The sequence below is a fragment of the Homo sapiens genome, chromosome 3 (genome assembly GCF_000001405.40).
Source record: "Homo sapiens chromosome 3, GRCh38.p14 Primary Assembly".
NCBI classification, from domain to species: domain Eukaryota; kingdom Metazoa; phylum Chordata; class Mammalia; order Primates; family Hominidae; genus Homo; species Homo sapiens.
Genome location: NC_000003.12, coordinates 80,459,426 through 80,984,543, shown reverse-complemented (window position 1 = coordinate 80,984,543; position 525,118 = coordinate 80,459,426). Strand labels below are relative to the sequence as shown.

At 34.9% G+C, this 525,118-nt stretch overlaps 4 long non-coding RNA genes and 1 pseudogene across 13 annotated transcripts, besides 7 other annotated features; 3 read left to right on the top strand and 2 right to left on the bottom strand.

Moving 5' to 3' along the window:
- Window positions 1-159,116: 159,116 nt before the first annotated feature.
- LOC105377174 (uncharacterized) lies at window positions 159,117-161,369 on the top strand. Its single transcript, XR_940983.3, has 4 exons — window positions 159,117-159,153; window positions 159,264-159,301; window positions 159,648-159,695; window positions 161,283-161,369. It is a non-coding gene; the product is annotated as an uncharacterized LOC105377174 (long non-coding RNA).
- Window positions 161,370-195,155: 33,786 nt separating this feature from the next.
- Window positions 195,156-219,647, bottom strand: LINC02050 (long intergenic non-protein coding RNA 2050). Of its 3 annotated transcripts, NR_147143.1 has the most exons (5): window positions 219,457-219,647; window positions 204,299-204,451; window positions 200,427-200,503; window positions 195,575-195,747; window positions 195,156-195,307 (listed from the first exon to the last, which is right to left on the bottom strand). It is a non-coding gene; the product is annotated as a long intergenic non-protein coding RNA 2050 (long non-coding RNA). The 3 variants fall into 3 exon arrangements; NR_147144.1 differs by lacking the exons at window positions 200,427-200,503; window positions 204,299-204,451; NR_147145.1 differs by lacking the exons at window positions 200,427-200,503; window positions 204,299-204,451; window positions 219,457-219,647 and adding an exon at window positions 213,589-213,840.
- Window positions 213,454-214,006: an enhancer, noted in NCBI's record as "H3K27ac-H3K4me1 hESC enhancer chr3:80819689-80820241 (GRCh37/hg19 assembly coordinates)". NCBI's record gives its function as "activates a minimal SCP1, AML or CMV promoter by ChIP-STARR-seq in naive H9 embryonic stem cells {active_cell/tissue: H9 hESC(naive)}" and the evidence as "EXISTENCE:reporter gene assay evidence [ECO:0000049][PMID:30033119]".
- Window positions 214,196-464,319, top strand: LOC105377177 (uncharacterized). 8 transcript variants are annotated; one of them, XR_940994.3, is made up of 4 exons: window positions 214,196-214,785; window positions 350,573-350,729; window positions 353,257-353,313; window positions 464,001-464,319. It is a non-coding gene; the product is annotated as an uncharacterized LOC105377177 (long non-coding RNA). The 8 variants fall into 8 exon arrangements; XR_940993.3 differs by having other exon boundaries at window positions 463,998-464,319; XR_940991.4 differs by lacking the exon at window positions 464,001-464,319 and adding an exon at window positions 380,071-381,954.
- Window positions 250,792-251,036: a silencer, noted in NCBI's record as "fragment chr3:80782659-80782903 (GRCh37/hg19 assembly coordinates)". NCBI's record gives its function as "represses an EF-1alpha promoter that drives an FKBP-Casp9 reporter gene in an ReSE screen in phorbol 12-myristate 13-acetate-treated (for megakaryocytic differentiation) K562 erythroleukemia cells {active_cell/tissue: K562(+PMA)}" and the evidence as "EXISTENCE:reporter gene assay evidence [ECO:0000049][PMID:32094911]".
- LOC105377176 (uncharacterized) lies at window positions 262,027-304,588 on the bottom strand. Its single transcript, XR_940989.3, has 3 exons — window positions 304,476-304,588; window positions 301,748-301,857; window positions 262,027-262,081 (listed from the first exon to the last, which is right to left on the bottom strand). It is a non-coding gene; the product is annotated as an uncharacterized LOC105377176 (long non-coding RNA).
- Window positions 356,471-356,583, top strand: LOC124906335 (uncharacterized; annotated as a pseudogene).
- Window positions 374,571-374,780: a silencer, noted in NCBI's record as "fragment chr3:80658915-80659124 (GRCh37/hg19 assembly coordinates)". NCBI's record gives its function as "represses an EF-1alpha promoter that drives an FKBP-Casp9 reporter gene in an ReSE screen in HepG2 liver carcinoma cells and K562 erythroleukemia cells {active_cell/tissue: HepG2 | K562}" and the evidence as "EXISTENCE:reporter gene assay evidence [ECO:0000049][PMID:32094911]".
- Window positions 402,717-403,478: an enhancer, noted in NCBI's record as "OCT4-NANOG hESC enhancer chr3:80630216-80630977 (GRCh37/hg19 assembly coordinates)". NCBI's record gives its function as "activates a minimal SCP1, AML or CMV promoter by ChIP-STARR-seq in naive H9 embryonic stem cells {active_cell/tissue: H9 hESC(naive)}" and the evidence as "EXISTENCE:reporter gene assay evidence [ECO:0000049][PMID:30033119]".
- Window positions 428,932-436,993: an enhancer, noted in NCBI's record as "VISTA enhancer hs1995". NCBI's record gives its function as "enhancer in: facial mesenchyme[5/7]" and the evidence as "EXISTENCE:transgenic organism evidence [ECO:0001131][PMID:17130149]".
- Window positions 453,531-454,730: an enhancer, noted in NCBI's record as "CDK7 strongly-dependent group 2 enhancer chr3:80578964-80580163 (GRCh37/hg19 assembly coordinates)". NCBI's record gives its function as "activates an origin of replication core promoter dependent on BRD2, BRD4, P300/CBP, MED14 and CDK7 cofactors, with strong dependence on CDK7, by STARR-seq in HCT116 cells {active_cell/tissue: HCT116}" and the evidence as "EXISTENCE:reporter gene assay evidence [ECO:0000049][PMID:35650434]".
- Window positions 486,818-487,358: an enhancer, noted in NCBI's record as "H3K27ac-H3K4me1 hESC enhancer chr3:80546336-80546876 (GRCh37/hg19 assembly coordinates)". NCBI's record gives its function as "activates a minimal SCP1, AML or CMV promoter by ChIP-STARR-seq in primed H9 embryonic stem cells {active_cell/tissue: H9 hESC(primed)}" and the evidence as "EXISTENCE:reporter gene assay evidence [ECO:0000049][PMID:30033119]".

The following is a 525,118-nucleotide window of genomic DNA, read 5'->3' as shown; positions in this document are numbered from 1 at the left end:
ATACTAGGCTAAATATCACTTATCTTTTAAAAATATTGCTGTAATGGTTGTGTGGAAATTAATTCTTGAGCGGTAAAAATAGAACGGTTGTGATAAATGACTTACAAGTTAAGATAATGGCTTAGACTAGTGAGACCGTGAAAAGGGGAAAGACTGGGTATATAAATTTGAAAGTATAAATCATAGGTGCAGATGAAGGATTTATAAGGTGTGTGTGGAAAAAAGAAATTAAGAGTAACTTGCAAGATTATTGTAGTAAACCCCCAAAACAAAAGAGATCTCCCCTGAAATTTTGTTTGAATGTCCAGACTGATGATGCCACACACACTAAGAGATTATGAAAAGTTTCCTTTTATATATAAATGGAGGCCCTTGGAGAAAATAAGGCAACCCTCTCAAACAAGTCAAAAATGACTTGCGAAAACAGGAAAAGAGACTGCCTCAGGGTTTTATTGAGGCTAAGTGTGGGACTGGGGTAAAAGTTCCCATTCATGGTATGAATCTCCCACCTGCATCAAAGGAGGCAGCACCAGGTGTTTTGGGGCGCAACGGAAAAACAAAGAGTAGTGTCATAAAACTGTTATCAATCAATCATCAGAAGTGGAGTCAGACTCTTTATTACAAAGTTCTAGATCTGAACAACTTAGCAAATAACTGTGCCATATAAGAGGAAGCAAATTAGAGGGAGGAGCAGTACTGGTCAGGGCTGTGGAGTACAGCATTCTCCTGTGTGCTTGTTATAATTGAGATGTCTATTAGTTTTATTAGCTACTCCTTCTCATTTCTTGCCTCTTTTTCCTTCTCTTTGTCATAATTAAAGGCAGTATTAATTATAATTAAAGGTGTCCTGTAGAATATGTTATATAATTAATGACCTCACGATTCAGTATGGGAACCAAGTAACTTAACAATCACAACATATGTGAAAAATGCTATTGAAATGCCACTTGTATACCAAAGGATCCCAGAAAATTGGCACCTGATGTTACTTGGATAAATAGAAATGTTTTGTGGGGGGAAGTTACATTTAGCTGAATCCTGAAGGAGTCAGAAACCTGGAGAAGATAGAGGCTGGGTGTATTAGGCTGTTTTCACACTGCTACAAAGAACTACCTGAGCCTGGGTAACTTATGAACAGAAGAGGTTTAATTGATTCACAGTTCCACAGGCTTAACAGAAAGCATGATGAGGGGACCTCAGGAAACTTACAATCATGGCAGAAGGTGAAAGGGAAGCAAGGACCTTCTTCACATGGTGGAAGGAAAGAGAGAGAGCAAAGAGGGAAGTGCCACTCATTTTCAAACAACCAGATGTCATGAAAACTCACTCACATTTATGAAAACAGCAAGGGGCAAATCTGCCTCCATGATCTAATCATCTTCTACCATGTCCCTCTCCCAACACTGAGGATTGTAATTCAACATGAGATTTGGATGGGAAAACAGCCAAACCATATTATTCCACCCCTGACTGCTCCCAAATTTCATTTCCTTCTCACATTTCAAAACCAATCACACCTTTCCAACAATCTCCCGAAGTCTTAACTCATCCCAGCATTAACTCAAAAGTCCAAGTCCAAAGTCTCATCTGAGACAAGGCCTATGAGCCTGTAAAGTAAAAAACAAGTTAGTTACTTCCAAGATACAATGGGGGTATAGGCATTGGGTAAATGCTCCCATTCCCAAAGGGAGAAACTGGGAAAACAAAGGGGCTACATACCCCCATGCAAGTCTGAAACACAGCAGGGCAGTCATTAGGTTTCAAAGCTCCAAAATAATTTCCTTTGACTCCATGTCTCACATCTAGGGCACATTGATGCGAGAAGTGGGCACCAAGGCCTTGGGCAGCTTTGGCCCTGTGGCTCTGGAGAGTACAGCTCGTATGGCTGCTCTCAAGGGCTAATGTTGAATACCTGTGGATGACTGTGGCTTTTCCCGGTGTATAGTACAAGCTGTCAGTGGATATAGCATTCTGGGGTCTGGAGGACAGTGGTCCTCTTCTCACAGCTCCAAAAGGCAGTGCCCCACTGGGGACTTTGTGTGGGGCCTCCACTCCCATATTTCCCCTTTGCACTATCCTAGTAGAGGTTCTTCATGAGGGTCTGTCCCTGCAGCAGATTTCTGCCTGGACATTCAGGTGTTTCTGTACATCATCTGAAATCTAGGCAGAAGCTCCAAACCTCAACTCTTGTCTTCTGTACACCTGCAGGCCCCACAGCTTCCCAAGCTTGGAAGCTGCCAAGGCTTAGGGCTTACACCTTCTGAAGCCATGGCATGAACTGTACCTTGGCCCCTTTTAGCCACGGCTGGAGCTCAAGGCTCCACAGAGCAGTGGGGCCCTGGGCCTGACCCTCAAAACCACTTTTCTTGCCCCTAGGCCTCCAGGCCTTTGATGGGAGGGGCTGCTGTGAAGGTCTCTGACATGCCCTGGAGACATTTTCTCCATTGTCTTGGCTATTAAATTTCAGTTTATCTTCACTCATGCAAATTTCTATGGCTGGCTTGAATTTTTCCCCAGAAAATGGGCATGGTCATGCTGCAAATTTTCCAAACTTTTGTGTTCTGCTTTCCTTTTATACATAAGTTCCAATTTCAGACTATCTCTTTGTGAACACATATTACTATATGCTGTTAAGAGCAGCCAGGCCAAATCTTGAACACTTAGCTACTTAGAAGTTTCATCCACCAGATACCTAAATCATCTCTCTCAAGTTCAAAGTTCCAGAGATCCCTAGAGTAGAGACACAATACTGTCAGTCTCTTTGCTAAAGCATAGCAAGAGTAACCTTTGTTTCAGTTCCCAATAAATTCTTTATCTCCCTCTGTTACCACCTCAGCCTAGAACTTATCACTGTCCATATTACTATCAGCATTTTGGTCAAAATCATTCAACAAGTCTCTAAGAAGTTCCAAACTTCTCCACATCTTCCTGACTTCTGAGCCCTCCAAACTGTTTAAACTGCTGCCGTTACCCAGTTCTAAAGTTGCTTTCACATTTTCAGGTATCTTTATAGCAATGCCGCACTCCCAGTACCAATTTTCTGTATTAGTTTGCTTTCACACTGCTATAAAGAACGACCTGAGACTGAGTAATTTATGAAGAAAAGAGGTTTGATTGGCTCACAGTTCCATAGGCTTAACAGGAACCATGACTGAGAGGCCTCAGGAAACTTCCAATCATGGCACAAGGTGAAGGGACAGCAAGGACCTTCTTCACACAGTGGCAGGAGAGAGAGAGAGAGAGAGACAGAGAGAGAGAGAGAGAAAGGGAAAGTGCCACTTATTTCCAAACAACCAGATCTTGTGAGAATTCATTCACTATCATAAGAACAGCAAGGGGCAAATCCACTGTATGATCCAATCACCTCCTACTGGGTCCCTCCCCCAACACTGGGGATGACATTTCACCATGAGATTTGGGTGGGGACACAAAGCCAAACTATATTACTGGGTAAAACATTTATGGGAAGAACAATCAGCATCTGCAAATATGTAGGGGCATTTATGACTTGTTAAATATAAGACTTCGATTCTACTAGTGATAATAAGAAATCCTTAAGTTCTCATACATATAGTTTTCTCTCTGTTTGAAAGAACAAGTTGGTTTTTATTCAGTTGTTGATCTTTTAAATATTTGCCCAATATTAATTTGGAGATCAGTGAGTGAAAGGACAAAATATTTTTAAAATCATAGGGTCCAGGCTAAGGGGAAACTTCTAGCATGTGTTACATATAAAAGTAAAAATAATAACTTCTGGTTAAACCTCAGGATATCTGAGCATACCTGTGCACTCTGCTGCCACACACAATGCTCAGTATTTATAAAAGTCTCTATTATTCTGATAGCTCTGTCCTATTCCATCTTATTTCTGGTCTGATGATATGTGGGAATGCTGTACTATTAATTTAAGCCTCTTTTTTTTCTTGTTATCTGGATAAGGCTAGGGCAATTCAATAAGTTTCAACTAATTTTAAACTCTTTTCATCAAAAGTGGCTCAATAATTTTGGATTGAGGAGCATCTTAGCTTGATGGGAAAGAAGGCTTTGATCAACTAGCGGCACCTGGCACAGTGGAAGGTTGGGGTTGCAGTGTTATTTGAGTTCAATTTGTGTTCAATATTTAGCATAGAATATTTAGAAAGAAATCATCATTTCACTTTGTTATCCTGTTTAAATGCCTCTAGTCGCTTCTCCCCATGTCAGGTTTCCATTCCAATTCTACATCCAATGTTATGAGTTGAGTGTCAAATAATTATAAAAATCTCAAGATTTTAAAACTCCAAGATACCACCACCCAGAGAGTGTTTTGTCCTTAAAATCAAGTCCTATAATTTTAGAAGTAACTTTATATGTTGTCTGAAAAATGGGATTTTAAAATATCTCCATTGTTTTTTGGAGTAGTGACCTTTTCATATGCTCTGCAATCAATAGATAGTGCCTACTACTTTTCTCAAAAGGCTATCTCTGTCTCCTTGGACTTATTTTAAAAGTCAGAGTTGTATGATTTCTGGCTAGATTACTTGCAATTCCTGAAATTTTATTTTACTAGATTCTAGTTTCTATATTTCTTTTCCAGCCTTCACAACTCTATTAATAATTTTTTCTATTAACACCATATAGTAATTAGTTTAGTCCCTGGACCCATATGGATGCATAGTCAGTATTTGTTATTAAAGCAATGAGAGCTAATACTTTGAATAGTGTAGGGGAGTTCAAATTACTATGCAAATCCGACTGCCCAAACAGAATCACACCATTTGGCGTCTGTTGCTAAATAGTTGGTATAATTAGTGTTCATTGCAATGCATCAAATATATTCCTTAGCAATCACTAATAGAAATGGCTCTAATCTGTAGTACAATCTGTTTCTATGGTTACTATGGAACTAACTTCCTTTGGCATCAAAGCAAATGTCAAAAGCACAATCTTACATAATGAGTGCATGGTGCCATTATGTTAGCTTTTATCCTTCACATGGTCTTCATTTCATTTTAAAGTAAAACTTCAAACTAAGTGAATTGACTGGAAGAAAGTACTTATTGGGAAGATAATTGGTTAATCTAAAAATCTCTTTTAAAATATCATCCTTTGTTAATGAAATCTACAAAAATATCATAGCCAAGTAAGAGACCACCATGTTGTTGATTGAATGAAAGAGAAGATGCAATGAGGCAGGACAGATTAAATGCAGATGTAAGAGAAGTAATTCTAAATGAAACAAGAATGTATAGAAAGATGAGATCAAAATCACAGACAGACTCAGAATCTAACTTACTTTACATTTATTATGAAATGTATTTGTGTTACTATTGGATTGAATCATCAGTCTCCTAAAAGCAGATTAAAAACAATTAGTGCCCTTCTATATACCAACATTACTATAAACTAAAAGCTTAATGTATTATTGTTAAAATATGGTAGATATTTAGAATAGTAAGATTACTTATTAGCCTCATGCTAAATTAGGAATTCTATTTCTATTGAGTAATGTTGTCTGGGGGAATAGAACAACTTTTTAGTTTTAACTTAAAAATCTTTTCCTTGAGCACATTTTTGTATTAACTTTTGATTGGCCCCTCAGAACCTTTCCCAAGGTTACATTCTTAGAGTTGCAAATTTGTGAAAATCTCGTTTCAAGAAACATCCAAGGATATATTGGTTTTATGATCTGGTAATAGAATGTCTGGTTTACATGCTCAATTTTAATGAAAATGTGGTGAATGTAAAAAGCCTTTCAAACTGTCACCATGTATGTCAAACACATGCAGTCACTGTTTGTGTATTAAAATTCCTTCTGGCCTGACAGCAGGCCTACACGTTTTATTTTTTTAATTAGTGCATCCACATCTCTCACTCTTTTTCTTTCTATATCAGGGAGGGAAAAACACTCTTCGTTACCATGAGCTCTAAGCAGTGTGGACACAACTAGTTCTTTTGAATTATCCAATTATCAGCAAGATACTTTCATAGATATTTTCTTTGCTCTCATTCAGACTTAGTTGCATGTTCCACAAAGAGGTAATAGGAAGGGCATTATCATCTTTGTCCAGTATAATTCTGGAACCGTGAGGCAGTCAATGGAAGCAGCTGCTGCTTTCCTTATTACTACAAGTGCAGAGAAAATAAAGAGAAGGGTAGTGAGGGAAAGCTTTTAAGGGTCCTATTTTGCAAGTCAGGCACAGAGCATCTGGGCTGAGATTACTTTGCAAGCAATTTGTGAGTTCCAATAGCAACATTAAGGACCAAAAAAAAATCTATATAGTAACCTCAGGAAGAAATTGGTGTGTAAATTTTGCTGTTTTAAGGTTTAAGCAAATGAGGATCATTCAGTATGTTTTGGGAAGATGTTACAATTGGCTATTATTTAGAGACAATTACATGTTTCTCAGTATCAAATCTGTATTACTTGGTGGCTCCTTTAACTCTCAAGAATAAGAAAATGATTGAAATTTTTAAAATAGTCATATTGGCACATTGCAAAAATTGGATCTATTACAGAAAAATGAGTGGATATCTTTTGGTTGCAAACCACAGGAATCAATTCAGCTAGCTTATGCCCTAAGGAGAATTTTTTTAAATCTAATAATTTGATGATTTAAACACTGAAAATCTGAAGATTGTATTCATGTGCTTTTCTTCTTGAGTACTGTTGATGAGCTTCCTAGAAGCTAGATAAGCATTTTACATGAAAATTTTAAGATTAAAAATAATACATATAGACTTCAAAGTGTACAGGAAGTTGTCGAAGTATGCCATGGAAAGTTAGATGAATTAAATTTGGACATATCAAATGAGCATAAGTATAACATGAATTTAAAATAAAGTACAAAACCCAAAGTAAGGCTACTCTAGGGAGTAGGATGAAATGAGTTAGGACTGAGTAATTCTGAAAGCACCTCTTCAGTCAGAGTTCACAAGCCTATAGAATTTAGAGTATACCATAAATTCAGGTACTAAGCCGTGACCAGGTGGGTTTTGGAAACAGGATGCATGCTGCTTTATCAGAACTTTCCTAAACCTATAGAATCACAATACAGTTTAAATTTGTTGTGAAATGTAGCTAATGAGAAGGAAAGTATGCTATGCTGAAGAAGAGAAGGAAGTAAGAAAAGCTAGCATACATGGAGGGGTGACTTCATCAGAGAGGGTATTCTTCTTGCTCTACTGATAAGACGGGAGGATAACAGGCTCCTAAAATCCAGGAAGGAGCACCGAGGGAGGAATGAGCTACCTATCTCAACTGGAGAATGTTCCAAAATAGGTTTTGATTAATACAGCCAACCTGGGTCCTCAAGGCTGTCATCAGGGAAAAGAATTCTAACTCTTGATGCCAAAGCATGAGAGAGGATCTGAGTGAATTGAATTCATACTGATACATCATATATTTTCATTTCTTTTTATATATAAAGGAAGTGTCTTTATTTTTGGTTTATATATTTTTTAGTGTTGCCAATGTAAACCATATGACCAAGTAAACAAACAACAAAACCTTATGAAGTTATTCAGAATTATGAGCACCATACTGCATGACCAAGAGTAAAGCATTTTCTAGAGGAATGTAACTACATCAGGTAACTTGTCATTAAAAAACCCTAATAAATGGGAGCCTGAGGCAGGAGAATGGCGTGAACCCGGGAGGCAGAGCTTGCAGTGAGCTGAGATTGCATCACTGCACTCCAGCCTGGGCGACAGAGCGAGACTCCATCTCAAAAAGAAAAGAGAAAGAAGAAAAAACCCTAATAAAGACAAAAGATCATACTCATTTCAAAATATATTTTATAATAGTTTATAATGGTTAAACATCTTGCCTGTATTTCTATTTTAACACATTACAAAAAAATGCTAGTTAACCAATTTGTTTTTTGTGGCAGTGTCTGCCTTACTATCACCTCGACCTCCCAGGCTCAATCAATCCTCCCACTTCAGCCACCTGAGGATGTGAGACCACAGGCATGTTTCGCCACACCCAGGTAATTTTTAAATATTTTTGTAAAAATGGGATCTCATTTTGTTGCCCAGGCTGGTCTCAACCTTCTGGGCTCCAGCGATCCTCCTGCCTCAGCCTCTCAAAATCTTGGGATTACAGGCATGAGCCACTGTGCCAGGCCCTAGTTAATATTTTTGAGTCAATACTATAAAGCAGGTGCTATATTAAATACTAAAGTCAATCATTTTACTCACTCCTTACAACTCTTTGAGGCCAAGATTATTGAAGCGTGGTTATAATCCATTTTACAAGTGATAAAACTAAGGAGTAGAGGAGTAAGTCACTTGTTAAAGAGTACCATACATCTAGGTTTTTTGTCTATCTATCTATCTATCTATCTATCTATCTATCTATCTATCTATCATCTATCATATCTATCTATCTATCTATCTATCTATCTATCTATCATCTATCTATCTATCTATCTATCTATCATATCTATCTATCTATCTATCTATCTATCTATCTATCTATCTATCTATCTATCTATTCTACTTTCATCTGGTTATAAATCCTTATTATTCTTAAGAAAATAGCCTCTACTGCTACATGCAATGTAGATAAGACATGTAACTCAGGAGTAGATACTCAAAAGATTCCTTCCCTTTAATTACAGTGAATGGTTTAGGAACAGATTTATGAAACAATTAATGACAATGAAACCCCGATGAGATATTTATTAGAATTATTGGAAAAGTAAACCTTTTTCTGTATAGTTGCTAAGGGGATATGATAAATCCATTTGGCCATTGGCAGCCACCTTATCACAATAAGGAAATATCCTGCAGTATTATGGAATTATTAAAGGAGAAAGCACGACTGAGGACTAGAATAATGATTTTGATGAATTGATCTAGACCACCAGGATGCAGTCATACTTAAAACTAGTGTATGTCTAGAGTTTTCAGTTTTATAAGTCCATGATTTTTGCCAAAACCAGTCAAGTTCAATTTGTATATTCTTCAACTTAACAAAAGATGATGCCTAACATGTTCACACAACTAATAAATGGCAAAATTGGGATATAAAGTTAGGTATAGCACCAGAATTTATGCTTTTTTGTGGTGGTGACATCTTTTTTGAGATATAATTTACACACCATAAAATTTACCATTTAAAATATACAATTCAATGGCACTAGTACATTCACAGCGCTGCACAACTATCACCAGACTCTAATTTAGAGCATTTCCATCACTCCTTGAAGAAATCTCCTGCCTCTGAGCAGTCACTCTGCTCCCCTTGCCTTCCCCCATCACTGGACTAACCCTACATAAACACTACTCTGCTTCCCATCTCTATGGATTTTTCTTTTCTGGACTTTTCATATGAGTGTAATCATATATTATGTGATTTGGGGGAATGGGTATTTTCAGTTAATACAATGATTACAAAGTTAATCCAGTACTTCATTCCTTTTTATCAGTACTTCATTCCTTTTTACTGTTGAACAATATCAAACAATATTATTGAACAATATTGCTGAATTTGCTCCTGTTTTTCCAGTCTCTTAGGTGAAGTTTAGATTACTGGTTTAAGATCTTTCCTCTCTGTTCATGTAGGTACTTACAACTATAAATTTTCCTTTTGCATGAATGTACCATTTTTAATTGAATTATCAGCTGAAGATTTGGTCTATTTCCACATTTGGGCCCTTATGATACTCATATGAATATTTGTATACAAATTTTTGTGGATATGAAGTGTTTTATTTCTCTTGGGTATCTAATTTGGAGCTAAATGAAAATACAAAATCTCCACACTAATGAAGCAGCTGAAACAGTGCTCAAGGTAAAATTTATTATTATAAATGCCTATATTAAGAAAGATGAAAGATTTCAAATCAGTAAACTATCTTTAGCCCTAAGAAAAATATGAGTAAGTTAAACCCAAAGCAAGGGAAAAAAACTAAATAATAAAGATTAAAATAAGAATAACTGGAGAGTGAAAAAACAACAGAGGGAATGAATGAAACTCAAAGTTGGTTCTTCTAAAAGATTAACAGATATGGAACGTTTTCATAATTTTATTTTTAGATTATTTCAAGTACACAAATACAATGGCTTTTTTGTACTTTTTTGTATGGTGCAACTCATTTGTAAGGTTTAATAATTTTAATTGGTGTTTAGAACTGTTTATGTAAATTATTGCATCATCTAGGATAGAGATAATGTTACTTCTTTATTTCCATCTAGATGGCTTTATTTATTTATTTTTCCTTGCCTAATTCTCTGGCTAGAACTTCCACTATACTGTTAAATAGAAGTGGTTAGAAAGGGCATCTTGTTTCTGATCACAGGCGAAAGCACTCTTTCATTATGAAGTGTATAGTTATTTGAGGGTTTTTTCTAAATATGTTTTAGTTGGTTGAGAAGGAAATTCATTTTATTTCCAGTTTGTTTTTGTGTTTTGTTTTGTCTTATAAAAGAGTAAGGGATTACAGCAAATGCACTTTCTGTTTCTATTGAGACAACTGTGTTTTATTCACTTATTAATATAATTAATTGAATATTGATAATTAATAGAATAATTGATAACATTGACTTATTTTCATGTGTGAAACCAAACTTGTGTTACTTATATAAATACCACATATGACGCTGTATAATCTTTTGTATGTGTTGCTAAATTTGATTTGCTAGCATTTTGGTAAGGAATTTTGCGTATATATGAGAGAAATAATGAATATATAGTTTTCTTGTGATGTCTTTGCCTGGTTTTGTATCAGTGCAATTCCAGCCTCATGAAATTAGTTAAGTGTTTCCTCCTATTCTATTTCTTGGTAAACTTTGTGAGGGATTGGTATTAATTCTTTACGTGTTTCGTAGCATTTGTCAGTGAAGCTATCTGGGCTTGTGCTTTTCGCTGTGGATACATTTTTTGATTATGAAATAAATCTGCTTGTTATACGCCTATTTAAATTGTCTATTTATTCTTGAGTCAGTTTTGGTAGTTTGTGTTTTCCTAGGAAATTAAACACTTATCTAAGTTATCTAATTTTTTAGTATATAATTGTTCATATTATTTATTTAGTGTTCTTTTTAATACGTAAGTTCAGTAGTGGTATGCTTTTTTTCATTTCTGAGTTTGATAATTTGAGTTTTCTCTCTTTTTTTTCTTGGACTAACTAAAGGTTTGTCAATTATTAATATGCTAATATTTTTGAAGAACTAACTTTTGATTTTAATTTTTGCTGTTGTTTTTCCACTTTCTATTTTATTTACTTTCACTTTAAATTTATTTTTTCCTTTTTTTGCTTGGATTTAATTTGCTCCTATTTTTCCAGTGTCTTAGGTGAAGTTTAGACTACTGATTTAAGATCATTACTCTTTGTTAATGTAGATACTTAGAACTATACATTTTCCTCTGAGAACTGCCCTAGCTGCTTTACATAGATTTGGGGATTTTGTGTTTTAGTTTTATTCTTCTCTAGATAATTTATAATTTACCTTGATCCATTGGTTTATTTACATATTTATTTATTTTAACTTAATTGTATATTTCATTATTTATTATTATATTTTTAAACTTTTATTTTAAGTTCAGGGGTACTATCCAGTTTTGGATTAAACAAGTTTCATGGGGATTTGTTATGTAGGGTATTTCAATACTCAGGTATTAAGCCTAGTACCCATTAGTTATTTTTCCTTATCCTCTCCTTCCTCCCACCCTCCATCCTCTGACAGGCCCCAGTATGTGTTGTTCCCCTCTATGTGTCTGTGTGTTCTCATCATTTAGCTCCCACTTAAAAGTGAAAACATGTGGTATTTGGTTTTCTGTTCCTGGATTAGTTTGCTAAGGATAATGGCCTCCAGCTCCATCCATATCTCTGCAAAGGACATAATCACATTCTCTTTTAGAGACTTTTTTTTTTAAGTGTGTGGTTTAATTTGCATGTATTTGAGAACACTTCAATTGATCTTCTGTTGTTGATTTCTAATTCAATTCCATTGTAGTTAGAAAACGTAATTTGCAATATTTCAATCCCTGTCAATATAGTGAGGGCTGTTTTATATACTAGTGTGTTGTCTATTCTGGTGAATGTTCCATGGCATTGAGAAGGAGTGCTGTAGGAAAATATTTGTTAGGTCTCCTTGATGTTTACTGCCATTAAGTGTTCTATTTCCTTGATGATCTTCTGCCTGTTGGTTCTCTCCATTATTGAAAATGTAGCCTTTTGAGTAAATTGTTTAATCCACTTACACTTAGGGTTAATATTGATGTAGTTGAATTTAATCTGACATTTTACACTTTTTTCCCTAGATTTATCAGGTCTTTTTGTCCCTTTATTTCTCTTTCATGGCTTTCCTTGGATTTAAGTGAATATTTTATAATGTAACATTTTAATACTTTTAATAATTTAAAATGATATTTTTTGGGTTATTTCCTTAATTTTTGATCTAGGGCTTATGTGTATCTAATTTATGAAAATCTGTTTTATATTTAAACTATTTTAATACCCATCAAATAAAGTTTATGTCTATATAGCTCTAACCACTTTTTGTACTATTATTGTTGTTGCTCAAATAATATATGTTACAGGCACAATAAAACATTAATATCATTATTACTTTGTGTAAATATATACATTTTAAAGCAATTTAGAGAAAAAAAAAGCAAGTTTATATTTATATTGTTTGTTATGTTAACCATTTTATTTAACATTGCTGCTTCTGGAACGACACTGCTGGTTTACAAAGGGTGCTGGGGTACATGGTGGCCCCTGGTCTTCTTGCCTTACTCTTTTCTCATACATAAAGCCTTAGTCTTGTAAACAAGTTGAGATGGGATCAATTAGCACTGAATATTCTCTGTCTGCTGCAACTGTGGCAGAGCTTCCACTCTACAAGTTGGGGTGAGGTGAAAGAAAAGAGTTCTTGACCTTTTTTGACTGCATCTGCTGAGAACAGAGCTTCTGTCACATGAGTCTGAACAAGATAAGAAATGCCTTCATCCTGCCACTCGTGGGATAAAACCATAACTCCAGACTTGGAGCATGGTGGACAGGGAGTCCTGTGTTCTTGACCACATAACGTATTCTCCTTCTCCTACTTCTCAACAACCCTCTCCTTTAGCCCTCAGGGAGTACATTTCGTAAAAGCCTTAAGGAATGAAGAACTGATGGGACTTAAAGATGTAAACCTATTAGTCTAGAAGCTTGTTATGGAGCCAAACTCATAGTCAATTCATTAGTTACTTTTTTTTTATAAACATTTAAAAATACTTAATTCTGGTTATCTGACGACAGGAAGATATACCTATTTACACAAGAAAATGGTTACCAATTTTGAGAAATTAAATCAAAATAACATTATGAATAATTTTTGTCAGAATTATAAAAGTTAGTTATGGTTATAAAATCTCTTCTTCATGTGCTCTACCATAAAATGAACCTAAATAGTTTAAGAAAGAGTACTTGATTGAGATGAGATATTTGTTTTAAAGTTAGAATAAGTTTTGCCTCTTTCTTAATGATATCCCAGGAGACCACCTAGAAGATAATTGAATCAATACTTATTTTACTTATTACTAATTCAAAGTTAGGAATATTTCTATAAAACTAAAAGAAATGGGAGTTGGAATGGAGTCAACAAACAGGCCAGCTCCAGGGACATGACTTATATCTCTAATTTATGCTCCAGTGTATGTCTGTTTATGAAAGGATTTAGAAAATATAATAATACCAAGTGTAATAGCAGTTTTGTCTACTGTATCAAAGTCAAATTAGACAGAATAGATTCATTTTAAATCATATACAGAACTACTAGAACATAGTAGCATAAAGATCTTTTATGCTATATTTATTATGTAAATTATAATTTTTTACCTGTATTTAAAATTCCTTTGGACAGTGTCTCACATGTTAAGGCATATGGGATATGATTTGATATATACTAAATCAAGAATGAATTTATTGTAAGTATTATGATTAATGTTTAATTTTGTTTTATTGTATTACTTTTTTGATTTTCCTGCTGCAGTACAGTTACATAAGAATAATAAACATTTCTTTATTGATATATTAATAAATATATTATATAATAAGTATATTTATTAATGTAATAAATAAAAATAATAATAAATAATACAATGTTTATTTAACTTTGTGTATCTGTAGCTTTGGAAACTTTATCACTGATGAGATCTTCATGATCACTTTTGGAAAACGTAGTGAAAATGTCTGCATATATAGACATACTTCAATGACCATTACTATGTTTACATGGTGATATATTTGATGCATCAGAGCCTTTAATTTGCATGCACACATAGTGAATGAGATGCTTTACAGTGTCACCTGCTTTAAAGATTAACTTTGTAATACGATACTAGTAATTTCCCTTCTAGAAATTATTCTAAGAAAATAATCAGAGCCAGGAAAAGACCACAATATGAGGATGTTCATCACAATTTTATTGAAAGAACAAGGAGAGAAAGACAGAGACCTTAAAATTCTGAAAGGAAATGGTTAAATATATTTTGATGGCACCTTACAAAAAGGAACATTTGGGGACTCTTTCAAGATGGCTGAATAGAGATATAGGACATTGAACTCTTCCACAAAGTACAAACAAAATAGCACACTTAAAATAAAACATCTAAGAGGGAATGCTGGAATTCAGCATAGAAGTGACAAGAAACACACAAGGCACCAAAGCAGAGGGAGGCAAGGTAGACAGCCCAGCTGGGATTGGACAGGAGTTTGAGAGGCTCTCTGGTATTGGCAAAGTAAGTGAGAGATCCCAAGTGGTCCATACTTCCACTGCAGATTCCTATAAACCTAGCCATGAAAGAGTCCCTTGACTTCCAAGGGGCCCGAGACTGGTTGGCAGGTTGGCATAGGGAGCTCACTGGAGTCCACTCCATGGCATTGCTCCAGAGCGAGAGGTCAGGCTTGGTCCCATGCATTCCCCAAGTCCTATGCAGCTGCAGCATGGAGCCATATTGAGAACTCAGCCCGCATGAGACTGCATCTTGCCCCAGGGCCCAGCAGCCTCTGCAACTCTACATCCCTGGAGCCCCACTAACATCCCCTGGCATCCACCCAGAAATCCGCATTTTCTGTTTGGCTCCAGCAGAGTGGAAGGGTTCCCAGCACTCAAATCAATACAGTGTCGAATATCTTGGGATAAATATAGAATCAAGCTATCAGTGAAAATGTGTTGTGACGTTTCTTCTCACATGGGAGAATCTATGAAGGGACGTTTGTGAGCCCAGTGTAGCCTATAGTTAAGAACCGAATATCCCAGGATAAAAACTAGAAACAAGCTCTCTGTGAAAAGGCTTTGTCATGTATGCATTCATCTCACAAAATGGCAACTCTGTTTTGTTTCAAGAGTTTGGAAACAATCTTTTTGTAGAATCCATGAAGAGAAATCTCTAAGCCTGTTGATACCGTTAGTGAAAAACAGAATATCTTAATATAAAAACTAAAAACAAGCTGTCGGTGAAACTGCTTTGTGATGTGTGAATTCATCTCACAGAATGGAACTTGCATTTTGATTCACCATTTTGGAAACGCTTTTTTTTTGTAGAATCTATGAAGGGACATTTCAATGCCCATTGAAGCTGATAGTGAAAAATGGAATATCCCACAATAAAAACTAGAAATAATTTATCTGTGAAAATCGAATATCCCAAGATAAGAACTGGAAACAAGCTATCTATGAAAATGCTTTGTGATGTGTGGATTCATCTCACAGAATGAAACCTGTGTTGTGATTCACCAGGTTGGAAACACCCTTTTTGTAGAATCTACAAAGACACATATGTGAGCCTACTGAGGCCCAGAAGATAACACCAAATACCTCGTGGTAAAATCTAGAAACAAGTTATTGGTGAAAATGCTTTGTGATGTGTGGATTCATGTCATAGAATGGAACCTGTGTTTTGATTTACCAGGTTGGAAACACTCATTTTGTAGAATCTACAAAGCAACATTTCTGAACCTGTTGAGGCCAACATTGAAAAACCAAATAACCCACGATAAAAACTAAAAATAAGCAATCTGTGATAATGCTTTGTGATTTGTGGATTCATCTCACAGAGCGAAACCTATGTTTGTTTCACCAGGTTGTAAACACAATGTTTGTAGAATATACGAAAAGACATTTCTGACCCCATTGAAACCTATAGTGAAAATCTGAATATCCTGTGATAAAAACTGGAAACAAGTTATCTGTGAAAATGCTTTGTGATGTGTGGATTCATCTCACAAAATTGAACCCTGGTTTGATTCGCCAGATTAGAAACACTCTTTTGGTAGAATCTACAAAGGGACATTTCTGAGCCCATTGAAGCCCATAGGAAAAATCGAATACACAGCAAAAAAAAATAGAAAAAAGATATCTGTAAAAATGCTTTGTGATGTGTGGATTCATCTCACAAAATGGCAGCTGTGTTTTGATTCCTGAGTCAGAAACTCTCTTTTTGTAGAATCTATGAAGGGACGAATGTTAGCCTTTTGTGATCCTTAAGGAAAAATTAAATAATCTGTTATATAAACTAGAAACAAGCTATTAGTAAAAATGCTTTGTGATGTGTGGATTCATCTCACAGAATGAAACCTGCATTTTGAATCACAACGTTGTAAACACTATTTTTGTAGAATCTACAAAGCGACATTTCTGAGACCATTGAGGAGTTTGGTGAAAAACCAAATGTCCCGTGGTAAAAAGTAGATACAATCTATCCGTGAAAATGCTTTGTGATGTGTGGATTCATCTCACAGAATGGAGCCTGTGGTTTGATTCACCAGGTTTCAAACACTTTTTGTGGAATCTATGAGGACACATACGTGGAGCCTATTGAGGCCTATAAGAAGACACCAAATACCTTATTATATAATATAGAAACAAGTTATTAGTGGAAATGCTTTGTGATGTTTGGATTCATTTCACAGAATGGAACATGTATTTTGATTCACCAAGTTGTAAACACTCTTTTGTAGAATCCATGAAGAGACATTTCTGAGCCCATTGAAGCCTATAGTGAAAACCTGAATATACTGAGATTAAAACTAGAAACAACCTATCTCTGAAAATGCTTGTGATGTGTGGTCATCCCACCAAATGGAACCTGTTTTTCGATTCACCAGGTTGGAAATGCTCTTTTGGTAGAATCTACGAAAAGACTTTTCTGAGCCAACTGAGGCCCATTAAAAAAAAAATTGATTACCCCACGATATAAAACTAGAAATAAGCTATTTTTCAAAATGGTTTCTTATGTGTGAATTCATCTCACGAAATGGAACTCGTGTTTTGCTTCACCAGGTTGGAAAGACTGAGTTTGTAGAATCTATGAAAGGATATTTGTGAGTCTACTGTAACCTATAGTTAAGAACCAAATATCCCAGGATAAAAACTAGAAACAAGCTATCTGTGAAAAGGCTTTGTCATGTATGGCTTCATCTCACAAAATAGAAAGTCTGTTTTGTTTCAAGAATTAGGAACAATCTTTTCGTAGAATCCATAAACAGACATTTCTTTTTTTTTTAATTTTATTATTATTATACTTTAAGTTTTAGGGTACATGTGCACAATGTGCAGGTTAGTTAGATATGTATACATGTGCCATGCTGGTGTGCTGCACCCATTAACTCGTCATTTAGCATTAAGTATATCTCCTAATGCTATCCCTCCCCCCTCCCCCACCCCACAACAGTCCCCAGAGTGTGATGTTCCCCTTCCTGTGTCCATGTGTTCTCATTGTTCAATTCCCACCTATGAGTGAGAATATACGGTGTTTGGCTTTTTGCTCTTGCGATAGTTTACTGAGAGTGATGCTTTCCAGCTTCATCGATGTCCCTACAAAGGACATGAACTCATCATTTTTTATGGCTGCATAGTATTCCATGGTGTATATGTGCCACATTTTCTTAATCCAGTCTATCATTGTTGGACATTTGGGTTGGTTCCAAGTCTTTGCTATTGTGAATAGTGCCACAATAAACATACGTGTGCATGTGTCTTTATAGCAGCATGATTTATAGTCCTTTGGGTATATACCCAGTAATGGGATGGCTGGGTCAAATGGTATTTCTAGTTCTAGATCCCTGAGGAATTGCCACACTGACTTCCACAATGGTTGAACTAGTTTATAGTCCCACCAACAGTGTAAAAGTGTTCCTATTTCTCCACATCCTCTCTGGCACCTGTTGTTTCCTGACTTTTTAATGATTGCCATTCTAACTGGTGTGAGATGGTATCTCATTGTGGTTTTCATTTGCATTTCTCTGATAGCCAGTGATGATGAGCATTTTTTCATGTGATTTTGGCTGCATAAATGTCTTCTTTTGAGAAGTGTCTGTTCATGTCCTTTGCCCACTTTTTGATGGGGTTGTTTGTTTTTTTCTTGTACATTTGTTTGAGTTCATTGTAGATTCTGGATATTAGCCCTTTGTCAGATGAGTAGGTTGTGAAAATTTTCTCCCATTTTGTAGGTTGCCTGTTCACTCTGATGGTAGTTTCTTTTGCTGTGCAGAAGCTCTTTAGTTTAATTAGATCCTATTTGTCAATTTTGGCTTTTGTTGCCATTGCTTTTGGTGTTTTAGGCATGAAGTCCTTGCCCATGCCTATGTCCTGAATGGTAATGCCTAGGTTTTCTTCTAGAGTTTTTATGGTTTTAGGTATAACGTTTAAGTCTTTAATCCATCTTGAATTAATTTTTGTATAAAGTGTAAGGAAGGGATTCAGTTTCAGCTTTCTACATATTGCTAGCCAGTTTTCCCAGCACCATTTATTAAATAGGGAATCGTTCCCCCATTTCTTGTTTTTCTCAGGTTTGTCAAAGATCAGATAGTTGTAGATATGCGGAGTTATTTCTGAGGGCTCTGTTCTGTTCCATTGATCTATATCTCTGTTTTGGTACCAGTACCATGCTGTTTTGGTTACTGTAGCCTTGTAGTATAGTTTGAAGTCAGGTAGGGTGATGCCTCCAGCTTTGTTCTTTTGGCTTAGGATTGACTTGGTGATGCAGGCTCTTTTTTGGTTCCTTATGAACTTTAAAGTAGTTTTTTCCAATTCTGTGAAGAAAGTCATTGGTAGCTTGATGGGTATGGCATTGAATCTATAAATTACCTTGGGCATTATGGCCATTTTCACAGTATTGATTCTTCCTACCCATGAGCATGGAATGTTCTTCCATTTGTTTGTATCCTCTTTTATTTCATTGAGCAGTCGTTTGTAGTTCTCCTTGAAGAGGTCCTTCACATCCCTTGTAAGTTGGATTCCTAGGTATTTTATTCTCTTTGAAGCAATTGTGAATGGGAGTTCATTTCTAAGCCCATTGATGCCGTTAGTGAAAAACAGAATATCTTGATATAAAAAATACAAACAATCTGTCTGTGAAACTGCTTTGTGATGTGTGGATTCATCTCATAGAATGGAACCTGCATTTAATTCATCAAGTTGGAAACACTCTTTTTGTAGAAACTATGAAGGGCCATTTCAATGCCCATTGAAGCCCACAGTGAAAAGCAGAATATCCTGCAATAAAAACTAGAAAAAATTTATCTGTGAAATTCTTGGTGATGTGTGGATTCATCTCACAGAATGGAACCTGTGATTTTATTCACCAGCTTGGAAACATTCTTTTCGTAAAATCTACAAATTGACATTTCTGAGGCCATTGAAGCCCATAGTGAAAAACCGAATATCCCGCTATATAAACTAGAAACAAACCATCTGTGAAAATGCTTTGTGATGTGTGCATTCATCTTACAAAATGAAACTTGTGTTTTGATTCACCAGATTGGAAACACCCTGTTTCCAGAATCAACGAAGGGATATTTCTGAGCCAATTTTAGCCTATAGTTTAAAACCGAATATCCCACAATAAAAAGTAGAAATACGCTGTCTGTGAAAAGGTTTTCTTATGTCTGGATTGATCTCACAGAAGGGAACCTCTGTTTTGTTGTCAAGAGTTTGGAAGTAGTCTTTTTATAAAATCCGTGAAGGGATATTTCTGAGCTCATTGAAGCCGACAGTGAAAAGCAGAATATCCCGATATAAAATCTACAAACCAGCTATTTGTGAAAATGCTTTGTGATGTGTGGATTCATCTCACAGAATGAAACCTGCATTTAGATTCACCTCGTTGGAAACACTCCTTTTGTAGGATCTACTAGTGGACATTCCTGATCCCATTGAAGTCGATCATGAAAAATGAAATATCCCATAGTACAAACTAAAAACAAGCTATCTGTGCAAATGCTTTGTGATGTGTGAATTAATCTCACTGAATGCAACCTGTGTTTTGATTCACCATCTTGGAAAGACTCTCTTTGTAGAATCTACGAAGGTACTTTTCAGAGCCCATTGAGGCCCATAAGAAAAACTGAATACCCGGTGATGAAAACCAGAAACAAGCTATCTGCCAAAATGCTTTGTGATGTGTGGATTCATCTCACAGTATGGAATCTGTGTTTGATTCACCAGGTTATAAAGACTCTTTTTGTAGAACCTATGAGGGGACATATGTGAGTGATTTGAGATCCAAAATGAAAACTCGAATATCCTGATATATAATCTAGAAACAAGCTATTAGTGCAAATGCTTTGTGATGTGTGGATTAATCTCACAGAATGGAACCTGTGTTTTGATTCACCAGGTTGGAAACACTTGTTTTGTAGAATCTACAACGTGACATTTCTGATCCCATTTATGCTTACAGTGAAACAGTGAATATCCTGCAATAAAAACTAGATACAAACTATCTGTGAAAATGTTTTGTGATGTGTGGATTTATCTCACAAAATGGAACCTGTGTTTTTATTCACCAGGATGGAATCAGGCTTTTGGTAGAATCTACGAAGTTACATTTTTGAGGCCATTGAAGCCCATAAGGAAAATCAAACATCTCTCGATTAAAACTAGAAGGAAACTATCTGTGAAAATGCTTCGAGTAGGCCAGTCGCGGTGGCTCATGCATGTAATCCCAACACTTTGGGAGGCTTAGGCAGGTGGATCACAAGATCAGGAAATCGAGACCATCCTAGCTAACATGGTGAAACCCCATCTCTACTAAAATACAACAAAAATTAGCCAGGCGTGGTGGCGGGCACCTGTCATCCCAGCTACTCGGGAGGCTGAGGCAGGAGAATGGTGTGAACCTGGGAGGCAGAGCTTGCAGTGAGCAGAGATCGTGCTAATGGACTCCAGCCTGGGTGACAGAGCAAGACTCCATCTCAAAAAAAAAAAAAAAATGCTTTGTGATGTGTGAATTCATCTCACAAAAGGGGACCTATGTTGTTATTCACCAGCTTGGAAACACTCTTTGTAGAATCTACAAATTGACATTTCTGAACCCATTGCAGCCCACAGTGAGAAGCCAAATATCCATCAATATAAATTAGAAACAAGCCATCTGTGAAAATGCTTTGTGATGTGTGGATTCATTTAAAAAAATGGAAATTGTGTCTTGATTCACCAGGTTGGAAACATTCTCTTTGAAAAATCTACAAAGGGACATTTCTGAGCTGGTTGTATCCTACAATGAAAAACCGAATATCCCTTAGCAGAAACTAGAAGCAAAATATCTGTGAAAACGCTTTCTGACATGTGAATTCATCTCACAGAATGGAACCTGTGTTTTGATTTATTAGGTGAGAAACACCCTTTTTATAGAATCTATGAAAAGTCATATGTGAGCCTATTGAGGCCCACAAGGAAAAATCAAATATCTCGTGATGTAATCGAGAAACAAGCTATTGATGAAAATGCTTTTGTGATGTGTGAATTCCTGTCACGGAATGGAACCACGTTTTGTTTCAAGAGTTTGAAAAACTGTTTTTGTAGAATTTATGAAGGGACATTTCTGAGCCTATTGAAGCCGATAGTGAAAAATAGAATATCCAATATAAAATCAACAAACTATCTGTGAAAATGCTTTGTGATGTGTGGATTTATCTCATAGACTGGAACTTGGATTTAGATTCACCAGGTTGGAAACATTCTGTAGAATCTACGAAGGGACATTTTAGAGTCCTTTGAAGTTGAGAGTGAAAAACAGAATATCCCAGAAAAAACTAGAAACAAGCTATCTGTGCAAATGCTTTGTGAGTGTAAATTCATCTCACAGAATGCCACCTGTGTTTTGATTCACCAGCTTGGAAACTCTCTTTTGGTAGAGTATATGAAGGGATGTTTTTGAGACCCTTGAGGCCCATAAGGGAAAATCTAATAAACTGTGATATAGTCTAGAAACAAGGTATTAGTGAAAATGCTTTGTAATGCCTGGATTCATCTCAGAGAATGGAACCTGCAATATGATTCATCAGGAGAGAAACACTCTCTGTAGAATCTACAAAGGGACACGACTGAACTCATTGAAGCCTATGGTGAAAAATTGAATGTTCTGTGATAAAAATAAAAAAAAAGCTACCTGTGAAAATGCTTTGAAATGTGTGGATTCATCTCACAGAATGGAACCTAGACTTTGATTCACCAGATTGTAAATGCTTTCTTTGTAGTATCTATAAACGAACATTTTTGAGCCCATTGAGACCCATAAGGAAATTCTAATATCTCATGATAAAATCTAGATACAAGCTCTCTGTGAAAAAGCTTTGTGATGTGTGGATTCATCTTACAGAATGAAAACTATGTTTGGATTCACCAGGTTGGAAACACACTCTTTGTAGCATCTATGAAAGGACATTTCTGAGTCAATTGAAGCCTATAGTGAAAAACTGCATACCCCTCAATAAAAACTAGAAACATGCTATGTGTGAAAATGCTTTGTGATGTGTGGATTCATCTCACAGAAGGGAACCTGTGTTTTAATTCAACAACTTGAAGACTTTTTTTTGTAGAATATACAAAGAGAGATTTATGAGCCCATTGACGCCTACACTGAAAAACCAAATATCCTGCAACAAAAACTAGAAACAAGCTATCTGTGAAAATGCTTTGAAATGTGTGGATTCATCTCACAGAATGGAACCTGTGTTTTGATTCACCAGGTTGGAAACACTCTTTTGGTAGTATCTCTGAAAGAACATTTCTGATCCCAATGAAGCCCATAAGGAAATTTTAATATCTCATGATAAAAACTAGATACAAGCTATCTTAGAAACAGACATGTGAGCCTATTGAGGCCCATAACGAAAAATCTAATATCTCATGATATAATCTAGGAACAAGCTTTTATGAAAATGCTTTGTAATATGTGGATTCACCTGACAGAATGGAACCTGTTTTTTCATTCACCAGTTTGGAAACACTTTTTGTAGAATCTACAAAGCGACATTTCTGAGACCAATGATGCCTACAGTGAAAAACCAAATATGCTGCGATAAAAAGAAACAAATAATCGTGAAAAGGATTTGTGATTTGTGGATCCATCTCACAGAATGGAAGCTGTGTTTGAATTACCAGGTTGGAAAACCTCCTTTTGTAGAGTCTCCCAGGGGACATTCCTGAGCAAATTGAAGCATACACTGAAATACCAAATATCCCGTGATAACAACTAGAAACAAGTGATCTGTGAAGACCTGTGGTGTGTCGATTTGTCTCACAGAATGGAACCTGTGTTTTGATTCACTAGTGAGGAACACTCTTCTGTAGAATCTCCGAAGGGACATTTCTGAGACCATTGAAACCTATAGTGAAAAACTGCATATCCCATGATAAAAACTAGAAAAAATCTATCTGTGAAAATGCTCTGTGATGTGTGGATTCATCTTACAGAATGGAGCTTGTGTTTTGTTTCAGAGTTTGGAAACACTCTTGGTAGAATTTACTAAGAGATGTTTCTGATTCTGTTGAAGCCGATAATGAAAAACCAAATATCGTGTTATGAAAACTACAAACAAGTTATCTGTGAAAATGCTTTGTAATATGTGGATTCATCTCACAGAATGGAAACTGTGTTTTCATTCACCAGCTTGAAAACACCCTTTTTGTAGAATCTAGGAATTGACATTTTTTAGCCCATTGCAGCCCATAGTGTAAAACTGAATATACCACAATAAAAACTAGAAACAAGCTATCTGTGAAACGTTTTGTGACGTGTGGATTCATCTTCCAAAATGGAACTCGCATTTTGCTTCTCCTGGATAGAAACATTCTGTTTTTGGAATCTATGTAGGGACATTTAGGAGCCAGTTGTACCCTATAGTGAAAAACTGATTATCCCACAACAAAAACTAGAAACAAGCTATCTTTGTAAAGGCTTTGTCTTGTCTGGATGCATCTCACAGAATGTAACCTCTGTTTTGTTTGTTTGTTTGTTTGTTTTTTGAGAATTTGGCAACACTCATTTTGTGGAATCCACTAAGGGACGTTTCTGAGCCCACCGAAGCCAATAGTGAAAAATCAAATATCCCGACATATAAACTACAAATAAGCTCTCTGTGAAAATGCCTTGGGATGTGGGATTCATCTCACAGAATGGAACCTGCATTTTGATTCACCAGGTTGGAAACATTCTTTTTGTAGAATTTATGAAGGGACATTTCAGAGCCCTTTGAAGCCAATGGTATAAAATGGAATATCCATAAAACGGAATATCTGGTGATAAAAATGAGAAATAAGCTATCTGTGAAAATGCATTGAGATGTGTCAATTCATCTCTCAGAATGCAACCTGTGTTTTGATTCACGAGCATGGAATCACTCTTTTAGTAGAATCTACGAAGGGACATTTCTGAGCTTATTGAGGCCCTTATGGAAAAATGGAATATCCCGTGATAAGAACTAATAACAAGCTATCTGTCAAAATGCTTTGAAATGTGTGGATTCATCTCACAGAATGGAACCTGTGTTTTGATTCACCAGGTTGGAAATACCCTTTTTAAAAAATCTACAAAGGGACATATGTTAGCCTATTGAGGCCCATAAGGAAAAATTGAATATCTCTCCATATAATTTAGAAATGAGCTGTTGGTGAAAATGCTATGTGGTGTGTGGATTCATATCACAGAATGAAACCTGTGTTTGGATTCACTAGGTTGAAACACTCTTTTTGTAGAATCTATGAAGTGACATTTCTGAGCCCATCGAGGCTGACAGTAAAAAGCAAATATCCTGCTATAAAAACTAGAAACAAGCAATTTGTGAAAATGCTTTGTGATGGGTGGATTCATTACACAGAATGGAAACTGTGTTTTGATTCACTAGGTTAAAACATCTTTTCATAGAATCTACAAAGTGATATTTCTGAGCCCATTGAGGCTGACAGTAAAAAGCTATAAAAACTAGAAAGAAGCAATCTGTGAAAATGCTTTGTGGTGAGTGGATTTATCTTACAGAATGAACCCTGTGTTTTGATTCACCAGGTGGGAAACATCCTTTTTTTAAGAATCTACGAAGAGACATATGTGAGCCTATTGAGGCCCGTAAGGAAAAATCGAATATTTCATGATATAAGATTAAAAAAATGCTATTGGTGAAAAGACTTCGTCCTGTCTGGATTCATATTACAGAATGGAACCTGTATTTTGTTTCAAGAGTTTGAAGACACTCTTTTTGTAGATTCTACTAAGGGACATTTCTGAGCCCGCTGAAGAAAATAGTGAAAAATCAAATATTCCGATACAAAACTACAAACAAACTGTCTGTGAAAATGCTTTGTTATGTGGGGATTCATCTCACAGACTAAAACCCGTGTTTTGATTCACCAGGTTAAAAATGCACTTTTGGTAGAATTTATTAAGGGACATTTCAGAGTCCTTTGAAGCCGATGGTGTAAAACAGAACTTCCAGTGATACAAAAGAGAAACAAGCTATTTTTGAAAATGCTTTCAGTTGCGTGGATTCATCTTTCAGAATGCAAGCTGTGTTTTGATTCACCAGCTTGGAAACACTCTTTTGGCAGAATCGATGAAGAGACGTTTCTGAGCCATTTGAGGCCCTTAAGGAATAATCAAATATCTTGTGATAAATCTAGAAAGAAGCTATCTTTGAAAATGCTTTGTGACGCATGGATTCATCTCACATAAGGAACCTGCATTTTCATTCACCAGTTTGGAAACCCTCTTTTGGTAGAATCTACAAGGGGACATTTCTGAGGACATTGAGGCCATTAAGAAAAATCGTATACCCTGTGATGAAAACTAGAAACAAGCTATATGTCAAAATGCTTTGTGATATGTGGATTCACCTCACACAATGAAACCTGTATTTTGATTCACCAGGTTAGAAACATTCTTTCTGTAGAATGTACAAAGGGACATTTGTGAGTGTTCTGAGACCTATAAGGAAAAGTCAAATATCATATCATATAATCTAGAAACAAGCTATTAGTGAAAATGCTTTGTGATGTGTGAATTCATCTCATATAATGGAACCTGTGTTTTGATTCACCAGCTGGGAAACACTCTTTTTGTAGAATCTAAGAAGGGACATGACATTTCTGAGCCCAGTGAAGCTTATAGTGAAAACCCAAATATCCCATGATAAAAACTAAAACAAGCTATCTGTGAAATACTTTGTGATGTGTGTATTCATCTCAAAGAATGGAATCTGTGTTTTGATTCACCAGGTTGGAAATAATGCTTTTGGCAGAATCAGCAAAGGGACATGTGTGAGCCTATTGAGGCCCATTGGGGAAAATCAAATATCCAGTGATATAACATAGAAACAAGGTATTAGTGAAAATGCTTTGTGATATGTAGATTCATCTCACAGAATGGAACATGGATTATGATTCACCAGTTGGAAACATTCTTTTTTAGAATCTACAAAGGGATATTTCTGAGCCCACTGAAGCCTGTAGTGTAAAACCAAATATCCCCCATTCAAAACTAGAAACAATCTCTCTGTGAAAATGCTTTGTGATGTTTGGATTCATCTCACTGCATGGAACCTGTGTTTTGATTCACCAGGTTGGAAATAAGCTTTAGGCAGAATCAATGAAGGGACATATGTGAGCCTATTGAGGCCCATAAGGGAAAATCGAATATCCCATGATATAATGTAGAAACAAGGTATTAGTGAAAATGCTTTGTGATCTGTGGATTCATCTCACAAAATGGAACATAAGTTTTGACTCACCAGTTGGAAACACTCTTTTTGTAGAATCTACAAAAGGACATTTCTGAGTTCATTGAAGCCTATTGTAAATAACTGCATAATTCACAATAAAAAGTAGAAAGAAGATATCTGAAATGCTTTGTCATGTGTGGATTCATCTCACACAATGGACCTGTGTTTTGATTCACTAGGTCTGAAACATGCTTTTGGTAGAATCTAGGAAGGGACATATGTGAGCCTATTGAGACTGATGAGTAAAAGTTGAATATCTTGTGATCTAATCTATAAACAAGGTATTAGCCAAAATACTTTGTGATGTGTGGATTCATCTAACAGAATGGAACCTGTGTTTTGATTCCCAGGTTGGAAACACTCTTTTTATAGAATCTATGAAGTGACATAGCTGAGTCCATTGAGTGTTACAGTGAAAAACCTAATATCCAACAATAAAAACTAGAAATAAGCAATCTGTGAAACTGCTTTGAGATGTGGAGATTCATCTCACAGAATGGAACCTGTGTTTTGAATCAACAGGTTGGAAACATTTGTTAGGTAGAATCTATGAAGGGACTTTTCTGAGCCCTTAGAAGTTCATAAGAAAAATGGAATACCTAGCAATAGAAACTAAAAACAAGATATCTGTCAAAATACTTTATTATGTGGGGATTCATCTCACAGAATGGAAGGTGTATTTTGATTTACTAGGTTAGAAACATTGCTTTTTCAGTATCTATGAAGGGACGTAAGTTTGCCTTTTGTGCCTCATAGGGAAAAATAGAATGTCCCATTATATAACCTAGAAACAAGCTATTAGTGAAAATTTTTTGTGATGTGTGGATTCATCTCACAGAATAGAACCTGTGTTTTGATTTGCCAGGTTGGAAACACTATTTTTATAGTATTTACTAAGCCACCTTCCTGACCCCATTGAGGAGAACAGTGAAAAACCAAACATCCTGCGATAAAAACTAGATACAAGCAATCTGAGAAAACGCTTTGTAATGTGTGGATTCATTTCACAGAATGGAACCTCTGTTTTGTTTCTAGAGTTTGGAAACACTTTTTTTGAAGAATCCATGAAGGGACACTTCCGAGCCTGTGAAGCTGTTAGTGAAAAACAGAATATTCTTATATAAAAACTACAAACAGTTATCTGTGAAAATGCTCTGGAATATTTGGACTCATCTCACAGAATGGAACCAGGGTTTTCATTCACCAGGTCAGAAACTCCTTTTGTAGAATCTACGAAGGGACATTTCAATGCCCATTGAAGCCGATAGTGAAAAACTAAATACCCCGCGATGAAAACTAGAAAAAAGCTATCTGTGCAAATGCTTTGTGATGTGTGGATTCATCTTACAGAATGCAACCTGTGTCTTGATTTACCAGTTTTGAAACACACTTTTGGTAGCATCTATGAAGGGACATTTCTGAGCCCTTTGAGTCACATAAGGAAAAAATTTGAATATCTTGCGATAAATATAGAATCAAGCTATCGGTGAAAATGTGTTGTGATGTGTGAATTCTTCTCACACAATTCAGCCTGTGTTTTGATTCACCAGCTTGGAAACATTCTATTTGTAGAATCTAGGAAGAAACTTTTGTAAGCCCATGGAGGCCCATAAGAAAAATCGAATACCCTGTGTTGAAAGCTGGAAACAAGGTATCTGTCAAAATGCTGTATGATGTCTGGATTCATCTCACAGAATAGAACCTGTGTTTTGATTTACCAGATTATGAACTATCTTTCTTAGAATCTACGAAGACATAAATGGGAGCAACTTCAGGTGTATAAGGAAAATCGAATATCCCGTTATATAATCTAGAACAAGCTATTAGTGAAAACATTTTGTGATATGTGGATTCATCTCACAGAACAGAATCTGTGTTTGGATTCACCAGGTTGGAAATACTTGTTTTGCAGAATTTGCGATGCAACATATCTGAGCCCATTGAAGCCTACTGTGAAAAACCAAATATCCCACGATAAAAACTATGTACAAGCTATCTGTGGAAATACTTTATGATGTGTGGATTCATCTCACAGAATGGAGCCTGTGTTTTGATTCACCAGCTTGGAAACACCCTTTTTGTAGTATCTACAAAGGAACATTTCTGAGCCAATTGAATCCTATATTGAGAAACAGAATATTCCTCAATAAAGACTTGAAACAAGCTATCTGTGAAAAGACTTTGGATGTGTGGATTCATCTCATGGAATGGAAGCTGTGATTTAATTCACCAGGTTGGAAACCCTCTTTTGGTAGAATTTTTGAAGGGAGATTTCTGTGTCCATTGAGGCCCATGAGGAAAATTGAATATCCCATAATAAAAACTAGTTAGAAGCTATCTGTGAAAATGCTTTGTGATGTGCGGATTCATCTTACAGAATGGATCTTGTGTTTTGATTCACCAGTTTCAAAACTCTCTATTCATAGAATATACAAAGGGACATATGTGAGCTTTAGAGGCCCATAAGGAAAAATCAAATATCCCATGATATAAATCTAGAAACAAGCTATTAATGAAAATGCTTTCTGATGTGTGGATTCACCTTACAGAATGTATCTTGTGTTTTGATTGATCAGAATTTAAACACTCTCTTTGTAGAGTCTATAAAGGGACATATCACAACCCATTAAAGCCTATAGTGAAAAACCGAATATCCTGCAATAAAAAACAGAAATGAGCTACCTGTAAAAATGCTTTGTGATGTTTCGATTATCTCACAGAATGGAACCTGTGTTTTAATTCACCAGGTTGGAAAAACCCTTTTTGTAGAATCTGTGAAGGGACATATGTGAGATTGTTGAGGCCCATAAAAATAAGTCAAATATCATGTGACATAATCTAGCAACAAGTCATTTCTGAAAAGGCTTTGTGATATGTGGATTCATCTCCAAAATGGAACCTGTGTTTTGATTTACCAGGTTGGAAACACTTTCTTTGTAGAATATAGGAATGGATATTTCTGACCTCTATGAAACCTACAGTGAAAAACGGAATATCCCACCATAAAAACTACAAACAATCTTTCTGTTAAAATGCTTTATGTAGTGTGGATTCATCTCACAGAATGGAACCTGAATTTTGATTCACCAGGTTGGAAACACTCTTCAGGTAGATACTACAAAGGGACTTTTCTGAGCCATGTAGGCACATAAGAAAAATTTAATACCCTATGATAAAAACTGGAAACAAGCTATCTGTCAAAATGCTTTGTGATGTATGGATTCAACTCACAGAATGGAACCTGTTATTTCATTCACCTAGTTAGAAACACTCTTTTTATAGAACCTACATAGGGACATATATTAGCCTTTTGTGGCTCATAAGGAAAAATCAACTATTCCATTATATAATCTAAGAACAAGCTATTAGTGAAAATGCTTTGTGATGTGTGGTTTCATCTCACACAATGAAATCTGTGTTTTGAATCAACACATTGGAAACACTCCTTGTGATGAATACATGAAGGGAGATATGTGAGGATATAAGGCCCATAAGGAATGATGGAATATCTCACAATATAATCTGGAAACAAGCTATTAGTGAAAATACTTTGTGATATGTAGATTCATCCCACAGAATGGAAGCTGTATTTTGATTCACCAGCATGGAAACACTCTTTTTGTAGAATCTACAAAGAGACATTTATGAGGCCATTGAAGCTTATAGTGAAAAATTGAATATCCCACAATACAAACTAGAAACAAGCTATCTGTGAAAATGCTTTCAGATGTGTCTATTCATCAGACAGAATGAAACCTGTGTTTTGATTCACCAGGTTGGAAACACTCTTTTGATATAATCTATGAAGGGACTTTACTGAGCCCACCGAGGCCCATAAGAAAAACCAAATACCCTGCAATAAAAACCAGAAACAAGCTACCTGTCAAAATGCTTTGTGATGTGTGAATTCATCTCAGAGAATGGAACCTGTGTTTTGATTCTCCAGGTTGGAATCGGGCTTTTGGTAGAATCTATGAAGGAAATTTCTGAGGCCATTGAGGCCCATAAAGAAAATTGAATATCCCACGGTAAAAACTAGAAACAAGGCCAGGCGCCTGTGGCTCACACCTATAATCTCAGCACTTTGGAAGGCCAAGGCAGGTGGATCATGATCAGGAGATCGAGACCATTCTGGCTAACACAGTGAAACCCCGTCTCTACTAAAAATACGTACACACACACAAAATAAGCCATGTGTGGTGGTGGGCGCCTGTAGTCCCAGCTACTTGGGAGGCTGAGGCAGGAGAATGGCATGAACCCAGGAGGTGGAGCTTGTGGTGAGCCGAGATGGAGCCAGTGCACTCCAGGCTGGGCGACAGAGCAAGATCCGTCTCAAAACAAACAAACAAACACTAGAAACAAGTTATCTGTGAAAATCCTCTGTGATGTGTGGATTAATCTCACAGAATGGAACCTGTGTTTTGACTCTCCAGCATGGAAACATTCTTTTTGTAGTACCTACATATTGACATTTCTGAGACCTTTCAAGCTCATAGTGAAAAAAAGAATATCTGAGATATAAACTATTAATAAGTTTCTTTGAAAATGTTTTGTGATGTGTGGATTCATCTCATGAAATGGAACTTCTGCTTCCTGTCACCAGGTTAGAAAGAGTGTGTTTCCAGAATCTACGAAAGGACATTTCTGAACATATCTTAGCCTACAGTGAAAAACTGAATATCCTGCGATAAAAATTAGAAACAAGCTATCACTGAAAATGTTTAGCCATGTCTGGATTCATCTCAGAGAATGGAACTTGTGTTTTGTTTCAAGAGTTTGGAAACACTCTTTTTGTAGAATCCATAAAGGGACATTTCCGAGCCTGTTGAAGCCAATAGAGAAAAACAGAATATCTTGATATAAAAACTACAAACAAGCAATCTGTGAAAATGCTTTGTGGTGTGTGGATTCATTTCACAGAATTGAAAATGTGTTTAGATTCACCATGTTGGAAACACTCATTTAATAGAATCTATGAAGGGACATTTCAGAGCCCATTGAAGCCAATAGTGAAAAACAGAATATCCCATGCTAGAAACTAGAAAACAAGCAATCACTGAAAATGCTTTCTAATGTGTGGATTCATCTCACATAATGGAACCTCTGTTTTGATTCACCGGGTTGGAAACACTCTGTAGAATCTACAAAGGAACATTTCTGAGCCCATTGTAGACTGTAGAGAAAACCCAAATACCCCGCGATAAAAACTACCAAAAAGCTATCTGTGAAACTGCTTTAAGATGTGTTGATTTATCCCACAGAATGGAACCAGCGTTTTGATTCACCAGGATGGACACAAAACACTCTTTGTAGGATCCATGAAGAGATATTATAGAGCCCATTGAAGCCGATAGTGAAAAACAGAATATCCAGTGACTAAAAACTAGAAACAAGCTATTGGTGCAAATGTTTTGTGATTTGTAGAGTCATCTCAAAAAATGCAACCTGTGTTTTGGTTCATGGACCTGGAAACACTCCTTTGTAGAATCTATGAAGGGACATTTCTGAGCCCTTTGAGAACCATAACAAAATTGAATATCCCACTATAAAAACTGGAAAAAAGCTGTCTGTGAAAATGCTTTGTGATGTGTTGATACATTTCACAGATTAGAACCTCTGGTTTTATTCACAAGCCTGGAGACACTCCTTTTTGTAGAATCTACAGAGGAATATTTCTGAGCCCATTGTAGCCTATAATGAAAACAAAATATCTTGTGATAAAGCTAGAAACAGGCTATGTGTGAAAAGGCTTTGTTATGCCTGGATTCACCTCATAGAACGGAACTTCTATTTTCTTTCAAGAGTTTGGAAACAGTCTCTGTAGAGCCCATGCAGGGAAACTTCTGAGCCTGTTGAAGCCGATAGTGAAAAACAGAATATCTCAATATAAAATCTACAAACAAGCTGTCTATGAAAATGCTTTGTGATGTGTGGATTTATCTTACAAAATGGGATCTGCATTTTGATTCACCAGGTTGGAAACACTCTTTTTGTAGTGTCTATGAAGGGACATTTCAGAGACCACTGAAGCCAATAGTGAAAAATAGAATATCCCATGATAAAAATTAGAAACAAACTAACTGTGAACATGCTTTTTGATGTTTGAGTTCATCTCACAGAATGCAAACTGTGTTTTGATTCAGCAGTTTGGAAATACTCTTTTGGTAGAATCTATGAAGGGACACTTCTGAGTTCTTTGAGGCTCACAAGGAAAAATCAAATATCCCAAGATAAAAACTGGAAACAAGCTATCTGTGAAAATGCTTTGTGATGTGTGGACTTAGCTGACAAAATAGAACCTGTGTTTTGAGTTGATTTGGAAACACTGTTTGTGTGGTATCTACGAAGAGACATTTCTGAGCCCATTGAGGCCAACAGTGAAAAAACGAATATCCCGCGATAAAAACTAGAAACAGACAAACTCTGGAAATGCTTTGCAATGCATGGATTCATCTAACAGAATGGAACCTGTGCTTTGTTTCACCAGGTTGGAAACACTCTTTTTGTAGAATCTATGTTGGGAAATTTCTGAGCTTATTGAGGCCCTTACTGAAAAATTGAATATCTGTGATAAATACTATAAACAAACTATCTATGAAAATGCTTCATTAGGTGTGGATTCATCTCATAGAACAGAACCTGTGTTTTATTTACCAGCTTGGAAAACCTCTCTTTGTAGAATCTATGATGGGACCTTCCTTAGCCCATTGAAGCCTATATTGAAATACAGAATATCCTGGGATAAAAACTAGAAAAAAAAAAAAGCTAACTGTGAAAATGCTTTGGTATGTGTGGATTCGTCTCTCAGAATGAAAACTGTGTTTTGAAACACTCTTTTTGTACAATCTATGAAGGGACATTTCTGAGCCCATTGAAGCCTACAGTGTAAAAATGCATATCCCGTGATAAAAACTAGAAAAAACTTATTTGTGAAAATGTTTTCTGATGTGTGGATTCATCTCACAGAATGGAACCTCTATTTTGATTTACCAGGATGGAAACACTATCTTTGTAGAATCTACAAAGCGACATATCAGAATCCATTGAAACCTATAGTGAAAAACTGAATATCCCACGATAAAAAAATGAGAAACAAGCTATCTGTGAAAATGATTTTTGATGCGTGGTTTCATCCCACAGAGTGGAAGCTATGTTTGGATTCACCAGGTTAGAAACACTCTTTTTGTAGAATCTACGGAGAGACATATTTGACTGTTTTGAAGCCCATAAGACAAAACCGAATATCCCGAGATGAAAACTAGAAACAAGCTATCTGTGAAGATGCTCTGTTATGTGTTGATTCATCTCACAGAATGAAACCTGTGTTTTGATTCACCAGGCGGGAAACACTATTTAGTATAATCTCCAAAGGGACATTTCTGAGTCCATTGAAGATCATAAGGAAAATGGAATATCCTGCAATAAAAACTATATACAAATTATCTGTGAAAATGCCTTGTGATGTGTCGATTCATCTCACAGAATGGAACCTGTGTTTTGATTCACCGGGATGGAAACACTCTTTTTGTTGAATATATGAAGGGACATTCCTGAGCCTATTGACGCCCATAAGGAGATAGAATATCCAGCGATAGAAACTGGAATCAAGCTATCTATGAAAATGCTTCATGATATGTCGATATATCTCACAGAATGTAACCTGCATTTTGATTTAACAGGTTGAAAAACCACTTTTTTGTAGAATCTGTGATGGGACATTTCTGAGCCCATTTAGGCCTACAGTGAAAAACAGAATATCCCCTGATAAAAACTAGAAACAAGCAATCTTTGAAAATGCTTTGTGATGAGTGGATTCATCTCACAGAATGGAATCTGTGTTTCAATTCACCAGGTTGGAAACACTCTATTTGTGGAATACATGAAGGGACATACATGAGCCTACTGAGGCTTGTAAGAAAAAATCAAATATCCCTTGATATAACCTAGGAACAAGCTATTAGTGAAAATGCTTTGTGATGCATGGATTCATCTCACAGATTGGAACCTGTTTTTTTATTCACAAGCTTGGAAACACTCTATTTGCAGAATCTACAAAGGGACATATCTGAGTCCGTTGAAGGCTACAGGGAAAAATCGAATATCCCACTATAAAAACAAGAAACAAGCTATATGTGAAAATGCTATGTGATGTGTGGATGCATCTCACAGAATGGAACCTGTGTTTTGATTCACCACATTGGAAATACTTTTCTTGTAGAATCTACGAAGAGATATTTCTGAGCCCATTGAAGTCCATAAGGAAAATCGAGTATCTCATGATAAAAACTAGAAAGAAGCTGTTGGTGAAAATGCTTTGTGATGTATGAATTCATCTCACAGAATGGAACCTGTGTTTTGATTTACCAGTTTGGAAACACTCTGTTTGTAGAATCTCCTATATGACATCTTAGAGCTCAATGAAGCCTGTAGTGAAAATCCGAATATCCCATGATAAAAAGTGGAAACAAGTTATTTGTGGAAATGCTTTCAGATGTGTAGATTTATATACAAAATGGAACCTGTGTTTTGAATCATGAAGTTGGAAACACTATTTTTAAAATATCTATGAAAAGACATTTCCGAGCCCATTGAATCCTGTAGTGAAAAACGGATTACCCCTCCATAAAAACTAGAATCAAGCTATCAGTGAGTATGCTTTCCGATGTCTGGATTCATCTCGCAGGATGGAACCTGTGTTTTGATACACCTCATTAGAAACACTCTTTTTGTAGAATCTACAAAAGATATTTCTGAGCCCATTGAAGCCTATAGTGAAAAACAGAATATCCCACGATAAAAACTAGGAATAATGTATCTGTGGAAATGGTATTTTATGTGTGGATTCGCCTCACAGAAGGGAACCTGTGTTTTGATTTGCTAGGTTAGAAACACTCCCTTTGTAGAATCTTGGAAGGGATATTTCTGAGCCTATTGAAGCCCATAGTATAAAACCGAATATCACATGATCTGAACTATAAACAAGCTATTTGTGAAAATGCTCTGTGATATGTGGATTCATCTCAGAGAATGGAACCTGTGGTTTGATTTTTCAGGTTGGAAATACTCTTTTTGTAGAATCTACTACAGTACATTTCAGAACTTATTGAAGACTTTATTGAAAAACCGAATATCTTGCGATAAAAACTAGAAACCAGCTATCTTTGAAAATGTTCTGTGATGTGTGGGTTCATCTAACAGAAAGGAACCTGTGTTTTGATTCATCAGGTTGAAAACACTCTTTTTGTAAAATTTAGAAGGGACATTTCTGAGCTCGTTGTAGCTGGTAGTGAAAAACCTAATATCCCGCAACCAACACTAGAAACAAGCTATCTGTGAAAATATTTTGTGATGTGTGGATTCATTTCACTGAAGGGAACTAGTGTTTTGATTCATGAGGTTGGAAACATGCTTTTGTTAGAGTCTATGAAGGGACATTTCTGAGCCTGTTGAAGCCCATAGGGAAAGTCAAACATCCATGATATAAACTAAACACAAGCTATCTCTGAAAATGCTTTGTGATGTATGGATTCATCTCACAGAATGGAACCTGTGTTTTGATTCACAAGCTTGGAAACACTCTTTTTGTTAAACCTAAGAACTGACGTTTCTGAGCCCATTGAAGCCCATAGGGAAAAACCAAATACATCGCGATGTAAACTAAAACAAGCTATCTGTGAAAATGCTTTGTGATGTGTGGATTCATCTCGCAGATTGGAACCTGTGTTTTGATTCACCAGTTTGGAAACACAATTTTGGTATAATCTACAAAGAGACATTTCTAAACCCATTAAGGGCCATAAGGAAAAATAGAATATCCCACGATTAAAACTAGAAACAAGATATTTGTGAAAATGTTTGGGATCTGTGGATTTACCTACAGAATGGAACATGTGTTTTTATTCACCAGATTAGAAACACTCTTTTAGTAGAATCCACAAAGAGACATATGTGAGCCGAATGAGGTTCATAAGGAAAAATTGAATATCCCACTATAAAAACTAGGAACAAGCTATCTGTGAAAATGCTTTATGATGTATGGATTCATCTCACAGAATAGAACCTGTGTTTTGATTTACCAGGTTAAAAACACTGTGTTTGTAGACTCTACTACAGGACATTTCAGAGCCCATTGAAGCCCGTAAGGAAAATCTGAATATTCTATGATAAAAAGCAGAAATAAGCTATTTGTGAAAATACTTTGTGATGTGTGGATTCATACACAAAATGGAACCTGTGTTTTGAATCATGAGGTTGGAAACACTCTTTTTGAAATATCTACAAAGGGACATTTCTGAGCCCATTGAATCCTGTAGTGAAAAATGGGATAACCCGTTATATAAAATAGAAACGAGCTGTCAGTGAATATGCTTTGTGATGTGTGGATTCATCTCACAGAATGGATCCTGTGTTTTGATTCATCAGGTTGGAAACACTCTTTTTGTAGAATCTACAAATGACATTTCTGAGCCCACTGAAGCCTATAGTGAAAAACAGAGAATTCCGGGATAAAAACTAGAAAGAAAGTAACTGTGAAAATGGTTTCTTATGTGTGGATTTATCTCACAGAAGGGAACCTCTGTTTTGATGCACTAGGTTGGAAACACTCTATTTTTCGAATTTTGGAAGGGGTATTTCTGAGCCCACTGAAGCCCATAGTATAAAACTTAATATCATGCGACATAAACTAGAAACAAGCTATCTGTGAAAATTCTTTGTGATGTATAAATTCATCTCACAGAATGGAGCTTGTGTTTTGATTTACCAGGTTGGAAATACTCTTTTTATAGAATTTAGAAGGGATATTTATGAACCTATGTAGCCTATAGTGAAAAACATGATATCCCTTGACAAAAACTAGAAACAATATACTTTCATGTTAAAGCTCACAACAAACTAGGCATAGATGAAACATATCTCAATATAATACAGGCCATATATGAAAAATCCACATTTTACATTATACTGATGAAGAAAAGTTGGAAGTTTTCCTTCTAAGAACTGAAACTAGACGAAGATGCTCACTTTCACCACTCTTATTCAGCAATGTATTTAAAGCCCTAGCCAGAGCAATCAGGCAAGAGAAAGAAATGAAAGCTATCCAAATTGGAAAAGGGAAAGTCTAATGGTCCCTCTTTGCAGATGACATGATCTTTTATTTATTTAAAAAATGTAAAACCACCCAAGAACTCTTAAATCTGATAAGCAAGTTCGGTAAACTTGCAGGATACAAAATCAACATACAAAAATTAGTAATGTTCCTGTACACTAATAACAAACTAGCTAAAAAATCAAGTAAGCAATCTCATTTACAATAGGTACAAAATTTAAAAAAAAACTAGAAATGAATTTAACCTAGAAGGTGTAACATCTGTTCAAATAAAGCTCCAAATCATTTATGAAAGAAATTGCTGAGAAAACAAACAAATGGAAATACAGCCCATGCTCTTGGATTGGGAAAATTAATATTGTTAAAATGACCATACTACTCCCAAAGCAATGTACAGTTTCAATGCAATGTCTATGAAAATACCAATGACATTTTTCACAGATGTAGAAAATTCTGAAAATTTCAAATTCTGAAATTTCTCTGGAACCAGAAAAGAAAAGCATGAATAGCTCAAGCAAACCTGAGCAAAAGAACAAAGCTAGAGGTGTCACACTACCTGACTTTAAAATAGAGCATAAAGCTATAGTAACTAAAACAACATGTCACTGCTTTATAAAGAGACACATAGGTCAGTTGCAGTGACTCATGTCTACAATCCCAGCACTTTGGAAGGCTGAGGCAGGTGGACCACCTGAGGTCAGGAGTTTGAGACCAGCCTGGCCAACATGATGAGATCCCATCTCTACTAAATACAAAAAATTAGACGGATGTGGTGTTGGGCACCTGTAATCCCAGCTACTCAGGAGGCTGAGGCAGGATAATTGCTTGAACCCAGGAGGCAGAAGTTGCAATGAGGCAAGATCATGCTATTGCACTCGAGCCCGGGTGACAGAGTGAGACTCCGTCAAAAAAAAAAAAAAAAAAAGATACATAAACCAATGGAACAGAATAGAGAACCCAGAAACCCAGAAATAAATCCACATATTTACAGCCAAGAACATACATTAGGGAATAGACATCCTCTTTGATAAGTGGTCCTTGCAAAACTGGATACCCATACGCAGAACAATAAAATAGAACCCCTATCTCTCACCATATAGAAGAATCAACTCAAAATTCATTTATAGAGTTGAACATTAGATCTAAAACTATAAAACTGCTATAAGAAAACATAAGAGGAAACACTTCAGCTCATTGGTCTAGGCAAAGATCTTATGGCTAAGACCCCAAAAGCACAGGCAGCAACAAAAATAGAAAAGTGGCACTATATTAAACTAATAAACTCATGCACAGCAAAGGAAACAATCAACAGAGTGAAGAGATAACATGTTGAATGGGAGAAAATATTTGCGAAATGCTTCTCTGGCAAGAGACTATCATCTGGAATATACAAATAATTCAGACAACACAGCAGCAAAACACACACACACAACAACAGCAGCAACAACAACAACACAAATCATGCTATTAAAAAGTGAGCAAAGAATCTATGTAGACAGTTTTCAAAGGAAGACATACGAATTACCACAGGTTTGTACAAAAATGTTCAACGTCGTTAATCATCAGAGAAGTAAAAATAAAAACCACAATGGCATATCATCTTACTCCAGTTAAAATGGCTATTATCAATAAGACAAAAGTAACAAAAACAGGTGAAGACGCAAAAAAATGGACCTCTCATATACTGTTGGTGGGAATTTAAATTAGTACAGCCATTATGGAAAACAGTATGGTGATTTCTCAAAAACTTAATAATAAAATTGTTATGCCATCAGGAATCCCACTAATCAGTGTTTATCAAAAGGAAAGGAAATATATCAAAGGAATACCTGCACCCTTATGTTTGCTGCATTACTATTCACAACAGCAGAAAGAGGGAATCAATCTAAGTGTTCATAAATGGATGAATGCATACAAATATGTGGTATGTTTACACAATGGAATACCATTCAGCCACAGAAAGAATAAAATCAAGGAAGAGAAATAATTTGGTCAAAGGCACATACCTAGTAAGTCTCAGGGCGCAGAGTCAACTAACATCTTGACTTTTAAGACCTTCAATAATCTCTTCTGATTTTGAGCCCAGAAAAACAATAAAAGTCAAAGGCATTTGTGGGAGAATAGAAAAGTCCTATGAGTAAAAGTCTGCGACAGGAACTGCCAAGAAGAAAGGGAATTATAATTAATATATGCCAATTGCTAAGAATTGCTTATTGTTTTTACTAAAAGAAAAAAGTTTTGGTAGACTCATAATATTTATAAACAGCTTTTTCTCCTTAGGGAGCAACAAGAGGAGATAGAATAAAGAAAAAGATTAACTTTCTGTGTTGAAATAGCCAGAGTGGTGGCCATAGAAGCATCTTCTACAACAACAGCAGATGTTGGTATCAGGCCACGGAAATTCAAGGAAGCCCTGACCACGAGGAAGAAGAAAAAAGGGTCTTGAGGCCTTGGATGAGTGAGGGGGCAGAAAGAGGTGAACATCTATGCCCTGAAAAATCTGAATTTACAGAACAGTATGACAAGAAAGTAATCTGCACATCAAAAAACTAAAGGGAATGAAGATCTTTCCACTAGTAGCATTGGGCGGTCTGGAGAGCAGCGTCAGCATGGGGGCACTAGTGTAGTGACCACCCCCTGGATCCTTTGCATGACTCTCCTTCACATCCAGCTGAGGATGCTGCTGAAATTGCTGCTATTTAACTGGTATGCAATGGTATCACTACACATTTTTAAAATATTGAAAAATCTGTATGCTAAATGGCAAATGAGTGCTTCCCTGAGTCAGTGAGCACCTTCTATCACCCTTGTCGTTTCCCCAAGGGCTCTGCTTCAACTCTGCTTCAACACTGCATCTACACTGTGCTCATTCTGAGAGTTTGGTCTCATATTTTGAGTGTCACTCCTGGCAGGCCATCAAAAAAGGGGTTGCTTTGTAAAATATTGTCCCTACAAGGCACATACTTCATCCCCTTTCAAAGTTCACTTTCTAATTTAGCTCTGTATACTTTTTTATTAATTGACTTTTTGTATTTTTATGAGTATATAGTAGGGGTATATATATATACACACCCATACACATATATATGGAGTACATGAGGTATTTCAACACAGGTGTACAATAAGTAATAATCACATAAGGGTAAATGGAGTATTTTTATCAACTTCTCATTGGTGTTAAGTGTCAAAATTCTTCAGACTGTGGTCTCCCCTTGTTTGGGTATACTTAGTCCCAGTGACATTGTTCCTAACCTTTACTCATCCAAAGCTCTGATTTTTCTGTACCTGCTACTAGCAAATTGCACAACTAGTCTAACCTTACATTTGTGAAAATACCAGACATTAGAGCAATAAAAATTTTAGAAAGAGCTATCCACAAATAAAGTATTAGCATGGCATTTCAAATGTATTCAGTCTACACACCTGATGTGGTAACACATCATAAAAGTAATGAACTAATCTACACATGAATAATTTTTAAAGTACCTTATTATCTATGTAAATCAGACTTGAGGCATGGGTAGAGGGCATGAAATGTTTTCGTGGGGTAGACCTTTATGAACCTCAGGGTTTCAAAACTGCTGTGAGTTAATACACTTTGGCTTTTGGCTCTAGATGAGTCAGGGTAATTATTAAATGAAGTCAATTTGGGGGGTCCTCTGTAAATAGAAGCATTCATCGTAGCATCCTGAATATCCACTGCCATCAACTGGGACCTCAGACTCTACAATTTGGAATGCCTCCCACAATGTTCACATTTTTATGATCTTTTCTCACATTAAGTTAGATTTCTGGTTGTAAACTGGGAAGAGAAAAATACTAGGCAATGTTTCTTTAAGCAAAGTTCTGATAGCTTCTCAGTTGTGTCTACACAGTAGATCTCTTTTAATCTGTGTTCATCCCTTTCATAGCGAAAGCTTTCACTGACAGTTGTAATAATGGTGTCTAAATCCTTGCTTACAGGAAAGTCAAAGACACCAAATCAGGTAGACACTTGTATTTTTCCAGCCAAACGGGACTTTCTTTCACCTGTTTTATTAAAACTTAAACACTCCATGAGGGATCTTCTTTCATCTATTAGGGTCCCACTGTAAGACTCAAATGATTGTATAAAAACTTTCCTGAAAAAACCAGAAAAGCTATGAATAATCTGCCCCTCTCTATTTATTATATAGTCACAGTTCCTTGTTAGTTCTCGTATAGCTGATTTTTAAAAGATCGGGGGCAAAGCTCCCACAGAGATTGGAGTCTTCATTTGCTGAATTCACTAGGAATGCAGCATGCAACTCTGTTAAGTCATCTTGCTAAATGACAAATGAAATTCCAGAGGCCAAGATTTGCTGAGAAAAGTACTTCTCCCTCACTTAATCTCCTTAAAACAACCAAATACTCTGTTGTCCTAATTTTTGTAATATTGAGCTTTTTCCTGGATAAACCATCTGGCTTCCTACTTAATCAAGTCAGAAACTTTGAATACAGATTGAATCCTAGCTTTGCTTAATGTTGATGGCTTCCTCCAGTATTTACCTTGGACAAAACGGTAAATTACTTTTGTTCATGTTCAGTATTAAAAATTATCTGCATGCTTTTCTGCTTAGCTTTGACTATTATCTTTTCTATTTTCTCATTAAATAATCAATAGCCACCAAAAATTTTACATTAATGAACTTTTCCATTTTTGTGTGTTTAATATTAAAAAGTAAGATTTTGATTTATCTTTTTCTCTCAAGCAATATGTAATGATAACCTCAGAAAAAATTTTAAAAGTAACCTATCAATTTCTATATTTTTTGAGAATTCTGTTTCACATGCAAACTGTAAATGAGCACTTCCAATTTATTTATTTATTTATTTATTTATTTTTATGTTTTCTTTTTTTAAATTTTATTATTATTATACTTTAAGTTTTAGGGTACATGTGCACAACGATTATAAATTCAATTTATTTAAGAAATCTGCTATCTTTAAGGCTAGCATTAATATGATTATGATCATTTGCTCTTTTGCTTCCAACAAGATTACAGGAAAAAATTTTAGAAGGATGCTCATAAGCAGAGTGACTTTTTTTTTGGCTACAAAATTTTATTTGATAATTTTTTCACTCTGCTTTCTGTATAAAAAGGAAAACCTTGAGAGAAGCATGATAACTTTTCCTGGCCACAGTCTTCACCTTTTCTAGAATTTTGTTTTTCATCTTATACGCATTTGTCAACAATTAATTGAAGTAAATTTACTAAGGGGCTACATCATACATAATCTCCAGTACTAAGTTTTTCTCGTGTAATTAGAAAGCCAACTGCCACTATGAACCAAGAGAACTATCTTTCTAGAGAAACAGTCGTCACACTTCGCTTTTACTTTTCTATGTTTTGGATTTTGATTTATATTAAATTTCATTTACTGTCATTCAATTTTCTTAATTTCTCAAAGATCTCCCCTCTCTCATCACCTCCTTAAGCATATCAGACTTAACACTTTCTCCAATTTAATAAAAATTTTATGGTGACAAAACATAAGATCAACATTCAACAGGGTGACTTGATATCTAGGCATCGTGCAAGAAATTTCTGTGAAAGCATCAGTAATCTAAAACTTGATCCCCCTGATCTTCCCTTTAATTTAATGTTATTTTAATTTAGTATCAAGCTTGAGTGTAATTTGTGGTTCTTTACCTTTAAGTTGGGACAATGACAGTATCTCATATCATTATTTTATTATTTGTCTTCTCAATAAGTTTTTGCCAAAAAAATCATATGTGAGGTTGAAGTTACATTGCAAATACTTCTATACTATTTTATGATTGGCATCTTTACATACAGTGCTATCCCAATGAGGTATCAAATAAAAATACAGTAATGTTTATTTTAGTGAGGAGATGCTTCCTGGCCAACAAAGTGTGAAGGATTTTTAAAAGATGAAGAAAAACAAAAAAAAAAAGAAAGAAGGATAGAATAAAAGAGTCAGCAAGAGAGAAAATGCAAGAGAAAAACTATCAAATGAAATATTAAAATTAATATATTTATAATAAAAATATATTTTCAATATATATTACAAATGTTTTATGATATTTGTAAAAATCCAATTGAATAAATTATTATTCACAAAATATACTCCAGGCTCAAGTAAAGAAATAAATTTTAAGAGTACACAGGTATAGTTACAATATATACTTATGCCAATATTGTATTATCTTTTCTCAAGGAGGCTAGGGCTCCCATTAATGAGAATATGTATGGAATAATTGCATTTCAGCCAAAAGGATATGGTGAAATTCAAAACATATATAAATTATACTTTCATAATTCTGGTATTATGGAGAAGTCACCTCCATTTCCAGGACTATATATATATATATAGTCCAGAATATATATATAATTCATATATATATATATATATATATATATATATATGAATTAAGTCCCTAGAATTTAATGACAGATTACAAAGGCAAACAAAATCAAAAATCAGGATAGGGTAAAACTCTGAGAGCTTTGTTAACCCATAAACTACATCTCTATATGTGGAATTATGTGTGTGTTTAAATACATACATGTAACAACAGAGATTAGGAAATGAAGCCTCTCATACAATTGTGAAGCCAGAGAACATTTTCAGGTCCCGCAGTTGATTCTCTCCCCTTGGCTGAGAACCCAAAGTTATCATCTACCCTGTCTCACAATCTAACCACAAAGTCTAACTGATCTGTATGTATCTAGGAATAAAATAAATGGTAGTGAACTAAAATATTACTTGATTTATAACAGGAAATCCTCTAGGCTCATTGTCAAAAACCTGACTTGTGTAGCTAAAGTGTCAAGTCACTGATCTTAACATCAAATGTTCAGACTTAAGCCAGTTTAAATGCTCATTAATGGAAGCCTGAGCTTCCTTGAGAAAGGATAATACAATATTGACATCAGTATATAATGTAACTGCACCTGAAGTCCTTCCCCAGGAGTAAACATAGCCACTATCTAGGATATCTCTGCATGAGAAATCACCCATTCATTCTGAGAGTTATTAGAAACTGGCTGTATGTTAAATGCAGTTATTGAGGACCCCAAAATGACACTGGGGTCCACCAGTCAAAATGGGTGTTTTGAGTGGTCATATTAAAAATAGCATTTTGGCCCAAATTCAAAGGGCAGTAAATACATACTCTGAATTAGCATAGTGACTGCATGACTATTTCCTGAGTGCAAAACAGATCTATGGCATCCTAACAGATATGGCATCCTACTGGTTCTCTTTTATGTTTATCTGGAGAAATCTAATACGCAATGGTATACCTTCCATTCATGCCTTGCCATAGAGCTATGTCAAATTTACTAGTATCTACTGTCACCTCTTTCAAAGTTATTTGAACACATCCCTTTGTACTTTATTGATCCGTTAAATAATGGCATCATGATAGTGGAACCTAATGAGAAAAACTTGGGAAGAACCTTAGATGACTTTTTTTCTAGTAAGTGGCACATAAAACAAAAATATATGGCCTGCCACCTCTTCCTGGGAATCCAAAGTATAGAACAATTTGGAATATCTGCTTCAAAGTTAAATATAACTCGCTGCACCTATCTCTAAAAAAGAGGCAAAATTCTTTTTGGTATTTGGGTTTAGAAGCAGGACTCAAATACATTTTAATTTGATACTCCCAAATATTTACTGGTTATGCCAGCTTTGAAATCTCAAAAGGTGGTTGGTTTGAACTGCAGTCAGATATAATATGCCATTTGGACCCAATGATAAAACAGTCTCATGATACCCAAATGATCTTCAAAAATAGAATTGTCAAAAGGAATGTGTGATGAGCATCTAAGAATAGAAATCGAGAGAGCTGACCCATAGATCCTAGAGGAAAGCTGAGTCAACTTCTGCAGATAAAAACTTTCTTTTTTAGAAACAGCTCTTGGCTTCTTATTTGACCAAAGACCTGACTATAGGACATCAGGTGACTATCTGGCTTGAGCTGTGCACAATAAACTAATGAACTAAATATTGTCTAATACATTAAGACATAACTTTGTCCTAAATTCACTATGAAGTGGAAGTGGTATATAGGACTGGATCAAGTAGGTCCTGAACATATAAATCGTTTGTATGAGCAGAGAGCTCACACACTTATGATACTTACTCCGGCTTCATTGCCTCTTTCTTAATCCATAGCATGATTTTCAAGGAAGCTCTTTATAACCATTGACAAAAATCATAAATAAAGATTTTGATTTTTTTTTGTTTTAAGCAATATGCTGACACTAATCAGAAATTGACTGATGCAGCATAACATGATAATCCTAAATAAGAGTCCCTGAAGAGCAGTGGTAAAAAAATCTTTTTGAGGAGAATGTTGAACAACTCAATTGGTGCCATATTGGTTTGCCATTGCTAAAAATTCCTGTACCTGTTAGATATTCCTACAAGATTGCTAAATATCATATATAGTGCCTCAGTGATATTATGCAATCAACATTCATTTCTCATGCATTTTCAGGTTCAGCTGTGATAGGCTGGGCTCAAGTTAATTTCAGGTGTCATGCTTATGTGGTGAGATATGCTGTTGGTTTTACATGTCTCTCATCTTCCTCCTGAGATCAGGGAGCTACTTTGATAGTTAGAAATCAAGAGGCTAGAGATCAATCCTTAATGTTTACATTCATCTCAAATCTTTAGCTGCATCCAATATAATAACATGACATTGGCCAAAACAAATCATATGGCTTAGTACAGTCAAGATTTGAAGATCATTCTGGCATTGTAAGGGCACTGCAATGTATCATGGCAAAGGGTAAGAATTCAGAGAGGGGATAACAATTGGGGCTAAATAATGCAATCTATTATATTTACTTATCCTGTACTAACAGTCAAAATTATAGATCTACACTGATTAATAGGCTTGCTAATTTCTTGGCTTGACAAGTAGAAATACGGAAAAAACAGGACTGGAAAATTGATTCCAAGTGTATCTAGGGAAGAGGATTGTGAATGGATATTAAAAAATGAGCTGAAATGTGTGGATATTTGTGTTCTGTATGACTGCTTACCAAAGGACATCAACTCTAGGGTAGGCTCAGAATAATCATACAGACAAAAAGATACATTTTGTGGATGCAATTAGCCTCATTTCTCATCTATCTAGTACAGCCCATTTTTATTCACCTGGGCCTCAAAAAAGCCATGTCTGACATAATTAAGGAAAGAGCAATAAAAAAATCTGTTCTTTAAATACAATCCAATATTTGGGGATTCACAAATCATGCCCTCCTCTTTATTGTCATCATCTATCCTCCTGAGCATAGGGTCAACTGAATTTCTATTTCTTCAATTACAAATAAAAAATGCACACATAAATCTCAATGGCAGTGAACATATATGGAGGTTAGGGCAGAGGGTAACAGTTCAAATAGCCTAAAGGTTTTACTATAATATAATGGATTATTTCTTATAATCTTTAGAAATTTAACAATACGGTGTGATTTAGCTCAGTTTTTCATCATTTTCAGTAGCATCATGACGTAACTACAAAATTGACCTCAATGCCTGTTATAAGTCTTCCACTACTTCCAGAGAAATCTTTTTGTGAGGTGAATGATGTCATGCATAAACCCTGCTTAAAAACTTGAAGCTTTTCTTTATTGCTTTAAGAATATTGTCCAACTTGGCTTGGCAGAAATAAAGCATTTGCATTTAGGCTTATCTTTTTAGCTTATCATTTTCCATATCCCCACCTACATTCAATACCACAGGTTGACTGTTTCTCTTTTTTTACTTGTATTTATTATTCATGCCAAGGCATTTTGTTTGATAGATTCTCCATTCAGATATGTAATGTCCTCTTGCATATAGATCTCTGAGTTAGTTCCTAGTTCCTGTTCCATCAGTATTCCATAGTCAAAAATAATTTGAATATTTTGGGTACAAATTTTAAAAACAAAACAATCTTTGGGCATCCTTTCACTGTTTCAAGCTCTTCTATTCATACCAAAATATGTGGATAGTCTTGACTGTCATGGTAGACTCTCCCCTTCATGCCAGATCACATGCTAATAGCCTCTTTTATATACAGTTCTGCAACTAAATATCTGTAAAAGTCTCCCATTCTGCTTAGCATGCTCATCACTTCTCAGCCTAATCATTGTGTGGCCATAGATTTATTCTTGATTATTGTTTAAATTTCCTGTTCTAGGAAATTTCAGCTTAATCTTGCACTTCTCGTCTAGCTCAGACTACATGGTCTGCCTTTAAATATGCTGTTCCCCTGGCTCCTTGGTTATCTTTTCCTCCCATTCCATTTGGTTAACAACAGTTCACCTTTCAGCACCTCTCTTCTTCCTGACTGCATTTGATTCAGCCGAGTGCCTTTCTGATGCGTTGCCATGTCATCTTATGAAGTCCTCTATCTTAGCAATATCATGTTGTTTTCTAATATTTTCTTTGTCTCTGGCTCTCATTAGAATATAAGCTCCTAGAGGACAAGATGGTGCCTAAATGTTTGTTTTTGGATAAGTTAATATATTTATCAAGCTGTTTATCAATCAGAAATCCATTTAGGCCTCTTTTGATTATTACGGAAACCTCAGAGAGGTTTTTAGAGGTCCAAGACCTAAAATAGCTATAGATATTCTTCTGAACTTGAGGTCTCGGTTTAAAATATCACCATTGAAAAAAACTCCACATGAACACATTCTCTTGCAACTTCAGCAGAAAGAAAAGAAAATATATAAAGTTACATGTGGTCATGTCTAGTATATTAAGATCCAAACACAAAACTGACATGTAGTTTCAGCCTTTTACAAAGTTATGCATTTGGTTTTTTATTTTCAGATATCTTTTACATTTCTCTTATTAGAATTTAGCTCCATGAGAAACCAGAGTTAGTATATAACATGAACCTCGCTCTGTTCTAAGAATTTAAAGTATATTTTACATACCTGTTACAATTGTTCTATAAGGTATGTCCTATAATTATAATTATCTTACAAATGAGACAACAGAGAGACTATTTCAAGTAACTTGGTAGCAAATGGTGGAGCCAGGATTTTGAGTTATTCCACTGGCTCCAGAGTAATTTGCTTAATTATTAAATTACATGTCCTTCCGCCTGGTCATTTGCAAATCAGTAGCCTAATACTGGACCTTTTGGCTGACAAATACCTCCTGGAGATCTATAACATAATTATTTATCAACTATCAATGCTAAAACAAAGTGAAAATCATAAGAAGTTTTCAGAAAATAGAGGATAGAGTAGAGGAGAAATGATGTTTAAGGTCAGATTGCTGACTCAATGCCCAACTCCTAGGCAAATGCCAGTTCCAACTAGATGTGCTTTCTCCTTCCGAAGCTGAATTGGTTCAGCACAGATCTTTAGATTTGGTTCATGAATAAATCGACTTCTGGGGCAGGGTAGTTTGCTTTGGCATCTACTATAAAATCCGTTTATGAACTAGATCAACAGACTATTTTTAGCATGAAGAAGTCAACAGATGAATGAGCAGCATTTTTATTTCTAGAATATTTCAAAGTTTCTCTTAACATATACAGCTTCACCTCCCACAATTCTTCCTTCTGTTCCCTAAAAGCGGGATGCCACATTGCCTATAACACTATTGCTGAATAAACCTACGTTAAATGGAAAAAAAGTTATTGCATAGTGTTAGGTACTATTTAGTTTAAACGGCTTTGCTGGTACATTTTCTGAAAAAAACATACTTTTTTTCAACTGTTTGTTAGTGAATATTTTATTTTATTATTTTATGAGAAAACAGTAATACATGATGATGTTTTATTATCCTTACCTACTTTTAAATAAAGTTACTGTGCTATTATATCACATTGGAATAAAACTATGGATTTAGGTGAATTTGTTATTTTTTAGAAATCCGGCCGGACGCAGTGGCTCAAGCCTGTAATCCCAGCACTTAGGGAGGCCGAGGCGGGCGGATCATGAGGTCAGGAGATCGAGACCATCCTGGCCAAAATGGTGAAACCCTGTCTCTACTAAAAATACAAAAAATTAGCTGGGCGTGGTGGCGCGTCCGCCTGTAGTCCCAGCTACTCAGGAGGCTTAGGCAGGAGAATCGCTTGAACTGGGGAGGCGGAGGTTGCAGTGAGCCGAGATGGCGCGACTGCACTCCAGCCTGGGCGACCCTACTAGACTCCGTCTCAAACAAACAAACAAACAAACAAACAGAAATCCACTTTATCTTTTTTGTTTAAATGGCTTGCACTTTTTGCTTGCTCCTTTTGTGCTACCTTAGACAGTATCATTTTGTCACACAGATGATGGTGTCATTTGCTAAAATGAAAATTGTTTGAATTTAACAGTTTTGAAATGTGGAAGTTTCATAGCAGGAGTAAAATAATTACCTTTAAACATTATTGGACTTTATGGATTATAACTGAGAAAGAGGCTGCTTACCTAATATCCTGGGTTGACTATCGCAAGGTGACCTGAAATGAACACTGAAATTCAGTCTCAGAGTTTGGATTACCTTCATTAATTTTAGAATTTGCAATAATTTTTGTACTATGATGAAAAGTGAGAGACTGCAAAATAAAATGGTTCTGAAGAATTATAAATGATAAAATACAAAGCATTTAATTTCTAAATATTGAGGATCCTCTTATTTGGATTAAAAAAAAAACCTGTAGTATAGTTTGAAGTCAGGAACTGTGATGCCTCCAGCTTTGTTATTTCGCTTAGGATTGTCTTGGCTATACAGGCTCTTTTTTGGTTCCATATGAAATTTAAAGTAGGTTTTTTCTAATTCTGTGAAGAAAGTTAATAGTAGCTTGATGGGGATAGCATTGAATCTATAAATTACTTTGGGCAGTATGACCATTTTCATGATACTGATTCTTCCTAACCATGAGCATGGAATGTGTTTCCATTTGTTTGTGTCCTCTCTTAATTCCTGGAGCAGTGGTTTGTAGTTCTCCTTGAAGAGGTCCTTCACATCGCTTGTAAGTTGTATTCCTAGGTATTTTATTCTCTTTTTAGCAATTGTGAATGGGAGTTCACTCATGATTTGGCTCTCTGTTTGGCTATTATTGGGGTATAGGAATGCTACTGATTTTTGCACACTGATTTTATATCCTGAGACTTTGCTGAAGTTGTTTATCAGCTTAAACAGATTTTGGGCTGAGACGATGGGGCTTTCTTTTTTTTTTTTTTTTGAGATGGAGTCTCACTCTGTCACCCAGGCTGCAGTGCAGTGGCAGAATCTTGGCTCACTGCAAGCTCCGCCTCCCGGGTTCACACCATTCTCCTGCTTCAGTCTCCTGAATAGCTGGGCCTACAGGTGCCCGCCACCACGCCTGGCTAACTTTTTGTATTTTCTTTTTTTAGCTGAAATGGAGTTTCACTGTGTTAGCCAGGATGGTCTCGATTTTCTAACCCTGGGATCCGCCCACCTCGGCCTCCCAAAATGCGGGGATTACAGGCATGAGCCACCTGTGTCCGGCCGATGGGGCTTTCTAAATATACAATTATGTCATCTGCAAACAAAGACAATTTGACTTCCCCTCTTCGTATTTGAATACCCTTTATTTCTTTCTCTTGCCTGATTGCCCTGGCCAGAACTTTCAATACTATGTTGAATAGGAGTGTTGAGAGAGGGCATCCTTGTATTATGCCGGTTTTCAAAGGGAATGCTTACACTTTTTGCCCATTCAGTATGTTATTGGCTGTGTGGTTGTCATAAATAGCTCTTATGATTTTGAGATATGTTCCATCAATACCTAATTTTTTGAGAGTTTTTAGCATGAAGGGATGTTGAGGTATATCGAAGGCCTTTTCTGCATTTATTGAGATAATCATGTGGTTTTTGTCATTGGTTCTGTTTATGTGATGGATTATGTTTACTGATTTGCATATGTTAAACCAGCCTTGCATCCCAGGGATGAAGCTGACTTGATCATGGTGGATAAGCTTTTTGATGTGCTGCTGGATTCAGTTTGCCAGTATTTTATTGAGGATTCTTACATCGATGTCCATCAGGGATATTGGCCTGAAATTTTCTTCTTTTGTTGTGTCTCTGCCAGGTTTTGGTATCAGGATGATGCTGGCCTCATAAAATGAGTTAGGGAGGATTAACTCTTTTTCTATTGTTTGGAATAGTTTCAGAAGGAATGGTACCAGCTTCTCTTTGCACCTCTGGTAGAATTTCGCTGTGAATCCATCTTGTCCTGGGCTTTTTTTGGTTGGTAGGCTATTAAACTATACTATAAGGCTACAGTAACCAAAAGTGCATGGTACTGGTACCAAAACAGATGTATAGACCAGTGGAACAGAACAGAGTCCTCAGAAATAATGCCACACATCTACAACCATCTGATCTTTGACGAACCTGACAAAAACAAGAAATGGGGAAAGGATTCCCTATTTAATAAATGGTGTTGGGAAAACTGGCTAGCCATATGCAGAAACTGTAATTGAACCCCTTCCTTACACTTTATACAAAAATTAACTCAAGATGGATTAAAGACTTAAACATAAGGACTAAAACCATAAAAACCCTAAAAAACCCTAGGGAATACCATTCAGTACATAGGCATGAGCAAAGACTTCATGACTAAAACACCAAAAGCAATAGCAACAGAAGCCAAAATTGACAAATGAGATTTAATTAAACTAAAGAGCTTTGCACAGCAAAAGAAAGTATCATCAGAGTGAATGGGCAACCTACAGAATGAGAGAAAATTTTTGCAATCTATCCTTCTGACAATAGAATAATATCCAGAATCTACAAGGAACTTAAACAAATTTACAAGAAAAAAACAAACAACCCCATCAAAAAGTGGGTGAATCATATGAACAGACACTTCTCAAAAGAAGACATTTATCTGTCCAATAAACATATGAAAAAAAAGCTCTTCATCACTGGTTATTAGAGAAATGCGAATCAAAACCACAATGAGATACCATCTTCTGCCAGTTAGAATGGTGATCATTAAAAAGTCAGGAAACAACAGATGTTGGAGCGGATGTGGAGAAATAGGAACACTTTTACACTGTTGGTGGGAGTGTAAATTAGTTCAACCTTAGTGGAAGACAGTCTGGCGATTCCTCAAGGATCTAGACTAGAAATACCATTTGACCCACCAATCTCATTACTGGGTATATACACAAAGGATTATAAATCATTCTCCTATAAAGACACATACACACGTATGTTTATTGTGGCACTATTCACAATACCAAAGACTTGGAGCCAACCCAAATGTCCACCAATAATAGACTGGATAAAGAAAATGTGATACATATACACCATGGAATACTATGCAGCCATAAAAAAGACTGAGTTCATGTCCTTTGCAGGGACATGGATGAAGCTGGAAACCATCATTCTCAGCAAACTAACACAGGAACAGAAAACCAAACACTGCATGTTCTCACTCATAAGTGGGACTTGAACTAGGAGAATACATGGACACAGGGAGGGGACCATCACACACCGGGGCCTGTTTGGGGGGTGGGGGGCTACAAGAGGGATAGCATTAGGAGAGATAGCTAATATAGATGGCAGGTTGTTGGGTGCAGCAAACCAACATGGCATGTGTATATATATGTAACAAACCTGCACATTCTGCACATGTATCCCCAAACTGAAAGTATAATAAAAAAATTGAAAGAAAAAATAAAAATAGACTACATTTAGAGCTTTATTTGTAATTGGCACTTGCCTAAACTTTTTTTGTCATTATTGAACTGATGACAAGATACAAAGAAGGATCATAATCTTATGTCATTTTTTTAGCTAATATGGTACATATAAGCAATTTATAGCTTCCCCTAACAATATTTGATATTCACTAAGAGTTTGATTCACTCTGATATCTTGAAATATATTTTTTAATACATAGTGTGAAAGAAATATTTTTCATATTTATTGTGATCTCCTTTAGAAAAAACCCATTGATAGAATTTGAGATGGGATGTTTTAGACCCTAAGTTACATTAAAATTGTATGAATATGGAACTTCCTAGGAAATTAAAGAAATTATACATTTTGTAGATATTAAAATTTTAAGCATTGTATTTTGTCAATTTTTAACTCTATGAAAAATGCTCTTTAGTGATGGCATAAGACTACAGTGACAAAATTCTTCTTGAGGTCAATGGAAACATTCTGGTACTATATAACCCTTAGTGTAAATTATTTATAAAGCCAATAAGAATTTATTTATAGCAGAGGTAATTGATTTTGTAGGGTGGCTTGTTAAAAATCAAGTGTTATCATTTGTAAACCTCAGGCAACATTTCACATTAGCAATGTACCATGCCTTTAGGCTAACAACATGGCCTTTAATAGCACATAATAATACAACTGAGGTTCATGTAGGGTACCTTTTGTCAGGAAAATAGATCCTCTATATGAAGTCTTGATTATTAATTTTCATAATGTCACTTTTGTATACCCCAATTATAAATGACCTTTCATTTAGGAATTAATTATCTTGTGCTTTGGCATTTTTGTGTTTGTTTCTGTTTGCCCCTGCTACTACTAAATGTTGATGGCTGCCTCCTTTGGTGCAATATTCTTGTAAGAATGTGATGAGAACAGTCTAGAACAAAGCTAAATGACACATTAGTATCCCGATGAGAATAAATAGCATATTGGCTAAGGGCTAGGAAACAACAGAATTCTTTGTGATTTTTGCCATTTAGAAGATATGAATTATAGTGAAACAGGGACATCTGCTGTAGAAGAAGGATGCAAAACTTAAAGCAGAAACAAGACTAAGATGACTTAAAATTACACTTAGATTAATTTTTTTTGCATGCCACTTCATGTAAATTTTACCCCTCCAAAATATGAAACTCAACTTAATGTATGTATTTGTAAATACTTGGGAATAAAGTATATAAATACATCAAAAATAAGATGATTGAAGAATGAATAGTCAAATATATCATGAAACAAATGTATCAAAATTAACAATTTTTTTGTAAATGTTAAAGGTGGTAGTTATAGAGTATTACTATATTCACTGAGTGATTCTTTTATCTTTTCTCTATGTTTAGAAGTTTTCATAGTTAGACATTTGGGAGAAAATAAAATGTAAAAAATACACAGCACCAAAATTAACTGTGCCGAGACCAACTTGGGCGGGGAGACCCTAACCCAGTGGCGTTAGAGGAATTAAAGACACACACACAGAAATACAGAGGTGTGAAGTGGGAAATCAGGGGTCTCACAGTCTTCAGAGCTGAGAGCCTTGAACAGAGATTTACCCACGTATCTATTAACAGCAAGCCAGTCATTAGCATTGTTTCTATAGATATCCGATTAACTAAAAGTATCCCTTATGGGAAACGAAGGGATGGGCCAAAATAAAGGGGAGGGTCTGGCTAGTTATCTGCAGCAGGAACATGCCCTTACGACACAGATCGCTCATGCTATTGTTTGTGGTTTAAGAACGCCTTTAAGCGATTTTCTGCCCTGGGTGGGCCAGGTGTTCCTTGCTCTCATTCCAGTAAACCCACAACATTCCAGCGTGGGCGTTATGGCCATCATGAACATGTCACAGTGCTGTAGAGATTTTGTTTATAGCCAGTTTCGGGGCCAGTTTATGGCCAGATTTTGGGGGGCCTATTCCCAACAAACTGCAATTGGGAATACAAATAATTAATCAAGACTACTAATATTAAACATAACCCATATACATAGGAAATGCTTTGAAAAGTTGCCTACAACTTTGCCTTTGTATTGTGAATATAACATTTCTGTCTTAGCTATTGCTATAATGTCTGACATCACTTAGCAAACTAAGTTCATGCTGTTAATTATGTAGCTTTCCACCATTAATATCCCTTGTATTTTTCTTCATTATGAGCTACATTAAACACAAAACATAGGTAAAATGTTTGTACTTTCTTGTCTTTAAGTGAGAAATATACCTAAATTTAAGGATTTGGGGAATTTTTGAATTTACAGTAATATCTTACATTACTGAAGTTGTTCTATATCATGTCAAAGTAAGTTCCTGGAATTACAAACATCTGGAACTTCAAAGAATGGTTTAATAATAATTTTGTGGCAATATGCTAGATTTGAAATATCTTTACTTCAAAGCATGTCTATGTTGAAAAAAGCCCAGCACTTTATTAAAATTTTAATGAAATCCTTAACACTATTATTTTTTCCCTTAAATTTTCATGTTTCAGGAAAGAGACAAGCAAAAGACTGGGCTTTAGACAGTTTTCTCTGAGCGATTAAGAAAGTAGTCTTTGTGCTCAGCACATTTAAAGATAATCATTAAAATTTTAGACCACATCTAGGGAATCCAATATTCAATTACGAAACTTAAGTGCTCATTTTTACTACCATAATCCTTTACAACCCTATAATCTTTGTGAAAGTAAGTGAAAATTAATAATGTTTGCTAATAAGAGGTTCTAAATGTTCAACTGTTTTCTTTGTTAAGTGACATTCTGTTTATGATCACCTGTATTGTTCCATATTGAAAATATCATCTTTAAGCCTGCTTTCCAACAGGAAAATGCATATGTTAGTATAAGCAATAACTACACATTGTACTTTGAAAATATATAAAAATTAATAAAATTTTGGGCACTTATGACCATGAATGAGACCATTTCCTACAAGATATAAAATGGAATGGAATGTAGAGTTTATTTATCTGATAGCTGTTAGATGAATGTGATATAAAGTTAGGCAACTCTAAGTACCTGCTTCAGAACTTTATAGGCATGTACTCATTAAAATGAATTAAACTTCAGTAATTTTCAGATGCTTTATTTAGATAATGAATTCAATATAATTATCTACTGTGTCAAGTTATTCTCAAGATTAAATCATATGGGACTTATAAACAAAGCCATGCTGCATAGTGTTTAAGAACATTGTCTTCAAGCCAGATTGCGGGGTTTAAATATTAGCTCTACCAATTTTCAGCAGTGGGGAATTCACTTCATCTATTTTCCCCACAGTTTCTATAAAATGAGGATTACAATAATAGCACCTACCTGATATAGTTATTTTGTTTTAAATTAATATTTGTGAATACACTTGGATCAGTGCCCGAGAAGTGAGGACTTCATAATTTTATTTGCCACTATAGATAAACACACATATATTATACAGTTATATGAAATATATATAAACTATTGTCTGAAATTTGATGTCACTCCCAAAATTCACATGTTGGAACCTAATACCCAATAGGGTACTACTAAAAAGTGGGGCATTTAGAGAAGTGATTAAATCATGAGGGCACTGCCTTCAGGAATGGAAATAGTGCCTTTAAGAAACAAAGGTTGAAAAGTCCTGTTTGCCCATCCACCATGTGAGAACATAGAAGGCACCATCCATGAGTTACAGGGCCTCACCAGACACCAAACTGTTATGCCTTGATCTTGGACTTCCCAACTTCCAGAAGAACTGTGAACAATAAATTTCTGATTACTTTTGTTCATAAATTACCCAGTCTAAGATCTTTTTTTTTTTTGAGACGGAGTTTTGCTCTTGTCTTGTTGCCCAGGCTGCAGTGCATTGGTGCTATCTCTGCTCACTGCAACCTCTACCTCCTGGGTTCAAGCAACTCTCCTGCCTCAACCTCCAAAATAGCTAGGACTACAGGCATGTGCCACCACATCTGGCTAATTTTGTATTTTAGTAGAGATGGGGTTTCTCCATGTTGGTCAGGCTGGTCTCGAACTCTCGACCTCAGATGATCTACCTGCCTTGGCCTCCCAAGTCTAAGGCATTTTTATAGAGATTGAATGGACTAAGATAATATATAAATTATAGTTCAATGTCTGGCTCATAGTAAGATTACATTTTACAAATTAGTGTTTCTACTTTTTCATAGCAATGATTTTTTTTTTTGAAAGAGGGAATCTGGAGGTCTAAAAATATAAAAGTTAAATTAACTCCTGTGAATGTATTACACAATATCTCTACACTACTTTGTCAAGAATACTGACCCGGCCAGGAGCGGTGGCTCATGCCTATAATCCCTGAGCTCAGGAGCTCGAGACCAGCCTTGGCCAACATGGTGAAACCCCGCCTCTACTAAAAATACGAAAATTAGCTGGGTGTGGTAGCATGTGCCTGTAATCTCAGCTACTCGGCAGGTTGAGTCAGGAGAATCGCTTGAACCAAGGAGGCGGAGTTTGTAGTGAGCCGAGATCATACCACTGCACTCCAGCCTGGTGACAGAGTGAGACTCCGTTTCAAAAAAAACCAAAAAAACTAGCCATTCATGGTGGCATGCACCTGTGATCCTAGCTACTCGGGAGGCTGAGGCAGGAGAATTGCTTGACCCAGCAGGCGGAGGTTGCAGTGAGCCAAGATTGCACCACTGCACTCCAGCCTGGACGACAGAGCAAGACTCCGTCTCAAAAAGAAAAAAAAAGAAAATAAAAAAGAATGCTGACCCTTAGGTAACTAAGACGGCCTGACAGCAATATCTGAATCTCCATTTACAGCTATTGTCTGTTTAAGCATCTCTTTAGCAGGGTATGGTTTTACTTTTTCTCTCCCTTTTCTCTTTCCAAATTAGCTTGCTTTTAAGAAAATCCCTTTCCTATTGGGCGAGATTATTTCTCTGGCAGGAAAATATAATCAGCTCTGTCACTGTTTTTAAAACTTCCTATTTGGTACTAGAATCTAAGAAACTCATGTACAGACTTCATAGTGAAGGTTTGAAAGTAGATTTAATCAGTTCAGGTAGCAATCCTCCCAAAATTTAGGTACGTAAAACTCAGTATTAAATGCAGCTCATCTTTATAGTCATACATATTTTTAAAAGTTATATAGAGCAAAGCAATTTGTTTTCATTTTTAGCTTATTGAAAAATAGTTTACCCTGACTAATCTGCAACATTCTGCTAAGTTGGATAAGAATACACTGGATGAGTTCCTAAGGGGAAAAAGAGAGTGAAATTAAAACTGACTATAGAAGTGATTCATACTAAAAAAATACATTAGAAATTTTAAATACATAAATTGTGCAAAGATCATTTGTTTTACCTCCATTGATAAGTGTTCTTATTTTCAAACATGAAGACATTTTTTTAGCTTGCCATAACACTATGCTCAACTGTACAAAAATATATCAGCTGGGCAACTCTAACAATCTTACAGACTTAACTGTAAAACATTTAGTGAATAAAGTAGCTTGAGATACAGATCTGATATTCACTAACTTATGTTCATAGGAATGGATAAGATCTTAGAGGAACTAAGTGTGAAAAGACAGCTACAGATCTGCTGATTTTGAAGAAAAAGTCTGAGTGAAGCTGTGAAAATACGGATCATAATGAAAGTTAGATAGATAGAGAGGGGCAGGGTGTAGGAATAAGGTCGTGTTGTGCTTTCTGGCTGATTCAAGGTTGGAGAAACTGAAACAACAGAATTCAAGAAAGCTTGCATGGCCATCACAGCCAAGTACTGATTAAATGACCAAAAGGTAAAAACTGAGCAAAATACTACGCATTTGGCCAGAATTTTACGATTCTGGTGAAATGGCATGGTTTAGTGTGGTGAACAAATGATGGGTAGGGGTTCTCCACCTGGCTACAACAAAAATTACCCGGGCTACCTTGACCGGGTCTCTTATGTTCATGGATCTCTGTTGCCTTATTCACAAAATGAGTGAAAATAACCCAACTATCCACCATCTTTTATTAAATTTTTTAATAGAGAGAAGCTAGTGGTATCATTGAGTATTAAATGAATGAAAGATGAAAGGCAAAGAAAGCAATAAAAACAGATGACTTATTAAACAAGTTTTGAGGAACCTAAAAGAGAAACAAGCATATTTAGTTGTAGGTGAACTTTTTTCCCATATATGTAAATAACAAAGCTATTACTCTGAGTTTAACCAGACTATATTATGATAATCATTTCTAAATGTCACTAAAACTACTATAAGCATTTTTAATGAAAGTGATAAGTGCAAAGTTAAGACTACTATACTAAATTGAGATGAATATATTTATTGGCTAGCTGATGTTTTCTTTTGTCCTATGTGTATAATCATTAATTACTACTCCAGGCTAATTGATCCACTATAATATTATAGGGGAATGTCTAAAGTAAACTCTATTTATTTATTTTTTCAACATGGGCATATGAACCCTTGAGTCTAGTTGGGGGGTATTAATCAAATAATTATATACAATTTATAAAAGTAATATTATGGAATGCCAACACAGCAGGAGTTATAATGCTTATTAAATATAAATTGAGATATTGTATATAGTCAGCTTGATAAAGAAAGCTATCCCTAAATAAATCAGGCTTAAAATGAGAGCTTTATGAAGATTAGAAATTCACTGGGTTTTTAATCAGAGTGCTGGGGTCTCTTCCTTTCGGAAAGAACATTTAAAGCTCATGCAAAAGCCTTCTGCCTAGAGTAGGGAGTCTATAGGTACTTGGCTGGAATTTGAAAACTCCATTAAATATTATTCTTAAAAGACCTAAACATACTGAAAATTTTATTATGTTTGCATGGATACTAAACTAACATCGGAGGGATACATATTTTCCGTCAATTTTTCTAAAACCCAGTGGAATTCCATTCCACAGAGAAGCAGGATTTTAGAGGGATTTTGGAAAACTGATCCTAATTTAGTGTGTTATAATAAAAGTTGACAAATTACTAAAGTTATTTTGTAAAAGATATTCCATGCAGTGAGGGTGGAGGAAGGAAACCTGTTCTACCAGATATTTGAGGAATATTGCAAAGGTATAGTTATTAAACTGTGCAGTATTGATGCAGGGACAGTGATCCTACAGGAGCACATGGCAGGGGAAAGCACTGCAACGTCACATGACTCCTGGCATGAATATGTAATTCTATTACAGGTAGGAGTTATGGTTGGGGACTATAATCCAACATTTCACATTGATGGTATTTTTACTCTACCATCCTCAAGCCAACATAAATTCACAGGGAAACATATGTAGGATGGTCTGTCATAACATTGTGTCATCATTTGATTCTTCTCAAAGTCGGTGACAAGGACTTGAGTGAAGCTAGCTTACCTGGAAAGCGATCTAAAAAAATTTGGAGAAAAGGAGTGGGAACAGTGTGACAGAGAAAAAGGAAAAAGAAGTAAAATACATTTTATGGAGACAGTTATCTATGTGGACAACTAGAGCTGAATTATCTTACTGCCCATCTGAGGAAGCATGGAAATGGTACTTCTGAATTGTTCTCTCCAGGATGGGCTTGGGTCATTTATTCAGTCCTACACTTGAGGGTAATTCTTAAGTGTTAACTCCCCACATTTTTTGATTGAGCAAGCTTCTTCTGCATTTTTTGAGGCAGAAAACAAGAAAATTTTTATTTCTTTCTAGAAATGGGATGCTCCTGCATGCACGGGAGCTTCGAATCATAGATGGCCCTACAGAACAAAAAGCTTTGGCAACACATTGCATATGATAGTAATGTATAGCATAGATATTAATTTCCTATCCACAATAGAATATAAAAACAAAACATGTTATATAGATCCAATCAAATTTTCAGCAACTATAAAGAGAACAAACACTATATATAAAACTCTTGGATGAAATATATTGAATTAAAAACGACAAAAAACATCAACATGTTTGAAGCATTTATATAATTAAACTCTGAATAGTAGCATATATATTTGTGTATACATATATATCACGTAGACATGTATGTATACATCAATGAATCCAGGAGAGTGAGTGTCAATGTCAGGAAGAGGAAGAAAATTTGAGCAAGGGTTTAAGACCAAAGCATTAGAACAACAACAATGAACAAGATGATAACAATAACGTCGAATGCATGGAGTATGAGTAACTCAGTTCTATGGATCTGAAATTCCTGCACTTGAGATTTCTTGAGTTAGATAGATAGATAGCTGGATAGATACATATAGATAGACAGATAGTGTAGGTGTAGGTAGAGATGGAAATCTGTCAGTACCTAGCCTACATCTACATTTCTATGTCTACCTCTGTCATCATCTATTCACCATCCATCTATTTATGTATCTTCTTGCTCAGCCACTTACATTTCTACCACAGACTGTTTATTTTTTCCTGAAATAGTAAGATGATTAAGAATCAGATGAAACTATGTAGTAAATAAGAAGGAAATCTACTACTTAGAAAAATACGTTCTCTTTCCAAATTTTCTAAATTAATACAAAACAAAAACAGTTAATAAGTTGAGAGAGAGCTCTGCAGATCTACCCAGTTTTCAGAATAGAGGCAATGGTTTCTGAATTGAAACGAAATTCTCTTCTAAAGCATGTATATATCTCAACACCATGTGTAGATGTCAGTACTAATATCACTATCAAAGCTAGAGTTGCAATAATTTAAAATAATATTTTAAAGGTAATTTATGTTGTTAGAAAATATTTGCAAAGGCTCTTTAAGTATTTAGTATTCATTAGATAATTTTCACGCTGATGCAAGAGGTGGGCTCCCATAGCCTTGGGTCGCTCTGCTCCTGAGGCTTTGCAGGGTAAAGCTTCCCTCCTGGCTGCTTTCATGGGCTGGTATTGAGTGCCTGCGGCTTTTCCAGGTGCAGGGTGCAAGCCACCCATGGATTTACTATTCTGGAATTTGGGGGACAGTGGCCCTCTTCTCCCAGCTCCATCAAGCAGTGCCTCAGTAGAGAGACTTAGTGTGGGGGCTCCAATCCCACATTTCCTCTTCATACTGTCCTCGCAGAGGTTTTCCTTGAGGGTTCCGCCCCCCGTAGCAAAATTCTGCCTGGACACCCAGGCATTTCCATATATCCTCTGATATCTAGGTAGATGTTCCTATAACTCAATTCTTGACTTGTGCACCTACAGGCTTAGCACCATGTGGAAGCAACAAAGTCCTGGGGCTTGCACCCTCTGAAGTAATGGCCCAAGCTATACCTTGGCCCCTCTTAGCCATAGCTGGAGCTGAAGCAGCTGGGATGCAGGACACCATGTCCCAAGGCTGCACAGAGCAGGGGTCCCTGAACCTGGTCCATGAAACCATTTCTCCCTCCTAGACCTGTGGATTTATGATGGGAGGGGCTGCTGTGAAGGTATCTGATATTCCCTGGAGACATTTTCCCTAATGTCTTGGTGATTAACATTTGGCTCTTTGTTACTTATGTAAATTTCTGCAGCAGGTTTGAATTTCTCCCCAGAAAAGAGGTTTTTGTTTTGTATCACATTGCCAGGCTGCAAACTTTCCAAACTTTTATGCTCTGCTTCCTCTTGAATGCTTTGCTGCTTAGAAATTTCTTCCACCAGATACCTTAAATCATTTATCTCTAGTTCGAAGTTCCACAGATCTCTAGGGCAAGGTCAAAATGCCACTAGACTCTTTCCTAGAGCATAGGAACAGTCACCTTTATTCCATTTTCCAAGAAGTTCCTCATCTCCATCTGAGACCACCTCAGCCTGGACATCATTCTTAATATCACTATCAGCATTTTGCTCAAAGCCTTTCAACAAATCTCTAGGAAGTTTCAAACTTTCCCACCTCTTTCTGTCTTCTTCTGAACCCTCCAAACTGTTCCAACCTCTGCCTGTTACCAGTTCCAATGTCGCTTCCACATTTTCAGGCATCTTTACAGCAGTGCCGCACTACCTTGATACCAACTTACTGTATTAGTCCATTCTCATGCTGCTATGAAGAAATATCTGAGACTGGGCAATTTATAAAGGAAAGAGGTTTAACTGACTCACAGTTCTGCATGGCTGGGGAGACCTCAAGAAACTTACAATCATGATCTCATGAGACTCACTTATTATCATGAGAACAGCATGGGGGAAACTTCCCCATGAATCAATTACCTCCACGTGGTCCTGCCTTGAACACGTGGGGATTATTACAATTCAAGATGAGATTTGGATGGGGACACAGAGCCAAAGCATATTGCCATGTTTCTGAGAATCAAACAGTAATGAATAAATAAAAGTTATTACATATATGAAATAAATGTATAAGACATAGGGTCATTATCTTTATGCCTATAGAAAATTTTAAAAGAATTTGAGCTAGAACTACTTTATAAAATAATCAAGGAGACTCACAAAGACGTGAAAATATAAAACCCACTGAAATATTTTAGAATACATGTACTCATAGATATCTTAATAATTTCAATATTACCCAAGAGACCTGAGACTAAGAAATACATCATACAATTTACTTTTACTAAAGGGAACACTTAAAACCAATATTTGGAAGAAAGAACATAATTATGAAAATCTATATGCTATTAAATGTGTTTCCTTTCCTTGACATGACAGAATATCCACTTTAAATCTTTTAATACTGCTTGTATTTGCATGAAATAACTCTCCAGGGATACACAAGAAACTGGAAACTGTAGTTATCTCTAAAGAGGAAATCTGAGAGGCATGTGGTGATGGAGGAAAAAAGACTTACATCTGTGCCTCTGTTTTTATTATTCAAAATATTCACTGTGTTCATTATCTATCCAAAAATCAGTAATATAATTTAGGCCAAAATATTAAACAAAGCAAACTTCTAAAATTTCATAACTAGTACAGAGAAAGCAATTATGTAAGCCTTCATGTTATTGACATATGATATTCTTTCTTGGTATGAAGGATATCTACTAACTTCTCAAGGAATATTCTTTTAAATTTTTGTGTTTAAATCTCTGAAACTGTCAAGACTAGGAGCATTAAACACATGTCAGTTCAACTGAAATGCATTTTCTTACAACTTTATAATATTTTATTGTAAAAACATTATTGAATTTTTTAATGTAAAAGTAACATATTGCTCACAAATAAATACTGTATGTCCCTCTGAATCTGATCTTAAATGCACACTATGACGTGTTCCCTGTGCAAAGTGAAATGCAATTTGCAAGGGCCAAGAGGCAAAATTCAATTTCTCTTATTTAATAAACAGCTAAGATATTACACTGGTAACTGTTTGTACTGCTTTAGTATAGCAAGAGCATGAAGGAAGTTTTGTTTTGGTCTCTGTTTTTACTCTTCCTCAAGTCTTTTTAGTTGGATAATATAAAATACATTACAAAAGAAATACTTTCCTGTGACATTTATAATTTTCAACCCATTTAAAAAATGTTAAGACTACAAGTTTCAAATTCTAAGGTTTATAATTAATTAAAGGAGAGAGCATTAAATGATAATAAAGAGTACTTAGTCAAATGTAACCATTTACTAATTTAGTGACCATGAATACATTACTCCATATCTCTGGGTCTCAGTTTTCACATCCTACTATAACGCCTAGGAGGACTAAATCAGATACAATGTGTCACATGTTTAGAAGAATACCTGGCACATAATAAGCACCTCTTATGTGTAAGGTAGTGTCACCATCATTATATTTTTAAAAAAGGAAAAAATAAAGTAAAAACAGCTATGCAGGTGATTGGTAACATGTGAGAGGCTGTATTTTTATCAGTGATTATTTCCCTTGATTATAGCTTCTTCATAAGCCCAAGTAGAATCTTTCAATAAGATTAGGATTCAGCACATATTTTTGGAGGGACAAAATTCAACCCATAACAACTTATGACTTGATTTGGGCAAAAAAATCAGCAAATATGATGTAAATAGGAGTCTGCATGAAGAAGCTAGGGCTAACCTCCTAGATGATACGAGTACACGTGGAGAGAGGCCCAGTGGATAGAGTGCCTGGATAGCCCAGAATTTTAGTCATTTTAGCCAAAGGCACAGATACGTGAGGGAGTTCACACTATTGTTCAGACTCACTGAAGGCAGCTCAGTCCAGAAAAATTCACAGAACTGTACATAAATAATAAATTGTTATTGTTTCAAACCACTAAGTTTTGAGATGGTTTGTTATGTAGAGTCGTAGCCAATACAATAAACATATACAGTATTTAGCCTAGAGTAGGCACCCTGTAAAAGATAGTTACCCTTCCCTTACATTCATTCTATGTGTAAGGCTTTGCATGAAGTATTTTTTTATACATGTAGAAGTAATACAGCTCTGCCCTTTAGGAACACGCCCTTTGGTGGGAAAGTTGACAGTATGTAACTATAATACAAATCAAGCTATGATAATTGTTTTAATGAGATATTTTTAAAAAGTAATATACTTCTAAAAAGCATTTAGTAGCTATATAGTGTATGGCAAATATTCATGCAACTTTTTAAATAAGTTATTAAATCAATTAATAATGTCCAGGATAAATTATGTTTGTTTAATCTTATAATGGAGTTACAGTTACTAACTTTTATTTCCAAATGGAATGCTGGAAAATTTACCACATTATATTTAAGAACTATAATGTAAAACACAAAAAGTTCTTTAAAATTTCAGTGACAAAGTTCTTAGAACTTCAGTACTAAAGCAAGGATAACCTGAATTTTAAAAGCTGTTCATTAAGAATAATATACTTCTCATTAAATCAAAATATACCTGTGCATTTATAATAATCAGAATTGACTTTAGAAATCCTCTAGTAAGTTTTATAACTCATCAATGAATATGAGCTTTTCTTTGTTCTTCAAAGTCCCAGGAACTCAGAGATGCCCATGGTACTATCTTTATCATGACATTTACTGCTATTATTTCAGCTACTGACGTTCTCATACAGATTTCAACATATCTACAAATATTTAATTTCATTCTCTGGCAATTCCATTTCTGTAGGCAATTGTATAATATTAAATGCTTAATGATTTGATTTAATAATATATAAAAACTACATTTGAGGAAGAGTTATATAAGAGAGAATATCATTGCCTTCACAAGAGTTCTACAGAAGCTGAACACACATGCTTTGCACTATATATATTTTAGTGAATGTACAAACTCAAAATATATTTCACTCTCTGTGAATCCATTTTTTGGTTCCACATTTCAATTAGAATGTGAAGAGCAAAATGGGGTCAAAGGGAGAACAAGTTAACAAGTGAAATCTCTGATAATTTGAAGGCTGGAGAAGAAAAACTAAGGTGATTGAATAGTTCCCACTGTACCCAGCAGGCTGTCCTTCACAACTCACCAATTTTGAACTCTTTCATCAAGACCTGCAATAAGTGTTTGTTCATAAGAGAATTTTTGAGGAAAGGCTCAATTACCTACTTCATATCAATTATTTCATATTTGAGATTTATTGTTAATAAAGTAAAAGCACAGTTATTTTTCATCTACAGGTGAATTTAAATAAAGAAATAGCCTTATACTGGCATAAGAAATCTAGATTAAAATCATATGGAACTGAGATCTAAAAATTATTGTTTTAATAGGTTGAAGCATAGCATGGTTTTAAATAATAGAAGGGAATGGATATGATATCCATACAGGTGAAGTTCTCCCACCCCAAGTTGGAAATAAAACTATAGGAAAATGTATATTGGGAATTATATGAATGCTTAATTTTAGGTAATAATGTAGATTAAAACACAAATGAACTAGGCAGAGTGGAGCAGTGGTTCTCAAAGCTGTCTTCATCAGACCACCAGTAGTAGCAACACCAAGGAATTTGTTAGAAATGCTCATCACCGGCTCCATCTCCTACTTACTGTTATACATCTGAAACTCTGAGTTTGAGGCTGGTACTTTGGTTTTAACCAGATGACTCTAGTGCAACTAACCTTTGAAAACAATTGAAGTAGAGAGGAACAATGGGATTGAATTTGAACAAATAGGATAGCTGTGTGAAAGCTGAAATATTCTTGGTATATAAGAAAAGCTAGATAGTATTTTGATGAATTTAGGTATCTATTTCCATTTACTTAATTAAGGCAGGTCTATGTGTTTGAGTACGTTTAAGTGATACTCTTTGGTTCCTGATTCCCAATATTTTAGAAAAGTATAGTGAGAAATATAAACATTATTTTACCAAACCAATGATTCAAACCTTTCCTGTTTGAAATCTTCCCAGACAGATTTAAGGTGTTAGATTTACTCTAAATATCAAGTATATAATGATAAAATTACAATTCATTTTAACTCATCTATCATAAATTTTTTTATATTTACAATTTATGCGTTTAAAGTTTATTTTGGTAGTTTTGTGAAGGGAAATAATATCTTCAGATGAAATTACTGATACCATCTTTGCTCTACCAAAGGAAACATGTTTTAAATGGTTTAGCAATTTGTAAAAGAATCCTTTATATATTATATCTTTAAAAATATGAGGCATGACAAATGAAAGCAGAACATTACACTAAGAATTGGAAGTCTTGAGATACAGTTTGAACTTTGCATTAATTATTTAGTGATGTTAGGTAATTTATCTGACCTTGCATCATTTATAAAATGATGGTGGACTTCTAGGTCCTTTCTATAATTCGAATTGTAGAGAATTTGAATACAATACCCCCATTAATATACAGCTCAATATGGCATTCCTTAGAGATTATCTTAATCAAGCTGGTTTTACACTCAGGATTCTGCACCTCTTTATACTTTTTTTCTTTTATATTCTCCTTGTATGATTCGTGAACCCCATGTTCCGTACCAGGTAGCTCACATAGCTGTTGCCTGTCTCCTGATATAATACAGCTATTTTAATTCCCTTTTCTCAGACTTCACAAAAACTTTGTTCAAAGTGTCAATGTGAAGAAAATAAATCAAACATGTACATTTAATATCATTCTGAGAATAAATCCTAAGATTTCTCTGAGGATTTTTTAAATGTAGCCTTTTCCATAGCAATTAAAATTATGAGCAAATTTTATTGCTTACAAAAGCTCCATTTAATTTTTACAGCTATGTTTGGTTTTTGAATTAATTATGTGGATGGTATTAAATTTTAAACCCATTACATTTTTATATGTAAACTACAATTCTCAGCCTTATTTGGGTATCTCTTTGCTTTTAACCATCCTATCATATATGAACAACAATTTGAAATACTTTTACTAAGAATGTCAGTGTTAACTGAGATATTCTTGGCAGGTCCATTTGCCTTCCACCTTAGCTACTGTCAATCTTCTATTTTGGCTAAGAATCTTTTCTAATATTGTGCCTCACACAAATTAGCAGGATTTCTTCTTATCCAGTTTTTATTATGACATTATTAGTTGTACCCAAAGTTATAGAGACATGTCTTGGATAATTTTTAAAACTCTCTATATTTATGCCACCATTGAGTGAGTTTTAATGATCTTATGTATTTAACTTAATTAGCATGAAGAGCTTTCTCATACTTAATAAAATCAAAGCTGACATTAAAAAATAGTCAAGGTAGGCTTATATTTGAATATACAATTCAGCTAACTACTGAATTATTGAATTAAGTCTTTGCCACCATCAGCAATTAGGTGTAGAGTTTTTGACTACTTAAAACCTGTATAGCTCAATATGCTCAGTTAAATTTATCATGCATTGGAAATAACGTTACACATGTAAAATGCCTCCGAATTTCAGAAGTCATAAAATTTTAGAATGAAAGAGCCCTCTGTGAGTCACCTCTCTGAGTTCTTCTCTGTTTACACAAGGACACTGTAGCCTTGAAGAGTTAGAGATTCAACCGTGGCTATACATCTTGAAAGCGGCAAAACTAATAGAATCAAGATTTTCTGCTACTCATCTGGGAGTTTCTCCTAAGGATGTGATAATAGCTTCTGTGTTAAGTTGCCCTTGCCCCTGTAACACTGTTTTAATGTGGCTTTTCTGTGCTTTTCCTGTTGAGTAAGTATTTTGCATGTAAGACTCTGTGCTAGATACTGAGGATATACACCACTTAATGAAATAGTGAGCCTGTAATTTACAAGGTGGATTTAAGAGTAGTACCTATTGCTACAAATAGACACCAATTGTCATTTATGTGAGACATTTGGATTACTGCAAGAATGTGTTTTTAATCTCTTATGAAACAATTTTTAAAAGTTAAAACTTTATCTCCAAATTTTGTGAGAGCTTAGGGATTGATTTAAGTCACAATTAATAACTGGGATGACAGTGAAATTAAGAACTAAATATAAAGGAAATCAGTATCAGACATCATATTGACTATAAGTCATGTCTGAAATATCAGTCTTAACAAATGCAAAAGTTTAGTTTGTGCCCAAGAACACAATTACAATAAAAATCTCATTCTTTTTTTCCTAATATTTGCTATTCCAACCTTTTACCATATATAGAAAGTTCCTGAAATTGAGTCAATAATATAGTCAATATATTATGTAAGTGAGACAAGGCAAACTGATATTTTAATTACAGTGACATACACAATGAAAGGTAGATTTACAACACCTATACAGATTTTGGTTGACATCTATTAGCAAAGGAATTTAAGTATTATAGTTGTGTTTTTAATGAAATCTCCATGTAGGACTTGAACCCATGGGAAGTCCATCCAAATTTAGGAGGTCTGATAATGCAGATTGGAGATATGAAATAGTTGCAAGATTTGGGATATAAAATGAGTAAATTTACTCCAAAACAGTACTTAGCTATTATTTCTTTTCTCTCAGTGTAGATAACTTAGGATGAGTTAATCATTAACAGAGTGCTTTATTAGTGAGGCTTATTTTTCCCAATTAACACTTTAATTTAAGAAAGGTTTTTAAATCTTTAACCCGAATTGGTTATAAATACATACCAAGTAGGTATTTCTATAAAGAAACAAAAGACAAGCTCTTTGTCAATTCTCTTTTAAATATTAAAGCATTATATATTTGCAATCTTAGTATATACAGAACATTGCAGAAATAAATAAAATATAATCTACTTAGAATTAAGGACATTTGGAATTTCAGTTGCCTCTGAAATGAAATTATATATCATTTAAGATAAAAGTATAAAATGAAATTATATATTATTTAAGATAAAAGATAAAAGAGTGTAGATAATTAAAGACTTTCTGAATCTAAATAAGGTATGCAATATATGAATTGACAGTAAGGATTCATACTGTGCTCACAAGAGACCTAAAAATTTCAGAGGCAGTCTTAGTCATTTGAAGTATTTAAATGAGAAATCATCACTTTCAATGCTAGAATAATGTGATTCTATGTCAAATGTATTATTTAAGAGAATTATTTTTGACATGTAATATGACTCTTGCCTTAAAGATTTAGAAACTGAGCATACGGTAAAATTCACAATATTTTGAAAACTAAGTTTGTTCATGAGTTCAGTATGGAAAGAACATTACAAAGGTATACAAAAATATATTAGATCTAGGGATTTCTAGTTTTTATTATTTAAAAGACTTTGATATACTTTACAATTATAAAAATATTCCCTTTTTATAATTTAGAAAATTAAATATTATTTACAAAAAAATCTGGAACTGCTAACTAAAATACCAATTATACATTAGAACAGTAATATAAAAATCATCTTAAAATGATTTATCAATGATGCAAAATTTGAATGCCAGTACTTCCATTTTCTATTCCTTAAATTTATTAAGGAAGAAAGCAAAAATGCTACTCAATTTTAACAAAAACAATTTCTTTCAAAGATTAGGTAACATGGAAATAATTCCTAAAGTGTTTTAACATTCTATGTTGAAAGTTAAATATATTTCCATACAGTTTTATTATTTATCAGGACATATTTATATTTCTCTTACTGTCCCCTTTCTCTTTCTATCTGTCTTTCTCACTTCTCTTGTAGTTCTTCCAGTGGACAAACACAGAGTACTATTGATTATATGGCCTGGCCTGTAGTGCAAATATCCATGTTAAGTAATTGAAACTTTGATAAACCTTTCAAAAGTGAACTTTGACAACTTCGTCTTCATTTTTTTTTACTACAAATAACAAATATACAATAACAAATGAATTCATTTTAGCTGAGGAAGTATATTTGTATTATCTTCTTTGTTTGACACTTACTAAACTAGATTGTATCGAAAGAAACCAAGTTAGAAATTACAAGTGTAGTTAAGGAGCTCCTTGGCTTCACAACCTCCAACCAACAAAGGTTTGGAATTAGTGAATTGTTTAGTTTTGTTCTAAATAAATAATCAGCTTTTCATATATAGGTTTATGGCCTGAAATTTCATATAGATAACAAATTATATTATTGCAAGTTACTATTATAAAATAAATCAAAATCATTTCAAAATCTTGATGTATTTAAATGACTCCATTGTAAGGCAGAAGTGAAATATATAAGTGTGTTAAATATAGCGATTCATTCGTTTATCTTTTATAGCTCTCAAATTTTTAACAGAATTAACACTGACTTTATTTGATCTAATAATTTCAACTTCATTTCTATATGTATAAGATCTTTCTGCAAGAAAAGTTATTTAAAATGTAATTATTGTATTTAAAATATGGCAGGTGTGACTAAAAGCCCAACAAGAGCTCTTGAAATAAAAAAAATAGATTTTTAAAAACAATTTCTATACTTAATAAATCCTCAGGCAATATTTCTTAAAAATGTTATGGAATTAAATTCTACTCAGACAATACATTATTAATTGCTTTTTTTAAATTCACAATGCTGAACATTTTTCTGCAAAAAGTATCATCTATTTGACTACAGTAAAGGGCAAAAGGCAAAAAATGTAATAAAATACAGATGATAATACAATGTCAAAATAGTGCTGAAACGAACAGAAAACACCCTAAAGGCAAATTTCATTATGCATTGCTTTTAATTTTTTTAATCTGGTTGCAATTTTTACTGTTTTTATGAGACTGAGAAATAATGGACTGAAATGGAAAAAAATTACAGCATGTAATTTTATATATATACACAAACACACACACAAACAGACACACACACATATATAACTTAGGCTGGTTTCTACCCCAAACTCAGCAACATACTCACACCTTCATAATCATTTTTTTCAGGGAATCTCAGATAAGCATATTTGAAGTTATAATTCACCTTTATTAAAAAGCTTTTCATGTGGATGTGCACAGTAATATTAATTAACAGAAAATTTATTTCCCTTTAACATAAAGCAATCTCTTTAACTTTCAGAGAATTTCTTAAAAAATAGCACTTACATTCTTTGATCAAGCATTGTTTTCATAATTTTCTACACTTTAATATTTAACCGAGTTGTTTTCAATGCTTTACATATATATCCTACATTTGACTAAAATCAGATCAGATCAGTATATGTGACCGGAAACAGAAGTTGACTTTTGTTACAAACAAGAAAGATGAAATTAAAATCTGTGTTAGGTTTGAGGACAACACTCATGCTAGATTAAAATTGACATATAGGCTTAGCAAATGTTTGTATTGTTATGTATAATTTGCGTAAGGATCTTTCTTTTTTCATAACTGGTGCCCACATTACTCAGATCTGATAAACTCAGCTCCAAGCCCCTGATTTTGACAATCTATCTGAATATGCTGTTAAGCTTGATAAATTTGTTAATGCTTTCTTAGACCTTTGTTGTCTTTTTTCTCCAGATTCTGTTTTATTTATTTTTATTATACTTTAACTTCTGCGGTACATGTGCAGAACGTGCAGTTTTGTTACATAGCTATACACGTGCCATGGTGGTTTGCTGCACCCATCAACCCATTACCTACATTAGGTGTTTCTGCTAATGCTATCCCTCCCCTAGTCCCCCACCTCCTGACAGGACCCAGTGTGTGATGTTCATCACCCTGTGCCCATGTGTTCTCATTGTTCAACTCCCATTTATGAGAGAGAACATGTGGTGTTTGGTTTTCTCTTCTTCTTATAGTTTGCTGAGAATGATGGTTTCCAGCTTCATCCATGTACCTGCAAAGGACATGAACTCATCCTTTTTTATGGCTGCATAGTATTCCATGGTGTATATGTGCCACATTTTCTTAATCCAGTCTATTATTGATGGACATTTGGGTTGGTTCCAAGTCTTTGCTATTGTGAATAGTGCTGCAATAAACATATGTGTGCATGTGTCTTTATAGGAGAATGATTTATAATCCTTTAGGTATATACCCAGTAGTGGTATTGCAGGTCAAATGGTATTTCTAGTTCTAGATCCTTGAGGAATTGCCACACTGTCTCCCACAATGGTTGAACTAATTTACACTCCCACCAACAGTGTAAAAGCATTGCTTTTTCTCCACATCTTCTCCAGCATCTGTTGTTTCCAGACTTTAATGATTACCATTTTAACTGGTGTGAGATGGTATCTCATTGTGGTTTTGATTTGCATTTCTCTAATGACCAGTGATGATGAGCATTTTTTCATGTCTGTTGGCTGCATAAATGTCTTCTTTTGAGAAGTGTCTGTTCATATCCTTTGCCCACTTTCTGATGTTTTTTTTTCTTGTAAATTTGTTTAAGTTCGTTGTAGATTCCGGATTTGTCAGACAGATAGATTGAGAAAATTTTTTCCCATTCTGTAGGTTGCCTGTTCACTCTGATTATAGTTTCTTTTGCTGTTCATAAGCTCTTCAGTTTAATTAGATCTCATTTGTCAATTTTGGCTTTTGTTGCCATTGCTTTTGGTGTTTTAGACATGAAGTCTTTGCCCATGCCTATGTCCTGAATGGTGTTGCCTAGATTGTTTTCTTCTAGGATTTTTATCGTCCTAGGTCTTACATTTAAGTCTTTGATCCATCTCGAGTTGATTTTTGTATAAGGTGTAAGGCAGGGGTCCAGTTTCGGTTTCCTTCATATGGCTAGCCAGTCTTTCCAACACCACTTACTAAATAGGGAATCTTTTTTCTATCGCTTATTATTGTCAGGTTTGTCAAAGATCAGATGGTTGTAGACATATGGTATTATTTCTGAGGCCTCTGTTCTGTTCCATGGTGTATATATCTGTTTTGGTACCAGTACCATGCTGTTTTGGTTACTGTAGACTTGTAGTATAGTTTGAAGTTAGGTAACATGATGCCTCCAGCTTTGTTCTTCTAACCTAGGATTGTCTTGGCTGTGTGATGTCTTTTTTGGTTCCATATGAAGTTTAAAGTATTTTTTTTTCCAATTATGTGAAAGCCAGTGGTAGCTTGATGGGGATAGCATTGAATCTATAAATTACTTTGGGAAGTATGTTCATTTTCATGATATTGATTCTTCCTATCCATGAGCATGGAATGTTTTTCCATTTGTTTGTCTTCCTTGAGCAGCGTTTTGTAGTTCTGCTTCAAGAGGTCCTTTACATCCCTTGTAAGTTGTATTCCTAGGTATTTTATTCTCTTAGTAGCAATTGTGAATGGGAGTTCACTCATGATTTGGATCTCTGTTTACCTGTTATTGGTGTATTGGAATGCTTGTGATTTTTGCACGTTGATTTTGTATCCTGAGACTTTGCTGAAGTTGCTTATCAGCTTAAGGAGTTTTGGGCTGAGACGATGGCGTTCTCTAAATATACAATCATGTCATCTGCAAACAGACAATTTGACTTCCTCTCTTCCTATTTGAATAAACTTTATTTCTTTCTCTTGCCTGATTGCCCTGGCCAGAATTTCCAATACTATGATGAATAGCAGTGGTGAGAGAGGGCATCCTTGTCTTGTGCTGGTTTTCAAAGGGAATGCTTCCAGTTTTTGCCCATTCAGTATGATATTGGCTGTGGGTTTGTCATAAATAGCACTTATAATTTTGAGATACGTTCCACTGATACCGAGTTTTTTGAGAGATTTTAGCATTAAGGGGTGTTTAATTTTGTCAAAGGACTTTTCTGCATCTATTAAGGTAATCTGTGGTTTTTGTCATTGGTTCTGTTTATGTGATGGATTACATTTATTGAATTGCTTATTTTGAACTAGCCTTGCATCCCAAGTATGAAGCTGACTCGATCATGGTGGATAAGCTTTTCAATGTGCTGCTGGATTGGGTTTGCCAGTATTATATTGGGGATTTTAGCATCTATGTTCATCAGGGATATTGGCCTGAAGTTTTCTTTTTTTGTTATGTCTCTGCCAGGTTTTGGTATCAGGATTACGCTGGCCTCATAAAATGAGTTAAGGAGGATTCCCTCTTTTTCTATTGTTTGGAATAGTTTCAGAAGGAATGGTACCATCTCCTCACTGTACTTCTGGTAGAATTCAGCTGTGAATCTGTCTGGTCTTATACTTTTTTTGGTTGGTAGGCTATTAATTACTACATCAATTTCAGAACTTGTTATTCCTTTATTCAGGGACTTGACGTCTTCCTGGTTTAGACTTGGGAGGGTGTATATGTCCAGGAATTTACCCATTTCTTCTAGATTTTCTAGTTTATTTATGTAGAGGTGTTTATAGTATTCTCCGATGGTAGTTTGTATTTCTGTGGGATAAGTGGTGATATCACCTGTATCATTTTTATGGCCTCTATATAAGATTCTTCTCTCTTCTTTTTTAATCTGGCTAGCCATCTACCTATTTTGTTGATCTTTTCAAAAATCAGCTCCTCAATTCATTGATTTTTTTGAAGGGTTTTTTGTGTCTCTACCGCCTTCAATTCTGCTCTGATCTTTCTTGTTTTCTGCTAGATTTTGAATGTATTTGCTGTTGGATCTCTGGTTCTTTTAATTTTGAGGTTAGGGTGTCAGTTTTAGATCTTTCTAGCTTTCTGTTGTGGGCATTTAGTGCTATAAATTTCCCTCTACATACTTCTTTGAATGTGTCCCAGAGATTCTGGTACATTGTGTCTTTGTTCTCAATGGTTTCAATGAACATCTTTATCTCAGCCTTCACTTAATTATTTACACAGTGGTCATTCAGGAGCAGGTTGTTCAGTTTCCATGTAGTTGTGCAGTTTTGAGTGAGTTTCTTAATCTTGAGTTCTAATTTGATTACACTGTAGCCTGAGAGAATTTTTTACATTCTTTTATTTGTTAATCTATTTATTTAATCACAAACATCTTTTTTTTCTACTTTAAGTTCTAGGGTACATGTGCACAATATGCAGGTTTGTTACATATGTATACATGTGCCACGTTGGTGTGCTGCACCCATTAACTCGTCATTTACATTAGATATATCTCTTAATGCTATCCCTCCTTCCTTCCTCCAGCCCACGACAGGCCTCGGTTTGTGATGTTCCCCTTTCTGTGTCCAAGTCTTCTCATTGTTCAGTTCCCACCTATGAGTGAGAACATGCAGTATATGGTTTTTTGTCCCTGTGATAGTTTGCTGAGAATGATGGTTTACAGCTTCATCCATGTCCCTACAAAGGACATGAACTCATCCTATTTTATTGGCTGCATAGTATTCCATGGTGTATATGTGCCACATTTTCTTAATCCAGTCTATCATTGATGGACATTTGGGTTGATTCCAAGTCTTTGCTATTGTGAATAGTGCCGCAATAAACATGCGTGTGCATGTGCTTTATAGCAACATGATTTATAATCCTTTGGGCATATACCCAGTAATGGGATGGCTGGGTCAAATGGTATTTCTAGTTCTAGATCCTTAAGGAATTGCCACACTGTCTTCCACAATGGTTAAACTAGTTTACGGTCCCACCAGCAGTGTAAAAGTGTTCCTATTTCTCCACATCCTCTCCAGCACCTGTTGTTTCCTGACTTTTTAATGATCGCCATTCTAACTGGTGTGAGATGGTATCTCATTGTGGTTTTGATTTGCATTTCTCTGATGGCCAGTGATGATGACCATTTTTTCATGTGTCTTTTGGCTGCATAAATGTCTTCTTTTCTTTAGGAATGTTGAATATTGTCCCCCACTCTCTTCTGGCTTGTAGTGTTTCTGCAGAGAGATCCACTGTTAGTCTGATGGGCTTCCCTTTGTGGCTAACCCAAACTTTCTCTCTGGTTGCCCTTAACATTTTTTCCCTCATTTCGACCTTGGTGAGTCCGATGACTATGTCTCTTGGGGTTGCTCTTCTCGAGGAGTATCTTTGTGGTGTTCTCTGTATTTCCTGAATTTGAATGTTGGCCTGTCTTGCTAGGTTGGGGAAGTTCTCTTGGATAATATCCTGAAGAGTGTTTTCCAACTGGTTCCATTCTCCTCGTCACTTTGACATACACCAATCAAACGTAGATTTGATCTTTACACATAGTCCCATATTTCTTGGAAGCTTTGTTCATTCCTTTTTATTCCTTTTTTTCTAATCTTGTGTTCTCTCTTTATTTCATTAAGTTTATCTTCAATCTCTGATATCCTTTCTTCTGCTTGATAGATTTGGCTATTGAAACTTGTGTATGCTTCAAGAAGTTCTTGTGCTGTGTTTTTCAGCTCCATCAGGTCATTTATGTTCTTCTCTACACTGTTTATTCTAGTTAGCAATTTGTCTAGCCTTTCTCAAGGTTCTTAGCTTCTTTGCATTGAGTTAGAACATATTCCTTTAGCTCGGAGGAGTTTGTTATTACCCACCTTCTGAAGCCTACTTCTGTCAATTTGACAAACTCATTCTCCATCCAGTTTTGTTCTCTTGCTGGTGAAGAGTGTGATCCTTTGGAGGAGAAGAGTCATTCTTCTTTTTGGAATTTTCAGCATTTTTGTGCTGGTTTCTCCCCATCTTTGTGGATTTATCTACCTTTGGTCTTTGATGTTGGTGACCTTCGGATGGGGTCTTTGAGTGGATGTGTTATTCCTTTCTGTTTGTTAGTTTTCCTTCTGACAGTCCCCTCTTCTGCTGGTCTGCTGGAGTTTGCTGGAGGTCCATTCTCAACCCTGTTTGCCTGGGTATCACCAGCAGAGGCTGCAGAACAGCAAAGATTGCTGCCTGATCTTTCCTTAAGTCTGCTGAAGCTGTGCCCACAGCCACCCCATTCCCTAGGTGCTCTGTCCCATAGAGATGGGGGTTTTATCTATGATTCCCTGACTGGGGCTGCTGCCTTTTTTCAGAGATGCCCTGCCCAGAGAAGAGAAATCTGTCAGTTTGGTTTCTTGCTGAGCTGCAGTGAGCTCCGCCCAGTTCGAACTGCCCAGGACTTTGTTTACACTGTGAGTGTAAAACCTCCTACTCAAGCCTCAGCAATGGTGGACACCCCTCGCCCCACCAACCTCGAGCATCCCAGGTTGATCTCAGACTGCTGCTGTGCTGGCAGTGAGAATTTCAAGACAGTGGATCTTAGTTTGTTGGGCTCCATGGGGGTGGGACCTGCCAAGCCAGACCACTTGGCTCCCTGGCTTCAGCATCCCTTTCCAGGGAAGTGAACAGTTCTGTCTCGCTGGAAAAAAAAGAACTCCTGCAGCTAGTTCGGTGTCTGCCCAAATGGCCACCCAGTTCTGTGCTTGAAACCCAGGACTCTGGTGGGGTAGGTACCAGAGGGAATCCCCTGGTTTGTGCATTGTGAAAACCTTGGGACAAGCGCAGTATCTTTACTGGAGTTCCTCAGGCTCAGTCCTTCACGGCTTCCCTTGGGTAGGGGAGAAAATTCCCTGACCCCTTGTGCTTCCCGGGTGAGGCGATGTCCCACCCTGGTTCAGCTCGCCCTCCATGGGCTGCACGCACAGTCCAACCAGTCCCAATGAGAAGAACTGGGTACCTCAGGTGAAAAATGCAGAAATCACCCGCCTTCTGTGTCAATCTTGCTGAGAGCTGCAGACCGAAGCTGTTCCTATTTGGCCATCTTGCCAGCCCAGATTTTTTTTTTATATGTAAAATAAAGATAATAACACTTCCTACTATTTTAAGTGCTATTTTGCAGTCTGAATAAAGAAATGAAAATAAAGTGCTCATCACATGATTGACATAAATACTTTGCCATTATTAAATACTATTATATATTGTTTCTACTCACTCCACATTATGTCCCTCAAAGAGCTTATGCACGTCTGCGATGTCATTAGAAACTGAATGGGAAAAACACAAATTGTGGACTAATCAGATTAGGATCCCCAATTCTATATCTTCAAATGATAGTATTATATTTTGCATAGCAAATACCTTCCTGGGCACCCTTTTTGTCATACTTGAAATGATGTACAAGTGAAAAAATATTTCAATTGCTCTCTAGTTTTAAATATCTAATCTGATTCTGAAATATGCATTTTCAGCTGTAACCATTTATCTTATTTCTCACCTGGCATTTCCTAATATTTGAATGTCCCACAATTTCCTCAATATCACTGAAAGTTGAGTTCATTTGCCTCCAATGTTCAAGGTGACTTTTATTCCCAAATTAGTCATTTCTATCAACATGCATGTTCTGCAGTCATGAGATTAAAAATATTTCTCAAGTTTGCTCTTTTTCCTTTTCATAACCCATATTTTCATAAAAATTATAGATTCATTATTTTTAAAAATTATTTGATTTGACCCTTTTTTTTACTTTTACCTTAAGACAAGTCTAGATTCTAGTCAATTTATGGTTGGATTATTGCAATTAATTATCACTAACTTTCCTGCTTCTAATTAAATGCTACCTGCAGATTTACCTGGCACAGTGCTTATTTTTATTTTTTAGTCATATTGAGGTATAACTTACAGGAAAATCTACTGTTTCTAGGTTTTCAGTTCTATATGCTTGACAAGTATACATAATCATGTAAACACCATCACAATCAAAATGTAGACTACTTCCATCATCCGCAAAAGTTTCTCTGAGCCCCTTTGAAGTCAATTCTTATCAAACTTTAGCTTCATCAGGCAGTCAAGGCTGTGATTTTCAGCTTGACTCTTATATATATCTGTAATACATTATTTTCATTACTGAATACTATTTCATTGTATGCATGTAACAAAATGTACTTAACCAGTCCTGACAGGATATATTTGTGGGCTCTTTACAACTTTTGGTATAAATATAGCCACAAGGTGCATTTGTGTACAAGTCTTTATGTATAATTACGTTTTAATTTCTCTTAAGTAAATACCTAGGAGTAGGATTGCTGGGATACATAGTGAATTTATATTTAACTTCATGTAACAGAAAAACTGCCAGTTTTTATATGATGTGAGGTAAGAATTAATTTTCATCTTTTTGCACATGTGTGTTCAATTGTTTCAGCATCATTTCTTGAAAATCTTATTGTAGATAAAATTATATTGGAAAATCTCTACCTTCATCGCCCCTTTTAGGGTCTCATATGGGTTTGAGAATTAAACTTACTTGACATAGATTAATAGGAAGAAAACACAATACAAGTTTTACATGGCATAGGGGCCCTTATAAAGAAAGGAAGACCTGAAGAATCAATTAGAGTCTGATACCTACATACAGAATTGGAGAAAGAAGAGTTAGTTGTGAAGAAGCAACTGAATTATGTGGGAAGGCGTAAAAGACAACAGCAATTTTAGCAGAGTCTGTACAGAATTCTCTTGGTTTTGAATTCTCATCTTTTAGGATAAAGATGTTGCCTTTTCTTCTAGCATAGGAAGAGCATCTTTCACATAGGAATTTCGTCTTCTACTTTTAGGAAACAGCACAAAGGTCAGAGTAATCTTTTTGCACCTGCTGTTTTTCAAGTGTCTTTAACTTAAATAGTCAATCCTAGGGTGGCATATTCTTAATTCTTTCATGATTGCTTCTCCACTGAACTAACTCAGGAGCTTGTCAAAAATCGATTGACACACATGTGAGTCTATTTCTGGAGTCTCTTCTCTTCTACTGTTCTATTTATGCCAGTGTCATACTATCATGACTACTGTTACTTTAAATATGTTTTAGAATCAGGTAGTGCATTTGCCCTAATATTATTTCTTTGTTTCTAATTTTTTTTTTTTTACCTATTCTAAGTTTCTGGGTTTTCATATAAATTTGGAATTTAAAAATTTTTAGGATTTAAATATTTTTTAATTTTTAATGAAATGTTTATTTGTATTATATATACACATCTTATATATAAATTTTGTATAATACATATATACACATTCTATTAATTTTTTATATAAAACATATATATAGTTTATTAAAAATTTAAATGCAATTTGTAATAAAATTAGATTTTACTCATTTGTAGTCACTGATGAATTTTGCTCTTTATTCTCCAGTATAATATATATAGACACACACATGCAAAAATATACACACACACACCTTTGTCTACCCATGATACCCAGTGCCAAAAGACTATTAGATACACACCTAAAGTCAAACTAAATTTGACTGCAGTCCCAAGAAGGGTGCAAAATTGACCTGCAGCCTCAAGAAGAATGGATACCTTAGGAAATTGACTTAGAGAAAAGGAGTCCATTTGGGCTGTGTCTTAGGAAAGCATTTAAGAAGTAACGGTTTTTAAGCATTGAATGGTCTCCAGAAAGTGGGCAATTTGGGGATAATGGTCGGATTATTGCAATTAATTATCACTAACTTTAATAAAATGAACATACAGGTGTTCATTTTATTTAAGACATGGGAGCATGACTAGAATTGTAATTGGTAAAGAAGCAGTGCTTACTAATTTTAGAAAGTACAAAAAGGGGTTTGTGGGGTATATTTTCTGTTTGCATAGCTTAATTTTGTTCATCTTGGGTTAAGATAGGATTACAAAGTATTCTTATATTTGCATAATTTCACCGTGGGCAATAAGGATCTTGTCTAATATTGTTGACACTCTACAAAACTGTTCATGCTCAGTGGAGTACTATATCCTGTGTCTACTGCCAGCTTTCATGGCCATTTTTAAAATTGTTATCTTGTCTTTCTTACTGTCTATGAATGTAATATATTATTAGTGTCACATGACCCAATTCTTCAAGAACTGAGATAAAATATAAATTGTATACTAGAATATTTTAAAGTAATTCAAATCTTTAACAAAGGCTTCCTTAAAACTTTGTGATATTAAAGTTTGCAATGACATATGTTATAGCTCCTACTCCCCAAATTTCAGTCATATTAACTATTAAATACGTCTCTTTTTTCATCAATTTTTCCATGACAGTCTATAACATTTTGTAAAGCTAAACGCCTTGCATGTTAAGATTCTTGAAAAATAGTATTTAATTATTTAGATATGGAGAACATAATAGTTGTATTTGTTGCAGCTAAACTGTTTTGATTTATGCCATATTTTATATTTTAGGCAGAAATTTATTTTTTAATTGAAACAAAATTAAAATAAGCTTAATAAAAATAAAAGTTATTTCAAAGTTAGATATCTTGAAATGATACTAAGACAATTCAAACTATTGATTTTAGATGGCAGCAGCAAGTTCTCAAAGGGTTTCAAGAACTGTCACATTAACCCATGTCTTATTTATGCTTTACTCTGCTTGTCTTCCTTTTGTTGACAGGCTTTATCCAAATCATAAGGAAGATGGTCAACAGCCCATGATTCATATTCTCATGGCATAGAGAACCCAGGAAATAGATAGCTTATTTCCTCCAGTATCTAGGTATTAGTTTTAGTGAAAGAACCTAATTGTCCTTAATTGACAGATCATATGCTCTCCCCACTCATTCCTCCAAAGTAACCACATCTTGTTATTTGTTAGACATGTGTGAAATTCTTAACCCTGTGTATGCAAAGCCAAGTGTGGGGTGGCAATTACACAAGATCAGTCACATAAACGGTAAAATAAAATGATATTTTTATCTTAGAAGTAAATCATAGATAACGTAAAAGTAATTTATATTTCACCTATGAAGCCTCTTCTACAGTTATTCTTTTTAACTTTTTCAAAATAGTTTTGAATAATGTTAATTTTGATATTGGAATTATTCCGTGGTGGTGAAGGAGAGTGAGCAGATAAATCATAAAAATTCTTTAAGAATGAAACCTTTTTATTTTATGAAAAATCTTAAATGTTTAATGTCTCTAACATGGGCTCTAACCTTTCACTCCTCTCTTCACATACTCATATGGACATAAACATTATTTTTCAAACAATGTAGCAGACACATGTGATGCTCCCATGGGTCCACTTTATTTCATAAGAACTGTGGTAAACAATTTCAACTATTTTCCCAGTACTCAGTACATAAAGTTTCCAATAAAGACATTTCTCTGTTTTACAGGTTGAAGCTTTGCCAGAGATGAACGAGCTTTTCAGTCTACCTACAGGCATGACCTCCAAGTATAGAAGTATTAATTTATCTGAGGAAACACTCAATAAATAGGGAATAAAGTCATTAGAAGAGCCAGCCTCCCAATCCTTTAGTATGACAATGGTTAATCACTTTTTTCTTAATGAGTTTTAAGCAAGTTTGAATTACAATTGCCCACAGCTGAAGCCAACTAATTAAAATTTCTCTTCTTTAGCCTTCCCCTATGCAAAATTTCTCAAAGTCAGATATTTGAAAAATCTCAAATGATTCCACCAAGCATAGTCATGAATATTTTTATTTAAAGGCAAATAATAAATTGCCTAAAGAGAAAGAGTGCAGACAAGCATTGTGGATCTGAGAGACATCCAGACACAGACACCTTTGGCACATGCATGAGGTTTGCTTCCAGATTTAGCCAAAATGATCTGTATGATAAATCTTGATTTCACAAGAGCCTAAGGTCCTAGTTCCTAATGGAGTCTTTTTATGTCCCCTGGGCCTTTTAGTCAAGCCAGGTTGTCTAACCAGGCATGGTAGGTAAACACTATTTGTAAACAAATCATCCCTGGGAGTCACTAGGATGTCATTATAAATCTTACTGCCCTTACCATGGTAAGATAATAAAAACTATAGAAATTTAATCAAGTTGTAGCCTCAATAGTGGATGCTGTGATGGATATGGTACTTTAAGAAGAACTAATCAACATACTTTCTGTGCTGCTATTGATCTGGATCATATCTTCTTTTCCAAAAGCATCACAATCAGTTTGATTTCACATAATCATGACAACAATACAATATCATCCCACAGTGATTTTTATGTAGTCATTTTTGTCACTGCATAGACTTGAAAGACTTGATTAACTTGACGTTCCTCAGAACTTTGTTTTGCACTATACTGTTGGCAGCATACTATTAGGCTGTATTATCAGGAAGTGGGAGAAACTCTGGAAACACTAGAAGGACAAATATATGCTACAGATAGAAAAAAAAAATCTCCACAGGTTATCAGTGTTTTTCAATTATAGCAAAATTTTCATGAGACTAATAATCTGGTGGCAGGGAATGGTATATCATCTAATATTCAAAATAATTTATTGTATGCTGCATGATCTATTGCTAAGAAAGGGACCCAGTCATTATTGGGGCCTGTTTGTCAACATATATTTACCCTCTGATTACTCCTCTGATTAATGTATCAGGTGACTCAGAAGGCTCCCAGATTTCAGTAGCGATCAGAGCAAGAGAGAATTCCACATAATATTCAGAATCTGGTGCAAAATTTCTGTCATTTGGCTCATATGACAGAACAGATCCAATAGCGCTAGAGGTGTTCATCACAGATACGGAGGTAGAGTGGAGTCTATGGCAAGTCTCATTAAGAGATTTGCAGTGTACATACTTGGGTTTTGCAGTACACCAGCAAAGAATTCCTCATTGTTCAAAATGCAGCTCCTGTGGCTAGTGGAGCCTGAGCACCTGACTGTGGGAAATGAAGGGACTTCAGTCAGAGCTGCAACTCGTGAACTAGATATTACTGGGCTCATCCAAATCATGTTGGACAAATGCAGTTGCAATCACTAGAAATTTTTCCTGGACAGATCCTGGGGGTCAACATATGGGTTCCCAGATCTCCATGGAAATCTTGCAATTTTTATCTCAGCATCCACGTATGGATTAATGGTGGCTCCTACTACAATATAATGGAAAAAGAAAATTATTGGCTTTGTTCACAGATGGATCAGCCTAATATGTGTGTGCAAGTCCTACAGCTCCAGTCAGTAGTGGTTCTAAAATGTAGTAGAGCCTTTATTAGGTAGAATTCAGAGATCTGCTAGATTGTCCATTAATACAGATGAATAAGTGACCTGGTATCACTATATACACCCTATTGGGCAATGAGAATCATTTTGTTAACTAGACAGAGTCTGAGGAAGAGTTTAGAAATTCAGAAACAAAGTAGTCTAGAAAAGAGGCATATGAAGTAATTTATAGAAAATAGGCACAGAATTGGTAGACACTTGTATTTCATGCCAATGGCCACTAAATATCATCCACCACAGAGGAAGGACTGGTCAATTGGATGCATCAATGAAGTAGAATGGTTTGTCTTATAAGGATTATCCAGCCTATGTTCTCTACCTGCCCAGTGCTTGCACAGTGAGTATGAATATGGTAGCCAAGGGGCAGAAATGGAGGCCATTGATGGTTTTAACAGCAAGGGATGCATCTGATTAAGACTGCTGGCAAGTGCCAATGCTAGGCATTCAACAGTCAGCTGCTGAGAAGAAAGTAACATCTTGATATTGCACCATCTGTTGAGAAACCTGCCAGTCACTTGATATCAAGTCAACCACATTGTTCTCTTTCATCCTGAATGCAGAAGCAGTTTTTCTTAAAATTGGCACTCAATTCAGTAGTCTATCACCATATCATTTTGGGCTTCTTATGCTAGTGAATAAGTAGGCAAAAAAAAAAAAAAGTATTACTCTTTGACTACTTTGACAATGTAATTAATTCTGATTATTATTAGGAGATAGTGTTGCTGAAATAAAATGAGATTAAGGTGGAGTAAATAGGGAAATTGAGCCACTCACTTGGACTTCTATTCTGGTAATAACTCTAAAGGAAGGATTATAAAAACAGGTACTTCGATCTCCCAAATAAGAAGACGTAAATTATCTCAATAGTCGACAATCTAAGCTAACTGAAGAGCTGGAAAAAGGGTGAGGGAACTCTAGGTTAGATGACAGAGAAGGCAGATGACACATACTATTTTGCCTTGGGAGCAAGTACAGCTATGAGGTCTATAGTTTACTTAACTAACATCATTTAATCTATATATCCATCTCCCATCTATCAATCGAGAACCACAAAGTTGAAGAGTCATTGACAGTGTAGATTAAATGTGAGGCACAAATAAATCTAAGGATACAATGAATGGACTAAAGCATACATCTCCCTGTCAATATCACACTGTGTCACAGATCTGTACCCAGCACAGCTGTGGTGAGCATGTCTATGCTCCTTGCCAGCATCTCACTTAAAGAAGGTACCATGACAGAGCCAAGATGGCCGAATAGGAACAGCTCCGGTCTACAGCTCCCAGCGTGAGTGACGCAGAAGACGGGTGATTTCTGCATTTCCATCTGAGGTACCAGGTTCATCTCACTAGGGAGTGCCAGACAGTGGGCGTAGGTCAGTGGGTGCGCGCACCGTGTGCGAGCCGAAGCAGGGCGAGACATTGCCTCACTTGGGAAGCGCAAGGGGTCAGGGAGTTCCCTTTCCGAGTCAAAGAAAGGGGTGACGGACGCACCTGGAAAATCGGGTCACTCCCACCCGAATATTGTGCTTTTTGGACTGGCTTAAAAAACGGTGCACCACGAGATTGTATCCTGCACCTGGCTCGGAGGGTCCTACGCCCACAGAGTCTCGCTGATTGCTAGCACAGCAGTCTGAGATCAAACTGCAAGGCAGCAGCGAGGCTGGGGGAGGAGCGCCCGCCATTGCTCAGGCTTGCTTAGGTAAACAAAGCAGCCAGGAAGCTCGAACTGGGTGGAGCCCACCACAGCTCAGGAGGCCTGCCTGCCTCTGTAGGCTCCACCTCTGGGGGCAGGGCACAGACAAACAAAAAGACAGCAGTAACCTCTGCAGACTTAAATGCCCCTGTCTGACAGCTTTGAAGAGAGCACTGGTTCTCCCAGCACGCAGCTGGAGATCTGAGAAGGGGCAGACTGCCTCCTCAAGTGGGTCCCTGACCCCTGACCCCTGAGCAGCCTAACTGGGAGGCACCCCCCAGCAGGGGCACACTGACACCTCACACGGCAGGGTATTCCAACAGACCTGCAGCTGAGGGTCCTGTCTGTTAGAAGGAAAACTAACAAACAGAAAGGACATCCACACCAAAAACCCATCTGTACATCACCATCATCAAAGACCAAAAGTAGATAAAACCACAAAGATGGGGAAAAAACAGAACAGAAAAACTGGAAACTCTAAAACGCAGAGCGCCTCTCCTCCTCCAAAGGAATGCAGTTCCTCACCAGCAATGAAACAAAGCTGGATGGAGAATGACTTTGATGAGCTGAGAGAAGAAGGCTTCAGACGATCAAATTACTCCGAGCTACAGGAGGACATTCAAACCAAAGGCAAAAAAGTTGAAAACTTTGAAAAAAATTTAGAAGAATGTATAACTAGAATAACCAATACAGAGAAGTGCTTAAAGGAGCTGATGGAGCTGAAAACCAAGGCTCGAGAACTACGTGAAGAATGCAGAAGCCTCAGGAGCCGATGCGATCAACTGGAAGAAAGGGTATCAGCAATGGAAGATGAAAAGAATGAAATGAAGTGAGAAGGCAAGTTTAGAGAAAAAAGAATAAAAAAAAAGGAACAAAGCCTCCAAGAAATATGGGACTATGTGAAAAGACCAAATCTACATCTGATTGGTGTACCTGAAAGTGATGGGGAGAATGGAACCAAGTTGGAAAACACTCTGCAGGATATTATCCAGGAGAATTTCCCCAATCTAGCAAGGCAGGCCAACGTTCAGATTCAGGAAATACAGAGAACGCCACAAAGATACTCCTCGAGAAGAGCAACTCCAAGACACATAATTGTCAGATTCACCAAAGTTGAAATGAAGGAAAAAATGTTAAGGGCAGCCAGAGAGAAAGGTCGGGTTACCCTCAAAGGAAAGCCCATCAGACTAACAGCGGATCTCTCGGCAGAAACCCTACAAGCCAGAAGAGAGTGGGGGCCAATATTCAACATTCTTAAAGAAAAGAATTTTCAACCCAGAATTTCATATCCAGCCAAACTAAGCTTCATAAGTGAAGGAGAAATAAAATCCTTTACAGACAAGCAAATGCTGAGAGATTTTGTCACCACCAGGCCTGCTGTACAAGAGCTCCTGAAGGAAGCACTAAACATGGAAAGGAACAACCGATACAAGCCACTGCAAAATCATGCCAAAATGTAAAGATCATCAAGACTAGGAAGAAGCTGCGTGGACTAACGAGCAAAATAACCAGCCACACCATAATGACAGGATCAAATTCACACATAACAATATTAACTTTAAATGTAAATGGGCTAAATGCTCCAATTAAAAGACACAGACTGGCAAATTGGATAAAGAGTCAAGACCCATCAGTGTGCTGTATTCAGGAAACCCATCTAACGTGCAGAGACACACATAGGCTCAAAATGAAAGGATGGAGGAAGATCTACCAAGCCAATGGAAAACAAAAAAAGGCAGGGGTTGCAATCCTAGTCTCTGATAAAACAGACTTTAAACCAACAAAGATCAAAAGAGACAAAGAAGGCCATTACATAATGGTCAAGGGATCAATTCAACAAGAAGAGCTAACTATCCTAAATATATATGCAACCAATACAGGAGCACCCAGATTCATAAAGCAAGTTCTGAGTGACCTACAAAGAGACTTAGACTCCCACACATTAATAATGGGAGACTTTAACACCCCACTGTCAACATTAGACAGATCAATGATACAGAAAGTCAACAAGGATACCCAGGAATTGAACTCAGCTCTGCACCAAGCAGACCTAATAGACATCTACAGAACTCTCCACCCCAAATCAACAGAATATACATTTTTTTCAGCACCACACCACACCTATTCCAAAATTGACCACATACTTGGAAGTAAAGCTCTCCTCAGCAAATGTAAAAGAACAGAGATTATAACAAACTATCTCTAAGACCACAGTGCAATCAAACTAGAACTCAGGATTAAGAATCTCACTCAAAACCATTCAACTACATGGAAACTGAACAACCTGCTCCTGAATGACTACTGGATACATAACGAAATGAAGGCAGAAATAAAGATGTTCTTTGAAACCAACGAGAACAAAGACACAACATACCAGAATCTCTGGGACGCATTCAAAGCAGTGTGTAGAGGGAAATTTATAGCACTAAGTGCCCACAAGAGAAAGCAGGAAAGATCCAAAATTGACACCCTAACATCACAATTAAAAGAACTAGAAAAGCAAGAGCAAACACATTCAAAAGCTAGCAGAAGGCAAGAAATAACTAAAATCAGAGCAGAACTGAAGGAAATAGAGATACAAAAAACCCTTCAAAAAATTAATGAATCCAGGAGCTGGTTTTTTGAAAGGATCAACAAAATTGATAGACCGCTAGCAAGACTAATAAAGAAAAAAAGAGAGAAGACTCAAATAGACACAATAAAAAATGATAAAGGGGATATCACCACCGATCCCACAGAAATACAAACTACCATCAGAGAATACTACAAACACCTCTACACAAATAAACTAGAAAATCTAGAAGAAATGGATAAATTCCTGGACACATACACTCTCCCAAGACTAAACCAGGAAGAAGTTGAATCTCTGAATAGACCAATAACAGGAGCTGAAATTGTGGCAATAATCAATAGTTTACCAACCAAAAAGAGTCCAGGACCAGATGGATTCACAGCCGAATTCTACCAGAGCTACAAGGAGGAACTGGTACCATTCCTTCTGAAACTATTCCAATCAATAGAAAAAGAGGGAATCCTCCCTAACTCATTTTATGAGGCCAGGATCATTCTGATACCAAAGCCGGGCAGAGACACAACCAAAAAAGAGAATTTTAGACCAATATCCTTGATGAACATTGATGCAAAAATCCTCAATAAAATACTGGCAAAACAAATTCAGCAGCACATCAAAAAGCTTATCCACCATGATCAAGTGGGCTTCATCCCTGGGATGGAAGGCTGGTTCAATATATGAAAATCAATAAATGTAATCCAGCATATAAACAGAGCCAAAGACAAAAACCACATGATTATCTCAATAGATGCAGAAAAAGCCTTTGACAAAATTCAACAACCCTTCATGCTAAAAACTCTCAATAAATTAGGTATTGATGGGACGTATTTCAAAATAATAAGAGCTATCTATGACAAACCCACAGCCAATATCATACTGAATGAGCAAAAACTGGAAGCATTCCCTTTGAAAACTGGCACAAGACAGGGATGCCCTCTCTCACCACTCCTATTCAACATAGTGTTGGAAGTGCTGGCCAGGGCAATTAGGCAGGAGAAGGAAATAAAGGCTATTCAATTAGGAAAAGAGGAAGTCAAATTGTCCCTCTTTGCAGATGACATGATTGTATATCTAGAAAACCCCATCGTCTCAGCCCAAAATCTCCTTAAGCTGATAAGCAACTTCAGCAAAGTCTCAGGATACAAAATCAATGTACAAAAATCATAAGCATTCTTATACACCAATAACAGACAAACAGAGAGCCAAATCATGAGTGAACTCCCATTCACAATTGCTTCAAAGAGAATAAAATACCTAGGAATCCAACTTACAAGGGATGTGAAGGACCTCTTCAAGGAGAACTACAAACCACTGCTCAAGGAAATAAAAGAGGATACAAACAAATGGAAGAACATTCCATGCTCATGGGTAGGAAGAATCAATATCGTGAAAATGGCCATACTGCCCAAGGTAATTTATAGATTCAATGCCATCCCCATCAAGCTACCAATGACTTTCTTCACAGAATTGGAAAAAACTACTTTAAAGTTCATATGGAACCAAAAAAGAGCCCGCATCGCCAAGGCAATCCTAAGCCAAAAGAACAAAGCTGGAGGCATCACGCTACCTGACTTCAAACTATACTACAAGTCTACAGTAACCAAAACAGCATGGTACTGGTACCAAAACAGAGATATAGATCAATGGAACAGAACAGAGCCCTCAGAAATAACGCCGCATATCTACAACTATCTGATCTTTGACAAACCTGAGAAAAACAAGCAATGGGGAAAGGATTCCCTATTTAATAAATGGTGCTGGGAAAACTGGCTAGCCATATGTAGAAAGCTGAAACTGGATCCCTTCCTTACACCTTATACAAAAATCAATTCAAGATGGATTAAAGACTTAAACGTGAGACCTAAAACCATAAAAACCCTAGAAGAAAACCTAAGCATTACCATTCAGGACATAGGCATGGGCAAGGATTTCATGTCCAAAACACCAAAAGCAATGGCAACAAAAGACAAAATTGACAAATGGGATCTAATTAAACTAAAGAGCTTCTGCACAGCAAAAGAAACTACCATCAGAGTGAACAGGCAACCTACAAAATGGGAGAAAATTTTCGCAACCTACTCTTCTGACAAAGGGCTAATATCCAGAATCTACAATGAACTCAAACAAATTTACAAGAAAAAAACAAACAATCCCATCAAAAAGTGGGCGAAGGACATGAACAGACACTTCTCAAAAGAAGACATTTATGCAGCCAAAAAACACATGAAAAAATGCTCATCATCACTGGCTATCAGATAAATGCAAATGAAAACCACAATGAGATACCATCTCACACCAGTTAGAATGGCAATCATTAAAAAGTCAGGAAACAACAGGTGCTGGAGAGGATGTGGAGAAATAGGAACACTTTTACACTGTTGGTGGGACTGTAAACTAGTTCAACCATTGTGGAAGTCAGTGTGGCGATTCCTCAGGGATCTAGAACTAGAAATACCATTTGACCCAGCCATCCCATTACTGGGTATATACCCAAAGGATTATAAATCATGCTGCTATAAAGACACATGCACACGTATGTTTATTGTGCTTTATTCACAATAGCAAAGACTTGGAACCAACCCAAATGTCCAACAATGATAGACTGGATTAAGAAAATGTGGCACATATACACCATGGAATACTATGCAGCCATAAAAAATGATGAGTTCATGTCCTTTGTAGGGACATGGATGAAATTGGAAATCATCATTCCCAGTAAACTATCGCAAGAACAAAAAACCAAACACCGCATATTCTCACTCATAGGTGGGAACTGAACAATGAGATCACATGGACACAGGAAGGGGAATATCACACTCTGGGGACTGTGGTGGGGTGGGGGGAGGGGGGAGGGATAGCATTGGGAGATATACCTAGTGCTAGATGACGAGTTAGTGGGTGCAGCGCACCAGCATGGCACATGTATACATATGTAACTAACCTGCACAATGTGCACATGTACCCTAAAACTTAAAGTATAATAAAAAAAAAATAACATCTACCAACATCTATTTCTTTTAAAGCAGCAAGAAAAAATAGCTATTTCTTTTTTTCTGTAATATAATTTTTATTGAGACTGAATAAAGCATTTGAAACACTGAAAAAAAAAAAAAAAAGAATGTACCATGACAGCCCTCTATCTGTTGCTTTGAGGCTTTCATTGAAACCATATGTATTAATTATCTATTGCTGTATAACAAATTACCCCATAACTTAGTGACTTACAGCAACAAACATTTATTTTTCTCTCCGTTTCTTTGAATCAAAAATCTGAAACAGCTTAGCTGTAGCTTCAGACTCAGAAGTCCCTCATAAGTCTACAGTCGAAGTACTTAGAGCTGTGGTCATCTCAAGGCTTGATTGGGAAATGATCCACTTCCAGTCTGGCTGTGAGTGGGATTCAACTGTGGAATGGTAGCCTTCAGTTTTTCACCGGCTGTTAGCCAGAGGACTCGCTCAGGTGTTTGTTTTGGTCACAGTTTGTTTGTTTTGGTCACATTGGTCTCTCTATAAGGCAGCTCCCATCACACTAGCTCACATTATTCCATCAGAGTGAGCAAATAAGAGATCAAGAGAAGTGAGTAAAATGGAAGGCAGAGTATATTTACAAACTAATCTTGGAAGTAATATCTAGTCACGTTTTTGGCAGATTATTCATCAAGACTAAGTCACTAGGTTTCTCTCCTTGTATTGACTATAAAATAACTATCAAATATTAATAACTTGAAAATACAGTATTAGGATAGGGTTAAGATAGTATTTACAAATAATATTGAAGTACTCATGCACAAAGAAAAATCAGTCCAAACTGTATATATACACGTTTACATAGAGTTGAATGATCAGTCTCCACATCTCAAAATTGCTTGGTAAGCAAAACTAAGTTATAACATGAATAGGGAAGACTCGCAAGCTTTTAATGATGGAATTAACTTTGTCATTATTATATCTTAATTAACCTTCTTGTATACTTAATATTATTCAGACTTGTTATTTTACATAGTTGTTTTTAAACTATCACTTGATTATGTTATCAAACAGAAGTAATTCTAAAAACTTAATAAGTATGTTATTACCTTTGATTTTTAAATCAGTTTTCAATTTGAGTCGTTGTGTCTGCAATAAATGTTGTTATTGCTTATTTTCAACCTCCTCAAAAACCATTATAAATGTAACTGTTGAGGTTATATAGCCTGATAAATAAATGTTGTAACAAACTTAGTGAAAATAAAACATATTATAAGTTTTAATTGGTTTCCTATTTCAGCACGCATGCAAAATATACATGTAACTATTTTATTATCTGAGCCAAAAATTGGGACATATAGTTCAATGTGTTGTCTCAAGAAAAGGAAAGGGAGAATATTATAATCAGTTCTGTACTGGAAAATCTGACACATGTGCTTGCCCTGTGAGTATATACAATTCTCTGAAAAATACTTTTAGAGCATTTTTCTTGAGTTATTTTCTCATATTTACTGTGTCATTTTCTTCCCACTAAAGTTGCAGTAAATTTTACTAAACTCAGTGCATTCCTAGGAATCAAAAAGACAAAGAATATAAATTTAAAAATCAATAGCTATCGTGCTTCCAAGTTATAACCATGCAGAACTTGTCCTGTTTGACAAGTGTTTGAATTTTAAACTGATGAATTGGGTTGCAAGAACACGAGCTCATTAAAATCATCCTTTTCCTGTTTCTATCTCGCACTACCATATAATCAACATTTCATCTTTCTTTTTTTCTCTATTATTTCAGTGCTTTAGAGAAAAGAAGCAAAAGTGTTTGTGTTAATTTCCTTTTTTCACTGTTCCAGCAGAGTAACTCAGGACATGACTCACAGAGCCAACAGCTACAAAAAAAAAAAAAAAAAAAAAAAAAGAGAGAGAGAGCGAGAGAGACTGGCGCAAATAGAAATTACATTTAGTTTTTAAGAAACATTGTAATTAGCAACATAGGGAGCATCTGGGGACACATTTTTTTTCTCCTACTGCCATTGGTTTTTATCTCTCTGCTGCCATTTCCCTGCACTAGAGTCTGTCTGGTATTACTATTGTCTGAATTCTGTACATAATTTCTTTCACACTGTGTTCATATGACTATCATCTTTTTTTTCTTTGAGACAGAGTTTCATTCTTGTTGCATAGGTTGGAATGCAGAGGTGCAATCTTGGATCACTGCAACCTCTACCTCGCAAGTTCAAGCGATTCTCCTGCTCAGTCTCCCGAGTAGCTGGTATAACAGGCGCCCACCACCACACCTGGTTAATTTTTGTATTTACAGTACAGCCGGGGTTTCACCATGTTGGCCAGGCTGGCCTTGAACCCCTGACCTCAGGAGATCCACGCACCTCGGCCTCCCAGACCACCAATAATTTTGATGTTTCAAACACTAAGTGGCTTTGCTTCATATTTTTGAGAGACAGAATCCACCTGTGGCCCTTCACTATTCATATTCTTAAACTTCTCATTTCCCTTCCTCCTGAATCTCTGTAACTAAGGACTGCCCCCTTTTCTCTGAGGTTTTGAAAAGACTGACAATTGATAAAATGACCTCAAAAGATTGTAAGCTAAGCACATTAATTGCCAAGTGGTTAGAAGTTTGCTAAATTTTGAGATTGTGGGGTTGATCAAGAAAGAGACAGGACTGCAAGAAACAAAAACATACCACAAACTTTATTGGGTGGAGCTTTGATAGGGTTCTATGAGAAGGGAAGTCCCTAACAGAAAGAGACATTTCAGAGACAGCAGCAAAAGGCCACTGCTCAGAAGGGGAATGTGCAAGGGACCTGCCTGGGGAGGAGAGGAGAGGAAATTAGAGGGGGTCTTGATGTGCCTAGGTGATATAGCTCAGCATCCAGGTAGGGAGTACCTGGGTCAGAGAGCCCCGAAGTGCAGCAGCAGTTTGGGCTTTTAAACAATATGTTTATAGCCACAAGGTTTGTCTAACCTATGGTTGGCAAATACTGGGTGCAGTTTTATGGGGTATGCAACGTTTGTAGGCTATAAATGGCTAAAAATATGTTTATTCTGACTATCTTTAAAGCAATTATATGTGTAAGAAATTGAGTTTGGTGCTGGTGGTCTTTGGGTTAATATAATCTAAGCTGCCGTGAAGAGGCAAACAAGATGGGGCTCATTTTAGAGTAATACGGAGGCATCGTCTCTGGTCCATTTATATAACAGGGTATTCCTATTAAAATAAAATGTTCAACACAGAATTATTTAGGGGTGGAAGACAAATACAGTATTTGACATATTTATTAATGCAAGAAACAAAAAAGGAGGTAGAGGGTAAAAATGAATTCTGGGTGCTCTGATTATGCAATGAGATTTTAGTAAACTTTATTTGAAGTGTTATGGACAATAAAGGATGAGGTAATTGCAATGGAAGTGGAAAATAAGGAGATTATTGATTAATTCAGGTTACAAAGCCAAGGTTCTCATGCTCTATCTCTCCCTTAAAAATATCTAGAAAGAGATAGTATTTATGTAGCATATTATCTCACCTATCTACTCAGTTCCTAATTATATGTGATCTGTTTTTCATTATATCAGGACTCATAGAACATCTATTGATCATCGATTACCATAACATTATAAAATTTAAAAAAAACCCTCAACTTCAGCAAAAGTACAGCTAAAGAGTACCATTCATTCACTTGGGCTGGGGCTGGGCATGACAAAGAATATGTATTATTATTGGCCACCAAATAATAAATCTTGAGAAGAAGATAGGAAGTTTTTGAGGGAGAATTGCCAGGGTGATAAGTTGACCTGGGTAATTCAGAATTAGTGCATGTCCTAATAATTTCTGTTGTCATGAACAAGATTGCTGTGTAACTAAGAAACTTTCTTTACAGTGGAGGAAAAGCTGGAAATACATATTTATTGGCAGATGACACCAAATATGTCAATACAGAATGGTAAGATGGAAGTTTTTTTTCTAATTATATTGAGTAAGATTTTATTAACATTGTCCCACAGACATCGATTTCTTAAGAATAATATTTTCTATATATGAGCAGTTCATTGTGCTCTGTGGTGCATTAGATCCACACAGGATAATTACAATTTGGGCTATGAGAGGTTAAGAACAAAACCACACCTGTTTGGTAAATGATTATTCTAATTTTGAGATAGAAGCCCAGGCTTAGTATTGGGTCCTAGTAGAGACTGAATGCTTAAATATGTGGTACAAAATGGCCATAAACTTCAGCTGCTCTTTGTGAAATGGATGTTTTCTTACTCAGGAAGCCATAATGCATCCATGGCCAGTAACAAAATATATTCTGGCTAAAGCTGGTTGATAAATCACAAGTAAGTTGCATCAGCAGGTGAATTCTTAGTGAATGTATTCTTGCTGCACTGGCAACTAAACCCTCATCTATGGACACTTGGGAATTCATAATGTACAGGGAATGAACCAGAAAAAAGAATTCAAGACTAATGTACATATTTTCAAAATAGTATACTGATGTGAGCTGAAACACCACTACTTCATGGTGAACCTGATGGACAATAGGTGATATGGTTTGGCTGTGTCCCTACCCAAATCTCAATTTGAACTGTAGTTGCCATAATCCCCATGTGTTGTGGGAAGGACCCGATGTGAGGTGGTTGAATCATGGGGGTGGTTACCTCCATGCTGTTCTCTTGGTAGTGAGGGAGTTCTCACGAGATCTGATGGTTTTCTAAGAGGCTTTTTCTTCGCTTTGCTCTGCACTTCTCCTTGCTGCTGCCATGTGAAGAAGGACATGTTTGCTTTCCCTTCTGCCATGATTGTATGTTTCCAGAGGCCTCCTCAGCACACGGAACTATGAGTCAATTAAATCTCTTTTCTTTGTAAATTACCCAGTCTTGGATATGTCTTTATTAGTAGTGTGAGAACGGTCTAATACAATGGGTAAGGAAAACTTTTCTGGAAAAAAAACAATAATTTTACATAGGATTCACTTTTCCTGGAAGGGGAGAAGGACAGTAATAGGAATCTATATCAATTAACAAGAAGGAGTTAGTTGTTTGTCTGCATTAACAAGGAATTGAAAAAAAAAGAGACGATAGGAAGATCAGTGATGACGTGATTTGGAAATAAGTGGATGGACCTTTTGTAAGAGACCCAGATTTAGAAGATTTTTGTATATCATGAGAATGCTCTCTCTGCATCACATTTCAGTCAAGTGACAGGATGATCTGCCCTTTTTCCCAGGCACCTTAGTTTTGCTCCATGAGCTCGTGAACCTACAGGTATAGCACTAGAAAAACTAGCTCTGGATGTGGTCCACAGTATGGACTTCCCTTCATGACCTTCATGATAGAAGTTGCTGCCACCACTGAAAGCCAATAAACCACCAGCAAAGATATATGTCAGGTTCCTGATATGGCAAACTTTCTATAATATACCAGATATCTGTTAGCATGTTGATTACAGTGGATATTGATTACAAAAGGGTTGACATTCTTCAGAGAGCAACACCATTTGTAGATCACTGAATGCTGTAATCATCATCTTTGTATTCAACATAACCTTGGCTCTGATAAAATAATTTACTTTTCAGCCAAAGGAAGTAAAGCAATGGTCTGATACCTATATGTTTCATTATTGTTTCCATGTGCCATATCATCAGAAGCAGCTGACATTACAGAATGATGGAATGGCCTGTTCTATTATTATCCTATTACAGTGTCGTGGAAATGGTATCTCTGTTACGATACCATCTGAAAGGCAATGCCCTGAAAGATTGTGCGTTCTACCTATGGGATGCAGAACATGCTTTAAATTAGTGACGATGTACAGAATGTTCTTTCTCCCACAGACAGAATACATAGACTGGGAAATATTTCACCTGATGAGCCACTGACAAAATGTTTGCCTCCATCCCAGGACTATAGATGATCTGATGATTTGAGATCTATGTATCAAACAGAGACATGTTTCTACCAAGGAACACAGTAATGGTTTTATTGTACTAGAGATTGAGATGAAGGCTTCTTGGACTCCACATATTACTGGATCGATAAGAAAGAAAGGGAGAGTAATTTTAGTTGCAAGAAAAAATATGAATGATGCCACAAATATGTACAAAGAAAAATACATCTTAGACACTGAATCCTTTCTGTTACCTCCTACTGACCAGTCTGATTTATTATTAGAAATAATCAATTTCTAACTTATTATTAGAAATTAATAAAAATACCAGAGTGGTAAAAAATTTAATGAAAGACATCATTGTAATAATTGCTACATATAAGACCTATCAATGCATGCTAAAACTCAGTGAGTCAATGTTTTTAAAACATTAAGATATTTGCATACTTCTAAAAGTTGTTCTTCTAAACATTGATTAATTTCAAAAAGAAAATTGGTAATTTCACAGTAAAGAAACCTGGCAGACACCACCTCATCCATATGATCAAGGTTAGCATCTCTTCTAATGAGACATATCGATGGCATGTGACTTTCTATGTGACCCACTAAGAAGAGCAGATTACTTACGTGGTATTTTTATGAAAATGCATAATCTCAGTATAATCATGAGAAAATAATAGGCAAGATAAAATCAAGGAATGGTTGAAAATATCCGTGATTTATATTATGCAGAGCTATGTTACTGTTATTTTCACTTTTATTTTTATTTATTTTATTTTTATGAGTACATAGTAGGTGTATATTTTTATGAGGTACATGAGATATTTTGACACAGGTATAAAATACATAATAATCATGTCAGAATAAATGGGGTGTTATCACTTTTTAAGTGTAAATGTGAGAAGGAATGCACATTTCAAAATTGAGGAACGAAAGATGTGTACTCTGATGGTTACTCTACTCAACACCAATTCTAGACACTTCTAATTTGCTTTCTTCTACTATTGAGACTTTTCATAAAAGCAAGCAATACATTTATCAGATTATCCTGAAGGTTGGCTGCAAATGTACCCTTCTGATATTTGGATGTAGAAGGGAGCAGCCAGAGATGACAGCTGGAAGTTCGAAACTTCTTGTAAGCATGATGATAGAAGAACCTATTCTCTCTGAGTTTCTCTGTGAATATCTACTTTCTAAAACCATGGCTGTGAAATAGTGTATGGTGATAGTACTGATGCTTTTCACTCTCACAAGCCTGTTGTATTTTGGGCTATACTTTCTGACTGTGTTGCCCTGGGTTGCATAGCTTCTGGTTGTGTAAATGCACCATTAGAAGGCTTTAGTAAGAACAATTAAGATCACTTGATAATCCCATAGATTAATGCAAAAGTTTAAATACAGAGGACAATAATGCTAAAATGGTGAAGGGATCCAACTAAATCAGTATATAATGTTAAGAGCTTGTATTCCTGTACCTCAGAAAGAAAGTACTAAAAACATGAAGCTAAACAGCTGTTGTGCAGCTCTGAGTTTACCTAAAAATTCTGCAATTTGTTACATATGTGAAATATTTTGGAGCTATACTATCCAGTTATGCAATAAATATGTAGTCTGTCCTAGTTATTGACTACATTAAACTAATAGGATGTATATACATATATCTCTATATATCCTATTTTATATAATTATATAAAATTGGAGAAAGAATGATTTTATTTATTTATTTATTTATCTATTTTTTGAGATGGAGTTTCACTTTTGTTGCCCAGGCTGAAGTGCAATGGCGTGACCTTGGCTCACTGCAACCTCCGCCTCCTGTGTTCAAGTGATTCTCCTGCCTCAGCCTCCCAAGTAGCTGGGATTACAGGTGCCTGCCACCACACCCAGCTATTTTTTTTGTACTTTTAGTAGAGATGGGGTTTCACCATGTTGGCCAGGCTGGTCTCGAACTCCTGATCTTGGGTGATCCACCTGCCTTGGCCTCCCAAAGGAGTGAGATTTATTTTAAGGAGTTAGCTCATGCGATTGTTGGGGCTGGCAAGTCCTAAATCTTCAGGGCAAGCCAGCAGGTTGGAAACTCAGGTAAGAGCTAAAGGTGAAGTCTTCAGTTGAAATTCTGCAAGGGCAAGCCAGGAAAACTGGAATCTCATGGAGCATTTCTGTGTTGCAGTGCTGAACCTGAATTTCTTTCTCCTCAGGAAGCTGATGTCTTTGAGGCCCATCCACATTATAGAAAGTAATCTGCTTTACTCAAAGTCTAGTGATTTAAATGTTAATCCCATTTGAAAAACACGTTCACAGCAACATCCATACTGGTATTTGATGAAACAACAAAGTACCACAGCCTTTCCAAGTTAGCAACTAAAAGTAAGCATCATAATTGTCTGCTAGATGCTGAGTTCCACACTATTGAGTACAAAATTTTGTACTAAATTATATTGGGATTCTAACTCTTTTCATTCTACCTCATAGGCTAAAATTGTTTAAGAGTAAATTATAGATATCTTATATCTCCAGCTAGAATGTGATAGTCCATCCTCGTGTTGTTACCAGAGGCTGGGTAATTTATGAAGAATAGAAGTTTAATTAACTCATGGTTCTGCAGGCTGTATAGAAATTGTGGTGCCAGTATCTGCTTCTGGTGAAGGCCTCAGGGAGCTTACAATCCCATGGAAGATATCACATGGCAGATATCATATGGCAAAAGGGAATAAGAAGGGGCATTCCACACACTTTTAAACAATCAGATATCTCATGAACTAACAGAGTGAGAACACTCTCATTACGACAGTGTTGGCTCTAAGACATTCATAAGGAATCTGCCCCCATGACCCAAACACCTTTGATATAGTTTGGATATTTATTTGTCCCTGCTCAAATACCATGTTGAATTATAATTCTCAGTGCTGCAGGTGGGGTCTTGTGCAAGGTGTTTGGCTCCTGGGGCAGAACCCTCATGGCTTGATGCTATATTCATGATGGAGAGTTCTCACAAGATCTGGTCATTTAAAAAAATGTGTGGCACCTCTGCCCAAGCCCCCACCACCCTCTGTCTTGCTCGCTCTTGTTTTTGCCACATGATGTGCCTGAAACCCCTTTGCCTTCTGCCATGATTGGAAGCTTCCTGAGGCCTTCCCAGAAGCAAACAGATACAACTATGCTTTGTACAACCTGGAGAACCATGAGCCAATTAAAACTCTTTTCTTATAAATTACCCAGTTTCAGATATTGCTTTTTTTTTTTTTTTCCGGGGTCTCGGTCTGTTGCCAGGCTGGAGTGCAGTGGCATGATCTCTGCTCACTGCAACCTCTGCCTCCCGGGTTTGAGTGATTCTCCTGCCTCAGCCTCCCGAGTAACTGGGACTACAGGCACCCACCACCACAGCCAGCTAATTTTTGTATTTTTAGTAGAGACGGGGTTTCACCATGTTGGCCAGGATGGTCTCTATCTCTTCACCTCGTTATCCGCCTGCCTTGGCCTCCCAAAGTGCTGGGATTACAGATGTGAGTCACCGTGTCCAGCCTCTTTATAGCAGTGCAAGAACAGACGAAATCCAACCATGTTTCACCTTTAACACTGAGGAGCACATATCAACATGAGATTTGGAGGGAGCATCCAACCATATTATGGAGTCAGATCTGTATCCTACAACTTGACTAGACAAAATAGAACTTAGATTGTTGCTTTTCATCCACTGATGAAGATAATATGTGAGCCTGTTGGAATATAAAATACAAATACTAGCACTCAAAACTTATCAAGTAAAGCAATCAAAATGAAAATGCTGTCAATTTTATGCTGGGAAAGTCTTATATTAGAGTTTACTGGCAGGCAGTCATCTCCTTCTGTACTGAAAATATTTTGGAATACTATATATATTTTTTCATGTGAGACCCTACATGGTTCTTTCAGAAAAATAAACTCCCACTCTGGCAAACATTGGTGAAAACTGACCATTAATGCTTGAGTAAATTCATTATAAGACTAAAATATTATATGTTCAAATATGAAAAAAGATCAGGATTTTGTTTTATTTTTTGTTTCTTTACAACTCTGGAGTGATGTGAATTCAAGCAATCAAAACAAGTTATTTATGTGATCATAAATGCTAGGGTCTCCATCATTGTGCTTATATTCCACAGCACAAAAAGCCATGAGGGGAATGAATACAATGCTTTCTGATGAGAAGGTGAAACTGTGGCAAGCAGATGGCAAGAGGACAAGAGTCAGTGGAGCTGTGTTCTGCGGTGTGGTTAAAGCAGCCTTGAAACCTAGGCTAAAAACAGAATTAAATGAAAACAGGAGAATATTGAAAACCTTGGAAGACATATAATTTAGTGAGGTTGAAATAATTGTACAGAGGGAGGGTAGAATCATGGGAGCAGTAATGTTAGGAGATTATTCTCACAAAGTGGAAAATTGGGAGTAGAGCAAATTTAGCTGATGTTGGGATGAGGTCACAGAGGGAGTAGCAGAAATTGAATGCCTGGACCCAAGAATAAACGCTTGTCCAACAAACCTGAAGCTCACCTTTAGCAGTGAGGAGCCAAACCTCGAGCTGGAAAAGGACTATAGAGCCAAGTGAAGCTTAGCCCAGCCTACAATAGCAAGGCTTCACCTCCCCTGGATATGTAACAGGGGAGTTATACATACTTATTACACAGAAATATGATGACAATATCTAGGTGACAAAAGAATAGGAAAGAGGGTAATGTATATGTGCAGTGGATTTGGGGCAGGGGAGGTAGGTGCAAGGAGATTCTACAATAGTGTGGGAATGGGTACGAAAAACAACAGGAGGCTGGGAAAATGATGACCAAATACTATATATGGTAAAATATTTGACAAATGGAAGTCTGTGATAACATGGAAGACAAAAATTAAATATAATAAAATTGTGCCATTACAGTAAAAAATTCATGAGGTAATATATTAAAATTTTGAGAGGGTTGCTTTTAGCTGATAAGGAACTATAAGTAAAATGTTTCCAGAAAAAGATTTTCTGGAAAAAGTACTGGGGCAGGATGATAAACAAAATTTAGGGAAAATATAAAGATCTCAGATCTTGGGGATTAGAAAGTAAATTTATATTTTTTAAATTACCAATTAGATTAGTTTTCTAAGACTGCCATAACAAAGTGCCACAAACTAGGTTAACTTAAAACAATAGAAACTTATTGTTTCACTTTTTTTTTTTTTTTTTTTTTTTTTTTCTGAGATGGAGTCTCGCTCTGTCAGCCAGGCTGGAGTGCAGTGTGCAATCTTGGCTTACTGCAAACTCTTGTGTGCTCCATGAACATGAAATGTAGTCTTCTTTACAATAATATTTAGTTCAAATAAAGCTAATAAGCAAGTAAAAGCTTCTACTTCCAAGAAAGAACAAGTGATGCCAATTAAATCTATCCATCTAAAGTTACTGCTAGGTTTATATACAGAAAACAAAACATTATTTTAGTGATAACTAAGATATTTTAAAGATGAATCCCATTATTTTCTCTTATAAATGCAATCTTTCATCTTATAAGCTTTAATTTTTAATATGTGAGGCTTTATTTTAAAAACATGGAAAATTGGCCTGGTGCGGTGGCTCAAGCCTATAATCCCAGAATTTTGAGAGGCCGAGATGGATGATCACTTGAGGTCAGGAATTTGAGACCAGCCTGGCCAACATGGTGAAACCCCGTCTCTACTAAAAATGCAAAAATTAGTCAGCCGTGGTAGCATGCACCTGTAATCCTAGCTGTTCAAGAGTCTGAGGCATGAGAATTGCTTGAACCTGGGAGACTGGGAGGCGGAGGTTGTAGTGAGCCGAGATCGCGGCACTGCACTCCAGCCTGGGCAACAGAGCGAGACTACATCTCAAAAAAAAAAAAAAAAAAAAAAAAAAAAAAAAAAAAAAGAGAGAAATATAACATCAATATAAAAATGCGTATTTCTTAATAAAGAAAGTTGGTCAATAAAGAGGGATATCTTCGAGAAGCACTAAGTTGTTCATAAAATTATAAAACTTACGATCTCATTGTTATCTAGAGTAAAATGTTTTTGCATTTAATCCGTACCTGACAAACTTGAATTGTCACTACATAAAGATCTTTTTAAAATTGTATTACCATAAACATTTAACTCTTTTGTATAAAAAAGCAATGTTAATTGAAGTGAAGGAGATTTATAGGTGAAATTTGTTTTTTTTTTGCAGATAATTTGAAACTTCATCAAAATAGCTTTTAAAAAATTAATTAAAGAAGAGAAATTATACATATGTATGGTGTACAACGTGATGCCTTGATATATGTATACATTGCAGAATGGCTAAATCAACTACATAACATACACACTACTTCACATATTATTTTTGTGGTGAGAACACTCAAAATCTACTCTTACAGCAATTTTCAAGTATATGATATGTTGTTGTTAACTATAGTCACAATAAATCTCTTGAACTTATTTCTCTTAACTGTAATTTGTATGCTTTCATCGACATCTCCCCAGTCCAGGCCTGCGTTCTCCAGCCATAGTGACCACAATTCTACTCTCTGCTTCTATGAGTTCTTGCCTTTTTGAGATTCCACATGTAAGTGAGATAAGTGCCTTTCTGTGACTAGTTTATTTCATTTAACATTGTATCTGTTCCTCAAAGTCTAGTCTTTCCTCATTGAAGGTGAACAATATGATGCCAAAAAGTGTGAGAATTTTGTGGAGTAAACAACTCTGGAAATTAAAAAAAAAAAATTAAATTACACCTGGCCCTTTTCATTTCAACGACATCCAAATTATGAATTGTAGTGTTTTGTCAAAATTTATTATTTATGAAAACATATATTAATTATGGCTCTGATGACATCACTAATAACACACCACATGTTGGTTGTAAAAAATCCCATCACATGTTGGCTGTAGAAAAACCTTAAGTCCCTTATTCTAGGAATGATTCTATTGTCTCACCAGATGAAATAACAGAAAATAACTCAGCTATATTTAACAGTTTCTACGAGGTTGTTTTCTTAAAGGGACTGGGTTTGGTTCCCAAGAAATGATTTTTGCGATGAATAAAAGTAAGAAGAAATCAAAGAAGCATCATAATCAAATAAATATAATAAACTTTACTTTAAGACAGAACAAAGTTGGTCGGGTGCAGTGGCTTAACGCCTATAATCCCATCATTTTGGAAAGCCGAAGCAGACAGATTGCTTTGAGTTCAGGAGTTCGAGACCAGCCTGGGCAATGTGGTGAAACCCCATCTCTACTAAAAATACAAAAATTAGCTGTGCATGGTGGCACACACCTGTCATCTCAGCTACTGAGGAGGCTGAGACTTGAACTTGGGAGGCAGAGTTTGCAGTAAGCCAAGATTGCATACTGCACTTCACTCCTGGCTGACAAAGCAAGACTTCGTCTAAAAAAAAAAGAAAAGAAAGTAGATTTTTGGAAGTTAGAAGATCTGGTCTCTAATTTGTTCTGGATCTATCATTAACTAGCTTGGTAGCTTCAGAAAGTATTCCTCTATAAAATAAATGATTGAAAATATAAAGTCCTTATGTCCTCATCATTTCATAATTACATATATTTTTATTGTTAATGTGAAAAAATCTTAGATTCACAAAGGTAAATCTGGAAATGTGGATTTGCAAAAACTAAAGTACTATTGATAATATGAAATTAAACCAGAAAACTTAATTAAAATTTATTTATTAAAGGAATATTTCATAAAGGGTACCTTTGTGTATTCTTTTCTGATACCTGCTCTTTGTTATCTTTCAAACATGATGGTAATCTGAAGGAAAAATGTAGAAAGATTTTTTTTTTCTTTTTCTTAGGTCTGAATTCAGGCAATGTCAAAGACACTCACTTTTGTCTTCAGTGTCATGTTCAAACTGCATGAAGGAAAGTTCTCTAAAGCTACTTAATTTGATTTTTAAAAAACACAATAGGTTTAATATAATAGCTGCTCAATGGGACTGAGTAGTCAACCAGGGATTCTTGATATTCTTGATAGATGTGTTTGTATGTGCTTGTAAGCTCCTGGGCAGAGAAAGAAGACATCACAGGAATAGGAGTTATGAAAGATTAAAACTATAATAGTAATGCACAACACAATTGTTATGAAATAGATTCAAACAATAAAGGAATCTGTGGTCTACATCCACTTGCCTGCCCAAAGGGAATTTTGTTCTTATAAGATGACATGTACACCACCACATCTTGTTTCACACAGATAAACATTTTATACAGGTACACACAGAACATACATGTACTTATACACATTTTTACATTTATGAGGTCATTAAATACACATGATTGTAACACATGCTTTAAAGCAATGGGGAAAGGATTCCCTATTTAATAAATGGTGCTGGGAAAACTGGCTAGCCATATGTAGAAAGCTGAAACTGGATCCCTTCCTTACACCTTATACAAAAATCAATTCAAGATGGATTAAAGATTTAAACGTTAAACCTAAAACCATAAAAACCCTAGAAGAAAACCTAGGCATTACCATTCAGGACATAGGCGTGGGCAAGGACTTCATGTCCAAAACACCAAAAGCAATGGCAACAAAAGACAAAATTGACAAATGGGATCTAATTAAACTAAAGAGCTTCTGCACAGCAAAAGAAACTACCATCAGAGTGAACAGGCAACCTACAACATGGGAGAAAATTTTCGCAACCTACTCATCTGACAAAGGGCTAATATCCAGAATCTACAATGAACTCAAACAAATTTACAAGAAAAAAACAAACAACCCCATCAAAAAGTGGGCGAAGGACATGAACAGACACTTCTCAAAAGAAGACATTTATGCAGCCAAAAAACACATGAAGAAATGCTCATCATCACTGGCCATCAGAGAAATGCAAATCAAAACCACTATGAGATATCATCTCACACCAGTTAGAATGGCAATCATTAAAAAGTCAGGAAACAACAGGTGCTGGAGAGGATGCGGAGAAATAGGAACACTTTTACACTGTTGGTGGGACTGTAAACTAGTTCAACCATTGTGGAAGTCAGTGTGGCGATTCCTCAGGGATCTAGAACTAGAAATACCATTTGACCCAGCCATCCCATTACTGGGTATATACCCAAATGAGTATAAATCATGCTGCTATAAAGACACATGCACACGTATGTTTATTGCGGCACTATTCACAATAGCAAAGACTTGGAACCAACCCAAATGTCCAACAATGATAGACTGGATTAAGAAAATGTGGCACATATACACCATGGAATACTATGCAGCCATAAAAAATGATGAGTTCATATCCTTTGTAGGGACATGGATGAAATTGGAAACCATCATTCTCAGTAAACTATCGCAAGAACAAAAAACCAAACACCGCATATTCTCACTCATAGGTGGGAATTGAACAATGAGATCACATGGACACAGGAAGGGGAATATCACACTCTGGGGACTGTGGTGGGGTCGGGGGAGGGGGGAGGGATAGCAATGGGAGATATACCTAATGCTAGATGACACATTAGTGGGTGCAGCGCACCAGCATGGCACATGTATACATATGTAACTAACCTGCACAATGTGCACATGTACCCTAAAACTTAGAGTATAATAAAAAAAAAAAAAAAAAAAAAAAAAAAAAAAACCTTTTTTTGAAATTTTGTGGAACATTCTGCTTTGCTGTTTATAACAGTTCCATGCTATTCTATATCATGACATATTATTTGAAGCCTCTCCTATTGATTTATATTTATATTGTTTCTAAATGTTTATAGAAGCAAAAAAAAAAAGAATTTTTTTTAAAAACCTGCATGTTTGTTTAACAAGAAGGTACTTTTATAGGAAGGGTTTCTCAGTATTGTATTTACTATGCATGAACATTTTGAGTTTTAAGGTCAGCTGGTTAATGATGGATTTCCTTGTAGAAATGATATAAATTTCCTGGTTCACCAGCATTTTATCAAATTCCTAGTTTCTCTGTATTTTAAAACTTTTGCAAAAGAGTGAGCAAAACAAAATACTTATTGTTCATATTTGCTTTTGCAAGTAACCTTGAACATTATATAAATAATGTTAATAAATATAACTAAATATTAAAGATATTTGTTATTATATCCATGTAGTTTATAAATCTACATCTAATTTTCCTGTATATAATCATAGCCTTGTTTTTTCTTTTGGATTATGCATTCTGGATACCAGTCTTCTGTTGGTTAGGTGCAAAATCTTCTCCAAATATTTCAGATATATTTCATTTTATTAATAGTATTCATATTTATATAAAAATGTTAATATCTAATGTGTTTTATTTGCATAAATACACTAAATAGAAAATAATTAAATTAATACACCTGATATAACTTCTTTAAAATCTTTTTTTGTAAAAAAAATCCCTCTCCTATATATCTTCATAATAGTAAACAATGTGTTTACATCTTGAAGTTATAGATTGACTTTACTGAACACGGTGAGAAACCATAGCTCACTTACATGATTTTCATTTCATTTCTTTCTTTTTTTCCCAAAGTTAAATTGTTATATCAATGTTTATGTTTTTGTTTACTATAAATACTTAAACCTTTATTATGTTCTTCAATATTTTGATTCTATCTATGTATGGTGATGGTATTAGTATTCTTATTTGCTTAAACTTTTATGGCTCTCCCACTGATAACCGTCCGTCAGTGATGTCTTTATGTTTACATTCTCAAGATTTTACTATTTCAGTATGTTCTGGACTCATTATTGAGATTTCTGAGCTTTGTTTATCAGTTGATTCCAAAGGTGAAAAAAAACAAATTTATTATATTTATTATTAAATCCACATAATATTTGTTTCTCTTGGGCCAAGCAGTTAATCATAAATTGACTTTTGTTATTCAAAGGCAAAGGTAATAGCATCAGGGTCAAAAGATTTTCTTAATCCTTGCATCAATCAATTAATGCCATGTTATATTTTAGTTTACTTTTAGTTTTAGTTCACTTTAGTTTAATTTAAATCTCTAATAATTTAAAAAAAATTTTCCTCAATTTTACTTTTTTCAGCATTCATCTACCTTCTATATTGAGAATTTCCCTTCTCGATACCAATCTGCATCCACAGAATCTTGGTATATTTCAGAGCTATCAAGCAGTGACTTCCCTTCACTACCTCCTAGTTTTCTCCAAGTATTTCTTTCTTGTTTTTCATTTTTTTAAGTACATGATGTCATATCTTTCATAGAAATTATAAACAAAAAACCTTTCAGCCTTGTATGTCTGCAAATGTTTTCTTGTTTCCTGACACTCATTCTGCAATTTGAATGAATACACTTCTGGAGTGAAAATTATTTTTTCTCATCCCTTTGAAGGCCTTTGTTGTTGTACTCAGTATTACTAAAAGGAAATCTGGTGAAAGTGCAACTACTGAAACTTTGAAATAAATTGATTCATTTTTGTTCCTCTTTCATAAAAATTTAGAATCCACTTGTCTTTGGAATGCTATATTTCCCAAGGACGAGTCTAATGTAGTTAATTTATTCTGCTTATTATTGGATGAGTAATTTACATTTGAAATTCTATATATTACTCTAGCGAACTGAATTTTTTTCTCAGAATTTCTCCAGTAATTTTTTTCCTCTTCATTCTCACATATCTTGCTTTCTGGAACTAATTTTACATTCCTGTAACTATAGCGGGGATTTCTCATAACCATTAGCATTTATTTTATAATTTTTATCTATTTCTACTTTTGTGCTAAATTTTGTTGAATATTCACAGACATTATCTTTATGGCAAAAAATAAAAATAAAAAATATCTCTTTTCATTTAGTCTATTGTGCTAGCCAATCCATCTATGAAGGACTTTATTGTTGTAATTAAACTTTCTTCCACTAAATATACTAATTATGGTAGTATAACTCATGTTTATTGTAATGTAACTTGCTTGTTACTACAATTAGTAATAAAAAGGTACCATACATTTATGATTTATCGCAAAAATGTTGTGGTTTATCACAAAACAATTGTCCACTGAAAATCAGTTGAGAGTTCTGCATTTCAGAAAGACAGTGGCTGTTTCCATTACATGGCTCAGTTATTCTTTAGATCCTAGAGACTTTCAATGGGTCCTCTGCATGTGTCTGACAACGACAAAGAAAGGGGTATATGGAGGCCCTCAAAACAGGTTGGAGTCACAGGAGCATGGGAGAAGAAATAAAATTTCTGATTAGGAAAAGTCTTTTTTTTAGATTTCTTTTAACTTTTATTCTAGATACAGGGGCACATGTACAGGTTTGTTACATAGGTAAACTCATGTCATGGGGTTTTGCTGTATAGATTATTTTGTCACACAGGTACTGAGCATAGTACTGAATGGGTATCATGGCACCAATATTTTTCTGATCCTTGCCCTCCTCCAACCCTCCACCCTCTAGTCTGCCTAGTATCTGTTGTTCTGCTTTTTGTATTCATGTGATGTTATCATTTAGCTCCTACTTATAAGTGATAACATGTGGTATTTGGATCTTTCTGTTCCTGCATTAGTTTACTAAGGAACATCCCTGTTGCTAGAAAGGACGTGATCTCACTATTTTAATGGCTGCATACTATTCCATGGTGTATATGTACCATATTTTTTTTATCCAATCTACCATTGATGGGCATTTAGATTGATTCCATATCTTGGCTATTGTGAAAAGTGCTGCATTGAACATACATGTGTATGTATCTTTATGACAGAATGATTTATATTTCTTTGGCTGTATACCCAATAATGGGGATTGTTGGGTCAAACGGTAATTTTGTTTTTAGTTCTTTGAGGGATTGCCACACTGCTTTCCACAATGGCTGAACTAATTTATTAAATATACTCTCACCAACAGTCTATAAATTTTCACTTTTCTCTGCAACCTCACCAATCTGTTGTTTTTTAATTTTATAATAATAGCCATTCTAACTAGTGCCAGATAGTATCTCACTGTGGTTTTGATTTAGATCATTTCTGACATTGAGGATTTTTTCATATACTTCTTGGCCACATGTGTGCCTTCTTCTGAAAAGTGTCTGTTCATTTCTTTTGCCCACTTTTTAATGGGGTTGTTTGTTTTTGCTTGTAAATTTATTTAAGTTCCTGATAGATTTTGGATATTAGACCTTTGTTGAATGCATAGTTTGCAAATATTTTTCCCATTCTGTAGATTGTCGGTTTACCCCGTTGGCAGTATCTTTCGCTGTCCAGAAGCTCTTTAGTTTAATTAGGTCTCACATGTCAATTTTTGCTTTTGTTGAAATTGCTTTTGGTGTCTTCATCATTAAATCTTTGTCAATTTCTATGTCCAAAATGGTATTTCCTAGGTTATCTTCCAGGGTTTTAATAGTTTTAGGTTTCATATTTAAGTCTTTAACCCATATTGAGTTGATTTTGTATATGGTGTAAGGAAGGAGTTCAGTCTCAATCTTCTGCATATGGCTAGTGAGTTATACCAGAACTATTTATTGAATAGTGAGTCCATTCTCCATTGCTTATTTTTGTCAGTTTTGTTGAAGATCAGATGGCTATAGATGTGCAGCATTATTACTGGGCTCTCTTTTCTGTTTCATTGGTCTGTGTGTCTGTTTTTCTATCGGTACATGCTGTTTCGGTTACTCTAGCCGTATAGTAGTTTGAAGTCAGGTAATACAATACCTCCAGTTTTGTTCTTTTTGCTTAGTATCGCCTTGTCTATTTGGTCTCATTTTTAGTTTCATGTGAATTGTAAAATACTTTTTTTCTAGTTATTTGAAGAATGTTATTGGTAGTTTGATAGGAATAGCATTTAATCTATAAATTGATTTGGGTAGTATTGTCGCAGGATGCTTGGGGTGTTGCCTTTCCAGCCAGAAACCTCTGTGGCCCATGGTGCCTTTGCCTGAGTTTTGCTCAGGCCTGCTGGACTCATTCTGTACACTTGACCTGGTAGGTTGTGCTTGGCTCGCACTGCTGAACTGGATTCCATGCCTGCCAAGGGTAAGCAGGAACAGAGCAGTGAGGGGTGTGTGAGCGAGCAAGCACAGGGTTCAGCCACTGTGCACAGCCTTGCATGCTGGCTGCAGCAGGGCAGGCAGCTCCAGGCACCAGCAAGGGCACTGGTGCCCTCTGAGCCTGTAGCTGAAACAGGTGCACTGCAAGCAGCTTCCACAGAGGGCACCAGGGAATGCGGTGGAACACCTGGAAGCTTGAAGATGCCAGAAACTACAGCGCTCCAAAGAGGGTGTCACAGACGTGTCTCCTAGATCTGGGCCACAGCTCTTTTCTCCTCTCTTCTCTCTTTCTTGTCACTCACAATGTGGTGAGCAAGAGGCATTTCAGCTCTGGTTGTGTTACGGATCTTTCAGTGGTGCCATTTTGTAGGTCCCAAGTTCTCGTTCTGTGCCTAGGAAGAATGAGGCATGCAGACAAGTAGAGAGTGAGCAAAGTGAAGAGGTGCTTTATTGAGTGACAGAACAGCTTAGAGGAGATCCACTCTGCAGGCACGTCATGTGCATGAGTGTGCAGATCTCAGCAGAGAGGAGACCCGCAGTGGGTAGCTCCTCTCCACAGGCAGGTCATCACATCGTCTGCTCAGCTCTCAGCAGAAAGGAGACCCAGTGTGGGTAGCTCCTCTCTGTGGGGAAGTCCTGTCATCTGCCTGAGTCTGGCTGAGTCCAGTGGTTTTTATGGGCTTCAAAGGGGAGGAAGTGCATGCTGATTGATCCATGGACAGCCATAGGTGGGCCCAGAGAAAGCACCGTAAGTTCTCACTCACATCTGCAGAACTGGCAGCCTGGCCCCCAGGCCTCAAGCTGTCTCTGGCCTGATGGTGGGATTTCACTGGTGACCCACCACTTTCCACCCAGGAGCCTGTCTCCCTGCTGCTGCCGTTAATGTGCCATCAATGGTGCCCACAGTGCCCAGGCTGTTCATACTGAGGGGTGCCTGGAGGCCAGTGCTGAGCCACCATTAGCCTTCCCTCAGCCTCCCTCAGCCTACTTACCATGCCTATTAGTGCTCAAAATCTGGAGCGGGCCAAGGTGGCAGGGGACTGATGTGTCAGCACTGCCTTGTGTGCACGCACACCTGGCTGGGCTGTGACAGCACCTGTGCTTGGCCACAACTTTGCTCCAAAATCAGAGTAGGCAGCAGGAGCAGAGAGAGGCCAGGCAGCAGGAGCAGGCACTTCCAAGCCTGTGGGGTAGGGGGGTTTCACAGGCCCCCAAGAGTGCAGAGATGCCTGGGTCCACAGCAGCAGCTGCACAGCTGCAGCTGTGTCCAGGAGGGCAGGGTTCCCGCCCCTCTCACTTGAAAGGGGGTGGGGCTTCCTCCTGTTTCTGGCTCCTTCAGACTCTGTGGAGCACACGGTCCCAGCTGCCCCTCCCCAACTGCAGCTGGTGTCATGGCAGCAGCTACTGCAGACAGGTCACCATTGTCATCATTATGACTATTTTAACAATATTGATTATTTCTATCTATGAGCATGGAATATTTCTGCATTTGTTTGTGTCATCATTTTTTTTTTTTTTTTTTGAGACAGAGTTTCACTCTGTTGCCCAGGCTGGAGTGCAGTGGCATGATCTCAGCTCACTGCAACCTCTGCCTCCCGGGTTCAAGCACTTCTTCTGCCTCTGCCTCCTGAGTAGCTGGGATTACAGGCACCTGTCACCACCCCAGCTAATTTTTCTATTGTTAGTAGAGACAGAGTTTCTCCACGTTGGCCAGGCTGGTCTCGAAATCCTGACCTCAGATGATCTCCCTGGCTTGGCCTCCCAAAGTGCTGGAATTACACGTGTGAGCCATCGTACCCAGCCTTCATCATTGATTTATTTGAGCAGTGTTTTTAAATTCTCATTGCAGAGATCTTTCACCTCCCTGGTTAGACATATTTCTAGATATTTTATTCTTTTTTTGTAGCAATTGTAACTAGGATTGTGTTCCTAATTTGGCTCTCAGCTTGAATGTCGTGGTGCATATGAATGCTACTGATTTTTGTACATCAATTTTGTATCCTGAAACTTTGCTGAAGTTGTCTATCAGCTTAAGGAGTTTAGGGGCAGAAACTATGAGGTTTTCTAGATATAGAATAATGTTATCTGCAAATAGGGACAGTTTGACTTCCTCTCTTCCTATTTGGATGCCTTTTATAAATAAATTCTCTCTCTTACCTGATTGCTCTGGGAAGGACTTCTAATCTTATGTTGAATAGGAGTTGTGAGAGAGGGCATCCTTATCTTATTCTGTTTCAAGGGAAAAAATAGGGTGTGCTGCTCTCAGGGAAACAAGAAAAGGTGGTGAGTAAATAATACATCTTCTACTGGAACATTCAGGTGGGCAGAAGAGCCTTCTGTGTCACACTAAAGAATTTGGCATTTTCTTGGAGATAATGAGCCTTTGAAGCACGTTGAGATTTTTAGCCAGCACTATCAGTTGTGTAATTTAGAAACATTCCTCTGATCTGCTCTGTAAATTATAGATTTTATCTGAATAAAGAGAACTCAGGAGAATGTTGTTAACCAGGTGTTTGGGACCGTAAGTATGAATATGAATAAGAAGAGATGTGAGAAGATTGAAAAGATAATTTTAAGACAACGACAGGGTCTGGTGGTGATTGGGGGTTAGTACTGAGAGACAATGAAAAGTCAAATAATACAGACAAGTTTCTAATTTTCCCAATGGGCTGAATTGTGTCAGTATTGACTAAGTAAGGGACTTTGCAAGAGAAATACAATAAGAGGAAGGATTTGCTTACTGTGGAGGACACATGGAAATTCTCATAAGAATTTTGGTTTGTGGTTTTGTAGCTCAAGAGGAACATAGGGCAGAAAAAGACACTTAGAAGGTATTATTTTATTGATCCTAATAATTATAAAGAATAAATGCAAGCCAAAGGGAGCAACTATTTTCTTATATTCACAGCACCTAAATATTGTAGATGTTAAATATGTTTTTAAAAGTTATTTTTGAGATGACAGAAATAATGTTAATGTCAGAAATATTGAATATTTTGAAATACTGATGAAGAGATAAAATATGAAAAGAGATTGTTATTAAAATAAACTAGTTGTTATCTGACAAGGTTAATTACTCAGCGTAAAGAGGGCAGATTGAACCCAATGTATGAGTAAAGAAATTAATCTTTGGCAGCAAAAATGGAGGGTCTTCCATAGTGATGACAGGAGAAGACATATTAGCATAAAGATTAATTTTGATACTTAATACAGTTCCTATCTCATAGATGACTTTTTTTTCTTTTTATTATACTTCCAATTCTAGGGTACATGTGCACAACATGCAGGTTTGTTACATATGTATACATGTGCCATCTTGGTGTGCTGCACCCATTAACTCGTCATTTACATTAGGTACATCTCCTAATGCTATCCCTCCCCTCTCCCCCCACCCCACAACAGGCCCCAGTGTGTGATGTTCCCCTTCTTGTGTCCAAGTGTTCTCATTGTTCAATTCCCACCTATGAGTGAGAACATGTGGTGTTTGGTTTTTTGTCCTTGCGATAGTTTGCTGAGAATGATGGTTTCCAGCTTCATCCATGTCCCTACAAAGGACATGAACTCATCATTTTTTATGGCTGCATAGTATTCCATGGTGTACATGCGCCACATTTTCTTAATCCAGTCTATCATTGTTGGACATTTGGGTTGGTTCCAAGTCTTTGCTATTGTGAATAGTGCCACAATAAACATACGTGTGCATGTGTCTTTATAGCAGCATGATTTATAATCCTTTGGGTATATACCCAGTAATGGGATGGCTGGGTCAAATGGTATTTCTAGTTCTAGATCCTTGAGGAATTGCCACACTGTCTTCCACAATGGCTGAAGTAGTTTACAGTCCCACCAACAGTGTAAAAGTGTTCCTATTTCTCCACATCCTCTCCAGCACCTGTTGTTTCCTCACTTTTTAATGATCACCATTCTGACTGGTGTGAGATGGTATCTCATTGTGGTTTTGATTTGCATTTCTCTGATAGCCAGTGATGATGAGCATTTTTTCACGTGTCTGTTGGCTGCATAAATGTCTTCTTTTGAGAAGTGTCTGTTCCAGATGGATTCACAGCTGAATTCTACCAGAGGTACAAGGAGGAGCTGGTACCATTTCTTCTGAAATTATTCCAATCAATAGAAAAAGAGGGAATCCTCCCTATCTCATTTTATGAGGCCAGCATCATCCTGATACCAAAGCCTGGCAGAGACACAGCAAAAAAAGAGAATTTTAGACCAATATCCCTGATGAACATCGATGCAAAAATCTTCAATAAAATACTGGTAAACTGAATCCAGCAGCACATCAAAAAGCTCATCCACCATGATCAAGTGGGCTTCATCCCTGGTATGCAAAGCTGGTTCAACATACGCAAATCAATGAGCACGATCCAGAATATAAACCGAACCAAAGACAAAAACCACATGATTATCTCAATAGATGCAGAAAAGGCCTTTGACAAAATTCAACAGCCCTTCATGTTAAAAACTCTCAATAAATTAGGTATTGATGGGACGTATCTTGAAATAATAAGAGCTATTTATGAAAAACCCACAGCCAATATCATACTGAACGGGCAAAAACTGGAAGCATTCCCTTTGAAAACTGACAGAAGACAGGGATACCCTCTCTCACCACTCCTATTCAACATAGTGTTGGAAGTTCTGGCAAGGGCAATCAGGCAGGAGAAAGAAATAAAGGGTATTCAATTAGGAAAAGAGGAAGTCAAATTGTCCCTGTTTGCAGATGACATGATTGTATATTTAGAAAACCCCTTCGTCTCAGCCCCAAATCTCCTTAAGCTGATAAGCAACTTCAGCAAAGTCTCAGGATACAAAATCAATGTGCAAAAATCACAAGCATTCTTATACACCAATAACAGACAAACAGAGAGCCAAATCATGAGTGAACTCCCATTCACAATTGCTTCAAAGAGAATAAAATACCTAGGAATCCAACTTACAAGCGTTGTGAAGGACCTCTTCAAGGAGAACTACAAATCACTGCTCAACGAAATAAAAGAGGACACAAACAAATGGAAGAATGTTCCATGCTCATGGATAGGTAGAATCAATATCATGAAAATGGCCATATTGCCCAAGGTAATTAATAGATTCAATGCCATCCCCATCAAGCTATCAATTACTTTCTTCACAGAATTGGAAAAACTTACTTTAAAGTTCATATGGAACCAAAAAAGAGCCCACATTGCCAAGTCAATCCTAAGCCAAAAGAACAAAGCTGGAGGCATCACACTACCTGACTTCAAACTATACTACAAGGCTACAGTAACCAAAACAGTATGGTACTGGTACCAAAACAGAGATATAGACCAATGGAACAGAGCACAGCCCTCAGAAATAATACCACACAGCTACAAACATCTGATCTTTTTTTTTTTTTTTTTTTGTTGAGACGGAGTCTCGCTCTGTCGCCCAGGCCAGACTGCGGACTGCAGTGGCGCAATCTCGGCTCACTGCAAGCTCCGCTTCCCGGGTTCACGCCATTCTCCTGCCTCAGCCTCCCAAGTAGCTGGGACTACAGGCGCCCGCCACTGCGCCCGGCTAATTTTTTGTATTTTTAGTAGAGACGGGGTTTCACCTTGTTCGCCAGGATGGTCTCGATTTCCTGACCTCATGATCCACCCGCCTCGGCCTCCCAAAGTGCTGGGATTACAGGCGTGAGCCACCGCGCCCGGCCCCAAACATCTGATCTTTGACAAACCTGAGAAAAACAAGCAATGGGGAAAGGATTCCCTATTTAATAAATGGTGCTGGGAAAACTGGTAGCCATATGTAGAAAGCTGAAACTGGATCCCTTCCTTACACCTTATACAAAAATTAATTCAAGATGGATTAAAGACTTAAATGTTAGACCTCAAACCATAAAAACCCTAGAAGAAAACCTAGGCAATACCATTCAGGACATAGGCATGGGCAAGGACTTCATGTCTAAAACACCAAAAGTAATGGCAACAAAAGCCAAAATTGACAAATGGGATCTAATTAAACTAAGGAGCTTCTGCACAGCAAAAGAAACTACCATCAGAGTGAAAAGGCAACCTACAGAATGGGATGGATGACATTTTCTCTGTAAAGGTGAATGGGGAGTAGTGGAACAGGGTATCTGACAAGCGTGAGGTTTTAAAACAGCTACTATAGAGATGAAGAGAAGAACTAATTAGGTAAGACATGAACGAGATTCAATACTTATTTGTGAGTACTGCAAAATAGTGTTTTGAAAATCAGAATGTGGCATAAAGGGGAATAGATTCACTTAATGAGAAAATACAAATAAAGCTTCTAACTATGCATCATTTGTGAGATGCCTTAAGGACTAGAAGGGTTTCAATATGGAAAATGCAGGGAAAGGGTAGCATTAGCAAAGACAGGCAGAAGTGTATAGGTAGGCATGTTTCCTACATAACATAAATCTCTCTGTTGCTAGTTTAGGGCTGGAAGAGGAAGGGAAGCTGGTCATTTGTTTGGGGGCTACACCATCTAAATATTTAATTTCCTCCTGAAGGACTTGGATTTTGTTCTCTCAGTGTTGCTGTTTTAAGAAACAAACAAACAAACAAACAAAACATGATCTTTTGGGATTGGGAAGGAATAACCAGGCACACAGCTGAAGATATATTAGAAGTGATTCTGATTCTTTACTTTTTTATTAATAAAAAGAGTTCTTGCTTGAATTTGCTCCTGTGTCTTCGAAAAACTTCTTTCTAACATAACTATGACTGCCAGAAGAACAAAGAAGAAGAAAAAACAAAATGCTATCAATATATTTCCAGAATTTTGGAAGAAATTCTAGTAACGACCTGGTAATTATACAGAGTTAAGTAAAGAAACATGATTGACAGTTCACATGTTCATTGCTGTCCTGAGCAGTGCAAATTTGTAGGTAATTTTTTTCCATTGTCTATGGCCTAAAAATTATATCAGAAACCCCCAGATCTAATCATGACTTTCTATTTTACAGATGTGGCCTCATTGATATAATGGGATTTCTAGTACCCTCTCTTTTCTTTCCTATCAGTTTCTGCTCTCATCCATTGAGGAGCAATAAATGATGGTAAGGAATCAAACCAAAATGAGGAGGATGCAAAGGTATTTAAACATTCCATTTTAAAAGATATGTAATATACAATTTTAAAAATATTTATTTATTTTTTATTTTCATGGGCACATAATAAGTGTATATGTTTATGAGGTAAATCAGATATTTTGAAACAGGCATATAATGCATAATAATCACATCAGGGTAATGGGGAAATCCATCACCTCAAGCATTTATCCCTTCTTTGTGTTACAATCCAATTACACAATTTTAGTTATTTTAAAAATGTACAAGAAATTATTCTTGACTAAAGTCACACTGTGGTGCTATCAAATACTGTATGTTATTCATTCTATCTAATTATATGTTTGTACCCATTAACCATTCCTACTTCCCCACAACCCCTGCACTCCCCTTCCCAGCCTCTGGTAACCATCCTTCTACTCTGTCAACATGAGTTCAATTGCTTTAATTTTTAACTCCCACAAATAAGTGAGAACATGTGAAATTTGCTTTTCTCTCCCTGGCTTATTTCACTTAACATAATGACCTCCAGTTCCATTTATGTTGCAAATAACAGAATCTCATTCTTTTTATGGTTGAATAGCACTCTACTGTGTATATGTACCACATTTTCTTTATTCATTCATCTGTTGATAGACCCAGATTGCTTCTAAATATTGGCTATTGTGAATAGTGCTGTGATAAACATGAGATTGCATATATCTATTTGATATGCTTGTTTCCTTTGAGTATACACTTAGCACGGGTTTTGCTGGATTATATGGTGGTGCTACTTTTTAGCTTTTTGAGTAACCTCCAATCTGTTCTCCATAGTGGCTGTACTAATTTACATACCCATCAACACTGCATGAAGATTTCTCTTTTTTTTTTCTATATCCTCTCTGGCATTTGTTATTATCTGCCTTTTGGATAATATTCTTTTTAACCAGGATGAGATAATATCTCATTGTAGTTTGATTTACATTTATTTAATGATCAGTGATATTAAGCACCTTTTTATATAACCGTTTATCATTTGTATACCTTCTTTTGAGAAATGTCTATTCAGATTTTTTGCCCATTTTAAAATCATATTATAAATGTTTTCCTAATGAGTTTGAGCTCCTTATTTCAGGCTACTAGTCCCTTGTCAGATGGATAGTATGAAAATATTTTCTCCCATTTTGTGTCTTCTTTTTAACTTTTTTGATTGTTTTCTTTGCTGTGCAGAAGCTTTTTAACTTGATGTGATCCCATTTGTCCATTTTTGCTTCAGTTGCCTCAGCTTGTGGGGTCTTAATCAAGAAATTTTTGCCCAGTCCAATGTCCTGGAGATTTTCCCCAGTTTTCCTGTAGTAGTTTCATTGTTTGAGGTCTCAGATTTAAGTATTTAATTCATCTTGATTTGACTTGAGTATATAGCAAAAAATGGGGGTCTAGTTTCATCCGTTTGCATATGAATATCTAGTTTTCCCAGCACCACTTATTGAAGAGGCTGTCTTTTCCCCAGTGTATGTTCTTGGCACCTGTATCAAAAATGAGTTCATTATAGGCTTTCTGGGTTCTCTATTCTGTTACATTGGTCTATGTGTCTGTTTATGCCAGTACCACACCATTTTGGTTACTATAGTGCTGTAGTATAACTTGAAGTCAGGTAATGTGATTCCTCCAGTTTTGTTATTTTTTTCTCATTCTAACTTTGGCTACTCTGAGTCTTTTGTGATTCCATGTAAATTTTAAGATTATTTTGTTTATTTCTGTGAAGGATGTCTTTGGTATTTTGATAGGGAATGCATTGAATTTGTAGATTGCTTTGGGCAGTATGAAAATTTTAACTATATTAATTTTTCTAATCCATGAACATGAAATATGCTTCCTGTTTTTGGTCCTCTTCAATGTCTTGCATCAATATTTATGGCTTTCATTGTAGAGATCTTTCACTTCCTTGTTTAATTTTATTCCTTGGTATTTTATTTTATTTTATTTGTACCTATTATAAACAGGATGAATTTCTTGATTTCTTCTTCAGATTGTTTAGTGTCGACACATAGAAATGCTACTGATTTTCGTGTGTTGACTTTGTATCTTGCAACTTACTAAATTTGATTATCAATTCTAATAGTTTCTCGGTGGAATCTTTAGGTTTTCCCAAATATAAGATTATATCATCTGCAAACAAGGATAATTTGACATCTTCTTTTCTAATTGGATGTCCTTTATTTCTTTCTCTTCTCTGATTGCTCTAGCTAGGACTTACTTAACCATTGTTAGGTGGAATAACAATGGTGAAAGTGGGCTTCCTTGTCTTGTCCCAGATCTTAGAGGAAGGGATTTTAGTTTTTCCCCATTCAGTATGATACTAGCTATGGGTCTGTCATATATGGCTTTTATTGTATTAAGGTATGTTCCTTCTATCCACAGTTTATCATAAAGAGATTTTGAATTTTATCAAGTGCTTTTTCAGCATTGATTGAAATGATCATATGATTTTTCCTTTATTCTGTAGATATATGATGTATCATATTGATTGATTTGCATATGTTGAATGGTTTGCATATATTACGTATCCTTCCATCCATGGGATAAATCCAACTTAGTCATGATGAATGATCTCTTTAATGTGTTGTTGAATTTGATTTGTAAGTGTTTTGTTGAGCATTTTTGCATCAATGTTCATCAGGGATATTAGCCTGTAGTTTAACTTTTCTGATGTGTCTTTGTCTGGTATCACAGTAATACTGACCTCATAGAATGAGTTTGGAAGTATTCCCTCCTCCTCTTTTTATTGGAATACTTTGAGTAGGACTGGTATTAGTTCCTGTTTAAATGTTGCGTAGAATTGAGCAGTGAAGCCATCAGGTCCTGGGCTTTTCTTTGCTGGGAGACTTTTTATTAGAACTTCGATTTCTTGTTCTAGATCCCTGAGGAATTGCCACACTGACTTCCACAGTGGTTGAACTAGTTTACAGTCCCACCAACAGTGTAAAAGTGTTCCTATTTCTCCACATCCTCTCCAGCACCTGTTGTTTCCTGACTTTGTAATGATTGCCATTCTAACTGGTGTGAGATGGTATCTCATTGTGGTTTTGATTTGCATTTCTCTGATGGCCAGTGATGGTGAGCATTTTTTCATGTGTTTTTTGGCTGCATAAATGTCTTCTTTTGAGAAGTGTCTGTTCATGCCCTTCGCCCACTTTTTGATGGGGTTGTTTGTTTTTTTCTTGTAAATTTGTTTGAGTTCATTGTAGATTCTGGATATTAGCCCTTTGTCAGATGAGTAGGTTGTGAAAATTTTGTGGGGTAGGGGGAGGGGGGAGGGATAGCATTAGGAGATATACCTAATGCTAAATGACGAGTTAATGGGTGCAGCACACCAGCATGGCACATGTATACATATGTAACTAACCTGCACGTTGTACACATGTACCTTAAAACTTAAAGTATAATAATAATAAAAAAAAAGAACTTCAATTTCTTTAATTGGTATTGTTCTATTCTGATTTGGGATTTCTTCATGCTTCAATCCTGGTGGGTTTCATATGTCTAGGAATGTATCCATTTCTTCCAGATTTTCCAGTTTATTGATATATAATTGCTCATGGTAGTCACTAATGATCCTTCGGATTTCTATGCTATTGATTGTGATGTTTCCCTTTTCATTTCTGATTTTATTTATTTGGATCTTCTCTCTATATTAAAAAATTAGGTCTGGCTAAAAGTTTGTAGATTTTGTTTATCTTTTCAAAAAACCAGCTGTTCCTTTCATTGCTCTTTTTGTGTGTTTTCTTCAATTTTATTTATTTATTGTCTGATTTCTATTATTTATTATCTTTGACTTTGTTTGGTTTGCTCTTGCTTTTTTAGTTCTTTAAGATTCACATTAGGTTATTTCAAGTTTTTCTACCTTTTCATGTAGGTGTTTATTGTTATAAGTTTTGCTCTTTGTATTGCATTCTCTATATCCCATAGGCTTTAATATGTTTTGTTTTCATTATCATATGTCTCAAGAATATTTTATATTATCTTCCTAATTTCTTCATTGACTCACTGGTCACTCAGGAGCATATGGTTTAATTTTTATGTGTTTGTATAATTTCCAAAATTCCTCTTCTTATTAATTTCTAGTTTTATTCTATTGTGGTCAGAAAAGATAATTGATATAATTTCATTGTTTTTTAATTTTTTAAGACTTGTTTTGTGGTTTACCATATGGTTTGTTTTTGAGAATGATTCGTGTGCTGAGAAAATGATTGTGCATTTTGCAGCCATTGGATGAAATGTCCTGTAAATATTAATTAGGTCCATTTAGTCTCTAGTGCAGATAAACTCAAGTTTCCTTGTTGATTTTCCATCTGGGAGAGCTGTCCAATGCTGAAGGTGTGATATTGAAGTCTCTACCTCTTATTGTATTGGGGTTTATCTCTCTCTTTAACTCGAATAATATTTGCTTTATATATCCCGGAGCTCCAGTTTTGGGTGCATATATATTTAAAATTATTGTATTATCTTGCTGAATTGACCCTTTTACCATTATATAACAACATTTGTTTATTTTTATAGTTTTTGTCTTAAAATCTATTTTGTCTGACATAAGCATAGCTACTCTTGCTCTTTTTTCCTTTGCATTCGAATGGAATATCTTTTTCCTTCCCTTCATTTGCAGTCTATGGGTTTCTTTAGCAGTGAGATATGCTGCTTACAGGCAATAGATTGTTGGGTCTTTTTAAAAAATTCCTTTAGCCACTCTATGTCTTTTGATTAGACAGTTTGGTCAACTGACATTCAATATTATTATTGATAAGTATGGATTTACTCCTGCCATTTTGTTATCTGTTTTCTGGTTGTTTTGTCATGTGCTCTCTCTACTTTCTTTCCTTCTTGTTTTCCTTTTAGTCAAAGCAATTTTCGTAGTGTTATGTTTTAATTTTCTGGGTGTTTGTGATAGGATTTTTCGAGTTGAGTTTACCCTGAGGCTTGCAAATGATATCTCATTATTTTAAATTGATGACAAGTTTACATTGTTTGCGTATACCAACAAACTAACACACGAACAGAGAAAACTAATAAAAACTCTACACTTTAACTACTTGCCTCTCTTTTTTACTTTTTGTTGTTTCTATTTATATCTTACTGCATTGACTATGTATTGAAAAGTTGTTGTAGTTACTATTTTTGATAGGTTCATCTTTTAGTCTTTCTACTCATGTATTAGTACTTTACACACGACAATTACAGTGTTATAATATGTGTTTTTCTATGTGCCTACTATTACCAGTTTGTTTTATTCTTTCAGAGGATGTTTTTTTATTGCTCATTAATGTTCCTTTCTTTGAGACTGAAGAACTCCTTTTAAGATTTTCTGTAGGACAGTTCTGGTATTGATGAAATCTCTCAGATCTTGTTTGTCTGGAAAAGTCTTTATTTGTCCTTCATGTTTGAAGGACATTTTTTGCTGGATATCCTATTCTATGATACAAGTTTTTTTTTTTTTTTTTCCTTCAACTCTTGAAATATGTCATGCCACTGTCTTCTTGCCTGTAAGGTTTCCACTGAAAAGTCTGCTGCCAGACATATTGGAGCTCCTTTGTATGTTATTTGGCTCTTTTTCCTTGTTTCTTTTAGGATCTTTTCTTTATCCTTGACCTTTGGGAGTTTGATTATTAAATGTGTTTGAGGTAGGAGGAGTCTCTCTCTGTGCTTAGCTGGCTGAAGCTGAGGGAGCGGTGACACAAGCACTCCTGTGACCGCCACCACTGGTACTGTGCTGGGTCATACCTGAAGGCAGCACAGCACTGGATCTCACCCAAGACCCATGGTGTCCACTACCTGGCTACTTCTTATGTTCACTCAAGGCCCAACGCTCTATAATCAGTAGGTGGCAAATACAACCATGCCTGTGTCATTCCCTCCAGCGTGAGTTCCCCCTAGCCCTGGGTGCATTCAGAGATGCTATCTGGGAGCAGGGCCTTGAGTTATGAATCTTAGGTTTCTCCCTGGTGCTCTGTTCTACTGTGGCTAAGCTGGAACCCAAGCCACAAGACAAAGTCCTTTGACTCTAAGCCCAGCACAGCACCAGGTCTTGCTTAGAAATTGCAGTCCTGTAGCATAGATTGCCCTTCAAGTTTATTTAGAGCCCCAAAGCACTTTTGTCTGTGGTAGCAGGGCTTGCTGGAACTCAGGTTCTGACTGCTCGGATGGACAATTTGCCTCTTGCCAGGATCGTCAACATGATCCCACCAAAATGACCCCATGACTGAGTTCTGCCCTGTGTTGCTTTCCGCTGTCACAGGGCAACACTAAGTTCCAATGCTAAGTCCCTCAATCACTGTGCTCTCCCTCCATCAAGTGCACAGATTATGTCTCCATGCCATGTGGCCACTAAGAGGGGATGGGAGAGAAGTGGTGTGGGTAACTCAAGACTGTCTTTCCTACCTCTTCAGTGTCTCTTTTTTTAATATGATGTTAAAACCAGGTACTGTGATTGTTCACCTTATTTTTCGTTCTTAGGAAGTGCATTTCGGCATGGATAGTTGTTCAATTTGGTGTGACTCCAGTGGGTGACCATCACTGGAGAGCTCATTTCAGCCATCTTGCTCCATCTCCTCCTCTCAAACTTAGAATATATCATTTTAAAGATGTAGATAAAATTAGAGGAAACAAGGAAAATGTAGTGGTGACAATTATTAGGAATATGGGATTTTTATGTTCTTTGTTAATATAGTAGGTATAGAATGAGTTTCCACCAGGTCAGACCAGAAAAGCTAAATTGGATTAATTCCTATGGGAATCAGGGAATTCAGATGAGAGCTGACTGCACCCAGTTGCATGTAGTTGACTTCTGAATGAAACGTTAACAGAAGTAAGCCCACTTCAATATGTCTAGTAGAAAATATTAGGCTTGGATACCTCTTCTCATTTGTTACTAAATAAAATGGGAGATGCATGGGTTCCCAGAAAATGTACCTTGAAAGAATAAAATGAAATAAAAGTTCGTAATTCAGAAGTTAAACATAACTGGAAATTATTGTGACAGAAACTCAAATGCAGTTTTAGAAAACAAATTGACATCAATACTGTAAATTGCTTCTGTAAAATGTGAAAAGGGAAATCTGCAAGGCATAAGCAAGATGACATGAACAAAGTAATACTAAACAAAACAGAAGAGGAAATAAATAAGAAACTGGATATTAGAATGGATATCAATGAGAAAAATTCTAATAGTACATTTAAATCTACTGTAGAGTATGAAAAAAACTGTATAAAATGTAGAGGGAAATTTTTTTAAAAGAGCCAGAGAGGATTAGAGTGAAAATATCCTGGAGAACAAAAATCATCCCTAAAAATAGCTAATTTATATAGGTAAATATGGGAGTCTACCCAATTACATTTTACACATTATCAATTTCATTGCAATTTATGGTATTTATCATAATCTTTAGTGAGAGTCCTATATCTGGGATAATTAAAATACTTTAACTAAAAGTTTTTACCATTTTTTCACTTATATTTCATTTACAAATTTAATAAAATTCCCATATTATATTAACTTCGATATTTAAATAAAATTTAAAAATTGAGAAAAAATAGCAAGCAAATAATGTATGGACCTGGTAACTGGAAGCAACTTAAAGCCTCTATGAAACTATTTTGCAATGCAAATTCCTAAGTACTTTATTGAGATATTTACAAAACCATTCTTACTATAACTTTTAAACACTCTGCAGAAATATATTGAGTAAAAATACCAGGTTTAGGCCAGTGATTATTCACTACTTGGCACACTTGTGTGTAAGGGAAAAATTATTGAGTGTATTAAAAACATGAATTTCTTAGACCTCTGAGACATATAGAATTAGAAATTCCATAGTATTGGCCTTGAAATATATGTATTTAACAATTTAGGTTATTCTTATTTAAGTAAATTACATTAAAAATGTTTTGAATTTATCCTCGAAGAACTATAGATTATTGATATGAGGTGTAACTCTTAGGGTTGCTGCAAATTTTAAATAAAATAAAAGATATTGTCAATACACACAAATTAGAATTAAGAAAAAAGGTCACTTACAATTAAATAAATACAAATTTAAAACAAGAGGGTACCCTGTCTTATCTATTGGTTTGGCTACTTTTAAAAATAGTAATATTGAGAATATTATGTTCGAAGATTTTATTCTAAGAAGTTTTAAGAAAAAAACCAGAAATCAGTCTAAATAGCTGTTGGAATTGAATACAAATAATTACTTTGCAATACATGCAAAAATCGAATATTATGTATTCATTAAGGTGATGATATGGATACTTACTAATTGAAGTCGCAATGCAAAATTAAAAACACATTGCCAAAGACCGTATATAATAGAATCTGATTTTTTATACACACTCAAGAGAAATATTTTTGTTGAGAAACTGTGTAGGAGAAAATCAACTGTAAGGTCAATGGTAGTTTTCCCTGACTAGTGGAGTTTTATTCTTTTTATCTTGCTTAAAGACAAGTAATTTCCCTATGTTGTGTGTATACACACAGACACACACACACACACACACACACACACACAGCATAAAAAAGACAAAAATATTGTTAACAACAAAAATAATTATAATTACTACTTAGTACATTCTTGCAACTGTTCTAAGTGCCATGCATATATTCTTCAAGTAGCTCTTTATCATAATGCTATGCAGTGTCTTTGTTAACCTTATTAATCAGGAATCCAGTCAGATCAAGTGACTTGCCCAGATTTACAAAGCTGGTAACTATGTTTTGTTTATTATAAAATAAATTTTCATAAGCAGATAAATAAATGAGAAAAAATGTGATATGTATGTATGTGTGTATACATATGTATATATACATATATATATATACACACACACACAATTGACTATTACTCCAACTTAAAGAAGGAAATCATGCAATATGAAACAACATGGATGAATCTGAAGGAAATTAGGCTAAGTGAAATAAATTAGTCACAGAACAGCATGATTCCACTTATATGAGGTATCTAAAACAGTTATACTCAGTGAAGCAAAGAGCAGAATGACAATGATTGCTGGGGCAGGGGGATTGGGAAATGGGGAGCTGCTTATCAGTGGGTATAAAGTTTCAGTAATGCAGGATGAACCGGTTCTAGATTTTCTATACAGCAGTGTGCCTGTTGTAACCCTATTGTATTGTACAGTTATGAATCTGCTAAGAAGTTAGATCTCATGTTAGGTATTCTTATCAAAATATATTTTTAAAAAGCTATCAAGCCAGGTAGAAGAGGAAGAACTTTAGATTTATATTACTAACTAAATGAAGGCAATCTGAAAAGACTACATGTCATATGATTCCAACTATATGACATTCTGGAAAATGCAAAGCCATAGAGATGGTAAACAGCCAGTGGTTTCCATGGCTTCAGAGTGAAGGAAGGGGAGTGGAGGCATGGATAGGTGAGAGCAGGGGACATTTAGGGCAGTGGAACTATAGCATAAGAATACGATGCAGTTAGGGTGGATACATGATACTATGCATTGGTCCAAACCTGCGAAACTGAACAATGCAAATTGTGAACCCTAATATATACTATAAATTGTATATAAACTACAAACTTTAGATAATAATAATATACCAATATTGGGTCATGATCCGTAAGAAATATACCACATAAATGGAAAATGTTAATAATAGGGGGAATTGTGTGTGGATGGTGGGGAGAAAGATTGCTGTTGGGGAGGGGAATATATGGGAACTCTTTGAACTTTCTCTTCAATTTTTTATAAAGCAAAAACTGCTCTAAAAATAAAGTATATTAATACAAAATAAAAGGCCATTTTTAATATTTAAACATAGGTATTTATTTTATTATTCACATTTGTTAAGAAACTTTGAAAAACTCTTATGCCTAGAGACAAGATTGCTCATAAATTTCTTTCAGTTTTTCTCCTTTTGCATTAAGTGGAATTATTAAAATAGAGAGAAAACAGCATAGGCTAAGCATTCCTCATCTAAAGCTATTATCCTTTGTGCAGTTTATTATCATAATGCCAAGAGAAAATAAATAACATTCAAAACATCATCAATAAGCATCTCGAGCAAAAGAGGATTTTGTATATGAGATCTAAAATAAATCCCTTACATGCCTCGGTGACCCTGGTTTTTAATGCAAAACATATAATTATTTGGCATTCATGTAAAATTGAGCACAATTCGGCATTTGTTAAAATTAAAGAGTTATCTTGCTGAAACAATTTTTATTTGCTAGAATTTACTATCTTCATCTCTATAAAGTGTAGATTGTATATTTCTGGTGTCCTCCTCACCTTTACACTCTATTGTTCTATGATCATAGAGTTTTACTTGTTAATGAGGAACTGTGACTTTTTGTGCTGAGACAATTCATGCAAATGAATTCTTAAGAATCAGAGGCCCTGTTTTCATGCAAATAAACCAAGTGATGAACAAGAAAGAAGAGAAATGAAGAAAATTATAAGCAATATTAATTTGCCATCTGTATAACACTTTCTCTGCACTCTTGAGTCTTTCTGTAAATATGAAAATAAAGTTTGAAGGAATCAGCAAAGAGTCATCAACTTGACAAGCTATTATCATTGCCCAAATATGAATTTCAGGGCTTATATGTGTATTTTTGAAAAGCCTGAGATGATATGGCAAATGGATAATTTCATCAGACCAAGTTTTTTTTTATATGAAAGAAGATTTGAGGTATTTAATGTAGGAAATATTTATTCTGAAAACTCAACAATTAGCAACAGCTGGGTTTGTTCCTTGTTTAGAAGATCACTGGAGAAGTACAGACCTTGAGGGTATTCAAAAATTTTTTACTTTTTTATTTCATAGAAGCAAGTTATAAATTATAAGGAATTAGTTCATTTTAAGAATAAATATACAAAAATCTAACTTTCAAAACTATTTTTATTTTCAACTCAGTTCATCTTTAACACCGATACATGTAATCATATAATTTGTTATAGAGGACAAAGGCCAATATAGCATTATAATTAATTTAAGAAATTTAAACATGCAATATACTTTAAAATTTTTATCTACCCCATATTTCTTAACAATAATTTATTGTTTTAATTATCAAAAAGTTAATTCTGAACTCATTAATAATTTTCCTTTTAAATCAGATTTAAATTAATTCTAATTATTTATTGAATATACTTATGAATATTTTACCAATAATACATTTATTGATATTTTAGTTATGGATTACTTCAAACAGTTAATTTAAGATAAAAACTATAATAGTTAAAGTATTATTTTTGGAACACTATGAGGAAAGGTATAGTTATTCTAAGTGTTTTATATTAAGATTTTTGTTTCATTAACTTAAACATATTGTCAAAATGAGGTACAAATCAAGTGAACCAATTTCACAAGATATTGATTAATGAAACACAATGCCTGCTTATTCACTTTAAGCAGGCAATTCTGCTCTGTTCACTGGAGTAGATCATAAGAAATTAACCCAGTTTCTTGGATAGTGAGTAGACTATGTCTACTCAAAGAAAAAAAGATGGTAGATCTTATTGTTACCTGGAAAGTATCGAATTGGACCAAAGGGAGTTTGATGTTCTTTAAGAAATATTTCTATCATGCTGTAGTAAGGAGACAAAATGCCCTTTTCTCCTCTAGAGAATCAGATTATTTCTTTTTTGAATGATGATAAGAAAACCTAGGCAATTTCTCACTACATAGATCTGTTCATAATATTCATTTAAGGCAACAAAAGTTCTTACTATTAGAAAAAAAGTCTACTGTTGCAACTTAACAATGATTTAAATTATATCTAGTTTTATTTGGTTCATGAAATGGTATCTTTCTGAAGTCATTTTAGGATAGAATTTAGGAAACATGGTGATTTGGGGTAAATATTTTAGTTTCACAAGTTATGGTTAACATATTATGTCCTTATGTACATTTCCTAATAAATTTTCTAGAAATGAGTAATGGTAATTTTTTTTTCACTGTTATATTCATTTACAAAAGTATCATTTTCTGTTCTTATTCATGAAATGGACAGCATTTCTCTTTGTGGCCCTGTTGCCTTTTTTTTTCAAGAAAACGCAGATATTGCCCACTCCTGGTGATTTTCCTTGCCTCAGACATGCACTTGTGGTTTATGTCACTCATTTGGCCCTAGTTCATATCATTAGTTATTTTTTGAAGTTTGATTTCATTGAATCAACAAGGTATTTTTAACTATTTGATGTCAGGGCTCATGCTGACAATGAATTCAGAAATGGGAGAATGTCATGGATAAGAATAATAAAGAACAATTTTACAGATAAATCTGTATTTAAACTGGATCTTGGGAGATTCATCTACGTAGAGAGGAGGAAAGATGTTTACATGCATGTTGGAACTAATGCAATAAAGGCTCATAAATAGTGATAAGGTTTTAGGGATGTCACTGCTGTTTAAATAGTGTATGAGCAGATGTGGGTTTAAACTAAAGTGATGTTATTGATCACTTTAGTTTACAGCTAATAAAAATATTTAAAATTTAAGTTAGAGGCAGAATCTGTAAAAGAAATTCTTAAATGTAGAAATATTTGAGCCAATCCACATCTATGTTATAGTTAAACTCTAAGAGTCTATATTCCAGGATTTTGCCAACTCTTTGAATAGCAGAGGTATTGCCAAAATGAAGTACAGATTAAGTGAATCAAATTTAAAGGAGACTGATGGATAAAAATCTCTGCTTATTAATCTAATGATAAGTCATTAGATCTAAGCAATATAGTATTATCCTAGTGGATTTGGGTATGTCTACCCAGGAAAACAATTGATAGCTTTATATTAGTTTTAATAGTAAATGTGACTTATACCATGTACTTCTTCACTTTAAATTGGAAGATAGAAATTCAATTTTGGATTAGTTTTAATGCACAAATGTAATAGATCCTAGGATGTTTAAATACATTTAAAATATCTTGCACATGAGGGAGGGAGATTGGGAACATGAGAATCATAGTAGTTCTCGCCAAGGTATATTTCCCTAGGGAAAATTATTTAATTCCTGCCTTTTTAACTTTAAAATTGGCTGAGCATTAAACCTTTTAAAAGTAAGGTTATTATTTTTTGAAAGATGGCCTCATACTATGAAACAGAGTTTAGACCAAGAAATACTGTAAGCCCTTTAATTTATGTGTTACTAAAGCACACACATAGTAATGAGTGTCATCATTGAAAGTTACCAGTACTCAGAAGTGGAAAATATGAAAATGCATTGCTGAGGATTTTACTGGCAAAGAAAGGCACTTAGGTAGCACACACTTCAAAAGTGTTCTTACCTAAGTGTGTCATTTCTGGTTGAATTTTTAAATTAAAAATTCAGAATTTTTCATTTTTTTTCTATCATCTATTGAAATATTGAGCAACTTGTTTTAGAAGCTTGATTATATAAAGGTTACTTATGGAAAAACTTTTGGACTATCCCTCTCTAGAAATAGGATGATATATGTGTATGTGCATGTGTGTGTACATGTGCATGCACAAACGTGTGTGCATTTTCTGAATATTCTTGAGGGATGTTTATCATTCCAATATATAGATTAGACTTTTTATTTTTTTTTTTTGAGACCGAGTCTTGCTCTATTGCCCAGGCTGGAGTACTGTGACGTGATCTTGGCTCACAGCAACCTCCAACTCCCGGGATTAAGCAGTTCTCTGCCTCAGCCTCCCTAGTAGCTGGGATTACAGGCGCCCACCACCAAGCCTGGCTAGTTTTTGTATTTTTAGTAGAAATGGGGTTGCACCATGTTGGCCAGATTGGTCTTGAACTGCTGACCTTGTGATCCACCCGCCTTGGCCTCCCAAAACTTAAACTTTTAAAGCATACCACTCTAACAATATGCAGTGGCTGTATTCTAGGTATTAGCTAGGGCATATAATTTTGATCTTAAATTCCATTCGGTACCTTCTATATTCAGCTAGAAAGGAACAGTTTCTGGTGTTAATCATATCAGGACCCTGCTTCATGGGGACCTTGCAGAAATATCAGTTAAGAAAAAGACACTTTCCCAGTAGAGGATGAAGAGATTTTATCGACCATTGCTTTCCAAAAGCATTTTACAAGACAAACACCAAAGTGCCTTAACCTTTCCTGAAAACATACAGTTTAATGAATACATATGGTGTGAAAGACAACACTACTCCCAGCACTACTCCAAAACATTGCTTAATCATCTTCAGTTTTATCTCTTTCACAATTTTATAGCTACCCAAATTGGTATGATTAGATAGCATAATAGAAGTGGTGTGTGCAAGGAAGGGAGGAGTGTATGTTTATTAGTTTGTTTTCATACTGCTACAAATAACTGCTCGATGCTGGGTAATTTATAAAGGAGAGAGGTTTAGTTGACTCACAATTCAGCATGGCTGGGGAGGCCTCAGGAAACTTAGAATCATGGTGGAAGGGGAAGGGAAAGGGGAAGCAAGGCACCTTCTTCACAAGATAGCAGGAAGGAGAATGAATGCAAAAGGAACTACCATACATATAAAACCATCAGATCCTGTGAAAACTCACTCACTATCATGAGAACAGTATGAAGGAACCACCCAAATATTTCAATTACCTCCACCTGGTCTCTTCCTTGACATGGGGCAGATTATGGGGATTGCAATTCAAGATGAGATTTTAGGGAGAGGAACACAGCCAAACGATATCAGTATGCATTGGTAAAAATCATCTTCTTAGGAAAGAACATCACCACTAATTTTCAATTGTCTGCCCTTCTCTGTCTTTTCACACAGATATATCGACTTACTGCTTTTGCAGACCTTATTTTATCTACCAGAAATTTTTAAAGATTAGGGCAAGAAAGATATAGGCAATTAGCATGGACACTTTACTTCATTAAATTGGAAGAAAACTGAATAGAAATCTATATGAAAATACCTAAGCAATCATACTTCTATTCTTTATTAAGGCAATTATTAGCTAATAAAGAAAAGAGTTAAGTCTGCTTGACATTCTTATAATTAACATTAGGCCTTTAATATTCTATGCAAATATTTAGTTTATAAAAAGCCTGCACATACATAAACTGAGTTTACCAATGTATATCTATTCTACGTGCAAAAACAGATTTTTGTTTATACTAATTATCTGAGGCATTTATACCTAGAATGGAATATTCTATATATCTATAACCATAAAACTGTTTTTTACTTGTTTGTATTTAAACTGTTGCCAATTCCTATTGTCTCATTGTACCATATTTTAAAATTTAAATTATCTATTAATATACATTATCAATATTAATACATACATAGGTATGCATATATACAATGCTAACTATCTGTGCAACACATATACTCTATAGTACCCAAAAGCTTTCCATAATATAAAAAGGTTTACATATTGCATGTGATTAAAATGTATCCTAAATGTCTTTTCATGTATGGGTACCCCAACCCTCTTTGATTTTTGTATAATTCATCCTTGAAAGAAATAGATTGTATATGCGCTAGAATAGTTTTAAGTTTTCATTATTGCTTATTGCATTCTTCTTGTGAAACATGACTTCCTAATGTATCTTTTGTAATCTGTTAGCTAGATCTAGAAGTTAAAACATATGAAAGTTCTGTGTTTTGCCAAAAAACCCTTCAATGATGCTATCATGTTTTTTAACACGAGATTATTAATATACAGTTCATTTTCTCTTAATAATGTTAGTTAATGTATTATGAAACATTAGAATTATTGGTAGACCCACATTATAGAGGTTTGCAAAAATGGTGATATTCTTTTTTATGTGTATCTTTTGTTCTTTTAACTTTTCTAAGTGAAGAAGAATGTTTTGTTAATCTCAACCTCTTCATTAAGGTATTATTTAAATTTAGTAAAGGTCAAGATGGCAGAATAGAACTTTTTAGCACTCCTTGCCCTGAAGAAACAACAACTTGAACAACTACCCATGCAGGAATGTATCTTCACAAAAGTTATGAAAATCAGGTGAGAGATGACAGCACCTCGGAGTAAAACCAAAATAAGAAAAATAAATTAAAGAAAGTAGGAAGGCCAGTTTTACATTACCCAGTCACTCCTTCTCTAATCCCAGGCAGCACAGCATGAAGAGAGATACCTTCGTCTTTAAAAAAGGAGAGGGAAGTGAGCATGAGACTTTGCCTCAGGTCTCAAAACCAGGCCTACTCCAGTAGGTTTTAACCCAGTGCTGGGATTTAAAACTGGGTTTTCACCCAGTGCTGGGAAGGCTTCCATGTCCCCAGGTCCAGGCCAGTAATTGCAAACTGAGTCTGTTAGCTCAGAATACTCAAATATTGTAATGGGATTGCGTAAATCACTTATAAACTTAATATTAAGATCAAAAGACAAAACTATTAAAATAATAATACCTACAATAAAAAAGACAAAACTATTAAAATAATAGCTACAATAATTTACTGAGGGATACCTAAAATGTTTGTAGATGGGGGTGGAGTAAAAGTAGTTTTCTATGCAATCAAAATTAAGCTGTTATCAATTTAAAATAGCCTGTTATAACTATAAAATGTTTTATGTAAGTCTCATGGCAACCACAAAACTAAAATATATTATAGCTACACAAAAGACAGATAAGAGTTAATCAAAGTGTAACACCAGAAAAAAATCAATCACAAATGAAGACAGAAAGAGAGAAAGGAACAAAGAACCTAATAAACAATCAAAACACAATTAAGAAAATGGCAGTAGTTAAGTCCTTACCTATCAATAATTACCTTGAATGTAAATAAATTAAGTTTCCAAATAAGACATAGTGTAGCTGAATAGTACAAAAAAAAGAAAAAAAGATCCAATGAGAAGCTGACTACAAGAGTCTTACCCATAAGGACACACATATGGTCTGAAAGGTTCTCACCACAAAAATGATAAATATGTGAGGCAGTGCATACTTTAATTAGCTGAAAGTAATATATTATTATATATAATATACATTTTATTTTATTATAAATATAATTTATATGTATATTATATAGATAGATAGATGATCTTCTGTCTACTGTTGCAGGCAACCTCTTGTATAATTGTTCTGGCTAGGACTTCCAGTACTATGTTGGCTGCATGAGGTTGCATGACACGAGAAAAAAAAAAGACATCTAAATAGGAAATGAATTAAAATTTTTTTTTGCAGATGACATAATCTTATTACGAAATAACCTAATGACTATTAAAAAACTGTTAGAACTAATAAAAAAATTGAGTAAAGTTGCAGGATATGAAATCAGCATACAAATATTGGTAGCATTCTACACACTAACAGCAAATTAACAAAAACTGGTTAAAGAAATTGATTCAGGAAAACAATTCTATTTATAATAGCTATAAAATGTTAAATTTTCAGGAATAAATTTAACCAAAGAGGAGAAAAACCTTACACTGAAACTATAAAACCTTGATGAAAGAAATTGAGGAACACATAAATAGATGTCAACATACTGGAAGGAAGTATAATATTGTTAGAATGTTCATGCTATGGAAAGCAATCTGCATATTCAAGAAAATTACTGAATGTTCATGCTATGGAAAGCAATCTACATATTCAAGAAAATTACTATCTCTAGCATGGAATTTTCCACATACATACAAAAAGCTATCCTAAAATATATGTGGAATTACAAAATTTACATGGAATAGCAAAAGTAATATTGATCCAAAAGAAAAGGAAGCTAGAGGAATCACTCTATCTGATGTCATAGTATACTGCAAAGTTTTAGTAATAAAAACGTCACAATAATGTTATAAATAGAACCATAAAAAATGGAACAGAATTGAGAGGTTAGCAAGAAATCCACATATTTACATGCAATTGGTTTCTGACAAAATTGTCAAGACCACATAACGGGGAAATGAGTCTCCTCAATAAGTGGTGGTATAAAAACTGAATAGCCACATAAAGGGGAATGAAGTTGTACTCTTATCTGACATAATTTACAAAAGTCAACTCGAAATGGGTTAAAGTCTTAATAAGACATGGAATTCTAAAATTACCAGAAAAAAACGGGAAAAGGTCTATGATATTGGTCTGGGCGATGATTTTTTTGGGAGGTGTGACCCCAGAAGCATAAGCAACAAAAGAAAAATTGACAAATGGGATTACATCAAACTAAAAACCTTCTGCACAGCAGAAGAAACAATCAACAGAATTAAGAGACAACGAATGAAATGAGAAAAATATATGCAAACCATTCATCTGATAAGGGATCAATATCTAAAATATATAAGGAAATCAAGCAACTTTATAGAAAGAAAACAAGGAAACCCTGAATAGAAATCGGCAAAGAATCTGAATAGGCATTTCTCAAAAGACGTACAAGTTGCCAACAAGTATATGAAAAAAATGCTCACAATTACTAATCATCTAAAGCCATAATGAGTTATTTCATCACACCTGTTAAACTAGCCATTATCAAAAAGACTACAGATAACAAGTGTAAGAGAGAATATGGAGAAAAGAAAACCCCTGCGTACTCTTGATGAGAATGAAAATTAGTACAGACAGGGTAAACAGTTTAAAATTTCCTCAAAAAATTAAAATTAGAACTAACATGTGATTCAGCAATTCTACTACTGAGTTATAGCCAAAGGAAATGAATTCATTATGTTGAATAGATATCTGCATTCTTATTCTCATTACATTATTCACAATAGCCAACACACAAAAACAAACTAAGTGCTCATTAATGGATGAATGAAGAAAATGTGTTATATACACACAACGAAATACTATTTTGCATTTAAAAAGAAATTCTGTCATTTGTGACAACAAGGATGAACTTAGGGACACTGGATTAAGTGATGTAAGCTAGATACAGAAAGACAAATACTGCATGATCTCACATATATGTGGAATCTAACAATGTTGAACTCACTAAAGCAGGAAGTAGAATGGTGATCACCAGGAGCTGTGGGGCAGAGGGTTGGGAAGATACCGATCAAAGGATTCAAAATTTCAGTAAGATAGGAGGAATAGGTTCAAGGGACCTATTGTACAACATGATGACTACAGTTAATAAAAATGTATCCTTGAAAATTACTGAGTAGATTTTAAAGGTTCCCATCACAAGCATGATAAATATGTGAGGCAGTGGATACTTGAATTAGATTGATATAGCGATTTCACAATGTGTACATTACAGTCATGCAACATTTAACAACAGAAATACATTTGTAGAAATGTCTCATTAGGCAATTTTGTTGAGAGTACACTTACACAAACATATATGACAGCCTACTACAGATGTAGGTTATATCGTATAGTCTATTGCTCCTAGGCTAAAATCTGTACTGCATGTTACTTTAGTTAATACTGTAGGTAACTGAAACACAATGGCAAGTATTTGTGTATCTAAACATAGCTAAAAATAGAAAATGTACCATAAAAATATGGTATAGAAGGTAAACACAATGTATAGCTGTATAGGACACTTATCGTGAAAAGAACTTGCAGAATTGAAAGTTGTACTGAGTGAGTCAGTGAGTGAGTGGCCAGTGAACATGAAGGCTTAGGACATACTGTAGACTTACAAAGGCTATTCACTTAAGCTCCACTAAATTTATTTAAAAAATAATTTCTTCACTAATAACCTTAGCTAATGGCAACATTCTTACCTTATAAAATTTTCAAAACTTCTTGACTCTTTTGTAATAACATTTAGCCTAAAACACAAGCATATTGTAGAGCTGTATAAAAATATTTTCTTTCTTTATATACTTATTCCATAAGCATTTTTTTCAATTTTAAAAATTTTTATTTTATTTTTTAGTTTTTAAACATTTCTGTTAAAACCTAAGACACAAACACATATATCAGCCTAGGCTTCCACAGGGTCAGGATAAATATCACTGTCTTCCGCCTTCACATCTTAGCCTACCGAAAGTCTTCAGGGGCAGTAACACGCATGGATCTGTCATGTCTTATGGTAACAATGCCTTCTTCTGGAATACTTCCTGAAAAACCTATTGTACATATGTCTGTTGTTGACAAAAAGATCATTATGGAGCTCATGGCTGTATTTCAAAACACCATGATGTATATAATAAATGCATACAATTTGTTGTCCATTTAAATACAATTATTAATTTAGAAGAAGATTGACAACCTAACATTATTGAGTCTTCCAATTAATAAACACATTATATATTATTATTTAGGTCTTCACTAGTCTTTCCAAGCAATGTGTTGTAGTTCTTAGTAAAAATATCTTATGCATTTTTTGTGGAATTTATTGTTTGGTATTAAAAGTATTTGATGCCACTAGAAATGATATTTTTAAATTTAATTTTTCAATTATTGCTAACCTATAATTTTAAGAAAAGTATATTGATTTACAGAAAAGAACATCTCCATCTTTTCCCAATATTTATGCCTTTTATTTACCCCGCTGAATTTGCTAGAACCTAAATTATAACGTTGAAGAGAAGTTTTAAACACTTTTGCTTGCTCCTGATTTTAGGGAGCAAGAATAGTTCATCAGTAAATATGATGTTAGCATTACATTTCAGGTTTAAATCGTATTAAAGTTTTCTTCTGTTTCCAACTGGTTGACAGATAAAATGGCAATATTTTAGCTCTATCTTGCATTTCTAGGTAGACCACTTTATGAAATAAAAAATCTCCCTCATTAGTTATGTGGTTACCTTAAGGGAAATTTCATATAAAAAAATCAGAAAAAGTGCCTGAATATTTCTTTTTTTGTTCCAGTCACAAAAGTTATGTTTTAATGCCTTTCATCCTCTGAAGATCATCAAATAACAATTCCTTTTAAAAATATATGTATGATCTTCTAGATTTTAATATATTTGATATGATTAACTCACCATGGTTGTTATTCTTATTGATGCTTGGGTGTTTAAATCTTTGACAAGTGGGAAATCTTCTTATTGATTCCTGAGTTCTCTGGAGAAAAATCTTAGCATATATATGCATATATATAGCACACATACACACACATATGTATATGTTTTAAATAAATGTATATAAATATATACATATATATTATATACATGTACAAGAGATCTATATACATGTACAGGATATCTATTGTACAACTTGGTGACTATATTAATAAAAATGTATCCTTGACAATTACTGAGTAAATTGTAAAGGTTCTCATCACAAAAATAAATATGTGAGGCAGTACATACTTTATGTAATTAGCCTGATATAGCCATTTCACAATGTGTGTGAAATATATATATAGTTCACAGCTTTCTGTTAGGACAATGTGTTACAGGCTCTTCATATCCATTTCCTTTCTCATAAATGAAATCAGCTATCTCTCTAAGGAATCTTGTTTACTAACAATGAGAAATTATACTTTTCAAAATTGAAATTTTTGTACTAATAATAGAAGTGCTATTGCTACTGGGTTGCCCATTTTTTTCTAGGCTTCTACAGTGATGAAAAGTACTCACTTTTTGTTACTATTAAGATTTCCTTTATGTTAAACTCTTAATATTTTCTCCTCTTAAACAAATGCTAATCTATTCTCTTACAATTCTGGGGCTCAGAAGTTCTAACACCAAGATGTTGTCAGGGCTGCATTCCTTCTGGTGGTGGTAGGAGAATATCTTTTTCTTTGACCCTTCTAATAATTCTAGAGTCTGCCTGCATTTGTTGGCTTTTCTCTTCTAAATAAAGTCTTTTAACATTTCTTTCAAGGCAGGCCTACTGACAACAAATTCCCTTAATTTTCAGTTGTCTGAGAAAATATTTCACCTTCATGTTTGAAGGATAATTTTGTAAGATACAACATTTTACATTGTTTTCTTTTCTTCCCTTTCTCTCTCAGAACATTTTAGATATTTTCCTCCAGTATCTTTTTGCTTTCATGGTTTCCGAGGAGAAGCCAGATGTAATTCTCGTCTTTGCTCCTCTATAGGTAAGATGCTTTCCCTCTGTTGTTAAGAGGCTTATAATAATGTATTACTTATCATACACCTAAACCAAACTACATACAGTTTCTAGAGAGATCCCTTATTTTCAGTGTGTTCTACAATTTTCTTGGAAGTTCCACTGAATGTTTCTACACACTAAAATATAAGAATTAAGAGTTAAAATAGGAGTTTCACTGCAGAAAAGGGGGACAATATTGCAGAAAAAAAATGTTCAAGAGAAAAGACTGATTTAGCAGTCAGTAATAAAATACAACTAGGAAGATTAAAATAGAATCCTAAAAAAAAAGTTGCTAAAATCCAGGGAGTTGCAGAGAAAGAACTGAAGGAAAATCTGAAAGTAGCAATGAGAAGGAAGAAACCTACAATACCTGAAGGCCTAGCATTATCAGAAGTCCAAGGACAAAGATCATCCACCATTTGAGAGGCCCATCAGGCAGTGTCCTCAGGGAAAGTTGATTTTAAATTGGAGCAAAAAGGGAAAAAAACTAGCCAGAGTCTGACGAAAGAAAGGATTTTTCCTACAACAGTTGTTGAGTTTTAGAGCCAAGTGTAGGGCTTCAAAGCTGAGAAAAGGGTGAGAGATCAAGTTAGAATGAGAAGTGCCCACAACAGCATGGAGATTAGAGTGTGGAAGATGACTTTGTGCTGTGAACAACATACATAGGAGTCAGGAGTTTAGTCATAGAAATCTCAAGATAGATGGTGATGGTAAAGAATTTGAGGGGGATGAAAAGTGTGTATACGTTGATAGGAACAATTCTAGGATGTTTTGAAAAGAGTAATCAAAAAGATATCTTGCAGAAAAGCTTGCCAGGGACATATAGCTAGTAAATGGTAAAGTGGGGCAAAATGCTAGGTCTTCCTTCTCTGGATGTTATTTATAGCCCAACAAACTAAATTTCAATTGGTTGCAGGTAGAACTGGTTCCCTTTCAATTAAATGAAAGACTAAACCCTTATAAAGCAAAAATATATTAAGTTCTCTTCATATGGCTGATTAGCTTAAAAACATTTGCCCTACTTCCATGCTTTATAAACAGGTAACAGTTTATCACTACACATTTAATGTATAAATTATAATCTAATTATAAAATTAAATCTCATTTAAATTTGATTACTAAGCAAACTGGTTATCTCCTGGATGTTAATTAAATAACTGTAAGTACTCATTCAATGATAAATGAAATGCATATACAAATACCTTGAACTGCAAATTTTACCTATTTGAGAAACTTTTACCAGTAGCTGAGAATGATGCAATTTATGATTAACTTGTCCTCTAAGACTTTAACAATCTATGTATAAGTTATACATCTGTAAAATTAGGATGCTATTTACTGCTTGAATATTTTATTGCCTATTGTACAGCAATCATATTGTGTTTAGGTAAATAAAGCTACTTATATAAATCATTTTTATAAAATTTATATATTGATTAAATATCAAGGTTATATCTGTTTATGGTAGGCAAAATTCCAAATTTGTCACCAATATTTGTGCCTGCTAATTATAAACACTATATAGTCTCCTCACCCCTTTGTGAGTGGGCCTACACTGTGGAAATAATGAAGAACCACTCCTGGGATTTGATTACATTAGACAGCACAGTTGATTAAGAAAGAAAGTGAGAAAGATTATCAGTGGCGGTCATAGATAATAATATGAAACTTTAAAAGTGATTAGAAGTATGACAAGAATTTGACATGAGGTAGAATCTCCGTTACTGACTTTGAAGATGAAGAGGGTGATGTGGGAATGATGGGAGTCGCATCTGCAGCCTTATGTCTCTCAGCAGATAGCTGGCAAGGAAGCAAGAACCTCAGTCTCACAAGCACAGGGAAGTAAATTCTCAACAACCATATGATCCTGGAAGAGGATCTTGAGCTTTAGATGAGAAAACTCCCTGGCCCACACCTAGACTTTGACCTTATGAGGCTCTAAGGAAAGAATCTAGCCATTCCATGTCCAGATTTCTGTCCTCCAGAATTTTGGGCTAATATATGGGTGTTGTTTAAGTTTCTAAGTGTGTGTTAATTTGTTATATAGCAACAAAAACAAATATCCTTTTTTGAAAAATAAAGATTACACATAAGATTTTTTTCTTTCAAACTTTTATTTTATGTTCAAGGAGGAACATGCACAGCTTTGTTACTGGGCAATTTGCGTGTTGTGGGGATTTGGTGTACAGATTATTTTGTCACCCAAGTAATGAGCACAATACCTGATAGGTAGTTTCCCAATCCTCACCCTCCTCCCACCCTCCTCCATCAAGTAGGTCCCAGTGTATATTGTTCCCTTCCTTATGGATTAAACATAAGATTTAATTTAAAGGGGAAACATTCCTTTAAGTCATTCAACACTGAAGAAGGTAATCAGTGTGAAAAAAAAAGCAAACAATTCATGTTGCTTATTGTATCAACTCACACTAGCGTCACAAACCTTGATATTGATTTGTCATTCCAACTGACAATTTTCACTAGCTATCATGCTCATAAGAATCATGTCATAGGAAAGTGGAAGAGTAGGTAATTGATAATAGAGTAAAACGTAGTCTATTTCTAAAGAACTATTTTTCTTAATTTTATAAATATGTGTCAAGCATTTAGTCATGTCAACGTTTATAGTGCTATGGGTATAGTAGTGAATATAATCTGCAACATCCTTACTCTCATAAAACTTATATTCTAGAAGTGAGAAGACAGCCAGTGAACAAGGAAACAAACTGAAGGTTAAAACTTCAGAAAATGACAAGTCAGTAAAGACAATAAGCAGAGTAATGTGATAGTGATGGATGGAGGTATTAAGACTGTATGTGCAGAACAAGCCTTTCTAGGTGGTTGACATTTAATAGGAAGTCTGAAATGATACAAATATCATTCATGCAAGAAATGCACGGAAAAAATGTTTTCAGAAAATAATAGCATGGATAAGGACCCTAAGGTAGAAATAAACTTAATGTTTTCTTAACAAGGAAATAGGCCACTGGGACTACAGTGTAGATAATAATACAGAGAAGTAAGAGCTGAGTTCAGGACAGATGTAAACCAGATCATATATGGCCTTGAACCCTAAAGTAAGGAACAAGAGTTTGAAGTGCAATGGTAAAAAATGTAAGGGTTTAGGCAAGGAAGTGGCACGTGACATGCCTTGAAGAAATCAATCATCTATCAGATTCCTCATAAATCCAGGAGTTACTTCATCACATTTCAATATGTTGTTTCAAGTTTTGCTACATTTTAGAAGATTTTTACCTGTGTTTTCTGTTTTATTCTTTGTTCTTCTTTTTAGTAACACTCCTATTATACCTGTGTTGCTGTTTCTTTGCCTGAGATCCCTCAAATATAAGGCTTGAAAGCATATAAATAGAAACTTAGGATCTATTTGTAAAGTTTTGAGAATATATAAAATGTTATATATGTATTACTTGATTTTAAAATTGTATTTAATTATCTTGGCTTTTTTCTTTTTTTTTTTTCTTGAGACAGAATGTCACTCTGTGGCCCAGGCTGCAGTGCAGTGGCACAATCTCAACTCAATGCAACCTCCACCTTCCAGGTTCAAGTGATTCTCCTACCTTAGTCTCCTGAGTAGCTGGAATCACAGGCACCCGCCACCACACTGGCTAATTTTTGTATTTTTAGTATAGACAGGGTTTTGCCATGTTAGCCAGGCTGGTCTCATACTCCCAACCTCAGGTGATCAGACCACCTTGGCCTCCCAAAGTTCTGTGATCACAGTCATGAGCAACCACGCCCAGGATAATTATTTTGCTTTTGATTAAAACTTAAATATGCATGTTACACTGGTTGTCAGAATACTGAAGTATAATTATATGATTATCTTTAATTTATAGTACTTAATAAAATACTGGTATTGAACAAAACTTTTGTATAGTATAGGTAGTGTTTGGAATATTTTTGGTCCCTTTAATGGAAATGATAATGAAAGAATAAATATGTTTGCAAGAAAGTCAAAATATTGAATTTAATATATTTTTAAATTAAAAATAAGTTAGTGTATGTTATTCTTTTTCTTAATGAGTTACTTATTTTATGCGCTAAAATTATACAGTGTCAAATATATTGCTTATAATGAGAATACACAACATTACCAGGACAGTGCAAAAAAATACGAATGTACTAGTGTGTTGGGGGAACAATTATTGGGTGAGAGAAGGGACAAAGTTGTAGCCTTACATGAAGTCAAATCCCATATTGGCTCTCTAATGAATCTCAAGCCATTGAAGTACTTGTTTTTTGGAACTGTCCGTTTGAATTTGTCACAATCACACATTCATTGTTTTGGATTAAATAGCTTATTTATTGTGTCTTTTCTTATTTTGAATGTTTTAAATAGTATGCTAGTCTGATAAAGCTTCACCAAGATATCATTAATTTTAAAATTATACATACATTTAATAGCCATTATATACAGTTCTACAGTTCCATTAAAAAGGAAGTATATATAATTTAGTAGTGTATTACTGACACCAAATAAGACTACCCAGATTCAGATTTTTATCTCAGCACATATTAGATCTGTTGAGTTGATCAAGTTACATGGCCTCATTATGATGGGTTTCAACTTTATGAAATAGGCATAATAATAGTACTACTTCCTAGAGTTAGAGGAAATAATTTTGGATGGATACATAAGTGGATAGATACATAGATACACAGACAGACAGATAATGCTTAATATGCACCTGGCAAAAGCTAAACATTTAACAAAAGTTTGTGGTTATTATTACTATTTTTTCCTTTTATTATTATACTTTAAGTTTTAGGGTACATGTGCACATTGTGCAGGTTAGTTACATATGTATACATGTGCCATGCTGGTGTGCTGCACCCACTAACTCGTCATCTAGCATTAGGTATATCTCCCAATGCTATCCCTCCCCCCTCCCCCCACCCCACAACAGTCCCCAGAGTGTGATGTTCCCCTTCCTGTGTCCATGTGATCTCATTGTTCAATTCCCACCTATGAGTGAGAATATGCGGTGTTTGGTTTTTTGTTCTTGCGATACTTTACTGAGAATGATGATTTCCAATTTCATCCATGTCCCTACAAAGGACATGAACTCATCATTTTTTATGACTGCATAGTATTCCATGGTGTATATGTGCCACATTTTCTTAATCCAGTCTATCATTGTTGGACATTTGGGTTGGTTCCAAGTCTTTGCTATTGTGAATAATGCCACAATAAACATACATGTGCATGTGTCTTTATAGCAGCATGATTTATAGTCCTTTGGGTATATACCCAGTAATGGGATGGCTGGGTCAAATGGTATTTCTAGTTCTAGATCCCTGAGGAATCACCACACTGACTTCCACAATCGTTGAACTAGTTTACAGTCCCACCAACAGTGTAAGAGTGTTCCTATTTCTCCACATCCTCTCCAGCACCTGTTGTTTCCTGACTTTTTAATGATCACCATTCTAACTGGTGTGAGATGGTATCTCATTGTGGTTTTGATTTGCATTTCTCTGATGGCCAGTGATGATGAGCATTTTTTCATGTGTCTGTTGGCTGCATAAATGTCTTCTTTTGAGAAGTGTCTGTTCATATCCTTTGCCCACTTTTTGATGGGGTTGTTTGTTTTTTTCTTGTAAATTTGTTTGAGTTCATTGTAGATTCTGGATATTAGCCCTTTGTCAGATGAGTAGGTTGCGAAAATTTTCTCCCATTTTGTAGGTTGCCTGTTCACTCTGATGGTAGTTTCTTTTGCTGTGCAGAAGCTCTTTAGTTTAATTAGATCCCATTTGTCAATTTTGTCTTTTGTTGCCATTGCTTTTGGTGTTTTAGACATGAATTCTATGGTTTAATCTTCACTGACTGCTATTAAAGCAATCATTTTTATTAATAAATTACAACTGCTGAAGTTAAAGTACATAAAGAAAACAAAAGCAATCTTTTCTGTCAGTTCATTTATAAATTGAAATTTTATAAATATAACCCATCTTCTAATCATTAATAAGTATCAATTAAACTGACATCATAAGAATTAAAGTAAGACATTTCAAGTAAACAAAAGCTTATATATTCTCTTTAGACTATATTTGGCTTTATCCCTTCAAACTTATAAGGATTCAACTTTTTTTTTAAATCTTGATTTACGCCTTAGAGAACAAAGCATAAGCCAAAGATAATTCATTGACCTGACAAAAACTGCAGCAAAAAGAGAAAAAAGTCAATGGGATTTGGTGATCGTTTATCACTCATGGTGACTGGGTTTATCTCTGGGCAAAAATCAATAATGTTGAGGAAAAAAAATCTCAGATGGAAGAATGCACTGAATGTCTACTAGTTAATGTATCCATCTGCTTTTCTTTTACTTCTTTTTTTTTAATCTAGTGTGTTATCCTTAATGAAGCCCTAATGTCTTTATATATGAATAATGCAGTTTATCTTTGAATAATGACAGAAATAAAATGAAAAAATGAAAATAAATTTCCCATCAAGTCACCCATATATCTAGTCATATTTATATTAGTAAGTTAAATTAGACAAGATATTTTATTGTTTTAAATACTGTTGAATCTCAGAATTAGAGCTTTGTTCATAAAATTATAGGTCAATTGGATCTTAATAAAACTTTTCATTAGTCTTTATTCTGATGATAATTATTCAAAATATAAAGAATATAAATTGTTACTGCACATTTAGTCATGGAGCTTTGATTAAGATCATTCTGCTTTTACCCTATAAGATAAAATTCTCACATTCTCTTAAAATTTTTTTAACATGTATATGTACTATATAAAAAAGGGAGCATCAACAGTTATGGACCAACCTTAATGTGCTGGGTAATATTTGCATGACATAAAATATGTTTTTCTTTCAGTTACTTCACAGTTTTGGAGCTGGTCACACCTAGGATTGTGCCTGAAAGAATTTTTTCTTAAGTAACTTAATACTTTCAGTTTTTATATGTGTAAACAGGTAATGATGATTATAATATATTGATTCCCTCATAAATGCCATATACTAGTATCAATAGTTTGCATATAATACATTATTCAATGCATACAAACCATTATGAATTAGACACTAATATATTATCTAATTTGCAAGTGAGAAATTTGGTGGACCAGGTCCAAATTTCTATCTTACCTCGTATTTTCAAACCACTCCAGAATGTACATCCCAAGTGTTAGATAGGCAGCCAATAGAAGTGGCTGCTTAACCTCTAAATTTAAAAAGAAAAAAAAACCAATAAAATAACTAGAGAATGTGAGTAGTTGTACCAGTATTAAGGTTACAAACCTTGTTAGAAACTGTGAAGAGTGTGATATTTTACCCTACTTGCAAGATACCAAGTTATCTTGCCACTGTTATGTACAAGCCAGTAGAAGGCACAATATTTATGAGTTAAAGATGAGGGATAGTTTATTGGTCACAGCAACAGGAATAGTCAGAGTAACAGCTTTTTTGGTCAGTTCCTCAAGTCTCAATTTGCATAGGGTGTCAGCAAATAGACTAAGTGATACCTGCACACACAGCGCATTACAGGAGAGGAATCTGTGTTTAGGAAACCTACATTTTAAAATAATAGGTAATATACATATCAATCCTTTGATATGACAGGATAAATGATTCCTATTTTTAAATGCTGTTGTAGGAAAATCATTTGAAAGACAGCTTAATACAAAGGATAGACAGTGCTTTTCTTCAGAAAGTATATAAAAACATGAGAGACCTATAGGAAATTGTTTCCCAACAATCCCTTTTCCAGTTCCCTAATATGAGCCAAATTTCAGATCTAAATCTGAAATTAGAACCCATTGCCTGAAGTGCTGGCCAAGTCCCCAAGAGAAAGTCCCCTTTTGTAACACATGTAATGTTACAAAACTATGGTAAGTTATACCAGGATGGTTCCCAGAGTCTTTCTGGAAAAGGACCTAAAACTGTTTACTAAGATTACTGTCCACTGGGAGAAATATCTCAAAAGCCTAACATTTCTAGGACTAATAAGTTTACTTTGATACACAAAAAATTTTGGCCCACTTGTTAAGATAGGGGCCTACAGAGGCTGGATAATAAATGGAATCTTTGCTAAAGTTTGACTTACAATATGTTCACAGATTCTGTGGGCTTATTCAGTGGTCATTTACTCTGTGAGTAAGTACCTAATTTGAAGTAATGTACTTGAAATTAGGAGTAAGTTACTCACTGATCTGTATTGGAGGAGTTATCATAGAGAAGAAAGACAAAAGGAAACCTCTTAAAATATCATCCACCACTGCCGGTCAATAAACTAAAAACAATATAGTATACTCACTGGGAATAAGGGAAGGTAGTGCTAACCACAGATACCAGATGCCTTCTGGAGAATTATGTTAGCTTACCATAATATTAAATGAGTAGTAGCTTTGATCACAACTGCTGTGCCAGATGTAATATCTTTACCACAGCAGATTAATAACACCCATGATTAGTCATTTGACATTGATTTAGAAAATGTATTATTTTTCACTCCATTACAACGGAGGATCAAAAATAGTTTTTTTAACCGAAAATGGATTCAATATTTTATTTAAAGTTTTGCATTGGGGTTATATCAACTGTCCTATTCTGCATTATAATATGCAGTAGAGATCTAGACTTCTGGATATCCTATAGAACATTACACTGATTCATTATTTTAAAGACTTGATGTTTGGTTTATACCAAAAAGGAGACGATGTTTGGTTTATACTAAAAAGTATTTGAAACAGGTCTCAAGTAATTTAGAGGTTTATTTTGCTGAGGTTAAGGATCATGACCCATGACACAGCCGCAGGAGGTCCTGAGAATATGTGTCCAAGGTGGTTGAGTTACATCTTGGTATTGTACATTTTAGGGAGACAGAAGTTACAGTCAAAGATATAAATCAATATGTGTAAGGTACACATTGGTTTTGCCCGGAAAGGTGGAGCATTTTGAAGCAGATACTTCCGGGTCATAGGTGAATTCAAGGATTTCCTGAGTGGCAAATTGCTGATTTAAGCTCTTCCTGAAGAGTTTGTCAGCTTGAGTTAAGATAAGTGGGGGTTGTGGAAGCCAATGTTCTTGTCATGTATATAAAGCCTCCAGGTAGCAGGCTTCAGAGAGATTAGATGGTGAATATCTCTTATCGACCTTAAAATGTGTCAGACTCTCCAGAAAAGAACTAGTAAGGGAAGGAGATTCTCTATAGAATGAAAATTCACCTTCCTCCCCACGAAGAGATAGCTTTGCAGAGCCATTTCAATATATGTTAAAGAAATATATTTTGAAGTAAAATATTTTGAGTTCCTTCAGGGCCTGCTATATGTCACGTGATGCTATACCAGAGTCAAGTTGGAATTTGGCTCTTTTTTTTTTTTTTTTGAGACGGAGTCTTGCTCTGTCGCCCAGGCTGGAGTGCAGTGGCGTGATCTCTGCTCACTGCAAGCTCCACCTCCCGGGTTCATGCCATTCTCCTGCCTCAGCCTCCAGAGTAGCTGGGACTGCAGGCGCCCGTCACCACGCCTGGCTAATTTTGTTTTTGTATTTTTAGTAGAGACGGGGTTTCACCGTGTTAGCCAGGATGGTCTCGATCTCCTGACCTCGTGATCTGCCTGCCTCGGCCTCCCAAAGTGCTGGGATTACAGGCGTGAGCCACCGCGCCCAGCCAATTTTTTATATTTTTAGTAGAGACAGGGTTTCACCATGTCAGCCAGGATGGGATCTGGCATCTTATTGCTACTAAGAGTCTGTTTTGTGAGTCTTAAGATCTCTGTTTTAACGGTAATGCTGGACTAAACTACAAAGAGAGGAGGGTATAATGAGGCCATCCCTTCCCATCACGGCCTGAACTAGTTTTTCAGGTTTAGATGGGATCCCCTTGGCCAAGATGGTGGCCCATTTAGTCTGTTGAGGGGTCCAGAATTTTATCATTGGTTCGTATCTGCTACAATGAGCAAGAAGTGGTTAGTACACTCGGTATTCTTAACATATGTGTTCCCAAGTGTGGGAGACAAACCTTTTGTAGGTCAAGATGTAGCCAGTGGGCTGATTTAGGTTCTTAACTTCACCGCACAAAAGAATTTGAGCGTGAGTCCAAAGTAAAAGTAAGCAAGAGAGTTTATTGTAAACCAAAAATACACTCACAGCTGATCAGAGTAGGATGCTTAAAGGTGAGGCAGCCCCATCTGATGCTGACGGATTTCCCTTTATGGGAGATTTATATGGTTATTCATAAAGAGGTGGAAAGGAGTGTTGCTATTAAGTATGTTATGGGTGATTTCTTAGGCCTGCATGTGCAGTGACTGTGCATGCTAGTACATACATCACATGTCTCATTAATATTTTAAATCTCCACACCGGGTTGTGTTTTTACTATTATAATAAGCATAGGTCAGCCCAAGGACACTAATCATGGGTTTCTGTGCTTGCGCAAATTTGGGGATTTTCCCTTTTGCTCCCCTACCTCCTTTCTGCAGGATGTTCTAACCTTGAGCCAGGATGCTGTCTGCGCACTGTCTGGTGGTTTGTTCTCTTCATCAATTGATAAGTTTCTTGTTTCTTGTCAAGGAAGGCTATGACCACCCTATCTAACCTACCTCACAGAGACTGGACATTGTAATGAATTTTTAGGTTCCCAGTGGTTAGGGGTTGCTGGGACATCCTTCACAAAGTTAAAAACAACTTGCCTCATCTTGCGTCTACTAACACTTACCCAACCCCGCCAACCCTAACCACACACCTAATATCTGATGGATAGGCCTTTTCAAGTTCTAGAACAAACATATTTCAAATCCCAGAAATAGCGCTTCATCCTCTACTGGGTGAAGTCTGCCTGCTTTGACTGGGATCCAGAGAAGAAAATGACACCACAGCAAGTCAAGGTTGTGCTACAGTTAGCCCTGCAACTTGAGCCATGTGATCTAGCAGACCACATGAGGTTTGATGTGTCTGTGATGAGAGAAGACTCAGAATGGACATTACGGCAAGTTTCAGTGGAAATATCACAGTGTCGGATATTCTAGAACAAGTTTCTGCCATTCAGAGCAGAGACTTATACCGTTTAAGTGATGGTTTCTGTCCGGGCGCAGTGGTTCACGCCTGTAATCCCAGCAGGTTACACCAAGGCGGGTGGATCATTTGAGATCAGGAGTTTGAGACCAGCCTGACCAACATGGTGAAACCCCCTCTTTACTAAAAATACAAAAAAAATTAGCTGGGTGCGGTGGCAGGTTTCTGTAATTCCAGCTACTCAGAGGCTGAGGCAGGAAAATCACTTGAACTGGGGAGGTGGAGGTTGCAGTGAGCCGAGACTGTGCCACTGCGCTCCAGCCTGGGTGACAAGAGCAAAACTCTGTCTCAAAAAAAAAAAAAAAAAAGTCACTCAATGAACTAAAAGTAGAAGAGAACTACCTCCATCTGATAAAGGCCTCTACAAATGACCCACAACTAACATCATGTTGAATGTGGAAAACATAAATGCTTTCTCCCTCAGATGAGGACACCACTTCTATTCAACTTTCTACTACATGTTCTAGCAGGAGAATTAGGTAAGAAAAATAAATAAAAACCATCTACAATTGAAATTAATAAATAATCATATTTCTATTAGCAGATGGCATAATCTTATATAGAGAAAATCCTAATTAATCAACAAATACATTATTAGACTATATAAATAATTTCACCAAGGTTGCCTCATACAAGACCGATTATCAAAATGTTGATTGTATTCTTATGAATACACCTACGATCAATGATCCAAAAGTCAAATTAAGAAAATAATTCCTTTTACATGTTTCAAAAAATCATAAAATATTTAGAATAAATTTAATAAAATGAGTGTAATTCTTATACACTGGGTGCTACAAAACTTAATTCAAAGAAATTAACACATTGAAAAAGAACTGCATGCGTGGAAAGACATCCCACGTTTGCATAGCCTATGTTTGTTGACTTATTATTGTTACGATAAGAATACGTTTTTTTTTTTTTGAGACAGAGTTTCACTCTTGTTGCCCTGGGTGGAGTGCAATGGCATGATCTCAGTTCACCACAACCTCCACCTCCCAGGTTCAAGTGATTCTCCTGCCTCAGCCTCCCAAGTAGCTGGGATTACAGGCATGTGCCACCACACCCGGCTAATTTTGTACTTTTAGTAGAGATGGGGTTTCTCCATGTTGGTTAGGCTGGTCTGGAGCTCCCAATCTCAGGTGATCCGCCTGCCTCAGCCTCCCAAAGTTCTGGGATAACAGGTGTGAACCACCGTGCCTGGCCCAGGAACACTTTTTAAATTGACCTATAGATTCACCACAATCTCTATAAAATCCTAGTTGGATTTTTGCAGAAATTGACATACTGATCCTAAAATTAACATGAAATATTAAACTCAAGAGACTCAGAATTTCAAAAAAAATTTTAAAAGAGGAATAAATTTGGGAAACTCACATCTCCCAATTTCAAAGCTACAGTAATCGAGACAGTGTTATACTGTCATTAAGGTAGACCTGTAGATGAATGGAATAGAATTTGCAGTCCAGAAATAAAGACATACATTTATGGTTAACTGATATTCAGCAAAGAAATCAAAACATTTCAGTGAAGAAGGAAAAGTTTTTCAACAGATGCTGCTGGGACGACTGTATATCTACCTGTAAAATAATGCAATTGAACCCCTACTTCTCACCATGTGCAAAAATTTACTAAAAATGGAACAAAAGGCCAAGTATAGGATACAAAACTATGAAAATACTAGAGAAAAATCTAGGGGTGAATCTATATCACCTTATATTGGACTGCAGTTTTTAAGATGGGACGTTAAAAGGCACATACAATAAAGGAAAAAGTAGATAAGTTGGGTTTAATCAAAATATAAACCTGTGCTTCCAAAGAAAAAAAATAAATAAAATGAAGAGACAAAACACATAATAGAAGATGTTAGCCTATCATACATCTTAAAGAACTTGTATCTAGAACCTATTAATATTCTCTCAACTTAGTAATAAAAAGACAAAAACCTGGCCGGGCGCGGTGGCTCACGCCTGTAATCCCAGCACTTTGGGAGGCCGAGGTGGGTGGATCACGAGGTCAGGAGATCGAGACCATCCTGGATAACAAGGTGCAATCCAGTCTCCACTAAAAGATACAAAAAAATTAGCCGGGCGTGGTGGTGGGTGCCTGTAGTCCCAGCTACTTGGGAGGCTGAAGCAGGAGAATGGCGTGAACCCGGGAGGCGGAGTTTGAAGTGAGCCGAGATGGCGCCACTGCACTCCAGCCTGGGTGACAGAGCGAAACTCCGTCTAAAAAAAAAAAAAAAAAAGACAAAAACCCAATTTTAAAACTGGGCGAACAACCTGAATAGACATTTCTCCAAAGAAGATATACAGCAGTAGCTAATAACCACTTACAAGACTTTTAACATGCATGCTACAACATGGATGAACCTTGACAATGTTATGATAAGTAAAAGAAGCCATTTATAAATGAGCACATATAATATGATTCAATTCATATGAAATGTCTAGAACATGGAAATTTATGGAGACAATGATTGAATAGGTTTGTGGTATATGAGGGAGTGATGAGGAATGACTGCTAAGTGGTTTGGGTTTCTTTTTGGAGGTGATGAATATTGATTGATTGTGGTGATGGTCGCACAACTCAATGAATGCACTAAAAACCACTGAATTGTATTATTTAAATGAGTGAAATATATATTATGTGACTTATTTCTCAATAAAACTTTTACAAAAAAACATGAAGAATGAAAGAAAGGAAAAAGAATAAGAAACAGCTCTTAGTAGAACTTGTAGAGGCAGCACAGTTGAATATGGGACACCAAATGTTGTGGATTGTATTGTTTCTTCAAGAAGATATATTGAAGTCCAAACTCTGGTTCCTGTAAATGCAACCTTATTTGGAAATAGGATCTTGCAAATGTACCTCAGGCAATAGGAGGAGATACTCTACAACCAGCTGAAACAGGTGGAGAAAGCCAAAAGTTGGTTTATGAATGAATAATCCCAAGTACATGCAAGCTTAAAATGGATGGCAATTAACATTACAGCCTCCTTCAGATATGACTCTGAAAGTTAATGGGAAACAAAAATCTTTCAAGTGGGTATAGCTGTGAGCATTCTACCTGGTCTTCCTCTTGGTTTAGAAGGATGTGTCCAAGTGTGAGAATACAGACAGATTGCTTGGCAGTGACTAATGGCTGGACCTTTACTCAGGAGTCTGGCAAGGGAGGGATTGGAATACTGGAAATAAGGAGGTCTGTATTAGTCAGGGATCTCCAGAGGGACATAACCAATAGGAGGGTTGTGTGTGTGTGTGTGTGTGTGTGTGTGTGTATGTGTGTGCATGTATATACACAATTACAAAAGTGAAGTCTCATGATAGGCTCTCTGCAAGATGGGGAATGAGACAATTCAGCAGAGAGAAAGCCAGGTAACACAACAAACTGAATGATCATTTTTCACTTGCTTTGTTCTAGCTGTGCATGTGGACAGCTGATTGGATGGTGCCCACACACATTGAGAGTGGGTCCTCCTCTCCCAGTCCACTGACTCACACACATCAGTTTCCTCTGGAGACACATCCAGAAACAATAGTTTATCAGCCATCTAGGCATCCCTCAATGGAGTTCAGTTAACACTTAATATTAACCATCACAAGATCTGAAGTGGTCGTGTCAATGGACATATGGAAGTGGAAAAAAAATAAGATTTTTATGTATTAGTGCCCAACAGAAAGCATTCTTTACAGGAGAAGCAAGTAGATAGGTAAATAGAAAAAATGATTGGGCCAGTGGAGGTTAATCAACCTTCATCACTGACTTCCTTAGAACAGGCATAGTGACCAAATGAATGTGATGACCATTGTGGCAGAGAAAGATGCCCAACTAAATGGACTTCCATTTACCAAATAGAAGGCTGATTTAGCTATTGTTACCTCTTAATGCCCAACTCCTCATCAGCAGAGATTAGCATTGAGGCCCTGATCCAGTACTGTTCCTCAAGAAGAATAAGCCACTTGCAAGCAAGCTGATGAAATTGACTCCTTCCACTCACCAGGGTTTTATTTTTATGTGGATGTTGGTTTACCCTTTCTGCCTGAAGGCCCTCAGTTACCATCGTTTTCCAGGGGCTTACCAAATGCCTGATCTCCAGGTATGGAATTCCATACTACAAAATACCCAGCCAAGGAAACCACTTTACATCAAATAAAGTGGTAGTAAACCTATGGCCATAATATTTACTGGTCATATTACCTTAGTATATCATCTAGAGGCAAAGAACCTCTTTGAAACTCTAACAGCCTTTTATATGTGTAGAGGAAACACAACTCAGAAGAAACAGGATAAAACAATGAGGTTACCTTTTAGGGTGTAGTGTATGTATTGAATAAGGCAATTCTATATTGTGCTACGTCATAGCAAGATTATGAATCTGGGAACCAAAGGATTCAACAGGAATAGTTCCACTTAATATTACTTCCATTGACCCAATGAAGAATATTGTATTTCTTGTCCACAAAACTCTGGAATGCACAGGTTTGGAATTTCTGATCTCCAAAAAGGATAAACTTTTACTAGGGAAGAAAACTAAGGGTACCATGGAATACAAGATAGAGGTGCTTTCATAGTCTAACAGGATTTCTTACGCATATAAAGCCAAGAATACTATATCGGTGAGGTATTTGACCCTAATCAGCAGGAGGCAGGGAGAATGTACATGGAACTCAGGTGATTTATGTAAGCACCCACTAGTATTTCTTCCACCAGTGTAAGTGTGAAAAAAGGACAGGTAGCAACTTAAGATTAAGAAGGATATCATTATCACCTGGCACGGTGGCTCACGCCTCTAATCCCCGCACTTTGGGAGGCCGAGGTGGGTGGATCACCAGGTCAGGAGATCGAGACCGTCCTGGCTAACACGTGAAACCCCATCTCTACTAAAAATACAAAAAATTAGCCTGGCGTGGTGGTGGGCACCTGTGGTCCTAGCTACTCGGGAGGCTGAGGCAGAAGAATGGCGTAAACCCGGGAGGCGGAGCTTGCAGTGAGCCGAGATCACGCCACTGCACTCCAGCCTGGGTGACAGAGCGAGACGCCATCTCACCAAAAAAAAAAAAAAAAAAAAAAAAAGAAAAGAAAAAAGAAGGATATCATCAATGATTCAGATAATTCAGGAATAAAGGTAAAGATCACAAAACAGGTAAGCCACCAAGACACCCAAGAGAGCATGAGAAAAATGTAAAATCAATAGGGAAATTTAAAATAGAGAAAGAAGAGAATCGGTTATGGTCTGATGATCAAGTGTAGCAACAGAGTTTGAAGTTCATCCTACCAACTCCTCCTGAGTTTCACACTGGGAGGAAAGACCCACAGGAACCATGGAGAATTTGCTCCCCAAATCTATAATAAATTTATATTTGCACAGCACAAATGGTGAACTATGGTAGTTATAAAAATGTATGCCATAGATTTCCAACCACAGGGAACATAATTTATCAAGCACTTCAGTTTCTGTAGTCTGAAATCTATGTTCACTCCTTCACTGAGAACACATTTCCTCTTCAACTGCTTCTGGCAGATGGCTGGTTATAGCTTATAGCTTGTGTCCTAGGGCAAGTCCATTCCTTGGAGGCACAGGTTTCATCTGCTGAGCGACCTCTGGTTGAGAAATCCCTGATGACCTCGTTAAAATTTCCGTAGACAGTATGAATATTTAACTCTCTTCCACCCATCCATCTCCTTCGCTCTATTCTTTATTCAGGGTCAGACTTGCATGGTGAGATGCCTACTCTTCAAGCTCCTTTCTACCTATTTCTTTCACATGTTCTCTCATAATACAAACTCATGCATATTAATCAAGTCTTGGCATCTGCTAACCAGAGGACCTGGATTAAGACAGTAATTATTACTAGTGGGTGTTAAGTGGATACTAGGTTGCCTGTCTTTTTGAAAAAAACACTGACTCAAGAACAAGAAATATATGTCTGCATTTTACTTCGATGGTTTCTAAACTGTTTTCCATGTAATTATAAAATTATTGATCCCATTGTCAGTTACAGATTTCTTAAATTCTTATAATTTCTGGTACAGCAGTTGACAGGGCTGCAATTTCTCTAACCATGCTTAGGTATCTCAATGAACATATCTTCCTCTAACCACCCACACATTCTTTATATTTATATCCATGCTCATGTGAGATATTAGTTTATAATATTAATTTAATATCTATATCTCATTTATATTTCAGGGTGATGTTGGCCTCATATAACTCAACTTTATAGAATTCTCTGTGAAGTATTATTTCTTCTTTAAATCTTTGGTAGAAATCATCAGTGAAGCCATCTGAGTCTTGACTTTTATTTGTGGAAATTTGATAAATTTGTGTTTAACCTCAAATTTAATTTACTTAATAGGTATATGGATATTTGAGTCATCTATTTCTTATCAAGTAAGTGTTGGAAGTTTATATCTTTCAAAAACATGCATTTCTTTTAAAATCAAATATATTAGCATAAAGTTGTTCATAATATTAACTTATTTTTTTCCTAATATCTGTAGGAGCAGTATTGATGTCCCCTCTTTCATTCTTGACATTGGTAATTTATATCTTCTGTAGCCTTTTTGCCTGATCCTTGCCACTAGAGTTTTATCAATTTTATTAACTTTATTTAAAAAAACAGCTTATGGTGTAATTAAATTTCTGTATTCTTTCTCTTCTTCTGCTTTTTTGTAACTTGCTCTTTTTTAAAAATTATTACAGTGGAAGATGACATTGATTCAAGGTCTTCTTTCTTTTTCAATATAAACATTTAGTGCTATCAATTTTCTCTTAAGAACTGCCTTACATACCTTAAAACACAACTTTTGACATCTGTATTTTTATTTTGTTATCTTCAAAATGCTGTCTAATTTTTTTTCTTGATTTTTCCTTTGGCCTATCAGTTATTTGAAAGTATGCAGTTTAGTTTCAAGGGATTACAGCATTTCAAGGTATCTTTATATTTTTTGATCTCCATTTTAATAATATTGCTTTCAAAGAATATACTTTGTATATTATTCAACCCTTAAAATGAATTTACACTTGTTCGTAGCTCAGAGTGTGATAAGTGCACCTGAAAATACTGAATATTGTACTACTTTTCAGTAAAATGTTTTATAAATGTAATTTAGGTCAAGTTCAAGTGTTTCATACATAGAGTTTCTGTCTAACATTCTATTAATTATTGAGAGTGAAGTGCTGAAACATCCAATCTTTAAGAATTTGCCTAATTTTGTTTTTCACATGTCAGTTTTTGTTCCATTTATTTTGAAATACTTTTATTAGGTACCTGATTATTTAGAAATTTTGTTTATACTTGTTTCAGTCAGTTTGGGATGCTATAACAAATATACCATAGACTGTGTGGCTTAAAAAAAAAACAAGTATTTATTTCTCATAATTCTGGAGACTGGGATACCTAATACTAAGGTTTAGTTTCGAGAGATTCGAGTATTTCCAGAAATCTTTATATTTTTTGATTTCCACTTTAATAACATTGTTGTCAAATTACATACTTTGTGTAACATACACCTCTAAAATGAATTTACACTTGTTTGTAGCCCAGAGTGTGAACTACCTTAGTATATTAGTGCACATGAAAATACTGAATATTGTACAGCCTGTAAATCTACATTATAGACTGTGTGGCTTAAACAACAAGTATTTACTTCTCATAATTGTGAAGACTGGGATGCTCAATATCAAGGTGCCCAGAGACCTGCTGTCTGGTGAAAACTCACTTCCTAATTTGCAGTTGGCTGTTTTCTTTTTGCCTCATCAAATGACAGACAGCAGAGAGAAAGAGAAGGAGAGCAGTTTTCAACATATTAATTTTAGGAGAATACAAACATGTAGTCAATAAAATTCTTCTCCTAGCTCACCAAATACATGTTTTTCTCAAATGCAAAATACAATCATTTTATCCCAATAGCCCTGAAACACTTAACTCTTTCCATCAACAACTCTAAAATACAAAGGCCAAAGTCTCATCTAAATATTATGTAAATCAGTTATAGGTGAGATTTGAGGTAAAACTTATCTAAAAGTTAAATTGCTTTATAGCTGTGAATCTGTGAAAACAAACAAGTTATGTGCTTCCAAAATACAGGAGTGTGAAAGGCATAAGATAGATATTCCCATTCCAAAAGGGAGAAATAAAAAAGAAGAAAGGAATGACGGGTCTCAAGCAAGTCCCAAACATACACAGTCAAACTCTACCAAGTCTTATCTGAGAATAGTTTTATTTCTCCTGATGCTCTGCCTTCTAGACCCACTGGGGGAATGGTCCTACCTGCATCGTTTTAAAGGGTAGGTGTCCTGCACCTGCAGATCTCAGTGGCACTGGTGCTACCTTTTGAAACTCAGGTGGAGACAGCCTCATGATCTAACTACCTCCCAAAGACCTAAACTCTTAATACCATCATATTGTGAGTTAGTATTTCAACATATGATTTTGGGGGAACACAGCCATTCAGTCCATAATCGTTGTCTTATTGAATTGACACTGTTATGATTCTTAAATGACATCTTTATCTCAGGTTATATTTGTTCTAAAATTTACTTCTGAGTACTGGATTAGAAACATTTGCATGAGTTCTGATGAACCTAAACACTCTGAATTCCGAAGTCCCATCAAACCTCCTCCAGCAGAAACAGCAGGTAACAATCTCATTTAAGAAAGATTAGATGCCAGAATTTTTCTGGAGGTTTTAAAGGAACAGATACATTGATGTTCCTTATTCCTGAGTGTTTATTGGTTTGTTCACTGATGAGAGTCCCTGGGAATGCTCAAGAGCACTGGGAACCATAATCTCCCTGAGTTCTTTATGAGAACTCAGAGGAGTTGATAGCATTGACGTCTCTGCAAAGATTCCCTTTTGGTCATCCTCAGAGGAGTCCCTAAAGTGTAAGTTTCTTCTGGCAGAGAGTGGGTCTTCAATGCAGGTGAATATGTTATGACAACAAAATGTACCGAATGTCCACTCTGTGCAAAGCACAGTGCTACAAAGTACAATTGATTAAAGATGCCTGTTTTACAGAGTCCAGTCTTCATAGACTCTATGAATAAGCTCAACTGTACTCATTAATAAGATTTAATGCAAGGCAGAATGAGGAAAGACCTTGAATGGGGGCTCAGGTAGGAAGAGGAGTGGGATCGATTCTAACTGACTATCATGGAGAAAGTTTCCCATGAATGCTCTATTTGATCTTAATCTGAAAAATGTATTTAAAATTTTTGGGTTCAGTGAGAAAGGCCAGAGCAACTTGATCAAAATCCCGAATGAAGGACATTATTTCATGGGTGTTTACAAAAACTGCTTTATTTTGAGAGCTAACTTTCTTGGGCTATATGGTTGAAATTATCCTGGGAAGCTCTATTATGACGACATTGTGGGGAGCCATTTTCAGAACACAATTGTCTATTCTTTCTTTACAGGAGTATTAACAAGCAGCTTAATATGCCCTAATGAGCCAACAACAAAATAAATTATATATATATATATAAATGTTAACATGTATGATTATATATAATAATTAAATCATGTAAAAAAATAATAAAATTTACTTTGTGTGATCTTAATATAAACAATCAAGTGCACCTTTTAGGAACAGCAAAGAAGAGCTTTTCCCTCTTTTTCCTCTTAATCTATTGGCATTTTTATACTTAAGGTGGACTTTTCATAGATAGCATACAGCTGAAGCTTACTTTGTTTCAGCTTTTAAGTTCAGGGCTACATGTGCAGGTTTGTTACATAGGTAAACTTGGGGTTTGTTGTACAGAATATTCATGGGGGTTTGTTGTACAGATTATTTCATCACCCAGGAATTAAGCCTAGTACCCATTAGTTATTTTTTCTGATGATAAGATAATCTCTGCCTTACAATTAGATTGTTCAGACTATTTCCATTTGATATGATTGTTGATCAGCTTGGGTTTAAACTCTCCATCCTGCGAGCTGTATTACCTTTGTCTCATCCATTGTTTCCCTTTATTGTTTGCCTTCTTTTGATGTGATTACAGATTTTTATTCCATTTTTTCTTTGATTCATTATATTTGCCCATTCATTGTTTTATTTTAGTGGTTGCTTTAGTGTTTAGAGTATAGATTTTTATATCTTCATGTTCCATGTACATAGGTTACAAACCCCAACTACATTATTATTATTTTTGTCTATAAACCTCAAAACATAAAAGATATTGGAATAAAAATCTATTTTATATAACTACCATTATTATTGCCTTTTATTCCTTTGGAGGAAAACCAGATTTCCATTTGCTATCTTTTTTTTTGTGAGTTACTTTCTTTAAAATATCTTATATTGTAGAACTGCTAGTGATGGATTATTTCAACTTTCGTATTATTTTTTGAGACAGGGTCTCACTTTCTTATCCGGGCTGGAGGGCAGTGGAGTGACCTCAGCTCACTGCAGCGTCAACCTCCTAGGGTGAAGCAATCCTCCCATTTCAGCCTCCCGAGTAACTGGGATAACAGGCACCTGTCATCACGCATGGCTAATTTTTGTATTTTTTGAAGAGCTGGGGCTTCACTATGTTGCCCAGGCTGGTCTTGAACTCTTGGGCTCAAGGAATCCACCCACCTTGGCCACCCAAAGTGCTGAGATTACAGGTGTGAGCCACTGGTCATTCTCTGTATGTAATATTTATTTTGATTAGAGTTGTTCTCACATTTTTCTGGTTTTCACTCATTTTAAGCAGTTTGATTATAAGTATTATGTAGCAATCTTCATATTTATCATTGGGATTCCTTGGACTTATTGGAATTGTAGGTTATTAATTTTCATCAAATTTGAAACATTTTCAGATATTATTTTATGAAATTTTTCTGTCTTTTTCACTTCATTCTGTCATCCAGTTACTGTGCTGTGGCATTTTTATGTTGATTCAGAACTTATTGACGCTCTGTCGTTGTATATTTTAGAAAATCTTATCGAGGTATAACTATCATACCATAAAATGTGTACTTTTTATGCGTATAATTTAAAATTTTGGTGAAATTAACAGAGTTGTGAAACTGTTATCACAATCCAAATTTAGACCATTTCTTTCACATTCAAAAGATCCCTCATTCACATTTGTAGTCACTTCCCACTATCAACCCTAGCACCAAACAACAAACAATCTACTTTGTGTCTCCATAGGTTTTCCTTTTCTGGATATTTTATATAAGTGAAATTTTATAATATTTAAAATGCCTGGCTTTTACACTTAGCATAACATTTTTGAAGTTATCTACATATTGTAGCATGTATTAGTATTTTCCTCCGATGTTGAGTAATATTCCATTGTATAAATATGCCAGGTTTGTGTAGCCATTCATCAATTTATGGACTTCTGGATTGTCTCCACTTTTTGTCTATTATAAACGGGTTGCTATAGGGTTGGGCGCAGTGGCTCACACCTGTAATCCCAGCATTTCAGGAGGCCGAGGTGGGTGTATCAGTTGAGGCCAAGAGTTTGAGACCAGCCTGGTCAACATGGTGAAACACCGTCTCTACTAAAAAAAAAAAAAAAAAAAAAAAAAAAATTAGCCAGGCATGGTGGCGGCAGCCTGTACTCCCAGCTACTAGGGAGGTTGAGGCAGGAGAATTGCTTGAACCTGGGAGGTGGAGGTTGCAGTGGAGTGGACTTGTTTTGTCATATGATAAACATATTTTTAAACATCTTAAAAACTGTCAAATCATTTTCTTAAGTGGCTACAGCATTTTATACTCCCAACAGCAGTGTATGGGGCTCTAATTTGTAAAAATCTCATTGATACTTGTTATTGCCTTTCTTTTCTATTTTAGTAACCTAGTGGGTGTGAGGTAATATTTCCTGTAATTTTGACTTGCGTTTTCCTTAAGACTAATGTCATTGAACATCTTTGCATGTACTTGTGATATTATATACAGTCATCCCTCAGAATCCATGGGGGATTTGTGTCAGGACCCCCACAGATAACAAAATTTAAATATACTCAAGTCCTCAGTGTAAAATGGCACAGTATTTACATATAACCTATATACATCTTCTATACTTAAATGATCTTTAGCTTATTCATGACACATAATACAATGTAAATGTTTGTAAATCTTTTTTACTGTATTGTTTTTTACTTATATTAATTTTTATTTTAGGTTCAGGGGTATATGTATAGGTTTCTTATATAGGTAAATTTCGTGTCTCGGTGCTTTGGTGTACCGATTATTTCATCAATCAGGTAATAAGCATAGTACCGATAGGTAGTTTTTTGATCCTCACTCTTCTTCCACCCTCACCTTCAAGTAGGCCCTGGTGAGTGTCATTTCCTTCTTCGTGTCCATACTTACTCAATGTTTAGCTCCCATTTATAAGTGAGAACATGAAGTATTTGGTTTTCTGTTGCTGTGCTAGTTTGCTTAGGATAATGACCTCCAGCTCCATCCATGTTGCACAAAGGACATGATCTCATTCTTTTGATGGCTGTATAGTATTCCATGGTGTATATGTACCATATTTTCTTTATCCTGTCTACCATTGTTGGGCATTTAGGTTGATTCCATGTCTTTGCTATTGTGAATACAGCTTTGATGAACATACAAGTGTGTGTCTTTATGATAGAATGATTTATATTCTTTTGGCTATATACCCAATAATGGAATTGCTGGGTCAAACAGTAATTCTATTTTAAATTCTTTGAGAAATTGCTAAACTGCTTTCCACAATAGCTAAACCAATTTACATTCCCACCACCAGTTTATAAGGATTCCCCCTTTCTCTGCAAACTCACCAGCATCCGTTATTTTCAAATTTTTTACTAATAGTCTGACTGGAGTGAGAAACCTATCTCATCGCAGTTTTGATATCGATTTCTCTAACGATTAGTGATGTTGAGCATTTTTTCACATGCTTGTTGGCCCTACATATGTCTTCTTTTGACAAGTGTCTGTTCATGTCTTTTGCCCACTTTTTAATGGGGTTGTTTGTTTTCTCTTTGTAAATTTATGTTCCTTATAGATTCTGAATATTACACCATTGTCTAATGCAAGTTTGCAAATATTTCCTCCTATTCCTTAGGTTGTCTCTTTATTCTGTTGCTAGTTTCTTCTGTGCAGAAGCTCGTTAGTTTAATTAGGTCACATATGTCGATTTTTGTTTTTGTTGCAATTGCTTTTGGTGACTTGTCATGAAATCTTTGGTCCTCTGTCCAGAATGGTATCTCCTACATTATCTTCCAAGGTTTTCAGAGTTTTAGGTTTTTCATTTAAGTCATTAATCCTTCTTGGGTTGAATTTTGTATATGATATAAGGAAGGGGTCCAGTTTCAATCTTTTGCACATCACTAGCCTGTTATCCTAGCCCCATTTATTGAATAGGATGTTCTTTCTCCATCACTTGCTTTTGTCAGCTTGTTGAAGATCAGATAGCTGTAGGCTTGTGGCCTTTTTTCTGGGCTCCCTGTTCTGTTCCAGTGGACTACATGTCTGTTTTGGTACCAGTACTATGCTGTTTTAGTTAAGGTGGCTTTGTATTACGGTATAGTTTGAAATTGGGTAACATGATGCCTCTAGCTTTGTTCTTTTTGATTAGGTATACCTTGGGTAGTTGGGCTCTTTTTTGGTCCCACATAAATTTTAAAATAGTTTATTTTCTAATTCTGTGAAGAATGTCATTGGTAATTTGATTGGAATAGCATTAAATCTATAAATTGCTTTGTATAGTATGGCCATTTTAACAATATTGATTCTTCTAATCCATGAGCATGAAATACGTTATCATTTGCGTCATCTCTGATTTCTTTGAGGAATGTTTTGTAATTCTTGTTGTAGAGATCTTTCACCTCTATTGATAGTTGTATTCCTATATATTTTCCTCTTTGCGTGGCTATTGTGAATGGGATTGTGTTCTCGATTTGGTTTCAGCTTGGATATTGTTGGTGTATAGGAATGTTACTGAGTTTTGTACATTCATTTAGTATCCTGAAACTTTGCTGAAGTTGTTTATCAGCTGGAGGAGCTTTGGGGCTGAGACTATAGATTTTTCGAGATGTAGAATTATACAATATGCAGAAAATGATAGTTTGATTTCTGCTCTTCCTGCTTGAATGCCCTTCATTTCTTCTCTTGCCTGATCGCTCTGGCCAGGACTTCTAGTACTGTGTTGAATAGGAGTGCTGAGAGTAGGTATCTTTGTCTTGTTGTGGTTTTCAAGGGAAATGCTTCCAGCTTTTGCACATCTAGTATGATGCTGGCTGTGAGTTTGTCATAAATGGCTCTTACTATTTTGAAGCATGTTCCTTTAATGCCTAGTTTATTGAGAGTTCTTAAAATGAAGAGACATTGAAATTATCAAAAGCCTTTTCTGCATCAGTTGAAATAATCATGTGTTTTTGGCTTTTAGTTCTGTTTATGTGATGAATCACATTTATTATTTTGCATATATTGAAGCTACTTTGCATCCCAGGGATAAAACCTACTTGATCATGGGAGATTAGATTTTTGAGGTACCGCTGGATTTGATTTGCTAATATTTTGTTGAGGATTTTGGCATCTATGATCATCAAGGATATTGGCCTGAAGTTTTGTTGTTTTTGTTGTATGTCTGATAGGTTTGGGTATCAGGATAATGGTGGCCTCATAGAATAAATTAGAGAGTTCTTCCTCCTCCATTTTTTTGGAATAGGTTCAGTAAGAATAGTACCAGCTCTTAAAATGGCCATTTCATTTTTATCTTCTGAATCATATTAGTTTGTTCCTTAGAATCATTGGATTAGGTTTCAACTTTCTCTTGAATGTCAATAAATGTCATTCTTATCCATAATCTGAATTCAATTTCCGGCATGTTAGCCATTTCAACCTGGTTGAGAACTACTGCTGAGGAATTAGTGTGGTCATCTAGAGGTAAGAAGACACTCTGGCTTTTTGAGTTGCCAGAGTTCCTGTGCTGGTTCTTTCTCATCTTTATGGGTGATGTTCTTTCAATATTTGAATGTGCTGTCTTTTGGATTTTTTTTTCTTTTATTTTGTTTGATGTCTTTGGGAGTTTGATTGTGTTGTAAGGTGAATTCAGTAGACTAGCTTTCTTTCTTATAGATTATGGAGGGGCCAAGACTCAGCTCCGCACTCCTGGGCTGTGGACTCTAACTCTTGGGGACTGGTAACAGGCCCCCAGCTTTGTTCTCCGTCCCCTCGAATTTGGGAAGCTGCTGTGCCTGCTGTGTTGGAGGGGTTGAGGTATTCCTGGATTGCTGACTGCAGCACTCCAAAGTGAGCTGCCAGCAAAAGTGCTTCATTGGGTGGTGGCAGCAGGACTTATGCTCATTTGCTCATGCTCCTTCTCTCATCTCAGCAGCAGCACCAGCACGGCGAGTGCACAGGACCCTGGGAGAGGCCAGCATACAGAGGGGCCCTCAGGTCAGACTGGTCCTATCTCACGGGCAAAATTGCCCTGTTAAAGTCTGAAAGTTCCCTTAAGGCTAGAGTCTCATACGGGGGAGAAAAGCAGCCTTCGAGGATGGGCATCTCTGTCCATGCTCCTCTGCAGACATTTTTGCCCCAAATCCTCTGGGCTCCACATGGGCTGAAGTCCTGCTCCTACCAACTCTCTAAGCAGTTCTCTCTCCAGGCTCAAGTGTTGGGTTTCATGGGGTCTCTTGCTACCAGGATTCCAGAGGTCAATGGAGAGAGCAGGTCACTCCTCACCTGCTCAATTCACCTTTTTCCCAGGAGTACCTGGGGGCCAGGAATGAGTCCTAGAGTGTGGTAGCCTCATACAGGGTTCTCAGCTTCCTCCCAGTTCAGCCCAGCATCTGTACCTTTTCTCTGTCAACCCTCAATGCCTTCTTTATGAACATATGCTAGGAATGCACTAGTCTTCTTAGTGTCCCAGTACTATGGTGGCAGATGTCCAACTAACTGCGACTAGTTGGACACCTTGTCTCAAATCTCATTGTATTATTATTATTACTATTTTTAAAATTTTGATCCATGGTTGGTTGAATACATGGGTGTGGAACCCATGGCCCAACTGTATGTTCTTTGAGGAAATCCCTATTTACATCTTTTATTTTCTTGTCTTCATATTTTTGTGGTAGAGGTTTTTTATAAAAAATATATAAGCTGTATAAAATTTCTCATTTGATATATTTCCAAATACATTCTCTTATTCCTCGGTTTGCCTTTTTACTTTCTCAATGCTACATTTTGAAGTGCAAAAGTATGACGTTTGATGAAGTCTTATTAATATTGAAATCACTTATGCTTTTGTTATTTCTAAACAAAAAATTATAACAACCCAAGATCATAGCAATATTTTCTTTTGTTTTGTTCTAAGAGCTTTAAAACTTAAATCTTATATTTTTGTCTATGATTCATTTATAGTTAAATTCTATGTATGGTGTAAGGTAAAAGTGCAAATTTACTTTTTAACTTGTGAATATGCAATTGTCCCAGCACCTATTTTAAAGTATTTTATTTCCCTTATTAAATACCTTAGCCCTTTTGTCAGAAATCAATTTCTCATAGATGTAAAGGTTTACCTCTTTACTTCAATATCATTGGACTGCAATTTCAAGAATTTATTTCAATTTCTGGACTGCCATATTAATATGTATATACATATATATTTTTTATGTCATAGTTAAGTTTTGAAATCAGGAAGTATATGACCTAAACCTTTGTTCTTCTCATTTGTCTACTTCTGGTTCCTTTTTTTTTTTTTTTCTTTAAAAATCTTAAGATTGGCCAGGTGTGGTGACTCAAGCCTGTAATCCCAGCACTTTGGGAGGGTGAGGCAGACGGATTACTTGAGGCCAGGATTTTGACACTTGCCTAGCTAACTTGGCAAAACCCCATCTCTACTAAAAATACAAAAATTAGCTGAGTGTGGTGTAATCCCAGGTACTTGGGAGTCTGTGGCACAAGAATCGCTTAAACCCAGGAGGCAGAGGTTGCAGTGAGCCAAGATTGCTCCACTGTACTCCAGCCTGGGTGACAGAGTGAGACTCTGTCTCAAAAATTAAAATTAAAATTAAAAAAAAAAATCTTAAGATCATCTTTTCTATTTCTGATGGTGCATTGGATTAACTTGGGGAGAATTTCCACTACAATAATAATCAGTCTTCCAACATGAAAATCTGATGGTGCATTGGATTAACTTGGGGAGAATTTCCACTGCAATAATAATTAGTCTTCCAACATGACAATCTGATGTGACTTCATATTAGGTTTTTTTTAAAGTATTTTAGTAATATTTTGTAGTTTCTAGCATATATAATTTCACTTATTTTGTTAAGTTTATTCCTCAGTATTTTATTCTTTCTGATGTTCTATTGTTAATGGAATTATTTTCTTAATTTTATTTACATATTTTATCATTATTATATAAATATACAATATATATGTTGACATTTTATTTTCTGACCTTGGTTAACTTCTTTGTTCTAGTAAACTCGTCATTATGTATAATACCAGTTATACATTGCTGAATTTGGTTTAGTAATATTTTGTTGATGATTTTTACATCTACATTCATGTGATATATGGATGTATCTTTAAATATTCTTGAGATTTCTTTTTCCTGGCTTTGGTGTCAGAGTAATACTCTCCTAGAAAATGAGTATTTGTTCATTTCTTATAGATGTTGTTTAATACATATTTTGTTTTGAATAGTTTCTATTACTATGTCTTTAAATTTATTATTTTCTTTGACAGTGTCTAATCTGTTTTAAATCTCACCTGGTAGATTTTTTTTAAATCTCAGACACTGTAATTGGCATCACTAGAAGTTTGATTTCAGTCATTTTTACATCTTCAATGTTTCTACTTAACACGCTCATGTTACTATACCTTCTTGAACATATGGTAAATTATAATAATTTTGATATTCTTGCCTACTAATTCCATCATCTAAATCTTTTCTGTGTCTGCTTTTTTTTTCTATCCTTTGTGGGTCATATTTTCTTTTTTTTTCATGCCTAGTAATTTCTTTATTGGATGGCAGATACTATGAGTTCTACCTTGTTGGGTGCTGAGTAGTTTTGTATACTTATAAATGTATTTTGATGTTACTTGGGCATAATAAGTTACTTGGAAATAGGTTAATCCTTTGAAACTTGCATATTAATTTTGTTAGGCAAGATAAAGGCAGGCTTTCATCAGAAGCTAATTTTCCTCAAATACCAAGGCAATAACTTTCTGAATACTTACTTACCTGATGTCTTGTAAAATTATGAGGAGTTGTTTCCCCAGTTACTGGTAAAATTGCAAATCATTTCCAGTCTTTGTGAAAACTGGGGATTGTACCAGCTTCTTCTTTCATGTTTTTTGTTCCCCCAAATGTGTATAATTTCCTCTTATGCATATCCAAATGGCCATTTAACTGAGGACTGGATGAGAAGCTGTGCAGATCTCTCTGCATCTCTCTCCTTCTGTTATTATCACATGCAAACTATAGCCATCTGGGACTGCCAATACCATCTCCCCATCTCCTCAACTCAAGGATATTGTCAGGCTCCTTCAGATTCCCCCATTGCGCTGTGCCAACTGGAGACTCTCACCAGACAGTAAACACGGACACAAATGGTGCTTGCTCACCTTGAGCTTTTCTCCTCTGTTGGGTCACTTTGTACACTGAAAGACATCCAAAGTCTGTGCACTAGTGCTTCTATTTTCTTTAGTTTTTTTTTTTTTTTTGAGACTGAGTTTCCCTGTCACCCAGGCTGGAGTGCAGTGGAGCAATCTTGGCTCACTGCAGCCTCCATGTCCCAGGTTCAAACAAGTCTCACATCTCAACCTCCCAAGCAGTTGGTATTACAGGTGTGTGCCACCACGCCTGGCTATATTTTGTATTTTTAGTAGAGATGGGGTTTCACCATGTTGGCCAGGTTCCTCTTGAACTCCTGGCCTCAAGTTATTTACCTTTCTTGGCCTCCCAAAATGCTGGGATTAATGGTGTGAGCCACTGCACTCAGCATTTAGCAAACTCTTATATTCATCCTGTTCCTGCCAATGTATAGAAAAACACTGAAGAATAAAAAAATATATATTTTCCTTTAAAAATTTAAGGCAGTAATATTTATTCCAGTCTACCTATAAATAGAAATGCATAAGAGATTATAGGCAACTTGCTGAAGGCTCCCAGTGTTATTGGTGACAGAGACAAGATATTAATTCAGGACTCATTCTATTAACCCACCATTCTTTGAACTATTAATGAAATTTCCAAGAATCGAGTGAGTTTCAACTAACAAGACTTTCTGACAATATAATTTTAAATTTAAGTTGGTCTAAATTAAGTGCATTTATGGATGAAATTCCTGTAGGCTTTTATATTTTAATTTTCAAAATAAAATTTACCAACTCTCATGATGTTAAGACATTGAAAAATGACACTAAAATTGTTAACATAAGAAGCAATATATTTTGGGGAAAAATTAGAAAATTTTATTTTTCTTTCTGAATTACTAATATTAACATCAAAAAGTAAGAGGAGGAGTGAAGAAAAGAAGTAAAATAAGTGAAGGATTTGCTTTACAATGTACCAAATCAATACTCTGAAGTATTCAAATGCAAAAGGACATCAGAAATAACCATCATAAACATTGCTTTTAATTAGCAACAGGCACATAAATTGTGATGATTTATTGTATTGTATTTGTTTCCCAACCAAATATGTTATTATACATCTCATTCATCTTACTCATAATGGTTTAGCTTTGGGGGCATCAAAGAATTTACCTTATAAATTATTTGTTATAATAATTAGCTATTAGCTTATAGTAAAGTAAGTTCTAAGGATTAACAGATACATCTTTTGCAGCTGTTTTGAGCCCCAAATTTATTAGAATCAATGTCAAAAGACCAAGAAATGGAGATGAATAATCTGAGAGAAGAAGGTGGCTTCCGTAAGATCTAGAGGTCTTGTTAATATAATAACCATTTTTACAACTAAGACATAATGCCCCATGTTCCTGGAATAGAAACGAGCTCTAAGGGCAAATCAAGCCTAACTCAGGACCTAAGTTTGCAAATACACAGCTATATAGGATAACCTGTTTCAGCAGACCTGATTACTGTGTTATCCTCAGGTTCGTCTAGATTAAGACAAGATGTTCAGGAGGTTCTTAATCACATTAGAAAAATAAAAACATTTAATAATGTCCTCGTAGGTGCATAAGAAACCTCAACTAAAAGGATAATTTTATAATAATAAATTTCCCAATCCATGATCAATAAATCATGATCATATAAGGATTAAACCAAGTAGAATCCCCTCAAACAATGAACTTATTTGAGAACTTTGAAAAGTATCAAATTAAAAAATATCATGATCTATGTTTCATCCAAATAATGTGCTTTTGCCAGAACAACGACTACAGGGCTATCATATTGTAACATGAAGAGACACTTCATCATCTGTAAATGACTAAGAAACTATTTAAGGCACTTCTTGGCTAGAGATAAGATTTACTTCATGACAAGCCCTAAATGAATTATTTTTTTAAGCAGTCACATATTTAGCACAGTAAAGGCCAACTATAGTTATAGTCATTTTTCAACAAAGCCAATTAATTTTCTACTAAGAATGAATTAATTTATATTGTAAGTTTATTAGTAGAAGGGAGATTTCTTCAATATTTTCAAAACCCTGAACAATGAGGAACCCTCTCCTGCTTTCTTAGGAGGGACAAATAATGTGAAGTTTATTGAAAAACTTCATGTACAACAGCAGTCCCCAACCTTTTTGGCACCAGGGACTGGTTTCGTGGAAGGCAATTTTCGGGATGAAACTGTTCCTTCTACCTCAGATCATCAGGCATTAGTTAGATTCTTATAAGGAGCACCCAACCTAGATCCTTCACTTGTGCAGTTCACATAGGTTTCACTCTTAGATGCTGCCACTGATCTGACAGGAGGGAGATCCCAGCTGGTAATGTTTGCTCCCCGACCTCCTCACCTCCTGCTGTGCTGCCCAGTTCCTAATAGACCACTGATCAGAACCAGCAGTTGGGGACCCCTGACAAGATATAGTCACTGTTTTCCTAAGAGTGAGCTGACTTACAGTCTTTTTTTATACCCAAAGTGATTGACAGTCATGACATGCTATTATATATTTTCCTTTCTCATTTTGATTTCTGGGGTTAGTGGTAGACAAAAACAGCTCCTTCAATGTCCAGTAAAATTATTACAAAGCACCAAGCATGCACGATCTATGGTGACATAAAACAGAATATAAAAACTTTACAGATATGTTATGCTTTCTAATATGTCATATTAACTATCTCTTGGGGATGGACTAACCCAAGCTTTGTGGTACTATATCATTTAAGTTGCAGTTTATGTTTTCTTCTTAGCTGAACTTACATAAGATCATCTCATGGAAAATAGTCAAGAGCCTCGTACACCTGAGATATCAATGTCCTAGTTTCCTAGGCAAAGAAAAATTAATCTGTTATCAGTAAATAGTTATTTTACTATTTAAAGTATACACAGTAATTTATCATTGTCTTCTTAACAATTAAAATTATTCTGGTAGAACATATTTATAATGTCCCTATTCTAAAGATGAGTAAACCTCTGAGTCTTAAATGAATTTCCCAAGATCATGCAACCAATAGGCAAATAATTTTATTTTTTAATTTTATTTTATTCGTATAAGTTTGCAGGGTCCAATCGTAATGTGGTTACATTGATATATTGTATAGTGGTGAAGTCAGGTCTTTTAATGTATCCATCACTAGAATAACATACATTATACCCATTAAATAATGTCTCATCTTAAGGCTCTATGCCCCATCTCCTATTTACAAAATCTAATAGTTGTACACTATTTGGTACAATTTAATGTGCGAAGATGGATTGTGAATTGAGTAACAGTCATCTTTTATTTTTTAACAACGTGGAGTATCATGTATATACACTACGAATAAAAGTATCAACTGTTTATTACACAGCATACATCTTCATCATGTTAATTTCTTCCTTTTTTTTTGAGATGGAGTCTTGCTTTGTCGCCCAGGCTGGAGTGCAATGGCTCGATCTCAGCTCACTGCTACAACCTCTGCCTCCCAGGTTCAAGTGATTCTCCTGCCTCAGCCTCCTGAGTAGCTGGGATTACAGGCACCTGCCACCATGCCAAGCAAATTTTTGTATTTTTTTTATCTTTCTTTTCTTTCTTTTTTTTTTTTAAATTATACTTTAAGTTCTAGGGTATTTTTAGTAGAGACAGGGTTTCACCAGGTTGGCCAGACTGGTCTCGAACTCCTGACCTCAGGTGATCCACCCACCTCAGCCTCTAAAAGTGCTGGGATTACAGGCGTGAGCCACCGCTCCTGGCCCATCATATTAATTTCTATGACATTACAAACAAAACTTTTAAACTAGGACATTTGAGATTATGGTCATAGTTTTATATTGTTTCCAAAAAGAAACTGAGTAGCATATCCACAGCAAATTTATTACCTTTCTTTTTTCTTTTTTTCTGCAAAGATCAAACCTGGGACTAATTATGCCCAGTTAGAATTACTTTTTGGCCATGCAGCTTTTTAAAAAACGAAACATAACAATTTACTTCTAATTACTAGTTTTTCTTAGAATTATGAACTAATTTTCTTTTAACATATAAAACATTTTAAAAGCTGGTTTTGGTATTTTCCCTTTTTCAATAGTTACTTGGAAAGAGTGTGGAGATAGAAAAAAGACTGTACAAATGGAGAGAAGACAACAGAGGATGAGATGAAACTACAGAAAGGGAGAAATGTCAGATTGCATAAGTTTAATGAAGGGCTTTAAGTAATTGGAACACTGCTCTTTTTAAAAAAAGTAGCTTGAATGATAGAAAACATTTTATTCATTTATTCATTCATTCATTTGAGGTCTATTTATTATATCTTCCTCAGACAGCTGACTCTGCTGTGGAGATAGAGGAGTGGATGGAAAAGATGGTGAAAATTTTAGTTGAGGTTTTCATGCTACATTTTTTTTTAATTTTATGTATTTTTATTTTATTTTTGAGACAGAGTCTCACTCCGTCACCCAGGCTGGAGTGCAGTGGCGTGATCTTGGCTCTCACTGCAAACTCTACCTCTCAGGTTCAAAGGATTACCTTGCCTCAGCCTCTCCAGGAGCTGGGATTACAGGCCTGCGCCACCACACCCGGCAAATTTTTGTATTTTTTCGTAGAGACGGGGTTTCACCATCTTGGCCAGGATGGTGTTAAACTACTGGGCTCAAGCAATCCGCCAGCCTCGCCCTCTCAAAGTGCTGGGATTACAGGCGTGAGCCACCGCACCAAGCCTCATGCTAAATTTAGAACGTCTTCTGAATACTTATGATGTGTGCAAAAGCTTACTTGTATATTCACCTCTTTGTTCTAAAGCAAGTCTGAAAATAGTTGTATCAAAGCTCAAAAATAAATTTATCTTTTTAAGCCATTATTGTATAGTAGAAAATAATGAATTGTTCACCCCCAAAATGGACTCTTCCTTTTATTTTTTAACTTATTGGCTATTAATAACATTAACATTAACAGAAATTTCTTCAAGTATTGTATTAGTTTAGAAAATATTACTATTGCTCCAGAGTAGCATCATTTAAATGTTAAGCAATTGACACACTCTAGAATTATTGTCACAGATGGCATGATAGCATTTAGGCCTAATAAAGTTGTGAGCATATATCCTTTAAAGGATATGACTATGTCACTACAGATCAGTCACTTGGAAGTTACAAGTGCCATCGTCTAACTCCCTGATTATTTAATTATTGAAATAATGCTAACAACTTATTGTTCTTTCACTATACTCTAGGGCCTTTTCAAGTATGCAGAAAGTGTTTAGAGATGCGTATGCATCAGGTTTGTGTCAACCCATCATGAGCTACCGGTTTTGTTAGATATTTAAGGGAAGATATTTTCAGAAAAATATCCTGGCATATGGTATAACTACTGAATCCATCATAATGCCACTTTTCATATTGTTTTATGGGCAGTGAAACAAGGCACATTTTGACTACAGGGAGCAATAATTCACGGAGGGTTCTGTTTTTAACTTAGACTACACACTAAATTATGAAGGCACATTGTTTCTTGGTGTATGCTGAAATCTATGGCATGAACGTATTTCTCTGTAAATGTCCTTTCAACTGAAAGATGTTATACAAAACTCAGAGGGGTTCTTGTCAAGGTGTGGGCGGGGGAAGGGTGATAAATCATTTACATGGAATTCTGACTGATGTTGTTTTAAAGAGTTATAGAAAATATTTTAACCTAGATTCAATAAATGTGCCAATGAAAATAAATACAATTGGCGCAGGTAGAGCACAGACAGCTTACATGGCATAAATTTAGAGTCTCTAAGATGTTCTTTTATCTGCCTTCATCCTTCCCACCCTGTGCATTCATGTCCAACATTTTTAATTGAGCACCGATATCTTTTACTTCTCAAAAAGTTAAAAGACATAAAATGCTAACACTCTCAGCAAAGGCAAATTTGCACTTAATTTCACACTACTCTGTAAACGTATGATAGCATATCATATCCTAACGGATTGCTGGTGAGGCTTTACCTGTAAAATCTAAACACTGATAAGTCTATACCAAGAAGTGGCCAATGTTACTAAAAGGTTCACTGATCATCCCACTTTGCATTTAGATTATCAGAAGAAGTGAATAGAAGTATCACTTTTTTTTATGAAGGCAGGCAGAAAGAAAAAAATAGTTTAGAGCTTCAATTTTATTCCTTCATGATTTTTCCAATGCCTTCTTCAAACAAGTTCCTTTTTACTCAATTATATTCTTCAATAATCGGTTTAAGTGACATCGATAATGGAATAAGAATTTATAATATGGAATCACTTTGGAAAAATTTCTGGTTTCTCCACTTTCCATTAAGCAAATACAATAACCTGATCCTTGCCAAGTTATACTTCCTTGATTCGTTGCCTCAAATTGAAATAACTTAAGCTGTTTGAAAATATTCTGCATTGGTCAGAAAGCCTCATACCACACATTCTCACTTACAAGTGTGTGCTAAAAACTGCATACTCATGGACATAAAGATGGCAACAATAGACACGGGAACTACTGGAATGAAGGAGGGAAGGAGCAGGGAAAAGGTTAAAAAACTAACTATTGGGTACTATGCTTACTACCTGGGTGATGGAATCAATAATACTCCAAACCTCAGCAGCATCAGGAATTATATGTAGGTAGCAAACCTGCCCATGTATCACCTGTGCATGAGCAGCTTTTAATTTCAAAATAAAATTTGAAATTAAAAAATAAAACCTCATACAAACATATTTTGAAAACAGTTAAGTGAATATATTAAAATCTTGAAAATCATGTTTGTGTACTTAAGATCAGTGCATGAAACAAAACAAAAATATATATTCTGCATCAATAAGATATAAAGCATATATCTTGAACTTCAGAGGAAAACCTTCAGAGCAGTAAGAAAAAAGCAAACCCTAAAACCTAATACTTTTCAAATAAATAATTAAAACCTAAGCTTACACTAAAACATCTGCCCTGGAAAACCTGAATATATACCTCAGCCTGTGTTGTTAATCTTGAACCAATAGATAGAGACTCTTGAAGGGAAACAACCTAATCACAATCATTTGTTTGAAGGAAAATAAATTATAGAAGAACCACACATATATTAGTCATCCTAATAGGTGTAGAGGAATTTCATTGTGGTTTCAATTTCTATTTTATTAATGATCAGTTACGTACAGCATTTTTGCCAATGTCTTATTTGCCATCATATCATTGGTAAAGTATCTTGATAATTTTCCTACTTTAACTGGTTTACTTGCTTATTAAATTTTACAGCTTTTCACATATGTTGGACACAAGTCCTTCAGCAAATATATGTTTGCAAATGTTTTCTCCCAGTTTGTGGCTTGTCTTTTTATTTTTTAATGTGGGTCTTTCAAAGATCAGAAGTGTGTTTATTAATTTATTTAATGTAGCTATCTAATGGTTCTACCTCAATTTATTTAACAGACTGCTTTTTATCTACTGATATTTCTTTTCGGCTTGATAAAAATCGGTTATGTTTTGGATGGGATTTTGCTTGCCAGATGGTCTTTCTCAATGCTCCTCTTTGTCTTTCAACTTTCCACTCTCCCTGTATGCCTATGATTCACTTGTGATCTCTGTCTACACTCTTGTCCCTCCTTCAGTAGTTGACTGCTGCTCTTGTTAATTAGTGCTGGCATGTGTGTGTACACATGCATGCATGACAGGGAGTAGGGTCAGGTGTACTCACTGTCCCTGGTCCAACATCAATCTTAGACTGTCTCTACCTCTGCATCTTGAGATCATGTTCTCTGTGATGCTTCCCAGGGTCAAACTGCATAGTTTCTCTGGTGGATCTTTTTGGGAAGAGTTTTCTGTTCCTACCTCACCAGTAGGACCCTTTTCATGGTCTAAGCCCTTGGTAGTTTCATGTTCATTCCTATTCCCCCCATGCACCCCTATCTGCGTCCCTCAGGGTATGCTGCCCTTTCTTCACCTGTTTGAGAGGGACTTGGCCAAGTGTGGCACTTTGCCTTTCCCAAAGGGACACTACTCACCTTTCTTAGAACTTCTCCAACAAGAGAGGCTTTCCCTGCACCCCACACTGTGTACAAGCTTTCTCATGAACATCCAGCAAGGTTCATAGAGAAGATTAGAATCATGCCAACTTCCCATTTGTCTGTGGTTCCTATAGTGTTATGTAATCTCAAGGTTGACTACATATAGCTTTTAGTAATTTGTTACAATTTAACGGAATTCTCTTACCTGCTGTTACGTCACCTAGAATCTCTATCTCCCTTTTTCCTACCACATGTGAGCCAATTCTTGTATCCTACCTCCCCTCACAAGTGTCTGTCTTTCCTTAGATTCCAAGCAACTCTTTTTTTGTTGTTGTTAGGATGAGATCAAGGCTCTTTCCAGCTTTCTATGTCCTAGAAAAAAGTAGGTCATCTCCCAGACAGAAACATATCTCCTAATCCTTTAACATTTACACTAGTCCTAGACTTCTTCCCAGAGATACGGCTATCTGTGTGAGTCTTGTTCTTGAACCAATTTACAATAAAAAAGAATAGAAGAGGAACTGCCAACTGCCAATACTTATTTCCAGTATTTATTATTCTACCAATTCAGAGGGCAAAAGAATATGCATGAAATATCTTCTAGAGATGAAATATCTTCTAGATATCTAAGTCAATGATTTAGAGTCAATGAATTGGTTATGTGAATTTTTGACCAATCTAAATTATTTTTATCCTTTTTGATCTGGACATGGTAAATGTATTATATTACCCACAGTTCTCAATAAACACCATCTCAGATTCTTTTAAAATTTTAGCCATAAAAAGGCAAATCTAAAATACCATATAAAAAAAGTAATCAGTAAAATATTAACAGCTTTACGAAAACACTTCCAAAGGAAGAGTCAACCTTGAAGAAAAGTCACCCTTGAATAAGAACCACCTCCTTTTGTATATATTCATACTAATCTCTCCTATATTTAAGATTATATTATATATATGAACCTAGAACTGACAAGTAGTAATATTCTATCAGGAAATGTAATAAAATAAAAAATTTCTGAAATAAAAATACATCAGTGGCCTTTGTCTTATATTGGACATTATAGAAACAAGATTTGAATAAAAAAGTCTAATGAGACATTTCATAACAACTAAGAAAATGGGCATGTAAACAAAATAATGGGAGTGTTCAGAGATTGAAAGATGTAAATTCTATACAGTTTCTAGAAAAAAGAGGAAAATTCAATGGACAAAGCAATGCATAGGATCAAAATATAATACAAATTAACAAACCTTTTTAAGCTAAAGGAAGACGTGATTCTGAAATTTCAAAAGACAAGCCAGGCACTGAATAACATGAATATTCTGATGAATTCATTTATTTTTAATGATAAAAAAATCTATAAATATCTTAGTCAGAAAAGGGTTTGGAATGAAATGGAACTAGCATACAATGTTTCTAAAGGAAAAAATCATACTGAATCCAGTATTTTGCTATTTAAAAGATGTAAACATGATCATATTAAATTTATCTTACGAATCACTTTTATTTGACTGCATCGAAACTCAGGGCTAAATTTGTGATAGATCCTTAATAAGTATGTAGGACTTAATCAAATGTGCACTCACTTATTTTCTGATCATTTTGTAGTTCTGTCCCACTCTCTCCTGCCTTGGTGCTCTTTGCATTATTTTTCTAATATTATATTATTGTTGAAAGCTACATTTGGTTTTAATCATACAAAAATTTAAATATAGTAATAATTTAAAAATGGTCATGCATACCATAACAATAAATACCAGGCAATAATAGAGGAGAATCTATGTTTTGAAGATAACACAATAGGAATTGAGAACTCTGACAGTAAAAAAATATTTCTGTATATACATTTATGTGTGTATATATAGAGAGATGCAAATCAAAGACATATATTAAGTTTTTCAAGGGCTTTTAAAATAACCAATGTTCTCAGTTTGAAAAATTATTCATTAATAAACTCTAGTCATTGGGGAATGATACACTAGGGAAACATTTATAAATGAGACACTGTAGAAATAATATAATAATAAAGCATATACAAACTATACTTGCTATCTATAACTTCATAAAATTATCCCAACCAACAAAATGAATGGCATAAATTTGTCTATATTTTGTTAGTCAGAATCAAATCATTAAGTCTAGCCCTCATGAAAGAGGGAGGGAATTGAGGGTATGAACGCGAGGAGGTGGAGATCAATGGGACCACCTTAGAACCAACCACAAAATCTGATGCTGAGCTAGAATTTCACTATATGTAAAGTCTCCATAATATTACTAATATTATGATAAACAATAGGCAAATCAAAATAGTTATTAAATATGAAAGCATATTTTATAAAATAGTCATTTAGCAATAGGCATGATATAAATTTCATAATTATTTCTGTGGGGACTTGAGATAATGGGTTCTAAATGTTTTATTTTCTATGGAGGAATGACAGCAAATGGGTAGATAATTAATTTTATTAATTTCACTTCCAAAATTAGGTTACACATTTTTACTTTATATTTTACCATATTTTCTAAATGATTGTATTTACAATAAGAAATAATTGATATATAGTATAAAATACATAGCAATAGTGTATTTTAAATTAATTTATACAAATATTTTTACATATTTATAGGGTATAAGTGATATTTCATTACATGCATAGACTATAATGATCAAATGAGGGTATGTGGGGTATCTATCACCTCGAGTATTTATCATTTCTATGTGTTGGTGACATTTCAACTCCTTTCTTCTAGCTATTTTTAAATATACAATACATGAGGGTTAACTATAGTCATTACACTCTGCTATCAAACATTAGAACTTATTTCTTCTCTCTAACTTCACGTTTGTACTCATTAACCAACCTCTCTTCACACCCCGTTCCCCCACACACCTTGCATAGCCTCTGGTGTATTTCATTCCACTCTCTATTTCCATGAGATCAAATTTTTCAGCTCCCACATTCAAGTGAGAACGCATTTCTTATTAACTTGAAATAATGACCTGTAGTTCTATCTATGTTGCTGCAGATGGGATAATCTTATTCTGTTTTATGACCAAGCAGTATTCCATTGTGTAAATATACCATAAATGCTTTATCCATTTGTTCATTGATAGACACTTATATTGATTTCATATCTTTGCTGTTGTGAATGGTGCTGCCATAAACATGAAAGTGTAGATTATTTTTATATACTCATTGATTTTACTTTAGATAAGGAGAATTGCAGGACAGTATAGTCATTCTATTTTTAGTTCTTTTGAGAAACCTTCATACTGCTTTTCATAATGGGTGTAATAATTTACATTCTCACTAACACTGTAGAAAAGTTCCATTTTCTCTGCATCCTCACTGGCGTCTATTATTTTTTGTCTTTTTCATAATAGTCATTCTAACTGGGGTCAGATGATATCTCATTATGGTTTTGATTTGCGTTTCTCTTATGGTTAGTGAAAACGAGCACTTTTTCATATACCTTTTGTCATTTGTATGTCTTAAGAAATGGCTATTCATGTCTTTTACCCATTTTTGAATGGAATTATTTGTTTTTGTTTTCAATTTTACTATTCAGTTGTTTGAGTACCTTGTCTATTCTCAATATTAGTTTCTTGTCAGATGAATAGTTTAGAATATTTGTCTTCAATTCAACAGGTTTTCTCCATAAAATCTTTGCCCAGACAGATTCTGAAGTGTTTCCCCTAAGTTGTCTTCTAGTTGTTTTACAGTTTCAGGTTTTACATCTTGAGTTGATTTTTGTATATGGTTTTATTTTTCCACACAGATATCCAATTTTAAAGAGTGTTGTTTCCCTGATGCTTGTTCTTGGTGTCTTTGTCATAAATCAGTTGGCTGCAAATACGTGTATTTATTCCTGGGTTTTCTATTTTATTCCACTTGTCTATGTATCTATATTTACAACAGTACCCTGCTCTTTTGTTTACTATAGCCTTGTAATATATTCTGAAGTCAGGTAGTGCGATGCCTGCAAGTTTGTTCTTAATGTTCAGGATTGCTTTAGTTATTTGGGCTCTTTTCTTATTCTATTTGAATTTTAGATTTTTTAAAAAAATTCTCTGTAAAATAACATTGCTACTTCAATAAGGGTTGCATTGAATCTGTAGATTGCCTTAGTCAGTATAGTCATTTAAACAAACTGATTCTTCCTATATATGAGCACGGTATGTTTTTCTATTTGTTCATAACCTCTTTATTATCAGTGTTTTGTAGTTTTCCTTGAAGAGCTCTTTCATCTCTTTGGTTAAATTTATTTCTAGGTATTATTTTTAGGAGGTAGATATTGTAAATGAGATTATCTTCTTGATTTCATTGTCAGCTAGTTTATTAATGATGTATGGAAATGCTACCAGTTTTTGTACATTGATTTCAAATCCTGCAGTTTATTAAATTTATTTATCAAATCTAAAAGTTTTTTGGTGGAGCAATTGCGATTTTCTAAATGTAAGATTGTATCATCTGCAAAGAGAAATAGAAGCTATCATCTGCAAAGATGATATCATTTGCCTGATTGCTCTGGCTAGGACTTCCAGTACTCCATTAAATAGAAGTAGTGAAAGTGGGCATCTTTGTCTACTTCTAGTTCTTAGAGGAAAGGCTTACAGCCTTTCAGCATTCATTATGGTGTTAGCTGTGGGTTTGTCATCTATGGCTTTTATTATGTTCAGGTATGTTCTTTCAATGCCTAGTTTTTTCATTTTTATCATAAAGGGATGTTGAATTTTATCAACGGCATCTTTGCATCTATTGAGATGATTGTATAATTATTGCCTTTAATTCTGTTGATCTGATATATTTATTGATTTATGTATGTTGAATCATCCTTAACATCTTAAGGATAAATCCCACTTGATCATGTGGCATTGTCTTTTTTATATTCTATTGAATTTTGCTTGCTAATATTTTGTTAAGCATTTTAGCATCTATGTTCATCAGTAGTTTTCTGTGTAGTTTTATATATTTGTTACATATTTGTCTGGTTTTGGTATTGGTAATGCTGACCTCACGGAATAAGTTAAAAAGAATTTCCTCCTCTTCAATTTTGTAGAAATAATTTGAGAAGAAATGATGTTAGTTCTTTGAATACTGGGTAGAATCTAGCAGTAAAGTCATATGGTCCTACATTCTTTTTTGTTTTTTTTTTTAATAATTAAGTCTCAGTATTCAATGTTCATTAGTTTAGGTTTGCTATTTCTTTCTGATTCAATCTTAATAGTTTGAGTGTGTCCAGAAATTTCACTATATTCTCTAGATTTTCCAGTTTTTTAGTTTATAGTTGTTCACAATTGTCTTCAGTTATCTTTTGTATTTTTGTGGTATTATTTGCAATGTCTTATTTATTTATAATTTTGTTTATTTAGGTCTTTTATCTTTTTATCTTAGTCTAGCTAATGGTTTATCAATTTTGTTTATATTTTCAAGAAATCAACTTTTTACATGCTTTGTATTTTTTGTCTCTATATTATTTATTTCAGGTCTGATTTTTATCATTTATTTCTAATAATTTTGGGTTTAGCTTCTTGATCTTCTAGTTCTTTTAGGTTCACTGTTAGACTTTTAATTTGGAATCTTTCTACTTTTTTCATACAGGGGTTCATTATTCTGTACTTTTCTGTTAGCACTGCTTCTACTATATCCCATAGGTTTTGTTATTTTGTGTTTCAATTTCTTTTTTGGGGGGAGTATTTTTATTTTCTCTTTAATTTCTTCTTTGATCCAATGGTTATTCAGGTTTCCCAGGTTTGTATTTGTACAGTTTTCCAGGCTCCTCTTGTTATTGATTTCTGGTTTTATTCCTTTATGGTCTGATAAGATATTTGATATGATTTCAATTTTTAAAAAATTTGTTGAGACTAGTTATTTTTTGTCCTAACATACGATTTATTCTAGGGAATGTTCCATGTGCTGATGGGAAGAATTATACTGTGTAGCTATTGGGTGAAATGTCATCTTAATGTCTGTTAGGTCAATTTAGTGTAATATGCAGTTTAAATTCAATGTTTCTTTGTTAATTTTCCATCTAGATTATCTGTTTAATGCTGAGAGTGGGTACTGAAATTCCAACTATTTTGTATTAGAGTCTATCTCTCCCTTTAGATCTAATAGTATTTGACATGTATCTGAGTGCTCCAATATTGGGTACATATATGTTCAGAAGTAGTATAAACTGTTGCTGAAATGATTTGTTTATTATGATAACTTTGTCTCTTTTTACTATTTTTGATTTGAATTTTTTTTTTTCTGATCTACGTACAACTGCTCCTACTCACATTTCATTTCCGTTTTCATGGAATGTCTTTTTTCCTCCATTTACTTTCAGTCTATATGTATCTTTACAATTGAGATGAGTCTCATGTAGGTAGCATATAGTTGGGTTATTTTTAAAATTCATTCAGCCGGTCTGTATCTGAAGTGGAAAGTTTAATCTGTTTACATTTAAGGTCATTATTGTTATGTGATGGCATATTTCTGTCATTTCACTAACTTCTGATTGTTTTATATATATTTTATTCCTTTTTTCCTTATTATCTTTGTGGTTTGATAATTTTCTGTGGTGTTAACATTTAAGTGTTTTCTTTTCCTTATTTATGTGTTTGCTTTATCAGTGGTTTCATACTTTTGTGTGTTTTCATGAATTTGGATATCATTATCCCTTTGCTTGTAGCTGTAGTCAGACTCCTTTAAGCCTTTCATGTAGGTTCAATCTAGTGATGATAAAGTCCTTCAGCTGTTGCTTGTCTAGAAAAGTCTTTATTTTTGCTTTATTTATAATGGATAAGTTCGCTGGGCACATTATCTCTTGCAAGCTCTTTTTGTTTTGTTTTATCTCAACGCTTTGAATATATCATTCCATTCTCTTTTAGCCTGTAAGGTTTCTGCTGAGAAATCTGCTGTAGTCTGATGAGTGCACTATTATAAGTGACTAGACACTTTGATCTTGCTGTTTTTAGAATTCTCTGTCTTTGACTTTTGATAGTTTGACTATAAAATGCTATGGATAAAATTTTATTTGCATTGTATCTGCATTGTAGACACATAGATAAAGGAAAATAAGATTTCCTTTATCTTCCATGTCCCCAGAAACTATGCTTGGGTACTGGGGGAGGGAAGAACCAGAGATGGCAGCCCTGTCCTTAGGCTCCTCAGGGTTACCTGTAAGCTCTGGTTGTGGTAGGCAAGGGTGGATTGATCCCCACCCCTGCATGTTATAACATTTTATAGTTAACATTTACTACATAGATATTATCTCAAATCAGAGTAAATCTACAATGTTACTGACAACTAATATAAGGCTCTTAGAATGTTATATTAAAGCCCTTACATTTTCCATTTATCCATACTAAACATTATGTCAAAAGGGTTAACAGGGATAAAAACTGTAAAAGTAAATAGAGTTAGTATTAGCATGTTTTTATGGAAACTTAGTAATCAGGTTTACAAAGATAAACATACGTTCAATAGTTCAGTATATGTTGTTTTCATAATTCTTTTCATTATGATTAAAGTTTACCAATCTAAAATAAACTTAAAGCAGGGTTCTGATAGAGTATCCCTATGGCAGTTTTCATTATAAGTTTATATTTCATTATTTTCATTTGTATTTTTCACACTATTTAATGAGAGGCTTTACAAGCTGGAATAGCTTGTACTTTTGTAATATAATAAAATATAATTAATATATTTATTTATTTTATTACTATTGTAATATAATAAAAGCTTAGGTTACGCTCATTCTAAGTTCCTATGACAGACACACATTACTATTTGATGATGATGCATTTCATTTGTTGGTGATTGATTAACAAATGCACAGATTATATAATTTTAATTCTTCAGAGCAAAATCTCAATTACGTGTTAAAATAATACGAACTTTAATTTTAAAATATTAAAATAATATTATTATAACCTTCATCAAATGAAATAAAATTACATTCAAAATTTCAATTTAAAATAGATGATAAATTTTAGAAAACATTATTAAGATTTATTTAAACTTCTTGCATATCATTATACTCTCTCTTATACTATTGGAGAGTAGGCTCTAAACATTTATAACTTTAGCACAATGTTTTACTGTGGACATGTGAACTCTTAAGGAAAGTTTGTTTTTCTAATGATAAAGCTACAAATAATATAACTACCATTTTCTCTAAGAATAGTGCGATGGGTTTAAAAGAAAACATGTGATTTTCCAGAATATTTTTGTGTTTGTAATTTCAAGGGGATGACGGATATTATGTGCCAATTATAAACAGCTCTTCAGATCCAAATCAACTTCACAAAAATACGTCTTTTTTTTCCCAGACACATAACAATACGCTATTTAAAAGGATCAATTACATGCATATTTTAATTTAATTATTATAGTCTTATAAGAATTTCCCAGTATCTCTTTCAAATGATGTAAAAAACTTCCAGACACCAACTTCATTTGTAAGTCATAGGGGACTTCATATTTCTAATCTTCATATTGCTCATCAACTAGCATTTTTATGGTTCTGTTAATGTACCTCAGGCCTAAATATCCACTTAGGAAAACAAATATCTCCTATTTAACATCTGTGTCCCCAATTTTTCCAGGAATTCTTGAAGAGTATAGTATCTCTGTTACATTTGTTGCTGGATTGCCTTATCAAAATCAATATCAGTTAGTCTCTGAGATAATCATTATTATATCAGCACTGCATCTTTTAGAATAGATTTAAAGCCAGTGTTGATTTTTCTACATTTTAGTCATATTCTCTGCTTTGAACCTCTGATATTGTATATACAACCCATGTCAGACTTGTTTTAAAAAGCCACATTTTCTTACCTTAAAGTCGTTATTCTAACAAAATTCTCATTGTAAGAATATACTCTGACATTTTTCCACTAACAGAAACATTACCCATATTCAATATTTTCTCCATTAGAAACCTCATTCATATTGAATGTAATTTCCTCCATTAATCTTTTCCTTATGCTCATGTAAAATTATTCTGTTTTTGTTTTTAGTGCTTGTGTTATACTTTGCATGGCTAATAAGCATTTAACATATTTTTATGCTATTGTAACATACTATGCATGTCAGATTCTCTCACTTGACTATTAGCTTTTTGAGGCTATAAACCATTTTTATTGTAATTCACAGCAATATACACAGTGCTCTTTATATAGTTGGACATTATAAAAATAGTTGTTAAAATAACATATTTCCCAAATTACTAGTTAAGCTACTTCAAGAGAGGCACTGCATGTTATTCTTATTCAACAGAAAGTGAATAAATATTAAATAAATTTTTCCAGAAAATGTCAAGATATCGAGTCAAAATTTAGCAGTGAATGTTTCTGTAAACAAAAATTGAAAATTAAATTTTTTAACCAACAAAAATGTCTATAGAAACATGTAGAACAAAGAAAAGTACACTTTTCTAAAATGGCAGGCCAAGACAGAGAAAAGCTCTGAATCCTTGAAGAAAGACGGTCCTGAAAGTCTAATGTCAACAAAAGGCTTTAAGGTAGAAATGAGAGTTGAGATAATAGAAAGACTTTGGCATGATTCCCTGGATTACGTTCTTGTCATGTAAACGGAGACTGGCCTGAGAGGCACACACCAAATGTCCTTATAGACTACCCTTCTCCCGTCCGCTAGTTGAGCTAGTTTACACCTGCTGAGATGTCATTAAAAACAAGATGTAAACATCTACCATGAATCATAGCTAGTTGTGGTATCCCTAAAAAACTCAAAACTTCTAGTACACTGCATTTAACAGATGCCTAATAAGTATTTATTGGATAGTGAATATAAACAGTGGAAAGACCTAATAAGAAATATGAAAAATAATGCTATCATATCTATGACAAAAGATCTCTATTCAAGTTAGGGTGTGGGGAAACAATGATATTATTTCAAGACAGGAAAGATAAAAAATATTGATGAACAGTTTTAAATTAACATTTACATTAACAATAAAAAGACAGGGAGTAAATCAGTAAAATAAACATTTTTCATATCATTGAAAGAAGGATATTTTACCATTAGGTTGATTTGCTTTTTAAACTAGTAGATAACGCTAGTTTCTTTATTTTTGACATACCAAGTTATTGACGAATGACAATTTTCACCCTCCTTTTTCTATTCAAAGCAAAAAGATTCATTTATAATTTATACAGTTATGTTCATGTGAATGTGAGATAGAGATATAGCTGCTTTCATTAAATAATAATGCTTCAAATTGCTTCATATTTTTCTTCCAAAAAATTCAAACTGTTTGACAATTGCTATATCATTATCCTTTTCCAGATGACTCTTTCTTTTTTTCTTTAACATTACTTTACCGTGGAAATATGCTAAGGCACAAAAATGCTTCATAGAGTATAAATTAATAGAGACAAAAGAAGAGAGAGGTTAAATTATTTGTTCTAAATCACATATATAATTAGAAATAAAGCTTGATACATGCTGTATTTTTTGCTTGTGTTTAGGAATGTTATTCTTAATGCATACAGTTAATGCTGAAGTTATACTCTGTCAATTGTTACTGTGCTGCAGATCTTTTGTCTCTCTTTTGAACTCTGATCAATGGAATTAAAAGATTTCATGACAACTTGTCCCACTGAAAGCAAAAGTTTTTATAGTGGTAAGATAAGAAAATGGCATAAGTTCTATCAGCACCTCTAAACCTTAGCTTGCAATGGTGTAAATTACGACCCAGATATAAATACTGAGAAATTAAAGATGATACAAGAAGAAATATGCTATTCAAGTACTCTATTGATCACCTAATTATATTTTTAAAGCTATTACCTTTATTCTTGTTGCAAGGTCAACATGGAGACACCTCTTAGACCTAGATATTTTTTATTTCTCAAAGAAAAAACGAAGATAATTTAAAATATGGGGCCTGGAATCTTTGGAATTACTTCAAATTGTTGTAAAAACCAAAATTTTCAAGTAACTATTGAATTTTCATGAATATCTAATTAAACTAATTATTAAAATTCACCTTGAGTCATTTTGACTAGTACATTTATTACTCTTAGAACCACTCAAATGGGAAGGACAGTGTACAATATTGTGTTACTCAGGTCTGACCACAATTTTTTATTTGTATAAATTTATGGGATACAAGTACAATTTTGTTACATGTATATATTACATAGAGGTGAAGTCAGGGCTTTTAAGGTTTCCATTACCTCAATAATATACACTGTACCCATTAAGTAATTTCTCATCATCTACTCCCCTTCTAGGCCCTCACCCTTCCAAGTCTCCACTGTCTATCACTTCACACTCTACATCTATGCATACACACAATTTAGCTCCCACTTATGAGTGAGAGCATGTCTTTCTGTGTCTGACTGGTTTCATTTAAGATAATGGCACCAGTTTCACCCATGTTGCTGCAAAAATATGATTTCATTCTTTTTCATGGCTGAATAGTATTCCATTGCATATATATGCAATATATAAATATATATGCAATGGAATATTATATATATTTCATATATATGCAATGGAATACTATTCAGCTGTGAAAAAGAATAAAATTATATATGTGAATATAAATATATATATAAAACGTTTAATATTACATTTTAAAATCCAGTCATCTGTTGACAGACACTTAGATTGAGTCCATATCTTTGCCATTGTGATTAGTGCTGCAATAAGCATACAAGTGTAGGTATCTTTTTGATATAATGATTTCGTTTCCTTTGAGTGGATACACAGTATTGACAGACAGAAATGCCTAGATTGAACGTTAATTCTACAGTTAGCTCTCTGAGAAATTTCCATACTGTTTCCCATAGAGGTTGTACTAATTTGCATTCACATCCACAAGAGCAGAAGTGTTCTATTTTCTTTTGTTGTTGTTGTTGCTAAGACAGAGCCTCACTCTGTGGCCCAGATGCAATCTTGGCTCACTGCAACTTCTGCCTCCCGGGTTCAAGCAATTCTCCTGCCTCAGCCTCCTGAGTACCTGGGATTACAGGTGCACGCCACCACACCCAGCTACTTTTTGTATTTTTAATAGGGACAGGGTTTCACCATGTTCGTCAGACTGGTCTTGAACTCCTGACCTTGTGATCTGCCTGCCTCAGCCTCCCAAAGTGTTGGGATTACAAGCATGAGCCACTGCTCCCGGCCAAGTGTTCTATTTTCTTTGCATCCTTGCCAACAACTTTTTTTTTTTTTGTCTTTTAACATTGGCCTTTCTGACAGGTGTCAGAAGGTATTTCATAGTGGTTTTAATTTGCATTTCTCTGATGATTAGTAATGTTGAGAATTTATTCATATGCCTTTTGGCCATTTCTTATGTTTTATTTTGAAAAATGTCTGTCTCAAGTACTCACGAGGCTGAGGCAAGAGGATCACTTGAGCCCAGGAGTTCTTGGCTATTTTGTGCTAAGCCTGTAGGTGTTTGCACTAAGTTCAGAATCAATATGGTGACTTCCTGGGAGTGAACACCACCAGCTTGCCTAAGGAGGGCTGAACCAGTCCATGTTGGAAACAATTTTTTTGTGTGTTATCCCTGTCTTATTTTCTCTAAATGTTTAAAAGTATAGAAGTTTTAGTGTACGTTATAGTGAAAATAACACGAAAATGGTAGCATGATGTGCTGGAAAAGCAAACACGGAAGTCTAAAGTTAAGTCATGTTGCTAAGACTCATTAACTGTATGCTTCTTTGCAAGTTACTTAACTTCCCTGAATCACCCTTATTCCATTGATAATGTGGGAATAACAATTACTGCCTTATTTATCACATTGTGTATGTGAAAATTAAATAATATATCAGATACGAAAACATTTTAAAATTATAAATTCACATTAGAATGTTACCTATTATAAAAATAGTTCACTCAGGCTTATCTGGTTTACGGATCAAAATAGAAAAAAAAAAGACTGGCCTTTATTATAAATTTACCAATGAAGCTAATGCAGATATTAGTTCTTAGTCACAGAGAATTAATATCTGAATTTTCAACCTTTGTTGTTGTTAAGTGTGAAGAATCCCACAATAATTTTGAGATTTTTCACAAGGTCACAGAGAAAATTATTTGGGGAATTATCTTTAGATTCTGGGTGTTGTGATTTGCAATTTCTCTATTTTTCAACTACATGTTTGTCACTACTTATGTCATATTTTCTTTTTTATCATTGTTATATTTTTATTTTTCAATTAATAATAACTTTAAAATGAAAGATTTCATAAGGCATTCCTCACCAGTCAGATAACTAATAATGTTCAACATAAATTGTAAATCAATTTGATTGTCCTGTAAATCTTATTTTCATGCCCCTTTTTCCATTGATGGGGCCAGATAATTTTTTTAATAAATTAGTATATATAAAATTATTTTAAGCAACCATAGTCTACTAAAGGTAATCATTCATCATTATAATTTTCTTGTCACTAATAAAAATCAAATAAATATCATGAGTATGTAAATAAAATATTACTTCAAAATATTGCACAGACCTATTATTAGGTGTTGTATTCATGCATGAGAAATGTATTCTTTTAAGTCATTGCTGTTTTGTTGGTGTTTAAATGCCACCTCCCACCCTAGTACAATGTAAGTCTTGATGTAAATTGAGAAACAGTTACTTAACTAGCACACATTAGAAAATATTAATTGGCAATTAGGTAAGGGAGTCAAAACACTGGAGAAGAAATGGATAAATAGGGACTTATGGAAGAGCTCTGGGACCAAGAGCAGGGCAGGAAAACTTAATAAAATGATAGACTTGATTAAGAAAATGTGGCACATATACACCATGGAATACTATGCATCCATAAAAAATGATGAGTTCATGTCCTTTGTAGGGACATGGATGAAGCTGGAAACCATCATTCTCAGCAAACTATCGCTTAAGGACAAAAAACCAAACACCGCATGTTCTCACTCACAGGTGGGAATTGAACAATGAGAACACATCGACACAGGAAGGGGAACATCACACACTGGGGCCTGTTGTGGGGTGTGGGGAGTGGGGAGGGATAGCATTAGGAGATACCTAATGTTAAATGAAGAGTTAATGGGTGCAGCACACCAACATGGCACATGCATACATATGTAACAAACCTGCACGTTGTGCACATATACCCTAAAACTTAAAGTATAATAATAAAAGAAATTTTATCACTTGCTTCAGCATATTTCTATTCTGGCTAATAATAAAATAGCCAAAATATATATAGTGCTATGTGCTACATATTGCGCTAAGCTCTCTCCTCTCTCTCTGTCTCTCTCTCTCTATATATATACATATATGGAAGGTGTATATACATATACACCTTCCATATTGCTGTAGGTGTTTATATGTATAATATATTAATTGTATAATACTATTATAATGTGTACTATTATACCATTATAATGTGTACTACTATAATGTATATGTTACTGTTGAGGAAACAGAAGTCATTAAATTTAAGTAGGTTGCTCAAGATTGCATGATTATTATATAGCACAATTGGATTTTGAACTCAGGAAGTATAGCTCTAAAATTTGTTCTATCAACAAATAGAATACAGTTTCTCCACATTATATTTAATATGTGGAAGGCAGAATTAGACAGAATTCTAAGATGGCCCTAGATATTCCTGCCCTTTCTTATACATGCCTTGGAAAATTCTGTTTCCTGGTGAATGTGGTGGAATATCACTCCCATAATTAGACTATTAATAAGTTGACTTTGAGTCAATCAAAAGAGAAATTATATGGGTGTCACTAACCTAATCAGGTGAGCCCTTAAATGGGACTGAGCCCTTACTGAAACCAGGCAGATTCCACAGTAGGAACATTCTCCATTGCTGGGTTTGAAGATGAGGAGTCCATGTGTTAAAGAATAAAAGGCAGTCTCTAGGGTCTGAGAGCAAACTTTTGTCATCAGCCAGTAGAAAAAACAAAAACAAACAAACAAAAAACAAGAACTCTACCTACAACTTCAAAGAACTGAATTCTGTCAATAATCAGTGCTTTTGGAAGAAGATCTCAAGCTCCACATGAAAATGCAGCCCAGAAAGCATCCCTTTTTCAAAACCGGTAGCCACTTAGCTGAAGACGCTGTTAACCAGAGCCAGGGTTTCTTTTTTCTTTTTTTTTTTTTTTGAGATGGACTCTCACTCTGTCACTCAGCCTGGAGTGCAGTGGCGCAATCTCGGCTCACTGCCACCTCTGCCTCTCGGATTCAAGCGATTCACCTGCCTCAGCCTCCTGAGTAGCTGGGTTTACAGGCATGCACCACCATGCCAAGCTAATTTTTGTATTTTTAGTAGAGACGGGGTTTCACCATGTTGGTCAGGCTGGTCTCGAACTCCTGACCTCATGAGCCACCCTCCTTAGCCTCCCAAAGTGCTGGGATTACAGGCGTGAGCCACCGCGCCCAGCCCAGTGCCAGGGTTTCTGACCTACAGAAACTTTGATATCATAAATAAATATTATCTTAGTCCATGAAGTTTTAACTAATTGGTGAGCAATAGAAACCAACACAATATGTGTGATGTGTGGAACAGATAGGAGTAGCCTTATTTCAATATTCTCTTCATTGAGGTTTGCTGCCCATATATTCAGTCTTTTGGGGGAATACAGTCTCAAGAATGAATGTCTGCTGGGTCTACTTATTCATGTAGCTCGCTAACAATGCCTGAAAAACTAATTATATGATTGAAAGAGAAGAAGGGCCCTACTATGGCCTGGGAAAGTCACTTACTACTCACTCCACGTTCTTTCAAGTCGTTTGTGTGCTACCCAGGTCTGGCTCCTTTGTTTATTCCTATGGTTATGAACACCTATATTAGTTTACTAGGGCTGCCATAACATAATACCAGACACTAGCCTACTTAAATAACAGATATTTATTTCTTCACAATTCTGGAGGCAAAAAGTCAAAATCAAGAGTTTGGAAGATTTGTTGTTTTTCTGAGGTCTTTTTGGCTTGCAGAAAGCTACTTCCTTTGTCCTCAAAGAGGTGTCAGTAATAGTTAGGATTCTACAGAAAAAGATAACCAACAAGAAGGAACATATTAAATATATTAATTAATATTAATATAATTAATATTATATCGTTATAATTTTAATACGGTTAATCATTAATAAATATATCATATGTAATATATTAATATATATTAATTGGCTTATATATATCAATTGGCATAAATATGGAGGCTAATATATATTTCATATAATTAATATATAATATACTACTATATTAATATATAATATATTAATTGGCTAATATATATATCAATTGGCTCACATAAAGGTGGAGGCTAAGGAGATTTATAATCTGCCATCTGCAACCTGGAGACTAAGGAGAGCCAGTGGAATTGTGCCAGTTGAAGTTCAAAAGCATGAGAACCAGAAGAACTGATGATGTGAACAGATGGTGTAAGTTTCAACTTCGGTGCGGGATAAGGCCAATGACCCAGCCTAAAAAAAACAGGAAGAGAATCTGAGTTTTCCCTTATCCCACCTTTTGTTCTATTTAGGCCTCCAGTGGATTGCATGATACCCACTTACATCCGGGAGGACAATATGTTTTAGTCAGTCCCCTGATAGAAGTGCTAGTATCATCCAGAAATACTATCACAGACAAATGGAGAAATAATGTGTAACCAAATATGTGGGAACTCAGTATCCAAGTAAAGTTGACACATAAAATTAAGCATCACAAGTTCAGACTTTGTCACCTTGGCACTCATGCATACTCCTTAAGCCTTACTTAATCTACAAATAAAGACAATAGCAAGGTCATAATTCTGCCTAACATGATAAAACTATCCTGTGTACAACTTAAAATGTACTAACTCCTTTCCCAGAAGAGAAGATACAGCCTTTGAGTAATGTTTACTGTTCTTCTTCTCCTTTACATTCCTTAGGTACTATGATGTAAAATAGCATCATTTAAATGTTATGATAATAAGCTAATACATTTTATGTTACATGATAAGGGAATAAGGGAGGAAGGAAATCAAAGATATTTCTATGTATGTATGTGTGTGTGTGTGTGTGTGTGTGTGTATGCAAAAGAAAAAGGAATACACGTAACTACTACAATCCTTTATTCTATAAGTGGTCACATTGTTATAGCTGGTATTTACAACTACCTTCTTCCAGTACACATTCTACATTCCCTTTCCTGTATCAAGTACCTCAACTGATTGTGGTTTTTTACCTGGTGAGAAGACCCAAATTTTTATTTCTAAAAGGTCTCAGCCATTAGTAGACCTACCTGAATTTAGTTGCTGAAATTTGCCATTGACCTTAGTCAGTGAGAATGGTAATACTAAGATAAGCCCTAAAAAATCCCCTATATCCAAGACCTGCTCTTCTTTACCTACACTATGGAATAGCAGAGTTCTCCACAAGAACCATGAAATCAAGATCAGGCATCTTAGACAGCACCATAACTCCCTTCTTTTTCTGTTGATTCAGAAGCATGAAGAGTAGAAAATGGCCAGGCAAGAGTCTGAATTTCCAGTTCAATGGAATGCTTCCCAGTGGAAGCATACATGCAGACTGGCCGAAAGAAGGCAGTGTAGCCGAAGTGGGGATCACAATCATTTGGGCCATTTTTTAATGTAACTTACTTATGCCTTCAGGAATTACATATATACTGCTTCCATTTAATGATGGAGTGTTGCTATACACACCTAAATTTATGGCTTGATGGGTCAAAGAGCATCCACTTCATGATGGGCATCTCAGGTTGCATGGTGACTTAGTAACAAGAAAATTTGGAGAAGATATAAATGAATAGGCCTCTCTGAACATGACTCCTCTAAAAACTGGGAGGCAATATGAAGGATGGAATGTAAGATCAGTATTCAGATAGAGAGTATTTAATTCATTGAAATGTATGTGAAAGATATTACTATGACTTATCTACATGTCTGTGATATTTGACATTGCCTAATTAACATGGAAATGTTAAGCACAAAGTTAAGCTTCTGTTGGCTATGTCACGGCTTGGCAACTAACAGTTCTATGAGTTGTGTCTCATTTTATTGTGAATGGGCAATTGAAAGCTGTGCAAGACAACAGGAAAAGGTCTTGATCTTTTAGGATTCAAGTCTTACATTCTACAAAAATCTAACTATACATGCCTTTCAGCAAAACTCATGCTTTAGATATTGTATAGAGCACATGAATTATATTTTTTTAAAAAAATTCTTGTTTTAAAATTCTGATCTGCTACTAATCAGCTAAATGATTTTAGGCAAGTGACTTTTCTGAGTTTCAATTTCATTACATATAAAATAGGATTTAAAGGTACTTATTTCTAACAGATATTATGAAAATGAGATAATGGAAAGATACATAATATGATGGCCATACATTATATGTGCTCAAATTATTTCATCCCTATATAATACTAAATATTTTTGTGGTTTTGCATATTTTCACATAATTATTGATAATTTTGCTTTTAGCTTTTAATGGTTGGCATAATAATGAAAACATTGTCACAATAGATAAGCAATGGCATTGGCATCCGTCTTTTTGCCTCATAAAATAAATGAAATGCCTATTAAAAGAAAAACAGGAGAATAAAAGACTAGGAACGACTGTAAAACTCTCAGATTAGAGGGGCCTATGGAGAAAAAACTAAAATAATACAATATGGAATTCTACATTGAATTCTTGAACAGAAATGAAATACAATGTGGGATCATTTTTTCCTTAAAAGAATGCTGAGAAAATGAGTGAAATTCAGATAATCTCTGCAGCTTAGTTAGTAGTTTTGACTCACATTAATTTCCTGGTTTTGATAAATTTACTATGATTATATAAGGTGTTAAGATAAATGGAAGAGGGGTGAACGTATATGAGAATATTCTATACTTTCAAAAACTTTTATCTGAGCCTAAAACTAGTTTAAAATATAGTATTTTAAAATGTATTAGCAAAAAAACCCCAAAAAATCCATAGCTTTAAAGGAAAGTTATTTTAGAATTTAAACTGTTTGTTAAAAGAACATGGCTCAGGATATTTCCTTGACCTCACTCTAAGATCGGTTTACTGTATCAATATTGTGCAGACATTCTATAATACATTTCTAAAATGTGTTGAAAAAGTAACTGGTGTGCTCCTTCTAATACATAACTACTTTGAATTACACAGTATATACACAGGTACACATGCATTTTATGGGCAGTTCCATGGCTACTATGAATCATTATGGTTATAATTTGAGCCAAAGTCTAAAATAAATAATCTGGAGTCTTATAAGATCTGTGAACTCTGGGAATTATTTCACCCTACAAAATGCTTTGTAGGGTGACAAGCCAGGCCTTTTTTTTTTTTTTTTTAAATGAAAACCATGTAATTTCTGTGTAACTAAATATAATTTTAAGCTTTACTAATTGCATAGACATCTAAGTAAGTGAGATATTTTAGATTTCTTTCTAAGTAGAAATATTGAGCAATTTTAAGATCTTAGTATCTGTTTTTACTTCACCTTTACGTTTGCATTTGTGTTTACTTTTTTGTGCGCGTGTGTCTTTGTGTAGTTATGCTATAAATCAGCATGAGAAAATGCTGCAACCACTTTTTGGGCTGTGTCTCCCCCCAGAGGCCCACAGAGAGGAATCTGTCTGAACATTGTTTCTGGTAATTTTTGGTTAGAGTGATGAGCACAGATAGACACAGTGTTTATAGGTTTTTATAGATTAATAATATCATTAGTCTGGTGACAGAGATGCATCCAAATTTCTTGGATTTTCTTGAAGAAAAATGATGAAATAAATGAATAAAAATTACTAGGGCTTTGTATATAACCTGTGATTTTGAGGATGATTGAAGTTTAATCTTAATTAATTTCAGAGTATATTCTTCCATGATTCCTGATTTTGCACTTTCGACAGCTTTTCTATTAACCTTAAGGTAAAGCTATCCTAAAATCTAAGACAAAACATATGGAACTTGCTCACTTAACAGTTTTTGGGGTAAAATGTTTTCGAAATAAACATTTCTAGAGTCACAGTATGCTAATATTAAATGTTGTTTTAAGTTGATTACTTTTCATACAATTTCAATTTCCTAGTGATATAGCCAGAAAAGTAAATATTTTCAACAAATCCATCTCTCTAATCACTATTATCATTTAATGGTTACTTTGTGAATGAAAATCTTTCCTTAAAAACACTTTGATGTATGAAGTGTGGGTTATAACATATCCTGCATTTAGCAACAATTGTATGAGTGTTTTAGTCCAAGAGTCTCTGTCACGTATTGAATCTTGATTCACTTCATGGCATAACATAACTTGACTTTACTTTTTATTAGTTCTCATCACTGCTCCCTCAAACCTCCTGAATACTGAGCAAAGAGGCCAGCCCATCAGATCTGCCACTTTAGAAACTTAGGCATTTCAAAAGCAGCACTGAAAAAATAGCAAATCAGGTAGTACTTTCAATTTTGCACTGAGCAATTTACTTTTTAGAGGGGACCAGATAGCTCCTACGATAGGTAATTGGATGCAGAACCTCTAACCTCCAGGTCGGCCTTTGCACCTAGCCTGGGTTAGTGGTGACAGAAAGCCATTAGCCTCTGATTGCTGTTTGCTGACCTGTGTGAAATGAGTTGATGGCTCCCATTCAGTTTCTAGTGGACAAGTGCGTGGATCACATTTGGCATCCTTGTTGGTAGGTTCCAGAAAAATAGAGATGGATTGAGTAGGCTTTCAGGTTAAACTACTGACCCACCAGATTAGGACTGACTTTCTTTGGAGGGGAATTTTGCTCTTTCCTGGCTCACACTTCATGCTTACTTGTTACTAATGAAGCACTTAATGTGCTAAGGAGTATAATCCACTCCTTTTTAAATATGCTCAAATTTTCCATAAGACTGTGAATTGAACACTTGATATTATTTTCAAGAGTTGTTTTCTTATTGCTGGATGAATGCTTTGGAATCAACATAAAATTTTATAACTATTAGTAAAATAATTTAATAATCAACAAATTTATAATAACTAATAAAATGAGAAAAATTATGTTTTATTTTTAAAATTACTATTAAGTATACAATTATTTATTTTCACCAGCCACTATAATTTGAACAGTATCTTTCCCTCAGAGAGCGGATTTACAACTCCAGTTTATTACCTTGGTTCATGTTTTGGCCTCAGCTGGAATAATTTCTCCTTTCTATGGCTTCAGCCTCCATACTCTCACGCCGGTCCCTAATTAAAGTTCAATTTTCATAATAAACTCATCCAAGAATACTCCAATCATTCAAATTTAATTCCCTGTTTGCTGTCTAAATCACACAATTGAGCAATTCATCATAGTTTCTCTAATCTTCTTTTCTTATACACCATACTCCATATTATTTCTATCTTCCCTAACAGGCTATAAGCATGTTGAAAGCAGGAATACTTTGCTTTATTTATTTGGTGTTTCCTAGATTATCTAGCTGAGTAGAAATCCCACAATGTAGCCATTGGCCTTGGAGGATAAAATGTTATGCCATTTTTCTAGAGCATTTATTTCTCACATAATCATAGAAGCCTATAAGCATTGTGACTTTTATTGATGTCACCTTTCCTTTAAATAGATACAAGCATTACCCTAAGGGATGTAAAAAGCCACAGAGAGAACATACACCAGAAGATAATACTTCTATGTTTTTGTTCACAGTAACTTAATAAACTGAGGCATTTGATAAACTGATAATCTCCCTGGATGCCGCTTGCTTCATTTATAAAATAGATATAAAGCGGCTGGGCGCAGTGGCTCACGCTTGTAATCCCAGCACTTTGGAAGGCTGAGGCAGCCGAATCACCTGAGGTCAGGAGTTCGAGACGAGCCTGGTCAACATGGTGAAACCCCGTCTCTACTAAAAGTACAAAAATTATCTGGTCCTGGTGGCGGGGCCTGTAATCCCAGCTACTCAGGAGGCTGAAACAGGAGAATCACTTGAGCTTGGGAGGCAGAGGTTGCAGTGAGCCAAGATCATGCCATTGCACTCCAGCCTGGGCAACAAGAGTGAAACTCCATCTCAAAAAACAAACAAACCGATAAAGCATAAGTATTTCTTGTTGAACTAGATGGTTATGAGAAAAAATACAAGTGAGAACAAGTTGGGGGGAACAAAACTTTGCAAATAGTCAAGAGTCATATATATTTCAAAATTTTATTATTGTCTAAGAAATAAATATTCATTTATTTGATAATGCATCTGTTACGAGTTGAATTGTGTTCCCTCAAAAATTCATATGTTGAAGTCCTAACCCCAAGTACCTCAGAATGTGTCCTTACTTGGAATCAAGTTGTTGAAGGTTTAATTAGTTAAGTTTAGATGAGGTCATACTGGAAGAGGGTGGGCCCTTAATTCAATATGACTGATGTTCTCATAAAAAGATGAAACTTGGACACAGACACAGACACAGGGAGAATGTAAAGATGAAGTCAAAGATTAGGGTAATGCTTCTACAAGACAAGGAATGCCAAATATTGCCAGAAAACCATCAAAAACTAGGCGAGAGGCATGGAACAGATTCTTCCTCACAGCCCGTAAAATAAATCAGTGCTACCAACACCTTGATTTTTGACTTCTGGCCTCTAGAACTGTGAAATAATAAATAGCTGTTGTTTAAACCTCCTAATTAGTAACACGTTGTTATGGCAGCCCTACAATCTATTCAGCATTTTACATGAAATGAGTTATTTGTAAATAAATAGAATAATCACCAAGGAAAAAGATTGCTGCTTTTGTAAAACTTTGTTTCAAAGGACACTATGAAGAAAATGAAAAGACAAACTACCAAATGAAAGAACATATTTTCAAATCGTATATATGATAAAAGATTTGTATCCAGAAACTCAACAAATAAAAGACAAATAACCCAATTAAAAAATGGCAATGGATCTAAATACGCGTTTCTTCCAGGGAGATATACAAAGAGCCAATAAGTATGGGAAAAAATATTCAGTATCATTAACCCACAGGAAAATGTGACTATAACCATAGTGAGATACTGCCTCACACCCGCTAAGATGACTGGAATTAAAAATGACAACTGTAACAAGGAGAGTATATGAAGAAATCAGAACACATGTACACCGTTGGTGGAAATGAAAAACAGTGTAGCCAGTGTGGCAGTTCCTCAAATGATTAAACATAGAGTTACTATATGTTTTTGAGGATGCACCAAATACAAATGAAAAACATATGTCCAAACAAAAATGTGTGTTCATGGATGTTTCTAGCAGTATTATTTATAATAACCAAAATGTAAAAACAACCCCAAAACTCATCAATTGATAAATGAAGAAATGTAATGGGATATATCCATAAAATGGAAACTTATCCAACCATAAAAAAGAATTTAAGTACTGATATACTCTATAACATGGATGGAACTTGAAAACATTATGCCAATCAAAATAAGTCAATTACAAAGAAACACGTATTAGCTTACTTATAAGCAATGTCCAGAATAGACAAATATATAGGGGGAGAAAGCAGAGTGGAGGTTGCTTAGGCTTTGGGGAGTGGAGTATATGGGGGTGATAGCCAAAGGGTACATACAATGTTTCTATTGTGATAATACAAAATAGACTGTAATGACCGTTGCACTTACTTTAAATATCTGACAAAGGGCTAATATCCAGAATCTATAACGAACTCAAACAAATTTACAAGAAAAAAACAAACAGCCCCATCAAAAAGTGGGCAAAGGATATGAACAGACACTTCTCAAAAGAAGACATTTATGCAGCCAAAAAACACATGAAAAAATGCTCATCATCACTGGCCATCAGAGAAATGCAAATCAAAATCACAATGAGATACCATCTCACACCAGTTAGAATGGCGATCTTTAAAAAGTCAGGAAACAACAGGTGCTGGAGAGGATGTGGAAAAATAGGAACACTTTTACACTGTTGGTGGGACTATAAACTAGTTCAACCATTGTGGAAGGCAGTGTGGCAATTCTTCAGGGATCTAGAACTAGAAATACCATTTGACCCAGCCATCCCATTATTGGGTATATACCCAAAGGATTATAAATCATGCTGCTATAAAGACACATGCACACGTATGTTTATTGTGGCACTATTCACAATAGCAAAGACTTGGACCCAACCCAAATGTCCATCAATGATAGACTGGATTAAGAAAATGTGGCACACATACACCATTGAATACTATGCAGCCATAAAAAATGATGAGTTCATGTCCTTTGTAGGGACATGGATGAAGCTGGAAACTATCATTCTCAGCAAACTATCGCAAGGACAAAAAACCAAACACGACATGTTCTCACTCATAGGTGGGAATTGAACAATGAGAACACATGGACACAGGAAGGGGAACATCACACATGGGGGCCTGTTGTGGGGTGGGGCGAGGGGGGAGGGATAGCATTAGGAGATATAGCTAATGTTAAATGACGAGTTAATGGGTGCAGCACACCAACATGGCACATGTATACATATGTTACAAACCTTCACATTGTGCACATGTACCCTAAAACTTAAAGTACAATAATAATAAAATTAAAATAAATAAAAACAAAAATTAAACCACATAGTTATAATAACAAAAATTATTTTAAAAGGAAATACTCAAATACATTAGTTTTCCCATTTACCTGATTAATGGTGTCAGTTAAACCTCACCTATTTATCTGGCTTTTTTTCTCTGAATTTCTCCCATTTTGCTCAGTTTATATTGCCAATTCAATTTAGGGTTTCAATTAGGGTTAATATAAAACTTTTGTGTAATAGACAAACGCAAGGTTGTAGTGAGCATTTATGAAGTACATGATTCCTAAATGCTATACATGTACATGTAATTTTTTTTACTTTTAAATTTCATTTTAGGTTTAGGGGTACATGTGCAGGATTGTTATATAAGTAAACTGTGTACTGTGGGGATGGTGTACACATTATTTATTCAATCAGGTAATAAGCATAGTACCTGATAGGTATATATATTTTTTGATCTTCTCCCTCCTCCCACCATTCACCTTCAAGTAGCTCCTGGTGTCTGTTGTTCTGCTGTTTGTGTCCATGTGTCCTCGTTGTTCAGCTGCCATTTATAAGTGAGAATATATGGTATTTGCTTTGCTGTTCCTGTGTTAGTTTGCTTCAAATAATGGGCTCCATCTCCATCCATGATGCTGCAAAGAACACAATCTTTTTCTTTTTATGGCTGTGTAGTATTCCATGCTATGTAGGTACCACATTTTCTTTATCCACTCTACCATTAATACACACTTAGGTTGGTCCCATGTCCTTCCTATTGTGCATAGTGCTGCAATATACACGTGCATGTCTTTATCATAGAATGAATTATATTCCTTTGGGTATATACCCAATAATGAGATTGCTGAGTCAAATGTTAATTCTCTTTTAACTTATCTGAGAAACTGCCATATTGCTTTTTATAATGGCTGAAGTAATTTACACTTCCACCAGCAGTGTAAAAGTGTTCTCTTTTCACCACAACCTCGCCAGCGTCTGTTATTTTTTGACTTTTTAATAATGGCCATTCTAACTGGTGTGAGCCAGTGAACTTGTACTAATATACTAAATCTTCACAACCATGCTTCATGGCATAAGGTGTTATAGTCAATTTTTTTGTTGGTTTTTTGTAGAGAGGGAAACTGAAGCCAAGGGCACTAACTTCTTGTTTAATGTCATTCACCAAATAAGTGGTGAAATTGGGATATGAACCAAAGTATTCTGGTTTCAGAACACTTGAGATTAATCACTATGCATAACTTCCTTTCAACTTGAACTCACAGAATCCAACAGCTTTGCTATAAACATGAGCAATGAATAACTTTCCATTTCAGAACATAAAAAGAAAAGCAATTCTCATTCATTAACAAATTAAACTTCCAAGACTTAATTAATATTAACAGATATACTCATATATATAGAATATATACGAATATATATTCAACTCTAATTAAATATATATGAATACATACTTATATACATTCATATATATTCAGATTGCATAAAATAATCTAAGAAAAGATAGTGAAAGGCCTAGATGGAAACTAAACCAACTAAACAAAAATATAGGATTCAAGATATTCATAATCTTGGATGAAAGAGTTAATACTAAATAGTGTAATTTCCTCTAAGTGAATTTTATATATTATGTTGAACTAATAAATTGCTATTTTGATATGTCTTATAAAAGGAGAAATATTAGCAATTTCAGATGGTTTTATATAGACATATAGAATATATATAGACATAGAATATATATAGCGACATATAGAATATACATGAATATATATTTATTTAATTCTGATTAAATATATATTCATATATATTCTATATATATTCAGATTGAATAAATATATATTGAACATATATACATATATATATATATGGAAAGAGAGGGAGAACCATCTGAAATTTAAAAATACTTTTAGGATTTTTAAATTGATTAAGGAAAGCATATTTTCCAGATGACCCACAAGAGAAAATATACAGAAAAAGAAACAAGAAAAATTGGTGAAAAAATTTTAAAAATTATGAAATAGGACTTAACTATATAGCAAACATTTTATAAAGCTTTAACTATGAGAACCAAGTGGTTTTGGTAGAAGAATACAGCAGTTGATAAACAGAAAAAAAAAGAAAGAATCAAAAAAGAAACTAATTTTTATATAGTAATTTAGAATATGAAGATGGCATTTCAAACTTGCGTAGAAATGAGTTAAGAGAAATTATGTTGTGAAAATTGGAAAAATAAGTTAGAATTCACAAAAATGTTTTTGTTTAAAAAGTATATATGAATTGAAAATTTGATTAAAGGGTCTGAATGTAAAAGTCAATGCTGTAAAAGAACTAAAAGACAATATTGGATAATATTATTATTAACATAGTGACTTAAGTAAGACACAAAACTGAGAGTTGCTAAAGAAACATTATTAGAACTCTTAGTTTTCAAACTGGCACAAAAATAAAACCATAAGCAGTTGATTGAGAGAAAATACATTATAGTGGTGAATAGGCTGACTTATTCACAAATACTCATTTTCCCATTTTTATGACTCTTGTCATGACTTGGGGCATGGCCAGGCGACCTGCTTTGATAAGTAGTGTTTGAAAAGATTTAATGCATATGCTTTTCAAGTAGGGGTTTTAAATGCACTTATGTGATCACACTTCTCTTGCACTTTTGTCACTAGCAGGAGAAAACTTTCCCAGGTAGCTAATGGTTTCTAGACTGAGGCATGAGGATGATTCCTAAATCCGATCTCCAGACTAGAGTCCAGCTCATTTACGACCAAGAAAAATTTATCAAACCCAGGCAACTTGCAGACCTATAATCAAGAAAAGGTAATGGCTGTTTTTGTAAGCCACAGAAATTCAGGGCTTGTTTACTTTTTTTTTTATTACAATAGAAACCTGTTACAATACATATGTACAAAATATTTAAAATAATATACACAACACATATGTACAAAGTATTTAAAATAATATATACAACAAAGCTCCTACAAACCAACAGAAAAAACTAACTGTACAAAAAACCTGGCTAAATATAAAGAAAATATTACATTTTTCTGTAATATTTGAATATGTTAATGTTACCCCATTTGTTTAATGCTTTGGCAAATTTTATAAAAATAAATGTGCAAATTGGGCAGAAATGGGTATTCTAAAACAGTGTTGTGAAATGTTAAATTACATGAACTTTTGAGAATGTAAATTAGCATATGCTATCAAAGTATCAAATATGCATATTATTTGACCCAGCAATTTACTCCCAGGAATTAAGAGCTCAGGAATATATGCATTTATATCCAAATATATACTTAAAAATATCCTTTGCAATGCTGTTTTTACTAAGGCAAAAAGAGGAAGGGAAAGGTTTATACATAGAATGAGATATGAGGTAGACCTTTGAGGAATTGCGTGGAATTATTCTGTCGTTTCCAGGTGTGGTGGCTCACGCCTGTAATCCCAGCACTTTGGGAGGCCAAGGTGGGTGAACCACCTGAGGTCAGGAGTTCGAGATCAGCCTGACCAACATGGTGAAACCCCGTCTCTACTAAAAATACAAAAATTAGCCATGCGTTGTCGCATACGACTGTAGTCCCAGCTACTCGGGAGGCTGAGACAGGAGAATTGCTTGAACCCGGGAAGCGGAGGTGGCAGTGAGCCGAAATTGTGCTACTGCACTCCAGCCTGGGCAACAGAGCGAGATTCTGTCTCAAAAAAAAAAAGATATTATTTTGTGAGAAAATAATTACATAACAATATATCTACTATGACTTATCTACTATGATTTCTGTTAAGAAGGAACTATGTGAATATAAAATGTTAGAGAAAAGTTAGGAAGTTATATTAAAAACATTTAACAGTGTTTACCTGAGAGAAGTGAAGGAAAGTAGAGGATATGGAATATTGAAATAGAAGTCATAAATTTGTACTCTATATTTTTAGGGTGATTTTTTGTCTTTCTGAAAACATAAAAGAAATATTAAAAATTTAAGTTATTAAAAATGTAAGTTAGAAAAAAGTAAAAATAGGAGGGAATATTCTCCTCCTTATTCCTAAATAGGAAGATCATTACTTCCTAGACTCATTAAAGTGATAGTTAACATATTGATTTCATGACAGCATTAGAATGAAAATATTGAAACTTATTAGAAGCCGGCAAATTGTAATTCATGTGGGATTTATTAAACATATTTAAAGCTGAACAATTCCAAATATAGAAGTCATCAATCTGAAGAGTAAGACTGTAGATCATTTGTTTAAGAATATCAGTCATGGTATTACATAGACAATCTAAGCAGCATTTGGAAATTTCATTCCTGAAAGTTCTATGGGTAGCTCTGGACTAAAGAGTCATTATAAAAATAGTCTTTTTGGTAATCCTGTCACTTGATTGACTGTAAAATTAATAGCACAATGGTGGATATATCTTCTTAAATGCCACCTGTTTTTATGGTTTTCAAGAAAGAGGTTAGAAAATAGAAATCCAGTACAATTTTCTGGTTTGTTTTGTACAACACTACTATGAAATTTCTCTACAATGTGGAAGTTACATTAAAACATTGCAGGTATTTTTTTCTCACATTAAATATTCAAATTTACTGTGGATTCCCTCACAGTTTTCAAATATTATTTTTTTGACATCATTTTTCATAATGTGCTCCTGATCATAAAATCTTGGTACTCCTATTAATGTCTCAGGAAGCTGCTAAATTGTGCCTCTAATTTATGCTTTCTGGAAAACAAAGTATCTTATATTATACTCATGGGATTTAATGTCTATATTTCAAGATTATACTGGTTTTTATGAATCATGTTTTATATAATGAATAGTTCATATATGGTTACTCTTCATTAAAGTTCATAATTTAAATTTATTTTTCAAAGATGTGAAACATCTGTGATTTAAAATACAATGATTTTTCTTGTGGCTTTATGCCTTGATTTCAAGATTCATAGATTTTATGGCTCTATTTCCTCTGAGTGTCTGTATAATAGCTCCGTCTGTATTAAGATGTATTTAAAAGAGGATATACTCACAAAAACAGGATGAGTAAATTTTTTCTTTCTTTTTTTTTTTTTTTTTTTTTTTTTGAGACTGAGTCCAGCTCTGTCGCCAGGCTGGAGTGCAGTGGCACGATCTTGGCTCACTGCAACCTCTGCCTCCCAGGTTCAAGCGATTCTCCTGCCTCAGCCTCCCAAGTGGCTGGCACTACAGGTGCGCACCACCACGACCAGCTAATTTTTATATTTTTAGTACAGACGGGTTACTGTTGGCCAGGATAGTCTTGATCTCTTGACCTCATGATCTGCCCACCTCGGCCCCCCAAAGTGCTGGGATTACAGGTGTGAGCCATCGTGCCCGGACAGAATGAGTAAATTTTTTAACCCATCCTTTTCATTTTGACAATATATCTTCTCTGAAAATTCTTTGGAAGATTACACAATTGCTTTTGTGTTTTGAAGGAAATATTTGAACTATGGAATATGTATAATTTTTTCTTATAGTTTGTGACACACTATGTGTTAATTTTTGGGCAAATATTATTTCTCAAGATCAATACTGAGTCTTTCTGAGACAGAAATGCAGAGACTTTTACCAAGCTGTGTAAGTTATCAATTATTCACACCTCATTATTCCACTGGTATTCTTCTAACATAGAACATTTAACACTAATTCTCAGAGACTATTTCTTATAAGACTCTCTGTAAAATATCAATTTAATCCCTTCTAATAAATTTTATATTTCCAGATTACAATTGAATATGTTTTTTGTTTGTTTGTTTGTTTGTTTTGAGGCTGGAGTGCAGTGGCACCATCTTGGCTCACTGCAACCTCCGCCTCCAGGGCTCAAGCAATTGTCCTGCCTCAGGCTCCCAAGTAGCTGGGATTATAGGCGTGTGCCACCACACCCGGCTAATTTTTGTATTTTTAGTAGAGACGGGGTTTCACCATGTTGGCCAGGCTGGTCTCGAACTCCTGACCTCAGGTAATCCACCCACCTCAGCCTCCAAAAGTACTGGGATTACAGACGTGAGCCATCATGCCTGGCCTGAATAATATGTGGTTTTTTTTATACTACTTTTAAAATATGACTTATAATTATGCCTGGAATATAATTCATATAAAGATAATTTTGACTTTCTTGGTCCCTGGTTTATATGAATGGAGAGATTCATTTAAATAAAGTAAGTTGATATTGCTTTCAAATCTGTAATCTTGAGGAAGTAACTTTCTCTATGTGAACCACATCATCTATAAATGAATGAAATGAGCTAGGGAACATATACAGTTGGACCAGATTTGGTTACCCTATGAATACTAATAGCAGTTAAAATATTATTCAAGAATTTCATTTCCACCTAAATAACAATATGGCTAAGTAACAAAAGAGTTACAGTGATCAATGTCTAAAATATTTTTATTTTATAACATTTTATGTTGTCTTAATTTCTATTGTAATTGTATAATGTGCTGTATTAGGCAGGGTTCTCCTGAAAAACAGAAGCAATGTAATATAATCAAATATGCAGGTATTTGATTATCACTTGAAAACCACTCTTTAGTGAACAGGCAACCTACAGAATGGGAGAAAATTTTTGCAATCTACTCATCTGACAAAGGGCTAATATCCAGAATCTACAATGAACTCAAACAAATCTACAAGAAAAAAACAAACAGCCCCATCAAAAAGTGGGCAAAAGGATATGAACAGACACTTCTCAAAAGAAGACATTTATGCAGCCAAAAGACACATGAAAAAATGCTCATCATCACTGGCCATCAGAGAAATGCAAATCAAAATCACAATGAGATACCATCTCACACCAGTTAGAATGGCAATCATTAAAAAGTCAAGAAACAACAGGTGCTGGAGAGGATGTGGAGAAATAGGAACACTTTTACACTGTTGGTGGGACTGTAAACTAGTTCAACCATTGTGGAAGTTGGTGTGGTGATTCCTCAGGGATCTTGAACTAGAAATACCATTTGACCCAGCCATCCCATTACTGGGTATATACCCAAAGGATTATAAATCATGCTGCTATAAAGACACATGCACACGTATGTTTATTGTGGCACTATTCACAATAGCAAAGACTTGGAACCAACCCAAATGCCCATCAATGATAGACTGGATTAAGAAAATGTGGCACATATACACCATGGAATACTATGCAGCCATAAAAAATGATGAGTTCATGTCCTTTGTAGGGACATGGATGAAGCTGGAAACCATCATTCTCAGCAAACTATCGCTTAAGGACAAAAAACCGAACAGGACATGTTCTCACTCATAGGTGGGAATTGAACAATGAGAACACATGGAACAGGAAGGGGAACAACACACATGGGGGCCTGTTGTGGGGTGGGCGGAGAGGGGAGGGATAGCATTAGGAGATTACCTAATGTTAAATGATGAGTTGATGGGTGCAGCACACCAACATGACACATGTATACATATGTAACTAACTTGCACGTTGTGCACATGTACCCTAAAACTTAAAGTATGATAATAATAAAAAAAAGAAAACCACTCTTCAAATATTCAAGTATTGACAAATGACAGAAATAATCTGAGCTTTGGTTAGAAATATGTATATGCTTAGGCATGTATATATTTATTTAGTAAATTAATTGAAAGTTCATAGTATATAAAACTGAGAGAGTGGCAAAAATACAGAAAGAGTCTGAAAAGTGTGAAATATCGAAAAAATGTGAAATAAATCCTAGATTCAAGGATGAAAGTTTTATGGGAAAACGTAACTCTTTGATAATGTGTTTACACATAAAACATTGATTTAAAATGAAAGAAAAATCTGGAGGCTTAATCAAATGGAAATACTCTATGCAAATAATCAGCAGCCTATAACTGAAATGTAAGAATAAAACACAAAATGAAGTTTAATACTGAGCATTATATCCCTTTGCCTAATGCACATACAAATTTTTCACGTTTAAAATAAGGCTTTTAAAAATTTATTTATGTATTTATTTTTTTGAGACAGAGTCTCGCTCTGTTGCCCAGGCTGGAGTACAGTGGCGTGATCTCGGCTCACTGCAAACTCTGCCTCCTAGGTTCAAGCAATTCCCTGCCTCAGCCTCCTGAGTAGCTGGGACTACAGGCACCCACCACCACGCCCAGCTAATTTTTGTATTTTTAGTAAAGACAGGGTTTCACCATCTTGGCCAGGCTGGTCTTGTACTCCTGACCTCATGATCCACCCACCTCAGCCTCCCAAAGTGCTGGGATTACAGGCGTGAGCCACCGCACCCGGCCTAAAATAAGGCTTTTAAAATGTATTTAATCACTTTAATAATCATTACTGGGTCATAGGGACAGATACGATGACTAATTCCTACTGAATTTTCAAAGAGTTTTTTGTAGTTATTGGTAGCAACATGTTGTTGCCCTCTCAATAATTATTCATTCTATTATTAAGGAACATATCTATACACATATGAGGGTATACTGTATTTACACATACATATATGGACATATCTATATAATTTCATAAAAACTTAGTGATGCTTATCAAGCTGAGTAAGAAACATTTGTCAAATTCTAGGTATAATCCATTTTAATATTATACTTTAGGTAACATAAATAAGAAGTTGTTTTATGTTAATTTGGCAAAGAGACAACAGAAGATAGAAAATAAAGCTTAAACAAAACAGTTTACTTTGTGACAAGGTAGTTATAGAAACACTACTATCTATGCCAATTCATATTCTATTCAATCTAAGATTGGTATAGCTAAAGGGATTATATGTATTTATAAATGGAGGTAAGGAATGTGAAGAAGCATTTATTGGGCACTGAAACATACTAAGTGCTTTACTTATTTATTTTAATTTTAACTTCAGTTCAACACAAATGACTGAAATTGTATTCATTTTAGAGTTCAGGAAAACTGGTCTCAGATCCATTAACTACACTACCAAAGGCCACGTAACTACTTAAAAATTGTAGAAGGTAGTGAGTGAACACAGATCTCTCTCTCTAATTCGTAATGTGATTCTCAGTGTGGTATGGTTCTGAAGCTGATATTGAATTTAGATAGGTTTTTAAATAAATCTCAGACAATTACTCAAAACTAGGAAAAATATTTAGAGAATCTCTGGAGACAGCCAGCCTTAACTTTAGACACATTGGAGCAAATTGCTTGAAATTGAAAACAAAAATTGAATGAGGGAGAGTATAAACATCAGTTGCTTTCTAGCCTCATCAAAGGTGATCCCTCATTTGTGATCTCTATATTAATAATACCTGAAATCGGCAGCAACACTGTTTTCAAATGTTCACTTCTGGACACAGGATTGGATCTCACTTCTCAACTATCTTGAAGTCAGGGGCAGCAGAGTGACTTCCTGGAGCCAGTGAAATGTGACTTAATATGGCACGTATCATTTTTAAGTGAAACGTAAGAACTAGTGAGCATTTCCTCATGCTGGGCACCCACACCCCTCCCCACCGGAAGTCTGATGGGTGGAGCTGTATGCTATGAGATACACCAGATGTCCTGTGGCTACAAGAAACTTTCCAGGCTGCAGCCACTGTGGACTCCAGAGCACGGCGGTTCATACTGGGTAATAGCTTCTTGCGATATGCCATTACTTTCTGCAGGAACAAATATCAATGCACTAAAATCCTCCAGCCTGCTAAAAATGGACTGTGTCCAATGACAAACAGAAGAGAATACTTTGCACTGCTTTAATAGAGACTGTAATATTGTTATTTTATAGAGTTTTAAACAAAACAAATTTTTGTTTTCTAATACTCACAGTACTGACTCGGGATGAGAGAAGGAAAGCGCTGGGTAGAGAAGGGCAGGTCCCTGGCTAGGGCTTCACCTCAGGTCCTGTGCACACGCATATAGGGGAGGACAAGCGCTCCTGTTTTCATGCCCAAGTTTGCATTTTCCAAGACCACCTGGCCTGCCACGTCCCCTATCCTGTGCCTGTAAAAACCCCAAGACAGGCAGGCAGGCACAGAAGTGGCTGGACGTCGAGAGGAACACATTGGCGGAAGAACACACAAGCAGTTGCACACATTGGCGGAAGAACACACAAGCAGCTGTGCCACACAAGCAGCTGTGCAGACGCACGTTAAGAGGAGCGCACGTTGAGAGGAGCGCACGTACGTTGAGAGGAGCGCACGTACGTTGAGAGGAGCGCACGTACGTTGAGAGGAGCGCACGTACGTTGAGAGGAGCGCACGTACGTTGAGAGGAGCGCACGTACGTTGAGAGGAGCGCACGTACGTTGAGAGGAGCGCACGTACGTTGAGAGGAGCGCACGTACGTTGAGAGGAGCGCACGTACGTTGAGAGGAGCGCACGTACGTTGAGAGGAGCGCACGTACGTTGAGAGGAGCGCACCGGAGAAAGAACACACGAGCTGCGGGACAGTGAGAGGAACACACTGGTAGAAGAGCACACAGGCAGCTGGATGTCGAGAGGAGCGGAAGAGCACAGCGACAGGCACTGGTGTCGACCAGCGGAACGACGTGGAGTTTGGCCTGGGAGGTCAGAGAAGAATTTGGCTGCTGGGCAGCCCCACTATAGGGGAAAACCACCTTCCCACTCCATTCCCCTTCTGATCTCCCCATCCACCTCGCTGAGAGCTACCACAACTCAATAAAAAACCTAGCACTCGATCTCCAAGCCCACATGTGATCCAATTTTTCCCGTGCACTAAAGCAAGAACCTGGGATACAGAAAGCCGTCTGTCCTTGTGATAAGGCAGAGGGTCTAATTGAGCTGATTAACACAAGCCACCTGCGGACAGCTAAGCTGAAAAAGCATCCTGTAACACACGCCCACTGGGGCCTCAGGAGGTGTAAACATTCACCCCGAGAGGCTGCATGGGTCCGCGCCCATGGTCCCCATGACTTGCCTGTTTGCCTGCTCTGGCTAAGGGTCTTGACCAGTGGGGCACTGAAGAAGCGAGCCACACCTCCATCGTACGCCCTGCGAGGAGGGTAAGAGAACTTTTTCTGTTTTACCACCAAGACCAGTAGCTTTACTTCGTTGAATTCAAATATGAACCAAATTGTGTTTCGTTTGGGGAATAGCTAAGGATTGGGTATTGTCACTTCCTTCTTCTAGAATGGATTTGTTGTTGTTGTTGAGACACTTATACCTCCCTGTATATAAATTGTTTTTAATCTTGTCTTACCAGTTCATCAGACATTATCATATAACTTTGAATCCCAATAATTAACATGGCCTATATATTTCTCAGGAGCTACCTAATTTCCCATGTAAATAAGTTGTTGCTAGGTCTGTTCTACCAGATATTCAGAAATTTACAGAAAAGTGAAAACATTTGCATTAGATTCACACCACATACATGTTTCTATTATGGCTGACACTCATTTTTTTCCAGACCTGTATTATCTTCAGTGGGTACTGTTTCACCAGCTCCGTATCTAGTTTTCTTGTTGCTAACCTCTCTATTCTGTTATTTGCTGTTTATCATCCACAGGATAAAAACCAACTATCACAATATTTAAATTATTTTTCAGCCTTTCTTCCCACAGCACCCCAAAACCAATTATCTGTTTCTTAAAAATTATAAGTCCTATGACATGGCTGGCAAAACAGATTCTTTCTCCTATTCTCAGTGTGAACCTCAATGTTTTATGTGCTGTTCTCCTACATATCCTCCAATCTCTAATTTCAAATATAACTTTCTCTTTAAAAATCCTTAGTGCTCCCAGGCAGCATTAATCACTTCTTATTCTGTGCTTCATTACATTCACCATACATAATATGATTATTATTATTTGTTTGAATGGCTGTGTCAGTGAATAAAATCTGAGCTAATTATTGACATGAACCCTGTCTTTTTTATTATTGTAGTCCGGATCTTATTGTGAGTGCATCATAAGTACATACTATATTTCTGTTTAATAAATGCTAAGGATTTTCTAATTAGGATACCTGCTATAAAATATTTTATTTCTGTTTCTTATCTCCAGGACCTGCCTTAAGTAAAGATAACTAGTATTAAAAGATTGTATACAGCCTCATGCCTCTTATCGAACCAAATTTTTTCTTCATAAATGATCTTTCCTTTCCACCTCCACCCCTTCCTTCATAAGGCACTTAAGAATTTTCTATACAGTATTCTTTCCTTAACATAGGCTACTGCTGTTTAGAAGGGATGAGATAAACTTAGGTGGAGATGGGTAAAAGTAAATGATAAAGTGCATTGTTTCTTCCATTAATATTTACTTAAATATATAATTTTCAGGTAATAGAAGAAAACTATGCTGACAGAATATAGGACATGACTGAGCTGTTTGATGGTTGCTTTTGTTAAGAAAAAGTGAGCCTTACTCAAAGCTCCTGAAATTACATCCTGTAGAGTAATCTATCATTAGTTTGCTCCTATTCCAAAATGTTTAAACCATTTCTGTATTGCCTTTACTAATTGTTTGAGTATTACCATAGATTTTTTTCTTTGATCTTATTTGGCTGAATATGAGAAATGACCCCAAAAGCAAAATATAGGAAAAGGATGCCAAGAACAATTATTATTTGTAGAGAGTACTTTTTGGGGGACTATTCCTATATACCTCCAACAATGGAGATCACCCAGAGTTGACTGCATGACTAAATATTCTCTTGGGTTGAGTTTAGTGATATGCAATGAGGTCTAGAGCTTGAAATAAATTATATTTGAAACAACAGGCAGAAAAATTAGGTGTGTTAGAGAATATATACAGTTAGAGAGAGTTTGATATAGAGAAAGCAAGTGATATTTTAATGAGTTAAGTTTATGAATTTATCTTTCTGCCCAAAGACAGTACATATGATTTTAATTTGTATTTTTTTGTCCCAATGTCACGTCTGCAACTACACGCAGCTAAAAAACACTGCCTTTCCAGCTAGGTTTCATTGTTACAGGCAATGAAATGAAAGGCTTTCCAGAACAGCCTGTTAGTGCCCTCTGTTGATGTTTTTAAATTTTCAGATCACTTCAGGAAAAGAAACCAGCATGATTTTTTTAATGCTTCTGAAATAATTTTCTTCAGAGGTAATGGGAATGAAGTTTTACTATTTTCATGACGAACTTTTTCACCCCTTAAAATGTGGATATGTGCAAAGGTGTTACTATCACACCGACTTTCCCTTCATCAGCTGTAGTTTTCCTTGGCTGGATGGACTTTATAAAAATAAAAAAGACACATGAAGTTAACAAAACTGCAAACTCAATATGAAATTTCACAGATTAGTGCACAAACCATAGGCTGTTGAATAAATATCTGGGTAAATTCTAGTCAGTGTTTGCAGCCTGCAGAATAATCAAATGCTACCTACATTTTTCAAAGTGATTCTTTGAAATTATTTTATCATATGTGGAAAGAAGTTATGCCTGTACACTTTATTCTGATACCACATTGATCATTACTCATTTTGGCTTTTTATTTTCTCCTGGTTGCATGCTTTGAAAAATCTGGGTCTGAAATATTTATTTAGTATTTCACTGATTGTTTTAAATAGGTGTGCCTATTTAGTCTACAATTAGATACGTAAATAAAGTTGAATCAGTTTTCTAAGGATACACCTTGCAGATAAAAGGCCTGTTGATTTTCATATAATGAACTAATACAGTCTGTGCAAAATTACTTATTTGATACGCATTTTACTCTTTACCTCCCCCAATCTTTTTTTTTCTTTTTAAATTTCTCTACTGTTTTATCCCAGTTGGCAGCTCTTAAACATTTTAATGAAAATTTGGAGATAATGCAATTTAGCTGTATTAAGAACTTTGCCTTTATTTAGGTGATAAACATTCTTTCTCATAATGCGGTTAGACAAATTGAGATGGTGAGCAGGAGTAAGGACAGAATAGGTACATTTCTAATGTCTAATGAGTTATCTCTTTTTAGTCCTTCTTTATTATATTGGAAGTGCCTATTCAGAGCACTAGAAATATTCATTTTAAATATGCCAAAACAAAAACCACAACTAAGAGCCAAATACAAATTATCTGAGGTTTTTCTTTTTGTTTATGTATGAGATTACAAAGCTAGCACTTTCACTATATTTACTGGTGTAAGAATCTAAAATTTTAACTCTGATTTTACAGATTATTTTATAAATAGCTATGCATCTAGTCATTTATTTGGTCAAAATATCTGTAGGTTCTACTCTGTATTTTACTCAGATTCCTTAATTATTTTTACTCTCAAAATAGTTATTTTTTAACAGTACTAGCTGCTAATTTGACTGCAAATTCTATGTATATAACTCTAGGTATGTTTTTACCAAACTAATTTGTCCAGTACCCCAACCTTTATATTTTATTTATAATTTATTAATTTATAATAAAGTAATATAATTTATTATAAATTACTAATTTATAATTAAATTAATAATTAATAATTTTATTTATTTATACATCTGTCTCTGGGAGAAATAATTCTGATGTAGAAAAAGAAGTATGGAGATATATATATGTATATGAAATATATATTTGCTTTTATTGCTCTTAATGAATTTTAAATGCTTTTAAAATTATGTCCAAAACTCAGTAGCATCTGATGTAGTAATTTTTAGCCAAGTACTATTGGAAACTGTAAATGGAAAGCAAAATTTTGTCTCCTTGAAGGCTCTAGTGTTTTTATGAAGTTCACTACGCATGAACTTCATAATTCCAAATAAAAAAATCTTTAAATGAGTAAGAGCACTTGGAACATAGTACAATTTTAGATGGAATGGTGAGGTATTTAGAAGCTTTATCATAGTGATTCAGTAAAACTACTACTACTACTGCTACTACTGCAACATACAAACACACACACATGCATACTCACAAAGAGAGATCTTAATCTAATCCACCTAAGTCTTTTCAACTTCAGCCTCTCACTTTCACAATGGTGAAAGAAAAAGGAGAGATGAGAAAATTAGATGAAAATTAAATCTTTCTTATGTTGCATGTTAGGTAATCATTCAAAAATATCCTAAATTATAACTGTATAAATTAAAATATACTGTAGATACAGGAAAAGATAGTAAGATAAGTGCAACAGTGTATTAATGCCAGAAACTATATATATTCTTATATAGTTGAGACCACAAATAGAGTTGAAATTTCAAATGAATCAGGAAAGAATAATAAAATGTATTTGAGTGAGAAACAAAACAGTATTGAATATGATGTTTTTGAATGCAGATGAAATCAGCTCCTGATTTTAACCAATGAATCAAATTAAGTTTTCAAAGCATTAGCACTTTATTATAACATATGAAACAGTAAAATTGCTTAAAGATTTATGGATAATTACTTACATAATTCTGAAATAAAGGCTTTTGTAAGTATGATTCCATATGTAAGCCCCATGAAAAATAATGTGGCATATTTGATTATATGAATTTCAAAACTTTTGTACAGCAGAAAAGAGAGAGAAACATACGGTTAAAATAGTTTTAAATATATATGATAGGCGAATTACTGATATATTTCTTAAAAAAAGATTTAATGAATAAAATATATAAAATTAACACTCTAAAACTGAGCAAAATTGCACAATAAATAACAGGGTGAAATATATGATCTTACTAGTATTTGAAAATTAAAATAAAAGCAATGCTTAATTGTTTTGCCATTGAAAAACAAAAAAACTAATGTTTTCTCTTACCAGTTGTATGGAGAAATGAACGTTCTCATATATTTTTGTTTGGAATTGAAATCTGTACGTAGAAAATCAGTGATGATGATAGCTACAGGAGACACAGATTACTAGGCAGATAGAGGTAGGTCCCCAGTGAAACTCAACCTTCAAGTCAACGGCAGTTTAAAACCTGAAAACTGAGCGGCCAGTTCTGGGTGGAGTTCATGACCAGAGTGAGAACTTTCTCAGTGCCTTTTAGCCAATCAAATGGTGCTTTTGTTCAGGCCTGCCCATGGACCAATCAGCACACACTCCCCCATTCTGAGGCCATAAAAAACCTGGACTCTGCCACAGAAAGCTAAAGAAAACCTAGGCAATACCATTCAGGGCATAGGAATGGGTAAAGACTTCATGACTAAAACACCAAAAGCAATGGCAACGAAAGCCAAAATTGACAAATGGGATCTAATTAAACTAAAGAGCTTCTGCACAGCAAAAGAAGCTATCATCAGAGTGAACAGGCAACCTATAGAATGGGAGAAAATTTTTACAATCTATCTATCTCACAAAGGGCTAATATCCAGAATCTGCAAAAAACTTAAACAAATTTACAAGAAAAAAAAAACCCCTCAAAAAGTGGGTGAAAGATATAAACAGACGCTTCTCAAAAGAAGAGTTTTATGTGGTGAACAAACATATGAAAAAGAGCTCATCATCACTGGTCATTAGAGAAAAGCAAATCAAAACCACAATCAAATACCATCTCATGACAGTTAGAAAGGCGATCATTAAAAAGTCAGGAAACAACAGGTGCTGGAGAAGTATTGAAGAAATAGCATGCTTTTACACTGTTGGTGGGTGTAAATTAGTTCAACCATTGTGGAAGACGTTGTGGTGATTCCTCAAGGATCTAGAACCAGAAATACCATTTGACCCAGCAATCCCATTACTGGGTATGTACCCAAAGGATTATAAAGCATGCTAATATAAAGACACATGCACATGTATGTTTACTGTGGCACTGTTCCTAATAGCAAAGACTTGGAACCAACCCAAATGCCCATCAATGATAGACTGGATAAAGAAAATGTGGCACATACACACCATGGAATACTATGCAGCCATAAAAAAGGATGAGTTCATGTCCTTTGCAGGGACATGGATGAAGCTGGAAACCATCATTCTCAGCAAACTATCGCAAGGACAAAAAAAACAAACACCACATGTTTACATATTGCTACAACAGTGATTAATATGAAACACTTTAAACATTGATTACAAAGAATTAATTTTTAAATATATATTAATCAGAAGCATTCCACAAATTATATGTTAGAATATTGGGTAATCTGCAGAAATGCTTATTAAAGCTAGTCATTAAGCCAAATGTACATGGTAATCCCACACTTTTTAATATATGAGTGTGTGTTTCTGTGTGTGTATATATTTGTGTGTGTATTCACATAATTATACATACACATAAAATATTTTAAAATTGCATATCAAAAGGTTGACAATATCTCTCACTGAGTTGATTTTTTAAATGTTTCTTTGTCGATATTTTTTAAATTTTGTAAACTTATCTTTTTTTAAAAAAATACTGTTTTTAAAAAATATTTAATATCCATCCCCTTTGCTCTTGTTTTCCAGCAGTAGGTCCACCTTTTAGTACTTTAACATAGTAATCTATTCTGTATGTGCTGACAAAAAGAATGACTTCGAACAGAAAAGAAATGGCAAAAAATTGATATATAATTTTTTAATTTCATGTTTATAAAGTAAGCATTAAAGCATAGTAAGTTGAAAAGCACCAGTAACTCTACAACATAATAATTTTGGCTATGAATTATACAGAAAGCTTGTGTGATACAACGCAACATGAAGAATAATGATCTGTTTCTAAATCAAATGCAGTATACGTTCTTTTTTTTTCCACATTGATTGCTATTACAGTGAAAACTTCCTAGTGTTTTACAGCTATTAGAAAGAACACAAAGAGTCTCTGAACAAAAAAATAATTTAAGGTTTTCTCTTAAGATTTATCATACAATGACAATAAATCTTTTTTGTTTACCATTTCTAAGAGATTTTATCTTTGCTAGTAGAACTGTTTGTTTTTTATTTTTCAAATAACTTTGTAATAAAGAATATGTACCATGAGCTCTATATCATATATCAATAGTCTGGAAACTCTTTGTCCGTGCATTACCAGAAAAAATGTTATGGCAATACCTATAATATGCATACGTCTGGTTTTTTCCTTCATTTGGTCATATTGAGTATTGTATATGCCTGCTGATATATCTCGAACAGCATTCTGCCCTAGTGATGTTTATCTTATAGTAGATGTATATACAGCTGTCAATCTATATGTTAAATGTGAAAAAAATTAATTACTTTTTTAATACATGACACCATTATTTATTCATCTGATAAAATAAAAGTGACAGTTTGTAAATGTCACATTTAATGAATTTCCTTCAAGTATGACCCCTCTATTGTTCTAATATTATCACTTTAAAAATGTCATACACAGAAGAAATGATGAAATTATAACCTTTCTGTGTAAGGCATCTTTCTAAAGAAACCGATGCTAAGTTTTTAAAATAAACATCTAAATAAGAGTGACTGAATTCATTTGGCTAGGACATGCACAACTGAAAGCAGAGATTGTTTTTCTTTAGTTTTAAATTTGACAAACTGTTAAGATGGGTGAGATTTTTCTCCTACTTTATAAGCCATCTTGTGGTGAGGGTACTTTCAGATATATCTAAAGAGAAACCAATCAGGATAATGTAGATTTGATTTATGGATACGTAAACTTTCTATGGGAATCCAGATGGTGAAATAGGCTTTATCTAACAGGAACAGCAGTGGATCTGTAAGTATGAGTTACTTTCTTCTTGTCTGTTCTTCCGCATTGCTTTATTTCTTTTATTTCCAATTCTCATTAGTGAATTTGTTTGCTCAGTGTCACCTGATTTAAACCAAGTCATAAGTTACTAGCCAGCCTATAAAGAGACCAATTTTGGTTTATGCATTCAAGGGTTTTGGAGAGATGAGCAGAATTTAGTTCTATGAAGGGTGAATGCCCACTAAAAAAGTTATGGCTATAAATTCTTTCAAAAATGGTATGAAGAAAAAGATACTTTAAAAATTTCTAATGTGGTTTGATGTGATATTTGTTTATTATGACAGTAGTACCGACATATTCCTTTGTTGTCTACCTTTTCTTTATCTTTCCTTTACTAACTACCACATTTAAAAAAGTAAATGAAGAAAAACTTCTTTCTACCAGTGCATTCTAGACATTTCTAGTAAGTTTAACCGTATTAGACAATATATTTCACCTGTAAAAAGAGCAATTTTATATGACTTAGCCTAATACAATGAATCAATGTAATCCTTTAGTAGAGAGAGTGCTCTATTGGTATTTACTCATTATTCTTATCAAGCTATAAAGGAACTCTTTAAAAAGTGGTGAGCTACTGACAACTTTTTTTTTCTTTTTTTCTTTTTCTTTTTTTTTTTTTTTTGATAGGGTCTCACTCAGTGACCCAGGCTGAATGCAGTGGAACAATCATGGCTTACTGTAGCCTTGACCTTGAGGGCTTAAGCAATCCTGCCACCTCAGCCTGCCTAGTACTGGGACTACAGGTACGCGCCACCACGCCCAGGTAATTTTTTATTTTTGTAGAGACGGGGGCGTCGCCGTGTTGCCAAAGCTGGTCTTTAACACCTGGACTCAGGTGCTCCTCCCGCCTCGGCATCCCAAAATGTTGGGATTACAGACGTGAGCCATCATGCCTGGCCTGACAACTTTCCTTTTTGTAAAATGAAGAAGCATTGGTACATGAATAATTAATGCCTCTTTATTCTGAATCTCTCTGCTGTTTCTCCACTTTTCAGAAACATCAAATATATTCAGCTCCCGTCTCTCTTCAACCATGTAAAATTATTTCAACAACTATCAGCTATTGAAGGTGAAACTGGCATGTCTGTTTGTTCTTCTCTTCCTGGTGTCAAAGACTCTTAAAGCATGCATATAAAATATGAAAGTAAATAAAACGTAATCAAAAATACTAACATTCAAACATTTACATATCATTGTTCCTACTATCCCTTTTTTCTCTGGATCTCTAATAGAAATAACAGTTGGTGTCCATCAAGTGTTAAGTGAATAAATAAAAAATTACCAAATTTTTATATTTGGTATATCTTATATTTCTATATCTATACAAAGAAACCTTATTTGGTAATAAAAAGATATGAAGTATTGATATGCTGAGTCAAAGATTCCAGTCCATTATTACAGTACTGCATTACTATAAAACATCTTGAGTATGCAAATCTATAAAGAAGGAAGTAGGTTAGTGGTTGCTTGTGGCAGGACAGGAGGGGGATATGGCATAATAGCCAAATGGTACAGCATTTATTCTTGAAATGATGAAAATTTTCTAAAATTGACCATTGTGATGGATGCCCATACGTGTGAATATGCTAAACACCATTAAATTCTAATTAAGTGAATTGTATGTTTTGTGAATTATATCCCAAGAATACTTTTTAAAAATGAAGATTAGATTATATCATACTTTACCAAAAACGTTTGTAAGAAGCAATCACGTCTTCTCAGGAAGACGGATTCCTTGAAAGTATGAGAACATGGAGGAGCTTATTTTCTCTGATGGACAATTTCACATAGTCCCTGTTTGTATTTGGACAAAAAATTGACAAGGAAGTAAAATTATAATCTTACTTAGAATAACAATACATTTTAAAATTATAAGAGCAAGATAATATCAACATATTGATAGTTTTTTATTTTATCAAACATCCTTCCAGAATATTATTTTATTTCAATTTTGAAAAGTTCATTTTGAACTTTAAGTTTGAAAATGTTGTTAATTCACTCATTGAAAAACTTTATTTTAATATATTAGATATTCACGAAGATGAAAGCCTAAAATAGCATGTGACCTAATGAAAGATAATAAGCAATGCATTACTTAATAAATATATTACAATAAATTGCAGAGAAGCTCCATGGAGTGCATAAGTAAAAGAAGTGTCGTGTTAGCTGGGCATTAACATATGAAGAATTGGACAGATGGAAATTAATGAAGAATTGTGGCAGATAGGCTTGAATAAGCAAAACAGTAAATTTTGATACAGTGGAGGTAAAATCAGACATAGTTTACATAGCTCATAGAGCAAAGATAGAAGGTTAAAAATGGAAAATTGTTGGCTAGATAAATCAGGATTCAATGGGGGGTAATTTTCAAAGCTGTCCTAGGGAGTTTGACTTTTATTCCACAGTCCACAGAGAACAAAGGAAGGCTGTTAAGCAAGAAAGTAACGTGTTCACAGATATGCTTTGTAAAAGACTAGTATGTTAAGATATCCCAGAGGCAGGAGAGGCTACAGAAAGACAGATACTTGTCAATATATTGTAATAAGCTGAATGGAAAATTACTGAATTTCTAAATTAATGTAATCATAGGGATGGAAAGGAAAGATATTCTGTGAACTTTCAGAAATGAGCAATAGAGAGATGTGATGAACGATAGAGAGAGACAGTGAAAGTGATCAGAAGATTTTAAATCTAATAACAAAGGTGGTGGGGCTATTAACAGACAGAAATTTGGCGATGGCAATGGTGTGTGTGTGTGTGTGTCTGTGTGTGTGTGTCTGTGTGTGTGTGTTAGAGAGAGGGAGAGAGAAACGAGTGAGAGAGCTAGAACAACTTTTCAGTATACTTATAACAGAAATTTCAATGAGAAATGCAGAAGTAATGGTAAAATGGAAGGCTGGGCATATAGTAATGAAAGTAATTCACAGAAATAGGTGGGTTGGAGTATTAGTTTGTATTTCTCATGCACAAAAAATAAAAGAAAACTGAGAATTCATTCTATGGGAGTTCTCCTGTTGAATGGATGTAACAGAGGTAAAAGATAATGGAGTAAATAAATTAAAGAGAACAAACAGGAATGTAGAAGAAATTCTAGGACATTATGTAAACATTACACCTGGTCCAACCAATCCATGGGCCCTATGTAAATCAGACACTGCCTCCTCAAGCCTACCTATAAAATCTGGTGCACTCCTACTCTGGGACAGATTTCCCTTTTGGGAACCCCCTCTCTCCTGTAAGAGAGAGAGCTCTTCTCCTTTCTCTTTCTTTTGCCTATTAAACCTCCCTAATCTTCTTATCCTTAGTCTTCTTGGCATGAGCCAATGAATGCCCTGGGTATTTACCCCAGACAATGATGCCATTTCAAATACATGATTGTATACCAATTTCCCTTATAATTCACTTTTACAATTTCGAAAACTAAATTATTGACCATAGAAATTGTAAAATACTTGAAAAATTGACTTTATGTAGGCATGTTGAAGGTAAATTATGTAAAGAAACTGATAGAGAAATAAAATTATGCTGTATTATAAAGTCTTACCATGAACACTTCTATGAACACTATGGGTAGATTATTTTCCATATATTAAATATTTTTAAAAATTGTTTTTGAAACAATATTCAGAAACACATATATAAATTTTCAATGTAATTTAGTTATCTCACACCATAAAAAATTTTAGACAAATAATGTTAACACAGAAGTTTGAAAAGCATTGTCTCATATTTATATGCTTTATCTATGACCATTTAATAGTATATGATAGTGGCTTACTAAAACCTTATAGAATACATGCTTTCTAATAAATGTACCAACTGAAATTTAATTTTTTACAAACAAGTTTATCTACATGTGAAAATATATTTTTATGGAAAATATTTCATAATCTTTTTTACTAGATAATGATTTTAAAATAGAAGTTTCATGGTTGACCTAAAGTTTGATGTCAAGGGCAAACATTTCTGACTGGATTTTAAAATTCCCCAAATATTATTTCTCTGAAAAGTAGAGGAAAGTCTCAGAAAAATTTGAAGTCATGAATGTATAGAATGTGGCATGCCTAATTTATGTCAGGGTGACATCTGTACTTTAGATGTTTGTTATTTAAGAATTAGTACATACACCATTATCACTGTCTCACTTCTGACAAAAACAATTTTCACAGAAGCAACACCAAAACCTCAAACACACATTTCTGGAGGGAGATGTAGTAGTAAGTTAACCCAAGAGCAGAGGATCCTTTCCTGCTATCCTGAGACACTGTGATCCCAAGGCACTTTTACAACCTCCTCATGGCACATGCTCAGCCTCCTGTTTTGGTAGAAACCAGATGACATCACTTTTTGTTTCTATGAAAAAGTCTAATTATTAAATCACATGAATTTTGTGTGTTTGTGTGTGTGTGTTTGTGTGTGTGTGTGTGTCACGGAGTTTTGCTCTTGTTGCCCAGGCTGGAGTGCAATGACATGATCTCGGCTCACTGCAACCTCTGCCTCCTGGATTTAAGCAATTCTGCTGCCTCAGCCTCCCGAGTAGCTGGGATTACAGGTATGCACCACCATGCCCGGCTAATTTTGTATTTTTAGTAGAAACGGGGTTTCACCATGTTGGTCAGGCTGTTCTTGAGCTCGTGATCTCAGGTGATCCATCTGCCTCTGCCTCCCAAAGTGCTGGGATTACAGGTGTGAGTCACCGTGCCCAGCCGATCATTTTGTTTAAGTTTAGAATTGTTAGAGGTGATGTACCTAGGTCAACAATCGATGTGTAAACTATGCCATCAACACTATACAGGCTTCAGAATGGAGACTATACTAGGCATAAGGAAGTGGTCTATTTGGATGGCTATACGTATCAGCTGGACAGAGAGAACTATACAGCCAAGAAAGAAAGGTGGCCAACTAAAGAGAATACCTATGGGGGCCAGAAACCCTTCAGATTACAACTTAGCTTTAGTCAGAAATGTTACCTCAATCCAGCCCAAGAGTTCTTATAAAATGACCATGTATTTCTGTTGTAGGGATAGGAATAGGTTACCTACTGTGTGGTAGCTTATATTAGTGTTCAAAAAATAATCACTCTTCTCCCTACGTACTTCTTCATAGGCAAAGTGTAGTGCTCACCCTCACTGATAGTGAGTTTTGTTTTGTGCTTTGGTTTGGCCAATGGTATGTGGGCAGAAGAGACAGCATATACCAGTTATGAGCCCAGGTATTACATATTTGTTTTACTTACTTGCTTGTTGTTCCCAACTTCTGCAATGAGTAGATGTCCAAAGTAGCTTTTATTCCTTAAGTTTAGGCCCATAAGAAAATACATGAAGCTGACTCACAGCCTGAAACAAAGGTGAATTGAACCACAGCCAGAAGCAGAGCTTCTCCAGCCAATCTGTGTAATTGTTTATGCCACTGAGATTTTATATATGTTTGTAGTTGTTGTTACACAGCAATAGTTAACCTATATACCCAGAGACAATGACCTTAATGTATTTTTCTCATGTTTGATCAAAGACTAAGAAGATGGTGTGAGATGTTCAAGAAATAGTATAAATGTAGCACACCTTCTACACTGCACTGCTGTTGACTGATATTTTCTAATGCCATGATTAGAACTTCTTGCATATTGGAGGCATTCAGTCTGTTACCTATACCTCGTTTTATGTTATTGATATTATAATGATTTCTTCAATAGTACGTTCTCAGCCCAGGATCTAAACTTAGGAAATTGTCGTGGATTTTTCAAGGGTCAAGTTGAAAAGAAGAGATTCTAGAGAAGAGATTACCATTCTTTCTGAATATAAGAGGGATCCTTTGACTGAAAATTCTTTAAAGAAAGAGAGCCAAAAGTTTCCCTACCAGCAAGAGGAGAGAATAAATAATTTAGTAATTTCCATGAAATAACATGTTAGCCTTAACTCCTAGGCCTTGATATACTTGAGAGAGTCAAATACATACCTAAGGCACAGTCTTAACAAGGCCTATGCAGGCCCAAGTATGACAGTTTAAGTAAGTCATGATATCCTCTTGGTTAGAACCTTTAATGGCCTCCAATTGTGTTAAAAGAGAAGAAAAAGGGAGCCCCTTTACTTGGCTATCAAAGCCCTGCAACACCTGGCCCCTGCCAGCTTTTCGTACTTTATCACTAAGCAACCATTTCCTCCAGTTCTCATTATGCTTCAACCTAATTGTCTTTATTTGTATTCCTCAAAAATTAACAAGCTTTTTCTCACCTCCAGGATGTCATCCTTATTGTTCTGTTTGTCTCAACTGATCTTCCCCCAGAGCTCTTCATATGACTGGCTGATTCTTATTCTTTAAACCCAGTTCAAATATCATCTTCTAAGAGATGCCTTCCTTGCTATACCATCTAATGAGACCTTCTCCAATTTCATCCTGCATTTAAAAAAAAATTTATTTATTTGTATTTGATTAGTTTTGAGAGAGGGTCTCATCCTTTTGCCCAGGCTGGAAGGTATGTAGCTCACTGCAGCCTTAACCTCCTGAGCTCAAGTCATACTCACACCTCCCAGAGTGCTCAAGTCACGCTCAGCCTCCCAGAGTGCTGAGATTACAGGCATGAGCCTCAGACCTAGCCTACACCCAACCTCTTACCTTGTCCATTCCCTACTAGTATATAATAAAATAGGCAATTACTTTGTTTATTTTTAAATGTGCTTACTGCCTGTCTCCCTTATTAAAATATAATGTAAGAAGAATGATATGTCTTATTTATTGATAATTGATAGATGGATATCATAAGATGGCATACTTCAACTTAAAATTAAGAAATTAAGAAGATGTTTATTTCATTGGGGCTCTCCTACATCCATGAATTCCTCATTGATACACATGTTAAATTATAGTCGATGATTTATATATTCACTGAGAGCAAGAATCACACTTTCAGCATATTAGCAGTCCATGTAACAAGTCACCTCAAAATTTAGTGTCTGAGAACAACGAACATTTATTATGTCTGGGTTGCTGTGGGTCAGAAATCTCGAGGCAGCTTGGGTCGCTCTGACTCTCAGTCTGTCATTTGTAACCAAGCTTTCAGACGGATGGTTAGTTTTCTTAGGACTGGGTTGGCATTGAATGATTCACTTCGAAGCTCACTCACGTGATTGTTGTCAGTCTTCAGTTCTTCAAGGGCTCCTGGACCTCTTCACAGGGCTACATGAAGCTCTCCGTAGGGCTCTTCACACATGGCAATTTGTTTTTCCCAGTCTGAGAAATGGGGCACAGAATGTGACAGGGGACTCTGACAGTGAGAACAGTCCTTGCCTTTTTTTTTTATTCCACAGGTTCAGATATACCACAGGTTAAATTATGTCTAAAACATATTTGTAATGCACAGTGAAATCACACCTATGGTTGATTACAGAGAGAGAGAGAGAGAGAGACTTTCTGTATCCTAATCTCAGAACTGACATTCTTTCACATTTGCCAAATTAGAAGCTAGTACTTGCATTCCCTTGAATGTTAAAGGGAATGATATTACAAAAGGCATCAAGATCAGGAGGCTAGGATCATCTTAGAAGCTGCCTTCCACAATCAAGAGTATTCTGGTGTTGGTTAGCAGCTTATCCTGGATTAACTCTAAATTTCATTCAGTGCTAGTATTTTTCTATTAAATTTGTCATTACAATACTTGGAACACCAAAAAGATATGGTGATTATTTGTGAGGCACATTTTCAATGCAACCCCTGCTCTAGTAGAGTCAATTGAATGCAGGAAGACTGAAGAATCCAAATATGCCAGTCACTTTCAGTTATATATTCATTCACTGAACAAATGCTGGCTATGTATCTACCATGCCAGGAACATGTTAAATTATGCAAATATACTGAAGAAGAAAAAAGTGTCTGTCTTCATGGAACTTAACTACAGTGGAGAATAACCATGTTATAACCACAATAATCAAATGTTTAACTGCATTTAAACTTTGCTGGATAATGCCAATAGAATACTTTTTTTTTTAACTCCACAGATTCCACTCTAATGCAGAGTGGAATCACAGGTATGCTTGGTTAACTTATAAGTAAGTGTTTAAGGCTTTCCTCAACATTCACATTATAAAGATGTTACGCTGTATCATTATTTGTTGCGTTGATAAACCAACAGCAAAACAAGCTGTGCTAGATAACATTGCCTTCATATTGGTTTGTGACTAAATGTTGTTTGATGGACTATGAATCTCAGTTCATGGATTAAAGGTATGACAACATCAAATAGCTCTGAGGCTTACATAAAGCATCATCAAAATTCATAGTAAACACAGCAGGAGAGACTACAGATATGTAGAAATTCATTGTCAAGAAAGTATTGCCATTTTGCATGAAATTGATAAGGCCTATATAACCAGATCAAGGTAAAGCTCTTTCCATCTCCTTAATATTTTTTAAAGCTTACAATATGTGAGGAAGGAAAAAAAAATCTTCAGACATAGAATTATGAATCACGGAGTTATTCAGCAGACGGCCTATATAGTTTGTTGACTTATAACATATAACTTTGTAAATTTCAGAGTATGTTATTTCTTATCATCATTGCTTGGGCCGTCTTTTTTCCTGGCCAATTTTCCAGGAGTATTCCCAGAAGAATAGAATGAAACTAGCCTGCTTGAACTTTTTCTGTGATGTGTTTGACAGAAAACAACTTTTGTCTTTCAAAGGAAGGTAAACAATTGCTGAGGGATTGAACCTGTTTCCAGGCTCATTACTACGCATATTAAGGACTGAAAGAATGACCGAGGAAATCTTTCAATTGCTTGTATTTTGAATACAAGTTGCCTTCATTTTTTAAAAAGTTTAATGACTTGGGATTTCATTTCCACCAAATAATGAAGCCGGTGCAGGACTGCAAATTGTGTCTTGGATGTTGCCATGCACTGCTGCACTTGATAGATAATTTATTCAGAGTCCTGGAAGAAAGCTTTTTAAAAATAACTGACATTGAGGATGCCAATAAACATTGATGCCATGCGCGTGCCAGCTGTGAAATCATTAGTAGGTGAAACACCCTACCGTGCAAACAGCTTCAAACTGATTTGAGGGATGTATTTTAGCCAAAGGCATAAATGAATTCATGAATTTGCCCTACTTACTGTTCTCTGTCTCAGTTCTGTCTTTTAAAATTTTTATTTATTTATTTCTTGTATTCATTTAGGTTGGTGGATATAGCATCTGAATAGGCAGAGTGCTCTATTTTTTTCTTGATGAAAAGGGAATTGCTATTACAGTCTGTTATCCAAAAATTACCATAACAAATCTGCCCTTCCAATTAGCTGGTGCATGGAAAGATTAGTTGAAATTTGGCCTGGAACTTTTTATTAAGACTAAATAGGAAACCATGTGTATATATTGGTATTAGTTTGTGTTATGAGACACATAGACACACATATTTTATTTCTGCTATAAACAATTACGAGAAATAATTAGGTTGCTCTATATATCCACAGAGAACAAAAATAGGACCTATGGATACAGACTAAAATAACTCATTTTGAATAATGGAGAATTTTCTAATGATATAGCTGGCTGAAGAGAGGGTTTTGTTCTCTTTTTTTGTTTGTTTGCTTTCCCATAGCTAGTAAGTTTCCTGTCCCTGAAATAAATAGATGCTGGATACCTACTTGGTAGCAATGGTGTACTGATAATGTAGGCTTCAAATAGCAGGAATATTCTGCCAGAAGAATTCAAAGATATTTTTCAACCTTTTGGTTTCTATCATTTTTCTGCATAGAAAATTTCTCCAGGCTAATTCTAGCTTTATAATATGAGGAGAGGTAAACTGAAATATGAGAGAGAAAAGTGCAACATAGAATTTCCGACACTGTAATTGGGAATATTTAGTTTCCTCTTTTTAAATTAAAAGTCCTTTGGAACAAAAAACACTGGAAAAGCCGCTATGAATTTGGGCCTTTTGGTTGATTTTTGCAATAATCATTCAACATCATCTTTATTTTTACTTAATTATGATATCTCTTCCTTCTCTTCTTTTGCATGTCTTTTCAAAAGTATCCAAGTAAGCAAATAAAAATTTTAAGATTATTTTTGTGGAACCACAATATCATCAGCTAAATGTAACCAATTTCACAATTCGTAGTATAATTAGCATTCTATTATATTGAATGACTTCTTAAAACATTTCTTAACATATTACATTCATCTGATTTAACTAACAAGTTGCAACATGTAGATTTGCTGAAATTTGACCTTTTTGAGTTAAAAATATGCCAACTTCATATATGTTATGTTGTAGTAACAAATAAGATATTACTGGTATAAGACAGTTTTTTCCTTACACAAAGACTGACAAAGAACATTGGGGTTTCTCTTGCAGGCTCTGCAATTCTGTATTCTCAATAGCAGACCATTATTCTCAACAGCCATGGAAAAGGCAAGGTGTAGATAGTAAAGTAGCTCTTACATTACTCAGCTTAGAAATAGAACATGCTATTTCTGTTCATAGCTTAGCCAAAACTGGTGCCATTGTCTCATCAAAATTGCAAGTAATGTCAGGAAATGCAGGCAAGGGAGCACCACAGTTTCAGTTTTGTAGGTCTAATATATGTCATAAATTTCATGCTACATACCACTGCTATTGATGCTTTTTTCCTGATGGAACCCCGACTCCCTGATAAACACATTCATAGGTACATGCTATTATTCTCTTAGTGTTGCAGATGGAGAAACTTGGGACAGAGATAACCAAGGTACTATCTTATAAGTGATGGAGCCAGGATTCAACCCCAAACTGTCCAGCAAATGGTAGTCTGCAATCCAACATGAATTTATTAAAAGCCATGTTATGTTGTAGAGAGGAGAGTGTAGGGAGCTGCATGTAAAATGACCTGGACTTAAGTCTTAGCTTTATCACCAATTAGTGACTCTAAAACCCATTGAAGAATTCTTTCTACTACTTCTCTCATCGGTGTAACAATTGAGGGATATTAGGTGATCTTTAATATTTTTCATCTTAAAAATGCTATAAATTTACTGGACTAGGCTAGTAAATTTTTTTCTCCCCCAAATTGCACCTCCATCCACAGAAATTTAAAGGGGTAGCTGATGTCCACAAACACTCTGGTATGCAGGCTCTAAAGTTACAGTCTGTGCAATTGAATCCAGACTCTTACTTGCCTGTGGTAGGCAGAGTAATGGCCCCACGAAGATGTCCACGTCTTAATTCCTGGAACCCGTGAATATGTTATGTGGCAAAACGACTTTGTATATGTTATTAAGGATCTTGAAATGAGGAGGATAAGTCCAACATAAGGACAAAGAACCTTATAAGAGAAAGAGGGAGGTGGAAGAGTCAGAGTCAGGGAAGGAGATGTGATGATGTAATCAGTGGTAGGAGGAATGCAGAGTCAAGAGCCAAGGGATGGGGCAGCTTCTGGAAGCTGCAAAAGCAAGTAAATGAATTATTTCCTTCAGCTTCCTCTGATCCATTTTGGATTTGAAACCTCCAACATTTTAAGATAAGACATTTGCATTGTTTTAAGCCATTAAGTTTGTGGTGACTTGTTATAGTTTTAATCCAAAGCTTATTCATTGCCTAATATTATCCTACCCCATGACTCATTCCAGGGCTATCTTCTCTTTTCTGTCTATGTGCTTTCCCTTAGTGATAACGTCAACTATCACAACTATCAATGCCATTTCTATGAAGTTGAACACTTCTTCTAGCCCAGGATTTTATGTCCAGCTTTCTAGTTTATACCTCGTCAATGCTGATACTCAAATTAGATTACACATGGCCAAAATACTCTTCTCCTCCCAGGACTCCTTGTCTCAGAAAATGAAACAGCTGTCTTCTCAGTTGCTAAAGCCAGTTATTTAAGAATTATTCACAATTCTGCTTTTCCTACCATCCGCTATCTAACTAAATTTGCAAGTTCTACAATGTTATCTCCAAAATGTGTCCCTTCCTTTTTGTTTTACTGGGCTCAGCCCTGATTATTTTTTGTCTGAGCTTCCACAGTAGGCTTACTCACAGGTCTCCCTGATTCCACCCCTGCCCCATTCTGATCCATTCCACGTACAGTATTTTGAGTGATCTTTATTTTTTTAATGTTATGCCAAATTATGTCACAACTATGTTTAAAATTATCTAATGGCTCCTCATCCTTCTAAAACAAACCCCTAGCCAGTTACCCTGGTATATCTGGACCTTTCCTAAGTACCAAATTATCTATTCTATTTTAGTATCAGTTTGTTCTTCAACATCACACTATAAACCCATTGGTCTTCTTTATGTTGTTCCTGGAGCCCTCTGACTCTGAATTTATTCCTACTTAGGGTCTTGGTATTGCTCTTTCTCTATTGAAATGTCCTTTCTCCTTTTCTGAAGATACAGCTTGTTCTTTTCAGGTATGATTTCTCAGCTTATCTACTCCTCTTTTTTTGCACTTGTATTTATAATCTCTGTTTAGGTTCCTTGGCTGTCTGAGGGCTACTCTCACTGGTGCCTTCGGAACACCTGAGCAAGAACTTTAATTAGCTGCCTCTCTGTTTCTTTAGACAAACATTTTCTCCGTTCCCATGGTTGAGGATACACTGGTTCTGACAGTAATGCTGGGCTTTTTCTTTTTCCTTTTTTTTCTGTTTGAGGTTTTTTATTATTATTATTATACTTTAGGTTCTAGGGTACATGTGCACATGTACAAACGTGAAGGTTTGTTACATTTGTATACATGTGCCATGTTGGTGTGCTGCACCCATTAACTTGTCATTTACATTAAGTATATCTCCTAATGCTACCCCTCCCCAGTGCTGGGCTTTTTCTACCAACAAACAGCTCTTCCTCTTCTTCTCTGATTTGTACTCTGTTTTTCCATGTGAAACATCATACCGAAGGTCGAACATGTCTAGGAATACTGCCTCCTTTAGGGAGAGGAGACACAAATCATGTACTTTCTAGTCTACAGTATCCATATTGTCTCTCATAGATATTGCATTCTCTTGTTTTCCATTTTTCAAATACTAATCAGTATTTGGTATTTTCTTCTTTGTATATTGATTTGTCTATCTCACTCTCACTCTGTCACAATATTGTAGGCTTCAGGAAGCAAGGACATTGTCTTGTTTAATGTTGTATTCTCTGTGACTGACATAGTGCTTAGCACATTAAATATTTGTTAAGTAGATATATAAGTTTGGTAATTGGTGACCAGGCTTCCCATAAATTCAGTTGTATCAGAATTTTACAACCGAAGTGGGGAGGGGATGCCCTATTCAATGAATGATGCTGGGATAACTAGCTGTCAATATGTAGAAGAATGAACCTGGACCGCTACCTTTCAAAATATACAAAAATTAACTCAAAATGGAATAAAGATTTAAATATAAGACCTTAAATTATAAAAAAAAATCCTGCAAGAAAACTTAGGAAATACTATTCTGGACATAAACCTTGGAAAATAATTTATGACTAAGTCCTCAAAAGCAATTGCAACAAAAACTAAAGAGCTTCTGCACAGCAAAAGAAACTATCAACACACTCAAAAAGACACCCTACAGAATAGGAGAAAATATTCACAAACTATGCATCTGACAAAGGTCTAATATCCACAGTCTAAAAGGAATTTTAATAATTCAACAAGCAAAACACAAATAACCCCATTAAAAAGTTGGCAAAAGACATGAACGGGCACTTCTCAAAAGAAGACATACAAGAGGCCAACAGATATGAAGAAAAAATGTTCAGCATCACTAATCATCAGAGAAATGCAAATGAAAACTACAGTGAAATACCATCTCACTCTAGTCAGAACAGCTCTTATTAAAAAGTCAAAACATTCTAGACGCTGGCAAGGCTGTGGAGAAAAGGCAACACTTATACACTGTTGGTGGGGATTGAAATTAGTTAAGCCACGGTAGAGATCAGTTTGAAAATTTCTCTAGGAACCTAAAATGAAACTACCATTCAACCCAGCAATCCCATTACTGCCTATATTCCCAAAGGAAAATAAATTGTTCTAACAAAAAGACGCTTGCACTTATATGTTCACTGCAGCACTATGCACAATAGCAGACACGTGGCATTAACAGAGGTGCCCATCAACAGTGAGTTGGATAAAAGAAAATATATATTCACCTTTAAATACTAGGCAGCCATAAAAAGAATGAAATCACATCTTTTGCACAAACATGGATGCAGTTGGAGACCACTATCCTAAGTGAATTAACACAGAAACAGAAAACCAAATACTGCATGTTCTCATTTATAAGCAGGAGCTAACCACTGGAAACACATGAATATAAAGATGGCAACAACAGACACTGGGGACTACTTGGAACAAGGGCTAAAAAGCTACCTATCGAATACTATGCTTATTACCCGGGTGATAGGACCATTCATACCCCAAACCTCAACTTTATGCAATATACCCATGTAACAAAGCTGCGTGTGTACCCCCGAATCTAAAATAAAAGTTGGAATTATTTTTAAAAAACAGGAAATAAGTTCAAGGGATCTATTGCACAGTATGGTGACTATATTTAATGATGTTATATTGTATTCCTGAAAAATGCTAAGAGAGTGGATATTAAGTGTTCTCACCACAAAAATAACTATGTGAGATAATACACATATTAATTAGCTAAATTTAACCATTCCACAATGTATATATACTTTAAAAAATCATGTTGTACACAATAAATGCATATAATTTTATATGTCAATTTAAATAATTTTTTTAATTAAAGGAAAAGAAGAATTGTACAACTGAAAGAGGATAAGCAAGTTGTTTTGTTCATGGGTACTCAACAACAGATTGTGGGGATAAAAGGTCCCATGGACTTTCTCAGTAATTATTAGTTTTCCAGCCAAGCCTTATAGAACTTGCATATAATCTTTAGAGAGAGGGAAGCTGCCTGGAGAAAATAAGAAAATCTTCATTTTAGTTTTGAGAGTGAGGGCCAATCTGTATATCTGTGAAATATAAAGGCAAATGTTAATAACTTTGTGCCTAATTTGACATAAAAATGGGATTAGGCACTCTTCTTGAGTCTAAGTTAAACAATTTGATAAGGTGGGCACATTAACGGTTGCTTTATTGGTAAATTTGGAGAAGTCATACTTGCGGTTAATTACAGTGTGATTGCTGAGGATTACACTGTGAGCAGCAAGAAAATACAGATGGAAGTGAACAAGACAGCCACACAACATGGCATAAAGAAAGAGGTCTGACCACTCAGCCAAACTGTGCTGATGTGTTGACATGTTTTAAAACTATATTTCACTCTCTGATTTGTACTTTTGCTTTCAGTACCTTTGAATAGAGAGAATAATAATATCTTTTCCTTGGTGCCATTGCTCTAATTTACAAATGATATTGTGTAGGATGATAACTCATATCTTGGTATCTCAGATGCTTGAATAAATTATTATTCTTATTAATTTTCTGCCGCTGTAGGATGCTTTTATGCTTCTTATGTAAATGATTGACTTGCATAATTACATGCATGTCTAAGCACTGCTTTTTGAGAGATGACATCAATGAATTTAAAGATTTTATTTTAGATTGTCTTTCAGAATTCTTTCAGATGCCTTCCTGTGTATAATTAGCTCTGCTTGTGCTGAACAAAAGTGGGCCAAATTTATGCTAAGTATCATGACGCTATTTTTCTTTGACAATATATAGTGATATAAAGCATTTATATGTCTGCTCTCTAGTTTTCCATCATAATTTTTCCTCTTCAGAAAGTCGATGCATTATTCTATTCATCCTTCAGTCTTTCCACCCACCTACTCACCCATCCATTTATTCAGTCAAACTTTTTGGAGAACTCCCTATGTAACAGACATGGAGGTTTGCTCTGGTGATTTCAATTAGGATGACATGATCTTGTCATTGGAGAGGTCACAGGTTGTAGATGTGAAACACACTAATGAATAATTTGAAAGTGATGTGATAATTGTTTTAATTATATAAAAAGCACTTCACCTAGTTCCTTTCTCCTTAATGCTTGAAGAGCTTTATTAGAATTAAAAAACGAGGAGCCCTTAATGTTAGACGTTATTTAGACATCTAGAAGACTAAAACATGTTAGATAATTTAAAGAAAATACAGTGTTTGGCTTATGTTTATTAAAATGGGTATTAACATTTGGGAGCAAAAAATAGAAATTTATTATCTTGCTCAGTGCTCTTGTAAGAGCTCATAAGATATGCTTTACACTTTACGACCATTATAATGAGAAAAAGTAAGGGAAGATTATTCTAAAGGAGGAAAAGAGATTGAAGAAATTTGATAGTAAAATGTATATTAAAAAGGAAATGCAACTGAATATAGATGAACTCTATCAGTAACAAGAAAATGATATCTTTCCAGCTTAATTTACTTTGGCAAACACTTGCATGTATGCAATGGGAATATAATCTAAACACCTTATTAGAATATGTATCTCTTTGCTGCAGCTTGCTTTATCATATGCATAGATATATAATGCTCCCAGGAATAATTTATGGTTAAATGTGTTTTATTACCTGTTACCAAGAAAACCAAAGGGAGAAATACATATTCTTCAGTACTTTGAATATAATTTTTTTAAAAAAAATAATGTTCACATTTAGGAGACTCACTGATAATTTACATTACTTTCTATTGTAATCACATGTGATGAAAACAAATTAGGAAATATAAGGTAATTTAAAAATTTTAGTCTATTTGCCATACTTGTATAATGTCATACTGGAAAGTAGTTAATAAAGTACCGATACAAATTGAGAAATTGTGTGATTATGACCCTTAGTCACATTGAAAATATAGTTAAAATTATATTATGATCTTAAAAGGACCTAAAAATGGGGGAAAAAAAGATAAAAACAATTCTACCTCTTTTTAGGAGAGTTCATTTTAATTAAATAACATAATTTTCTGTTTTATACAAAATTTGTAGACTTTGATTTCTCAGTGCTTTAAAAATGCAATGCTTATTTGATGTTAATACTCATGTGAAATTTAACTACGCAGAAATATCGATTCACTTACCATAATAGAAACAGCCTTTAATATTATCCTACTGTTTTTCTTTTATTGTTTCTCCGCCATCCATCCCACCCAGTTCTTGTCAGAGTGATCAGATATCTATCAGTCTCTACTTACTTCTACACTTTAGTAGAGGCACTTATCTATGGACCAAATTCTTTAGCACTTCTTTTTGATGGTCAATTTACGTGCATTTTAAATGCTAATAAGCATCTGCTTTCAGCAATTAGAGTTACCTTATCATTGACAGGAGGGAAACAAAAGAAGTCCTTTGATAGGACATTTTGTGTAATATGCATAGTTCACTGCCTGGAACCATTTTAGTTTATGTTGATCTGTAATTAGCATTATACAGTTTAAATTCTGCATACTGGAAATATGTTACATAACAACAATTATTTAATTTTACAAATTGACTAAATTAGTCAAAACAGAGTCTCTCAAGTTATAGTCCATACACAGTTTGGACATTATGGTATTAAAATACTTGGATTGGTGTATATTTTTTTAGATTTATTTGATAATTTTTATGTTTGATTTGGCTTACTACTTGCATAAGACTAGGTATATCTAATTATACTAGATAATCTAGCTATACTTCGTTTCAGATATCTAAATATTTACATTGCATTATTGTAAGAATAAAGCATCCTGGGTGTTCATGTAATCTATGTATTTCAGGTTTTGGATTAAAAACGGTTTCAAACACTCAAAAAATTCTTTTATATCAAAAACCGTGTTCTCACTTATTTTTTATTCTTAAATTTTAATCTGTTACTATGTTTTTAACAAGAATAAACTACCTTAAAATCATGCACCTTTTAGAAATTTGGTTTCAGAAATGGTATTTATTGGTAACTTTTTGGGAAAATGCTATTGTAAATATTTTGGTTTTCTCTTGATCTATAAAAACTACTCCCAAAACTTGAGGGTTTAAACAGTCATTTTATTTTTTCTCTTTTTTGGCGTCAAAAATTTGGAGAAGGTTTGGCTGAATGGCCTGAGATAGAGAAAAGACAGAGATAGAGAAATTAGAGAGTTTATGTGTCATAAACTGGAGTGCCGGTTCCACAACGCTTTCTCACATACCTAGGTGTTGGTGGTTACAGCTGGAAGGCTAGACTCAGCTGGACCTCTCTCTTTTAATGGTCATTTCAGGTCTCTCCATATTGTCTTTTACATACTATATCAGGGCTCCCAGATACTAATGAAGAAACTGCTAGTCACTTCAAAGGCTAGCTAGAATTGACATTGTGTCAGTTTCGCTACATTATTGAACAAAGAAGTTACATGTTGTCCAAATTCAGAGGAGTGAAAGAAGATTACTTTCCTCCATGGACAGAGTGGCAAAGAATTTGTGGCAGTCTTTTCTCTCTCTCAACAGGAAATCTCAAAAGACTTGTCAAGTTATAAAGTTTGGCAGAAATTCTGTTAAATAAAATCAGCTGAAATGTGTGTAATAAAGTATAGTTAAAAGTAATTATCATACTGTATATTTTTTTTTGTCCAGAAACTTTAAACCCATTTGTTAAGATTTTGCTTCTTTTATTTAATGTGAACAAAAATATCACTGGAAAGAGTTATCTCATGGGTGTTTATTAGAGAGTGCATTCATGTGCCTCTGGTATTATCCTGGCCACTTATAAATGCTTATCATTAGTCACATCGACTGGCAAAGTAATGATAGCATATTTTGACTCTTATGAGCTCACTAATGCATCTCATAATATGTCAAAATCTTAGTAGTTCCCATAATAAAATTGTAGCTTCTGAAGCTCAAGGGGACCTTAAAGTTCTTTTAGTAAAAGACAACTGATGCCTAGTTATCTTTAAAGAATTTAAGTAAAGAATAAGTTTTCCTTGTTCCCCCAAAAACATACATATCAAATGTAGCACATTTTCTCAATTATTAAAGACAATGAATTAATTATTGTAAAATTATCAAATCTACTCATATTCAAGTGCAATTATCTGAGCTGTATTATACGCTAGGACTTGGATTTGTACACTACATACATTATCTCATCTAAATTTATAACACTAAAAAAGATATGCATTATTTTTCCTTTTTTAGGTGACATTTGATATCATTAAGATTATTTAAATGTTACTGCTGGGAAATAATTTTATGTTAGAGAAAAACACCATGGATGAAAATAAATTTTATTTGTAACAGAGAAAAATGTAAAGAAAAAAAAAAAACAGGCAATGCTTTGCAACTATTTTTCTACCTTTCATCCTGAAAGGACTTTTAAAACAATAGCAATAATAATAACACTAAAAGAAAAAATTAAGATTGATTCAATTATTAGGGAAAATATACATAGCATTTGCTGCCAGAAAAGGAAAATCTTATAGACTACAATGACCAAAAGAATCATAGTTTAAACACATATACAAACACACACACACACACACACACACACACACACACACATACGGTTAGGCTTTGTGTCCCCACCCAAATCTCATTTTGAATGGTAATCCCCATAATTCCCACGTGTCAAAGGAGAGGCCAGGTGGAGGTAATTGAATCATAAGGGCAGTTTTCCCTATGCTGTTCTTGTGATGGTGAGTGAGCTATCAGGAGATCTAATAATTTTATAAGAGGCTCTTCCTGCATCTCTCGGCACTTCTCCTTCATGTCACCATATAAACAAAGACATAATTGCTTCCCCTACTGCTATGATTGTAAGTTTCCCGAAGCCTCCCCAGCTATGCTGAACTGTGAGTTAATTAAACTTCTTTATTTTATAAATTACCCAGTCTAAGGCAGTTCTTTATCGCAGTGTAAATATAGACTCACACACACACATACATACACACAGAGAGAACTTTAAGAAAACACAATAGTGCAAAGAATAAGAACAAGAAGAAAAAATTATTGAATATACATGGCCATCCCTGCCTACACCCACACTGACATAAGACATAATGCTGAAACTTAGAGACTAGATGAAACTTATTAAACAGGGACTGCAGATGATGTTCCAGTATCCATACAATTAGCCAGAGAGAAAATACATTGTGAATTCAGCATTAATTGACACCATAGCTATTGTTTTTTCCAATTACAGCTCAACACCTCTCTAAATATAGCTCTCATTCTTTGCCTATTTTGTCTAGTTGAGTTATAAGTATTGATTCAATACCAATAAGTGGCCACATTCTAGAACTACTTTATTATCTATTTTTCTTCCCTAAAGTTTTATTTATTTATTTTTCTTCATAAAGAGCTACTTGCTTAGAGACAGAGGTAAGAAGAGAAATTGATAATAATAATGCCATAAAGCAGGCTTATGTTTATTTACCTAGTTATTACAATCTTTCCAAAGATTATTGCAAGGAGGTATATGTATTTGTTGCTGTGCATATTGCTTAATATTCTTTTATATTGCTTAATAATATCCTTTTGTTGTGCTTAATATCATATCATAGACAGCTTTAGAAATTCTAAAGATTAGTTACAATCTATACTCTTTCCTTTTTTGTTTCCTTTATCTCTAATTGCATTGCAAAAGTTCTATATAAAGGTTTTTATCATGTTATCTGTTATGTCTCTTGCAAATATTTTTGATCAATTTGTAACTTTTATATTTATTTTTATTTATTGGTATTTAAATTTTTTGTACAGAAAATTTGAATTTGTATATATCCACTAGCTCTTTTCTGATATATGCCTTTGGTATCATTTCTTCAGACATTCAATGTTAAATAAAGGTAATACAGGTAGTTTGCAAGTGAAACTGGATGTATATGAGTATTAAACATCAGAACTTAGAGCTTCTACCTACATGTAAACTCAGGGTGCAATTCTCAATTATTAACTTATTTTGCTTTGTCAATTGATCCTGAATTGACAGTGCTGAACTTCCAATTTGTCCTTTTTTTCTTCTCTCTTTCGTTCTTTTTTTCTCCAAATATTCATTGATGGCTTTCTACATAATAAATATTTAATATAACATCAGAAGATGTGTAAGACACATGCTGTAACCTTAATGCACATAAAAGATTAAGTTGGTATTACTTTATCCCTCTTCCTTTTGATGTCAAAGAGTAATGGCTCAGGATGGCAGTTTTAAGATTTGTGGTTCTGTTGAACATATCGTGTTCTTGGTAGCTATTTTGGAATAGATTGTAGGTGAGGTCAACTATTTTTCTTTTTTTATTAGTCTATCTCTGCCTCTGATGATGTATTTGAGTCTTGGCCAGGTTTATAACCTCTGTGTATCTACTTACAAACTTGGAAAATAAAGAATCTTGATTTATTCAGTCTTTATTTATTCACTACTGCCACTAAAATTTCTAATCCCGAAACTGCCATGAGGGATATAATATATTAACTGCTATCACATACTTTATGAGATTGAAATAGAAATATAATTGTATCACTTTTATGCTTCCAATTATCCATTTAGCCCTTCCCATATAATTTTATTAGCAGTCCTCAAGATCAAAAATTGTTCCCAAATACTAGAGCTTACTTTGACCATATGATACGGTTTAGCTGTGTCCCCACACAAATCTCACCTTGAATTGTAGTTCCCATAATCTCAACATCTGTTTGGAGGGATCTGATTGGAGGTAATTGAATCATGGAAGCAGTTACTCCCATGATGTTCTCAAGAATGTGAATGAGTTCTCATAAAATCCAATGGATTTATAAGGTGATTTCCCTCCTGTGCTTGGCACTTTTCTCTCCTGCTACCATGTGAAGAAGGATGTGTCTGCTTCCCTTTCAGCCATGACTGTAAGTTTCCTGAGGCCTCCCCAGCCATGCTGAACTATAAGTCACTTAAAAAAAAAAAAAAAAAATTTCCTTTATACACTACCTAGTCTTGGGTATGTCTTTAGTAGCAGCCTGAGAAAGGACTAATACAGTAAATTGGTACCTCAGAGAGTGGGATGCTACTATAAGGATACCCAAAAATGTGGAAATAACTTTGGAACTGGGTAACAGGCAGAGGTTGCAACAGTTTGGAAGGCTCAAAAAAAAGACAGGAAAATGTGGGAAAGTTTGGAACTTCCTAGAGACTTGGGGGGCTCAGAAGACAGGAAGATGTGGGAAAGTTTGAAACTTTCTAGAGACTTCTTGAATGGTTTGGACTAAAATGCTGATAGTGAGATGCACAATGAAGTGGTCTCAGATGGAGATGAGGAACTTGCTGGAAACTGGAGTAAAGGTGCCTCTTGTTATGCCTTGCAAAAGAGACTGGGTGGCATTTTGCCCCTGCCCTAGAGATCTGTAGAACTTTGAACTTGAGAGAGATGATTTAGGGTATCTGGTGGAATAAATTTCTAAGTGGCAAAGCATTCAAGAGGAAACAGAGCATAAAATTTCGGAAAATTGGATAGAAAAGAAAAACCCATTTTCTGAGGGGAAAATTCAAGCCCACTGCAGAAATTTGCATAAGTAATGAGGAGCTGAAGGTTAATCACCAAGAAAATGGGAAAAATGTCTCCAGGGTATCTCAGGGACCTTCGCAGCAGCCCCTCCCATCACAGGCCTAGAGGCTTAAGAGGAAAAAAATGACTTCCTGGGCTGGGCCCAGGGCCCACCTGATCTGTGCAATCTCGGGACATGGTGCCCTGTGTCCCAGCTGCTTCAACTCCAGCTGTGGCTACAAGGGGCCAAGGTACAGCTTGGGCCATTACTTAAGATGGTGCAAGCCCCAAGCCTTGGCAGCTTCCATGTTGTGTTAAGCCTGTGGGTGCAGAGAAGTCAAGAATTGAGATTTGGAAACCTCACCTAAATTGTATAGGATGTATGGAAATGTCTTGATGTACACGCAGAAATTTGCTTCAGGGAGACAGCCAACATGGAGAACCTCTCCTAGGGCAGTGTGGAAGGGAAATGTGAGGCCAGAGCCCCCCACACAGAGTTCCCACTGGGGCACTGCCTTGTGGAGCTTTGAGAAGAAGGGCACGATCTTCTAGACCCCAGAATGATACATCTGCTGACAGCTTGCACTGTGCACCTGGAAAAGCCACAGGCACTCACTATCAGCCCATGAAAGCAGCTAGGAGGAGTGCTGCACCCTGCAAAGCCACAGGGACAGAGCTTCCCAAGGCTGTGTGAGCCCACCCTTTGCATCAGCATGCCCTGCATGTGAGACATGAAGTCAAAGATAATTATTTTGGAACTTCAAGGCTTAATGACTGCCCTACTGGATTTCAGACTTGCATGGGGCCTGTAGGCCCTTTGTTTTGGCCAATTTCCCATTTGGAATGGGTGTATTTACCCAATGCCTGTATCCCCAATTGTATCTAGGAAGTAACTAACTTCCTTTCAATTTTACAGACTCATAGGTGAAAGGGATTTGCCTTGTCACAGACGAAACTTTGAACTTGGACTTTTGGGTTAGTGCTGGAAAGGGCTAAGATTTTGGGGGACTATTGGAAATGAATGATTGTGTTTTGAATTTTGAGGACATGAGATCTGGGAGGGGCCAAAGGTGGAATGATATGGTTTGGCTTTGTCCACACCCAAATCTCATCTTGAATTATAGTTCACATAATCCCCGTGTGTGGTGGGAGGGACCCGGTTGAAGGTAATTAAATCATGAAGGTGGGTACCCCATGCTTTTTTTGTGATAGTGAGTTCTTACAAGATCTGATGGTTTTCTGAGGTCTCCCCAGACACTCTGAACTGTAAGCCAACTAAGTGTCTTGTCTTCATAAATTACCCAGTCTTGGGCATGTCTTTATTAGCGGCGTGAGACCGGACTAATACACCATAAGTGCTAATTATATTTGTAATTTCTCAGTGGAGAGAGTAGTTTTATGTGTATATTTGATCCTGATTTCAAGTGGTTTCCTTTTCATTTTGCTGTTACGTATTGCTGTTGGAAGCTGGTCACTCAAAATCTCAGACTTGCCCACTGCTCTTGCTCCTCCTCATCCTTGCTTAGGCCACAGGTCTTGTTAGCTCTTGTTTGTTTATGCTTAGCATGTATTCCCAAACCCAAATTTAATGACAATATTACTACTGCAACCATATGCTGGCTGAAACTCATTCCTTTCTGTAAATCTCTGAGCCTTGGAATGATGTTTAAAATCAGTAGAGATGATTGTCTTTTTTGATATGCCTTGTTTGAAGGTTTTTTTTTCTTTTTCACGTTTTTGCTGATACTCACCATTTGAGACCATCTCAATTTATCAGAATTTGCAGCAATAGTGTTACTCCAAAAAGAAGAGATCATCGTAATTCCTGAGACAGCACCCTGGTTTTTACAAGAATTTGCTAACCTCAGTGAACAGCATGCATATTGTAGTTGATAACTTCACAAGACATTTTGTTACTACTTTTTCTCAGATAAACATTTTGTGACATCTAATAGGTTTAAATTTGCAATATTGAAGAGTTTTTTTTTTCACAAAACTATAAAAGAAAAATGTACAGGAAGCTTGTCCCCAAAACAAAGGAATATCTAGAAGCATTTTTTGGAGAAAAAAATTATTTCTGGGACTCCAGCTACATATGAAAGGTGAAATTATTTCATTTTTTTACATGACTGATACAGTTTGGCCGTGTCCCCACGCGAATCTCAAACTGTAGCTCCCATAATAACCATGTGTAGTAGGAAGTACCCAGTGAGAAGTAATTGAATCATGAGGGCGGATCTTTGCCATGCTGTTCTTGTGATAATGAATAAGTCTCACGAGATATGATGGTTTCATAAAGGGGAGTTCCCATGCACATGCTCTGTCTCTCACCTGCAGTCATTTAAGATGTAACTTTGCTCCTCCTTTGACTTCCACTATTATTGTGAGTCCTCCCCAGCCACGTGGAACTGTGAGTCTATTAAACCTCTTTTTCCTTATAAATTACCCAGTGTCAGGTATGTCTTTATTAGCAGTGTGAGGACAGACTAATACCGTGACCTCAAACACTCACATGCATGGTATGCGTCTGAAGATGCAGTGAGTTATTTTTATAAATTTATGGACATAAATTACACAGTCACTTTTTCATTTGTGTAAGCATTAGTCTCCACTAGTAAGATACAGTTTTGTAATTCACAAGTATAATTAAAATCTGAGATTAAATCTTCATTGGAATTAGTGCATTAAAAAAATTAAAAGACTGTATAAGATTGGAAGTTGATATATTACATTATTCCTGGGTGACTTAAAATTTATCCTCTATCATTATGTACTCCTATTTTTATAGTCTAAATTTATTTCTCCATGTCATTACTGCCTTTATCAACCTCAGTTACCATCAGGCTCACATCAGTTGAGCACTCCAGGCATAACTGTGTAATTACAATTTTATGTGAATTATTAAGATCTGGGTTCCCAGTCCAAATACATCTTTGTATATTTTACATTATCATTCCAGCATTGGAGTCTGCAAATGTCATTTCTTCTTTGTCAGCTGGCTACCTTTTAAGATCTGTAAGTAGAGTGCAGGGAGTGAGGTTGGAAGGCTGGAAGAGTGAAAGGAGACTTGCTCCTTCCTCTTGTCTTCTGTCCTCTCTGTTATTGCTCCACCAATAACCCTTCTCCCTGACTTCGATACATTCATATCTTGGAGATCTTGCAAGTTTGGTTCCAGACATGTCAATAAAATGAATATTGCAATAAAGCGAGTCACGCATTTTTTTTTTTTTTTGGTTTCCCAGGGCATATAAAGTTATGTTAACACTATATTGCAGTCTATCAAGTGTATACAATATTGCTTACGAAACAATATACATGCCTTCCTTAAAAATACTATATTGCTAAGAGATGCTAATGATCATCTGAGCCTTCAGGGAATCATAATCCTTTGGCTGGTGAATGGTCCTGCCTCTATATTAATGGTTATGGACTAATCAGACTGGTGGTTGCTGAACGTTTGGGTGGCTATGGCAATTTTTTACAATAAGAAACAGGCAAGAAAGTTTGCCTCATTAATTGACTCTCCTTTTTACAAAATATTTTTCTGTAACGTGGGGTGCTGAGAGCATTTTACTCACAGAACTTCCTTAAAATTTGGAGTCAATCCTCTCAAATTCTGTTACTGCATTATCAACTAAGTTTATGTAATATTCTAATTTTTTTTTGTTGTTATTTCAACAATGCTTGCAGCCTCTTCAACAGAAGTAGATTTCATCTCAAGATACCACTTTATTTACTTATCTGTAAGAAGTAAGTCCTTATCCATTCAAGTTTTATCATGAGATGGCAACAAATTCAGTCACATTTTCAGGCTGCATTTCTAATTCTAGTTTTCTTGCTATTTCCACCACAACCTCAATTAATTTCTCCATAAAGTCTTGAGCCCCTTAAAGTCATTTAAGAGGGTTGGAATCAACTTCTCCCCAACCTTTGTTAATGTTGATATTTTGACTTTCTCCCATGAATCATGAGTGTTCTCAATAGAATATAAAATGGTGATTTTTTTTCCAGAAGGTTTTCAATTGACTTTGCCCAAATGCATTAGAAGAATCAGTATCTATGGCTGCAATAATCTTATAAAGTGTATTCTTAAATAATAAGACTTGAAAGTCAAAATTACTTGTTTTCTTATGGACTGAAGAATGGATGTTTTGGTAGCAGACATGAAAACAAAATTAATCTCCTTGTACATCTCTATCAGAGTTATTGGTTAATTAGGTGCATTGTTCATGTGCAGTAATATTTTGAAAGAAATATTTTACTTTTTCTGAGTAGTAGGTCACAATAATGGGCTTAAACTATTCAGGAAACCATGCGATGAACAGATATGCTTTCATTCAGGATTTGTTTTTCCATTTATAGAACACAGGCAGAGTAGCTTTAGCGTAATTCTTTAGGACCCTAGGATTTTCAGAGTGATAAATGAGCATTAGCTTCAACTTAAAGTCAGATCTACATTTAGCATTTTACCCACAGAACTTCTTTCAAAATTGAAGTCAATTCTCTCAAATTCTTTTACTGCATTATTAAGTAGGTTTATGTAATATTCTAAAATTTTTGTTGTCATTTCAACAATGCTCACAGCATCTTCAGCAGAAGTAGGTTTCATCTCAGGAAACCACTTTCTTTTCCACTGTGGGTAAAGTTCATGTAGGAATTTTATGGCTGGAGGGAAGTCAATTGCTTGCTTCAAAGCTTCAAAGGACAGGCCGACTTTTTGTTAGGGGTTAATGTAGATCTGAATTTAGAGAAGTCCAATAGAGGGCTACTTCATCTGTAATGAAAATCTATTGTTTAATGTAGCCACTTTTGTTACTGGAAAGTGGTCCCAATCCAGACCCCAAGAGAGGGTTTTTGGATTTCATTCAAGAAAGTATTCAGGGCGAGTCCATAGAATAAAGTGAAAGCAAGTTCATTAAGAAAGTAAAGGAATAAAAGTATGGCTCCTGCATGGGCAGTGCAGCCAGAGGGCTGCTGGTTGCCCATTTTTATGCTTATTTGTTGATTATGTGCTAAACAAGGGGTGGGTTATTCATGAGCTTTCTAGGAAAGGGGTGGGCAATTTCTGGAACTGAAAATTCCTCCCCCTTTTTAGACCATAGAGGGAAACTTCCTGATGTTGCCATGGCATTTGTAAACCGTCATGGCACTGGTGTGAGTATAGCAGTGAGGAAGACTAGGGTCACTCTCATAGCAATCTTGGTGTGTTTTAGCTGACTTCTTTACTGCAACCTGTTTTATCAGCAAGGTTTTTATTACTTGTATCTTTTGCCAACCTCCTGTCTCATCCTGTGACTTAGACCCACTGACTGGGAGTAAAGCCCAGTAGGTCTCAGCCTTATTTTACCCAGGCCCTATTCAAGATAGAGTTGCTCTGGTTCAAACACCTCTGACAAATTTGTCAATGGTCTTAGCTAGATCCTCTAAATTGCTACAGCTTCTACATCAGCACTTGTTGCTTCAACTTGCACTTTTATGTTACAGAGACAGCTTCTTAAACATCCTGAACCACATTTTTTTCTGCAACTTTCTGCCTTTCTCAGCCTTCATAGAATTGAAGAGAGTAAGTTAGGATTTTGCTGTGGGTTATGCTTTTTCTTAAAGGAATGTTGTTGCTGGTTTGATATTCTTTCCAGACCACAAAAACCTTCTCTGTGTCAGCAATAAGGCTATTTCACTCTCTTAACCATTTGTGTGTTCACTTGAGTAGCATTTTTGGTTTTGTTGAAGACATTTGTTTTCTTTGCATTCACAATGGTACTGAAGCAGGAAATATAAGAAAGAAAAACAACTACAAGGAAAACAAGTCCTTCCCTGACCAGGCTGACTCACTCCAAAGTCCAGCTGGAGCTATGGTAACATTATCTGCAAGGCCTAGCAGGGGCCCCGAATAAATGGGCTCCAAGTGCAGGGACAAGAAAAACAAGTTCTTATCAGTTTCCCCCTGGAATTCTCTCCCCGTGCCATCATTCTTTGTTCTGCTCTCATAACTAGTTTGTAACTATTTCTGAAAGTTTGCAAGGATTTTGTAAGTTCCTGTTTTCCCATCTGTGCAGGATGATAAAGGTCACAAGACATGCCTGATTTGCAAGACCTGTCACAGTGTGATTAACTACCCATGTTCTTCTTCTGCAAGCGTGTTTTCCCGCCTCAGGTTTCACTCCACAAACCTGACCTGGCCCCTGTCAAACGCATGTATAAAAGTCAAGCCTTGTCTTTGTTCCTTTCTCAGCCTTTGGATGTTAATCTGCTGAGCCCTTGGCTACCTAAATAAAATCCTCCTGTCTCACCCAGTGGTCTCTCTGGTCTCCTGATTCTTGCAACAGTATAAGAGGTCTAGTTGTTGGCTTATCTCAGCTTTGGATGTGCCTTACTAGGCTTAATCATTTTTAGCTTTTTAATTTAAAATGAGAGATCTGTGAATCTTCCTTTCACTTGAACCTTTAGAGGACATTGTAGGGTTATTAATAAAAGAACTTTAATCTCATTCATTTCTAACAGTGAAAGCCAAACATTCCTAACCCTGTATTGCAGGAAATAGAAATGTAGTATGTTTATCCATAGATTATTTCTGAGACTCTTTTATAAAGCCTTCCATGGAAATAAATTGATCATGAAGAGAAGGGATTCTTATACAGCTTTTACTTATTCTGCTTAAGTTGGATATCTACATTTGTACTTTTGCCTCTTTTTCTTGGGAAGTGTTAAATAAATTATTTCAAGAATAACAATAGCTTATTTATTAATATTGTATCTACAAAACTAAAACTTGTCAGTTAACCACATTCTAAATTAACAAATTTTAAGATTTTATTATTTGGAATGACACAAAATAGAATAGTTTTAAAGTCTATGTTATCAATTAAAAAGTGTTCTTTTTTCACATTTTAATCCAGTAGTACAGTTATAATACATTTAAAAGGCTTCATTTAACCAGAAATATTCTAATGGGGCCCAGCACTTTCCTTATTATACTTAGGCTTCATGAAAACCACAGGTTGGATTAGAAAGAAATCAATAATTCCACTCAAGGGTTTTCTATTTTACAACAAGAAAAGATTATTGAGTGTGAATTGTAAAGTTCAACAATAATTACTTGGTAATTTTGAGGCAGTAAGCTCTACCTATTTAATAAACATATTGCTTAACTCACATTTTTTTACTATGAGAGACAATAAGGATAGAAATTTAAATAGCACCTCCTGCCACTGTAAAGCTTAAAATATAGTCAGAAAGCTAAATATAGAAAATAGAAAATATAGAATGGATTAAAGACGGCAATATTTTAATAGTGAAAATAACTGATATTGATAATTTAATATATGCCAAGCATATTTCTAAAACCATTGAATAAATTTTAATGAAATGATTTCCACAACCCCATGATGTGTGTTAATATTTCCTGTGGAATGATGACAACAAAAAATTTGACTCTTTAGTATTTTCATATTGTGGATTATGATATCAAGACACAAAGATACAGAATTCTCTCAAAGTCACACAGTAAGTGAGTAGCAGAGCTTGGTTTTCATACAAGGAGCCTAATTGTATGGTCTCCCTTTTAAATTTGATGAAGGCATAGAAAACAACTAATTTAGCTTGGGAGAGTCAGAGAATAATTCACTAAGGAAATGTGTCTATAAATGTATAAATAATAATTTGATAAAAGAAAAATCACACAAAGAAAACTCATCTAGAGACAGAAAGGATATATGCATAAAAACAAAGAACCAAGTATACCATTACATTCAGAGAGTAGTGAGACATTGAGAGAATAAATAAGGAGCAGCAGAAGATAAAGCAAAATAACTAAAATAGAAACGTATTATGGGAATTCTTATTGTATTATAATTTATTATAAAAATTTCCAAGGAAGGAATGCTGAGAGAGGTCGGAGGTTATGAAGGAGAAAATCTGAAAACCAATTGAGGAGGAAATTGTGAGGTCTGTGAGATGATACAGTGTAAAACAATGTGCAACAGTCCATTATAAGGAAGAGTGAGCCAAGACTAATGAAAATATCATTCCGAAAGTTTATGAGTCCTATAACCTCTAAGTTGAGACAGTTTCCAATAATGTGGAGCATCTTGTATGGATTTTGTTATGTTCAAATCAGAAAGTCTAAAATTAATGTGGCATATAGAAATATAATCTTTAGAAATTAATGAGAAAATAATTGACGAATGGAAATTTTTTTCTCCCATTTTTATACCAAAATGTGAAGTCAGATGGGAAAACATAGATTATGGTATACATTGTCAGTATAGATATTTTAAATGACATAATTATCATTTCCATTATGGCTCCTTTTATAGGCAATGTATTTTAAACATATAAGCAGATAATACAAGGATTCAAAAGATCATCAAGCTCAAATATTCAGTAACACACCTAGCTTTCTATACTTATACTTCCTATAATTCAAAATATAGGATTTGATGGCACTTATTATAAGGGGAATAGATATAAGCACAAATTACATGTTCATATCCCAAAAGTATTATATGTGCATATATTATATTTTATATGCACACATATAAGTTACATATATATAAACACACATATAGTTTACATACATATGTACACACAGATAAAAAACCTCAAGGTAACATTCAAACAAAAAAAAAGATAAAAAATGAATGACAAGGTAATAAAAGGAAACACTAGACAACCCAGGTTAATTGTTACTGCAAATAAATGAAAAAACTAATTTTAGGTATTCTTGGTTGCCAAAGCATAAAAATAATTCTTATTTAACATAAGCAAATTCATAAATTAATTAAGATATGTTTATTTGAGAATGATTAATTGAATGAATCTATAAAATGCAACTTTGAAATACTTATTCTACTTCTGTGCAGGTAATACAATAGAATTTTTATTTTGATTCGTTGAATTTTTTGTCAAGTATTCAGGAAAATTTCAAAAACAATAATTTTATGAGGATGAAGCAAAAATTATTCTTATTATTATTTTAAATATTACCCTTAATAAGCTTATGAGAATAACCAATTGTCGTTTTAGGAATGCAAGGGGAACTGGCACGTTATATTCCAGGCATGTAAATATCTGAGATAATAAGATGATAATATAATATATCAAACTCTAGAGATAGTAAGGCAAAGCATGCCACATAGAATTTCAATATACATTGTTTCAGTTGAGCTTTGAGGTGTTAGTAGGTAATATAGGATTCCAAACAGATAATTAACTAACATGGCATTGATTGAATGTAAAAGTTTATGTTTTACACAATAGGTACATAGGTGACCAAGTTACCATTTTTTCTGTAAAAGTAAAGTTTTCAGTGCTATTCAAAATAAAAAAAATATATTGTGCTTACATATGATAAAGTGTAAAATCTTAAAAAGTTAATATTGAAGAAATAAAATACTCCCAACATATATATCATGTCTATACACTTAAAAGTTCCAAAAACAAACAATTAAACTTCATTATATAGAATAGAAACATGATTCTTTTTATTTTTATTTTTAATTCAATTTTTTTTTTTTTTGAGACAGTCTCACTCTGTCGCCCAGGCTGGAGTGCAGTGGCGTGATCTTGGCTCACTGCAAGCTCCGCCTCCCAGGTTCACACCATTCTCCTGCCTCAGCCTCCCGAGTAGCTGGGACTACAGGTGCCCACCACCATGCCTGGCTAAATTTTTCTTGTTCTTTGTATTCTTAGTAGAGACATGGTTTCACTGTGTTAGCCAGGATGTTCTCCATCTCCTGACCTCGTGATCCACCCGCCTTGACCTCCCAAAGTGCTGGGATTACAGGCATGAGCCACCTCACCCAGCCACGTGATTCTTAATTAAGAACAAAATAATACTATTTATACAGCCTTAAGGTGCCGAGAGGAGGTTGTCATTTGCAAGAGCATCTGGAGTCCTCTGGGATGTTGGGAATGTGCTATTTCTGGATAGGAGTGATAGATAATATCAGAGTTCACTTGGCAGTTACTTTAAATGAATTTTACATTTTCTTTGTGTATATTTCACACAATTTAATAAGGAAAAATAAAGGTTTAATTATATTATCTGCATAAAAGTAGAACATTTAAGTATTTCAATGCAAAACCAAGGCTTTTCTATATAAATCTTTTATGATCTTAAAGAGTTTTGGAACATATACTCAACAGCAACTTCAAACATCCACTTCAAAAAGTATAGAGGAGACCACATTGACCAAGAAAACTTCAGTAGCATTTGATGCCAATTTTGGGGTAAAACTGCTAAAAATAAGTGTAATGTGATGTTAATGTTAACATATTATTTTTTGTGTAAAAGTTGATATCTAATATATTTATTTCTTCATGAAATGCATTGTTAAATGTCAAATTAAATGTTTTAGAGTGTCAGCAAAGGCAGTGACATATTTTGGCAAGGCTATTATTAAGTTCTTGTACTGGAAAAAAAAAAAAAAGATGTTCCTGAAGCCAGTTGCAGAATACAACACTAAGACAAACTAGACCAGAGGATTTCTTTTCTTATCTTTCCTTTTTATAAAAGAGTGTGGGTAAATGACTATTTTTTCTAAATTCTGATAATTTGTCCTTGTGCATAGGCCTATATACTTTTTGTCATTTAACAGTAAAAATTATTATCTTGAGAATCCATGTGACCCATCTAATTTGTTGACGTGTTGTTGAAGAAAATGTCTCTGAATGAGCAATTGAATCTTTAGATTTACATACCCTCACAAAGTATTCTGGCCCATAAATTGTTACAATCTATGAAATTATAATTTTAAAAAAATCAGTGAATGCCATAAATAATTTAAAGTTGTTCTTAATAGCCTTCTAATGTCTGAAAGAGCACAAACAATCTAAGGTCACACCTCAAAGAACTACAGAAACAAGAACAAACAAACCCAAACCCAGCAGAAGAAAGGAAATAACCAAGATCTGAGCAGAACTAAATGAAATGGAAACAAATAAAACAATACAAAAGATAAATAAAACCAAAAGCTGCTTCTTTGAAAAGATGAATAAAATTGATGGACTGTTGTAGGCCGCACAAATGTTTTTTGTGATTAGGTACATCTGAAGCCAGTTAGTAATAATATGAACCTGTGATCAATTAAGCAGCTGACTAATCATTACCTCCTCCTCCTTGCTCTTGTTACCCAATAAATAAGAAGGGCTGCAGGAGCTCAAGGGGGGTTGTCTTTGCTCTCTAGAAGCAGGGAGTGCTCTTCTTCTCCCCGTGTTGCCTTTCCTTAGAACAGTTTCTTTTGCTTTAAGTTTTCATTTCTACGTTCCTCCCTTCGTTCAGTCTTGTAACGATGATCTCAAGTGGTAACAGTAGTAACTGCTGTAATGATGGTCTCAAGCAGTAACAGTAATAACTGCTGTAGTGATGGTCTCAAGTAGTAATAGTGGCAGCCAGCTACAATAGACCATCAGGAAGATTAACCCAAGAATAGAAGAGAGAAAATCCAAATAACCTCACTAAGAAACGAAACAGGAGATATTACAACTGACACCACTGAAATACAAAAGATTACTCAAGGCTACTATGAACACCTTTATGCACATAAACTAGAAGACCTAAAAGAGATGAATACAATCCTGGAAAAATGCAACCCTCCTAGCTTAAATCAGGGAGAATTGATACCCTGAACAGACCAATAATAAGCAGCGCGATTGAAATGGTAATTTAAAAATTACCTACAAAAGAAGTCCAGGACCAGATGGATTCACAGCAGAATTCTACCAGACATTCAAAGAAGAACTGGTACCAATCCTTTTGACCCTACTCCACAAGATACAGAAAGAAGGAACCCTCCCTAACTCATTAACTCAGACTCACCCTAATACCCAAAGCAAGAAAGGACATAACCAAAAAAGAAAACTACAGACTGATATCTTTCATGAACATAGATTCTAAAATCCTTAACAAAATACTAGGTAACAAAATCCAACAAAATATCAAAAGGATAATCCACCATGATCAAGTGGGTTTCATACCACGGATGCAGGGATGGATGGTTTAATATATGTAAGTCAATAAATGTGATACACCACATAAACAGAATTTACAACAATAATCACGTGATCATCTCAATAGATGTAGAAAAAGCATTTGACAAAATCCAGCATCGCTTTACTATCAAAATTCTCAGCAAAATCAGCATACAAAGGACATACCCTACTGTAATAAAAGCCATCTGTGACAAACCCACAGCCAACATAATACTGAATGGGGAAAAATTGAAAGCATTCCCTCTGGGAACTGCATCAAGACAAGGATGCCCACTCTCACCACTCCTCTTCAACACAGTACTGGAAATCCCAGCCAGAGCCATCAGACAAGAGAAAGAAATAAAGGGCATCCGCATCAGTACAGGGGAAGTCAAGCTATCACTGTTTGCTGATGGTATGATCATTTACGTTGAAAACCCCAAGAATTCCTCCAGAAAGCTCCTAGAACTGATAAAAGAATTCAGCAAAATTTCTGGATACGAGATTAATGTACACAAAACAGTAGCTCTTCTATGCACTAACAGTGACCAAGCAGAGAATCAAATCAAGAAGTCAACCCATTTTACAATAGCTGCAAATATATATATATATATATATACATATTACATATATACATATATATATACATATATACTTAAGAATATATTTAACCAAGGAGTTGAAAGACCTCTACGAGGAAAACTGCAAAATACTGCTGAAAGAAATGGTAGATGACACAAACAAATGGAAACACATCCCATGCTCATGGATGGGTAGAACTAATATTGTGACAATTACCATACTGCCAAGAGCAATCTACAAATTCAACACAATCCCCATCAAAATACCACCATCATTCTTCACAGAATTAGAAAAAAACAATTCTGAAATCCATATGGAACCAAAAAATAGCCCACATAGCCAAAGCAAGACTAAGCAAAAAAGAACAAAAGAAGGTATCACAATACCTGATTTCAAAGTATACCGTAAGGCCATAGTCACCAAAACAGTACTGATATAGTAGTAGGCACATAGACCAAAGGAACAGAATAGAGAACCCAGGAATAAACCCAAATGTTTACAGCTAACTGATCTTTGACAAAGCAAAAAAAAAAAAGGACACCCTTTCAACAGATGCTGTGCTGGGATAATTGGCTAGCCACATGTAGGAGAATTAAACTGGATCCTCATCTCTCACCTTATACAAAAATCAACTCAAGATGGATTAAAGACTTAAATCTAAGATCAGAAACTAAAATTTTTAGAAGATAACATAGGGGAAAAAATACCCTTCTAGACATTGGCTTAGGCAAGGATTTCATGACCAAGAACCCAAAAGCAAATGAAATAAAAACAAAGATAAATAGCTGGGACCTAACAAAACTAAAGAGTTTTGCATGGCAAAAGGAACAGCCAGGAGAGTAAACAGACAACCCACAGAGTGGGAGAAAATCTTCACAATCTATACATCTGACAATGAACTAATATCCAGAATATACAATGAACTCAAACAAATCAGTAAGAAAAAAATCAAACAATCCTATGAAAAAGTGGGCTAAGGACATGAATATACAATTCTCAGAAGATATGCAAATGGCCAATAAACATATGAAAAAATACTCAGCATTACTAATGATCATGAAAATGCACATCCAAAGTACAATATGTTATCACCTTACTCCTGCAAGAATGGCTGTAACAAAAAAAAAAAAAATAGAAAAACAGATGTTGGTGTGGATGCGGTGAACAGGGAACACTTCTACACTGCTGGTGGGAATGTAAACTAGTAGAGTCACTATGGAAAACAGTGTGGAGATTCCTTAAAGAACAAAAAGTAGAACTGCTATTTGATCCAGCAATCTCATTACTGGGTATCTCCCCAGAGGAAAATAAGTCATTATTTGAAAAAGACACTTGCACACGCATGTTTATAGCAGCACAATTCACAATTGCAAAATCGTGGAACTAACCCAAATGCCCATCAATCAACGAGTGGATAAAGAAACGGTGGTATATATATATGATGGAAGACTACGCAGTTATAAAAAGGAATGAATTAACAGCGTTTGCAGTGACCTAAATGACGTTGCAGACTATTATTCCAAGTCAAGTAACTCAGGAATGGAAAACCAAACAGTGTTATGTTCTCACAGATATGGATGAGGTAAAGTATGAGGTCACAGAGGCGTAAGAATGATACAATGGACTCTGGGGACTTGGGGGGAAGAGTGGGAGGAGCGAGGGATAAAAGATTACAAACATGATGCAGTGTATACTGCTTGGTGATGGGTGCAAAATATCACAAATCACCAGTAAAGAACTTACTCAGGTAAACAAATACCATCTGTACCCCAAAAACTTATGAAAAAATAAAATTAAAAAAAATTAGGTGAAATTCATCATAGCAATAATCAATTAAAAAGAGTTGTGGTCAGGTGCGGTGGCTCACGCCTGTAATTCCAGCACTTTGGGAGGCTGAGGCAGGCAGATCACAAGGTCAGGAGTTCGAGACCAGCCTGGCCAATGTGGTCAAACCTCATCTCTACTAAAAATAAAAAAATTAGTGGAGCATGGTGATGGGCACCTGTAGTCCCAGCTTCTTGGGAGGCTGAGGCAAGAGAAGTGCTTGAACCCGGGAGGCAGAGGTTTCAGTGAGCTGAGATCGTGCCACTGCATTCCAGCCTGGGTGAAAGAGCGAGACTCTGTCTGAGAAAATAAAAAACACAAACAAACAAAGAAGAGTTGCAACTAAAACTGCCTATGTCTCAGTGAGTTATTGGAGACTCAGTCATGCAGTTTATAAAGGAGAATCAGTGTAGTGACTTGAATGGATACAGATTATTTACAGCTCTTCATTGTGTGTGTGTGTGTCTGTGTGTGTACATTCACAAACATTCACATACTTTATTTCAGGGCTTTAGAAAAATATGAAAAATTTCATATTACTCAACCCCTAAAATTTTGCCACAACTATAACATTTATTTCAAGTAAAAAAAAATTTTATTGAATTGGTTTCATTTCCTTAGTGACATTTGAATGGTATTTATGTCAAGTGCATTGGGGAAATAAAAAGATTGTCATTTATTATTCCTTAATTTAGGTCTAATTTATTGTTTGACAATGTTGAAATGCTGATTTTTTTTTAGAAAACTCATTTTTAATATTTTAAAATCTTGTTTCTATTCTTATAGGAAAAATAAATTATAGGAATTTCATAATTATTAACAAGTCATTATATTAATTACCTGACTTTTGAATTCACTTAGATGTATTGTGGCTATATGCTTCAAATTTTTTATAGTTGCACATTGTTTATTAAAAGCATTATATCGTTCTCACTCAAAAGTGGGAGTTGAACAATGAGAACATATGGGCACAGGGAGGGGAACATCACACACCAGGGCCTGTCGGGTGGTGGGGGGCTAGGGGAGGGATAGCATTAGGAGAAATACCTAATGTAGATGACGGGTTGATGGGTGCAGTAAACCACCATGGCACATGTATACCTTTGTAACAAACCTGCACGTTCACGTTCTACCAAGTATTCCAGAACATATATATATATATATATATATAAAGATTTTTGAGGGAGCAGGAGTAGCTCTGTTACCGCCAGAGTTGACATTAAATCTGTTTGTGCGTTACATTTCAGTCTAAGTGGCATGAATCATGGAATGATGGAGAAAGTTACTCATTGAAAGTTGCTTTAGTGATCTTGCAGCTGCCTTGGAACATGATTGTGGGTTGCAGTTTCTTTAAAGAAGTAGTCATGCTTGTATTTTCATGCAGAGAGGAATGGCATGGCTGTAACAAATAAAAAACTAAACTGTAGAAACCACAACAAAAAACATTACATAGATGTTTCTGGTAACTTTTATTCAGCATTAAAATATGTATACTTTCATCCATTTAATTTATTAAAATGTCAAAATATTTTTATATACATTACATCTAATGTAATTTATATATACACATATACACAACTGTTAGAATGCCTGGGAAAGAAGTTTCAGGATACCCAGAGTCCAAGCATTGGCAGAAAGCTTACACTGTGCTGGAGAGCTTCTCAGCTCTCTACAACAGAAAAGCAAGTAATTTACAAGGACTCTTTCTGATCTTAGCCTTAGCTTCATGCTGAGAATTGTGACTTCTTCGCTTTTCACTTTCCAATTGTGCGCAAGTTTCTGATTTGCAGCATCTGACCAGAAAGTATAAAACAAAAGGACTTTCTGGAAAATACAGTAACAGGTTTTTTCCTGCAACAAGGAGAAAAAAAATACTTAAGGGCATTAAATAGAAGATAAAAAAATAGATGGCCCTTTAAATATTAAAAATTTAGAATAATTATTATTTCCTGGAGGTATATTTTTAATTACATCTTAAAGGTGATTAATTTGATTTACTGCCTTATTCAAACTTATAATGAAATCTTATTCTTAATACATAACAGAGATGCCTGGTTTATTGCCACACTTTAAAAGACAATGAACAAGTTATGTGAGATAGACACACAATTATTTTAAAGTTAAATATAAATCATTGCCATATTGTTGTTAGAAGAATATTGTACTAGAATTGGATTTTATTATAATATGGAATGGGTGAATGTGTCTTGTTCATTTTCTTGTCAAAGCCAAATACAGTATGTTTTGCCAGTTTGTTTTGTCAAAACAAAAGAAAAAATATTTTAGTTTTGTTGAAGTAAATATTCCTTTATGATTCTGGATAAATCTGATTTTATGACAGTGAACTAAGAGTACACTGCAGTCTTTCCATTTCATGTCACATCTTAGAAATAAATAAAAGTTTTAAAAATAAAGAAATAGATACATTAGTAATCAAAGAGGAGAAATCTTGAAGAGCCAGAAATTGTGAGTAATCATTGAAGAACTGAAAACTGTTGAAATACATAAGCCAAGATAAAAACTTAGGTTTACATCTATGGAATGTAGGATCCACACCAAGGGGGTTCTGGGTGTGGAGATGATGAAACAAGGATTAAGGATGGGGGCAGAAAGAGCCCAAATGTTACTTGGGTTGGTCACTGTAGTGAGAGACATTAGTTAGTGAAGAGAAAGGAGATCTGTTCATTAGGCAGAAACAGTGTTTAGGAGCTTGGATGAAAGGCAGAACAAACTTTCTGATGACTGGTAACATGAGCTTTTTCATGACACTGAGCATATGGGGTTTCTGCTTCTTAGCAAGGTTTAGTCCATTCTCATGCTGCAAATAAAGACAAACTGAGACTGGGTAATATCTAAAGGTAAGAGGTTTAATTGACTCACAGTTCAGCATGGCTGGAGAGGCCTCAGGGAACTTACAATCATGGTAGAAGGGGAAACAAGCAAGTTCTTCTTTGCGTGGTGGCATCAAGGAGAAGTGCTGATCAAAAGAGAGAAAAAGCCCATCAGATCTCATGAGAACTTAACTCTCAAGAGAACAGCATGGGGGTAATGTTCCCCATGATTAAATTACCACCTACCAGGTCCCTCCCACAACACCTGGAGATTATGGTAACTACAATTCAAGATGAGATTTGCATGGGGACACAGCCAAACCACATCACAGGGTAAATAAAATTCTGGACTTATGGACAAGGATGTTAGCTTTCTTTCCTGGAATTGTCAATGAACTTTATATATAAAGATAGTCTAGCAATCAATCTTAACAGGTCAAAACAAAAGGCTGATGGGACAGAGAGACATTTTTCAAAACCCGCAAATAAGTATGTCACTCTTTGGGGCAGTGTTAAAGGATTCCAAATTTTTGTCTTCTCAACATGGAAACAAACATCAAAATTGTGGAGAAACATTTCCCCCAATCAACATAGACTAGATGTTTAAAAATTGCAACATCAATTGTACAGAGGTCCGAGAAGGAACACTATTGGGAAGTGATGAAAACTAATATTTGAATAAGAAAAAGCCAAGTATGTCCCAGGCTTAGAAGACAGAGAATAGTAAAACCACATGCAAATATATACATCAGTATATGTATATACATTTTACACACACACACACAGCATATACATACATGTACACCACATGAGAGTTTAATTTCAAATCAAGCAAATAAAACAAAATCCTAAGAGTTACCAGGGAAATGCATTGAGGATTTGTGGGAGAAATAGGTGAAAGATTGCCTACATATGACAACAAACTTTTCTTATCAATTTTTATTTTTTAATGTTTAATTTTTATGGGTACATAGTAGGTGTATATATTTATGGGGGTATATGAAATATTTTGATTGAGGCATACAATGTGTAATGATCACATCAGGGTAAATGGGGTATTCATCACCTGTAGCATTTATCATTTCTTTGTGGCTTTATCAATTATTGGCACAAAAGGAGAATAGAATAGTCTTTAAAGTGCTGAAGGGGAGGTACATTTGAACATAGACTCCTTAAATTATAAATAAAACAAAACAAAAACATCATTGTAATATGAGGCAAAATGATGACCTTTTTTACGAATTTGGAAAATATAAAAGCTTATGACCTGCAACCCTTTTTTGAAAGCATTATTAGAGACTATCCCCTAGCAAGAAAAAGAAAATATCCCCACACTGAAAAAGTTATTGACCATCTTTCCAAATATGCAGTAGGAATGGCGAACTCCTTCAATGTTCATCTGTAGTCTCCCTAAATGGCTCCCAGAATCTTGAATCGGAGGTGTTCGGAGCATAATTCTTTGGTCTCTGTTTTTCTAGAAGTATAGGTTGCCTTTAAATTTAAATTGAATTTTCAGCCAAGCTGTCAATATTACATATTTTCTTGTAAACAGGATTATACTGATTTTGCATCACGGTATTTAAAGCATTTTGTCAGTGCTTTGTATTATAATAATGTGCAAGAAAATATAATAATATAAATTCTAAGTAAGATTTTTCTTAATATCTGAAAAAGGAGGCCATCAGTGGATAGCAAGGAAAATGCAATGGTATATAAATATTATTTTTTTAATCTTTAACTTGTCATTAAAATATTTACATGACCATTCATATTTTATAAATATTGCATTAAGGACTAATATCACACAATGTTTAGGACATTATTTTAGTGTTTGGCATATCTGAGTTTTACTTAGCTTTTATGATTTCCTGGAGTTTTACCTGAGGTAAGTGCTTCAACCTTATTGAGTATAAATTTTTTCTCTTCAGAGATGCCTTTCATAAATATTCATTCAAATATATATCCCCAATATCCCAGCTTATAACTATGATTTTATTCTGCTTAATTTTTCTTATTAGTAGTTATCACTACTGGAGGTGTTAGCATATATTTGTTACTTTATTTATTATGAGTCTCTACAACTGCAATGTAAGTTCCATGGAACACATACAGAATATCTCTAGCCCACAACAAATCACAATGTCTGAAGAATAGAAATCACTCACTAAATATTTAGTAAAAGAATTAATAAATTCATTAGTGAGTAAGTGTCCTGGAAAGAAGTTTTGATAAACCAGTTTATTTATTTTCTTAATTAGAATATACATCACAAAAAGCACACAACGATTGATAATTTATTTGTGAACTAGAACAAAATGCATCCAGACAGAAATATCACATTACATTTGAATAGTATTATTGCCTGTTTTAATAAGTATGAACACCTCTCACAGGATCAGGAGTAGAAAATCATTATAGTATGTTCTTCGCTTTGTAGAAATTGATACTCAGAAATTTAAGATAGCTCTGTGAGTATATGTGTGTGTTTCCTTGTATGTGTATATATATACAGTTATTGATATTGATATATAGATAGGAAGAGTTGAAACCAGAAGTGAGTACCAGGACTCTTAAATCCTAGCACACATTTCTTCTTCTTTAAGTTGTCTTTTAAATACAAATTTTGTTTTCTTTCAACATTGTTTAATTTGTGTAAATAGAAACATACGAGCTTTGCCAGGTGAAAGCTGAAGCCATAGTAGGAGGGGCATTATCTTAATAGCACCACTGGTCTGACTGATAGAGACCAATAGTGGGTAGATTCATTTGAGCAATTGTTTATGCCATTCTCACAGTCCATCTGGGTACTAATGGGAATGGTGATGCCAGTGCCAGGCTAATGACAATCAGAGTTCTGCAAGTAATAACACTTTGGACTAATCTTTTGGGCAGAGTTATTTTCAGGGTATGCAAATGGAAAGTCCTTTATTAGTATTCTCAAGTTCTTCCTTTCTCGGTAACCCTTCAGCATCATTGTTCCCTTTTGAATATTCACATGCATGTCTTAAGTTATTTTTTCCCCAGAAACAACTCTGTGAAGTAAATTACATTCAGGGTTCTTAGTCACAGAAGGATTTTATTTTTTTCTGTGATCGAGGGGATGATACCAACAGGGCAAACACTGAAAAGCAACTGCTTTCAAACAGCATGCCATAGAACATAGGGTGAATACATTTGATAATGAAAGATTTAGTAATTTACAAATCGTTTGGTAAATTGACAATCTCTAGGAAGCTTTCTGTTATTACCACTCTTCACTGCATCTGTTTGTTTCGTTATCTTAGCAATTAACCTTATAGCTTACATATAAAGGAAAAAAACTAAGCTGCAAGTTTCTCATGCTTTTATGATTCTGCGAGAAAGATTTTGAAATATTTGACTGCTATGCAAACACAATAAAGTTTTATCCTGGCTATGCTTCCAAAGGTTCATCCCAAAAACCTATAAATTATAACAAAAATGATAATTTTATTAGGATAAATGAAGGTTCATTCCAAAAACCTATAAAGTATAACAAAATGATAATTTTATTAGCATAAATGAAGGCTCCTTCCAAAAACCTATAAAGTAAAATAAAAATGATAATTTTATTAGGATAAATATATGCCTAGTGTTCAGTCCCAAGTTAAATAGACACACACACACACACACACACACACACACACAAAAGTAGAAGCCATTTGCTTGGAAAGTTTATAAGCAGTGATATGGACTATAGTCAATTAAGTATATTGAATATACCCTCATGATTATAATTCTTTTATATTGAGTGAATTGCTTAAATTTATAATTTACATTTCAAAGATCAAATTATTTTAAACTGGAATGAATAGAATATCATATCGTTATCTATCAGCTGTAGCATAACATTACACTTTTGCAGTAAGCTAAGAAACTTTTTTCAAGTCATGAAAGAAACATTTAACAAACAGCATTTACTGAAAGAAACAAAGTAACCTATTTTAGAAGCACACTTATTTATGTATGATATTATTTATAAATTATTTTCAAAAGGCGTGGCATCTCTTTGCAATTTCAGTCATTGCATATATAATCATGTGAATATTTAATATGAGAAACATTCCAGAGAAAGCAACGTGTTTATTAATGCCATCTCTCATCCAAAATAAACTCTTCTATAACTTCACTGTAAGATGTGTCTAAGCCCTCTTTGAGGTTTTTCTGGTATTAGCAATTGTTTTTTATCTGCCGCCCATCAGATGCATTTTATTTTACTATTTTTGTTTTTCTTTAAGTATATCTATTTCAAGCTTACTTAATGTATCCTAATATCAAGAAGTACTTTGTAGTAAATTTTGTTCTTAAAGTGATGCTTTGTAAAGTGAAAAGCTATATTCTGATTTTTGTGCAGTTTAATTTTCTTGTATTGGTTATTTGTAGATTGTTCTTCAGGACATAATAGTTTACTGTTACACTTTGAAAGAGATTTGAAAGCATATTTTAAACTTGGTTGCTTGTCTATATAAAAATGATGATATTCCTTCTCATTCACATCTGTCAGTAAAGATCACAAATATTCCCTCTGTCCTATAACTTTCTTCTATGAAAATAAGTTCTATAAAAGTCTTCATTTTCTATATTTGAGGGAAACTAATATAATTGTGGAAGTTCCCTTTTAGAATTTTTTCTTACAATTAAAAAAATAGATGTCAAGCAATGGTGAATATACTGTGTAAAAAGCATAATGTTTTAAGTTATGGTATTGCCATAAAGGACTTATAACACTAATTTGTCTGAAATATAATCAAGGGAATTAGAAAGCAATATTGTCATTTTGAGATATGGAGATATTTCAGAAAATTACATAAATAACATAACTTCACAACTCCACTGACATGACTAAGTAAATTCTTGCTGTGCCTCTATGAATTAAAAAAAGTTAGTTTTACACAAAGGTAAATATATATAAACCTTGCTCTGCTTTGAACCTCTGATTCGTTTTGTTTTAAAATTTAATGTTTTATGCTAGGTGGGTGAATCAGCAACTTTCTGCCTATTCCTGACCAATAATGAGTTTCATATTGAACATTGCTAAACTTATAAAAGATTCAAACATTAAGCCATAACTAAAGGACACATGAATTGTACTATGTATAATTCTGAATGTAAATCAAAATAAGTATATATATATGTATATATTATAGGTATGCCAAGTATTATAATTAATGCTGATATTAACCACCATAATTAGGTTATCAAGCACCAATCTCATTGTATTCTTTATAGTCCATGTGTTGTGCCCCTATATTACATAAGTGCCCAGTAAATATATGCTGATGGGTGGGCAGGTAAAGCAAATATAAGTAAATGAAAATCTAAAGAAAACACTAAAGAGTCTGAATATTTTGTATTCACTTTTATTGGATTAAAAAGCTACCATTTCTTGTCCAGGCATGGTGGCTCATGCCTGTAATGCCAGCACTTTGTAAGTTTGAGGCAGGCAGATCACTTGAGGCCAGTTCAAGACCAGTCTGGCCAACATGGTGAAAACCCCGTCAATACTGAAAATAAAGAAATTTGCTGAGTGTGGTGCCACCTGCCTATAATCCTAGCTACTCAGGAGTCTGAGGCAGGAGAATCACTTGAACCGGGGAGGTGGGGATGGCAGTGAGCAGAGATCACGCCACTGCACTCCAGCCTGGGTGTCAGAATGAGACTCCATCTCAAAAAAAAAAAAAAAAAAAAAAAGCTACCATTTCTCTAGTAGAATAACTTTCTATAAAAATATGACTGTTTAATATTTCCAATAATTTGGAGCATTTATAATCTTAATTTTCTAGGTGTCTTTTCACTGAGAAATATTCTCAGTCTACAATGATCTTCCTCAAAATCATCCACATTAAGGAAATTGGTATCAGACAGGAGTATTAAGCTTTATTCTGTCATAAGGAATGTGCCAATTAACATTAATAATCATCTCATGCAAATTGTAGAGAAAGGAATCACCAGCAGCAAACATATCTTAGTTTTCTTAGTTTTCATACTTGATTTTTTAAAATTCACAAATTTGTTACAGTATTTAAGAAAGTTTGAATCTTTCCTCAAGTAGATTACATGTAGAATCTGAAATGAATGTTGGAACCATGCTGTGGAAAATAGGTTGAAAAACAAACAGAAATGAATGACCATGAAAGAGGCATAAACCTGTAATCTTACATTGCAAGGGGAACCTAGTTTCGCAAATAAATTACATACAGTCAATAGCACTGCTTGCTGTAGACTAGTTTCCTTATGTTCTTTTGGGAATTGTTTTTCAATCTCTTCTTAATGGAAAAGTATGTTGATAATCCTTACATCCACAGGTCTCGTCAGAGTGCCTCTAAGAAGAAACATGACATATTTGCTGTAGGCAAGGGGTTGACTGCATCAGAAAAGTTCAAAGTATTTACTCCTTTTCATTTTTTCTTATGTAATGCTATTTGGCTTGACTTATTTCTATAATAAATTATTTTTTGTGTTTTTGTTGACATTTTTAGTTGATTCCTGTTTCTTTAGTAAACTCATTTGTAGGTTCTCAGAGAAATCTTTGAAGCTCTATATGGTTCAAAAGCAATATTTAGTTTACTATAATTTAGTTAAGATTATATTTAAAATATTTTAAATTGAGGCTTTTAAATAAAACCTGACAGGAGAAATGTTTTATTTAAACATGAAAAATTTCAGAGCATTAAATATTTGATAAACATATTTCATTTTTTTAATTATACTTTAAGTTCTGGGATACATGTGCAGAACATGCAGGTTTGTTACAGAGGTATACACATGCCATGGTGGTTTGCTGCACCCATCAACCCATCATCTACATTAGGCATTTCTCCTAATGCTATCCCTCTCCTATCCCCCACCCCCTAACAGGCTCCGGTATATGATGTTCTCCTCCCTGTGTCCATGTGTTCTCCTTGTTCAATTCCCACTTATAAGTGAGAACATCTGGTGTTTGGTTTTCTGTTCCTGTGTTACTTTGCTGAGAATGATGGTTTCCAGCTTCATCCATGTACCTGAAAAGGACAGGAACTCATCCTTTTTATGGCTGCATAGCATTCCATGGTGTATATGTGCCACATTTTCTTTATCCAGTCTATCATTGATGGTCATTTGGGTTAGTTCCAAGTCTTTCCTATTATGAATAGTGCTCCAGTAAACATACGTTTGCATATGTCTTTATAGTAGAATGATTTACAATCCTTTGGGTATATGCCCAGTAATGGGATTGCTGGGTCAAATGGTATTTCTGGCTCTAGATCCTTGAGGAATTGCCACACTATCTTCCACAGTGGTTGAACTAATTTACACTCCCACCAACAGTGTAAAAACGTTCCTATTTCTCCACATCCTCTCCAGCATCTGCTGTTTCCTGAATTTTTAATGATCGCCATTCTAACTGGTGTGAGATGGTATCTCACTGTGGTTTTGATTTGCGTTTCTCTAATGACCAGTGATGATGAGCTGTTTTTCATATGTTTGTTGACCACATAAAAGTCTTCTTCTGAGAAGTGTCTATTCATGTTCTTACACCCACTTTTTGATTGGGTTGTTTGTTTCTTGTAAATTTGTTTAAGTTGCTTGTAGATTCTGGATATTAGCCCTTTGTCAGATGGATAGATTGCAAAAATTTTCTCCCATTCTGTAGGTTGCCTGTTCACTCTGATGATAGTTTCTTTTGCTGTGCAGAAGCTCTTTAGTTTAATTAGATCCCATTTGTCAATTTTGGCTTTTGTTGCCATGCTTTTGGTGTTTTAGTCATAAAGTCTTTGAGATGCCTATGTCCTGAATGGCATGCCGAGGTTTTCTTCAAGGGTTTTTATGGTTTTAGGTCTTACTTTTAAGTCTTTAATCCATCTTGAGTTCATTTTTGTATAAGTTGTAAGGAGGGGGTCCAGTTTCAGTTTTCTGCCTATGGCTAACCAGTTTTCCAAACACCATTTATTAAATAGGAAATCCTTTCCCCATTGGTTGTTTTTGTCAGGTTTGTCAAGGATCAGATGGTTGTAGATGTGTGGCATTATTTCTGAGGCCTCCGTTCTGTTCCATGGTGTATATATCTGTTTTGGTACCAGTACCATCCTGTTTTCATTACTGTATCCTTGTAGTATAGTTTGAAGTCAGGCAGCGTGATGCCTCCAGCTTTGTTCTTTTTGCTTAGGATTTTCTTGGCTACATGGGCTCTTTTTTATTTTCATATGAAATTTAAAATAGTTTTTTTCTAATTCTGTGAAGAAAGTCAATGGTAGCTTGATGGGAATAGCATTGAATCTGTAAATTACTTTGGGCAGTATGGCTATTTTCACTATATTGATTCTTTGTATCCATGAGCATAGAATGTTTTTCCATTTGTTTGTGTCCTCTCTTATTTCCTTGAGCAGTGGTTTGTAGTTCTCCTTGAAAAGGTCCTTTACATCTGTTGTAAGTTATTTTCCTAGTTATCTTATTCTCTTTGTGGCAATTGTGAATGGGCATTCACTCATGATTTTGCTCTCTGTTTGACAATTATTGGTGTACAGGAATGCTTGTGATTTTTGCACATTGATTTTGTATCCTAAGACTTTGCTGAAGTTGTGTATCAGCTTAAGTAGATTTTGGGCTGAAACAATGAGATTTTCTTTTCTTTTCTTTTCTTTTTTTTTTTTTGTGATGGAGTTTCACTCTTTTTTTCCAAGCTGAAATGCAGTGGAACAATCTTGGCTCACCACGCCTCTGCCTTCTGGGTTCAAGCTATTCTCCTGCCTCAGCCTCCTGAGTAGCTGGGATTACAGGCATGTGCCACCACACCCAGCTAATTTTGTATTTTTACTAGTGACAGGGTTTCTCCATGTTGGTCAGGCTAGTCTCGAACTCCTGACCTCAGGTGATCTGCCCACCTCAGCCTCACAAAGTTTTGGGATTACAGGCATGAGCCACCACATCCGGTTTTGATTTTCTAAATACACAGTCATGTCATCTGCAAACAGAAACAATTTGACTTCCTCTCTTCCTATTTGAGTATCCTTTATTTCTTTCTCTTGCCTGATTGCCCTGGCCAGAACTTCCAATACTATGTTGAATAGGAGTTGTGAGAGAGGGCATCCTTATCTTGTGCCACTTTTCAAAGGGAGTGCTTCCAGCTTTTGCCCTTCAGTCTGATATTGGCTGTGGGTTTGTCATAAATAGCTCTTATTATTTTGAGATACGTTCCATCAATACCTAGTTTATTGAGTTTTTAGCATAAAGTGATGTTGAATTTTAATGAAGGCCTTTTCTGCATCTGTTGAGATAATCATGTGGTTTTTGTCATTGGTTCTGTCTGTGTATGGATTACATTTATTGATTTGAGTATGTTGAACCAGCCTTGCATCCCAGGGATGAAACCAACTTGATCATGGTAAATAAGCTTTTTGATGTGATGCTGGATTTGGTTTGCCAGTATTTTATTGAGGATTTTCTCATGGATGTTCATCAGGGATATTGGCCTGAAATTTTCTTCTTTTGTTGTGTCTCTATCAGGTTTTGCTATCAGGATGACGCTGACCTCGTAAAATGAGTTAGGGAGGATTTCCTCTTTTTCTGTTGTTTGGAATAGTTTCAGAAGGAATGGTACCAGCTCCTCTTTGTACCTCTGGTAAAATTTGCCTGTGAATCTGTCTGGTCCTGAGGTATTTTTTTGGTTGGTAGGCTAATAATTAACTGCCTCAATTTCAGAACTTGTTATTGGTCCATTCAGGGATTGGACTTCTTCCTAGTTTAGTTTTGGGAGGGTATATTTGTCCATGAATTTATCCATTTCTTCTAGATTTTCTAGTTTATTTGCGTAGAGGTGTTTATAGTATTAGCTGATGGTAGTATGTATTTCTGTGGGATCAGTAGTGATATCCCCTTTATTGTTATTTATTGTGTCTATTTGATTCTTCTCTCTATTCTTCTTTATTAGTATGGGTAACAGTCTATCTATTTTGTTAATCTTTTCAAAAAACCAGCCCCTGGTTTTATTGATTTTTTGAAGGTTTTTTTTTTAGTGTCTCTGTCTCCTTCAGTTCTGCTCTGATCTTAGTTATTTCTTGTCTTCTGCTAGCTTTTGAATTTGTTTGCTCTTGCTTCTTTAGTTCTTTTAATTGTGATGTCAGTATGTCAATTTTAGATCTTTCCCACTTTCTCCTGTGGGCATTTAGTGCTATAAATTTCCCTCTCAACACTACTTTAACTGTGTCCATGAGATTCTGGTACATCGTGTCTTTGTTTTCACTGGTTTCAAATAACTTATTTATTTCTGCCTTAATTTATTTATACAACAGTCATTCAGGAGCGTGTTGTTCAGTTTCATGTGGTTGTGCAATTTTGAGTGAGTTTCTTAATCTTGAGCTCTAATTTGATTGCACTGTGGTCTGAGAGACTGTTTATTATGATTTCTGTTCTTTTGCATTTGCTGAGGAGTGTTTTACTTCCAATTACATGGTCAATTTTAGAATAAGTGTGATGTGGTGCTGAAAAGAATGTATATTCTGTTGATTTGGGGTGGAGTGTTCTGTAGATGTCCATAAGGTCTGCTTGGTCCAGAGCTGAGTTCAACCCCTGAATATCCTTGTTAAATTTCTGTCTCATTGTTCTGTCTAATATTGACAGTAGGATGTTAAAGTCTCCCACTATTATTGTCTGGGAGTCTACGTATGTTTATAGGTCTCTAAGAAATTGCTTTATGAATCTGGGTGCTCCTCTATTAGGTATATATATATTGGAGAGTTAGCTCTTCTTGTTTCTTTGATCCCTTTACCATTATGTAATGCCCTCCTTTGTCTCTTTTGAACTTTGTTGGTTTAAAGTCTGTTTTATCAGAGACTAGGATTGCAACCCCTCCTTCTTTTTCTTTCCATTTGCTTAGTAAATATTCCTTCGTTCCTTTATTTTGAAATTCCTTTGTGTGTTTTTGCATGTGAGATGGGTCTCCTGAATACAGCACACTGATGGGTCTTGACTCTTTATCCAATTTGCCAGTTAGTGTCTTTTAATTGGGGCACTTAGCCCATTTATGTTTAAGGTTAATATTGTTATGTGTGAATTCTATCCTGTTATTATGATACTAGCTAGTTATTTTGCCCGTTAGTTGATGCAGTTTGTTCATAGTGTCAACGATCTTTACAATTTGATATGTTTTTGCAATGTCTGGTACTGGTTGTTCCTTTCCATATTTAGTGCTTCCTTCTGGAGCTCTTGTGAGGCAGGCCTGGTGGTGACAAAATCTCTCAGCATTTGCTTGTCTGTAAAGGATTTTATTTCTCCACTTATGAAGCTTAGTTTGATGTGATATGAAATTCTGGGTTGAAAATTATTTTCTTTAAGAATGCTGAATATTGGCCCCCACTCTCTTCTGGCTTATAGTGTTTCTGCCGAGAGAACCGCTGTTAGTCTGATGGGCCTCCCATTATGGATAACCCGACCTTTCTCTCTGGCTGCCCTTAACATTTTTTCCTTCATTTCAAGTTTGGTGAATCTGATGATTAGGTTTCTTGGGATTGCTCTTCTCAAGGAGTATCTTTGTGGTGTTCTCTGTATTTCTTGAATTTGAATGTTGGCCTCTCTTGCTAGGTTGGGGATGTTCTCCTGGATAATATCCTGAAGAGTGTTTTCTAACTTGGCTCCATTCTCCCCGCCACTTTCAGGTACACCAATCAAACATAAGTTTTGTCTTTTCACATAGACCCATATTTCTTGGAGGCTTTGTTTCTTCCTTTTGATTCTTTTTTCTCTAATCTTGTCTTCACACTTTATTTCATAAGTTGATCTTCAATCTCTGATATCCTTTCTTCCATTTGATTGATTTGGCTATTGATACTTGTGTATGTTTCACAAAGTTCTTGTGCTGTGTTTTTCACCTTCATCAGTTGATTTATGTTATTCTTTAAACTGGTTATTCTAGTTAGCAATTTCTCTAGCCTTTTTTCAAGGCTTTTAACTTTCTTGCATTGGGTTAGAACATGCTCCTTTAGCTCAGAGGATTTTGTTATTACCAACCTGCTGAAGCCTACTTCTGTCAATTTGTCAAACTCATTCTTTGTTCAGTTTTGTTCCCTTGCTGGCAAGGAGTTGTGATCCTCTGGAGGAGAAGAGGCATTCTGGTTTTTGGAATTTTCAGTCTTTTTGCACTCATTTTTCCTCCTCTTCATGGATTTATCTATCTTTGGTGTTTGATGGTGACCTTTGGATGGGGTTTTTGTGTGGATGTCCTTTCTGTTGATGCTGATACTATTCCTTTCCATTTGTTAGTTTTCCTTCTAACAGGCCCCTCTGCTGCAGCTCTGCTGGAGTTTGCTGGAGGTCCACTCCAGACCCTGTTTGCCTGGGTATCACCAGCAGAGGCTGCAGAACAGAAATGATTGCTGCCTGTTCCTTTCTCTAAAAGCTTCGTCCAAGGGGGGCACCCACCAGATGCCAGCCAGAGCTCTCCTGTATGAGGTATCTGTCGACCCCTGCTGGGAGTTGTCTCTCAGTCAGGAGGCACAGGGCTCAGGGAGCCATTTGAGCAGGCAGTCTGCTCCTTAACAGAGCTAAAGTGCTGTGCTAGGAGATCCACTGCTCTCTTCAGAGCCAGCAGGCAGAAACTTTTAAGTCTGCTGAAGCTGCACCCACAGCCACCCCTTCCCCTGGTGCTGTGTCCCAGGGAGATGGGAGTTTTATCTACAAGCCCCTGACTGGGGCTACTGCCTTTCTTTCAGAGATGCCCTGCTCAGAGAGGAGGAATCTAGAGAGGAAGTCTGGCTACAGTAGCTTTGCTGAGCTGTGGTGGACTCAGCCCAGTTTGAACTTCCCAGTGGCTTTGTTTACACTGTGAGGAGAAAAACCTCCTATGCAAGCCTCAGTAATGGTGGACACCCCTCCCTCCACCAAGCTCAAGCATTCCAGGTTGACTTCAGACTGCTGTGCTGGCAGTGAGAATGTCAAGCCAGCGGATCTTAGCTTGCTGGTCTCCATGGGGGTGGGATCTGCTGAGCTAGACGACTCGGCTCCCTGGCTTCAGTCCCCTTTCCAGGGGAGTGAATGGTTCTCTCTCACTGGTGTTCCAGGCACCACTGGGTTGTGAAAAAAAAACTCCTGCAGCTAGCTCAGTGTCTGGCCAAACGGCTGCCCAGTTTTGTGCTTGAAACCCAGGGCCCTGGTGGTGTAGGCACCCGAGGGAATCTCCTGATCTATAGATTGTGATGACTGAGGGAAAAGTGTAGTATCTGGGCCAGAATATACCATTCCACATGGCACAGTCCCTCATGGCTTCCCTTGGCTTAGGGGTGGGAGTTCTCCAACCCCTTGTGCTTCCCAAATGAGGTAATGCCCTGCCCTGCTTCAGCTTGCCCTCCATGGGCTGCACCCACTGTCTAACCAGTCCCAGTGAGATGAGCTGGGTACCTCAGTTGGAAATGCAGAAATCGCCAGCCTTCTGTGTTGATCTCCCTGTGAGCTGCAGACCAGAGCTATTCCTATTTGGCCATCTATAAATCAAATACTGGCACATTTCAGTGGTGAATAACATTATAAAGAGTTAATTGGTATCAGCCATAGTTACTTTTTCATTATGCTCGTTAACTAGGTAGAATTCATTCATTCGGAACCTAGCAGACAGTTGTCTCATTTGTATGACAATGAAAGCCCTGATTAATAAAACTAGAATAATCTTAATACATCTTAAATTTAAATTTCAAATGATATATTAAAACAAAAACTGAAATATATGCATTAGGTAGCTATAGATAGCAAAGTACATTTATAATGACATAAATTGTAAATTTCATATAAAAGAGATAACATTTCAATAAATAAATGTCATAAATTTTGATGACTAAAAATTAATTATGCTATCTGGAGTGAGTGAATAGATTAATCATTCCAATTCTATTTGAGTGTGTAAATAAAGAGAAATTGCACAAATAAAATGAGATTGCCTGGGCCACATAAAGATGTTTTGTTCAGCAGCAGATTACATATGTGATGGTAATCCCGTAAGATTATGATGGAGCTGAAAAATTCCTATCGCTTAGTATTTATTATACAATATTTTAGTAAACTATTACTTTAGAGTATACCCCTTCTACTTACAAAAACAAAACGTTAACTGTAAAACAGCCTCAGGCAGTTCCTTAAGGAGATATCTCAGAAAAACACATTATCATAGGTGATTCCAGCTCCATGTGTGTTAATGCTCCTGGAGACCTTCCAGTGGGACAAGATGTGGAGGTGGAAGACAGTGATATTCATGATTTTGATCCTGTGTAGGCCTAGGCTAGCGTGTGTGTTTATGTCTTAGTTTTCTAATAAAATTTTTTTAAAGTAAAAATAAATAAAGATTTAAGAAAGCTTGTATAATAACATAAAGAAAGAAAATATTTTTTACAGCCATACATTGTGTTTGTTTTAAGCTAAATGTTATTCCAAGAGTCAAAGGTTAACACAACTAAAAGTTTATGAAGAAAAAAGCTATAGCTTTCCTGTCCTGCAAGCTCCATTCATGGTAACTTCCCTTTACAAGTGTACCATTTTTATTTTGTATATCATATTTTTTTACTGTATCATTTCTATGTTTAGATATACAAATACTACTGTGCTACAATTTTCTAGAGTATTTAGTTCAGCAATATGCTGTACAGTAATATGCTATATGGGTTTGTAGCCTAGGAGCAATAGGCTGTACTATATAGCCTAGATGTGTAGTAGGCTATACCATCCAGGTTTGTGTAAATACACTCTGTGTTGTTCACACAATCAGAAAATCACCTAAGAATGCATTTCTCAGATTGTATTTCTGTTGTTAATCAATGTATGACTGTATATCTAATGTTTCCAGATTTATTATTAATTATGTTTATTATATTTAATATGTTACCCCATTCTCCACTTACAACTGTATATCAACTACAGGTAATTCTAAAAGTTAAAAACTGAATTAACTGATTTACATTTATATATTCATACAAATTAATAAATGAACACACTACTATAGGTTACACATGCGTATTTATGGGAGGGAGTCAAATTGGTCCGATAGGCCGCCAACATCAGGAACAAATCAGATTCTTTTTAAAAAGACAAATTCCTGGGAACTTTTCCAGAAAGAATAAACCAAATCTATATGTAAGGGTTCAGGAATGTACATTTTAACGAATTTCTTAGGTGATGTTTGGTACTTTAAAAATTTCCGCCCTAGTTTTTACTTTCAATTTTCAATTGAAAATTCTTTCAATTTTAGAACAGTGTGTACTGGCATAGGGATATGTGGGGTTTCATTTACATAAAAGCAATTTAAGTTATGATCCTGTTCATTAATCAGAAATAATTAGAGCTGTTAGTATGCATTTGGTGTCTAACTGAGCTCAGTGCTCTGCATGTATTATCTTAAATGTCCATAGAAAATTTGAAGTGCTTAGAGGGGTTAAGTAAAAAAGTTCAAGGAAACAAAAAAAAGATGGTGGGGACCCAGGGTCAAAATCAGATCTATGGGACTCCTAAGCCCTTGCTTTTTCCACTATTTCACACTGATTTGAATTACTAGGGAAAGGAGATTTAAACATTTAGATATTGTGCTGAATGTTTTATCTTTGCTCTCCACATCCATGATTTTTTTTTTTAATCTTTATAGATTTAGTGAACACAAATGCATTTGTATTTTATGGATACATTGTGTAGTGGGAAATTCTGGGCTTTTAGGGTACCCATTACCTGGATAGCATACATTGTACCCAGTAGGTAATATTTCATTCTTAACCTCCTCCCATCCTACCATATTTTGGAGTCTCCAAAATCTATTACTCCTCTTTGTATGTCCATTGTCTAGCTCTTACTTATAAGTAAGAACGTACCATTTTTTTAACTTTATGTTTCTGAGTCACTTCACTTAGAATAATGCCCTCCAGTTCTGTCTATGTTGCTGCAAAAGATATGATTTAATTCCTTTTTATAGCTGTGTAGTATTCCTGGTATGTATATGTATGTGTGTGTGTGTGTGTCTACCCACTGCATTTTCTTTATTCAGTTATCCATCAACAGACACTTAATTCCATGACTATACTATTGTGAATAGTATGGTCATTAACATACCAGTAAAGGTGACTGATATGATTTGGCTCTATGTCCCCACCCAAATCTAACCTTGAATTTTAATAATCCCCGCATGTCCTGGGAGGCACTGGTGGGAGGTAAGTGAATCATGGGGGTGGAGTTTTCCTGTATTGTTCTCATGATAGTGAATAAGACTTATGAGATTTGATGGTTTTATAAAGGAGAGTTCCCTTGCACATGCCCTCTTGCCTGCCATCATGTAAGATGTGACTTTGCTCCTCATTTGCCTTCAGCCATGATTGTGAAGCCTCCCCAGTCATGTGGAACTGTGAATCAATTAAATCTCTTTTCTTTATAAATTACCCAGTCTCACACATATCTTTATTAGCAGCATGACAACCAACTAATACAGTAAATTGGTACCAGTTAAGTGGGGTGTGGCTGTAAAGATACCCAAAAATGTGGAAACAACTTTGGAACTGGGTAACAGGCAGAGTTTGGGACACTTTAGAGGGCTCCAAAGACAGGATGATATGGGAAAGTTTGGAACTTATAGAGAATTGAATAGCGATGAAAATACTAACAGTGAAACGGACAATAATGTCCAGGCTGAGGGGGTCTCAGATGGAGGTGAGGGACTTGTTGGGAATTGGAGCAAAGGTGACTCTTGTTATGCCTTAGCAGAGATTGGTGGCATTTTGCCTCTGCCCTAGAGATCTGTGGAACTTTGAACTTGAGAAAGATGATTTAGGGTATCTGTCGGAAGAAATTTCTAAGCAGAAAGCATTCAAGAGGTGATTTGGGTGCAGTTCAAAGCATTCAATTTTACATATTCACAAATATATCACTTGGAATTAGAATTTATGTTTGAAAAGAAAGCAAAGCATAAAAGTTTGGAAAATTTGCTGCCTGATGATGCAATAGAAAAAAAAAACCTATTTATGAGGACAAATTCAAGCCAGGTGCAGAAATTTACATAAGTAATGAGGGGCCAAATATTAATCTCCATGACAGTGAAAAACATGTCTCCAGGGCATGTCAGAGACCTTCACAGCAGCCCTTCCCATCACAGGACTGGAGGCCTAGGAGGAAAAAATGGTTTCTTGGGCCCAGCCCAGGATCCCCGTGCTCTGTGAATCCTAGGGACTTGGTACCCTGCATCCCAGCCACCTTAGCTGTGGTTAAAAAGGGCCAAGGTACAGCTTGGGCCATGACTTCAGAGAGTGCATGCCCTAAACCTTGTCAGCTTCCACATGGTGTTGAACCTGCAGGTACACAGAAGTCAAGAATCGAGGTTTCGGAACCTCTGCCTAGATTTTGCAGGATGTATGAAAACGTCTGGGTGTCCAGGCAGAAGGTTGTTGCAGGGGCCTGACCCTCATGGAGAACCTCTGCTAGGGCAGTGCACAAGGGAAATGTGAGGTTGGAACCCTCACACTGTGTCTGCACCGGGGCACTGCCTAGTGGAGCTATGAGAAGAGGGCCATCATCCTCCAGATTCCAGAATGGTAGATTCACCGACAGCACCTAGAAAAGCTGCAAACATTCATCGCCAGACTGTGAAAGCAATTGGAAGGGGACTGTAGCCTGCAAAGCCACAGGGGTGGAGCTGTTCAAGGTCATGGGAGCCCACCTCTTGCATCAGTATGACCCAGATACAAGACATGGAGTCAAAGGAGATCATTTTGGAGCTTTAAGATTTGACTACCCCACTGGATTTTGGACTTGCATGGGGCCTGTAGCCCCTTTTTTGGGGCCAATTTTTCCCATTTGGAACAGGTGTATTTACCCAATGCCTGTACCCACATTATATCTAGGAAGTAATTTGCTTTTGATTATACAGGCTCATAAGTAGAAGGAACTTGCCTTGTCTTAGAGGAGACTTTAGACTGTGGACTTTTGAGTTAATGCTGAAATGAGTTAAGACTTGAAGGCATGATTAGTTTTGAAATGTGAGGACGTGAGATTTGGGAAGGACCAAGGGTGGAATGATACAATTTGGCTCTGTGTCTCCACCCAAATCTAAGCTGGAATTGTAATAATCCCCATGTGTCATGGGAGGGATGTGGTGGGAGGTAATTGAATCATGGGCAAAGGGTTTTCCCATGCTGTTCTCATGATAGTTAATAAGTCTTATGAGATCTGAATGGTTTTATAAATTGGAGTTCCCCTACACATGCCTTCTTGCCTGCTGCCATGTAAGTCGTGACTTTGCTTATCATTCACCTTCAGCCATAATTATGCCTCCCCAGCCATGTGGAACTATGAGTCAATTAAATCTCTTTCTTTTATAAATTACCCAGTCTTAGGTATGTATTTATTAGCAGTGTGAGAACAGACTAATAACAGTGACTTTTTACTATAATGGTTTCTTTTCTATAGGTTAGATGAAACCTAGGAGTAGGAATGCTGAATCAAATAGCAGCTCTATTTTTAGTTCTCTGAGGAATTTCCATACTGTTTTCTGTAGAGGTTGTACTAATTTACATTCTGACAAGGAGTGTGTGTCTCCTTTTCTCTGTATCCTTGCCAACATTTGTTGTTTTTGGACTTTTTAATAACAGCCATATTGACTGGTATAAGATAATAGCTCATTGTAATTTTAGTTTACATTTTTCTGATAATTAATGATGTTTAGCATTTTAATAGGTTTTTGGGCCACTTGGGTGTTTTCCTTTGAGAATTTTTTTATGTCATTTGCCCACTTTTTATTGGCTTATTTGCTTTTTTCTCATTGAGCTTTTCAAGTTCCTTGTAGATTCTGGATAATAGCCCTTTGTCGAATGCATAGTTTGCAAATATTTCTCCCATTCTGTAAGTTGCCTACATACTCTGTTAATCGTTTCTTTGGCTGTAAAAAGCTTTTTAGTTTAATTAAGTCCAATTTGTCTATGTTTGTGTTGGTAGTGTTTGCTTTTGAGGACTTAAGTCATAAATTCTTTGCTTAGGCCACTGTCCAGAAGAGGTTTTCATAAATTTTACCTAGGAACTTTAGTTTCAAGTCTTACATTGATAGTTTTGAGAGTTTAATTCATCTTAACTTAATTTTTATATGATGAGAGATGGGGTCCAGTTTTATGCTTCTGCATATAGCTACCTGATTTTCCAAGCATCTTTTATTGAATAGAGTGTCCTTTCTCTAGTGTATATTTTTGTAAACTTTATCAAAGATCAGTTGGTTGTAGGTATTTCACTTTTGTTCTGGGTTTTTTATTCTGTTCAATTGATCTTTGGGTCTATTTTTATACCAGTACTATGTTGTGTGGGTTACTACATAGCCTTAAAGTACAATCTGAAGTCAGGTAATGTGATATATCCAGCTTTATTCTTTTTGCTTACTATTGCTTTGGCTATTTGATCTCTTTTTTTTAAATTCCATATGAATTTCAGTACTGTTTTTCTGAATTCTGTTCAAAATGACATTGGTAATTTGATAAGAATTGTGTTGAATCTGTTGAGTGCTTTGGGCAATATTTAGATGTACAAAAACTGGTACTGATCCTGCTAAAATTGTCCCAAAAAATTGAGTAGGAGAGAATCCCCTCTAACTCATTCTACAAAACCAGCATCACTCTGATACCAATGCCAGGCAAGAACACACAACAACAAAAATGTAAACCTACAGGCCAATATCCCTGATTTACATAAATGCAAAAATCTTCAACAAAATACTAGCAAATCAAATTTACCGGCACATCAAAAAGATGGCCAGGCGCAGTGGTTCACACCTGTAATCCCATCACTTTGGAAGGCTGAGGTGGGCAAATCATGAGGTCAAGAGATCGAAACCATCCTGGCCAAAATGGTAAAACCCCCCCGTCTCTACTAAAAATACAAAAATTAGCTGGGCGTGGTGGCGCTTGCCTGTAGTCCCAGCTACTCGGGAGTCTGAGGCAGGAAAATCGCTTGAATCTGGGAGGAGGAGGTTGCAGTGAGCAGAGATTGCGCCATTGCACTCCAGCCTGGAAGACAGAGTGAGACTCCATCTCAATAATAATAATAATAATAATAATAATAATAGTAATAATACACAGTAATCAAGTGGGTTCTATTCCAGGGATTCAAGGATGTTTCAGCATTTGTAAATCAATAAATGTGATTTACCAAATAAACAGAATTAAAGACAAAAACCATATAAGCATCTTAGTAGATGCAAAAAAGGCATTTGATAAAATCCGGCATCTCTTCTTGATAAAAACACCCTCAAGAAATTAGGCATAGAAAAAACATACCTCAAAATAATAAAAGCCACATACAACAAACCCACAACCAACATCACACTGAATGGGGAAAAGTTGGAAGCATTCCCCCTAAATTCAAAGGATTCCCACTTCGACCACTCCTATTCAGCACATCCATTCTTAATTATTTCTCATCTTGCTGTCTACTTGGGAAGATTAAGTAGAAGGGGTTGCATTCAGTTCGCTACTTGGATCAGACAATGAGAGGCACCGGTAGAAAATAGGAGACCAGGAGAAAAGAGGCGTGGGGTACTTGTACCGCAGCTCCCTAGCTGATGGGTCACAGGTTGGCTGCATTTTTCTTTAGGTGCAAGTCCTTTCAAAACCCTCTTTGTAGAGCTATGCTTTGCTTTCTAGTAAGCACCTTCTCCCCTTGCCACTTCAGTCCTAGGGTGGAAATGACTTCCCAGCCCTGGTACTGAAATTGCCCTTCTTAAATTCCCTAAACCCAGCCAACATATTTGTAATAATTTTTTATTTTTAACTTTCTTCAAATACCCAGTTTGATTGTGCCATCTGTTTCCCGCCAGGTCCCTGAGCAAATATTCATCTGGATTTAATGTACATTTTAAAAATAAACACTGTAAGTTTAATACCTCCCAGTACAATTTTTAATTGGAGAATATCTTAATAAAGTTTCCTTAGGACTTATCTAGAGACAAATGTTCGGGTAGAGAAATGATACAATATAATTTAAAGCTGTGAATAATTTTGATGAGTCAGATTAATATTGAAATTTGGGGAATAAAGCTGACTGATAGACAAACAAAATATGTTTAAAGAAAGAAGTGCACAATCATCAAAAAATAGTTGAAGAATTCAGTGTTCCACTCAATAATTGATATGTCAACCAGACATGATATCAAAAATTATATAGAACTCTTAAACATAAACACTCTTGACCTAAAAGACATCTACAAAACAGTCTTGCTTACAGTGAAAAATATAGTTGCAACTCTAAAGAAATTTAAATCTGAGGAATAGGCTTAATTTCTAAAGAGGTTATTACATCGTGATATATCAACAAATTCTTGCTTCTTCTTGTAGAAATATTTTGGAAGTATTCTTTTACAGGCAATTTATTTGAAGATACAGAATCTGGTTTCTGTATATTGAAATGTTCTAGGCACAAGCAGTCTAATTTCAAGGCCTGGATGAAATGGTTTACTGATTGAAACATTTAGCACTGTTAGAATGGTTCTTCAACATGTTCTATAGGGAGTGTGGGAATTCCCTATTGCTGGTAATTCCCTAGTATTCTTAATAATTGTGTTTTTGAGAATCTTGAGAGACAACGGTGGCATTTATGGCATTTACAAACATGCATTCACATGTCAGTTGAAGGCAATAATTATCTTCAAGGGATATCCTTAGCCTGGGAAAAAGAACAAAGCAGACACTGGGCACACCTTGGTCTGTAATTACATGCGCGATTCTCTTTTGGAAATCCCTGGATATATTCACCAGATCCTTGGCAGGGGAAATAATGTGATTTACTTTGTATCCAGAAACTGAGGTGTGCTTATGTTAGATTTCAGCATTACCAACTAAGTATGGTGACTTGCACAGTAGTTCACAAATATTACCACACCAATTTTTAGCTGTTACTAATTTGTAATTTTACTACAAAAATCACTAGTGCACCATTTTGGACCTTTCTGTAAGCAGACACGAAGACACATGCACAATATTTACTGGGAAAATTGTATTTGAAAAATAAAGGAGAAAGGACAAAGAAGTAGGCAGTGAGAAACCTTCAGACAGTAATGTATAAAGGAAGAAGAAAGGGCTAAGAGAAACTTCTCTCACAGTGCAGCTCTGTGAAATTTCATTCCATGTCTAATGAGGAGAACTGGAGTAAAGATTTCCCATCAAAAATTTCCTGTGATCAGCAGGAATAGCTCAGTTCTATTAGCCCTAGAAATCTTAGTCACTGGCTGGGAACACCCATGAGAGAGTATGGCCTTAACATGAATTCAGAAATGCAACAGATATTTGAAGCCCATTTGTCACCTATACATATCACAGTAACTAGGTTCTCTTGATGGGAGAAATGAGTGGAGCCCCTCAATGACTATCACAAATAGTTCTGGAAAACTGTTTATACTCAAGAGGATAGGCAAAATATTATATTATTTGCACATTCAGAACCTACTAAATATCAGGATGGAATTGAAATGTGTATTGTCAAATATGTAATTTATTTAGTGAAAAATAAAAATATCTTCATTACTTAAGACAGATTATATTTTAAAATCACATGATTGCTAAACTAAAATTAGAGGGAGATAATGAGAAAATAGAAGAAAATATGACCAAGTGTTGACAAAAATAAGAAAGAATAGAACTTAAAATACATCTTTTGAAGGAAATGGTCCAATTTCTCATTGTTTTATGCATCTGAAAGTGGAGGACAGATTTCACAAGATCTCTCATTAGGGAGATAATGAGATACTCTTCTAAGTAAGAATAAGGGAGAAAATAAGGTGCATGATCACTTGTGAGAGAAGAAACATCACTATTTAAAAAAAATAAAAATCTCACCAGTGAAAACACACCATCTTGTATTTACCATGTGGATTCAGTTTTATATGATTGTAACTCATGATGAAACAACATTCACGTTATAAACATTCCTAAAAATATGGATAAAACAATATTATTGGATAAAGTGTTTTATAGCCAACTGGTTCTGGAACTATGACCCCCATAACCAAAATCATAGCTGATTTCTTTCCTTGTTACTTTTCATTTCATTCATACATTTTCATTGTTTTTGACATGTTGAAAAATATTTTTTGTGACACATGCATAGCACTTAGCAGTGGGAAACCAAAGTGAGATTATAAAGTTTTACTAACCCGATAACACTCACTGAGAAGGTACACAAAGAGCAGTCATGAAACCATTACTCTGTGACTGTAAGCATAACACAATAACAAATAAAAAAATTTGAGTATTAATAATTGTTTAGTTCTCTTAGCATAATAGTGTATGCTCATATCTCAAAATATAAACTGAAATTTAACTGTACATGTAAGAAAACTGCATATATATGTTATTGCCAAAAAAACAGGCTTGCCTCCACTGACATTGATAGGGTTGCAGGTAATGTTATAAATGATAATTACAAAACCAACTCCTAATGCAGTTAAATATATAAATGAAGTCATTTAGGAAAAAATAAATCATAGGGATAATTGAAAAGTAAAATTATTTAAAACTAAAAAACATAAATTTATAAAAATGTGAATATTCATTTAGCATGCTATGGTATATCGAAATGAGCAGAAAACTATACGTTTTGTTGCTAATTCTGGCCAAAACTATGACAAATTTTAACTTAAAATCAATAAAAAATTATATTTTTGTAGAAAATTGGACAAGAAGTCACTGCAAATCTTTTTTAGAATTAATAAATCAAAACTCTTGTCTGCAATGTTTTTAACAATAGTAGTCATGTATACTGAAATAAGTGCTCTAACACTATCTGTTCCTTTATGTGCTTCATTAATTTTTACATCTACCTATACAATAACGTTTTTTCATTTTGGATATTTTAAAAGACAGTGGAGAACATTGCCCGTTTCTCTTAGTTCAGAATTGCCAGAAATTCCTAAGAGAAAGGGAAAAGAGAAAAAAGCAGCCAATTTGTGTTTATATATGTTTGATGATGTCTGCCTAACTGGTACTTCTGCAGAAGCATCTGTCAAGTTTCTATAGGCTTGGAAGAGGGGAGAATGGCACAAAGGCATGAGATAATTTTTTTTCAAGCACTTATAGAAGCGACTCTTAAAAATCAAATATAATAGCTGAGGACTATAAAAATAGAATACATTCTATATCTATATAAACATAGACTGGTATACACATACATCTTTGCTTCATCTCACTAGGGAAAAATACCATGGGTAGTTATTGTACAAAATAAGAGATGTCAATAAAATGTTGGAAGAAAAACAAGCAGATGAGCAAGTGATAGCAGGACATTTCCCTAGATGGCCTTGGGATGACCTAGTTCTCCTCTCTTTCTTGCTTATAGATCTCAAGAATAACTGTAGAACATGCTGGAAATGCAATATTTTGAATTAGGAAGGACAGCCTGGGCTTTGTTCTCTCTCCCCTAGAAGCAGGATGTCCTTCAAAGTTTTGCCCCATAAGTCACATAGTCTCTGAATTATATAACCTCTGAAAGGGGTGAACTGCCTTTCAGAGTCCCTCAACTGTCGTGCAAAATGGGGCACACACAGTCAAGACTTTTTCTTCTCTGTACTGTTTCTTAAGCCTTGGGGAATCTGCTCATAATTGATCCAGTCTTCTGTGCCTTTCAGCTTATCAGTCAGTATTAAACCTGATTCACATAACTTGTATGTGAGTGAATTCTGTCACACTGGACTCAGATAAATAGGTAACTAGTGCATGATGGACATAAGCAGTAGCCCAGGATGCAGTGGGAATCATTATATAGACTTCAGTTTCTGGTACTTGGCGTAATAATCACCTTTGCTATTCTCCATGCAGTGAGAGTCCTCTCTTGGGATCCGTAATTACTGAGTCTGCTTTACAGTGATACTTTAGTAGGGAAAACAAAGTTGAAAGCTAATTGCTTGCCTAGAGATGCAACACAAGGCAAGTGTATTTACACATAGAATAATAGAATGTTTCTGCCAGTGAAACTCCTAAATACTTGTAAAGAGAGAAGATATGAAAACAAGAAGATTGATTGAAAGTTTGTTTGGACACCAGTTAGAATCCCGAATCCTCACCTTTGCTCCATGCAGCTATGACTTGTTCTTTCTAACAGTGACAACATACAGAAAATATCTTCTCCACTCTTGCTTAAGCAGACAGATGCCATATACGGTAAGAAGACAGAATATGGTGCAGGTAATGTGAGGGCAGTTGATTAAAAGTCAAAATGTAGTAGTGATACTCTTCCAACTTGTATGTCCTTTCTGGATGGACAGCTAAGCTTATATTCCCAGGCAGGGCATATCCTCACATTCTGCTATTTGGTTGCTAAAGTATTATTAATACAGCACATAGGTATACTAAGTAGTAAGACATATGGAGAAAGGACTGTTCTGAGTGGGAATATTTTAATGCTGGAATACGTCATTTAAAATAACATTTCAAACTACAAAAGAAATAATTTTGGAGGGAGTCCATTTTTTTCTGCACCTTGATTTATCCATTTATTAATTTAAACAATTATCTATCACATACTGGGTGCATAATTTTTCCTGCTTTTAAATTGGAATATAGTAATTGTAATGTACTGCAATGAAGACAAATAGAATTTTGTGAAAAATGCAGCTGGAGCATAGGATCTTTCTGGATGGTCAGGGACTGTATGTCTTGGAATTTAACTGATGAATACAGACTCAAGCAGATATGGAATAGGATATAATGTTAAATAAATGCAAATAATTAGATGAGATGGAAGATCAGTTGGCCTCTTCAACCAATGTAGATAAAACTCTGGACATTTTATGACCACAGAATGTAAGTCCGTTCATATTAATGATCAAATGGACAATATTTATTGTTACTAAATAAACGTGCATTTGTTAAGGATAGAACCAGAGCTGCATTAAGAGAAACTAATGTAAAACCAAATAAGCAGTTAGAAATTGAGTTCAGATATATAAGTTCAAAAGAGAAATAAGATAGCCAAAAGAGGACCGTAATCTGGCTGCCAAGCTACAGTAAGACATGCCAGAGGGGCAGAGTTGGAACACAAGAGGAAGTACCTCAATGTAGTCAAACAGGTTAGGACTGAAACAGGTTAGGCAAGAAATAATCACTGGAGAAGTGAAGGTCTGCAGACTTACATTACCTAGCTAATCGTGCTGCACACAAATGTCTACCTAGTGCTTAGTCCACACAATTCCTCATGGCATCAAAAGTTATTGAACTTCTGTGTATGTTTAAGAAATCTAGCCACAGAGATCAATGATTAACAATGGCTGGCAGAGATCCAAAGTCTACATGTTAATGGATGAAACAGACTAGTTTCTCCACCATGAGTAAATCCTCTTTGTCATTTTCTTCTGTCTTTTAAGATACCCATGTTTTTATTTATAGCACTTATAAAAATATTACCTTATTCATATTTAATACGAATTAATTTAGCAATTACAAACCACTTACATTTTCTACCTTCCTTAGCGTATTTATCTTTTCCGTGTAATTTGTCACCTACGATGTTACATATTTATTTGTGAATTTGTTTATTATTGTCTTTTTCACTAGAGTTTAAGCTCCAGTTTGGTGGAGGCTTTTTGTTTTAATCTTATCTCTATGGGCAACACATGGAGCAGGAGCCAAATAAATGTGTGTTGAATGAAATGAATACATATCTGTTGAACTGACTGGGAGAGAATAAACAGTTATTTAAGGATTATTATTTAACATTTGTTTTTCGTCTCTGGATAGCTATCTCTGTAACAATTGAGAGTCTTGTAGTTGTGTTTTGCTTACCATTGCTTAATCAGAGCATATAAAAGACTTAAAAACATTACAGATACTTGTTGAATGAATGAATAAGTGTTGGAAAATCTGACGTGTTTCTACAAACCTGTTAGGACCAAAAGAAGCTGATATATTAATTAAATATTATGAGATTCTGGATTCAGGAGTAATGCTTCAGAAACTAGAGGACAAATTGTGATGCCGAGTTGGAAAGATTATTTTCCACCACTCAACATCCCAGGCATAGAACAGTTTTGTGATATGATAGTTTAGAGGTAAAGTTTTCTGATACTATATATACATATATAATATATAATATAAAAAGTTAAATACACATACATATACACATACCATAGGTACCCTATATATAATATATATTATGTATATATTATATATACAGTATATTATATACTATATATACACAATATATAATATTCAGTATGTATATATTATGTATACATATATTATATACTCTATATACGTACTATATATTATATATAGTGTACACATAGTATGTATATATGTATGTGTATTTAACTTTTCATATTATATATTATATATTGTATATATAGTATAATATATAGTATGTATACATTATATATACATATATACATATATAATGTATATATAGTATATAATATACATATGTATATATTATCATAAACCAAGGTAAGTTATTTATTTTTACTTGAATTTCTTCTATACACCTCCAAATTTCTATGAATTTTAAGTTGTTATACTTTTAAAAATCTATTATACAAAAAACCCTTAGAACCCATTTGTATAGATAACTCCAAGTATCCTCATTTATTTTGCTATATATCCCAAAATACAAGACTTTTCAGTAGTCAAATGTAAAGCCAATAAGAAAAACAATAATTAATAATAGCTAACATATATCATGGCTTATTTTGTGTCAGGAACTTTAGATAAACTATATCAGTGAATTACAGAGCAATTCCTAAGTTTACAAAGATGGAAACTGACACTCAGAGAGGTTAAAATTTTAGTTATAACTACTACTAAAAGAAACTAAAGCTAGTCCTCTGAAGCTGAAAGACTGTAGTCTCAGGATCTTAAGAACATCATTATATTACTAAGGATGGCAAATTTGTATATACAGTTTTTCATAGCTCTCGACCTTTGGGACCTACAACCAATTAGCAAGCTAGTTAATTTCAGGACACATAAATAGAGGAGTAGGGCCGGAGGCAGTAAGTTAAGGCACTGAGGCCAGAGCACAAGGAGGCTGGACTGAAACAGCTTGTATTAACACTTATGCAAAACGTTATTGGTCTTTATCTTGCACTTATACAACAGCTAAAGAGAGTAAAGAGAGGTTCTCTGCTTCCCAATGATACTGCCTCACTCTCTAGGTTGCAATATTTAACATTTTGACTGATAGGAATTCATAGGTAGTAACCTTGATCACCAGACATACCAATACCAGATTGCTGGAGATGCTAAGTCTGGTCAAAGTATAACCTGAGAGGGAAAACTACTGAAGGGGCCTGAATGCTCGTCATATTTGGAAATAATTGTGCATCTATGAGATTGTTGAGTTGACATATTAAGCATTTCTTATTCCTTTTTTATATGAAACCTAATACTGTTTAAGCCATTATACGCTGGCTTTTTAAAGAAAATTTGTACAAGAATAGTAATTTGAACAGCATTCTACTTTTAACTCCTACTGCCATAGAAAGTAATGACTATATAGCTGTCTATGGCAGTAATGTAACAGCATGAGATCTTGCATTAGTTAATATTAATATTTCCTTAAAGGATACTTATTTTGTAATAATAATAAATGACAAATGTCAAAATTAATTCTTTTTATTCCTGTACTTTATGATTAATGTTTAAGGAATAAAGCATATGTAAGTATCAGAAGGTAGTTGAATGACAACTTAGAACAGAAACTTAAAAAGGAAAAACTAATTTATTAATATACACCATAAACTATATAAATGTGACTACATCAAACAATATGAAAAAGTTAAATACAGAATATGCCTCCCAAAAGAAGTTACACAACATATTAATACAAAATAGGCTGGGTGCAGGGGCTCACACTGGCAATACCAGCCCTTTGGGAGGCTAAGACAAGCAGATTGCTTGAGCTCAATAGTTCAAGACCGTTGGGTGACATGGCAAAACCCCATCTTTATAAAAAGTACAAAAAATTAGCCAGGCATGGTGGTGCGTGCCTGTAGTCCCAGCTACGAAGGAGACTGAGGTGAGAGAATCACTTGAGCCCAGCAAGTCGAGGCTGCAGTGAGCCATGATTATGCCACTACACTCCAGCCTGGGTGACAGAGTAAGACCTTGTCTCAACAAACACACAAAGAAACAAAAAACTTAAACAGTACGTTAGAAAGATCACTTATCATGACCAAGTGGAATTTATCCCTGGGATGCAAGGATGATTCAACATACGCAAATCAATCAACATGATATATTGTATAACAGAATAAAAGATAAAAAACGTATGATCTTTTCAATTGATGCTGAAAAAAGCATTTGATAAAATTCAATGTCGCTTCATGATAAAAGCCCTCAAAAAACTGGGGATGACATAAACATACTTCAGTATAATAAAAGCCATATAAGACAGACAGACCCACATCTAGTATCATACTGAGTGGGGAACCTTAAGACCTTTCCTCTAAGATCTGGAACAGGATAAGAATGCCCACTGTCACCATTTTTATTCAACATATTACTGGAATTTCTAGTTGGAACAATCAGACAAGAGACATATATAAAGGACAACCAAGTTGGAAAGGAAGAAGTCAAATTATCCTTACTTGATGATAATATGATCTTATATTTGGAAAAAACTAAAGACTTCACAAGAAAATTATTAGAACTGAAAAACAATAAAGTTGCAGTATACAAAATTAACATACAAAAATCAGTAGCATTTCTATATGCCAGCAGTGAACAATGTGAAAGAGAAATTTAAAAAGTAATCCCATTTACAAAAGCTACACATAAAATTAAATACCTTGGAATTAATCAAAGAAGTGAAAGATCTCTGTAATGAAAACTATAAAAACATTGATAAAGGAAATTGAAGAGGACCCCCGAAAAACGGGAGAATATTCCATGTACATGGATTGGAATAATCAATATAGTTAAAATGTTCATACTACTCAAAGCAATCTACAGATTTGATACAATCCCTATCAAAATGCCAATAGCATTCTTCACGGAAATAGTAAAAACAATCCTTAAATTTATATGGGACTACAAAGACCAGAATAGCCAAAGCTATCCTAAGCTAAAAGAACAAAACCAGAGGAATCACATTACCTGACTTCAAGTTATGCTACAGAGCCAGCATGACACTGGCATAAAAACGGACACATAGACCAATGGAACAGAATAGAGAACTCAGAAACAAATCCACACACATACAGAAAACTCATTTTTGACAGAGGTGACAAGAACATACACTGGGGAAAAGACAATATCTTCATAAATGGTGCTGGGAAAACTGAATATCCGTATGCAAAAGAACCAAAGTAGATCCCCATCCCTCACCATACACAAAAATCAAAAGAAAATAGATTAAAGACTTAAACCTAAGGCCTCAAACTATAAAACTACAAGAAACCATTGGGGAACATCTCTAGGACATTGGTCTGGGCAAAGATTTCTTGAGCAATACCCCACAAGCCAGGAAACGAAGCCAAAATTGGACAAATGGGATCGCATCAAGTTAAAAAGCTTCTGTTCAGCAAAGGAGACAATAGAAAAACTGAAGAGACAGCCCACAAAATGGGAGAAAATATTTGCAAACTACCCATCTGACAAGGGTTTATTAACCAGAACATTTAAAGGAGCTTAAACAACACTATAGGAAAAATACCTAATAGTCTGATTTTTAAAAATGGGCAAAATATTTAAAATATTTGAATAGACATGTCTCAAAAGAAGATACACACATTGCAAACAGGCATGTGTAAAGGTGCTCAATGGGCCAGGCACGGTGGCTCACGCCGGTAATCCCAGAAGTTTGGGAGGCCGAGGTGGGTGGATCACCTGAAGTCAGGAGTTCAAGACCAGCCTGGTCAATATGGTGAAACCCCGTCTCTATTAAAAATACAAAAAACAGCTGGGCGTGGTGGCAAGCGCCTGTAATCCCAGCTACTCGGGAGGCTGAGGCAGGAGAATCTCTTGAACCCAGGAGGCAGAAGTTGCAGTGGGCCGAGATTGCTCCATTGCACTCCAGCCTGGGCAACAGTGCGAGACTCCATCTCAAAAAAAAAAAAAAAAAAACACAAAAAAAAAAACAGAAAAGAAAAAGTGCTCAACGACATGGATCATCAGAGAAACGCAAAGCAAAAGTACTGTACTCTATCATCTCATTCCATTTAAAATAGCTTATATCCAAAAGACAGGCAATAGATGTGGAGAAAAGGGAATCCTGTACACTGTTGGTGGTACAACCACTATGGGGAGCAGTTTGGAGGTTTCTCAAAAAACTAGAAATTGAGCAGTCCATAAGATCCAGCAATCCTACTGCTTCATACATACTCCAAAGAAAGGAAAACAGTATATGAAAGGGATATCCACACTCCTCTTTGTTGCAGCACTCTTTACAATAGCTAACTTTTGGAAGCAACCCAAGTGGCCATCACCGAATTAATGGATAAAGAAAATGTGGTACATATGCACAATGGAGTACTATTCAGCCATAAAAAGAGTGAGATCCAGTCATTTGCAACAACATGGATAGAACTGGAGCTCATTATGTTAAGTGAAATAAGCCAGGCACAGAAAGAGAAACATCACATGTTCTCACAATGTGCTTATTTCACATTGCATGCCTATATCAAAATATCTCATGTACCCTATAAATATATAGATCTACAAATTACAAAAATCTTAAATAATTATTTTTAAAAACTCTTTTCTCAGAGAACCCATTGAAAATTGTGAAATCCCTATCAAAACAAAATTTTGGGTCCACAGGTATATTGCAACATCATTTGAATGTGTTTTTCTTTTAAATTATTTTTATTTATATGTATGATACAGTCATTTTTGGTTGTCACTAATTGATACTCTTGAAGTATACGTCTCTTTACTAGTAGTCTATCATCTTTCCACTGATGGATCACTCTCTGTTATCTTATTAGAAAAATTAAATTCACTTCTCTGCCACACAATTATTTATTTAAAATAATTCTTGTTTGAAATACTTTTATTCAGAGTTCATATTTCTTTAATGAATTTTTCACTGCATCAAATCATGATGTAATGGATTTTATGTACCTCGGGGCTAAAGTACATCAGAGTAAATGGGCAGTGAAATTTGAGGGCATCTTTCTTAGGACATTAAGAAAAAGGAGACTATAGTTTGAAACGTAGTTTCTTATTGGTTAAAAAAGATTCAGAAAATTTATACCTCAAAAATGAGTAATTTATTAAAGATGTCTGTTATGTCTAATTATTAGAAAGCATGGCAAATTATTTGAGATCAATTAAGAGGAGAACATTTCTTTCTAACTTGTATATAAATAAAACATTTGAAAGAGATTATATTTAATTTTGTGGATAAGCACTGCGATAATAAATATATTGTCTTTTTTTGAATTTATGAATTATTGGTAAAAAGTTATATTCAGAAATTATGTATCGGAATCTCTCTCTGTTTCTTTCTCAGTTGCTTTCTGTCTCTGTCTTTCTCTCGCTTTATCTTTCCCCCGCCCCAACACATATATATACACGCATACACACATAACATATATCTCAATATATCTACACCTGCAGTGAATTTCAACATGGAGTGGAGCTAATATTTGGGTTGAGAAATAAGATTTTGGTATGTATGTACTTTTTAAAAAATACTCTATATTTTCACATATAATGACTGGTGATATTTTAGGTAGTATAACTAAACCATATTATAGTAACACATGCTTTTTGACACCAGGATCCTTGCCTAACTCATGGCTTTATTCTTAGGTTTATTAGAGTAACTGCCTTATAGATAGATAATAAATAACTATTAAGTAAATACTCAAGTGTTTAAAAAATGTGAGTAATTTCAGGAGGAGGATAGTTTTAAATGTATTTAAATACTTTGTTATAATTATGTTCATTAAATGGGAGTTTTTTTGGTTTGTTATATATTAAACTTCCTAATTTATAATATTTAAATCAAATAAAAGACCTGAACGTATGTTATACAATCTGAAAATTAAATGATGAGAAGGTTTTCCTTACATTTATAATTTATTGCATAACATTCACATTGCTTTTTTAAAAAAAGCATTTCTGCGCGATTGAGAGAGAATGAGGAAAAAGTAGAAAAGAATAAATATCAATTAACTCTTGTGATATTCTTTTGTATTATTCTAATAAACTACTCAGAAAAAATACTCCATGTGCTATGTATTATTGATGGTGCAGATGGTAGTGAAACATTGAATAATTATTTTTTTAAAAATATTCACCTGAAACTCAATTCTTTGCTTTTTATTCATTTAAAAGCTTTGGGCTTTTGTCGTCTTTGCTTTCTATTGTATAAATACTTACAAACAATTAATAATCCCCTCTTCCAACTCCTCAGCTAATTCATCTTTCATGTAACTGAACCAAATCTTGATTTTGAAAAATTATCAACTTTATACATTAAATATTATTTATATATAATACAACATATTCTATTTGCATAGAATGTGTAATACAATATATCATATTTATATATGATATATTATAAATAATATAATAATAGGTTTTTACACTTTTGAATATTTTCACATGTAGCAGAATCATACTGGCTAAAATAACCTACAAATCGACAGCAGAGGGCACCCATTTCCTGCTTTGAAGAAAAACTGAAATCCTTCCCTATAAACATTTTTCCATAAACGTGTATTGCTTTGTCAGTTTATTTAGAAAAGAAAGAAAGGGTATTTGCTTTTTCTCCCAGAAAACATTAAGAAAGAGAAACAATTGATAAATACTTGTGGTGGAATCAATTATGAACATAAATTAAACTCAAATTATAAAACAGTAAACAGTTTCTAAAGAATATAAACATAAAAATCTATTATCTATTTACCTTCATTATCATCATGTATAATTTACCCATAATTTTTATGTATATTTATATCTATGTACCTATAACTGTTACTTATGCTTATTATAGTAAATCCTTACCTCCGATGTATTATTATTGATAACAATCTTTGTAATTTTGTAGAACAACTACACAGAAATTATCTGCTTTAATTTAAATAATTCTACTCATCTACTGTGCATAGTTAAATCCGTGTATGCGCATGAGTGTGTGTGCGTGAGAGAGACAGAGAGAGAGAGAAAGAGACAGGAAGAGAGAGTGAAAAACTGTTTAATATTTTGGAGTTGTCAAGCATTTTGATATAAATGAATTATTAGACTCTTTTTTACACACATTTAAGAGAAAGGAATAGAGCCTTTAATGCAAATAGACACTTTTCAGTAAATCACTAAAGATTTTGAATTTAATATGGAATTCAATAAAAATTTTTGCATTCAATTTAGCTTTAAATAACTTCCTTTGGTTTACATTGTATTTTATTTTATTTTTATTTATCCAATAAAGAACAGGAGGGAATATTATCGATTTGATAGCCAGAGGCTTATAAGCGAATGAAGTCAGTCTCTTTGGCGTTTGCCCTGCTATCTTTTTGGAATAAATTGTCCCTTAATTGGTGAGCGTAGAGAATATTATTTTAATAAATATTTAATGAAAAAAGATGTTTTATCTATTCATTAGACACCTTAGTAATATATGCTCATTAGAAGAAAATGAATAAGAGTATTTAATATTCTTTGTTTACAACAGATGACATAATAGAATATATTAATATATAAGCTGTGACCTTCACACTTTGCCAGTTTTAGAAACAAGGAGTAAGTTGCCCTCTCATACTCTCTTCTATGCTTTATGTTAATTTATTTTCAGCTACATAAATTAAATTAACCTTTAGTGATAGTCATATATAATCTGTAATTAGAAATATAAATATTTTAAGAGTTTTTTTTCTTAAAGTTAAAAATTTTAAGGTTAAAAACATTGATCAAAAGTGAGTATTGTAAATAATATATTTAATCTCTAATATGTTGAATTTTTAAGGAAATAAATTAATAGGAAGATGTCTATGAAGCACCCATGATTCGTTTTCTTGAAGATATAATTTTACATTTGGAAAATACCCATTGAATTCAGTTCAATGAGAAAAATAAGTAAAATATACACAAATTTAAATAGAAATTGAAAATTAAGTATTTAGTTAATATTGTATACCAAAATTGTCTTTTATGTATTCCCACTAATTTATTGGTACATTAAACATTTCAAATTTTTAAATTAGAATTTAATAAAATCTGTAAGATATGAATGATATGTGACTTCTATATATAAGTTTGAATTATAGTAATGGTGGTTTTAATTTCCTTTGCTTAAAATTAAAATATTGATGATTATATGACTGAAAAGTTTTTAAACAGCATTTTTGAGACAAACATCTGAAACATTCACTTGTGAAAACTTTTTTAATATTTAAATAAAATATTTAGAATTTGATTATTTTAATTTCATAATTAGAGATAAGTTAACAAAATGGAAGAAAAGAGTTTATATTGTTTATTGAAATATGTAATTATTTTAAAGATGTTTTTGCTGGAAATAAAGTACATATTTTGAGCTCAAGTTGCTACTCTCAGAGGTAGATATTATGCTGTGAATGATGAAAAGAAATTAATACATCCTGAATAAAAATAAACAATATTACATTAGTCCTACTGCTCACAAAACACTTTTGAGATACCTAAAGTTATGAAACATACTAAACTCTTCTTAAAATTCTATGATAAATATATTATTATTTCTCATAGCTAAACAAACAATAGTGAGAAGCAAGACATGAAACAGTTTTCTGAAGATTTTTGTTTTGGACTTTATAGTCTTATGGAATAGAAAAATTATTCCCTGGACACTAGAATTGAGACATAAATTTACATGTTTTAGAAAGAATATGTGCTTGATATTAGTAAACAAAAAAGACACAGGCACAATTAGGTTTGTTTTTAAAAATGTTAAAGAGTTAAGGTTTTATAATTGATAACTCCTGTCTGTATATATTTCACTATGTATTTTCCATAGAGCTATACATTCTAAATATCTTTCATTATGACTGTTAGCTATCTCCATATCTTCAAAACTATTCTTTGATATTTATTATATTCAACTTTCTTGTATAGTGCCATAGGCTTAGCAATGAAAATATGTTTAGTATGAATAGTAATGTTGATGAAATAGTGGCATTAGTTTTCCAGTTGGTAGATGTTATACTTTTCCTTCTCTGATTTGTCTTTTGTGTTCTATTTACCATCTATTTAAAAGAAAGTTGATTTTAATCATATAGATTTTGGCAACAGTTTTCTATGCAAAATGACAGCTGATTCAAATTGTCAGCAGCCTTATGAATCAATGCAGATAGCCACATGATTGATCCAGTTATTTCAGTCGGTATAGATTTTGAACAAAGCATCAGCTGTGCCACAATCTATTTGGCCCCAGAAACTGCATCATTTTTCTAGGCCCTATCTTTTAGAAACGGAGGTGCTGGACTGAATACAAATTCGCAAAAAGTCATTTAATCAATAAAGCAGAAGGCAATGAATGACAAGTAAACCTGTGTGGACAGGAACAAGCCAACTGCTCTTTATGGTAGTAAATATGAGACAAAGCATTCCTAGTGTTAAATAAAAACAATCGTGTTTTAGAATAAATAGCTTATTAGTTAATTAGGATGAATAACCAAAGTCCAATTAAAGATAGTCAAAATATTGTAAGAACTAATAATGCAAGGTGTTAGAGGAATAAGAGTAGATTTTTAGCCTTATGTTTAGCTCTTTGCTTTATCACTCCCTTCACATCCAGCTTTTTCTGTTTCTTTTAATGGCTGAATCACAGAATTGCAACTTCAATCACATTCAATTTATATTTTTCTTTTTCTTCTTCCATTCAATTAATATGTCATTAGATATTCTATTACTATCTCGACTACCAGCCCCTAAAAGACATTGTACAAGTTGCTTGTCACACTGTATCTCATTTCATTTTCCTATGTTTATGAGGTAGGTTATATAACTAGTTCTTGGTCTCAGATAAAAGCATTACAATGTTCTCATAATGAGTAAATAAAAAGCAAGGCCCTGAATTCAGGCCTATCTTCCTCCAAGATAATTTTAACAATGACATAACACTGTACCCTGAGAAATTCAAAACTACTTTTCTCTTCTGTCCATCAATGCTTCTCCATTTTCTACCTCCACTAACTTAATCTATTGTGTAATTTGTTTTGAAATTGTTTGCTATCTCTGATATCTCTCAAAATGTAATCTATCCTACTAAATATAATTGGAATAATCTTTCTATATCATATCTGTGCTCAAAAGAACTTTAAGAATTGCTTAGAATTAAGAATTTTTAGTAAAATTAAAATGTTATTACTCAAACAAAAATTGAATAGAACTTTCCTTAGGCAAACATATCACTTTTTAGAATACAAATATTGTCAGAGTAATATTTCAGACTCAATGTCTAAATCACGTATTTTCTTCTTAGAAGTTGCTCAAGTATATTTTTTCTGAACTGGATTTATACTATAACAAATACTTTTATAATGTCTTCAAGAGAAGAATTCTTTAATATATGATATAAAACACTTGAGAGCAAAAGAGGATATGTAGCTTTTTAAGTTGGCATTTGAGAACAACAACCAAAAAATCTCTACATTATTTATATTCCCAAGCAGAGGGATAAGAAGCTTTCTACTAACAAAAATGCTTCATATAAGTAAGTTTGAAATAGCCTGATTTGGCTTTCATGGTTGTAGAATAATAAGTATCAAAATGGTGAAAAACATTTAATAACTCTCTGTTGCAGGAAAAAATAGAGAGTTATTTACATTGTTCTCTTAAGTCTTGATATTTTAGATAGTTTAGTCAAAATAATTTCATATATTTTCATTATGAAAGTGAATACTTTTTCTGTAAGCCTAAACATATTATAAACTAGGAAAAGTTATTGGACACTGTCAATTTTTTACTTCATGTGAGGCTGTACAAAATTTACTTTGACATGAATAATGCCAAAATTTGAATAAGTGGACTGTGGCCTTTGAATTAGAGAAGAATATGTACCAAATCACCAATCAGCACTGTCTAGTTCAAATAGAATCCTCCTTGAAAAGTGTCTGAAATGATTTCTAATCATAAGAGGAAAGATGATTTGAGTTTTAATACATTTTCAAGCCCATTTTTTTTAATATTGATGTACTTCTTCTTCTTTTTTTTTTTTTTTTTTTTTTTTTCAGACAGAGTCTTGCTCTGTCGCCCAGGCTGGAGTGCAATGGTGTGATCTTGCCTCACTGCAACCTCCACCTCCCGGGTTCAAGCAATTCTCCTGCCTCAGCCTCCTGAGTAGCTGAGACTACAGGCGCCTGCCACCACACCCGACTAATTTTTGTATTTTTAGTAGAGATGGGGTTTCACCATGTTGGCCAGGCTGGTCTTGAACTCCTGACCTCAGTTGATCTGCGTTCCTTGGCCTCCCAAAGTGCTGGGATTACAGGCATGAGCCACCACGCCCAGCCATTGTACGTCTTGAGCAATAAAAATTTAAATTAAATACTTTAAATTTTAGTTTTCCAATTAAATAAAATGTATATGGACTTAAAACTTGAAACCATCATTCTCAGCAAACTATCGCAAGGACAAAAAACCAAACACCGCATGTTCTCACTCATAGGTGGGAATTGAACAATGAGAACACATGGACACAGGAAGGGGAACATCACACACCGGGGACTGTTGTAGGGTGGGGGGAGGGGGGAGGGATAGCATTAGGAGATATACCTAATGCTAAATGATGAGTTAATGGGTGCAGCATACCAGCATGGCACATGTATACATATGTAACAAACCTGCACGTCGTGCACATGTACCCTAAAACTTAAAGTATAATAATAATAAAATTTAAAAAAACTTGAATTATTGTTAAATCAGAATTATATACCTTATTGTTTTTACTATAATATTAGGAATTTTTTTAAAGTCAAAATTTTAGCATTTTTTTCCAACAATTATTAAGCAATTTTAACCTCATTTAAGGACTCAAATACACAGCTAAATATCAGCTGTGACTTCTTTTATTACTATTATCTACCCCATATTTAATTTAATACACTTTGTACTGTTTTATTGACTGGATCTGTATGTATGTCTCTACAGTCTAGTGAAATATTGTTATACCCCAGCATCTATGCATGAATGTAATATAAAATATTTATTGGCACTTAAATATCTGCCAACCTCAGGAACATGTTCTATACCTATAATATCACGTCTTAGAAACATAACCCAGTTAAGTAAATGTGACTATGTGACAGATGGGGTTATGTTTAGACAGCTAATTAATTTTTGTAATTTTATAATGCTTGTGACGAAAATGAGTTTTGAACCCAAATGTGTTTGTGTCCAAAGACCAGGTTATTAAACATGTTACAACCTTATTACCAAAGAATATCACATAAAATAGCTTCTCACTAAATGCTTAACGTGTTTATACTTATCTAAACCAGGGATCAGAAAACTCTGGACCATGGGTCAAATGCTGCCCACTTCCTGTTTTTGTAAATAAAGTTTTATTTGAACATATTCCTATTCATTAATTTATATATTGCTTATGGGTTCTTTCCCAGTACAGTGGCAGGGTTTGTCAGTTACACTAGACATAACATTACCCACAAAGTCTAAAATAGTTACTTTTTAGAAAAAGCTTGCCAATCCTTGATGTAAACTATATTACATCTGTAAAAAGGTACCTGTGACTGTATATCAACATAAAGAAGATGACCACCTAGATTTTATGATTTTAGTGATTATAAATTATGTAATTGCCTTCCCTAAATACCTCCTTAATCCACTGTGGTAGACTGAATAATGCTACTCCCTTCCAAAAATGTCCACACCCTAATCCTCAGAATCTGTTAATGTTACCTTATATGGCAAAAGAGATCTTGTCAGTGGGATTAAATTAAGAATGTTGATGTCGAGGAGATATTCCTGGATTATTCAGGTGGGTCCCAAATATAATCATGAGGGTCCTCCTAAGAGAGAGCAGATGATCAGAGTGTATCAGAGAAGATGTGACTGCAGTAGCAAACTCTTTGTGATATGCTTTGAAGATGAGAAAAAGGCACTGGCCAAGGAATACAGGGGACTTAGAGGAGCTAGAAAAAACAAAGAAATGGAATCCCTCCAGAGCCTCAAGAAGTATCCAGCCTGGTGACACCTTGACTTTGGCCAAATGAAATTGATTTCATACTTCTGCCCTCAATTGGTGTGGTTTTAAGCCACTAAGTTTATGGTAGTTTGTTACAGCAGCAATAATAAACTAATACACTCTCTGACTGAGACCTGAAATCTTTTGAATTTGTAAGACACATTTTCTATCAGAAAATTCTTATTGGGTAACAATGATACCTTTGAACATCTGACAATAGCAATGGATAATTTCCACAGAAAATTTTGAACATACATATATACATAATTTTTTGCATTTAATTTCAGAGTTTAATATATCCCCCATATAACTAATTTGTGGACTTCCTCGAGTTCTATGGGCTTCAAATGCTGTACCTGTAATTAATTGGCTTGGTTATAGCTATCAAGAAAATGATGACAATTGTGCTTTATCTATTTCTCTATCAATATATGTTGGTATTGTTTATCTGATTTTATGTCTCCTCCCTCTAGAAAGAAAACACTCTGAGAACATAGGCTTGGTCTTTTGTTTCATCAGTCAATAATTGTTTCCTAAAAAACCACACATATACTTAATAAGTCTTTGTTGAAAGAATGAATGTATAAATAGATTGATGAGCAAATATTGAGCTGGTTTGGACTTCTTTAGGAATCCTAGATATTTATTAAATAGGGAGTTGACAAAGATAAAGTTGACAGCAGTGTAGAGTAGAAAATGGATTAAATCCAAAATGACAATATGTAAGTATTCTAATAAAATAAAATTAAATTAAATTAAAAACTGTTAGGAGTCTAAGTGATGCAAATTTAGTGATTTATCAGAGCAATTTTTCATCTCAGCTCTCCAAAAAGCCCGCAGATATATTCAGACAAATTGAATACAAATTTGATTTGGGAAGCTTTTAAAATATTATGATTCCTAAACTTTCTTAAACAGGTACATCTACAACAAGGCCCCCAAATCTGGATTTTATAGAATTTCCCAAGTGATCTTATGGAGAAATCAGATTTGACAAATCTGATTTGATAAGCAATGCTTGAATGCACGTTTCTCTTTCCGTCCATACCTTTCTTATTAACCACTAAGGAAGAAATAGTTCCCAAATTTATCTGAGTAATAAGACACCTGCGTAAATGATTACAACTTAGACTCATAATCCCTTCTTGGGATATTTTGGTTCAAAGTCTCAGAATCAGTACCCAGAAATAAGGAAATATAGTAGACATCTTAGGAATTTACAATGGCCTAATAACTTGAGAAATTCTATTCTAAGTAATATATTTTGATGAAATAATTGGTATATATAACTGCACTCTTCATTTTGACCAGACAATAGGTAGTATGCATTGAAAGGCTTTTCTTTTTTACGCTTCACAACTAGAAATGCTAAACATTTTCAACTAAGCTATTCAAAGTAACAAAATCTTTCATTTTCTACTAAACAGCGAGCAAATGTGAACCTGTTTTATTGTGGCATACACACACAAACACACACACAGACACACACAGATACATATCCATGCACACATACATATATAGCATTTTTTTTAAATCAAAGCTTTATTTTGGCTTTTCAAGGACAATATTTAAAAGGGCTATTATTTTAAAAGTCATCAGCCTCTCAGGACTTAGTATGAAGAAGATTCAGTTTCTATTAAAAAACTGGGAATTGCTGTGTAAACTAGGTAGCACTGGAAATTTTAGTACATGTTAGCAATTGCCCGTTACCTTAATTTTTGTGAATTTAAAAAAATGAGAAAAAGATTATGTTGATTTGAAATACTACTCAATTCTGTGGTCTCTTTTCTTGTCATTAACTTAGTTCTAGATCTCCTCCACCTTTTAGCAAATTGCACCTAAGTTTGGCAATTTTTAATGTCAGTGCCCTCCAACTACAGGTTGAATATTCCCAATCCAAGATGCTTGGGACAAGAAGTGTTTCTTACAGATTTCATATTTTGGGGGGATCTGGGAATATTTGAATATACATAATGAAATGCCTTGGGGATGGGACCAAAGTTAAAACACAAAATTCATTTTTATTTCATGTATGCATAACCTGAACATTATCTTATGTAACATTTTAAATACTTTTATGCACCAGTCCCATGAGGTCAAGTGTGAATCTTTCACTTCTGGTGTCATGTTGGCACTCAAAAAGTTTCAGAGTATGGGGCATTTTGAATTTTATATTTTCAGCTTAAGGGTGCTCAACCTGTATATGTATGGCTCTATGGTATAAATGTTTATGTCCCTCCAAAATACGTATGTTGTAATCTTCACTCCCAAAATGATTGTATTAGGTCGTGGGGCTTTTGGGAGGTGATTATGTATAGGAGTGGAATCTGCACAAATAAAATCATTGCTCTTATAGGAGAGGGTCAAAAGATACCCCTCACCCCTTCCACTGTATGAGGTTAGGATAAGAATATAGCTGTCTAAGAGGAAGCAGATTCTTACCAGACACTGAATCTGCTGGCATCATGATCTTGGACATTCCAGCCTTCAGAATTGTAAGAAACAAATTACTGTTGTTTATCATCACATAGTTTGTGGTATTTTGGTACAGGAGCCTGAATGGTTTAAGAAATATGACAATAGTTAAAATAAAAGCCAGAGAAAGTTATGTCTATTCAACTATATTTTAGGAAGATAGATATCAGTATAGACTTGGCAGAAATAATTTTCATGTGGCAATTATTGGGCGAGGTTAGATTGCTGTATTTTATTTAACCAAAATTAAGTCTTCCAGCCAAGGCATTGTTACCAAAAGATTCTTTTTAGACTTTCATGTGTGCCTGTGCACACTCATATTTTCAACTTTATATGTATATTGCATATATATAGACATAATTATAATACATTATATATAATTATATACTTATTTTCCATTTTTGTATGTGGAAATTTGACAGACTACATCTTTAGAATATTTAAAAACCATAGTCCTTTTTGTAAATTAATTCTTCATATTCAGGTTTTTTTTTTGTTTTTTTTTTTTTTGAGATGGAATCTTGCTGTGTCGCCCAGGCTGGAGTGCAGTGGCGCAATCTCGGCTCACTGAAAGCTCCGCCTCCCAGGTTCACGCCATTCTCCTGCCTCAGCCTCCCGAGTAGCTGGGACGGCAGGCAGCTGCCACCACGCCCAGCTAATTTTTTGTATTTTTAGCAGAGACGGGTTTTCACCGTGTTAGCCAGGATGGTCTCCATCTCCTGACCTGGTGATCCGCCCGCCTCGGCCTCCCAAAGTGCTGAGATTACAGGCGTGAGCCACCGTGCCCGGCCCGTATTCAGGTTTATTTGTGTATATTTATATTTGACCTTTTGTTTTGTTTTGTTGAGTTTCGCTCTTGTTGCCCAGACTGCAGTGCAATGGGGTGATCTTGGCTCACTGCAACCTCCGCCTCCCAGGTTCAAGCAATTCTCCTGCCTCAGCCTCCTGAGTAGCTGGGATTACAGGTGCATGCCACCACGCCTGGCTAATCTTTGGTATTTTTAGTAGAGATGGAGTTTCACCATGTTGGCCAGACTGGTCTTGAACTCCTGATCTCAGGTGATCCACCTGCCTCGGCCTCCCAAAGCGCTGGGATTACAGGCGTGAGCCACTGGGCCCAGCCTATTCCTGACCTCATAATATTTTACTGTTATGTGTTTGTTTTTTCGTTAATGATGTCACAGTATTTTTCCATGTATTTAGTCCCATGAATATCTAAAAATTAATTTTGAACATAGAACTTCATTTTACAATCTTTCAGTTTCTAGTAGTTAATTTTTAAAAGCCTGGTTTATAAAAGAAGCTCAAAAATGTTATGGAATACATGAATTAATTCTTGATTGCTATTCTTGACTTCCATCATTTATGCAGTAAACTCAGGAACTCTGTAGTGTTCCAAAATTTATCTTCTCCATATCAAATTTGTATGTTTTCACAGAACTAAATTTCTGGCTTTTAAAACTCTCTTTTATTTTTTTCTTTCATTGTAATGGACCATTTTTGGAACTGACACTATTGAGTATGTGATATGCAGATAGTGAAGTCATTTGAGTACAGTGCATACTCTGGATATGCATTTTAGGCTAAAAAGAATGGTTAGTTGTTAAGGTAACTTCAGTAAATATATATTCATTAAGGGCAGTCAGAAAGAGAGAAAATCATCTATGTTGCCGCCTTGGCAGGCCTCAGAGAGCAGAGGTTGTAGCGTGTGGAAGAGTGTGCTTGTGCTTTCTGGAACAGTAATGCGTGTCCTGCTCCAGAAGCTCGACTCCCCTGCTGCCACCCAGAGTTTTTTCAGAAGCGTACACTTCCCCTCTTACTGCAGTTCTCCCCTCTTTGGTATTTAAGCTTCAAGCATCTTTGCTTCATGGGCTCTGCTCTGCGGGACTTGTTTCTTCTGCTTCCTCCTGGATTCTTCAGTCTTGAACTTCTCTGTTGCCTGCGTTCTTGCCTTTTACTCCACTCTGCCACCTGGATGAGAGGCCGAGGACCAGTCTGCGTCATAGGAACCTCCTTCTAATCCCTAGAGTAAGAAGCTGTCATCAGAGTGGTGGCATATTGATGCTAGAAACACAGGAAACTGCATGAGTCATCCTTCAGAATAGGATATAAGCATGGCCAGTGCATGCATTTTCTCAGATGAATACACATCTGTTAAACAAGCTGCATAGATTCTCCAGAGAGTTCAATATAATTTTTCTCGGTATTTTTCCTGTAAAAATACGCCATTAGACAAATGAATTGAAACATTTTTACCAAAGCTTCAATGCAGAAATCACGGCTGCACAAAAGTACATGAAATGGGGAGGTCACATCATATTAGTGATCAGCTGTCATAATCAGAAGAGGCCATGTAAGTATGTCCTCTCATAATTTAGTAAAATACAGGAAATCATCCTTTAATTGGTGGTGGGGAACCTTTTCATAAGATATATGGGAAATACTAAGAAGAGGGATTTAAAGCAACCTCTTTACTTGTGGCACTCTGAGATATACATACACATGGATTCTTTGGAGACACTGCTTTCCAGAGAGAGGCTAAATTGTCTGTGATTTAATTGCTCCTGGGATTGAAAAGGTGATCTTGTATTTTGCCTCCAGTGACAGGTGCTATCCCTTTATTATAATTTGAACCCCTGGGTGTTAAAACATTCATGGCTTTTCTATTAGGAAATCTGCATACTCCTCCATCCATGTTTATTCATAATTCTCTGATGAGTTGCAGACAAGCTCATTGAGAACTTAGGCTTTGACATTTTAGTCAGAAATTACTACCACACCCACAAACAGAAAAAAACTAGGCTCATTTGCATCTATATTTTAAAAATTTATGAAATAGTTTATGTTAGTATTTTGGGTCTTTTGAAATTAAGTATATTGTGAATTGTTATACTTTCTAATGGAATTTTTAAGCAATTAGTATGTAGTGAATATATATGTAAAGTCTGTATTAGACTGGTTCTAAAATGTGTGCACACCAGAGGGCATCATAGCTTTTATTCAAAGCTTCTTTTAGACATTTTCTTTTAAATTGAGCTTTATACTTTTTAACCTTTTTTTCTTTAGAATTATTACTCTTTTTCACTGTAATATTCATAAAACATGTTTAAACAATATTTATCCAAGTATATTGAATGAACAGAAATATCATAATTAAATGAGAAAATTAAAGCAAACAAGCCTTTATAATGACTGTCTAACAGCTTAGATTTCTTCCTATTTTTGACCTTCTTTTTCTTTTATCTCAGGACAATTACTACTGTTTGTATTTTTCTGATAATGTGTAAACTGTTCCAATAATTCTGTTCCTAGACTACTTTTGATACCCGCTCCGTTTTAGAAACTCCTTTGTCTTCTTGTTTTGCATGGTAAATTCTTATTGAAACAGAGCTCCATTTGATTGATCCATTCAGACAGCATTCATTGAATATTGGAGGAACAGGACTCAGATACAGCCTTCCAGAAGCTCACTTTCCTGCAGAGAAAAAAATGGGAACACATATGATGACCCTTCAACGTGATGAGTACTGTGTCCCAAAGTGCTGAGAGAACTCCTCAGATGGGTCTCTAATTGAGCCTAGCAGCTATGGAGAGTGAAGTGATACATGGACAGATGGTTAAAGCTGAGCCAAGATTTAAAGTACAATTAAAAAGTTAATCAGACACTATGACAAGCCTTCTTATTTTTTTTCCAATGATTTTAAAATAAAATTTGGAGTCGCTCACATAAAAGCACAGATAATTAGAGATAAAGAAAATGTTCTTTTCTTTGTTTGGATTTCACAATTGTCACGCAAAAATAAATAAGCGCAAACGAAAGGCTAGAGAAACTTCTAAAACCAGGTGATTTTATTAGTTGCTTTTTTTCTTTTATGTTTTTAAAACATGATATGATTATAACTTTTAAACAATAAACCTCCTGGGTGATTATAAATTTAGCATGAAATAAAATATTTATAGCAACAACAAAAAGGTATAAAGGGAAGAGTCAGAGGAAGCAGAGTTGTGAGAGTCACATATCCTTGGGAGGACGTTCAAGTAGACACGTAAGTTGTAAGTAAGCCTTTGGCAGGGAAAAGGTACATCTATTTTTAAAATACATCTCAACAATAGTTTATCTAAGGAGACTTTTCCAGTTGTATTCAACTAAACGTGATCTTTCCTCTTAGGAAATGTTGTTTCTGTGTTATAATTCTAGTCCTACATTTTTATTTTTTTCTATTAAATGATAAGCTTCACGAAAGTACTGATTTATCTGTTGATCTCCGACAGTGTTTAGTTTAATTCTTAGAATAGAAGAAGCAATGCTCAAAAAATATGTGCATTGCTTAAGAGGTATCTATCAACATGAATATAAGAATTGAACATAATTCTATTTAAAATGTAAATTTCAAAATGCCAGGTTTCATACTTTTAATTACAATTTTGCTGCTAATTAGCCTTGTTACCTTAATTGAGTGATTTAAAATATTTCTAGTTCTTACTTCACCTGTTAAATAATGGAGTTGAACTAGTTAATCATATGCTTGATCATTTAATTTGTGCCAGGAACTGGAATAAAGCATTTGCACATATTATCTAATTTACCCTTGATAACAACTCTTATGAGATGGTGTGGTAATAATCTGCATTTATTCCAAAAGCCCTAAAGTTACTTGGATCGTAATGCCAAGTAGCTTAGCAGATATCACACCAATAGTATATGATGGAGTCGGTCACACTGCAGACATCATTTCAGTTCTTATTTGAAAGCTCATTCTCGAGTGTCCTTCCACCTCTGAAATGTTATAGTTCCATATAAAAAAAATCCCGTAGTTACTCTTCAATGAAAAGTAATTTGATTATTCTGCAATATGCCTCTCTTCTTCTCGGGAGATAATGTTTTTTTTTTCTATTATTAACTTTGGGAAAAGAGACATCGATTACTTCTTTAAACCTCAACTATTTGAAGTTTAACATTTAGCTAGCCTCAATTTTTTTAAAAAAAGAAAAACACTTTAATCATCTAGACTATGAAAATTGAATAGAATAGGTATTCATAAATAACCTCAACACTCGACTAGAAAGTGCTTTATCTTAAAGACTCTTTTCTATTACCTTCAAGAAGAGAACAAGAGTATCTCCTTGCTAATTCATTTTGCAAAGTGTAAGTCATTGCCCTTCACAAAGGGAGAAAAAGATGTATAAAAAAGCCATGAACACTATTCAAATTCATTGCCTCTTCCAGGTGCGGGTAATTGAGTTGCCTCAAGATCAATATGAAACTGCCTAGGATACAGAAAGTCAATAGCTACTTCCAAAGTCAGGTCTGTCTAGTTTAGATATCTACAAAAGCAGAATCTTCAGCTGCTGCTTCAGAACAAATCTGAATCTGCATAACAAAACTTGAAATTGAATTCTATAAAGCAAGAGCTCCCTAAGTATCAGACTTTGATACAAAAATGTTTAGGGAGTCCCCTGTTGAGCAAATAACATTACTTGATATTTTCTGGACCCTGAAGTGGCGCTGAATGAACCATATATTTGATTGCATTTGATGACATTTGATTTTAAAAACAAGGTCTCTGTCCAAGGTTAGTATTTCTAGGTTCCTAGAATTAGTTTAAAGTATTATCTTTGAAAGAAAAAGTAATTCAATGACACTATGTTTTCATGAAAACAATTTACTTTCTTATTATTATAACACTGGAATATTGCATAATAACCTCTCCTTTGTTTACTATGTGTTGGAAATGAATGTGATAATGTCCAAAATACTTTAATTTTATGAAACTCTCACACTGGGTAATTTTGGGGAGTAGGAAACACTGCCGCCTCCCTCAACAAAAGAGTTTCCATTTGACGATAAATGGAAAAGTCCATATTGGAATTGGTACTTGAAACTGGAATACTAATTTTAATCCCCAATTCTCACATTCTCCTGGGGACCACTTGCTAATTACCACTGCAACCACCACCTTGTCCTGTGTGAGGTTGCTGAGAAGAATACTACTTTCTGTTTGTAGTTCTGTAACCATTCCACAGAATCAATCTTAATTCTACATAGTCCAGTTGAACCTTTTGTGGAAGGCAAAGAAATCAAAATAAGCAATGAACACATAGAATTTTGTGTGATAACAATATAAAATAGAGCATTAACATTCTCTGGCAAGCATCTGAGGCCCATGGGCTGTATCTTTCTCTGACTCCTCACTTATATTTATGTGATGGTAGCAACATATCACTTTTCACTTTTAAAAAGGGGCTTGGAAAGACACAGATGTTTTTAAGTGCCATTTTTGTACCTTCCATTCCCTGTATCTTTAAAAAATGGTTAACAGTGGAATTTCCAACTTGTCCAAGGAGGCTCAGAATCACCTAGAGTTTGCACTACTGGAAAGACTTACCTGTGAGGGTAATGTATGTGTGTAGTGCAGGATGGAGCAGAAGGAAGATTCCTTGATAAAAAGACTCAAAATCTGTGCAACGATCTAGTAGTTCCTAAGATTACATAGTTCATTTTATTAGGCAGTTAAAGTCAATTAACGCTTAACAATTAGGTCTGTAAACAATGCTTCCTAAAAGCTGAGAAATATTTTTATTGCATATATAAACTTGGACAAAAGAAAATAAAAGAAACAACTATTGTATTCATTAATTTTTTCCTAAATCACTTGAAACATCTACCACTGGATTCCAGAGACAGAGTCCATATTTTCTTACCCTTCGGTTTATTCACTGGTGATATACTGGCTTGTTATTTTAAGTGGCCCTCTTTAGTTCTTAAATATATTGTAAGTTTCTACAAAATAGGAGAAAGCCCTGTGTTTATAAACCACTCACTACGTCTGCCAGTATAAGTTTTGAAGGAAGAGCAAGTCAGCTTTGGCAATAGGCTTCACGTTGAATCTTGGCTCCATAAGACAACAGCTCATGATATTGGCAACTGAGGAATGCCTGAGACTTAGTTTCCTCTTTTATGAAATTAGAAAACTAACTACCTCACAGAGTTCTTGTGAGACTTGAAAATGATACATACATCAAATGCCTAGCTCAGTGTCTGGAACAAAATAGGTGATTAATAACCAATTTTGAATTAATATGATTAAAGGGATATATCAAAACATTTTATGACCTCTGCTGCTGTATGTCATTTCCATTCCTCAGTGGATTATAGCAAGTTCCATTTTTGTGTGTGAATTTAATTTTAGAAATAACAATAAATCAGATAATTTTTTAATATCTGCAGGTTTTTTAATAGTTAGAAAGTGCTAGAGCACTTTACCAAAAAGGCTTATAGGACTCTTTCTATTGTCTTGCACCTAGAGATAAGGAAACCACATCAGCAATTCTGAGAGAGTGTCCTGCTTTATAGTGCTAAAATTAAAGCACCAAAATCATTTTTTCTTACTTTTTCCCTTCCTCCTTTCCTCTCTTCCTCTCTTTCTCTCTTCCTCTGCCCTACTCCTTCCCTCCTTCCTTTCCTCCTACTCTCCTTTTTCTCTACTTTTCTTTCTTTTTCTTCTTTGGAAAGAATGAAGCTAAATATAAATGATGGGCTATCTGTTTCTTCGATTTTAATTAAAACAAAAATTCTGACAGATCTTTCACTTTATTATACTGAAATTTCTAATTGAAATTATTTGTTTCTCAGCTTTCTGTTAAAATAAAAAGGAATACTTAAAATTACCTGTGATGCTGGGTTTTAGGGACTACATTTATTGTAGGAGTGATGAAGATACTCTATTGAGCTTTTTAAAATATCTGAGTATTTTAGAAGTATAATAAGGAGCAGATCATTCTATCTTGATAAAATTATATGTATGGTATGTCTGTTATGAAATATGTCATTATCGCAGTTCTATTTAAGGGAAATTGTTCTAACTCATTGACTCCTTTTTTGATAGAATTACAAGTCCGCTTATACTGTAATGTGGACAAATACATGGAAGGGGCCAAAGAGAAACAGTAGATTGAACAGAAGTCATTTGTGAGCTAGCACCATTAGGCCTTGAATAGCAAAGATACCTTTTGAAGATGGGTCTCTAGTTTTGCCTTGTATTGCCTTGTATGCCATGACTCCTTCAGATGAAACAGATCCTAGCTGCATGTACTAGAATTTCTTCTGCTTGGTAATTTGTCCTTTATTGGGTTCCCTGCATGTGCACTACCTCCTTTAACCTGAGGTGAGTCATGAAAATGTATGGCTTGCACACAGATATTTCTAAAACAAATCTCATATTTAACTTTAGTGAGACACATTGTCAGTAAAGACTCATTTTGATGTAACAGAAGTAATTAAAAACAGATTATTAAGTATTCAATACATTATAATAACATATGGGCTGTAGATGTGTTTATTTTTTTAAAAAAGCATTGGTGATAAAATTATAATGCTCTTAAACGTTTCTAATTCAACTATTTACTTAAAATTTTCTAATTAAAGTATTTAAATATTTAAAATTATTAGTTATAACATGTATCTGCAAAAGCAGAGAGACCTACGTTCTCTACCATTAGTCTTCATTCTTACTTTCTTTTCTGCAACAACACAGAATACTCTGGAGTCTAAATTATCTTAATTAGATGCAATTAAAGTAGATTTCTTTATCTATTAATTAACAAACCTGGGATTTAGCAATACTGCAATAAGCATTATGTTATCTCTCTGAGAAATTGTTACATTTTTGATATAATTTATCTAAATTTCATTTAACCTGATTTCCCCTGAATTTTAACCTATTTTCTGATTTTAATCCATATTTCAGCAAAAATGCATACAGGTTCAATCCATAGACTTTTCTTTATCCCCACATGTAAGCTGGCATTGCACCAAATCATCTGCTTTAGAAACATGTTGAAAAAATACTAAATTCAGGTATGGTCCATATATTCTGCACTTCAAATGCTGTTTGAATATAAATGTTATCCCAATGACTTGGATTACAGGTTAGGTAAGCAATCTGTTAGGAACCCATAATAGCTCTTTTAAGGCAGGGACTTATAGTTGATACATCTTTCTTCATCTTTCATTTCATATCAAAGTTTCCTTTATTGGCCTGGATATGGGCCACTCAAGGCCACAATATTGAGCAGTGCTGGTGAAGAATGGCATCAGCATCAGCTTTATATATTAGAAATAAGATATCTCCTAACTTTCTCTTTTACCTCTCTTTCTGTGCTTCCTTTTAGACCTTTTTTGGACTTGATTTATTTCATTTATGCTGAAAAGAGTTGACCATTTTTAAAGCATATGATAAAATTCTTGCCTTGAAGCCATTTATTGATGTTTTAGTGAAATAATGCTTACATGCACACAGCCCTTGGGGAATATGAGAGTTTTTCCACTGATCTCATTGCCACCTCTCTCTCATTGACTGAATCTTCTCTACATTCTTCCCAGAAAATTTATTGTGTTAAATATACCTTTCTTTCTGTCATTTCTCTTTTCAAAAACCTTCAGTCACTCTCAAATGGCTGAGTTACTCCCCAGAGTGTTACAAAGAATTGTAAATTCATGTAGACACCATGTACTGAAGGCAGACTAAATAAATATCTTGCACAAGTAGGCGCTATTATATTCCAAATATGTGGGTTGATGTTAATCAAATATTCATTTTATAAGTTGCTTAATTTTTAACTTGTGGATATTATACATAGTTCTCAATAGTCAGTTTTACCTATATTCCTAGCACACTCACAGGCACACACACAAATTCACAAATACAACCACTCAACAAATGCACACACAGACACGTGATTGAGAATGATACACATATGATTGCTATTTTCTTTTTTTTCTTTTTTTTTTTGACAGGGTCTTGCTCTGTTGCCCAGGCTGGAGTGCAGTGGCACGATCTTGTCTCACTGCAACCTCCACCTCCCAGGTTCAAGCAATTCTCCTGCCTCAGCCTCCCAAGTAGCTGGAATTACAGGCGTGTGCCACCATGCCCAGCTAATTTTTGTATTTTTAGTAGAGATGAGGTTTCACCATGTTGGCCAGGCTGGTCTAGAACTCCTGACCTCAGGTGATCCACCCGCCTCGGCCTCCCAAAGTGCTGGGATTACAGATGTGAGCCACCATGCCCGGCCCGATTGCTATTTTTAATTTGCAGTTGAGAAAGTGAAGTAAAGAGAAGTTAAATAACTTCGTTGCACAGTGTTAACACATCTAAGTAGTAAATTGGGAATATGTAAACTTAGGAATTTCAGTTCAGCTATGAATACTTTTAATCACACATCCAGTCCAACTACTATTTTATGGGGGGGGCATAAAATTATTTTTTATTTTTAAAACCCTCATACTTGAAAAGTTTGAAATCCAATACTGTAAAGAATTAAGCACCTAATTATTATTTCACAAATTATTGAAAATTTTGCTACAGTAATTTCCTAATTGGGTTTCAAATAGAGTAGTTTCAGGGAATATTAACAAAGATGCAATGTGAGAAGTTGTTTGTGGTCGTGTAATCTTAGAAAAAAGACTGAAACCGTGTATTAGTTCATTCTCATGCTGCTATATAGGACTGCCCATGAGTGGATATTTAAAGGAAAGAGGTTTAATTGACTCACAGTTCTGCATGGCTGGGGAGGCCTCAGGAAATTCACAATCATGGCAGAAGTGAAAGCGAACACATCTTTCTTCACAAGATGGCAGGAAGGAGAAGTGCTGAGCAAAAGGGGAAAGAAACACTTATAAAACCACCAGACCTCAAGAGAACTCACTATTATGAGAACGGCATGGGGGTAACCACCCCAATGATTCAATTATGTCCCACTGGATCCCTGCCATGACACGTGGGGATTATGGGAACTACAATTCAAGATGAGATTTGGGTGTGAACACAGACAAACCATATCATTATGCCCCAGGCCCCTCTCATATCTCATGTCCTCACATGTCAAAACACAATTAAGCCTTTCCAACACTCCCTCAAAGTCTTAATTCATTTAATCATTAACTCAAATACTCAAGTCCAAAGTCTCATCTCTGACAAGGCAAGTCTCTTCCACCTATGCTCATGAAAAATCAAAAGCAAGTTAGTTACTTCCTAGATGCAATGGGAGTACAGGCATTGGGTGAATATACCTGTTCAAAAGGGGAGATACTGGCCAAAACACGAGGGCTACAGGTCCCATGCAACTCTGAAATTCAAGAGGGCAGTCATTAAACCTTAAAGTTCCAGAATGATTTCCTTTGACTCCATGTCTCACATCCAGGGCACGCTGATGCAAGAGGTGAGCTTACGTGGCCTTGGGTAGCTCCACCCCTGTGACATTTCAGGTTACAGCTCCCCTCTTAGCTGCTTTTGCAGGCTGGCATTGAGTGTCTTTGGGTTTTCCAGGTGCACAATACAAGCTGTTGGTGGATCTACCATTATGGGGCCTAGAGAAAGGTTGCCCTCTTCTCATGGATCCACCAGGCAGTGCCCCAGTGGGGACTCTGTGAGGGGGCCCTGACCCCATTTCCCTTCCCCCCGCCCTAGCAGAAGTTCTCCATGAGAGCTCTGCCTCTGCAATAGACTTCTGCCTCGACATCCAGGTGTTTCCATACATTCTCTGAAATCTAGGCAGAGATTCCCAAACCTTAATTCTTGTCTTCTGCACACATGCAGGACCAACACCATGTGGAAGCTGCCAAGGCTGGAGGCTTGCACCTCTGAAGTAACATTCTGAGCCCCTTTACTTGGCTGGAGTGGCAGGAAAGCAATCCAGAGGCTGCACACAGCAGGGGGGCCCTGGACCTGCTGAAGAAACCATTTTTTCCTCCTAGGCCTCTGGGCCTGTGATGAGAGGGGCTGCTGTGAAGTTCTCTCACATGCCCTGGGGACATTTTCCCCATTGTCTTACTGATTAATATTCAGCTCATCATTACTTATGCAAATTTCTGCATCAGGCTTAAAGTTCTCCCCAGAAAATGGGGTTTTCTTTTCTATTGCATTGTCAGGCTGCAAATTTTCCAATCCTTTATGTTCTGCTTCCTCTTGAATGCTTTGATGCTTAGAAATTTCTTCTGCAAGATACCGTAAATCATCTCTCTCAAGTACAAAGTTTCACAATCTCTAGGGCAGGGGCAACATGCTGCCGGTCTCTTTGCTAAAGCACAAAAACAACCACCTTTGCTCCAGTTCCCAAGAAGTTCCTCATTTCTGCCTGAGACCACCTCAGCTTGGACTTCATTGTCCATATCACTATTAGCATTTTGCTCAAAGCCATTCAACAAGTCTCTAGGAAGTTCCAAACTTGCACATATCATTCTGTCTTCTTTTGAGCCCCGCGAACTGTTCCAGCCTCTGCCTGTTGCCCAGTTCCAAAGTTACCTCTGCATTTTCTGTTATCTTTATCACAGTGCCCCACTTCCAGTACCAATTTACTATATTAGTTTATTCTCACATTGCTATAAAGGACTGCCTGAGACTGGGTAATCTATAAAGCAAAGATGTCTAATTGACTCACAGTTCCACATGGCTGGGGAAGCCTCAGGAAATTTACACTTACCGCAGAAAGTGAGGCAAATGCATCCTTCTTCTTATGATGGCAGGAAGGAGAAGTGCTGAGCAAAAGGGGGAAAAGCCCTTACACAATCATCAGATCTCATGAGAATTCATGATCACAAGAAAAACATGAAGGTAACAACCCCCATGATTCAATTACGTCCCACCAGGTCCCTCCCATGACATGTGGGGATTATGGGAACTACAATTCAAGATGAGATTTGGGTAGGGACACAGCCAAACCATATCATACTGTTATTCACATAGTGGAGATTCACAATGTATATCAGTATATTAAATTATGTGGGGAGCTCAGCATGAATACAACTGTTCTTCATTTTCCTATTTCTGTATTTTCCACTAATTGGAAAATAACTCAAATTTTGGAGTATACTTATTGAATAGTGTTTTTTAGCAGAACAGTTGGGGAAATCAGGATCCAAAGACAGTTTCCAGTCTTTCATTCAATGACTGTCCCAAAGAGCCTCCAAAAGTTTAGCCTTGAGCAGACCTCATTCCTTCTCATTTCTGTGCATTTCTTCACTCTGTTAGCCACTAAATGTATTTTCCACCCCAAATCTAAAATTTACCATCACTTAATGTACTGTTAATTTCCCACATTGTTCAGGAATATTTGACAAAGAAGTCTCCAATTCATGGGAGCCTCCTTTACAAAACTTAATTGGAAAGGAATCACACATTGCCTTGTGACATTCTTACACTCCATGTTCCTGTCTTATTACACAAACTGTAGTATTAGGTCCTGTTCACAACTATGGCTACTTATCCTTTACAAATAATTTACACACTTAATCCAGTTTTTTGTTTGTTTGTTTGTTTTTGCAAATAGTAGGTACTCAAATACGTATTGCTATGATAGAAAATATATTGCTATGTATGCAATGTAACTAAATGTTATTTTGTTAAGACAATATAAATTTTGAGTGCCCAGAGAGAGGGAAGAGTAACAATTTAGTTTTTCTCTTTTAGCTGTATCTATCAGTTTATTCTAGAATCATTTTGATGATAAACAACTCTAAACCTCAGAGACTTCCAACAAAAACAAAAAATGTCTGTATCTATGCTGGGCAGGCTGGAACTCTGCTATGGTTTATTCATAATTTGGAAGCTGAGGCTAAAAGAATAGCCCCTATCTGGGACTTTGCATTTATTATGGCTCAGAAAAAAGAGAACTTGTTGAAACTAATCAATGAACTTGAAAGTTTCTGCTCAGAGGTGCATATAACAGATAACATTTCATAACCAAGCCAGATGTGGATGAGATAAATATAATTCTCTAGGAAGAAAGAAGAAGGCATATTATCTTAAAATAGTGCAATCTACTACAAAATCTAATTTTTGATGCTAAGTAAGCCTTTTGTAAAGTTTGTTTTTGAAACAAAAAGATTGAGTGAAAATATTTTTCTGCATAATAAATGGTGCACATAAAAGCCTGATCGAGTTAAATTTTGAATATATTTTATTCAAAATAGTTATTTACGGAGGTAAAAATATTTTGACTAAAAGCTTTTCTTTTAAGGAAAGTTAGTAACTAAGTAACAAGGCAAAATTTGTCCCTGCTCTATGTCCATTACCAGGATAAGTGTGGTTAAATTAGAAACCATGGAAGTTAATATCTATCTTCACATGAAGTATATATTCTGCTATATGTTCTTGGTAGAGTTAATGGTGAGTAGATTTTATATAACAAATATATCTATTTGGAAATTTAAATAAAACATTGAAATAACATTATATAAAATATATTGATTAGTTTTGGAGTCATTGGTGGTAAAAACACACAATCACTTTTTTTTCTAAATTATGTGCAAAAACACACATTTTTGCCCACACATGAACGTTCAAAATTCACTTGAGAGCTAGATATATAAAGCCTGGGAAGTTCATTACTGCTATTCCCTAGTGATTTGTCTAGAGGAAAAAATTAACAGCATTTCAGAGAAGCATCAAAGTAATGACACTGAAGGTTTTTTTAAATGCTTTTATTCTCACATTCAAAGCTGCAAAAAATAACAAAAACAGTTACGTAGGTCAATGGTGGATAAATTGGCTTGGTGTGACGTTGATCATTCTACAGCCCAATTAAAAAAATGGTAGATGGGGACGGGAGTACAGAATATAACGAGGAGAATGCTGGCATTTTCTGTATCTCAAGAAAAAAATGCAATTGAATTTCCTCATTTATATCAAGTGTCACTAATTAGCCCACATTTCTAGAAAAATTGCTATGTAATCTTTGAATGTTAAAAACAGATACGTGGATAATTAAAACTTAACACCAGCCACTAGTATGCTGTACAACTTTCACAAGGTTTTGCTAGGCATCTGATCTATAAAAGGAGAACAACAATATATTCTGAAGTATTACTACTATGGAGGTTTAGTTTATACTACTTCTAATGTATTAATATTATTTTTATTTCATAAATACGTCAGAAAGTAATTGTATACATACACAGTTGGCTCTCCGTGTCCATGGGTTCTGCACCTGCAGATGCATCCAACCATGGATTAAAAATACTTGAAAAAAAAACAGAGCAATACAAATGAAAAATACCATATAACAACTATTCACATAGCATTTACATTACATTAGGTATTACAAGTAATCAAGAGATGATTTAAAGTACGTGGGAGGATGCGTGTAGGTTATAAGAAATACTGCATCATTTTATGTAAGGGATTTGAACAGCCTTGAATTTTGGCATCGGAAGAGGTTCCTGGAAGCAATTCTCCAGGGATAAAGAGGAAAAATTGTATTAAGTTTAAAACTACTCAATATATTAGATGCATAAATTAGTGAGTACCTTTAAAAAAAAACACTTTACAGTTATAAATTTGAATGGAAATACTTATTTTGATAATTGCTTTTTAAAGTATTTTGAGTACCTATCTATTGCCAATGCTTTTCTGAGGATAAGTTTAAATCATTCATAAATTAGACATCAAAATACCTATTGCATTCTAAAATAAAGTACTAAATATGTAGATTATACCTATATACCTAATATTTTAAAGTATTAAATCTAGAGATTATACCTACATATCCAGATATTATTTATATATGCCTACATATATATACACATATATAGAGATATATATGTAGGTATATATAAATAATGTTATATATTATATATATACCTACATATATATTATATTATATATACCTACATATATATACATATATACATATATACCTACATATATATTATATATACCTACATATATACATATATATGTAGTTATATATATGTAATATATAACATTCAGATATATACATATATACATGTATATGTAGGTATATATATAGTATATAACATTATTCAGAACATTTACAAGCTTAAATGCTTTAGACTTAAATATGTCAAGAGGTTTATGACTTATCAAAAAATTTACTGATGAAATTGAAAAGAATATATGCTTAATTCTTTAAAATCAAAGTTTCTCTCTAAGCTCTGAATTCAATGCTGCTAACATTTTTTCAAATTTCATGTTTTGGTGCCTAAAGTCTGTTGAGTTTAGTGATGGAAACCAAACTCTATTGGACATGACAACCAACTTGATAAGGGTGTAAATCAATCTAGAAAACATGGAAAAAGCTTGACATTTTTGTTCTTTAATTAAGTCATCTGTAGGGTTTTTTTTTTTTTTTTGCTTCAAAGCAATTGCTACCCACTCACATTTTTTAATGCATTTGAGTAAACCTACATTGTTCTCTTAAGCCAACATATTTAAAAGCCATTGAAGCCATTTCTTTTGTTGTTTCAATGTCTTAGGATATAGAATGTTCATATTGAAACCTTTTAATGTTTAAATAAAAGTAGATGCAATAAACGGCCACTCACATTTTCTGATTAATAATAGGGCTTTGAATGAGGGAGAAAATGCCACCCACATACTATTGTCTTTTTCCTGCAGCCTAATCACTCACTTGTATTGTCTTTTCTGATTGATTTGTCATTTGGTGGCAGCCGAACTGTGTGTTTGAAGATCTTTTGTATAGATTTAATCAGGAAATGGAAATCACGTCTTTGATTGACACTAATAATTTATAATCATTTGCCCTAGCTGAAACAGCTGTATCACTTTAAGTTTCTGTAAAAGAAAAGCCCTTTAAATGTCTTTACCTTTTCATTTCAAACCAATTATGTAGGTAGTCATGGGGGAAAAGCTGTCAATTTGGAATAATGTATATTGCATTACAATTTTTAAATAATAAAGTAAAAACATTTCCCTCTTTGTGCATAAGCATACCTTAAATAATTACATTAAAATTTTAAAGTAAAATTCAGAAAGATGCTATTGAGATGCATTTGCTAAAAAATGCTTGCCTTGGTAGTGTGAGTATAATGCAATTTTCAACTATTATAAAAATAAAAGAACATCATATATCATAGAGTTACTTTAATTAAGGCTGAAGTTTTATGTGATTTGAGTTCTCTTAATATGATGCAGAGAAAATGTAGACATGCCCTCCCTAAACTATCAATAGCTAACTTATAGTTACCATAGATTCTGACACCATGTACACTGAGACTTTCTGCTGGGTGCTTTGTTATTTTCAAAATTTTTGTTGTTGTAGTTTATTTATAACTGGGTCATCTTTATTTGATCACTCCCATGTACTTATAGACTTGCATTTATAAGTTGTACAGTAAATATATTTTTGATTGTACATTTGAGTTACATTATGTTAATACATGTGTATCTCTGCTTGCAGAGAAGTATGTATTTCTATACAAGTTAAATATTTGAGGCCATTTGCCTTTATCTATTAGATAGTTCAGTAGACACACCTAGTAACTGCTTGGGGAAAAGGGTAGCCTATGTAGTAATGTTTTTCTTGGTCATATTTACACTACATCTACTTTTAAAATAAATTAATCTCCTTCTCTTCTAATCGTTTCCCAGTCCTATTAGAAATAATTCCTCCCTCTAGATGACAGCAAGATTTTCACATATATAATGCATTCTATCTAGGTCTGTGGATATTTTAACAAGCACTTAATGTTCTTCTCCTTAGGGATCACTGTATACTGCAGATAGGAAATATGTATTTGTTTAACAAATAATAGCATCAATAAATCAGTAACTACATGAATGTGGTGATGCTTCAAGATTCCTCCAAAGTTGATAAGTGTCAAAATGACTGAAACCACTAGAAAGTCGACTGTAATAAAAAAATATTATGAGAGTTGATCATCTGAAATGTTATCTAGCATATTATTTAGGTTTTGAAAGAATATGTATCTGTATTCTTGTTATTTTTGTATTTAATTTTTGGCTGCTTATATATCAGTATATATGGTACATGTTCTCTGTAATATGAAAACTCACATCTACCTTATTTCTTCAGTTTTTAAAAATTATTATATCCGTAGTTTTGGGGGAACAGGTGGTGTTTGGTTACATGGATAAATTCTTTAGTGGTGATTTCTGAGATTTTGGTGCACCTGAGACCCAAGCAGTGCACACTGTACCCAAAGTGTAGTCTTTTATTCCTCACCTCCCCTCACACTTTCCCCCAAGTCCCCAGAGCCCATTATATCATTTTTATGCCTTTGCATCATAATATTTAGCTCCCACTTATAAGTGAGAGCCTATGTTTGGTTTTCCATTCCTGAGTTACTTCAGTTAGAATAATGGTCTCCAACTCCATCCAGGTTGCTTTGAATGCCATTATTTCATTCCTTTACATGGTTGAGTAGTATTCCATGGTGTGTATGGACATACATAACATACATATGTGTGTGTATATATATATATATGTGTGTGTGTGTATATATGTGTATGTATATATGTGTGTATATATGTATATCTTTCATTTGGTTTATCCACTCATTGGTTGATGGGCATTTAGACTGGTTGCATGTTTTTGCAATTGTGAATTGTGCTGCTATAAATATGTGTGTGCAAGTGTCTTTTTCATATAATGACTTATTTTCCTATGGGTAGATATTCAGTAGTGGGATAGTTGGATAAATAGTAGATCTACTTTTAGTTCTTTAAGGAATCTCCATATTGCTTTCCAAAGTTGTTGTTCTAGTTTACATTCCCACCAGTAGTATAAAACTGTTCCCTTTTCACCTCATCCATGCAAACTTCTATTATTTTTTTATTTTTAAATTATGGCTATTCTTGCAGAAGTAAGTTGGTATTGCATTGTGGTTTTGATTTGCATTTCCCTGATAATTAGTGATGTGGAACATCTTTTCATATGTTTATTGACCATTTGTATATTAAAGAGATGGATTATTATCTTCTAAGCAATCACGGAACATTAAGAAGTTTGGGAATCGGGGATGAATGCTCAGGCAGATTGCTGAATTACTTGAACATTTCTGATAGAAAAAAATTCATGTTCTTTACAACAATCCACATATTCTTATTTCATAAATATTTTTAATGAAACAAGCTTAGTTAAAACATTACAGACTATGAGACAATTGTAATTTCAGCATTTTTTCCTGTGTCATTTCTAGGTTTTCATATCTACATTTTTCATCTAGATATGCTTTTCTCTTTGAAAAACAAGTATTTTTGAAAACAGTATTTTCACTTGAGAGAGGAGGAGAGTCAGGCTTCATGTTTGATTCACAGAGTCACCTCAATTCAACAAATGTTTGGACTTATGAAAATTACACTTCGGTCTCCAGGCATATTTTCCACAGGGATTTCGGATGCTATCTTTAAGCTCTTTGTGAAAAATCAATAGCTTTTGCAGTTTCATGAGATTCAGAACAATCTTTATTTCAAACATAGAGTGTATCTGAGGATGTTCAGTTGGCACAATGAATATATAAAGTAAAAACAGGTATAAGAAAACAACTCATGAAAACATGGGAGATGGAGGTAAATTGTATACGGGATTCCATCAATTATCATAAAATACTCAATTATAAGAAATAATACAGATTGCTTGTGAGTCTTTTACTCACTTTTCTCCAATGGCGCCATCTTGTAAAACTATAGTACAATATTATAGCAGGGATACTGACATTGATACAGTCAAAATATAGAATAATTCCATCACCACAGGGATACTTTCTGTCACTGTTTCATAGTCACATCAACTTTTGTCTGCTTATCTCTAACCCTTGGCAAGCATGAATCAGTTCTCCATTTCTACAATGTTGTCATTTTAATAATGCTACATAAATGGAACCTTACAATAAGTAAACTTTGGGATTGATTTATTCAATTCAGCGTAATTCCATGGAAATTCATCCAAGATGATTCACATGTCCTAATTTGTTCTTTCATATTACTAAGGAGTATTTCATGGTATGAATATACCACAGTTTTTAAACAGTTCACTCATTGAAGGACATCTGGGTTGGTTCTAGTTGTTGGCTATTATGAAAAAAAATGTGTCCCTTTTCTTGTCTTTTTTGGGGTTACTAGAATATTTGAGGGAATTCTGTCTTGATATAGTTTCTTTAGTAGTTGTTCTGTACATTGCAATTCACATATGCTATGTATCACAGTCAACCGGTATCAACATTTTATCACTCTGAGTGGGGTGTGGAAGCCTTACTTCATTTAGATCCACTTACCTTACCCACTATTAAATATCATTATCTTGAGATTTGATTGTGTTATATAATTTTTGTTTCAGTCATCACATATTATTTTTTCAAACTTAGGAGGAGGATGGTTAGTTGTACTTACACATATTTCTACTTGTTTAATTGTTATTTCTTCTCTGATGCTTTGAGATTCCTATTTTCTCCTTTCTTTGTGTTGCAAGAACATCATTTAGTCATTCTTTAAGAGTAGGTCTGATAGTACAAATTCTTGTAGGTTTTTTTTTGTCTGAGAATGTTATTATTTCCCCCGTGTTTTTGAAGGATAGTTTCAAAAGTTACAGAATATCCACAATTGATAGTTCTTTTCTAACATCACTGGAATGAATATGCCACTTCCTCCTGGTTTTAGATGAGAAATCCAGTCATGAGACTTGATGATGTTCCCCTATAAGTCACATGTCATTTATCTATGGCTGCTTTTAAGACTTTTTTTTTTGTCTTTATTTCAGAAGCTGAGTTATAATATTTCTTGGTATGTTAGCTTGTTCTTGCATTGCTATAAAGAATTACCTGAGATTGGGTAATTTATTCAGAAAAGAGGTTTAACTGACTCACAGTTCTGCAGGATGTACAGGAAGCACGGCTTGGGAGGCCTTCAAGAAACGTATAATCATCGCAGAAGGCAAAGGGGAAACGGGCACATTTAACACGGCTGGAGAAGGAGGAAGAGAGGGAGGGGGCAAGTGCTCTATACATTTAAACAACCAGATCTCAAGAGAACTCACTCACTATCAAGAGAACAGCACTCGGGGAAATCCGCCCTCCTGATCTTATCACCTTCCACCAGGCCCCAGCCCCAACACTGGGGATTACAATTCAAGATGAGATTTTGGCAGGGATGCGACTTGGTGTGCATTTCGTTGGTTTTACTTTGTTTCAGGTTTGCGTGTTGCATGCGTGGGTTTATGTCTTTCACGAGATTGGGGAAAGTTTAAGTTTTCAGTCATTATTTTCTTTGGCTGATCTCTTTTTGTTTGTTTGTTTTGTTTTGTTTTGTTTTGAGCCGAAGTCTGGCTCTGTCGCCCAGGCTGGAGTGCAGTGGCGCGATCTCGGCTCACTGCAAGCTCCGCCTCCCGGGTTCACGCCATTCTCCTGCCTCAGCCTCCAGAGTAGCTGGGACTACAGGCGCCCGCCACCACGCCCGGCTAATTTTTTGTATTTTTAGTAGAGATGGGGTTTCACCGTGTTAGACAGGATGGTCTCGATCTCCTGACCTCGTGATGCGCCCGCCTCGGCCTCCCAAAGTACTGAGATTACAGGTGTGAGCCACCGCGCCCGGCCGGCTGATCTCATGCTCCAGTCTTTTGTTTCTTTCAGAGCCTTCATAGTACAAATGTTGGAAAATTTGCTATTGTCTCACTGTTTCTGAGGCTCCGCTCTTTTTGTTTTTTCTTTCTTTTCTTTTCTTTTCTTTTCTTTTCTTTTTTTTTTTCCTGAGGCTCTGTTTCTTTTTTCAGTCTTCTTTTTTTCCTCTGTTGTTCAGATTGGGTAAATTACATTGTTTTGCCCAAAAGTTCATTGATTCTATTCTCTGTCATCTTTACTCTGCTGTTAACCAAAATAACACATTCTTATAATTTATCTCGTTTTTCAAATTGAAATAATTTCAATTTAGTTCACTTTAAAATTTATATTTCTTTGCTAAGATTTTCTATTTTTTCACATCAAGATAATTTTTAATTGTTTGTTTACATATTTTTTGATAGCTGCTTTCATCTCAGTGATGGCTTCATTTGATTGTCTTTTCTTTCTCAAGTTGACATTTTTTTTCAGTCCCTAGTATGATGAGTGATTCTCAAGTGATTCTCAACTTTACTTTGGACATTTTGGCTATTGTGTTCAGAGACTCTGGATCCTATTCATTCTTTTCTTAATAATTTTAGCAGGCTGTTTATCACACAGATCCTGACCCATTTTTGTGGGCTGTGGGCTGTGGTCCCTTTGTAAATCTAATTTCCAGAACTTTGCTTTGCTATTTGGTTTTTTGCGTTTTGTCTTAGGCATCTGGGGCTTCCACTGCTTCTTGCAGAGGAGGTGGCAGGAGTTTCTCCAGTGGAGAAACTAGCAGGCTAGCAAGGGGGATTATGCTACAAGTGCCTGGAACTAGGAAGCAACCCCTCCTTCCCCACCGGGTCCAACACTCCCAAATCCCACCAGAAGGAAAGGGTAAATAATTCCGGAAGAAATCTTATTCTTCAAATTGTCCTTGCAGGTTCCTCCTGCAAGGATGATTCCTGAAGAAATCTTCATACTTTTGAGATGGGAAATCTTTTCTCTAACTTAGAGGCAGTGGTGGGTTTATTTTTCATTTGAATCCCTAAAATCTAACAATTTATACATCATATATTAATTTTATTTCCATTCCTTTTTCTCTTATTCTGTGTTAGACAGCTTGACATAGTTTAATATACCATATAATTTAGCACTTAAACAACCATATGAGGAAAATTCTCTTGAGAACCTCAGTTCTAAAAGGGAACAGAGAGGGCTGTCACATGGAATACAAAGGAAAATGAAGGGAGAGTTTCCATGAGTTTACTTTCACAACATAATAAACTGATATGAATTTATTAGCTTTCCCTTTGTAGATGAGGGGCAAATGGTTTTCTAGTTCCCTGCACAAAAAGAGGAGATGGAAGATAATTTGGATTTAGAGCAGGTGGGCATGAGATGGCAAAGGCTTCAACTAAATAGGGAAGTCCAAGGGAAATAAAGGAGTAGGAGCAGACAGGACTAAGGAAAAATGAAGATGCAGCTGCAACATTTTTAAAAAAATATTCAGCCTTTACACTTTCATCTGGTCACTTTAGGTTCTTCATCCCAGTGCACCACGCAGTAATGAATCACTTTCAGATGATAATCACAGTTGTTTGGGATTCTCTTGTGCCTGTCTTGGGAAATGCATTATAATTATTAGTACTGAAATAATCATAACTCAAATAAAATGTTTTCTCAAAAGGTAGTTTTTTTTTTTTTGTATTTTGCTGTCAGTTATATAACTCATTCTCACTCTAGCCATTTCAACTGTATCGTCTGGGATACATTCAAAAAGCAACACTCCCTTGTAAGCCCATAAATTTAGATTGATCACATCACATTCTTCTGTCAAGGCAAGCCCTTGTCTCCCTCATTCCAGCTTCTTACACCTGTATTCTGTTGCATTTGTTTCAGTTTCCCACTCCATTTGTATGCTGTTTATTCCTTATTGGGTAACATAACATAAAATGTCACTTTAATTCCTTTTTGGGTAATATAAATATAAAATGTTAAAGATATGTGCACTGCTTCCACATACTCTGGGCTCTAAGACATGTTTCCTGGCCTGCTAAAATGTAAGTCAGTGATCTCTTTTGGTAGACAATTTAGAATTTTAGTTTATATTGTTGTATTTGCCATAGATTCTGTGGTAGGCATTATTCACAGGAGCTCCCCAAGGCTTCCTGTTCCTTGTCCTACATAATCCCTGGGACTGTTCATATGATGGGGTTTACTCCCATGATTATGGTATATGGCATAGGTGACATTTAGAAAGAAAGATTATCTGCATGTGCCTAATTTGATCACATAAATCCTTTAAAGAGTTTGCCTTATACTGGCTGTGGAAGAAGTCAGAGAGCTTGAGACAGATTTCTTGTGAGAGAGATTCTCCCCAGCTGAGATGAAGAGGGGCCATTACTATTGAACTCATTTGAAAGTGGTGGAACCGAGAGAAGTGCTAGACCCACAGCCAGCAGCACAATGGGGACTTTTGGGTTAATGCTGAAATTAGTTAGTTAGTTAGTTAGTTAGACTTTGGGGTACTATTGGGAAGGCATGATTGGTTTTGAAATATGAGGACATGAGATTTGGAGGGGCCAGAAGCGGAATGATAATGGTTTGGCTGTGTCTCCAACCAAATCTCAACTTGAATTGTATCTCCCAGAATTCCCACATGTTGTGGGAGGGACCCAGGAGGAGGTAACTGAATCATGGGGGCTGGAAAGTTCCACAACTGCAAGGAAATAAATTCTGTCAACAGTCCGAAGAAGCATTCCCTAGTCCAGCTTCCGTATGAGAACAAGGCTGGTGAACACTTGAACCAGATACCCAACTAAAATGTGCCACACTGTAGCCCATGGAAACTATAGAATAATGATTTTCTATTTTTTTTTAAACTTCAAACTTTGTGACAATTCACCATTCAGTAAGAGAAGTCTAAGCAAGTTCAATTACAGAGTAGGCTCTATCAGCTGAAGCTCAAACCCGTTGAAGTATCAGTACTAGTCAAAATTGACTTTAAACATGCTGATGTTCTCTGGATCTTTCCACAGACTGAAGGCAAATGTGTCATTGCTGATAAAATGCCAGAAAATTCTGAACACTGGGCATGGCTTTAGATTACAGCAGGGGAGTATACTGCCATTGAACCTTTAGCACATTGTGTGCACTGGCATCTGCTCATCTCATTGCTGCAAATAATTGCCACCTACACAGGCTGCAGTAAAGGATCAATTGTTTTGTTCCAGTCTCCAGCAATTCCCTCCTACAGATGTGACTGGTTTGTTAACATTGACATAAAAAGGCCATGATGTTGCCTATTCCCAAACAAGATCCCTTTTAACGCTCTATTCCTTCCGGCCCAATTTCAGAATCATAATACGTGAATTGGATAAGTACAGAGAGCCACACTGCTTTAAATCCAGCTTGTTGGACTGATTTGCATGGGTCTTTCTGCAGCTGAACAGATGGTTTTACACTTGTGAGCTTAATTCTTCTCAGTTAATCAACCATTGCCATAGGTAAATTGGCTCAAAAACACTATCTAAAATTCAGAGGCCCATACAGTTAATATCAAATTCTTTTTACATATTATTGAAATATAATTATTTTAAGTACCTCAGTTTTCTTAAAATATTTTTTTAGAATCATGCAAGAGATGACTGACTTTGTTCTCTTAGTGTTATTTAACATCCTTTGGTGGTAAGTACAGTTCTGCCTATTCTTAAATAACTGCCTAATTGTCTATTTAAAATACACTACTGAAAGGTGTCTTCAAGCAACTCTCAGGTGAAATAGCCTAGCTTCTGTTGCTGTAGAACTGCTTTCCTGGAGCCTTCATTCAGTTTGTAGCTTTGTAGTTGATACTTCAAATATTATAAGATCACTGGTGTTATATTAGGCCAGTTTCACACTGCTGATAAAGATATACCCAAGACTGGGAAGAAAAGGAGGTTTAATAGGACTTATAGTTCCACATGGCTGGGGAGGCCTCAAATATCATGGCAGGAGGTGAAAGATACTTCTTACCTGGCGGCACCAAGAGAAAATGAAGAAGAAGCAAAAGCAGAAACTCCTGATAAACCCATCAGATCTCATGAGACTTATTCACTACCCTGGGAATAGCATGGAAAAGCCCAGTCCCCATGATTCAATTACCTCCCCCTGGGTCCCTACCACAACATATGGGAATTCTGGGCGATAAAATTCAAGTTGAGATTTGATTGGAGACACAGCCAAACCATATCATTCTGCTCCTGGCCCCTCCAAATCTCATGTCCTGATATTTCAAAACCAATCATGCCTTCCCAAGGGTACCCCAAAGTCTTAACTTATTTCAACAATAACTCAAAAGTCCACAATCTAAGGTCTCATCTGAGACAAGGCAAGTCTCTTCCACCTATAAGCCTGTAAAATCAAAACAAGCTAGTTACTTCCTGGATACAATGTGGGTACAGGTATTAGGTAAATACAGCTGTTCCAAATGGGAGAAATTGGCTAAAACAAAGGGGTTACAGGGCCCTGCAAGTCCAAAATCCAGCAGGGCAGCCAAATCTTAAAGCTCCAAAATGATCTCCTTTGACTCCGTGTCTCACATCCAGGTCACGCTGATGCAAAAGGTAGGTTCCCATGGTCTTGGGTAGCTCCATCCCTGTGGCTTTGCAGGGTACAGTCTCCCTCCTGGCTGCTTTCACAGGCTGACATTGAGTGTGTGTGGCTTTTCCAGGCCCATGGTTCAAGCTGTTGGTGGTTTTACCATTCTGGGGTCTGGAGGATGGTGGACCTCTTCTCACAGCTTCAGGGGGCAACACCCCAGTAAGGATTCTGTGTGGGGCCTCCAACCCCACATTTCCCTGCCACGCTGCCCAAGCAGATGTTCTCCATGAGGGTCCCGCCCCTGCAGCAAACTTTCACCCAGGCACCCAAGCATTTCCATACATCTTCTGAAATCTAGGTGGAGATTCTTGACTTCTGTGCACCCACAGGCTCAACACCACATGGAAGCTGCCAAGGCATGGGGCTTATACCCTCTGAAGTCATAGCCTGAGCTGTATGTTGGCCCTTTTCAGCCACAGCTGGAGTGGCTGGGACACAGGGCACCAAGTCCCTAGGCTGCACATAGCATGGGGACCCTGGGCCCAGCCCATGAAACCACTTTTTCCTCCTGGGCCTCCAGGCCTGTGATGAGGGGGGCTGCTGGGAAGGTCTCTGACATGGCCTGGAGATGTTTTCCTCATGGTCTTGGGGATTAACATTAGGCTCCTTGATACTTATGCAAATTTCTGCTGCCGGCTTGAATTTCTCCCCAGAAATGGGTTTTTCTTTTTTATCCCATAGTCAGGCTGCAAATTTTCTGAGCTTTTATGCTCTGTTTCCCTTTTAAAACTGAATGTCTTTAACAGTACCCAAGCCACCTCCTGAATGCTTTGCTGCTTGGAAATTTCTTCCACCAGATACCCTAAATCATCTCTCTTAAGTTCGTAGTTCCACAAATCTCTAGGGCAGAGGCAAAATGCCACCATATTCTTTGGTAAAACATAACAAGAGTCACCTTTGCTCCAGGTCCCAACAAGATCCTCATTTCCATCTGAGACCACCTCAGCCTGGATTTTATTGTCCATATATCACTATCAGCATTTTGAGCAAAGCCATTCAACAAGTCTCTAGGAAGTTCAAAACTTTCCCGCATTTGCCTGCTTCCTTCTGAGTCCTTCAAACTGTTCCAATCTCTGCCTGTTACCCAGTTAAAACGTTGCTTCCACATTTGCAGGTATCTTTTCAGCAACACCCCACTCTACTGGTACCAATTTACTGTATTAGTCCATTTCCACACTGCTGATAAAGACATACCTGAGACTGGGAAGAAAAAGAAGTTTAATTGGACTTACAGTTCCACATAGCTGATGAGGCCTCAGAATCATGGCTGGAGGTGAAGGGCACTTCTTACACGGCAGCAGCAAGAGAAAATGAGGAAGAAGCAAAAGCGGAAACCCCTGGTAAACCCATCAGATCTCATGATAAATTATCACAAGACTAACACGGTAAAGACCAGCCCCCATGATTCAATTACCTCCCCCTGGGACCCTGCCACAATATGTGGGAATTCTGGGAGACACAATTCAAGTTGAGATTTGGGTGGGGACACATACAAACCATATCACTGGGCTCCACGAGATGCATAAGGGATGCTTGCTCTAAAAGTTTTATAGATTCACCCAATGACCACTGCAACACTGTTCACTTCAGTTTAAAAAAAACACTTTATTATCTTTTAAATTGGTACTTAGGTTCTAATAATTGGTGTAGGTCTTAGAAATTATTTCTTCAAACTCTAAATATTCTTACTACCTCTGTGTTTCATTCTCATCTCTGAATGTTTTCAGTGATCAACAATTTATGGTTTACCTTGCTAGACTATCCCTAAGTGGCCTATCAGCTCCAGTCCAAGGTAGACATAGCAAGGTAATTTGTGAAATGATCCACATATTCTTATATTTTAATCAGAACAATCTGACAAACTAAAAATATGTTTTGATACTTTTACCAGATCAAAACGCTTTTCTGCCTCTGTCCAACTTACTACCTTATTATCAGCATAATGGATAACCATACAAATGATGAACATCTCTATCAGAATTCTTTACTAGTTTAGAAAATTCTTTACTACTTGAGAAAATAATAAGAAATAATAAGCGTACTTGAGGCAGGCCTGTAACAATGTGCGGCATTCCTTCTGGTGGAAAAGCAGATTGCTCTATCTTTGCAAAAGAGATGAAAAAGAAGCTGTCAGTAAGTTCTATCTAAAAAGACATTTTCCTTGAGTTTGCTAAACTTTGCTTTCTACGGTGGGTGAAAGGCAGCCTCTAAGATGGCCACCCATGATCCCTGTCTTCTGCTATCGATTCTCCTGTAGAAACTTCTTCTGTGGCAGATGGAATGAACTTACTGACTGGCTTCTAAAAATTACAGCAAAGTGATGACACTTCACTTCTGAAGTCATGTCTGTAAAGATATTAGATTCTGTATTGTTGTTTCTCCTTTCTTCTACCTCTAGTGTTGGGAGAAGCAAGGTGCTACATTGCTGTGAATGGCCCTATGCAGAGGCCCATGTGAGACACTGATGCCTTAGCCCTAAAGCCCAGGAGGAACAAAGGAAGCTATGAGTGAGCATAGAAGTGAATCCTTCAGACCTAGTCAAGACTTGAGATGCTTGATTACTGGTCAACAGCTTGCTACAATCTATAGAAAATTTTAGGTCAGAAACACCCAACTAAGCTATGCCTTGATTTTTGACACAGAAATTGAGAGATAAGAAATGTTTGTCATTTAAGCTGCTACATTTTAGAGTATCTTCTTACACAGGAATTCAGAACTAATACAGTCACAATCACATATCTGGAGAAATGACTATTGTTCTCTTTATGTAATTTCATCTCGTTGCTGTTCTTGCTTACTAGCTAACCAAGGCTATAATACAAGATTTATGCAGTCACCATTTTTGCAATAAAAGTCTTACTTTTTATTTCTCCAAGAGTATGTAATGGTGAGAATAAATCTTCCTCCAGGTTTATAGTAGTTAGGGTAAACTTAGCTTTTATCTTAACTACTATGCTTTTACCTCACTTAGCTTTTACCTTAATAACAAGAACAACAACAAAAAGTGATTATAAAATGTAATGGCTTAAATAAGATAGAAGGTTCTTGTTATTGTTGCTGTTTTTCCTTTTACTTCATAGTCTGGAAGTTAGTGGCTCTATTTGGAGGATTATCTCAATTTCAGAAAGACTGTAAGGGTCCCAAGCTCTTTTTATCTCCTCACCAAATAGTCTCCTATTCATGTGGACACTGTCTTCCGTATCCATATCTATATGCACAAAAGGAAAACGAAAGGAAAGAAGAGCATCCATATGTTACAATCAAGACGCAAAAGTGGCATGTACCAACCCAGCTTTTATCACATGATATGAAAGGAGCTGGAAATTGTAGTCCACGCTTAGGTGTATGAGCAACATTCAACTATTATCATAAAAAGTAACACAAAACAGACATTGAACAACAATTAGAAGTCTGTCAGAGAATTTGCAATGTTTCATATTATCCACAGTCTGTATCTTTGATGCAACCTCACTCCACAAAACCAATTAAATATCAGGAAGGAAGATATTATAACCTGTTCATTTAGATAAGAGTGGCATTTAAAAAAACATATTCATTATGTACACATCAATAGTATTCCATCATTGAAATTACAACAAATTCCTTGGAATACATGTTAGCAATTTGTGTATGTAGTGCTTCCTTTTACCCCACATCCACAGATAGGCTTTTGGAACCCTGCAACCTTTATCACAGTGACTGGGAATGATTGCATATGCACTATCAGTATTTAGAATCCCGAGGAAGCACTCCTCTTTATTCCCAACCCAACTTACCTTGACCCAGTATACAGCCTTTTTTATTTTCCCGGATACGTAGTTAGGAAATCCTGGTCTTATCAATTACAGAATTATGGTTATTTATTGCTGTATAACAAACAACCACAAGCTAAGGCTTAGAATAAAAAATTTAATACTAACTTTTATATTTCTGTAGATTTTACTCAGCCCAACAGTTCTTGTGTATGATCTGCAATGTGTTCGCTCTCAGATGATGGCTAAAGCTGCAGTCTTTTGAAGGCTCGAATTGGCCAGATGAGCCAAGACAGCTTTCATAGCAACATACATGTCTGGAACTTCAGATGGTGTGGTAGAATAGTGCCCCTTTCACACCAGAAATAAATGGCATACCTAATAATCCCTGCACCATGTGAATATTTCACAAAAGGGATTTTCCACATGTGATTATCTAAAGGATCTTAAAATGAAGAATATTCTGGACTATCTGGGTGGACTGATATAATCACAAGGGTCCTTAAAAGAGAGGGGCAAGACAGAGGGGGGAAATAAAAGGTGTGACTAAGCAGCAGAGGTTGAAGAGATGCCATTATTGGGAAGTGGCCTAAGGAGCTAAGAAATGCAGGGAGCCTCTAGATTCTAGAAAAGACAGAGAAAGAGACCTACCTCTCAAAGTCTCCAGAAGGAATCGGCCTTACTGACACCTTGACTTTAGCCTACAGTTACACATTTTTACTTCTGATCTTCACAATTTTAAGATAATAAATTGTGTTGTTTTAAGCCACTGAATTTGCAGTAATTTGTTATAGCAGCAATGAGAAACTAATTCTAATGTAAGGAGTGGAACAATTGGGTTCTCTCTCTTGCTCTATGAGGCCATTCCATATGACAGTCTTGGGCTCTTTTGCAGGGAGTTACTCTCAGGTCAATAGGACTTTAAACTTGGCAGTTGGCTACTCCCCAGTGTTCCTAGACATTAGGAAACAGAAGTCCCTGTTACTCTTCATTCTGTTTTCATTTTTCTTTTTTTTTTTTTTTGAGATAAGGTCTTGCTGTGTTGCTCAAGTTATCCTCCCACCTCAGCCTCCCAAAGCACTGGGATTAGAGACATGATCCACTGTGCCCCTCCCCACTTACTCTCAAATGCTAGAACTGAAACTGGCACAGCAAGGCTCGGACACATTCTGTTAGTTATAGAGTAGTCACAGGTCTGAGGCAAATTCAGCTTTTGGTGGAGGACATCCATCTTTAACCTACCCTCTGGACATACATTATTTGCATTTCTTGTAAATGCAAAATACATTCACCCCCTCCTAAAATTCCCAAAATTTCATCCTGTAATGAAGTCAATTTCAGTTTTTAGTTCCCAGATCTTGTCATTTAAACCAGCTCCAGGTGACAATAAGGCTATTTTGGAACAATTTTTCGTATTTGGATTCTTAAGTATTATTTCTGTTTACCTAAAGTTGCAAACTATAGGAGCAAGTCATCTGTCCTCCTCACACCTGACATACAAAGGGAAGAGACGTGGGAACCTGCAGTAGATGACTCTTATTCTAAACAAAGGAGAAAAAGGAAGGCATGGAGAAGTCACAGGTCCAGGGGAATTCTAAAATATAGTCAGTCTCATGTCACTTGTTCCTTGATTAGCGCCCAGTCCTGCTCTGGGAGGGTGGTTCTATGTGGATCTTCATTCCGCCTGCTAAGTTCTGTTTTTGGAGTCATATTTTTTGCATATTAAATGGTCCTACTTCCTTGCTTCTGTCCCTCCCTCTCCTCTCCCTTTCTCTCTTTTCTTTCTTTATCTTTCTTTCTGTCATGCTAAATAGATTTCATAGCCTGCTTCCGCCCATGAAAAATTGATGCTACTATTGTAATTGTTTTAGGGCACCACAAACTGCACCCATAGAAGATGGTGACCTTAATTTATACATAAATTAGCCAAAATAGGTAAAATTACTTTAAAAATTTTTGGACTTTAAATTATAATCCACTTCATTAGACAAGTCACCCAAGTCAGAGCATCTTAGGGCAATACCCTTGAGAATATTACAGGACTGCTTGTCTAGCAGAGAGGATTTATGAACCACTGCATTACATGTTTCTGAGGGTTTAACTGAGAGTCTCAGAGTGTCATTCTTGAAAACATGACCAGTGTCCCGAATTCATTCGTTGCCCTCAAGACATTTTTTATTTTAAGAGTATTTTCCTGGGAGAGATTGGAGATTAGAAAACATTTCATTTCTGAACACAACAAATGCTGCCTCAGAAATAATTTCTCTATTTTCTACTTTGAGACAGAACATTTCCTTTTTCAGTTTTTCTCTCTACCTGTACATTATCAAGCAGAGCTACAAGAAACCAGATGGACTTCATAAAGTTTTACCTTGAAATCTACTTAGCCAAGTCTACAAATTCAGCAGAAATGTATTCTACTTCCACTTTACCACACATGAGGGTATAACCAATTTTTGTCACTAAAAAACACATTTTTGTAAATAGCCTCATAACAAATTGCTACCTGTCATTTATGAACAGTCTTTTTAAGGCCTTTTAAACAGGCCTGCTGCCCATTCCCAAGCCAATCTCACATATCTTCATTAAGGAAAAAAATTCACAGTAGCAATTCACTCTCACAAAGTAATTTCTTTTCTCATTATCTATATCTTTGTACCAAATCACCCCCAAACCTTATATAACACACAATCTCTCAAAGCCAAAATTTGTCATCATCTCTCATATTTCTGATGGTTAATTGTCTCAGGTGGATATTTGATGCTTTTGGTTTCTTGTGTGGTTCCAGATAGAAGGCAAATAGGACCAGAGTCATGTGTAAGCTTGACTGAGCGAATAGGCAAGGTGTGTTCCTTACGTATATGCCTAGAAACACAGATTGGATGCCTGGAACATCTGAGGTTTAAGGGTTTTTTCTTCTCTCTCTCTCCCCCTACTTCTCTGTCCCTCCACGTGATCCCTTCATGTGGCTTCTCCATGTGGCTAGCTTAGGTTTCCTCACAGCATGCTAGTCTAGTGTATTCAAATCCTTTACACTGAAGCTGGCTTTTCCCAAAGCATGTATGCTAAGAAAGAAGGATCAGAGATTGCCAGTAGCATTAACAAACTGGCTTAGTTTGTTAACTATGTTTTTTTATTGGTGAAACAGTCACAGAGCCAATCCCCATTCAAGTGAAAGAAGAATAAACCTCACATCTTGATGGGAAAAGTGGTAGACAGTGTACCAGTTTTAACCTGGGACATGATATTTTGATTCTTTTTTCAAGGAAATTTCTCTTGGACAAGGATTAAATTCTGCTCTTGTATATGCCTTTATTCTCTACCTATTTATGAATGATTCAAGGCTAGGACAAGTGTATTAGTTCATTCTCACACTGCTATGAAGAAATACCCAAGACTGGGTAATTTATAATGGAAAAAGGTTTAATTGACTCACAGTTCTGCATTGCTGGAGAGGCCTCAGAAAACTTACAATCATGGTGGAAGGCAAAGGAGAAGGAGGCACCTTCTTCACAGGGTGGCAGGACAGAGTGAGTGGAAGCAGGGGAAATGCCAGAGGCTTGTAAAACCATCAGATCTCATGAGACTCACTCATTATCAAGAGAAGAGCATGGGGGAAACAGCCCCCCATGATCCAATTACCTCCACCTGGTCCTGCCCTTGACATGTGGGGGATTATTGAAATTCAAGCTGAGATTTGAATGGGGAAACAGAGCCAAACCATATCAATAGGTAATGCAAGTAGGAATGTGGACCATATGTGATATCATTGTAGTGGGTGAATTCTCTTATTTCAATAATCTATGGTAGTCATGTTGGGAAAACCTGTTAATACATGCCACTGGGTAATTTCCCTGTTTCAATATTTTTCAATTCCACATTATTTCCATTTTATGCAAAAGCTTGCTTTCTTTATATTACTCACTTTCTGTTTATTTTATCAAAGTCTCTCAGTCCCAGGTGAGTACAATTAAAGGGTCATATGAAAACCTCTCTATTTGAGGAATGCAAAATAATTGAGTCTGAATTTGAGAAAGATATATGCCATTATCCACATTATGCTGAACACTTAAAACTTAGTATACATATAGATACAAAAAGTAAAAATATGTAGAAAACTGGACACTTATAGATATCAAAAATTAAAAATACATAGAAAACTGGACACAATAAAAATTTTTGTATTTCTTGCTCAGCCCAAGAACTTCCTATTCTAAGAAGAGCAAAACTATAGTCACCAATTTTGTTGGCATGTTGTTAGATATAAACACATATATAGTCACAGATGCACATCAGCAATTAAATATATATATATACACACATATATATGTGTATATGCACATATACACATGTTTATGTGTGCGTATATATAAAACTATATGTGTGTTTTCCATGTGTCCTTATTTTACAAATAATAGCATACAGTGTGTACACTGTAGCACACCTTGCTTTTCTTTGGTGATAGCAACATAACTTATAAGTTTTTCCGTATTAGTCCTAAAAGAGCTTCATAACTGATTCATTATCAATCATGCTAAAGGAAATCAGTTTTCTTTAAGCTAACTTTTTCTTAGTTTATTTACAGATATAGAGTATGTCATTGCTTATCATAGTGTACAATAGATTATTTAATCAATTTTCTGTTGCTGAACATTCATTGATGATATTTTCTATGAAAAATAATGTTGCAATAAATAAGGCCAAAAATACATCATTATTTTAAAAATATGAATATAGTTTTATGATATAAAATTATTCAATCATAGGATATGTATACTTTTAATTTGGAGCCTATAGCAAAATTACCCTTTGTACAGAAAATACCAGTATATTCACTTTATTGCAGTATCTCTTATGTTAATTCTTGAATACATAGATAATGTCAAATATTTGATCTTTGTCAACCTGAGAGGTGAAAAATGGTAACTTGTTTTATTTTAAATTCAAATTTGTCTTATAAAAGATGTTCAAAGTCTTTTATACAAATAAAATGTAAATACAAATATTTACATTTTATTTTCCATTCTTTTCCATTATTTTTTAATTTTTATGATATTTTGCTCATTTTTGACCATGTTGCTAAGTTCTTATTGACTTACAGAAGTATATAGGTATATATATGTGTGTATATATGTATATATATATATGTATATATGTGTGTATATATGTATATATATATGTGTATATATGTGTGTATATATGTGTATATATATGTATATATGTGTGTGTGTGTATATGTATATATGTGTGTATATACATATATACACACATATATACATATACACACACACACACATATATATATATAAAGTTCTGAATTTTGTCAATAAATTGGATTTTTTTAACTCATTGTATCTATCAGGTTCTCCAGAAAAAGAGAAGCCATAAGAAAATTAACAGAGAAATAGAGACAGAGACAGAGAGATATAATTTATTTAAAAAATGGGCTCACATGATTATGGAGGCTTGGAAACTTTGATATCCTAAGATCTGCAGCTGGCAAGCTGAAGACCCAGGAGAACTGATGTGTAGCTCCTGTCCAAATCTGAAGGCCTGAGAATCAGGAAAGCTGATGCCATAAATTCCAATCTGTGTATGACTCTGAAGACAGAATATCAATGTCCCAGCTGGAGACAGTCAGGCAGAGACAGAGAATTATTTCTTACTCAGCCTTTTGATATTATTAAGGCCGTCAAGGAATTGGATGAGACCCACCCACTCTAGGGAGGGTAATCTGCCTTATTCAGTTTGTCAAATCGAATTCCATCTAGAAACACCCTCAAAAATACACCTAGCATAATGTTTAACCAAAGATCTGGGCACCCCATGGCCCAATCAAGTTGACACATAACAGTAATCATCACACTCATTTTTCATCTATCCTTTGCATATTTAGCATAGATTTTTCTTTAATATTGTGAGATTTATCAGTATTTTTTATAGTCCTAAATTTTCTGTTTTGTTTTAACAGGCTGCCTTTTGGGTGAGGTAGAATGAAAATTATTTTTATATTTTTTTTCACACTTTATGGTAAAATTTGGATTTATTTTGTTGTAAATTATGAAATATATATCTAATAGTTTTCCAGATGGCCACTTAGTTCCACAAATATTGATTGTTGCCTAATCCAATTGATATACCTCAATTTTTAGATACCTGTTTTACCATATTCTAAATTTCCATACATGTGTATATCTATTTCTGGAGTTTCCTTATTCTTGGGGTTTTTTGTTTGTTTTTGTTTTTGTTTTTCTTATCCAAGTAGCAGTACCACATCAGGTAACACTACATATTTGTTAGACCAGTTCTGCCTTTAAGAGGTAAAGTTGGGCTAGAAGGAAACAATTCTGTTTCAGCAGAGTTGTAACCTTCACTTAAATAGATGTTATCATAAATGACAAAGTACTCCCTGGAGAAGCACTTTAGATCCTGTGTTATTTTCCTTGGCCTGCCATAACAAACTACCATGAACTGGGTAGCTTAAAACAACACAAATGTATTCGGTCACAGTTCTAGGGGCTGGAAGTCTAAAATTAAGGTGTAGGCAGGGCTGAGCTCCCACAGAAGTCTGTAGGAGAATTCTTCTTTGCTTATTTCTAGCATATGGTGACTTGCTGTCAATCATTGCCATTCCTTGGCTTGCAGTTGCGTAACTCTGCCTATGATTCTGTTGTCACATAGCATTCTCGCTGTGTGTCTCTGCCTTCACATGGCCACATGGCCTTTTTTATGAGGACACCTGTCATATTGGATTAAGTGCATACCCTACTCCAGTATGAGTTCATCGTAGCTAATTACATCTACAATGATCCTGAAGCACTGGGGATTAGCACTTCAATATATCCTTTGAAGGAATGGGGGAATGCAAATTGTTCCCAGAGTTTGATAACATTTTTAGCTTTCTGCTTGGTGTCTTGACTCCACTGAATTCCTTCAGTAACTTCTGGATATGTAACTCTTGTATGATTACCCAAACTGTTTCAGTGACTAGTCTATCTAAAAATCTGTGGCTACTATTGACATTTATGAATAGCATGATTGTATAACAGATGATTTGTCCTACAGAAAATATTTTATATACACACGTTTATACAGCTGTATCAACTTATTTTACACACTTGCCTAATTACCAAATTTTAGTACTTCATATGAGTGAACATTTGAAGGTATTAGTAATTTTTATTTTCTTTTTTATTCAAAGTCTACTCTGTGGTCACCATTATGTCCTAAAAACTGCCATGGGGTTGTCATTACAGAGTAAAAGCCAAACTTCTTACATTCCCCTGCAGAAATTGTCGCCGAATGCACCTGCCTCTTACACCTCTGATCACATCTTCAACTATGCTCTACTTGCTGACTCTGTTCCACATTTTCTACATTGGTTTTGTATGTAATAGTCAGAAGATAATATTGTCAAAAAATAGAAAAACACAGTGAGCCATCACTTTCTAAGTAGGACTTCATGTATAATTTACTTCATCTATAGATAAATATAAATTCCTGTTAATGATTACCAATGAATCAAATTCTTACAATTTGTAACTGATTAGTTTTAAATAACACGACAAAGTTGTGTTCCAAAGCATTACAACTTATTGCTGGTAATGTTTTTGGTCAATACAGCAAGTCTCAATTTTATAGAAATGCAGTGTTTTAATTATACTTAGATTATGTGATATAGATTTATCTTTTGTCCATTTTGAACACAATTCTTGCTTAGACAATTATATCAAACCACGTTTAAAGATGACTACCTCTAAAGAACAGAGATAATCTTCTGGGGTCTCTGTAGTGAATTGTGTGCCCTTTAAATTCCTATGTTGAAGTTCTAACCCCAAATTCCTCAGAATGTGACTATATTTGGATATCAGGCCCTTAAAGAGGTTATTATTTTAAGACGAGGCCATTATGGTTGGCCCTAATCAAATATGACTTGTGTCCTTATAATAAGAGGAGATTGGGACAAAGAAACACACAGAGGGAAGACCATGTGAAGACAAGGGAGAAGATAGCTAGGTACAAGGCAAGGAGAGAGGACTAAGCCTCAGAAGAAACCAACCCTCCTCACACGTTTGTCCCAGATTTCTAGCCTCCATAATTGTAAGATAATACATTTCTGTTGCTTAAGCCATCCCAAATGTGTGCTATATTATTATTACAGCCGTAACAAACTAATACAGTCTTCAAAAAGGAAACCAAGCAACAAAAATGTGGCATTGACGTCTAAGTCTATTCAGGCAAGAAAGCCTCTGAATCCAGCAGATACATGTTCTGACAGTGAGATTATTTGGTATCGTAAGAATATCTGAACAGGCGTAACATCATATATCTGCATGAATCATCTTTCAGCACTCAGTGATTCTAGATTTAAAAATCGACGTTGTGAAGAAAATTTCTGGCTGCAAATTCTGTTGATCTTAGGGAGTAGATGCACTTAATATCAAGCCCAGGCAATGAGATTATCAGAAAGCTATATATCTTCCCTGAATATCCACAATTGATACTATTTTATATTTCTTGCCAGTGTGTAACGACAAATAAAGCTTCTATATCTGAATATGATAAATTTCAGAATCTTCCACATAGTTAGCAGAAGGGGGCAACTCTGGTGCATGGTAACCACACTACGGGAAGGAGGAACATTCTGGTGAATGGTGACCATGGCAATAAACTGACTACTATTAGGCCATTAATGGCAGTAATCTGGCCTTGCAAGCCACCACCCTAACTTGATGTTGTCAAACTGTGATGACATAGCATTTCATAACCTTGGACTATTCAAACTAGTACTATCATTGAAATGATGGAGAAGGTGGCCGAAAACAAATTGAAATGATAGAGGAGTGATAACCTTTGTTATAAGCTAAAATTTGAATATATAAATTAACAATAGATGAAAGTTTAAAAGGGTTTTGTGCCTCTTAATAGAAAAAGAAATATTGGGTTAATTTTTGCCTATTTGAAATAGATTCATTTTGTTTTGTCTTAAATTCACTGAAGTAGAAAATTAGCATGAGGTTATGAAAATAAAGAAAAAACTCATTGTGAACTAAAATGAAAAGTAATTAATTGGCACACTTTCAGCTGCTTCTAAGAGAGAGAATGCATTGCAAAAAAAAAAAAAAGAATTAACACTGGAAAATAATCTAAATAGCAAAGGTCAAAAGTACTGCTTTCATTCAATTGAATTTTACTTCCTTCCTTTAAAGTATTTTTACACGTTCTTAAATGAATATGTTCTAAGAGTATTTTTAAATTAAATAAATGATCATTAGATAATATTTGTCTGTGCTCGGATGACCGGCAGTGCTATTTAATAAGCCACAGATGTTATTCCCTTTGTTCTTGAACTGTCAGTAAAGGAACCCTTCACTGGTTACTGTGGTGGTTCATTTAGTGCCCAGATAATTGGTCTAACATTATTCTGGATGTTTCCATGAGCATGCTTTTGGATGAGATTTAATTGGTAGACTTTGAATAAAGCATATTGTACTTTATAATATTGGCTGACCTTATCCAATTAGTTGAAGGCCTCAATAGAACACAAGGCTGATCTCCCCAAACAAGAGAGAATTCTCCAGCAGACTGCCTTCAGACTTCAACTGCAGCATTGGCTGTACCTGGTTTTCCAGCTCACTGTCTTTGGACTTGAACTGCTCCTGAGTCTCCAGCCAATCAGCCTCCCAGGTCAGATTTTGGATTTACCATGCCTCCACAATCACATGAGCCAGTTCCTTAAAATAAATCAATCAATCTGCCTATCTGTCTATCTGTCCACCCACCCATCCATCTACCCAACTAGCTACATCCTACCAATTCTATTTCTCTGGAGAATCGTGACTAGTAAGTCACCAAAAATGTTTTTCAATATTCTCCTCTCTCTTGACTGGCCTAAAGTTTCTGCTTAAGATACTAGATTTGAGGCTATTCAGAAATCCTAAGAAATTACCCAGTGTTTCTGTTTAGACGTCAGTTTTTAATCTTATTTTGGTTCTATTGTATGTAAGAAGGAGTTTTTGTTTCTTCCATGATTTTCTCTTTGTCATTGTCTTTCAACATTTTAACTATTTTGTGGCTGGGTGCACAGGACCTCCTTGCATTTATACTATTTAGAGTTTGTTGAATTTCTTGATTGTGTGTGGAAATATTTTCATGAAATTGGTGAGATTTTCAGTTTATTTCTTTTTCTTTTCTTTTCTTTTTTTTTTTTTTTTTTTTTTTTTTTGAGGCGGATTCTCGCTCTGTTGCCCAGGCAGGAGTGCAGTGGCGCGATCTCGGTGCACTGCAAGCTCCGTCTCCCGGGTTTACGCCATTCTCCTGCCTCAGCCTCCCCAGTTGCTGGGACTACAGGAGCCTGCCACCACGCCAGGCTAATTTTTTTATGTTTTTAGTAGAGGCAGGGTTTCACCGTGTTAACCAGGATGGTCTCGATCTCCTGACCTCGTGATCTGCCCCCTTCGGCCTCCCAAAGTGTTGGGATTACAGGCGTGAGCCACCACACCTGGCCTCAGTCATTATTTTTTTAAGTATTTTCTCTGCCCCTTCCAATCTCTCTTCTCCTCTGATATTCCCATTACAGGCATGGTGATGTGCTTCATGGTGTCCCACATTTCTCTGAGATTCTGTTGATTTTTCCTCATTCTCTTTTTATCCCTCTGGTTTTCAGATCGCTTAATCTCTATCAATCTGTCTTTAAATTTGCTGTTTCTTTTGCCAGCTCACAACTACTGGTGAGAGGCTGTAATGATTTTTTTGTCATTTCAATTATTGTACTTTTCACCTCAAAATTTCTATTTGATTCTGTTATAATTTTAATCTCTTTATTGATGTTCTTGGTTTAATGAAAGTGTCATTATACCTTGCTTTACTTCTTTAAGCTTGGTTTTCTTTAGTTTTTTTGAATATATTTATACTATCAATTTAAGCCATTGTCTCCTGATACCCCACCCTTTTCAAAAAGTCTCTTTTGCTTGTTTTTCTTCTTGTGTATCAAATTCCTGTTTCTTTACATATCTTATAATATGTTGTTGAAAACTGAATATTTTAGATAGTATACTATTGCAATTCTACTGAGTTGCTGAACCTGAACTCACTTCCAGAGCCTGTTGTTGTTTGCTTTTATTTAGATACTTGGCTGCGCTACTTTAGTGAAGCCCGTTTTCCCCGAAGTATGTAGCCTCTGATTTCATTTCTCAGAGCCTGCAAACCATGGCTCACTCATAGGGCATAAGTAGCATGCTGAAAAAAGTTGTTCTAAGGCGGCACACAGCCACCCTAGAATGACAGTACTTTAGCAGGGTTCCCTTTGACTGACTTTTTCCCTGATGGTCTGTTAAAAATCTAGTAGATCTACCTCTGTTGACATCACACTTATCTTGTAGCCTCCACTATTTGCTCACTGAAAACAAAAACAGTATTGTTGTCAATATCCCGGGCATAAACTCTTCCAAAACCTAAAACGGTGAAATTCGGGATCTTTGCAGGGAGAATCATTGAGTCATCTTGAATCTTGTTTTGATCTCAGGAGATCTCTCTTTTAGCTGTTTCTTTGCATGGTTTTCTCTTTTAATGTCTAAACTTGTTTAGCTTGTTGCTATTATGTAGCTACCGGACTCCTTATAATTACTTTTCACAAAAACCACCATTGTTTTCGACTGTATCCTTAGGCTTGATGTTCTCACAAATAAAGTTAGTTCATTCACAGAGAGCAACAACCCTGTTTTTCCTTCTGGGATAATACTGTGTGCAATTTCTCTGAAGCTGGTGGCAGGAACAGTGGCTGATTTCCGTCAAAATGGCGGCCCTTTTTATGCATGGGTTATTCGGTCAGGGCAATAGTCCCAGGTCTTCTCAACGCCTTCCAGAATGCCCTATGAATGAGGCATGGCAGGGTGATTGGGGTCCAAGATTTTTGTCTCGTAGAAGTAGACTTTCCACCCTACCAATGAGGGTGAGATGTCCACAGCCTTCCCGTTCTAGGGAGAGAGCCTTAGCCTGGGAACCTGAGGGGAGAGGGAACCATTTGTTCTTGACGACATATTCCAGAATAGAGCCTTCAATGCCTGGGCTCGGACATCAGACAGGGAATAGCAGATTGCAGAACAAGTGCACAAGATTTTGTTTCTCTTACCAAGATTTAGAAGATTTTCTTTAATGTTTCTTCATTTGCTGTATGTTCTATGGGTTAAGATTTACATTTTTTAAAATATAGTTTTCAAAACTTATGATTTGTTTTCCAAGGAAGAGATACAAAATACATAGACACAATTAAAAAGTTCTGAAATATCCAAGCTCAGATTAAAGAGTTGCAAAAGAAACAATTTGTCTATGACTCGTAAACCACCAATATATTCAAGGTATTTCATTCTCAGATAAACAAAGATACAAATATAGATATAATGAAATATTTTATATCCCACTGGTTATGAAATATTTTATATCCCACTGGTTACATATCCCATATGAGATGCAGATGATGAAAAATTATTCTATACATTGTTAATAAATAATATACACAAGTTTGCACAAGGAATATCCAGCATGATTTCAGGACTTTAAACAGTATATTATAAATCAATATTATTACCTTTTAATGCTATCTTGGCCAGTTGCTCAGTGCTGTAGTTCCACAAATGTCTGGACATAACCAAAGAGCTATTTCACATCAGCTGCAAGTTAATCCTAATTTTATGTAGTATGTTATATAAAGAGAACTGGAAGAGACAGCCCACTCATACTAGAAAGAGAACAGTATACATGTAAGCATATTTGTTTTTAATCTTCTTTCCCCTTTTTAAATTAGAGGTGATTCATTACTCTTTCTAAATGAGTTGGAAAAGAAGTAAATAGATTGAATAGAAACCAGAAGATTTTCAGTATTGGGTAAAGGATTATATTAGTAGCTTAACAAAGTAAATGTATGGCTGTCGTTTCTTTATATTAAAAATAATGGCAAGATAATCTTAGAAGTGCATTAGAAGTACAGTTTTTCATAGGGTTTTAAATGATCATAAACATTCTATAGCACTTAACATGCAAAATTAGTTTATTAATTTGAAATAATTTCAAAGCATTTTTTGTATTTATAAGATAATACATATATTCAGTTTATACATTTTCTACAATCTTACATATTTGTGCTGGATGGTTTTTAAAGGGTAACACATAGAGGTATTGTTGTGGGAAGTCAGGGACCCCAAACGGAGGGACTGGCTGAAGCCATGGCAGAAGAACATGGATTGTGAAGATTTCATGGGCATTTATTAGTTCCCCAAATTAATACTTTTATAATTTCTTATGCCTGTCTTTACTGCAGTCACTAAACATAAATTGTAAAGATTTCATGGACACTTATCACTTCCCCAATCAATACCCTTGCAATTTCCTATGCCTGTCTTTACTTTAATCTCTTAATCCTGTCATTTTATAGCTGAGGAGGATGTATGTCACCTCAGGACCCTGTAATAATTGCATTAACTGCACAAATTTTACAGCCTGTGTGTTTGAGCAATATGAAATTTGGACACCTTGAAAAAAGAACAGGATAACAGCAATTGTTCAGGGAATAAGAGAGATAACCTTAAACTCTGACCGCTGGTGAGCTGGGCGGAACAGAGCCATATTTCTCTTCTTTCAAAAGCAAATGGGAGAAATATTTCTGAATTCTTTTTCTCAGCAAGGAACATCCCTGGGAAAGAGAATATGTGCCTGGAGGTATAGGCTTATAAACAGTCCCCCTAGGTGTGCCGTCTCTTATGGTCGAGACTGCAGGGGTGAAATAGACCCCAGTCTCCCATAGCTCCCAGGCTTATTAGGAAGAGGAAATTCTCGCCTAATAAATTTTGGTCAGACCGGTTGATCTCAAAACCCTGTCTCCTGATAAGATGTTATCAATCACAATGGTGCCCGAAACTTCGTTTGCAATTTTAATTTCACCTCGGTCCTGTGGTCCTGTGGTCCTGTGATCTCGCCCTGCCTCCACTTGCCTTGTGATATTCTATTACCTTGTGAAGCACGTGATCTCTGTGACCCACACCTATTCGTACATTCCCTCCCCTTTTGAAAATCCCTAATAAAAACTTGCTGGTTTTGAGGCTTGTGGGGCATCACAGAACCTACCGACATGTGATGTCTCCCCTGGACACCCAGCTTTAAAATTTCTCTCTTTTGTACTCTGTCCCTTTATTTCTCAAGCTGGCTGACGCTTAAGGAAAATAGAAATGAGCCTATGCGAATATTGGGGCAGATTCCCCGATAAGGTATAACTTGTTTTATTGAACTTCACTTCATTGCTCTTTGCATGTAATGCATTTTTTACAAACTGAAGGTTTTTTACAAATTGATAGACTTGCATTGAACAAGTCTATCAGCACCATTTTTACAACAGCAAGTGCCCTCTTTTTGTCTTTGTCACATTTTGATAATTTTCACAATTTTTAACTTTATATTATGATTATATATGTCATGGTGATGTGCGATTAGCAATCCTTGATGTTACTAATTGCTTTGGGGTGACACAAACTGTGCCTATGTTAGTAGTCAAACTTAATAAACAAATGTTTTATGTGTTCTGACTGCTCCACTGACCAGTGTTTCCCTTGTCTTTCCCTTGTCTGCCTTCCTCTCCTCAGGCCTCTCTACTCTCTGAGACACAACAGTATTAGAATTAGGCCAAATAATAAACGTACAATGGCCTCTAAGTGTTCAAGTGAAAGGAAAAGTTGCATGTCTTTAACTGTAAATAGAAAGGTAGAAATAATTAAGTATAGTGAAAAAGGTATGTCAACAGCTGAAATAAGCTCCAAACTAAGCCTCTTGTACCAAATAGCTATATTATGAATGCAAAGGAAAAGTTCTTGAAAGAAATTAGAAGTGCTACTCCAGTGAATGCACAAATTATAAGAAAGTAATACAGCCTTATTGCTGATATGGAGGAAGTTTTGGCTATCTGGACAGAAGATCAAATCAGCTAGAATATTTCCCTTAGCCAAAGCCTAATTCAGAGCAAGGCTCTTACTCGCTTTAATTCCATGAAGGCTAAAGGAGAGGTGAGGAAGATGCTGAGAAAAAAAAAAAAAAAAGAGCTTGAAGCTAGCAGAGGTTGGTTCAGAGGTTTGAGAAAGAAAGCAAAACATAAAAGTGCAAGGTGAAGCAGCAAATGCTGATGTAGAAACTAGCAAGTTACCCAGAAAATCAGGCTAGGATCATTGATGAATGTGGCTATAATCAACAACTGATTTTTAATATAGACAAAACAGCCTTTTATTCGAAAAACTTGCCATCTAGGGCTTTTATAGCTAAAGAAAGGTTACTTCCTGGCTTCAGATCTTCAAAGGACCGATTGACTCTCTGAATAGAAGCTTATGCAGCTGGTGGCTTTAACTTGTTGCCAATGCTCATGTACCGTTTCAAAAATCCTAGTGCTATTGAGAATTACGCTAAATCTACTTTGCTTGTGCTCTACAGATGAAATAACAAAGCATGGATAAAAACATAACCTGTTCACAGCATGGTTTACTGAATATTTTAGGCCCAATGTTGAGCCTTCTACTTAGAAAAAATATTTCTTTTAAAATATTACTGCTCACTGACAATGCACCTGGTCACTTGGTGGCTCTAATAAAGATGTCTAGGGAGATTAATGTTGTTTTCATTCCTGCTAACACAACATCCATTCTGAAGCTCATGGATCAAGGAGAATTTTGATGTTCAAGTCTTATGATTTCATAAATACATTTTCTAAGTCTATTGTTGCCAAAGATAGTGATTCTTCTGATGGATCTGGGCAAAGTCAGAAAGGATTAACCATTCTAGATCTCATTGAGAACATTTATGAATCATAGGAGGTCAAAATATCAACATTAACAGGAGTTTGGAAGAAATTGATTCAGCCCTCATGGTACCTTTGAGGAGCTCAAGACTTCAGTGGAGGAGATAACTGCAAATATGGTGGAAATAGCAAAAGAACTAGAATTAGAAGTGGAGCTTGAAAATGTGACTGAATTGCTGCTATCTCATGGTAAAACTTGAATGGATGGGAATTTGCTTCTTTGAATAAACAAATAAAGTAGTTTCTTGAGATGAAATCTAGTCTTGGTGAAGATGCTATGAACATCGTTGAAACAACACAGGATTTACGATATCGCATAAACCTAGTTTATAAAGCAATGGTAAGATTTGAGAGGGTTGACTCTAATTTTGAAAGATGTCCTACTGTGGATAAAGTGCTATCCACAGCATTGCATGCTACAGAAAAATCTTTCATGAAATGAAGAGTCAATTGATACAGCAAATTTTGTTGTTATCTTATTTTACAGAAATTGCCACAGTCACCTCAACCTTCAGCAACCACCAACTTGATCAATCAGCAGCCAATAACGTGAAGTCATGACCATTCACCAGCAAAAAGTTTATGATTCACCAAAATATTAGATGATCATTAACATTTTTAGCAATAATGTATTTGTCATTAAGGTATGTACTTTTTTTAGACATAATACTATTGCATACTTAGTACACTACAGTACAGTGTACACATAACTTTTATATGCATGGGGAAGCCAAAAGAATTCATAGGACTTGCTTTATTGTGATATTCACTTTATTGCAATGGTCTGAAAACAAACCCACAATATCTCGGAGGTATGTTTCTCCTGGAGTAAAAATTTTGATATAAGTAAATAATGATGATAATTGAGGATTTGTTTGTATTTTTAAATGGCACACCACCCAATTATCCTATCAAGATGTATACTGATGCTCAAAACAGTAAAAAATTGCTGTTCCTTAATTTGAAGTGGATAATGTATTATTTCCTTAAGAATCTTTAATTAATTTAGTTTATTAAGTGGTAGAGAATATAATTTTTAAAGTATTAATTTAATTGTCCAACATTATCGGTGTTAACCAAAGTACACCGTAATTTCTATATGTTCTAAAACAGGTACTCAACACTTTTTATATTAAAAAAAATCTCCATGGATAATTACTTGAAGGACTGCTCATTTAAATGCAAATCAATTCTCTTGAGATAAAGGGCATTCAACAGTTAAATACCACTCTCCGAAAAGAACTTTATTCTGAAATAATATATTCATTAGACATTAAGGTTATTATGTGGCTCCAGTAGCCTGAGTTAATAATAAGGATTAAAAGCCATTAACTCTATGTATTTTATCCATTATATTATTTCCATTTACTTTGAATCTAAAAAAAAGAATTAATGTCTGCTTTTTCTAATAGAATTAACTTTTTCAATAAGTATTAAATAACAATTCCACATAATATTTTATTTTAAAATTGATTTTTATACTCCTTTGAATCCTTGAGAGTTTTCCCTAATGACTGTGCTTAATACCTGGGTGATGGGTTGTTCTGTGTAGCAAACCACCATAGCAAACCACGTTTACCTACATAACAAACCTGCACATCCTGTACATGTACCCTGGAACTTCAAATATGAGTTGATATATATTAAAAAATAAACTTTGTACTGTCTCCCTTTCCTGCCTGTCTTGGGCCAAATTGGGAAGTGGGCTCAGACTGTCTGCTCTCTCTGCCCCTTCCTCTTGCGTTATTCTCCACAGTGCCCTCCTCAAGGCAGCATGCTGCTGTACTTGTTCTTAGCTTATTTGTATGAAGGGCATGTATTATTTTCTATCCTAAGACCCCACCACTGCGTTTTCAACCCATGACATAAGCATTTATATAAATTTATGCCTCATAAGTGTCATTGCAGATACCATAAGGTATTTTAAACACTGGTCATATTACACGCGATGGCTTACAAGAATAAAAATTACGTTTCTTGGATATTTAAAATTTGTAAGAACCGGCCGGGCGTGGTGGCTCACGCCTGTAATCCCAGCACTTTTGGAGGCCGAGGCGGGCGGATCACGAGGTCAGGAGATCCAGACCATCCTGGCTAACACGGTGAAACCCCGTCTCTACTAAAAATACATAAAAATTATCCGGGCATGGTGGCGGGCGCCTGTAGTCCCAGCTACTCGGGAGGCTGAGGCAGGAGAATGGCGTGAACCCGGGAGGCAGAGCTTGCAGTGAGCCGAGATCGCGCCACTGCGCTCCAGCCTGGGCGACAGAGCGAGACTCCATCTCAAAAAAAAAAAAAAAAAAAAAAAAAAAAACAAATAATTAGAGACTTGCAGCCCACAGGGGAAGATAAACGATCAAAGAGCCTGATTCAGTTTAGTGGCATAAGACTTCTGTGAGTGCAGATGGAAAGTGCATTGTGAAATCCAGGGCTTCAGATTAAGGACTGCATTCTGGACGGTAACACCTCCAGTCTCCTACTCCTGTGATTTTCAGAACTCGGGGAGCCAAACATTTACCTGCTTAGCAGGATACAAGGGAATCCTCTGAGGAGATGGACTTGCTTAAAATAAAATACATACTGATAATGACATTTGTGGAACAGGTAAATTTAGTTCTATGACCCAGGCATGGAAGAATAAGAAAGGTGGTAAGAGAAAGAATTGAAGCTTGAAAAGGAAAGAGCCACAACATAAAAATTAAAGATAATTTAGAAGATTAAATGTAAGTGAAAAAAATTAGAAGATTAAATGTAAGTGAAAAAAATTTGTAAGAACCTCCAAATGTCTTTTAAATTAAAATACATCAGTGTTCATTTATTACCGATATGGTCAGTCTTCATAATCTTTAGAATGAGATTCTGTTAAATCAAAATCGACAAAGTAAAAGAAATCCTAAATTTTGTATTTTATTTGTTTTCTCATTATTACTTTGTAAATTTAGGAAAATATATATTAATATACATTAGCTATAATATGACAAATGCCTATGCCTAAGCCAGAATTAAAGGATTTGCAATTATATCTAAAAATCGGAAACCACTGTCAAGCTATTTCTTTTCATGCACCTTGGGGCAAGGAAAAAAGAAGGGATCAATGGACAAAATTACCTATTGATTTCTCAACGATGTGCATCCTTTTTTATTATAATAAGTTTTATTTTTCCCTTCTAGGTGTTAGTGCATTGGAAAATCATTTAAAGAATGTATCAGCTAATTGAAGGCTTATGTGTGAGTTTGACTTTTTATGATTATATAGAAATATATTTCCAAGTGTCTTTCCTTAAAAAGTTAGATACTATTTTAATTTGCATAGTATAAGTAAGACTTTTATCATTATTTACTTACATTGGATCTGCAAGGGAAGCCCTGCAGTCAAGTTTTATACCCACTTGATGCCAAGATTGGCTGTTTGGCTCATTAGATGTTATTGCTGATTTTCTGCTCTTGCCTAGAGTCTCTATATATTCCGTCATGGGTCAATACAGGGTTTCTTACTTGCATGTCCAGTTCGCTGTGCTGGAGTCAGTTCCTTTCAATAGAACCAGAGCAAAAACCAGAGACTTGGGGTAATGTAATCGTGTGTGTGTGTGTGTGTGTGTGTGTGTATAGGTTGAAAGAATGTCAGATAAGGATCAATTTTGCATAGCATAATGTGAGGAGAATAATCGTCTGGAAGTTAAAATTATAGAGTGTTCAGATGGTAAACTGCAGAAACTTATGATACATAAAAGGAAGGCCCTAAAAAATAAGAGGATGTAGTGCTCATGAAATAAAAACTGAGTAGTCAAACCAAACATCAAGTTCTCCCAGAAAGTGAGTTAATTAAATGAAAAGAAATATTAATGGTTGAGTTTTAACATACAGTGGTCTTAGTTCTTCTCTCCTCTCCTCTAAACCTTGGACTTTCATTCACAGAGTAAGTGGAATATGATATAACTTCTAGTCTTACAGGATTTGAATATTGTAGATAATTTACAAATGATTCAGGCCATTTAGAAAACTATTGTTTTGCTCTCCTGATTCTTTGACTCTGGCATTCTTCTCCTTGAGATCATGTATTAGCTAAACTGATTCTTATTGAAAAGACAGGTGCTGAGGGTAACTCAAATCATGTATATAACTGATGGACTATGTGAATTTTTCTGTATCCTCCACCTATGTCTGTTGGCAGATGTCACTTATACCATCTGCTTTTATCTTTAGGTAAACAAGATTCCTGCCAGGCTTTGACTACTACCCTTGGCCTTCCTATACAGGGTTGTAAAGAATCATCATGATGTATGTTTGAAATTATGTTTAACAGTATTACAGTCAATATAGACTAAATTTTGATGCAGTAACAACCTCAGAACTTTTACAATCATTGCTGGACTGAGAGAGAAAGAGAGAGTGAACAGGGAATGTCACATGAGCAGAGAATGTCACTATCTCAACTGTAAAAAACAAACATTACTTCTACTCACATTTCATTGCCCAGAACTAGTCCTATACCTGTGCCTAACTGGAAATGAGCACAAACTATCGTGTCTGTCATGCTCAAGGAGAGGAAATTGGTTATTGGTCAGTGTCAATATTGTCCACAAATGTGAATTACATTTTATAAGGTGTTGACTCTGCCTGTCACCCACAAAAGAGCTTTGAGTACAATTGGCAAACCGTATATGCTATATTTTTAAAACAATATTTCTCTTCCATGTGTTAAATGTAATAATTGTTTTAGATTATTTAACTTGATATATTACTAAGCTTTTTTTCCCTACTCAAACAAAAAGTACTCTTACAATCAAAGAAACATGTTTATTGTTGTTGTTGATTTAATTTTCAAACACATTTGAAGGACTCAAAACACAACCACTCTTTCAAACCTCAAATATCAACTAAGTTATAATCAGTATCTTTTGTATGGTAAGGCACTAGACCCAGAATAACAGAAGAAAAACAATGGAAGATAAATTTAAAAGTTAATGGAAGAAAACATAATTATGGAGAGTTACAACTATTACATGTTTACTTTTAAACTGGTAATTGATATCTAAAATAAGTAAGGGTTTGATATGGGAAGAATAGTAAACGGGAGATAGGAGCACTAATTTTAAGACACTTTTTTGACATCAGTTAGTAAAACAATTTTGGAAAAAAACAATGATCTATGTTTCTTAAATCTAATTAATTTATATTATTTCATATATATTTTTTAAAATGAGCTATCCTTCAAAATGCAACCGATTAGAATATTTTACTATCTTTTCTATGAAGTTTAAGGTTTAATAAGCTTTCACTTTAACTTTCTAATACAATGGAATAATTTCTATTGTCATTTTATTGTGTAATACTATTGTAAAGCTTTAAAACATAAAAAAATACAAAAACATAAAATTTACATTTTATATAAAGATACAATTTGTAAAACAATTTAGAACATATTATTCTATTACAATAAATTATCCTGCAAACTTTTAGGGTTGTTCTTTGCTTCTAATATCCCATATGAGAATTTACTAATCTTAAGCTGTCAGATCTTACTTTTCTCACTTCCTTAACCATATTTTCTGCCTTCATCTCACCCTTGCATTCTCAAGCTTTCTTGACCTATGGCAAAATAAATATTAATATGAATTCATAGACAGATGTATATTTATAGATCTGTGGAAGATTAATATCTCATATCCATTTTTTGTTGTATTTATTTATGAATTTATTTATTCATGTGGCCCAGTTTGGCTTTTTGAAATGATAGCCTCATGAAATGTTTCATAATGATATCTTTATTCTGTGACTGGATTAAAATTTATGTTATTTCTGTAAACTCAGTTTGAATTACTCCATCTTTGATGTCTATAGTATGGAATTAACACAGTGGAGTTTATGTGCTTCATGGGACCCTTAAGTGCAAACTTGTAAAATCTTTCATTATTTCAATAATTACACATGATAATAATTTAGAGACATGAGTGACATCTAAACTTTGAAAACGGCATTGTGCTCTTTCTAAATGTATTATGGAGGATTTCTCTCATTTTTCTTGTCTTAATTGTTTAAATGCATTTGAGCAAAGTTTCCATTTACCTTGCTAGTTGTTTTAGATGGCTGCCGGATCGCTATTCATGAAGGAAGGACTAACAGATGGAGACCCGCTACTGACTTCAGTAAACCTAAATTATCTGAAAGTGGTAGAATAAGAGAAAGGTTATGAATGGTGATGACATTGAGCCCAGGTTAAATCCAGGAAGCCAACACCCAGTTTTATGTATAAAGTTTGAAAGATGTAAGATGAGAGAAAGGCATATTGTCAGTAATGAATCAGTGTAAATCAGAACTTGGGAACTGATACTGTTAATTGTCTTCTGGAGGCCCACTTAATTGTGGTTTTTGAAAATTATGCCACGAGGAGGAGATATTTGTGTTCTCTCATGAGCGTGAAAACAGCGTTTGGTGTTGCGTTATTCCAACTGCCATTTGCTATTGGTGATCGTTCTTCTCTAGAGAATGCGCAACCTACTCATCTGACAAAGGGCTAATATCCAGAATCTACAATGAACTCAAACAAATTTACAAGAAAAAAACAAACAACCCCATCAAAAAGTGGGCGAAGGACATGAACAGACACTTCTCAAAAGAAGACATTTATGCAGCCAAAAAACACATGAAAAAATGCTTATCATCACTGGCCATCAGAGAAATGCAAATCAAAACCACAATGAGGTACCATCTCACACCAGTTAGAATGGCAATCATTAAAAAGTCAGGAAACAACAGGTGCTGGAGAGGATGTGGAGAAATAGGAACACTTTTACACTGTTGGTGGGACTATAAACTAGTTCAACCAGTGTGGAAGTCAGTGTGGTGATTCCTCAGGGATCTTGAACTAGAAATACCATTTGACCCAGCCATCCCATTACTGGGTATATACCCAAAGGATTATAAATCATGCTGCTATAAAGACACATGCACATGTATGTTTATTGTGGCACTATTCACAATAGCAAAGACTTGGAACCAACCCAAATGTCCAACAATGATAGACTGGATTAAGAAAATGTGGCACATATACACCATGGAATACTATGCAGCCATAAAAAATGATGAGTTCATGTCCTTTGTAGGGACATGGATGAAATTGGAAATCATCATTCTCAGTAAAGTATCGCAAGAACAAAAAACCAAACACTGCATATTCTCACTCATAGGTGGGAATTGAACAATGAGATCACATGGACACAGGAAGGGGAATATCACACTCTGGGGACTGTGGTGGGGTGGGGGGATGGGGGAGGGATAGCATTGGGAGATACACCTAATGCTAGATGATGAGTTAGTGGGTGCAGCGCACCAGCATGGCACATGTATACATATGTAACTAACCTGCACAATGTGCGCATGTACCCTAAAACATAAAGTATAATAAAAAATAAAAATAAAAAAAAAGAAATAATACCACACATCTTAAAAAAAAAAAAAAAGATTGATAAGCTGGCTCATGTGATCTTGTGGCTCACCCTGGAACTGACTGACTCAGTGCAAGAGGACAGCTTCAGTTCCCTATGGTTTCATCTCCTGCCAACCAATCAGCACTCTTGACTCACTGGCTTTCCTCCACCCGCCAAATTATCCTTAAAATCTCTGATCCTGGAATGCTTGGGCAAAACTGATTTGAATAATAAAACTCCTGTCTCCGAAAAAAAAAAAAATTATGAAAGATTAAAGATGGTTGATTAAATGAAATATAAAGTTCTAAATTTAAAAAATATAGGAAAATCGTAATTATAGATATTATTTCATTTAACAGCCTTTGCTATAGAAAGTTAAAAGGATTGTTCAAAATTGAAGTGAGTGATCACTGGTCCATCTTGAACTAAACAACCATGGAAGAGTAAACATTTTTGGAGTAAAAAATATTTTATTCTTATTTAAATATATACAATGAGTTCAATAATACTATGAGTTTTTAATTGTATTCTCAACAATCTGCTAATGTTGAATTCACAGTATAAATAATGTAAAAACAAACCCTCATGTTTTATAAAAGTTCAGAAAATATTACAGTTAAAGTTTCCAATGTAGTTGATGAAAATATCTACCTTATATAATACATGCAGTGTATTAATAATTCAATAACTTTAAACAATAAATTTTATGTAGTAAAATGATGAGTTAAATTATTTATATTTACATGAGGTATTAACAATATGCCTGTGGCCGGGCACGGTGGCTCACGCCTGTAATCCCAGCACTTTGGGAGGCCGAGGCAGGTAGATCACGAGGTCAGGAGATCGATACCATCCTGGCTAACACAGTGAAACCCCGTCTCTTCTAAAAATATGAAAACAAAAAATTAGCTGGGCTTGGTGGCGGGCACCTGTAGTCCCAGCTACTTCAGAGGCTGATGCAGGAGAATGGCGAGAACCTGGGAGGCGGAGGTTGCAGTGAGCTGAGATTGCACCACTGCACTCCAGCCTGGGTGACAGAGTGAGACTCGATCTCAAAAAAAAAAAAAAAAAATGCTTTCAAGAGATCACTTTGGCATACTAAAATGTAACAGTTTTAGCATATTACAATATTAATGTGCAGAATGTTGAAATATTTATATATTGGTTTATAGAAAAATGAATTGCAGAATTCAGACTTTTGCCATTGTTTAGAGATGTGCTGCTTCTAAACATTTTTTCTTCAGATTCACATATTTCATGGTGTACTTAAATATACAGATCTACTTGAATCTACAGATGCACATATTTCACGGTCAATTTAATATATATTATATTTGCTACCTTACATATAAATGTTTCTATATCCTATATATAGACACACATACATATATATATACATACATAGAATATTGTTTTTTAAAGGGCAAATCTCTATTGTTTATAACAGCACAATGGTAACATGCCATACAGTTATAGAAAGCTATGTTATTACATAACTTTGAAAACAAATATTTTCAGATTTTGGCCGCTTTCTGTCTCTGATTGTTTACAATAGACATCTAAATATCTGCAAAATCTGACCCCTAATATTTCTGGGAAATTCTAAGATGTTTCTGCCTTGGTCATAACAGTGTCTGTTTCTACTAGAAATTCTAGTACTTCACCAGCCAACAATATCTTTTTTGCACCCTACAGGGGACAGCAATCTCTGCTGGCTTTTGCCTTTTAGCGGATCCCTGTTTTTCCTCTGAGTACAGCAGTTGCCCAACTAAGGTGCCACTGTCTGTCTTTTCTTGTCCAGGTACTCATGTCTATGGGAAAGTGTGCGTGTGTGTGTCGGGGGGGCAGTGGTGGGAGGACAGTCTGATAAAAGCCTTGTCTTTACTTTGGAATTGATTATAGGAGCCACAATGCTCTACAAGTGTTCAATATTTACATGATTTCTATTGAGCTTTTCTTTTTTATGTCCTTTTCTCAAAAACAAACTGACCAGTACAATTAAGAAATATACTAATAGTATTTTATGGACAAACATTTGAATCATAATAAAATAAAGAAAAAATGATTCCCACAGAAACATATATATATACACATATATATATATCACAATTTATGGATTATTTAATTGTCCCATGAATCAAGGCAAGAGACTCAACAATGAAAGAAACTCCTTCCTTGGTGTCCTCTTTCATTAAATCATTAGATGCCCCAAGTTAAAAGGCCTGAGCTTTGGCATCAGTTATAAACCATGTGATTTATATCCATTATCTAATTTTCCATTCACTACGTAATCAGATGAAAAAAACTAATATTTTTCTAGGGACTATAATTTGTTCAAAATCACTTATCTAATAAAGGTTAAAGCCAAAATTTAAACATATATCTGCCAGATTTCAAAGTCTCTGCTCTCCCCATAATGATATGCTGCTTCCCTTCTGAAAATATATCTAATGACCAGGCTTTTGCCATATCAGGATTCAGTTAAATTATGAAAAGAGTTATCTGAATTTCAGAGAAAAAGATGTAATATTTTTCACGGTACAAAATAAATTGACTATCCTATGGACAATAATGCCAGCTGTACCAGAAGACAAAAATATTAAAATATTTATAATACAAGGTTTAATAACCATTATTTTTAGTAGCAAGTATATTTAAAAATGACTTGAGTGTCACCCACCTTTCTGATGTATTTATCGTATATAATCACACAATGTGAAAAACATTATTTGGTTTGGGGAAAACAGAATACAAATGTTTAAAACATTTTTACCTTCTTTTAAACCCTAATCCATTTGGAAAAAGTATCTTCAATATAATTGTGTCATTAAATCACAAAAATGGAAATTACGTTAACAGCAGGATGTTATCTTTTATTGAGGGCAAATAGCAGGGTTGCTGCTAATGAGAACATCATCAATTTATCAGCAAAAGGTCAGCCTAAAGAGCTCTTTACCTAACTTCTCCCTAAGTAGTTATTTTCCCCTTTTGATGGCATATTGCACTGACAAGCTAGACTCATATGTGGCTATATTATTAGGAATCAATCTCTTTTATAACAAGAAATATGTAATTGCAAGATACACATTGAGTTTGGTAGAATACTCTGAAGTTAATTTCTTTCTCTATACAAGATATTAAGATAATTGTGGTAATGTAACTTTCTTGTTCATTTATTTTTTAACAGTTTGACATTATATTTTAGTATGTTTTCATGCAAACATTTGGAAGGTGTAAAAGTATATTATGTAATGCATAAGTTTATGCATGGATTAAGATAGGCCTTAGTCCACATTGATGTGATTTTTATTCTTATTCTCCTACTTGCTTGCTCTTCTAACAGAAAGATGAAGTGGTAATCAAAATAACAATATCATTTATTGTGAATGTGCCATCTGCCATGCACTAGTCTGTTTTATAAACACCTTTCTTTTTAATTAATAATGACCTTGTAATACTTACAATGATAAATTTTTCTTTGCTTTTCTGTAGATATTTGAAGGCTGTCACAAGAGTTTGTGAATATTTGATTAGAATTGCTTTACTAATGATATTCAATAATTTAGATTCAGGTCTTTGGAATATAAGGCTGTGGAAGTTGTTGATTACATCACTTGAAAGTCTGTGCTTATAACAGCAAAATACAGCACAGAATTACTCTAATTAATAACAGGAATACTACTATGAATAAAAAGTAGCCATTAATTCTTCAAAAGTAAGGCCTAGGGCAGGCAGATTCCATCAGGCACCTCATTTTCCAAACCTGGTCTCATTATGACTTTTGTTTTGAAACGAAGGAGACTAAATAACTGGCCAGTGGGCTAAAACCTAGAGAGAAAAAATTAATTCAAACCTCACTTTTCCAGTGTTGTGATGGTTAAATTTATGTGTCAACTTAGGTAGGTCCTAGTACCCAGATATTTGGTCAAATGCAAGTCTAGATGTTGCTGTGTAGTTATTTCTAAAGGGTAACATTTAAATCAGTAGACTTTGAATACAGCAGATTACCTTCCATCATGTGGGAATGCATCTCTAATAATTACTTGAAGACTCTAAGAGAAAAAAGACAGATGTCTTCTGGAGGACAAGGTATTGGGCCAGCAGATTACTTTTGGACTGGAGCTACAACATGACTTCTTCCCTGGGTCTCCCAACTTCTGGCCGACCTGGCAGATTTGTGACTTGCCAGACTCCAAAATTACATAAGGCAATTCCTTAAAATAAATCTCTCTCTCTCTCTCTCTCTCTCTCCCTCTCCCCCTCCCTCCCTCTCCCTCCCTCTCCCGCTCCGTCTCCCTCTCTCTCTCTTTCTATCTAATCCATACCTAATATTCTATTTGTTATGTTTCTCTGTATAACCCTGATTAACACAGTTTGTGAATATGCCACTGTAACTGAATTTTTAATTTTTTTTTTCTTCTCCAAATGTATATATATGTATACTCAATCTTTATAATTTCGGGTGCTTTTCACCCAGTTTTTTTGATAGCATTTTGGCCTTTCTTTTTAATCACCATAAATGTTTTTCACTTCATCTTTCAAAAACTAAATTGGCGGCCCTCAAACAATTTAGATAGGGATTAGTCTACAGCCCGTATCATCTTCTGGCATGCCACAATGCATGTTGTTTTTTGCATATCATCTTTATTTTTCTCTTTTTGATAGTTATTATATGAGATAAAAAGAGAACCATTTCTCAGTGATGTTACAGACGAGTGAAGGGAGTATACAGATAAGTAAACTCACAATTGTAACACAACATGAAATATGTCAGGGCACATAGATGTTGCACATTTGGGATGTAAGCATACTATTAGAAGGGCCAGAGGAGACTTGCAGATGGAAATGATTCTTAGGCAGATATCTGTAGGGTGAGTAGTAATATTTAAAATAATATATATTACCCTTTGTATGTTTCTGTAACTAGCCTATGTGTTTTGCAAGCATTAACTCATTTAATTTTATCACAAAAAATAATGCTAATTGTTATGATTTCCTTTTTTTTTTTTTTTTTTTTGAGGCACAGTCTCGCTCTGTCGCCCAGACTGGAGTGCAGTGGCCCGATCTCAGCTCACTGCAAGCTCTGCTTCCCGGGTTCACGTCATTCTCCTGCCTCAGCCTCCCGAGTGGCTGGGACTACAGGCGCCTGCCACCAAGCCCAGCTAATTTTTTGTATTTTTAGTAGAGACGGGGTTTCACCGTGTTAGCCAGGGTGGTCTTGATCTCCTGACCTCGTGATATGCCCACCTCGGCCTCCCAAAGTGCTGGGATTACAGGCATGATATGATTTCCTTTAAAAAATAAGGCCAGGCGTGGTGGCTCACGCCTGTAATCCCAGCACCTTGGGAGACCAAGGCGGTCGGACCACAAGGTCAGGAGATCGAGACCACCCTGGCTAACACGGTGAAACCCCGTCTCTACTAAAAATACAAAAAATTAGCTGGGTATGGTGGGAGGCGCCTGTAGTCCCAGCTACTCGGGAGGCTGAGGCAGGAGAATGGCATGAACCTGGGAGGCGGAGCTTGCAGTGAGCCGAGATCGCGCCACTGCACTCTAGCCTGGGCGACAGAGCGAGGCTCCGTCTCAAAATAATAATAATAATAATAATAATAATAATAATAATAGTAATAAAATAGTTAAAAATGAAGAGACATCCAAAAAGGTAAAAGAGATGAAGGCAAGAAGAAAAAGTTATCTTGGTAGAGGGATCAACGTGGGTGAAATCATGGCAAGAGATAGCATGGCAGAGTGCAGCAACTGAGGTATATTTAATGTGACCTGGTTGTTGTTTGTTTTGTGTTTGTGTATACGCTGTGAGTATTTTAAAGACCAGGGAGGCCGGCCACAGTGGCTCACAACTGTAATCCTACACTTTGGGAGGCCAAGGAGATTGGATCACCTGAGGGCAGGAGTTCAAGACCAGCCTGGACAACATGGGGAAACCCCATCTCTACTGAAAAAAAATACAAAAATTAGCTGGGCGTGGTGGCGGGCACCTGTAATCCCAGCTACTTGGGAGGCTGAGGCAGGAGAATCGCTTGAACACAAGGGGCAGAGGTTGCAGTGTCCCGAGATTGTACCACTGCACCCCAGCCTGGCAAAAGAGCGAGGCGCTGTCTCAAAACAAAACAAAACAAAACACCAGGGAATGAGGAATGGGGATAGTAAGCAACGATCCCAGAGTAATAAGCAGAGACCGTGTTTAGCTTTTTGGACTTTACAACAAATTTTCATATCTTTACATGATACAAAAATTTAATATTTTCTTCTATGTATTTTATTTTGTTGGAGATTGTATCCTGATTTTAAAATACGAATTAAAATTATAATTGTGTTGCTGAGTGTATTTTTCTGTACGTAGTTATAAACATGCCTACCTGGTGGTGGTATTGTGAAGATTTTCAGCAGTTTTAAATTTAAACTTGCTTATCCACGGTTGCAAATATTTTTACTAGACTCTTACTTTTCTGTCCCACTTTTTGTTCAGTATCCCATATGAATTTTCAAAGAAAGGGCACTTAAAATTTTCTGGCTCCAGTTACTAATTGACGGACTCATTATATTTACCAAACCTAATTCACACATGAAGTACCTTTTATATAAGCTAAAAGAGAACTGAATTCATATGTATATAATAATGCTTATTACACTGATACCTGATCTCATTTATTTAGTTCCCAGCCTCAATTTCTGCATTTGCCAAAAGCATGAGTAACCACCCTTCACTGTGTTGAAAAAGATAGTAAAAATATATGAGGCAATGTTAGAACTCAAGAGTCTTTCTACAGATGAGTACTATAGTGTATACGTTTCTGGAGTAATGCACTTTTCACATTTTTTTGTGTGTTTATATGGCTCTCTTTTCCTGTATGATTTCAGAAACAATGTATGCAGCTTTTGGGACTAAGTCTCTTAACCTAACAGCATTATTTAGAATTTCAATTCAAAAACACTTAGTTTGGCAAAAATATTTTGTTTTATACAAACAGTTTAGATAACATATTGTCAAAATCTTGTTTCTTTAACTTCGAAAACAGGTTGCAGGCTGTCAATATTGATGACTACATTATATAGGAGTTAGCATATATCATGCTCTTTGAATTGGTGATCTTAATTCTACAGTATATGTTAAATAGAATTTTAGTTTACTAAGATATATTAAACCAGTTAGGGATAACTGCAAAAAGTGAAGATGTAGAAAACTGTGCACATTACAGAGTCTCATGCTATATATTTTTCTATCAATAAATAAAATTACAAAATTAGATAAAATGATTTAACTCCAGTTAAGTGAAGATTGTCATGGTATTTTCTTTAAAGCAACTTATTAAGTTAATTACTTAAGGATTTAATGTTTAATCTGATACTCCTTTGCACTAGTGATAATGTTTAAATCAGTATATTCTTATCAAGCCCTTAGTAGCCTATAATAGCATAATCATATGACTCTAAAAATAAGAATTATAACCAGAAAGGCTTACAGCAATTAAAAGGGAAAAACTAATGTCTCTACCATAAACTATTAGACTTCCATTGTAGTTATTGCCCTAATGTAGGTATCTAGACCCATACATTTGACAGTTTAAAGACCAAAGTTCTCAGAAATGTTTTCTCTTTCCTAACCTGTATTTTAAAATAAGTTAACATTGCTAGAAGGAGTTACAAAAGCACCAGTCAATGCACCCATAGATCCAATCCCTTCCTTCTTTTTATTGTCTATGTCCACATTTTTGGACAATGTCTTTTCACCATGTGCAGAGTGACCAGCTTTACCCCTTAGCTCTATGTGCGCTTGGTCAAGGACTGAAGTAGAAGTAAATAATATACCCGTTCTAAGCCTAGGCTTTTGGAGGTGATTTATGGGTAGGTTTCTATTTGCAAGTGTGTGTCCCTCGCATTATCTTGAGGACGTGCCTAGGCTGTTCTGCTGTCCTGGATGGAGCATTTGAGATGCATGATGAAGGACTGAGTTAAACCAGCTGCCCAGCATAGATAAGCTGAGTAGAATAACTTAATTTTTTTCATTAAGTTTATTTTCCAATTAACAAAAAGAACATCTGTAGCAATGCTTTTGGCTTTGTTAGCTGTAGCAAACTTGCTGGTTTATGCAAAAGTGTAAAAGTGTGACACACATAGATCCAGCTAAACAATAAGAAGAAACTGGTATTTATATACACAAGTATATTTATATACATAAACCATCACATTGAGTAGTTTGATCTCTTTTCCCTACAGGAAGACATATAATCAGCTTTCTTTGTTCTGATACAACCATTCAAAAAAGAAAAACAAAGGAAGGAGGGATGATTTAATATGTGGAAAAGCTGTACTACCAGCAAAGATTTGGTAGTACAACTCTTGCCATCTTCCAATCACACATTGTTCAGATGTGCTTTGTAAAAGAGTGTTTTGATCTTTAACTAGAATTTCAGAGAGTTTTTCAAAGCAATATGGCTCTTTATAATCTTTGTGTCAACGTCATTATCTTTTTTACTTATAGGAAGACCTTTCCCCCTTCATGATGCATAAAAGAAAAGCAAACATTTAAACTTCCTACCTTAGGCAATAATTGCTTCCTGCAAAGTGTCAGCTCATTTGTGAGCTGTTTCATGTACTCGCCAAAATAACGAAGTTATTTTATGTTTAGAAAGGCTCTAAAGATGATCCTTCATGATCTAGTTCAATTGTCCACCAACACTGATTTAATATGTTAATATCGACTTTATCTTTTTTTCTCTAATTTTTTTGTTTAAAGGAAAATCTTCACCATGATTTAAATTAGCCCTCAAAATATAAGTTGCAGAGATAAAGTTTGTGTGTGTGTATGTGTGTGCGTGTGTGTGTGTGTGTGATGTAACACCCAATACTTATTTAATTTGGAAATAATACTTTTTCTATTTATGTGATTTTTAGCAATTTTAACTATATATTATTTGGATTAAAAATAGCAGATAACCTTAAGCAACTTCTGAGGAATCAAAATAATTCAATTTCATAAATAAATATTAAATATATATTAAATACCAGGCACTTTTTTAGTTCATTAATTAATAGGAAAAAATCTTTCCTTTCCTGGAAATTATACTCTAGTTGAAATTTTCTACAGTTGGCACATAATTGTTTTATGATTAATTAATTTATGGCACAAGAACTTATGTAATAATACTACGTGTGAAGTTCTTTTTGACGTTGGGTTATGGTATACAAAAGAGTTATAATACATGTCAACATGGAGTACATTGATTTGTGGGTTGTGGAACAGAGGATGTAAACAATTAACAAATAATTAGGCAAGACAGTACAAGTTGTGATCAGTGTCATAAAAGACATTTTCAAAGAGATGAGAAAAAAAGTAATTAGAAACCACATATAAGATAATCCAAACTAACTTCTCTGGAGCAATGTTATTTGTGTTAAGATCTTATAGATGAGAATGAGCAGGACCTGCAGAAAACTGAAAGGATATTTTGACATATTCAGAGTATTAAAAAAGAGTACAAAATACAATCAAACCTAAGAGTAATGAAAGAAGCACACATCAAGCAAAAATTAGATATGATTTAATATATTAGATTGGCAAATTATTATCTGATAACTTTTGAGAAACGAAAACTCTCATACATTGAAGAAGTTACAGTAAATTGATTATCAATTTGGAAGTATATACTATTACTATTTAGTAATATTTACAAAAACTACTGTGTTCTTTGGAAGTGGGTAATGGGTACAGGCTGGAAAAATTTTGGAGTGCATGCTAGAAAAAGCCTCTATTGTCCTGAATGTACTGGTAAGTGTCACTCTGGTGAAGACTCAGAAAGAAGACTATTGAGAAAGACTCAACCTTCTTAGGGAATACTTATGTAAGCCTGAAGAGAATTTGCTAGAAATAGGAATGGCAAAGACCATTCTGATGAAGTATCAAATGGAAATGAAGCACATATTATTGGGTAACGAAGGAAAGGCCATCCTTGTTATAAAGTAGTAAAATAAAAATGGCTGAATCACATTCTGGTGTTTAAGGTAAAACTCGTGAGTGATAAAACTGGGTATCAGAGGCTTTGGTTCCCAAAGGAAACAAAGAGAAATCAGTTTCTCTTATGATGGATGGGAATTAGTGTTAGGACAATGAATAGCAGCTTACGAATGAGGCAGAATGGAAGAAGTCTCTTAGGCTATGTTCGATTAGACGCTATCGCTTGGTTGTCGCATGCTGTGCATCTGAGATTGCGGATAAGAATTCAAATCTGCAGATCAAACAGATTAAGTAATGAATGATAGACTGTTATTTAAAAAGAGAAAGGAAAATTTGTGTGTAAGTATGGGTTATTTGGAATTAAAACTTTGATTGCTAAAAGAAAATATCAGGAGTAGCTAAATTACAAAATTAAGGAAATACAATAAAATTCACACTTTGAAATACAAATCAATCATGATAATTAATCCAGGAAATCCAATACTATTAATAGCCATTTCAGAGAACATAGAGAAAAGGATGGTTGAAATAATTTGTACAATCCCCTAACCATCTCCTTGCTGCCATAGCCCTCTTTTGGCTGGCAAATTGTTAAATGAAATGAACTAAAATTAAAATGAAAGACTTTAGATATACTACAGATTTTTTTTATTATACTTCAAGTTCTGGGATACATGTGCAGAACGTGCAGGTTTGTTACATAGGTAGACACGTGCCATGGTTGTTTGCTGCACCCATCAATCTGTCATCTACATTAGGTATTTCTCCTATAGCTATCCCTCCCCTTGCCCCCCAACCCCCAACAGGCTCCCTAACCCCCAGTCACTGGTGTGTGATGTTCCCCTCTATGTGCCAATGTGTTCTCATTGTTAAACTTCTACTTATGAGTGAGAACATGCGGTGTTTGGTTTTCTGTTCCTGTGTTAGTTTGCTGTTCCTGTGTTAGTTTGCTGAGAATGATGGTTTCCAGCTTCATCCAAGTCCCTGGAAAGGACACGAACTCATCCTTTTTTATGGCTGCATAGTATTCCATGGTGTATATATGCCACATTTTCTTTATCCAGTCTATCATTGATGGGCATTTGGGTTGGTTTCAAGTCTTTGATATTGTGAATAGTGCTGCAGTAAACGTACGTATGCATGTGTATTCATGGTAGAATGATTTATAATCCTTTGGATATATACCCACTAATGGGATTGCTGGGTCAAATGGTATTTCTAGTTCTAGATCCTTGAGGAATTACCCCACTCTCTTCCACAGTGGTTGAACTAATCTACACTCCCACCAACAGTATGAAAGCATTCCTATTTCTCCACATCCTCTCTAGCATTTGTTGTTTTCTGACTTTTCAATGATTGCCATTCTAACTGATGTGAGATGCTATCTCATTGTGGTTTTGATTTGCATTTCTCTAATGAACAGTGGTGATGAGCTTTTTTTCATATGTTTGTTGGCTGCATTAAGTGTCATGACTAAAACACCAAAAGCAATGGCAACAAAAGCCGAAATTGACATATGAGGTCTGATTAAACTAAAGAGCTTCTGCACAGCAAAAGAAACTATCATCAGAGTGAATAGGCAGCCTACAGAATGGGAGAAAATTCTTGCAATCTATCCATCTGACAAAGGGCTAATATCCAGAATCTACAAAGAACTTAAACAGATTTACAAACAACCCCATCAAAAAGTGGGTGAAGCATATGAACAGACACTTTTCAAAAGACGTTGTTTTTTTCATAAACCTTGTCTTTGAAATGATTTATTTTCATTCTTTGTTTCCATGCTTTACTTGTAAGTGTTTGAGCTTGAAGGGTCGCATGTAGTAATTAATTTATGCTGTTGGTTTCAGATAGATCTAATGCCACTTTTAAGAATAACCCCTTAAGCCAACAGGAGTTTATTATTTGCTTTACTCATTAACACATGCTTAATTATATAAAATTATATGTCAGCATCTATTGATGTGATCTACATTCATTTTCTTCCCTTAAAGTATCACACCAGTGAAATATATTACTATACATCTTAATATACAAATATACAACATAATACATATTATTAGAATAAACATTTGGATTTTATAGGTTTTATTATAATATTGAATACTTTTTAGACATATTAAAAATTATTTTCTACTATATTCATAAATGAAATTGCTCCCTAATTTTATTTGGGATAGCTTGGTTGATGGTTGCTATCAATTTAATAATAATCTGAAACATAACTTTAAAAGATCATCTTTTTCTATAATGTGGAATGCTGTTACTTATAGAATATTGATGTGATTGTGATAATTATATATAAGTTTTACTATTAATATATGTTTTGTTTTACTTATTTATTATATTAATTAATTAATTTATTTATTAATTTATTTATTTTGAGACAGAGTCTTGCTGTGTTACCCAGGCTGGAGTACGGTGGTGTAATCTCCACCTCCTGGTTTCAGGAGATTCTCCTGCCTCAACCTCCTGGGTGGCTGTGATTACAGGCACACACCATCACACCCAGCTAATTTTTGTAAATTTATTAGAGACGGGGTTTCACCATGTTGGCGAGGCTGGTCTCGAACTCCTGACCTCAAGTGATCTGCCCATCTCAGCCCCCCAAAGTGCTGCGATTATAGGAATGAGCCACTGTGTCCAGCTAGTTTTACATTTTATCTCATGATTAGGAAGTGTTTTATTCCTAAGTGTTTATAAGCAACTTATATAATTTTCTTTGAGTTGATTTACTCATCTATAAAGTAGAAAAATTGCCTCAATTGTTTTATGTTTGTTTTTCAAGAATCTGAATTTCCTTTGAAAATTAATGTATTAAATTATTTGCCATAATTATATTCTCTGCTTTTAAATTAACATTTAAAATATAATTTAGGCATAATTTGCCATGTTTACTATCATTTCCTATTTAATTAATGCTTATATAGAAAATTAATATCTACATAGTTATAACTATATCCATTCATATATAGATCCATATCTATATATATGGATAAAAAAAGACAAATTGGAAATAATTACCTTTGTAATTTTAAGTATTATATTTGATTTTTTTAAATGAATAAATTACTCAATACCTATAAAAAGCTCAAAGTAATACTTGACCCATGTTTATTGTGGAATACATGTTATTATCTATTTTTGCTATTTAAACTTTTAGAGTTTTTTTACGTGTCTGTATCTGTGTTTTTTTTCCCTGTGTGCTCAAACTTACAGACCTAAGTGTTCTTTGTTCCATAGCAGAAACCAAGTAAGGCTCCTAAGTGACTGTGGAAATCCTCCACACCTTATTCAATATCAGAGCAAAACCAATGGGAAAGGGATTAAAGTTATTGTGATTTTCAGCTTCCTAAAGATTCTGTTATTTGTGTGGAGAAGAAGTAATATTGTAAGGTGATAGGACATTGAATTTTACATTTATTCAACACAACCTAGATTTGGCTGCTTGTTAAGGTTAAATCCGACAAGAAAAGGGACCTTTCAAGCCAGTCTATGAAATAAGCATTATTGGATGTCTCATTACCATCAGTCCCTCTTCACCAGGTCACTCATAATACCTGTAGCCCCAGCTACTGACTAGGTAGTGCTTCAGTTCTCTTCCTCTGTGTAGGGCTCCACAGAGTCTGTCTATTTTTTGACAGGAGGCATCACTCACGATCAAGATACACTAATGAATCTGTGTGTGTTTGTTTATGTGTGTGCATGTACAACACAGGATTGGGAGTCATACAAATAATCTATTGTGCCTTCCCCTTTTCCCTTCCTCTTTGTTTTGCAATTATGGTATTTGTGGCAGCACAATCAACCTATGTTTTCCATCAAAATATTTTCTAATCTAATTCCTTCAAGTTTCACATATTAGGGAGGGGATCACTCTTTTAATCTCTAGTGACGATTTGAAAATCTCCCTTTTACACTGTGTGACTCATTTATGTAGAAAAAAGGAAAAGTTAAACTTGAGATTAGAATGACATACACATAACATGTAATACAATGTAGCTTCTTTAAAAGAAGTTTATGTCAAATTAGCAAGTGAATAGGACTGAAATTTTATAACATATTTAAAGAATTTAAATTAGTGGCTGATAAAGAATGTATAATTATCATCTTTATGGTAAAATAACATGAACCTATACTAGCAGATTCCAAGGAGTACTTTTTTATCTAGCAACATTTTTAGCATCTAAATTAAAATATTAAAGACATAAAACACAAATCAGTATTTTTATCTTCTATCTGCCTGTTATCCAGAGATCTGTATTCTTTTAATTGCCAACTTCAAATACTTAAACTTTAAAAAGTCCTTAATGACTATATTATTATTCATTCATTCATTCAGTTGATTGAATGATTCAACAAATATATATTTTGTTCCCATTATGTGCCAAGAACTCTCGTAGGTGCTGCAAATACAAATGGGAAATAAATTCCTGCTCTCCTGGAATTTACATTCAACTGGGAACAAACAGAATGTAAACAGGTCAATGTCTATTATGTTAATGGTGATAAGAGCTATGAAGATGAAAGCTGCTTTACAGCGTGGTAAACTGTGGGTTGAGTAAGGTACTATTCCAGATATAGAAGCATTTGAGCAGAAACCTGAATGAAGTGATAATGAAGAAGTCTTTCAGATGTATTAGGAAAAAAATTTCAAACCATAAGGAACAGTAAATGTAACACTGCAATAAGCATGATTGGCACATTCAAAAGTGAAAAAGGAGATGAGTGACTGAGGCCCACTGAGTAAAAAGAGTAAAGATAGAATTTTAGGTCTGGGAAAATAATCATAAGGTTGTAGTAACTGGGACCACCTGGTAAGCAAAGGTAGGGGCATGAGATTTTATTCTGAGTGAGTTAGGAGAGGGATGGGAATTTTTGTTTTTGTTTTTTTTCCAAGAAGTGATGTGATTTGGTATATGTCTTCACTTTAAAATGATCACAACTATGACTGAGAATAGACTACCATAAATCAGTTTTAAAATATTGATAATTAAGCAAAGCATCTAATTCTAAAAGAATATATTAGCCAGTAATTTGTCCAAATTATATATTTGTTTAATGTAAAATCTATTCAGCAGATAGCTCAATAATATTAATGACCTTCTGCCTACCCTTTCCATAACTGTGACTAATATATGTAACTAAGTAAACTAGAGAAATTATGTACTATTTCCTATTCAAAATCTTTGGGATTTGTACTCTAATGAAAACTGATCCTGTTTTTGTTTGCTTCTTAATGTGTGTTGGTTGGCTTTTGCAAAGGTGTGAACGTTTTTGTGCCCTCAAAATTCATATATTCAAATGTAATCACCAATGTGATGATGTTAGACGGTGAGACCTTTGAAAGGTGATTAGGTCATGAGGATAGAACCTTCATGAATGGGATTAATGTCCTTACAAAAGAGGCCTGAGAGAGCCCCAATATTTCTTCCATGTGAGGATATAGGAAGAAGGATGCTGTCTGTGAGGAAGCAGGCCTTCATCAAATACCAACTCAAGATCATTGCCTTGATCTTGGACTTTCCAATCTCCAGAACTGCGAGAAATAAATTTCTGTTGCTTAAAAGCCACCTTATTAATGGTATTTTGTTATAGTAGCCCAAATAAACTAATACAGCTTTATTGTTTTATTTTGTTTAATGTTTTAAGAAACGCTGAATCCCAGCTATTGCAGAATTAACAATGTTTAGTGCCTACATATCTATTTGTTTTTGCTTAGTGCTATTGCTACAAAAAGAAACAGAATCCAAATTTTTAAAATAAAACAAGTGTTTGAATAACTGAAATATTTGACATAAGGATGTATATGATCACATATTCTTGGTGTGTGTATGTGTGTTTACTCTATTTTTGAAAGGTCCATTCGATCAAATCAGTTTTATTTGCATAACAGAGTTTCTTTTTGTATTTGATCTTTCATCAACATGGCTTTTTAAATTTCACAGAAGAAACAGAGCTATAGTATTATTTGTTTGAATTTTTAGAGATAAAACAATCCAAATAAGCAAAATATACTGTTTCTCTAGCTATCTAGGGAAGTTTAGTACAGTTTTTCCAAACTAACATCATAAGTGTGACCGTTTATTAATTATTGTAATTTACACATTGAACATTTATATTCTTGAAATTCATAATCCTTCTAAATATCTCAAATAAGTGAGTATGACTGTAATTTTCATTTTACTGGTAGAGAAATTGAGACTCACAAAGAATGTATAATTTTCCAAAGATCACACAGATATTTGGGGGTATAGACTTTACACTCTACTACTATGTGGTTTTGCACTTCCATGGAAGTACAGTATGCCACACTTTGCATAAAACCATATCCACACCCGAGTGCTGGTGGCTCTCTGCTCTTTTAATCAAGTATTTATCTTTTCCAAAATAGAGAGCCTAAGTGGGCAACTTGGTTGCCATGCCACTTGGCTGTCTTGTAGAAGTGTTCTCGGGCAGCATTCTTCACCAAGTTGTACCTGAAGCTGTTGACTCCTCTAAGATCCAGCTCTTGTAGTTTTTGTTGTAACTCTTACAGTGATTTTTGCCCTAATATGTCAACGTTGGGGTTTGTTTTACACAATATATGAAATATAAGCCAAAGATTTTCAGAAAGAGAACAATTCAAGACTACCAAACAAATTCAAAATTTAATAGTGCTCTTAAATAGTAGGTTTCTAGAGGCACTCTATTTGACTAAAAACTGGTTTGCATAGATTATTATTTATTTTTAAATATATCTTGTTTTAAAGTGCCAGCAGAATGAACTAAACAGTAGAAAGAAAGATGGAAGCATTAGGTTTCGGGAATTTGTCCGTAAGCCCAAGTAATATTTTGTGATAAGATTTGCTAAGAATTTTTTACAATCTTTGCTTAAACTAGATCTGTGATTATTGATAGAGAAAAAGTATAGGCAGGAAACAAATATGTAAATATCCAGTTCGAAATCTAAGGTGGTGTTGTAAATCATAGAGTAGAGCTGATCAGAAGAGAAAAAATCAAGAATAAAGAAGTCATAACAATTTTTGAATTATATTGAAAAGTAAAAGTAAAATGATATCTAAATATATCTGGCAAAAGTAATGAATAATCTTAATGAGAACTATAGAGTGACCAGAGTAAAAGACAAAGGGAACTGGGAGGCGTGGGTGTAGCAAGAGCAGCTGCAGAAAACACTTTTTTTTTTTCTTTTTTTTTTTTTTTTGAGACGGAGTCTCGCTCTGTCGCCAGGCTGGAGTGCAGTGATGCGGTCTTGGCTCACTGCAAGCTCCGCCTCCCGAGTTCAGGTGATTTCCCTGCCTCAGCCTCCCAAGTAGCTGGAACTACACAGAAAATAGATGAGAAGAAAAAGAGAGCTGTGTAGTTGAAGAGGATGCAGGATTATCAAGTTCTTATTTATACATTTAAATATTTATTTAATGGTAGGACTTTATCCATAATGTTGAATAGAAAACAATTTGGAGAAGGCTACATACAATATGATAAAATTCATATACATTTTTTAGTGAAAAATGTATCATATGTACATATCTATTTTTAATGGAAAGATAAGCCTCGAATTTATTAACACTGCCCATGAGCATAAGGGGAAGTACACAGTTAGGTCGGGCAGGGGCACAAAGGGGCATCAGCTGTATTTGTAGCCACTTAGTTTAAAACTATGTATATGTATATAGTGATTATATTAAATTTATAAATATATTTTAATTCCTATTATTGTCTGTAATTGTACTGAAAATTTTTGCATTTGGAATATGAAGTAAACAATCGATGTTAGATTTCTGAGTTGTAAATTTCAATGTTATGGCGAAAACCTAGGTATAGCTTTTTACTTTATCATTCATAAATAATATATCTATAACCCTGTACAGAGAGAACCTGAGGACTAGATATCTAGGCAAATATTTTCAACATATACCTGACAAGGCTAGACAATTAATTTTAATAATATGACCTAGAGGCTGGGCGCAGTGGCTCATGCCTGTAATCCCAGAACTTTGGGAGGACGAGCCGGGTGGATCACGAGGTCAGGAGATGGAGGCCATCTTGGCCAACATGGTGAAATCCCATCTCTACTAAAATACAAAATATTAGCCAGGTTTGGTGGCGCATGCCTGTAATCCCAGCTACCTGGGGGGCTGAGGCAGGGGAATCACTTGGACCCAGGAGGCGGAGGTTGCAGTGAGCTGAGATCGTGCCACTGCACTCCAGCCTGGCAGCAGAGCAAGAATCTGTCTAATAATAATAATATGACCTAGAGCAGTTAAATAAAGGAGATAAAATATATAATATTGGGGATTGATTTCTAATTTCTTAGAGTATGCTGAAACCATTCTTTTGTTGAATTGAAAATGATATCTTCAAAAGATCCACTAGCTATCATCAAATGAATTTATCTGAGTAATACCCTAGAAAATAATAATGTAGGTTTTTTAATTGATGCCAAATATAGAAAGTAAAAATTTCATAATGCACACCTCGAATCTGCAACAATGTGATGATCAGAAATATTTGAAACCATAGACAGTTTAAAAATGTGGGCTTGGAGGACAGAAGAGACTTTCTCTTTTCTTTTCCCTTTTTCCCCTCCCTCCCTCCCTTCCTTCCTTCCTTCCTTCCTCCCTTCCTTCCTTCCTCTCTACCTTCTTTCCTTCCTTTCTTCCTTCTTTCCCGCCTTCCTTTCTTCCTTCCTTCCTTCCTCTCTACCTTCTTTCCTTCCTTTCTTCCTTCTTTCCCGCCTTCCTTTCTTCCTTCCTTCCTACCTCTCTACCTTCTTTCCTTCCTTTCTTCCTTCTTTCCCGCCTTCCTTTCTTCCTTCCTTCCTACCTCTCTACCTTCTTTCCTTCCTTTCTCCCTCCCTCCCTGCCTGCCTGCCTCCCTTCCTCCCTCCCTTCCTTCTTTTCTCTTTTCCTCCCTACCTTCTTTCCTCCCTTCCTCCCTTTCTTCCTTCCTCCTTCCCTCCCTTCCCCCTCCTCCCTCCCACTCCCCTTCCTTTCTTTCCTCTCTTTTCCCTTCCCCTCTTTCTCTTCTCTCTTTCTCATTCTTTCCGTTTTTCCTTTCTTCTTTCTTTCATTCATTTGTTCCTTCTTGTTTTCTTGCTTGATGAAATGTTGAAAGTCAGGAGAGAGATAAAAAAATACAATAGATAAATTCTCATTTTAATGAATTAGCCTTATTTGAACTAAGGTAGATTATAATTTTTCTCAAATTGAAATTAAATAACATTTCATTTTTAAATGAATATTAGAATAAGGTGCTCTTTGGTTAGACAGACTGGGTGAAAATCTTGTTTCTGCCACTTTCCAGCTTTGAAATCTTAGAAAGTTTACTTTTCTTCCTAGAGACACAGTTTCCTCCCTGTAATATGAAAGCTATAGCATCAACTTCAAAGGGTTGTTGAAAAACTTGGAATACACACACACACATGCACATACATATATACACACATACATGTATATAAACACACACATATATATACACATACAAATACACACACACATATATATGTATACACATATATACATGTACAAAATACACATATATCTGTGTGTATACATACATGCATATAATAGTGCCTGGCATATAGCAAAACAAATACATAATATTTTTACTATAATGTTTTCTTTTTCAGGCATTTTCCACATATTTCGTCTTTACAATAGCTTTGTAAAGTAGGTAGACTATTGTGCCAATTTGTTTTTCTCCTACATTTTTTGTCTTCCTGCCTCCTCATCTGCATTCTTCTTTCATTCTTGCTTCCATTCTTTCTATCAGCATGAGAAGAGCAAGAAACTATGCTAAGCTTTAGGCCTACAATGATAAATACAATTTTGTAACTGATTTAGAAGGCAAAAATCTAGTAGGAAAGAAAGGCACAGTGTTTGAAAATATTGAGAACAGAGCAGTGTGTTGCTTCATTTTATGGTCCTGTGGCTGGTCAGTGATAAGGGAGACTCAAATGTTCATGAATCATGACTTTCAGAAAGAATTAGTCCCTGTAAACCTCAAATGTAGGTAACCAAAACTTTTTTGGTTTTTTTATTTTGTTTTTTTTCTTGAGCCCCACCACTACCTACCCCCAGTAATTGGAATACTGGTATTACCTATGTGAGCAATATATGGTAAAGAGGTTATGTAATATTAAAAATACCTTTTAATTCCCAACATATTTGAGGAATATTATATTTTAGTAAATTGAAGTTATAATGCTATACTATCCACCTGAGTTTGTAGTGAAGTGTGAGCTGAATTCCATTTGCTTGAAGAGATAACTTATTCTCCTTTTTAAGATTCATCTTTCTGTGCATCTTTTATTCAGTTCAACTGAAGGACAGAATAGAATAAAACGAATAATGAGCTAGTAGCGCATAAGACTAACCCTTTTGAATAATAATAATAAAAAAGTACGTTTGCTCCCTTAGGTTATGTTTCAACAGAAAAGACATGTATTCATATAGTCAAAAAAGGATGTTAAGGGGTCTCTAAACAGCAAAATGAAAGATTCACAGTGAATTATTATTATAGAGGAAAGGAAATGTCTGGTTAACGCATGCAGGAAAGAAGTACAAAACAAAACTAACAGGAAAACTGGGTACTGCAGGCGTGTTACGGATTCAGGAATTATCATAAGAAAAAATGCAGCAATGAATTGAGATATTTGAGAACTTTTAACAGTAGGTCCTAATTCCTAATACCCAGTAGAGATTAATCAAACTATTGAGATGGAAAAGAACAGCAAATGGGCCACAGACAAAAATAGTTAATTCCTTATACAACAACACCCCCAACAGGGATTTGCTTAAACTTCAACCAAATGCAGATATTCTTAGTGTAGTAGATCGGCGGAAAACATGTAAGGCAAGATTTACAATCATCTGTATAAGAATTATTTAATTCTGAAGTCAGAAATATTATATGTTAAGTGTGGCTGTCAGTCTTCTCAGAACTGACATTTCTGTCAGTTTTTATAATGTAGGTTTTTAAGTTGAACATGACCTTCTGTAAAGGTATTCAGAAACTCACCGTCAAACTTTTAATATATCTAATAAACTGGATTATTCTTAATGGTTACTATATTAGTAAAAGTACTAGTACTTTATTGGTCCCAACAATAGGAATACTCTTAATGCTTACTTGTGTCAAAAGAAAGTAACTGACAGACACCTCACTCAAAAGTCTTCAGTGTATATAATTATTAATTCTTATGGAATGATACTATGCAAGATAAATTCCCTTCATGAAGGTCAAATGATCATTTAAAATATTAAAGGAAAGTCCAGGCCTCCCAGTTGTCATTTTACTGCCTGTTGATAACACTCTTTCTGTTAATGTTTCTTTTAGTGGCTATGAATGTGAATAATTTACAAATTATAACTAGGGAGAATATGCAAAAGAACAATAGTGTCTCCCGAAGTTAAATTAGAAAATAGCTGAGTTGATTGTGTAACTCTCCTAAAACAATTAATGCAGTGTTCTATTAAATCGCTTTTCATTTTAGAATGTCTAAAATGGGAAGAAAATTGAAACAGATATGAAATCTTAAGTAACTCAATTTTATGTAAATTTATGTATGAAACAAAAAGCAGAATGGCAATGAAATCTTCTGGGCTTTAATTTGATTTGAGGTCTGATACATATTTTGACCATCTTTCTTTCATGCAAAATACGAAAATACTCCAGATAGAACAAGTCATTGACTGCCTAAAGTACATCAATCAAATTGTTAACTTAGGATGTTTCTCAAGGGTATTGGCTCTTTGGTAGTCGTCAGAAATATAAATGGACAGTGTAGCGCGGGTGTGCTGTGCAATGGAGCAGAGAGGCATGGTATTTGATGTGCCATATTCCTTCATTTCAAACAATTAATTAATGGGCTGCTATATATCCTGTTTCTCAGGGGTCAGAGGTATTGTTAAGAATCCTCAATGTTGCCTGTTTAAATTAAAAAAGATGACAGACAGATGCATCTAGGGTGTTAAGCATAAAGAGAGGACAATGTCCTTGTGTCTCCAGAAAGCTAATGCCAAAGAATGTGAGCATCTAAACCCAAATGACTTAGTTCCCTTTGGTAAATTTTATTTATTAAATTTTAACAACATAAAGGAGAAAAATTAAAAGTAGTTAATTCTAAGAAAATAATTAATTCAATATATTTTGTCTGGAAAGCCATTTCTCTGAATCAGTTTTCTGATTAAACCACTTGTAGTTTAAGAAACAGAATATTTTAAAAATAAATCACATTTCTGACAAGAATGGTCTTGGCAGTCGTAGACTTTTCTCTTTTGCAAACCAAAATACATTGTTACAGTGAAAATTTAAGTGTTTGAACTAACATTTAGATGTTAGGGTATACATATATTTGGTTTATAAGAAAAGAAAATCAATAAGCTTAGGCCAGATAACATGTATTAAACAGGGCTCGGTTCAAAAAGAACTCTAATTTTATTAAATAGAAATATAATCTTAATATTTATGTAGAAAGCAACTTTTGCTTGGGCATATTTTAATCATTTTATTTTTTTTCCTTAACGCTATTATAAATTGAGATTCATTCTTTTCTTTTCTTTTTTCCCCTTTTATACTCAGGATCATTCAAAGATAAGCTACCTGATGAAAAAATAAAGGTTAATGCAATTCAACAACAAAATTAATGCTGCAAACATCTCTCTTCTATTTTAGACATTCTTCTAACTGCTGGAACTAATAAGATATGAATGATGAAGCTTATATTCTTCTAGGAATGATATATACTTCACACAAATATAAATAAAAAGCCTAGATAATTACAAATAAGTTATATGAATGAAGTTGACAGTAACTGAAAGAAGTCCGTTTAAATATGGTTGTCGGAAAGCCTCTACAGAAGGTGCCATCTAAACACAGATCCAAGGGATACCGGTAGACTAGCTGTACTAAGAACCATGGAGAGAGCGTTCTAGAGTGTACATGTTCAGAGGCCGAATAGAATGAATGAGTTAGACACATCTGGGAAACGAAAAAGAAGCCAATGTGAATGGAAAACAAGGACCGTTACTGTAGGCCATGAAAACATTTTCTCTTTCTCTCCCCCTCTCTCTGTTTTTTGTTTGTTTGTTTGTTTGTTTGTTTTGGTTTGGTTTGGTTTTTTTTTTTTTGAGACGGAGTCTCGCTGTGTTGCCCAGGCTGGAGTGCAGTGGCGCGATCTCGGCTCACTGCAAGCTCCGCCTCCCGGGTTCATGCCAGTCTCCTGCCTCAACCTCCCGAGTAGCTGGGACTACAGGCGCCGCCACCACGCCCGGATAATTTTTGTATTTTTAGTAGAGACGGGGTTTCACCATGTTGGCCAGGCTTGTGTGGAACCCTGACTTCAGGTGATCCGTCCGCCTCGGCCTCCCAAAGTGCTGGGACTACAGGCGCCCGCCACCACGCCCGGCTAATTTTTTTGTATTTTTAGTAGAGACGGGGTTTCACCATGTTAGCCAGGATAGTCTCGATCTCCTGACCTTGTGATCCGCCCGCCTCGGCCTCCCAAAGTGCTGGGATTACAGGCGTGAGCCATTGTGCCAAGACTCTTTCTCTCTTTTTTTTTTTTTTTCCTTTCTTCCCTAAGCACAGTGGTAGCCATTAGAGCATCTGAGAAGGGATGTGGGCAAGCCTGGTTTTAATTCTAAAGTTCCCTTCGGTTAATTTGTGACAAACTGGATTGTGAATGTGTTTCCATGTATCGTGGGAAGGAGAATATAGAGGTGGGAGTGAATAGCAAAAATACACATAAGAAGACTCTTTATGAAGTTTTTTGGATTATCTGTAAATATACACTATCACAACACTGAAAATTTATGCTGAAACTTTCATTCCAATCTATTTTATTTTTATTTTTATTTTTTCTTTTTTTTCCACTTCAAATGAATGAGCCTATTGTGAATTCTTTTGAAAGGCTTTGTATTTTTGTCTCTGTGATACTTCGTGGCTTCATATTTGTTTACTTTTACTATTTGGTTGTTTAGTTATATGTATTTTGTTCCACTAAAATGTCCCATTCCGAACAGGTATGCCTTCTGAACAATTAATGCAGTGCACCTAATGTACATCAATCAAATTGCTAACCGATGATGTTTCTCAAGGGTATTTGTTCCTTGGTAGTTGTCAGAAATATAAATGGTATATTTCAGTATATATCACAGTATACATTTTCTCATGTAATCCCCACAATAACTCAGCAAAGTGTGGCTTATTATCACTTCAACAGAAGAGTCAGAAAGTTTAAGCTACTGCATCTGGGTAACTATGCAAAGCCGTAGAGAAGAGTGGAAAAGACACACAATTCAGATTTGAAATATTTTTTTTCAGTTCTTTGCTGTTCACTTTATTACATCAACATACAAATAATAATATATAAATGGATTTGTCTTACAATTGTATTTTCAGGTTATATATTTAGAACCTGCTCATTAATGTTTGTGTTCATGTGAAATAAATTTTGAAACCATAGAATTGTCATTCTATTTGATTAGTGATAAATTTCCATCTCCCTGCCTTCCTCCTTCTCCCTCCTTCCCTCCCTCCCTTGTCCCTTCCCTCCCTCCCTCCCTCCCTCCCTCCCTCCCTTCCTTCCTTCCTTCCTTCCTTCCTCTTATCACAGACCAAATGGCACTTTTACTTGTAGAGAAATTTTAATAAGCAAGGGGATATTTTTTAAATGAGATTCTAGACTTTATATGGATAATCAAGTTTAGAAATTCTTCTCATAATTATTTTTCTTTTTTACTATTAACATTAATATTTTCATACAAATATTCAGTGGGAATTTTTTTTGTATAAAGTTCCATGAATTTCAACACATGTAGAGATTCACGTGACCAGTAGCACAGTCAGGATACAGCAGTTACGCCATTCCATAAACTCCCTCTTTGCTATTCCTTTTCAGTGGCACACTTTCCACGCGTCCTTAATTCTTACAATCACAGACTGATTCTCCCTCACTATAGTTTTGCCTTTTCAGGAATATCATATAAATGGAAACATATAGTATGTGACTTCTTGAGAATGGATTTTTTTCATTCAGCATATGTCTTTGATATCCACCCAAGTTGTATGAATAACTATCCCATTCCTTTTTACTGCTGTTATATTCTATTATATGGATGTACCAAAGTGTGTATCTCCTTTTACCCACTAATGGGCATTTCAGTAGCTTCTAGTTGTTTGCAAATATAAAAAGAAAGTTTTATAAGGATTTGTGTACTGTTTTTTACATGAACAAAAGTTTTTATATTTCTTGAGTGAATACCAAAGAATGAAGTTCCCACATATGTGTGTCTCTTTATAAAATACTGCCTAACATTTTTTTTTTCCAGAGTGGCTGTACTAGTTTTTAGTCCACCAGATTTGCATGAGAGATTGAGTTGCTCTGAAGCCTTGTCAACACTTGGTATTTTCAGCATTTTTCACTTAAACCACTCAGGCAGTTATGTAGCAATATTCTTTTATAGTTTCAACTTACATTTCTGTATTGGCTAATTATGTGCTAATTTATATTTCTCTATTGGCTTTATTCACTTAATATCATTTTCATAGATATTTTTAAATTTTTTATAAAGTTCAGTTTATCATTACACATTTTTCTTCTCATATCTAAACACTATTTGCCTAACCTCAGCTCACAAATATATTTTACTACCTTTTCTTGTAAGTGTTTTATAGTTTGCGGTTTTAAATTAAGGTCTTTGATTCATTTTGAGTTCATTTTATATACAGCTTGTGTTTTTGTGTAGAAATTCATTTTTATTTGGATGTCCAATTGCTCCAGCCTGACTTGTTGAAATCGTCTTTGTACTTTTATCAAAAATTAAATGGCCATATTTGAATGTGTCTACATTTGGATTCTCCACACTTCCACTGATGTATGTGTTTATCCTTTTGCCAATACAGCACTGTCCTCATGTATAGTAAGTCTTAAAATTAGCAACTGTCATTCCTCCAATTTCATTTTATTTTTCAAACTTCCTTTGGCTGTTTTTGTTTCTTCGACTTTCTTTAAGCATTTAAAAACTGGCATATATAAACCTACAAAAAAAATCCTGCATGAAGTTTTATTAAAATTAAGTTAAATCTATAGATCCACTTGGAGAAAATTGATATCTTTACTAATCTGAATCATAAGTTCATGAACTCAGTTTATCTTTACATGTATTTATGTTTTTCTGGATCTTTTCCATCAGTATTTTATAGTATGCATCATACAGATCTTGTAGAAACCTTTTTGACTTACCTAATTATTTCATTTTTGTAGCTATTGAAAATTTGTTTTATGATATGGGTATTCAATTACTTATTGCTAGTTTATATAAATGTATATTTTTTGTTGTATAGGACTTGTGTACTGAAACATTCCTAATCCCACATGTTTGTATGTTGAGTGTTTTGTAGATTTTTTGGGATTTTCAATGTAAATAATCCCATCATCTGTAAATAGGGACAAATTTCCATTTTTAATTTTATTTTAGTTTTTTTGCCTTGTTGTATTATCTAGGACATTCCAGTATGATGCTGATTAGAAATGTTGAGAATGGATACACATGCCTTGTTTCTAATCATGAGTGGGAAGTTGCATTGTCTTTCACCATTCAGTAAAATGTTAGCTGTAATTGTTTTTGTGGTTGCTTTTTGTTTTGTTTTGTTTGGTAGATATCTTTTACTAGGTAGAAGATGTCTTCTCTATTCTTACCATGAAGAGAGTTTTATTATTGAGGTACAATGAATATTATTTTTTCTGCATCAGTTAATATGATACATTGATTTTTTTTAGGCTGTTAATGGTGTATTGCATTGATTTATCTTCATATATGAATCCAACCTTCCATTGGCAGTATAAACCTCACTTGGCCATTACATGTTTGTATGTGTGTGTTTGCATCTGTATATATGTATATGCATATATTTATATATATATGTGTGTATAATATACAACTTTGATTTGTTAACATTTTTCTCATAACTTTTGCATCTATATTCGTGAAAGATAATTGCTTCCAGTTTTCTCTTCCTGTTCTCTTTTTGCCTGGTTTTGATGTCAGGATAAGACTGGCTTCGAAAAATGATTTGGGAAGTGTTCACTTCCCTCTGTTGTCCAAAAGAAATGTGTAAATTTGGCATTATTTTGTCTTCTGAAACTCATGTGAAAGTATTTCTGGGCCTAAAGATTATTTTTAAAGATTTTGAACTAAAAATTAAGTTTATTTAAGAGTTATAGAAATATTCAGATTATCTCTTTTTGTTGGGTGAGTTTTGAAATTTTTTGTTTTCTGAAAAATTGCTTTATTTTTATTTTATTTATTTGTTTTAATTTTTAAGTTATACTTTAAGTTCTGGGGTACTTGTGCAGAATGTGCAGTTTTGTCACATAGGTATACATGTGCTATGGTGGTTTGCTGCACCCATCAACCTGTCACCTACATTAGGTATTTCTCCTAATGCTATCCCTCCCCTAGCCCCCCACCCACCGACAGGCCCCAGTGTGTGGTGTTCCCCTCCCTGTGTCCGTGTGTTCTCCTTGTTCAACTCCCACTATGAGTGAGAACATGTGGTGTTTGTTTTTCTGTTCTTGTGATAGTTTGCTGAGAATGATGATTTCCACCTTCATCCATGTCCCTACAAAGGACATGAACTCATCCTTATTTATGGCTGTATAGTATTCCATGGTGTATGTGTGCCACATTTTCTTTATCCAGTTTATCATTGATGGGCATTTGGGTTAGTTCCAAGTCTTTGCTATTGTAAATAGTACCGCAATAAACATGCATGTGCATGTGTCTTTATAGTAGAATGATTTATAATCCTTTGGGTATATACCCAGTGATGGGATTGCTGGGTCAAATGGCATTTCTAGTTCTAGATCCTTGAGGAATCACCACACTGTCTTCCACAATGGTTGAACTAATTTACATTCCCACCAACAGTGTAAAAGTATTCCTATTTCTCCATATCCTCTCCAGCATCTGTTGTTTCCTGACTTTTTAATGATTGCCAATCTAACTGATGTGAAATGCTATCTCACTAGAGTTTTGATTTGCATTTCTCTAATGACTAGTGATGAAGAGCATTTTTTTATATGTTTGTTGGCTGCATAAATGTCTTCTTTTGAGAAGTGTCTGTTCATATCCTTTGCCCACTTTTCGATGGGGTCGTTTGTTTTTTTTTTCTTGTAAATTTGTTTAAGTTCTTTGTGGATTCTGGATATTAGCCCTTTGTCAGATGGATAGATTGCAAAAATTTTCTCCCATTCTGTAGGTTGTCTGTTCACTCTGATGATAGTTTCTTTTGCTGTGTAGAAGCTTTAGTTTAATTAGATCCCATTTCTCAATCTTGGCTTTTGTTGCCATTGCTTTTGGTGTTTTAGACATGAAGTCTTTGCCCATGCCTATGTTCTGAATGGTGTTGCCCAGGTTTTCTTCTAGGATTTTTATGGTTTTAGGTCTTATGTTTAAGTCTTTAATCCATCTTAAGTTGCTTTTTATGTAAGATTTAAGGAAGGGGTCCAGTTTCAGTATTCTGAATATGGCTAGCCAGTTTTCCCAACACCATTTTTTATATAGGGAATCTTTTCCCCATTGCTTCCTTGTGTCAGGTTTGTCAAATATAAGTTGGTTGTAGATGTGTGGTGTTATTTCTGAGGGCTCTGTTCTGTTCCAGTGGTCTATATATCTGTTTTGGTGCCAGTGTCATGCTGTTTTGGTTACTGTAGCCTTGTAGTATAGTTTGAAGTCAGGTAGTCTGATGCCTCCAGCTTTGTTCTTTTTGCTTAGGATTTTCTTGGCAATGCAGACTCTTCTCTGGTTCCACATGAACTTTAAAGTAGTTTTTTCCAATTCTGTGAAGAAAGTCATTGGTAGCTTGATGGGGATGGCATTGAATCTATAAATTACCTTGGGCAGTATGGCCATTTTCATGATATTTATTCTTCCTATCCATGATCTTGGAATGTGTTTCCATTTGTTGGTGTCCTCTCTTATTTACTTGAGCAGTGGTTTGTAGTTCTCCTTGTAGAGGTCCTTCGCATCCCTTGTAAGTTGTTTTCCTAGGTATTTTATTCTCTTTGAAGCAATTGTGAATGGGAGTTCACTCATGATTTGGCTCTCTGGTTGTCTGTTATTGGTGTATAGGAATGCTTGTGATTTTTGCACATTGATTTTGTATGCTGAGACTTTGCTGAAGTTGCTTATCAGCTTAAGGAGATTTTAGGCTGAGACGATGGGGTTTTCTAAATATACAGTCATGTCATCTGCAAACAGAGATAATTTGATTTCCTCTCTTCCTATTTGAATACCCTTTATTGCTTACTCTTGCCTGATTGCCCTGGCCAGAACTTCCAATACTACGTTGAATAGGAATGGTGAGAGAGAGCATCCTTGTCTTGTGCCAGTTTTCAAAGGGAATGTTTCCAATTTTTGCCCATTCAGTATGATATTGGCTGTGGGTTTGCCATAAATAGCTCTTATGATTTTGAGATACATTCTATCGATACCTAGTTTATTGAGAGTTTTTAGCATGAAGGGGTGTTGAATTTTATCAAAGGCCTTTTCTGCATCTATTGAGATAATCATGTGTTTTTTGTCATAGCTTCTGTTTATCTGATGGATTACGTTTATTGATTTGCTTATGTTGAACCAGGCTTGCATCCCAGGGAGGAAGCCGACTTGATCGTGGTGGATAAACTTTTTGATGTGCTGCTGGAATCGGTTTGCCGGTATTTTATTGAGGATTTTCTCATCGATGTTCATCAGGGGTATTAGCCTGCAATTTTCCTTTTTTGTTGTGTCTCTGCCAGGTTTTGGTATCAGGATGATGCTGGCCTCATAAAATGAGTTGGGGAGAATTCTCTCTTTTTCCATTGTTTGGAATAGTTTCAGAAGGAATGTTACCAGCTCTTCTTTGTACCTCTGGTAGAATTTGGCTGTGAATCCGTCTGATCCTGGACTTGTTTTGGTTGGTAGGCTAATAATTACTGCCTCAATTTCAGAACTTGTTATTGGTCTATTCAGGGATTCGACTTCTTCCTGTTTTAGATTTGGGAGGGTGTATGTGTCCAGGAATTTATCCATTTCTTCTGGGTTTTCTGGTTTATTTGCATAGAGGTATTTATGGTATTCTCTGATGGTAGTTTGTGTTTCTGTGGGATCAGTGTTAATATCCTCTATATCATTTTTTGTTGCATCTATTTGATTATTCTCTCTTTTCTTCTTTATCAGTCTGGTTAACTGTCTATTTTGTTGATCTTTTCAAAAAACGAGCTCCTGGATTCATTGATTTTTTTTAAGGGTTTTTGTGTCTTTATCTCCTGCAATTCTGCTCTGACGTTAGTTATTTCTTGTCTTCTGCTAGCTTTTGAATTTGTTTGCTGTTGCTTCTCTAGTTCTTTTAATTTTGATGTTAGGGTGTCAATTTTAGATCTTTCCTGCTTTCTCTTGTGGGCATTTAGTGCTATAAATTTCCCCCTACGCACTGCTTTAAATGTTTCCCAGAGATTCTGGTACCTTGTGTCTTCATTCTCATTGGTTTCAAAGACCATCTTCATTTCTGCCTTCATTTCGATATTTACCCAGTGGTCATTCAGGAGCAGCTTGTTCAGTTTCCATGTAGTTGTGCGGTTTTGAGTGAGTTTCTTAATCTTGAGTTCTAATTTGATTGCACTGTGGTCTGAGTGACTGTTTGTTATGATTTCCATTATTTTGCATTTGCTGAGGAGTGCTTTACTTCCAATTATGTGTTCAATTTTAGAATAAGTGCAATGTGGTGCTGAGAAGAATGTATATTCTGTTGATTTGGGGTGGAGAGTTCTATGGATGTCTATTAGTTCTGCTTGGTCCAGGGCTGAGTTCAAGTCTTGAATATCCTTGTTAATTTTCTATCTCATTGATCTGCCTAATATTGACAGTGGGGTGTTAGAGTCTCCCACTATTATTGTGTGGGAGTCTAAGTCTCTTTGGAGGTCTCTAAGAAGTTGCTTTATGAATCTAGGTGCTCCTGTAATGGTAAAGGGATCAATGCAGCAAGAAGTGCTTTATTTTTAATAGTTTTTAAAAATTCATTTGGGTAGAAATGTTCATGGTATGTACTTACTAGTCTTTAAATATCTGCAGTGTTCAGGTAGTGATATTCTCTCTTTTATTTCTAATATTGTTAATTATTATCTCATTATTTTGTCCATCTTACTAGCAATTTGCCCATTTTTTGCTACCATTAAGAAATTTTGTTTCATTGATTTTTCTTTGTTTATTTTAAATTTTGTAAATCTCTGCTCTCATGTGTATTGTTTTCTCCTGTGATTTTTTTGGTTTATTTTACTGATGTTATCCTACTCTCTTACTATAAAGCTGATAATATTACTTAAAAAATGTATTCTTCCCTGTTCTAAACTGTATATTTAGATTGCTGTATATATCCAAATCTATACTGCTTTAGCTATATCCCATAAAACTTTATGTATTGTATTTTCATTTTTATCAGATCAAAATATTTAATAATATACATTGAAACTTCCTTATTATTCTATGCATTATTTAGTAGTGTTGATTAATTTTTTAGATAAATGATATTCCTGTTATTATGACATTGATTTCCAGTTTAATTTGAGTACAGTCAGAGAAGATTTTTGGTATGATTTCAATTATTTTAAGTTTATCATAGTTTATTCCATTACATACAATATTGTCTATCTTGGAGAATGTGTATTTGAAAAGAATCTGTATTCTACTCTTGTTGAATGCAGTGTATCATAAATGTAAACTAAGTCCAAGTGGTTGACTTTTTTTATCAATCTTTTCTATTCTTGAATGTTGATTTTTTTGTCTACTAGTTCCACTGATTAAAAGCTCAGTGTTGAAGTCTCCAAATATATTTGCAGACTTATTTACTTCTTTTAATTTTTGCTTTCTGTATTTTAAGATTCTTCTGTTCTATTTACACATAGGGTTTTTTGCCATCTTGAAACATTAACTCTTTTATTATTATTCAATTATGTTCTTTATCTCTTATAATTCACTTTCAGCAATTCATTTAGAAAAGATCTGCTGGCATACAATTCTTACTTTTTTTAAACCTTATTCCTTCATTCAACTTCTTTAATGAAGGATATTTTTGCTGAATGTAGCATTCTGGGTTATAAGTTCTTTTCATTTAGATATGTTAAAACATTAATTTTCAGCTGATTGTAATTTTTCCAGGTCTGTATTTCCTTGGGGTATTTTGTTTAGGGTTTTCTGAGTTTCTTGTAGGTTTATGTGCTTTTTATTTATTTGTCAAATTAGATATTTTCAGCTTACAGATGTTATACATTTCTTTTCTTTTTTTTTTCTTTTCTTTTTTTTTTTGACAGAGTCTCACTCTGTTGCCCAGGCTGGAGTGCAGTGGCGTGATCTCGGCTCACCACAACCTCCACCTCCCAGGTTCAAGCGATTCTCTTGCCTCAGCCTCCCAAGTACCTGGGAGTACAGGTGCATGCCACCACACCCGGTTATTTTTTTAATATTTATTTTTATTAGTATTATTATTATTATTTTGGAGATGGAGTCTCGCTCTGTCGCCCAGGCTGGAGTGCAGTAGTGCAATCTCATCTTACTGCAAGGTCCGCCTCCCTGGTTCACGCCATTCTCCTGCCTCAGCCTCCTGAGTAGCTGGGACTACAGATGCCTGCCACAACGCCTGGCTAATTTTTTGTATTTCTAGTAGAGACGGGGTTTCACCTCGTTAGCCAGGATGGTCTCGATCTCCTGACCTCGTGATCAGCCTGCCTCGGCCTCCCAAAGTGCTAGGATTACAGATGTGAGCCACCGCACCTGGCTAGATGTTATATATTTCTATATATATCACCTAAAGCATATACTTACACATACATATTTGTAATCATATATCTGAAAGTTGGCAGAATAACAGAGGTGATGGGATTTAATTATCATTTTACATTAATTGTCTATTCTTTTAATGGAGAGTTATATTATGATGAATGACAAAATACTTTCTTAATTAATAAAATATTTGTTTCTTCCGTAGTGTGTATATAGTATATATATGATGTTTTTATATTAGAAAAATCCCTAATTATGTTTTTATTAACATGACTTCACATTATGACTTTACATAAATTCCTTTGAAAATAATTCTAAATTACACAGTTTGAGTCATTGTAGTTCTTTCATTTTATAAATTAAATTTGTTTTAGCAAAGCTGCTTTTACAGAAGTAGTAGCAATTTTAGTTACTTTTATGAATGTCACTAAATTTCTTACCATGTGCAATTGTATGTTTTTTCAGCTATCCATAGGAATTACAAATAAAATGCACACGAGTTTACAACGTTTTATTATATTATGTATATGGATGGGTAATATCTACCTATATTCATGATAATTGATAACTTATAACTCTAATTAAAATGTCAAGAATTTCAAAGATACAAATAAGCAAAGTAAGTCATCCACAACTTTATTTCTGAGACCATATATAGTCCTTTTGTTCAGATTGTGTCTATTTTATGAGCTTGTCATGATTAAAAAATGAAATAAGGAATTACAAACGTTATTAAATACAAGAAATATTTCTTCATGCTCTGTACGTTTAATATTTCATACTGTGAAATCCTGTTCAGAACAGAGATAAAGTAAGTCATATTAAATTTGCTGTGAGCTTGACCCTCTCAATCTCTGACATTCTTCATTTTACCAACAAAGAAAAGTGAAGGAGCAGAAAATGTAGCATAACATTGATCATTTTATCACTGTCAACTGCAAACAAAATCATTTACTTAGAATAGATTCTTCAAAAATACTACTTATTATAGTTTTAATCTAGCCTATTAATGTCTAATTGCAACAAAATATTTCCTGATATTAGAGCTATAGATCAGGTGGGGAAAACATGAATTTTTATGTTAATTAGTTTTAAATATTATGCTTGAAATCTTTCCAAACATAATAAAATTCAATTAATTTAATGAATATTATTGGTGTCCAGTTTTCATTTGAATGGTTACTTATAATTCTTACTTTATCCAATGATATAAAATGACCTTACTATTTTATAGCTGATAAGGCATTTTTAAAAGTGGTGAAGGCTACTGTAGAAGATAACATTTCCGCATCAAATGTTCTTATGGCTAAACACTCACTTCAATTTCCAGTTTGATTAAAACTCATTATAATAAGGAACTCTAATCATTAAAACTTTATTTTAATGATTGGAGTAAAAGCATTAAAGATAGTTGTAGGAACTTAAGCATTTTAAAAATATGGGTAATTATGAATAAAATATGGGTAATAAAAAATAATACAATTTCAGTAATTTGTATTATCTAAATTATATTAATAAAATATGGGTAATTTTTGCTCCTTAAAATGTGATATCATTTAATTTAATTTAGATAGCATATATACACTTATAAAATCTTGGGAATAATTTGATCTATGAATACATAAATCAAACAGATTTAAATATATCTATATTTACATTTAATAAGATGCGAACAAAACCTTTCATAAATGAATTTTCTCAGAATATAAAGACCTTGTTCATTTCAATGAGTTTCTGATAAACATAGACTGTATATATTCAGTGTTTCTGTCCCTGCATAATTGCTTGTGTTTCTTCTTAAATAGATGTTTATTGAATATTGATCTATATATTTTTGTGTAGTTTTAAAATATTGGTTCATCATGGCATATACAATCTGCACCTAAAATACATAATTATATAATATGTTATATATTAAATATAGTTAAGCCTATTTTTTGACATATATAAATATACCACAAAAAAACTGTTTTATTTAAACAACAAAAAATAAGGAAACTGTTGTTGACATTATAGGTCCTTTTTTCGTGTTTTATCTTTTCTTAATTCAACACGGATATTTTGTACATATTTATCTATGCCTTCATGAAGAGAGAAACAAGGAAGAGACTCTCCAAGATGTCTGTGGTAGTGGCCCTCACTTTTGAGATTTAAATATTTTGGTTCAATTCCTCAGGCAAGCCTAATGTCTGCCATTACATTGTAAAATGCATTGTACAAAATACATTATACAAAATACAATACAAAATACATTGTAAAAGTTGTTGGTATTAAGAAAAGCAGGGAACAAAAATAAGTGATGGACTCCAAATTTGTCTCAGTGGGAAACAAAGGAAAGAACTTCAAAATGATTTGAAACTCAAGTGAGGATGAGTAAACCAAAACGCTAAAACTGAAGGCAGAGGTCACCTGAAAACATGATCTCTGCTCACTGCAACCCCGCCCTGCCTCATGGATTAAGCGATTCTCATACCTCAGCTTCCCAGGTAGCTGGGATTAAAGGCATGCACCACAATGATGCTACTTTTAAATTGTATTTTTAAATTTCTATTATTTTATTGCTGTTACATTAAAACATACTTGAATTTTATATTTTGATCTTTCATCTTGTGATCTTAAGTTCACTTGCTATGTCTGATAACTTTTTAAAAATTTCTTAAAATTTCAGAATACTCAGTAACGTCTTCTATAAACTAAGTTTTCTCTTTCTTGTTTATATGCTATCACTTTTTTCCCTTCCTTTTTCTTTTTTATTGTATTTTTTTTATGTAGAACTTCAAGAAAATATTGACTTTTAATAGCCAAAGTGGATATTTTGTTTTCTTCCCCGATTTTTAATTAAAACCACTATATTTAATACTAGAAATGGGGTTTTTGTAGATGCCATCTCTCTGATTGAAAAGCGTTTCATTCTAATTTTTTGAGAGTTTTCATTATAATTGGAGGTTACATTTTGTCAAATGATTTTGCTGTGTCTGTTGAGATTATGATACAGTTACTCTGACTTTTAGAAAATTAAACTAGCCTTGCATTCCTATCCTCCTGATAGGCATGTAGCATCCTTTTCATATATGCTTATGTTTCATTTGTTAATATTTTAAAAGATTTTTTCATCTGTGTTAATGGAGAATATTATATTTGCTATTTTCGTAATATATCTTTTTCCTAGTTAGATCAATAAACTAAACCTCTAATTTTTTATGTTGGAAGAATTTTTTTATTAAAATTGAATTTATTATGTATCTATTGGACCATTTGTGTCTCATCAGTCAGTTTTTTAATCTGTATCTATTGAAGAATGCTCGTTTTGTTGATTTTATTGGCATAAAATTTTTTATAATAATTTTTTAATTTTAGATCTATTGATAATTTGGAAGGACTAGCTTTTGATTTCATTAATTTTCTCCATTGTTTGTCCATTTACTGCTTCATTGGTTATGCTTTATTTTAATAATTTTTTTGTACTTATTTGAGATTCATTTGCTTTTCTCACTTACTGTTGCAGGAAGTCAGATCATTGATTTCAGATGTTTCTTCTACTCCAATACATTTATTTTAAGCTCTCATATTAATAACCTTTGAGTATAACTTTAGCACATTTTACAAATTTTTATACACTATAATTTTTTTCATTTATGACAAAGTACTTTTTTTTTGTGAAATAATCTTTGAAACATGAGTTATTTAGTGGTGTGTTGTTCAGTGTCTTCATATGGTGAGAATTTTAAGGTATTGTTCCATATTAATTTTCTAAAATATTTATATTTAGGTAAAGAAATATACCCTGAAAAATTAGATCTTGGTAAATTTATTGAGACCTATGATTTTTGGGACTCATGTATGGTCATTTTCATGAATATTCCACATGCATTTGCATGTGTGTTCTCTTATTACTGAATAAAATAAAGATGACTGTGAAAGTTGAATGAAAAGTTAAATCTTCAGATCTCTTTCACACTCTGGATGAGGAAATATAAACTGGTAAATACCTTTTACCCAACTCTAGCCAGAGACTGAAGATTGAGTTTGGGGAGTGTATGAAAATAGGCTTTCTAGACTGGAGAACATCAAGCACGGTTGATGACTGTGGAAGCAAGATGACATGAAGATAAGTGAGTATAAGCATCTGGGATGCTGAAACATGCAGCCAATTTCATACACTCAAGTTCCAAACCATGAACACAACGGTGTTATTTTTCATACTGGGTACTGAAAAATTCTTCTGTAAGTATACTGATCACCCATCAGGCAAAAACTAGACTATCACCCTACAGAGGAAATCCCATCAACAAACTCCCAACAAACTTTCAGTACTCCAATTTTCAAAATAACAGACAAACAAATGGAAGAACATTACATGCTCATGGGTAGGAAGAATCAATATCGTGAAAAAGGCCATACTGCCCAAGGTAATTTATAGATTCAATACCATCCCCATCAAGCTACCAATGGCTTTCTTCACAGAATTGGAAAAAACTACTTTAAAGTTCATATGGAACTAAAAAAGAGCCCACATCGCCAAGTCAATCCTAAGCCAAAAGAACAAAGCTGGAGGCATCATGCTACCTGACTTAAAACTATACTACAAGGCTACAGTAACCAAAACAGCATGGTACTGGTACCAAAACAGAGATATAGACCAGTGGAACAGAACAGAGCCCTCAGAAATAACGCTGCATATCTACAACCATCTGATCTTTGACAAACTTGACAAAAACAAGAAGCAGGGAAATGATTACCTATTTAATAAATGGTGCTGGGAAAACTGGCTAGCCATATGTAGAAAGCTGAAACTGGATCCCTTCCTTACACCTTATACAAAAATTAATTCAAGATGGATTAAAGACTTAAGTGTTAGACCTAAAACCATAAAAACCCTAAAAGAAAACCTAGGCAATACCATTCAGGACATATGCATGGGCAGGGACTTCATGTCTAAAACACCAAAAGCAATGGCAACAAAAGCCAAAATTGACAAATGGGATCTAACTAAACTAAAGAGCTTCTGCACAGCAAAAGAAACTACCATCAGAGTGAACAGGCAACCTACAGAATGGGAGAAAATTTTTGCAAGCTACTCATCTGACAAAGGGCTAATATCCAGAATCTACAATGAACTCCAACAAATTTACAACAAAAAACAAACAACCCCATCAAAAAGTGGGTGAAGGATGTGAACAGACACTTCTCAAAAGAAGACATTTATGCAGCCAAAAGACACATGAAAAAATGCTCATCATCACTGGCCATCAGAGAAATGCAAATCAAAACCACAATGAGACACCATCTCACACCAGTTAGAATGGTGATCATTAAAAAGTCAGGAAACAACAGGTGCTGGAGAGGATGTGGAGAAATAGGAACACTCTTACACTGTTGGTGGGACTGTAAACTAGTTCAACCATTGTGGAAGTCAGTGTGGTGATTCCTCAGGGATCTAGAACTAGAAATACCATTTGACCCAGCAATCCCATTACTGGTTATATACCCAAAGGATTATAAATCATGCTGCTATAAAGACACATGCACACATATGTTTATTGTGGCACTATTCACAATAACAAAGACTTGGAACCAACCCAAATGTCCAACAATGATAGACTGGATTAAGAAAATGTGGCACATATACACCATGGAATACTATGCAGCTATAAAAAATGATGAGTTCATGTCCTTTGTAGGGACATGGATGAAGCTGGAAACCATCATTCTCAGCAAACTATCACAAGGACAAAAAAACAGACACTGCATGTTCTCACTTATAGGTGGGAATTGAACAATGAGAACACATGGACACAGGAAGGGGAACATCACACACTGGGGCCTGTTGTTGGGTGGGGGGACGGGGGAGGGATAGCATTAGGAGAGATACCTAATGTAAATGACGAGTTAATGGGTGCAGCACACCAACATGGCATATATATACACATATGTAACTAACCTGCACCTTGTGCACATGTACCCTAAAACTTAAAGTATAATAAACAAAAATAACAGACACAATTCATTACCTGTCTTAATACATCTTTGACATGAATGGAACAGATGGATTAAAAATAGCAACTTCAAGGCAACAGGAACCTCTACAGATGAAGTAAAACCCCAAAAATGAAGAAATTCTTTATAATATTCTTGAAGAAATGAGGAACTATATCCTAAAAACAAGACAAAGATAGCATTATAATATGCAGAGAAAGGAAAAGAACTCTTAGAAATAAACATATATATACACAGAGGCAGATATGAACAACTGAAAGTAATGTTTGAAATGTAAATTTGGAAAAATCTCCCAAAAAGTTTCCAAAGAGAAAAAAAAACACAAATATAAAACATTAGCCAATCATGTAACTTTCAAAGCTGTATGATATCTGAATAATAAGGTATAGGCATGCCCTACTTCATGCACTACTTCATGGAATATTCCATGCTATATAATAATGATAACAAAAAGAGACAGGCGTCTATTAAAACTGAAATGACCAATGGCTCATTATTTGGTTTTTATATAAATTCTTACTTTTTTCAAATTATAAAAAAGAATTAACTAGAGTGTGGTGAGATAGTTTTTATTTCTTAAGTGAAAATAATTTATTTAATATATAAGTTGCATATATAAATTTGAATTGTATCTTTAATTATATATGCATGTTTTTGTTATAAAAGTGATAATTTTGTTAAATATATATGTAACATTTATAGTCTTATTTTGTTTTGTATGCAGCAAAGATCCATTTAGAACTTATAATATGCCAGGCATGGTGTTAGAATTTTAATTTGAACACGTAATTTGAACACAAAATTTAAGACATATTCCCTGCAAGGTAGGTATTCTTTTAATGTTCCTATCTAATTGATATGGGAAGTGAAACAGAGAGAGGTTGTGTCACTTGCTGTGACCACCAAACAAGAAAATGGTGAATTCAGATTCAACACCAGGCAATCAGACGTCAGAACTCATGCTTTTGGTCACAAAGATATTCTGCGAAAAAAATAGCTCTAGGAAAAACAGCTCTATCCGTAACTGATTCTGTGGTTTGCTTTTTTTTTTTGCAAAATCAATTTACAATGGCTATATCCTTATTACGTTCTTTCTTGAGGTGTTATTTTTTAAAACGGGAAGAAAATACTGAATTTGATATATACTTAATTCCATTTTATAATGTTTGAAATATTTTATTTGACTTACCTATAAATCTGAAATGTATTTGCTACCTTGCATAAAATAGTTTTTTACATTTACTGAATAGTTATTCATTGAATGACCTTTTTATTCTCTTAATGCTATTTGAATGCTATTTGATGCTCTCTTTTTCATTCATACAGATAATTTATTCCTGTGGAAATGCCCATTCCATTGCTTTCACTATTCTTAAGCCATTACTGATGTTTTATCATGACCAGCCTGTCTCTTTTTATAGAAAATGTATTATATATTTGCTATTTATTTTAGTCATATAATTTTTAGAAACATTTTTCCAAGTTCCAAAAACATACTACTGGTATTTTATTTTAAATTCACATAAACTATAAAGTAATTCAAACAATGGGCATGTATAAAAAATATTTTTATAGGCAAGAATATGGCATATATATCCATTAGTATATGTAAAATAGCCCATGCATTAGTTTATTAAATGTTGAAAAAAAAGTAAAAACCTGCTGGGAGAGCAGTCAGGAGCAACCTGCAGACCCTTGCTTAGTTGCGTAAGAGCTTGCCTTGGGCCAGCAACATTTTCTCATGTGGAGATAAGGAGTTGTGTGCTGGACGTATCACCTTTTGGAAGTGTATCTTTCCCTATTCTGGACTTGATGTGCATTTCTTTAATTTGCTTAGAAGCATGTGAATCAAATAGCACCTGCCCAACCTCACTGCTATGTCTGTTCCCAGTGGAGAGGGAACAGGGTCCCTCACCTGCAGCACAAGAGGGGTGTGTGCAGATAGTCTCCTTGTGTTGGCTGTGGAATGAGACCCACGGGCCATAGGGGATGGATACTCACTGTTTAAGCCGAGCCCTCGCTGTCTCTCTGTTGGAGTAAATCATTGTCCCATCCAGTGCCTATATGCATCTTCTTACTTGCATATCACACAGTGGCTTGACATCCTGGGACTGCTGCTCCTGGCGATAACCATTGCCATGCTTTTTGCTCTCTTTCCCTCAGTGGGACTTCTCCTCTGAAGGTGGTAACAAGTGTCACTTGCTCAATAGAAGCTTAATAGTAGCCACTATTAGACCCATTTTGTGGTGAAGAATTATTTTAAAAAGTATTTATAACTGTCTCATATCACCAAGCTATTAAGAAGTGGCTAATAGCATCAAGTTAATTACTTTTTGACACCAAAGTTTATACCTGTAGTCATCATGTTTCCTTTTTTTTTTTCTATCATTGTCATTAATATATTGTTGATTTTACCTTTCCACAATGTTATGGCTACTGTGTGTATAGTATCTATATTTTTTTTTTATTAAAGCATGCTGATTTAGGAGACATTAATAGGTAGATATCAAGGATAACAAATTCACATTGGGCCAAGAGAAACTAGAGAGCATCCATTAATATTTATATTTCCTGAACAATGATTAGCCTAGGAATTTTGTTACTTAGTAACATGGAAGATTCTTGATTCATTTACACTTGAAATGCAATCATTTAAATTAGTTCAGACAGATACCTAAGACACCTGTCTTTTTTTAACCTTACAAAAATAAGATTGGATTGCCCATCAAATTGCTCCTGTCTTATATGAAATTACTAATCCCAAATCTAAAGAGAGTGATTTATGTAAGTAAGGCAGTTTAAAAGAGAATAAAATATGAACAGCGAGACAAAATGAAAGTATAAAATTGTGCACACGTTTTACAAAGAGATAAAAAGGTCAAGAGTTTTCCTGGAAAGAACAGTAAAACCCCTGCAGTAATATGTTCCAATCCATAAGCTATAATTTCACAACAATGCCATAAAATATAATATGACTCATCAATCAGAATAGAATTTTTTGAATTAATTACACATAAATTCAAAAAGTTTTAGAAAATGGTATTGCATTGAACTATTTTTTCTTAATCATTATTATCAGTACATGCAAAGACAGGTTATATTACCATTCTCTAATTAAAATATTACCAACAAATGCAAATAATACTTCAAGGGAAGATCACAAATATAGTTGGAAAGGATCTACAAGGTACGATTCATGCCATGTCACCAGGAAGCTATTATATGAGCAAGGATCAGTTATTTCTTATTTTCATACTTCATCTTAAAATTGTGCTGATGGGTAATCAACATTTTGTTTTAAAACAGACCTTGATTTCTGATGACTATTAAGGTAACTAAGAGCCTTGGCAGCCCCTTAGTTGGTACTTTTGTTCATGTGTTTTATTGGCAGTATATTTGCCTAAAAAAAAGAAAATGACCCTTTTTAATATACATGAAGCCAATAAGGGAAATACCATATTGCAAAACAACTAATAGAATCCTCAGAATTGAGCATATACTCTGTGTCAGTTGCCGCTTGATACAACTCATTTAGTTCAGTAAAAAAATTAACGTTGAGAAAATATCAAAGACAACATGGGATAATGATTAAGAGCAAACCTTTACTGTCAGACTTCTATTTTACCATTGACGATCTGGGTAATCTGCCTGAAGTTAAAATTTTCTAAGTTCCTATCTCTATATCTTTAAGATGGATGCTTACAAAAAGATGGTGAACCATTTATTAGCTACAGTTTGCTAATTTAACAAAATATATTTTAGTGTCATTAAGTAAGCACACCCTCGATTATTGACACAATTAATTTATCCATGAATGTGATGCTTACAAAAAATGTGCAAAAAGAAAGTAATAATCTGTCTTAATACAGATTAAATATACAGGCTATATCTAATAATTTATTGAGGATGTTTATTTGAAAATGCTCCTTGAGGGCAAGGCTCTGAGACTAGATTCCAATTATAAAATTCATATACTCAAAAAAATTTTGTCAGTTAGGATTCTTTGACTAGGTGATTGCTATCCTTGGGGAAATTTTTAAATAGAAAATATTATAATCCAAATATTACTGATGGACATAGTAAGTTGCAAATTGAGGGGGCATCTCATAGACTGCACTAATGATTTTGCCAAAGGACAAATTCTCACCTTATATCCCCATGTCATACAATCTTACATAATGCCAGTGACAAGTAAGGCAGCCACCTCTATTTGGTTAACCCAAGCTGACTACTTATTACATTTATCTAAGAATTTTTCCAGCATCTCTCATAATATCCTGAGGGTAAAATGTAGGCCAACCAAGAGTATTACTGGTATCTGGCTGTAGATAATCATGTCATACTTCCCAATTGTGATATTTTACTGCCATTTTCCAGTTCTTCACTTCTTTGTTCCTTTCTAAATTACAAAGGCAATAAGACAGAATTTAAATAATTGACTTTCCACCTTATAATTTGGTCTGAGAAACAATTGGTAATAAAAGCATAAGTTATTATACTACGCATGGTATTTCTAACAAAGACAAATTGTGTTGTGTAGCAAAACTTAGTTGGAAGAAATTCATATTTGGAGTAGTGTAGAGTTTTATTCCTTTCAAAAATTTTCTCAGGAAATTGGAGAAGGAAAGGCTAAATGATTTCTGGGAATTGATGATGTATTACTTGTAAAACACTCAGTTGTACCTTCTTTTGGTCACTTGTATGTGGATATAAATAAAATAGCAGTTTGTGAAATATCCACATGCATAAAATCAAACAACACAGCCGCATCCATATTGGCACTAATGAAACCTTTAATTTGACTTCGTAGCAAAGGAATGCATTTCAGGCTTTATATAATCCGCAGTGTCACACCGTACTAATTTAATTCACCAAGCAATATGTTGATTTCATTCTTTAGTTTACTTCAATAGCTATATTCCATAACGTAAAAATGTTTTAAATAGATAGCAATTATTTGATTTTTTCTTTTGATTTATTACATCAAGCCTTATTTCAAATTGAAATGCAAACACCTATAGCTTTTTACTTAATTATCTGATAAATTAGTGCTTGTTGGATGGGTACATATACTGCCTTTCCCAACTCAATAGGAAGTTGCCAGTGCTTTTATGGAGAGGCAATATTTTCTCTTCTTCTGAATTTCTCAAAGGATCAGCAGTTAATATAGTATTTTCTGTAACAATTAAATTAAAGTGCTAGAGATTCGTTTCTCCATATGTTCAATTTTTTGATTAAGTAATGCCTTAAAGGACCATTTTAATAAGGTAAGTGCACTACCTGCATGAGCCAGACTTCACTTGTTAAATGATGAGTGGCTTCCTGCCATTGCATTTTCATGCAAAAATATTGGTTATACAAGCTTTATGTAGTAGAGAAAATACATACATCTATATAGACCGATTCTCAAAGATCAATACCAAAAGAATGTTTGCATATTCTACAGAAAAAAATTTAAAAATTATAGATAACAGTTTTATAAGCTATAAAGATAAAATAGCAACATTTATGAAATGAAAAGTTAAACAGAAACATATAATGTTCTGGAAATAAAAGATTACATAATGTGGCATTCATTTGACAATTTATTGTGTACTCTATCAAAATTTTAAAAGATTCCTATTAAAGCAAAGTATGATTAATAATCACATCACTAGAATATAAGAGACAAATTTTTAAATTTATGCAAACCTGCAAGGTCAAACAAAAGCTTTCATAATATGTGTAAATTATCTTGAGAAAATTCCAGCAGAGAAGAGGAAATTTCAGTGCATAACAGCATTTAAAAGCCTTTTACTTGTGGCCATGATGGAGTTCTTGGCCACCACCTTTACCTTCCTCCATGAGCAACTAAAAATCTGATAAAGTACATATGATGGTTAATACTGAGTGTCAACTTGATTGGGTTGAAGGATACAAATTATTGATCCTGGGTGTGTCTATGAGGGTGTTGCCAAAGAAGATTATTATTTGAGTCAGTGGGCTGGAAAAGGCAGACCCACCCTTAACCTGGGTGGGCACAATCTAATCAGCTGCCAGTGTCTAGAATGTAAGCAGACAAAAAAATGTGAAAAGAGAGACTGGCCAAGCCTCCCAGCCTACATCTTTCTCCTTGCTGGATGCTTCCCACCCTCGAACATCAGACTCCAGGTTTTTCAGTTTGGGAACTCCGACCAGCTCTTCTTACTCCTCAGCCTGCAGACAGCCTATTGTGGGACCTTGTGATTGTATGAGTTAATACTTAATAAACTCCCCTTTAGTTTAGAATAAATTCCATTAATTCTGTCCACCTAGAGAACCCTGACTAATACAGTACATTGTTTAAAAAAAAAAGACAATTAATTTCAGAACATGACTGTTGAGGAATAAGTTTTTTTTTTTTTTTTTTTTTTTTTTAATCTTGACCACATTTCTATCGAAAGGGTCTGGGGAGTCATGCCCTACAAACCATAAATTCTCATCAGATGGCTTTTATTTAAATCTATATATTGTGAGTTAGTTTCCATCCTGACTCTGGCATAACATTATGAGACAAGGAAAAAAATCAAAATATTTTACCCCAAAACATGTCTCTTTGCCATCTCTTGAAATGTCCCTGCAAAGCTGTCCTTTGTGGGGGAAAATGTGCATCTGTAAAAAATCTCTATTAGCATAGCTAGATCTTTTTCTTCCAGGCCCTCCCAATCCTGAAGGGATTAACTGAGAGTCCAACACCTTTTAAAGGTCTGAATAGAAAACACTTGTCATCTATTGTCTCTAAGGGCAGCCACTGTGAGACTTCAAAAGAACTGTGGTCTCCCCAGTCTTTTATCTTAACCTGAACATTTCCTTTCTGTTTATCCCAGGTCTTTGGAAAAACTCAACCAATTGTCAATCAGAAAATGTTTAAATTTACCTATAGCCTGGAAGCCACACCTCCCACCCCACCCCACTTTGAGTTGCCCCACTTTCTGAACCAAACCAATGTATTTCATAAATGTATTTGATTGATGTCTCATGCCTCTTTAAAATGTATAAAACCAATCTGTGCCCAGACCACCTTGGGCACATGCTTTCAGGACCTCCTGAGGGCTGTGTCATGGGCCATGGTCACTCATATTTGGCTCAAAATAAATCTCTTCAAATATTTTACGGAGTTTGACTCTTTTCGTTGACACAATAATTCATTAGAAAAAGAATTTCTTTAATGAAAACTGATGAATCCTACAATATCCTTGGCTTTCTGCCTGGAGGTAGCTTTTAGATAACGATACAGACTAGTAGCTTCAGTGGTTGAGGAAAAGATCAGAGTTTGAGAAGGTGGATGCACCTATAGTATGCCCAGTAGAAGACCAGACAGAAGGAAGGTACACAGAAAAGAGCATCTCCAAAAAACGGATGTGTTTACCCTTGGATCTGTAGCCCAATAATGAATAACAAGTGAGTAGGCTGTAACCCCATTAAAATAGACAAAGAATGACTTGGGAGATACAATCTGATCAATTTCCAGAGCTCATGTTAGGCTGGAAGATATTCTAGTGTGCTGACTAGCTGGTTTGGAGAATCCTAAGCGAACAACATCTACTGGACACTTAGTGGACACTGGGTGAATTTAGTGGATACGCAATACAGACCAAGCCTGAGTAAACCTGAATTATTCCTAGAATGAAGCCTACTTTTCAACTCACTAGCAGAGCATAAAATGAGCCTCAGAAAAATCCAGATAAAATGCAAGTATCAAAATTGCCAATTGGCCTGAAAGAAGTCCTATACTCTTTAAGGAGACACAACAATATTTAGTACTCTATCATATAAATTTTACAATGGCCAAACTCCTGCCAATATTTACTGGATTTGTACTAGTTCTGCGTCAGTTTAGAATGAGGAAAGCCAAGGTCACTCCCAACCTAACAATGGGAGAAATCTGGAAAATCTACAAAATCACATGTTTTGAATCCACTGAGATTGCAAAGCAACAAGTGAACTGAATTCCAAAGGCTTATAAGCCACTGAGGACAGAGAGGGAATGTGAACATTTTTTTATAACTGGAAAAACGTAGAAGAAGGAAGTGGCAGTCATAAAAGTAAATAAAACATCTGAAATTTCAGTGAATTATTAAAGACTGAGCATAAACTAGCATTAGAGTTTTGAACTGGTGGAAGTCCTAGGGACAAGAGGAGTTCACAACCACTCACTAGCCCTCTTCAGTGGGCCTTCAGTTAGTATCCATGAGAAAGGTTGAGAGCTGGGAATGAGGTCCGAGAAATCCCACTTGTTGAAATAGGTATGCAGAGGCTACTGAATTCTGAGATTAAAAGTAAAAGTACTAGTAGAACCATTTGTGCTCCAGGCCCTACATAGTTTAAGGTAGTGATCAGCTGCAGCTTAGAATAAACATAATATCTGCCAGCACCATGATCCTTCTTGGAAAAGAAGCAAAATCTGACTGATGCTGGAGAAAGAGCACCACTAACCTGATGCTGCTTGGCATGAGGAGAGGCAAATACTTGCGGAGAGATTAAGTCTGTGAAGCCAGTGTGCAGGTCTAGCTGAAAACTGAATATGAAGCAAGAATAATAAGAAAAATCATCTAGCACTTTTGGCCTCATGTTTAAAATAATGTAGAAGCTGTCAACCACAGAAAGAATGTGAAGCATATTATACACTGAACGTAGTTATGGCAACAATAATACTTAAATGAATATTAATTACAATCTAGATTGATTCAAGCCTACCAAGGAGAGAGCTGAAGGAAGAGGCAAATCCGTTTGTAAGAATACATATTAACTCTATTTCTATAGTTATTTTGCACACAATATCTGGCATATATAAAAATCTATGAAACACACAAAATAAGCAAGGATTATCTACTCTTTATGAAGAGATAAAGTACTCAACATATATAGGAATAGGTATGTCCAGACATTGAAACTATCAAACATGGTTGATAATGTAAGTATAATTCATGTGTTAAAAATATAGTGAAAGAAGTAGACAGTAAAGATGGAGAAGTGAGAAATTTCATTAGAATAAAATAAACTATAAAAAGTCAAAATACTAAAAGTTGAAAATATGGTATCAAAAATGAAGAATTTCTACAGTGAGTGGAGCTATCAACAAACTGGACAACTGGACTCACTAGAGGAAAGAGTGAGTAAAGTTGAGGATAGGTCCATCAAAATTACACAAACTGAATCACCTAAAGAAGCAAGCAAGCAAACACACAAAGAATCAAAACAGATCAGAGATTCTGAAAGGAAAATATCAAATACCTAATATATATGTAATTTTAGTTTTAGAAGCAGAATAGAGAGAAGACAAGAAAATATACACAAAATATATGGGCTAACAATTTTCCCAGCTTAATGAAAAATACTAAATTTCATGTCCAAGAAGTTCAGAGAATCTCAAGCAAGATAATTATATAAAAAAACACACCGAGGCACATTATAGTAAAACTGTTGGAAGTCAAAGATAAAGAGAGGTTTTTGCTTTTGTTTTGGTCAACAAGAATGACATGACTGTTTTGGTCAACAAGAATGAAAATGAAAATACACTTTTATGTATTACATAAAAGTGAAAATAACAAATTCCTATTTCTGGCCAAGATATAGAAGCAGTGTCCTGAATTACCTCACTATTTGCAACAACTATAAAAGAAAGGTAAAATATCTTAAACAAAGATAATACAAGCTATTAGATTTTAATCAGCAAAACATAATAATGTTTGAAGACAGGAAACAAATGAGGTAAACTCTACAATTATCTCAGCTTATTATAATACCTGAAAGGATTCTCCAATGTAAACTATGCTAAGAACATTTCATTTGTAATTGATTTTTATTCTCCCCAGAAGTAAGATTGCTGAATCACATCACATATATTGTCAAGGTTGTTGATACAATTTAACAAATTTCTCTTCAGGTTTTCCATTTCAGTAAGTATACATATCACCAGTATCTAAGTGTATTATTTTGAAATTGTGTTACAATTGCCTTGTTTTTGTTTGCATCTAACACATCTGCAGGGGAGAATTCTATTCAACTTTTGTATCCCAAAGCCTAGCATAGCCTAAACTTTTAAAATATGCAGTAACTAGCATTCAGTAAGACTACCTAACAGTACATGAAATGCACGTGACAGGCATTCTACAAGTACAAAATTATACCATATAACCTGTGACTGCAAATATCTCTGAACTAAGAAAGATGACATGCATACTCACTACCAGCTGATGAGTCAGAAGTATCAGATAAGGTGGTATGAACGCTAAATATTTAGAAAGTAGAATAAAACGATCAAAAGCACATCAAAAATTGCATACTAAAAAGTTGGTTTTTAAGCTGGTTCTTGAGTGGACATAAAATATCAGTGTGGACAGTGAGCTTTCAGAAGGCATTGTGCCTTAAGAAAAATGGCAAAACTGGTTAGTTTCGTAAGTGTTTTTGCTAGGGATTGGTAGTAAAGCTGGTTGAAAAGTTGCTTAGACAGAAAATTGTAAGTGTTTGAAAACCAAACCTAGGAGCTGAGACTTTCTTTTTGTGTTTATTGTTGGTTGGTTGGGTGGTTGGCTGGTTGGCTGGTTGATGCTGATAGTAGTGTTTTTGCTTAAACAGTAAAGAGAAGTGATCAAAAATTTTGCTTGCTTATTTTATTTATTAATTTTTAGACTAATCTGCTAACAATATGCAGGGTGAATTAGATGTGAATAAAATGATGAAAGAACACTAGAGAGACAAACTGGATATTAGGAGGCTATCTAAATGAGGTAAATAAAATATTAAATCAACACACACTAAGTTATAGCATAACATAACTTATATTGGAAGTAGATTAGCTGATAATTAGAAGGCAGGCATCGAAGCAGATTTATGTAGTTCTTCCTTTCACAATAAGAAAATCTTCCCTTGGCTTTTCTTATTCTTATTCTTATTTTTTTTTAAGATGGGGTCTCGCTCTGTTCCTAGCTTTTCTTATTCTTAAAGATTAGTGACACCTGTTTATAATTCCTCAGCCATGATAAAATATCATTTATTGGTTGAAAGTCTTGACTTAGTCTAGTTTGTGTTAGAATCTAATAATTTTGCATATGCTAGTTTGAGTCTCCTGAAAAATAAGTAGTGCAATATAGTAGGATAATATTGTCAATAGAAAGGGATCAATGATGCACATAATTGAGAAAAAGAAAATAAGAAAGTAATCCTGATTTTGTTTTCATAATCAAAATTAATGAAGTGGATTATTGCTCAATTATTTGGATAATGAGTCAAATAAATAACTACATTATTAATAGAAAGATTATTTAGGCAAAGCAATATACACATTAGTTAACCAATGACTCAGAAGCATTGAGAAAATGATGGACTTATTACTTCAATTTTCACAAAAAAGAAATTTAACATGGGAAAATAGAAAGAAGTAAAACAAAATTAAATAGAAATAAGAATTGGAGTGAAAGAATAAAATATGTCTTTCATAATAAAACTTTACTTTTTTTGATAATACATCATTGTATTTAACCTACTCAGAATTGTATTGATCTTATTAGAATGAATATAAAATACTATTATATTGTGAATAAATTTTAAAATCTACTGGCTTCAGAGTACAATTGAATAATCTATAATCACTTAAGTTAAATATTATAAGGCTAATTATATACTAAAGCAATATATTTTTTCTTCCTAAGTAATGCACAAAAATAGTTAAAGTACTAGAAAGCTAACAATGGTAGGAGTTAAAACATTAGCTTTATGAAAGAAACTAGCTAAGTAGCTGGATTTTATATTTTACGTGTGTGTCTGTGTGTATAATGCTTGATACGTGATAGTAATTATGTGAATCTTATGTTGAACTTAACCTAAGAAAGACATCAAGAAGTTAATCAAGAAAACAAGTGACAAGTTATAACTTGCAAATTTAAAGACTGTATATACACCTTTCAAAGAGGTTATTGGGGTTATTAGTCTGAATTTTCCAAAGAGGTTATCAAGGATAAATATTTTGAAGTTTCTTTTGAATTTAAATTTTTCAGATAGAAAAATATAATTTATTTATATGAATCCTTATTTTTGAGTTCTTGAAGCTTACAATATAAGGTTAAGTAAAAAATAATATTCACAACTTTATACAAAATATTTTCCAAAATTAAAACATACCTTTTAATATATTCATGATTAATATATATCACTCAGATTATAAAGATTCCATAATCTTTCTCCTCTTCCTTCTCTTCTTCCTCCTGTTTCTCCTCCTCCCCTTCTTCCTCATCATCATTGCTTCTGGAGGGGTAGAACTAAGCATTCATTCCTCATTCATTCCTTCATTCATTTTACCTTAACCATAGATTGTGTAAAAATAAGAACATTACATTTAAAAATGCACTTAACAATTTTATTTTGCAATCAAATATGGGAAATAGGCAACTTTTAAACTGCATCAACATTAAAAATACTCCATAATAGAATGAATAGCAAAGACAGCATTCACATATTCTAAAGCTAGCCAAAATAATTTTGTTCTCAATGTGATATACAACCAATATTTTAATACATGTTATTCTATGAAATATTAATTTCTGAAAAGATAGTATTAGGACTTCATTAATAAAATTATCTTATTGCAAAACTGAATAAAACTAAAATAAATTGTATTAGAAAATATTGGGGTAGCGCACGAATCTCAGAGGGGCATGAAAAATCAACTGTCATTAGTGCAAGGACTTCAGAAACCTTCAGGTGTGTTGGCTTAATTCTATCAGCAAATTCTCTCAGCAACAAAATAGAATCCCTGGAAGTCTGTATGTGATATTTTTACAGAGTTGTGTAAATGTATATTGTGTGGAAGACTCTTCTGGTTCTATTTTGAGAAACTCTGGGAAATTATTCCACTGGTCTGATTAGGATAAGGTGTGTTTCATCAATGAATCAATCTCACTTTGACCAGAAAAGTGAGGGTGGTGATGACAAGGCTCATATAAAGAGACTGTCACTCCCTTTTGGACAACTTAGCTAGATCACAGAAAGTATCCATTCTCCAAATAATGAGAGGCTATTTTAGAAGTAGTGATTGCACCAAATTGAGAAATTAATTAATGTACGGTTAAAATTTGCATGAAGTTTCACATACATACTAACAATAGTTTTGAATTATATTACTATCAGGTTGGTGCAAAAGTAATTGCACCAACGCACAATTACTTCCTAATAAGTGAGAAATTGAGCAAATTCTTAAAGAGATATACAAGTTTTGAAAAATAATGGAGTGAAACAAATATATGTGAGTTCCAATGAACTAAAAGTATCCTTTGAATCAATAGTAGGTCCAATATTATGGGTCTTTTGTCAAATGCATAGTTTGCAAATATTTTTTGCCATTCTGCAAGTTGTCTCTTCACTCTGTAGATTAAAAGCTTTTTCTTTAATTAAGTCTCATTTATCTGTTTCTAGTTTTTTGCTTTGGTTTTTGAGGTATTTTTCATGTATTTTTTGCCTATATCATTGTCCATAAGTGTGTTCCCTAGGTTTTTGTATAAGATTTTTATAGTTTCAGATCTTACATTTAATTTTTGGATCCATTTTGCATTGATTTTTGTCTATAATGAGAGATAGGGGTCCAGTTTTATTATTTTGCACTTGGCAATATTCCTGACACCATTTAATGAAAAGAATGTCCTTTACCAAGTGTATGTTTTTATTGACTTTGTCAAAGATTAGTTGGCTGTACATATGTGGCTTTACTTCTGGGTTATCTATTCTTTTCCATTGGTCTATGTGTCTGTTTATGTACTACTACCATGCTGTTTTCCTTACTGTAGTTGTATAGTATAATTTGAAGTCAGGTAATGTTATGCCTCCATTTTTGCTTGTTTTGTTTAGGATAGCTTTGGTTCGTCAGGCTCTTTTGTGACTCCATATGAATTGTAGGACTGTTTTTCTAATTCTGTGAAAAAAGATATTGGTATTTTGATAGGGATTGCATTGAAACTGTAAATTGCTTTGGGCAGTATGGTCATATTAACAATATTATTTGTTCTGATCCACGAGAATGGGAAGTGTTTGTTTGTGTTACCTATAATTTGTTTGTCCATTTGTTTGTTACCTATAATTTCCTTCATCAGTGTTTTGTAGTTTCCCTTGAGCAGATATTTTTACTTCCTTGATAAAATATATTCCTAGGTGTTTTATTTTCCTGTAACTATTGTAAATAAAATTGCCTTTTGATTTGGTCCTAGCTTGGTCTTTAGGGGTATAAAGAAATGCTACTGATTTTTGTACATTAATTTTGTATCCTGAAACTTTACTGAATTAATTTATCAAATCTAATAATTTTTGGAGGAGTCTTTCTGGATTTTTAGGTACAACATCATATCATCAGCAAGCAGAGATAATATGGCTTCCTATTTTCCAATTTGGATGCCTTCTATTTCTTTCTCTTGCCTGATTTATCTGGCTAGAAATTCTGCTACTATGTTGAATAGGAGTGGTAAAAGTCGGCATTCTTGTCTTGTTCCAGTATTCATGGGAACTGCTTTCAACTTTTCCTCGTTCAGTATGATGTTGGCTATCAGTTTGTCATCTACAACCTTTATTATTTTGAGGTATAGTTCTTCAGTGCTGCAGGTTTTTATCATGAAGATACGCTGAATTTTATCAATGCTTTTTCTTCATCTATTGAGATGATCATATGTTTTTTGTCCTTAATTCTACGTGACGAATCACATTTGTTAATTTTCATATGTTGCACCATCCTTACCTTCCTGGAATAAAACCCAGTCTCACCCTGAAACCAAAGCCAGACAAAAATACAACAAAAAAACGAAAAGTACAAACTCATATGCCTGATAAATATCGATGCAAAAATCTTCCCCCAAATACTAGCAAACCAAATTGAACAGCATATCAAAAGGAAATACACCATGATTAGGTAGGTTTTAACACCCTGTATCTCTATTAATTTTCTAGACTCTAACTATTTTCCTTATGCTTTCTGTTCCTCTCAACATTACAGGCACACTGGCTTTTAATTTCCTGAGTGTGCTATGTCCCCTCCTGCAGTCTTTGCACAATCTGATCTCTGTTTTGAAGAATTGTAACTTTTTCAATACTCTGACTTTGATCACCGTTTTTATCTCTTATGTCTAAGTAAGAATATAACCCATGGTAAGTGATCACTAGATATTTAGTGAATGAAAGAAAAAATCATCAAATAAAAAATGAGACATGTTCTAGAATCATGAGCATGGCTTAATGTATCATCAAACTTGGAAGAAATGGTGGTGACAGATATAGGCAGGAGATACTTAAGGCTGCCAAATATTACAAGAAAGACAAGCAAAACCATACAATAAAATAAAATGTCTTAGGTGGTATGATTGTTTTTTGTACTAGAAAAAGTACTAGGGATTGAGAAGCTAGGACAATGGTGAGGGCCTTTCTGCTGATTAGCTTCATATCCCTTTCTTTTGGACTTTGCAGTACTATATGTAATGCAAGTCAAAGGGCATTTAGGATGTGGTTACAAATGTACCACTATATAGGGACTGTCAGATTCCTGCCCCCGCCCCAACTACCATTGTGCTCTTTTTTTCTTTTTTAATATTAGCTCTCTAAAAATCTTGTAGAAATTGTCATGTCTGTGAGAGGCTTTTATTAAATGATGAATGATTTTTGTAAAACTTTGGTGATTAATTTTCTCTCCAATGTCATTGATTCTGCAGTTCTAAGGACAGGGTTTGTGTTTGTGGAAAAGTAGGGAGAAGGACCCTCTCCTAATCTCTTTAACTCAATTCCTTATTAGACCCAATTCTGTTTTAGATTTCACTGTTCCTTTAGCTCCTTGTGTTCTGACCCCTCCTTCAGATCACTAAGGAAACAGTCCTGGTGGGCTATAAAATCTTTGTCATCACCTCCATTGTCTGTACATTCTCAATCCTGTCTAGTCTCCAACTAAAATGAAAATAATAATAAGGATAACAATAATAAAATTAATGTCACTTTTTATAGCAATGCATTTAAACAGATAAGGATTAAAGCAATGGTGGAAGGAGTTGAGTCAATGATGTAATGTCTAAGCCTCATCTTTAGCAGCCAGAATACCCTGTTACGATGAGATAATTCTACCCACTTCAGAGACTACTAGGATGACCAAATAATCACTGTGCTCTTACCACTTATCTCCTACTCAAAGCCATTGCTCCAGTATTTGTCTAATTTCCTTCAAGATCATTAATTTTCTTCATTTACTATATATTATGCCAAAGCACGTAAACATGTCCCAATTTGTCCCACATTGAAAAAGGAGAGAGAAACTCTCTTTACTTTAAATACTTTTATTGCTACTGTCATTTTTTTGCCTTCTTTCCATCAGTGCTTTTTAGTACAGCAGTCTGTACTCTCTGTCTCCAATTTCACTCCTCTAATTGTTTCCTGAACTTAGTGCAGACACATTTTATTTCTACTGTTATATCAAAACACCTCTAGTAAAGGCCAACAAAAATCTCCTGGATGTTAACTCTAATAATTAATATTCAGGACTCATAATTGAATTATCTAGAGCCTGTGGCACACATAATTACTCATGTCATTTTTTCCACTTGGTTTTCAATACCATACTTTCTCTCGTTTCTTTGAATGCTCCTTCATCATCAGCTTTTTTTTTATTCCTTCTCTATCTCCCAGTCTGTAAATATGGTATGCCCCAGGCTCAATTCTCAATCCTCTTTGTTTCATTGTCTATACTTCCTACTTGCCTGAGATTTTTATTGATCTCATGGTTGTAAATATCCTCTAATCCCTATTAGTCCTATGCATCATTTTTCTGAAGATCTCCTCTTGGAATTTCAGACGTGGATGTCCAGTGGTTTAGATGACACCCACAATAGCTTCCTGTCCCTCTTTCTGCTATTGTCCTTCTACAGTGACTCTCAAAACAGTAGCTAGAATTAGCCTTTTGAAAAGTTCAGTCACTTCCTCTGTGTTAAAAAAAAAAAAAAAAAAAAAAAGTATAGACTTTTATCTTATCCAAAATAAAGACAGGGCACGTTAGATGGTCCAGGTGTTACTTCTGCCTCATCTGCTACTACATTCCTCCCTGTTCTTTCAGGTCCAAGAATGCAGCTACCATGCAATGTGATTCTTTATACACGCTAATAACACTCTTGTCTTATGGTCGTTGTACATATAATTTTCTCTTCTTGAAAGTATTTTCCCCTTGATACTCTACATGGCTGTCTTCTTTGTTGCTTTCAGATCATTATTTAATATCACCACTTCAAAAAGGCATACCCTAATCTAAAGCAATACCTTGTTTGCTGCACTAGACTTATTGGCCTTTGCTGAGTTTTTTTTCCTGTAGAACTTCTTACCATCTCACATTCCATCTATTGACTTATTTGTATTTGCTTATGTTTATTTTCCCAAGTAGAAGATAAATGCAGTGAGTTACTGTATTAGTCCATTCTCATGCTGCTATGAAGATTTCTTCATAGCATACCCGAGACTGGGTAATTTATAAAGAAAAGAGGTTTAATTGACTCACAGTTCCACATGACTGGGGAGGCCTCAGGAAACTTAACAGTCATAGCAAAAGGCACGTCTTCATAAGGCAGCAGGGGAGAGAATGAGTGCCCAGTGAAGAGGGAAGCCCCTTATAAAACCATCAAGTCCTGTGAGGCGTAACTCACTATCACGCAGCTGACCCGTGATTCCATTATCTCCACCTGGTCCCTCCCACGATACGTGGGGATTATGGGAACTACAATTCAAGATGAGATGTTGGCAGGGACACAGCCAAACCATATCAGTTAGTAATGCTTTTTTTTTTTTTGAGACGGAGTATCTCTCTGTCGCCCAGGCTGGAGTGCAGTGGCGCGATCTCGGCTCACTGCAAGCTCCGTCTCCCGGATTCACGCCATTCTCCTGCCTCAGCCTCCCGAGTAGCTGGGACTACAGGCGCCCGTCACCACGCCCGGCTAATTTTTTTGTATTTTTTTTAGTAGAGACGGGGTTTCACCATGTTAGCCAGGATGGTCTCGATCTCCTGACCTCATGATCTGCCCGCCTCGGCCTCCCAAAGTGCTGGGATTACAGGCGTGAGCCACCAGGCTCGTCCAGTAATGCTTTTTCTTTTGTTAACTGCTGTAAAACCAGAGACCAGAGCACTGCGTGGTATACTCACTAGTCTTCTAATTAATGAAAATAAGTAAGATATCTAAAAATGATCTATACAATTAAATTACATTTTAGAAATATTATATTTCGGTTTTTAACATTAATGGGGAGCTGGCCATTACCTTTCCCTGTTTCTCTCTCTGTAGTGAGGTAGTTAAACTAGATAATATTTAAAGATGTGCCTTCAATATTCTATAATTGCAATATCTAGTAGAAATAGCTTTTTGATGGCTTTCTGTTCTGATTGATGCTTAAATTAACTTAATTACCCAAACAGGAAAATTATGGTTGTAAGATCATAATTTTGATTTCCTACAAAATGAAGGCAATAAATTAAAAAATCCTCATACAAAAATTTACTTGAAAGTAACTTCACTAAAACTTATCTAGATTATCACATAATGGGTTCTCAAGAGTCTATTTACCATCAGGTAAATTGCTATTTTCTGCTGTATTTCAAAAATGCTTATTTTTTAGTATTTACTTTCAGTGTAATTTTTGTGTATTTACCTAAGCTAATATAGAGTCTCTGTCTGTATAGTATAAACTTTTAAATGTCTGAGCTTGTTACTTTTGATTTAAAAGAAATACCTTCAAAACGTAAATAATTTTTAATACTTAACCGATACATAAAGCACATGTATCTCTGTAAAAGCAATGCTTCTGACATTTGCATTTAACAAGAGAAAATTATCACAAACCTAGACTTATTGGATTTTTGATAGTATGAATCAATGCCCTTGTGGAAAAATAGATTACAGCAAAACTATAAAATATTTATTCTGTAAAAATAACGTACTAGGTGCATCAAGTTCAATAAAAAGCCATATAAACTCATCATGTTAACATGCACATTTTGTTAAACACTAAATAATTTAACACATATGAAAAATTCAGAGAATGTTAAATAGCTATGCTGTTCCTTCACTCATTTCAGTTTAACTGATTCTGCTGCTATCCAAGTAAAGCTTATTCATAGAAAAATAAAGGTGGTTTATTGCCCATCTTTCTTACAGAGTTCTCATAAGAGCACAGATGCACAAAATTACAATATTTAAGGAAAAAACAAGTCTGTATCCTTCAGCCCATTCTTAATTTATTTTACATTTTTCCAAATAATTCAACACCTGCCATTTTCTTGTTTGTCTGACTAAATTTGAAGAAAATAGACCATTTTATTGTATGGATAAATGCAACTTACCCTTTCATAAAATATTACATCTTTCAAAATTTTTAAATTATCTCCAACTGTATTTATGTTTCAGGAATTGATACTTTGTAACCATGTCAGAATAGTTTAATCAATTTGTATTTCTATTTTGATATTTCTTTCTATGTTTAATCATAAATAGGGTTTACTCCAATGTCTCTTGCTTCCCCATAGCACTTTCATCCTTGTTGCCTCATCTGTCAACAAAATACTCTCCATACTCTTTTCCTTTCTTATTTCCTGTATATTCTTACATATTTTAATTTTTATTATTACTCTTTTGGGCATGTGAAATCTTCATTCAAACTCATTACAAACATTTCAGAATCTGACCTTAGTCACATTTTGTATTTCTTTTGTGTTTTTTTTTAAATAATAGTAGTAATAACAATGAATAGTAATAGCTATCCATTCTATCTAACTATCCCAGCTGTCTAGTTGGGAAAATAAACAGTACATATCTATTGCTATCACTATTATTATCTAAAAAACTGAATGCCTAGTTTCGGTATGAAAATAAAGCTGTAATGAAGTTTCAGTTTATGGCAAAACCCTCCCTCTATCTTCCCTACAACATTCTAAAACTTTAAGTCTATTATTATATCTCTTTATGAACCATTATTGAAAATCAAAGAGATGAACTTCCAGCAGTAGAAATCAAATCAAAATTAAATATTTATAAATTGAGACATGGTTGTATAAAACATTACAAGACCTTTTCTAACTTCCTTTGGACTATAAAATTTAGGAATTAAGTACATTCTACACTTGAAGACTCACACTACTGTCCCTATTTCCTATCGTATTTCTTTTAGAAGTACCAGAAAATGATTTTTTCACTAAAAAGTTTACCACAAAATTCAGAAGGACTTTTATGCATTATTAAAAAGATAAATTAATAATGATTCTTAATTTTCCATCAATTTGTCCACATTTCCATTTTTACATTATACACTATTCTTCAAGAAAAATCCTATTGAACACAACTTACAATTTCTTATCTCAATTTATTCATTATTAAATTATCCTCACTTGTAATACCTTTTTCCATATAAATCAGCTGTTACATTGCACTTTACTGATTGAGAATAGATAAAATGCAATACCTATCTATGCATCTATCTATATGCATTCTATCTGTATTTCTACTCTGAGATATATATATCATACTATATATATTATTTCATATCAACTCTATATATATCAGAGTAGACATAAATATGTCATATATTGCTTATGTTTTATATTTGTGTGTGTGTGTGTATATATATATATATAATGTGTGTGTGTATATATATATATAAAATGTATGTGTAAAAACACCCAGATGTTTCTGTATTTCCACTTTGATAAATATATAGCAACATATGAGTGTTTGTTATTTTGTTAAGTTAGTAAAAAAATGTAACATGTATTTTAAAGATTTTATTGTTTAAATCAGGTGATTCTGTAAATAATAATGATAGTAGTGGTATAGAAGAGGCATATTATATTTTTTTTAGCAAAACAGTAGAGGATTTGGAAATTTTCTTCAACATAAAGGGTTAGAGAATAGTATGTGTTGATGGAAAAAAATAAGAAAAGATGAGGTCCTTTATGTAAGTGAAAGGGACAATAGTTTAGAAATGGTTTAGAAATAGTTTAGAAATAGTTAGAAATAGTTTAGAAATGGTGATTAGAATATGTAATGGGGCATGGGAGAATAGCAGTCTAGATTTTAAAGGACTTCAGGGAAGACAATATCCTCACAGTCCAGGATTGGATTAAAACATGATTTTGCTTGGGGACATACCATGACTTTCAGAAGACACAGTTGAAAATATTATGGGAGTCAAAGAGGGCAAGAATATTGAATAAAATAGGAGGTATGAAATAAACAAGGAAGATGAAAGTCTGGGTGATGATGGATTATCAAAGGTGATTAGATTTCAGATGTTACGTTTAGAAGTAAGACAAACATGAAGGAATTATTTCTTATGACTTCCTAGGGGAAGCAGGCCTCTTCCTTGGAATCTATTTCTTAAAACTTGGAAAGTAGGACCATTTGTAACTTGAGTAAGGGCTGATTAGCTAGAGGAAGAACTTGGGATCTGTGGGCATTGCTCATATTTGTCTGTGAATAGTGTTAGTAAAGCAAGCAATTTTCTGACTACTGGTATTTGGAGCGCTGAAGATCTAGCTTGAAATCAGTACATTTTGGATTATTTAGGCTTCCTGTATAAATATGAAGGCCAAGGTGTTCAATGCTGATTCATGGTCAAGTAAGTCAAGAATAGACAGCGTTCCAAATACTTCTGTCAGTGGTGTAGGAGAAAACGAAGGAAGTCATTATATGTCTTCATATAATTCTCTCATGCAGCTAACATCAGGGAGAAAAACTAAATAGATAGATCTATCTTGTGCCCAGGCTAAAACAAAGTTCTGAAGTTAGTATTTTCCCCTTCACATTAGCTTAATTAACTGGACCTATATCATCGATATGCTGCTTTTAAATGAGGACTTTAATAGGATTCTGCCTCACAGGTGTTCTCCTTTTAGTGTTTGTTTGTTTATGTTTCTTATAATAGTGGAGGTTAACTGGTGTTGATAAATGCCTGAGGTACTTCAGGCAATTATAGCAAAAATACCATATACTGAGTAGCATAAACTACAGAAATGTGTTTTTCATAGTTTCAGAGGCTAGGAAGTCCCAAATCAAGTGCCAGCAAACCCAGCAGATCCAGTGTCTAGGGAGGGCACATTTCCTGGTTGGCAGGTGGCTGTGTTCTTGCTGTATCCTTACATTGTAGAGAAGGATATAATTCCTCTAGTGCCTCTTCTTATAAGGGCGCTAATCCTGTTCATGAGGGTTCCAGTCTCACAGTTTAATTATCTCCCAGATGTCCCACCTTCATATACCATCATATTGGCTATTAGTCTTAAACAGCTGAAGAGGTACCATACTTATACCACACTCTTCCCCTAAGAAGATTAAATCTTATTTTCTTTTTTTACTTTGTATTTTGTGTTGATATTGAGGTTATCTAATGCACTTATGAGTGGGAGACAAATTTAACATTTATCTTGTGGGATGATGTTCTCTAAATTAAAATGAAGGCAATATACAGTAATACTTTAAGAAATCAGGCAGCTGTGAAGGGGATATTTTTGAAGTTTACTATCACAACGTTATTCTTTACAAACCTGTCACAGGTGTTGTTGTGTTTTGTTTATTTCTTCGTTTTGAGACGGCGTCTTCCTCTGTCGCCCAGGCTGGAGTGCAATGGTGTGAACTCTGCTCACTGGAACCTCCGCCTCCCAGGTTCCAAGCAATTCTCCTGCCTCAGCCTCCCAAATAGCTAAGAATACAGGTGTGCACCACCATGCCCAGCTAATTTTTGTATTTTTGGTAGAGATGGGATTTCTCCATGTTGGCCAGGCTGGTCTCGAACTCCTGACCTCAGGTGATCCACCTGCCTCGGCCTCCCAAAGTGCTGGTATTACAGCCGTAAGCCACACGCTGGCAGGTTTTTCTGTAATATTGATGACTGCATATTGTGAAGGTTCTAGTTAAAATGCAAATATGCTACCTGAGACAAGTAGCAGCTATGCCATTTTGACATGAATCAGTTTATCAGATTAACCAACATTATACACTGTAATATTTAAAGGATGTAGAATAGCAATTTAGAAATAGTATTGAAAATATTGGTCTAAAAATAAATATAAAGAGGAAACTTCCTGTGAAATTTTTCAATAAAGTGCTCATGAGTGCTATATTTTTCCCTTCTTTGTTATGATTAATATGTAAGAAGAAAATAAACTATCACACTTACAGTATTTGAAATGTCCTAGTGCTTTGCTCATATTGAGTTCACTAATTTACAAAGCATCCCTGAGAGATAGGCATTTTACAAAGCAGGTATAAGCACAAGTAAGGTAACTTTGACACAGATAGAAATTTTAAACAACATATTTTTAACATCAAAATATATTTCTGAAATTTTGTGATGTTAATATTTAGAAGAAAAATAAGGTTTATTCATCTACTGTTGAATAATTAATACTATGAATATATAATAAATATAAAAGGATGCTGCATTTATGGTACATTGCATATGATTTTGTGGCTCTCAAAAATATTATTGACCAATCTTTAATTTTGGAGAAAAACGTTGCTATTCAACTTTCTTATGAATATCAAAAACATAGTTCTTGAATGGAAACATACTTCCTTTCAAGGTGACAAGCCCTTGAAAGGAACGTAATGTGATTATTTTGCAAAGATAAAGTGAAGTAAATCTGATTAACTGTAACAAGTTTAACCAGTGATGAGTGTCTGCTGGTGCAGAATGTCCTGACATAATTGCAAGATAAAATAAAAAAGTACAGATAAAGGATTTTAGATGGTGATTCCACCATAAACTCAGTTGGTAAACAACAACTACAAAAAACTTGTTTTGTAGAATCTGCCTGAATTCTGCAGATGTTAAAGTATTAGTTAACTTTTTCCCTATCTCATTAAATATAATTTTAAAATCAGTTTTAAAATGGAGTAATTATCAAACTATGGAATTTAATATGCATATTATGTCCCAGTTTTAAGATTATTTGATGCTATCTAACACAGGTATAAGTTGGATCTAAATATAAAACATGTCTCATATATTATATTTATATCATACATATGTTTAGAATATACATATACATTTATATATGTTTTTTAAAGTGTATTTTTATATATTTTAATATGCTCTTGCTTACATATACTTTAATATACTTTATGCCTACATATTTTAATATACTTTTTAACTATAGAAAAACATTAGTACTTACTAGTGTTTGTGATAAATATACAGAGGTAAAATTTTCAAGTTAATATTTTTGTTTTTACCATCATAAGTTCAGGCACAACAATAGGAAAATAAAGCTGGGTAAATTAGCATTGTTTCAGGAATTTATTCATAATTAAATATTGTGGAAATACAGAATTATTAGGCAATTGGCAACAAAAGATTAGTTTTAGAAATGTCTGTTTATATCCTTTACAAGTTTTAAATGGGGTTGTTTGTTTCTCAGGGGGTCTTGTTTAATTCTACGGAAATTTTAGAACTGTTTTCTCTAATTCCGTGAAAAATTATATTGGTATTTTGATAGGGATTACATTGAATCTGTAGATTGCTTTGAGTCTTACATTCATTTAAAAAGTACGTATTTTATTTTTTTTTCCTAGATTTAGGGGTACAAGAATATTTTTGAACATGTATGTATTGCACAGTGGTAAGTCTGGGCTGTTCCTGCACTGCTACTGTAACCATCATCTGAATAGTGTACATGGTACCCAATAGGTAATTTCTCACCCCTCATCCACCTCCCAAACTCCAACGTTTTGCAGCATCCAGTGTTTATTATTTCACTCTATATGTCCCTATGGACACATTATTTAGTTACCCCTCATAAGTGAGAACATGCAGCATTTAATTTTCTGTTTCTCAGTTATTTCAATTAAGATAATGCCCTCCAGTTCCATCTATGTTGCTGCAAAAGACATGATTTCATTATTTTTTGTGGCTGAGTAGCATTTTATGGTATATATGTATTTATACCCTGCTTTCTTTATCCAATCAATCATTGATGGAAACTTAGATTGATTTCATGATTTTGCTGTTGCGAATAGTGCTGTAATCAACATACTAGTGCAGGTGTCTTTCTGATATAATGATTTATTTTCCCATTGTGTAGATGCCCTGTCGTGGGATTGCTAGATTGTTCTATTTATAGTTCTTTGAAAAATCTCCATACTAATTTTACCTTCCCATCAAAAGTTTATAAGCATTCTTTTTCTCTGCATCGTCACCAACATCTGCTGTTTTTTTTTTAACTTTTTAGTAATAGCCATTCTGACTGGCAGAAGAGAACATCTCATTGTAGTTTTAATTTGCATTTATCTATTATTGGTGATATGGTGCATTTTTTTATTTGTTTGTTGGCCACTTGTATGTCTTCTTTTGAGAAATGTCTGTTCATATCCATGCCAGTTTTAAATGTTTTTTTTTTTTTTTCTTATTGAGTTGTTTGAGGTCCTTGTGGATTCTGGATATTACTCCTTTGTTGTATGCATAATTTGCAAATATTTTCTCCCATTCTCTAGGTTTTCTCTTTATTTTGCTATTTCTTTTGCTGTGCAGAAGCTGTTTTGTTTAGTTAAGTCCCTTTTGTCTATTTTTCTTTTTATTACACTCACTTTTGAGGTGTTAGTGATAAATTATTTGCATATTCCAATGTTCAGAATTATTTTTCTACATTTTGTTCTAATTTTTTGTAGTATTGGGTTTTAAATCTAAGCCTTCAATTCATCTTGCGTTAATTTTTTTATATGGAGAGAGACTTGGTTCCAGTTTCGTGTCTATTTTTATACCACTATCATACTGTTTTGGATACTATAGCCTTGTAACATACTTTAAAGTTAGGTAATATGATGCTTTCAGCTTTATTCTTTTTGCTTATGACTGCTTTGGCTATTTGGGTTCCATTTGAATTTTAGGGGTGTTCTTCCTAATTCTGTGAAAAGTAACATTTGTATTTAGATAGGAATTGAATTGAACCTGTAAATTGTTTTGAGCAGTATGGCCATTTTAAGAATATTACTTCTTCCAATCCATAAGCATGAGATATTTTTCCATTTGTTTGTGTAATATTCAATTTCTTCTATTGGTGTTCTATACAGAGATTTTTCCCCCCTAGGTATCTAGTTTATTTGCATAGAGAACTCAAAGTAGTCTCTGATGATCGATAGTATTTCGGTGATATCAGTTCTAATGTCTCCTTTTTCATTTCTCATTGCACTTATTTGAATTTTCTGTTTTTCTAGGTTAATCTACCTAGAAGACTATACATTTTATTTATTTATTGAAAGAAAAAACTTTGTTTTGTTGATTATTTGCAGTTTCTGGTTTCAATTTTATTTACTTGTTTTCTGGACTTTGTAATTTCTTTTTTTCTGCTAGCTTTGGGCTTGTTTTATTCTTGTTTATCTAGTTCCTCAATGTGTGATGTTAGGCTGTTAATTTTTGACCTTTCCATATTTTTTGATGTAGGCACTTAATGCTATGAACTTCCCTCTTAATGCTGATTTTGCTGTATTTAAGTTTTGGTATGTTGTGTCTCTATTTTTATTTGCTACAAAATATTTTTGATTCTCAACCTAAACTTGAGCATTGACTCAAAGATCATTCTGGAGCAGATTTTTTAATTTCCATGCATTTATATAGTTTTGACAGTTCCTCTTGGTATTAATTTCTAATTATATTCCATGGTGCTTTTGGAAGATGCTTGACATAATTTCACTTTTTTAAGAGACTTGTTTTGTGGCCTAATATATAGTCAGTTTTGGAGAATGTTCTATATATAGATAAGAAGAAAGTATATTCTGTAGTTACTAGGTAAAATGTTTTGCAAATGACTGTTAGGTCCATTTCATATAGTCCAATTAAAGTCCATAGTTTCTTTGTTGATTTTCTGCCTTGATTATCTGTCTAGTGATGTTACTGGAGTTTTGCCATCACCCACTATTGTATTGCTGTCTATCTCTTTTCTTAGGTCTAGCAGTGTCTCTTTTATGATTCTAGGTGTTCTGGTGTTGAGCACAATATATATTTAGGATTGTTAGCTTGTTTGTTGAACTGATCCCTTTATCATTATATAATGACTTTCTTTGTCTTTTCTTATGTTGTTGATTTAAAGTCTGTTTTCTCTGAGATTGGTAGAGTTATTCCTGCTGGCTTTTGGTTTCTGTTTGCATGGAATATCTTCTTCCAGCACTTTATCTTCAGTCTATAAAGGTCTTTACCAGTTAGGTGGGTTTTTTAAAAGCAGCATATGTTTAAATCTTGGTTTATTTGTTTTTTTTGTAATCCTTTCTGCTAATCTATATATTTTAAGTGAAACATTTAGTTCATTTACCTTCAAGGTTAATAATGATATGTAAAGTGCTCAAAACATTTAACATTTTATTCTTTCTTTTTCTCTCTCAGGAATATCTATGACCCATAGGGTTATATGCTGTACATAATCTACTATTTCTCAAAGACTTTGTTTATTTTTTCATCTTTTTTTTTTTTCATTTTTCTCTGATTTGGATGAATTTTTAAAACCTGTCTTCAAGCTCTGAAATTATTTATTCTGCTTAGCCTGGTCTATTGGAAAAGCTTTCAACTGTAATTTGTAATTCCATTAATGACTTTTTTATTTCCAGAAGTTCTATTTTTTAAAAATACTTATCTTTTAGTATATCTTTAATTCATATCCTGAATTGTTTTTCTTACTTCTTTGTGCTGGCTTTCATCTTTCCCCTGAATCTCTTGTGTTACCTTACAATCCATATTTTGAACTTTTTCTTTGACATTTCGGAATTTCCATTTTGCTTAGTATCTACTACTAGAGATTTAGGAGGGCTTTCAACTTTCCCCTGAATCTCTTGTGTTACCTTACAATCCATATTTTGAACTTTTTCTTTGACATTTTGGAATTTCCATTTTGCTTAGTATCTACTACTAGAGATTTAGGAGAGTTAGTGTTATCCTTTGGGTTGTTGTAATACCCCTTTTTTTTTTGTACCGCCAGAATTCTTATACTATTTTTTTCCTCATCTGGAGAAGCTGTTCACTGTTTATTTTTGAATTTACTTTCACTTGGATGAAACTTTTTCCCCCTTGAGCACGTGATCTTAATGTATGTTGAGCAGTGTCATTTGGTTTTGCTTCTGGGTGTTTTTAGGGAGCCAAGACTCTGTATTAATTCCTTGGTTACAGATGGCCTTGATGTGGTGGCTTTCTCACATGCTGGTTGTAGTAGCAGTGTACTGGCATGTGAGCAAGTTCACGGCCTCCTGCAGAGAGGGGGACATAGATGTTGCAGAAAACTTATCTTGACCCCCAGGAGTGTGCATTTCTGTCAGCAGATATTACATTGGGTTGTGCAGCTCAACCTCCAGGCCGGTAGGTGGCACTTGCATATTAGAGCAGGCTGAGTACTGTGCAATTGTGTCCGCAGAAAACACAAAGTGTGAAAAAGACACCCCATTTAACAAATCGTGCTGGGATAATTGGCAAGCCACATGTAGAAGGATGAAGCTGGTTCTTCCTCTTTCACCTTATACAAAAATCAACTCAAGATGGATCTAACACTTAAACCTAAGACCTGAAACCACAAAAGTTCTAGAAGATAGCACTGGAAAATCCTTCTAGACATGGGCTTAGGCAAAGACTTTATGACCAAGAACCCAAAAGCAAACACAACAAGAAAAAAAAAAAGATGAATACGTAGGACTTAAACTAAAAAGCTTCTGCACAGTAAAAGAAGTAAGCAGCAGAGTAAACAGACAACCCACAGAATGTGAAAAAATCTGCAATCTATACATCTGACAAAGGACTAATATCCCAAATCTAAAAGAATCTCCAACAAATCAGCAAGAACAAAACAAAAAATCCCATCAAAAAGTGGGCCAAGGACATGAATACACAACTCAAAAGAAGGTATACAAAAGGCCAACAAACAAGTGAAAAAATGCTTAACATCACTAATGATCAGGGGAATGCAAGTCAAAACTGTAATGTGATACCATCTCAGTCCTGCAAGAATGGTCATAACAAAAATTCAAAAAGTAATAGGTGTTGGCAAGGATGTGGTGAAAAGGCAACACTTTTACAGTGTTGGTAGGAATGTAAACTAGCACAACCACCATGGAAAACAATCTGGGGATTACTTAAAGAACTAAAAGTGGAACTACCATTTGATCCAGCAGTCCCACTACTGGGTATCTACCCAGAGGAAAAGAAGTCATACGAAAAAAGATACTTACACACAGGTTTATAGCAGCACCATTTGCAGTTGCAAAAAGATGGAATGAGTCCAAATGCCCATCAATCAATAAGTATACAAAGAAATGATGGATTTGGGTGGAGGCACATCCAAAACATATCATTCCACCCTGGCCATTCCCAAATCTTATGTCCTCACATTTCAAAACCAATCATGCCTTTCCAACAGACCCCCAAAGTCTTAACTCATTTCAACACTAACCCCAAAGTCCAAATCCAAAGTACCATATAAGACGAGGCAAGTCCCTTCCACCTATGAGCCTGAAAAATCAAAGGTAAGTTAGTTACTTCCTAGATACAGTAAGGGTACAGGCAATGGGTACAGGACCAGGACACTGCTGCAACACATAAAGCAACTATGTGATAACAACTATAATAGTCTGAATGTAAACTCCTAAATTCATGTGTTGAAAACTTAATCCTGAATGCAACAGTGTTGAGAGGTGTGGCCTAATGGGAGATGTTTCAGTCATGAGGGCGAAAATCTAATGAATAGATTCAAGGCAGTGTAAAAATGGCTTTGAGGTGTGAGTTCACCCTCTTCAGCTCTACTGCCATGTGGGTGCACAGAGTTTCTGTCTTGCCCTTTTGTCTTCAGTCAAGTGAGGACACAGCAAGAGAGCCGTCACTAGGTGCTGGTACCTTGATTTTGGACTTGCCAGCCTCCAGAACTGTGAGGATAAATTTCTGTTTTATATTTTTAAAAACACTGTGTTTCTAATTAATACTTACCCCATAGCCCAATACTATTTTAAGTCTCTCTATATATAATTAATAGAATCTCAAATATACATATAGTTTATAAATCTATATATATCTCATATATATTCCATTTCTATTTTCATTGCCTTAAGGATTAGTTTATGTGAGACAATACCCATCAAAAATATCATCTTGTAATTCTGCATCTCATTTTAGCCATATTGCAGGTAAAGTATCTATTTCTTTATATAAAACAACATTATTTAACCCTTGCAAGGCAAATAGCATATAGTATATAAACAGAGGCAATTAAAGGCATGTAGTAAGTTGTTCAACAAGTGTTGATGAAATGAGTACATAAATGCATTCAGTATATATTAGTAAATGTGTAACCCATGAAGATCAATTAATGCATTAGGAGGAAAGTAACAGTACATGGGTTTTGCTTATTGTTGCTAAGATTTTATATGGATAATTTTAGGTGATGATACATGTCATAAATGGTGTTTTCTAACTGTCATTCATTTGATATAGATAAAGATGTTAAACAGTGTTTCAGATCTGATCACAAAATGTATTATATCTACAAATTTACATAGCTACCTTAAAAGTATTTGATACTGTATTTTTAAGCAATTATCAGCCGAGGCATTTTTTTTCACTGAAATTTTGTTCCTTCTTTTATATTATGTTGCGATTTTCCGAACTATCACTAGGATAGTTTTATAATTTATAGTCATTAAATAAACAATGTATCAGTGAAGTCTCTCTCAGACTCTATTCTGAGTATGTGGCAGGTAATACATAATTCACAATCAGAATCTGAAAAAAATTACAGTAAATCTTTCTCAAACATTATGTCATTATCTAAAATACCCTAAAATCCAGAAATTATGGCTGATAGATTTCTGTCAGGAATTAAAAATTTATACTTTATAATACCTATATATTTTCTTATACATATTTTGTGCATACAGAGATCATCAAAAATTTAATTTACTAGTTAAAGAGACTAGTTGTATAATAGTTGTTACCTAATATTGCTGCAATTATTTTATGAATTAGACCTGTTTATGTTTTTAATTATGTAGTTTGTTCAGTTACTTTGTGGTTTCCAGTCTCAATTATTCTATTTTTCCAGCAAGTGTAGTTAATGGTCACATTTACTGAGTGTTGCCTGGTGTTTAACTAACCCCTAAGATAGTGGAAAGCTAAAATTAAATATGCTTATCACTTCTAAGGGAAGAGATTGCCTTTCAAGCTGTTGCCCCAAAGTTTATTGGCTGTAAATCACCATTACCTACATGTCATAAACAAGCCTTGTTCTGCAATAGGACAAGTTGAGACTTTTCATTCAAAATAGGAATAGCAGATGGGGTGGCGAGCCAAGAATTATTGAGCATTACTGAGTGCTCAGCACTCTGGCATGTGTTTACCATATATTATCTATTTTGTCCTTGAAACAACTTCATGAGAGAGATATTTTATGCATGAAAAATCTTTAGTGAGTAAGTCATGCAAGCCACTAGCAATTTGAAAACAGACACAGACAAAGCCTGTAAGGTATTGCAGGAAAGTATGTAAAAATAATTTATAATTGTGAAACCTAAGGTAAATTCTAGATAAGGAAAAAAGTTATGGAGGGCTTGTAATAGATAAAAGTGTTGGGCTGATTGTAAATATCATTAGCAAAAGATAAAAACTATAATAAATGAATGAAAATAAGTGTGTATTTACATAGACATTTCATTTTGTAAATACTTGTGGAGTGCCAGGCACTGTTTAACCACTAATGAGTATTAACTTCTCTAATATTCAGAACAACCCTATATGGTAGGCATTTTGTAATCATTGTCTATGTTATAGAAAAAAAAATGTAGACACAAGTGGGATAATTAAGTAAATAATCCAAGTTAATATAGATAGTCAGTAGTTCCAATTCGGTTAGTTTTGTTCTAGAGTCCAACTTTCCAGCAGCAGAGTATAAGCAGCAGAATTTTATCAGTTGGAGATTATAGGACACAAGGCAGAATAGAGATAGCATATTTAAATTCCAGTGTTTGAACCGATCAAGATTTAGGGGTAGGATATTCATTCTGTGGGGGAATTAGGTAGCAAAAGAAAATTTGAGGCTGGGCGCGGTGGCTCACGCCTGTAATCCAAGAACTTTGGGAGGCCGAGGTGGGTGGATGATGAGGTCAGGAGATGGAGACCATCCTGGCCAACACGGCGAAACCCCATTTCTACTAAAAACACAAAAAATTAACCGGGCATGGTGGCATGTGCCTGTAGTCCCAGCTACTCGGGAGGCTGAGGCAGGAGAATCTCTTGAACCCAGGAGGTGGAGGTTGCAGTGAGCTGAGATTACGCCACTGCACTCCAGCCTGGGCGACAGAGCAAGACTCCAACAACAAAAAAAAAAAATAGAAAAGAAAAACAGAAAGAAAGAAAAGAAAATTTGACTAATAGGATGGGCTAGTACAACAAAGCAAGGGCTTGGCTCGACTTTTAAAGAACAACAGTAAAACATCATGGACCTCAGAATGAAATCCTGATACACCAAGGGAAGAGAAGAGCCAGTAGTAACTCTGGCTCAGAAATAAACTAGGAGTCTACTTTAAAAGGACATGCAATAAAAGAAAAAACTGTCCAGAAATCAGTGAAGCCTTTGCAAGCAGATGATGACAAAGGATAACCACCTAACAGACCATAGCAAATCAAGCCCAGTGGATTTTCCAGTTTTTTCAAATACAATAATCTTAACAGCTTCTTACACATTTGACCTTTTTAAAAAAAATTCATTGGAATATTATACGATTTTATATTTATGGCAAAATTCTCTGGACCTAGAAAATAGATATCAAGCTATATCCTTCTTTGGAATTTGTAGTAGCTGTATTACAAAAACAGCAAATCCCAAGAAAATCCTCATGGGATTTTAACATACATGTTCCATTTAAAATTATCCCAATGACTTGGATTCCTGGATAAGAGTTAGAGGCAGTGGCTACTGCACAAATTGTATATCATTAGAGTATCAAAATGATTTGATTATTTTCCAGCATGCATGTGACTTCATACAAGTATTGCCAAGAATATGAATCAAAATGTCAAGGAAGTGCAGGTGAAGCCAAATAAACAAGTTGTAGATTCAGTTCATACATCATTGATCAATGAATGTTATCAATTTTCATACAGCCCAGGATCCTGGTAACTTTCCTGTTGAGCGAGTAGCATAAATTTTAAATGACCTATGGCTCACCATGAGGAGAATTGCTAAAAAGCACTCTCAATGCTCTAAAAATATTCTGAATCACTACTCCACATAAAGGAAAAAAACTTTTAATGCAATTCTCAAGGGTCATCTTAAATGAATAGAAATATGTTTCTTTACAGTTAAATTTTCTAAAGATCAATTTCCAAATAAAAGTTATGATAATATAGGTAAAGAGAAATTTTTTTCTAGTTAACTCTGCACTTTGAAACTATTAAATGCTGATTACATTTAACACATTATAATTGAAAATTCTGACTATCTCAAATTATATTTTTATTTATTGTGCATTTAGAAGTTACAGTTCATTCATAAAAATATAAATCCACAAAAATGTGCTGATCTGTTTCATTTCATCCATTCAAGACTATTTGGAGTTCAGACCTGGTGTGCACAACATTCAAACGGGCTGTCCTATTGAAATCATTGTCAAGATGCTATTGGGAAACTATCTTTCTGGACCTTTCTCACCTGCAGCTCCACTTCTTCACATGCACGATCATAGATGGATACTTGCTAGCTTCTTATGAATCACTCATGCATTACTCAAAACTTTCAACACCGTAGGAACTGAAAGGTACATTCAAACTCATAGTACAACTATAGGGAATCCATTACAAGGCAGCCAGAGAATCTGTATCTTCCTGGAGTTTGTGGATGTAAAATTTTCTGTGCCTCTACCCTGTTATTTTCCTGTACCTTTCTGACAAAAGTAGATTCCTCTTTCCTGCATCTGTCCAAAGTAGAAGGATATTTATTTTACATTTAACCTCTTTGTTCTTTTTCTCCGCTAATTAAAACCTCTTTCTCTCCTTGTATCCCAACTCCTTAGACTGAGCACTCTGGAACTCTTAGTCATAGTCAACAACCTCCCATATATACATGAAATCTTCTTTAGTGGTGATTTTCCTTATTCGCTCACCCCATGCCTACCAGGGTTAGAAATGTGATTGTTATCTTCGTTGTTCTTGAACGTCAGTTTCCGAATAAAGAAAAACTAATGCTTTTCTTTAAATCCCACTTTTTCAAGAGTCATAAAAGTCAAATACATGACTGTTTCCTTTCTATTACAGTCCACTTCTGAGCTCCTAAATATATCCCCTCATTTATTTAAGATATTAGTGCCTGACATACACTCTTAATTTTCATGATTGTTCCTTTTGTTTCTCAGTATGATTCCATTATCCTCACAGATTACTCATCCAAAATGTGGACATTTCAGTTCTCTGATAACCTCTTCCTTTGACTACTTTCTCTGCCATTTTCCAATAAAAAGATGCATGTTTATAAATTTGAACTTACAGAAGCCAAGATGCAGTCATTTCTGAAATTAATAATTTAAATAATCTTCAGTAGAACAAGGTAATCCTCTTGTCACGGCTACCCCAAAACAATTTTACTTTGACTGTATCAGAAATTATAGCTTGATTTATTTTCTTACTTATTATTTATACATATTTCATCACCAATTACTATACTTTGTTTCTCTCTTAAGCCAGCACATATTCCACGATCTGCTGTTTCCATTATTATCCTCCTAATAAAATATTCTCTCCTAATCTCTGTGCCAGTAAAAAGCACCAACGTCTGCTCAGTTCTTTGGCCAGGTGCTTGTGAGTAAATTTAGATGTTGCATTCTCTTTGCTCCTCATATTCTGTGACTCATCAAGTCCTGTAAATTCTACTGTGTAAATATACCATGAATTCGCATATTTTTCTCCCTTATTATTCTCATCCTAGTGTTTCGTACCATTGCTACCTTCCACCTAAGTAGCATGAACCACATACTAAGGCATAATACATAGAATGAAAAAAACAGTTCTATATTCATGGGTCTGGTAAAGTTTGTTGTTGTTACTTTAATTGTACCACTTGATTCACGTGCTTATTTTGTATATTTCTCTTTTTTATTTTTACTAATGTAGCAATCAAGGGAACACAACTTTTGTGTCATGAACCACAGATTCATGATAATGGACTCAATATTATTATGCAGTACTGATTTGATGTTGAAAAATAATTACAAGGTAAAATAGTTTCTGCACTGCATTTTTTTTTATTCCTATCTTTTTTGTTACGCTGCTGTAAGAGTGATCTTTTTCTCTTTAATACTGGACTTTCTTCCCTAGAGTCGTTTTAGGTTTACAGAATAATTGAACAGAAAGTAGATTCCCTGCATAACCCACTCTCAGTCACTACAGTTTTCTATATTATTAATATCTTACATTAGCATGATACATTTGTTGTAGCTGATGAGCCAATATTGACACATTATTATTAATTAAAGTTTATAGTTTACATTAGAGTTCACTCTGTGTTATACATCTGCTTGGTTTTGAAAAAGTATAACATAATTCCACCATTACAGTATCATACAAAATAGTTTCAATTGCTCTAAAATTCTCCCTTCCATGTCTTCCTCCCTCTATTCCTTTCTCCTAATCCCTGGAAACCATGGGTCCTTTTACTCTCTTCCCAGTTTTATCCTTTTTAAAATGTCATGTAGTTACAGTCAGATAGCATGTAGCCTTTTCATACTATCTTCTTTGACTGAACAATATAAATATAAGGTTACTCTGCATTTTTTCACAGAGCAATCTTATAAAAATAAAAATCACATCTGTCACTATCCTGCTTAGAATTCCTTGATACCTTCCCATTGTTATACCAATACAGTTTAAAATTCTCAGCCTGAAACTGTGCTACTCAAAGTATGGTGTATAGATAAGAAAATGCAATCACCTAAGAGCTAAAGATTCTCAGGCATCACCTTAATGACCCTAGTATTATGGTCATCACCGATATACTATCAAGATCCCAAGATGACTTGGATGCATACAGAAGTTCAAAGGCACTGGTTTTGAAGTTCCTCCATGATTTTTCTCAACATCCTTCCTCTATCCCTACCGTGGACCAGCCATCTTCCCACCTGGTAGCCACTTCATAACAAAGAATCCCATTGTGCTAAAAACAAAGGCCTTTATTATTTTTCAGATGAATAAAAAGTTACAAAGGTGATCACTCATTAAAATAATAATTATGAAAATAATAAAATTAGTAATAAAAATAATTTCTTCTTTTAGAGTAGTACATATTTTCTCAGTGACAACTTACTTTGAATGTTATCTTTTAAGGCACCTAAATATTTTAACTACTTTATCCCATAATAAAAGCCTATGCAAATATGTTTTTAATGAAAAACTTCACTTTCCTTTCTATTTTTCCTCGAAAAATAACCTAAATTATTTGAATCTGTAGAGACATTCAGTCCTACAGTGAAAAAAGACTATAAAGACTAAAAAATACTATAAAGAAAGAAACACATTTATTTTTCTTTATACATACTCTGTAGTTCCCTTATAAAGAACAGAGCTATTTCAGCTAGTAAAACAGAAAGCTATGTATGTGTCAATAAGACTATAAAGGCATAATAACGCAGTATCTACCTATCAGTTAAAGGCTTGAATATAATTTCCTTAGGGAACCGTAGTTTGGACCATCGGCCAAGGTTAGATCCTTCTATTGTCTCCTCCCATGAACCATAATATCCTTTATAATATAACACTTGATACTTTTTTCTGTATATGCCAATGTCCTGGTACATTATAATTCTATTAAAAACTTAGAACAGAGACCATAGATATCTTATTTTGCAGTATGCTCAAGAACTAGGGCAATGCTTAAATCGTGAATGATACAATTGATTAATATTTTCTCAGTAAATGGAAATGTGATTTCTGAGTGATGTTATAAAAATTCATACCCAAATCTCATACCTTTAACATATATGTCCACTGCCTTGTACTGAGATAATTTATGTCCAAAACAAATACCATCAATTGCTTCTAAAGAAAGAGTCAAAAATACAAATGTCTTCCTTAAAAGGTTATGTAATTTAATACCTCTTTTGCATATAGAATAAAATCTAAATATCCCTTCATTTATTCAAGTTGAATATAGTCTACAAATTATTTAGTTGTATTTATAAATCAGATACGTACTTAGAAAATATATTGATCATGTTTAGTTCTTCCATTAAAATACAATCTCTTTTGAGGCCAAGACCAAGAGATTTTGCTGTTGCTTATTTTGTTTTTATGTTTGCCATTTTTTACCAAGCATGAAGCAGTTGCTCAATAAAAATTAATTTCCTTTCTCCTAAATATTTCAAAGCTCCTTTTAGAATTTATTTTATAAGCTTTATAATGTCTCCTGCTTCTAGAGAAATGTTTGTCGTTTTTCTTGTATATAAGCATGTTGGAATAAAATGGAAATTTCAATATCACACAATAAAACAAAGGTGAAACAAAATATAGCTCTCCTTTATCCCACTCACTACTCCCATCACAGCACCAAATTTCTTCATGGAATAATAATGGAAAACTGTATTTGAACTTGCAGGCCAACAATAACCAAGATCATAATAGGATGCATAGCTCCAAAGAAAAATGCCTAGTGCATCAGCAATAAACATAGGATAGATCCCTGAAATACTGCTTTCCTTGGGATTCAGAATTTATACTCAAAACATTGCAGTTGCTGTGAGACACCACAATAACAATTCTACAGTGCAGTTTCAAAGGTCTAATAAATTAGATTCTTCCTTGGCTCAGTCAAAAATACTGGGTTCAGCAGTTTCAACAATGGAAGCCTCATCTAATTAAATTAAGTGCTGCAAAGGCTCACGCCAGCAACACTACCTCGAGCTGATAGACTCAGGTTTGCAATATTGCTAATCTGGCGTGCAGCCACTGGGATGATCGTAGACACTGAGCCAACAATTTAATCTTAAGTAACTCAAAGACTAGAAAGGAGCAATTTTCCTCTTAATGGTGTAGCCGTCCTAACATGTATATTTATATTTCTCCCCTCCCATATATCTAGAATATTTTTGGAAGGCTCACTTATTACTAAATTGACATTTAATTTTAAAAAAGACTGTGAGCTCATCACTATTTTAATATGCCAGCTAATTTTCGTCTAAAAGCATCCGCACTGAAAATGACAAATTTTGTTTGAAGATACAATTTTTTAATACCGATAGTTCTCATAGTATATGGGAGATTTATTACTTTCCTGTTTGTAGGTTTGCTTTTTTCACTTATTTTTGGCTTGTTAGTATGTTTGTTGTGATAGTGTAAATAATTAAATTCAAAGTAAAACTTGCCACTGTGAACATTTCTAATTAGAAAACTGATTTAATTACTATATTTGTCGGTGCTATTTTAAAATCCAGGGTAACATATTTTTATGATTTTAGAGCACTGATTTTTTTTTCAGTGAGCATATATTTAAATAGTTTTATTTATTAAAACTCATAAAAGGCCAACTTAGTTATTATCTGACTATTGATTTGATAAATAATTTAAGTTTTTTTAGAGAATAATTTTGCAATAAAAGAAGTATATCATTGTGTTCATTTCAGTCAGGGCTGCATCAAACTGTTAGAGTTTATAAATGAAAATAAACAAAAAGTAGAGTGCAGAGTTATTTGGCTAAGAAACTGAATAATAATATTAAACTTCAAATATATTAATCAAAGAAAATGAGTAACATATAGTTATCATTGCAGAAAAAAATGTGGCATAATGTCTTACTCTGGTTTTTGAAACATACAAAAGAATGCATGGTTTCAGGTGGAATCAAGAGCACACAGTCTGAAAAAAGTCACCATGAAAGAATTTGTGAAATGTACGGAGGACTTTAAATGTCAGGGCAAAAGACAAAAGCTTTACACAGAGGGCTGGCTCTCACTGAAACCCTGAGATTAAAGGGAATAGGTGAAAAGCTTTTGATGCTGCTATGTAATAACAAGTCTAATGTAAGAAAAAATGGACAATTTACTATAACATTGTAATGAGTAAACAACAGGAGATGAGGCTGAAAATATGAAGTATCAATGAATTTGGAAGACAAGACCAGGAAGCATGGAACAATCTTAAAAATGCTTAACATGAGGTGCATTTTAACAAGATCTATAGGTAATTGACATGAAAGTTAAAGTTGGGAAAGCACAGGGTTATACAATGCTTCTGTTTAAGTAGACTGTGAAGTCTATCTAGATAACATGCCTAGTGTATTCACTTTCATAGGTATATATTAATTAATTGATCGATTATCTCAACAAATCACTTGAAATTAGTATTATGTCTATTAGATGTTTCTTGGTGATCGGGGTCACAAGTTTGAGAGAGAAAAAGAAAGGATATGGTAATGTGTGTAACAATAATGAATGCATTGAACATTCTTTCTCTAATCACTCTTCATAGTTATTTATTTTTAATAAGACAGGTTATATAAGTGCGCAATTTATTTGGCTTCTTTACATTAAACAGAGTTATCAGAATGATTTTTGCTCTAATATAAATAGTATACTTTAAATGTTTTTTCAGATATTAAATCAGGATTATAATGAAAATTTTCAATTCTATGCTGTTGGGTGGCTATATCAAAAATTGAAGAGATTGCAAAAAGACTTAAACAGTATTTTAAATGCATTTTAAAAAATAGTTAGAGATTAGTAATGTTTATTAACACAACCATTATTACATTAGAGCCAGAAGGAAAGACCTCCTGAGTCCTGCCTTGTTCATTTTCCTTCTTTCAGTTTCCTCACCAAATAGACAAGTAACAATAGAATATGGAGACTTAAAAAAATCTTTCTTTAGAAATAGTATGATTCAGAGTAAGACTCAGATTCACAGTTGCTATAGTCTGAAAATTTGAGTGTCCCCAAAATATTCACATGTTGAAAGCTAATCCCAGTGTGATGGTTCTAGAAAATGAGGACTGTGGGAGTTTATTAGGTTATGAAGTCAGAGCTCTCATGGAAGGCAGTAGTGCCCTTATAAAAGAAGCCCCAGAGAGAGGCTTTGTCCCTTCCACCATATGAAGACTCAGGTACAACACACCACTGATGAACCAGAAAATGTGCCTTCACCTGTGACATTTTTCCTATGTTCTTCATTTTGTTATATGTTTTTCTACTATGCGGTCTCTCTGTCGTGGCATCCTGTTTTTGCTAATGTACGTGTCATGGAATCCCAGGATTAAGAAAGACCTCAAAAGTTTCCAGGCATAACCACCTATACGCTAGGTTTACCACTTGTCACAGCATAACTGTCAAGTTCCCATCAATACCATGCATGTTCTTACTGCCTTACATCCCATGGGAAACATTTCTATACTTAAAAATATCAAACTTTAAAAGTTTTGTAATATTGAGAGGGATATTGTATCACTGAAACATCCCACAAACCACTCTAATCTTAGGTCTAAATCTTAATTCTAAACATTTTTCAAAACAATTGTGTCTTCTTGTTAAAGGTTAACAACAACTTATCCTTGTAATCTTTGAAAATCTTCTTATCATGAAGTATTTTATTCTGCAAGCCACTGACTTTCATATTTTAGTCTTTCAACATATTTATTGATTTATTTATTCCTCCTCAATAATTCACAATTGCACATTTGGAATTCCATCTTTCATATTTCCCCCAGTACACATTTCATAATTATATTCAATTATTTCTCTTTCTTCTTATTTTAGACTTGTACTTCCAATGTGCACAGTGAATAATTGCTGTAAAAATTCATAAAAACTTACGTTGGTATCTAGGTTTGCTCTAGTAGTATGCAAGCCCACGAATGTATGATATCAAATGGCCACATAAAAATACACATATTAACTGTGAAATGTTAACACTGGTTAATGACAGAAATGATATTTTGTTTGTGGTACATGTAGATCCATCCATTTGTTTCTGAATCAAATCTTCAAAATTTTAAGAAATCCAAGAAGTGATAAGCTAGGCACAGAAAGGCAAACATCATAGGTTCTCACTTATTTGTGGGATCCAAAAGCCAAAAACAATTGAACTCATGAACATAGGCAGTAGAAGGATGGTTACCAGAGGCTGGGAAGCTTAGTGGGGTGGAGTGGGGATGGTTAATGGGTACAGAAAAAATAGTCAGAAAGAACGATTAAGACCTACTATTAGGTAGCACAATAAGGTGACTATAGTCAACAATAACTACATTTTAAAATTACTTAAAGTGTGTAATTGGGTTCTTTGTAACTCAAAGGATAAATGCTTGAGGGTATGGATACCCCATTCTCCATGACATGCTTATTTCACATTGCATGCCTGTATCAAAATGTCTCATGTACCCCATAAATTTATATACCTATTACGTACCCACAAACATTTTTAAAAATATAAAAATAGTAATAAATAAAAATAAAATAAAATTTAAAAATTAAAAAGATAAAAAAGAAATGTAAGGACAGAATTGCAAGAATCTGAGACATATTGAACAAATACTAATGAAACAAGGAAATCAAATAAAGAATGAAAATAATAACCAAGAGTTACAACAAAAGAATTAACAGGGACCATAATGACTAAAGTGAAAATAGAGTGAGAAAAAGAGCAAAAAGAACTATTAATAACAAAGATCCAGTGGAAAAAGTTTAATAAAGACAACATCACAATTGTGAACATTGCACAAACTTAGCTACAGTTCTAAACTCATGTTTATATCTAATTTCATGCTATAAATTATCTTTTTCACATTAGTAAGAGATAATCTTTTCTAAAGATTAGAGCTTTCCAAAACACTCTAGCAAGTCTTTGTACTAGGGAAGTCTTTACACAGCCTTTGTTTTTACCCTTCAAACCTTGTATTTAGACTCAGAAAAATCTGTTCTTTCATTGGACTCTCTGAGTGAAGAATAATATTGCTCAATGTGTTTACAGTGGTTAAAGAAGACACAACTAGGCCAGGCATGGTGGCTCATGCCTGTAATCCCAGCATTTTGGGAGGCCAAGGTAGGAGAATCACTTGAGATCAGGAGTTCAAGACCAGCCTGGCCAACATTGTGAAACACTGTCAGTGCTGAAAATACAAAAATTAGCTGGGCCTAGTGGCATGCGCCTGTGATCCCAGCTACTCAGGAGGCTGAGGCATGAGAATCGCTTGAACCCCAGGTGGCGGAGGTTGCAGTGAGATGAGATCAAGCCACTACACTCCAGCCTGGGTGATAAGAGCAAAACTTCATCTAAAAAAAAAAAAAAAAGAAGAATACACATCTAAAACTGCTAATATTTTATCAGTTATTGTTAATAATTGCTAGAAAGCCATATATAAACTTTTTCTAAATATTCCATCAGGATTTATGTGTTGAAAACAGGGTCCATGGCCAAGATGACCAATTAGCTTATCCCAGATACTAAAAAAAATCCACTCACTAATACTCTTCTAAATGTAAAATATTATTAGGTTAATTCAGTTAATTATTACTTTATAATATAATGATTTAATAAGGGTATATGTATTAAATATTTTAAAACATTTCAGATCACCTGTAGATTATAAAGTATAACGAGGATCCTTCCAATAATCAATTATTTGAATAATTATCAATAAATATTGATAATGACTACAATCAGGTATGTATTTAATTTTATAATATAAAAAAATCTATCAGATACACAAGATTGCTTATAAAATCCTCTTGGCCCCACTCTTGCTCAGGCCACTGTTGCAGCAAAGCGGTGCCAAGGAGGCTTTGAACAGTTGAGCACAGGGTCAGCTCTGGTCTTTTGTGGAACAAATATTCATTCCTATTCCAAGGTTATTATGACCCTGCAGTGAGGGACACCCAGGGAACCAGCTCAGTGCTCTTTTATAGACACCTTAAAAGATAGGAAAATCAAGTTCAATAGGCAACCTTTATTTAATGGAGGAACTGAAATCAAGAAATAAATGCTTTTCACTTTTGCCTCCCTGGTCAACTATTCTGAAATACATTTTACAAGTCTCCTCAGACCATCCAATCACATCAAGCACCAGTTACACGTAACAGGTGCAAATTGGATTACACATCCTCCTGTCTTACCCTGCTCCCTTCTCTTTCTACTTCCCTATGTTTGTCACTCATGATTCCTTGGATCACTTTTTAAATAAACTATCTGTATTAAACCCTTTGTTTTGGGGTCTGCTTTCAGTGAATACAGAAAACATATACAGTCATGAACCACATAACAACATTTTGGTCAATGATGAACTGCGTATGCAACAATTGTCTCATAAGCTTATAATATATTTTACTGCACATTTTCTATGTTTAGATGCACAAATAGTTAACCATTGTATTACAGCTGGCTATAGTATTCAGTACAGTAATATGTTGTATAGGTCTGCAGCCTAGGAACAATAGGCTGTGCCACATAACCTAGGTGTGTAGTAGGCTACACTATATAGGTTTGTGTAAGTGCACTCTGTGATATTTGCACAATGACAAAATGACCTATGCATTTCCTAGAGCAAACTCCTGTCATTAAGTAACATGTAACTGTTTTTTTTTTTTGTGTGTGTGTGTGTGTGTAAAGCGTGTTCATGTTCAACTATTCACTTCTTGCAAGCCTTTTCTCTCTCAAATGTTTACTCTTATGTGAAAGAAATGAAAATACCATCTCAAACAATCTTTCAGTTCCCCATTAGAGATTATGAATTCCTAGGTCTGTATCTCTGGACTCCACTGGCTGGGTCATTTTCTTTCATAGGTGCTGAGTTTTCTGGATATGCCCTCTTTTGACAGCCCATCAGATAAACCATCAAAGAAATCGTGGATGTCATGAAATAACCTTCTCTTTCATTATCAAATTTAAACCTTCTCACTTTTAGACTTATTTATATATAGTAGAGAGCAGTAGCTGAAATCAATAAACACCTCAATCAAGCTATGAACTAACACCACATCATCAGACAAATGTAATAGAGTTGAGAAGGGTCAGAAAAGGGCAGCCAGGATGATGAAGGGGATGAAGTGGCTTTCATATGAGTTTAAACTAAATCATCTAGTCATAATGTGACTTAGGCTTAACTTTTTCAAGAGTCCAAAGGCTATTTAAAGTCAAGAAAAGTGTTGAAGAGGACAGTATGTTCTCCAAGTTTTATAATATTAAAAATTCAATGCATGCTTTCACGATTAAAATGCATTTTGAAGGCACATTACTAAAAGTGTCTTTATGAGTGGTGCAGTTATTATTATCCCAAGGGGAGGTATCTATAGAAAGTATTGATAAGATCATATGAAAGTATGGCTGATATTTTCCTCACTGTATATAAAATATATATAAAGATATTTTATATATATGTAAAGATATTTTATATATATGTAAAGATATTTTATATATATATAAAGATATTTTATATATATATAAAGATATTATATATATATATATATATATAAAAGAGTCTGGTTATTGAAGAACTTATCATTGATCTGCTAAGGTCATTTTTATGGTGGGAGATACACACATAAAATGTATATTTGGTTCCCTGGCAAAGGAGTGAATTTGAGAATACTGTGTTGAATTGGAAGATCAAACTCTGACAGAGTACAACATATATTTAAATGTCTATTTTATGTCTTCACCGAGGCAAAGTCAAAACCATTATATTATTCATAAAATTCTGTTTATATTTCATTTACCCTTTTCTGCTTCCAGAATTAATACTATCACTAAATTTTATCTGGAAGAAATAAGAATGGTCCAAAAAAAGGAATCCTACCCTTGCATGTGAAATCTCACAGAACCTTGGAAACGTTAACTTCATGGAGCATGTGAGCTGTCACGAAAGAAAGAAAACAGCAGAGTTTGTCATGTAATGCTTTACTTATTGAATCTGGAGTATTTGATAAATTGAATTAACCACTTCCTGAGACCAGATATAAAATCAGATGCTGCTTATCTCTCTATCTATACTTCACTGATATTTTCAAGACCATTTTAGGAAGGATAGACTGACATATTTAAGGTGGTACTTCAATAAACATTGCAAATAATTTTTTAAATGCAAAGTGCATATCTAAAGAAAATGCTTTATTATTTCTATTGAAATTGGCTATAACATTTCATAAATGTAATTCTTATTCATGGCTTGTACATTTAATACATTCACATGTTCCTATATCTGGAGACAACCAATGTTAATATTTTCTTGTGTTTTTTTTCCATATACATTCTATGCATACACAAAAAAACGATCTTTTCTTTGTAGATGTTTCATATAATTTGAAAGACATATGCTTTATCTAACAGTAACTTTTAAAATAAAATTGTGTAAAAGTTTTCTATATTAATATATTTTACTCCTTACCCTGAGTAGTAAGGGAAAACAGTATATATCCTTTTATCCTGTTCCTTTTAACCACCAATTTGTATTGATTTGTTTATGGTTTGTAATGTTGACATTTGGTATTAAGGTAATTAGTTCTGGTTTCTTAAAGAAAAATCTCAGCTGCTTAATGCAACACAGGTTCATTTCCCACACACATAAAGATTGATGGGGGTTGGGAAGCCTCCTTCCATCTGGAAGTGACATCATCTGGAATATGTGGCCTCCAAGGACACCATGGCAGTAGAAAAGAAAGACACAAGAAGACACTAGGTCTTAAAAGCCTCAGCCCAGAAGTGGCACACACTAATTCTGCTCACTGTCTACTCTGCTCACAAGTCTCAAAATTAACTGCAAGTCAGGCTGGGAAAAGTAGACAAAAGCAGGGAATATTTAGTGAGCAAAAATAGTCTCTGCAACATGTTTGTTATGCTAAATATACTTAAAACCTTATTGTTTAATGTATTAACTTCAAACAGCATCTTTTGATGCCAAGGTAAAAATGCACTGAAGATGTATACACTAATGAATGAATCGTCACATCAACCATACATGTAACCACCATAGATCAAAAATTAGTACATTATTGGCACCCTAGGGCTCCCTTTGTGCCCACAATCAATCGCTACTCATTCTCCCCTTTCTGGAGGCACAGATATCTTGATGTCAAATACTATAATTTAGCTTTGCTTGTTTTAGAACTTATGTAAACAGTATAATCCCATTTGTATATTTTTGTGAGCGGCTTATTTTGCTTAACATTATGCATATAAGTTTTCTCCATGTTGCTATGGCAGGCAAGTGCATTACAGCTATGAAACTCTAATCACATACAGTGTGGATATAACATAGGGTATACTAGGGGGGAAACTTAACATCCAGAGAAGTGGGAAAGCACAAGCAGTCTCATGAATGCTTATATTTTTAGAAGCATAAGCAGGGGCTACATGTTCTGCGTGTATTGTGACCAAAATTTAAGCAGAAAAGTTCAGGTTTGGCCAGCAGGCCAGGCATGCAACAAAAAAACAGCAAGAGACAACACAAATGGTTCCCCACACCTCTTTGCTTTATTTGTTTGTTTGTTTGTTTGTTTGTTTGTTTATTTTAGAGACAGAGTCTTGCTGTGTTGCCCAGGCTGAAGCACAGTGGCTGTTCACAGGTGCAGTCATGATGAACTACAGCTTTGAACTCCTGGGCACAAGTGATCTCCCTGCCTTGGCCTTTCCAGTAGCAGGACTACAGGCATTCACTACCATGGTGGCTCACCTTGCTTTTTTTATAGGCTAGCTGAAAATAGAGTAGGGAATACTGTCCTTCTGTAAGTAACAAGAGCTATAGTGAGGGGTCCTAAGGCCAGGAACAATACCAGGAACTAAGCAGCTCTTGTGGCAAAGTCTGCACACCAAGGGCCCATTTAAGGGAACAGTCTTAAATGGCAGGTATATTGAAATCAACTTCCCGGTCTCCAGATTTCTTAGTCTGAGTAAGCCAACTCTCTGCTAAGTTACCAAAAGAGGGAAGTAAGTGAGCCTTCAGAGTCCCCAGGTTTACCTGCCATCATGTTGCCAATAGATGATTTCATTTAGTTTCAGTATCGCATAGTATTCTATTGTATGAATAGCCCAGACTTTATTTACCAATTCTACTCCTAATGGACCCATAAGTGGTTTCCAGATTTTGGCTATGAAGAATATAGCTTCTCTTTGAGTATTCTCATACATGTCTCTTGGTACAAATGTGCTTATTTCTTTTGGGTCTAAATCTACTAGGGGATTCCTGGCTCAAAGAAGATGTATATGCACACCTTTAGTAGATATAATGCATAAAAGTTGATATGAAAATGGAATGGGAAAAAGAGGATATATACTAATTTCCTTATATATATTAAGTTATATATTATTCAAGGTAAAAAAAGATATTAACATAGGAAAAATATTTATATTTTATAAATTGTTGAATCAAAAATATATTTTAGCATTTTACACTCGTACTTGCAGAGTATTAGTGTTCCTATTGTACTGGATTTTCAACAACACTGCTTTCAGATTTCTTCATTAGTTTTTCAGGTAGGAACATAGAGTTATCTTGCAGAGATTTTAATTTTTATTTATCTAAGTAGCAATGAGAGTGAGTGCTCCTTCATATATTTCTCATTGTGGGGATAACCTATCTTGTAAATAGCTTATTCACATACCTTGACCAATGTTTTTGGATTGTCAGGCTTTTGCTATTATTTTATAGTAGTTAATATACATTTAAGATAAGAGTCTTTTTGAGTTTATCTGTTACAAACATCTTTTTTTTCAACTCTGGCTTGACCTTTTACTGTCTTAAGCAAAGACTTTTGTTGCTGTTGTTGTTGTTGCATACCAATTTAAAATTGTTGCGTCTTCCTGGTGAGCCCAACCTTTTGTGATTGTGAAAGTTTCCTTGCATTTCTTATAGCCTTTTCCCTAAAAGTCAACCACCCTCCCACGTTAAAATAGTTACACCTGCTTTTTTGATTATTGTTTGCATAGTAAATATTTTCCTCCTGTTTATTTTAAATCTTAGATTACCTTTATATTTTAGATGTAGCTCACGTAAGGAGCATGTAGGAGATTTTTTTTAAAATGCATACTTGACAGTACTTATCTATTATTTGGAGCAATTCATCCATTTATAGACATATTTTGTCTTAAATCTACCATTTTGCTATTTGCTTTCCATATTTATCCTGTCTGTTCTATGTTCTTTTTAATTCTTCATTTTCTTAACCTTCTTTGGTTTTGACCAAATAATATTTTTAGTGGAATAGTTTCCTTCCATTAGCACATTTGTGCATTATTTTACTATTTACTGCTTATCCTAGAATATGTATATCTCAATAATTAATTATATTTACTTTTTTTCCTAATAATACAACTACTGTACTGTAGAACACTTAAAAACCATTGTCGACTGGGCGCGATGGCTCATGCCTGTAATCCCAGCACTTTGGGAGGCTGAGGTGGGTGGATCACAAGAGGTCAGGAGTTCGAGACCAGCCTGGCCAACATGGGGAAACCCTGTCTCTACTAAAAATAAAAAAAATTAGCCGTGTGAGGTGGCATTTGCCTGTAGTCACAGCTACTCGGGAGGATGAGGCAGGAGAATCACTTGAACCCAGAAGGCGGAGGTTGCAGTGAGTTGAGACTGTGCCACTGCACTCCAGCCTGAGTGACAGAGTGAGACTTCATCTCAAAAACACAAAAAATTGTCCAAATCTATTTTAATAAACCATCAATGAATGAACAATACAATGTTACTTATGATAGTCAATACTAAGTTATATTTATCCATATGTTTAAAACTTTCATTGTCCTTCATTCCTTTCCATTAGCTGAACTACTCCTTAGTGTCAGATATATTCTTCCTGAAAAATAACTTGGTATGTTCCTTGAAACGCAACCACAGATGACAAGTTGTGTTTTTGTTATTTGAAAACATCATTAATTTACATGTATTCGTGATGAATATTTTCTCTGGATATAAATAGAAGTCTAGGTTTTCAGTAATGAATTTTCTGCTTAGAAGACATTCTGTCATTGCTCTCTTGCTTCCATTGTTTTTGTTGTTGGAAAGTTTGCTGTCACTCTCTTGCTTCTATAAGTGTCGTCTGTCCTTTTCTCCAAAATTTTTGGCATTGTTATTTCTTTATCTCTGGTTTTCAATTCTTTGTCTACGTGTTCCAAGTATATCTCTGTGTTTCTTTTTACTTCTCTTGATTGGAGATGGAGGGCCTCTTGAATACATAGCTTAAAATCTTTCATCAGTTTTTAAATTTTCTCAAAGTTACATTTTTATGTATATGTTCTATCGTGTGGTCTCTCCTCTCCTTCTGGACCTTCTCACTCTATGTCTCGTATCTCCTGGACTGATTCCTGAACTCCTCATCCTTTTTTTCACTGTACAAAGTTCTGGATATTTTGTCCTGATATATTTAGTTCACAAATTCCAAATTCTCTCTTCAACAGGACCTGATCTATTATTAAATAATTCTACTTCAGCTCTTGTTTTGTATACTGAATTTTTCTTTCTTTTTTTTTGAGATGGAGTCTCATTCTGTTGCCGAGGTTGAGACTCAACCTCGGCTCAATCTCGGCTCACTACAAACTCCACCTCCCAGATTCAAGCGATTCTCCTGCCTCAGTGTCCCAAGTAGCTGGAATTACAGGTGCCCGCCACCATGCCTGGTTAATTTTTTTGTATTTTTTGTAAAGACGGGGTTTCACCATGTTAGTCAGGCTGGTTTTGAACCCCTGACCTCAAGTGATTCGCCCACCTCAGCCATATTGAATTCTTAAACTAGAAATTTCTATTTAGTATCTATCTATCTAGTGAAACTACAGAATAAAGAGCCCCAAATATTTGCCATATTTCTTTATGGTTTCTTCTCTTTGAGGTTGATTGCATAATTCCGTATTCCCTTGATGTCTCTCAGATATGATACAGCATATATACAGGTGTGTGTTTGCATATATATATATATATATATATATATATATGCTGTAACATATCTACACATATATAGATGTATATGTATTTGTACATATAAATATGTGTATGTATAAAATATATATGTACATATATTCTTTCAAAATATTTCCAAAATAGTGTATATTATTTTCTAAATTTTCTACTATTTTAAGCAGGAGATTGGTCTCAGTTACTTAGGCTGTGAATGCTCCAAAACATAGTCTATGTTCTAGGTGATATAATCTCGAAATTCGTACCCTCCAAATCTCATGCTGAAATGTGATCCCCAATATTGGAGGTCTGGCCTAGTGGGAGGAGTTTGGGTCCTGGAGGCAGATCCCTCATGAATGGCTGGGTGCCAGTCTCACTGGATTGGGCGAGTTCTCACTCCTAGTTCTCATGCGATCTGATTGTTACAAAGTGTGTCACCTCCCTCCCCTCTCTCTTCCTCCCTCTGTCACCACATGATGCCAGTTCCCCTTCCCCCAAATGTGGAAGTTTCCTGAGGCCCTCACCAGAGCAGATGCTGAAACCATGCTTCTTATACAGCCTGTGGAACTGTGAGCCAAATAAACTTCTTCCTCATAAATTACTCAGCCTCAGGTAATTCCTTTATAGCAACTCAAATGGACTAACGGACTGGACTAATATGTGTGGGAACAAATCCCTAGTCCCACTCATGTCGTTTCTCTCACTGTCTTAATAGCAACTTAGATGGACAGAATTCTTCACTTTTGTATAGTTCTTTCTGATAATTCATTGTATGCCTTTTTTTTTTTTCTTTTTTTGAGACGGAGTCTCACTCTGTTGCCCAGGCTGAAGTGCAGTGGCACAATCTCGGCTCACTGCAATCTCCACCCCGCCAGGTTCAAACAATTCTCCTACCTCAGCCTCCTGAGTAGCTGGGATTATAGGCGCCCGTCACCACGCCCAACTAATTTTTGTATTTTTAGTAGAGTTACTTTCTAAAATCTTATTTTATACTTTATAAAATCTAATTTTACTGTTGACAATTATGACTGTAATCTATTTCAAATAGACTTTTGTGTATGCCATTTTCCCTGAGATTATTCAGATTCTCCAATACTACATCTTAGATAATTTTGGCTCCCCTCATTTTCAGTGTAATTTTTCATAAAGCAAAGATATGTGTGTATATATTGTTGTGTGTATGTACATGCAAATGTATAGATCTGTATGTATATAGATTAATTCTATCTTTTCTCTTACATTTACACCAATAACACACTGCTACTTTTACCATACCATAACATTAAATCTCTTTTGTAAATTCTATTAATAAAGTTCTATAACTTGTTCATCCTCAAGTGTTTCTTCTGGGCATTTCTTGGTTTTTGCATTTATACACACAGCTTAGGAAAGTTTTTTTAGGTCTTCAAAAAACCTTTTGGAATTTCTGAATGAAATACATTAAATCTGTATATCAATTTGGGAAAATGACATTTTTACAATATTAGGCATTGCAATTAATGAATATGGCTTATTCTTCATTTATATAGTTATTATTTAGATCAATCATATATTATGTTGTAATACATGGAAATCTTGCACAATTTATGTTAGATTCATTCATATTTGACATTTTTGATGCTATAGTACATAACATTATTTTAATTTTCTGTTTGTTGGTAATATAAGTAACAACTAATTTTCATATATAATCTTCATGCTTAATAAATTTGCTAAATTTCAATAATTTATCTGTATATTATTTTAGATCATGTGAATATACAATCATATCTGTAATAATGCCACTTTTATTTTTTGTCTCTCTGCAGAGCAAAATTTTTTAACTTTTGTTTATTTTCTTGTATAGTTGTGATGGCTGGCACTTGTAGTAAAATACTTTTATCATTCCCAGTTTCACAGGAAAAATTCAGTATTCCTCTTTTTTATTTATGTGATTATGGCAAGACACAACATTGAAAGCTCATATTTTAAAGGGTGTTTAATAATTTGCAAAAGTGTGGATAGAATATAAGGAACCAATAGTAATAGTATCATACCCTAAGAGCAGTGGCAGTGGAGGACTAACCACACTTAGGCACGATGCCACAATGTGGGAAACTGAATACAGAGCTAGCACCTCCAAGAGGAGAGGTATCTAATAAGAGCCATCATCTTTGGTATCCAACACCCATAATGCCAGAGGGTTGTGATAGGAAACAAATACTGAGAGAGTAGGAGGACATATCATGAATGTTCTAATAACATTTTTGTATAAAAATAATGGTGCCTCCTAGACAAGATTTGGCTTAGCCTTATATGTATCATTTCAATGCACAATGAAATTATGTTGTTTGAGTCTAATTTTATGGTGTGGTGGATCAGATAATACTCACTTAGGGTAACCACTTTGTGTCCTTCACTTAGGTATGCAATTTTTCCAAGAGACTAGTAGACGGTGTAGAATTGCTTTGCAATAAATGCAGTTTGTCATAGAATTTGAAATGGCATGAATCCAAAATTCCAGTTCTTCACAATGGAATATTATTTTGGGGTCTTGACAAAGGCAACACTGAACATCCCTATCTGTAACATGTTATATATCTGAAAACACTGGATCTATTATATCACATAGCACATGTGGCAGAATAATTAGTACTCAAGGTCAGCAGGCGAAAACATTTCTTCTTTTTCTTTCTCCCTCCGAACACCTTTTTAAAGTTGCAACCTTTCAGGCTATTTCAAATGTGATATATATTGCCATCAAAATACAAAAAGAGCCTCTTTCTTCATAGTGAACACTGTAAGATTTATCAACCTCCCTCTTACCTTAGAAGTAATATTATAACATTCTACAAAACACTGGAGCCTGGGCAACTTAATTAATGTGTCAAGCTGCTTTAGTTCCCTGGGGATTATTTCTGATCCTCTGTCAGACATGTATTTTAGAAGGGTATTTAAAGCATCTCCTACTTTCCGCTCACTAGGAATTAGCATAATCTCATCAATGAAATTGACTTTCATGATGCTTTTTGGGATATTGTGATAATCAAGATCCCTTTGGAATATAACACTGAGCCAACTGGGCATATCCTTGAGGTAAATATATAAAGGCATACTGTTGTCCTTACTACATGAAAACAAACCACTTCTGATTTTTTTTTCCTAATAGTGATAGGGAAAAAATATTAATAGGTTGATGATAACTTCATTCTTCATCCCAGAGTTTGCTTAATTTGCTCTAATATATATACCTCCTTTCTAAATTCAGTTTGAAATGGTGTCACCAAATAAGAGTTTCAATAATTACTAGAATTTATTCACAAGCTACCTGTTGTTATTTTTTTTTTCACTGCCAAATAGTCAAGTTAAATGGGTATTTGGTCATATTGAACAATCCTGCAATTTCCAGCATTTCATGATCTCATTAAATCCTACAATAACCTCCCTAGAGACAGAACTGTTTTTATTATTCTGTTTGAGGGGGGAGCATTTTTTGGGGCTTTCATTTCTCCCTTCCTGCCATTTCTGAGGTCAGGAGTTTGATGCAATAATTCTGCCAACTATTAGGTACATTTATTCCATTGTATATTCTCTGATTGGAAAATAAACCATGAGATAAGTCCGTGGTCCCAAATAGAGAGAAAGACAGATGCATGACTGCAGTCCATTTAATCAAATTTGACTTTAATAAGTTCATCTTTAGTGGATTACAGTGATTTTTTTAAGGCATCATAAATTAGAATCAGTTAAAGCTAGTATCTGAAAATTACCAGAAATTTTTGTTTTTTCTTGTCTCTGTGCAAAATTCCTCTGATAACTTCCAAGTTTTTCTGGAGAAATCCTGGGATAATATTCATGGCATACCAATGTGGCTGTTATGTAAGAGTCCTTGCTCAGAGGAACTGTAAACTGTGAACTGTTATTGTATTAGCCCATTTCACACTGCTAGAAAGAGCTTCCCAGGCTGGGCGCGGTGGTTCACGCCTGTAATCCCAGAACTTTGGGAGGCCAAGGTGGGCAGATCACCTGAGGTCGGGAGTTTGAGACCAGCCTGACTAACATGGAGAAACGCGGTATCTACTAAAAATACAAAATTAGCCGGGCGTGGTGGCACATGCCTGTAATCCCAGCTACTAGGGAGGCTGAGGCAGGAGAATCGCTTGAACCTGGGAGGCGGAGGTTGCCGTGAGCCAAGATCGCGCCATTGCACTCCAGCCTGGGGCAACAAGAGTGAAACTCTGTCTCAAAAAAAAAAAAAAAGAACTTCCCAAGATTGCGCACTTTATAAAAGGAAAGAAGTTTAATTGACTCACAGTTCCCTATGGCTGGGGAGGCCTTAGGAAACTTACAAACATGGTGGAAGGGGAATAGGCACATTTTACATGGCAGCAGGTGAGAGAGAAAAGAGTGAGGGGCGAAGGGGGAGGAGTCCCTTATAAAACTATCAGCTCTTGTGAGAACTCACTGTCATCAGAACAGCATAGGGGAAATTACCCCCAGGATCCAATCACCTCCCACCAGGTCTCTCCCTAGATACATGGGGATTACAGGGATTACAATTCAAGATGAGATATGGGTTGGGACACAGACCCAAACCGTATCAGTCATGCTGTTACTGAGCAATAGACTATAAATAGTTTTCTTCCCGGGAAACTCAAAACTCTTTTTGCGTACATATGACAAGTTGCAACTTAGTTTTTTGCCAAAGAATTTCATTCCTAATGATTGACCAATGATGAATCATTCATCCACTGATTGAGACATCAACAAATGTTTCCCTTTTTAAAAATTAAACCTTTAATTTTGAGATAATTATAGATTCATGTACAAATGGTCTCCAGAGAAGCAGAGCCAATAAGATAAATATTTGGACTTATAAAAAGAGATGTATTTTATAAGAGATTGGCTCAGGTGGTTATAAAGGCTAAGAAGTCCCATGATGTCACTGGAGGCACAGGAAAGACAGTGGTGTAGTTCTAGTCAAAACCTACAGGCCTGGGAGTCAATGGTATAAATTCTGGTCCAAGTCTAAAGACCCAAGAACCAAGAGTACCAATGCCTGTGGGCAGGAGAAGATGATGCCCTAGCTCATGCAGAGAACAGATTTCCCCTTCCTTTCCATTTTCTTCTATGAAAACCCTCCACAGATTGAATGTGCCCACTCTCTAGGTAAGGGTCATCTTTATTCAGTTTACTGATTCAAACAGTAATCTCTTCTAGAAGCACTCACAGACACACACAGGAATAATGTTTTACCAGCTACCTGAGCATTCCATAACCCACTCAAATTGACACATAAAATTAACCACCACAATCCACATGCAGGTATAAGAAATAATACGGAAATCTCAAAAGTGTACCTTTACTCAAATTCATTAAGTGTTAACATCTTGCAAATTTATACTACAATATCACAACCAGGGTGTTAATATTGATACAGTTAAGATAAATAACACCCTGGACATTGTGGCTCACACTGGAATCCTAGCACTTTGGGAGGCTGAGGCAGGAGGATTGTTTGAGCCCAGGAGTTTGAGACAGCAGTGAGCTATGATTTTGCCACTACCTTCCAGCCTGCGCAACAAAGCAAGCTTCTTCTCCAAAATAAAACAAACCAGGCCAGGAGTGGTGGCTCATGCCTGTAATCCCAGCACTTTGGGAGGCTGAGGCAGGCAGAACACAAGGTTAAGAGATAGAGACCATCCTGGCCAACATGGTGAAACGTCGTCTCTACTAAAAATATGAAAATTAGCTGCATGTGCTGAGGCACACCTGTAGTCCCAGCTACCTAGGAAGCTGAGGCAGGAGAATCAATTGAACCAGAAAAGCAGTTGTTGCAGTGAGCCAAGATCGTGCCACTGCACTCCAACCTGGTGACAGAGCGAGACTCCATCTCAAAAAAAGAAAAAAAAGAAATCCCTCAATATTATCTTAGGCTGGGCACAGTGGATCACATCTGTAATCCCAGCACATTGGGAGGTCGAGGTGGGCTAATCACGAGGTCAGGAGTTCGAGACCAGCCTGGCCAACATAGTGAAATCCCATCTTTACTAAATATACAAAAATTAGCTGGGTGTGGTGGCACATGTCTGTAATCCCAAATACTCCGGAGGCTAAGGCAGGAGAATCACTTGAACCCAGGAGGCAGAGGTTGCAATGAGCCAAGATCATGCCACTACATTCCAGCCCAGATGACAGAGTGAGACTCTGTCTCCAAAAAAAAAAAAAAAATAACATTAAATAAATAAATAAATAAAACCAAAAAAGATAAACCACATTTTCTTCACCACAGAATTCCTGCAAGTCACCCTTGTATAGCTTCATCTACTTATTTCCTTCCCCCTTAATCATTGGCAACCACTAACCTGTTCTTCATCTATAAATTATCATTCCAAGTATGTTATATAAGTAATACTATGCAGTATGTAACATGAAGGTTGGCTTTGTTACACGCAGTATAATTCTACGAAAATTCATCCATGTCATGTCAATAGTCAGTTCCTTTTTAAACACTAAGGAGTAATTCATGGTATGTGTGTCCCACAGTGTTTTAGGTCATTTGTTCATTTAAGGAAATTGGCTTGTTTTCTACTTTTTACTATTATGAATAAAGTTGCTTTAACTTATGTGTATTTAAATTCTTAAAATTACTATAGCTATATAATAAACCTTGGAATCAGGCAGAAGGATTCTTCTTACTTTATTCTTTTTGAAAGTTGTTTTAGTAATTTTACTTCTTTTGTCTTTCATATAAAATTTATAATAGTATTTTCTATGTCATAAAATTCTAGCAGTGATAAAAAATGTGTTAATTTGTATGCCAGTTTCAGGATAACTTTTATCTTTACTACACTGAGTATTCTAATATAAGAACATAGTAGGTTTCTCTATTTATTTAGAACTTCTTTGATTTTTTATCAGCATTGCATAGATTTTAATGTAAAATTTCTAAACATGTTTTATTAGATTTATACGTGACTATTTTGATTTTTAGTGATTATAAATGCTATGATACATTAATTTCTATGTCTATGCGTTCATTACTGCCATATATAACTACAAAATATTTTTATGCTTATGTAACCTGCAATTTTTCTACACTCGTTATTTATAAGCTTTTTTTATAGATTCCTTGAAGTTTTCCACATAGTGAACCCTGTCACTTCTAATTAGCAATATTTTATTTTCACAATATAAGTCTTGCACTTCACTTGTTAAATTTATTATTATTTTATTTCTTTAGATACTATTGAAAACAGAATTATTTTCTTATTTTTAATTATAGAATGTCTACTTTTAGTTTTATAGAAATACAACTGATTCTTGTGTGCTGATCTTTTAAAAGGCAACTTTGGTAAAATCATTTATTATTTCTAACAGTTTATGAATTCCTTGTGATTTTCTTATATATAATATCTCATTTGTAAATACAGATCATTTTAATTTTTCCCTTCTAATTTGGAGGAATTTTATTTATTTCACTTTCTTAATTGTTCTATCAAGAATGTCAAGCAAAATGTTGCAGAGAAGGGGCAAAATGGCCATACTTGTCTATTCATGATTTAAGGGGAAGCTTTCAATGTTTTACCATTAAGTATAATGTTAGCTGGGGTTTTTAAAAAAATAATTATACCTTTATCATAATGAGGAAATTTTTGTTTTTATAGTTCTAGCTTCTTGAGTATTTTTGTAATGAAATGTCATTGATTTGTGTGAAATACATTTTTATACATTAATTGCAGTAATCTTTCACCCTCCTTCTATATATTAACGTGTTGTATTACATTAATTATTTTTGTATGTTGAGCCACCTTTACACCCCTGGAATCCAACTTGGTCATAGTCTGTAATCTTCTTATTATTCTGCTGGAATCAATTTGCATTTTGTTGAAAAATTTTAAACCTGCATTAATGAGAGGAATTTAAATACAGCTTTCTTTTCTTATGATGTCTTTGTTATCAGAGTGTACCCACCCAGTGGGTTCACCTTGCCCACTGCCTAGACGGAATCGATTTATCAAGATGGGGGAATTGCAATAGACAAAGAGTTATTCATGCAGAGCCCCCTGTGTGGGAGACCAGAGTTGTATTTACTACCGAAATCTGTCTCCCCAAGCATTCAGGAATCAAGGGTAATTTGGTGGGTAGGGGTCAGTGAGTCAGTAGTGCTAATTGGTTGTTCCGGAGATGAAATCACAGGGAGTTGAAGTGCTGAGTCAGTTCCTGGGTGGGGGCCACAAGATCACATGAGCCAGTTTATTGATCTGGGTGGTGCCAGCTGATCCATCAAGTGCAGGGTGTGCAAAATCTCTCAAGCACTAATTTTCGGTTTTACAATAATGATGTTATCCCAGGACCAATTTGCAGAGGTTTCGAATCTTGCAGCCTTCAGCTCCTAAACTATAATTTCTAATCTTTTGGCTAATTTGTTAGTCCTACAAAGGCAGTCTAGTCTCCAGACAAGAAGAGGGTTTGTTTGCAGCAAGGTTTATTATAATCTTTGTTTCAACGTATGAACTATAAATAAAGTTCCTCTCAAAGTTAATTCAGCCTACACCCAGGAATGAACAAGGACAGCTTGGAGGTTAGAGGCAAGATGGAGATTGTTAGGTCAGATCTCTTTCACTGTCACAGTTATAATTTTGCAACGGAGATTTCAAAGGCAATGCTTAACTCAGTTAATGTTAGGAGGTGTTCCCTCCTTTTCTATTTTTTGAAAGAGTTTGAGAAGTTTGGATTTAAATTATTTAAATCATCGTTAGCATTCAGATGTGAAGCCATCTGGTTCTGGACTTTTCTTAACAGATAACTTCTGAATACTGATTCAATTTCTTGAATCAGTTATACTTCTGCTCAGATTTTCTATTTCTTTTTGACTCAGTTTTAGATGGATTTTGTGTTTCTTGAAAGCTGTCAATTTCATACAGGTTATTTAATCTGTTGGCATAAAACTTTTCATAGTATTCTCTACTCTGTATTCATGGCCTTGCTTTAAATTCCGATGTTGGTCACTTGATTCTTCTCTTTTTTTCTTTGTCAGTCTAGCTAAATTTACCAATTTTGTTCATCTTTTCAAAGAACCAAACTTTATCTCTTTAATGTTTTTTATATTTCATATTTCTTTTATCTGAGCTCTAATTATTATTTCCCTCTTGTGGTTTATCTTGACCTTCATATTCTAGTTTCTAGAGGCAGAAATTTTTAGGTTGTCCATTTCAGATCTTAATTTTCTTTTAATATAGGTATTTGAAGCTCCAAATTTCTCTCTGAGCATTATTTCCACTAGATTCCATTAGCTTTGGAATATCATGCTTTTGTTTTCTTTTTTATTCAAGTAAAAGTATTTAACAATTTTACTTGCAATATTTTCCTTTACTCATTGGTTGTTTAAAAGATTTCTGCTTAATTATCACATTGTAATTTTTCTTTTCTATTTGATTTAAAACAAATGCATAAAATCATAATTAAAACATATTAGTAGACACACAATGTATATAATTTGTGACAATAACAACATAAAAGGTGGTGATATGGTTGGGCTGTGTCCCTACACAAATCTCATCTTGACTTTCCAGGTGTTGTAGGAGGGACTTGGTGGGAGGTAATTGAATCATGGGGGCAGGGCTTTCCCATGCTGTTCTGGTGATAGTGAGTAAGTCTCAGGACAGCTTGATGGTATTATAAGGGGAAGTTTTCCTGCACAAGCTCACTTTTTGCCTGCTGCCATCCATGTAAGATGTGACTTGCTCCTCCTTGCCTTCCACCATGATTGTGAGGCCTCCCCAGCTATGTGGAACTGTGAGTCTATTAAACCTTCCTCTTGTATAAATTAACCAGTCTCAGGTATATCTTTATTAGCAGCATGAAAACAAACTAATACAGGGAATAAATCTGTAAAGGAGAAGAGCTTTTGTATACTATTGAACCTATTTAGTATTAATTCAAACTTGATTATTGTAATAGTAAAATGTTAGTTACCACAGGATTAAAAAGCCAATATGCAATAATATTTGCTACCTTTTAAATTTATCTTTGTATTTACCATTATTGTTTTTATATTTCTTCATTTGGATTGAAGTTATTGTTGAGTGTCCCTTCATTTCTATCTGAAGAACTATCTTTAATATGTTAAATCAAACTAAATATGACCTGAGAAGGAATCTGTAATTCCATATTTGAGTTCTTGTGGACAAACTGCAACCTAACTTAATAGGTAGACAAGATTGAAAACATAATTCAGGAGTATGCACCTGTAACAACAGCTGAGTCTGGCCAATCACAACAGCCATACTTCAACCACTCATACACTACTGAGTGTTCACACTGTGTCCAAATACAGCAAACACCAACCTGTAACCAATTCAGCTGTTTTTGTACCTCACTTCTGATTTCTATATGTCACTTTCCCTTTTTTGTCTATAAATTTGTTCTGTCCATGAGGCATCCCTAGAGTCCCTCTGAATCTGCTATTATTCTGGAAGCTGCCTGAATTATTATTTTTTGGCTCAGTTAAACTCCATTAAATTGAATTTGTCTCGAGTTTTATTTTAACAAGTATTTTGTGGAAAGCAGGTCTATTCATGATGAAATTTCTCATTTATTCTTTATCTGGGAATGTCTTAATTTCTCCTTCATTTTTGAATTTTAGTTTTGCCAGATATAAGAATTCTCAGTTCATAGTTTTTTTTCTTTCAGCATTTATACATTATTCCACTTATTTTTGGCCTTAATATTTTCATTGAGAAATTAGCCATTAATCATTTGAGGATCCATTGTACATTAAGAGTCAATTCTCTCCTGGCATTTCAAGATTCTCTGTCTTTGGCTTTTGACAATTTTTGACTATAATGTTTCTTGAAGTGGGTATCTTTGGGTTTATACTGCTAGGAGTTTGCTGAGTTTCTTGGATGCATAGCTTCCTGTCTTTCATTAAATTTTGGAATTTTTTGAGCACTACTTTTCAAATATTTTTAACCTTTTGTTTTTCTTCTCTCTTTCTAGGACTTTCATTATACATATACCATTATGCTTGATAGTTTTCCACAGCCCTCTAAACCTCCATATATTATTCTTTTTTGTTGTTATGTTTGCTGTTGTTTTTAACCTTTGTCCTCAGACTAGATGATCTCAAATAACTTACCATCAAGTTTGCTCATTCTTTCTTGTTTTCACATCTTTTGTTAAACCTCTCTAGTGAATGTTTTAATTTTAGTTGGACTTTCTAGCTTCAGAATTTTTGGTTCATTTTTATAATTTCTGTTTGTTTAATTGATATTTTCTATTTAATAAGCCATTGATTTTCTAGTTTCATCGAGTCCTTTCTTTATAGTTCTGTTAGCTCTTTGAAGGTATTTAGGACAGTTGATTTAGTGTTGTTTTAGTCTATTCAGGCTGCTGTAATAAAATATCATAAACTGGGTGGCTTATAAACAACAGAAATTTATATCTTACAGCTCTAGAGGCTAGGAGGTCCAAGACGAAGGTGCTGGCAGATTCAGTGTCTGGCTCTACTTCCTGCTTCATGGAATAGAACCTACTATGTCCTCACATGGTGAAAGAGACAAGGCATTTTGCTGGGGCCTCTTTTATGAGCCCACCAATCCCATTCCTAAAGCCTCCATCCCCATGACTGAATCACCTTCAATTACTTTACCTGTTAATACCATCACACTGGGGATTAGATTTAGACTTGTGAATTTTGGGAGGACACAAATATTCACACCATAGGAGGTGTCTTTATCTAATAAATCTAATGTCTGCACTTCCCTGACTGTTTTTATTAGTTTCTTTTATTCCCTGTGAATGTGCCATACTGCGTTGGCTTTTTTTTGGGAATATTATAATGTGAACTTTATACAATACTGAATGTTCACGCTGTGTTCTGTGGACTTTTTGAATATTATAATATGAAGACTCTGAAAATCAGATTATTCATCCCCAAGAAGTATATTTTTGCTGCTTGTTGTGGGTGGTGGTTGTTTTTTCTTGTTTGTTTAGAGTCCTACTAAGCTATTTTGCAAAGTCTGTATTTTGTCAATGCGGCCATGGAAGTCTGTTCTTTAGCTTAGCGCCACCTATTGTTTCGATAGTTTCCTTTTTTTTCCAGAAAAGAAAACAAAGCAAAACAAAAATACAGTACTCTCTTAATCTTTGCATATTGGATCTGTGTCTGAGCATATCTTTACTGCTTATCAGGCCATTTACAAATCTGCCTTAACCTTTACTTATAGCTTGCTTAGAGATTGAAGGTTCACAGAGGTGAACATTTAAGATCTTCTCAGGTCTTTTATGAGCATGTGCCTAGCCTTGGGCATGCATGTTGCCTTCTGTTATTTCCTAATATACCTGGGAGCTTTATAAGTCCCTTATTTCTAATGATTCTCCTTCTCTAACCTCTTTTCAAAATTTTTGGTCTGTCTATTATTTGTCCAGTTCTGTTTCTCCCTGTCCCCAGGCTACTACAGTCAATAATTTATTTAGCATTTGAATGTTTTCAGCAAAAAGTCCCCAGAAAGACACGCCAGCCCTGTGAATGTTTCAAATTAGGTGAAACAAAGGCAATCACTTGTGTCCTTCCTGAAGGGAGCCTCCAGAAAACAGGCAGAAGCACACAGCCACAATTCTTTGAGAAGATGGTCTGTCTTGCTAACTCTGATACTCAAAAACTGCACCAAGAGTATAGGCTGCTGTCTTCATAGCTTCTGCCCATCTGAGAAGAGTGAAATAGTAGGCAGTCATTTTTAAGAGCAACAGAACTCTTACTACAATGCAAAAGCTTCTTTCTTCATTAAGTTTGGTATTGTCTGTGTAATTTTCTGACTGGATTCCAGAGTCTGCAGAAGCAAATTCAGAGATTTTCCTCACTTATTAGTTGCAAAAGTGCAGAGATAGAGCCCTAGAGTTCCCTATTCTGCCATTTTTAGTAATATCAATCCACTGTTCACTTTTATATTGTTTTTTAATATATTATTTCACTTATTTCTGCATAGTACAGTGAGTGCTCAGATCCTCAGAAGACGCTACTACTGTTGTTTTACCATATTATCATAATAACACATTTTTCCAATTATAATTCATGCATTCACTGCTACTTTCCACTCTGGGAAGTGAAATAGAAGATAATTTCAATGGAAAATCATATTTTTGCCTCAGCTGGCAAGAAATAATGGTAATAGGCATCATATAAGCAGAATCCATAAATCAAAATAAGATAAAATGAAACTAAAATTATTACAGTGACTTCATCAGCAAAACATAATTCAAAAATTACATTATATGGTGCAATTAGCCTATATGGATTCAGGCATTCCCTGTATGTGGTTCTTGAATATTTTTGTCAACTGACATTACATTTCCCTGAGGAAACTTCATGTTAGAAAATGTATTAAGAATTAGTGCCAGTATTTTTCTGTGGAGTGTTACCTTTCTGTGTGCAGAAATTACGTGACTTACAAAACCTATTTCATTTCCAATATTGGTACCTCTAATAAAATAAGGAAATAGAAGAAAATTGACATAAAGGAGGCTTATTTAACATTTATTTATTTGCCTTTCCAATAATCCTTATTGTTAATTGCTTTTACAATATTAGTTCTTATATGAATGCGAAATATTTATGAAATTAGAGAATATTAACTTTTTAAAATTCAATATGTTGTAAAATCTAAAGGTATGCAATAACTGCCATAATTATAGATCAAAATCAAAGTTTATTTTATTACTCTTGTTTTTCTAAAAAGAGGATGCATATTACCAGTGTTACCAGCGAACAATATTTTTCAGTACGTTAAATCTCTACTGATGGTAGAATACTCATCTAAAGTTAAAATGTATCATTGTCTTGGCAACTACAATTAGAAATTAATGCATACATTCTTACTAGTTCAACATATATGAAAATAGAGTAGCTATTCATAGCAAATTTTACCAAAAATTTTGTTGCTAAAATGATAACATGTCTTTCACCACATAATATGTTATATAGTATTAATCTCATGATATTTCACTCTTTCCAAATAAAGGAAAATATATAAAGATAATTGAACAGTGGACTAGTTAACTTTTCTCTTGGCTGGCTCAAAAAAATCAGCTCATATTCTTGATTATCAAAATATAAAGACATACTAATTTGACGGATTTAAACCTTCTCTAACTTTCTTTGAGATGATATACTTCCTTCTTTCCATAGAAGTTAAGTTTCAAATATTTCAACACTGCTAAGGAATAATCAGGGTCTATTTCATCCCTTCTGTTCTTCCCTGTTTTAATCTGTTTTCAACTTTTTCCTCTTTCCATTTTTCTCTTTCTCATTGATTTTTAAAATAAAGTTGATGCCGTGCGCGTTGGCTCATGCTTGTAATCCTAACACTTTGGTAGGCCAAGGCAGGTGGATCACCTGAGGTCAGGAGTTCAAGACCAGCCTGGCCCACATGGCGAAACCCCGTCTTTACTAAAAATGCAAAAAATTAGCTGGGCATGGTGGCGGGCACCTGTAATCCCAGCTACTCAGGAGGCTGAGGCAGGAGAATCACTTGAACCTGGGGGGCAGAGGTTGCAGTGAGCTGAGATTGTACCACTTCACTCAAGCCTGGGCAAAAGAGCAAAACTCCATCTAAAAAAAAAAAAATGAAAAAGAAAAAGAAAATAAATTTGTTTATAAGGACAGAATTTTGAGAACTTCTCCCCCCAAAATATCTCCATCCTATAAGACTGATAGCCACTCATGATATTTTAGTACCCTATTTAATAAGAATTTACTTTCTGACAGGATTATTTTCACATGCTTGCTAAAATCTATAGCTAATTACAAACTGTGTTGAGGTTTATTTATTTCAATAATATTCGTGTATTTATGCTCAAGCTTCATTCAGGACTTTTGTCACACAAGAAGTTTGTTTAAAAAATAGCTCAACCATTTGCAAATTGAGGGGAATTCCAAAATAGAAGGAAAAGAGGAAAACAGTAATAACTACAGAATAAAAGAAAAGATCTCAACTTGAATAGAGAGAAGAGAAAAATATAACCCAAAGACGACTTGGGAATAGTAAGTCTTGGTTTGTATATTACAATGAGTTGATTCGCTACTGGCTCACAAAAAGTCCATTCTGATCAGTCTACTTTTAGCAAGCTGACTAGTGACATCAAGTAAAGGAATTCTAGTTGTTGTAAATTCTCCCAAGCCCTTGAACTTTTAGATGTGCAACAGCCAAAGTTTTCTAAATATTGCCTAGTTTCTTCCATTAATGGTTCCTCCTTACTTAGGAATGTTATGCACCCTCTTCTATTTAAGACTATCTTCAGATAAAGTTTTTATACTACTTAATATCGTTCAGCAAATGATCACTATTTTTCCCATTCCCCTATGGGTGAAGTATACTTCTATATCCCATTATGACAAAAAAAAAAAAACCTCACAGTTTCTTAGAAAGCGTGATATATTAATAAACAATATTCTCTCTGATACCCAAGGTTTATTTCTTTTCATGAAGAGGAAGAAAAGGAAGAGATTAAAATCAGGAATTTGCAGTCAGTATCTTAAGTTAGGGCTCCTAGAAAAGAGCCTGATTTAGGGACTCGGGTGCATGTGATTTGTTGAAGGAATGCTCCCACGAAAAAGTGGTCGAGGAAAACAGGATAAAGAAAGAAAGGACAATCAGCGAAAATGGGATTCCAGCTAGAATCTGGCTTCAGGTTTATCGTGCAGGGTGCTCTGAAGCATGAATTGTACCATAGAATTAATTTCACATTAAAGCAAGGAGTTCACTACATTTATACGCTTATGCCATTCAGTCTTTGGTTGAAGGATTCCAACCCCATCACCACCACTCAGAATTATGTAAAGTAGCTCCTCATTTGGTACAGTGGAATACTGTTGATTTTTTAAACAATGCCATAACTTCTGTTTTTTTAATTGTTTATTTGTATTGAGGTATCCTTGACAAATAAAAACACATGTATTTACAGAGTACAACATGATACCCTTATATATAAATGCATTGTGCAATAGTTAAATCAAGCTAATTAACATATCCTTCATCAGACATATGCATCATTTCTGTGTTGAGAAAAGTTATGATCTTCTGTCAGCAATTTTCAAGTATACAATACATTATTACTAACTGTAGACACTGCGCTCTATAATAGATCTCCAGCCGTTGTCTAATGGAAACTTTATGTGCTTTGACGTACATCTTCCCATCTCCCTTGACCCCCCAGACTCTAGCAAACCCCATTCTACTTTTTGTTTCTATGACTTCCAATTTTCTAGATTTCACACGAGTGAGTTGTTATAGGAAATGTCTTTTATGTGTCTGGCTTATTTCATTTGTCATAATATCCTGTAGATCCATCCATGTTATTGCCAATGACAGGATTTTCCCCCTTCTTAAGGCTGAATAGTATTCCATTTTTAGCAAAAGGATTTATCTTGAAAAGATACCTCAAAATATTGAAATGTATAATTTTCTGTTACATAAACACTTTTGATCAGGAGAGAGTAAAAAAAAAACCCTTGGGAAAAAAAAATAATGTGAGTTAAAAGTATCAGAGCGGTAAGCTAACTCTGAAGGCATTTTTGCCATTGGAGAATTTTGCTAGTATCAAGAAATAGTAAACTGGTATATTAAGGACCAAAAATAACAGCTGATGTTGCCTTGGATGAATTTGAAAACAATACAATATTCAAAGTGGGGGCTTTCAAATGTCAAATCCCTAGTGAAATAATGGAATTATTTTTAAAATAAAAATCACAGAGGAACAGGACAAAGAAGCCTGTCTGCCTTCATGTGGGTTCTAGGCAGAAAACAAAGTCTTCCCTGGAAATATGTAACTGAGACTTACTTCTGTACTATTTTATAATTTAAATTTGCATAATCTAGTAAATTACAAACTGAAAATGTAATAATTTTTCCAAGATTGGTAGTGCCCCAGAAAATCTAATAGAAATATATATAAAACACCTCTAGAGGTTCCCAAAAAGATTCCCACAGATAAAACCCATGTCTGTCACATGCTCAAAATCCAATATTACAGGTTTTATTGTGTCTGCTTCCAAGCATGATGAAATAAAGTACCAGATGACAAACCCTGCAAATTAAACAATAAAACCTGCATGGGATACAAAAACAAACAAAAATGCCCTGACTCTCTGAAAGAGCTGAAGAGTGAAGAGAAGCAAACTGACCCTGGTAGGAAGTATGTGCTTGCTTGGAGGAGAGGAGGTGAGGAGCCATTACAGTATGTTTCTCTTTGCTGGGGGCTTTACAGCTACAGAGGAAGCACTAGTGGAAAAGTCTGCCTTCTAGCCTGAAAACCAGAAAACTAAAGGGCAAAATAGTTTACATGTAGCACCGTTTTTTGTTTTTTGTTTTCTGTTTTTTTGTCTGTTTGTTTGTTTTTTTTCTTTTTTTTAGAAGGAGTTTCACTCCTGTCGCCCAGGCTGGAATGCAATGGCACTATCTTGGTTCACTGCAACCTCCATCTCCCAGGCTCAAGTGATTCTCCTGTCTCAGCCTCCCAAGTAGCTGGTACTACAAGCATGCCCCACCACCCCTGGCTAACTTTGTATTTTTAGTAGAGATGGGTTTCACCATATTGGTCATGCTGGTCTTGAACTCCTGACCTCAGATGATCCACCCACCTAGCCTTCTCGAAGTAATGGGATTACAGGCGTGAGCCACTGCACCCAACCAGCACCATTTCTTTATTAGGATGCGTGTTCTTTAACCCAGCCACCATGTTGTAAGTGTTGGGATTCAGAAAGCAAGACCGCCAAATATGCCATTTTGACATGCTAAACTGAAGAAGCCTCAAGGTCTCTCTGACCTCTCTCTTCATTTTCTCTTCCAAAGAAGCTGAAGTTCCTGTATCTGCCTACGATCCAGACCCACCAAGGAGGACGACAGTGTTTTTCTTTTCTTCCCCTCCACGTTATCTCATTATCTGTAGCAGAAAAGAAGACCAAGATGTGGCTACACCCGAGCAGACCTTTTTCCATGTATAAAGACTGTCTCAAAGGATCATTTAAATTTCACGAACTATTTACAAGTTAATAGTTTGATTGTTCCTGGACCCAATTATTCTCCCTATCAATCATTTAAAATCAATTTTAACATTGTGGTAGTAGAATTTTTTCCTTTAACTGATATTATATTAAAACATTCCACAATTGAACACGTATTAACTCTTAAGTATGTATAGCCTCCCGTGACCATTTGTGTATGAAATCCATTCAAACCATACAATATCACAATCTAAATCTTTTTACTTACAGTCATGTTATAATACTCTGGATTTAAGTCTTACTTTTTATGGTTTACATATCATACTCTGTAGAATAGCTAAGCATATTATTAGAAATGAGACTTTTGTGCAATTTTCACCCACATTCGATTTATAGACAAACTGATATTCTTTTCACACAGCAAAAGAATTCAGCCTGGCATCTTTAGGAAATGAAAAACTGGTTGCCAGAGGGAAGGAACCTAAATTTTTTCAATGTGGTTATTATATATATTGTAGGCCAGGCCTTTTTCCCAAGTAAGGAGAAGGGGAGACTCATATATATATATTTTTATTTTTAATAAAAATTTGACTTGGGAAATTTATGAATTTATTTTAGTGACTCAGTATTAACACAGTATTTTAATTTTGTTTTATTGCAGAACCGCATGCATTTTTTAGAAATAATAAAATGAAATATATAATACTTCTAATATTTTCATGGTCATGCAAGAAACTACACCTTTACAATATTAGCCGACGTCGGCAGTGCTTGAAATAAGATATTCTCATGTATCAAAATGAATGACTAACGAGGGACATAAATTGACTAAGAAAACAAGATAAACTGCCAATAAATGTTCAAGAAGGAAAGTTTACTAATGCACTTCTCTATGCCATTTGACTGCAAATGAAGTGATGGCTATCTTCATCACTGCTGATATAGTGGCCTTTACATTATTAGACTACATGACAGTATACTATAATTACTTTCCCTTTTCTCCTATCCCTTTACAAATGAAATAATTGCCTTAGGAAATAATTGCCTCCATATAACTGTATCTAGTATAGATCAATTTTCTCTTCATGCATTCAAAGATACATGGACAGACTTCTGTGTTATTCTTTTTCTGAATGCTGTTGTCCATTCCGTCTCGCAAACATCACAAAATCTCTTGAAATAAAATTAAAGGCATTCCTTTTTGACTCAGAGAAGTAAATCATTATTTTCAAAACAGCTCAGGTGACAAGTGTGTCAAGCTCTCAAGACCCGTTAAACATGTCATGTGGGAGATAACTTGAGATCATTCACATCAACTACATTTCTAGGCGACCTCTGATGACTCTAACAGCAAGTTTCCAGGTGTCTTCTTGGAAACTACTGTATGATTCTATGCATGTGACACAGTTGTTCTTTCCTACTTCACCCCCAAGAGGGAATGATTTGGATTCCTCATTACTTGTTCTGGCATATCTACCCGTGGGAGAAAATGTGAATATATTGAAAGTATATTATTTACACTTGTATTTGTGTATGTGTGTGTATATAATATTACATTTATATTCATACAGCAAAAATATATTACGTCAAGATATGTTTTGCAGGAATGAGAATTTTCAGTAAAAAATGCCAGAAAGGTTTACAAGTCAATTGAGATGAACTATGTCACCAGTCTAAGAACTTTTTTCAACTATTTGACTTAATTAAATAACTTTTCATTTCCAAGATAGTTTTCAATATTTGGTTTATTTTCATAGATTCATCCCCTCACTTACATTCTATTACATATCTTTTACTACTTTGGATCTGATCGATATGAAGCATTAATACCATTCTTAAAAACCTTTAACTAATAGTACTTCCCAGTACATGTCCTTTAGAAATCATTGCAATAAAAACTACATCATTCCTGAGTACTCCTCATGTAAAAAAAATTCAGTGTTAATTTCTGCAAGTTTCCTAAATATAAGTATATGAGTCTTGAGCATAATATTGTGACATGTGTATGCAAATATTCTATAATACAGTATTATGATCATCTGATTTGAAAAATGAATTTGCTTTGGAATTAAAAAAGCAATAATCTTTCAGACTTAAAAGTCCTTTCATGAAAAAAATTATAACATTATTGTTTTCATATCATGGGCAACATATTCAAAAGAAGGATTAGGAGAATTATATAGTTTTTAAATAAATATCATTCAATGTATGAGTTATTTGTACTTATTCTAGATATGACTTTTTTCAAGTTTATACTTTGAGGTTCCACATCTGCTCCAAACTCAGCAATGAGGGATACTATATAATAGTGTGATTTAAAAAATAAACATCGAAAATGAAAACTATGTAATCAAATAGTTTATATAGAAAATGCAGGGCAACTAGAACTTTCCTACACACCTGGTGGGATTGTAGACTGGTGCAGCTGCTGTGAAAACTTGAAGTTTTTTTAAGTTTAAATTTACTTAGAAATATTTGGATGTAACTCAAATTGCCTCCGTCAAGTCAGAGGCTGAATGTTTAATTAAAACAAACATTACATCTGATATCTAAGATTAGATTTATGAAAAGTCACAGAAGCAAAATTAATAAAAAATTGTAATCAGAAGACAAGGAACTGCAGCTGTATAAACAATATTCCACATATTGTGATGAGGCAGCCGTCATAAGCCTGGATCTGAACCATAGCAAGATGTCTGATAGAAGCAATCACAAAATCCTTAGAAAGGAGGAATGATATTGAATAATAGATAGAAATAAAGAAATCAGGCTTGCTAGGAAGTGTAGTTTTCTGTTAAAAAATTATTTCCCTCCAGGCACATTTTATGAACACAAATCAGACTATTGCTATGTTTATCATGACCCTTATGATAGCCAGACACTATGATAGTTACTTTATAAATATTAACTCATTCAATCCTTTAATAAATTCTATGATGTAGTTGTTATAAATATGAACCTAAGTGAGGTTGACTTCTCTTTCCTTGCATTGTTCTTTGTTAATTTATGTAAAATTGTTCTCTGCTAATTTGTGTAAAAATTGTTAATTGTTCTTTGCTAATTTATGTAAAATAATTCAAACACTGGAACAAGTAAAAACAATATGTATAAATGATAAGTATTTACCTTTTGATGCCCAGTACACAACGTGAGGAATATGATATGGTTGTTTGGGTTCCAAGTCTAGCAGTTTGCCGAACTAATGGGCAGGAAAATTTTCCAAATTATCATTTGCGTGTGTTGGCAGGTAAGAGGGCTTTTGTTTGGATTGAGAAAAGAAATAAATAAAATTTAAAAAAATATTGTTAGATGGTTAAGCTTTTGTCTGTTTGTGTGCCTGGGGTCATGTGTGTTTGTGCATGTGTGTGCATGTCTGTGTATACAGGAGTCTGGAAGGAAGGATAATGGAGATAAGGACAGTGAAGGAAAGGGTATTCTGCCAGTTTTATCTCTGAGGTGTCTTTTGAGCCTCATTACAGAGGCTTGAGATATGGCAGCTGGTTAAAAGGGTGAACTTACAAATGAGTATATTTCAAGCATTGTTGATCTGTGTGCTGATGGCAAGAGTTGAATACGGGGCCATTCCTTCCTTCTGTCCTGCTCTGTACACTGGGAGCCCAGGTGGTGTCCTGGGAAAGCTACAGCTCTTAGCAGATGGAGGTGAGGAACTAGAAACATCAGAGGACTGACTGTTTTTCATAGGGGACTGGAAGCTGTGAAAGTAAAACAGTTCATTCAGGTTGGAAGCAAATCTTCAATGAGAAGATTCAGGCTAAATGACATGACATCCCCAAGTTGCAAACAAAAATAAGTGGAGAAAGTTTACTAATAAAGACTCTCAGGTCCAGGCAGTGGCAAGAGCAACACGTGAACAATATTTGTTTATAAAGTTAATGCTACTTCTTATCTAGTAAACAGGAATAAGGGTCTATGGACATTTTGATTATAGTTTTAAGAATTTACACTTGCATTAAGAAATAGTAATGGTTATACTATCCTGTCTACTCAGTTATAGTATATGATGTCGTAAATTATTATTTCTAATACAAAGTTTTACAATTATTAGGTTGGCACAAAAGTAATTGTGGTTTTGCCATTACTTTTAATGTATTTGTTTCAAATTCTGGTTACATATCCCATTAAAAGTAATGTTAAAAACTGCCATTACTTTTGCACCATCCTAATAAATTTGAACTAGTAAGAAAGAATAATGTAATCATATTAAGTAATCAACACTAGTCTCCTAAATATCAGAATGTCCTTCCTTCTGCCCACGAAATGATTTTCTATTGTTTCTTGCATAGATTGCAAAAAGTGTGTTTTGTCTTAAATTTTTAGAAGAAGAATCTTTATGTAGTACAGCTAATACTTAAATTATGTTTTCAAATTCACACTGAATTTTAAAAGGATTTGCACATTGATGTCTTTATCAGAGTAGTTCCAGTAAAATTGAAGATTATTCTCTTTTTGGTAAAGCTGGTGATAACATTCATATAATTTATTATCATTCTGTAGAACTTATCAATTCATCACCTAATACAGTTTACCATAATTCAGCAATCAATTTTTACCACCTTAATTGTATATCAAAAAAGGAAAGCAATTGGCTGGCATATTAGGTAGACTATATTAAAACTCACTGTTACTTTCCTATTCTTTTTACAATGTTCATAAAAAGGCAAGTCAATAAATATGGATGAGATGGAGAATTTGTAGTATTTAGCAGTTTCAACAGATTTATATATTTGTATTCTCTTAGTTTAGATAAAATGTGTTCTCTATATACATTTAGGCTATAAATATATACGTATATTTATGCATGTGTATATGTGTGTGTATCCTCAATGTTTGCTTCTTTGCTTTTTTTGGGGTAAGTTTTCAATTTAAACTAAGATACACTGTAAAATAGAATGAATTTACCTGCAATTTTTCTCAGGAATACAATAGTAATAAAAGAATACCTTGAAGGGATTGACAATGCCATTGCATATTTTAAAAACTATCTTCCTTCATTCATCAAATGTTTATTGAAAACCACTATATGCAGTGTACTGTGAAAAGCACATACAGGCCACAAAGATAAATTAGTCTTTATCCTAAACCTGAAATACTTCAGTTTAATAAGCAGCATCAGACACAAAATCACCGCAATAAAATGTAATATGCAAAATGCTATGAAAACACAAAGGGAAGAGTAATTCATTATGCTATGAGCGAAGAGAAAGGAGTTTACGGGAGAGCAACAATGAGGTGGAACTTAAAGACGAACAGGAGGTCATTGGAAGCAAATGGCAAAAGCCATGTCTGGTACACGGAACTGCAGGTGAAAGACACAGGAATTGGGAGGTGATTCATGGTTTGGGAATACCGATTCACCTAGCGCTCATGTGTGTGGGATAAATGGAGGGAGTTAAGTTGGCCAAATAAAACTTGCTCAGAGATCATCAAAGATCTTGCATGCTAGGCTATTATCTTCATAAATTTTACCTTTCAAAACACATTTTTTCATGTTGGTGTCTCCTATCCTCATTGGATTTTTTTTTCCTCTTAAACCTGTTAACTTTCAAGACCCCTCAAACCTTATAAACTACTTGAAAATTGATCCTCTCAAACAGATAAAATAATTTGCTCCATTATATCAGTTCTGTCCCACCTAATTGATATTTTATGTTTCTCATAACATAGTAGCTTGTTTTTATAATCCCTGTAAGATGTACTGTCATTATTCTAAACCGCTATATAGATTGAGGGAAAATAACCAGTGCATTGAACATAATAGGCACTCAATACATATCTGAAAGGTAAAGTGATTCTCACTAATTCAGATGTCTCAGTTGTCCAAGCAATTTTGCAGAGGAGCACAAATTAAAATGCCTAAATCGTGATACTCATTCTCAGTATCTTTAAATCCAGACTTGTCTATTTCAGCTTTTTATCTGTTGCTTTTCCCTCCGTTTGTTTCATAGCTTGGCTATGGCCAGCTGCTGTTCAAAGGCATATGGATTAACGAAGCTTAACCTACCAAGCCCCTCACTTTTATAAGGGTTCTTTTCTAGGCCTAGAGAATCGCTATAACAATATACTCTCATGGTCATATATTTTTTGTGAAATTTGCAAAAGTAAGATAATAATGGCAATTGTTTAAGACATATTCTTCAAACTCTAATTTTCCATGTTTTACACTTTCTATAACTCTATATGGTATGAGAGAGACTATGGCTGATGTGAGCTGGCTGTTCATTTAGTTTGAATTTCGTGTTGCATATTTATGTGATTCATAGTCTCTTATATTTCAGCTAGATTATAGCTAAACATGCAAGAATAAGAATAACTTTCAGGAATATTCCTAGTAACCGTCCAACCGCTTTGATGTCGCGAAGAGAAGGTGCAGGATGGGAGATGAGACAAAACTGTGAACAGGTCCTATGGTGCCCAGCACCAGACGTATGCACTTAGTGGGTCCTGTCAGTATGCATCGAACGGGTACTGTCAGTTATGTAAAGGTATTTAAGACCAATCACGTTGTAAGAAAACTTGAAAAACATTAAACCTTCATATATATTTAAAACTTTATCTAACAAGTGATTCTTTAATTGAACAAAAATGCCAAACATTTACAAATTACTGGATGACCTTTTGAGACATTTGTTTGTTCTTTATTATGATAATGAAGAATATCCTTTTCAAATACCAACCGCTCACCAGCATTTCCATAGCTGTAATGCCCACTTCCATTAATCACAAAATGCCTGTAACAATCACATTTAAGAACATGTGATTATAATGTATTCTACTTTGAGCCTCAGCTATATTAGAGAAAATTAAGATAAATGGAGTGTGCCCGGGAATAGAAAATTTTGAAAAAAAAGTGTTCTATTTCATTAATCTTTTAAAAATTTTGAATCTCCCTGTTCACTAACCTAAAAAAAAAACTCTAGTCTTTTCAAGTACAACTCACACAAAACCCTAATAAAGTTACTATAATCAACTAGTACCCTTAGTTAATAGAGTGCTCATTAATACCCAACTTCCTACACTTCCCTATCTTGAGTCTATTTTCTCTCTACTGGAAAATATTTAGTCCCCTTGAGAGGCAGTATCTTCCCTGTTATCATTTGAGATTTTATTTTATTAAATTATTTGTTCATTAATTTTAATAGGATTGATTATAAATATATGAAATGATTGTGAAAGGGACTGGCACAATCAGAAAAAAAATCTACAAGCATAAATAAAGTGAGATTTTTACAAGTAAGCTGAAACATTAAAATAAAAATTCAACAGGAAGTACCGTCAAAGTGGAAAGAAATTCATTTGAAAACATGCAAAAAAATAGTTTAAACAACATGGATTTTTTTTTATTTCACAGAATTGTAAAAGAAAATTTTAACAATGGATGTGAACAAATATTTCTATTAAGGAAATCCAGAATAAAATAACTGGATTATGAAATTGGAAAAAAAATAGTAAATATGAAGCTGGTAAGACATTTTATCAGGCCAATATTATGGAGGTTCCTGAGTACCATACTAAAGTGTTTATCTGGCATTTCACTTTTGGAATAGTCATGCATCACTTAAAAATGAATATATGTTCTGAGAAATGCATCCTTAAGCAATTTCATCACTGTACAACAACATGAGTGCACTTACACAAATATAGATGGTATAGCTTACTACACACCTAGGCTATATGGTATAACCGATTGCTCTTAGGTTCCAAACCTATTCAGCATGGTACTGTACTAAATACTGCAGGGAATTATAACACAATGATAAGTATTCATGCATAGAAACATCTAAATGCAGAGAAGGTACAGTAAAAATACAGCATAAAAGGTAAAAAATTGTACTTGACATAAATGGAGCTTGCAGGACTAGAGGTTGCTCTGAGTGGGTAAGTGAGTGAGTGGTGGGTGAATGTGAAGCCCTAGTACATTACTATAAAAGACTGAAGATTTTATAAATACTCTACCCTTAGGCTAAATTTATTAAAAACATTTTTCTTTATTTAATAATAAATTAACCTTAGCTGGTTTTAACTTTTTATTTTATAAACTTTTTTAAAACTTTTTAACTCTTTTGTAATAAAACAGCTTGAAACAAAAACACATTGTGTAGCTGTGCAAAATTATTTTTGATGTCCTTATTCAATAAGCTTTTTAAAAATTTTAAATGTATTTCAATTTATTTATTACTTTTTATATTTTTGTTAAAAACTAAGACACATACACATTAGCCTAGGCCTGCACAGGGTCAGGATCATCAATATCACTGTCTTCCACCTCCACATCTTGTCCCACTGGAAGCTCTTCAGGGGCAATAACGCTCATGGAGCTGTCATCTCCTATAATAATGGTGACTTCTGGAACATTTCTTGAAGGAACTGCCTGAGGCTGTTTTGCAGTTATTTTTTTTTAAGTACAAAGAGTACATTCTAAAATAATAATAAAAATCATAGTATAGTAAATACACAAACCAGTAACATAGTTGTTTATCATCATTATCAAGTACTATTATACTGTACACAATTGTATGTACGACAAATTTTTACTACTGGCAGTACAATAGGTTTGCTTACACCAGCATCACCACAAACCTGTGAGTAATGGGTTGAGCTATGACATTGCAATAGCTAAAATGCCACTAGGTGATAGCATTTTTTCAGCTCCATTATAATCTTACAGGACCATAATCATATATGTGGTCCATTGTTGACCGAAATATTGTTATGTGGCATATGACTATATATGTGTGTGCATACATGTATATGTAGGTTTACACTTACATGCAAACATATGTAATACATATACATACATATGTATGCAATAGTACATATAATTATATTTTTATTGTTGATTGTTGTCAGTCTATCAGGATTACATTTTCCTACCTCTTACTTTTCATTGTTACAAACCTAAGATAACAATTGTAGAGCTTTCTTATACTTCATTTTTGTCCTCTAACTGAATTGCAATTTTTTCCTTACTATTTTTTCTTAATTATGATTCATGAAAATTTGGATTTACTAATTGTTCTTGTTTGCACACAGGAATGATGCTTCTGAACCATTAAATGTGAAAGCTTCTTACTACACCCATCAGTAGTTTAAATAATACTTTTCTTCTGCAGGATGATTGTTTTAATATCTGGAAAACTTGGAGCTCTTTAATGAGATTTTAAATGTTACAGTACTGAATTACTTTTCATTGTGAAGGCATATCAGACTATCTCTTTCTCTTTTTAAATTTTAAATGCAGCCTTATTCCACTTGGTTTTCCAACTTACTGACCATCCAGTTTCAAACTCATGATACTTGAAGTTAATTGTATAGTTATTTTGAAATGAGATCACAGGTTTTATTCTACATTTGAATGATTGCTCAGAAAAATAAAATGGTTCACAGAAGAGAAATGTGATTAACTTGTATGTATGGTACACATGCATGCATATTAATATCTTGAATTAATACAGTGGTAAAATTAAAGTTGAATTATTTCCTAATACTATAGCTCCCTAAGATATGGATCCTTAATTAAAGAGACAAGTATATTTTTATTGTTACAGTTGATCTAATTTTATTTATTATTTGGTGAGAAGATAAACAAAATTAACTTTGAGTTTGATAAAATAATTAATTAATGATTGTTATCAATTCCAGTTTCTCCATGAAGTTACATGATGGACAGGAAAAGGGAATTAAAACTTAATATGCAATGAAACAAAACAAAACAAAAATTCTTAGGCTGGTATATGGAGGTTTGAGGTAACCCTTGAGAGACAAAAAAACAAATGAACAATTAACTGTGCACCCATTGCCCTAGGCTGCAATCAACTTACATAAAAAAATGCAATAGAGATACACTATAAAGGAATTATAATTCATATTCTAAATTCTTCCATTAAATAAAATATCTAATAACTTACCATTATCCTTACTTTATATTTAAAAAGGCAATATATTTCTTTCCCTCCTTCCTTCCTTCCTTTCTTCCTTCCTTCCTTCCTTTCTTCCTTCCTTCCTTCCTTGCTTCCTTCCTTTTGAGACAGAGTCTTGCTGTCACCCAGGCTGGACTGCAGTGGCATGATCTCGGCTCACTGCAACCTCCGCCTCCTGGCTTCAACCTATTCTCCTGCCTCAGCCTTCCCAGTAGATGGGACTACAGGCATGCACCACCAAGTTCGGCTAACTTTTTTGTATTTTTAGTAGAGATGGCGTTTCACCATGTTTGTCTGGGTGGTCTCGAACTCCTGACCTCAAATGATCCCCCCGCCAGGGTCTCCCAAAGTGCTGGGATTACTGGCATGAGCCACCGCTCCCTGCCAAAAAGGCAGTCTATTTCTGAAGTTACTATTATAATATTTTTATGTGCAAAAATTGTTATTCCAGTAGAGAAGTAGACTACACAATCCAAGAGCTAATGTAATTTTGTCATTTTTTTCTATGAAAAAAATAATTTCTTTCTTAGTAATTAAGACTTTATATCAAAAATTTAAATAGTAAACACAACATTTTAAAAAGCGTTGGCACTGAAAACATTTAATGTATATTCATTCTTCACTTCAGTTTATTAAAATGTTTAAGGTCTTCTAGGATAAGCAAATCACATATCAAAGCACAACAAAACTCTTCTTTTATCTGTAATACTTTTTAAAGTTTTTGTTGCATAGTCTAACTAGGCTGTATGGTCTAATTTAAAATTCATCCCTTAGCTATTATTTTTGATGGTTCCAAATTCTAAAATCTTACCAAATCTTTATTTTTATTTTTATTTTTAGACAGAGAGTCTGGTTGTGTTGCCCAGGTTGGAGTACAGTGACACCATCTAGGCTCACTGCAACGTCAGCCTCCCGGGTTCCAGAGATTATTGTATATCAGCCTCCCAAATAGCTGGGATTACAGGCACACCACCATGCCCAACTACTGTTTGTATTTGTAATAGGGACGGGTTTCACCTTGTTGGCCAGGCTGGTCTTGAACTTCTGACCTCAGGTGATCCGCCTGCCTCGGCCTCCCAAAGTGCTGGGATTACAGGCATGAGCTAAAGTCTTTCTAAATCTTAAACAACCCTTTAAGTTGGACTGTTTTCATTCCCTACCTTGTTGGTTAAATTTTGCTCAGAACCATCATATTAATATCTTTAAAGCAAAATCAAGATCATGCGCTTCAAAATCCAACCATAGAGTATTACTTTTCACTAGATAAAAGGAGCTCATAACACAATATACTTTTCTGTGGATTGTTCACTAATTTTTACTTAGGAAAACTGTATCTTGACATTTCTTACTATTTCTGATGAAATTTTACCCTTCTTGTCCTTACAGCATCTTGTGCCACTATTATTGTGCTTACTTTAATTCTAGTACTTAAAATCATAGAAACAAATGGCATTATACTATTTTCAATAATTATTTTGTTTTCTAAATTAATTTTACACTCTTAGACAAACATCATTTGTTCTCATTTATTTGTGAAATCTAAAAATCAAAACAGTTGAACTCATGGATGTAGAGAGTAGAAGAATGGTTAACACAGGCTTGGAAGGCTAGTGGGAAATGTGGGGAGGAGTTGGGTATAAAAAATAATAGAATGAATAAGACCCAACTATTTGATAGCACAATAGCATGACTATAGTTAATAATAATTTAATTGTACATTTTAAAATCACTTAAAGAGTGTAATTTGTTTGTAATCCAATGGGAAAATGCTTGAGGGGATGGATACCCCATTCTCCATGATGTGCTTATTTCACATAGCGTGACCATATCAAAATATATCATGTACCCCATAAATATATACACCTACTGTGGACCCACAAAAATTAAGAAATATAAAAGAAAGTATATTGTAATGTATTTTCAACAGCCATCATTCAACATTCATTTGGGAACTCAACAATAACAATTGACTAACTGAACAAATGTTAAGTTTTAAGAATTAAAAAAATAAAATAAAATATTGGCCCACTTCTTGAAAAGCTCACCTTGAGTTATGGCAGTCAGCCATTTAACCATATAATTATACCTCATTGTGATCCATGCTATAATAGAATACATAAAAATTGTTGTATTCACAATAAATCAGAAGTTATAAACTCTGGGAATTTTGGGCTTCACTTATTGAAAAAAAGCACAAAGAGTGGGACTAAAGAAAGGAAGTGACTTTTCAGACAGATAAAAGTGGAATAAGAAATTGAGGAACAATGACTAACATGAGCAACACATTGGGATAGAAAACTCCTCTCTACTAATATTTTCTTCAATAAACGAGAATTATAAATTATTAAGTTATAATTATAAATAAAACAAAGGGAGCCAAGCTTCATTCATAAAATTTCTTGGCACATCTAAAATTATTTTAAAAGTGCTGCTAGTTCAAATATTTAAAATACATTTCTATTTTGCTAGCAACTGAGTGGTCAGGTTCCCTGGGTTCAGTATCTTCTCCCCTGAAAATGTACTGAGGTCTGAAATGACAAATTTTAGTGCTCCTCACTCCCACTTTGATGCCATAAATTGACAATATAGCCTCTGTTCTCATATGCATTCAACAAGCTGGTACAATAACATCCTTACATTTCACTTTTTACTCTAGAGGTTTTATCCTAACAAGCAACACTTCCAACTTTATAGCTTTGAAAAGTCATGTTGACAACTTCTATCTTCTTTCTGCTGAGTGGCATTTTAATAATGAAAAGAGAGATATAGTAGGTATATAGATAGTGAATAAGAGAGAAGAGGATAGAAGAAATTGCATTCAACTGGAATATCACAAATGCCACATTACTATTTTAGCATTGAATATTCAAATAAATAGCTTTGTTTACCTTTGTTTTAAAACATTCGGGTAGGAAAGAATGAAAATTTTGTAAGTTAAAAAACAAACAAAAAACAGAACCAAACAATATAGCATCTTCCTCTCCAAGATACACAGAGAGCATTGCCTTCATCCATTTCACTGCTACCAATACATGCTCTGAGTCTGAAAAGCTAATTTTTCACTTCAAATATCAGTATTTCTAATTTCATTTTCAATATCTGTTTTATCCCTTTTTGGCTTCAGTTACAATAGGGGTTTGAGACAATTGGGTCACATATGGAGTGCAATAGTCCTTGAATTTAATTCTTCTTATGACTCATCTGAAGATTGACCATTCTCTGTCTTTCAACACTGCTGCTACCAAAAGCAGGACAAATATAGCTTTTGTTTTTAACTTTCATACGATGCTTAACGTTTCTGTAAATTTCATTATGAAAATAATAGTTATTGAAATAATGTCTTTTCACTAGAAATAGTTATTATTAAATGAAGCCAACGTTGGATTAAATTGGATTAAATTCATTTGTAGCAAATAACAGCCATGGAAATATAAATACTTTCCAGTGCTATATTTATATTTCCTAATGAATAAACTAAAATACATATGTATTATTTATAAGACAATGCTGAGAATATTTGTCAGTAACATTGTATTTATCAGTAAATCGTTTCCATGTAGTTAAATAGCCATAGCATTGAGTTAAATTCCTGTTAATAAAATATAAACTACAAAGTGAATAATTACTATGTACTAGCACGAAGCAAATGTTTATATATATGTGTATATATGTGTATATATATGTGTATATATGTGTATATATATGTGTATATATATATGTGTATATATATATATAAACTAAGATAGGTCAACATTGAGAAAATCCTATGAGTGGCGCAAGAAACGTGTGTGGACAAGAGAATCATATCAAAATTGGAGTGCATGAAAAGAGACGGCTGAACACACAATTCACACAATGTCCTTGATTACTTTACATAAGACAAGCTGTTATAGTATATTTTAAGTGTGATCCTATGCAATGTGCCAAATTCATACTTACTTAGCCTAAACAGATAATAGTATTCCCTAATTACACGCATTCAGAAAAGCATCTCATCTTTTTTTGTACCATTTCTTTATATAAAAGAATGTTAGGATTAATGACAAAGTAAGCACTAATGTAATAACCGAATATAATCAAGTCATGGATTATTATGTGTTTTGTCTAAATATGGTGTCCATGTAACTTTGGAAATATTTTTTAAAATTCTTAGTCTCAAATAAATAAATTTCTCCTTGAGATAGTACTGAATATTTTTACTATTCTAATTGAAACTCAGGAATACCCATGGTGATGCCAACTTACTTGAAAAATAAAAAATGATTATACATAGAATATGTTTTCCCTAAAATCTATAATATTTTCCAAGAAAAAGAAGAACAAGTTCTCGGTAACATTTCTGTTTTACAATATCATAGAAGTTGTATATAACCTGCCTAATTTTTTGTTTAAAAGACCCAGAAAATTTAAGGATAAAATCTACCAAAATTAGAGATTTTCAAAAGATTTTACAGTACTACAGATTGAATTTAAAAAATGGTGGTACAAATCATTAAATAAAGATATTTAAATTTCATGTATAAGAAGAATTGTTATTGTTAAGATATTAGTTCTTTCCAATTTGACCCATAGCATCAATACAATCCCAATAAAAATCCCAATGAGCTGTTTTGTGGGTATTGACAAACTGATACTAAAGTTTACATGAAAAGGCAAAAGACCCAGAATAGCCAGCACAAGAATGAAAAACAACAAAGTTGGCGGACTGAGAATACACAACTTTGACTTATTTACTATATCATATGTTGCAAAGATGTAGTAATCAAGACAGTGAGGTTTTGGTGAAAGAATAGACAGATCAATAGAACAGAATGGAAATCCCAGAAATAAATTCACATAAATATACTCAACTGATCTTTCATAAAGAAGCAAAGACAATACAATAGAGCAAAGATACTTCTTTTAATCAATGGTCCTCAGCAAGTAGAGATCCACATGTAAAAAAAATAAACAAATAAATAAAATAAATCCAGACACATACTCTAACACCCTTAACAAAAAAAAACTGAAAATGGATTGCACACCTAAATATAAAATGCAAAACTATAAAACTCTAGAAGGGAACACAGGAGAAAGTCGATAATGACTTTCAGATTTGTGATGACGTTTTAGATATGACACCATAGGCACAATCCATGAAAAATAATTGATGAGGGACTTCATTAAAATTAAAAACAAACTCTGCTCTGAGAAAGAAACCATCAAGATGATAAATAGACAAGTTGCAGAATAAGGGAAATATTTTAAATACATATCTGATAAATGTATTTATACATTTCCAAAATGTATAACATGCTCTGAAAATTCAGTAAGAAAAGAAACAATTTCATTAAAATAGGCCAAAGACCCACAGACATATATCATCAAAACAGACATACAGATGGCAAATAAACATAGAAAAACATGCTGTACATCATATGTCATCAGGGAAATGCAGATTTAAACAATGAGATTCCAATACCTATCTATTAGAATAGCCAAAATCCAGAACAGTGATGACATCAAATGCTGGCAAGGATGTGGAACAACGGTAGTTCTCATTTATTGCTGGTAGAATGGAAAATGGTAGAGCTACTTTTGAAGACAGTTTGGCTTCCTCTTATAGAACTAAACATGCCCTTACCACACATTCCAGCAATCATACTCCTTTATATTTACCCAAAGAGGTTAAAAACATACGTCCACTCAAAAGCTGCACATGGATGTTTATAGCAGCTTTGTTCATAACTGCCAAACTTGGAAGCAACCAAGATGCTCTTCAGTAGGTAAATAGATAAATAAGCTGTGATATATTTAGGCAATACAATGTTAGGCAATGCTAAAAAGAAATAAGCTATTAAGCCATGAAAAGACATGGGGAAAACTTAAATGGTTACTATTAAGTGAAAGAAGTCAATCTGAAAAAGTTACATATGATATGATTCCAACTACAGCTGACCTTTGAACAACATGGGTTTAAACTGCGTGGGTCCACTTAGACAAAGAATTCATTTTCAAGCAAACGCATATTGAAAATGCAGTATTCAAGTGATGCTTCAGTAGGCACAGATGTTGGTAAACAAGCTGCGTCCTGAAACCATTCCCCCATGCAAACCAAGAGACGACTGTATATGACATTCTGGACAAGGCAAGAACCATGGAGACAGTAAAACAGTGAGGGATTTGCAGAGAGGGAGGAATGAATAGGCGACGCATAGAGGATATTTTACCTTTGTGAAAATACTGTGTGGAATACCAAAATGGTGGAAACATGTCAATATACGTTTGTCTAATCTCATAGGACATACAAAACAAAGAGTGAACTCTGAGGTGAACTGTGGACTCTGAGTGGCAATGATATGCTAATGTAGATTCATCAGTTGTAACATGTTCCACTCTGGTTGGGGATATTGATAATTGCTGAGACTATGCATGTGTAGAGGTAAGAGTTTTATCAGACATCTCTGTACCTTCCAGTCAATTCTGCTGTAAACCTGAAACTGCTCTAAACAAGTCTTTAAAAAGATGTATTTATTTGATGCTAAAAGTATAATTAGTTTTTTATATATATATATAAAATTAATCCTATTTTGAGCCATTTAAAGAATAAAAGATAAGAGTGGAATGGCTTTTTCTAATATCTGCTAAGTTTTTTTTTTATGTTTCACTTGTAACAAGTATCTTAGAGCATTTTCCAACAAATAAAACCTTATCTTCCACAGGGACTTAGTAGCAATAACAAAATAACTGATCTTCAGTATGCTAGCCAGCTACACAGCTCTCTGCCTGCAAGGCGGCTTGGGTCACAATGAAAAATAGGCCTTAGTTAATTGGTTTCTCTGTAATAATAAATTAGTGTATTGATACCATTGTAAAATTTATATATCTAGAATGTTGATTGGAAAGAACTTCTTTCTAATCAAGTTTCAAAAGCAAGAATTTGTTTTAAAGACGAGAGAAAATGTTATAAAAATTGTTCTTAGTTGTTAGTGTTCCTGGTCACCCAAACTTTACAGCACACATTTCCTCTCTGGAAGCCATTTGATTATCTCGATCTTGTTTACAGTCTTGATTTGTGTGTGTGTTTGTGCTCCTTACATTTCACCTCAGAGCAGGGAAATTGACATGTACACTGTCTTCTGTTGGAACAAATTAATAGATGAGGATATAAATGACCCGGAGTAGACCGTTGTTAATATAATACTGTCATAGAGGCACATGGAGTTGCAGAATCTATCTTTCAAATTTCTACTGATGAAGGTTTTTGGTCGAGAAGACGAGTCAACACAGATAAACTGAGCAAGAAAGTATATTGGTGCAATAATTAATTTTGTCATGGCATTGTTTTGGTTATACAGTACTCAGAAAAAAATTGTTATATGATTATAGAATTACGGAAGCTTAGGCTTGAGCCTCCAAAGCCTAAATTTGGCACTGTTCTCAAAGGAAGAGGAGAGTTAGAAGAAACCTAACGGAGATAAAATCATGTTTGTATGCTTTCTCTTAGAATGTGAAGGTAAGGGACCACTGGTACCACCTCCAGTGGTCAGAGTCTAGTATAGAATAGTAACACAAGCACAAGGAAATGTCATATAAAGAATATGTTGAATTTGAAATGAAGTCAGAAAACTGCCACAGAGACATGGAGTGCACTAAATTTCAGTTTGTATCACTGTCTTTTCAGTTTGTATCACTGTCTTTTCAGTTTGTATCACTGTCTTTTTTTTTTCATGCAAGAATCAGAGGAACTAAGGTGAGGACTAAGAAGCTCATGGATGGTAAAAAAAAGAGAGACAGTGAGTATCTTTTGAGAAGTTCAGCTATGAGGAATTGAATGATATAAGGAAGATAGAAAGCGTGGAAAGGGAGATGTGTACACACATGTGTGTGAGTTTATATAGACATGAAACTCTTAGGAAAAAATGAGAGTTCCTAGACACAGGGAGGGGCACATCACACACTGGGGATTGTCGGGGGATGAGGGGCTAGGGAAGGGATAGCATTAGGAGAAATACCTAATATAGGTGATGGGTTGATGGGTGCATCAAACCACCATGGCATGTGTATACCTATGTAACAAAACTGCATATCCTGCATATGTACCCCAGAACTTAAAGTACAATTTAAAAAAAAAGAAGAAAGGAAATGCAATCAATTAAAGGAATACTAGAGTGGGCAAAGTCCAGAGAATGTTGAAAAGGAGAGAGTAATAAACAAAATGGGCATTTTAAAAATTGTATAAATTTAAGGGGTGCAAGTGCAATTTTGTTACACAGATATATTGCATAGTGGTGAGGTCTGGTACTTTTAAGGGAGAATAAATATTTATGTTAAGATAGGGCCAGGCCTAGAAGGATATGAGGCTGGGGAACCCAAACAGTACATGGGCCCAATTGATTGCCCATAAACAGAGCCCTCATTTTAATTTATTTTGGATCTCTTGGGAATAACTTTAAAGACAGAAATGCTAACTATTTTCTTACCATGAATATTAAAAAAACAACGATAGAGTGTCTTGAGAAAAATGGCTCAGAAAGATTGAGATGAGGGAATCATTTCGATAGCTAAATGTGCAGGAGAAAGAAGGCCTTGTAGACTTTCCCACTATAAGGTTCATTTCCCATTGCAAGATATGTGTGAGATTTGAGGAAAGTATAGTATAATAGTGGAGAATATGATCATTAGAATAGCCATGTGAAGAATACAGAACATGACCACAGTGTGCATGGCATACATAATCTCAGGGAAATAGAAGGCACTGTCACTTTGTGCTGTGGTCTGAACATTTGTGTCTACCCACAATTTACATGTGGAATTACCAAGGTGCTGGTATTAAGAGGTGGGGCCTTTGTGGAGTGATAATATTATCAGGATGAAGCTCTCATGAATAGGATTAGTGTCCTCCTGGCCAGGCATGGTGGCTCATGCTTGCAATCCCAGCACTTTGGGAGGCCTAGGTGGGCAGATCTCTTGAGGCTAGGAGTTCGAGATCAGCCTGGCCAACATGGTGAAACCCCGTCTCTACTAAAAATGCAAAAATTAGCTGGGCTTGATGATGCACATCTGTAATCCCAGCTATTCGGGAGGCTGAGGCAGGAGGATCATTTGAACCTGGGAGGTGGAGCTTGCAGTGAGCCGAGATCACACCACTGCACTCCAGTCTGGGCAACAGAGCGAGACTCTGTCTCAAAAACAACAACAACAACAACAACCAAACCCTGCCCTGCCCCTTTCATCACATGAGGACAAAGTTAGAATGCATCATTTCTCAACCAGAAATTGGGCCCCACCATACACCAAATCTGCCAGCACCTTGATCTTGGATTTCCAAGCCTCCAAAACTGTGAGAAATAAATTTCAATTGTTTGTAAGCCGCTCCATTTATGGTATCTTGTTATAGCAGTCTGAATGGACTAAGATACCTTATAAAGACCATGGCTCTGCCTCCAGATTTCGGCATTTGAAATGTGAGCCTGTGGTGCATTCCTGGAGGTCCCAGCTCCCCTCCTCATTGCCTCTGCTTATTTCTACCAAGTTAGCGTGTTGTGGTATTAAATGCTACATTTTTCTCTCAGCCTTCAGGGTGTTTCTCCAAGTAGTAAATTAGGAATATTTAAGTTATCTTCATGGTGATCCTTATCTATCAAAAAGGTTTTTAAAAATACATGATAAATTAAATGATTTATTACCTTTATTACCCAGAAATCAGTGTAAGGTTTAAAAGTCTTGACAAAAATAGTAACATTTTATCTTTTACAGTATTATAGAAACAACTGTGCATGTCTCTGAAATTTCAGTGATTTTACCTACCATGTAAAAGGAGACAAGCGAGATGAATATTTATATTTGTTCCAAATAAAGCTTTATCTTTGGGCTGTAATCAGTAAATTATAAATTTATACATAAATGAGAACTATAGAAAAACATTTGTAGTAGGAATTTAAGTTTTCAAAATTCCCATTTCTACAGTTGTAATCTCAACCTCCAGTTTCACATATTAAATTACAAAAACAGTTATTTCCTCACAAGACATTATATTCGGAAGAAACAAAATGACCCTGATAGTATCTCTTCTATTTCTCCATTATCAAACTAATCTAGACTATAGAAAGAGACTAGTTGTCTGCAAGATTATCAATGATGGAAAGTCTAACATCTTCCTTGAAATTCTTATTTAAATTTCACTAGCTTCCACCTAAATCATCTCTATTTACTATAATCTTGGTGAAGACAGAAAATAGTAGATCAACACCTTCAATGCAATTGAGGACCAGAAATTGCCCGTTCCTTGCCCCCGTTTGTCCTCACCTACCCTGCACATGCCATGAATGTTGCATCTAACTCTTTGGTATTCCTGACAACACTATGCCCTTTCACTCTTTGTCTTTCTAGAGAGTGTTTTCTCTTTCTTTCCACAAGTACAATGTTAGCTCAATATTAATGATCAAAACTAAAGGTCATCCCTGCAAAAACATTTCTGTCTTATCCTAAGAGTCTTCCCCTTGTTCTTGCTCGTGCAACAGAGTAACATGTCTTGGAGTTGTTTAAATGCCAATCTTCCCCATTAATTATGGATCATTTTATGACAGGAAGTCACTTTACCCAGAATTGAGCATGTATCCCTGCAGATTAGTGAGGACTTAATAAGTAATTTAATGCACACTTCCATTCTCCCTAAACAATGACTTTCCAGCTCTATCTAAATCTGTAACTATTTTTCCCTACTCACATAAATACTGCACACTTTTTTAAAAAAAGAGTATTCTGAACCTTTAATTGGAGTATAACAAGTTTAAATAAGGGAGAAAACTCAGTGAAATTTCAAATTTCGTATCTTTGTTAGTTTAATTAATCACTTAAACATTATTTGCAACAAGCGTTTTGCTAGGCTTTATGTGGCTAGTGGTGAATGAAACAAAATCCTCACTTTAAGAGTTTATCAAGTGGAGGAGGCAAACCAGAGAGAAGTAAAGAGTATTTTAAAAATGTGAAATACATTAAAAGGAACAAACAATAAATTAAAATAAAAAATATGGGGTGAGACATATTTAGATTTAGTGTTTGGAGAAGGTCTCACTGATAAGGTTGCTTTAACGCTGAATATTTCATCGTTCTGCACCAATTTCTTTACATTTTAAAAGCAATTACACACACACACACACAAACACACATTGGTATTATCTTTAAACTATTACATATTTGCTAATAGTCTCCTGAGGAATTATCCCTTACTGCCTTGTAGCCATGTTGATTTATTGCCTTCATTGAGAGATGATTTATTTTACTTCTTTTGATTCTTCTTCTGGAATCTAAAAAGTGATATTCAGTCACTTAAATAATGTTAAGTCGTTGTTTAAAAAATGAATGAAGATGGTATAAGAAGGAATCTGAGGCCAAGGATGTGATCAGCTTGGGAAAATATGCTGCGGCAGCTTCTTACAGTTGAATTGATTAAATTGTACACCCTCTGCATATGTCTTTTCTCCTCTGCTCTCTTACTAATACTGTTATTTTGTAATTTTGCTCCTTCCAAGGCCACACTGATACTAAGAAGATGATGAGTGTTCTCAGGGCAGAACGATTCAGAATCAAGATCAGAGAACTTGGTGAAATTTAGATTAGACTTGAAATGAGGACAATGAGAGAAATAAAAAGGCTTCGTAAACTAGAAAAGTTTGGTGAGGAGCGACTACAGTTCTCAAAATGCAAGATGAAAGAAGCTCCTATCAAGAGAACCAGGGAACAGAGATGAGATTCTCCATTTAACATTTTCTATTTTGATTCTTAGATATGAACAATTTACATTTGACAAGTCTGGTTGTCAAGCCTTGTCAATTTTCAAGCTTGACTTAAGGCTCCTAAAAATGTGTGTGTGTGTGTGTGTGTGTGTGTGTGTGTGAGTGTGTGTGTGTGTGTGTGTTAAAGGCAGGACAACTTTCATCTCAATAAATGCATAAAAGGAAAGACTGGTGACACGAAGTGGAGATGAGTATAACCAGTTGAAAAATTACCCATGAGTCAGGGCAGCAGTGGACACATCCTACTTTTACTCTGTGATTCACTAGAAACCCCCTGAGGTTTTGGAATGGGGAGTAATGACAATCACCCTGTTGAGATGGCACTGCTTACTCTGTCCTGCAGAAGTCCTGAATCTCTTCTTCCCTGCTTGGAGAGAAAATCTTACACAAAACACACTCAAGCTACTTTTGTCCTGTGGACTTGTTTTTTGCAGCTTCTCTGCATAAGAATTCATGCAGAACTACTCACGAGTCTAACTGAAAAATAATTGTAGCATACTACCAAACTCCCATATTTTTATAACCTGGGAAACTGTTCACAGGAAAATGAATTAAATTCTGAATCAATGGCCTTCATATGGCACACTCTTAGAGTAGAATAACAGTATCTGTATTTCTTGGTTACAAGTGATGTTGGTGGCAGCCCATCTGGAGTAGCTGTTGCAGGGACACCAGCTGCAGTGATGGATGCATGGCTGGACCTGTGTGCTCTGTGGAGCCCATGGGGGCTGGGGACAGGTGAGAGCCCTGCCACCTACTGAGTTGGCTGAGGGGGAGCCCTGAGCTCCTCGGCACAGCTGCAGTTGCCCAGCTGGGATCCAGACCTGAGCATCCCTTCACTGTCAGGGGCCCAGGAAGCTCCTAACCCCTGCATACGTGAAAGTGCCTGCTCCCCCTTCCTGGCCTCTACCCTCTCCCAGCACCCGCTGTGGGTCAGAACAAAGTTATGGCTGAGCCTGGATGCTGCTGGAACCCAGCTGGGTGTGCATGCTCAGGGTGGTTCTGATACACCCACCGGCTGCTGCCTCAGACCCCTCTGGACTTTAGGAGCACATGAGCATGGGAGGGGAGCTGGGAGTGGTGAGTGTGGCTCAGCAGGGAACTGCAAGCGCCTCTTGGCATGGACAGCCTGGGTGCCATGTAAGCATGTTAAAGGTAGACAAGTTCCTAGGCAGGAATGAGAAGGTCTCCCCAGTGAAACCCCAGCTTCAGGCCAGAGACAGCCTGAAGCCTGGAGGCTGGGATGCTAGTTCTGGGCCAAGTCTGTAGCTCAGAGTCAGGACTTCATTGATGACCATTTGGCCAATCAGATGGTGCTTTCTTCAGGCCCTCCCATGGCTGCCCATGGACCAATCAGTACACACAATCTTCATTCTGAGCACATAAAAACCCCAGACTCAGCCAGACTAACACACAAATTGGGAAAGGAGCTACTTACTCCTCTGAATAAGTTTCCTCTGAGCTGAGAGGTGGACAGTCTTTTGGGATGACCATCCTGTGGAAAGTAGCCACCCACTTCAGGTCTCCTGAGAGCTATTCTGCTGCTCAATGCAGCTCCTCTCTGCCTTGCACATCTTCCAGTTGTCTGCATACCTTATTCTTCCTGGATATGAGGCAAGAACTTGGGACCCTCCAAATGGCAGAAATGAAAGAGCTGTAACACAAACAGGACTAAAACTTGTCCCCTGCTTGCCACCTTGTGGACTACAAGGAGAGAAGAGCTGCTACCCTCTGGGAGCCCAAACCTCAGGATGCCCTGACCCAGGACTGTGACACATTGTAACACCCTCTGGGGCTCTGCTTTTCCTAGTGTCTCTGAACTTTTGGGTTCCATCATGTTCCCCTTGTCCGGACATTGCTGCCCACAGTGGAAGCTGCTTGTGTTACATCTGGTCCAGCCACAGCCTCACACAGAGCCAGCACCTGCGCCAGTGCCTGGAGCTGCCCATGCCACCACAGCTGGCCTACAAGGGTGTGCACAGTGGCTGGATCCCACATTCACTCACTCACACACCCCTTGGCACTCTGTGCCTGGCTCACCCTTTGCAGACATGGGATCCAAGCAGTTAGCACAAGCTGAGCGCAGCCTGCCCAACCAAGTGGACAGAACAAGCTTAGCACATGCAAGTGAAACACAAGCATAGGTGCCACCAGCCACAGAGGTTTCTGCCTGGTGAAGCAACACCCTAAGGATCCTGTGACAAAAGGGCAACTTGTGAAGGTGGAAGTGATCTATTTCCCTGTAACATATTTCATCTCTAAACATGTTATTAATGCTCATTAAATAATTATCAATAAATGAAGAAATGATTTGAGAATGTCTCATAAGTTTCACTTGATGGAATTAAATTACCATATCTAGTCAGATATATAAATAAAGATTTTTCTATATACTTAGAAAGTTGTCCATCCAAAGAAGTCGATAAGACCAATTGTTACTGAGATCCTGGCATTTAATTCAAAATGGAATTCAGATAGGCCTGTCTTGGTTTATTCTTCCCAAAATATATCATCTTGCAATTATTTTTCCATATGTGTAAGTTAAGCTTTGTGAACCCTTACTTCCATAGCAATGTATCCCCTTTTATAGGAAATGTTGGTCTTTATGACTTTATTCATCTTATATATGACACAGGAAGAATATTAAATTATTTGTTGATACTGTCACAACAAATTCTGTATGAGATTCTAGAGGTAACGTCTATGGATTCTTTGGAGAAGGAAAATCTATAAAGTAATTCTAACAATGATGAAATAAAAGAAATATTTGGAAACCATATTCATTCTTCTTCCCTTTCCATATCCAGTGAAATTGACCCCATATTTGCATTCACTTTATAAAACTGTTGACATAAATATAAGTTACTGGGTGAGCCATTTTAAAATAATTTGTAACATAAGAAAAGAATGCACTTACCCAAAAGGATTGCTGATGAATTAAATATATAAAGATATACTTTGGAAAGTGTCATATCTTATACTTCTTGCCTAATCAACACAGGTAGCTTTTTTCTTATGTTATGCAGCTCCCAGCTAGTTTGCTGGTATAGTGAATATAAGGAAACAGGTTCAGCTATACCCTGCATGTTGTTTTTATTTATGAAGCATGAATATTTGTGAGGCACATCTCTCATTCATTCTACAACAAGTATTTATTGAGCACCTATAATATACCATGCATGAAAACAGCTCTAAGTTTCAACACAGAGAGGATTTCTTCTTCTGACAGAGCTTGCATCACACTAAATCTCTTACTCTATCTTTGCAGAATCTCTCCAACATAAGCATATCATTATTCTTACCCTATCCTCATTCAGCTCTTCATAAATGTCTGCTAAGTCATTTCAATATAAAATAAAGTAGCGAGGATTTTTAATTAGGCTCTGTATTTGGAGGGTGACTATCACAGTTTGAATTGTGTTTCCCACCAAATTTATATGTTAATGGTCTAATACCCACTACTTCCGAATGTGACTGTATTAGAAGACAGACACTTTAAAGAAGTAATTAAATTGGGATAAGGTCAATAGAGTTGTCCCTAAACCAATTTGACTGATATCCTTATACAAAGAGGAAATTTAGAAACAGGTAATGAGGGAAGACCATGTGAAAACACAGGGAGAAAACAGCCATCTTAAAAGCCAAGGAAAGCGAGCTCTGAAGAAACCAACTCTAATTTCCAAAGAAATTCAATCTAATTTCTAGCTTCCAGAAGGATAACAGAATGCATTTCTCTTAAGTCACTTGCCTGTGATACTTTATTAAGACAGCCTAAGAAAACTAAGACAGTAGACAAAAAAAAAAAAAAAAAAAGAAATCTATGTCTTAATCTCCAAAACTTGTGAGTGTGAGCTTACTTAGGAAAATAATTTTTGTTAATATAATTAAATTAAGAATCTCAAAAGGAAATCATTCTGGATAATCCACATGGACCCTAAATCCAACGTGTCCTTAAAAGGAGAAGAGACACACAGAGAGAAGGAGAAGGTTATGTGAAAGTGGAGGCAGAGTTGGAGTTATGCAGCTGCCAGATAAGGAATGATTGGCACCACCAAAGACCAGAAAAAGCAAGGAAGAATTCTCCTCTAAAGCCTTTAGAGCAGTGGTCCCCAAACTTTTAGTCACCAGGGACTGGTTTCCTGGAAGAAGTTGGGGGTGGAGGGCTTGGGGATGAAACTGTTCCACGTCAGATTATCAGGCATTAGCTTATCATAAGGAGTGTGCAACCTAGATCCCTCATATGCACAGTTCACAATAGGCTTCATGCTCCTATGAGAATCTAATGCACCTGCTGATTTGACAGGAGGTGGAGCTCAGGCGGTAATTCTCTCTTGCCCACTGCTTACCTCCTTCTGTGAGGCCCAGTACCTAATAGGCAACAGACCAATACCCAGCCACCTGTCCACGTCCCAGTGTTGGGGACCCCTGCTTTAGAGGGAGTTTGGCTCTAATGATGCCTTGATTTGGAACTCTGACCTCCAGAACTGTAAGATAATATTTTTCTCGTGTGTTAAGCCACCCAATGTGTGATAATTTGTTATTGCAGCCCTAAAATAAGAAACTCTGAATTCTTCATCTGAGGAAGGCCACTTCTGAATTTTAAAGCCTGAACACTCTACTACACTGAGCTGCCTTTACTTCACTGCACCATACCTACTGAAATTTCTAGAGAAAAGACCACAGGTGAATTGTTAAAATGTCAAATTGACTGTTGATTTTATATATGGCTTCAAGCTTGATCCACTCATGATTCCTCTTTTAAAAATAATTTGTGGACATTTTGTTTCCCAATCTACTCTGTTATTTATATTAAATCTTGGTACTGTCACCTTTCCTACTGCCCCAAACCTCTAATTTAGTCTAAACAAGAGATAAGTTTATTGTAAGTTAAATTAGATAAACAGTAACTTTTTAAAAATAACTATATCTGACTATGCAAATAGTCCCTTCTTCAGTATTTCCAATTCCCTCCACAACTTTGCCACATCAACTTAAATAGTATTTTGCACTGTGATATTGATTGTAATCTATTAAGAAAGAAAATAGATCCTAAATCTAGAGAAGACACCTAGAAGAAGTAAAGACATAAGATAAATGTAGGTGAGGAGAAACTCAAATGCAATTATTTGATCACTGCTCATGGTGCTCTGCAGAGAACTTGCACAGATGTACAGAAGGGAAAGCAATTCTACTGAAAATCCAGCTCATTCCCTGTATCATGCACACAAGAACTCTTGAGTCCAGACAGATGAAATTACTTGACTTTAGTTGTATATCTCTAAGTAGAAGAGAAGCTCCTGGTACCCATTCCTTTTCCAGGCAGCAAAGCAAGATCTCAAGAATTAGAGGCTACCTTGCACACAGAAGGGCTCTGATTGGACTGGTTGTAGGAATTTTAGTGGGATGGCTTCATGTGATTCAGAGAGGGTGGTCACCATCAGGACTCTGCTTACTGGAGAGCTCCTTAATGAATCTGCTTTAGGAAGAACTACTTTAGCCAAGATTTTCTCTTATTTAAATGAGTAACAGGTGGTAGAAAAAAACAAACAAAAATTATATATTAGAAGAACTGGGTGCTAATACTTTGCCACTAACTAGCTTTGCAACCAACTAGCTTTGCAAGCAATTAGCTTTGCAACCAACTAGCTTTGCAAACAAGGTCTGCTGACTTCATTTATCTGAGCATCAACTGACTTAATAATACCTACTTTGAAAGAGTTATGTAAATATTGGAGACATTCTAATAGTTGAAGAGAGTATGTAGACATATACAATAAATTATATCATTAAATTTTCTTTTGTAATCTAATTAAGGATTTTACTGGAGAATAAGCTGCTGTCACAGTCCCAAACTCATGAAGAAACCAAAAAGTATCAGGGCTGAACTTCCATTTTGCCACATCAAGTTTTTTAAGAGGTAAAACAAAGATGGTGATAAAAAGTTTCCCATCTCCCACTATTCTTACTATAAAAATGTCTGACATTTCATGAGATTTTCTTGTATAATAAAGGTACACACAATCAGAAGCATAATTCTGATTAACGGGCTACCAATCGCAATGCCAATGAATGGAAAGGTCCTTAAGAGTACACACAATCCAGGTTTCCCTTCTTACCTAGGAGGAGCCCTTTTATATTAAAACTTGATAAATGATATCTTGAGAAGATGACTACATTGAGGCAGAAGTAGGTCCTAGCCTGGAATAGGACCAGATTCCAGTTTCCTGGATATTAGTCAGGATGAAGAGAGGACAGAGCTGAGCAGAAGGTATGTCAGGTAGCAGGAAGTAGGTCCTAGCCTGGAATAGGACCAGATTCCAGATTCCTGGAATATTAGTCAGGATGAAGAGAGGACAGAGCTGAGCAGAAGGTATGTCAGGTAGCAGTCCAGTGATATATATGTATATGTCTCCAAACCATGGCTAAGTCTGTCAATCAGGAAATCATTTAAATGAGGCCAAAACAGCTTGTGGCCAAAACAACAGTAATAAAAACTTCAGGGACCAAAGAACTCTGGAACATGGGAGATGTAAATACAGAACAAAAGCACAGGTTTTCATTTATGTTTCTTGTTGTTTATATATATATATATACATATATATATATATATATAGAGAGAGAGAGAGAGAGAGAGAGAGAGAGACTTTGATTCCTCCATGATTTAGTGGACTAATGTGGCTCTCTGTGTATTATCTGTGGGCTCATTTTGAATACACATGCCAGGACATCGTCTAGAATGGGCAACTTGAGGGAAATAAATACATACAAAATTGACATGGTGTAAAACCAAACTTCACTTTAATCTTTCACTTTTGCTGCTGATGAAATAAGATTCAGAGAAATCAAAACACAGTGACCAGAACACAGTGATTCTGATATCAGGTTCGGTGTGTGTTGCATTAGCTGACAGTTGACTCATTACCACATTTATGTCACTGAAGCACCTAACTATTTAGGGAGAACATAATTCCTTCTAGTGATACAAGACATTATTAACAAGCATTGCTAAGAATCTTGGAGATTTAAATAAATGGACACATTTAAAATTTTAAAAATGTAAGACTATTATCTTTCGGTTTTCAGGTTTTTAGCATCCCTATGTTTATACTCCCTGTTTTTGTTTTTAGTCTGTTGCTAGATAGACATAAAAAGAAACCTTGTGGTCATCAGGTTAGAAAAAGGAAAGGTGCTGGTTTAAGACAATTTTTCTGTACTCCAAATAGGAAGTAAAAATATAGGGCCACTGAAAACCAAAAGATAATAGTCTTACACTCACTCAACCACTGTTGCAGCCACTGAAACAACTAAGACAACTTGAAATAATTTATGCTTAAAAGTAAATAATTTTGCTATTTTCTATAATTGCCTTTTTTATATCTAAAATACAAACTCCAAATGCTATCTATTTAAATAGAATTTATTTAAATATATACTCATCTTTTGTAAGAAAATTGGTAACATTATTTACATAATCAAATATGAAACTCAAAATATAATTTTATTAAATTTTTAACCTTTATATTACAATTTTTTTTTGGTTTTTGTACTGCTACTTAGAAACCATTTACTGAGAGTATCTAACAACAAAAAAATATATTTGAACAGTATTAAAACAATCAAAGCAGTAATAAGGTATGGAAAGATACTTCAATATAATTTCATTTGATGTACAATTTAAATCACTTGTGCACCAAACTTCAGTGACACGCAATTTACCCATGTAACAAATCTACACATGTAGCTCTTGAACCTGAAATAAAAGTTGAAGCAGAAAAAAAATTGTATTTATATTTACTCTAAAGTGGCAGTCATAAAAATTCAAATTATCACTTATTCTAGAATAGAAAACATAAATAAGTAAAACTGCCAGCAAACATAAATTTTTTAAAATAAATCTTTTGCCAGAAAGGAAATATTGAACTCTGGGAATTTAAATTTGTAAGTTGTCTTTAAAACTCATATATGGTATTTAAATAGAAATAAATTTTAAAAGCTGAACATTGTTTCTGCTGTAACTACTTTGAAATAATAATGATACAGTGTGTCAGCAGGCCAAAATTATAGAAAGAAAGAGTTGAAAATGATCATAGCATGAAGAAAATAATATTTTTATAGTCTAAGTTTGTAAACCTAGGAATAAATTCTAATAAAAAGTTCAAGAGAGGAAGGGAACAAAAAAGTCTCAATGGAAAAATAAAATCTGTGTTTTCTGTTGAAAATAAATTAAGAAGTCAAGGAATATCCAAGTCATGACTGCAAGAAACATAAATGAAAATCTGTGCTTTTGTTCTGTATGTACATCTTCCATGTTCCAGAGTTCTTTGGTCCCTGAAGTTTTTATTACTGTTGTTTTTGCCACAAGGTGTTTTGGCCTCATTTAAATGATTTCCTGATTGACAGACTTAGCCATGATTTGGAGAACACCACACAGCCCAGAGCATTAGGGGATTCAGTGAGCAGGTGTTAAACCTATTGCAGAATATATTTCTTTTTATCAACCTCTAATCTTCCCACTTCAGAATTTTTAAGCAGATGTTTTGGACAGGTTTTCTCTACTTTTCATGTTTCCATGGGGTTGTTTCTCACCTGCTTAATTGCTTCTTTGCCTAATAACGAAAAACAAAAGAACACAAAACACACCTTCTAACATCCCCTGTGAGAAGAAAGTTTCCTTTTTGATTTCTATACTTTTGTTTACTTTTCTTTTAAGGGTGACACATTAGTAACAGAGCTAAACTCAACCTGCCTCCTGGATGTTAGGACCCCTGAATTACATAGATTACCTCCTGTGTCCCCAGGTTTGGCGTTCTCTCAGTGTTCACAATTTCTTGAGTGCTACAGCTCTTTAACCTGCCTTTCCTTTGTCTAGCCTGACGACCACATGGTTTATTTTTGGTTCAAGTTTAGCAAAAGACTAAAAACAAACAAACAAACAGGGAGTATAAATATAGGGACGCTGAAAACCCGCTGTAAAAATTTGATAGGGTTCATTTGAAAGGAACAAAGGAATGGAATGCTTAGGACAAAGGAAACTATATGTTATGTGTATTTGGGTTCTTCGTTTGATATTACATAGAAATAACATTTCTGTTTTGTTTCTCTTTTTTTCGGAGTCATGCTCTGTCGCTGGGCTGGAGTGCAGTGGTATGGTCTTGGCTCGCTTCAACCTATGTCTCCCGGGTTCAAGCGATTCTCCTGCCTCAGCCTCCTGACCAGATGGGACTACAGGTGTGTGCCACCATGCCTAGCTAATATTTGTATTTTTAGTAGAGACAGGCTTTCACCATGTTGGCCAGGATGGTCTCGATCTCTTGACCTTGTGATCCATCTGCCTCACCCTCCCAAAGTGCTGGGATTACAGGCATGAGCCACCAATAAATCACATTGCTAAATCACATTTCTATTGATAACTGGCACACAGGTAGAATAGGTTTGACAGAACTTTATATATATGTATATATGTGTATGTGTGTGTATATATATAAATACATAAAACATTTATATACATAAAGTTTGTTTCTATAATCTTTATATATATAAATATACATAAGATTTACAAAGTTATACCTAAAGTTTATATGTATATAGAGGCAGATTGGAGTGCTAAATAGTACCTTTTCTGAATTGCTATGTCCCTGAAGTTGCAGTTTATATATCTAAACTTTACAATATATCATTTAAATAAAGTGCATATCACATTTTTATGCTTTAACACTAAAATATACTAAGTATATATTTAGACTTTATTTTTATATTATTGATGTTTCAGGGTTCTTTATACTTTTGTAAGTATATATGTAAAATTTATATCTATATAGAGTATGCATATATAAATTCTCTGTGTATAAATTTACATATGTAAGTACTCTGAGACTTTATAAACAAATAGAAGTATGTAAGGATATATAGATACATATATGTGTGTGTACATATATATATATACAAACACACACACACACACATCCATACATAGACACAAACACACATACACACACACTCTAATGTGACTGCTGGAGCAGCCATTCAAATACAAGAAGTAGCCAAGTAGAATGAGCTTTAAGTCAGCAGAAATGCTTTAGACATACAAATAGGTACTGATGCTGAGTGCAGTATAGTACTATCATCAACCTCTATTTCTGCCCTAACCACATGAAAACAGACTATTACGTTTCTCTGCTGGACCCTACAAAAAGGTGTCTGAAAAATTCTTTTCAGGGACCCCAAAAATAGGAGCAATTGTATTTCTTTGAACTTTCTTTACTGCAAAGCTTTGTTACCATAAAGGCTTTTATACATGGGTATGTACTGCCATCAAGTTGGAAAGACACAGCAATTGGAGAGAGAACTTGGACTACTTAAGTAGAAATAAAAGCGCCAGATGGATTTCTTGTAGAAATGCTTGTTGAGGATTTTGTATAATGTTATAGAGTCTAAAGTAGCAATTGAAGGTGAAGGTTATTGAAATTTAAACTATATCATATAGATGTTCAATATTGATGTCACTTTCCTTCTAAAATCTTTTCTCTTTTGGAGAGGTTGGAATACAAAATATTACCCTTCCAGAATTTTTTTTTTTTTTTAGATGGAGTCTCACTCTGTCACCCAGGCTGGAGTGCAGTGGCACGATCTCTGCTCACTGCAACCTCTGCCTCTCAGGTTCAAGTGATTCTCCTGCCTCAGCCTCCCTGGTAGCTGGGATTACAGGCACCTGCCACCATGCCTGGCTACTTTTTGTATTTTTAGTAGAGATGGTTGCCATGTTGGCAATTATGGTCTCGAATTCCTGACCTCAGGTGATCCACCCACCTCTGCCTTCCAAAGTGCTGGGATTACAGGTGTGAGCCACCACACCTGGCCACCTTTCCTGTATTTTTGTGTCCCTGAATTTGTAAATTTGATTTTGATTCTGAAATTAAATACAGTGAAATAAGAAGTGAAATGTGAGGCAGAACTGGTCTAGTGATGAGGCCAACAGCAGTGATCTTGTTTTCCCAAGCTGAGGATTTGAGATGGTTACAGGAACAACAGTGACATTTCTGTCTGATTTCATAACGTGATGTTGGTAGTATGCTTTCTGTGAGCTCATCCATGAATCTGCATCTTAGTCTTTCCTGTGATTCTGTAATCCGATTTATACCCCGAGGATCAATCTATGCCTACATTTTCTAAAGAGGCACTAACACTTCGAAACTGAACTCTAACAAATATATACAGTAAATGTATTTCTATCACTACCTACAGACTGCCAAGGGATAGGAAAATTAGATTACATATGGCACAGGGAAAACAAAGTGGATTGAGCTATCACAATAAGGAGAATATACAAATAAAAAAGAGAAATCAGATTTAACATGGGTACATGCCACAAAGGAAACTTGTATACACACTAAATATATCAGTTTTCTGAATGGAATATTGTCTGTGGCTGTCTGGAGCCCACAAATATTTCTTCCAGCCTCACTGGGGAGGAGTTATAATTGCCACCATTCATTGTTGGTGTGTTAACAGGCATAGTATAGTCTCCTTAATATGCACAGTGCCTCATTCTCCTTAACTTCAATGACTCCTCCCTACTCTGTCAGCCAATTATACGTAAGCCACAATAAGCTCTCATAACCCAGCAGAAACTCTTCAATTTAAAGCTTAAAATCATGATTTTCCTCTTCTTCTTATAATGATTCCTCAGGTTTATTGGACTTTATCTTTGACAACAAAGGTTTTGTTGTTGTTTTGCTTTTGCTTTTTTTACCTCTCTTCCCTATACTCACAGGCTACCATGCCTCCCTGCCCTTTACTTGTCTTCCTTTTTGGTGCATATCAGATAATCAGCTATTTTCACGGTTGTCTTTGCTATGAGAAGGGCATATTTAGTTTGTTCAGGACAAATTGGCCTATCGAGTGTGGAATGAGCATTTATCTCATCATTATAATAATTTTATTAATACGCTTCAAAGGTCTAGTTGGTTTGTTACAAGTCAACAAAAATCTACTACTCTTTTCTTCAATCCTGAGAGAACACAGGTCTTTCTGTCTCCCTAAAACGATCAAGAATATCTTATGTGAGCTTTTCCCCTTCCTTTCTGTGTAGGGTCAATATGATCATACATTCTACCCTGCTTTTAAAGCTAATTTTTCATCAAAGTACATGATGCTTTCTCTTTCATTTTCCTCTGGGATCTTCTTTTATCTTTTTTTTTACCTTTCTCATTTATATTTTCAGTTGTTCAAATTCTATTGGCTTTTACATCTTAATATGTGTAAGTAATTCCAAGACTTCATATTCCTGAGAAACAAGTTAAAAAATGAGGAAACAAAGAATATTTACCACTCTCAATTTTATAATAGGAATGTGACAATACTGAAAGATTACTCTGTAAGTAGCAAATATGGTAGATAAAGAGGGATGTCAATGAGACTGGAAAGGTATCTGAGACTTGAGTAAAGAGGAACTGGAACAGGGGCAGAGGCAGGTGTATGGGCCCGTGTGAACGGGAAAAAGAGAGAAAATGAAAGAATAAGGGCAACAGGAGTATAATTAGAGTGTGCAGAGTGACAGGATTTGATGCTATGTGGCACAACACTTTGGCAGGAAAGAGAGTTATAGAGGGTTGTTTGGAAATTTTGCTTTTGTTTTTGTGAAGTAATTATCTACATATTTGTTTTCTACTGGACATGACACATATTTAAGACTGGATAAATGTTGTGCTATGCTTGAATTCCAAATTATATTTAATATCAATGCCGTGATTCTTATATAATGACTTAGAGCTCATGATATCTTAGAAATTAGCCTAATTCTAACATAATTAAATGCAATTACTGCTCTGCTTAAATATATAACACATTTCTATAAAAAATATACATTAAGAAAGTAGAATCGTCACCATTTGGTGAGAATGGGGATATGAATGATAGATACTTCTTATGTATATTACTGGTTATAAGAGAGTAAGCTTTTATATTATCATAAGATCAGTTAGAAAAAGCTGCTGCACCAAAATGGCTGCTTTTCTTCTCAATTTTTCACTTACATGATTGAGAAGTTAATCTATGAAACTTCAGTAGTAAAGCAAGGCTGATTCTTAATAAATTTAATGACTCAGAAAAATGGAATAATTTAGGTTGTGAAACTGTGGCTGCATTAAGTGATTTTAATTAAAGAGAGAATTTGCATAAGCAAATAGTAATTATGCAAGTTGAAATTTAGTCAAGCCACTAAGTTCATCTGAAAGTGCTGACCCTAATATATATGTAGGAAACAAAGTGGCATGTGACTTTATTTTTTTCTGAATACCCAAAATAGAATGTGTAAATTTACATTTTGTTTTATCAACAAGGCATGATAGAAGGAGAATCACATAATCTCTATTTCTTACAAAGTCTTCCATTTTAAACACTATATATAATCATTTCCTTGAGAATGGCACTGTTAATGAGAAAAAATAAATCCTGGTAAAAGAGATTACTAGCTCAGTTTGATGACAGATATTGCGAAATGAAGAGAGGTAGTGAAAAATAAAAAAAAAAAATGCTATGTCTAGTAAAGAAAAGTATTTTTTCTTTGCAAGAAAGGAATAGATACAGCATCTTAAAACTGCTGTGGCCATGTGACATCTTAAAGCCCTAAAACTATTTTATGTACATATTTTCCTTCATATAGAATGAGTATCAATTAGTTTTAAATGATTTTATATGCCAATATTAGGTAAGCTAAAGAATGGTTAATGAAGGTTAGAATGCAAAACTCAGATATAATTTTATGTAAGTAAATGAAGATTTTCTTTATCGAAAGCCTTTTTAACCTAGAATAATGAGTACAGCAGTCAAGATAGGTTATGAATGGAAATGTAATCAGCTGGCAGCTGAGTTCAGGATGTAATTATGTTACTTGTATAAGGGTGTTATGGTGGCCCAAGGTAAACCAGGCTCTGACAGGACAGGTAGTTTATCCAAATGGGAATTTGAGATTAAAATGTCATAATACTTGTAAAAATCATTTTAAATGAACTGACATATTTCTAAGTTGCAAATGAAAAATTTTCTAGAATATTATTTGAACTTATTGCTTTTCAACATAAGGCTTAATTAAATTATTGATTAAAATGCATGTATTATCTAGATGAGCTAGCTGCACCAATCTGGATGGTACAGCAGAGTCACAACAGTATTGATAAGATACATATCTTCCAGCTTGTCCCTATCACAAGCACCATTTGTTTCAAGGCCAAAGACAGAAAGTTTAACCATCTTTTCTGTAGCATTTTAAGCATACATGAAAGAAGAAATTTCTAGAAATAATAAAGTTGAAAAATGATTATCAATTATATATTAAGAATGTCTCTCCATTTCTATTCATTCAATGAGCTAATAGAAAGAAAAATGTGTTTAGGTAGAAGTTTTCAGGTTTAATCTCAAGGAAGAAATACAGTATGTTTAAGATGAATAAATCACAAATGAAAAATGCTCCCTGAGTTAACAATATCTGTATTATTTACCTGACTATTCTCAAATATGATCCTTTATTTTGATCACCTTCATGTTCAGTTGACATTACTGCTGAGTATAAAATAAAGTTTTTAGTTATTTAAAAAAATTATAATTGACATAATTTTGCATATTTATGGGGTACAATATTATGCTTTAATGCATGTATACATCATGTAATGATCAAATCAGAGTAATTACCACATCCAACACTGTAAATATTTATCATTTCTTTCTGGTGATAATATTTGAAATTTTTTCTTCTAGCTGTCTGGAAATGTACACCACAGTGTTATTAGCTACAGTCACCCTACTATGTAATAGAATGCAATAACTATTCTTCCTGTTCGACTTTTATTTTGTACCCTTTGATCAACCTCTCCCAGTACACCCACCTTCTACCCCCATCCCCAGTCTTTGGTACACACTATTCTATTCTCTACTTTTATGCAATCCACTTGTTCAGATTCCACGGATTAATGATAATACAGTGTCTTTCTGTGCCTGGCTTATTTCATTTAACATTGTCTTCCACAGTCAACGTTGCTGTGAATAACACTATTTCATTCTGTTCTATGCCCCAAGTAGTATTTCATCATCTATATAATACTATACCGTATATAATGAAACAGTATTCCATTGATTCAATACATACATATTTACATACATATATGTGTGTGTGTATATATATATGTACATAGGTATGTATGTATTTAATCAATGGAATACTATTTCATTGTATATGGTATGGTATTCCGTATGTGATAGAATACTATATATATATATACACACACACACACACACACACAATGAACAGAATAAACATTAAGTGATTTTATGTCTGTATATATATATATATATACACACATATATACAATGGAATATTATATATATATTTCCAAATCACATATTTTTTATTCATGTGAGATGAGCATTTAGGTTGATTCTATTCTTGGTTATCATGCATAGAACGGCAATAAAATTAAGAGTAGAGATAATTCTTTAACAAACATACTCTACATCCTTTGGATAGTTCTATTTTTAATTTTTTAAGAAACTACCACACTGTTTTCTATAATGGCTGTGCTAATCTACATTCCTACCAACAGAACATAAGTGTTCCCCTTTTTCCACATCTTCCCTAAGGTTTGTTATGTTTTGTCTTTTTGATAATAGTCATTTTACTTAGGGTGAGGTAATATCTCATGGTTTTGATTTGCATTTTTCCAATGACTATTGATATTGAACAGTCTTTCATATATCTATTGGACATTTGTATGTCTTCTTTTGAGAAATGTGTAACTCAGATCTTTTGACCGTCTTTTAATTGGATTATTTGTGGATGGATCTTTTGTTTGCCATTGAGTTGTTTGAGTTCCTTATATATATTCTGGATATTAACCCTTTGTCAAATGTATAGTTTGCAAATACTTCTTCCCATTCTATAGGTTGTCTCTTCATTATCATGATTGTCTTCTTTGTTGTGCAGAAGCTTTTTAGTTTGACATAACCCTATTTTTCTACTTTTTGCTTTGGTTGCCAGTGCTTTTGAGATTTTGTTGAAAAAATCATCTCCTAGCCCAAGGTTCCGAAGTGTTTCTCCTATGTTTTCTTTCAGTTGGAGGTCATATATTTATGTCTTTAATATATTTAGAGTTGATTTTTGAACATAGTGAGAGGAGCCTTGTTTAATTCTTCTGCTTGTAAACATTCAGTTTTGCTTGTGTCATTTTTTTAAGAAATAATTCATTTTTCAATGTGTGTTTTGGCACCTTTGTTAAAAAGCAGTTGGCTATAAATGTATGCATTTACTTCTGAACTCTGTATTCTGTTTCATTAGTCTATAAATCTATTTTTGGGCTAATACCATGCTGTTCTGGTTACTATAGCATTGTAGTATATTTTGTAGTCAGGTATTGTGATGCCTCCAGCATTATTTTCTTTTTCTCATGATTGCTTTGACAATCCAGGATCTTTTGCATTTCCAAATGAATTTTAAGGTTTGTTTTCTATTTCTGTGAAGAATGCTATTGTTATTTTCATAGGGATTGCATTGAATCTGTAGATTGCTTCGGGTAATACAGACGTCTTTAAAATATTAATTCTTCCAATCTATGAACACAAAATATCTTCTTATTTATTTGTGTTTTCTTTAATTTCTTTCATCAACGTTATCTAGTTTTCACTGTAGAGATGTTTTGCCCCCTTGGTTAAATTTATTTCTAGGTATTATTATTCTTGTAGATATTGTAAATAGAATTGATTTCTTGATTTCCTTTGCAGATCATTTGCTATTGATGTGTACAGATGCTACGGATGTTTGTATGTTGATTTTGTATTCTATAAACTTTACTAAATGTATAAATTCTAATAGTTTTTGGATGGAGTCTTTAGGGTTTATATACATAACAGTATGAGAAAACAAGAGCAATTTGACTTCCTGTTTTCCAATTTGGAAAATTTCCCTTTCTTTCTTTCTCTTGCCTAATTGCTCTGGCTAGATCTTTCAGTACTAGGTTGAATAAAAGAAGTGGAATTGGGGCAGGGTGCGGTGGCTCACGCCTGAAATCCCAACACTTTGGGAGGCCGAGGCGGGCAGATCACGAGGTCAGGAGATCGAGACCATCCTGACTAACATGGTGAAACCCAGTCTCTACTAAAAACACAAAAAAATTAAGCCGGGTGTGCTGGCAGGTGCCTGTAGTCCCAGCTACTCGGGAGGCTGAGGCAGGGGAATGGCGTGAACCTGGGAGGTGGAGCTTGCAGTGAGCCGAGATGGCGCCACTGCACTCCAGCCTGGGCAACAGAGCAAAACTCTGTCTCAAAAAAAAAAAAAGTGGAATTCAGTATCCTCGTCTTGTTACAGATTTTAGAGGATGTTAAAATTATAAGATGTTTTTGGTAAGCCTCATGGTAAACACAAAGCGAAAATATTTAATAGAGTAAGAATAAAAAGTGAAAAAGTAAAAATAAAAAATAACGAATTTAAAACATATTACCAAATAAAATAGCTTTTTTTTGTCACACAAACTATTTTTTAAATTATACTTTAAGTTCTAGGGCACATGTGCACAATGTGCAGGTTTGTTACATATGTATACGTGTGCCATGTGGGTGTGCTGCACCCATTAACTCATCGTTTACATTAGGTATATCTCCTAATGCTATCCCTCCCGCCTCCCCCCACTCCACAACAGGCCCTGGATTGTGATGTTCCCCTTCCTGTGTCCATGTGTTCTCATTGTTCAATCCCACCTATGAGTGAGAACATGCAGTGTTTCGTTTTTTTTCCTTCCGATAGTTTGCTGAGAATGATGGTTTCCAGCTTCATCCATGTCCCTACAAAGGACATGAATTCATCCTTTTTTATGGCTGCATAGTATTCCATGGTGTATATGTGCCACACTTTCTTAATCCAGTCTATCATTGATGGACATTTGGGTTGGCTCCAAGTCCTTGCTATTGTGAATAGTGCCACAATGAACATATGTGTGCATGTGTCTTTATAGCAGCATGATTTATAATCCTTTGGGTATATACCCAGTAATGGGATGGTTGGGTCAAATGGTATTTCTAGTTCTAGATCCTTCAGCAATCGCCATACTGTCTTCCACAACGGTTGAACTAGTTTACAGTCCCACCAACAGTGTAAAAGTGTTCCTATTTCTCCACATCCTCTCCAGCACCTGTTGTTTCCTGACTTTTTAATGACCACCATTCTAACTGATGTGAGATGGTATCTCATAGTGGTTTTGATGTGCATTTCTCTGATGACTAGTGATGATGAGTATTTTTTCATGTGTCTGTTGGCTGCATAAATGTCTTCTTTTGAGAAGTGTCTGTTCATCTCCTTTGCCCACTTTTTGATGGGGTTGTTTGTTTTTTTCTTGTAAATTTGTTTGAGTTTTTTGTAGATTCTGGATATTAGCCCTTTGTCAGATGAGTAGATTGCAAAAATTTTCTCCCATTCTGTAGGTTGCCTGTTCACTCTGATGGTAGTTTATTTTGCTGTGCAGAAGCTCTTTAGTTTAATTAGATCCCATTTGTCAATTGTGGCTTTTCACATGCAGGCAAACTAAACTTCGTAAGTGAAGGAGAAATAAAATCCTTTACAGACAAGGAAATGCTGAGAGATTTTGTCACCACCAGGCCTGCCCTACAAGAGCTCCTGAAGGAAGCATTGAACATGGAATTCTACACCAATAACAGACAGAGAGCCAAATCATGAGTGAACTCCCATTCACAATTGCTTCAAAGAGAATAGTATACCTAGGAATCCAACTTATAAGGGATGTGAACGACCTCTTCAAGGAGAACTACAAACCACTGCTCAATGAAATAAAAGATAATGCAAACAAATGGAAGAACATTCCATGCTCATAGATAGGAAGAATCAATACCGTGAAAATGTCCCTACTGCCCAAGGTAATTTATAGTTTCAATGCCATCCCCATCAAGCTACCAATGACTTTCTTCTCAGAATTGGAAAAAACTACTTTAAAGTTCATATGGAACCAAAAAAGAGCCCACATTGCCAAGACAATCCTAAGCCAAAAGAACAAAGCTGGGGGCATCACACTACCTGACTTCAAACAGTACTACAAGGCTACAGTAACCAAAACAGCATGGTACTGGTACCAAAACAGAGATATAGACCAATGGAACAGAACAGAGCCCTCAGAAATAATACCATACATCTACAACCATCTGATCTTTGACAAACCTGACAAAAACAAGAAATAGGGAAATGATTCCCTATTTAATAAATGATGCTGGGAAAACTGGCTAGCCATAGGTAGAAAGCTGAAACTGGATCCCTTCCTTACACCTGATACAAAAATTAATTCAAGATGGATTAAAGACTTAAATGTTAGACCTAAAACCATAAAAACCTTAGAAGAAAACCAAAGAAACTAACTTAATCACAGAGTAAGATGAAAGGAAAAAGAAAGAAAGAAAGGGAGTAGTTATAAAACAATCAGAAAACAATAAAACATCAGCAGTAAGTTCTTACCTATCAATAATAACCTTGAGTGTAGATTGACTAAATTATTTAGTTAAAAGACATAGCGTGGCAGAATAGATTAAAAACAACAAAAATATAACAAAACAAGACACAAGCTGCCAACAAGAAACTTACTTCAACTATAAACACATAAATAGATTGAAAACCAAAGAAAGGGATGGAAAAAGACATTCCATGAAAATGGAAACTAAAAAGAGTAGGGGTAGCTAGACATATAGAATAAAATAGACTTTAAGTTAAAAATGATTTTTAAAAAGACAAAGAGGGTCATTGTGTAATGATACAATACAGGAAGAGGATATAACAATTGTAAATATATATGCACCTAATATTGGAACACCTAAATATATAAAGCAAATATTTACAGACCTAAAGGGAGAGATTGACTCTAATACAAAAATTACTAACTTCAGCACTACACTTTCAGCAATAGATAGATCGCCCAGACAGAAAATGAACAAAGAAACATTGAGTTAAACTGTACTCTAAATCAAATGGACCCAACAGACATTTACAGAACATTCCACCTTAGAGCAGCAGAATACATATTTTTCTCAATAGCACATTTAAAAATTATCCAGCATGAATTATGTTAGGCCACACAAAAATCTTACCAAATTTTAAAGCTGAAATCTTATCAAGCATATTTTCTGACCACAGTGGATTAAACTAGAAATTTATAACAAGTGGAACTTTAGAAACTGTATGAATAAATAAAAAGCAAACAACATGCCTATAATCAACCAGTGTAGCAATAAAGAAATAAAAAAGGAAGTAAAAAATTCCTTGAGATAAAAAAAAAAAAGGAAATACAACATAGCAAAACTTGTGGGGAAGAGTAAAAGCAGTTCTAAGAGAGAAGTTTACAGCAATAAATGCTTAACTGAAAAAAGTAGAGGGATCTCAAATAAACAACCTAACCTTACACCTCAAAGAACTAGAAAAACACAATCTAAAGCCAAAATTAGTAGAAGAAATGAAATACAAATGATCAGAGCATAAATAAATGAAGCAAAAACTAAAAAATACAAAAGAGTAATAAAGAGCTGATTTTTTGAAAAGATAAACAGAATTAAAAAATAACTTTAGCTGACAGGAAAAAAGAAAAGTAAATGTAATAAAATTTAAACGATTAATCTTTTTTATTATTACATACTATTTTTACTTTTTTTGTTATACCATCAGTTGCTTCATTTCAGAAATTTGGATTCAGTTAATTGGGAATACTTTGCTGTAGTAGTAGGTTAGTTGCATGCTAATATTTGGTTTACAACATATTTTTAAAAGATGACATTTTGTTAAATCATCAAAACTTATAAAGATAGTATCTATAATTCTGATAAAGGAACTAAAGTTCTGGGAAATATTAACATTAAACATCAATGTTTAATTAACATTAAACATTAAACATTATAGGGTTTCTTAATTGTAAAACAGACATTTGGCCAAAGTATTTTTTTTTCCCCAGTGTTCCTTCTTCTCTAGAATACTACTAATTTGGCAAAATGTCAATGAATCTTGTTAGATTCCCACACTAGTTTCAAAATAAAAATAATGACATTTAAATCATAGTAACTAACTTGCCAAGGCTTGGAAGCAGTTTAATTACTAAGGTCCACACCAGTGATTTTGGATTATTAAAAGGGCATAGATCTCAGGCATTGCTTTTTAATTTTATTCTAATGAGATAAAGGCTAACTGAAACAGCTGTATGATGAGAACACATTTGAGAGCTTTTTTTGTAATAAAAGTTTTGATATCAGAAAAAATTTAGTTGTGAGTGGAGAGGCAGCTGGAATCAAAGTTTATAAATTTCTACTATAGCCAAAAATAAAAATCATTTTATATTTTTAATATTTACCTCTAATGTTACACTAAGTCTTTAAGATCTAATGGGATTAATTAAGAAGGAATTAGTTATCTGGCTATAGAATCATTTTCTTCCTTTACCAAATCAGTTCCTAATAGATTTTATTTTTTACTTCTTAATCGTAATCTTACTTACTCAAAAGTGCTTGTTTTTCTATTCATAGAATTAACTAAATCTAGTATTTTACAAAATTGTACAGTTTTCCAGGGATTGTGCAAGAAGAAAAGTTTTCATTAAGAAGTAATATGAATGTTTCGGCTCTGTCTTTTAAATATTTCAAAAATATTTTTACATTTTTAATATACAAGGACACAACAGAAATGTAAAGAGACTAGACTTGGCGTAAAACCAAAAGTCAATTTCCAACTCATGTGCTTTTATTTGTGTAAATTCACAGAGTCCCCAAGTATTTCAGAAGAATACAATTATTCATGTTATGAATCAAATTATGGTGGGGTTAAGTAAAATTAAAATTCATGTCCTTAGTAAACATATTAATTCAAATCTTGCCATGTAATTAGAATGCTGAATTATTAGATGGAGATTAGATGAGTTTTTCTTGGAAGAATGAATATTCACCATATATCCCAAGACACATTCCAATTTCATCAACATTCTAAATGTGCTCTTATCTTATCACTGTGCTCTCCTGATTTATAATATTTTCCTTAACCACACTTCCTATATTTTAACAAACTCTATGTCTATCATTTACTTTATTGAAAGTGATGAATTAAGCTCAATCTTTTCTTCCTAGTTAATTTTATTCCACAAAATACCCCTTGCTTTAACAACTGGGAAGGGAGTTGTTATCCAAATGTTTTAAATATATGAATATGCTGGAATGCAACTAAAAACACTATGCAGTTACTTCCTTTCAAAATGGTTCAAAAGATTTCTAACAAACTGTTCAGAATATTTAACAGAATAACTAAATGTTTTAACTTAAAATTCATTAAACCATACTGTGAAACAGTGAAGAGAATTCTACATATTTGGGAAATTTGTAGACATGCCATTCATACTTGCTTAAAATCAAATAGTTCATACAATGTACTAATTTTATTCTCAGTGGTAATATTTATACATTTTAATTTATAGATATCAAGTAACTTATGCAACTTAGACACTAATATATTAGGAGAAAAGTAGAATATCCAAAATAACTTTAAAATAAAGCAATGTTTCAAACTCACTTTCACATCAGCAAGATGATATTAATCTATTTTTTTAAATTTTACTTTAATCTCTGGAAGTACAGATCCAAACTAATATTCTTTTTGCTTTGTTTTTGTATTAGTGATTTTTGACATATAAATTGTAAAATATAATTGCTGGAATACATGATTAGCATGATGTGGAATCAGGAAGCCTAGGTTCAAATACACATTCTCACACCCAGCAGAGTAGGGACTTTGGTAAGGTTATTTAATAATTTTGTATCAGTTTTCTCACATGCAGAACAAAGACAATACTGGCTTCCACTTCTGAGAGCTCTTCTAGAAGACTGAATAAGTTGTCACGAGTAAAGCACTTAAAACACCACTTCATACATTGGTACCCTTTAAATAGAAGCTATTCTTATACCACATTTTATGATTTTCAGATCACTTGAAATTTTTGCAATATACATGTTTTGCTGAGGAAAACTTTTTTCACTGCCCTTATACTGTGAAAGGACGAATGTTGGAAACATTTCCAAGACAATAAATAATTTTAGTCTCAGAAAGGACATTACTGGTACCTTTAGAAGAGCCTTAGTGCAAAGGCATTTCATTTCTAAGCATGAGTTCTCATTCTTCTTTTGTTACAGTGTTTTATAGCAAGCAAATCAATTCAAGTCTAATATAATTTTAAATGTAAGGTAAACATTAATGGTAAATATAACTAAAAATAAAGAAATAAATGTGTTTATCTCAACTGGTGTCTGTATTTTTACTATTTACTATACTGAAATGCAATATGTTGGTTAGAGGAAAAAGTTACATGTTTTATTTTGATGAACTGAATATTTTACGAATTGCATTTTATCACTAAGTCTGAGTGGATTTGTTTTCAATATAAATTGAATTAGATACCACTTGACTAACAAATGGATGTTTGGGGAAAATTAGCACATTTCTGTAACACAGTTTTGTAAACATGTAAATAGGTATGGCTTTCAGGAGAAAACTTTGGCAAAATGTATGCTTTTGAAAATCTGTGAAGAGAAAATAAAGAGAATCAAAGGTGTATTTGGGCAGAATACAAATACTGAAGTATATGCCAAAATTTTAATTCAAGCAGTACTCACTTTTCACAGTCGCAATACGCATGGATTTTCATTACTAAGTTTAGTGGTTTAATTAAATAACACCAGTGCAACAGCAAGAAGGTACAAATTTCAGCTACCACAGTATATTAACTGAGTAATTCCATGAAGTACAAACTTTGCTGCTAGCTTTTCAGTCCAAAATTCATTAAGTGAAACCAGATGTACATAATAATCACCAAACATATCACTTATCCCAAAGTCTGCATATCTGTAATTCAGTTAATACACAAATAGTAAAGCATGTAGTTGTGCTGTTTCCTCGTTCTCAGTAATGAATACAGGTGATATTTTATTGAAGAAATGATCAAGAGAAAAAATTGGCCAACAAAAATAAAAGTGCACAAAGAAGCAAAGAATGATAATTCTGGTAGTAAAATTCTAATCAAATGTAAATGAAGCTATAGAAGAAACAGACTGACCATTGGTTCTGGGAATGTTGACACTGCTACTGTTCAAGGGATTCTAAATATGGAGGCAGAAATAGTTAATGAAGGCAAAAGTATTGACATAAATGAAGGGGAAGTTTCAATAAAAAAGATGATGTCCCAAAGAAAGTGAATGGAGAAAACTTCATAGTAAGGACAATCTTGAATATATTGCACAACATTGAAACAAAAAAAATTAAATGTTGGAAACGGATCCAAATTTAGAAAGAGTATGATAACTGGCCAAGTTATAAAAAGGATTCTCATTTCATATTGTGCATTATAAAATGAGAAGGCAAACAATGTTCAAATTACTCTTGATAAGATTTTTTCAAAGAAACAAAACAATTATCAATGTTTCTAATATTGTATATAACTGTGTAAAATAAATATTTGATTATTTTTGAATTTTCCCATATATTTATCACCAACAATAAGAGAATTTTAGTGTTCTGACACAATTGTTTAAAGGTAATAAGATAATCCTCTTTTTTTATTGTTGATTAATATCATTTTGCATGTATTTAGCTTGCTTCATCAATTTGTACTCTTATAGTATCATATAAATTGTGAACTGTGTATACTTATTATTGATTACACACAAGTGAAAAATTGATATGATATTTATTGCTTATAATAAACGTACATTATTTTTAGTAAATATATGCATACCAATAAAATAATATATAGTATATGTATATGTATTCATAGACATATATTGTATTAGTCTGTTTTCATGCTGCTAATAAAGATATACCCAAGGCTGAGTAATTTTTGAAGGAAAGGGGTTTAATTGACTCACAGTTCCACATAGCTTGGGAGGCCTCACAATCATGGTAGAAGTTTAATGAGGAGCAAAATTGCATCTTACATGGTGGCAGGCAAGAGAGTGTGTGCAGGGAAAATGCCCTTTTATCAAACTGTCAGATATCATGAGACTTAGTCACTATCATGAGAACAGCACAGGAAAACCTGCCCCCATGATTCAATTACCTCCCACTGGGTCCTGCCCATGGCACATGGGAATTATGTGAGCCACGATTCAAGATGAAATATGGATGGAGACACAGCCAAACCATATCATTCCTCCCTTGGACTCTCCCAAATCTCATGTTCTTACATTTCAAAACCAATCATGCCTTTCCAACAGTCACACCTATGAGCCTGTAAAATCAAAAGAAAGTTAGTTACTTCCTAGATACAATGGGGGTACAGGCATTGGGAATAAACCCATTCCAAATGGGAGAAATTGGCAAAAACAAAGAGACTATAGGCCCCATGCAAGTCCAAAATCCAACGAGGGAGTAAGTAAATCTTACAGCTCACATTCAAGTCACACTGATGCAAGAGGTGGCCTCCCATGGCCTTGGGCAGCTCCACCCCTCTGGCTTTGCAGGGTACAGGCCTCCTCCCAGCTTCTTTCACAGGCTGAGGTTGAGTGTCTGCAGCTTTTCCAGGCACATGGCACAAGCTGTTAGTGGATTTACCATTCTGGAGTCTGGAGGACAGTGGCCCTCTTCTTACAGCTCCACTAGGCAGTGCCCTAGTGGGGACTCTGTGAAGGTGCTCCAACCCCATATTCCCTTTCCACATGCCCTAGCAGAGGTTCTCCATGAGGGCTCTGCCCTTCAGCAGTCTTCTGTCTGGACATCCAGGCCTTTCCACACATCCTCTGAAATCTATGTGGAGGGTCCCAAACCTCGACTCTTGACTTCTGTGCACCCACAGGCTCAACAACACATGGAAGCTGCCAAGGTTTGGGGCTTATGCCCTCTGAAGCTACAGTCTGATCATACCTTGGTGCCTTTTAACCATGGTTTGAGTAGCTGAGATGCAGGGCACCAAGTTCCTAGGCTGCACAGAGCTGGGAGGTGGGGAGGTGGCTGGGCTTGGGCCACAAAAACATTTTTCCTCCTAGGCCCTGTGATGGGAGGGGCTGCCATGAAGGCCTCTGACATGCCCTGGAGACATTGCCCTCATTATCTTGGTGATTAACATTTGATTCCTTGTTACTTATGCAAAATTCTGCAGCAGGCTGGAATTTCTCCTTAGGAATTTTTTTTTTCCTATTACATCATCTGGCTGCAAATTTTCCAAACTTTTATGCTCTGCCTCCCTTTTAAACATAAATTCTAATTCCAAATCATATCTTTGTCAATACATAAAACTGAATACCCTTAATAGCATGCTAGTCACCACTTGAACACTTTGCTGCTAAGAAATTTCTTCCACCAGATGCCTAAATAATCTCTCTCTGGTTCAAAGTGTCACAAATCTCTAGGACAGAGCAAAATGCTGTCAGTCTCTTTACCAAAGAATACAAAGAGCCACCTTTGCTCCAATTCCCAACAATGTCTCATCTTCACCTGAGATCACTGCAACCTGGACTTCATTTTCCATATGTCTATCAGCATTTTGGTCGAAGCCATTCAACAAGTCTCTAGGAATTTTCAAACTGTCCCACATCTTCCTGTCTTCTGAGCCCTCCAATTCTCTAGGAAGTTTCAAACTTTTCCAAATTTTCCGGTCTTCTTCTTATCCCTCCAAACTGTTTTAACCTCTGCCTGTTACCCAAATTCCAAAAGTCACTTTCACATTTTTGGGTATCTTTACAGCAGCACCCTACTCTCTACCGGCCCTACTCTTTACCGCCCTACTGCAGTACTAATTTAATGTTATTAGTCAGTTCTCATGCTGCTAATACATACCAGAGACTGGGTAATTTATAAAGGAAAGAGGATTAATTGTCTCACGGTTCCATATGGATAGGGAAGCCTCACCATCATGGCAGAAGGCAAATGAGTAGCAAAATCACATCATATGTGGCACTGGCAAGAGAGTATGTACAGGGGAACTGCCCTTTTATCAAATCATCAGATCTCATGGGACTTATACACTATCAGGAGAACAACACAGGAAAATCTGGCCCCATGATTCATTAGCCTCCCACTGGGTCCATCCTATCACATGTGGGAATTATGGGAGCTACAATTCAAGATGAGATTTGGGTGGGGACACAGCTAAACCATATCATATTTGGATTGAGTTGATTGTTTTAAAAGTTACATTAGATAGAAGCTGTCCTCTTGTTTCTTATGGCACTAGTGATAAAACTGTTGAAATAATCTGAACTATTTTATCATTAATACAAAGAAAATGAGACAATCTCAATAGCTGAAACAATACTAATATTTTAAAGCTAAATATATAGTCAGAGAAAAGTTTCAACTATATCAGTGACTCCCAAGAAAGTCATATTGAAAACATCACAATGATAACATAACAAATGTTGCTCCAAATTAAAGGTAAAATATTCTGACAATTATATAATCATTTCCATATGAGGTAGTTTCCAATGAATCTTTAAGATTATAACAAATGACAAGGAGACATGTTGTATATCTTTATCTATATTATTAAACAAATCTTCTCTAAAAGAAGAGACTCATAAAATCTAAGAAGTAAAGAGGAGCAAGCATGAATATTACCACTCCCTCGACTTTTTGAAAGTTGGCTAAAAATATCCATAATAACAGTATCTATAACATGTCTACAAGCTAGAAAAATAGTTGAAAAACAGGTAAATGTGATGATAGCAAAAGATCCAGAAACTATACATGACTAAATAAAAAATTATTGTGAGAGCATCCCCATGCTGAGCTAGGTATACTAACAGGGGCATATATTTTAACATCTCTAAATTTCAGTTTTGTTGACTATAGAATAATTTTAAATCTGTGCACGTCAGGTGTTTATAATAGAGTATAAATAAAATGCAACTATGAAATCATTTGCAACCTTCAAAGTGTTGTCCAAAAATAGATCATTATAATGTATTTATTCCCTTAGTTTAGCTAAGTAACACATTAGCTACTGCCTTTATCAATATCAACCCTAAAATATACTGAATAGACACTTTTCAGAGAACTTATCAAAATATGTGTTTTGAGGAAATAGAATACCTCAGCATTTCTTTCCAGTTTCATCTTCCTTTGCAATTTTCAGCATTAGCTTAGATGTTAAACAACGGATCACAGGATGTGTAGAATGAACAAGGGGCAATTCTAATATGGGCCAAATGTATTAACTTCATTCTTGGTATTATTGAGATGTACTGGAGGGGAGGGCAATAAAGATGAGTTTCAACTGCAGCTTACTACACACTAAACTGACCTAACTGACTACAGTACATTTTTATTCACAAGTGATGACAAAGGGCTGTCCGTATGTACATGCCACATATTCATTACAAATTTCATGTCATTTTTTGAAAGCAGTGCTTGTTTTATAATTTATGAAGTATTACGATGCATTATTTTCTGATAAGATGTGTGAAGGAACAAAATCCCCTGAAACCGTTTCACTGTTAGAATAAAAATTGTACTGCCCAGTGACTATCCTGACCTGCTAATTGCTTCAAAATCTGAATTCATATTTATAATCACATTTTCTAAGGTATGTACATGCTATGAACCTTTCTTTCTAGTGTCTTTCATTACATGAAGTGATATATGAGGTACTCTGAAGAAAATCAAAGTTTTGGCAAGATATTTTTCAATAGAATACTTCTACATACATTATTCATTTTTGAAAAGATATTAGTAAAAGAATAACAGGATTATTCTTTGTGCTATAAGGTTCTATAGATTTTCACAAATGTTTAATGTTTTGTATTATACAGAATAGTTTCACTGCCCTATATTATCCTAGGATGGAATTCAGAATGTGATAAAAGAATTTAAATGTATCCTAAGTGTCTGTAACATCAGCACTGAAGGGAGAGGAGGAATAGGATGATGACATTAATGCGTTTGAAAATGAATGGAGTCTGTTAAGAATAAAGGGGGAAAAGTATTTTAAAAAGAAGGGAAAAGGGAAGATGACATTTTAGATGCATAATTCAAATATAAGGAATTATAAACTAGTAAACTGAAAGCTTAGAGTCATATTTTTTTGTATTTAGTGTTAAACATTTTCAATATAACACAGTGATTAAGTACACAGACACACAACTACAACTAGCCATTTAACCTTAATATAGAGGTTGAACTCTCCATTCTCTCTTTTCTGATCTGTAAAATGATGATGAAAATAGTACCTGCCTTAGTCAGAAGTATGAAATATTTATAAAAGATCACAGCATATAAAGTAAAAGCTACATCAGATTTTACAGTTATTATTACGGCTGACAAGGCAGCATGGACAGAAGTGACTAAAGAATAGTGATAAAGGAAGAGAATAAAAACAGACTGTGACTCTTGGTAAGTGGAAATGTGAACAGTTTTTCTCAGAGCAGGGGATATCCAGATTTGGTGAGCATAAATTCACACTTTTTGGATTCTTCCTTTAAGAAAATGGATATAACCTTTAAAATACTAAACAAAGTATAAGAGGGTATGTTTAATTTAGAATGAGAAATAAGTCACCACAAATTATATTTGAAATATTTAACAAAACCAATAAACACCATCAAGTTTAAAAACATAGAAAACTATTTTTAATTGATCACATGGAATTTCCATAATAATCTCAAGATTAACTTCTGGCTCAGGACAACTCAAGCTTTTCTTCTCCTCTCCTATGTATGTACTTCTGATGTGGGTTGCCACTGAATGCTTTGATATGGGTGCTAGACTCCTGCAGGACCTGTGCCTTCATCTCATAGTGCAAGGAGAGTGGAAAGTAATTGTTACAAACTACACAAACAGCGGACCATATGACTTTCCTATCTAAGGTTTCTTTCTTTGCAAGTGAAGGGATGATACATTAGTATCAGAGAGAAAGTAAAATGAACTGTTAACAAAGGGGACACAGGAGTAAAATATCTTTTATTTATCCCCTTATCTCCACAAAAGTCATAGTTTGGCAGATTTCAGAGGAATTCAAAACACTAATACATAGTTGTGTATGCAACAATAATGGTATACCAACCAAGAGGTATCAATAATGGTGAAAAGCAAGTAACACCAAAACCCTTATATTCTAGTGCATGCATTGAGAACATGAGAACCACAGAAAAAATGGTGGTATTTGTGAAGAATGATAAAACTTGATAAGATTTCTTCAGGCTCAGATTTGCAATTCAGTCTCAGATTTTAGAACATAGGGAGAATATTTTACCTTGGTAATTTTATAATGATATAATAGCCCATGGGAATTCTAGCAGAATTGTACACAGGACCTTACAACACCCAAGTAAAGAATGATAAAACATTTTTCCATTTTGATTGTAATAGTGGCTATATATCATTTATCACCATTTATTAGAATTTTTCACTATAAAGGATAATTTATTTGTATATAAATGGTATCTTAATAAAATGTTTTCAAAACCTATTTGGCAATAATAATAATTAATAATAATGAAAATAATACCAAAGTAAAAATTGAAACAGAGACAAAAATATTTTCTATTTCAATCATAAGGGCTAAAATCCAAAAATGAAAAAGGCTTTTAAAATTTGAAGAGAAAAAAAAGTTGTTGTAAGGGAAAAAAAACTGTGAACAGAAATTTCATGTAAAATATAAACACAAAACACCTCCAACAAATAAAAAGATGTTCAACCTTATGAAGTTTTTTAGTTCAACCTAAACCTAATTAGATTTTTTAAAGTTATATGTGATTACATAATCTATTGGCAAATCTCTGAGGAAATAAGCATTCTCATAAATTCAGAAGATTATCAGAGGCTATTATGAACACCCATATACAAACAAACTACAAAATCTATAGAAAATGAATAAATTCTTGAAAACACACAATATCTCAAGATTCAATCTATCAGGAAGAAATTGAAACCCTGTACAGACCAATATTAAGGTGTTGCGGGAAGTCAGGGACATCAAAAGGAGGGACTGGCTGAAGCCATGGCAGAAGAACGTGAATTGTGAAGATTTCATGGACATTTATTAGTTCCCCAAATTAATACTTTTATAATTTCTTACACCTGTCTTTACTGCAATCTCTGAACATAAATTGTGAAGATATCATGGACACTTATCACTTCCCCAATCAATACCCTTGTGATGTCCTATGCCTGTCTTTACTTTAATCTCTTAATCCCATCATCTTCTTAAACTGAGGAGGATGTATGTTGCCTCAGGACCCTGTGATGATTGCGGTAACTGCACCAATTGTTTGCAGAGCATGTGTATTTGAACAATATGAAATCTGGGCACCTTGAAAAAAGAACAGGATAACAGCAATGTTCAGGGAACAAGAGAGATAACCTTAAACTCTGACTGCCGGTGAGCTGGGCGGAACAGAGCCATATTTCTCTTCTTTCAAAAGCAAATGGGAGAAATATCGCTGAATTCTTTTTCTCAGCAAGGAACATCCCTGAGAAAGAGAATCCTTCCCTGAGGGCAGGCCTCTGAAATGGCCGCTTCAGTGGGTGGCTGTGTTTTATGGTTGAAGCTGTAGGGATGAAGTAAGCCCCAGTCTCTTGTAGCGCTCCCAGGCTTATTAGGATGAGGAAATTCCCACCTAATAAATTTTGGTGAGACTCGTTGTCTGCTCTCAAACCCTGTCTCTTGATAAGATGTTATCAATGACAATGCGTGCCTGAAACTTAATTAGCAATTTTAATTTCGCCCTGGACCTGTGGTCCTGTGATCTCCCCCTGCCTCCATTTGCCTTGTGATATTCTATTACCTTGTGAAGCACGTGATCTCTGTGACCCATACCCTATTTGTACACTCCCTCCCCTTTTGAAAATCACTAATAAAAACTTGCTGGTTTTACGGCTCAGGGGGCATCACGGAACCTGCCAACATGTGAGGTCTCCCCCGGACACCCAGCTGTAAAATTTCTCTCTTTTGTACTCTGTACCTTTATTTCTCAGACCAGCCGACACTTAGGGAAAACAGAAAAGAACCTACGTGAAATATCAGGGGTGAATTTCACCCAATATCTGGCTGAATTTCCCCCGATACTAAGGGTCAAAATTGAATCAGTATTAAAAAACCTCCCAACCAAAACAAGCCCCAGACCAGATGGATACACAGCAAAATTCTACCAGATGTGCAAAGACAGTACTGTTACCAATTCTATGGAAAATATTTCAAAAAATTGAAGTGGAGGAACTCATCTCTAATTCATTCTGTGAAGCCAGTATCATCCTGATACCAAAACCCATCAAAGATAGAAATAAAAATAAAACATAAAAAAAAACCTACAAGTCAATATCCTTGATGAACATAGATACAAAAGTTTTCAACAAAATACTAGCAAACCAAATCCAGCAGGACGTCAAAAATGTAATTCACCATCATTAAATAGGTTTCATTCCTAGGATGCAAGGTTGGTTCAATATAAACAAATCTATAAATGTGATTCACCACAAAAACAGAACTAAAAACAATAACCATGATTATCTCAATAGATGCAGAGAGGCTTTTGATAAAATCCAACATCCTTTTATGTTAAAAACCCTCAGCAAACTAGGCACTGAAGGGACATACCTCAAAATAATAAGAGCCGTCTATGACAAACCCACAGCCAACATCATACTGAATGGGCAATAACTAGCAGCATTCTCCTTGAGAATGAGAATAAGGCAAAGATGTTTACTTTCACCACCCCTGTTCAACATAGCACTGGAAGTCCCAGATAGAGTAATCACTCAAGAGAAAGAAATAAAAGGCATCCAAATAGGAAAAGAAGAAGTCAAACTATCTGTGTTCTCTGGAGATGTTATTCTACACCTAGGAAACCCTAAAGGCTCTGCCAAAATGCTCCTGGAACTGATAAATGATTTCAGTGAAGTTTCAGATTACAAAGTCAATGTACAAAAATTAGTAGCATTTCTATACAACAATAGCATTCAAGTTGAGAGTCAAATCAAGAATGCAATCTCATTTACAATAACCACACACACACATAAATACTTAGGAATACATCTAAGGAAAAAAAAAGGATCTCAGCAAAGAGAACTTAAAACACTGCTGAAAGATATCACAGATAACACAAACAAATGGAAAAATATTCTGTGCTCATAGATTGGAAGAATCAATATTGTTAAAATGTCCATATTGCCCAAAACAATCTAGAGCTAGCGCTATTCCTATCAAATTACCAATGCCATCTTTGTAGAAGAAAGAACAACAATAAAAACTATTCTAACATTTGCATGGAACAAAAGAAGAGCCTGAATAGCTTAAGCAATCCTAAAGAAAAATAAAGAGCAAAGATGGACGCAGCAGATTACCGGACTTCAAAACATACTACAATGCTGAAGTAAACAAAATCATATGGTGCTAGTACAAAGATGGAAATGTACACAGTTGGAACAGAAGAGAGAACCCAGAAATAAACCCACAAACCTACAGCCATTCTTATCTTTGACAAACTTGGCACAAATAATTGGGAAAGGATTCCCTATTCAGTAAATGGTGCTCAGATAGCTGACTAGCTATATGTGGAAAAATAAAACTGTACCCCTTCTTTTCGTCATATACAAAAATTAACTCAAGAAGGGTTAAATATTTAAATGTAAGGACTCAAACTAAAAGGATCGTACAAGAAACCCTAGGAGACGTCGCTCTGGAAATCAGCATTGGGAAATAATTTGTGACTAATTCTTCAAAAGCAATGGCAACAGAAACAAAAATTGAGAAGTGGGCCCAATAAAACTAAAGAGCTCCTGCACAGCAAAAGAAACTGGTAATAAAGTAAACATACAACCTAGTAGATAGAAAAAAAAATTGATAACTATGCAGCTGAAAAAGATCTAATATCCAAAGCCTTTAAGAAACTTCAACAATCATGCAAGCAAAAAACAATCCTGTTTAAAATGGAGGCAAAATACATGAACAAACACTTCTCAAAAGAAGACATACAAGTGGCCAACAACCATGAGAAAATCTTCAATGTCACTAATTCACTAATCATCAGAGAAATATAAATTAAAATAATGCAATACCATCTCACACCACTTATAATGGCTATTATTGAAAAGTAAAACATAATAATAATAACAGATGCTGGCAAGGCTGTGGAAAAAAGGGAACACATACGCTGTTGGTGGGAATGTAAATTAGTTCAGCCTCTATGGAAAGCATTTTGGAGACTTCTCAAAGAACTTGAACAGAGCTACCATTTGATCCAGCAATTCCATGAAAGCGTGTATATCCAAAAGAAATATTCTACCAAAAAGACTGAAGTCCTTTAATGTTCATCACAGCACTATTCACAATTGCAAAAACATGGAATCAACTTAGGTGCCCACCAATGACGTACTGAATAAAGAAAATGCGGTACATACACAGCATGGAATTCTAGGCAGCCATAGAAAAAGAGCAATGGGGAACATTTCCTGCCATTATTTTACTTTACATGGTTAGAATGGTTAACTAGTATGCTAGCGGACAATCAATCAAAACAAAAAAAAGAAACAAACAAACAAAAAACCCAGGCTGTTGAAAACACAAATTCAGACTTGCTTTTCAGAGAAACTGAGATCCCCTTACTAATTTCACAGGATTTAGGATGGTTAACTGAATAGATTAATATATAAAAGACACTTAGAAAAATGCCTTGCACATAGGAAGTACTATATATTTTTTCCATTGCTATTATGGAATTTAAACATAGCATGGCATTAAAGACGATTTTTTCTGGTAAATAGTAGAAACTCCCATGCACTAACATGAAAGGTCCAACATACAATACATTAATTTGTTATTAGGACTTAAACCTATCTTTTTGAATAAATGTCTGTAAATTTTTTTTCTTCTGTTACATTCATTGGAATTGTGGTATTTGGATAATGTAAATTTATGTTAGGTAAGAATGAGGTGAAGAATGGAAAGAAATGAACACTATCGGGAAAGTTGAGTCAAAGACAGCAGTAAGGAAAATGAGGAGGGAACCAACATTTGCTGAGTGCTTAGTACGTACTGGGCAGAACATTATGAACTCATAATAAAATATTTTATGTAATCTGAAAGTTAACCCTGAATATAAGTATTGATATAAATATTGTTAGATGAGGAAATTTAAGAGTCACAAAATTCCTGAACTAAATAGCTCGTAGGTGGTAAAGCCATATTTTGAAATGAGATTATTTTTTAAATTAATAAATGTAGTATTTAATGACTTCTCCTACTTTTAGCTCAGTGCAAAAGTGATAAATACAGTGTTTATTAACAGTTCACATGTAATAACACATCTATTGTATTATTAAATTTTTACTATGTTTATAATAAAACGAGAGTGTTTATTATTACATCAAAGCTATAGTGATGAACGTCACATGTTCACTAACTCAGCTGGGGACAGTCAAGTAGGTTAGGTACTTAAAGTTAAGAGAGTTGCCACAAATTGGTTACTAGTTATAATAATAGTGATCATTTTTTATATATCTTATTTCATGTACTAATAATCTTAATAAAATACATAGTTACTGAAGTAATAATTTTAAAATTTATGAGTTTGAGGCACAATAAAGTTAAAATAGAATGTTGTGAGATCAAATCTCTACTCAGATCTCCCTGGCTATAAATCCTTTCTAATTTAAATGGTATTATATAATTCAAGTAAAAGGATAAAATTAATATATGATTTGAAAGTTCATTTCGTAAGTATGTAATAAATATGATGAAAGTTTGCTTAGAATAAAAGCATACTTAGGGTTATAGGCAAATGTCAGTTAGCCTAAAATTATTTAGGTATGGTCTGGGCGTGGTGGCTCACACCTGTAATCCCAGCACTTTGGGAAGCCGATGGGTGCTGATCACGAGATTAGGAGATGGAGACCATCTTGGCTAACACGGGGAAACCCTGTCTCTACTGAAAATGCAAAAAATATTAGCAGGGAGTGGTGGCACACGCCTGTGGTCCCAGCTACTCCGGAGACTGAGGCAGGAGAATCGCTTGAGCCCAGGAGGCGGAGGTTGCAGTGAGCCGAGGTCGTGCCACTGCATTCCAGCCTGAGCGACAGAGCGATATACAGAAGTATATTTATTGATAAATGAATCTATGGATACAGACATACATTTATTGTTAATAGATGTAGATATAAACTAAAACAGAAAATAGTTCTTATATTACATTTTTACTTGAGTTTATTTCAACAATATTCACGAGTTCATATAGAAGGATAATGAAATATGTGTGTAACGCACTTTAAATAGTCCTGGAGATTTTTATGGTTCAGGACAGGCCAGCTGGAATAATAAAAATCTCAGTACCTTAATGCAGTAAACATGTATATGTTATACTAGGTTTGTACTATTTATTAGCAGACTTTCTTCTACGCAATCATTGAATTCTTAGTTGTTCTGAGGCTGCCATTGCCTAGGACCTTGGAGCTTCCTTACCGGCACTCCACATCTAGCCAGGCAGAGAAATGAGGGAATAGTGAATGTGAAGTATTGTATATCCAATTGTATAGGTTAGGCTGAAAGTTTTCCGTTCTTACTTTTGCCCACATTCCCATGGCCAGAATTCAGTCACATGGCCATACCTAACTACAAGAGGTGTTAGGTGATCCCATGAAGAACACAGGAGGAGTTTGTTAAACCATTAGCCAAAATAAATTATAACATTTAAATAAGAAAAAAATTAAATAATTAAGAACAAACATTAAACAAATAAAAATTTAAAACAGGGCCAAAAAAAGTAATTTATTTGATACTGTTATTCTTACCTTGTCCATATCTCAGACAGAGGGCTCCACAAACATAAGATTACTGAAACTAGAGTCACACGCTATGAGCTTTAGATACAGGACGAAATATGAGAAAACGCGTGGGGGAGCTAAAGTGCCTAATTTGCAAAACATTTATCTGATAAGGGATTAATATCCAAAATATATAAGGCACCAGCTCAATAGCAAGAGAGCAAATAACCTGATTCAAAAATAAGCAAAAGATCTGAATAGATATTTCTCAGAAGAAGACATAAACATGGCCAATAGTTTTACGAAGAAATGCTCAACATTAATCATCAGGAAAGTATATGTTACAACCACGAGATATCACCTCACAGGAGTTAGAATAGCTATTATCAAAAAATATATAAATATTAGTGCGGATATACAGAAAAGACAACCTTTGTACACTGTTGGGGAAAATGTAAAATAGTAGAGCTATTATTTAAAAAAAAACAGTATGGATGTTTCTCAAAAAATTAAAAATAGAACTACCACATAATCCAGCAATCTCACTACTGGATATATATCTTAAGGGATATATGTATATACCTATATCTGATATATCTATATCAGAAATTGAAATCTGTATGTTGAAGAGGTATCTGCACTCCCATGTTCGTTGCAGCATTACCCATAACAGCCAAGATATGGAATCAACTTAAGTATCTGTTGATGAATGGGGTGTGTGTGTGTGTGTGTGTACACACGCTGTATTTTCTTTATTCATCCACCAGCCACTTGATTCCATTCACACATACATAAAATATGTGCCTTGAAGAAAAAGAAACTTTTCAGTTGGATTGGTCAGTCTGGAATATTATTCAGTCTTAAAGAAAGGGAATCCTGGCATTTGCAACAACATGGATAAAACTGTAGTACATTATGGTAAGTGAAACAAACCAGCCATAGACTGACAGATATTGCATGATCTCACTTATATGTGGAATCTAATATATGGAACTTACAGAATGCTAAAATGGGAAGATATTGCCCAAAAAGTACAGTTTTAACTAAATAGAACAACTAAGTTGTACTTAGTCACTTAGTATGGTGGACTATAGTCAACAGTAACGTATTGTGTATTTGAAAATTGCTATAGGAATATATCTTAAATGCTCTCACTGCAAAAAATAGTGTTTCAGATAATAAATATATTAATTAACTTGATTTAACCATTTCACAATGTTTACTTATATCAAACATAATGTTGTTGTCTTTGTTTGTGTGTTCCTATAAAGGAATACCCGAGGCTGGGTAATTGTAAAGAAAATAGGTTGATTTGGGTCATGATTCTGCAGGTTGTACAAGAATCATGGCACCAGCATCAGCATCTGGTTAGGGCCTCAGGCTGCTTCCACTTACAGCAGTAGACAAAGGGAATTTGGCATGTGCAGATATCATGTGGACCAAGAGGTGGCAAGAGAGTCAGGGGCAGGTGCCAGGTTGTTTTTCTTTTTGAGACGGAGCCTCGCTCAACCACCCAGGCTGGAGTGCAGTGGCGCGATATCTGCTCACTGCAACCACCATCTCCCGGGTTCAAGCGATTCTCCTGTCTCAGCCTCCTGAGTATCTGGGATTACAGGCACCCGCCATCATGCCCGTCTAATTTTTGTATTTTAGTAGAGATGGGGTTTTACCATCTTGGCCAGGTTGGTCTTGAACTCCTGACCTTAAGTGATCCACCCTCCTCGGCCTCCCAAAGTGTTAGGATTACAGCCATGAGCCACCGCGCCTGGCCCAGGTTCTTTTTAACAGGCATCTCTCTCAGGAGCTAATAGAGTGAGAACTCACTCACTACCCTCAGAATGGCACCCAAGCCACTCATGAGGGATCTTCCTCCATGACCCAAATACCTCTCACTGGACCCCACCTCCAATAACGAGGATCAGATTTCAACTTGCTGTTGGAGGGACCAATATCCACACTATAACAGTTGTACTCGATGAATGTATGCAATTTTCTTTTATAAATTATATTGTAACCAAACATACTGGGATAAAAAATGCATTTTCAAAAGTTAGGTGGGAAACATAATTGGAAAGATAATTTAAGTGTAGCTTAAATTCTATACTTTCTCATGCAGCAATTGAAAGTTGTTGAATAATTATTTTAGATGAGAGTAAATAGTCGCATGTATAAGTTGTGAAGATAATTTTCATTTCGGCGGGCAAATAATATAAACAAATATTCTCAAGAAAGGATAATTGATGAGAAATGTACCCTATAAGTTTAATTCAGAAATCTAAGAGCCTGAACTTCAGTGGCATTGTGAAGACGAAAAAGACAAACAAATTGGAGATATTTCAGAGATAGAATAGAGATGTGAAAAATTTATTGAATAAATCAAAGAAGAGTTATAATCTAGAATGTAAATTTTGAAAGTAAAGATGCCTTCACTTAGATGAAGTCATCTATGAAATGTTCCTGGGTCTAACTAAAGTTATTTCCCAAGTGTCAGGAAAATAAGTCAAAATAACTA